The sequence below is a fragment of the Vicugna pacos genome, chromosome 31 (genome assembly GCF_048564905.1).
Source record: "Vicugna pacos chromosome 31, VicPac4, whole genome shotgun sequence".
NCBI lineage: Eukaryota > Metazoa > Chordata > Mammalia > Artiodactyla > Camelidae > Vicugna > Vicugna pacos.
In genome coordinates, this window is record NC_133017.1 from 10,386,442 (window position 1) to 10,938,351 (window position 551,910).

The following is a 551,910-nucleotide window of genomic DNA, read 5'->3' on the forward strand; positions in this document are numbered from 1 at the left end:
GAAAATCCAGAAATACCATGCAGCAGGAGTCACCAAACAATAACCTATTGTCTGATTTCATAAATCAAGTTTTATTGGATGATGATCATGCCCATTTGTTCATATATTTGTCTATGACTCCTTCCATGTGATGATGGCAGAGTTGAATAGTTGCACAAAGACCTGATGGCCCATGAAGCCTAAAATTTTATTATCTGGCTCTAGAGAGAAAAACTTTGTCGACTCCTGCTACAAAAGGATGAAAATCTGGTTTTTAATTTGTCTGTCTATAAGTCAGTTGTCTATCTCAAACGGTTGGAACACACAACAGGATTCTGAGCCAGTAGGCATGTTTTATGGGAAGGTGAATTCATATTTTTAGTTTCTTTGCACCTGTGTGCAAAGCATAGATGGGTAAAGTACCTCCCCTTCACCAATTTTATCCATGGATTTGCAGCTTATGGAAACCCTCAGATCTTGTCAGTAACTAGTCTGCCAGCTTTTGTTTTGTTCTGTGTGTTTGTGTTTTAGAGAGAAATTATGAGAGACCACACAGGAAAATCTGCACAGTTGTTCAGCTGTGTCTGTAAATTATGTATGACACTTGAGATCTTGGTAGTAATCTGTTGTTGTTGGGTTAGGAATTGATGGCATGGCCTAACTCTTACCTTCTGGGTTGCTCTAATATAGTTATTAATACCATTATCCCTTCAATTTACTGGTTTTAAAATACTCCAGTTGACCTTGACACTCACCTTTTATACAGTTTTTAAACTGGATATCAATAGGCAAAAGAATGAAGTTGGACACTTCCCTAACACTATATATATAAATTAGCTCAAAACATGTCAAAAACCTAAAAATGTAAAACTCCTAAAGTATAGAGCAGAAACTTCACAACATTGACTTTGTCAGTGACTTCCTGCCTCTGACACCAAAGACACAGGCAACAAAAGAAAAAAGTTGATTAGACTTCATGAAAATTTTAAAAAATTATGCATCAAAAGACAGTTTCAATAGAGAAACCTACAGAATGGGAGAAAATATTTGCAAGTCATGTATCTGATAAGGGGTTAGTATCTAGAATATATAGAGAACTTATAAAATTCAACAACAACAAAAAAAAACCCCAAACTGATTCAAAAATGAGCAAAAGACTTGATTAGGCATTTCTGGTTAGGGAGTGGAAGATATACATATGGCTGATAAGAAAATGAAAAAATGCTCAAATCAACATTGATATTAAGGAAATGCAAGTCAAAGTACAGTGAGATACCACTTCATACCCATTAAGATGGCTACTGCCAAAATCAGAAAATGCTGTACTGGTAAGGTTGTAGGGAAGTTAGAAATCTTGTGCACTGTTGGTGAGAATATAATGAACAGCTGCTGTAGAATACAGTATGGTGGCTCTTCAAAAAATAAAAATAACATTACAGTATGATCCAGCCATTCCACTTCTGGGAATATACCCAAAGCTTGAAAGCAGAGTCTTGAGGAGATATTTGTACCCACACGTTCATAGCAGCATTATTCACAATAACCAAAACATGGAAACAACCCAATGGGATGAATGGATAAGCAAAACGTAGTGTATATGTAAAATAGAATATTATGTAGCCATAAAAAAGAAGGAAATTCTGACATATACTATAGCTGGCATATGTATGAACCTTGAGGATATTATGCTACACGAAATAAACCATTCACAAAAAGACAAGTACATTATGATTGCACTTACATGAGATATTAAAGTAGTCAAAATCATAGTAGAATGGACCAGAGGCAAGGAGAAGGAGACAATAGGGAGTTATTGTATATTGGGTTCAGAGTTACGGTTTTGCAAGATGAAAAGTTATGGAAATGGATGATGGTGACGGTTGCACAATATTATGCATTTAATACCATTAAATTTTCTACTTGAAAATGGTTAATGTAAATTTTATGTTACGTGTATTGTACCATGTTAAAAAATGGGGATTGGGGAAAATGTTTTCAGCAGGCATCCATTCATTCAGTGTTGTTTGAAAGTAGCAGAGACAATTGAAGAAGTTTACACTGGCTGGCTGTTCTTTTTTATTCCACTAGTATCACTGGGTTTTAGAATTTCTTAGAAAATACAATTCCCTAGAAGTTATAAAGATATAGAACTGAACTAACTAATCAAATGGTATTACATTTAGATGACGTGACTGGAATATTTTTTAAAATTGTGAAAAGTGGTAAGAAATATCGAATAAGATGCCAACAGGAAGTAGAATTAGTATGGGCAATGTGATTGTAATGATAAAAAAAAAATATACAACATGCAAAAGCGAAATGAGTATAGTTAAGCAGACTAAATTCTGTGTCAGTGATAACAGGTTTTCATTTATTCTTGCTCTTTTCTCTGTATTTTCTCTTACATTTAAAATAAGGAAAACAAAAATCCCCTTAGGAAGCTAAACTGTCTACAGTCTCAGGAAGGATCACATTTGTGATTCAACCTGTTGAGGGTTTAGCCTCACATTTTACTGCTCCCTTAATGCTCTTACATACCCAGTCTCATTTGATCTGCCAAATTGCTCCTTCTATCAGATCTTTGCTTTTGAGCAGTTAATCACCGAGTTCTTCGTCACCATTCTCATCCCAGCTCATGTTAGACACATGAGACTATTTAGTTCCTTGTGTCAAATTGTCCGCTTCTCTCTGTTCATTACCCACCCGTTGTGTATTACAGTAAAGGTGGCAGAAGCTAGAAAAAAATCCACTGAGAAGGACAAATTCTAAATCTGCTCCAGTTGTTGTTGTGGACAACAGTGACAGAATTGGCTAAGTCTGGACAATAATAACAACCGTCTCTCTTACTCAGGTGAACCCTGTGTGGCATTTTCCTTGCACACAAGACCAGTTGCTTTCTCCTCGCACTCAAGTTTGACTCACCATTATTGTTTAGTTTCTAATGAACACTGGTAAAATATTCAGTGGTGCCTGAAATTTTTATCTTTTTCTTAAAGGAGTTTTGAAATGATGCTCTTGAGTGTATGACTAAAGGTGTCCTATAATAGTCATAAAAATGGGTCAACAAAATGAAAGTTTCAATAAAAATAGTCTCTGTGATGACTTCTAAAGGATGCTTGCTGCTGACCTGGCTTTTATTTCTTCTTTAAGTATTAATCGTTGATTTGCTGGCTTGAAAGCTTAGCTTTGAGTACGAGTAGATCTAGAGCTACACATTCCTCCTTTTTTTCTTTTTGGATAGAGAAACTGGCTTCTACTATTCCCACGAGAAATGTTGCGGTTTGTGTGCTAGTTCCACCAATATGGAATGCTGTTACTACACTTGCTGGGTTCCCACATCTCCTTTTAATACATCAGTGTGCTAGCAGTGTTGGTGAGGAAGTTTGCCTGTGAAAAATAGCAGAGCAATAAAAAGGAAAAAGTAAAGAGCAAAGGCAGCACTTTCCATTCTGAATGTCTTTCTTCCTGATCATATCTCACCTCCACAGACATCCCCAGGAGGTAGTTCGATATAATGGAAATTATAAACTTTGGCGTGTAACCATTTTTTGGCCCTGCAATTAAAAAAGGACTTGATTTTCAGGGAGATTCTTCACCTATAAAATTGAGGATAATACCTGTCTTGCAAGGATTTTGTGAGAGTTAAGTTCAGTAATGTGTACAAAACAGGTACCAGCCATGAAAGCATGTGTTTTGTGAGTCCATGAAACCCCTGGATTCGCCTTCGTTTTCCTGCTTTTATATATTTCTAACGACTCACTTACGTATTTGTTTTATGTTGGTAGTGGACATGATCCTTTGAAAACTCCCTTAAATACTTGGGGGGAAAAGCTGGGAGTGTGCCAGTCATTAATGTATTGCTTCTTAGCACAAAACCCACCCTCCTTTGTCCTTCTCTGTGCTATTGGAACTGAATTCAACAAACAACATTTCTTCACCAGGGGCTTGAGGTTAGGCTCCGCCAGCATCGAGCACAGAGGAGGATTGCTAGGCTGGAGGAAGGAGGGCTGTGCTCTTTCTTGGGTATTGGTTTTTGCGTGGTGGTGAGTTGCTAAGTCAGTGGCAGGCCCTGCAGGTTTCACTGTACAGGTGGGTGAGGGGTCCTTACTGGGGTCCTTTCATGTCCTTAAGAGGTCTGAGTCTCACCCTTGTAACCTGTAGGTTCCTCCTTGTTCACTTTTCTCCCAGCACCTTGGGGAGGCAGCTGCTCCCTGCGACTGTTCCTTCCATTCACCTTCTGCTCACCCCATCAGTTGTTAGCCACGTTTCACCAGGATGAACCACTGTAGTTAACAGTTCTTCATTCCCTGTTCAATTCGCTGGTGCAGCTTCTCTGTCCTGACCAGACCCTGATGGATACGTAGTTATTAATATAGCTGACAGTATTGATTAAATTCAGAATGACGTTTTTATTTAAAAATCTGAGCCAGGTATTTCACTGGGAGTATAAAAATGAATTAAAAATCCCTCCTCTCAAGGAACTCATAGCATGGTTGATTTGTGTCATAGACTCATATGGTGGAAAGGATGTGTGAGATCAGCTTATTTAGTTTTCTAACTTACTTCCACCTTGCTTCTAAAGCAACTATGTTAGGTCAACTTTCAGTCTGAGCTTCAAGACTCATGGGAGGCAACTGTATTTTTTCCTCTACAGATTTTTATCCTGTTCTTCCTTGTATTAAAATAAGCCCTACTGCCTTACAATTTTCTTTTTTGAGACAAATTCTGCCTTCTGGTATAATTGATTAAACTGATGAATATTTACTGGGCAACTGCTGTGCACCAAACACTGTTCTAGATCCCAGGAGTGCACTTGTGAGTAAAAATGAGGGTTCTCTGCCCTCATTGAATGTGTTCTAGTGTAGAGGTGATGAAGAAATGAGTCAGTAAACAAGACAGCAGTGAGAGGGAAGGACATAAACCGGGGAGTGCATCAGGAGTGCCCGAGAGAGACAGAATACTCCTTTAGCGAAAGTGGCCGTCACAGTCCTCTCTAAAGGACATCATCAGGAATGGTTTGGCATGTCAGAGAGCCAGTGGAAGTCGGTATGGGTGCACAGAAGTCAGCATGAAAGCAGGTGGCACGATGAGGGGCAGCAGGTGCAGGGCCTGATGTTTTCAGGGGTAGAATACATTGGGAAACCAGCAGGGTTTAAGCAAAAAGTGTCATCATTTGCTTTGGGGAAAAAGAAAGAAAAAAAGCTTTTTTTTCCCGTGAATACTTCGTTTCTATTTATCTACACTGTACCACTTTCCTGTCCTCCAAAATCAGTGTTATTCCTCTTCATGTTAAGAATTCTCAGCTCTTTTGACAGTTTTATCTTTCTTAAATGCTATGGTTCCCAGGCCCCTGTTATTTTGACTGTCTTCTGGACTTGCTCTATTTATTTGTCCAGATACCAGAATTAAGCACTCTTTTGCATACTGAATATGATCTAATCAACACAGATAAAGGGAGCCTGTCACCTGATTTAGGTGGGTACTGAATTTTTTATTTTTCTAGAAGCAAACCCTGTTAGGTTCCTGACTTTTGCTGAGCCAATGCTTGGTTAATTTGAAATATGACGAAGCATGATTGTTTTTATCTTATATTTCATTCTGAACGAATTGAGTTCTTGAATTGGAATATAGAAGTTTGCTTCTTTTTCAGTTTTTGATGTAGTCTTGTTGGTATTAACCAAGTATTTATATCCTAATTATCTCTTTCTTTGGCAGTGTCTAGGTTTGCATGCATAACCTTTCAGAAATTGCCACAATTAAAAATCAAATATGAATCACTATGAAATCTCTGAGTGAACTTTACAAATGAGCACTAGAATTCCGACACTGTCCAAGTGACACATGTGATTCCAGTTTCCAAGACTTTTTAAAAATTCTTTCATGCTTTTTCATACCATACTCCAGAAGGAGGAAGGAAGAAGGGAAAGAAGAAAGGAAAGTAAGGGAAGGAATTCACTTGATTTTGTGGTAAAATGCATAACCAGTTCATTTGTTGACTTGGATTTATGGCATTATACATGTTGAGCCTGGAGCTGCGGAATGGGTTGGAAATCTACAGAGGAGTCTCTGAGAAATATCCTGCCTGTGCTGAGAAAAAGAGTTATGTTTGCATTGTAAGACATCTGAAAATAGGATCAGTAAGTGTAGTTGTAAAAAATCATAATACACACAAGACCCAGCTTCTTAAAACATTAGTATTAACACTTACCCACTCTAGCAAACAAGTGAGAACGTCTAGGATGTCACACCGATTGTGGTTATGGGGAACCCAGATTTTTCCTCCAGGTCTTCATGATGTCATGGTATTATCAGAGACTATGGATGCATTTGTGCCCAGTCATAACATGCAGACTGCTGTTGGCTCTATTAGTATTTGTCTTCTATTGTATTTGGTTGTATCCTAATCACAGAAGATTTTGGTTATAGAACTTCTGTTTCCTCTCTGAAAGAATGGGTCTTTATTTTTGCCAAAGTACCCAGAGAAGAAAACAACTATTCCTCAAGTGTCACTGGCTTCAGAAAGGTGAATATGAATACTTTCAAAGTGTGAAAGTGAGAATGAGGAGGCTAGTGGGGTTTAGAGTGGAAAGAAAGTTGTAGATCTGGCTCGGTGTATAAACATTCTGCCCCTTACTACTACCAGGACTGTAAGTTGGCTTAGGACAGCAGGATGCCCATACTAGAGGAAAACCTGACCCCTCAGCTGCCTCGCAGCTATGGGTAGTCATGTGACCCAGCCTTAGGCAGTGAGGTTAAACAAAAGTCAATTGGATTGGGATTCTGGAAGTGCTATGACTTTCCTGTTTTAAAATTTTTATAAAGACAGCTTGAGCTGGCGTGTATTCTTTTTGTGTGCCTTTGCCTTTTTTTCCCTAGAATGTAAATTTAAGACTGAAACACCTTCTTGTAAACTCTGAGTCAACAAGTAGGAAGAAGAAACCACATAATAAGAATGAGGGAGCAGACAGAGAGGCTGTGTGGGCATTACTGGCATAATGAAACTGCTCCACAGCCTGGGGCTCCTATCTCTGGACTCCTTGTTCTCTTGTTCTGAACAAAATTAGACCATATTATAATACGGTTTTCTTTACATGGAGATGAATGCAATCCCAACTGGTTGAGAAATCTGACCACAAAAATGAATAAATTTGACTTGATATTTTACAGGAAATCACTTTTATGAAGTCAGCGGTGTTAGATTAAGCTGAGCCAAGTAAATGTCCAAAATGGCTTATTTGATCATTTGAACCAGATCTTCAAATAAATGTCATTAAGTAAAATGCATCATGTTTCTACTTCTATGGATTCCTTGCAGTAGGCCAAAAATGTTGGTTGAATTTAACGCTCTTCTTCCTGAATATCACATAGTTCATATTGAGTGAAAAATAGAGGTACAATATACCTCTGCTGTGGCTTTTTATTTTTCTCTTTTTTTACTTTTCATGCAGGTGTAAGCGTGCATACGTACGTGTACGTATGTACGTACACACACACACACACACACACACACACACAAATAGGCATTTCCTGTAAACCAAGACCCTGAAACAAAATGTGTCTTCTCTTTTCCTTCCAAGTCCTTCTAATGCAAGTACAGTTATGGGCTTTTGGCTGTTTGCCTACCTTTTAGTGCAAATTACCTTTAAGATGAGAGCCCTTAATCATAATGGATTTAGCCTGCCCTGCTATACAATGCTGACGACTCATGTCTTATTAATGAGTATTTCGAGCATCCATTTCTGCATATCTTGTCTTATATGATAGGAAAGCATACCAATAAATCTCTTCTGCTCCGTTTATCACAGATTTCGACAACAGGAGTGTGAGCCAGGACAAAGAGACACGGACTTTAAGAAGGTGTTGCTGTTGCCCCACTGCTGACATCACAGAAAGTCTCCTTCCTTGAAACCACAGGTAAACTGTCTGTTTTACCATTGCTAAGTAGAAATACTGAATTTTTAAAGTTACCAGAGTGGTCCACATCGTCATTTCTATATCCATCATGAGTAGAACGATCAAAATCCATGTTTCATAAGGTCTGACTACAAAGGAAAATCATTTAGATGCTGTTCTGTATTAAGCATCTTCTATCATCATGATAGATTAAGTCTCTATAAGCCTTTGGAATTCCATAGAAAACTTTAAAATAGTTCTAGTCTATTCTTTTTAGCAAGATTACTAGTAATGTTTATTGATTCTAAGCAAGCTGAATCTCTATAATACCCATGGATATTTCTTTCTAGTATCATAGTGGTGTGTTGATGATTGCTGAAGACTTCTTTTTCGCCAAGCCAGAAACTTTAGGGATCAGCTTGTCTCCTCTTATCTGTCATCTCTTCCCACTCACCCTTCTATAAACATTTCTCTCTCTGTCTCTGTCTCTTTGTCCGCCTCCTCCCAGTATTCTGAATTTTGAATCTTTAAATTTCACTTCATTCTCATCACTCTGACCTTATTTTAAACCACCATCATTCTCTAACTTAACCTTAGTAGCTTTCTAATAAGTCTCACCTTTTTTCTTACAGGTTCTCTAATTTTCTTTTTCAAACTCATCACATGCTAATCGTTTTTTTTTTTTAATTAATAGAGTGCTTTTTAGAACAGTTTTAAATTTATAGAACAAATGAACAGATGATAAAATCCCCATATCCCAGCTGCCTGCCCAGTACTCACACTCAGGAACATCTGGCATTAGTGTGTGGTACAGTTGTTGCAATTAATGAAGTAAGATTGGTTCACTGTTACTAACTGAAGTCGGTAGTTTCTGTTAAGGTTCAGTCTTTGTATAGTTCTGTGGGTTTTCACAAATGCATAGTGTCGTATATTTATCATTGCAGTATTATACAGAATGGTTTCACTGCCCTACAAGTTCCCAGTGTTTCATCTGTTTATCCCCCACCCTCAATCTGAGCGCCAGCAACCACTGTCCTTTTTATTGTCCCTATAGCTTTTCCTTTCCCAGAATGTCATATAGTTAGAATCAGATAGTAGGTTTCCTTTTTGGACCATCTTCCGTCATTTAGCAATATGTGTTTAAGGTTCCTCTGTGTCTTTTCATGGCTTGATAGCTCACTTTTTTTTAATCACTGAATAATATTGCATTGTATGGATATTTCAGTTTTTTTATTCATTTACCTGCAGAAGAACCTCTTGATTGTTTCCAGTTTTGGGTGATTATGAATAAAGCTGCTATAAACAGATTTTTGTTTTGAACTCAATTGAGTAAATACCTAGAATTAGAATTGAAAAGAAACTGCCAATCTTTCTTCCCAAAGTGCCTGTGTCATTTTACATTTCCAGCAGCAGTGAATGAGAGGTCTTATTGCTCCACCTCTTGGCAAACATTTGATATTGCCAGTGTGTTGGATTTTAGCCATCTAATAGAAGTATAGTGGTATCTCATTATCATTTTAATTTGCAGTTCCCTAACGACATGTCATGTCAAGCATTTTTTCATATGCTTTTTTGCTATACATACACTTTTTGTTAGGTGTCTGTTCACGTCTTCTGCCCGTTTTTAATTGGGTTACTTGTTTCCTTATTGCTGATTTGTAAGAATTCTTTGTATATTTTCATTGCAAATTCTTTATTGGATATGCATTTTGCAAATATTTTCTTTCATAGAGCAGAAGTGTGTCTTTTAATAAATTTCTAACTTTTCAGTTTTTTCCTTTCATGGATTGTGCTTTTGGTGCTGCATCTAAAATCTCATTACTAAAACCAACGTCACCTAGATTTTTTCGTATGTTGTCTCCCGGTGGTCATATAGTTGACAGTGTTGCATTTTGAATTTAGTTCTATGATCCATTTTGAGTTAATTATGATAGGTGAAATTAGTGAAAGGTCTAAGCTCTGTGTTTAGATCTTTTTAATATATAGGTTACAACTCTTCTAGCACCATTTGTTGGAAAGAGTATCTCTTTTCTTCACTGAATGGTTTTTACTCCTTTGGCAAAGAGCAGTTGATACTATATATGTAGGTCTATTTGGGGGCTCTTCATTATGTTACACTGATATATTTGTTCTTTCACCAGTGCCACGTTGTCTTGATTCCTGTAGCATCATATTAAATCTTAAAGTTAAATAGTGTCAGTCCTCCTGTGTTCTTCCTCCTCCTCCTCTTCCTCTTCTTTTCTTTCCTCTCATTCCCCTCCCCCTGCTTCTACTTCATTTTGTCTTCAGTATTGTGTTAGCTGTACTAGTCTTTTGCTCGTCTGTCTTAATGCTGGAATCAGTTTGTTGATACCAACAAAATAACTTGCTGGCATTTTGATTGAGATTGCATTTGAGTCTACAAACCAAGTTGAAAAGAATTGACATCCCAACTATATTGAGTCTTCCAATCCATGAACATGCAAACTTGAAATAACTCATTAAGATCTTTTTGATCTTTTTTATCAGAGTTCTCTAGTTTTCCTCATGTAGATCTTGTACATATTTTGTTCAATTTGTACTGAAGTATTTCTTTTTTGGGGGTTAACATAAATGGTATTGTGTTTTTAACATAAAATTCCAATAGTTCCTTGCTAGTATATAGAAAAGCAACTGACTTTTGTATATTTACTACATATCCTGCAATTTTGCTATAATTGGTTATTAGTTTCAGGAGGCTTTTTTTTAATTGTTAATTCATTGGTGTTTTCTACATAGACAATCATGCTTCTGAACAAAAGGAGCTTTATTTACTCCTTCATTATCTGTATAAGTTTTACTTTGTTTTCTTGTCTTATTGCATTAGCTAGGACTGGCATATGACATTGAAAAGGAGTAGTGATAGAAGACATTATTGTCTTGTTCCTGATATTAGCAGGAAAGCAACCAGCTTCATAGCATTAAGTACAAAGTTGTAGGTTTTTTTGTAAATTTTCTTTATCAAATTAAGAAAGTTTCCTTCTATTCCTTATTTCTGAAAGTTTTAATCATTAATAGATACTGAATTTTTTCGAGTATTTTTCTGCATCTAATGATACGATCATTAATATTTCTTTTGTATCCTGTTGATTATATTAATTTATTTTGAAATGTTGAACCACCCTTACCTGAAATAAATCCCCCTGAGACATGATGTACAATTATTTTTACATTATTTGATTAGATTTGTTAAGATTTTGCTGATAATTTTTACATCTATGTTCATCAGAGATACTGGTTTATAGATTTCCTTCCCTGTAATAGCTTTGGTTTTGGTTTTAGGGTAATATAGGCCTCATAGAATAAGTAAAAAACTGTCAACTATGCTTCTATACTCTGAAACAGAGTGCATAAAATTGGTGTCATTCCTTTCTTAAATGTTTGATAGAATTCACCAATGAACCCACCTAGGTCTGGTGCTTTCTTTGTAGGATGATTATTAATTATTTGATTCAATTTATTTACTATCTATAGACCTATTTAGGTTATTTATTCCTCTAGTGAGTTTTCATAGATCATGTCTAAGAATTGGCCCAGTTCATGTAAGTTACCAACTTTGTAGACATAGAGTTGTTTATCATGTCATTATAATATTACAACCTTTTTAATGTCCAAGTTACCAGTAGTGATGACCATTCTTTCATTTCTGATATTAATATTTTTTGTTCTTTCATTTTTCTATAGATGGCTTGGCTAGAATTTTGTGAATTTTATTGATTTTTTTAAAAAATAGCTTTTAGTTTTGTTGATTTTTCTCTGCTGAGTTCCTGTTTTCAATTTTATTGATTATTGCTATAAATTATTATTATTATCATCATTATTTGCTTGCTTTAGGCTTATATTGCTCTTTCCCCCATTTTCCTAAGCTTAGATGATTGACTTTAGGTCTTCTGTAATATATCAATTTTATAAATTTCCCTCTAAGCACTGCTTTCACTGTATTCCAGAAATTTTGATAAATTATATTTTCATTTTTGCTTGATTGGAAATATTTAAAATTTTTTCGTTAAAGACCTCCGCTTTGACCTATGTGTTATTAAGAGCAGTGTTGGGTAATATCTGAATATTTTGGAATTTTCCTGCTATTCTGCTGTTGATTTCCAGTTTAACTCCATTGTGGTCTGAGAGCATGTTTTGTATGATTTTTGCTAAGGTGTATTCTGTAGTCCAGAATGTGGTCTGTCTTAGTGAATGTTCCATGTGATCTTGAGAAGAATGTTTATTCTACTGTTGTTCGGTGAAGCATGCTGTAAATTTTGATTGGATCAATTCGATGGTGCTTTCCAGATCAACTCTATTCTTACACAGTTTCTAACTGCTAGATCTGTCAATTAGTGATAGAGGGGTGTGGAAGTCTTCAGTTATAATGGGTTCATCTATTTCCCCTTGAAGTTCTATCAGTTTTGCCTCTTAACAGTCTATTAAGTGCATACATTTGAAGAACTGTTATGTTTTGGAGAATTGACTCCTTTATAATTTTATAATGCTTTCTTTTATCCCTGTTTATTTTCCTTGTGCTGAAGTCTGCTTTGTCTGAAATTAATATAGCTACCCATGAGTAGTGCTAACATGGTGTATCTTTCTGTATTCTCTTTTAATCTATTTTTGTTTTTGTATTTAAAATAAATTTCTTCTAGACATTTGCTTCAGTTTTTAAAAAATCCTCACTGCCAATCTCTTTATAAAGCTTTTATTGATATAGTTGCATTAATACCTACCATGTTTGCTGTTTTCTATTCATTGCATTTGTTTCTTTTATATGTTCCCTTTTTTCCTGCCTTCTTTGATTTTGATCAAACATTTGTGAGTGTACTCTTGGGATTATCACTAATATAAGCACTCTGAATCTGTAAATCTACCTTCCTCTAAGCTAACCCCTGCTAGATCAAAGCAGTAACATGAGAGTGGCAAAGAGAAGATAGTTATTTGTAGTTTGACAATGATTTTGTCATACTACTGTTCACTTAAATAATAATTGACTAGTTATATTTTTAAAGAATTACTTTATGTCCAGTATTGTTATTATTACTGTGTATAAAAATATGCTTACAGTTTTACAGTTACAATTCAGTGGAATGAGAGAAAGACAAGAAAGTATAATACAGTTTGATAAGTACTATAGAACAACAAGGAGTAGATGCTTTGAAAATGTGTGTTGGAACGTCTACCTGTGGTATAAGGGGAGTGAGGAAATGTCTGCTGATGGAACATGCATCCCAGATAACATCTGAATTTGGCACAAGTTGACAGGCAAAGACAAGGGAAGGTTGATGTTTGGGGTGCTATGAGAAAACTGCCCTATCTTCCTTTTAGGACTTCCTACCTTCAGAGCTCCCTGTAGGATCAGCTGAGGCCTTTATTAAGACTACATTACAACCCAATTTTTCAGTCTGCTCAGTTCTGTTTTCTCTTCTTTCCCCCTGCCCCTTCCATTCCACAGCTCTTGATCCTAAGGGAAATCCCTAAGAAATTTTCTGTACTCCAATCTGTGTCTCACAGATCTTTCTGGGGAACCCAAACTTCATCAGTTGGTACCAGGAGTGGTGTTAGAAAGTAGTTGCTAAGATGAGATGCAGGAGCTGTTTCATATGTCAGCTAGCAATGATGACTCCATCATTGAATGGAATGTGAATATATATAAATGTGAATAAATCCTGGCACAAAGTAGGTTTGTAATAGTTAAATTTTTTTTATTGGTGAATTAGGAAGAGTATACCAGTTTTTGTTTTGTTTCAGTTACCTACTGCTGTGTAAGAAACCAGTCCAAAATTTAATGTTAATGAAAACAAAGTGTTGTGGGTTATCAAGGCTTAGCTGGGGAGTTGTCATTTAGGGGCTTCCATACTGTTGTTCTCTGGTGTCAGCCAAAGCTGCTGTCATCAAAAAGTGCAAATGGAGCCATCTGAAACGGCTCACTCACCTTGCTGGAAGTTGATGCTGTCTGTTGGCAGGGAGATCAGCTTGGACTGTGGAGAAGTGTACCTATATATGGCCCATGCATGTGGCTTTGATTTCTCATGATGTACACTCCAGGATCAGAGAGGATACAGCCTAAGAGTAAGTGTTCAGGAGACCCTTACAGCTTAAGTTCTAAATCTATGCAGCATTGCTCTTACTGTATTTTATTGGTCAAAACAAGTTATAGGGCCCATCCAGATTCAAAGAAATTGCCTACGCAAAGGTGTGAATAATGGGAGATGAATTTCACTGTGGGAGAGGGGGAATCTTTGGGAACTAGCTACCATGTCAGGGGCAGCCTATCAAGTACTTGAGAAGTATGTGTGTGTGTGTATAGACAGAAGGATAATTCTAAGGACACCTTAATTGGGTGACTGTTGCTAAACATGATTGATGTTTTGGAAAAGATATAAAATCAGGGAGTGTTTAATTAGCAATTAAATACTGAATATAAATGTCAAAGGGCCTGCTTAGTAGCATGTAAAGAGGCTGTTATCTCAGCCAGAGGATAGAAAAATCATACAGTATTTTATCCCAAGGACATAAAGATACAAAGACTAATAGATACAGGGGTAGTGGGCCCACTCATATCCCCATTCATTTTTCTAGTCTGGCCACTTAAAATCTAGTTGAACTCTGGAAGGTAATAGAGGACTGCTGTAAACTCATCATGGACTGTTATAAACTTAGTACCACCCAGATATAATATCTTTGCTAGAGCAGAGAAACGTGGCCTCAGAAACGTGGTGTGTGGCCATTAATAGGACTAATGCTTCTTCTTCCATCTTATTAAGACAGAGTATCAGAAACAGTTTATATTTACTTGAAAGAGTGGAATGTACATTTATGGTCCTGCCTCTGGGCTGTATTAACTCATTGTCATGGTGTAGTCTGAAGGGACCAGGATTGCCTGGGCATCTCATAAGACTTGACCCTGGGCACATATTGCTGACATCCTGCTAATTGGACCAGCTGTTCAAGATGCAGCCAGTATGTTGGGGCATTGTTAAGATATGTGTGCTCTGGAAGGTGGGAAATAAATTCTGTGAAATTTGAGTGGCTCACAACATTAGTAAAATATTTAGGAGTCCATTACTTTGAGACATCTTATGACATCCTCTCCTTAGTAAAGGACAAACCATTTCATCTCACATCTCCTTCCATGAAGGAGGCCCAGCGGGCCTCTTCAGGTTGCAGACGCAGATGATTCAACTCTTGGATTTACACTATCTCCAGTATATTGAGTGACATGAAAATCTGCCAGCTTTGAGTGGGCGCAAGAGCAGTGAAGTATTCTGCAGCACTGCAGGTTTCAGTTCAAGAGGCCCTGCTGTTTGGCCCATGTGATTAAGAATATGGTATATGTTGTGAGAAAACATGCCATGTGGAGTTATGGCAGGACCTAATAGGAGAACCACCATGCACATCCTAAGGATTTGGGGGCAAGATTTTGCCATTGGCAGTGAAGAGTCTTGCTTCACTTGAAGAATAGTTCCTACAATGGTAAAGATAGAGAACCTGGCTGTGGGTCATCTAGTGATCATGAGCCACACTTGCCCATCATAAGGTGGCTTCTCTCATACTTATCAAATCATAAGATCTGGCAATATCCCATAGATGTGAGCAGTAATCCGTAGTAAAATGAAAGTGGTGCATCCAGGATTGGACATGTAACGGGCTAGTGAGCACATGAAAGCTGCACAAGTTGATTACTCAGATTTCTTGTACCTATGCCTCTTCCTTATTTGTGACCCCATAGGGAGGTCCCTTGTAACCAGCTGACTGGGTACAAAAAAGCCAAACTTGGTTCATGGATCATTTGGCTTGGTACATAAGTAAGCCAAAAAATGACAGCTGCTCTAAAACATCCTTTATGAGCGATAACTTTGAAAGACAGCAATTTGGATAAATCATCACAGAGAACTTTGGTCAGGATGAAAACAGATGTGGCCCATGATTACAATATTTACAAACTTATGGTTAGTGGCAAATGGCTTGGCTGATTGACCTGGAAGGAAAAATTTTAGAAGATTGAAGACAAGGCGACATTGGAGTAAAGGCTTAATTTACTGTGGATGGACTTACAGCAGTAAGCAAACTTTGGTGTGAAGATACTAGAATCATATTTTAATGTTCACCATAGATATCCATCATAGAAGAAATATTAAACAACTGAGAAGGCAGTGTAGCTCAACCAGTTGGCATCAGCTAGCCTTGGTCATCAGCCATCCCAGTGTTGACATAGTGAACGTGTGAATTCAGTAGCCATGATGGTAAAGATGGAGGATGTACATGGGGCAATAGCAAATACTCTTATTACTAATGATGAAGCTATTGTTAATCCCAAGTGTCTAATCTGCCAGCAGCTGAGATCATTGATGTTTTTCCAGTGTGGCACTATCCCTTGAGGAGACTAATCATCCATTTTGGTGGCAGGTTGACTACACAGACCCTTTCCACCCTGGAAGGAATAGTACACAGAAGCTTTTGGATTGAAAGTGATAACCCATTGAAGCCAAAGCTGAAGTATCAGCTTTGAGAAGATTCCTTATGAGTAGGGGGTGCCATCCTCTATGATACTGTGTATACCCTTAATGAATGATATTTATTTGATGTGTTGTCCTCTTAATACAGATCTGAGAATCAGGAGTTGATACAGAAGTGTCTCTGTTTACCATCACTCCATGTGACCCTCTTTAAGGATTTGTTTCCTGTTTCCACAAATCTGGGCTCCATGGTTCCTTAAGAGAGGAAGCATTTTCACCATTGGATACTGCACGGGCCCCACAGAACCATAAGCTACCAGTTTCTGCCTGGATACTTCTGGCTTCTTGTGTCAAAGGAAAAGTAGGTGGAAAGAGGAGTTATTACCCTAAGGAAGTAACTGACCTTGACCATTAAGAGGAAGTAGGGCTGCTGTTAAATAAAGGGGAGAAGAGAGAAATATGTTTATCATGAAGACGAAACATTTGCAAGTTTCTTGAAATTCTCTTACCAGTCTTGATGGTAAATGGACAAGTGAAGTAATCATGGATACAGAAGGCTATGGTGACCAGGCCATGCCCAAGATCATGTCCCCTTCCCTGGTGTAGCCTTCATTCAGTGGCTGAACTTTGTGGGAGCATAATAAAGGCCTTGCCCCCTCTTCACAACGGGGACAACTAGTAAGGGCCACTCTAGTTTTAGAACTTTCTGTGGGTTGACTGAGACCTTTGACTAGATTGCATAGGAACCTGGCTTCTTCCTTTGCCTAATTTTGCTCCTTTCCCTTCCTTTTCCTTCCTCAGGTATTGATCCCAAGAGCACTCTCTAATAAATTTTATGCATACCAAACTCCATCTTAAAGTTGGTTTCTGAGGAAACCCAATGTTCAACAGCTTATTGAAGCCAGAGGGAATCCTTTGAATGCATGATTGAGCAAGATGCAGTCATTTTTTCTAAAACTGAAATGGTGATTTAGTAGGAAGAGATGAAATTAGAGAACTAACCAAGGGCCTTGAAGGCCATTTTAATACAGTTTGACTTTATACTAGGTACAATATGTAGCAATCAAAATGTTTTAAATGAAGGAGAGAGACAACTGGACTTGTGTTTTGGAAAAATGACTGTCAGCCTGGTGGAAAAAAAAAAGATGATACTGGAGGCAGTTATTCCAGTTAGAAGACTTTTGTAATATTATATAACATGAAGGAGAAGTTGGCTGCTTGAATTAGGAAATTGACAGGAAGGAGAACAGATGATGGATTTGAGTTATTTAAGAGATACAAGTGGGTGATGTTCTGTTTTCTTACTTGAATGATTGGGTGGATAATGTCCTACTGACAGTGCTAGGGAACACAGAAGCAGCATTGGGTTTGTGGGGAGAAAATGAGTTTAATTTAGAAATGATGAGTTTGAGATACCTGTGAGACTTCTCAATGGAGATGTCCAAACAGCTGCTGGATATACAAATCTGTAATATAGGACAGAGTTCTAGGTTAAATGTAGATTTAAATATTATCAGCCTAAAATGGATGGAGCTAGGAGAGCAGATGAGAGAATGTGTAGAGGATAAGATTAGAGGATTTAGGACAAACCTTGCAGATTTAAATAATTTCTGAAGAAAAGGGTCTTTGCAGAGGTAGGATGAATACATGGTAAAATGTAGTACTGTGGAAGCCCTGGGAAGAAAATGTGTCGGGAAATGGAAAAATAAGCAGGAGAAGGAAGAGGAGTGGAGAGGACAGTGATAACTAGCCCTGCTGAGTATTTAAGCAAGTTAAGTACTGAAAAGTATTTGCTGAGTTTAGCAGCATGTGGAGGGGCCAACTCATGTGTGTTAATATTCTGAGGATATCTGATACTATTTTGACAGTGGTTGGACTCAGTGACCTTTAAGTTCCCTTCTAACCCTTAAATTCTGTGAAATTGTTTGAGTTGTGTGCTGCCATCTCAGCAAAGAGCTTAGCCTAAGAAATCAATAAATGGGACTAAAACAAATACTGCTCTGGATATAACCGGGGTGATCCCCAGGACTGTTAACAGCCAGAGCAACTTGTAGTTCTAAGAAGCTAGCAATTGGAGGTTAAATATTTTTATCCACAGTCACTGTGTTTTTTTTGTTTTTTTTGTTTTTTTGCTTATGTCGTTTAATGCAATTTCCAAAAATAAAGTATAAGCTGAAGATCCATAACATAACTAATATAGTTACTTTGAGAACATTTGGAATGCTGCTTAATTATTTTATTTACAAAGTAACTAATGTTTGCCGACCTTTGAGAAGAGATGGAAAAAACATTTTCTTGGCAAATAAAGACTAAATTTACTTACGTAGATCTGGATTCAAATCAAAACCCTGTAGGCAATAGAAAAATGGTAGAAGTGGATATTCAGTTAGATATCCACCAGTAAAATGTTAGCACTGAGGATTAATTTGGAAAAAGCATGTGTTGTGTCATAACTTGAGTTACTTTGTTTATCAAGATAACTTGTAATTTAAATCGAGATTAACAGATTAGTGGAACAGAATAGAAGGCCCAGAATTAGAATGACATTTGATTTTCAATTAAGTATTTAAAACAATTAAATGCAGAAAGGGATGTCTTTGAAATAAATGGATAAACTGGATATCCTTATGGAAAAAAAGTAAACCTAAAACAGTGCCTTATATCACACCAAAAATTAGTTTGAGATAACTTATAAATCGAAATTTAAAGCTTGAAAAATAAAACTTGCAAAGAAAACATAGGTGACTGTCTTTGAGATTGCAGATAACAAACTTTTTCTTGGACAGGATAGAGAAAGCAATAACCATAAAAAATGATAAACTTAATCAAAATTTAAAATTCTTGTCAAAAGATAACATTGAGAGAACGATTTACAAATCCACAAACTGGAAAAAAAATATTTCCAACACAGATATCTGACAAAGGACTGATACCGAGGATATAAAAAGAACTTCTACAACTCAATAATATTGAGATAAATAATCCAATTGAAAATGTGCAAATTGGGGGTTGGAGGAGCATGTAGCTCAGCGGTAGAGTGCATACCTAACATACACAAGGTCCTAAGTTCAACCCCCAGTACCTCCATTAAAAATAAATAAACCTAATTACCTCCCCTCTCAAAAAAAAAAGTGCAAAAATGGACAGATGTGTTTATAAAAGAAGATACACAAATTAGCACATGAAAAAGTACTCAAAATCACAATGAGATACCAATAGACATCCAGCAAATTTCATGGATGATGCTCTTAAGATTTGTACATTTCTTTGCATATACATTATACCTCAAAATAACAACTGTGAATAAATATTGAACTCTAGTAGGTGGTGTGCATTTTGAGGTATTTAACAAGCAGCATAGGTGAGACCTGCAGCTTAGACTTACAGCAAGTAATAAAATGCATAGATAGAAGGGTGGAGAGTTAGATAAATAAGTAATGAAGCAAGTTTAGTAAAATGTAGAATCTAGGTGCTGTGTATATATGCTTGTGCAGAATCTAGATGATACATAGATGCTCGTGCACTGTAAAATTCTTCCACTTTTCTATATATTTGAATATTTTCATAACAAACTGTTGGAATATTATCAGATTGAGTTGAATCCAATGCAAGAATGACTAAAAAGTTCCAGAGTGGATATGTTTGTGAATAAATCTTTAAAATAAATGTGAACTTCTTAATAATAATGTTGTGGGTTTTAAAATATATATAGAATTAGATGGTAAGAAGAGTACACAAGGAGGAAGGAAGATGAATGGTATTAAAAGGTTCTGAGTTCTTGTACTGTCTGGAAATGTGAGAAGTTTAAATTTGATAGTTACTAGTAAAACTAGAATGCAAGTTTTAATTGCTGAGGTAAGCAAAAAAAATGTGAATTGAAGAATGTATAAATAAAAAGCTAATACAAGGGAAAATGAAATAATATAAAGATTGATTACTCAAAAAGAAGGCAAGAACAGAGAACCATAAAAACAAAGAAGGAAAAGATGCAGATGGGAGAAAAAAACTACTACAATTGTAGATGTAAATCATATATATTAGTAATTATGTTAAGTGTAAATAGATTAAATAATTAAAAGATAAATATTGTTAGATTGGATTAAACAACAAAACCCAATAATTTGCTGCTTACAAGAGACTCATCTTAAATACAAGAATACATAAAATTTGAAAGCAAAAGGATTTTATAGAAAGACACCAGTAAAAAAGATACAGTGAAGATATACTGACATTAAAGTAAACTTCAAGGGCAGAGATAACGTTAATGACTAAAACAGGCATTTCATAATATTGTGTAAATTCAACAAGAAGAAATAATAGACCTAAATTTATATATGCATCTAATATCGTAGCCTTTAAATATCCAAAGCAAAACCTGACAGAAATAAGAAGAAAAACAGATAAATCCACAATTATAGTAGGAGATTTTTAAGCACATCTCTTTCAATAACTAATAGAGCAAGCAGACCATAAAAAATCATTAAAGACAGATGATTTGAATTTGAGGGATACTAGCAAACCTTAATTGCTATGTACGTACATGAGCCAAGAGCATTTCATAATAGCTGTACCAATAAAGCTAAGTGTGCTACTGAGAATCAGAATTTTCTCTAATTATTTCTGAGATTCCCTTGTTTCCAGAATTTATCAGACTCTGTATTTACAAATGACTAGGTTAAAATGTTCTCAAAGAGATTTGTTGAATACCGCACTGCCATCTTCGGCAAAGGACTAGGTATTAGGCTCCATTTTAAGCCACTTTGTAAAAATCCATGGTCAGTTACCTTGATCTTAATTTTCTATCAGTACAACTTCACTGCAATAAAATGTGCAGGTATCATGGCAACTAAATTATATAATAAGGCTCCTTTTCCATGCTGTGAGTCAAGAATGGTTTGGACACAATGCTCAATCTTACCTATCTATATTTCCCACAGTAACTTCATTACTTCTAAAAATAATAAGAAAACTAAAATGTATTAGCAACCTCTGTATGGCTGGTACCATGCCATGTAGACACTGTAGGGATCATCTCAAGTAACCATTCAGAAAAAGAGTGTACCTCTTTTAGCAGAGTATTCGTATTTGACAGTAAAAGTAAATTGAGTAAACTGCTGCTTATTAGACAATGCTTTATAAAGGACAAAATCAAGAATGCAGGTACTATATATATTATTTACAAAGATAAATTTGTATGCCTTAAATTGTATACCTTAGCAGAAGATTGCACTTTGGCCTGGATATGAAGGTTCCTGAAAGCCTAGGAGGCAGATGACAAAGTGAAAGTCTCTTGTGCCTTTCTAGTTGATTGATTGGTTTCTTTCTTTATTCAGCAAGTATTTATTTATTATTTACTATGTATCAGGGACTTTGTTAATAATTAAGAGATTTGTGACTAAGATTGACGTAACTCTAGACCCCTAGCTTTTATAAGATCACGTTTTAGTTTGGGAGGGCAATATTAAGAAAACAAACAAAAAACAAAAAAACACTCTCCCTACTTAAATCAATTCATTACTTAATTGTAACTGTTATAAGTGCTATAAAGAAGTATGGGATTGGATAAGTTATTATAACAAGGGATCCTATATCTTAGTGGTGATAGCAGAGAGGGTGGTATGTGTGTCACAGAATGTTTGTTAAAGACAGTGCGTTTGAGCCATGGCCTGATGATAAATTCAGTGCAATGGAAGTGTCTGGCCATGTATCCCAGACTGAAGGAACAACCTATATGTAAAAGACTTATCCCTTCCTTAACAAATATAATGTACCTAATAAATTAAGCCAAATGTGGCTAGAATGACTTGGAAAGGACTATATCTAGACCATGCAAAGCTTTTAAGAAGTGTCAAAGATTTTCTTCTTTATACCCAGTGAATAGAAAGCCTCCAAGGAATTTAAATAAGAGAGTGAAAGAATTTTTAAAAGATTATTCTGAATTGACTCAGAGCAAGATTGTATGCATGGAGGCCATTGGGAGAAATTAACTACAGTGTGGGAAAAATTCGCTAATGACCTGGACCAGTATGGTAAATGTGGGAAGAGAGAGAAACAGTGTCATTTTTATTGAGAAGGAAGAAATTTTCCTCTGCCCTTCTCGGTTCTTCTGGTTGGTCTAAGAATGAAGCTGACATGAGACAGATTAACAAGAGAAAAATCAAATGAAGTTTAATAACATGTGTTCAAGGAGGAGACTCAGGAAAACTGAGAAACTCACTAAAATGGCTAAAGCCTTCGTCTTAAATACCGTCTTCAGCTAAAGACAAAAGAGGGTGTGGTGGGTAGTGGTTTGGGAATTCATGTGGGAGGAAGAAATTGACATGGAGATAAAAAGGAAATGTTCAGTAAACAAATGTTTGCTGGGCCTTGCAGAGACAGTGGGACACGAAGTGGACTCTGGTTCCTAAGCTCTGCCTGAGATTTCCCCACCACACCTAGCCTATATTCTTTGCAGATAACTCTCAAGATACTCTGTTCTGCGAACAGACTATCGAAATTCTTTTGGGCAGTTAGTGGGGTAGGTCAAAGTTTCCTCTTATGACTAGGACTTCCAAAACTTTGCTGAATAAAAGTGTCAAGAGAGGGCATCTCTGATCTGTGAGGAGATGCTTTCAGCTTTTCCCCATTAAGTATGATGTTAGCTGTGGGTTTGTCATATATGGCCTTTATTATATTGAGGTATGTTCCCTCTACGTCCATTTTCTGGAGAGTTTTTATCATAAATGGATGTTGAATTTTATCACAAGCTTTATCTGCATCTATTGAGATGATCATATGGTTTTTATTCTTCGACTTGTTAATGTGCTGCATCACATTGATTGATTTGTGGATATTGAAAAGTCTTTGCATCCCTGAGATAAATCCTGCTTGATCATGGTGTGTGGTCCTTTTAATGCATCTATATTCATAACTGATATTGGCCTGTAATTTCCTTTTTTTGTGATACCTTTATCTGGTTTTAGTATCAAGCTAGTGATGGCCTCATAGAATTTGGAAGTGTTTCTTCCTCTGCAATTTTTTGAAATAGTTTCCAAAGGATTGGGGTTAATTCTTTCTTAAATGTTTGGTAGAATTTGCCTGTGAAGCCACCTGGTCCTGGACTTTTATGTGTTGGGGGTTTTTTAATTATGGATTCAGTTTCAGTACTGGATATCTTCTATTCATATTGACTAGTTCTTCCTGGTTCAGTCTTGGCAAATTGTACCTTTATAAGAAATTGTCCGTCTCTTCTAGGTTGTCCTTTTTGTATAGGCATATAGTTGAGGCTACTAGTTGCTCATAGTAGCCTCTTATGATCCCTTGTATTTCTGTGCTGTTGGTTGTAACTTCTCCTTTTTCATTTCTGATTTTATTAATATAGTTTCTCTCCCTTTTTTTCTTGATGAATCTGACTAAAGGTTTATCAGTTTTGTTTAACTTTTCAAAGAACCAGCTTTTAGTTCTTGAGTCTTTTGGGACTTGATTGTTTTCAGTTTGAAATAATCCATATGCCAAAGAGACATTTTGGGATTGCAAGTTTTGCTCCCTTACACATTCAAGAAGTATTTAGTATGTGAAACAGAAAACAAAAAAACTGGTTCTTGATTGATATGAGGGGAGAGGGGAGGGAGAAGGCATGGCTGGAGCCCTAGTTTATTTAATTACATGGAATGGTGCTCTTTGAGATTCTAAGCAGTAGAAGAGGAGCAGGCCGCAGGAGGAAGATGATGTTCAGGGTGAGCTGCCTATGAAACTTCCAAGTAGAGATGCTGGCAGTTACTCTCTAAAACTCAAAGGAAAGAGGTGGACAAGAAAGAAGTTGATAATTAGATGGTATTGCCTAGGAGTAAATGTAAAAAGTAAGGCAAGTTTAGTTCTAAACTTTGAGGAACTCATCTAAAGATCACTGAGAAAGGATGAGCAGGCAGACACAGAATGAAAATGATACACGTAGGAGGAAAACCTTTGGGTATAGTGTCATCTAAGGCAGGGGGAGAGTGTTTTGAGAATAACACTGTGCCTCAGAGTGAACACTTCTCATTATATTTAAAGCAGGTTTGCTTAGTGCTCTTTAAAATGCTAATGTTACCTGACTCTGCTTAGAGTGAAGGTTTGGTTATTACTGGTAATAGGAAATAAAATCCTTGAGAACTGGTGACTTCATATTGCTAAGAGTACATGGTGCCAAATCTCTTCCAGAATAACATTTATCTCTTGAATGGTATAATTTAGAACGTCTTCATTTAATTCACTGCTAATGTTGTATTAGAAGTTAATATGACTTGTCAGTGCATTATTGTATTCACATTGAAAAGAATTCTTTCTGACATTAAGTATGAGCATCTGAAGTCTGAATGTGTTTGAAACCATGCATAAATACAAGTATTACATGATCCATTACTTACATAGGAAGTTCTCATTCACTCTCCCATTCAGCAAACATTTCTTAATTGCCTAATGTGTGCCAGCAGTTGCTAAATGCTGGGGATGTCAGAAAAGATCTTGAAACACAGTTCTTGTAAACCATTACACTCCTGGGGAAAATCTATGTGTGGTGAGGGGGGAGAGATTGAATCTGACAAGACAGGTCAGAGCTGGATTGTGAAGTATTTTCATTACTACAAAGCTTAAAACTACAGTTTAAAGTAACCAAATAATTAATGAGGAAAATTTCTTCTTTATAGACTATTTAGACCTAATGAATCAAGAAGAAATAATAAAATATCACAATTTTGCATCTAATACCTTATAAATTAGTATATCTAGGCAAAGACTGGTAACAGAAAAAGATAAGCCGTTTTTATGCTAGTATGTGAGACAACCTATGAAATTTTCTTGCCTGAAATATTAAATCTAAAACAGATCAAGCCTATAGATATAATCAACAATTTATAGGAAATTTATAGCAAACAAAAGAACATGTTAAAACATATTCTGGAAATGCAATCAGAAAAGCCCAGCGGAACAAACGGTGCATTTTCTTCAACAGGTACTGTCAATTGAAAGAAAAATGCCCAGCATAAGAGCTGTGAGTTTAAGTTTTATTTAGGGACCTTACTGAGGACTATAGCCCAAGAGACAGCCCCTCAATAGCTCTGAGGGAACTGTTCCAAAGGGGTAAGGGAGGTTTATATATATGACTTTTGACTAGAAAGTACGGGCAGTCAAGTATACATCTTGGTGAAAGACGACTGCTATTCACAATAAACAGATAACTCAAGTTAATGATTTTAGTGCTTTTCTATGTATGGGGAAATGCAAGAATCAGGGTTCATTAGAACTCTTCCCAAGATATCTATCCATCTAAGGGGCTTTCTTGTCCAAAGCTCAGGTGCCTCATCCTGTTTTGATTCCTCCCAGGGTTCACTGTCAGTGGCTCATGACTTACTCCTTGTAGAACTGGGTGGTGAGCAACCATCTCTGTTTTCCTTAGGTTTACACTACCGCAATAGCTGTGACAGAAAGAACAAAAAGAAGTAGACAATCCATAGAGTAAGGGGCTTAAAAGATACAGAAAAGTTGCCGTTTTGATTCCTATCTAGACTTTGATTCAAACTGCAGAAAAAAAATGTGTAAGACTGAGAGAATCATGAGTACTGCTGGACTTCTTACTATTAAAAATTATAGTTAATTTTTATGTGTGATAATATTTTATAATTAGGGTTTTTTGGTTCTGTTTTGAAAAGAAAACAGTTTCTTTCTTGTACTCTCCAGAGTTGAAATGATATGATACCTTGCGTTTGCTTTAATATAGTCAGGGCCCAGTAGACTCAAGAAGAGCTTTTTACCTCTCTTTTAACTGCCTAAGAGAATTTAGATAGGGAGCCTGTACCAGGAAAGAGCTATTAACAAAGATAACTTTTTTACATCAGAAAGAATCCCCACATGGCAAACATTTATTTACCAGACATTGGCTGTTTGTATCTTCTTGTGAGCTGTCTTTCTCCTCTGAAATCCAGCCCCCTGCCCACTTCTCCTTAGCTTGGGATGTCATGTAAACCTTAATAGCCTGACTGTTGTGGAGTCTTGTATGTTTTTGTGGGACTGCCGTATATATGAAATTATTTTTTTCCTCCTGTTTATCTATTTTGTGTTAATTTGATTATTAGGCCATTCCAAGAGCCTAAAAGGGAGGAAGGGAAAAGTTTTCCTCTCCATAGGTTCATAATCAAAATATGGGAAGATTGACAATTTTGTACAGAGCAAAAGAGGTCAGAGTTTCACACTGGATTATCATAAAATAACTAACACGAATGTTGTCAAGGCTTATTCTTAGAAGAGCATTTTCAGTAAGAATGGAGCACGTTTCAGTACAGATGATCTCAAGATGATAAGCTCTGTTGGGGGTGTGAACCATGAGTTTTCTTTTGTATTGCCCCTATGTTTCCAGTACAATCAGAAATCTAATGGACAGTCAAAGATTTTTAAATTAATGAAGCAGAATGATGATCTGAAAGGGAATTAGATTGGAATGTCTAGGTATGTCTCTGTCACTAATCAGCCTTTTGACAGGGAAAATATCCTTTATTAGTAAAATGAGTGTATTAGGCCAGGTCTTTTCTAAATTCAAATTCATGATTCCAAGAGGAATTAGTTTTAAATTAGCTGCAAAAAGGTCCTGATGTGCACACGCGCACATGCACAAACACACATACACACACCCCAACAAAACAACAAAGTATCAAACCTGGAATACATTTTCCCTGTGAAAATGAGCTACCGTCAATAAAATGTTGACTTTTTACACTTGAGGCAAAGTAGTCTATATCATAAGTAATGTATTTTCTCCAGTGGATACCACATGGGTTTTCCCAGGTCCCCTGTTCTGGTTGATGCACCCATCCTCTGGTGGCTTGGAATTTCTGCTGCTAGTAGCTCACAGCTGCCTCCCTCCCTAGGCATTGCCCTTGGCTGTAGGAACTGACTCACCCAAGAGTCTGCCCTCAAAGGGAGCTTCCCAAGGCCCCAGATTGTCTGCTATGAGGATAAAGCCCAGAATTCTTGCCTCGTTTGACACAACTCTTAGGAGCCATTCCATCCTTGGAGCTCCCCAGGATGAGTGGATGCCCCAGTTACAGCTGCATTGTAAGTCAGCTTCTCCCACTGCCTGGTTCCACCATCCTTTCCTTTTTTACAGTTGTAGCTCTCAAGAGTATCCCCTGCTTAACCTTCTGCTTATAATTCTCCATCTCACTATTTGTTTCCAGAAAACAGTCTAAGACACAATGTAATCAAATGTGCTTATTTATTCACCTAAATAGTGTATATCTGCCAGTGGGCTTCAGGCTCTTTGTTGGATTCTCAATTGAGGTGTATATGTGTCCTTTCTTATGTTAGTGGAGACAATACTTTCAACGTGAGCCTTGAACTGTCTCAGATGAGACAATTCTTTAAATTATAGTCTTTAACCTGGGATTAATAAAAAATGAAATTCAAGTCCTTTTCCTTTTAGACCAGCTGTGTGGTCTTGGACATGGGATAAAGCTAGGGCTTGAGAACTTTATGATGAGATGCTTCCTTTTGCAACAATATGATAGGATAATTGCGAGAAGAGTGCTTTTACCGAAGATTTCCTTAATTCTCATGTATGATGGAAAATTGCATACCAAACTAAATGCCTAAAAGCCTTCTTTCACAAATGAGAGAAGAGACGTACAGAAACTTCTTAAAAATAAATGACAGAAAGAAAATTTTTCAGAGCTTAAAAAACAAAACAAAGTAACTGATCACAACTTTCTGATAATAGAAGGGATCCCTTTCTGTCATAAATGGTCTGGGGGCAGATATCAAAATGGGTTTTACTTGGTTGTGTGTTCTAATTTAATTTTTACTTCACTTTTGGAGTGAAAAGTTTTCTTAACCATAAGGTAAGGCAAGAAAGAAGAGGAAAAAACAAAAGTAAATTTTGTCCCTAAAAAAGGGAGCACATATAGCACTTATAGATATGTTTTAATATGTTGTTTGGAATTGGCAGATACAAACTATTATATATAAAATAGATAAACAACAAGGTCCTACTGTATAGCATAGGGAACTATACTCAATAGCTTGTAATAACCTATAATGAAAAAGAATATGAAAAAGAATATATGTGTATGATATATATATAAAACTGAATCACTGTGCTGTACTTCAGAGATGAACACAGCATTGTAAATCAACTATAATTCAGTTAAAAAGTTTTAAGTCTAAAAATGTTTGGATAATACATTTTTCTATATGGATATTTTGTAACAGATGCAACAGTTTTGTTTAAACTTTTCGGTTCTTAAAAGGAATGTTGTTGAATGTGAAGAAATATTCTGAGAACCAGGATGTATTGCATTATAGTAGCAAGAGCCTTTATTATGGCCATGAAATCAAATGAGAAAACACTGTCTTAATTTTGGTTATTAACCTAACTCTAATTTATTTTCTATTTTGGTCATTTATGACAAAAACAGGTCTACTTACTGTTAACACTTTGTTTCTATGGTACTATGAACTTGAAAACTTTTGAAAATTCCTGTTACACCTTTATAGCAATCATAAAGCTTTCTGTGCAAGAGGAGGTTGACTCCTTAGTGATTAAAAACACCTCTGGAGGTGTGGAGGCTGGGGCCAGAGAACACCAGGAGCTGTTTGTTTAGCAGGCACTCTTCAGGCACCCTCTCCTAATGCCTGTTTTCTTTGTGACCAAGTTAGTTAATCTTGCTCCTTCCTCTTTTCACCTTTGGCCCCATTACTTTTCCATGTTCTATTTTTTTTCTTTCCTGGGAAAAAAAAAAGGAAAAGATGTTACTGTAACTACCTTCTTTTGTGCCGGATTTTGTGTAACATGGGACTCTAGGGGCATTCAGGTTGAATGAGTTAAAGAACTCCAACCAAGATTCCTGTCCAGTGCTATATTGTTTGGAAAATTGGCTTATTAATAATATGCTCTATTTCTTTGTGTCCTTTGAAATTTTTACTGATGTTTTCCTTGATCTGAACAAGTGATCCCCCCCCACTACATTATACAGGAGATTTGAGTTTTCTTCCCTCTTTTCCAGTGGCTTGCTGATCAAGCTAGCAGAAAGTTAAGGGCAAGTCATGGTTCTGTTCAACCCATGACATCAAAGAGCTTCTTCCGTGGCTGAAATCCTGTTGCCATCTTGGCCTATTGACAGTGTAACAAGTTTTCAGTAAAACTATTTGTGTCTCAAGTTTATATCCTAAGGTACAAGGAGAAATTGGGTAAATTAAACCATGTTGTCAAAGATTGACACAGTGAAAATCTTCATTTAGGGTTACCTAGTTTTTGGTTACAAAATAAATTCACAGACAAAAGCATATGAAAATACACCTTTCAATAAACAGTTCCAGAATGCTCTAATTACTAGGCAGTACTTTTCTCATTCCATAGAGGTCTGGTGTGTATGTTTCCAGTCAGGCAAGTTCAGGGCTCAATTTCAAGCCGACAATTGGAGGTAGAAGGCAGGAGACTGGTTTGCTGTTTTAAGCAGTATATCTATAAAAATTCTGTTTGGCTTTGCTGTACACCTGAAACTAATATTGTAAATCAACTACACTTCAGTGAGAAATAAGAATTAAAAAATAAAGTTCTGTTTTGACCCAGTGCCACTGTAGAGACCTCTGTATATGCTGTCTTCTGACCATGCCTCCTGTTTCTGGTGCACAGTGTGATGCCAAGAGAGAGCAGCTTTTAACAGCCTCACTCTATTATAAATAACCAAGGATATTCTGTGCACAAAAAGCTATTAAGGGTGACTGTCTTATTTAGATTGCAGAAGATCAGTAGGTGGAACCATTGCTAAAACAGTCCCCCAATTCGTGGACAGGGTGCATTTGTAACCTTACTGATCAAATCCAGGAAATAAAGTGGCAGTTTTCTGTAAAATATGTCTTACTCTCTGTTGTGATTCTAAGTTATAGGAGCAGCAGCCACACCCCAGAGGATTCCAGCAAATTGCACTATTTGGGCACAAAAAGCTTCTTCGAATGAAGGGTTAGCCTTTTCCATCATAAAAACATTTTATGTGATTGGCAAATCAGAAAGTGGTCAATCAGCAGACAGTTATAGAGATGTTTTTCATCTCTAGTAAACAGCGGGATGCTAACGGGAGAGTTAAGACGAAAGGGGAAAAAAATACATTGATTTGTTGGCAGAGGCCTAGCAGCTGTCACAGTAAAACATGGTTCTCTTGCACTTAATCAATGTCAGCCTCCAACCCAATCGTTTTGTAGCCCAGATGAGAAGCAATCAAGAGGAACACCTTCATAAGCATGAAGCTTGCTAGATGGGGTTCAATGAAGTGTGTCTTTCAGCTTAGGCACTCAAAATGTGATGCATGACCCAGAGCTAATCAGAAACGCTTAACCCTTTGAAAGGCAGCAATTACTTGCCTGCTTCTTTTTCTTTTTAAAGATAGAAAGTACATTCCCCACTCCATCTATAATTTTAAAATACCTTGTATCTATTTTGATGTGCAGTTCTTTTTCTTTCTGGATAAGGTGAAGCATTGTCATTAATCATGGTTCCCATCTTTAAGTATGGGCACTATCTTAAATGCATCTCATTTCTCAGAAAAACAATATAGGAACCATAACTAATTTCGCTACCAATTTTTCATGGTTTCTTTCAGTGTGAATATTTACTTTACCAATTGGTACCTTTATTATTTGTGTCTCTGGCCCAAGGTTAATGGCTTGTGTCCTTGCAAATGAAGACCAGTTTAAGGACCTAAGTCATATTTCATATAGAATGATATTTAATTTCACGTGAGTTTCCTTTTCTGCCGACTAGTGGGGAAGATGCTTGGAGAAACAGAACGCCAGGGACAGGCTCACTCAAATGCAGAGAAATAGCCAGCAAAGCTTAGGTCTCCCAGCTTGGAGGACACGCCAGCACAGTCCCTCCACACCATGGCTTCAGCAGCACCCAGAGAAGCTGAGTCATCAGGGATTATATATATTTTTTCCAGTTTTCACAGAAATAAGATTCCTAAGTGGTGGTGGAGGGAGTTGGTTGGGACTTGGCTCTGAACTATCTGGGGAAAAGCAAAAGAACAAACGCTACTTCCTCATTTAATGTGAAATTTCGAAGACAGAAATCTGTCTTTTGTGACAGTTTTCACTTTAGATGCTTTCAGAAATAATCTGTGAGTTGAGAGGGAGGGAGACTAAAAGTCCTTGATATCTAGTGTGGAGTGTGAAAAAAGTATTCAGTAAAGGTGAAGAAATACAGACTCCCACAGAGTAATTTATACTTGAGATTGCCAAGAAAAAATAAAGGAAAAATAGACAAGATACTAAAATGAGCTTTTGTCTTTAAGATAATTGTATATTCCTAGATTTTTTTTTCCTGACAAAGTTATTTTATTCATGGTGCAGGTATAATCTGTATAATGGGTAGATTATAATGCTGAGAACCTGGAGGTTTTATACCAGATTTCCCACTAGGAGTCAAGACTTTCTTAAATAAGAGTTTAGTTATTCCTCCTGTTAAAAGATAAACTGAGGCATATTAAATATTTTAAGAGTTTCTTTGAGGAAAACTTAATTTGAATTGAGCAGCACCAAACTAGAAGTAGTCAAGAGGGCTCCATGGACAGGAGCTCGGGAAAATACTTTTACAGAGAAGATGTGGAAGCAAAGCAAGGTCATTGTTTGATTGGCTGTTTGATTTGGGAAGGCCTTGTTTAGGTGTTGTGATTACTTGTCCTCAGATTTCGCTTTCTTGACCTTGAGGCATTTCAGGTTTAGCATCTGGGTGTGCTTAGGCAGGCTCCCATGGCATTAGAGCCCCCTCAGTCTAATGGCCTCTTTTCTTAATGGATCTAACACTCCCAAACTCAAATTGACATCATTTCCATATTTGTGAGAGATTGAAATCTAATAAACAGAAATCATTATCTACTCTGAGTAGTAAAACAAAAACAAACATTAAAAATGGGCTGGAGTTCCAGACACATTTTATGTGCCTTTTCATGCGGATGGTATTGTATTAAAGCAAAAAAAAAACTTGACCATCACTGTAGGGAGAGAATATTTTCAAGTTTTTCGTGAGCTAGGGACAGACCAAGGGAATGTGTTGTTTAGAACCACTTTTTACAAATTCAAGATACATAAAAAGACATTTTTAAAATATTTGTACTGTCATCATTCTTCCTTGTTTGGTTTTTATTATATATATAGACAGTGTTTTAAATAATTTCACAATTTTGATTATAAATCTTATCTCTAACCCATGTTTACTTCATAAATTCTTAAGTTACTTGGAATAGTAAATTCTTTATAAGAAATATGTTTGGGAGCATAGGAATGAAGATTGCAGAGAGACAATATACTGATAAATTCTTTTTTTTAACTGAAGTATAATTGATTTACAATATGTTTCTGGTGTACAGCATAGTGATTCAGTTATACATATATATGTTATTTTTTTATACTATTTTTCATTATAGATTATTACAAGCTATTGAATATAGTTCCCTGTGTTATATAGTAGGACCCTGTTGCTTATCTATTCTTTATATAGTAGTTTGTGTCTGCTAATCCCAAACTCCTAATTTATCTCTCCTCTCCCTTTCCCCTTTGGTAACCGTAAGTTTGTTTTCTATGTCTGTGAGTCTGTTTCTATTTTGTAAATAAGTTCATTTACATCTTTTTTTTTAAGATTCCACATATAAGTAAGTGCTATCATATGGTATTTGTCTTTGACTTACTTCACTTAGTATGATAATCCCCAGGTCCATACATGTTGCTATAAATGACATTATTTCATTCTTTATTATGGCTGAGTGGTACTCTGCTGTTAATATATACCACATCTTTATCCAGTCATCTGTCGACGGACATTTAGATTGCTTATGTGACTTGCTGTTGTAAATAGTACTGCTTGTGAATAGTGGGGTGCTTGTATCTTTTTGGAATAAAGTTCCCTCTGGATATATGCCCAGGAGTGGGATTGCTGGCTATTATGGTAACTCTATTTTTAGTTTTTTAAGGAATCTTCATACTGTTTTTCTTAGTGGCTGCACCAAATTACACTCCCACCAACAGTGTAGGAGGGTTCCTTTTTCTTTACACCTTCTTCAGCATTTATCATTTCTGGACTTTTTCATGGTGGCCATCTGACTGGTGTGAGGTGATACCTCATTGTAGTTTTGATTTGCATTTCTCTGGTAATTAGTAATATTTGGCTTCTTTTTATGTGCGTTTTGGCAATTTGTATGTCTTCATTGGATAAATGTTTGTTTAGGTCTTCTCATTTTTTGATTGGGTTGTTTTTTGTTTGTTTTTTTGTTATTAGTTGTATGAGCTGTTTGTACATTCTGGAAGTTAAGCTCCTGTCAATCGCATTGTTTGCAAATATTTTCTCCCATTCCATAGATTGTCTTTTCATTTTGTTTATGATTTCCTTTACTGTGCAAAAGCTTATAAGTTTAATTAGGTCCTATTTGTTTATTTTTGCTTTTCTTTCTGTTGCCCCTAGGAACCATTCAAAGGCCCGCGCTGAGAGGTACCCGGCGCTCGCCATTGGCTGAGCCGGAGCAGCCCCCCCCCCCCCCCGGGCGGGGCCGACCCCCACGCAGATGCCGCTGGTCCCGCCCTGCTGGTGCGCATGCACGCAGTCGCCACAGGAAAGAGCGCACATCCCCGCCCGGCCTCCTTCGCGCGCCCTGGCTCCCTGGCCTGTCCGTGGAGGCTTGTCGGCTCGGCGAGACAGCAAGAGCTGCGGCCGGCAGGGGGCTGTGCGGACCCAAGGCGGCAGCGGTGGCGCCGGCCTGTGGAAAATGCCACCAGGCGGCGCTTCGGTTCGTTGCTCAAGTGACGGCCGTTCCTCGCCCCCCCACCCCTGAACCCCCTGCCACCGCCGGGGAACAGCCCGCCCACGCAGGGAGTACCGCACCGAGACGCTTCGGGGGGAACGAGGCCGACGGCCGGCTGTGCCGGTTGCGCCCTTAGGTGAGTACGGCGGCGGTGGCGGGGCGCGGGGCGCCAGAAGGAGGGGGGATGCGGCGGCTGCCGCCCCGGGTCCCCGCGTGTGGAGGGAGGCCGCGCGGGCCTCTGCGGGGCGGGAAGGGCCGGCGCCGGCAGTCTGGGCGCCGGGGGCCAGGGCTGTGGGCGCGGTCAGCACCCCGGAGCCCTTGTCGCTCCCCACCCCTCCCGCGGCCCCAAAGTTGTGCCCCCGCCGCTTGGGCTCTCCGGCGACGCGCGCGGAAGCCTCCGTGGCCCTCGGGCCGCTGCCTAGCCCGCCCTGCGCCCGGACTCGGAGTCGCCCGCGCCCTGCGGGCCGGAGCGGGCTGGTGCCCGTGCCTCCCGCCGCCCCCCCACTGATCTGACTCCTTTATAATTTAGAAAAACTCCCATTCTCACAAGGTAGGTTGTTTTTCCATTATAGGAAATTATAACTCTCCTTTGACAATTTTGTTTTCTAGTAGTTTCTTTGACGTGACAAAGGGATGATTTTATTCTTTGGAAAGGCTAAGCCAACCAAATGCATAGTGACATTTAGGTCCAAGGCCAGAAAAATCAGTTTCTTCCTGGCACCGATTATGCTGTGGACATGAAAAGCATAAAAGTAGCAAAGAGAGGCACCCTTCATTTCAGATCTTCAGGGTGCTTTGTGGCTCGTTTGGCTAGCATAGGAGTTACAGAGAAATAGGAAAGACATCGCCTAATGTGTTCTGAAAGGTGGCTTTTTGTACAACTGTGTACTCTGTCCTTCAAATTCTTTCAGGTTGCCTTTATGGAATATAAAATTGAGTGTGTAAATATATATATATTTATGTATAATATATATTTTGTAGCATATAAATATGTATATGTTGAATGGAACATGTATATATTCCATTCAATATATCATCGTAATTAATGACCATGGAGAGAATTAGTTTTCTCATATAAAGATAGCCTATGAGTAGCTTTCTTTCTGGAATAAATAAAATAAGCTTTTCATCCTCACTATCTTTGCTTTACCTTTGAAAATACTTTACCTTACTCACACCACTAAGTGCAGGTTGATTGACGATTACACAGATCTTCCCAGCAGTGATACAGACAGATATCAGAAAGTCTAACTGCCTTGTAGTCATTCTAGGTTAGACAATTTGGTCCTTTTACAGTTTATCGGTTCCAACCGTCTTTTCTAAAAAGTAGTAAATTGACTTTCTCAATGATGTTCTTGAGTACCCTGAGGGTGAAACGAACATTTCTTAACCATTTTCCCATGGCGAGAATGTCCTGTAGGTGTTGCATTGGACAAATTAGGGGAATTTCAGCTTTTCTTTATCTACTGTTCTATCTCCTTCTCAAATTTGAGGGACTTTTGCTTGTCTTGGCTCAACAACTGACAGGTGCATTGTCCAGCCATGTTTTTTGTCCCTTTAATTATGGAATTGTTGCTGTTTAAAAGAAATTTCACACACGCATGCAATTCTTCCCAAGTATATCACACCAATACCTCATTTTCTCCATGATGAATAAAAATAGTGTATTCCAGGACTTGTGAATAGTAAATACTGTGACGTGCTCTCTAACAAACTTATTTAGTGAAACTGATGTCTTACTGTCCCCCGGTGAAATTCCATCTGTGCTGTGTTCTACCCCTTTAGCTTTGAACTTTGCAGTCATTACCGATGTATGTAAAGTTCTTACACTCAGAAAAGTGCACATATTCATCCATTTTTAGGGGTAGGCATTTAGCCAGCCACTGAAAGTAACAAGAAACTAACAAATACAATCATTTACGACAGGAATTTGGATTTGTTGAATGGTGTATGAGCATACTAGGGTAATCCTGATGGTGCAAAGCACCGTGGGAACCAGCTTCTAACAGGGCGAACTGCTCGTGCATTATAAGAGAACAGCTAATTTGAGCTGGAACAGTCAGAGGCAGCTTTGTGATATTTCTGGGAGAGTAGAACCCAAATGGCCACCTAGTTTGTGGGTCTGTAGAGACCACAGGGAGTTGAGAATTGTACTTAGAAACATGAGTGTGTCTTGTTCAGGAAAGTGAAGCGTTTGACCTAGCTCAAGGAAAGGAGCTACACAGGGAAATAGTGAAAACTGATGACTAGGGCAGGTTTCATTGTGGAGGCTCTTAAAAAAGAAATTTTCCTGAAAAAAAACACAAAACCTAAAGATCCATGGAAACTCACGGAAGGTTTTTGAGCAGGTGAGTGAAAGAGTAAAATCTATGACTTAAGATAAATTGAGAGCAGTGTTTACTACTATGTGTTCCCAGGACCATTCATCAACAGAGTTTCTTCAAAAGAATCTCCCAGGTCAAATCAACGGGGAAAGTACTGGGTTTCTTTACTGTGGTTCTTTAAGACATTAGTATGTTTATGGGCATTTTGATGTCCAAAAGGAAACTAGCATTTCTCAAACCTATTTGACCATGGAACACTTTCTAGGAAAATAAGGCATGGATCACGAATTCCATATACTTGGGCCAGTCTGTCTACAAACTGATATATGTAAGATGGGTACTGGTCTATAATTTTAAGTAACTTACGTGAGAGATCCAGAAGGGCAGCCCCTTACTTGATCTTATTAGTCATTGTATTCCTGACCCTCTAAACAGCTACTACCTACCCGGGTAAAGTGTAAGGTTATTGATCTCTACTTCTTTTCTTCGCTTTTCCTTTTCACTTCATTTCATTTTACGTTTCTTTTCTGCCAGAGTTTCTTTAGGGCAGTTAAATCTTTAGCTGACCATAACCTGCAGTTCTATTTTATTGACAGCAAATACTTGAGACTGCAATTTAATGTATATTTTTTAGTTAATATTTTTGAGGGGTCCCTAAAGGAACATACAGGCAGAAGGCTGTATATGCTGTGCCTTTAAAGAGTTACTCACTATCAGATGCCAGAGGGCATTTATCTTGGATGCTCCCTGCCCCACCTTGAAATCCTCTATGACGATCTATTGGCAAAATATGGTATAAATTGGATCTCTCCGTGGTTGATTAAAAAATTGCAAATTATGATTCCGACCTTCCCTAAAATAAATACATTTCACTGCTAGCGTATATTAATTGCCAATTGGAACATTCTTTAGCTCGACCATAACACAATGCCATGGTTCATTACCTGCAGATTCTCCATTCAGCGAGCCACTGGTTACATGTAGGTATACCAAATGACTTCATAAACACAAGAGCATATACTGTTAAGCAGTGATTAATTCCTACAAGACCATGTGATGCCCTGTAATTCTTTAATGTTGCCAAAATGATCTATAGCATGAGTGCATACTTTGGCTAGCTCAGCAAATGCCCCAGGGAAGCATCAGGAACATCTCTCCTTGCAGGCATTTTGTGGGGATTTTATTCACCTTGGAAAAGGACCTACAGCTTGCACAGAAAAGATGCTTTCAGAAACTTGCACGTGCAGGTGCAATTGCTCCGGGGGAATAAAAGGACATTTTTTTCCTTTTAAAGATATAGTATTCTTTTATGGTGTTCACATGATCACCACACCCAACAAAAGGAAGTGGCCCAGCAACCCTTTCTCTCTTTCTCTGGCACCACTGCTGGGAGAGATACTTTTTCATATATTTTGAAATTCTTTATTCATTATACAAAAAGGTCCTTCTAAGGATACACATCAGTAGCCAGTTCCATCAACAACAGAGCATGAACAGAATGCATTTAGAAACCAGTGAGGTTACAACAGCAATCACCATTTTTCAGTGATGCACTCCAATTTTAAATGAGAATTCTGGTGACTCTGTGATGTCAGACAGCGTATCTTGATTAAAACATTTCTTTATTGAATTTTTTATGGGCCCATTATTGGAGTCCCTGGGTACAGATAAACATATTTCAGGACAATGCCATCCAGCAGAGAGGTGTGACTGGGTTTGGAGTCATAAAAGAGGAAACATTAAACCCAATGGCCTGGGAGTGTGCAATGCCCTAAACAGCAGTGACCCAGACTCTCCCTCCGGCCCAAGCCACTGTGTGAGATAAATTAGGGGCTTAGAAAGGAATGTGAATGACTGTGGGCACTGAAGCCATAGTTAGTGCTGGGAGCATTTTATTTCTAAACACCATTTAATAGTTGATGTGAGCAAATATATAGTAATGGATATAGAAATGGTGGGCTCTGTCAAGCACTGGATTAGAGACAGACATCCCAGGTTCCAGTACTGATTTGGACATTTACACTCTGCTGGATTTTGACAAATCAGTTGAAATATCTCAGCTTTGGATGGCTCATTGTGGATGAAGAGGTAACAACATCTACTGTGCTTGGGCACATGTCACAAGGTCAGAGGAGGGGAAAAAAATTATCTGGAAAACCTTCTTAAAGCCTGAAAGTGCTTAAGAAAGAGAAATAATCATTGTTTATTTGATGATGAAAACTTCAATAGAGGCCTTCGAAATCTTCAAAAAGAAAAGTTGAAATCCGTGAAATGGGCTCTTTCCCAGCTGAGCCATTTGTTTCAAGGCCTGGCTGCCCTTTTACTTTACTTCAACCAATTCTGAATTGTGAAGGGGGTTGAAATTCCCCCAAAGGTACTCTCAGCTGCTAAGTAGTGTGCTTGCTGGGCCCAGGAGTCGTGGCTCAGTGGTGAGAGCGGAGGCTGTCCTTGCTGCTTCTCTAGGCTCTAACTTGAAAAAGTTGCTCACAGTGAGCATCCTTGTAAATGAAGGGGTCCATGCAGTTCGTGTTTTATTGAAGAGGGAATTGTAACTTCCATCACTTGTCTGGTTTATTGAGATGATCTACATGGTTTTAAAGATGTAGGGCCACTAAAGCCAAATAATTCATTTGAATTTTGAAGGTATCTCAGCTGTTTTATTTTAGAATAGCTCCTGTTTCTGGGTGGTGTGTGTGTGTGCTTTCTGGTTTAGATGGAAATGAGTTAATTCTGGGGTAAGACTACATAAATGATCCCAAGTAATGAGAAATCCTAAAGATAAAATAGATGGTTTGCTCGAGTCATCAACTGTTCAGGAATATGTACTTATTTGGTTTTAACTCTTCAGCATTCAAGGGCAAGATTCTCAAAGGCTAGAAGCCATCTCAGATCATAAAATATTGTTTTAAAATCACCACAGTTTCTAAAGTGGTTGTTAAAGTTAATGGAAATTGCTACTGATGTGTTTTGTAGTTCTTTATTAAGGCATGGTAGCTAAGACACGGAACTTCTATATATACAGAAAGAAGCACACACACACAAACAAGTATATAAAATTGTTTTCTGAAGTGAATTCTAACTGGAGGAGATTACAGTCTAGCTGATAAACAATCTTATTGGCACTCAATCTTTTCCCACTTTGAAAGATTAAAAGGCTATCTTGGGTTGATTTGAAAGAAGAAAATTCATACGCACATATTACACATCCTTATTATTGAATCAGCAGGCGTTGTAGACATTTATTTCAATTCACAACCTAAATCATAAAATAAATGGGAAAGTTTGATTTCATTGTATAAATTGAGCTAACTGATACATTGATTCTCAGGAAGATTTTTTTTCTGAGTTTTATTAAAGACGACACCAAACTTTTAGTTAACACTTAACTGTAGTCCTGGCTAGATGGTAGGCCCTAGTACTGAAAGTTGAAGGAAATGCTGGTCTAGAGTGGGAGAAGGAAACTGCTGTGCAATTACCCAGATGAGGGACCAGAACTTGGAAAGAAGTGAGCTGAAGCATTAATGTGGAGATCATCCCACATGCTCTGGAAGGACCAGGTGATGCTTGGTAAGATGCATCGCAGTGATTCTGAGATCTGTCATTAAGATAGAAAAATGAAAAAGAAAAAATGGGTGAAAATAAAACAAAGTGTAGCTAGCCAAGCAAGGAACTGAAAGCAACTTGACTTGAAAATATTTAGGATATTGAGTGCATGATGAATCTTGGGTCTTTAAGCACAGGTAGTTATAATGTTAAGGTGCTTATCAGTTTTTTAAATGTTTTCATTTCTGATTTTTACTTCCATTCTTGACTCCTCTCAAATCAGGCAGATAAAGCGTTGTTGTTGTTGTTGTTGTTGTTGTTGTTGTTGTTGTTGTTGTTTGTGTCCATGAAGCTTTGCAATAATGTACTGAAATAGCACAAATTTTTCTCAAACTGAAGATGTTTGGTGATTTAATTTATTTGGGACAAGGGGCCTTGGCTGTGTTTGGTTGTCTAGGCTGTTTGAAAATAAACTTCATAAGCCATCCTTTCTTAGTTGTGTTAATATGTGGTCAAGGTAAGTATCTTGAAATCCTTAAATACTGACAGTTCACTCATTGCTACATTAGGTACAGAAGCACCCTCTGTGTTACTTGCTTTGCCCCAAATACTCACAGGATCTCGGACTCAAGTGTGCTGAGAAGAACCCTTGGCCTCTTTAGGATAAGGCCTAGAGGTATCACTGGCCTAGTTCTTACCTGCTTTTCTCTGGGCTCTAACTTGGTGGCTGCTTGGCATTCTATGGGTACAGTCGTCTCCTCTTAAGATGGAGAATTTCCCTGGCTTATTTAACTTATTTGGCTGCATTAGATGATAGATAGGTAAATAGACAGGTAGATAGATAGATAGATAGGAAATAGGTAGATGGGCAAATATGTAAGTAGGTAGGTAGGTAGCTAGCTAGCTAGCTAGACAGATGATAGAGTACACTATCATTTGGTAGAATATAGCATATAATACAGTAGAGGGAAAGACAGTTTCCAGTTCAGTTCCACAAATCCCTTTGTTTGCCCCCTAAACCTCCAATACCCATTAAATACTCCATTGGGTCCTTAATCCAAAAGAGAGCTAATCTTTGTCCATCTAGATACAGGTTTTCTGATGGAGACTGTTCTCAGGGGGACTTAGAGTTTTAAAGGTCCTTGGTAGTGTCCTAGTGCCAAATGGCCAAATGGCCAAATGGCCATTGCTTACTCAGTTCAAGAATCTCCAGTTTTTCTGTCATACATTTCTTGATACCACTCTAATGACAAATGACCAAGCCTTTGGGAAGCATTTTTAAAATCCCAATTAAAAATCTAGCATTACACTATTATCCTATAAGACTGAGAATGAGGGAGATGGGGAAGATGTGCTGTGGCCAAGCAGCAAAGGTTTTTCCTTGTACCTCCTTCGGAATGTAGTAATTCAAACAGCATTCTGGTATATAAGTTCTACAAAACAATGATACAGGGAGTCATTGATGCTAGTCGTAAAGTATCAAATTACTTTCAATGCATTAGGCTGTTTTGCGTTGAAAAACCTTTTTTTGGTATATTATTGTACGTTTTTCTTACATGGCCAGGTTCCTTTGAGTACTGAATGTTTTGAAATAACACGAAGATTCAGGGAAGTTTGCCCTTTTTTTCTACAGGAAATGGTAGAACAGAAATCCATTTTCACTAATTGTATTTGTCATACAACTTTAGAAGTTACCCAGAATTGTTTTCTTTAAAATGTTAATACATGGATACCTATGATTCACAGTGCTCTTTGGATTTTGGAATGATGAACTAACAAAAGAAAAGACTACACTGAGTTAGCTCACTTTGTCTTACTACATAATTAACGTATGTACAATTAACATGACGGTGAAGAGGATGTGAACTTCTTTTCTTCTGTCTAATGTCATTATATGGGCATCCTATAACAAAGGCAGAACCCTATTTCTTACAGATACATGAAACACTTGCCCAAATATTAAGAAAGAAATAGCATAGAAGCTCTTAATCCTTCTTTTGACATAGACTTTGAAAAGGTCCTGGTGTAATTCTCTCTCCAGTTTAGTAGAACTTTGAGGTTAATGCCCCATGGAGTGTATACGTCTCTTTCCACACATCAGCGTTAGAAAAGGATTTAATTTGACTGGAAGGGCCTGTAGAATTTAATTGTACCTGTTTTAAGATTTTAATCTGTATAGTAAAACTAACTTCATAAGGACCAAGGAAACTGCAAGAGAACCTGAGCTTTAAAATCTCATTTTTTTTTTCTTTTAACAATATCCTTTAGGTGACCTGGCTCTGTTGGTTCTGGTCTTCCTCATAAGAAGGGAGTGCCGATACTGGTCATCACTGCTATTCCTTCCTGAAAAAGAGTCTTTGAAATTGAAACCACAGAACTCCAGTTGTATGGATCATGATTTTCTCCATTTAACCACGTTAACCAAATCATGTCAATGCAAAGGATATTCTTTATCCACATACTGGGATATCTCTCAGGCTATATTTACCTCTTTCTTTCTCTCTTTATCCATTTCTGTATCACAGCCAAAATGAGGTCTTTTTCTTGGTGTGTAATTGTACCTGGAACAGCTTTACCTGGTATGACATCTATCCAATTGCCTTCACATCTTCTCTGAAAAAAGTATAGCATAAATCAATTTTGTTTTTAAAAAAACCTAAGAAAAAAAACTCACTAAATTTTATACATTTTGTCCAGTATTTTATTTATCAATTATACCTCAATCAAGCTGGGGAAAGAAAAGAAATAAAAAAAACCAAAATGCATATTTTTTCCAGAATTTATCATTCTCAATCCATAACTTAAAATGAGTTACTTTTTACTGTACTTGAGAATATATGTTGATCATTACCCAAGATTACATACTGGCTTTTGGCATTTTGTAAAATAAGTTGGATTAAATGATAGCATAATCCTTGAGGATTATTACAGAGAAGTCCCTGATGTATACAAGTTTTACTTGTATTCAGTTTTCAACAGACATTTCTGTGAGTACTACCTTAAAGATTATATGTCTGTTGGAAGAAAACTTTGTAACCTAATTAAAAATGTGCTTTGGATAGTGTTGAGATTTGTATTTAAATTCTCACATTCAAGAAGCCAAATTAAAAATAAGAATAACTTAATTCTAAATCTTTGATCTTTAGGGCCATAATCATTTATCTATACCATTTCTTCTGGGAAGGAAAAATGTCCAGTTGTCACTTGCAGTTTGTGCTGTTTGAGGCTTTTCCTTTCTCTTTGTCGTCACTCGAGTTACCTCTTGCAGTATAACGAATCACTCCAACATTTATTGGTTTAAAACACATCTGTTATCATATCTCTCTCTGTGGATGACTGGTGGTTCTTGCTCACATTTTCTCATGAGGCTACAGACATCTCTCATGAGGCTACAGCATCCAGTGTGGCCGCTCACATGGCTAGCAGTCAGTGCTGGCTTCAGCTGAACCTCAGCTGGGCCATTCATCAGATCACCTACACATACTTCTCCTGTGTAGAAATCTGTGGAAAGTTATTTACTCTTTTGGCTACTGCCTTTTTTAGTTCCCATCTAAGAGTTTGTGATAGATAGGCTTGGGGTCACTATTGGTTATTATGGCCAACAGTTAGGAAGGAAAGCTGGCTGCTGGGTAGGAAAGTAGAACCCACCAGTCCTGTGGCATCTGTCTACCCTTGCCTCTGACCAGTGTTGATATCCAGAATATAATGGCGGTTGTTTCAGTTCTACTTCTCAAATCTCATGCAACTTTACTTTTAGCCAACTCTAAGCTGACGCCGTACAAAGTTGGGGATTCTGGGGAATGTTGCTCCCAATGTAAAGAAATTGATAGGAGAACAGTCCAGTGTGTTTCACTCCTTGTCAGCTCAGTATCTAGCCACAATTCTTTTTATCATATTTAAGTTTCAAATATAGACAGTAAAATCGTGTTTCTGCTTAATGTGTATCTGTCTTCTTTACAACTGAAAATTTGCTATCTCTTCAATAGAGGATTTACAAAGTCCCACTACATTTATTTTATTTATGATTGATGTTTATTCCTTTCCCAATGCTGAGCTTTTAGAAATAGCCTCCTCCTAAACTTTTCTTCTAGAATTAATAACAATTATAAAGAGTTTGAGATATAGAGAAGAATTGTCTATATCCTACTACTAAAACTACATAGCTTTGTAAATTTGGCGTACTCCTTTTGAAAAATTTCCCAGTGTGATATATTATTATATATCGTGAATTAATAATAGGCATGCAATTTTAATTTACCATTCAATTTGCTACTGAATTATCACTATGTTTTCAGGTTGTTACATAGCCTTCATAATAATGGCTACATAATAGTCTACTCAGTGATTGTGGCACCAATTCTTTGTTCCCATTCTACTGATGCATATTTAGATTGCTTACAGTTTTTCACATGTACAAATAGTCCCATGTAGTCAAATATAATGCATTCTCAAACAGGTCAATGGAGGTGAAATGCATGAAATTTGTATAATATACTCACAAGTTAAAAGGGACATTTCATTCCCCAAACCTAAAAAATTTATGAAATCCATAACTTTATTTCTTTTAAGATAATATATGTTTCAACAATTATTCACAGAAAGCTTTTGCTCTTTTATTTACAGTAGAAGACTGTTGACTAGTTTAATTCCAGGAAGTGGCTGTCTGAAGCTAACAATTTCCTGATTTCTTCCTTTTTTTGCAGACATATTACATTGTATAAAAACCCCAGTGTTTTATTTGTATCAGCAATTTAATTTTTATCTTTTCTAGTAGTTTTTACATTATTATAAAATAAACAAAACATTCAATACTGTATCAAAATAATTGCAAAAACATTGTGAAGAGAAAAACTGATGGCAATATTGCCAAATATGAATGTTTCCAAGAGGGGAACCAAAGCTTAAAATGTTCATTCTTTAGCTGATACACAGATGTAAAATATTGAAGTGATAAAGTAATTTAGAATTGTTGTATAATGAATATGGAAATCTTACAAAAGTTGACATAAAAAATTTTGTGTTTTCCTACAATATGCCAATTACTTTTCATGCTTGTCACCTTTCCCATATTACAGAACTCTTTATAATAAATAAGTAGATTCAAGAGTATGCACATAGACCCAGTGTCGAGGATGTCTGAAAGGCAAATTTGAACAGTCAATGGAATTTGTCTTACTACATACCTCTACTTTGAATCAGATTTTCCTACTGTTTTCATCCTGTCTATTACATTTTCCTTATTTTCCTCCATTCTGATGACATTTAAGATCATTTAAAAATCAAAATGGAGTGACTATAGTTCAGGCATCCAGTATGGAGCCAGGTGGCCATTATGCACGTGGTTTCAGACATTTCTGTTATCACTGAGAACTCCGGTTTCCTCTGAACTGTATCAAACTCAAGATACCACCAGCTGTTTTCAAAACAATATCTGCTAGTAGCTGCCACCTACAACCTTCTAGTTTCAAAATCCCCCCCACAATTTTGCAACTGTGTAATCATTTCAGACTCCAACCAATCCTTGCTTAACAAGCACCCTTCTTGCCACCTCCAGTCCTAATTCATGAGAAGTAATTTATGTAACCTTGCATTTTTTGCCTATATAAGCCTCTCCCATTTTGTAGTTGGGCACAACACAGTTCATATGCTTCTTGAATCTGTGTCTCTAGGGCTGCAGTCCTAACAAACCCCAAAGAAATGGCTTTATTTCAGTCAGGTCTCCATTTCTTAAATTTTGGTTAACAATTCTAAAGAATTTTTCTCAAACTTGGAGAATATATTATCAAACACCAATTCATTTTAAAATATTAAAATATCAAATATATTATTTTTAAAAACTTTATTTGCATTTATTATTAGTTTTTCTGATCAGTGCACCTTTATAAATGTCCTAAAATACGCTTTTTTGTAAATGAGGTAAAATTGACATTCAAGATTATATTAGTTTCAGGTGTACAATATAATGATATGACATTTGTATGTATTATGAAATGATTAGAATAGGTCTAGTTAACATCTGTCACCATACATAGTTACAGAATTTTTTTTCTTGTGAGGAGAACATTTGATATCTATTCTCTTGACAACTTTCAAATCTGCAATACAGCATTATTAAATACAGTTTCCTTGCTGTATGTTACATCCCCATGACTTACTTATTTTACATCTGGAAGTTTGTATCTTTTCACTCCTTTCACCCACTTGCCCACCTCCCATCCCTTGTCTCTGGCAACCACCAATCTGTTCTCTGTATCTATGAGCTCAGTTACTGATTTTTTTTTTCAGATTCCACATGTACATAAGATCATATGGTATGTTTCTCTGTATGACTTATTTCACTCAGCATATTGACTTCAAGATCCATCCATGCTGTCACAAATGGCAAGATTTTATTCTTTTTTATGGCTGAGCAATATTCCATTGTATGTATATACATACCACCTTTTCTTTACCCATTCATCCATTGATGGACACTTAGGTTGTTTCCACAATATGAATTATTTCTTAAAGGCAGTGTTTTTCAAAGAGTGCATTGTGAGCTACCCAGATTTACCAACGCAGGTGATTTTGATACTCCTTCCCATTGGAGAAGGACTGCTCTAAGAGTATCTGTCTCTTTTAACAGGAATGCAAGAAGAATTTGATATTACTACAAAAGAAATGGCGGAAACATTATTATAGTGTGATGGAAATATTGCTTAGAATACTAATGAAAAGAAACCTTGACATTTTTCTCCCTAACTAGTTGTGAAGTGTTCTTAGCTAAGTTACTTGATCTCTTTGAAATTCATTTTGCCCATCTTTAAAATGAATACAATAATAAGAATAAAACCAATGATAAAAAAAAACTTACTCCATGATACAGAGTAGTTGTGAGCATCGAGAGAGAGACAGAGAAAGAAAGAGAGAAAGACTACTGGTGGCAGTAGTTTTACAAATCCAGAGTAATATACCGCTGTCTTTACTTTAGCTAATGACAGAACATCTTTGAAGGGGGGAACACCATGTAACACATTTTATATTAAATGATATATTTATATATAAATATATACCTATAGATAGCTGGAATATATAAATGCAATGGAAAATACAACATATGAATTGCACATAGCTGAAACTATAGATTTAGGTTTTTATTCTTATGGACATATTTCAAGAAAAAGCTTAATACTGCATCAGAATTCCTGAGTTGGTGCTCAATAAATATTTATTAAATAGGCGAATGCAGTCGGAATAGATTTATTTTATATTGTTAGTACAGAGCTATTCCTTTTTATTATATTTTCTAACATTTTCTCATAAGAACAGAAACTATGAAAACTTTGTTAATACCTTATTGATGCAGCATCCTGCAGGAGTATTAATATCACTGTGACAGCATATCAATAGTAATACGACTAATGCAGAGAAACTGCCGTGAGGTTCACGTAAGAACCCACTTGAGCTCTTGTGTGATTTTGAGGATCATTACCTATCAGTGCAATTATAATTTTATCTCAGCAAAATGACCATATGTTTGTCAATAACATTGTTTATTAATTCTTTTATAAAAACCTATAATATACTTAAAGAGATCAGATCTATACCCATTGTATTACCAAGGGACATTTATTTTCACTTCGGTGGTTGAAGCATTTATTTAAATGCTTTCTAAAATAACATATAAATATGAGTTACAAAATTTGGTTTTGAATTAAGGAGGGAGTTTTCCTATGTTTGGTTTATAGTGAGTATTGAATATTGGGTAGTCTCTCAGTTTAGACTGAAAATTATCTAATATTAGTAAATAGTGTAGAGTCCTTTTGTTCCGAATTCCCTCCCTCTTTCTCTCCTTCTTGCCTTTTCTTCCTTCCTTTCACCCATCCATCCATCCTTCACCCCTGTCATAATTTTCATAGCCTGATGGTCTTCTACGTCCCACGGAATGTATTAGGTGATAGAAGAGACTTAAAATCAGTGGTTCTCAGTGGAGGGTAATTTGCCTCCCAGGGGATCCTTGAGAATATCTGGAGAAGTTTTTTCTTGTCACAACTGGCGAATGTTAATGGCATGTACTAGGTAGAATTAGGGGTGCTGTTAAACACTCATAAAACAAAGAGCAGTACCCCTCCACAGCAAAGTCCCAAAATCTCAGTAGTGCTGAGGTAGAGAAACCTGCCTTAACATGTAGCTTTACCATATACTCAGAGTTGGCATCTCCTCTACAATGTCCCTGCCAGATGCTTTCTGCCTGATCCCTCATGACTTCTCATGTGGAATCGAAGATGACAATTATGCATAATTTCCTTCCATATGTAGAAAGTACTGGAGTCTTTGTATCAGTGCTTGGAGATTTCTATTTCTTCCATGGTCATCTTAACCATCTCCTGACAAAACATTGCTTTCTCTCTGTGTGATTATTACTGTTTATTAACCAAGCTACTATGGCAACATCTTGTGTTATAAGTTAACACAAGCAGGATGTTCCGTGTTTCTTTTTGGTTAAGTGTGATCTTAGTAGAGGAGTGAAAGGTCTGGTTTGTACTGTGCAATGTTGCTTGAGTGGCACTGTGGATAGTGGCCGAGAGCACAAGCTGGAAACGTATCCTCCCTGGTTCTGGTGTTGATTTACTATGTGAATCTAGGCAAGTGTATTAATTTCTCTGTAAAATGGGGACTTTACACAGACTCGATGCAAATATTGAATGAGTTACTGCTACATTTTATCAATGCAAACATGTTATTGATTTAAAGGCTCAGCATTTTTTATGTACTAATAAGAAAGAGAAAATGCTGTTCATTAAGTTATTATACACCATTATATGAAAGGCATAGTCCAATTTCAGAGATTATTAAAATGTGGAAAAAATGTGCATCTTAGAACCAATGACATATAATATATGTGAAGCATTTAGAACCATGCCTGACACTGATTTTCCTCAGTATCTATCAACACTTAAATCGATATATGTATTTAAAATTTTCAGCATAAAAATAGGCAATACTGTTCAGAAAGTTCTCTGGAACTGTTGCACTGCCAATATTCTTCTCCAGGATTATGATCTTTTGGGGGTTTAGGGTTTTTTTGTTTTTGTTTTGTTTTGGTTTTACTGATAATACTTCTATTCATACATGTTTTAAAGGCCATTAACAATTTAAGCAAGATTATTGATTATGCTGTAAAGAATCCATTGAAAAAATAAGTGCTGCCAACTAACTGGAAACATTTAACAGGATGAAGAATTTGGGTTTGGGATGTCTTTTATCTACTTCTGTGCCTGTTTTGGTTCCATGTTCTGTGTCACATCCTGGTGTGTTCTCTTGACTGCCCTGTGTAAGAGTCAATCATTCTCTTGGGCTTTCACATCATTCTCTCTGAACATCTGTTCAGGTACCTTATTTTACACCGTATCCTGGATTTTCTATGTATGCCTTCTCCATTTCAATACAGACACCTAGAGGACAGTGACCAGGTGTTAATTGTCTCTGTATATGTAGTATCTGGCACAATTTCAGATGCAGACTATGTGTAAATTCGTACGCTACAATTTGTTAGCCTCTTTTGTACCATAAGATGTAGAAGACACAGGTATGCCAGGACTAGAAACTAGACTAAGTCAATTGGTTAAATAGTCTTTAAAAAAAAAGTTTATATGAGGTCAGAGTTCAATGTGACATATTGGAGCACAGCAAGCATCCTTGATGAGAAGGAGTAAGAATTTTCTATAATACTTCCATTAGTCCCGTATTCTGATAAACTCATGAGTCTGAGGAAGTCTTAGCATTTGATCTCTTCATTTGCTCCAGTGTGGAGCTAGTTTCTGTTTCGTTCTTTCTCCTTAACTCCTATGTCCCATTTTGACAAGGCTGTTGCAATTGGAGGATGAAGACAATGTTAGAGGCCTAAAAGTTTTGCCAGAGATGATGATCAGATGTGTAAGCCTGCCAGGAATACACTCACAGTCATGTCTGTGGGATATAAGATTATGTCCTACGGTCAGAGGCAGGCTAAGACAACAGCGCAGGTGGAACATGACAGCTAGGACTTTGTTTCCTGATGATCAAGCCCAGAAGGAAGAGACATGCATTCCAAGGACAGAGTGTTCAGCTAAAACCAAACCAAACCAACCTATTCTGGAATTTCAGGAATGTAAGAATACACTTCTAAACTGGAGCTTAGGCCATTATAGATAAACTTTGGTCTCCTTTTACCTGTGAGAGATGAGACTAATGTCCACAACTGCACAAGTCTTATCAGATGTGTAGTTGACTGGCTGAAGCTCTTTGCTCACATTGGGTCAGTTATCAAGGACAGTAGTAACTAGCAGACTGCTGGTTGCCAGGTGGCTTATTGAACCCAATATACCATCAAACATAATCAGGGTCACTGTGTTCCTGTTTATGCCAGTAGCTTTCAGAAACTCGGCCAGAAACAGTAGAAAGAAAGCCAAAATATAGCCACGAGAGAAGAAAAAATTTTACTATGCCAGTTACTGAATTTTATTGGATCTAGTTATTGAAAAAGGCTAAGGAATTTTATATCCTAATTTAGCTCCCTCTCTGAAATGACACTTATTTTATTTAGGCAGATGGTTGGAACAGAAGATAATATATTAACAACAGATGCACACCTTTCCCTGGACTTCACAGTGAGGAGGCTACTGTCTCAAGAAATCATTAATGGAATTTAAAGTCTCTCACTTCCAGGCCACAGGTGTGAAAAATGCTGCCTCCTTTCTTGTATCCAAATCATTACTATCTAATATGCATCATCACCATGAACTTAGTCCAGAGCTCACTGGGTGTTAATAAGTTGCAATTGTAAGCAGACAGGAAGTGATTTTTTTTTAAGTGCCACGTAAATTACTCTTCTGTGTGATGTTTTAAATCATCCTTAGACAAAGGCAGTGTAATTTTGACTGAGGCTGACCAAATTCTTTGGCAGTCTATATCATCTTCACACACACTTCTTTTGAGACGGGGAAAAATAAACACCTTGGGTGGTAATTAGTTTTCCAACAGAGTAGTTTACTTTTAAGTATGCCTTACAAATATTATTTGATGCTTTACAATAACTAATTGGAAAGAAATAATATTTTGAAATACAGAAATACTTGAGGCATGAATTATATTTACATTCTTAAAGGTCACCTGCCTAGAATTTATTATTAGTAGAGGATCTGGGAGGCTTAGGGAGAAATAGTGTAAAGCTATTTCTTAAAGTTCTTTTTTTTAAGATTACCTAAAGTTACTTGAGAGAGGACAAGTAAAGCTGATGTTTGATTGTGTTGGGGGCATCTTCTTCTGCAGAGTTAATTTATTCCCATGGTTTCCTACATATGTATTTACATTTTTCTTTATTAAAAAATAAAAATAGAGTAAAATTGACTTTTTGGTGGACAGTTCTAGAAATCTTAAGTATACATATTTATTACCACCATCACAATCAGAATACAGACAGTTGGATCACCCCCATAGTTTCAGGTGTACTACGACTTGATAGTCACACCGCACCCCCATCCCTAACCCCTCTCAACTGCTAATATGTTTTCTGTCACTACAGTTTTGTCTTTTTGCAGATGTCTTATAAATGGAATCATATAGCATGTAATACTTTGAAAGTGATGTCTTTCACTCAGCATAATAGGGCTGAGATTTACCCAGGTTGTTGTATCTGTCAGTAGTTTGTTCCTTTTTCCTGTTGAGTAGTTTCCAATGTATAAATGTCCCACGCTTTGTTTATTTGTTCATTTATTGAAGAGCATTGTCATTATTTCTAATTTTTGGCAGTTATAAATAATGCTGCCGTGCACATACACATACAGGTTTTGTGTTAATCTAAGTTGTAAATTCTCTAGGATACCGAGGTGTGGGATAGCTGGATCATGTGGTAGGTGTGTGTTTCATTTATAAGAGTCTCGGCCGTTTGCATTGCCACCTTTGCTTCATATGTGAGTTCCAGTTACTCTACATCCTCAGCAGCATTTGGTATTGTCAGTAGTTTTTTGTCCTTCTGATGAAGCATAGTAATCCAACATCGCTTAAGTATGCATTTTCTTAATGACTAATGATGTTAAACGTGCTTAGAAGGACTTATTTACCAACTGTATATCTTCTTTGGTGAATTGTCTCTTCAAGTTCTTTTGCTCGATTATTAACTGGGTTGTTTGTTTTCTTACTGTTGAGTGTTGAGGTTCAGGATCCAAATGATTTTATGATTGATTTTTTCCAGTCTGTAGCTACTTAACAGTATCTTTCATAGAGCAAGTGTTTTTCATTTTGATGAAGTTCAGCTTTTCAGTTTTGTCCTTTATAGCTCATGCTTTTTGTGTTTTATCTAAGGACTATTTACTTAATCCTAGATAACAAAGATTTTAATCTAAAAGCTTTATAGTTTAACATTTCACATTTAAATATATGATCAATCTTGAATTAATTTTTGTGGAAGGCAAATTTCATTAGTGCTTGTATTATTTATCTTTGTCCATCCTTTTGCTTTTAACTTACCTGTATCATTTTAACTGAGGTGAGATTCTCATGTTTTTTCAATTAATTCTGAGACTGTCTGCTGTTTAATTGGTGCAGTAATACTACTGGCATTTAATACAATAAGTGACATGTTTGGATTGAAGTCTAAAATTTAAATACTTGTTTTCTGTTTGTTTTTCCCTTTCCTGTACTTAAGTTTCCCCCTTCCCTTCTTTCCTTGAGATATTTGAAATTTTTTAGTAGTTCATTTTGCTATCAGTTCTGTTTTTTGTCTATATATCATTTCTAAGACAGCGGAGCCATTGTCCAAGCTTGGGCTGCTGAAGTATACAGCTTCGTCATTCACATGATAATTTCAGATGCCTTCCTCTTGACTTTCTTTGAAATAGCAAGCAAAGCAACTTAACAGGCACTCAACAGTGTGTTAGTCTTAGTTCGAGTGCTAAGTAATTAGTATCCTATTTGATGAAAACAGCAAGATCATAATATTTTTCTACATTGGCACTACAGATTGGGAATTATTAGTGGAATAATGGTATGATATGAACTATCATGGTATTTTTTCTACCATGTCCAATAAATAGGCCTGTTTCCTTTAGTGGTGCCTGACTCTAAAGTGTGTTTAATTTGGTTGCAACATGGCATGAGCAAAGAAGCCTTGAAATAGGCTGAATTATTAGGTCAGTAGTCACTTGGGGCCATACTGGCAACATGAGAAAGTCAGCAAGATAGGATTAGTAAGGTGCTTTTAAGGAAAAAACCTGGAATGTAGTAAGTACTCTACCTGTGGGATTGCAGCCCTCTCTTATGCTTCATTTTCTGATCCTCTCAGCTTCAGCGATCTGGTCTGTGGATCAGCTGCTGCTATGGGCGCTGCTGAACTTCACACAGGTGTGATCAGACACTGTCTAATCTCAGGTCAGATCGCTCTCACTTCTGCTTGAGGGCTTCCCTGTTTACTAAACATGAGACACTGTAGAGTTCTGAGAGGCAGCAAGAGTGCACGCTTGCTGTAGCAAAAACTTTTGACTGGTGGAAGTTAGTAACAAATCATTTCCCTTTTCCCCATTCTCTGTGCACGCAAAGGATTGTCCTGGGATGTCGTCTACGCATATGTTTTCTCAGAGGCGCTCAGGAAATCAAGCAAGCAATCACATTTATTAGCAGCCACCTGATAACACATATTCTTAATCACTCCCCCTCCATCCTTGCTTCACTCTCTTTGTGTCTCTCTTCTGCACCCTGGTACTGTAGTCCCTAATTATACATTAACACTTAAAGCTATTTCTAGTGTTCTATTTTCTGGGGAACATCGTCCAAGACACATAATAACATTATTACTTAATTAAGAGACCCATGTGAAGTATAATAAAATATGAGCTAAGCATTTCTAGTTGAATATGGATATTAAAAAATTATGTTTAGTTGACTGCAATGAAATTTGTTTGCTTCACTTTTCAAATTTAATTTCCACCTCCTCTTTCCACTGCTGCATGCTCAAGGGGACTCTGGTCATCTGCCTTTTACCAGGTGTGTGCTGGGGAATCAGTGCTCCATAAATAGCTGTTAATTACTTTTGAGTTGTTTTACGGCAAACTTAAGCAATACATAATACGGAGGTGAAACTGATTTTTATATCCCCTCGGAATTACATAACAGACTACAAACTATTTTATAATATCCTTAAAAAGTCATGTGAGGTAGGCAGGAAAGCAGGTTTAGTTATCTCATATAGGACAATAACTGGGATTCAGGGAGATAAAGAGACTTACCTTAGGTCACAGAGGAGAGAATTGTCGGGTCTAGACTTACAGGTTTACCAAAATTTTGTTATTTCTCCTTTGATCTCTTTTACATCAGGAGTTTGCGATCATTAGGTCTTGTAAATGAATATTTTCAATGCACCTCCAGCCAGCATCTCTGATAGTCTGATCTTTCCATTTATGCTGATTGTTAAAAAGTTTTCTACTTTATATGATGTAATAGAAAATATATAACATGTAACAATGTGAACTTGAAGTGAATGGATCAATTCTATAAAAGAAGCAAATTACATTTCACCTTGACTTTCATCCTTATACAACCTATGCCTTTTTTTCTGCTCTGAATTCTTACTATGCTACAGTTACTCTCAGCTATTTAAAATTTATTTATTTATTTATTTATTTAGACATGGTTAATGTACCGTATTATCTGTTACAGGTGTACAATATAGTGTGATTCACAAGTTTTAAAGGTTATATTCCACTTATAGTTATTGTAAAATGTTGTCTATATTCCTTGTGTTGTACAATATACCTTGCAGCTTACTTATTTTATGGCTGATAGTTTGTACCTCTTAATCCCCTACTCCTACCTTGCCCCTCTTCCATTCCTTTTCCCACAGGTAATCACTAGTTTGTTCTCTGCATCTGTATCCTACACCTTTTTATAAATGCTTATTATTCTAAGTGTGTTTCATTTGTTTGTTAAAGTTATACATTTTTTCAAAGCTCTTTGCTTCTCTCCTCCAATCCTTACACAGCCTCATTGAAGCTCTCACTGGAACAAACTGTGAGATTGGCTATTTCTGCAAATAAGAGGATAGGTTTCTGTTCTGTTTATTGAGCATAGTCCTAAACTGCTATAGGGGAATTTATTTTCAAATATATACTAATGAGTTATATAAGCAAAAGTAATCAATATATGAAAAGCAAATATATTATATCTAAAGAGTATAATATGCATAAGGTGTTGTAAATAACTGTATAATTCTATTTACATATCTGGGCTAACCTTTGTACAGTAAAAATTAAGTAGAATTTTAAAATATAAAATAATATAAAAGGTTTTTGACAATCAAGCTAAATCAGTTGAAGATACAGTATTTCTTTACTATAATGTGAATCACATTTTTCTCTTTTTGATAGTTGGTGTCTGCTTTTCACTATTAGATTTCTCAAATGACTGTTGAGACATCAAATGGGTAATAATTAGTTACTGCTTAGGTGTCAACAAATCTACTTCAATACTTTCTGTCTGTACAATAGAGAGGAAACCGAAATATTTTTTTCTGTGTGTCAACATTCTTACTCCTCATACTTCATTAAATCAAGATGATGTAAATCCCTGAAGACTGAAGGACAAATTTTAGAGCTGTATGGATTTAACCTTCCCTTTGTAAATATTTCATAATTCTATAATGTGCAAATGCAGTCACACATAGAACAAAGAATTTCACTTTCCTGTTAATATGCAGAGGGAGTAACTGACAGCTTTTATTATACCATTTAGAAAATAATACATATGCAAATGTGTAAGGCTATTTCATCATTATTATGGATGTCAAGAACTGATGAAACATTGTTTATAAAGGAAGAAATTTGTAGAGAATACTTTAAATGTGTCATTTTTCAAACAAATCCATTTACCTTTTATAACTTAAAATTTTTTCTCATTATTTTTTCAAGTTATTTATTGGTTCTTTTCATATAAGGGGCTATTTTTCCATCAGACTTTTGTATCTCCCATAGTGACACTGTGAAGAAACTCAGGATTTAAATATGTGGCATTATGGAAACTTCCATATCAGCACACTGTGAAGTCATGGGGGTATAAAAATAAATATATTTCATTGAAGGATCCATTAAGGAAGAAGTATCCTTTCTCATCGAAGGGTTGGGAGTAAGACTGTAAAAATGACAAATATGTTCTATCACTGTTTCATGTTTTCTGTTTTTAAGCTTTATATAAAAATACAGCCACAGTCAACCCAGAAGATTTTTGTGAATGCTGATATTTCAAGACATAACAAAATTAGTTTTCTGCTGCCATAGATGTGACGTCAAAAAGAGAATGATTATTTGTTGTTTCAATACTTACTTTGCTAAGAATAAGGCAGAGAAAATGAATCTATGAATAAGAGCCTAGTATTATGAGATATCAGTGTGACCTACTCTCATTAAACAAAACGTTTGGTCATTACACACACACACACACACACACTCACATGCACAAACACTGTAGGAAAAGAATATCACATACTTACAAACTAGTCATTTTGAGCTCTGAAACAAAAATTCGGTCTACACCAAGGCAAACTGCATTCAGAATTCTAGGAATACAGTGATGAGGTTCACCTGTAGAGAGTTTTGCAAACAGGGGCCAGGGCTTTTCACTAGAGGGCAAACTTCAATCAGTACAGAAAGTCTTCTCAGTATTGAATCTGTGCTGACTTTTCTTACAAAATTTCCCATGAAAACAATAATGCAGATATATAAAAGGAAGGCTAATTATATTCAATTTCTTGGACTTACTCTTTAAGACCAGATAGCTAGTTTTTATTACTGTATCAGTGGGGTGTGATATATGTTATGTGAGAGTTCACATATATTTGTAAGTGGATGATATTGCACCTTGTGACCTCACTTTAAGTGGGTTTTCTTTTCTTGGAGAAAGTTTGAGCTGTCACATTCCTAGTTTTTCCCTCGTAGTGTTTTCTGTGTAGATTTCCTATCACACATTCAAGTTAGAACACAGGGAAGGTAGTCTACTCACACGTGTTCCTCCAAGCCTACGCCTTTGTCACTCTACCTGTGCATAAAAAACCTCGTCATTTGGGAATCATAGCAATTTTGTGATGTCCGAACCTACTTTTTCTTTATTTTCAGTTCTTTCCCCCAAACATGTTTCCAGGTCCAGCCCTAGCTACCTATTCTCCAGAACTCTTGTAATCTGAAATATGACTGTTAATTTCACCCCACCAGTATTTATTGATCACTTGCAGTGTGCTAGATATGCCCCTTCAAGTTAAGTTTGGGTGTAGAATGACTGGCACCTTAAAGGACAATCGGCTTCACTTATCAGCCCCCTTCCGAAGTTTTAAAAAGTGCCCAGGCATGATGCAGTTACTTACCAGAAGATGTAAATTACTTTAATTGGGGGGATAAAAAATATTTCATCAAACAAGAAAATGTTTTTCATCTGAGTTGATTTTTTGTTTAAAGGCGAGTCCCGCGCCCCTCCCCCACATCCGGGGCTTCCCGCGTCTCTCCTCCCGCCTCCTGGAAGCCGGAAGCCGGGCGCCTGAAGCTTGAAGACGCCAGACGCTGCCCGGCTGTTTCTGCGGCGCTAGTCCTGTGCCAGTTCTCCGCAAGAGCCAGTTCCGAAGGCCAAGGTAAGTAAGGGACCGTCGTAGGCTCATGCCTGCCCTGCGGTTTTAGGGAGGGGCTTGGTTTGGTTTTCTAGCCACAGGTTTTGTTGGTGGTCCCCGCAGAGCGGGAACCAGGATTTGGGGGCCCCTGCCTGGGGAGCGCAGGGATGAGGGGTTGGAGGCAGCGCCTGACTCTTGAAGGCCTAGGTCAGCATGGAGACCGTGACCTCCACTGAGTGCTAGGCGCTAATATTGAGCTGCTGGGGTTAGGGCGGGGGGGGGGGGTAAGGGGAGCGGGGAGGACGAGTTGACATCTGTGTCCAGAAAGACCTTCTGGCTGCTGTGAGCCTACATTAGGTGAGGATGACTTTAGCCCCAATTAAAGGCGAGGGAACGAACTCAGAGAAAAGACTAGTGTAGCCCGGGGGAGAGGCTCCTCTCTAAAGAAGCTGACTTCCTGGGGCGCCGCTGCCCGCCCCTCTCGGTGACGCCCAGGGCAGGTTCTAGGGCAGAGCCCCGCTCCTTCCCCACACCAGCCCTCCTAGTTTCACCCTGTGGGACGCTTACTGACCGGAGAACTTTCATGCCCGCTCCCCATCCCCTCTAGAGGATGTGAATTGTTCCAGGCCCTCATTCCTTAATGAGCACGCAGTGAATTGAGGCCCGGGTGAAACTGGCCTTCTGGAGCAATATTCACAGCCTAGGATCTCAGAGCTCTGTCGTCTTTTTCGGGGTGGAGGAGGAGACTGGTCTGCTCCAGCCCTTGAGGGCAGCTCTGTGGGTTGGCCCTCCAGACAAACCCCACTTGGAAAACACGTCTAGGAGGAGAGGGAGACAAAGCAAGCAAAGGGAACAGAAACACATGCTATATCTGTTTTTATTTCACTTACTCAACACTCAAATGAATGTAAACAAAGGTTTATTGAAAACGTTTCTACCAGGCAATTTATAGTCATTTGAGAACTGTGAAGAGTGAAAAAACAGCCTTCAAGGAGCTTACATTTTACTGGGGGAAGTAGGTGACACGCAGTAAACATATAAATAGATAACTTGTGTGGTATGGTTGGAAGGTTGTAAGCCCTCTCGGGGAAAAAGAAAAAAAGAAAAATTAGATGAGGATGTGATCAGCAGTGCTGGTGGGCAGTTTTAAGGGATGACCATGGGATGATAAGGATAGACCTTGTAAAGGTGAGATCTTAGCTGAGTCTTGAAAGAGGAGAGAACTAGCCAAGCGGATATTTGGGAAAGGTCCCTCCAGGTAGGAGAAACATCTAAAGCAAATTGGAAATCACAATAAGAACCCCAGTGCCATTATGGAGCTACTGAGTCAAGTAAGGGAGGAAACAAATCGTATAAAGCCATTTTTTTTTTTTGGCCTTTTTAAAATTGAAGTATAGCTGATGTACAATATTATATATGTTACAGGTATAAAATGAGGGCATAGTGAGTCACAATTCTTAAAGGTTACACTCCACTTATAGTTATTCTGGTCTATTTATATAATGGAATACTATTCAGCCATAAAAACCAACAACATAATGCCATTTGCAGCAACATGGATGTTCCTGGAGAATGTCATTCTAAGTGCAATAAGCCAGAAAGAGAAAGAAAAATACCATATGAGATCGCTCATATGTCGAATCTAAAAACAAAACAAAACAAATACAAAACAGAAACAGACTCATAGACATAGAATACAAACTTGTGGTTGCGAAGGGGATGAGGGGTAGGAAGGGACAGACTGGAATTTTTAAAATGTAGAATAGGTAAACAAGATTATACTGTGTAGCACAGGAAAATAGATACAAGATCTTACGGTAGCTCACAGAGAAAAAAATGTGACTATATATATGTTCATGTATAACTGAAAAATTGTGCTCTACACTGGAATTTGACACATTGTAAAATGATAACTCAATTAAAAAATGTTAAAAAGAAATAAACTCAGCCTAATGTTAATATCACACACACAAAAAGTAAAATATTGGCTGTATTCCCTGGGCTGTACAATAAATCTTGTAGCTTATTTATTTTATACCTGGTAGTTTATACCTCTTAATCCCCTCTCCTTAAACTGTGCCTTTCCCCTTCCATCTCCCCACTGATAGCCACTAGTTTGTTCTCTTTATCTGTGGGTCTGTTTCTTTTTTGATATTCACTAGCTTGATGTATTTTTTAGATTCCACATGTAAGTGATATCATACAATATTTCTTTCTCTGATCTATTTCACTTAGCATAATACCCTCCAAATCTATCCATGTTGTTGCAAATGGCAAAATTTCATTCTTTTTTATGGCTGAGTAGTTTTCCATTGTGTGTGTGTGTGTGTGTGTGTGTGTGTGTGTGTGTATGTATATACACACACACATCTTTACAGTACATGAACAGTTGCTCAACATCACTGATCATCAGGGAAATGCAAATTACAACTTCAATCAGGTAATAACTCACATCTGTCAGAATGGCTGTCATCAAGAACACAAGTAGCAGATGTTGGCAAGGATGTGGAGAAAAGGGAAGCCTCTTACACTGTTGGTGGGAAAGTAAATTGGTGTAGCCACTGTGGAAAACTGTATAGAGGTTTCTTAAAAAACTAAAAACAGAACTACCATATGACCTAGCAATTCCACTCCTGGGTATATATTTGAAAGAAACAAAAACACTAATTTGAAAAGATACATGCACCCTACTATTCATAGCCACATTATTTATAATTGCCAAGGTATGGAAGTAACCTAAGTGTCCATCAAGAGATGAATGGATATAGGGCTATTGACCGATCTGACTCATGGTTGAAAAGATTGGTTTAGCTGCTGTGCTAAGAATAGACCATCAAGAGGGAAGGGCAGAAGCAGCATAGAAGGAAAGAGGCTTGCATATCCAAATGGGAGATGATGGTGACTCAGACTTGGGTAGTTAACAGTGCAGGTAGAGTGATCACATTCTGGATATTTTAAATATATCCAAAGTTCTAGACAATGCAGTATGAAAGAAAATGAGAAGCCAGAGATGTCACAGTTTTGACCTAAACAGTGGTGAAGATGGAATCACTATCAAGAAAAAAATTAAAGAATGCAAGGGAGTAGGTTTGTATGGGGTGAGATCAGGAGTTCAGTGGAGAAATAAAGAAATCAGCTGGATGAGTCTAGACTTCTAGAGGGAGGTCTGGACTAGACATATGACTTTATGAGTCATTAGCATATAGAAGATAATTGAAAGGCAGTCAGGTTGGATATCACCAGAGGGAGTGAGTGTTGATAGAGACAAGATGTTTGTTTACCCTAACAGTAGGAGGATGAGGAGAAGAGACTTCTCTAAAGAAGATGGAGAAGGTGAAGCACAGGAAAAACCAAGACATTGTTTTGTCCTTGAAGGCAAATTAAGGAGGAAGGAATGACCAACTGATGGTAAATGCTGATGGGTCAAGGAAGGAGAGGACTGAGAATTAAACATGCAGAAAATAGTGTGTGCGTGTCAAATAAAAGCCTTTAAGTAAATTAGTTTCTTTTTCCATATAAATACCAGAATCTTTCATGAGGCAATAACCCTATAATTATTAAAAACACATCTTTAGAATGAGATGGACCTGGACTTGAGTCCCAGCTCTGCACCCATAAGTTTGTCACTTTGAGATGATAACTTAACCTTCATGAACTTCAGTTTCCTCATCTGTAGAAAGTGGTAGTAATATCTATCTACATCATAAAGTGTTTGGAGGGATTAAATATTTAAGTGCTGGTCATCTTCCTGACATTTGCTGTTTCATGTTTTCTGCTTTTAAGCTTTATATAAAAATACAGCCACAGTCAACCCAGAAGATTTTTGTGAATGCTGATATTTCAAGACATAACAAAATTAGTTTTCTGCTGCCATAGATGTGACGTCAAAAAGAGAATGATTATTTGTTGTTTCAATACTTACTTTGCTAAGAATAAGGCAGAGAAAATGAATCTATGAATAAGAGCCTAGTATTATGAGATATCAGTGTGACCTACTCTCATTAAACAAAACGTTTGGTCATTACACACACACACACACACACACTCACATGCACAAACACTGTAGGAAAAGAATATCACATACTTACAAACTAGTCATTTTGAGCTCTGAAACAAAAATTCGGTCTACACCAAGGCAAACTGCATTCAGAATTCTAGGAATACAGTGATGAGGTTCACCTGTAGAGAGTTTTGCAAACAGGGGCCAGGGCTTTTCACTAGAGGGCAAACTTCAATCAGTACAGAAAGTCTTCTCAGTATTGAATCTGTGCTGACTTTTCTTACAAAATTTCCCATGAAAACAATAATGCAGATATATAAAAGGAAGGCTAATTATATTCAATTTCTTGGACTTACTCTTTAAGACCAGATAGCTAGTTTTTATTACTGTATCAGTGGGGTGTGATATATGTTATGTGAGAGTTCACATATATTTGTAAGTGGATGATATTGCACCTTGTGACCTCACTTTAAGTGGGTTTTCTTTTCTTGGAGAAAGTTTGAGCTGTCACATTCCTAGTTTTTCCCTCGTAGTGTTTTCTGTGTAGATTTCCTATCACACATTCAAGTTAGAACACAGGGAAGGTAGTCTACTCACACGTGTTCCTCCAAGCCTACGCCTTAGTCACTCTACCTGTGCATTAAAAACCTCGTCATTTGGGAATCATAGCAATTTTGTGATGTCCGAACCTACTTTTTCTTTATTTTCAGTTCTTTCCCCCAAACATATTTCCAGGTCCAGCCCTAGCTACCTATTCTCCAGAACTCTTGTAATCTGAAATATGACTGTTAATTTCACCCCACCAGTATTTATTGATCACTTGCAGTGTGCTAGATATGCCCCTTCAAGTTAAGTTTGGGTGTAGAATGACTGGCACCTTAAAGGACAATCGGCTTCACTTATCAGCCCCCTTCCGAAGTTTTAAAAAGTGCCCAGGCATGATGCAGTTACTTACCAGAAGATGTAAATTACTTTAATTGGGGGGATAAAAAATATTTCATCAAACAAGAAAATGTTTTTCATCTGAGTTGATTTTTTGTTTAAAGGCGAGTCCCGCGCCCCTCCCCCACATCCGGGGCTTCCCGCGTCTCTCCTCCCGCCTCCTGGAAGCCGGAAGCCGGGCGCCTGAAGCTTGAAGACGCCAGACGCTGCCCGGCTGTTTCTGCGGCGCTAGTCCTGTGCCAGTTCTCCGCAAGAGCCAGTTCCGAAGGCCAAGGTAAGTAAGGGACCGTCGTAGGCTCATGCCTGCCCTGCGGTTTTAGGGAGGGGCTTGGTTTGGTTTTCTAGCCACAGGTTTTTTTGGTGGTCCCCGCAGAGCGGGAACCAGGATTTGGGGGCCCCTGCCTGGGGAGCGCAGGGATGAGGGGTTGGAGGCAGCGCCTGACTCTTGAAGGCCTAGGTCAGCATGGAGACCGTGACCTCCACTGAGTGCTAGGCGCTAAAAGAGAGCTGCTAGGGTTAGGGCGGGGGGGGGGTAAGGGGAGCGGGGAGGACGAGTTGACATCTGTGTCCAGAAAGACCTTCTGGCTGCTGTGAGCCTACATTAGGTGAGGATGACTTTAGCCCCAACTAAAGGCGAGGAAACGAACTCAAGAGAAAAGACTAGTGTAGCCCGGGGGAGAGGCTCCTCTCTAAAGAAGCTGACTTCCTGGGGCGCTGCTGCCCGCCCCTCTCGGGTGACGCCCAGGGCAGGTTCTAGGGCAGAGCCCCGCTCCTTCCCCACACCAGCCCTCCTAGTTTCACCCTGTGGGACGCTTACTGACCGGAGAACTTTCATGCCCGCTCCCCATCCCCTCTAGAGGATGTGAATTGTTCCAGGCCCTCATTCCTTAATGAGCACGCAGTGAATTGAGGCCCAGGTGAAACTGGCCTTCTGGAGCAATATTCACAGCCTAGGATCTCAGAGCTCTGCCGTCTTTTTCGGGGTGGAGGAGGAGACTGGTCTGCTCCAGCCCTTCAGGGCAGCTCTATGGGTTGGCCCTCCTCTAGGGCCAGGCCCTCCAGACAGACCCCACTTGGAAAACACGTCTAGGAGGAGAGGGAGACAAAGCAAGCAAAGGGAACAGAAACACATGCTATATCTGTTTTTATTTCACTTACTCAACACTCAAATGAATGTAAACAAAGGTTTATTGAAAACGTTTCTACCAGGCAATTTATAGTCATTTGAGAACTGTGAAGAGTGAAAAAACAGCCTTCAAGGAGCTTACATTTTACTGGGGGAAGTAGGTGACACGCAGTAAACATATAAATAGATAACTTGTGTGGTATGGTTGGAAGGTTGTAAGCCCTCTCGGGGAAAAAGAAAAAAAGAAAAATTAGATGAGGATGTGATCAGCAGTGCTGGTGGGCAGTTTTAAGGGATGACCATGGGATGATAAGGATAGACCTTGTAAAGGTGAGATCTTAGCTGAGTCTTGAAAGAGGAGAGAACTAGCCAAGCGGATATTTGGGAAAGGTCCCTCCAGGTAGGAGAAACATCTAAAGCAAATTGGAAATCACAATAAGAACCCCAGTGCCATTATGGAGCTACTGAGTCAAGTAAGGGAGGAAACAAATCGTATAAAGCCATTTTTTTTTTTTTGGCCTTTTTAAAATTGAAGTATAGCTGATGTACAATATTATATATGTTACAGGTATAAAATGAGGGCATAGTGAGTCACAATTCTTAAAGGTTACACTCCACTTATAGTTATTCTGGTCTATTTATATAATGGAATACTATTCAGCCATAAAAACCAACAACATAATGCCATTTGCAGCAACATGGATGTTCCTGGAGAATGTCATTCTAAGTGCAATAAGCCAGAAAGAGAAAGAAAAATACCATATGAGATCGCTCATATGTCGAATCTAAAAAACAAAAACAAAGCATAAATATAGGACAGAAGTAGACTCATGGACAGAGATACAGACTTGTGGTTATCAGGGTGGTGGAGGATTGGAAGGGATAGACTGGGATTTCAAAATTGTAGAATAGATAAACAAGATTACACTGTATAGCACGGGGAAATATACACAAAATGTTATGATAAATCACAGAGAAAAAAATGTGACAATGAGTGTGTATATGTCCATGAATGACTGAAAAATTGTGCTGAACACTGGAATTTGACACAACTTTGTAAAATGATTATAAATCAATAAAAAATGTAAAATAAAATAAAATACAAAACAAAACAAAGCAGTGTAAAACTATTGTAAAGCAAAAAGTTTAACAAGTACAGAGACATACAAGTTAAAAAGAATAGCGACATCACCAAATTTTCAAGTTGGGTTTAGACGGCAGAATTTGAAAAAATAGAATGAAACAACCCTTCTCCAGAAAGCAGAGACTCAGAGCCAGATCAACAGCTTTGGTTACTGAACAACTTCCCGGTGCCAGCCAGGGCCACCACCACCCTGGATCCTCACCACATGCCTGGTATCCCCGGCAGCTGGGGGATGGTGAACCCGTTTGTCTAACTTGTGGCAGTTTGAAGGCCACATCCACCCTTAACATCTCCATCTATATTAGTGGGAGCCCACCTGGATGCCAAACGTACTTTGCCACCACTTTCCTTGGAGACACGAACATAACCACCAAGGAGAGGTCAGTGTCTGGAGTCTGGATGTGATGGGATGGAGTGTGAGGAGCCAGGCATCTTCCACCTTCCAAAGTCCACCCGGTGGACCGACTGAAAGACATTGCCCCTATTTCTAAAAGGACCAGACCAAAGCAACAGTGCAGGATTCCAGGCTGGAACTAAGGAGACTGCACTCAGCTGAGCTACAGGCCGTCTTTTTATCTACTTTTCGGAAGCAGCCATCCACTCATAAGTCAAAGCTTTAAGATCAACTGACAGCTATTCATAACATCTTTCCTAGATGCCCAGTGCTACGTTCCTCACTCAGGGGAGTCATTACAAAGTGTAGACTTGAGACCGAGGCCCAGGTGTCACAAGGAAGGAGACACCAAGGATGTGTGTCCATGGGGCTGGGGGGCTTTTGAGAGTCCCAGATACCTCGGAAAGGCTGTGCTTGTGTCCAGGGATAGACAGTGAGAATTTAAGGGCCTGGGCAGGTAAGGATCTCATCTGTCCCAGGTTTTTCTTTTCCAAAATTTTTTTAAAGTATTTTTCATTACTATTTTTATTTATTTATTTATTGTGGGGAGATAATTAGGTTTATTTATTTTCCTGGAGGTGCTGGGGACTGAACCCAGGACCTCGTGCATGCTAAGCACCCGCTCTACCACTGAGCTATACCCTCTCCCCTCTTTCCCGATGTGTCTATCACAGGATCGCACTCCTTCCAGAAGCCAACAAATGTCCAAGTGTTGCCCTGACAACTCCTTTCAGCTGATGAGAGATGAGTTCTGTCCCTCCAGCTTCAAACTCCTGTGGTTCCATAATTATATTTTTCTCATGTGGAACAGAATATAATTATTTTATTGTATTATATTATTGTCTGTAATGAGACGTACTAAGATTATTTTATCATCAAGATTACCCATTTGTGGGTTAATCACCAGTGAACCCAACCCATCTTCAGTTATTTCAGACGGAACAATGAAAAGTCAGCAAGGCAACATTTGCTCAAGAAAATCAATCATTTGAAAACTAGAATTTTTAAATATTCAAGTATAGTGATTTACATGTTGCATCAGTTTCATGTGTCTAGCAGAGTGACTCAGTTATACATGTATATCTCTCTTCTTTTTCAGATTCTTTTCCATTATCAGTTATTACAAGAGACTGAATACAGTCCCCTGTGCTGTACGGTAGGCCCTTGTTGGTTATGTATTTTCGATATAGCCGTGTGCATCTGTTAGTCCCAAACTCCTAATTTAGGAGTTTTTTTCCATAATTATTTTTTGTTCATACAAGGCATCCTTGACGTTGTCTATTTTGTAAAGGAAAAGCTTTTGACAGTTAATCTTATCTCCTAAAAGGGCAGCTGGACCAGAAGAGACCCCAGCCTCTAAGGGGTCCCCGCCACCAGCCTGATCAATCCCACAGGGCGGCCCCCGCCCTGCCCTGGGGCCAGTGACCGAGAGGCACCTGCAGGCCTGGACACACATGGATGAGGCTGTGCTTCATGTGTGTGTTCAGGAAAAGCCACACGTGAGGGGAGCTTTCTTGTCTTAAACATTTCAATTTCATGATAAGTGATCACTATTTAAAGGAATATTCCCTAACTTATTTGGTTGTAAAACATTCACATATATTTAAGGTGAAGATTCAGCTCTCCCTCAGCTGTCCCTGGGGCAAGACTGCCCGGGACACCAGCTCCTCAGGGAGCCACACGCCACCTCCCTGCCACCCGTCCTGCAGGTCAGGGTGGCCATGCGAGTCACAGGGGGCAGGACAATGAGGACCTGGGGGTCCCCGCTCTCCGGAAAGGGTCTCCTTGGAGCAGAGCAGCAGAAGGAAAGCTGGAAGATGTGGATCCTGACGAGAGGTTGTACCCAGCACACTTTAATTCTCGCAGACACAGGTGCGAGGCTGCCAGTCCCGTGGCACAGCCAGCACCTACAGGCCCGGCAGGCTGACTGTCATGCCCAGCACAGCGTACAGGGCACCCTGGTCTCGGTCAGTGCAAAGTGCAACCCTGCCCCCGCAAGGCTGCCAGGGCTTTAAGAAGCAACAGAGCAGGAGGAGAGGGGATAGCTCAAGTTGTAGAGCGTGTGCTCAGCACGCACAGGGTCCTGGGTTCAACCCCCAGCACCGCCTCTAGAAATACATAAATAAACCTAATCACCCACCGCAAATAAGCACCAAAGCAGCAACAGAGCAAAGACCCCCCATATGGGTCCAGAAGGCAACGCAATTCCCGCTGAAATCCCAACATGCTTTTTAATGCATTTGACAAGCTGATTCTAGTCCTTCCAAAGCAGAACCGGGATCCACGAAGAGGCAGAAGGTGCTTGAAGACATAAGGTCAGGAACACGTCCTGTCAGGCGTCAGGACAGAAGTTAGAGCTACAACGCTTAAGACTATGAGCTGGAAGCCAGGGACAGATGCACAGACCGGTGGGACATGGAGGAAAGCCAGGAGACAGAGCAGCATGTCCACTGGGAGCTGCAGGGGGACAGAGTGACCCTGGGGACCAGCAAGAAGAGGCATCATCCTTCAGCCACTCGAGGAGGGGCGACTGGTCACCCCCCTAAGGAGGGACAAAGAAACTTCCTCCACGTCTCATATCGGACACCAAAGCCAATCCCAGAAAGATTAGAACTAAAACCTAGAAAGCAAAACCTGCAACGTGTAGACAGAAATATGCAGGAATATCTCCATGGCTCCTAGGTAGCACAGGACTTCTTTTAAGAGACACAAAATGTGTTAACCATGAAAAAAAAGTGACTTTATTCAAAAAGTATCAGTTTACCAAATACCACCACTACTGGAGTGAAAACTCAAGCCACAAGCAGGGAGAGGTGTGTGCATCAAATGTAACACAGAAGATACACAAATTATAGTAAAATGGACACATGATAGGAAGGGAGCATTTAACAGCAGGGAAGATGCCCCGCTCCTCAGTCCTGAGGGAGATGCAGAGCGAGGCCTGTGAGAGCCCGTGTCGCACTGACTAGGCCCTCAGTTCACAGCTGTCAGCGGACATGACCTACAGGGGACAGAGGGACAGGCTAAATGACACCAGAGGCAATCAGTGGAGAAAGCGGGTGTCCCACATGTGATTTCTTAGTGGTGAAGGGCTCTTAGTGTCTGCTTTATCAGGCTCTCCACACAGCAGGGATGGGGCATATGCAGCTATTTAAATGTAAAATAATTAAAATTCAATAAAACTTAAAAATCAGTTCTTCCGTCACATGGAGCCGCACTTCGAGGGCTCAGCAGCCTCAGCTCCGGACTCTCCATCACAGACAGCGCTCCCGGGCAACGGTGCTCTACACCTTATGTGTGTGTCACATACATTCATTTAGATGCAGCACATATTGTATAATAAAACATTCTGATGATGCTCACAGAGTAAGCCATTCTTTAACGATGAACTCCATTGCATATCTGTTTTTCTTTTTTTTAGTGATTTTTCAAAATTTCCAATTTTACTTAACAGAATGGGTTTTGAACAGAATAGAAAAAATTCAATAGTAGTTTTTAGAAATTTATATATAGAGAAATATAACATCATATGCAGAGAAAAATAGCATAGGAATAAAAGAAAAGATGCCATGATTTGTTAAAGCTTAAAAATATTTCCAAATAGGAAAGAAAAGTTTACTTTTAATTTGAATATTTTTCTGTTTTTCAATTGTAGGAAACAAATTCAAATTAAAGTCTAAATAGTCATGAAGAAAACCCTTGCTCCCCTTCCTTTATTAATGATCCCGATAAATCCAGCCTCTAAATCCTTCCCTCTCCCACCACCCCGGGGCGGGGCCTGCAGGACCCTGGCAGGGCTGGGCGCCCACCAGGTGCTGCTGGCAGGGCAGGCAGGAGAGGACGGCATCACCCACCTCCCGCAGGTTCTGGAAGCACGCTGTCTTTAGCTCCTCGTACTCAATGACATCCTTCATCTGGAGCTGGAAGATCTCCAGGATGTCTGTGGTGGTAGGGGGTGAGTCTGGGGTTGGGGGAGGCTGGAGGGGCAGGAGATGCCCCAGGGTGCCACCTGGGGTCCCTGGCCGGGAGCATTCTCTGACACGGCCACCGTGCCCACGTGGGCATGGCCACCCGTCTCCTGAGCCCAGCACCACCTGGGCCCTGGGCCTCAGCTCCAAAGCCTCTGTCTCTGTCAGCCCTGTGCAGACAGAGCTCGTGTTACTGTGCTTTGCAGACACTGTGTGTTTTGCACATTGAACTTTGTGGTGACCCTGCATCGAGCAAGTCTACAGGCGCCATTTCCGCAACAGCATCTGCTCACTTCTCACCTCTGTGTCACATCGTGGTCATCCTTACAATAGTTTAAACTTAAAAACTTTTTTTAGATTTTTTCCCTTATATTATTTTTGTTTTTGCTTTGGGTGCTTGGATTTTCTTATTTATCTACTTATTTGCTTATCTATTTATTTTTAATAGCAGTACTGGAGATTGAACCCAGGACCTTGTGCATGCTAAGCACGCCCTTTACCACTTGAGCTGTACCCTGCCCCCATTTTAAAGTTCATTATTATATTTGTTAGGGTGACCTGTGAGCAGTGGTCTTGGATGTCAGTATGCCAAAAGGTCACAACTTGCTGAAGGCTCAGATGTTGGTTGGCATGTTTCAGCAATGAAGTGTTTTTTAATTACGGTGTGTACATTCTTTAAGACATAATGCTATTATGCACTTAACAGACTACAGTCTAGTGTGAACATAACTTTGCATGCCCGGGGAAACCAAACAAGTCAGGGGGCTCACTTCTTTGCGGTGGTCTGGAGCCAAACCTGCCATGTCTCCCAGGTTTGCCTGCATCTTCCGAGGAGGCATCATGGCCAGCAGAGGTAGGAAAGGTAATTGATAAAACTCACTTCACAGGCACAGAGGGGAACGCACTTAATCCGATAAAGGACTAAACCAAAGCCCTGCAGCTCAACTCCTACTGGGCGGTGACACCCGCACAGCTTCCCGCAGGGCTGCTGCGCAAGACCGTGCGTCTCCACTGCTGTCCTGGAGGCCCTGGATGTTGTGATGTGGCAGGAAAAGACAAGGCATGAAGCCTGGACAGAAAGCCAATGTCCCCTGACTCAGTCCTACAGTCAGTCAGTGCTGACCCAGTCAGACTCCCCAAGCTGACTCCAGAATGGGTAGTCACATAGAAGACGTGGAAAAGCCAAAACAACCCCGAGAGGGACAAAGTCAGAGACTTAAGAGGTTTCAAACCCCTCATCCCAACAGGTCGGCCCTGAATGCTGACCCACAAGGACCCATGGCCCTGCCCGCCCAAGAGGCCATCACTTCCTCTCGTGGTCCACCGCCCACCTCATCCACCCCCCAGGACTCAGTATCACCCTGCGTGAGCTCAGACCCTGTCGGGGGGTGGGGTGTTCCTCCACACGTGTAGCCTACCAACAGGCACTAAAAAGCAGGGTGCCCCAGCAGCACAGTGTCATCTACACAAGGTGCCATGGGCCTGGCCACACAGTGGGGTGAGGACATGTAGGGAGCGGCCCTGAAGTCCACAGCTCTGCCCCAGACCAGCTCTGGATTTGACCTAAATGGCTTCATCTCCGACATTAAAAATGCCCCCCTCTGGCCAGGATCTGAGCCCCAGTTTTATGACCCCAGTGTTACCATCTGTTTCTGACAATGGACTCAGGCTCCTGAGCCAGGCTCACCGACGGCCCTTTCCCTCCCCAGTGGCTGAATGGGTCACCTCGCCATCTCCCGAGACACCAGCAACAGCCCTGGGGGCTCAGCCTCACCAGCTGACTCCCCGTCAGAGCAGTCTCCCATGGGTGGTCTACATGTGGGCCCAAGTCACTTAGCAAGGCAGTCGTCCAGCTCTCAGGGAATTATTAATGGATACGAGACAAAACGCAGTTTTGTTTGAGGCAAGGATTACTGCAGTCCCGTTTTATCAAGGACGATGCTTTCTGAGATCACGAAGGCTGTTTGTGTGGGGATCCCCAAACCAGTGCTGTTCAGGCCATGCAGGTCTGGCACCCCGCAGGGCACCCCTGCCCCAGGGCCCAATAGCTGGCCAGCCAATGTGACAGACAGGCTGCACCCTGCGTGGAGCTGCCCCCAGGCCTGGGCCAGTCAAGCCCGGTGGACAGCTGGACCTGGCAGTCGAGCTCCCCTCCCCTCCCTGGTCAGTGATGTTCAAGATCCGGGTGTTGCAGGAGAGCTGAGGTGCACAGGGTTCAAGCCCTGTCACCCCCGCCCCACAACTCCCGCACACCCTCCTGCAGCCTGCTCCTGGCTGAAAGGCTGCAGACACTCAGGCTCTGGTTGGCCCCCACCTCCTCCCAGTGGGGAAAGCAGATGGCAACCTTGCCAGTGACTGCCCCCTTGGTCTCCCTCCCTACGGCCGGGCTGACTCTGCCCCTGCCCCCCCGTGCACCCCAGGGAGGTGCTGTGCTCACTGGGGGAGCCATACTTGTACAAGGCAGCCAGCAGACCTCGGGCATCACCTCCATCAGTGTCCCCTCATACTGCAGGATTGTGCCTCGCAGCTGAAGGAGAAGGGCCGTGTCAGCCACCAACCCCCACTGCCCCACGGGCCGAGGTTTGACAGGGGTTTGGGAAAAGGAGTCTGTTCATAAAATGCCCTGTGATGACCCAGGACTTAGAATCACTGGCTGGAAAGGAAATCCCCCCCAACCCCCCAGGAAGGCCGCACCCCCGAGGGGCACACACCAGGCTCCTGGCCGCCACGATGCCCTGGTAGCCGGTAGCCGGCAGACGACCTGGAAGAGCGGGGGCCCAGGAAGCTGCAGCAGCTGCCATAAATGCCTGAGCAGGCCAGGTTCCAAGGCGGGGACAGAGAGCGTCAGTGCTTGGCAGAGTCTCAGGGATTTCAACGCAGCCCCTACACGCTCGTGAAGAGGAGGAACTGCTTGGCAAAGTGCATGAGTATGCCGGGCCCTCGGGTGGAGGGATCCGGAGAATCTCTTAGACTCCCCTTACTGGTATCTATGATTTCAACCTGAAGACGTGAAAATAAACTTGCTAAAACAGAAGGAAAACAAAACCACTTGGTTTTCAACATTTATTAAACTGCTGGTCCTACAAAAGCATTTTGAGGTCCTGCAAGGAGAAATGAAATTATCTTACAGCTTCTTTGCTGCCCCCATGGAACTGCTCCCAGTCTCCTAGGGGAGACATCCAGGACAGACTCTGAGGGGGTAGGGGAGCTGCATGCTCAGGGATGCAGGGTGGGCTGGTAGGAAAGGTAATCAGGGTGGCTTCCTGTAAGAGTGGACCTCCAAGCTTGTCTAAGGACATGGGCACACACTCAGCATGGAGACTCCTAATGCAAGCATTCAGTGCTATGCATTTCCCTCACACACTTCTTTAGCTGCACTCCGCACACTTTGATATATTTGCATTTCATTTAGTCCAATGTCTTTTTTAAAAATTTCCCTTGAATCTTCCTCTTACCCAAGGTTCATTTAGAAATGTGTTCATCTGCAAGTGTTTGGAGATTTTCTTGTCATCTTTTTGTTACTGATTTCTAGTTTGAGTTCACTGTGGTCAGATAACACACTGTAATATTTCAATTCTTTTAATTGTTTTGAGGTCTGTTTTAGGATATGGTTTATCTTGGAGAATGCTCATGGGCACTTAAGAATCTGTGCTGTTATTGTGGGGTGAAGTGTTCTGTACATGCCAATAGTATCCTGTTGGTTGAAGGTGTTTGGCTGACTTTCTGTGCACTCACTCTTTCAATTACTAAGTGAGAGGAAGGCTGACTTCTCCAGTTACAATTGTGCAGTTGTTCATTTCTCCTTCCACTTACGTCAGTTTTTGCTTCAAGTGTTTTGAAACTCTGTCGTTTGGTGCATCAACATTTAGGATTGCTGTATTTTCTTGCCTGAACTTTTTAGCATTATGTAATATCCCCCCATCCCTGGTAATAGTCTTTGCTCTAAAATCTACTTTATCTTACATTTACACAGTTACTCCTGCTTCCTGCTATCCTGAAAAGCAGAGTTGTCAATAATTGACCAACAAATTACAAATACAAATCAATTGAAAACTTCTATTGATTACCTACTGAATGCAGATTCAAATAGGAAAAATTAAGGTTCTGCTCTTGAGGAACCTTCAGACTGTGATTAGAAAAGTATTGCACAAAGTTTTAAAGACAGCACACCTATAGCACCAGGCAGACTATGGAATCCCATCAAGTTCCCAGTGAGTAGGGCTGCTGGGTAATTTCAGGTGGAGAGCAAGAACAGACAGAGGGCAGGAAGGATGGAGTGAGCTGCAGGGGCCCAAGTGTCCACTTGCCAGGCTTAGGCTGCAGCAGGGAGTGGGCTGGATCCAGTGTATTCCTGCCCTGTAAGCTTGTGCATAGTGGGAACCATGAGCAGTATTCTTTTATTTTGTTTCACTTTTTTCATTTCTGCATTACAGTAAGAATGAGAAAAAATAAACTTTAAAAATAATAGAGATATGCAAATAACTCTAGTTTCTCCTACCAGGTAGATATTAAATCATCTCCCTCAAATAGGTGTCATCCTTTCAGTATAATCTTTGTGAAATATTTACAGAAGCACCATGTCAAAACTTCCCTAATGGGATGAGCTTCTGGCATCAATGGTTTTTTGACTATGGGAAGGCATTTTCAGTAATTTTTATTTGACATTCTGTCTGTTAGAATAAAAGCCAATAGTTTTATTTTAACATAAGTGTATGCATTCAGCTGAGGATATTTAATTTTAAAGCTATAATCTGGCCATGGGTAGGCAGCAGAGAGAGCTCATCTGTACAGCATCATTCATGACTCAGTTTCTGGTGTCAACACATTACTTCACCTAAAGAGCATTCAGCAATGTGTTCCACAGTTCGAAGCAGCTTACCTTCCTGGTTTGGGGATAGCTTTATAATAATAGTTACACGGTTACACTTCAGGATGCTCCATGCAAATTCAATGTTTCTCCTGTCAAAAGAATTTCCTAAGATCACTTCCAGAGTATTGTGACCAAGTTAAGGCGATAAGATCAGATCCCTTCTGCTATTTTGGTTGTGGGTTTGGTGTAACAAACTAGTGAGACATGTACTATTCATTGTTTCTGAGAACAGTTTAGAGCTTTAGCTTTTTAAACTTACCTAGTTATCAAAGGAATAAAGCCAACCACAATGTAAGGGTCAACAGAATGCAGTAATCCAGTCAGTCATAAAGGACAGTCAAGTGTGCTTACACATATTCAAGAAATCAATCATCTAGGTTATAAATAATATGTAGTTGATTTGTATCTTTTTTTTTAGATTCCACATATAAATGATATCATATGGCATTTTTCTTTCTCTACCTGACTTACTTCACTTAGAATGATTATCTCCAGGTCCATCCATCTTGCTGTAAATGGCATTATTTTATTATTTTCATGGCTGAGTAGTATTCCATTGTGTGTGTGTGTGTGTGTGTGTGTGTGTGTGTGTGTGTGTGTGTATACACACATACATAACCCCCACACCTTCTTTATCCAGCCATCTGTTGGTGGATATTTGGGCTGTTTCCACATCTTGGCTGTTGTAAAGAGTGCTGCTGTGAACATTGGGGTGCAGGTGTCTTTTTGAATTTTTTTTCCGTTTTTTATTTAATTTTTAAAAGAACCTCCATACTGTCCTCCATAGTGGCCGCACTAAAATTTTAATTCTGTGGTGGCTTTTTCTTTTGCTTAATGACTTGATTACTGAGTTTAGAAAATAATTTGATCCACTCTTATGCTTCAAAATATAATTTAATCTTAATTATTTATGTGTGTATATATTTATAATATATTTATAAAACAAATAAAGATATAATGTATTTATTAAAATAAATAAGTGTGTAATATATTTATTAAAATAAATAAAAGTAAAAAAATAACAAATGCATTTTTTTTGCAGGGTCTACAAATAATTTTATTGAATAAATAACACAACAGCCTTCTTAGATTTGGGGCTACCTTCCCCAAGCCATTTCTTACACTCTTAAAGCACAGAGTTTGCACAGTAAAGTAATTTTATTTTTAATCATTTCTATGTAGAAGTCAAACTGTCCCAACAACATCACGGACTAGACTGTTCACAAGCGTTCATGCTTTAAGTCTCCCTTTTCTGGTGGTTCTTTCCTTTCTGTCCCTACCCAGGGGGCTCCCATACTACTCTCTCTTGACTGATCCTGAAGGGACGGGTAGACTGTAGGGGAGGGGCTGGGGGGCTCCTCAGAGCTCCTGGCACCATCTCTAGGGTGCTGCCCCTCATCGCAGGGTTGGGGATGTGTAAGGACAAGGGGGGTTAGACAGAGTAGGTGGAATGGGACGACTCCTCATAGGCACAGGCATCCAGGTCCCTTCCTGATCCCTGGCCTCTGCCCCCTCCACCTGGCGGTAGGGTGGGGCAACAGCTAGTCGCCACGGGGAGGGACCAGCCCAGCCCTGGGTAGAGGGGAAGCCTCCCGCATCAGTCCCTCCCTACTCCTGTTACCGGCCAGCAAACTGTCCATCCCTCTGGAGTGGGAACAGACGGGCCGGCTGGGAGGAAGAAGCAGGCTTGCGCTGTCCCCAGCTGCTGTCCAATGCAGGAGGAATGGAGGTAGCAAAGGGCTGAAATGCTCCAACGAGAGGGTAAAGGAAGTGAGGGAAGGGAGTTCCAAACTGTGCAGCTCCCACAGCGCTGGGGCTGGAAAAAGGCAGAACTTGCTTGGAAAGTGCTGGATCCTCTAGCAGGGCCGGGCCCTGGGCAAGCTGGGGAGAAAGCCGGCCAGACAAGGGCGCAGGACCCAGGCATTCCTGACCAGGGTGTGCCCTGCCACGCTCCTGGTAGGGACTGCGGGGGAAGGTGGGCTGGTGACTCTGCCATCAGCCCTGCCAGCCACCAGCCCTGTCCTGTCCACACACAAACCAACACCCAAACAGCATTGCAAGACCGCCCCGCTTCCAGCTGGGGGTTCCAGGCCAGCGGAGTTTGCTCAGGGTTGCAGCCCCAGCCTATAGGTCCCTCAGTGGAAGCCGCACCTTGAGCCCGGGGCTTTCTTGCTGAGGAAGGGGGTGTTTCTGCCTCCCAGGCTCACACCTCACAGAGGATCCCAGGGAAATCCACGTGGATGCGGCGGGGGTGGGGCTGGGGGGATCCAGCTTACCGATGCCCTGAGGCATCAGGTGCTTCTGCAGCCGCGCAGCTTGGCCCGCTGCTGCCCGTTCTTTGTGACGACTGTCTCCTCACGGAATTCGCGAGCAAGATCCCCATCCCTGCACGTGAATACGAAGAGGGGCACCACTCGGCCTCGAGGCTGCACCAAAGCTTGCTGGCGACCACCGCCCCCGGGCCCCGCCCCGAGCTTCGGAGCCGCTGCCGCCCGTGTCCCGGTCCCCGCGCGCGGCGAGCCCCGCGGCCGCTCGGCCGTCACAGGGCGCCGCCGCCGCCGCCTTCCGCGGGCCCGCTGTCCCAATAAATGTAGTTTGCTATAGTATATCAGTCACTTCTCGTCTTAGAAAGAGACCAGGACCCAATAGCTTTTTTTTTTTTTTTTAGTATTCTGCTTTTAACATCTCCGTGGATTCTGTCAACACAACCCTCAACAGGAAGGAGGGTAGACTGTGTGTTGAGGGTGGGGAGAAGATTGTTTTATGGTTTGCTTTTTTTTTGGTTTGGAGACAAATGAGTTTGCAGTTTATTTGACGATTTTCTCTCTGGGGCTAGTAGCCCTCTTCCAGGTTGCGCTCTCATCACTCCCGCCTCCGCAGGTGCCCCGGCCGCCCGGCCTCTCCGCTTCCCCCGCGCCCTCCCGGAGGCGCTGCCCCGCGTGCACAGGCACTCACCTCTAACCAGCCAGGGGGCGGCTTTCTCTCGGCCGTGTTTCCAAGCTTTTGTCTTTCTCTTTGCCCCACCACCAGATTTCCCATCTTCCACTTTTTCACCACCTGTTCTCCCATTAACTTAGCATAAGCCAGCGTCAGGACCTGCCACTCAGTGACAACCACGTCCTGGCAGAGCCTCCGGCGGCTGCTCACCCTCCTTCCCTGCAGTGCTTGTGACGGCGCAGCCCTCTCCCCGGGGAACCGTCTCCTTCCCGGATGCCACACCGCTCAACTCTCCTGGTCCGTCAACCCCACTAGACGAGGCTGCTCTTTTGGTTTCAGAACCCCTACCCAACGCACACACAGCAGATCGTATTGGTCTTGGTTTAAGAATCTCTCTCTCTTTCTAGTTTTAAAAATTCTCTTTTGTCTCTTTGGTCTATCTCCCATTGCCATGGTTTCAGATGTTACTTCTATTAAGCTGGCTCCTATATTGTATTATCTGCTCAGGCATCTCCACTAAGCTTCATGTTCACAGCTACAGCTGGTTACTGGCTATTTCCACTTGAATGGACAACTGAAACCGAAACTAAAGCTGTCCCAAACTGAGTTAGTTACCTTCTCTCGACTTTCTAATTTGAGGCAGTTCCATTCTCCCAATCAAATAGACTAGAACTTATCAAGTTCTTTTCTTTCTCTTTCCTTCCATGTCCAAGTAATTGCCAGCCTCTGTAGATTTATCCATCCCAATATATTTTCTATCCAACCTTCTTCAAATTATCCTCCTGTACTGGTCAGAGGTCTCCAGAGAAACAGAACCAATAAGATGTGTGCATGTGTGTGTATATAAAGACATTTATCTTGAGGGATTGGCTTATGTGATTATGGAGGCTGGCAAGTCCAAAAGCTTCAGGGTAAACTGGAGTCAGACTGGAGACCCAAGGAGAACCAATACTGCAGTTAAAGTCCAAAAGCTGTCTGCTCACAGAATTCTTTTTTGTTTGGGAGAAGTCAGTCTCTGTTTTATTCAGGCCTTCAACTTATTGGATGAGACCCACCCACATTATGGAGAGTAGTCTGCTTTACTCAAAAAGTCCACTAATTTAGATGTTAATCTCATTCAAAACATCCTCACAGAAACATCTAGAATAATGTTTGAGCATGTGTCTGGGCACTCCATGGCCCAGCCAAATCGACACATAAATTTAATCATCACATCCACACTCACTGCCACTACCTAAGCTATCCCTATGAACTTATAAAACTCTCCAATTAACCTCTGTCCCTTGATCCCTCCCTACTGCAGACCAGCCTCTACAACACTGCTGACCCAGGGCTCTTATGTCTGTCAGCACCACACCGTCACTCGGCTTCTCACTTCCCTGATGATCAAATCACATGAGACTCTAGTCATGACATCCCAGGTCCTCCCTGATTTGGAGTCAATGAATCTTTCAAGACTTATCAATCATGCTTGTGAGTTGCTGTAGCCAATTTGCTATTTCCCACACATGGGACTGTTCCAAGCTGAAGACTTTGTCTCAGGTCCCTGTAGCTGGAAACTCTCATTCCCACCCCCGCCCCCATCTCCTCATGCTGAAATTCGATTTATAACATCCAACTCCGCTACCACCTCAACTTCACAGCACTAGCTACGTGCCAACACGTTGCTTCAGACACTTGAACTGCCCTGTCACCATCAGTACCACTGCAGCTGGGGAAAAAGAAAACTGCTAGATGGCACGTGGGCATTTTATACTAAAGGCTTTTCCTGCGAGCAAGAAAGAGTGAGAGAGAGCAAGATTAATGTTTTTATATTTGTCTGAAATATTTTTTTCCTAAAAACAAATATTGCAGCTATACTTGAAGTCCCTGACCCATTCTCCTCCTCCTCAGAGGAAATTTTCATGATAGATTTGGTATATATTCATACTGTATTTTATATTTTCTATTATTTTTATAGTTATATATGTAAAATAACAGTTTCCTATTGTTTAAAATTTATTTAGATATCAAAATGTACATAATATTCTGTAGTTTACTTTTCTATTCTAATAAGAGATTCATACAACTAATTAATAAAATCTCTAACTTTAAACATGTATTTTAATGCAAAATAAATTATTTGTAAGTTTATGAATTAGAACCAACATGCTCTTTCTTAAGAGGAGCGTTGGAATGTTTATGATGATAGCCTTGCTCACAAATGTCCTCTTAGCTCCTAATGTTTGCAGGAAAAACTCTCCAGCTCTCTTTTTGCTCACTCAGTTTAGGTTTTCTGCCCTCTTGTTTGCTCAGGACCCCACCTAGATTCCTAGAGGCTACATCAGGCACAGGTGTGATGTGTGGCAGGCGTGGATTTCCAGTTGTCACCTATCCAGACTGCGTCCACTGAGCTGTCCTTGCTCCCTCTGGCCTCTAGTCATCCCTCCATGCAGGTCTTCGCTGAGTCCTTTCCCCAACCCTGGGGCCCAGGTCCAGCTCTGAGGCACGTGTGTCCCCTTCCAAGAGATGGTCTGTAGGGCCACAGACACCCTCTGCTTTCAGAGCCCAAGCCTGTCATGACGTCTGTCTGGTCCCTTCCCTATCGCACAATTTCCAGAGCTCAGCTGGAGGGAGGGGCAGGGCGATGATACCCACCATTATTACTATATACTCGCTTCTAATTTCCTTTCTTTTCCTTTTTTTTTTTAGGGACTTACAATGCTTTATGATCATCATCATCATTATTATTTATTTTATTAGCCCCGACTTCATCATTGACATTGTATGTATACATTTTTATTGACATATAATCAGTTCACAATGTTGTTTCAATTTCTGGCATACAGCATAATAGTTCAGTCATACATGGACATATATATATTCGTTCTCATATTCTTTTTCACCATCGGTTACTGAAAGATATTGAATATAGTTCCCTGTGCTATACAGGATGAACTTGTTTATCTATTTTATGTACATTAGTTAGTATCTGCAAATCTCAAACTCTCAATTTATCCCTTCCCAACCCCTCCCCTCACTGGTAACCATGAGTTTGTTTCCTACGTCTGTGAGTCTGTTTTGTAAATAAACGTGTCTTTTTTTTTAAGATTCCACATATAAGTGGTATCATATGGTATTTTTCTTTCTCCTTATGGCTTACTTCACTTAGATTGAAAATCTCCAGGTCCAACCATGTTGCTGCAAATGGCATTATGTTATTATTTTTTATGGCTTAGTAGTATTCCATTATATAAATATACCACAGATTCTTTATCCAGTAATCTGTCAATGGACATTTAGGTTGTTTCTATTTCTTGGCTATTGTAAATAGTGATGCTATGTACATTGGGGTTCATGTATCTTTTTGAATTAAGGTTCCTGGATATATGTCCAGGAGTGGGATTGCTGGGTCATATGGTAAGTCTATTCCTAGTCTTTTGAGGAATGTCCCTACTGTTTTCCACAGTGTCTGCACCAGACTGCATTCCCACCAGCAGTGTAGGAGGGTTCCCTTTTCTCCACAGCCTATCCGGCATTTGTCATTTGTGGACTTATTAATGACGGCCATTCTTACTGGTGTGAGGTGGTACCTCATTGCATTTCTCTAATGACTAGTGATATTGAGCATTTTTTCATGTGCCTTTTGGCCATTTGTATTTCTTCTTTGGAGAATTGCTTGTTAAGGTCTTCTGCCCATTTTTGAATTGGGTTGTTTATTTTCCTCTTATTAAGATGTATGAGCTAATTTCCTTTCCGATACTTCTTCCAATCTGGGTCCAGGGGACTTTGGTCTTGTCTTGAGGTCGGAAGGAATCAGGAAAGTCTGGCTCTTACAACATTGTATGCTGCCCTAAATCAGGTTTATTGTCTTTGAACTGAGTTCATTTCACTTCCTCCCCATCCACCGCTTTCTCCAGGGCCAAGCTGCTGATCGCCAAACGCCAGGAAATACCTTCTTGAATCTTCCTTTTGCCATCTGCCTTCTTCTGAAGCATGGAGCAGAGAAAGACCTAGATGCCCCTAAAGAAGGAAAAGAAATACTGGAAAATCATTCTGTAATGTTTTCAAATATTATCATGTCATACTTAGTTAAATGCAGTGCATTTGCAACAAAAGTACAGTCAGAGCAATATTATTACAATGAGAGCATAGGCATATTACAAATGGATATGTTTCCAAAGTCCATTTATAAATAAATTGAAGGAAACTCCAAATATATTTCTTGTAGAAACAGTAGTATAAATGGTTGAGATCATTAAAATTATCAGATCTACTTCCCTCTTTTTATCTACTGTGTTCAAAAAATATATTGAACACACTACTGAACATTTTGAATGACACATGCAGGATGTTGTGCTGGTGATCAGAAGATTAAGGGGACTGTTCGTGCTCTTGTGTTATACAGTAAGTTCTCATTGTTTATCTGTTTTATATATAGTAGCGTGTCTCTGTTAATCCCAAACTCCTAATTTATCCATACAGTCTTTTAATTAATTGTCCACAGTTTCCAATTGCATTTCCTTTATCTGTTTGAGTCTAAATATTCTTTTACAACTAGCTATGTGCTTTGCACCTTTCACCTGAAATCCCCACCAGCTGAGTTTAAACCAGTGTGTATTTTATGAAAATATTTTACAATCTGCATGTATCATTTCTCAAGCAAGAAAGTGAACATTGGAAATGACAATATATTGAGATCAGAGCCACCATCATATTACCAGTTGGCTTCAAGGAAGCCAAATCACTGGTATTGGGAGACAAGATGTGCTATTAGTTTGAGAAATAAAAATGACTGCTCAGAAGTTGTATTCCTCTCCCTAAACCGTTCTCGAAGGGTCATTCTTGCATATTGTTCATCTGCAGGGTTAGCATTTGGACTTTCCTATAACAAGATGAGAGACTGAGTGGAGCAGAAATGATAAAAGTGAAAGGAGCCTTTCTCTCATGTGCGGATGGGGGCAGGGCGGGTGGGTCTTGCTCCCCAGAGACCTCTCCATCCCGGGGACCACTGCGGGCGGGAGGACGCTTCTGTGTCACCAGCAGCTGAACCTGTGAGAGGAAAGTGGGTCCTGCGGAGTTGGAGGCTTTTTCTTCAACTTCCAGTCTTAATATGGGGCCAGGTTTAGGGCTAAAGGCGCAGTGAGAGAGGTCTGCAGGGCTTCTTTTATTTTTGTAATCCATCAGGCGCATTATTTGTTCCTGTGGGTTTGACAGACGTGCTGTCATCAGGTCCTGAGCTGCTCACTACCTCTTCATGTACCTTCTGTCTGAAGGCTTGTGACCTGTATTCATGGAACCAAAAACAATGGTTTTAACCAGTAACTTTCAAACCACCTTTAAATGAATCCTTTATGAGAATTACAGAGGCTTCCACAGGTTGCTTGGTGTGTTGCAAGATCTTTGACTAAAGTTGCAGTTCAGGAGGAAATGGCAGCTGGGTCCGGATGCACATAATATAAATGAGGGACCACAATATCCAAAACAGTAACAAAGATGGGAATGAAACTACGTGAGATGAGTAGTAATACACTCAACGCAGTGGCCTTTGTTCTATAGCTGCACGTGTTTATTAGGGCCTGTGATGACTCTTGTTGCCCCGTATACTTGCGCATTTGTGAGTCTCTCTCTCCATGTATAAGTACACATATAAAATACACACTATATAATTACATATTACATTGTATATAAAGTATATATTAAATATAATGCAGGCTACATGCATTATTACATTATTATTCATTATTGTCATGCACATTTTCCTTTGGTTTTAAAAATAAGTTAAAATTAAAACATTTTCATGGGCTTCTAAAATGATCCTGGGTGAGCCTTAGGCACTGTGCTTACTGTGACTGATGGAAAAGTTGTCCCTGGTGTTTGTAAAAATTTTAACATCAGCAATTCTGTGTTCATTCAGACTTCTCCAATTCTGTGTTGTTGATATCTCAAATTAACCTTGGTAAGGATACAGGCAAACTGCTTAATTAAAATTCATAGTACGAATAGGCTCAGAATAAATTATTTATGTATATATGATGAAACACGTAAGCATTCAATAAGTTATCAAATCTACTTCCCTCTTTTTATCTACTGTGTTCAAAAATATATTGAAAATAACAATGTGTATTTTATGAAAATATTCTACAATCTGCATGTATCATTTCTCAAGCAAGAAAGTGAACATTGGAAATGACTACATTAGTCAAGATGAGGTGTTTGCAACATTTATGTGCAAGATATTACTCATAGAAATATTCTATAATTTCCCACATCACCTCACAGGGTATAAATGAGGAGCTAAAAGTGTGGGAAATGACAGCTCATATGTGACCTGAAACATAACTACACTGATAGAAATAATTTGGGAACACTGAACTCATTTCATTTCTGCCTTAGAAAAATTCTTTATCAATGGGATATGCTACAGGTAAGTTAGCTAAGCCAGAAACCCCTGGGATCTAGTCTGTATTCTGAAACAAAGCAATACACTTAGTTAGCATTTTTCTATAGACAAAGAAAATGTTCATTTAAAAAGATTGTAATTTTGGATTCTTATAATTTCAGCCTGACTTGTTCTCAATTAAAATAAAAATGTGAATTTCTGTTAAATGTATATGTTTAAGTTTGACAAAGAAACAGTTACTTTCTAGGAAAATTGTAAAAAGTGATAAGAATATCAAATAGGTTAAATATCTTTGACCTTATGTATATCGGTTTTCTTGTGGTGAGCGTACACAAAATGAGATGGGCATTTTAGATCATGGTAACCTCTGTTTCTACAAACAGATAAATAACTATTATTTGATTTTCAGCCTACTGCCTTTCTTTCAAGGAACTTAGGGAAACGTGTTCACCTGCATCCTGTGTAAAATAGGAACAATTTATGTTCTTTCAGCTGTGAACACCAGTCACCATAGGCATTTGCAAATTTGCATGAGATGGAAAACAATTTCAAGGCAGTCAACTAAACCAATAAAAATTACACGTGCATCACAGCACTGGGAGAGGGATAAAAGTGTGACTTGACAAAAAGGAATCACTCTGTACATCCCTCTGGCTGACTGGTGCTGGTGCCCTGAACCCAATTATCTGTCTGTAGGCAAATGACAGTGTAGACTGATTTGCTAATTCAGCTTTCAATAGGAAATGCAGGTGTCCAGGGATGCAGTGCTATAAAGAAATGTTCTGAGTCTGGGAAATAGGTCACCTGCCTGCTGCTTTGTGCCACATCATAACTGCTAACTGGACACAATTTGGCCTGCTTTCAACAGTTGATTTCATGGTAACAGAAATTGTTTTCATGTGTACTTTTTTTTTTCCAAATGTAAAAGGCTTCTAAAATATCTATTGCTTTTGAAATCTAATCAAGCAGCCATTCAGGTTTAAAATAAAATGACCAATTTCAAGGCAGGAAAATAAAAGACTAAATACTTTGAGGGGAGTGGCCAAGGCAAGCTGACTAAGAAGGCCCTGCGCTGACCTGCTCCCACTGGCACAACAAAGTAACAACTAATTGCAGGGCAACTACTGATGAAAATGATCTGCAGAATAGCAGGAAGGATTTTCCATCCTTAAAGATATAAGTAAGGAACCACAATGAGGCAGGTAAGAGGAGCAGAAATGTGATATAGTTAAGACTCACAGCGGCAGGTAGTCGACTCACAAACAGGAGGATAATCACAGTTTCAGAGGTTCGACCCCAGGAGAAAGGAGTCCAAACCCCACACCTGGCAGCCTAGCCCAGGGATCCTGAGCTGGGGAGATGAGCCCCCGATGCCTGGCTTTGAAGGACAGCAAAACCTACAGATATATACAGTATATAAGGACAGCAGAGCTTGCACACAGGAGAACTAGAGCCTTACAAGAGAGAGACTTCACTCTTAAAGGGTGCCTGCAAACTCTCACATACCACATTCGAAAGGAGCCTGGGTCAGACATGTGCTGATCTTGGAGAGACTCGAGAAAGGAAGGAGGTACCTGAGACTCCCCCTGGGGACACAGATGCTGGCAGGAGCCATTTCTGAGAGCTTATTCTGCCACAAGAACAGTGATGCTGAGAGGCTCTATTTTGGAGCCATTGTCTGGCTTTGGTATCAGGGTGATGGTGGCTTCATAGACTGAGTTTGGGAGTATCCCCTCTGATTCAATCTTTTGGAAGTGTTTGAAAACGACTGGTACAAGCTCTTCCTTGTATGTTTGATAGAACTCCCCAGCGAAGCCATCTGGCCCTGGACTTCTGTTTGCAGGAAGGTTTTTTATTGCTGATTCTATTTCACGTCCAGTGATTGATCTGTTCAAATGATATTTTTCTTCTTGATTCAATTTCGGTGGACTGTATGTTTCTAGAAAATTGTCCATTTCTTTTAAGTTATCCAACTTATTGCCATATAGTTGTTCATGCTACTCTCTTATGATTTTTTGTATTTCTGTGGTGGTGTTTGTAATTTCTCCATTTTTCTTTTCTTATTTTGTTTATTTGTGTCCTTTTCCTTTCTTCTTGGTGAGCCTGGGCAGAGATTTGTCAATTTTGTTTACTCTTTCAAAAAAGCAGCTTTTGGTTTGATTGCTTTTTTTCTGTTCTTTTAAACTTTTTTTTCATGAGTTATAGTCATTTTACAATGTTGTGTCAAATTCCAGTGTAGAGTACAAGTTTTCAGTTATACATGAACATATGTATATTCATTGTCACTTTTTTTCACTGTGAGCTACCACAAGATCTTTGATATATTTCCCTGTGCTATAAAGTATAATCTTGTTCATCTATTCTGCATATGCCTGTCAATATCTACAAATTTTGAACTCCCAGTCTGTCCCTTCCCATGCCCCTCCCCCTTGGCAACCACAAGTTTGTATTCTATGTCTATCAGTCTGTTTCTGTTTTGTATTTATGTTCATTTTTTTCTTTTTTTAGATTCCACTACTTCAAAAAGATGCCTGTACCACAGTTGTTCATAGCAGCACTATTTACAACAGCCAAGACATGGAAACAGCCTAAATGTCCATCAACAGATGACTGGATAAAGAAGACGTGGTATATCTATACAATGGAATACTAGTTTTCTGTTGTTCTAAAGCTCTAATTACATCAGCTGGAGCAGCAGAGGCAGGTTGACTGGGACCTCATAGGCCAGAGTGAAGAGTGTGGATTTAAGTCTAGGGAAACTGACAAGCCACTGGAGACTTTTATGCTCAGGAAGTATAATAATCTGACTTCTGTATTTAGAGCATTGACTGCTTTTGGAAAATTGATTTTGGTGGAGGGGAATACCAAGAATGGAAGCAAGACCACCATTTTGAGAAGCTATTACATCAATCATGCAGGAGATCTGGTGGATGTGAGCTGTGAAGATAGAAAGAAGTGAATGAATCTGAGATCCATGTTGCCAGTAGAGCTGACTGGACTGGCTGCCTGTGAATATGACAGGGGGTGATGGGGCAGAGGCATCAGAGATGTCTCCTCGGTGTTCAGACTGAGTGATGTAGGAAAAGGGAAATGTCTTTTAACTGAAGCAGAAAGGAGGGGAAGGCGTAAATTAGGAGTTCAGGATTAACAGATACAAACTGTTTTACATAAAAGACTTAAACAGCAAGGTCCTCCTGTATAACACAGGGAACTATATTCAGTATCTTGTAATAACCTGTAATAAAAAGAGGGCGATCTGTTAATTAAGATGTGCAGACAGGTTTTAGTAACTGGGGATGATGTGAATGGAGCATTACTTCTCTTTGGGGTTTGGTAGATTAGAACTGTGAGACATCCAGGTAGTTATATCAAGCAGACAGGCAAGCAACTCTCTTAACCTAACTTAGTCCCAAGGAACATTTAAGGTCTACTTCAGTGCAATACTTTCATTTTATTGCTACTAAAAAACAAAAACAAAAGAAAAATATTGCCTTTATCATAATCCCTAGTTTCTATCAATTTCTTATTTTGGCACTGATCTAAACATTTCAGTAGTGATATTTTAAATATGAGAGCAGGACTGGAGACTAAGGAGCCAACTGTAGACTTGACAATTAAGGTTTCAGTGTGGGTTGTTGGACTAGAGTAGGTTCCACTCTCATCCTCAGACCTGTAACTAGAACTGCATGACACTGGCCTGATCCAAAGTGACCGTTCCCCGGGGACCTCTCTCTAGCAGAAGTTGAAGAATTTATTCTCTAAAAAGAAAGCAAAGTTTTCCCTCTCAGTTGGTAGAACACATTTTTTTAAGCTTCCAGTATTTAACTCATGTGCTTCCAATGCAGGAAAATACGTAATGTATTAACTAAGCAAGGTGTTAGCCTTTAAAGAAGCCTAGAATTTAGCTGTAATGGAGATCGCTAAACACTGCAGAGCGTCTACCATAGCAAACACTATGTGGGTGTTATGTAAACGGAGCACAGATGTGGCAGCATTTATCCTCCCACTTGTCCAAGAGGTTAGTCAGTAAAGGATCAAACATCTGAGCTGTATCTTGAAGAATAGGAGTTTCTACAGAAGGAAAAGCAGAGGAATGGTAAGCTGAGTAACAGGAATGAAGTATGAGCAAAAGGAAGTGCAAGTGAAAATAAATTGACTTTTGCTTTATGGAGAGTCATTGTTGGAAAGGCACAAATGCTGCTTGAAAGAGTACGTGGAGATGAGATTGAAACAATCATTAGGCTACCTTGTGAAAGATATTTGGATTGTGGATAATAAGAATAATATGAGAGTAACACAATCATATTTGGGTTTTACAAAGAAAACTTTGTTTCTTCATTTACAATGAAATAAAGTAGAGGAAAAGGCAAGATTTCAAAAAGAGTTAAATGAAATGTCTCACGACAGTAACAGTACACACCATGGACTGAATATTTGTTCTCCATGAAAACAAATTCATACATTGAAATCCTAACACCCAAGGCCTTAGGGAAGTGATTAGACCATGATGGTGGATTCGTCAAAAATGGGATTAAGTGCCATTATAATGGGACCTCCAGGGCGATCCACACCTCTTCCTTCCCATGAGGAGACAGCCAGAAGGCACTCCGAACCAGAAAGCAGGCTCTTGCAGACACTGTATCTGCTGCCACCTTGATCTTGAACTTTCTAGTCCCTAGAATCGTGAAAAATAAATGTCTGTTATTTATAAGCCACTCAGTCCACGGTATTTTGTCATAGCAGCCCAAATGGACTAAGGCAGAGAGATTGAAGAGACCAAGACAGAACTGCTAGAAAGTCCACAAAACTAGAATTTCCACAATAATGTGATTTGTTTTTGTGAATGTTCTAGGTGAAGGAGAGAGAAGTGTCTGAGATGATTCTGAGTCTCTCTTCTTGTGCGGCTGAGCGAATAGTGGTGTTTCTTAACTGAAGAAGGAAAGTCAGTTTGATGAGGGGTTAGTGGTATTACAGGGAGAATTCAGCATTTGGAAAACCAGTAAGCAGATAGGAACACAGCAGATAAATAAGGAGTAAAACCAAAGCTCACGTCAGATCACGGAAAGTCATCAGCAAATCCCAGAAGGTGGCAATGCTGGACTTAAAGAAGTCACCGTGAATATATCATATTGAGAAGGGACCCACGCATAAGCTCTGGGGAGCCTGGACTTTCCAGGGATGGGCGGAGGAAGCCGGAGCGAACCAAAGAGAAGGACTTGTCAGAGACACCATGGAGAAAAGACAAGGCCAGCCAAGAGGAGAGGTGGTGAGAACAAGAAAGAGCTAGGAACTGACCACAAAGTAAAGCTCCTGTGAGTAAATTTACTAGATCTATTTTTCTTTTCTCATTTTAATATATTTTCATTTGAGAATTTCCATTTATCCCTGTGTTCTTTCTTTTGCTACAATTCCATGTGTATTTTTCAAAATCCTGAAAAAAATCAATCTCCTTTCTATTCTTGTTACGTGTAAAATAAAACTCCAATAGTAATAAAATCAATGAAACCACATGAAAGAAAAAAATAGGACTGAAAATAGAATAGAATAAAAACACCTATAATTTATTTTTTATAATACTGAGAAAAAATACACGTATATATCCCAAAGATTTCAAGTCATAATTTTTACATCCAAATGACACTTTTTAACCTTCTCTGGGGGCTCCACATATAAATTAGACATCAAAATATAGTGATGGTTTATTTGGAGAGCAGTATTATGTGTAGTGTAATTCAGTCATTTCTACATATTTATTGATCAGGGATGGTTTGCTATAAGGGCGAAAAGACAACCTGAGCCTAGACGAAATTCTCCATTTCCTGGGAATCGGTTAATCATAGCACATGACTAGGTGGTCTGTTGCTGAGAGCTAAAGATCTGGAGTTTTCTGGAAAGGAAAAAATATTGCAATAAACTACAAAGAGGAAAACTTTATGTAACATGTAAATTTGAAAGTGTTGAATTGTTGTGTTTGTCTGTTGAAATAAACTAAACTAAGGAAATGGAGTAAATGATTGTGTTGGTAAGAGTCCTAACTTTTAAATAACTGATTGATGCTATTCCCAGGCCCTGGGTGAGTAATTAGCAATCCTTCTGCAGTGAGAAACAAACAAAAAAATACGACTATGTAATCATGAATTTGTGTAACCTCCTATGGTGCAGATAAATGATTCGTAACATCCCAGAAAAGCAGGACTTAAAGTAAAACATGAGCCCCAACAGGTTGGGGATATTTACAAATAAGGCAACTACCCACAGTTAAGTTGGTGTTATTTCAATGCTTTACTGAAGGGCATCAGGGCTTCTGGAATGATGCCTTGCCTTTTTTTCCATAGGCACCTGGTTTCATGTCAGATTGCACTTTTAGCTGTAAAATAGGAATGATAATTTTGATATTTTCACAAGATTTTTGTAAGAAATAAGTCAGAGAGTAATTTGAAGGCTGTCATAAACAGCAAAGCATGTAGGTAGAGTTTTAATGTTTACTTCCTTAGTTCCAGATATTACTTGACTCTCAGTAAACAGAGCTAAGCCTAATCCTCAAAAATATCTCAAAATTTCACTGCATCTCAAAAGATAAGACATATGAAAATGAAAAGGACATGGATACTTTCTCTATTATTTAGGTTTTGTTTGTTCCTCATAACAGCCACCACCCCACACCACCCCCGCCCCATCAGTGATTGCTGCTTTTCTAATACAAGGGGAAGGTACAGGAGAGTACAGGAAAATTCTCATTGATTTTTATATCCAAGAGTCCTCAGCTTAATTTCCTGGCCCAATTAAATGCTGTGTATTCATTTGTCCAGACATATTCATTTACATAGTTTCCATTAAATGTCAGGCACTATCCAATCACTACTGGGGATGCAGTAGTGATTGGATAGAAAAAGTTCCAAATCCTAACGGAGTGTACATGCTGGTGGGGATACCAGGGAATCCAAAAGTACAACATATGCTATATCCTGGTCAGGTACATGCAAGGAAATGTTTGGAGGTTCACAGACATCTGGTCAGGGATCACCTCTCTGGGGGTGTAGTAACTTGAGCAGAGACCTGAATAAAGTTGAAGGAAGTAGCTATGAGAAGATGTAGGGAAATTGCATCCCAGACAGAAGGACCAGTATATGCAACACGCCTCAGGCATGAAATGGAGTGTTGAATTTAAAGAAAAGCAAGAAAGTCCGTAAGATTTGAGTAAGATGAGCAGGGGAATGGTAGAAGAGAAGAGAGTGAGGAACGTGGACCACTGTGGACCTTAGTATAGACTTTGAATCTGAGAGACCAAATGCTAAATGAATAGAGGGAAGAATGAAAGTAATGACTGCTGAGAAGAAAAACCAGAGTAAGAGAGGTCACCGAGCAATAAATGTCCCCAATATGGGACATACATGTAGGCATGGGCTTGAATTCTTAACCTGTGTTAGTGCTTAAGGACCAACGGACCACATAGTAATCGCATGCACAGTCTCTTGCCTGGTCTCATGATAGATTTGCCGACACACAGTTTCAGTCTGGGTCTTTGTGGAACAGAGTGTTTGGAGTGGTGACATGCTAACTTTCCCACTGGAACCCTATTTGTCTCTTCGCATGTTGGGATTTGAAATAATGAGAGAATACAGGGAAGCCTGCATAGTGGTTAAATTATCTCCCTACTTACCTTCATTGACATAATCATATCTGGTGTAATTGGTCCTGTTTAATGATCCCATTTAATAATTCCACCTAAAATCTTGAGGATAATTTCCAAATAATATAAAATAAAGAGAAACAGCATTACTAAGCACACTGGAGGCCATGCTCATATTATAAAATCAATTGGCTTGATCTCAAATGTAGGAACATGGGATGGAGGAGGCAGCTTTGTAAGTGTATGGCCACAAAGATAACATATATAACTGTTTGATAGAAGAAAACACAGGAGAGGAAGCAAGAACAAAAAGATAACAGTGGATATAAATTTAAATGTAACTCTGACAGTTGTGAAAATGAACAATGAGTTGTAGCAGGAAGAATATGGATTTTGCCAGATAATATTCTAACACAGATCAAAGAGCTTTTGAATTTATCAAGGGAAGGCCCTAAGTATAAGCTTTTTAAAGAAATAGTTTGTTCTTCTGAATCACAATGGTATCTTCCCAATAGCCCTCCACGTAGTCTCTCCCGTGTCCTACTAATTTACCTATGAAGGCAAACACACACACACACACACACACACACACACGACAAAGGATACAGAATGCCTGGAAACTGAGCGATAACTATACTAGCCAGTGTCTAATTAGAAACACGGAAACTACACTAGGGAATTCTAAGTGAATTTAAAATGGGGAACTGACTACAAAGATACTAGAGGGATCAGTGGATAATAATGGAACTCCAAGGAAACCAGAGATAATGCTTTCACAAATATTCCTATTCTTAAGGATGGGGACCCAGGGCAGAGGAGTCATTATGAATCTTAAAGTGCAGAGGAGCCCCACAGAGTAAGTAGTCAGACCTCCCAGGAGAGGGTGTGTGTAGTTACCTCTGGTACCTCTGAGGACTCCTCCTGTTTTCATATATAAATAGGACAGCAGTTCGTAAAGGAATCTGCAAAATGCAATTTGCAAAGCCCCAAAACTACTATCCTAGAGAAAAGTCTAGAAAACTGACTTTGGATCTGAGAAGGACCAGACACAAAATTGGAAAACAATCTATTGGCATAATCTAAGAGAAATTTTAATGGAATAAAACTGTTAGAAACTATAGGTCTTAATTTATGAATAAGAACAAAAAAAATAAATCTCCTGTCTGACTGTCCCAGTATGCCTAGTTACAAGACATTTATAGACAGACAAGGCTATCTTTATATATTTTATAACTTTAAGTCTCACCAAAATATTCTTACATTTAACCATCCATGTAGGTGCAGAAACTACCAGGAATCAGAGGGACAGGAAAAAAGACTGTGGTTTGCTGTTAAGAACTGTGTCCTGGAAAACACAGACACACATGTCTGTTAGAAAAGCAGGCAAGAATAGCCCCAATAGCGATTCGAATTCAGGGTTGTGATCTTCTTGTGTGTGTTCCAAGACACAAAACCATAGGGTCTGGAAGAAGACAGGTCCTACTCAGTATACAAGAACTACACTTAGGTGAGTGCTTGGCTTCCCAGAAACCTGGACTGGGAGCACTGAATGTTAGTTCTCCCTCTTGTCTGTATGGCAATAGGCCCAGGCATCACTCAGTGGAAACTCAGAGTAGGTTAAAATACCATCCCAAGGGCAGGCTTCGGCTAAGGTCAAGCCATGATGGATCTTGGTGTCTAATTTATGGACAAGTAAACACCATGTTTATTAAAAAGCAACCTGGTCTATTAAAAGGCAACCTGGTCATGATGACTCACAGAGGGAAAATATTCCATGACAGATGAATAAAAATATCAATAAACATTTGAGATGAAACAGGTACGAAGAGAGAAAGGCTGGAGATGAAGTTATATTACGATGACATTAAAATGGAGATGGGCTGTTTTAAGAGGCATGTGGATAATTTGAGCAGTATACTAAGATTCAGCTTACATGGTGTGTGATAGGACGATGATTGGAAAAGAAAGAACATGGATGGAGAAGGCAAGAATCACAGGTGTTTTTCAAGAAGAAGCAAAAATAATTGAAAGGAAAGAAATGTTTTAATAATACTTTTCTTTAAGAAGAAAATGGAAGGCCCCTGGAATCTATATAACACAATTTAAAATTTTACTTACAGCTAAAGGAATCTTAGAACCTTTTGGCCTACTCTGTTGTATTTTATGATCTTTCTTATGGAATAGTCCCTTATCACATGTGACTATTTGAATTTTAATTAGCTATAATTAAATAAAGTTAAAAGTTAACTTCTTCAGTCTGGGAAACCACATTTCAAGTGCTCAGCAACCACCTGTGGCTAGTGAACACTGAACCTTACAGCATAGATGTGGAGCATTGCCAAAAGTTCTATCTGCCAGTGTTGTCCCAGAAAAATCACTGTTAGGAAATAAGTGCTGGTCTTGAAGACTGATGCAAAAGGAGTGTTATCTTAGTAATACACAAAGAGGAAACTAACTCATACTATATTCAATCATATTATGCAGCTTAAATGGATGATATCACACCCAGATGCATTCAGAACCATTTAAAACTATGATTTGGAAGAAACTTCCATTAAATTAGAAAATACTCCTACAATAACATGTAAAATCTAAATATTTGGGATCCTCCCAACTTGGGAAAGTAAACATGGGTTCATATGCATATTTGAAGTAGTTTTAATGTGTAGTGTGAATGCTAGTTATCTCTTAGTGGTAGGATAATCCAGTATTTCTCTTCTCAGACTTTCTCATTTGTCCTGATACACAAGTTATTTATGGTCAGACAGGTTATTTTACAGTTAGAAATATACCCTCAATTAAAACAAGATGAGCCTACATACGTACATAACGCAAATAAAGTGGACAGAAATTCTGAATTTATTTAAAATAGTGCTTTGAAAGGCAGAGACTGCTGTCCACGGAACAGTGGTGCTGAAGGAGCCTGAGGATGGTCTCCACCTGCACACCTGCTGCTGCTCTGCAGGCGGCTTTCAGCTCACGCACCACAGTGGTTTCAGGGCTCTTTCCTGAGTATCTGTATTGGAGTTGTTTTTTGGGGGGGGATAATTAAGTTCATTTATTTATTTTTACTGGAAGTACTGGAGATTGAGCCCAGGGCCTTGCACATGCTAGGAATGCACTCTACCACTGAGCTATACCCTCCCCCTGCATTGGAGTTCTGAGAATAATATTCCCTTGTTTTTGAAATAATTTGAATTCAAGTCCCTGCAACCAGTATTCCTACATCAGTGTAGTAATCTAAGGTAGAATTACATATCAAGCATCTATCTATCTGTCTGTCTATATGTGTAGTAAAATGTTCACAATTATTAAACTATGGATAAGAGGCCAAGATGATATGTTTAATATTTTAGCTTATGTTTCTATATTTATGTTTTAGATTATACAGTAAGTTATTGTGAGGTTTGTATAAAATAATTTTATACAAATGGAGTGTGTGCATCTCTTCACATATACTTATATAATGAATATCACTCATAAATGAATATTTTCTTAGTATCAATGTAAACATACCACAGAATATTAATTTGCATAAATGTATAAAAATGCTGCAAAATAATGCTATAAACTGATTATCACTATATAAAATCAATATAGACAAATTATTAAAGATACCCAATAGGTCAACATAAATAACGCTGTGTGAATTTCAAAACACTGTGATGTTAGTATGACTTTGTCATAGTGGTGAAGGCACTCTTTCGCATGAGCGTATTTTGAGTGAAAAACAACGCACAGTTTTAGAAGTGAAATGAGTACATGGTATGAACAAACTTCATAAAATTCAATATAGATAAATAACCAAAACCTTTAAAACTATTACATGGTCAGTACTCAATAGTACCTAGTGTATAGATAATGCAAAAACATAGTCTCTTAAACTGTAATACTTTATTTAGCTCTAAAATATCCTATGATCCTAACATGTATATTAATTATGAATATCAAAATGTATTTTTGAGAATTTCTTTTTGGTGACATTTTTACAGCCTATATATTCTGGCAAGTAAAGATCAAGATCATTTTCTTCTTTATCTAAGATGAAACATATGTCAAAATTAGTGGAATCTTTATTTGAATAAAAGTTACAGTTAAATGTGAATTGCTGGATCATGTTAATCAGTCAATCAACCAATCAGTCTAGAGTTTATTGAGCAAATGACCCTCAGTAATGATGATTAAGACTTATGGTCCATTAAGCAGGACCAGGTGAGGAAGGCAATCAAAATGCCAGATTTATTTATTTATTTATTTATTCATTCATTCATTCATTTATTTTTATTTAACATTTTTATTGTTATATTCATTTTACAAGGTTGTGTCAATTTCCCATGCTGAGCACAATTTTTCAGTTATACATGAACATACATATATTCATTGTCACATCTTTTTTCACTGTGAGCTACCACAAAATCTTGTATATATTTCCCTGTGCTATACAGTATAATCTTGTTCATGTATTCTGCATATGCCTGTCAGTATCTACAAATTTTGAACTCCCAGTCTGTCCCTTCCCATCCCCCTCCCACTTGGCAACCACAAGATTGTATTCTATGTCTATGAGTCTGCTTATGTTTTGTATTTATGTTCTTTTTTTTTTAGATTCCACATAAGAGTGATTTCATATGGTATTTTTCTTTCTCTTTCTGACTTACTTGACTTAGGATAACATTCTCCCAAAATGTCTTAATATTGCATCTAATTAGAAGAATGGTGGATGATCTGGGGTCCACCTTCAACAAAATATTATGCTCCTGGGGAATAAATAAATCTTATGAAATTGTCAGCTAGAATCCAACTTAGATGTATCATTTGAAGCAGACCACTTAATTTATTGTTTTTATGTGTATAAATTTAGGACTGTATCAATTGTAAACAGTTATCCAAATCTAATATCTATGCTCACTTCATTCCATGAAGTCAAGGACATCACAGACAGCAATGCCTCTTTCAAAGAAAAGTGGTAAATCTAAAATGCTGAAAATTGTATTATCACTTTTAATACTGTATTCAATCTTTCAGTGTAAAAATTGCCACACATAATATGAGAGTGTATGTGTGTGTGTGTGTGTGTGTGTGTGTGTGTGTGTATCCTCCATGTGTTTAAAAGCATGAATCACTATTAATGGAATCATTCTATCAGCTTGCCACATCCTCCTCTAATTGCTCACTTTCGGTGGTGATCAAAGCAGACCTGGGACCAGGTGAGGTAGTGGACTGCAGCAGTAGCAAAAGAAGGGAGCTCCTTTAGTAAGGACAGTTCTAGAAGGCATTTCTGAGGTGATAGTTCTGTTGACATGTAAGTAACTGATGAGCAAAAAAAAAGTCATGGAAATGGTCATATGAAAAGCCTTGTAGGTCAAAAGGACAGGAAGACAAAAAATCTTCATGTCTAAGGGAGAGAAGGGCAGACAAAGAAATAGATCTGAGCTGGAAAGAGAAGCCAAGGAAATAACACAGAGTCTTCTGGGCTGCGATAGATCATCTATATGCCTCACTAAGGGTGCTGAGATACCACTAGGTTAATAACATTATCTGATTTAAATACATACCCGACATACTCTGACTCCTATGTGGAGGATGGAGAGTAGAGGAAAGACTGAAGACATGGAGATCAACTATGAGATAGTTTTCATTGTCTCAGTTGAGAGATGTTAGTAACCTCAGCAGTGGAAGAGACGGCTAAATTGGAGACTAAAGAATAGCGTGAGAATAAATTTTAAAGTAAGCTGGGTTTGCTGGGGGTGTGTGTGTGGGAGCCGAGTGAGAGGACAGCATCAAGGAATATCCTTTATTTTTTCCTTCTGTTTTCAGGTGGAATCAATATATACTTACTATCAGAAGGGACATGAGCACAAGTAGGTATAAAGGATAGTGGTGGCAGATTTGTGGCATCGAGTGTCTAATTGATCTGAAAAACTTATGCTGTTAGAGATATCAAATGAGGTGTGAGATTGGCTTTTAAAGAAATCAATGGTAGAAACATTCATTTTTAATTATTGCCATGTAGATGATATAAGACATTTGATACCCACAATTCTCCTCTCCTTCCCTGATTCTCTCATATTTCACTGAAGTAAGAATATAACTTTGAAATGTATTATTTTGGGTTTGGGCATTCGACTTGCTTTACCAAACAAAATATGGCTGGAAGAAACAGTCCTGAGCTTAGGTCTTAAGAGGCTTCCAAGTATTTCCAGCTAACTTTTTGTGCTTCTATCACTGGCCACGAGAAGATGTCTGGGCATTGGTTGGTTCTGAAATGAAAAATACATTGGCTAACCCTGAAACCAATCCTTATCCTGAAGGCATAACCACCCCAGTCACTCTGGAAGTCTGTGAGCGAGACAAATGTTTATAGTTCGAAGTCATAGAGTTTCAAGGATTGTAGTTTTACAGTAATATATCATTAAAATTGATGGCATATAAACTGGAAATTCAAATAAGATCTTCTAGGCTAGAGTTCAGAGGGAAAATAGAAGAAGAATCAGGATGAGGGCATCTTTTTGAGGTCTGGTAGTGCTGCAGAAATATGTGTTACAGTTCAGTTGTGACAGCAACCTGGATCTGGGCGAGACCAAGCAGCACTAGGACTTGGAGAACTCAGGTTTATCACTCCAGTGGGCCCAGAGGAGTTAACACTCCAAGCTCTGGACCCCTTCTGTAGGTTTACACAAGCTTTTATAGGCTGCCAGTTTACACTCTGCAACATCCTATGCAAATAAAGTATAACAAAAGTCGGCCAACTAGGAACAAGATTTGGAGAAACAGACCAGTCAGGAGGGAGAGAAATAACCAATCAGGAGTGATGGAAATAACCAATCAGGAGTGAGGGAAATAACCAATCAAGAGTGAGCTCAGGGAATCAATAGAATTTTGGGGTAAGTAAGCCTTTTCAGAGGCAAAAAGTGAGAAAAGAGCTTCCCTGTCAGGGAACCAGATGGTGCTGGCAGGAGAGTAGTGGCCCTGCCTGGGGGTCCCGCTGGTCTTTTTATAGGGCTTCCCGCCTCAGCAGAAGAGAAAGAACTAGCAGAATTTGTTTTAAAGAAGCGTCAGGGATGTAAAAATATGCCTTGATAGAAATTAAGTTAACCTTTTTTCCAAGAAGTAAAGTAGGACGCTTGTAGAGAATGCCAATGAGCAGCAGAGAAATATGAGGACACAGAAGTGTTCACCTCTTTGATTATGACCTCAGTGAATCTTAATTTATGCAGAAAATGGATGTCCAACTTTGCACAAATTGAAGCATATAAAATATTCTAGGGGATTCATAATTTTCAAGAAAATTAGTGTGATATTTATTAAGAAATAAAGCTCTATGGAGTATATCTCTATGTATAAAAATGGAATACACATATAGGAAGCATGGGTTCATGAGAATCCATCAGACTTGATGATGATCCAAATTAAAAGGAGATTTCAGTTGTTCGTAGAGGATAAAGAAGCCGTGCAGAATATGCCCCAGCTTAAGCTGTATTTGTGAGTAGGACATCGTAGAGGGTTTGCAGGTCTGCCTGGCAGAGGGATGGGGTCTTAGCAGCTGAAAGAAAATTGATGATTGTACTTTCTTCCACTAAGTTTAGAGAAAATTTTTTTTTCAAAATAAGGAATCTGGCTTTTGACAGGTATTTTTAAGTCTTCCGTGAGATTTACAGTGCACTGTGGAAGGATGGTGCTTTAATTTTAAAAGTGTCACACAAATCCAAGATTAGAAACTGTGACAAAACAGTCCTCCATCGTTCATTCAGCAAGTTTATCAAGCACCTACCACATACTACTAGGCAGTGGGGGCAAATTGCAAACATTAATGAATACAACATTTAGCACCAATTAACCAAGCTAAAATAAGAACAAAGTGAAAATATAATGATGGTGAAAGAAATCATATTTAAGTGGTTTGAAGAATAAGAGATAGGCAAGGAAAGAAGACAGAAATTTTAGACAGTAATTTGAATGTTTCTCTCTGAGCAAGAAAAGATTTACAGGGAGCTAATATAGAAAAGGGAATTGTTTGCAAGTTTGCTTGTATTATATACTGGCAGAAAATTTCAACATGATTAAAAGCTGTTAGAAAGGATCAAATTGTTGGAGAAAAGTCAGTCCTATGGAAGAGAAAATGAATTATTAATAAACAAAGTTGCAGAGGAATAGCATCAGAATCCAACACCTTCAGGGAGATTAGACTGATGATGGAGAAGGACGGCCCGTGAGTTTGACCAGAGGAGATGTGTAGGAGGGTGCAGATGTAGACATTCTACTCATAGCTTGATGGGAAGAAGAGGAAACAACACATGGACAATGACTTCCTCTCTTTTTAAGATCGGGGCAGGGTGGCAGAGCAGAAATTAGAAAGGTAAAGAAAAGTGAACAAACTTATTGCAGAAACTGACAAAAAAAACCCCTGAGTAGACTAGTATGGTATCTGAATATTCTATAGGGTCTACTTTATATTGGGAATCATAGGTTTATTGTAAGATAATTCTACTTTATTCTGAAATAATAGTTTAAGGTAACAGCCCAATTGAAGGCAGAGTGAACAGTAGGATTTTGCTGGAGAACAGTGGCACATCCATAAATTGTCAAGGAGTCTTAGAGGAGTGTTCTTAAAATCATTAACCATAATGTCTAAGTCATAAGGCGAAATGAGAATAAAGGAAAAGTTGACGAGTTGGTGGGAAGTATGGGGGTCAATGAACTATGCAAGGAGAATATTTGTACAATAGCCACTTGAGTAATAAAGGGTGGAACACATCACAGGCTACTTGCAGTTTAAACACTTGTTCTTCTCATAACACAACAGGAGCAATCTAAAGATAGATTAAGTAATCAAGTTCTTAAGAGAATGAGTCATGGTTTTTGCATTTGTTTTAGTATCATATAATTTTCTCTGAGATTAATTACACTGTGTTCCTGTATTTTGTTCCATATCTGGACAGATTTTAAATCCAAAGCAAAAAAAATTAATAATTGGTGAATATCAAAGCAATGAGTCATTTACATGGATTTAGCAACCATGTAATAAGATAAATGTATTAATGCAATTAGTCATGTTTTCTTCCAAAAGACTATTTCAATAGAGTATCATGAGTTGTAATACCTCTTTCTAAATTAAACACTGGTTACTGATCTCCATCTCTTAAAAACATTTTTGAGATATCAAAATATATTATTTTGGTTAAAGGTAACTGTCAATGCAAAATTTATTTTCATGGCTCTAACTACAGGGATCCCTTAGAGTTGAGTGGTAAGTCTACCTTCCATGTGGAGGGAGGACTTTTTCACACACCCGGAGTTACAATGTTAACACAGTTATGTTCCTTTGAGTCTTTTATATATATATATATATGTTTTTTTTAAGAACATAAGGCCTGGAATTTGAATATCCATGATTTATATAACTAAAAATATAAAAATCTGCAGTAGCAATATGTGTGTCCAAGCTATCTTTGTTTTTGAAAAATAGTTTCTTATTATTGTGTAGGTCAGTGGCTTAACTCTTGCAAATGATGTTTCACTTATACTGGAAATATTGAAGGAAATAAAAAACAAATATATATATATATATTTTATAGAGAAAACTTTTTAAAGTTTCACTTCAAAACTGCCTCCATGTACGTGTATGTGTGTGTAGTGTGTGTATTCAGACACAAATTATATAAATATGTATTTAATACACATAGACTCATGCATATGTGTATATACCAAATGTTTTAAATATTCAGAAAACAAAAAAGAAGTGATCCCTTAAAACTAAATAAGACAAACCCAAGAAAACAAACAAAACCAGCTCATTTTAATGAATTCCAATGGCTAAAAGAGTTTAATTCTAAAACTGGCCTATGTAAAGTAAATTGATCCTTGTGCTGTTTCTCAAAGGGGAGAATCGTAGGGTGACACCTCACCTGATTACTGAAAAACATTGCCTTGTTTTGGCAGATAAAATTACCACGTGGGCTCAAGCCCAAAGAAGTGCATGAGTGTCATACATTCAACTGTTTCTGCTTTGACCCTGAATATACAGAAGGATGAATAACAAAGGATGAATTTGTTATTAAGCTGTGAGAAAATTTTATGTACAGTCCCATTTTTCTCCTGCAGTGTTGCTTTATAATTAGACTTAACAATAAAACACTGGTTAATATCTCCTTTGCAGAAAGAGATTACCTCCTTTGGAGGACCCCAGTCACCAAGTATATTTATGATTTTTAGGGGGAAGGGGAACCTGTGAGGTGGCTCAATGTCTGGAGTTGAGGTCGACACCTGAGAGGCAGAATGTAGAAGCTGGAACTGGGGAGACTGTGTTTGGGGTGGGAGAGCCCTAGTCAGAGAGGCCTGAGTGGAAATGTGGGAGATCAGGAAGGGATGGTGGGGGGGTCTCCCCTGGGTTGCCCAGACCTGCCTTGCACCCACACCCTAGGTCTGCACCCCCGGTCACCAGCAGTTCAGTCCTGGTGCAGAAGTTGGCTTCAGAGGCCAGGAACACGGCGGCAGCCCCCACCTCACCTGGTGGCCCCTGTGGCCCAGGCGCTGGGCCGGTGAGCCCTCTCGGACTGTGGCAGCGGGATCCAGTGTGCAGGCTGCCAGCTCTTCCCACAGTGGGGTTCCGATCCTCCCCGGGGAGACGCAGTTGCCACGGACGGCATATCGACTCCGATCCAGGGCCGAGGCTTTGGTCATGGCTGTTACTGCCCCCTTGGTGGCCACGTAGAGAAATAGAGGCTGGATCCTGAAAGCCCGGCCAAGCCTGGGGTCCCTGTTCCGTCTTCCCTGGGGACCCAGGAGTCTACGACTCCAGCTCAACCCCTCAGAGACACCAGTGTCACAATCCCAGACAGAAAGCTATTTATGATTTCATAAAGTCCTTAGTTAGCAAAGAATTTGAAGCTAGCCATTTGATTTAAAGATAAAAGGCGTTATTAAATCAAGAGGAGTCATAAAATGCAAGCGGAAATATGATTAGTACCAAAATGCTGCAGATAAAGAACACAAAGGTTTCTCTCGAGAGTGAGCTGGGAAACACATGCAAACACGTCAGTAAGCCCCATCTTTACGGTAAAGCTGCGAGGCAATGTGCAGGGGTTTAATTACTTATAAAAACGCTCTGTATTCACTTCAGCTTTGTCTATAAAATATACGATGTAAGTAAAGAAGCAGCTCTGTAGAAAATATGGGAAATTACACTGTTTTTCAACTTTTCTCTTTTCAGAGGTTCCAACAGAAATATCCCCAATCAGATATAAATCTGTGTGTGTGTGTGTGTGCGTGTTTCTGTGTGTGTGTATATCTGTCTGTCTGTGTGTGTCTGTGTGCATCAGAACATGATTTAAACTACCAGGACTGTGAACATGAAAATAATAACCTGAAAGAAAATACCTAACTATATTAAATTACTACAGATCATAAAACTGTAAGACAAAATTCTTCGATTTTCCATAACTGAGGTAATATAAAAACAGCAGATTTTTTTGAGTTGGCAGAATGGGTGATGATTTAAATATTTTACTGGTTTTTGTTAATTTTTTGTTTTATTCCAATCTGTGTATTTACATTTTCATTCATCTAGTCTTTAAATCTAATACACTATTTACAAGCCAGTTACTATACTAAAATCTGAGTATAAAGTCATGAAAATGTTATATCGTTTACAAGTGTTACATGCAGACTACATTGGCTTTTATTATATAGTATAAGAATGCTAAAATATTTTATTTAATATTCTTTGACAGATCCATAATACTTGATGAGGATCCTTTAATGTACTATATAATTTGCTGCTGTATTTTTAAGTATTTATTATTTGTATATGGATCCCTATAATAATAAGAGCTTAAAACAAAAATGCACCATTTAAACAATGTTTATATGTAATTATGTGTGGAAGTATTTTTGAGATAAAAATACATAGAGTTAATAAACATTCATAATTATTTATAAAATATTATACAATTTATGCATAGTTATACCTAATCAATGTTTATGCCATCAAAAGGACATATCAGTGATCATTCATTCAAAGAAAGGCTTACCCAAAAATACCCAGACAGAAACATCCAAAGTAATTTTCATCAAATATCTAGTCACTATGGCCCAGCCAATATGATGTTTAAAATTAACCACCAGAAAAAATACGAAAGAAAATTCAAATCTAGGAATGAAAGTAAACTATTAATTTACTCCAAATGAAAGTATCAATCTTTACTATAATCCTTTTTATAAAAAATTAGACACAAGTCATTAGATCAGAAAAGATGACTACTAGTATAATAAATCCAGGCGGTATTTCTTTTTTTTTCTTTTAATGGTGAGTTAACAGGTACTCTTTTATTGGATAACTTCCCCCTTCAGTTCCCCACTATGACTGCTTATTTCTCTTTTTCACGTCTGTCAGTCATACTGAAACTAGCAATTTGATTCAAGTTAAACAATTTTCCTTTGAATCCAGGAAATAAATGCAAAGTCATTATTCTCTCACCCTATGTTTTCATTTACTCTAAGAATTCAGAAACAATCATTGGGATAAACTATGTTATCTTCAAAAGACTCCTCTGTTCAGTCTTCCCTTAACCACACACAGCTTGTACTACCATTTTATTATTTAGCATGCATGACAGAATGGTTTGACTTGCCCCTTTCATTTGATGTATGACTTTTCTGAGTACCTGTGTCGACTCTCTGGGTAAAATCTTGATAAACTGAAAGTCAGCTGAGCATAAGGAAGCATATATTTTGAGGTCAAACAAATGTATTAACTCTCTTATAAGAAAATGCAATAAAAACAAAAATAACAGGAAATCCTTAAAGGATTTTCCCCTGTAGAAGCCAAAGGTAAATTACCTATGAATTACATGGATTTGATGTTTTAAATTAAAAGGAAAAAAAACAGAAACAAAACCAAAAAAACACGGCTCCAAACACTGTTTTGTGGAGTTTTTTGTTGCTGTGGTCCTGGTACATTTATAGTCAAATTACACTCTAGTAAAGGAAATATGATATTAAAAATTAATCGTTAGGACCTCCAACTAGCTCGAAAGCTCACTAAGATCCCATGACTGAATACTTTAGCTAACAAAACACACTGAGTTTCTTAGTTAATACAAAAAATCCTTCGTTCAATAGCCTTTTGACAGATAGGGCATTCACTCATTCGATCCCCACAGAGCTGGCATGTTCCATGGCCACAGAGGAAAATCATATTCTTCAGATGATCCAAACATACAGAGCACATTGTCTGCTTTTTTATGTCCTGTAACTGCTGCTGTAGCTTCTGCACGTCTGCGTTGACGTTGGTGTCATCCTTATCCTTCTGTAACTCGGGGATATTCCCACTTGAGATGTCATCAGTGGCATCCTCTGAACTTTTCCCTCCGCAGCACATGATGAAGGGCACTCTTCGCTCAACCACCTCCTGACACTGTACACACTTCTTCCTCAGGCTGGCACAGTTCTCACGAGCACACATGTGTCCACACGGCTGAAAAAGAACAGCTACTTTCTTGTCGGAGCACACACATTCTTCAATCTTTGTCCTGGACTGAACTTGTTCTTGACTCGTGGAGAACATAAAGAATAGGCAGCAATATGTCCACATGGGCCAAAAAGAGTATCTCTCCTCACATCTGAGCACACATACACTCCTCTAAGGTTTCAGAATCATTACTGACCATAGAAGGACATAGGGAACCCACCTGACCACTGACATTTTCTTTATAACACTTTGCCAGTGCTTTGCACAGACTCAGATCAGGACAGAGATCCAGTGGAGACTGACACTTCTTATTTCGAATCCTAAGGTCAGCATCAATGGCAGCCAAGAAACAGGCAATTGATGCTGCACTCTTCTTCTTGGCCCCTGGGTAACAAGTCCCATTATTAATGTGTTTTTGGACGGCTCCCAGGCAGCATCGACCTTTCCCACATCTTGCATATCCCACGTAGCTGAGACAAAGTGTGATGCCTCAGGGCTTCATGCAAAGAAGTATCCCCATCCTCATCCTGAACATCTAACTTGGCACCTGCATGGACCAAAAGCCTCACAATCTGGGTGTGCTGTTGCTCAACAGCAAGAGGGAGGGCAGTCTACTGGCTCACGTTCTGGACATCCAGGTTTGCGTTACCCTGATATACCAACAGTTCTGCCACTTCTATGTGATTATCAAGGGCAGCCAGATGTAGGGCAGTATAACCATCATCTTTCTTCTCATCCACAATCCATGGACTTGGTAATTTCTATAGTAAAACACACATAGCACTGGGATTTCCTCTTGGTGCAGCATGGTGCAAAGCATTAAATCCATCATTATTTGTAATGGTAACATCTGCTCCAGCTTTCAGAAGAGCTGCAAGATATCATCACTTTTCTTACTGATTGCATCATGCAGAGGGGTATCACCTTCGGAATCCTGAAGCCTGGGATGACAGCCAAAGTCCAGCAGAGTCTTCACCACCTGCAGTGAACTTTACTGACAGCAGAATGAAGTGATGCCTGTTGGCACTTGTTTTGAGCATTCAGATCAGCGCTGCCTCAGGGCAGTACTTTTGTGACAGCGCCTTAGTCTCCAAAAGCTACATGGTGAATGGCTCTATCTCCATCTTTATCCTCTGCTTTTACATCCACATTTTGCTTCAGAAGTAACTTTGAATTATCAACATGTCCATTCTGACTAGCAGCTTGCATATCTGTGTGACCAGCACACTGTCCATTTACATCCACATCTGGTCTTTTTGGCAAACCTTCCACTTTAGCAACATCTCTACGGGCAGTACCCTTAACTAATTCTTCATTGAGGTCACCAGATTCTCGGGTTTCAAGTAATTTCTTCAAGAGTTCAGAGAGTCTTTCACCAGACGCATTGCTACTGGCTGCTGCTGCACGTGCCACCTTGGAAACTGCAGCTGGATTATATGTCTGAGATGTTGCACCAGCTTCCACCTTTAAATCGCTGTCTGAAAAAATCTGTTGTACTTGGCCAGCTTCACCTCAAGTTGGGAGCATAGCTTCAGCCCATTCTCTGTGTCCTCTTTGCAGAAGTTTAATTCTCTCCAGGTCATAACAAACTTGTACCAGGTCACCAACTTGAAACTGCAAGTTGCCTCCTTCTGCACCCTGAGCAGCATCCCCACTTTGGACAATGTTCACTTCAGTGAGAACAGCGGGCTTGAAGGTCCACCTGTTGCCACTTGGATACTGCACGACAATGTCATGGTCTTCATCAATGCCACAGACAGTTGCATTTGTAGTTAAAGTCTCAAACGTGCATCAGTCCACCCTCCATAACCGTGCTGCAAAGACTGTACAATTTCTAGGCCAAAATCTCTATCGACCAGGTCACCAACCTGCAATCCACCAGGATTCCTGTGCCACGCTGCTCACCTAGCACAAGGCAGTGATCTCTCTAGAAAGAACCTCCTCTGGCATCCAGGACACACTTCAGATCAGACACGCCTTCAAAGCCAACTCTGTAAAGTTTCTTAGCACCATCATCCCAAGAATGCAGGCCGTGCTGTGCGGGTTCATGCGCTCCAGTCGTGGATTTCTCTTACCTTTCCCCCCGTCCCTTCCCTCCATCCTGATCTTCCCACTGCCAGTCCACTTCTCGCACAATTCTGGCACCTGCAAAGATCCCTCTGCCTGTAATCTTCCTAGATTTCCTATGAGACTCCAAATACCTGCTCTCAGACTCAGATATTTCTTATAATAAAAAATACAACTAAGAGAAAAAGCATTATTGTTCAAAATATAGTAAGATACTATTATAGCATACGAATTAACAAATAACAGAAATATAAAAAGGCCTCTCAAATCAGAATTCCCAGAATTTGAGCTCATAGGCTGTGGCAGCAGGAAGCAGCAAAAATGGCTGGATGGCCCGTCTGGAGGGGCACTGCTGGTAGGCAGGTTCTTTACCACCAGTAGGACCCCTGTCTGTGTGGCACTGTCCCTGTGATGCCACCCATTGGCCGGGCCACTTGCACTCAGTCACCTTCCAAACGCCCTCCTGCCCTGCTGGCGTAGGCTGGCCAGTCACCCGTCTCCACTTTGTGGTGGACAGTAAATATGTCCTGGAGACCACAGCACAAGGGTGGTGACATTCCTCTACCTTTCTGTAGATGCATAGGCTCCCACAGACACCGCCCTCGTTCCTGTTTGCAAGCTGTGCCTCACCATCCGATGCTCTCCTTCCTGAGCATGACCTCCCAACACACACTCCTAGTGCAGGAGGCCCGGGAACAGCTCGTGTGTGTGCTGGCTCCGAGTGCACCTGTCACATGTATTCTGTGCACAGGATTCAGGCACAGGTGACCAGGAGCTTGGGGGGTCAGCCTCCCTCTGGGGGGTCCTGGTGGAGCCGGGGATGGCTGCTGACCGCTGCATTAGGCGTCTGTTAGGTGACAACAGGACCCTCACCTGTTGGGGACAGAAAGCCTCCTCTCCCTCCTCTTGGTCTTAGCTTTGCTGTCACCTTGGGGGAGCTCCTCAAGGGAAACTCTTGGCAGTCATATGCTTTGACTCTCTGATTTCTGTTTAATAGCCTGCTTTATTATGGTTTCAGGTTAGGTGGAGAGTAGGAGGTGCAGGAACTCATGCTCATCTTCTGCCCTGAGGTGAAGGCACCAGTCGGGGGAGCCCTCCCCTGTTTGTGGGCCCCAGACTCGGGAAGGGCGCCCTGTGCTTGACCATCTGTGGATGCACGGTGGGGCTTTGGGAGTTCTGTCACCCCTGTGATGCTGAAGTAAATTTTCCTCCACATTGGGTTCTCCTGGAGAGTGGATGGGCCGTGCGTGGTGTCTGGTGTCATCACCTCTCTAAAGCAGCTGGTGACCCAGCAGCACGTTCAGGGCCACTGCTCAGAACTTTGTCTGGGGCTCTGGGGACACTGGTGCCATCCCTTCCTCCTGCCTCCTGCCCTGTTTGCACAGGAAGTGCCTTCTTTCTACCTGTGCAGGGACGGCTGTCAGGCCATCAGTGCTGGAAAGCAAAGGCCACGTTCAAGTTTGCCTTGGTTTGCGTGTGTCCACATTGAAATTAGTCAAAAGGAAGTAAATTGAAGATTCAGTTCCTCAGCCACATTCCAAGGACTTGATCACCACAGGTGGCCGGTGGCTACCTCGGTGGACAGCAGAGAACATTTCCACCAGCCCCGAGACTCCATTTACACTAAGTGACAAAGATGTGCCTTGTTTTCAGCACTGATTTCTTTATCCATCTTTGCTGTGAGATAAACTACCTGATGTGACCTTCTCTCTTTGTTCTGGTCTTTAGAAGTATGTGACCTGATGCACGCAGCCCCTTTCCAGAACATCTTGCCAAGAGTCCCCATGAAAGGTGAACCAGTGTACTCTGACCAGGGTGGGGAGGCACATCTGTGCGGCCAGAGGATTCAAGGTGTTTTGTTTTGAGTTTAGTGCCTGTTCATTGGGATAATGGGTAATTTAATATTGTTAACTGAGTATTGAATCACTGAAGCATTTAGGGCTGAAATGATTTCTTGGATGTGTGTCAGAAAAGCTTGGGTAGGGGGAGACGGTACAGCTCAGTGGTAGAGCATGTGCCTCGCCTACACAAGGTCCTGGCTTCAATCCCCAGTATCTCCATTAAAATAAATAAGCCTCATTTCTCCCACCCCCCCAAAAAAACCCCAGAATTGCATAGAAGCAGGGATGTTGAGTATCTGTCCAACAAGAGTGGCAGGAGCTCATGATCCTTGCAGCAGACGGGCCCAGAGGGTTCACTGTCCTATGCTCTGCTTTTGATTACTTTGGATTTTTCAATACATTGTTGGTTGGATTTGCATTTCACTAATTATTAGCGAAGTTGAGCATCTTTTCATGTGCAGTTTAAAAAATAGTGACAATAACATGTACTGGTGACGTAATAGAAAAGAACAAATCTGACTCCACGTTAGATCTGTTCCTTTTCCTTTAAGCCTGTGCCCTGTTTTCCAGCTCAGCCTTGCCAGCTCTGCACCTTTTGGGAAACGATGTTGCCTTTAGCCTGAAATAGACAGGAGAGCCTGTTCTCCGGGCTCTGGCCTTTTAAGCTGTCAGCACTTCTGCACTCCTGTAACAACAAGCTGCAGACTAGAAAGTAACATTTGTTTTGTTGGAGGTATTGCAGGAGCACCATGACCTGGCGCACGTGGACAGCTGCAGGAACAAAGAATTCCTACAGCAAGAAGTTTACAACAACTAACACGCACCCCATCCTTTTTTTTTTTTTTTTTTTTGGTATAGAATGAGCCTGTATTCTGACTGGGGGAGGATGGTTCTCCAAGGCATTAGTCGGCCATCCTCTCAGTCGCTGGCTTTCCAAATAAAGTTGCCATTCTTTGCCCCAACACCTCATCTTTTGATTTATTGGCCTGTCGTGCAGTGAGCAGAGTTTGGACTCGGTAACAGTTTCGCACATACCGCAAAGCAATCAGTTATACATATAAATACTTATATATTTCTTCTCTTCAGATTTTTCTCCATTATATGTCATTATAAGAAATTGAATATCATTCTTTGTGCTCTACAGTAGGACCTTGTTGTTTATTGTATATAGAGTCATGGGTATCTGTTAACCCCAAACTCCTAATTTATCCCTCCCCCGCCCTGTGCCCTTTAGGAACCATAGTTCATTTTCTGCGTGCAGTAAGCATTTTTAGAAGCAGATTCCGATGAGTTATAGACAATGTACATTTAAAATTCTGGTAGATATTGCCAAATGGCTTTTCAAAAAAGACCGTGCAACTTCACACACCCAACCAACAACATTTGGGGGGAGTGCCTTGCCGACTCGGTACATTATCAACCATTTTTCTTTTTTGACAATCTGAGAGGACAGATTCTCACTGTTGCTTTAATTTGCTTTCCTTTTGTTAGGATTGAGGCTGGGTATCTCTCTGCCTCCCCCTCCCAGAACACACAGACATCCTTGTTCCTTGGAAAATACACGGAAAAAGCAAATTTCTACTGTATAACACAGGGAACTATATTCAACATCTGGTAGTAACCTATAATGAAAAAGAATATGAAAAGGAATATATGTATGTACATGTATGAATGAAACATTAGGCTGTGCACCAGAAATTGACACATTATAACTGACTGTACTTCAATTAAATTTTTTTAATTAAAAAAAGAAAATACACATACAGAAACGTGCACAAAACTTTATTTTACGTGTGTGTGCGTGTGTGCGTGTGCGCGCGTGCATGCACACACATTACTGAATAGATACCAAGAAAACACTTGGGCAACCATCACTCAGGACAAGAAACAGAACACGGAATGTGACCAGCTCCCCAAAGCACACCCTGCCCCCAAGCTCCTCTCTGATCATAAGCCCCTCCCTCCCGCAGAGGTAACCACTATCTTGTGGTCACACCCAAATAATACAGTCTATTTTGGCCTATATTTGAATTCTCTGTGGATGGAATCACATTACACACGTCCTTTTGCCCCGTGTTGTGTTTGTGAGATTCATGCCCTGTTGTATGGTGATCGGGTGTCATTTCACACGATTAAAAATCATTTCAAATTCTCTCTATACTGGGGGCTGGGGGTCTTCTGTCTCCCTTCAGTGTCTCATGGGTGTTGTAAAATCTCCCCACATTTCTAGGGAGAAAGATTAAGAAGGTGGGAAGGGGGCTGGGAATTGGGAAGAAGCTGAAGCTCAGAGAAGCCACACAGCCAGCAGGTGCCAGCCCAGATTCACATCCACGACTGTCTGATACCAGAGTCCAGGCTCACTGCCCCATCCCAAAGAGATGAAGCAGCTCCACACAGACCAAGGGCGTCCAGGGTGACCTGGGCCCTGTACAGGGCACACCCCGGACAGCAAGGACTGTAGGGATGCAGAAGAGAGAGATTTCAGGGAAGGCTTCCTGGAGGGGGCAGCAGTTGACCTTTGCTTTGACCCTTCTTCCTCCCCAAGGGCCCTGCGCCCCTAGCCCAGGGTGGGGGGCTCCAGATGCTCTCACCTCTGGGCAGTGTCTTCTCGGAAATGACTTGTCTGCCTGGCCCCAGATGGGACCTGAGACAGGCTAGAAGGTGGAGGCCATGGGCCTGTGCTGGGCCCCTGGGAACCCTGTCGTGACTCACCCTCTGCCCTCCCCTTGCAGACACAGCCCTGGACTGCGACCTGAGCCGTGAAGTCAGGCAGGACAGGGGCTTTGTGGACAAGGCAGGGGATCTCTGGCTGGGCCCGGAAAGGGGGATGGGGTTTGGAGCTGCTCCAGGCTGGGTTGAGAGGGAAGAGGTCCCTCAGGTGTCCCCCTGCCTCCCAGCTGATGCCGAGGTCTGGGCGGGGGAGGGGGGGCAAAGAGGAACCAGGCATGCCTGGGGGCCTTTCACTGGGAGAAAGACCATCACCAAGAACTTTCAGTCACACAGGTGCCCAAACCTTCCTTTGAAGGGAAAAGTCCTTCTGGATTGTCAGTCTAGATTGGGGGTCAGCAAACATTTTATGCAAGAGCAAGCTAGTAAATATTTGAGGCTTTGGAGCCATACTGTCTCCGCTGCAGTTACTTGGTTCTGCCACTGTAGGATGAGAGAGCTGCAGGCAACACGGAAACAAAGGGATGTGACAGTGTTCCAATACAACTCCACTTAGAAAAAGGCAGTGGCTGAGCCAAATGTGGCCCTTGGGCAGTAGTATGTCATGCCCCTTACCTAGGTGAAAAGGGAAACGTACCAAGGATGAAACTACGAGCTTTGGGCTGGACTGTGGTGGCACTTGGAGCATTGGGAGCTCAGGGAAGAAGGGTCAGGATGGGTTTTGTGAGCAAGGACTCACTTGAAGTCCACTTGAGCTGGGCTCCAGGGCGATGCCAGAAGGACGACATTCCAGGTGCGGGGACAGCAAGGAACAAGGCCTGGAGGGAGGACTGGATCTTGCAGTCAGGGAGTTGCCTAGGGAAAGAGGAAGTTGCCTGGAGACGTAACACGGACATCCATGAAAGCCAGCCATGTAGTTGGACTTGACGGTGTGGGCACTAGGGAGCCACTTCCACTTCTTGAGCAGGAGCAGACCTATCCTCAGAGGGTGGGGTGAAGGTGAACAGATGGGGTTCAGAGGCTGGCCAGGGGGACACTGAGGAGGGGTGCTGGTTGGTCTGGGACCCCACCACCAGCTCTGCTTTGTCATTGGCAGCAGAAGTGGGTCTGGGGGCTTGGTGGGTGTGCAGCCATCCTGCTGGTGATCTGTCACAGGGACAATCTGAACTGTGATGACCGGGATAACTGAGCAGCACGTGCACTGCCTGCAAGGTGAAGGGGGCGATGGGGCAGCTTGTGTTCCTGGATTTTCAGCATCACTGCTCAGCTACCCTGCAGGGATTCTGACCCACATGGGTGGCTCTGAAGGCAGAACTCATGGCCAGAGTTTCAGCTCCTGATACTCTGTGATGTTCCTTCAAACCTGCCTCAGACTGGCAGCTGGCCCTCCCCAACACCCCCAGTGCCACCGGGCACACACACCAGGGCAGAGCTCTGGACATGAGCTGACTCCCCTTTCTCCCCCTCTAGGAGAGTAGAGAATGCTGACATGACTTGAGCGCCTACTGTGAGCCGGGCCCTTTCCCAGAAGTCCCTGACCATTCAAGCCGGAGGGCAGCATCTCCTCACTTCAAAGGTGAGGCTGCTGAGGCCCCTGGAGGTACTCCACCAGTCTGCAGCAGATCCAAGCTTTCCTATTCCAGCACCAAATCCAGCCTCCTCCCCGAGTGCTCTACGTTCCTTGGCCCTAAGTATCACAGGGACTGAGGAGGGTGGTCGGGGGGGGTCCTCAGTTCCTCCCCCCCCACTTTTGGCCAGGATCCAAGCAATTTCCTGCGACGAACATCATTGCTGGGGCTTGGCACATGGGGTCTAATAACCACAGGATTTAGGGGCTCCCAGGACTGAGGGGCGTGCGGCCCCTACAAGATCCTGAACCTTCTGGCTGAGATGAGGACATCAGAGCCAGAGAGCTGAGGGACCCACAGCAGGAGGGAATGTCCGTGTGGAGAGCCGGGGGACAAAGGGGCTTTGCTGCAACTGCCTGGAATTGCTTTCTCATCACCCGCGTCTTCAGCCTCACCTCCAGCACGTACTGGGTGCCTGCTGTGGGCCAGGCACCATGACAGGCATGTCACGTGGTTCTTTCATTCTCATAGCCTGAAATTAACCCTTTGGAAACGTCATCATCCCCACTCTATAGCAAAGGAAACTGAGGCCCAGTGAGAACAGCAACTGAATTCCAGGGACGTGCCCACCTGGTGGGTTCTGAATCCCAGCGCAGGCTGCCTGACTCCTGAGCTCTGCACTGACTCCCTCTGCTAACAGGAGCTGGGGGTCCGTGGGCAGCTCCTGTGGGATCAGTCTTCTATGTGGATTGTTTCAGAGCTCCATGCCCATCCTCTGAGGTGGGGACCTGTGTGGTCCCCATTTTGCAGGTGAGGAAACTGAGGCAGATCAGAAAGGTGAAGGGACTTGGCCAAGGTCACAGACTCTAAATTTCCTGGGCGCAAGTTAAGGCTTATCTGAATCCCACCGTGAAAAAAGAATCCCTGAAGCCTGAACCCCTCATCTCATGGCTGGTGAAATGGAGCCCCAAAGGGGAGCAGAGGCTCACCCAGACCCCACAGTGGTCGTCGGCAGCAACGGGACGCAGGTCTCCATGGAGTCCCTCACAGATAGTTTCCATTTTACAGATGGGGCAATTGAGGCGTGGGAAAATAAATGGCACAGAGAAGGCTAAAGGAAGAGTCAGGGTGGTAAACCCAACTTTAGCGCACAGAGCTTCCCGAGACCCCCCCTCCCCTCCCTGCCAGATCCCCCAAGACCTGTTTGGGGGCAGGGCTCTCGGCTTCAGCCGGCTTGACCCTGGGCCCGTCTCTCTACAAGTTCAGATTTTCTGCCATTCCAGCCCTGAGCCCCTGCCCCTGGCCTCTGTGGTGCTCTGCCTCACCTGTGTTGGTAAGTTGGGGGGTCTCGGCCAAGGGCGGTGTGAAATTGGTGCTGTATGCCTTAAACTTGTAATACACTGCTGCATGTCAACTCTCTCTCAATAAAACTGGAAGAAATAATTTGCGACTTGGGAGACACAGATTTGGGTAAAACTGAGTGTTTCAAGGACGGGAGTCAGGGGCTTATGAAGACAAAAAGCCAAGAGGCTGTCAAAAGCTGCCTGATGAGAATTGTGACTGACACTGACGTGAGCCAGTCAGGAAACGTGTGTCCTTAAGGAATCACAGCTTATTTCAGGGCGGGGCTTAGTAAGTAGCTGAAGTTTCTGGCAGGTGTTCCGGATGACTTCATTAGGGCAATAAATGCTCACGGGGCCGGATTCTCTGCGGGCTGAGATGTGCGTACGTCACACCTCCTTCGTGAGCCCTCTCGAGCAATGCAGACTCGTTTTGTTCTTCTTTCACAAAGGCGGTCTTCTGCTGCCGGGAGCAGTGACCCCAGCTCAGCCTGGAGGACATCCAGGTGAGCTTCAGCTCACTGGCTAGTGCTGGAGGAAGAGCGGCGTTTGCCATCAATCTCTTCCCTGCAGGCGCGGCAGCGCCCACGCCAGCTGTGAAAGAGCACAGCTACCCGTGCTCAGGCTTGTGCTGGGGTGGGGGCGGGGAGCGGTCCTCCACCCTTCTAGGCTCATCTGGCTGGTCTAAGAATTAACCTGACATGAGGTAGACCAACAGGAGAAAAATAAAGATTGAGTAGCACGTATACTTCCTGTGCGTACCCATGGGAGACAGCCAGGGTAAACTGAGTGAACTCACCAAGAAGGCTGAAGCCCTCACCTTCAACATCCTCTTCAGCTAAAGACTAAAGAGGAAGCTGCAGGCAGCAGTCAGCTACAGAGGTCAGTTACACGGAGTGCCCGGAGGAATGAGAAGTTCAGTTAGACAAGGGCCGGAAAGGTGTCACTTTGGTTTAGACGTGGGAGTCATCAGTGACTCGCTGCGTGGGAATGGTGGAAGGGAAGACACACCAGAGTGGGTGGGGACAGACTGCTGGCGGGGAAGCAGTCAAATCCTTCAGGAAGTTTGTCGTCAGAAGGTAGACTGTCTGGTTCATGTGAGAGGGAAGAAACAGAGGGAGGTGTTTACAGAGAGGGAAATTTGAAATCATCACTGCGAAGGAAGAAGATGGAAATTAACTAAATAAAAGTAGCAGGATCGCTGGGCGGTGCGTGACTTTCTTCAGCAGCACTTAGATGCCTGGGGGGATGTGAGGGGGAAGAGTGATAATCAGTCTGTTGTGTAGTTGGGAGTTTTGCCAAGTAAGCCCACTGAAAAGACAGAAAAAGGAATAAAGGATCTAAGTAGGAGTTATTAAAAATTCAGCTCCTGGAAATTGTTGAGAAGGAGAGTATTTCCTTTACTGTCTTACATTCAGTGATTGGGAACCTGCAAATTAAATTGACTAAAGCAGATTACTGTGAGGAAAAAATTACGTATGAATGAATACATGCAAGAGTTCACAAAGCAATGTGACTTGAAGGGGTGGCTAGAAGCGGGGCCTTATATACAATTTAATAAGTGACAGGAAAAGGAGAAAGGCATTTTTCTGAAACACAAATGACTTCTTGGTGAGAGGGGAGACAAAGGGCACTCATGGTAGAACAAGTGACACTTAGGGAGATAGACGAACGCCTTAGGAGAATGTATGGGAGAGATGGCAGGTTTGTGACAATGTCCGTTTGAGTCTGGTGCTCGGAACTTGTCTCTAATTTTAAGACTGTTTCCAAAGAGGAAATAAACAAGATGAAAAGCCTGAGGCAGATTTCGTTTCTCCTCGAGGAAACATCTGTGTAATCAGAGTTTAAGGTAACATATAGAAAGCCTGATGGCACTGTAACGATTGTTGTGATCCATCAGAACACTGAAACAGCCACAGCAGATCCAAACGCTGTCCGTCTAAATCTTTAGGTCTACAGACAGCGATTAACGCTGGAAAACTCAAAAAGCTATCAATCAGCACGGCTCAGTATCAACGACAAGTTTGGTGGGTGGTTGGGTGCTGTTTAAACAGCTGGCACCCGGGCTCAGTTGGAGGATGTAATACTCCAAAGTCCTGGGTTTTGTTCCCAAAATCTGCTTAAAAGTCAATGAGATGCAGAGAAACGTGGTTTAAAATACTACATCAATTTTAATCATGCACATATAATACAAGAATATTTTCCTTTAATAAACAGTGTCAGTATCTTACATAACGGGAAGTAACTAAAGTGTTAGGCAAACACCCCCAGCAGGTGAATGTTTACTATTTGTCTTGCAGATCATATACTTTTTCTTCAAAATCTCCACATATTCTTCACGTGCTTTTGAAACCAGATCTGGACTTAGACTTGACTCGTCCATCGAGTCTACAAGAGAGTCTGTAGGACTTAGATTCAAGTTCAGTAATAGCTGGAAAGAAAATGAAAGAATTAGATTCTTTACTTAAAATAGTTCATAGGTAACTAAATGTCAGTTTATTTTTTAAGAAAAGCTGAGACTCTTCTAAGTTTTAAAGAAGAATGAAAAATACCTACATACGATTACAACACAAAACACAAGATTACTACTCTAGACTTTGCCCAGGGCTGCACGTTGAATTAACTGCTCTCGTGGCTAAGGATCAGAGCGCCTGGTTTTCTCACTTTTCATTCATTTACTCAGCAACCACGTGCTAAGGCACTGTGACAAGCACTGGAATCACAAGATGAAGATGACAGAGTCCACCCTGAAAGATCATGTACCGTAAACTGGCAGAATAGATGAACAGGCAATTTCGGTACAGAGACATAAATGCCATGACAGGTATGAAAGAGGGCACAGTTGGAACACTCAGAAGGGACATCCAGCTTTGTGTCAATACTGTCCCCTCTTTGGTGGCTGCGATGTGTAAGCAAAGACCTGAAGGAGGAGGAGAAAGTGTGGGAGGGAGAGGCAAGAAGCAAACACGAAGAGCAGAGGCAGGAAGGGCGCCCGTGGAGCTGGACGCAGTCTGACCAGTGGCTGGAGCAAAGGGGCAGAGCAGGGGAGTAAAGAGACACAGCTGAAGACTTTGGCAAGAGCCGAATCGATGTGGATGTTTTTCTTCCAAGCTAAGGAATTTGTCATTTTTCCTGAGGGCAGAAGGTTAACCACTGACAAAGTGAATGACAGGAAATTAATTGTCATCCACCAGGGAACAGCTACATGAACTGTGATTGCTTGAGTCTGGGTTTTTGGCCTCAGTCACTACCAAACTCGAGAAGCTGATAACCTCCATGCTTTGTGAGAACAGGTCCGTGTGCAGATGACAGGCCCAAGGGGACAGCAGAAGAGGAAGGGCACAGCCAGAAATAGAGAGGGAACACAGACTTCTTGAGATTTTTTTTAAAGCTATGGATCATGATGAAAAAGTGAGGAATAAGTACACTTATCATTATGAATGAAATTATGCTTTCACATTTTTCATCAGATATGTGTAAGAAAAAAATTTAACATACTATCTGTTATTCAAACAATAGATAGAGGTGCCATTTACTGTTTACAGTGTATTTCGGACATCCATGTCTAGATTTAATTCAGAAATGCTGGCAACATACCTTCTTTTAATTCTCTATCTGTATTATTCTCCAACTTCTTCCGCATCTGAAATAAGTCAAATATTATTTTTAATGCTTAAGTTAAACAAGAGACACTATCATAGGAATGACAGCTAGCTTATGAAATGTGGCCTTTAAACAAGCACTTTTAGAGACTTGACCTAACTTGGGGATTGCTTAAGTAGAAAAAATAATCACAGGAATAAAACAAATTCCTACTTACTTTGATTTTAGATAATAGAGAACATACGTATGTAAGGCTATTTAGATTCCCCTGATGGAAAGCACAGTAAACACTGCCCTGTCGGATACACATAATCTCAGAGGGCGATGCCCGATCTTACTAGCACAAAGAGTTTAAACAATTCAAGTCATGTTCTACACTGAATGAATGCATTACTTTGCAGTTCTCAGAAAAACTGCCCTTTGTAAGAGTTTAGTTTTTTTTAACGTTAATGGATTTTTCCTTAAAATGAGCTTTCCATTCCTGCACTTTAAGAAAACTGAAATTTTAAGGTCTGTTCTTGCTAATGTTTTTAGCACAGAATCGTAGATGCATAAAATGAAGAAAAGGGTTCTGTTATAATAATGTCAAGTGAAAATTCTACTGGCAAACAAGTTTAGCAAATGTATTTTGCTCTCTGTATATAACTAAAGTATTTCTATCAGAAAATCTACTTGAAGAAAAGAAAAGGAGAGGCTAGTGCCAGTTTCAAAAGTTGGATTCTGATTCACAACTTCCTTGAGTCAGAAATATGTAAAACAATTCGTAATTCTTTAACTGTAACTTTGTTTCCGTTCTAGAAATTAGGGCCAACTTTTTGAAACTTGACTTAATTAGTTACGTATTTAATTATGAAATGTGTGGGGACATTTCAAACGACAAGTGTCCCAACCTAGAGTGTTTTCTTTAAAAATTCTTAAAAAGTCACCCGCTCACTAAACAGGCTCTAAACTAGTACACCAGACATAATAAACACTGCGGTGAGTAACAGTGACACGAGAGCCGAGGCCTTTGTAAATGTTAGGTGCAAAGACAAACTTTGGGGCTACCATTTGCCAGTATTTTCAGAGCCTGTTTTCCGTCACACTGTCTGACAAGAGCATTCTAGAGAGGCCTTCTGCCATCAACAACGTGACAACAGTGCCAGGTGGGTCCCGTGAAGTGAAAAACGCTGAACAGATGAAGGGAGAAGACTTTGCTGAAATAAATTCATATAACCGTTAGTAAACACTATGCAAAATGTAGATCACACTTTCACATGAGCTGAATGTACGAGTACTATCTTTTCCTCTGCAAAGCTCTGCTCCTAAATAGGTACTTCTGGGACCTTTATGTTTATTTCTAGGTGTGGACCCCCATGTCCAGATGGTGGAAGTGGTCTGAAGTCCAACATTAATAAGGAGAAGGCACCTGCAGCTTTACTTAAACTTTTCCATTTAACAAAAGCACAGAAAGGTGAGAAAATTATACACCGGAAGACAATGTATCAGCAAGCTTTAACTCTAATGACTTTTAATTAGGAGGATTCTCTCATAACTGGCAGTTTGCAGACTACGTCCCATAGAAATGGACGGTCCCACTGGGGACACTGCAGGACTGAGGTCAAAACCGAGGTCACAGGCTGGAAGATAATGCTGCCCTCTCTTTCTGGGATCCATTTGATAGCAACACACTTGCCACACGCATATATACATACACGTTCATTTCCAAAGTGAATATATCTTCAGATTATTGATACTTCTCAGTTAAAACTTGGTACCATTCTTATTTTAAATGTTATAAAAATAAGCACAATTCCAGAAATGTAATAGAATCAAGTCATTTAACCGCTTTGATTCATCATCCTGTTGTAAACAGGTTAACGTATGAAGGAAATGACACGTGTCAGTTTGTAACTATTAAATACATGTGTTTTGCTGCAGAGAAAAGAAATGAGAAAGAATTTGTTGATCAAGGAGCTAAAGAATTAAGTACAGAGAAAAAAGTGAATGAAAGAAAAAGAACTGGAAGAAGCCGAGTGATTGGCTTTCAAAAGATAACACGCTTCCTCATCTGTCCATTCAGACAAAATGACATGAGGGCAGGAGGGAGTCCACAGGGCAGAGAGCTGATACCAGAAACAAGGTTACTGAACTCTGCCTCTGCCTTATGAGAAGTGAGCTTAACTACTGCCATAGTTTGATTAGAATTAAAATTCAGAGTGGATGTGCCCTGCGCCTCGGAAGCCTACTTTTAAAAGAAACGTGGCCAGGTTCTGCTGAGACGCAGTGCTGTGTCATGTAAAAAGTTAAAGTCTTAGGAATGTTAATCGTTTTAGCTCTGGTGCACTGGTATAATCCCATTTAGAAAAAGGGCCGCTAAACCGAATGGACATTTGAGAAATTTAAAAGTTACTTAAATAAATCATTAGAAAATGTTTGAAAGTGTCAGTAATACACCAGAAGTCCAAAATCAATGAGTATAAAATTTAGTCTTCCTATTTAAAATAGATTTGAAGGACATTTATTAACTATTGTGGCCATGCTTCATGTTAGGCGCACCAACACTTAAAAACTCTTGAACATAAAAAAAATCTTTAAAACAGAGAAATTTTGTCTGTTATAATATTGTCTGGAATCCATTTTTAAGTTTTCAGTTCTCAGAAAAAAATTCTATGTGCAAGAAAATCAAACGGTGATGTATTTATCTGCTCAGGCTAATTTTAACTTTTTGTATTTTATAGTAATATAATTCAACAACACAATTGGGTAAAACTGTAAAATTGCTTCTGACATGTAGGACAAAGCATCCCAGAAATCAACTAGGATGTGAAATCTGAGGGTAAAAATTAACAAAACAGATACGGGGGGTCCATCCGTTACCGCTACAACGATGTCACGTGACAAGGCTGTACTTCATGCAGCAGTAAGAGAGGCAATAAACCCAAGTGTTATGAACTGGGAAAAAAACTTGCTTCGACAACCAGCACGACTGAAATCACAGACTTAGAGCAATACTTCCGTCAAGTTAGAAAAAAACTGCTGAGTAAGCTGGAACTTCACAGTAGGAACAGTCCAAAATGTTAAAACCTTGCACATAAAGGAGAACGTTAAATTCGATCCCAATGCCATTTTTAACATTTTGCTTTCTAGAGCCATAGCTGAAAGGCTGTTGTTTTGTTAAGCCCCATGCAAAAACCCATCCCTTCCTGTCATTTTAAACAGTATGTTCACACCTCTCATAGCATTACTTTATGTTTTCCCAGCAGAAATAATTACAGCCCTAGCAATTCCACAAGGCACCTTCTTTCTCTAAGTCTAAGAAATCTCTAAGCAGTAACTGTACAGTAACTCCTGTGAGGCGCCCAGCAGCGCTGAGGGAGACGTGTCTCTGCGCCTGGATAGAGCGGGGCTCGTTAACCTCCCTGCTAAACCTAGCATGATACGGCATCATGGCCCCACAAAAGAACTACGTGTACCTCGGAACTACAACACCGAGTTTAAAATAAGCAACTTTCCAGTGTATCTAGAAGTACTGAAAAATAAGACACTTCTTTCCCCCAAAAACATTAAAGGAGAAAACTGTCCTCAGGAGCTTTCTCTTGCATTGCTTTTGCACTCATACTCTTCCACCGTCATCCTGTAAAGTGACCCACTGTCGATTTTTTGGTGATAACTCAGGAAAACGTTTCGAGTTTGCATCATGCTTAGCCACTGACAGAAGTGTTAGCCATGTTTTTTTAACACCACGCACTCCGGTTTCATGACTCTGAAGCACTTAGACTCAATTTACCCACAACACTGTCTACGAAACCTGAGCTTTTTTCTTCTTTGATTTATTATGACATGAAGCGAAGTGAGAAGAAACAGGTTGAGACCTCACTTAACAAGGGCCAGTGCTACCCTTCTCTGCATCAAGAAGATCATGAAAACACCATCAAACCATAAATCAACGCGCACCGCTTTAAATGGCTATTTAAACAACGATACACAAGGAAAACTGGTTGTAATTTAAAGACTCCCTATCGTTACCACCTCGGTATTCCTGCAGGTGAGGGTAAGACTGAGACATAAGTGAACTTCATTTTAAAAATTTATGTATTTACTTTACTTGACTACATATTCAGAAATGTTCTACAATTGCTCAGTAAGACATTTTATAACAATTAAAGTAACAATGCTATAAGTAAATTAGCAGTTAAAGATGTACTCTTACAGAAGGAAATGATAAAAATTTTAAACTTCAAAACAGAACTTAATGTTTTTAGTGTTACAAGTTGACTGAATACATAAAAAGAATTTATCTTGGATTCCTTTAAATGAAAAACATCTGCATGTTGTTAAGTAGCTCAATGCCAATGATTTACTTATGCTTAGGGGTAGAAAAACTGGGGTGCAGCAAAACTTGAAAATTACTATGAACCAATGCCAAACCGAAATCAATCAGAAACCAAGCCAAACACTGGAAAGTGGATCTCTAGTTATTTGGCACTAATACTTAACTTCTAAAATAGAATTTAAAATGGAGCTTTTTAAGGAATTTAAAATTTGTCAGTTGAGTTGCATTTATTGAATAAAGTTAATGACAGGCTTCTCTTGAAAATTACAAGTCCAGGGACTTCAAAAAAATTATAAAATTTCTGTCTTCTTTCTTTATTAGCACAATTAATTATGGCTTTTGCTTAGTATGCATAAGTCAAATAAACAACTCAATTTCATCAAATTAAAAACAAGAATTATATCAGAAACCTGAAACCCAAGGGAAAAAAGATAATATAACTAAGCCTGAACAGAGCGCGCCCATGCTAGTTGAAGGGTCTGAAAAATTCCTGAAGCTCCTCCTTCGAGTAAGACGACTCCTGGGCTCCACGCTAGTACTAGCAGCAGAAGGCGGTCCGTCAACAGGCCGTGCGGGAACAGAGCCGAGGAGGGAGCTCTGGTGCTGCTGCTCCAGCTGAAGCTCAGTGCTCACCGCTGCCAGCCTCTCATAAGCCCTGCGAGGATCGCAAAGCACACGTTTCATTCATTTCACTTTCCTCCTAAGCGGTGTGTAGTTCTAAAGCTGCTATAATAGTAAACAGATTGTCCCATTAAACTGTGTTTTAACACTAAAAATATGTCAGCGAAGACCTACTGTAAACAATTTCAGTTTAAAACTGTCCTAAAGAAGGACGTATGTGCCTGGGGGGGCCTTAGCTAACAAGTACTTCAAAGTGGGAAGAGTCAGAGATGGAGACGCCCCCACAGAGGATCCCCGCTGCCTTCTGCACCGGCTGCATCTAGACATACTCACCCTCAGCAAACCAGTTTAGAAATAAAAAATAAACCATCCCTCAGAGCCATTTTCAAGCATTTGCTTTCACCCCCCCACCCCTTATATACACATTTCACGCATTACCTGGGAGAAATTAAGCATGCAGCACTGAGGAACAGTTTAGAGCCACCACCTCTGGGGGGCACCAGGCGGCAGAGTCGATGGTGGGAAAGAACTACGACAGCGCTAGGGGCAATTTCAAGTGTCCCCCAATTTCCCAAAGCTCACTTGGTTACTTCACTTCTACCAGAGGCCTACATCAGCAGCTGTTTTCCATAACCAAAAAAGTCTCAAGCGGATTTTCACTTTTATGGAAAAAAAAAAAAAAAGCAAAAAGCCAGAATAGTGCTGGGTGTTTGTTTTAGCCCGAGCCATCAGAGGGGCAAGGAGCACCCCGAGCAGCGAGAGGGGCCCCACCGAGCTCCTTCCCCAGAACCACACTCAGTATCCCGGCATCACGCCGCCACGGCTTTGGACTGTGTCTGTGAGCGCCTGGGCTCCATGCATGTTTATTTTACGCATCCACCAGCAAGATGTGTCCTAAGGTAACTGCCCCTTTGCTTTACACCGACAACTTTCACAGGAACGCTCTACTTTCAGATAGCGGGGAGACCTGTAGCTTGTAACACTGCTACTCAGGCACCGGAGGTGGGACCCGCCCTTTCGGTCTTCCACACACCCCCTCGGGCAGGCCACCATATTCTTCTTAGCCACTTTGTGAACCACTATACTGCCCTTCACCCCGATGTTAATTTCTGTTTCCCAAGCATGCCTTTACGTAGCGGAGACAAACTTAGAAGGGTACAGTACTTCGTCTCAGGGTGCCCACGAGCGGTGATACCAAATATCACAATCAAGAAAGTAAATTCACCAAACACCAGCATGGGGCCCCTTGGGTTTAAGTCGTACTCTTCCAAAACACACTTAATTTTAAACTCAGTAACATTTCTATATATGGCAATTCCAGCTAAATTTTTGGGAGAATATGGCTGTCTAAATTACAGAGTTTGCAAAACCCCTAGCTTAAAGACTAGATCAGGTTAAATACATGCAAATATAAAAAATAAAGTCATGTAAAAGCAACAAAAGGCAGGGAGATACAAACTGCTCTGGACTGACATTTTAAAGGAGAGTTCATTTACTAACATCATGTCCCCAAATCACACTATCTAGTTAGCTCTCACTTGCTACTCACCTCAAGAACCTGGCTCAATAAAAATTATGCCTTAGAAGCAAATTAATGACCTAAATTATTTTCTATAATTCTATGTTTTGACTTACGAGGTGAGCTGACTTGCCAATGACATTCTATTTTCTAGCTCTTCCAGGTATAGTCGTTTGTATTTTTCCCCTTTTTTTTTTTCATTAGAATCAAACTGAAAAGTTTTACTTTTCAGTTCAGGTTCCAGATCTTTAACTGTGTTCCATTTGACTTACTGAAGCACGTTTATACTCTCTTAACAAGTTTTCTTGCGATGCCGCTTGTACCTAAAGCAAATGAAAAGGATACAGTTCTAAAAATAATTATAACCTGAGTAATTACAGTATATTTGTTCCCCTTAGTTTTGAGTCAATGATTGAGAGAGCAATTTTAAGTGTGGGGAAAAAAAGCTGTACATTAAAATACTTATCATCAATGTCAAGTGAATTAAATCTGAATTATGAAATTAAAGTTGAATCACTCTTTTATTAGTACTCAGATAATGTGATAGTTCAAAAAATAATAGGATCAATTTAAAATTTTAAAAATTGAATACAACCTAAGAGTAATCTAAGAGTGTGGTACAATATTTATTCTTTTCCTCCTAGTAGTCTTGACTTACACCAATTGCTCTTAAAAATGATTCTCTAGTGAGCATTGTTCTGAAAGATCAATTTAGTGACAGTAATGATGGAAACTGTATTATTCCAAGGGAGTAACAAATGTGGCCTGCCTTCCAGAAATCTACAAAACAAACTGCTATATGGGAAGTAGAGGAAACACATAAAATGTACATATCCGAACTGCAATTCTCAGCGAAGTGAGTTGGAGCACGTTACAGATCAATGCTTCACCTGTAAAAACTGGCTGAGTTCTTTCAGTGTTTCTACTACATCCCGTCTTTCTCACTTTTCAGTCTCCCGTTTGTACTGCTCCACTTGACTGCGCTCCACTGTGTTCATTTCGAGGCGACATCTGAGGTTTACTGCTTCTTCCTCCAATTTCTTCTCCTCTAGCGTTTTTTTTCACATTTCTTTTGCATCTCTTTCATAGATATAACTCCTTTAGAAGAAGTTGAGTTTCTGCACTCAGAGAGAGAAGCACTGAAGATGTAGATTCCACTTTTGCCGGAAGATCAGCATTCTGCATGAAAAACATAAAATTGTTTGGTAACGAGGTTAGCAGACTGAGAAAAGCCTAACTGTAGCCCAGCATCAAAGGCTGAAATAAATTCAGTTACAATAAAATGGTATAACTACCTTGTGGAATGGAGAAACTCAAATTACTCAGAAAATCAAGAAAAAAGTTCAAACCACCAAGAGTCACAAAAATATACTGTTTACTGTCATCATCTTTGTTATACATTTGTACTTGACTTTACACTCTTATGTTTCTCTAACTGTTTCATGTCTTTCCTACATAAAATGCCTATAAGGCACCTCTTAGCAGAAGGTCTCTTACCCCTTCCTCCCCCAAGCCTTAACTCCATGATGTTTAAAGTTTTAGGGAGATCATATTGAGTTACTTAGGGCTGAATTAATAAATGCCTCCCAAAACAAGACTTTGAAAAACAGATTAACTGCAATTAATACATCTTACAAATATGGATTTGGATTCCAATGCCACAAGCCTTTCTCTGAACTACAAATATTTTATGCTAGTTTGAATTGCATTCCGAGGAGCAATGAATGATTCGCAGAGTTAAGGAGAAATCCATCTCCTAGTGTAGTGGTTTAGTAAGATGACCCATACACTTTTCTAAACAAACAAAAAAGCCTTCATTCTTGTAATCCTTTGTGGCTCTCCACAAAACAAGAGAACATACTCAACAAAAACAAAAACAAAACTTGCTGGAATTTCAGTGACACTGACTTGGGAAGAACTGCTTTCCTTCAGATAGAAGGATTATTTGGTGAGACAAGGCAGGTGGATGTGGTGGTTGTAAAACATCTCTACAGATTCCTTGACATTTCCCCTGTGAAATTCCCTCCCCTGAAATACGTGCTGGCCTCAGTCAACTGGTTTCTAGGGGACAGAATGTGGGGGCACTGCTGTGTGATTTCTAAGGCTAAATGGCTTCTGACTTTCACTCCATAGGGATGCTCACCCTTAGAACCCAGCCACCACGTTGTGAATGAAGCCCAGGCCACCTACTGAGACTTTGTACAACGCAGCTGTCCCAGCTGATGACCCCAGGGAATGTCCTTAACCAAAGCCAGCTCCAACTTCCAGACATGTGCATGAACAAGCCTTTAGATTATTCTAGTGCCCACTTGATGCCAAGTGGAGAAGAAATGAGCTGGCTCCACTGAGTCATATCTAAACACAGATTTGGGAACCAAGCAAATGCTGTTTTGAGTCACCAGGTTTGGAGGCAGTTTATTATATAAATTATTAGCAATAAGTAACTGGCACAGATATTGATATTGAAAATGGGGCACAGCCATTGAAAAAGAACTCAAAATGTGGGGATGCCTTTGCACCTGGAGGTAGGTGAAACCTGAACAGATGTAGAGAAGAGTAAGAGTGAAAACCCAAAGTGTCCACGAGACTGTGAGTGGAAGCCTGAGGGCCCTTGAAGGGCTGAGAGTGAAGGCTTCTAGGCCAGGGAAGGAAATGACACTGAAACCAGAGGAAACGGGACTCTTGCTACCGAACAGCTGAAAGTAAAACTGATGAGAGAGAGAAGCTAAAACAAACAAACAAAAAGATTATGGAATATAAAGGAACCAGGACTCACTGGGTTCAAGTATCTGTATCCCACTGAAAGCATCTCCACATGCCCAATTGTCACATAATTGGTAAGCAGAGAAATGGCTTCTGGGCTAAGATCAAATGTAGGGTGCTGCCAGGAAAACAGTCTAAAGATGAAGCCAAGACTTTGTTAAGACCTTGGAAAGATTTAAGGTCCTGCCTCAAATTCCTTGAAAGATCTTAAAAGCATAAGAATTTCAAAGGCATGCTCCCACAACAGCTTCACAGGAAGCCCAAGGTGAAGGAAGAGTTTATCTCAAAAAGACATGAGAGTAGCTTTTCCAATGGCATGAGCCCCAATAAAATTCACAGGAAACTCAAAGTTTTAAAGAGAACCGTGGTAGCAAAAATACTGCTTGCTAACTTGGACTGAAAGAGACAGAGACAGTGCAAAACGGCAAGAGGCACTTTGGGTTTTTCTTAGAAGGTCTACGAGGAGGAAGCTGGCTGGAGAGAACTGCTCAGCTGCAAACACAGGTCACTGCTCATGAAAGGGACAGAACAAAAAGCTCAGAGAGGGCAGCGAAGGAAAACCCCTCCCAGGGCTAGGACTAAGTCCTAATCAAAGAGCCGGCAGCATCAGGCTGCATTTCAGAACTGCTACGGACCAGTGTGCCTCCCATCTTCCATCTGTGAGTGAGGGAGTCCTTAGGATTTAGCAGAATGTTGGGTGTGTGGTGGCAAATAACCCGTGTCTCCTCCTCAAGCCTCAGCACTGACAGGAGTGTACCCAAGGGGCTGTACTCCAGAAACCATGCCCAGGAACCTCAGCCCCACCTGGACCTGATGAAAACCTTTGGACAGGAGCCTGAGCCTAACACCACAGCGACCGAGACCTGCTCTGGAACTGAGTAGGGACAAGTGGATTTCTCGTATGGAAGCAGCAAAAAACATTGTGGCTAGTGAGTAGATTATGCTGGTTTTTGAATGTCTCCATAAATTTTCAAAATTAATTCCATAAAAAAGGAGGTAGAATATGGGCCAACCTTAAGTGACCTGCTCCTAATGAACAGAAACAGTGAAAGTGGCACCGAGTGAACTGCAGGGCTAGGTTTGAAAAGGCAATTCAGCTTCTGCCTTGCTCTTAACCCTGGAACTTAGTCTCAGGTGGGTAAGCTCAGGCCACAAAGACAGCTTAGGTGTTCCAGGGCAGGTGGTCTACCTGCCTGCCCCACCGAAGCCACAGCCCACCGCCAACATCAACCATCAGACATCAATGGATGAACCTTCGAGTGATTCCAGCCGCCCGCCTTCGAGCTGCCCCACCTGAAGCTGAGAGGAATAGAGGCCGGCTGTCTCAGCCACACTTTTCCTAAGTGTAGGTTGTGAACAAAATAAATGCTTATTGAAGCCACTGAACTTTGGGGAGTTTGCTTGGCAAAAACAGAAAAACAGAAAAGCGGATGAAAAAAAGATAGTAAGAAATGTAACTTGAGTATAGTAGAAACTGGTCTCCTATAAACTGGAACGTAACAAACGTTGAGATGAACTTATTAGTGACAAAGTGCTGATGAGAAGCAGCAGATAGCTGAAAGAAAGACCTCAGAACTAGTGAGAAGATACTTAGAATTCCCTCCAATGACAATTTCTTACAAATAGGCATGTATTTCACAATTTCCCCTCAACTTTGAGGATCAGGAAGACTGGTAAGCAAGGAGACATAGGATTTGAAGTCTAATAATTGAAAAACAACTAGAAATAGTCAGTTTACCAAAATCAGCCTTTTTACCTCATTTCAATTAACTGAAATTCCAAGAGACAGGCAGCTTTGAGAACTTATCAATCTAGCACTCACTCTTCATTTTCCTTTCCTCAGAGAGAAAATAAAATAATATGGAACCATAGATGTAGTGTCCTTTGGCAGTATTCAAGTACAATTTTTTCCTTTACCTTAAAAGCTTGTTTGTAAGGGAAGGTAAGGCTGTCTCAGCTTTATGTTGTAGCACAATGCTTCTCCGTATCACACAGATTGATTAATTATGCATTAAGCTATAGAATACAGCTAGGCATCTCTCTTTTTGAGTAAAAGGAGGTAGACACAGGGAGCTGAGAATGCAGAATCTACACCAAGAACAAGATCGGCACCAGTGTTACACACAAGAACCAAGCCAAAAGAGGACTTCATCGTGAACCACAAGATGATGTATTAGAGAGGCTTCCAAAGAGGAAGGTTGAATTAATCTTCTCCAGGTTTAATCTTTTGCCTCTTGATAGTGAAATCTATGGATGAGTCTATGAATTATAACGAGTGCAACAGATCTGAGTCAGCAGATCCTGTGACCATGATTTGATGGAAATTGGAGTGAAGTGGGAGGCACTGGGTGAGAAAATAAAGGTCTGAATGAGGGGGGGGGAAGGAATGGACTTTATCTTCGCAAGCCTACTTTCTGTCATGTCACAGAGTCAGCAAGGCATAAGCTGGCCACAGGCCCCTTCAGGACGCAGCAGATCTCCACAGAAGCGGAGTTGCAGACATTCCACGACACTGACTTTTTATTACTACGTAAAACAACTGGTAATATGCAACATGACTCGGTAAGAGTTCTCGTAACATCTGAATTGGTACTGGCATAGGACAGACATAGATCGATGCATCACCACTGAGAATCTAAAAGAAACCCTCACATTTACGGTCAATTGATTTTCAGTACGAGTGTCAAATAACTGAATGAGACAGTAATAGTCTTTCTAACAAATGGTACTGGGACAACTGGATATCCACATGCAAAAGAACAAAATTCGACCTCCACCTCATACAATATATATAAAATTAACTCAAAATGAAAGCGCTAAAACTACACAATTCTTAGAAGAAAACACAGATAGGACAATAAAAGACAGAAATAGATTAACTGAACCTCATCAGTGTTAAAAACTTCTACTCTTCAAAAGACACCATCAAGGAGGTGAGAAGGCAAGCTCCTGAACAGGAGGAAATACTTGAAAATCCTACATCTGATCAAAGACTTGCACCCAGGATACAAAAAGAACTCTGACAATTCAATCGTCTAAAGATAATCCAATTTCAAAATGGGCAAAACCCTGAACAGACAGGTCTTCAAAGAAGATACACAAATAGATAAGAAGCACATGAAAAGACCCCCAACATTCTTAGTCATCAGAAAAATGCAAAGCAAAACCACAATGAGATGCCAGTGCACACCTACCAGGAGAGCTGATGACCAGTCTCGTGACAGGAATGCATAGAAATTGGGAGAATTACACACTTTGGGTAAAAACGTTAAATGGTGCAGCCACTCTGGAAAATAGTATGGCAGTTCCTCAAAAGGTTAAACAGAGTTACCGTATGACCCATACGACAGCATTTCCATTCTTAAGTATGTTCCCCAAAGAAATGAAAACATGTTTACACCAAAACTCGGACAGAAATGTTCACAGCAGCATTATTAACAATAGCCAAAAAGCAGAGGCAACCCAAAGGTCCATCAACTGATGGATGGATAACGGGTTTAGCCCCACAACTGAGTAATGTTCGACAATAAACAGAAATGGAAATACTGACAAGCACTGTAACATGGATGAACCTTGAAGACGTTTTGTCAAATGGAAAAAGCTAATCATGAAGGACCACACAGCATGTGATTTCATTCATGGGGAACACCCAGAACAGGCACATCTATAGAGACAGAAGTCAGACTGGTGGTTGCCGGGGGCTGAGGGAGATGGGGGGCCGGGGGTGATGGCTGAGGGATGCAGGCTTTCTTTTCAGGGGATGGGAATGTTCTAAAATTGACTGTGGTGACAGCTGCACATCTCTGAATATACTAGGAGATACTAATTATGCATCCTAAACGGGTGACTTATGAGATACGTGATTTTTTTTTTTTTTTTTTGGTGGAGGGAAGTAATTAGGTTTTAAGTATTTATTTTTAGAGGAGGCACAGGGAATTGAACCCAGGACTTGTGTATGGTAAGCATGTACTCTACCACTTGAGTTATGCAATCCCCCCTATAATATGTGAATTGTATCTCAATAAAGTAAAAAAAAAATCCAAAGGCATGACCTAGAAAATTTTCTTAATTCTCTATTTTGAGTGTACAGACATGATCTGCACTTCTCCATGCTTTGACAACATGTCTAAAATGAAGAGAAAAAGAAGGCAATGCCTAATGCCACTTGCAGGAACATGGATGCTCCTAGAGAATGTCATTCTAAGTGAAGTAAGCCAGAAAGAGAAAGAAAAATACCATATGAGATCGCTCATATGTGGAATCTAAAAAACAAAAACAAACAAACAAACAAAAACAAAGCATAAATACAGGACAGAAATAGACTCATGGATAGAGAATACAGACCTGTGGTTACCGGGGGGGGGGGAGAGGGTGGGAAGGGATAGAGTGGGATTTCAAAATTGTAGAATAGATAAACAAGATTACACTGTATAGCACAGGGAAATATACACAAAATGTTATGATAAATCACAGAGAAAAAAATGTGACAATGAGTGTGTATATGTCCATGAATGACTGAAAAATTGTGCTGAACACTGGAATTTGACACAACACTGTAAAATGAGTATGAATCAAAAAAAAATGTAAAAAAAAAAAAAAAAGGCAACGCCTAACTTCAACTGGTTTGTATAATGACCTTTCTGCGCAAGTTACTCTGAAATCCACGAAATAAATACACACAGATTCTATATCCATTCACAAAAGTGAAGACGAGACATGACAATTTTCTGGAACATGCCATGAAACAGTATCCTCTGATTTTATCTAGCTTGCCTCATTGTGGTGAGAGATCACTAAAAAATACTGTTTAATAGGAAAAAAAGTTAACTTCTGTGACGAAAGATGTATAATTTTCAACTTCTCTAAGGGTAAATATTGTAAGAAAAAATATACAAAGAAATGGCAGCATGAAAGTCAAAGTTTAAGAAACAAGTGCATCATAAAGATAATAAAAGTTGCAATTATAATGAAGATACGAAAGAAAGCTACAACACTCTGCACTGTACATTCATGGCTGACGTGCTCAATTTCATACATACCGGATTCGCAGTTGGATGTGATTTCCTCTCTACATCCCGTCTCTTGTTTTCTGAATTAGTCGGATGATGTGCTGTCACCTCCAGGGAAGCTTCCAACATGGACACTTTCTTTCGGGTGTCAGTCAGTTCTTGTTGAAGCTGTCTCATATGGGCCTAAAAAGATAACTCTGTTACTGATTTTTAAGTCACCTTACCATTAAGTTACATTAATAATATATAACTCCAACATATGGACTTTGAGAAGTATCCCCACAGACATCAATTCGCCTCCTTTTCCTCATAGGCACACATTCCTGTTTAATGAACTTTATTTAAGACACAGAAGGCATGACCCTCCTGCCTTACTGACAGTAAGTTAACTTAGACAATGGAGGCAGCCCCACCAGCCACTCCCTGCCCCTCCCAGGAAGTGGCCGAGCTTTACCCCCACTGAAGCCTCAAACAGAAACGGGGGTGTGGGTGGGATGAGTGGTGGTAAGTTCTCCCTCTTTCTCATTAGAGGCTTAAGTTCAGAGTTCTTCACATATTCAATCTGGTGTTTAAATCCTTCCAATAGACTCCTATCTCACAGTACAAACGAGGTTATCCCAATGGCCTTTGGGGACCCGAGACAACCTGGTCTCCCCTGCCTCCTGGACTGCAGCTCCTACAGCTCCCCCCACCCCTCCCACTCACTCCCTTCCTGCCACTCAGGACTCTGGCTGCTCCTCCTCAGTCTGAAAATGGGACCCCACTGCCAAACTCGTACATCACAGAGCGCTCCAGTTCCTCTGTACTGGACAAACTTAGAGCCAAATGACAGTAACTGAGCCTTGCAATGAGAACTGTGAGCAAATTGTTTGAAAAAATATTCAAAGTAAATTATAAATAGAACAGGGGAGAGACTAAGTCAAACACAGTTTTGCTGAAATTTACATTTGCCCCAAATTATGACTGAATGAAAAGTAGATGCCTTTAAGGAGTGGAGAGGTCAGAACAATACATGATTTGAGATGGAAATATTTCTAAATTTAATTCCAATTGACATGAATGAAAACGAAATTATATCAACTAAATTACAAGTATGTGAAAAGCTACTGAGCGAAAAGTACTGCAAGATACAGCATTTATACATCAGTTCATCTGGGAAATCTGGATTTGACTGTCAAGATAATCCACACAATTGAATCTTTTCTCTCTCTCTCTTTTTTCTTTTACTTTTTTTTGTTCACACAACTGAATCCTAATTTCAAAATACTCATTTTAGGTCTGAGCATTTCATTTATCTGCTTCATCACGATACTAAAATGTGGTGACATTAAAATGATTTGGGCACTTTAAGAGTAAATTACTAAGCCGTGCCTCTATCTGTCAACAACTTCTAGCTTAATCTCTTAGAATTTCAGGTGACACGGCATCTTGACTCAAAGTAAAGCACCTCTCAGGTCTAACTGTTGTTTGCTGGATACAAGATATGCTTTTAGGCTGCTTTACAGTGTATATACTCATAGCCCACACATTTTTTATATTCAACTAGTTTCAATGTTTAGCTTTCATCAGATACTACTTTGAATTTTCTTTGAGGAAGTACTCCTTCTGGGTACTTACTTTCATTTCTGCTCTGTCAGTTTCATACTGAGACAGTCTGTCTTTCAAACATTTGTATTCACTGATTAATTCCTTGTTTCCTTCCTCCAGCATCAGAACTCGTTTGCTCATGGCTTCAAGTTTTCCCATGTGATCAGGAAACGGCTCTGGGATATTAAGTATTGTCTTTTTACCTCTCGCTTCATTCTGAGCAACTTCCAGTTGCTGTCGAAGCAACATGTTTTCACTTTGTAGCTCATATACTCTCTTTTCCAAGAATGCCTGCTTTCCAATGTATCTGTTGACTTTCCCTTGTTTGCTCTGAGACAAGGGTTCAGTTTCCTTGTTTGAACGCTGGGCTTGGCCTCCGTCTCTATGCACACATTGTAATACCAACGTCATCGGTCTAAGAGCATCTCTCCTGGGATGGAGCTCAACTTCTTGGCCACGGAATTGACGTTCAGCTTCAGGAAGTTGCTGAGGAAGCACCTCGCTGCTACCTTTTGGGTCAGACAGCTCAAAATCCGTTGTGTCCTGTAAGTGAAACCCCTCATCTCTTACTCTTTGAACTGTACGCAATAAACTGACATATCATAACTTCCTTTGAAGTGAAAGACTAATCTCTAAGTTTACACAACAAAAAGTTTGCAATAACTGGGTATCCAACTGGAAAAACTGAAGGTGGATACAAATCTCAAACTTTAAACAAGCAGAAATCCCCAAAAGTTCCAAAATTTAATTAAAGACAGTGAATCCATGAAAAGTAAAACAGAAACCACAAAACGATGTTTAAGAAGCTCAGAACTGGAAAGGCCTTTCTTTCTCTGAAATACAACAAACCCAAAAGGCTTAAAATAAAAAATGACTAAATCTGACTATACTTAAAAATTATATCTGACATCTAACCTTTACAGCTACCCCCAAAGTAAGTGCCTTAGCTCTGTATATATTGGGACAGGTTAAATTTCCTAAAATTTTTTTTCCTGAGAATATTCCATAATCATTCTCCCTTTCTAACATTTTTAGAGCGAGTTATAAGAATTACATCTACGGATAAATGATAAACCTAAGCACTGTACTAAGCACGTCTACAAACATCAGTTAACTCATTTAGCTGTGACAATTCTGGAATAAAGGGTTAAAAACACAAGCAAGCTGCAGGGTTTTCCCCAGGGCTTCTGACTCTCTGACTCTTACACCAAACCAAAGCTACTTCTCTAGGATAAATACATAAACACAAGAGAAGCCTTCTATTTCCCTAATGGTGAATACACTAAAGGTAAAGAAGGTCAAATTTACAGAGCTCTTCTTAGAAAACCAGGAGACTATTTGCTTCTGCAATAATTTTTACTTCTTCTTCATGGTGTTTATAACAGCAATGGATGTGAAACAGCAGGGAAATACAGTGAACTGTTTTACTAAAAATAAAATACTGATCAATAAATTATCACTAAGTATAGATTATGGCATATCTATCACTATATTCAAAAGCTCCTCGTACTGAAATCAGATACCCCATGGAGCAGAGCGTTACTTTTATCACACGTAGGAGAATGACACCCAAACTGCAGTTTCTGAACTGGCTATACTTTTCCCTCCTTACCATCAGTGGAAATGATAAAGTAACCTCTCCATTCGTCTATCAAAGGAGTGAGATCACTGCCAGAAACTAGAATGCCTGCCGTTAGTAGCAACAGTTTTGAAATAATGGAAAGTTCATCGATTCCTACGGACAATATTAACAGCCCCTCCTTGGATGAGGCCATTGTGAATGTTACTACGTCACTGTTGCCGGCAAGTGGATTTGAATTCAAAATATCGCTTTATCCAATAGACCGGAAATGAAACCTCCAGAAAATACATTTAACATACATAGGCTTTTAAAACCCTCTATACTCTCTGTACCTACAGTATTGGTTTTTAAACTACGTAAGTATACAAATTCATACACACACACGTTTGAAGATGACTAAAGAAAATACCTCAGCATTCACTTTCTTATTAGCCTTTTCTGTCTCCTTTTGTTGGGAAAGACAATGGGCCAGGATTTCATCTTGTATTACCCTGGCATTCTGCTCTCGAGAAAGTTGTCTCTGAGCATCATTTCGCTCTTCTGAAACCTGGAGACATAGTTCATTAGGTTTTGGGTTTTATACTATGAAAAAAACTCCAAAAAAAGCTTAGGAGGGGAATCTTTAAAAAAAAAAAAATTTTTTTAAACCTGTTAAAAAGAAGCAGCCTTTCTAAGCACAGGGATCTCTAATGCACAGAAATAACTCAAATTCTAACATACATGACAGCTAAACTCATCACAGAGCAAAAACACAAGGAATCCAGTATTGTGAAAGAAAAAGTTTTTTCACACTTTTTAAATTGAGTTATAGTCATTTTACAATGTTGTGTCAAATTCCAGTGTAGAGCACAATTTTTCAGTTTTACATGAACATATATATATTCATTGTTAACTTTTTTGTTGTCAGCTACCACAAGATCTTACATATATTTCCCTGTGCTATACAGTATAATCTTGTTTATCTATTCTGCATATGCCTGTCAGTATCTACAAATTTTGAAATCCCAGTGACAGAAAATTTCTTTATAAGGCATTTAACCAGTTCCATCATAGTCTCAAGGCAACTTAGGCTGGATTTTAACTTCAAAAAGCCAAAATTCACACATGGATTTGAATTAGACTTGTTATTTTGTTGAATGGACCAAAACCGTCAATCCTTATGTTAATGATTAAGCTCTATTTAACTTCCATTCCTTCATTCAGGAAAGACACAGAGCATCCTGTTAGATGCCGAGAACACCAAGAAATTAGTAAGTTAAGCTCTAAATGTCATGGTTCGTATTTAGAATGAGATAACTTTTATTTGTTTTAAATGAAAATAATAGATTAAGTCAAAAGAATATTATAAATAATATTGATGAAACAGTGTTAGAGATACGAAATTTTCACATTAAGACTAATTTACCTGATTTGGTTTATTCCTTATGCTCTTCAGTTCGCATTCCAGTGCTCGGGCAGTGATTTCGAGTTGTTGGTTCACGGAAACTTGCTCATTGTATTGTTTCTCTTTTCTTTTTAAATCATCCTTAGATTTTTCATATAATATATAAGCATTTTTCTTCTTCTTTGCTTCTTGTTCTAATGTGAATCTGCAGTGAAACATGCTTACCTTAAAATTTATTTTGTTAGAAAATAAAAAGTTCATTTTATGATATGGTTCTTCACATGCTGATTTATTACCCTAATGGCGTTTCTATGTTCTCAACTTTTTTTTCATTTCTGAGTCTCACATTTTAAATTCCTCACTTCAATCTCTTCGTAAAGATAGATCTATACACACACACACACACACACACACACAATTTGAAAAGTAGCAATGAAAAGACATAATGCTACTGAGTTTCAGTCAAGAGTAACTCTGGTCAATAGTGTAGGAAAGAAATTTTGCAATTATTCAGTAAGGTTTGAATTGAAAATTACCCTTTTTTCCACACATAGTCATAAATTACTCCCTCCTTCAGTGGGACAGAGAATTGAGTTACTAGTTAAAAGAGAAGCTATTTAGAAACAAGTTTGAAAGTTCACGAGAGAGAAAATTTCAACTTTCTGAAGTATTCCAGGGACTCCTACATGACCTCCAGCAGAAGGTGACATCCGCAGGCGTCTTTCCCAGAGCACAGACCTGCTAACAAGCATCATCCAAGGCGAGGCTGGGGAGCCTACTCCCTGATGCCCTACACTTTGTTTCTTCTTTTGCAACACTTTGAACTTACCTTGTTGAGTATTATTTATTTAGTAAATCATTTTTAAATCCCTTTTGGCACAAGGCAGGATCCATAGTAAGTAATTAAAAAATAAAGAGTAATCCGTGCTTTCAGCATAGACCTTTGAACTAATCTTCTCTCTGTATGAGAGAGATGCTGAATAAACTAACTAGTGATCACTTTCCACTTTACTTTTTAGTCCATCCGTTCGTATGTTAAGAATCAAACTGCAGAAATTTTTTTTAAAGTTTCTGCCTTGAGAAAAATGGTCATTTCATAATTCTGCAAGTGGGAATGTAAAGTAATACAAACTTTCTGGAGGACAATTGAGAGATAAGGATCAAAGATTTTTTTAAAGAAATATAGAATCAGGAGATATATATATATATTGCTGTGTTATTTCCAAGAGTCTCAAATTCCACAATATTAATGAAATTTTCTCCCCTGTAAAATCCCAAAAGGTAAGTTAGCAATTATAAGACTTCTCCTATATACCTACAGTATTAAAGTAAATATAAAGAGTTCAAATATTTCTTTAAAACCAAGAAACTCAGTACCTCATGCGGCAGAGCTCTCGTTCCCGCTCCACATTTTCAAGTTTTAACTGTGATTTTGCTTCTCTTGTTTTCAGCAGCTCTGTGTGTAGCCAGTTCACCTTATTTTCCATTTCTTTAATTTTTCCTCTAAGTAGTGCACAGTCAGATTCTTTAAGTTCTATTGATCTGAATGAATGAACTGGATCCTGAATTTTCAATAACCTATCAGAATCTGCATTAGGAAGAAAACAAAAATAGAAACAAAATATATGAATAATTTTTGTGTATAAAGGACCGCACTTTCACATTCATTCATCCATACATTGAACAAATGGATAGTGAGCATCTATAACGTGGAAGACATTCTTCTAAGCTCTGCAGATATTAAAAGAATGACAGAGTAATATTATGAACATTATGCAAATAGATTTGACAATTCAGATGAAGTGGGTAAAATTCCTTGAAAGAGAAATTACAAAAGCTCAATTAAGAAAGAACAAATAAGCTAAAAAGCCCTAGATCTTAAAAACCAAAACCAAAGACCTGACGACAAAGAAAATTCCAGTCCCAGTGGTTACACTGGTGAATTCTACCAAGTATTTTAGGAAAATTTGATACCAGTTCTACACAAATTCTCCTCAAAAAACGAAGAGGAAGAAATATGTCCTCATTCTATAAAACTGACATCACCCTGAATCCAAAACCAGACAAAGCTATTACAAGAAAGAAAACTAGTGTCATGAAAATGGAGGTAAACATTCTAAACAAAACATTAGCGAATTAAATCCAACAATACAGGATAATTCATCGTGACCAAGCCGGGTGTATCCCAAGAATGCAGGGCTGTTTTAACACGTAGAAATCAATGTTATTCATCATATTAACAAACGAAAAAAGAAACCATATGATCATATCAGTGGATAAAAAGAGGCACTTGCCAAACCTCAACATCTATTCCTGATAAAAACTTCCAGCAAACTAGGAACCAAGGGAACATCTTCGATATGACAAAGATCTGTGCTAAGCCTTCAGCTGACACCACATGCAATGGTGAAAAATGGAATGCTTTTCCCAGAAGGTGAGGAACCGGACAGGAATGGCTTCTCTTACTCCTTCTATTCAGCACTATACTGGAGCCAGTGCAATCAGGCAAAATAAAGCAGCAAAAGACATCTAGACGGGAAATGAGGTAAAACTGCTAATCAGCGGGGAATATGATTACATGGTGCGAGTCAGCTAACTCCAACCTGTGGGCTGGGTTGCTTGCTTCGGTAAGCAAAGTTTTACTGAAATACAGCCACATCCATTAACTTGTGTATTGTCTATGGCTACTCTCGTTGCAACGGTGACAGAGCTGATAAGCTGTAACAGAGAATGTATTTATTGGCTGCAAGTCTTAAATGTGAACTATCTTTAATAAGACAGTAGCTGAAGGAAGAAAAACCTTGGCCACCTTTGGTTACGTACAAAATCTGAGAGAATCCATAAAAAGGCTACTAGAACTAATAAATGTGTTCAGTCAGGTTGGAGGGCACACAGTCAGTATACAGACATCAACTGTATTTCTACCATCAGAAACTAAAATTTAAAACATATTATTTTAAAACAAACAAATAAATAAAAATATACTACTTATAACCACACTGAAAAATAAGAAATACAGGTAAACTCATAAAAGACGGAAAGACCCAGACACTAAAAACTCTGAAATATTAGTGAGAAAATCAAGGAAGACCTATGTAAACGGAGAAATAAACTTTGTTCGGGGTTAAAAATTCCGTATTGGTAAGAAGTCAATTCCCCCCAAATTAATCTACAGATTCAACATAATCTACATCTGATTTCCAGGACACTAGCAGACTTCTTCTTCTTCTTTTTTTTTTTTTACATTAACAAGCCGATTCTAAAATTCACGTGGAAAGAAGGGTAATAAAAGGAAACAAGGTGAAGCCAGAGGACTGTGGCCTTTAACCATGGAGCTGTGAGAAGCAGTAGCTGGATTTTAAACAAGGGGGTAACAAAGATCTGAATTTTAAAAACCATCTAGTAATCATGGTTGTGGTGTAGACCAAGGTTCCAGGAGGTGGACAGCACAGAAGAAAGTCCTGAGGTGATTTCAGTGTTCTAGGAGGGAAGTAATGATAACCTGACCTTGGGTGAAGGCACAGGAGCAGCAGAGTCAACGGAAAGCACAGGGAGTGGGAACGGTCACAGCCCCTGGCTGGCAGCGCACAACACGTCTGATTCTGCTTCAACACAGAGCAGGTTGCTGACACGCAGCGGACTGTAACGTAGCCGTGCTCCCTGGGGCAGTACTAGGTGGGCACACGTTATTTACCACGAGATACTTAAAAAGGCTGTGCAGTCATACGGGGGTCCTACCTTTACTCTCCGGGCCACGTTGTTCGATTAGCCTCAGGGTATTCTTATAATTAGGGAAGAGCGACTCACAATCCTTGGGAGCTGTTTCCGGTGACAGAGTTAAGTCATCGAGGCCATCCACAGAATTAATCTGCTCTTTGACCTACAAATAAATAATGCTATTTCACAGTGTCTCCAACATAGTTATGAAATATGCTCAGTGTACAGAGGTGATAGATGCCCATCTTTTTATGAGAGCAAAAACACAGACACTTCTCGAAAGAACCGATTTTTGTCAAAAGGCTAACTTAATCTATAGTGTTTCTAAATTATTTTTAAGTAAATGTCTCTACAGCAACGGAGGATTTTCTGTTTTTCCACTCTATCTTTTATAAATTTTTTTACTACAGGAAAATACTTTTATAATTAGTATTTTACTCTACCTGGTCCTTTTTAGCAGACGTTTTCTTTGAAGACCTGAAAAAAGAAAAAAGCACTTCATTTAAGCCAAATACTAGATATTGAAAATACAAGAAATATGTACATCTATTATTTTTTATATAAAGTCTTTGCATTGATAATTAATTTTCAATAAAAGAGATTAAATGAAACAGTAACATTAAAGGACAAAGAAAGTATATCAATTATATTATTAACAAAGTATTAAATTTAGATCAAGCGGACAAGCAAAGGAAAAGGAAGAACTAACATTACTTGTATTATTTGATAGGAAAAAATATACCAGGATTTTCTTGTTGTTGTCTTTTTTAATAAAAACTGGCTTTTATGACAATAAAACCCATTTGGAAAGTATTACTTAAGTCCTTATATGAAAGAAACCCTTTTCTAATAATCATATTAGCTTTTTTGAGGACTTAGTGTGCAACTGCTGTGCATCATTATCAGCACTTTACATGTCTTAAAGACATTTTAATCCTCACAACAATCCTGGGAGGTAGGTAATACTTTAGGTACTTTACCCAGGAAGAAAATGAGGCAGAGAAAAGCCAAGTCACTCGTCGAAGCCCCTATGTCTGCCCAGAATTCCAACCCAGGCAATCTGGCTTCAATACTTGCATTTCACAATATGCGAAGAAAGTAGTATTTATTTTTAAGTATGTTTAACTAATGGAGTAAATGACTCTCTATTTTTATTCCGTATCTAGGTATAATTATAAATAATAATTTCTGGGGCATATGTCCAGAAGGAACCCTACTTCAAAATGACACCTGCACCCCAATGTTCACAGCAGCACTATTTACAATAGCCAAGACATGGAGACAGCCTAAATGTTCTTCAACAGAGGACTGGATAAAGAAGATGTGGTACATTTATGCAAAGGAATACTATTCAGCCGTAAGAACCGACAACCTAACGCCATTTGTAGCAACATGGATGCTCCTGGAGCATGTCATTCTAAGTGAAGTAAGCCAGAAAGAGAAAGAAAAAACCATATGAGATCACTCATACGTGGAATCTAAAAACAAAAACAAAGCAAAACAAATACAGAACAGAAACAGACTTATAGACATAGAATACAAACTTGTGGTTGCCAAGGGGGCAGAGGGTGGGAAGGGACAGACTGGGATTTCAAAAAGTAGAATACATAAACAAGATTATACTGTATAGCACAGGGAAATATATATAAGATCTTATGGTAGCTCACAGCAAAAAAAAAAATGTGACAATGAATATATGTATATTCACGTATAACTGAAAAATTGTGCTCTACATTGGAATTTGACACAACATTGCAAGACGACTATGACTCAAGAAAAAACTGTTAAAATAATAATAATTTCTGAATCTTAACACCTATTTTTTCAAAATAAAAAGACTTTAGACCTAGGCAATCCTGGAAATCTACTTTTAATAAAGATTTGCTTTTGCTAAAGACATTAATCAGCAGGCGTTCATTATCCATTCAGCTGTTTGTTCATGCATTTGACATGTCCTTATGGAGCATGATGGCTTTTTTAATTTAGAACTTAGTAATCCAAAAGTAATCATCTGTGATAGATTGTTAATAGTTTATTATTCTATTGTATATAAACAAAACCTTCCCGTTCTTCCTAGAATCTAAACAAATACTGTTAATATAATCTGGTATTTTACAATAGCATACAAAAACCACAGCCACTCATGATGATACTGTCAAGGACACTATAAAGTCTAGAGTCATCAAGGAATGATTAAACCCTATTCAGTATGGCCTAAGTGTTTGTATAGTTATTATGAGTATACAATTTTTAACAATCTATGGACAATGGTGTAACTTTAAAGTCATTATCTGAATGTTCAATTGTGTAAGAATATTATGCTTCAGAACTAATGAGTAAGACCTTACAACAAAACTATACACGAATAGAAGCTTACTACTCTATTTTAAAGATAACACAGTACAATCAATACACTTTCTAATACCAGAAATGCAAACAAGATGAAATTGAAAAACACGTCTTCTATGGAATCACATCCAACAGCACACAGACATGCTCTACAAACTACCATGTCATCATTAAAAAAAAGAAAGGGAACCCCCACGAGCCCCACGCTCCCCTTCAGTTATCGCCCAGTCCTCTCCTGCCTTCCCAGGGAATGTCCTCTGAGGGGCTGTTCACACTGACTCACTGCAGCCCGGCTTCCATGGGGATGTTTTATTGAAACTACTTTCGGTCAAAGGCACTTGTCCCCATCTTAACCTTCCGGCAGAGTTCCTCCGATACAGTTGAGGATTCTCTTGCCCTGGCCTTTGCGCTATATGCTGCGGTTCTATTTCCAGAGAAGGTAATCACCGCTAATAAGTCTTCACCTAGAAATAAAGAATTTGTAGATTTTACCTGCCACAACCTTGATCTCCTTCACTTAAACTGCTGTTGCCATTCACGTGTAGGAGACCACCAGCCAGCGAGGCAGTCTTCTCAAATACACACGAAGTCATAGATGCTTTTAATGTCCGTTTTCCACTTTCATTCATCTTTACTTCTGTCATATACAAGCCAGGACAGCTACTGTAAAACAATCCATAAGAAAGCCAAGTTTTAAAAACTAATTCTACTGATATTTTAAAAACCAACAATTTTTGTAAAATTCCAACTCCTACCTATCTTCAATCATTTATGAATCCACAAAATGGTTATCAAGTGCCAACCATACGCAAGGAAACACAAATTCTTGCTTCAAAGACAGATACACAATTACGGTACACTGTGATACGCAAGAGCTGACATGTAGCAGCTGAAGTGAGTATAAGGGAAGGCTTTAAAGAAGAGGGAAAATAAACAGGAGGTCATGAGCAGAAGAGACAGAAGGAAATTATTCTACTTAAGAGATTAGAATGTGAGCACAAAGATTAGGCACATGGCATTTAGGTGTGCCCTGGGAACCTGGAAGGAAGAGTACAAAATACATGGAAGCAAGTAGAGATGAGTCTGGAAAGAAATTCTGAACAATATCTAGGAAAATAATACTTACCTACTGTTGAATACTGATTTAGGCTTACCTATCAGAATTTCCTTTCTGCAGAGCAGGAAACTGCTGGTCATCAGTTTTTCCCCTCTTCCTCTGCTGAGTCAATCCTTTGTAATAACTGCCATCACACATGGTTTCTGATCCTTTCAGTTCACTACTTTTGTTCCTGTTCTCTTGTACTTCAACCTTTAGTGAAAGTTTGATACAAAAGGTAATTATGATTTCATTCATTATAAAGACTTTTTTTCATTCATTTTATCACTTGACTCAGAGTTTGCCCTGATTTCAATGATTAAAATATTTTTGTGCTTATTTTAATTTTATCATTTCAAGTCATTGAAATGTTTGTCAATTCTGCTTCTTTCTCTTTGAGGAAAAGAAACAGAATTTCCAAAATTTCAAAAAGGACTTTCCGAGTGTTGTGCTCTTACATCCACTCTTCCCTAGGTGAATGGCAGAGACAAAGAAATAAAAAGACAAAGGCATAAAATTTGTCCTCTCCTGTCTTTACCACCTAGATTTTGTGTTAAACAGCCAGATTTAGAAGATGTCACACCTTGGTGCTTCAGTAACAGAAAGGAAACATTCTGCTTTCTGTGCTAAAGCTATCCTTTCCCTACTACTTTTTATAATTCTTGTTTCATCTGGATCCTGGGGTATCAAAAAAGTGGTGTTTAACAAAATATATAAACCCAAGTTTACCGAAAGGAGCAGAGTGAAACTGATGAATTGCCAGTAAGTGTGGAATTCTGCAAAAGGAATAATGCTTCCCAATTTCACATTCAATAACCAAGACCATTTTATAGCTCGATGGCATAGGAGTAATGAATGATCTACTTTAGCCCCACTGTTTACTGACAATGAGAACACAACCAAGAAAGGTTAAGCGATTTGTCCAAATTCCCTAAAGCAGTATTCCCCAGCATTTTACGGTGTCAAAAGAGATGATACAATTCTGTAACACTGAATCGAATAAGCTACCAAATAAATTCATCAAGTTGATCAGGTAAGTTAAAAGTGTGATTTTGGCAAAGTTGGGGGCAGGGCTCATCTCCTTTTTCTATTAAAGGAGAACACCTTCAGATTTCTATCTTTGACATTCTTTGCACCTCACACAAAAGAACACACAACATTCTAAAAATCTATTACTAGAAGTAAAAAAAAAAAAATCATTCAGTGCATCTCAAAACTCAAGTTTTCTCCTTTGGCGATAAATACTGAATTTTTTTTTGCTGAGGGTTTATACTACCTGTATGGTAAAATCATACATGTCAAAACTTACTTACTACATTTTATTACATAATACAATGTAAGTGTCTGACTCAACAGAAACACCTGAAAGTGTTGATTCAAGAATATGTGGGAGCACATGTATTTGTTCTTAAGAATATGTCAAAGTGGCCATGATGGAATTCTGAGTGTTCAGTGATCAGTAAGACAGATAAGCCCGCACTCACTAAAGCACAACACACAGATCAGTTTAGTGGGAGTGTGTGCTTATATCCCTTCTCTCAGTCACTGCTTCCTTCCCATTCTATGGAAGTGCAACTTACATTGAAGCCAAAAGATTAAAACAAAAAAACAAAACCCTTGAGCTTATTATATCTCCTAAGCCATTTCACTCGCGTTTATTCTGGCTCAGGTCACGTGGCACACACAGCTGAATTACTTTCCCACTTCATACGAAAGACTGGCACAGAGACTTAGGTTGATTAAAGAACAAAACCCAGGGAAATACTTCCCTGAGTTCCTGTTATTTAGATGGCAGAAATAGTCTTGTTTCTACACGATTACATATTTAGATGACACAGGCTATTTTCATAAGTGGAAAATCAGATCAAATATGGATCAGAGTGGAAGAGATTATTGATAAAGAGAAAAAACAGAGTAGCAGCAAAGGAATCTCTACCTCTTTCTGAAGCTGAATTTTCTTTTTCCAAGCCAGGAATTCTACTTGTAACATGCCTACCTCATTCTTAAACCTTTGCATATCTTGGTGTAAATCTTTTAGATATACTTTGGATGTTCTGTTACCATTTGATGGAGAAGAACTCACATTTCCTAATTCAGGGTCCATGATTTTAGAGTTATCAGCACCGCTGTTATCTGCAAGCAATGGCTTCTGGAGCTGGTCTTGTGTTCGTTTGGTTTGCTTATAAGTATTTGAAACAGCAGACATATCGTGACTTTTTATTTGAATCGTGTGTTTCACCTCACTGGAGCAGGCAAGCCACAAACCAAAAAAGGCTTTCAGGACCACTTACCTGAGGTGCACGGCCAATGTCTGATTTCCAGTGAGTATTTTGGTTCCTTCTTTGTATTCTTTTTGTACCAAATTCTTGGTCTTCTTTCACTTTAAAGGGAACTCGGCTCCTTACTTCATTTTCTCTATCATGATAAAAACTCTCCTCATTTTTGTTAAAAACATCTTCGGTGTCTGGTTTATCATTTTCATCTAACTTCTTTTCATTTAAATAAAGTTTTGAAGATGGCTGGCAACCATACTCTGTTGACTCAGACTTGGAATAAGATGGAAAAACTTTTTCAAGACTGGGCTCTTTGTGTTCAGAGAATGCCTGGAATCCTACAGAGACAGAGGCTCCAGGTGCATCTTTTTCCCCACTATCAAATATATTATCTGTCATATTGGAAGGTAGTTCCTTTAAATTACCATGTAGTTCAGGGTTGTCACGTGGTGACCCTCCCTTACGATGAAAAATAATTTTGCATTTTCCAAGGATTTTACTGATTTTCTGACTTGACTTCTTTGTGATAACTTCTGAAGTATTTTTCCAGAACAATTTGCCTTGTTTGACCCACATGCCCTCATGCTTCTCCACACAAGAAAGTTTTGAAGATACAGGTATGTCCTTTCTGTCATGTTCCATATTCATTTCTGGTTCTCTAGGCATTTTTTGCAGATGCACAAGTGAAAGATTAATCTGCTTGATTTGATCTTCAGATTTCTTTTCTTTCACAGTACATGCTTGTAAAACACATTTATCCTTAAGTAGTCAAGTATGGATAAAGAAAAATTAGAAAATAATTAAAATTTAACAAACCAATCTATGTTTGGCTACTCACAAACTAAGAAGTGAAACGTAACTTGCCTTAGCCTTGAAATAGGAGTAAAACGGGAACTCAGAAACCTAACTTTGTCACTGCTTGTTTGAACTAAACAATTCACACATGTCAAATCTACCAAGAATTAGAGGAGATTAGATTTTTAACATTACAAAGATTTCCTCACTAAAAAATATTTCACCTCTCATACCTTAAATAGTGAGCCCCTCCAGTGCATGTAAAGATTTTTTTTTTTAAAGGACTAGTAACTGGAGAATAAGCAAACTGTAAATTATTAGGTGCCAAAATCAATTAACATCAATCAGAAAGAGGAACAAATTCCTGAATTTTAATGCAAACGATATACTATGATAGTGATTTATCTCAATATGTATTCTCTGCATCCACCGAGTTATATTACACTCTAACATTCGCTAGTGAGAGTGAGTAAAAGAATTTTTAATAATACTTACTGATTTCCTACCCTGAAATGAAATAAGTTAGAAAGTTTTTGTTTGTTCCCTAACAGCAAAGGTCCAATCCTGGAAGGTTTGCTTCTCTTACTAGGCAGTTGGGTTGACTCTATGACCCCTATTCTCTCCCTGATTGTAGATTCTGAAATCGATTACATAGAGATCACAAGACAGAAGAAATCTTTCATCTTGGCATTAATGACTTGCAATTTGAAACTGCAAATTTTGGACCACTGGGAATGACTGTTCCTTACATGAGACTAACTTGGTGGCCATCACTGCTATGTTATTTACAATTTCAACTGTTTCATCACATGATTTAATATTTGATATCACCTTCTTTACTATCATGTGAGGAAGTTATAAGAATGGAAGAAGTAAACAATATTCAGGAAGGATTTCTGCCTCAATTTCAAGGATAAAGTTTAACTATAAATCATTATAGATCCTAACAATACGTTAAGTTTTGTAATGAGATAAAATGCTATTAAAAACTAAATATTAAATAATTATTTATTGACTTTAAAAGCCTAGTTTGAAAGGCAATTTCTTTTGAACTGTGTTATTAAAGCACAGAAAACGGTATTAAACAAGAAATTTAAATTTACATTTTCACATACCTGTGAGTGGTTATGTTGACTTCCATCAAGTCTTTCTTGCTCTTCCTCAGGTGTCCTTTCTAAGTCTAGGTCTGCTGAAAAATGAATACGCTTAGTTAAAATTCACTACTTAGAACAGCTAGATAAAAGGCATCCTCTTTATAAAAACATAAAACACATTTCATCAATTGACAGTTTAAATTAAGCTTAATCTTTAGCTGGATAGTTACTTCTTTAAGAAATACTTCTAATTATCTAAAACTTCAACAAACTATTTGGGAAATACTCGATGTTACCAGATTAAAGGCATACAAACATCTCAAAGTTCCACTCACAGACTGATTCACCAGACATGAACAAAACAAAGAGAAATAAAACCAAATTTAAAAATACAGTAGAAATATACAAAGTCACAATAGACCCTACTCTCCTAACAGTACCTATTTAACCACATACCAAGCTTCAAGAGCAATGTTATTCATGGTTTCCAAAATTACTGTTACTTTTTATGCTTTTATCTTTCCTTAATCTGAAACGTTTCCCTCTACTGTTCTGACAAGTTCCTTTTCCTCTTTGAAGACTCAGCCTGCTCTGTGAAGTCCTCCTTGATTGCAGCTGTCTTTCTGCAGAGACACAGGGATCTCTTTCCTTGGATTTACCTTGGTACTTCACAGACTTTTCTAGTGTGTCTTCACCAGCTGAACTGTAAACTATTTCTTTACATGTCTATCCTCTTTGCTCCTATGCTGCAGAGGACAAACTCTTAAAAGTATCTTTGTATAAACAGTACTTATTAGAAAAACTTTGAGTTTATAGCTTGTAGTCACTACTATAGGAGATAGCTGAGAATCTTTTGTAAATATGACATTAATTCTACAGGTAAGGGAAGAAAAGATAAAACTATAGGAGCAGAAAAAATACTGTATGACTTACTACTACAGCTCTGATTATATCACTCATTAAGGCACTAAATTAATTGGTATATAAAGCAGAACACATATTAGATGTGGTTAATCAACAGAATGGCTATCCTAGAAGAATTAGACTTGATATTCCATATATTATTTTTAAGTGATAAAGCACTCCTTAAAAACCAGTATCCTTTTCGCCCTGTCAATCCATTGAAAATAATAAAACAAGCTGATATACTACGTGGACACAGTTAAGAAGGAGGTCCTGTGTAGCAAATTCCCAATGACTGCCACTACTGCCGGGAGAGCCACTTCTAAAATACAGAAAGGCAGAGAATATACCAGAAATATTTTGGTATTCAGTTGCAGAGGTGCTTTTTCAGTTACACTGAATATAGCTATAACTAGCATTTATAAATTCAGAACTAGATAAAAATAAAGCTAAGAAACCGTATTTTCAGAAGGGAATCTTTGGATGTCCACCTAGGTTTTCCAACTAGTCACAAAGCTCTAGACATCACTCTCCTACCTGCTCTCAGGAGCGTGCTAAATACTAGTCTGAACGAACTTACTTTCTCCTAATTCTCTTTGCTATTTAATATGTTGCTCTGGTCAGAGGATGAATGTAAATGTCATGCCAAAAGGTACTGTCTGGTTGTAGGCTGCATAAAAGGAGTAAACACAAAGGCGATCCTGCCACAAAGGGATTTCTGCAAAGTCAGAGCATGGTGAAGCCACGCACAGGTAGACCATGGCTAGTTCTCTATGCTGCTTTATTACCTTCTTTCCTGCTTCTGTTCTCTGGCAGCTGTGATTCACACACGCCACGGAGCGCTGCATTTTCTGACAGAGACACGGCTTCAATAGTCATCCGGTCTTTACCTACTAGGGCCGTCTGCCTCAGTTCTGTGGGTGCTGACTGGTTTGTGGTCACTGATTGTGATACCAAAGAACATTTATCAACTTTCAAATGCTCGGCTCTTTGACCAGTCTCATTATTGAGGCTCAAACAAGTAGAATCCCAGTCTGAAGGATCTGAAAACAAAGTTTCCACTTATTAGAATGTGAGTAACAACACAAACTTGACTAACTTGTACGAATTCTCTTTCCAGAGCAGCAGTCCCACGTCCTCCTCTTCCCCCAAACACACTGCTCCTTCCCGGCTGTTTGTACTTTAAATGTCATTGCTGTTCACATAGGGAACCACTGTCTCTCTTTTTTCTACTTTTAATTTCCTGGTATTACTTATTTGGACTCACTCATCACTCTCTATAAAACAGTCTATATTCCACAAGACCTTTATGAATAATTATGATTCTTCTTCATATGAATTTTTTCATTCACAAAATGTATGTCTAACCAGCCACTTACTAGACGTTTAAATATGCATGACAGTATTGTGTCCTAGAGACATGGGCATTAAGAAAAATTTACTGAATGGTACTACTTACATTACAGTGAGACAGTCTTTCCTCAATGTACCAATATCTTCAGAATTCTTACCTTAAGCCTTGGATAAACATCATAAATTTATATAAGAAAGGATAGCCTTGAGTGACTTATTTTTTCCATATAAAAATAGGATAAGGCTAGGTACAAACTAGATCCAAAGAGTACAGAGTGCCACGAGGCAGGGAATATATAACAAAAATGTTTTCCTTTTCTTAAAAGAATTAAGCTGTTAGATTTAAACTTTTAGAGACAAGTTAAAGAAAAAAAGGCAAGAAATGTAGAAGTGAACTTTAAAGCCCACTTCATCACATTTCACATCCATGAACCCTGTTTAAAACAGCAGTTCTCAAGTGTCATCTGAGAAGCCCTGAAAGTCCCAAGTTCCCTCCATCTAGGGAGTCCAGGAGGTCAAAACTAATTTCACAATAATACTGAATGCTATTTTCATTCTCATTCTCCGTTAAGTGTGCAGTGGAGGTTTCCAGATACATGACATGTGATAACATCATAGCTCTAATGGCTAATGGAATGTTTGTATGTGCTTGTTTTTTAAACCTTTCAGTTTTGTTTTCTAATATACTAAACATCAATAGATACAACCGACTTAAAAGTTTTTCAGAATTCTCAGTAATTTTTAATACTATAAAAAATATTCAAAACCCCCAGAACTTTTAGGATTATTGTTTTAAAAGATCACGTCTACCAAATACTAAGGTAGGACTAATAACTTCCATCATTCTTAATAATCAAAGACAACACACACACACACACACACACACACACACACTCTCCTAATCAAAACATTCAGTTGGCTTAAGATCTTTGGGCTAGGGAAGTAGCTCAGTGGTAGAGCACATGCTTAGCATGTATAAGGTTCTGGGTCCAATCCCTAGGGACCTCCACTAATAAATAAATATAGAAATAAATAAATATCATCAATGTGATAGCAAGCACTAGATGAAATAATTAAAGTGAAATATGACTGACATGTTAGCAAGTGAAGCTTTACCCTACGTAAAGGCCAGAATTCAATTAAGCATTTTAAAACTCTGGAAAAATCCTTGAACCTAATAATCAATCTCTCAGAATCCCTGAGAAGTATAGGGACTCCAAACTGAGCACTTTAGTGTCTCCCAACATCAACAGAAACATCCAAGTCAAAGCTGACATTTTAAAAATCTATTTCTTATGCTTATATACATTTTTCAAACATGGGTACCAATAACAACATCTGCCTTATTTATGTCATCTTTCAATTAAATTTGAAAAAATAAAAGGAATTAGAAATGAGAAGGCTGTACTTCATTGCAGAGTTAAATTTGTATTGCAAAATTTACCTGATTTCAATCTTTGTAAATTCTTCATTTCTCCTGTTTTATTAGGAACAGAATCTTTCACTCCAACTGCAGGCTGAATGGTTTTTGAAACAAACCGATTAATAATGTACATTTGATACAATCTGTTGTAATAATTCAAGGGGGGAGGATCTAGCTCAGTGGCAGAGTGCCTGCTTAGCAGTGCATGAGGTCCTAGGCTAAATTCCCAGCACCCTCATTAAAAAAAAAATTCAAGATAAAAGTACAAAAGTTTTTACCTTCAGGTGAGGATATCTTTCAGTAGAATCTAAAAGCCAAAAGGGACACATAATCAATTATATGTAAATATGAAAGCCAACTATCCATTCATGCAGTTAGTACTGAGTGCAACCCTCATGCTTGCTTTAGAAATGAACACGTTAGGTTTCGGTGTTTTGTTTTTCAGGGGCAGTTAGGACAGCAACAAGACAGAAATTTGAATCCATTAAACATACTCAATAAAGAGCAGGAATATAGGTTTAACAAAACATGCAGTTAAGATCTCAAAAGTACGATTATGTTTCAAATGACTTTATAAAATAGAAACGCGCACGTATACCAATGTGAACATGCTGCCTGAGGAGGAGAAAAGCGATCTCCAATCAGAGGAACAAGTCACGGCTCCAAGAAGACAAATGTGAAAGCTGATGGTAAAATGCAACAGCACATCTTTCATGCGACTGACACCATTAGACTACAAGTATTTATCACGCTCTTCAATTTGTCCTGTGATTTAGGAAGTCCACAGTAGTGATGGCAGTTCATTCGAATGTGCAATTCACTTCCCATCAGAGAAAGTGTTATGAATTGATCAGCTTGGATACACACTTGTAGAATAATCGTTCATAAGCATTTTTTCCCATACCCACATGGGCTATTGGTATGCCTACATTTCTTGGATCCTCTAGCCATCAAAGTTTCTTGATCCACTCATACAAGAAAGAATGTATACTGTTTTCAATACTGAAATCTGGTGATCAAAAAATAATTCATCGCCACAGAATTATTAGACATTAAAAGTCTTTTATATTTCAAAACCTGTGTAGTATTCACTGAAAATAACAACTTTAGCATTTATGGAATGAATTCTATTAACTTCTTTTATTTCCAAAATTGGTTTGGTAAGTCAGGCTAATGTTTAAAAGGATGTTTGTGAAACAACTATCTTATCAAAAAATTAGGTATCAGTAAAAAACAAACAAACAAACAACACAGCCAATGTTTCATATTCAAATTAATCTCGCTTGAATAACAAATACCAATACGACATAATATCTTTGAAGCCTGATAGGAGGAGTGGCTGTGGTTTACCCCAATTCTAGGCCGCCTCCTGATTCCAGTATTCTCTGGAGTAGCAACGATCTAACCTTGCTTCTGTACAAATATACTGACGCCATCAAAAAAGGCGTTCTCGCAAGTTTCCCCTCAATTCCAAAATCACCTACCTGCGGCCTTTTTTCCCTCCTTCCTTCCTTTCACTTTCCTCTTCAAAGGTACCTCTAGATCTGTGGTCTTAATGCTTCCCCTTCTCCATTCTTTGGACGGATGATGCCCACCACTTCTTTTCCCTCTCTGCTTAGCAGCAGTATCTTACATCTCTAATTTCTACTTTAACTCTTTGCCTCGCTCTGGCTATGAACGTGCTCAGAAAGAAAAACAAAATCGTGCTTTTCCTTGATGCTGTTATGTCTTTAACTCCCCAGTGGCTCTTCTTCTAGATTGCCCTAAACACAAGTCTACCCTCTGAGTGTGATCTGAAGACCAGCAACAAGGGCATCACCTGAGAGCTTGTTAGAAACGCAGGCCCACTGCTCACAATGTGCACTTTTCACTGGGTCCCCAGGTGACGGAGTAAAATGTGAGCAACTCCGGTCTATACCGAGTCTGCTTCTGCAGCACTCGGACTGAACTGATCCTTCTGAAATCCAGCCGCACGCGTCTCACTGTAACACGTCCCCAAAAGCTGCATCAGGAGTTGCAGACTTTCCAGTGGACTCTTTACCAGGCTCCAGCGCCCCTGACCTCCCCGGAACGCCCCCTGCCCTCTTCCTTTTTCCCACTCTCTTCTGTTGGCCTATGAGACACCATCTTATAAGGCAGCAGCACACTGCATGACACGAAGGTCCAGACATTGACAGCTGACCACACGCGCCTGCGCTCACCCACGGCAGCCACACCCAGCTCTGCGTGATCAGGTACCGCAGTCCTCACTGCCTTCCTAACGATCAGGGGACGGGGAAGTAGGACATTCTGCTGTGCTTCCCGGACAAGCTTTGGTGCTGGAAGAAGCTCACTTCATGCCCATCTCATTTCAAACACTCCTCTTCCTTCTTCTAAAGAACTGTTCTACATTCATTACCACCTCCTGCCAGGGACCCCCCTCCTTTTCCTTCATTTACTCCCCTCCTCTCTACCTCTTTCATTCTTCACTCCCTCTTTCCCTCCTCCTGATTTCCTGACTGTCCTCAGGTCACAGAGCATCTTGAAAGAAAGCTAACAACTGAGCTCCTTAAACAGCATTCTAGCTTAATCTCTTGCTGACACCTGGTAAGATATACAATTTACTTCCTTTCCTCCTCTTTTTTCTCACTATACGTTCAACAGGTGATTTTCTTTAGCTGAGAGAATAGATCCAAATCCTTGTTTTAAATCAACATTCTGTTAAATGACTGTTTTATAAAATACAGTGCTTACTTTCCATTTGTCCATTTAACGTATTTTTTTCTCTTAGACCTGCAGCTCCAGACGAATGATCAACATGGTTCGGTAGTTCAATCTTGGAGGTACTCTGTTAAAATTAATATTAATAATGAGATGCAAGATTTCCTGATCCCTTTCTAAGAAAATACCTGTGTTTCCTACCTTATTATTATTTTTTAATTTCCTACTTTAAAAGCAATTAGACTTAAAAACAAAATAAGCATATCCTGGAAACCCAAACATTTAAATAGAAAATTTCATATACACTCTCTCGATCAAGTCTATCTTTTATCTTCAGTTGGCTTTTGACTCTGTAAACTGAGCATGGAAAGCCAGAGCAAATATTTTCATAGACCAAATACTGACCTATGTGCAGATTTCAACAAAGAATTAACTTCAAAACACCTAATTCCATTTTGCATTCCTCGACAAAAGAAGAGGACACTTACAAAAATACCTATTTTTATATGTAGAACTGAATTGCTTTGCAGTACACTTGAAACTAACATTATAAACTGACTACACTTCAATAAAAAATAAAATTAAAAGTAAATAAACATGTTCTTCAATAAGTATACGTGCTATAAATTTAAAATGTTTCTTAGGACAGATATTGTTTTTAATATTAAAATAACATACTTGGCACGAAAAGAAGCCTTGGAGTCTGTCATGTTGAGTACTACCAGAACACTGTGGAAACTGCTACATTTCAGTAAAGAAAGGCTTAGCAGAATCTAATGATTATTTGATAAAACTTCTATTGATAGGAAAAATAGTTGAATAAAGTACCAAAGTAGAAAGAAAAACATTTATGTTTAAATTAACAGCAGAAAAATTTTAAATGTAGTTATGCAGCTCTTCAAAAAAGTACCATAAGCTTTACTTTACTTAGGGAAGAACAAGAACACTGTTTAGTGACCATCTGCATGTGCCAGGCCCTCATCATGCACGTTCTCCTTTCTATACACAACGATAGTAAAAGTGATTCTAAGGACGGTTACCCACTTGCTGCTTCCTGGCCACTCCAAGATGCTGGAGTACCGTGATGAGCAGATGTGACCCGCTGTTCTCTCTGTCCGGAACATCCCTCCCCTGGACCTTCGTGTGACTGGCTCCTTCCTGTCTGTCACCTGGCAGCTTTGGTCACACTCAGCTCTTTTCTGACTACCTAAATTCCACCCTTACTCCACCCCTGTCCTAACTACAAACTCCCCCACTGTTGTCGAACCTCAGGCTCTCCACGTTCCTTATGTGAAGGACTTAACTGTCCCTGATAAAGGGTTCCTGCTTACTTGTTCTTCTGTTCCTGCCACTACAGCCTAACCCCTCAACTGCTACATTCAGTGTCTAACTGCCTGGTGCTAGTTGGTGTTCAGGAACAGGAATTTATTTAAGGTCAAAACATCTAAAAATCCCCAGAAGGCGTCAAGTACCAAAGCACTATATACCTATCGGAGATGTTCGATAATAGTTTACTGACACTGAACACACCCCAAATGAGAACTCCCCATGCCCGCTCTAAATTTCCCATTTTATTATCCTTCAGATTTTAAAAAAGTGTCCTCAACATTTCAGTAGGTCACTAGTGGCCACTGTGATCATACTGCCTTACATTTCTATAGCACCCTTTTCAGTTGACAATGTGTTTTCACACTTGTTACCACATTTTTGTTCATGACACATAACCTGAGAGGTAGGTATCAGCACCATGTTTTTGAACGAGGTCACTGACATTCAAACAAGTCAGACAAGTTTTTCCAAGATCCCACAGTGGGTCAGAACCAGGATGCTACCACATCTCCTGACTTCAAGTACAGTGCTGTACCACTAGGCAGGAGCTGCCGAGATCCAAGAGTTCAGGCTCTCCTGACCTCTTTTCACAGCTATCACCTTGGAACAGGTCATCACTACCCTGTACTTAGCTTCCTCCAAGTTCGGTCGCCATAAAGGTACTCAGTGCACGCTATTTTCCCCACCCAAAATTGGCTGTCCTCATTAAAACATCACTAAACCAAACTGCTGGCATTTTAACCCCACATACTTATTACTATTCCCCATGATTTTGCTTCTCCTGAAATGTTCGTTGCAGATCTAATTGACAATCCAAATATAATAATACTTTCAAGTGCAAGCACTGTCTTTTCAAGGTCAAAGTGGTAAAACAAAAACACAGTTTTCATGTGTGTGTGTGTGTGTGTGTGTGTGTGTGTTTTTAAGTACAACCTGTTTCTCTCTAAATCTCACTAAGGGTTTTACACATTAATTTATAACAAAGAAACAAACATCTGGTCACAGGCCGACCAAGAACATCTTCTTTAGTTTTTAGAAAATGTAACTTCAGAACCCAAACCGATTCCCTGTGACTTCTAAGCCTTGGCTTTTGCACTACATACAGCAGTTTCATTAGGTGAGTCTGGAAAATTAACACAAGTGCACTCTGCAGTGGCATGACATGTAGCACAGAATGACTTTACTAAGTGAGGGTTAAGGTGAGGAACCAAAATTTTGCTGGGCAAATGTAAAAGTGAGAAAGTGAAGTCAAAACATCCCTCCATTTATGTTTCAACATCACGCAATGCTTACATTTGAACATAATAATAATAGAAGACAGTACCTCAAAAGCCCGGGATGATTCTGCATCTTTCTTTCCTTTGAATCTTAATGCTGGTGTTGCATCTACAAAATGCAGTCACAGATACATTAATGAGAACACATACCACTGGGAAGTTTAAATACACATAAGTCTATCTGGATTCATGAATATGTCAATAAATTAAAGTGGCACGAAAGAATTTCAGAGGGTTGAAGCATTTTCTGGAAGAAAACTTGGTCGTAGTTGGGATATTTATGAAGGAAGATGGCAAAAGAAAAACACTTAAGAAGAAATGGATAACAGATTTGGATCTACACACTTCAGATTTTTTACACTACTTTTTTTTTTTAATGGAGGTACCGGGAATTGAACCCAGGACCTCGTGCATGCTAAACGTGTGCTCTCCCACTGAGCTATACCCTCCCCCCTCCAACCACACTAAGCTTTTAAGCAGAGAAGAAAACCCATAGATGCTCCCTGACTTCCCACCTCTGTCACTTTTGTGTGCTCCATCTCCATCAGTAGAAATCAACTTGCTCTGATCTGCCTTCTCCTTTAGAACACTGCTAATTGTCCGAGTGCCGTTCTCTTTTCCCCCCGTTTTTGGCTTTGTTGCCTCTCCCTATAAAAACAAAACACAAGGTAACAAAAACCCAACATCAGAAAACATCATATTCCTACACTTGGTCATTCAATCAATCAGTCAGGAAGACAACATATAGTTACTGTATCCATCAAATCATAGGCATTCTCCTGGGAGAAGCTGGCAATATACATAAAAGACAGATTCTGCTCTATACTCTAGGGGAGGTAGAGACACATGAAAACGAATCAACACAGACAAGTTATCATTGAACAGCTCTACACCTGAAGTGAACAGATACAGTAAGGGCACAAAGGAGAGAAGAGACTTGCTGCATGTCAATAGCTCCGGGAATGCTGGGAAGACCAGGCTGTGTCTTAAAAGACAGACCCAGTGCAAAGAGCAGATGTGAAGGGGGTTCTAAAAAGGGCAGCCTGAGCCCAAGGTCGAGGTGTGAAACAGCATGAGAAGTCACATGGAAAACTAGGACTCAGTTACTGGGGACAGAATGGAGAGACAAAATCTGCTAGATTAAATATAAGACATTGCATCATTAATTTAAATATGAGGATTTCTAAAAACAGAAATAACTTCAAGCTAAAACTAACTTCCATAGGGAACTATATTCAATATCTCATAAAAAACTTCAATGGAAAAGAAAGAAAAAGAATTAGATATGTACATATATATGTATAACCAAATCACTTTACCGCACACCTGTAACTCATACAATACTGTACATCAATTACATTTGAATTAAAAAAAAAAAAACTTCTGTAACCAAAAAGAAAAAAGGTGAGGATCACATTTTCTTTCTGTTGTTCATAAAATCAGCTCTATGTCCTTCAGAAGAGTCTGAGCACTTTTTTCCATGACCTGACTTTTCCTTCTCTTAACTTGAATTTGAGGTAATTTCTATCATAATCTCACTTAACCCCACTGTTTCTGCTGTGTCTGTATAATCATCTCTCTCATTTTGACACTCGTTTATCTTTATATTCATCTTGTCCTTATTAGATGAACCCTTCCCCTTTGTACCCCTGCCCATCTTCATATTCATCCAGCTGTTCTTTCCAGTTGCTTCCTTATTCTTTCTTTTCTTCATGGCGTATTTGAGAACTGTTTATTGCCACCAACCTTTACAAATCTCAGTCCTGCACGTGTACCTCTCGTTATCACACTGTTTTCTATTGTGATCTTGAAGACTTCCATTTCTGTGTAGGATCCTTTTCATCCCCATGAGAATCAGGGGGATGGTAAGTGAAAAAGCACAGGAAGGAAAAGTTGAAAACAAAACGACTTGCCTCTGTAACACCAAGGACCGCTGAAGACGCGAGAGGTTCCGGTGCTGGGAAGGCAGGATGAGAAAAGCCTGGAACTTTGGTTGATGGTTGGGAAAAGGTTGTAACCGCATCTTCATTTTCATTATTAGAATTATTGTCCTCAAAGAAGGTGCTAGTTCCTGGTTTCAAAACACCATCTTTTGCCTCTGCTGTAGTGAAAACAAGGTATGGTAGATGAAATTGTCTATAATTTCTCATCAGTGAAAACGCAAAAAGACAGTCTTCAAATAACTTACTGTTTGTCATGGGTTCTTGCCTGGCCTGAACTGGCTGTGCGAATCTTGGATGTCGGACTTTCTAGAGAAGAAAATAACAGCTTTAAGAACAACAAATATGAAATTGAATACAGTAATTAGAACATTTCCCATTCCCAGATGATCTAACACAAAGAGCGCTGGCTTTGGAGTCATTCAGATATGGATTCAAGTCCTGGGTCTGTCATTTACCAACCTACATCTTCTCACGGGGTGAGGATTATGAGAGATGACCTCAGGGGTCCTAAAATGTTACTTTCTTTACCCTCCATTGATTATTATACAAGCACTATGGTATCCATTAGATGACTTTCTTGACCAAAATGACCTAGAACAAAAACATACCCCTGATAGTTTAGAATCCTATTGAAAAAACTAACATTAAGAAATTTGAAGTAGTTGTTACATTTTGAAATGTGCTTGCATGATTTATATATGTGTGAATAATCTCTCATGGGGGAAATATGAGAGTTTACTTTTTAGCAGTGTCTTATTTGGATGAGTTAGAACAGCAAACAGTATAAGCTACTTCTATTCCATTCGCCAAAAAGCTAAAGACAAATGATTGTTCAAATTCAGCTACTTCTAAGAAAGAGGAATAAAAGCAAAAGTAATTCTGAGGGGCAATGGCTCATGAGTGAAAGCCACACACATAGTAAACAGAAAGCTGTCACTAATATACATTCACAGAGGCAGAGTGAGACGGACTGAAAGAACAGACACTGAAGAAGTGTTTTCTGCAAAGAAATATCAGGTTTGGGGCAAATCATTAAAAAAAAAAAGTGGGGAGGAGGAAGAAAAGAAAAAATGAGACATGACTAGTCAAGTACAAACTTCAAGCAAGAAAAAAAGGAAAATGTAAGTATAACAAGGCATGTGGAGAAATACATATAGTTCAGCATTTGTATATAATAGATCAGGGATGTATCAGTATTGTCAGGGATGTATATACTATGAGCGAAAGCCTCTGTTTTACCTTTTTATTATATATGTAAAAATATATAAATTATATATGAAAGTATATATATTCTTCAGCAAGTTTTATAAAAATATCAAAATACATGATATATAAAACATATATATAAAACAAAGGCCTTTGTTCATAGTATATCCCCAATAATGCTGACTTGTATTACTCTACAACTGTTTGTTTGTAAATACCACTATAATAGTAAGAGTTAAATTTTGTCACTCTAAGTCACTCAGTTGAACGTGGTCTTCTCTCCCTACCTGAACGCTGCAAATTATTACTAGAGAGAGAGAGAAAAATAGATTTTAAAAGTTCCTAACACATCAGCTTTCCACCTAGAGAAAGAACTGGTGGTCAGGATTCTAAGGATAATATACAGCTTGAAAAGATATATTGAATAGAACATTAGAGGGGGCTAAAAGAAGGTTAAAAAGTTTTCATCTCAAATTCTAAGCTCACAGTTGGTGGACACTGAAAAACGGACTGTAACCTTTTCCTATTTCTCATATACTTCTTATCTATTTCCTTGGCATTTATGACATACTTCCCCTCGTAACAACTGAACTTTTACAGCCTAAACAAAGGGAATAGAAATTTAAGTCGTATTTTTAGAATCTGAATAGATTTCACTATGACATAGTACGCATATTATATTACCTGTACCATCAAATAGATTTCATTATGATAGAGTGTGCATGTTATAGTACCTGTAGCATGATGCAGAATTCCATGTCTCTTCATGCATTCACATTCAAAAATAATAAAATGCTTCTTACATTTAAGACCTTATTCTCGGTGCTCCAGGAAATGCACAATTACGTTCCCTAATCTCTAGCGGTGTATGCTGATGCAGGGGCTATAAAATGAGTATGTAAATAACTATACTACAAAATATCTGAAACTTGAAGTTTTAGAATGGGACACGAGGACCGCACATACTTTTTAAAACTATAATACAAAAGAATTCTGAAGTAGGTTTTATCATATGGTTGTTATTAGGAGTCTACTTTGAGAGCTGGCTGTTATTTTAGGGAAAACATGTACTCTTCAATTAGATGAAGAGTTTTGAATATACTCGTAATGAGATAATTTAGAAAACACAGAGGAATCTCTTTATATCGTGGATTTTGAGAAACAGAATTTTAATTTCTAAACTTCTGTAATTTCAACTATTATTTTAGTCTTAATGCAGAACCAGAGATAGAAGTAAAGGGAAAAAAAATCCTCTTTCCTCACAACTCTCTGATACCAAAATAAAAAGTGTCCAAGGGGGAAAAAAAAAAGACACATGCCACGTTGTTTTGGAACTGAAAGGCCCCAGGAAGAGGCCATGATGATCACAGTAAGTAGCCGTGTGCACTGAAGATGTCCCTGAGGCACGAGTACTATACAAGTGCCGTCAGTGTGGTTTAAAAGTCAAAGAATCCTTATCCTTGGCCAAGCTTCACACTTCCTCTGCTGTGGGAAACCTTTTCACAGTAGTTTTCCTGTCACAATCTATTTTCTAGTCCATTTTGCTTCAGCCTCATCTTCAGTATTTACCAAAGTAAAAAAAAAAGAAAAAAATTCAACCTGTCATATTTTTATACAATGGTTTATTTACTCTGACCAACTTTCTAATACAAATGTAAAACAATGATACGCAGACCACTGCTAAATTTTAAGAGTAAATACTATGCAAAACTAAATTCAGAGCAGAAAAATTAATTTCACAAGAAAACACTTTACCTTGGGAGCAAGGTCTAAGTCACCATCTGATGGAGGCCTTGAATCATCAACATCACGTTTGGGTGAAATACTTTGGAGCAAAAATACACATCCAAAATGAGTGAGTTCATTTCTTTCAACAAACAAAAGTGACAAAAGTCTATGCTAAGGGATAAGAAAGCAGATTTGGGAGCCAGGCTGCCTGATGGTTAAGTCACAGGTCAACTACTTGTTAACCATGGAATCACGGCTCAACTAGTCACCTCCTTAAACCACAGCTGCCTAACTAACTAACAGTAAGCTGCAACAGCACAGCTACTCTGCAAAGCTGTTGTGGTGACTGTACGAGGTAACAAATGTCAAGTACACAACACGGTGTCTAACCCAGAGTAGGACACTCAACAAGCCTTGTTTCTTTTCTCTGTGTTCCCTTAGTCAACATATTTTGAAAAATCCATAAAATCCTACCCGATGACAGAGATGTCTTCAAACCTCGGTGAAAACTCAACCACTAAATCCGCTATTAAAGAAAAAAGTAAAATAGATTCTATATCAGCAATAGAAAAATACAGAATATTAAAAGTGTAAGACCAATGTTTTGTTAAAAAGCATTCCTTTGGGACCACACCTGGGGACTACACACTTCAGTGAATATTGAGTATACTCCTGGTAGGTAATTAATGCATAAAAGCCACTTCCCCTCCTTCATATTTATCAAAAAAAAGGGTGTTTATCCAAATTTGGTATCTTAAAGTGAACTGCTGTTTACAAGGACCAAAATCCCAACCAAACTTTATGAGACTCACAAAAAAATGGTAATCGTTAGTAGAATCAGCATCATAAACTGACAATGTCCAGCTCACACAGCATGGAGTTTCTGGACGACACCCATGGGACTAACCCACCCTGCCATTTGGCTTTGTCGGCCTCGTGTTATCTGGGCACGGTCATCCTTATTCGCTCACATACGGCCTAGGGCTGCCTTCACACTGCAATGGCAGACATGAGTGGATGTGACACACACCACATGGCCTAAAATATTGACTCTCTGGCCCTTTATAGAAAAAGCTTGTGCATCCCTGCTTTATGTCATAACAGGAAACCCTAAGACTCAAATCGAATATTCTTACTCTTCTGCTCAACATTCTTCGGTGAATCCGTGCAGCTGCCATTGCTGGTTCCCAACTCGACAACCATTTCTTCTTCGTCGTCCTTGCCGGACAATTGCAACTTTTCTTGGATATTCTCTGCTCCAGTATGCGAAGAAGGTAAGCTCTCCTCAGCTGCAAAAAGAGAAATGATTATTCTACAGCCATCACAGTAACTTCATCTCCTTCCCCAGTGGCTGGTTTAGGAAGGAGCACGTGATGTAACCCAGCCAATAAGATGCTAGGGGAAGTCTACCAGAAGCTTCTGTTTTCTTCCTAGTTAACAGAAAACATGCAGAGAGAAGCAGCCCTCCTCGCCTGCAGATACTGTCATGCGAGAATATGATCCTTGGAGCTGCTGCTAATCAGCAGACCAGGAAAGGCGACATCAAACACCAGCAGCCTCACAGCTGAAGGAGGGACGGCGTCTGGGATCCTGATGACATCACCGAACCTTCTAAACAATCCTGACTCCTGTTGCTGTAGCCACTGTTACTTAGGGCCCCTATTATTATTTGCAAATGAAAGCATTCTGACAAATTTCCCAAGGTCTACACCAGACCTCCTCCTTTCTACAGTACTAGAAAGGCTTTCAGAAGTGTGCCTGAGCTAGGTAGTCACCTCGTTCCCAACCATTCCTACAGCATCCTTTCTGCACCAACAACATGAAACTCACAGATCCTGCAAAGTTCACTAGCACATCTTAGCCTCTGCACCGCTGTCCTTTCTGCCGAATGTAATCTTCAAAGATGTTCCACCCACCAAACACTGCCCTTCTGCCTCCTTCCCTGGCAAACTTCTACTCGCTCTGCATGGCTTACCTGACATCTTACCCACTTTTAAAAAACTTCTTTCCTCACCATGGACTTAAAGTATTTGGCACATATTAAATACCAATGAAAAATACAGAAAGACAGTTACAAAGTCCTAGTGGGCTCTGGGACACAGTAAGCACAGAATAAAGTAAAGCAAATCATAAAAATGAGGATGACAGTAACAACCTCCCGGAGGCCAGGAATTGTGCTTTTGACCTGTTTGCATTCTGTAACGTCAGAGTGGTGCCTAGTACCTAAAAGACACTCGATAGTCATCTGTTAAGTGAATCAATTAACAGATAAGAACGTTTTCTTTGAAAGTCCTGTTTAAAAAAAATACAGGCATTAACCAGGGACAACTCTGTTGTGTTATGAGCACCCTGAAGACCAAAACTCTGTCTATTCCATCTTTGAATTTCCTACAACAGAAGTTCTTTGCTTGATCCAGGTCTACCAAGTTAAAGGTGCCCTCATACAGTTCCGACTGAACAGCATGCTAGGGGTCACACCTAGGCAACACAGTCTTTTTTTTTTTTTTAATTTTTTTTATGTGAAGTACTTCTGTGCTTTTATTACAGTTTGTTAAGTCCTGAGTTGTGCTATTTGAGTAATTATTACGACAATCCTTTAACTAATGGCAACAGAAACTCTTGTTCTATCTAACAAAATTATAGTTTCATGACAAGTATCTCAAAAAAGAGAAGAAAACATCTGACTCTCACGAAGGCAACATGTCACATTCTGTTTGCACTTCTGAGGAATGCAATCGGTGAGAGTGAGACCTTGTTGGTATAATGATGTGAAAAGTAACCAGTGCTTCTCAACAAGGCACTGCTTTCCTGACTTTTGCACTATCACTAGGTATGTTTAAAAAACAATCTCTTGTTAGTATGCTGCACACTGGCCCAGCTGTGCAGCTCTAATTGTTGGCCATTTGTTTATAGCACCAGGAAGGTATTGCCGAGCTCCCAGTTTTAAAGACAATCACTTTTTAGTGAGGCTAATCACTATGCAATAACTACCATTCATTTACCCAATGGAATCCATTTGCTGTAAAAATTAAAGATTCCGTTCTGTAACAAGGCCAACTTGTTATAATGTTAGGGGAAACGTACAACAAAGTTAAAAACCTGTTTTTCTTATTTACACAAAGATGTAATATGGGATTTCAGGGGCCATGATTAAATAAATGAATTTCTTTTCAGACAATATTGTCTCAGATTTTAAATTACCTACAATTAACTTCTTAAATAATTCTGAATACTAGACCATTAAGAAAAAATTAATTAAAAAAAAAAAAACAACACATGAAATTTACACACTGGCTTTTTTCACTGCTCTTTCATTATCAGAAGTTCCTCAATCTTACTTTCTTTATCTATGGTAGGCCCAACAAGAGTAACTTATTACCAGAACTCCGTCCTAGGTCGCTATTTTGAGGGGGAGTATTCGGTATCTTTCCGCCTCTGTAGTCGACAATCAGTTGGTAAATGCTACGTACAAAAACAGTGATAAATAAATATTACTACTTGAATACTAATATGACAAACAATTACCAAATATATTAAATTCTTAGATTATTTCAGACAACATCAGAGGTAGTATCAAACCTTCAATTGTCCCATATACTTCAAATTTGTACAATCTACAAACTTTTAAATTTAGCATGTACAATTAAAAAAGAAAAAAACGTTAAGGTGAAGCAGTCATGGGCTGAGGGCAGTACAGCTCAGCAAGTTAACTAGAGAAAGCCTGACATATGGAAGGTATCTCAAACTCAGAAGTCCCAGCTCTATAACCAACAGCTATTTGTTCCTGGAAAAGTTGCTTCTCTTCAGCTCAAAGTCTTCCTTTATAAAACTGGGATCTTACTGTCAGGCAGTTAGTTATTAATATTCATGAGTATTACGAAGATTTAATGAGATAATGTATCCCCCAGATGTTCAGAGAAATAGTGGAAGAATGGAATAATTTCTTCCTGAACTTAAATGCTGGAACTATTTGAGAATCCCAAATAAAACCCAATGTGTGTTTTCTTTCCTAGGTGTAACATTTAAATGTGGCAGTTTTCAGAAAATGTTACAAATTACATTACGGTGATTAGCTGTTCTTCGTGGTTTATAATTCAGGGCACCTCGGCTACTACATAATTTGTAGCTACATTTATTTATAAATATATGACCTCATACAAGCATATGTACGAGAACTAAACAAGCCGTCACGCTGAAGTTTACGTGTCGATCACCACGAAGACCACGGAAACTGGATCAGCACAGGCATCCCGGGAGCAGAGGTCAATGACGACCTGACTGCAGGACCAGTTTCTTTTTCCTTTTCTTCTTTTAAAGTTTTATTAAAGCTCTTTAGAGAGCAACATCCAGACTCCAGACTCAGCTGCCATGGAGATCCTGTTAAAACTAGTTTTAGTACCAACGCTGCAGCAACAGAATCAAGGGAAACAAGAGAACGATTAGAATGCCCTCGCCCTGCCCCAATGCCTTGTGGGAGAGGACTGTCACTGTGATCTTAGGGAATCCCTTAGGTTCCTGGAAAATTCAAGAGGAAGATTATAGAAGAAAGTCCCCAAAGGAAAATACAGGAGTTTCTGCTCTGCTGAACATTTCAAGACCCAAATAACTAGTTAGAAAAATCACATCTGTGACATTATTTGGACCCCATGCATAGGGGTTACACTGGAACGAAATGGAGACCAGGAGGACCCTAAGGGTAAACGTCTTACAAATCCTGAGATAAAGAACCCTGTGCCCAATGCTCCATCTCACTAGTCCGGCCTTTTGCTGGTTTCCAGCTGATGACGTGAAGGGTCTCACTGCCATCCCCAAAGTGCCTGCTCCCAACTAGGAACTCTTATCTGTCACATAACAAGTAACAGGTCACTTCCAACCTCAGTTTAGAGATAACTGGCACTTTAATGTAAACACTTACTGTTTAAAACCATAATAACAAGCGTATCTTTCAGCAGGCCATCCTTGTGCATCTTGAGAATCGGCATCAACACGTTTCTGAAACAGCAGCTTGACTATGTCCGGTGAGTCATGATATGCAGCAAGCATGAGTGCTGATCTAAAAGAAACAACTTCACCCTTAGGAACTTAGTTAGCTTAACTTAAACAGTTCATCTGATCTATTTTACCAAGTTAATATCCTGCCCACCCCTGGAGAACTGACCATTTACATGCTCGAGTGCTCATCTTTGCAAATTACCTCCAAGGCCAAAATGGACAAAACAGAAGCCTCCTGTCCTACTTGGGTAGCACAGAGTGGAAGTGGCTAATTTAAAGTCCTCTGATGGACAAGAAAGGATGCTGAGGTCACTTATCTGGAGAAGGTAAAGATTTAAATAAAGGATTCCCCATTTCTTTCCTAGTCTGAAATATAATACTTTAAAATCAGCTAGAGGTCGGGTAAGGTGAAGCTGTTTGCAGGCTGAAAACAGTAATATGAATAAAAATGGCAACAAAAATACTCACGGCTGCAGTGAATCACGCTGAGAAGCATGTGCCCGGCACTAACCTGAATAGTCTACGTGTGGTCTTTCTTAGGCACAACCACCCTTGAAGGATGTACTACGACTCCTTTACGTGACAGGAAACATACTGGTTGGTAATAAGTCACGTCCCCCAGGTAACACACCTGGCCAGCAGGAGAGCTGGGAATTCAACCTCGTCTGACTCTAAAGCCCAGCTCTTTCCTCTTTATCATCCACCAATGACCTGTCTTCTTTAAAGGGAATGTTTATTCAATATTTAAAGCTATTTTTCTTCCTTCTACCATTATCAATTAAAAATAAAAACAAAGTGTACTAGAAATTAAAAAGGATAAAGCCTGATGAGCCCACAGTATCTGGTAATAGTTACTCTCTTAGTGATAACCTAGTAACATCAATATCCTTCAAAGAAAGTAATGTAAAGCAGAGTCATCCAAAAGACAAAACAAACTCCTCTCTGTTTAATACGCATCTTTTAAGGAAAAAAAAGTACCAAGAAGAGGTTAAAAAAAGTTATAAAAGAATGAAGAAATTCAACACTGTCTCATAAGGTAAATTAAAATTAGAGCCCATACTAACAAGACTAAAATGAAATCCCTGAACTACTGTAAGATCGTATGACCAAAAAAATCAGGTTGCAAATGACATCAGTCGCTATCATAAAGGAAGATGAATCCTGCTGCATACTGTTCTTTGTGACACCAGGCAGAATAATTGCTTTTCTACCTAACTGATGATGTGTTGATTCTAAGTTAATCCTCTTCTTATTAAGTTAATCTTTCTGATTGGCTGTTACTACTCTAGAACAACTTTAAGATTTAAAAAAAAAAAAGAGAGAGAGAGAACAAACTATTGTACCTTTGCAGCTTGTCGACTGCATGTACATTTGCCCCGTTCTCTATCAAAAATTTGACCATTTCTTCTTTGTTCTCCCCGATGGCGAGTAAAAGTGGTGTGAAGTTATCCTGTAAAATATTAAAAACAGTTGACAATGTGTAAAATTACGTATAAATTTCAAAACTGAATTTAAAAACGTAAGTCTCTTAAAGAACTTAAACATATACTATAAGGTAAATAACAAGCAGCCCCTTCCTCCTCGCCCCTTTGTGCCCCTTCTCTTTAAAAGGTTCCTCCTCGGCCACCTCGGAAGTTTCCCTGGGAAGTCATTCTCTGAAACTCACTTCAGACATTTGCTGGTTCCAAGAACTTTCACGTCTATCGCAGTGTGTGTCAGGCATTCTCTAGTTACCTGACTGCTCAACTACTACTCCTGACACTCTAAACACTGCTCCAGAGAGAGCCATTTAGCTGCTGAATCAACTACATTTTTAAGGAGCCACGCTGAGGACAAAGATACCATACTGTCTGCAACATGCATAACCTATCCAGTTACAACAATGACTAATCTCATAAAGCTTGCAGACGTTCCAATGGGAATATGATTATTTGCATGTAAAGAAAAAGTTTTTCTTAAACCAACTTATACATTCTAATTTGAAAACTTCCATCCCACTCTTAAGGGATTATTATAAAATATGAAATAGACTATTAATTAATATAGACTGTCTTTAAAATCTTGAAATATTAATCAAAATATACAACAGGAATTGTACATTCAAATGCTAACAGAGGCAACATAGGTAGCCCGAGTAAGTGAAGGTCACAAGTGAGGAGAGCAAACTGGAGAACACATGCCCTACCGAGAAGGGGCCAGTTCTGCAGAGCAGACCACATAGGAGCCTGGGCTCAAGGGGGACCAGATTTGATTCTTTAGGAGAAGTTCTGAAGTGTAGATTTCTGCACAAGTCTCCTAAATTTTAAATGTTGACTCAATGTGTGGAGACAAACTGAACATATCCAGGGCCATGTTTAGTCTATAGCCCACTTGTGTTTTTATGTTTGCTGTGTTTCCAAACAGTTGGGTATAAATCAAGTATTTGTGTGTAAAACCGTGCCTTTCTTTAGAATCATATGTCTTACATACAAAAACACTGGGCCCCAACATGTAATAAAAATTGTGATTAAGACTCACAAGAGTTTTTCCAATGCCTACTAAAACTACAATCGACCTGGATCTAATTCTCCCCAATTGTTAATCAAATGGATTATTAGTTCAGAAGATGGCCGAAACTAAATTATTACAACAATTCCAATTTGTTACTAATTGGTCATGGGTCTTGATGTTTAAAACTGCCATCTTACATGGTATACTTACATATAATGGAATACGACTCAGCCATAAAAAAGAATGAAATAATGCCATTTGCAGCAACATGGAGGGACCTAGAGATTACCGTACTGAGTGAGGTAAGTCAGACAGTGAAAGACAAATCCTATAGGATATCACTTAATATGTGGATTCTAAAATACGATACAAATGAACTTATTTACGAAACAGAAATAGACTCACAGACATAGAAAACAAACTGATCGATACCAAAGGGGAAAGGGGGTGGGAGAGGAATAAATTAGCAGTTTTGGACTAGCAGATACAAATTACTGTATATAAAATAGATGAACAACAAGGTCCTACTGTATATACTACAGGGAACTATACTCAATATCCTGTAATGAACCATAATGGAAAAGAATATGAATATATATATAACTGAAAAAGAATATATATATAACTGAATAAGAATATATATAACTGAATAAGAATATATATATATATATAACTGAATCACTTTGCTGTACACCAGAAACTACCACAACACTGTAAATCAATTAGACTTTAATTAAAAAAAAAACTGTCATCTTGATTATGCTAGGGCTCAGTGAATCTAACAGCTTTAACCAAAAGAAGGCTCATGACTTCCTATTATTGCAATCAGAAAAACCCTACTGTATAGCGATACAGGCCTTCCTCAAAAAAGAACAATCTGAAATAAACAATTTAACCCACCACCAGAATGAATTAGAAAATGAAGAACAAAAAGCCCCCAAAAGCAGCAGGAGGGTAAATAAAAAGATCAGAGAGGAATTAAATACAATAGAGATTAACAAGACCATAGAAAAAAATCAACCAAACCAAAAGCTGGTTTTTTGAAAAAGTAAATAAAATCGACAAACCTCTGGCCAAACTCACAAAGAAGAAAAAAGAGAGCACAAATTAGCAAAATAAGAAAGGAAAATGGAGAAATTACAACAAACAAAATAGAAATACAGAATATCATACGAGAATATTATGAAAAACTATATGGAACCAAACTGGATAACCTAGAGGAGATGGACAAGTTTCTGGAAACATACTGTCCACCAAGACTGAATCAAGAAGAACCTGAACACTTGAACAATCCGATCACTAGAAAGGAAATAGAAACAGCAAATAAAAACCTCCCTACAAATAAAAGTCCAGGACCAGACGGCTTCACCGGGGAATTCTACCAAACATACAAAGAAGAACTCATACCAGTACTTCTCAAACTCTTCCAGACGATTGAAAACGAGGGAATACTCCCAAACTCATTCTATGAAGCCACCATCACCCTGATACCAAAACCAGGCAAAGACACTACAAAAAAAGAGAATTATAGGCCAATATCACTGATGAACTTTGACGCCAAAATCCTCACCAAAAAGAATCCAACAACACATAAAAAAGATTATACATCATGACCAAGTGGGGCTCAGCCCAGGGACACAAGGGTGGTTCAACATGCACAAGTCAATCAATGTAATACATCACATCAACAAGAGAAAGGACAAAAACCACATGATCATCTCAATCGATGCAGAAAAAGCATTTGATAAAATTCAACATCCATTTATGACAAAAATTCTCACCAAAGTGGGTATAGAGGGAACATATCTCAACATAATAAAAGCTATATATGGCAAACCTACAGCCAGCATAGTACTCAACGGTGAAAAACTCAAAAGGTTCCCACTAAAATCTGGGACAAGACAAGGATGCCCACTATCACCCCTCCTATTCAACATAGTCCTGGAAGTCCTAGCCACAGCAATCAGGCAAGAGAAAGAAATAAAAGGGATCCAAATTGGAAAAGAAGAGGTAAAAGTGTCACTCTATGCTGATGACATGTTACTATATATAGAAAACCCTAAAAGGTCCACACAAAAGCTACTAGAGCTGATTGAAGAATTCAATTCAGCAAGGTAGCAGGCTACAAAACGTTCAAAAATCAGTTGCATTTCTTTACACTAACGATGAATCAACAGAAAAAGAAAGTAAAGAAACAATCCCCTTTAAAATAGCACCCAAAGTAATAAAATATCTGGGAATAAATCTAACCAAGGAGGTGAAAGATTTATACACAGAAAACTATAAACCATTGATGAAGGAAATTCAAGAAGAATTTTAAAAATGGAAAGATATTCCATGCTCTTGAATTGGACGAATCAATACTGTTAAAATGGTCACACTGTCCAAGGCAATCTACAGATTTAATGCAATCCCTATCCAATTACCCAGGACATATTTCACAGAACTAGAACAAATCATAATAAAATTTATATGGAACCATCAAAGACCTAGAGTTGCCAAAGCATTACTGAAGAGAAAGAAAGAGGCTGGAGAAATAACTCTCCCAGACTTCAGACAATACTATAGAGTTACAGTCATCAAGACAGCATGGTATTGGTACCATAACAGACATATAGACCAATGGAACAGAATAGAGAGCCCAGAAATGAACCCACAAGCCTTTGGTCAACTAATCTTCGACAGAGGAGGCAAGAATATATACAATGGAATAAAGACAGTCTCTTCAGCAAATGGTGTTGGGAAAACTGGATGGCAGCATATACAAAAATCAACTCAAAATGGATCAAAGACTTAAACATAAGACAAGATACAATAAACCTCCTAGAGGAAAACATAGGCAAAACATTATCTGACATAACATTTCAAAAATTTTCTCCTAGAAGAAATAAAAGCAAGAATAAACAAATGGGACCTAGTGAAACTTACAAGCTTCTGCACAGCAAAGGAAACAAGAAGTTAAACAAGAAGACAACCTACGGAATGGGAGAAAATTTTTGCCAATGAAACCGACAAAGGCTTGATCTCCAGAATATATAAGCAGCTCATACGACTCAGTAAGAAAAAAAATATACAACCCAATCCAAAAATGGGCAGAAGACCTAAACAAGCAATTCTCCAAGGAAGACATACAAATGATCAAAAGGCACATGAAAAAATGCTGAATATCACTAATTATCAGAGAAATGCAAATCAAAACTACAATGAGGTATCACCTCACACCAGTCAGAATGGCCGTCATTCAAAAATCCACAAATGACAAATGCTGGAGAGGCTGTGGAGAAAGGGGAACCCTCCTACACTGCTGGTGGGAATGCAGTTTGGTGCAGCCACTACGGAAAACAGTGTGGAGATTCCTCAAAAGACTAGGAATAGACTTACCATATGACCCAGGAATCCCACTCCTGGGCTTGTATCCAGAAGGAACCCTACTTCAGGATGACACCTGCACCCCAATGTTCATAGCAGCACTATTTACAGTAGCCAACACATGGAGACAGCCTAAATGTCCATCAACAGGTGACTGGATAAAGAAGATGTGGTATAATTATACAATGGAATACTATTCAGCCATAAAAACCAACAACATAATGCCACTTGCAGCAACTTGGATGCTCCTGGAGAATGTCATTCAAAGTGAAGTAAGCCAGAAAGAGAAAGAAAAATACCATATGAGATCGCTCATATGTGGAATCTAAAAAACAAAAACAAAAACAAACAAACGAACAAAAACAAAGCATAAATACAGGACAGAAATAGACTCACGGACAGAGAATACAGACTTGTGGTTACCAGGGGGGGTGGAGGGTGGGAAGGGATAGACTGGGATTTCAAAATTGTAGAATAGATAAACAAGATTACACGTATAGCACGGGGAAATATACACAAAATGTTATGATAAATCACAGAGAAAAAAATGTGACAATGAGTGTGTATATGTCCATGAATGACTGAAAAATTGTGCTGAACACTGGAATTTGACACAACATTGTAAAATGATTATAAATCAATAAAAAATGTTTAAAAAAAAAAAAAAAGCCCTACTGACCTAATGACCTGGATGGGAACAGAAGGTGCAAAATCTTTAAAGGGTCCGACTCTACTTACTGAATCATTCACCACAAGCAAGTTTCTAAGACTGTCTGAGTGCCACTGAGTGATCAGTGGTTAGAAGGGAAAAGGAGCTATTCTTCAAGGCAATCGATACTGCCACTAATATTGCCAATAAACTCCTCAATCACAGAGGAAGAGACGGATAAGTCAGGCTAACACGGCTGGAAAGGAGAGCACTGAAAGCAGCAGCATCTATCAAACTCCCGCTCTTCCAGAAATGTCTTATTTTTGAGATCTGTGAATTTACATGTATCACATGTATCCATTCAATAGTCCTTAACCAAGGGTTGTATCAGAATCTCAGGGAAGTATTTCTAAACACTGTGTCTAGACCTGAGTACCTTTATTCAATCCAAATCTTCAGGGGAGAACCAGGAGAAAAAGCAGGAGGACCAGCTTCGCCATCACTTGCTCCCCACTTACAGCCACAGCCACAGCCCCCGCAGGGGAGCTACACCAGGCTGAGCATGGAAGACCCCAAGGTGAAGGTGTACATGGAGGGCCATGTGGCCACCAGCACAAAAGCGAATGCCCCATGACCTGACCTCACTTGCCCAGATTCTAGAACCTGGGATCCTGGGGTGCTCAGGGCCTGTGGCTTGCTGCCTCCCCTGCCCAGGTGCAGTCACTCAGCTCCCCCTACTGGGTACTGGGTTCCTTCCTCCTCCCACCCATCCCCAGGCAGGCAGCCAGCCCTTGCCATCACTTCACTCCCCGCAAGCCTTCATCTTCTGCAGGCTCTGAGCCTACCACCCACTCCCAGGCACTTCCTAATGGGAAGTTGTTCCTTCTAGGGGAGAAGTGCGGCTGGGAGACAGAGCTCTGCCCTTTCTGTGGGCACTACCTCTAGCCCCTGGCCTTGGCTTTGGAGTTGTTTCCATGGTAACAGGGCTTGATGTGTTGTATTCAGTATACATATTACTATAAATAAAACACCTGTAGCTAGAAAAGACCCTGTATTTCAAATAACTTGTAAATAAAGTCAGTTGAGCTATACCTTGTCTATCGCCTCGATATTTGCATTATAGCGGAGCAGCTTTGCTGCAATTGACGTATCTCCAGCCAAGACGGCGTAATGCAGAGCAGTGTTTTGACAGTTGTCCTCAAGATTTGGGTCAGCTCTGTATTCCAGCAGGACGGTGACACATACTTCTTTCTGGCATTGTACAGCCTGTTGGTATCACGCCAAGAAACAGACTGTAAGTGCTAGGCATTCCAAGTTAACATTCCTCAAGTTCCATTAGTTCGTTATATTTAAAACAGATAAATTCATTTTTATTCTAAGTAAGTACATCGAATCCATCTCACGTGGACATGGTTGGCTGCTACACACCTTCATGAGAGCTGTCTTGCTTTCCTCGTCACGAGCATTCAGGTCACAATCCCAGTGTATGAGGAGACTCACCACTGCTGACTGGCCGGTGGTGCAGGCCAAGTGCAGGGCAGTCCTGCGAACATGAGGACTTTTTAGGAAAGTAGAGCCTACTAGTTCAAAGACACAATTACTCACGTAATTGTAAACATTCAACAGCATGCTTTTCCTACCCCTTTAAAACTAACATTAAGTCTTCTTATCTCAGTTCTTTCTACGGGGAAAGAACAATATTTATTCGCTCTTATTATTCACCACATTAATGGAAGAACTACTTGTTTGAATAGAAAGGACATGCCATTGAGATTCAGCTCACCTTGGGTCTGACTTCTACTTTAACACTGTCCCTTATTAGCTCTCACTTAGCCTGTCTGTGCCTCAATTTCCTCATCAACAAAATGGGCATCAAGTAGTAGTTATCTTACAGGACGCCGCTGTGATGCTTAAATGAAAAGCTATGCAAAGTGTCTGGCAGTTCCTTGCACAAAATAACAGCTCGATAATTGTTAGATAATGTTGTAACTGTTACCGTTACTATTTTACAAAAACAACATTTCAATTAAGTAAAATGATAACGTATCTACTTTGCTGCTGCAAGGATGAGAGAGAACACTGTACTTCAATGATTCTAACATGCTCATTTTCCCACTCTTCAACATCTCTGACATGGGAAGGCAATTTAAAATTCATATCTTAAAACCATAGTTGGCAGCTCCTCCCAGGCCTGCCCCCGCCCCGTCCTGCCACTGTTACCTGTTCTTCCTGTCTCTGCTGTCTACGACATTTTTGTTATGTAACAGCAACGCCTCCGCTGTGTCCAGATCACCAAAATATGCTGCTTTGTGGAACAGACTCAGTTCGCGCTTATGGACGTGATACCCAGGCACGGGGTGCTCATGATCCCTGCGCTCTCTCTGATGGATGCTGAAGCCCACGAAGCCCGCGAACTCAACAAGTCTCTTCTTCATCTGGCTTATCGCCTTCCGACACCGCTCACTTCCCTCTTGGCCTCTTGCCGCCTCCCGATCTCAGCGCCGGCGCTATAGAAGAGCCACAGAGGTCTCGCTGCCACACCTTGGCTGCAAAGCTCAACGGCTCGGAATGTTTGGTCCGGAACAGTCGTAGCCTAGCAACAGCACTGCCCCTCAACTGTCCCTCCAGAGCCAGTGTCCCTGTGAGTGCGCACAGAGACCCGGAGGCCCAGTGTGCCTGGTGCGCACTCGGGAGCCTAAGGCATTTCAAATCTCTGCAATTGCTTGTGGGCCATTTTGGATTCCTTTCAAATGTCGGTGCTAGGTGGCCGAGTGTTTTGGGACATTTCCAGAAGTGAGGCTTGCCCCTGGTAAAGCCATGTTTGTATGCGACTGTGGTTAGAGTGGGGTGGAAACACAGGATGCTGAAGGCCTAGTCCCCCAGAGAGCTCCCCACCGAAAGTCTCTGTATCTCCTTATCCCTCAGTTTATTCCTTTCCCCATCCCTCTGGGCCCCAGCCAGTCTCCAGGGAATTTAGCAGATGCAAACAGCAGAAAGCTGTTTTCATGGTTTCAGAGATTGTGGCAATATGTATCATTAAGCACAAACTTGAGAAACCAATACACGCTCTCCAGATGAAACGAAAATGTGTTTCCGCATGTCTGCTGACCCTGCTCTGTGGCTCAGCCTTATGTTTACATGCCTTCTTCACTTTATTTTTTGCTTTTATTTCCACCAATTAAATCTTCAATCAATCCAAGATTTATGTGGGAGCATGGTTTAACATTTGAGAACTTTTTAACCACGTAACTATGAAAACACCACATCAGTTACTCAGCGAGGCCACGCTGCGGGCTGACCACTTGCCGGGGGGGGGGGGGAAGGCAGAGCAGGCCTCTTCTTCCTGCCTAACTCCATCCTTCCTCCCTCAGCTGGCTAATTATGGCTTCTGGCCCCGCCAGGATCAAAACTGCAGGAGGCGGTAGAGTTCCTAAGGGGCTGACACTCCTGGGAGCTGGTCTTGAGTGGACTGGACCTGGCAAGTGTTTTGAAGCTGACTCTCTCAGGGGCATTTCTGTGCCCCCCACCTGCCCTCACCTGCAACTCCCCTGACCTAAGGGAATGTGGTGTTACAAACTTCCCCATTTAATCTATCTTCTCTATTAGCATACACTGTTACTGCCCTCATCTTATTAAAAAAAGATGTGTTCACCCTCCAGCTGCAGCCCCATTTCTCTGTTCTCCAGCACACATGCCTCCTGCCCCTGCAAAGGAGCTGTTCCCATTCGCTGCCTCTGATTCCTCTCATTTTCCATCCAAGCCAAGTGTGTCCACTCACTGCAACTGCTCACAACAGGGTCACCCACCACCCACCAGGTGCTGACTCCATGAGGAGCTCTCAGTCCTCTCTTCTCACAGCCCAGCAGCCACACTTCCCACCGCTGCTCTCCCCAACTTCCTGAAGCCCTTTCTTCACGGGGCTTCCCGGGTCTCAGGCTGCTCTGGTTTCCTCCCACGGCCCTGGCCGGTCTTCTCAGTCCCAGCCCCTGAGTGCTGGCACACAGCACCCCTGAGGCTCAGTCTTCTGGCCTCTGCTACTGTCTGCTGCCGCCCCCAACAGCCTTAGGGCTTTATGTATTCTCTACAAGTTGGTAACTTCCAAACTGCTATTTCCAATCCAGACCTCCCTCCTGTATTCCAGACTCAAATACCCATTGCCTCTCAATGTCATCTCTTGGAAGTTTAAGAGGACTTCTCCTGGGCCGGCCCTCCCCTGGGCCTGCCCTCTCCTGGGCCTGACCTTTCCTGATCGTACCCTCTCCTGGACCTACCCTCTCCTAGGCCTGCCATGACCTGGGTCTGACCTTACCTGGACATGCTGTCACTTGGGCCTGACCTCTCCTGTTCCTGCCCTCTCATGGACCTACCCTCACTTGGACCAGCTTTCTCCTGGGCCTGCCCCCACCTGTGCTGAGCCTCTCCTGTTCCTGCCCTATATGCTGGTCCTGCCCTCTCCTGGGCCTGCCCTTTCCTTGGCCTGCTCGCTCCTGGTCCTTCCCACTATCTCCTGGGCTTCGCCTCACCTGGGCCTGCCCTCATCTGGTCCTGCCATCTCCTGGGCCTGCCCTCACCTGGGCCTGCTCTCACCTGGGCCTGCCCTCACCTGGGCCTGCCCTCACCTGGACCTACCTGCCCACTATCTCCTGGGGCTGCCCTCTCCTGGTCCTGCCCTCTCCTGGTCCTACCCTCACCTGGGCCTGCCCTCTCCTGGCCTGCCCACACCTGGGCCTGCCTTCTCCTGGTCTTGCCCTCTCCCTCCTGGGGAAGTAAGCCAGAAAGAGAAAGAAAAATACCATTTGAGATCACTCACATATGGAATCTAAAAAAAAAACAACAAAATATAAATACAAAACAGTAACAGACTCATAGACACAGAATACAAACTTGTGGTTGCCAAGGGGGTGGGGGTGGGAAAGGACAGACTGGGAATTCAAAATCTGTAGATACTGACAGGCACATGTAGAATAGATAAACACGATTATACTGTAGAGCACAGGGAAATACACACAAGGTCTTATGGTAGCTCACAAGGAAAAAAAATATGACAATGAATATATGTATGTTCATGTATAACTGAAAAATTGTGCTCAACACTGGAAATTGACACAACATTGTAAACTGACTATAAGTCAATAAAAAAAAAGTTAAAAAAAAAAAGTGCTCCATGCAGACCTATGGTTACATGCTGATCTTTTAGGGACAGAGAATAGGTTGGAACCTAAATGTACAGACTGGGAGAGAAAGGGATTTCAACTACTCTGACCAAGCCCTCCCATTTCAAAAGTGCCCAGTTGGTGAGAAGACCCACCGCAGGGCAGGAGACGGGAAGGAACCTCCTTAACAAAGGTCCCAGATGAGAAAACGGCCCAGTGACACTCAGCCCAGAGGGCCTTCAGCCTGAATGTCAACATGGAGAACCCGGGCAGAAGTAGGCGTGAGCCCTTCCCTCACCTGCGCAAGGTGGAGGCAGCTTTCAGCACCCTCCTCACCACCCGCCTGCCCAGCCTTCCTCACTGAGACACAAGGGAACTGGGTGGAAAGGATTTCAGCCTCATGTGTTTGGCCCTGGGTGGGGCTGGGACTCCCCTTCCATCTGAGTGGACGGCAATGATGTCCCCGGGAACAGGGTGTGTCTGGAATCAGCTGCTCCAAGTGCCCCGTGTGGGTGTTTCCCGGCACCACAATCTAGAGGGGATGACCTGACAAATCCTGTCTGATGACAATCCAAAGGCTTACCGAGTCTTTTATTAGTCAGCGTTATAACGTTTATAGTAAAGAGTTGAACCCAGACACAGCAGAAGTCAACCTCTGCGCTATCTCGTGAGATCTGCCCAGGCCACAGCACTGGATGTAATTTACTCTCATAAATTCCCTCTCCATTGAATGTGAGCTCACACTTGACCCTTAGCTACTTCAACAACCTCCCATTTAGGTTCCTGGGGAAGGTTCTCACATACAACATCCAGGGATTATGATAGTGACCCCAAAGCATCCCAAATGTTAGAGACATGTACACCTAAGATACACTTCTCGGGGAGAGATCTCTCTATTCAAACAGCTACTCCAGGTAGTGGATAAGAGCAGTGTTGTCTGAACACGTCCTGCCACACACAGGATGCAGGTCAACATTCGGACAGGCTCAAGCTGTGTTTATCTTTGGTCATGGTCCCTGCTTCTTTTTGTAAAGTCTTGTAAGTTTACTTGCCCTCCGATGTTCTGATACTCTTCCTACTCAAATTAGTAATTTCTGCTCTCTGTATTATTAATCTACTTAGAAAATGGAATAGTACTAAGACAGATTGGCAATCTGTTACGAGCCAATGAAGGCAAACTTTCAGGTAGGTTCCTAACAAAGATGTGTCTGTTACAATGAAAGCCCATATTGACAGGGTCTATGAATGATTTGCATTTACTACTGGGTTTTTTTTAACTCATATATAGCTAATTTGCATTTTCCCCAAATTCATTTTTGCTTACTAACCCTACAGTTGATACCCTTACGATTTAATTCATCAAAAGCAATCACTTAAGCACTGTACGCAGGCATGTTTGTGGCCTGCGTTCTCACAGGCTGCCAAGCACGACACAAACATGAGACTAAGCTCATCAGGAAATGAGTGTGCACGTGACCCAGGGCCACACCAACTCATCTACTGCCCTGCGCCAGCAACCACAGCAGGAGGTGCCATAAAATCTATGAAATTCTTCTGCCAGCTCTGAGCTGACAACAGTACTTACAGGTTCCACGGGCCTCATGACAGCCAGGGGAGCGCACACACGCGGCGCTGCTGCACCGGCCAGGGGCAGGGTCCAGCCAATGTCCCCGCTGTTCGGTGGATTGTACACTTGGACATTTCTGGCCAGTCCTCTCACCACTGAGAAAAGAAAAGGCAACACATATTTCTTACGCCTGTTTACACATGGCAAGCTATCACTTACCCTGAACTTCTGCTCTGTAGTAGGAGAAATACTGACTTCCTTAAACTTTGAATTATCTACACACAAAAGCACATGAAAACTCTCCAAATCCACATTTAGCCAAACTCAGCCAACTAGGGCCTTGGTCTCTACGGAAGCTAAGTTGTTGTCAATAAAAACAAGGGAGGAAAAGTAGTAATACTGGGTTGGCCACAAAAGGACAAGGGACGAGGGGCAAGAGCGAGAAACTGGAAAAGCAGCTTCAGTTTTCCAGCCCAGGTCATGGAGAGAGACACAAAAGGATTCTATCACCTCTGCCTCTAAATGAGAACTGACAACATGGAAGACGCCCATCTAATCCGGGCAGCTAGATTAGCTGGTTTCAATCATTCATTTCTTCTCATTCAACAGACACTGAATGTCTTCTGTGATTCAAAGAGAAGGCAAACATAGGGAGAAATCAAAGATACACTCAGTTCTCAATTAACTGCCCCAATAGGGACTTAGAAAAACATGCAAATTAAATCCATGTATTATCTCCAAACTCCACTTTAGCAATAACATCATTTCTCTAGACCACTAATCTTTTGCCAAAAGATGTCATCCACACTTGCTTTCTTTGAGCCATCAGCACGTATATTTTTAAGCCAAAAAAAATATTTAGAGGTATGCACCGAAGCCATTAAACAATACTACAAAGAATTGTAAAACCACTATAAACTGGTTTCTTAACATATTAATAGCAAATGAAAGCACAGAGATTTCCAATGCCAAAAAGCACTTCATCAGCAGAGGAATGTGCTATCAAGTAACACGACCAGCAGATTTCGACAACCAACGCTGAAAGCTAGTGACAAAACACTGCTTCGTACAATTTACTGAGCACAAAGCAAAGCTCATGAACTTTTGTCGGTGACAGAGAACACTGATAACTGTAAACACATTAAGAAATCCTGAAGTTATCACTTCAGAAGAATGTCATTTTTAGTTCATACACTAAAATATTAACAATTGGTGGGGGTTGGAAGGTAAACTGTGCAATTGTTACATTTTTATTCCGTCATTATGTATTTCCCAAATTTTCTTTCTACTTTAAACTTAACGCTATACTAAAAAGCAAAATGCATCATGAAGATGCTAAATTTGTCTGCCTTCTTACTTCCATGTTCTTCCAGTGTCTGGTGTACACCCTTCATCACCCTCAGGATAAAGGGGAACCACTGTAACGGTGTCTGGGGCATCTGGCTGCAGATTCCTAAGAACGGCATCATTGGAAACAAAAAAGACAAGAGAGCAGCATTGTGTAATCACATTTATAATTAAGGCTACAGGTAAACAGTATGTTACCTTAAAACCAAGACCACCTTTTAGCCAGGTAAAACTGTGAATTAACAGCAGCGATCTTCTAAATCACGGTATTTCTCACTTTACGTGGAAAAACAATCTTCAGTAACAATATTCAGTGATGGTGCCTCTAAGTCATACTCACACTATAGGGTTAATTTTCTATAAAATCAATCTAATGGTATAGTTCCCTTGCCTAAAACACTTTAGTAGTTCTCCAGTACACAGAAGATTCAGTACATTATTTTTTAGCTTTACATATTAAATTGTTCACTGTAAGCCCCCAAACCCTATTTTCCAGTCTCTATACTTTTAACTCCTCCCCCCGACACACCATGTATAGCTTAATCTTCTGCTATCCTCCCCACCACGTCACCCTCTGAAGATGCAAGTTGCTTTGTGCCTTTAAGTCTCTACACACCCAGGACCCTTCATCTAGAACCCCTTTCCAATTCCCTGCCTAGGAAACTGACATCAATTATTTAAGCCCAGTTCACACGTACCTGAGAACTTCTGTCTGACTCTCAGTCTATCTCTCTCTCCTCTTGTTCCTGCAGCACTTTGTTTTTACTATGTCTGGTGTGCTTTTAACACTATACTGCACTTACATAAGTGCTTCTTTGCTCCATATGAGAAAATTAAAGAAAACATTATACACTTATCTGTGCCCCCCAGAGCCTACCGTACTGTGGTAGGTGGGGGGGGTGGGGGGCACAGTAGTGGGAAAATGAAGTGTGTCAATGAATGACCTCTGTATCTCTGTCTCTTAGGCCAGCTGCCTCCCACTCACTGCTGTGGTTTCCATCCTGTGTACGTGTCTCCTACTACTATTACTGCCACGTGGGAATCCTGGGTTGTGCTACGTGTCCCTGTCACTGTCCTATTCCCTATCTCTATCACTTGTGGCCATAATGGTAGTGAGCAAAGCACTCTCCCAGCAGTGCCGTGGTGGTGACGAGTGGAATACTAGCTACATGACACAGTACTTTCAACTGAGCATCTCACTACTCAACATTAATATAGCTGTATTCTAGGGAAGATTTCCCAAGAAAAATTCTAGTCATCATTAACCCGTTCTGAGGATGACAGAAGTCTGAACAAATAACATGAAGCCCAAAGAGAATACAGTTGCATCTACTACAGCAGAAGGTATGGGGGGAGGTGGGGGGAGCCCCTGTGGTGATAATGTTACAGCTCCAGAGATATCTCTGTGATCTTAGTATTTCTTATGTACAAAGATGGGCACCCTCATGTCCAGACTTAGAGATCCACAACTGCTCCCAAATTTAAACACAAACACACACACACACACAATGTGTAGAAATTGCTATTAAAAGGAACTATCAACTGAAGAAATGATCACAATCAAAAGTTCTTAAGTGGATGTTCAATACTTGTCTCTCAGCTAGATGTTTCTTCCCAATATATTCTGCAAAATTTACCTGAAGTTCCTTAATGACTATTTCAATCGGTTCAGGGAAGTAAGTGGAAACCAGCTCTGCAGCTTTACCAGTCTTCAGGGACACAAGTTCCTGGAATGAAAGACAAAGATAAAATGATCTTTAATGCTAAATTTAAATACAATTTCCACAGATGTGAAGCATGAGCACCTACTTCAAAATTTTCATGAGCTTCTACACTGCCTTTCAGGAGACCTCAATACACGGCCTCAATTTTACTGAAAGGCATATTACAAATAAGCAAAACTTTAAAAGTACCATTCAAAAAAATCAGATTTTGATATAAAACATAATTCAGAATTCTTAGAAAAATCAAAGCACTAAAAATTCAGGATTTAGGCGATGACTTCTACAGGATGAAAAGGAAAACACACCTCCCTAAATTCCCCTTCAGGGAATTTCACCCTTGATAGCAAAGCAGTAACTTCAAAGAAATGAGAAAAAGAATAGAGTTGTGATTTCTCTGACTAAGAATTCTGAAATTTTACTTCTGATGCCTGGTGGACTTTGAAATCAGAATTGTCTTTAAGAAACTAAAGGTCCTAACTTGAAGAGGCTGACCACTCTTCGTAAGGCCTATTTCTGTCGAATCGAAGACTTTCAATCTGCCCCCCATTGAACTTTCCTACATACCACTGGCTCTCCTTTTCTTCTTGAAACTCTCTGCATACTTGGTTTCTGTGATCCTATTGCACCTTTTCAATTGCCATGTTCTATTGCTAAAATGCAAAGATTGGCTACAGATCAACATATTATATTGTCAAGTAAGAATACGGTAAGTTACTGTGGCAGCAAAATGTATGACATAAACAGTAATTTTGTGATAGTATCTGTAGATGGATAATAATTAGCTGACAGAAATAACTGTAGTTTACACCACTTTTATGCAATACACCTCAGAACAGAGAAGGTAATATCCCAAATGAAAAAAAAAGATACTACTGATCTTCAGACATTAAAAAGAAACTATTATGAATTAATTTGTGTTCAGAATTTGAAAATTTAAACAGAACGGGTAAATTCCTAGAAAAATATAATTTACTAAAGTGACGTAAGAAATGGAAAACCTACGTTGATTTTCAACCACTAAAGAAACTGAATAAGCAGTCAAAAATCTTCCCACATGGAACACTCTCGGCCCAAACAGCTTCACTGGTTAAGTCCTAGCAATCACGTAAGGAAGGAGTATTTCCAACATTAAATCTCTTACGAACAATAGAAGAGAAAAAACTTCTTCAGCTCACTGTATAAGGCTAACGAAGTTCTGATACCTAAATCCAACAGAAGGTAAGAAAGAAAAGGAAAATTACAGATCCATCTTAATCGTGAACAGATACAAACATCCTAAATAAAAACAAAATCCAAAATGTATAAAAAAGATCAAGTTACAGTTACCCAGAGTTCAACACATAAAATTTACAACAAAAATATAAGCGAGAAAAAGGTAATAAAATTTACTCTTGAGAAAAAGTTAGCATACTAGAAATAGAAGACTTCCATAATAAAATTTATAGTAAATACCACACATATTAGAAATAACATTTATTAAATATTAACAATAGCACTATTGTGCTAAAAAATATAAAGTTGTGACAGTAAATCTAACAATCTAGAGATGAAAAATCTTTACAGAGAAAATTATGAAACTTTATAGAAAGATAACTGAATAAAGGGTTATGCTAAGTGGTCACTGAATAGGAGACTCACAATGTAAAGATGTCAATTGAAACTGAAATTGAATGACACATTCAATGCAATCCCTAACAGAATTGTCAGGTTAAAACAGTTTTTGGGGTGAACTTGACAAGTTGATTCCAAAATGTGTTTGGAAGTATCAAAGGTGAAGAATAGCCAATACTCTCCTAAAGATATCACGACTTACAATAAAGCAACAATATTTAGGACAGTGTGGTACTGATGTAGAGACGAAGATCAAATATAACAGGGCCCAGAAAAACTGACCGAGCATGTAGACCCTTGATATACTCATGGTAAGGTCGCACTGCTGAGCATGGGGAAAGGCAATCTTTCAACACAACTGCTGCTGGGAGAACCAGGCATCCATTATTTCCAAAAATTAGATGGACCTCCTCCTCAAACTATATACAAAAGCTGCTTTCAGATGGATCTAAAAATTAAAGATGAAAAAAAAAAAACTTCTAGATAATAAAGGAGGACTTCTCCTTTGACATGGAAACAAAACAATTATTTTGACTACTTGGGGGAAAAAAAGCTTTTATTAAAAAGAACCATAGAAAAAAGCCACAGAGAAGATATTTGCAACAGGTATCACTGACAGAAAGACTTAACATCCAGTTACATAAAGAACTCCTACAGATCAATGAGGACAAGAGACATTCCACCAGAAAAATGGGCAGGAGACTTGAATCAGCACATCACAGAAAGGAAATTTAAATGGCCAACAAATATAACAAGGCTACCAATCTCATTAGTAATTAAGGATATGTGAATTTAAAATATAATGAAATGATGTATCATTACACATACACTAGATTGACAAGATGTTTAAATCAAGCAAGAATATAGAGCTAATGGCAGGGGGAGGCGGGCTGCCCTACTGAGCAGGTGCATTTGCCCCAGGCTCCCATCCCCCAACATCTGGCTTGCGGGCAGCCTTTGCTGCCCCCAGTGGCGGGACACACATCTCCCAGTTTGCTTACTGGAGGCTGGTGAGATGTGGTCAGCTGGTAGCGGTCAGGTGGCCCCTGCACCCTGCCTCCCACCTCCACCGCACTCCGCCACCTCCCAGGAGCACGCAGACTGGGACACGTGGTCCTGCCACCTGGGGCAGCAGAGGCCACCCCCAAGCCAGGCCACAAGGGAGACTGGAGCAAAGAGGCCAGCTCCTCCAAGGCAGGCACCCTCCCTCAGCTGCCCCCTCCTCCCTGAATGCACCATGCCCACCTCCTGGGAGCTTGCTGACCTGGGGACCTGCCTACAGCAAACTTGAGGCAGCAGAGGCCACCCCCAGGCCAGGGCACAGGGGAGATGGGAGCAAATGACTGGTTCAAAAGGGGCAGCCCCCCTCCTCCAGCCGCTGCTGCCACTGCTGCTACCATCCTCCCAGCAACCTGACTGCACTGGGCCCATGGTCCTGCCAAAGTGGGTACAGAGGGAACATATTTCAACATAGTAAAAGCTATTTATAGCAAACCTATGGCCAGCATAATACTCTACAGTGAAAAGCTGAAAGCCTTTCTGCTCAAATCTCAAACAAGACAAGGATGCCCTCTCTCACCAGCTCTATTCAATAGAGTATCAAAAGTCCTAGTATAGCAATTAGACAACACAAAGAAAGAAAAGGGATCCAAGGTGTAAGAGAAGAGGTAAAAGTGTCATTGATCCAAGGTGGAAGAGAAAAGGTAAAAATGTCATTATATGCGGATGACATGGTACTATACACAGAAAACCCTAAAGGTTCCCCACAAAAACTGTAAGAGCTAACGAAAGAACTCAGCAAGGTAGCAGGACACAGCATCAACATGCAGAAATGAGTGGCTTTCCTTCGCCCGAAAGTAATAATCCCTTTAAAAACTACATCCAAAAACATAAAATACTTAGGAATAAATCTGACCAAGGAAGTGAAAGACATATGCAGAGACCTACAAAACACTAAGGAAATTAAAGAGGCCTTAAAGAAATGGAAAGATATCCCATGTTCTTGCATTGGAAGAATTAATATTGTTCAAATGGCCACACTGCCCAAACCAACCTACAGATTTAATGTGATCCCCATCAAGTTACCCAGGATATTTTTCACAGAATTACAACAAATTATCTTCAAATTTATATGGAATCACAAAAGACCCGGAATTACCAAAGCATTACGGAAGAAAAAGAATGAAGATGGAAGAAGAACCCTCCCAGACTTCAGACGATATGACAGAACTACAGTCAAAACAGCCTGGTATTGACACAAAAACAGACAAACCGATCAACAGAACAGAACAGAGAGCCCAGAAGTAAACCCACAAACTTTTGGTCAATCAATCTTTGACAAAGGAGGCAAGAAAATACAACGGAGTAAAGACAGTCTCTTCAGAAAATAGTGTAGGGAACACTGGACAGCTGCATGTACATTAATGAAGTTAGAATATTCCTTCACACTATACACAAAAATAAATTCAAAATGGCTAAGACTTAAACATGTAGACAACACACTATAAACCTTAGAAGAAAACATAGGCAAAACATTACCTGACATACATCTCAGCAATGTTCTCCTAGGGCAGTCTACCCAAGCAACAGAAGGAAAAGCAGAACTAAACACATGGGACCTAACTGAACTTACAAGCTTTTGCACAGCAAAGGAAACCATCAGCAACACAAAATGACAACCTACAGAATGGGAAAAAAATATCTGTAAATAATTCCACTGACGAAGGCTTAATTTCCAGAACACATAAACACCTCATAAAACTTAATAACAAAAAACAACCAACCCAATCCAAAAATGGGCAGATCTAAACAAGCATTTCTCCAATGAAGACTACAAACGGCCAATAGGTACATGAAAAAATGCTCAATATCACTAATGAGAGAAATGCAAATCAACAAACTACAATGAGGTATCAGCTCACAAAGTCAGAATGGCCATCACTCAAAAGTTCATGAACATAAACGGAGAGGGTGTGGAGAAAAGGGAACCCTCTTACACTGCTGGTCGGAATGTAGTTTGGTATAACCATGATGGAAATTCCTCAAAGCACTAAAAATAGAGTTACTCTATGATCCAGCAATCCCACTTCTGGGTATAAATCAAGAGGGAACTCCAATGCGAAAAAGATACCTGCACCCCAGTGTTCATAGCACCACTATATACAATAGCCAACACAATAAAGCAACAGATGACTGGAAAAAGAATTTGTGGTGTATTTATACAATGGAATACTACTCTGCCATAAAAAAGGATAAAATAACGCCATTTGCAGCAACACGAATGAACCTACAGATCATCATTCTAAGTGAAGTGAGCCAGAAAGAGAAAGAAAAATACCATATAATATCACTTGTGTGCAATCTAAAAAAAAAAAAGACACTAAGAACTTACCTACAAAACAGAAACAGGCTTGCAGACCTAGTAAACAATCATATGGTTACCACGTGAAGGGGGTGGGAAGGGATAAATTTGGGAGTTTGAGATTTACAAATGTTAGCCACTATATATAAAAACCGATTTTAAAAAAAGTTTCTTCTGCATAGCAGAGAAACCTACATTCAGTATCTGAAAATAACCTATAATGAAAAAGCTGCTACAGCCACCAACTGAGGAAGCAAGATAAGAAAGAAGAGTTAGTAATCCTGGGCTACAGTCGGGTCCTCAGACAGTCCTTACCCAACGCTGACGCCGCCCCCTGACTCCTGCATGCACTGCACCCTCCTCCCAGGAGAAGGCTGACATGAGGACAAGCACCCTGCGAACCTGTGGTCGCAGAGGCCGTCCCCAGGATAGGCCCCGGGAAAAGTGGGAACAAGTCACCTGCTGGAGGAGGACAGCACCGCTCCCCGTCGCCGCTCTCTAACCTCACTGCTCCTGCCTCCCCGGAGCCCACTGACCTGGGAACAAGTGTCCTGCAAACCTGGGGCAGCGATGGGAGAGGGAAGCTGCCCATGGAGACTGGTTGATTTGCCCCCATCTCCCCCGCGACAGGGCCGGTGGGGGGGGCGGCCTCTGCTGCCCCAAGCACGTCCCCAGGTCCGCCTGCTCCTGCGAGGAGGGCTGGCAGCGGCGACAGAGATGCGTTTAGGGGTCTGCCTATGCGAGTCTGTGGATTTGCTTCAAACTCCCCTGCGGCCTGTCCTGGCCTACACCTCTGTCTGCTGCCCCAGGTTCGCAGGACTCGGGTTACAGGGCAGCCTGCTCCTGGAAGGCCGGCGCTGTGCTGTCAGGGGTAGTCGAGGGCGGAGGCGGCGGCTGCGGCATTGGGCTGCTTTGTGCGAGCGCAGGGGTTTGCTCCCGTTTACGTCTGTCGCTGCCGCCATGCCTGCACACTGACTGCACCGCGACCGCCTCTCAGGACCAGACTGACCTGTAACCTGGGTCCCGCAAACCTAGGGGCAGCAGAGGCCGCCCCCAGGACACAACGCGGGTAAGATGGGAGCAAATCAACAAGATACAAGGGGCAGACCTCCCTCCCTGCCGCTGTCGCCGATGCCACCACCCCTGCACCCTCATAGCACCGCGTCGCCTCCCAGGAGCAGTGACCACGAGAGGTGCCTCCTGCGAACACGGCGAAGCAGAGGTCGCCCCAGGCCGCGGGGGAATAGGGAACAAATACAGGGTCTCTCATGGGGCAGCCTCACCCAACCGCGGCCCCGCGAACGCACCACATCCGCCTCCCGGAAACAGGCCACGGCCAGAGGGCCGGTCGGAGGGGCTCCAGGGCCGTCCAGCGCCCTACCACCTCCCAGGGTTGGCCTGCTCTCCCAAACCCGGGTACAAGCGGCAGCAAAGAGGTGGGGTTCAGAGAGTACTAACGGGGGCAGAGGGCACCACGAACCACGGCGGCGGTCCGCACTGCCCTCAGGGTCCTAATGGGCGGCGCGGCCTGGGCCTCACCCACGCACCCCTCCCTGCGCGCCTCCCCAACTGCGCAGTCCAGGCCCCACCCGCCGGCTCCCGGACCTGCGCGCCCTCACCAGCGCCCCCTTACCTGCCCCACAGTGGCAGCGGGGGTGAAGGCAAGCGGCGGCCAAGTCCCCAGGCCGCCTTCTTCCTTGGGAGCTGGTCCCAGGGGCGCCCGACTCCCGCCAGGCTTTCACAAGCTCTGGGTGGGTCCCACGTTCGCACGTCTGTGCGTCCGCACATGCGCGCCCCTCCTCCTCCCGCCAGAAGCGCGGACCCTCGGGCGGGGGCTCCCGCTATTCAGGATGTGGCGAGTGGGGCCAAGGGAGGCCAGGTGGGGATGAGCAGGGCTGAGTGGGGTGGTGGGGTGGTAGGGCACCCTCTGCCCGCCCAGCCGAGTTTCCATACCCAACACCCCTACTCTGCCACCAACCAGGTCCTGGCACTCAACCAGAACCACCACCGCCAGCTCCAGGGACAGGCCACACCCCCCAGCCCCACTCCGGCCGCTTGCCTCCTCCTCTCTGTTACTGACCGCCCCATCCCTGTCCAGGCCCAGTCGCCGACCAGACAGACCCCCTAAGACGGGGATCCTTTTCCTTACACCAAGGTTCCAGCCGGCACACTCCACCCCGCTAGGTACTAACCTATGGCCCCCACACCCCAGGCTCACCCCTCATGCATCACTGTAGGACCCCCAACATCCCGAGATGGTCCCCCTCACCCCTCAGGTGGGTCAATTCCACTCAAACTGGCCCCTTACCCCTCAGCCTGTCCCCCCTCACCTCAGGATGCCCCCTCACTCCAAGTGGACCCCTATCCCGAGCTGACCCCCTCACCCCTCACCCTGCAGGTGGGGCAGGGAAGTCCAGGCTCCCGTCACACAGGACTGCACCCAATGGGGGATCTGGCACGGCTAGTATTGGAGGCTACAGGGCTCTGTGTGCCAGGCTGAAGGCACTTCCAATTCCCACCCAGGCACCCTGATCTCAGACCCGAGAACTAGTCAGAGATCTAGCAGGAAAACCCTGGAAGTCAGAGAGCAGAGAAGGGCTCAGTGAGGACACCCTGGAGGCTTGGATGATCCAGGGCATATGAAATCAGGAAAACATGAAGCTGTCAGAACACTGACTTCCACGCCCTCCCTGCCCTACCCATGCAGAGATCTGACCACAGAAAGAAAAATGCAGCGAGCTTCGGCGCTATGCCAAGCAGATACGGAGCAAATCCTTGAAGTCTGGCTAGAAAACAAAAATGAAGATAGAAAAGTGAAGCCGTGACATCAGCAGCTATGTGACATCGACAGGGAGATTTCAAAGTCATTCCGGGGATGTTACAAAACAAACATACAAAACAGTCAAAGAACTGTAGCAACATTTACAAATCTTAAAAACAAAAGGTCAGAATCCAGACGACACATCACAAACTAAAGTGCCCAGTTTTCAATAAAAAATTATGAGCTGTACAAAAACACTGGAAAGCGTGAGCAGTACTCAGGAAGAAAATCGGTTAACAGAAACTAACTCTGATGGGCCAGATGCTGGCTTTAGCAGACAAAACAACTTCAAAGCAGCTGTAATAAGTATGTTCAAAGCATTCAAGAAAACCAGAGAAAACATGGTAACAAAGGAAAATATGGTAACAATGATTTAATGATAAAAGCACTAAAAGCACTAAAAGGAAGTTTTGGGGGTAGAAAATACAATGACCAAAGTGAGAAATTGACCAGCTGGACAAAACAGCAGCTCTAAAATGGCAGAAAAAAAGAATCACTACAACTTTAAGACTGTGCAATTTCTATTACTCTCTATCCAGAGCACAGAAGAAGAAAGACTGAATAAAAATAGTCTCAAATACCTGGGAGACCATTAAGTATAGAAATACGCAGAATGGGAATTCTGCACCACCCCCACAAAAAAAAAAGAGGGAAGAGAAAAATGGGTCAGAGAAAGTACTTGAACAGATACAGGCCCAAACTCCAAATTGGATGAAAAACATTAATCGACAGCTCCAAGAACTAACAAACCCCAAGTAGGATAAACACAGAGATCCACATCCCAGACACATCTAGACTGAAGCTATTGAAAACCAAAGACAAGGAGAAAACCATGAAAGCCACAACACGAAAAAAAGACATAAAATATGATTATGACTTCTCCTGAGAAACAATGAATGCAAGAAACCAGGAGGGTGACAAATTTAGTGGTAAGAGGAAAAAAATTCTATCAACTAAGAATTCAACATCCAGCACAACTATCCTTCAAAACTGAAGGCAAAATAAAAACATTCCCAAATATACGCATACTAAGAGATATAAATCCACTCACATCTATACTTACATTAAGTGTGAATGGCCCAAGCATCTCAACCAGAAGACAAAGACTATGAGGCTGGTTTAAGTAAAAGCAAGAGCTAACTAAAAGGTGCATAACAAGAGACAAACTTTAGACTCAAGAGACATAAAAGGTGGGAAGTAAAAGGATGGAAAAAGATCTACAGTGCAAACAGGTAACCATTAAGAGAGCTGGAGTGGCTATACTAATATTACACAAGATAGACTTTAAGAAATGTTAATAGAGACAAAACAGAGACATTTCACAGTGAAAAATGGGTCGACCATCAGGAATATGTAACAATTACAAAGATACACACACCTAATAACAAAGTCCCAAAACACGTGAAGGAAACACTGATAGAAAATTAAAAAGGAGACAGATCCACAGTGACAGCTGAGGATCTCAAAACCCAACTTGCAGCAGCTCATAGAACAAGTAGACAAAAATCAGTAAAGATACAGGTGATTTCAACAAGACCACCTACACATTCACCTCAAAGACGTTTACAGAACACCCTCCTGTGCACCTCTTCATCTGACTGTTCACTGCATCCTTTTTCCTATACTTTGTAATAAACCAGGAAACATAAATAAATGTTTCTTTGAGTTCTGGGAGATGCTCTAGCAAGTTCATCAGACCCAAGGAGGGAGCTGTGCAATTCTGTAGCTTTTCTATGAAAAATGACAGTTGCTTCTATTGATGCCATGGCAGAAATGAAGCTCTTCTACAGGCAGGGACCCCCACATTTCCTCCCTGGGACCAGCCCTGAGTACCTGGTATCTTCACTGTGCCACTGGAGGAAGTGTCATCTGCGTAGGGACGGCTGCTCTCCACCACCACGGGCTGGGAGGACAGGCGGCCACTCTGAGTCTGTGGTTACGTCCTCCAACTCGGTGACCCAGAGCGCCAACCACTTTATCAGCCACCTGTGGGAGGAAGTGGGGGACAAAGCAGGAAGATGTCAGGATGCCCACTCTGATCCAGATCTTTCTGCAGGGATGAAGCAGAGTGAAGCATGTGGGAGTCTGAGAAGTCTACTTTTAATCAGGGCTTGGTTTCCTCACCTTTACAATCAAGACAGCCCAGAGCTCACAGAGATGCTTGGAGAGATCTAGGTACAAGTAGCCAGGAGGCACCTGACACACACAAAACACCCAACACATACCAACTGATGAAACAAAAGGCCTCTGATTACACGAATCTCTCTTAATACACAACCTGATGAGGAAAGTCGGCCTCAGGAACAAAACTCTCAAGCGAAGCAGCAGCACGGTGATAAAGATGACCCAGATCCTAGAAGGCACTGGGGTCAAGCAGGAGAGGAGAGGCGCAAAGAGGAATGATCAAGCCATCCAGGTCAAACAGCAGCGGACTGTCTGAAATGAGGGCTACAAATACGAGCACACCTGGGGGTGTCTCTTGACCAGAGATGTTGAGGGTCAGCTCCCAGAACCACATTCTCCCTACAATCCATACTTGACTGCATTTTAAAATTTTAGTTATTCACACCATTGAAATGGTTAATAGTGCTGACTATAAACTCCCTGATTGCTATTTTTAAAAACAAATGAGAATGTTATTACAGCAGTAACACAGTAAATGACAAATTTTTTAATTTACAAAAATCAATAACACTATTTTCTAGTCTGTACTTTTCAGAAATAAATGGTTGTTTTTATCTATTTTTTTCTCACAGCATATCAGGTAACAAATAGATTAGCCTAGTAAGTAGTTTTATTAATGACAAACTGAGATCGCTGCCATCTAGGCAATATTGTTATAAAGTCAAATGTTCCTCTGTTTTAATAAAGTCCTCCAAATTAGGTCAGGGTAGGACACAGGAGTAGCATCTTGCCACTGGGCCAGGAAAGTTGGAAGACAATCCCATCTTTGTTTCTCTCTCCCCCTGAATCTGAGACATTGACATCATCAAACCTTAATGCACAGCCCACCAGGGCTCTTCTGGGGTTTACAAACTTTCTCTGAAAGCCAGTCAGTCCCCCAGGAGAGGTGAGTAAGCTCCGAGGAGAGGGTGACAAAGGGGTCACAGTTGTGGTTCTGCCCTAAGAGTGCATAGGATCTGACATCATTTCTCCCATCCACCAGCAACCTGAGTGTCTTTGAGGCACTTAACAACCTCTCAGAGCCTCAGTTGCCTTATCTGTAAACAAAGGGAACACCTGTGTTCCATACTGAGCAAACGCACAGAGAACCAGGCCTCGTAGCTGCGTGTGCAACGAATACGGGGCATTACTACTTTAGATCCGAGTTCTTCTCATTCCATCCTTTCCTCTCACAAATGCAGTAAACTTGTGAAAACAATAGTTTGCTTATGGCAGTCTACCTTGATGTAATCTCAGAATTAGCCTCAAAAAATTAGAAGTAGGAAACCTACCACTTTTTAGTTCTTCCTGAATACAATTAAGAAATAACATGCCCCTAAAACAGCTCCTAAACCAGAACTATGATTTCAAGACCACTCAGCCATACTTAAGTACTTTATGGTGGTGGTGGTGGTGGTGGTGGTGGTGGCGGCGGCGGTGGTAGTGATACGGAGCTCAGAGAGACACTTGACAACACACCTGCACAGAGCACAGGGCATCGGCCTCCCTCACACACCCAGCTCTGAAAAGGCAGAGAACAAGGCCACTGATAAGCAAGAGCCCTTCGGGAAGCCCAAGGGCTTCAGGACTGGTCAGCTGTTTCTAAGAGATATTAACATAGCACTGACCGTACACCCTAGACTAGCCCCATGAGGCTACTGAAATTTAAATCCATTAAGAAGTTAAGTAAAATGAAAACTTCAGTGCCTCAGGTGCACCAGCTACATTGCAAGTGCTCAACAGCCTCTGTGGCTGGAGGCTGCCAGGCACAGAACACCACCACGGCCGGAAGTCCCACAGAGCCCAGAGCTAGCAAATGCTGAAACCTATTTTAAATAGTTCATAGTTAAAACACTGTGGTATTAGAGCATAAAGAAATTAGATTAATGGAACAGAAAAGAGTCCATAAAGAAACCGAAATGCACACAGAAATTTAGAATATGATAAAGTGGTCTTCAAATGACTGGGGAAAAGATGCATGATTCAGTCAGTGATGCTGCGGCAGTATGCTTACTGCCTAGGAAAATAAAGCTGAATCCCTACTTTATCTCTCAAAAAGGTAAATATAGTAACAAATTGTCATAAAAATGATTAGAAGCAACCTGGGAGAATTCTTTAAACAGTATCACGATGGTAGCGTATTTTCAGCAGAATACAAAATCCGGAAGTCATTAATGAAAAAAACTGGCAGATCCGACTCTGTAAAAATTAGACATTTCTAAATTCGAAAATATCAAAGCGATTTCAAAATGTAAAGCTAGAAGCCACTGCAGCACAGGAGACAGAGAGGGGATTCATTTTTCCCGGAGCCCTTCAAGCCCAGGATGGTGGCAGCACCTCCCGCCTGCCTGCCTGCCTGCCCGCCCGCGGCTCACCTGGGGGCAGGCGGTGTCCGTGCCGGACAGCACAGCCAAAAGCACGTCCCTGCCTGTGTGCCCCGCCCGGCTGCACACAGACAGCTTGAGCAGGTCCAAGGTACGCGTGCTGTCCGTGACCAGCAGACTGGCGAACTCATCCAAGGACTGAGGTCCTGGGTCTGATGCTTTAGTTTGGCTTTCAGCATCCTAAAAAGTCCAACAAATAAATGAGGAAAGATGTATCCAGAGACAAACAGTCACCAGTTTACCCATAAACTCCAAGGATACATCACAACTGCTGAGGAACTAGGGAGCTGATAAGGCATCTAAGACCATGAAATACTGTGAAGTAACAGATGACAGGCCCCTAAAATCTCCACCACCACGTACTGCGCTCTCAGGACCAAGTAACTATTTTACGAATTACCCACAGCAGCTGTCAGAAGGAACGACGACTTATACTGTGATCAAGTTCACACCACAGGTGCTCCTTATAAGGGGAGACTTGGAATGAAGTCACACCACATAAAATCTATCCCCGCCCCCACTCACAGGGGATGATTGGGAGTTTTCTATCAACTAAACTTCTACATTGCACTTTTACATATTTTTTCTACATCTTCCTCATAATTCCTCCCCAGGGTCTTATTTCACAAACGCACTGGTGTGTAACACACTGCCCATAATCTCTTGTTCCCGGGGCTCTTTGAGAAAGAAAAAAAGAAAGTATGAGAGTCTTCTCTTCCTTTTTCTCTTCCCCTTTTACTTCCCATTCACAGTGTCTCAGTTAAAACACACCACACCTGCGGTCACTGACCTCCCTTCCACATCAGCAGAGGAAACGGGCCGCCTGCCTGTATCTCCGCCCCCTCCACCCCTCCTCCTGAGGGTGCCCCGCCCGGGACAGCCATCCCCAGCCTGCTGCCCACCACACGAGAGCCTCTTGAACGCTGGCAGTGGGACTCGGCCTACAGAAAGGAACAGGGAGCCATCAGAGCTGGGAAATCCCGTAGCTTTTGAGCTCAGGAGTGGGAATCACTGAGACCCCATGCTGAACAGGGGAGGACCTGGTTCCTTTCAGTCCCACAGGCAGAGTCCAGCTCGCCAGAGGAAGAACACGATGGTGGAGATGCCGCCTTCTCTCCTCCCTTGCTTTCGGGATCTCAGTGAAACCTGCCTGCCAAACACAACTGAGCCGGGGGAAGCACAAGCCCCACTTAGGAACCTCAATCAGAATGGGACCCATCTGATGTGCAAATGCCATCAGTGTCCAAGTTGGCCCTAGAAACCAGCGCTCTCTGAGGTGGGAGCAGTTTTTTCCTGTAAACAAACAGACCCTGCTCCCACCTCTTAGTGAAGACCTAGGAAATCAGCAAGTGAAACTCACCAGAAACAATGACATTCCAGAATCTCACCCACTGAAGAGCAGCAAAACCATTCGGTGGAATATACAAATCGTATAAAACAAGAAAAAGTACCAACATTTTTTTGGTGGGGGTATGGGGGTATTTGAGGGAAAAAAAGAGAGAGAGAGAGAGAGAGAGAGGACAAGTCTTAGGGAATTGCTAAAAAATAAAATCACTAGCTATATCTCCTTGAATGTGAATTATAGCCCAAAGCTAACATGAAGATTACTTTGTCATAATTTATGAATCAAACCAAAACTTAAATGGGAGGAATTTAGGGGAATACTCTGGATAATGCCTATGTCTCATAAATTGGTAGGAAGTAAATGACACCATCCCTCTTCTCCCTAAAAGCAAAAATTTCCCATAATTCAGAGTAACTTCTGCATTAAACCCTCATCGTAGAAGACTGCCAAGTATCAGAAGGTCAGTTCAGACACCTAATTTATAAATAGCAATTATTACCACAGATGGTTATGAATAATTCCCATAGGACAGATTTCTGTCAGCAGTAACACCACAGTAAATCAAGAGTTCCAAATGTAATTGAAAATAATGTGTCTGTTCCGAAGCTGGATGTGCCGGCGGGGAGACAGTGTGGGCAGGGAGAGGGGGCCTGGCACAGGAAGCACCTGAGCAGGCTTGGGAGGGCACCCGCTGGGAGGGTGGCTGGTGTGACAGAGCCAAGCTAGGTGGAAGGTGTCTCTGCTCTGGGCCAGCTGGCCTGGGGGGTAGGGTGGGGGAGGTCACAGGTCAAGCAGGGTGAGAGGTCATCCCTGCAGAGAGCAAACTGGTTCTGAGCACCATAAGCTGTGCAGGGGAAGGAGGTGCCCATGTGGGAGAGGAGAGGCAGCCAAAATGGGAGGCAGGCTACCTAAGGGGAAGCTATGGAACCATCTGTAAGGGGCCAGGCTTCTCATTTTCAGAGAAAAGTTATACATACAGAGGTGGAACGCCAGAATGAATCCTGTGCACTTACTAGTACTGACTGTACTGCTAGGAACCAGTGGTTTCCAACACATGTAGATACATAACAAAGCAATCATTAATATGATCCACTAACTTAATTACATGAGTACATCTGTGCACACGAAGAATTGTGACCAGCAACCTCCCAACAGCAATGAGCACATGAAGGCCCAGACCTTGGCTACTAAACACCCTCCCCACTGCAAAGAACCAAGGCTTCTTGGAGGAACACCTAATTTCTGTGCTGGAGCATAAAATGTATTGTTGAGCCTAGAATTTTGTGTTGTGCCAGGAAACAAGGAAATAAAAGAATAATGGGAACATGTTAAAAGAATAAACAAAATTCTACCAAATATTTTAAAAAGTGTCAGCAACAATCACTCACAAACTCTTTTAAAAAACAGAAGAGGAAGGAACACTGCCTAACTCATTCTAGGAGGCCAGTATTAATTAGGTACCCAAACCAGGCAAAGACATCATAAGAAGACTACAGCTCAGTACACCTTATGAATACAGGCACAAAAATCAGCAACACAGCAAAGCAATCCAGCAACATACAGAAGTACTATACACCTAAAATACAGAAAGGGAGACAGCAAGGATAAACCCTGTGGTGTTGGACTGAAATTGAAAGTACCGGTTTGAACCACTCATGGTTTTCATTATACAGATAAGATATCAAGGGAGAAATCCTGGGTAAGTGTGTGTGCATGTCCGTTTGCTGAGAGGGCCTAAACTCAGGACACCCAGGGGTAATCAGCTTACCAAGCTCCCAGATCTTGTTTCTAAATCCTAACGATCCACCAGTAGGAACCAGGGCTCCCTGGGGAAATGGTTGATTCCGGGGCAGGGCCAGGGCAGGTGAAAGATGAGACTGGAACACACTAACGTGCCAGAAAGGAAGGAAATGCTCACAGAGTTATGGGGAGACGTCAGATGGACAAATAAGCCGAAAAGGGCTCCCCATGGCCAAGTCTGGGACAATCTGAGTGTCAAATGATGAGAGTGACGTATGTCATTATTTGAGTAAAATAGGATCCCATGAATCTACACCAGTGCAGACAGAGGAGACAAGAAGGGAAAGTCCTCCCTTACAGAAGAATCACAGTCCACAAAGAACGATGAATGCTGAAAAACGACCACAGGACAACAACCACAGCAATGATGCACTCGGCTAGAATCATCACAGATACTACAAACTGGTAGGTGAAAATACGATGAGGGACAAGATACCTGCACAGGCTCAAAGTGTTTCCCCATGAACACTTATATTACCATTCTCCTAATTTCCAGTGGAGAAACCTGGCAAACACTCCTGACCTAGTGGTAAGACCTCACACCCCCAGTGAGGCAGCACATCGCACATCTCACTAGGATGCGCTGGAAAGCACTCTGCATCATTCCTGTGGGGTTTCTGACAAAAAGGAAGGACTGAAAGAGTGTTCCATACTGAACACCAAAGAGACCACATTCAACCCTGGGCTGGGTCCTACTGATAAAGGACACTACTGGGACCGTGAGCAAAACCTGAGTAGAGTTAGAGAACGTAGGTGGACGGCACACAGGAGGGCACTGTGCTCTATTTCTACATCCTACTTCTGCAAGTTGTGTGTACATCTAAGATTATTTCAAAATAAAGTGGTAAAGAAGAAATCCCCTTGACCTCTTTGGATTTGGTGATGGTTTCTGCAATGATGCTGGCAGCTCCTGGGTCATCCGTCACCGGGATAAACGGCCGAGAAGCTGAGGAAGCGGACGGGGTCACTGCGGAGGGGGTCACAGCATCCTCAGAAGAGACACTCTAGTACAAAAACAGAAGAGGAGAGACTCAGCAACATGGCACACTTGCCACCCACCTCCAAAAGCCTTATTAAATAAAGCCCTGTGGGCCAGCTGGAGTATTCCAGATTTTATAGATGTAGCGAGGCATTTGCACCACCAGTCACCACCTCCAGCAGGGTCTGGGGCAGCCCTGCAAAGCCAAGCACATGCATACTCCAGGAAAACCTATTAATATTCACAACAGGTCACATGAAGACGACTGAAATGAGCTCACATCTCTTCCTCCAAAGTAAGTTACAAAAACTTTTAGCTTTCAAAGCTTTCAGGTTTCAGAGCTGCAGATAAAGGACCGTGGACTAGAGAGGAGGATATAGCTCAACTGGCAGAGTGCATGCTTAGCAGGCACCAGGTCCTGGCTTCAATCCCCAGTAATTCCTCTAAAAATAAACAAATTAACCCAATTACCTAATCCCCTCAAAAAAAGTTTTTTAAAAAAGGACTGTGGACTTGCATTTAGCAACTTTTAAAAAGAATAACCTATTTCCACTGAAGCACTAAAAAAGCCTCCTGTTAAAATGGAGTATTTTCTCATTCAAGCCAAAACTCAGCAGCAGCACAAACACTCTGCATTAAGGGAGAGAGTGACGTGAAGCAGCTGCCTCCTCCTTCCTGATCTAAGGCTGCGTCACCGCTCTCCCGTGCGCTTTTACCTCCCCTCTCTTTTCTTGCCGTGGATTGGGATCCAGCCTGTCTTCAGTATCAACAGCCAGCACACATACCTCTGCATTCATGGGACTGGCCACGGCAGACACGTAGGAAGGGGGTGCCGAGGAAGAGAACGAGGGACACTACACTGGGGCGACCATGCTGGCGGGCATCAGGGCCCCGACCACAGAGTCTGTCAGGAGAGAGAGCCAGGCGTGGGGGAGCTGCCCGTCACCACCGCGGGGCAGCAGGGTCGGGGCAGGACAAGCACTCACTAGAGCACTCACTTATATAGGGTAAGTATAAAGGAGTTTTAGAGAAAAAAATGGATGTTACTACTACGTATCCCCTGGCTAAAAGCTAAAATATTCAGTCCTGATTGTATTTATTGACTCACCACAGTGAAGACAGGAGAAAAACTGCCAACATAAAAATCCAAGCAGAAAAAGCCTCTGACTGTCCCCGAGAAATCTCCCTGGGTTGGTGGAGGTCGGGGGTAATTTTGTGTTTACTGAAAGCCAAAGACCAAAGGCGCCTCACGCGAGGCAGCCAGGACTAGCGCGCTCTCAACGACTGAGTCAAGTTCCTGTGTGAGTATTTCTTTCTGTGATCAGACCCGTAGCCAGGATACACGGACAGATGGGCCGCTCTGCCTTATCAAGACTGAAGGGGAGGACAAGGGCCTAAAACCTTACTGTGCATCAGTACCATCTAACTCTTCCTCTCAACCCCCCAAATCAGTTCAGAGGGTTTTGGCCATAAAGAATAATGAAAATGTTCTTTAACTTGATTTTCTAATTCGTATTTCAACTTCACTTAAGAAAGCACAAAGATACCATCATTCACGAAACGGTATCTGACCTAAAACTCACAATATTTAGAGACATGAACCTAACATTCTCCTAGACATCTGATCAATCAAAACATTACAAAACCCTGTGCTTACATAATTGTGGGATTTCAAAACTCAGCAAACAAGCCTACCTGGCACACGTGACTTGCAGGGCCGTCAGTACATGAGACAAGGCTGCTGTCTGGCCAGATCCCCATCTAATGACAGGAGGATCATGGCAAGAGAAAGGCGATTTGGTTTAGAATTATTTGCACCATTGATTTTACTACCGGCAGCAGAAGAATCAGCACCTGAAGGCACACCTGAAAAAGAAAAACAAAGCTTGGGTTCAATTCTTAAGATTACAGTTTGCTCTATTTCTATAACTTGACCTCCTGTAATGTGTAGAACACATTGCAGTATGCATTTTCCTATTTCACAGATTAAGTATCAGGTTCATTTTTATCTTTCAGAGTTAAAAAATATACTTCTCCAAAGAAGCCACTTTCAGCAGAGGTTCACTGTAACTGCAAAAAGATGTAAATCCTTCTGCAGAAAGCACTTACAGCAATTCAGCTGTACAGACATAAGCTGTGAAACACTACCACAATAAACTATTTGTGTGTTTGCCTGTCATTGAAATGCAAGACAAAAAGAAATCTAAAGCAATAGCAAGAAGACAAGACTTTACAATATACAGTCTTAGTGGATACGTGTTCCAGCTCAATGCCCTCGGGGTTCCCAGACTTCAGCAGAGGGAAGGAACCAGGAGGACCCAGTGGTCTCTCTGGGCACAGGAGGTAGAGCTCAGAGCCAGGGAGTCCAGCGTGGCCAAAGCTCATACTGGATGCAAGAGGAAAGAACTGCCCAGAGAGCCCCCCGGAGACGTGCAGCTGAGGATGCAGCAGAAGCTGATGGGCGCCTATGTGAGAGGGCACTGCCCCAAGCCAGAGAACCAACTGCAGGAAAGGACTGTGCTGGGGTGCGCCGGCTGGGAGGGCACAGAGGGCCCGGCACGGTGCCTGCTCCCATCAGCCAGGTGGGAAGACCTCACCGTTCACCAGGCACTGAGTAGAACAACTAGCCCCACACTAACTTCAGGACTGAACCCACTTAACAAATCCCAATCAAGATCCAAAGGGATCACACTACTTCAGAGTAACTTAATTACATCTATGCTCAAGAAAGTTATAGACATACAAAAAGCTCCAGAAACATTCAGAGTAAAATTTACAATGTACACCACCTAATTAAAGTTACCAGGTGGGCAGAAAGGCAGGAAAATATCTGTGATTCAGAAATAAGAAAAATCAATAGGTCTGAACAATTCAGAACTGACACGTATCTTACAACCAGCAGGCAAATTAAAATACTTATTATATCGGTATTACATATGTTCAAGAAGAGAACCAGAGACATGGAAGATAGAAGAACACTCAAATCAAATTTCTAGGGGAGGATGGGGGGGATGGGTATAACTTAGCGGTACAGCACGTGCTTAACATGCATGAGAGGTCCCAGGTTCAATTCCCAGTACCTCCATTGAAAAAAATAAAAATAAATTTGAAAAATAATAACAAATTTGACTATACTTCAATAAAAACAAAGAGTTAAGAGGTGACCAAGTTTTAGCTCTTTATAAAAAACTCTAGAGAGGAAACTACAATGTCTGAGACCAAAACAGTTTGGTAACCTTAACAGTGTATTAGAAAATGAAGAAAAGACTAGTTTATTTGGAGATACAGCATAGGAACTACCCAAAGTGAAATACAGAAAAAAAGTTAAAAAATGAACAAAGCGTCAGTTATCTGTGGGATAACTTCAAGAGACCTAACATACATGAAAACTAGACCTCCCAAAAGAGAGGAGAGAGAGAGGTACAGAAAAAAATTTTTGAAGAAACAATGAAAAATTTTGCAATTTGATGAGAATTATAAACCCAAAGATCCAAGAAGCATAATGAACTATAAGTACACCAACCATGAAGATAAAAACCAGGAAAATCAAGAGAAAATCCTAAAAGTAGTCTGAGATAAAAGACATGTTAGGTACAGAAGAGCCAAGATAACGACAGCAAATTCTCAGTGAAAATAATGTCAACCCCAAATTTCATACTCAGCTAAAATACACTGTGAACACAGAGCAAAACAGTGACTAGTTCAGACATAAAAAGCTGAAAGGATGAACCCCAGATCTGAGCTACGAGACATAATGAAGGAAGTCCTTCAGGGAGAGCGAAAATGACGCCGGATGGAAGCCTGGGTCTCCACAGGGGAATGAAGAGCACTGGAAAAGGTAACCACATGAGCAAATGCAGAGACATTCTTTTATTTACTTTACTTACAGAGATAACCTAGTGTGTAAAAAAATTAATTAAAAAATACTATCAAGTCTACAACAGACACAGAAACATATAATAGCACAAAGGCGGGAAGGGAAGAAATAGAAATGCACTAGTGTATGATTCACTTAGTGTATGTGAAACAAGGTAGTATCATCCGAAGCTAGACTATGATAAGTTACATGTGCATGATTTACATCCTAAAGCAATCACTAAAATAATTGAAGTCAGAGCTCAAAGAAAACAAAGGAGAAAAAACAAAGTCATAATGAACAATTAATTCAAAGGAAGAAAAAGAGAAGGAAGAGAACAATGAACACTTAGAACTAGCAGAAAACAAATAGCAAGATACTGATAGAAAACAAATACATCAATAATCATATTAAATGTAAGTGGAATAAATACCCCAATAAGAGACTGTCAAGAGAAAAAGATTAAAAACCAAAATCCAACTATACGTTGCCTACAAGGAAGCTTCTTTTAACGTAAAGAGATAAATAGGTTAAAAGTAAAAGAATGGAAAAGATGTACCAGGGCTCGTCATGGCATATGGAATATCATGGTTTAAATGCTATATAGCATTGATCAAAAGAAATGTTATTGTATCGTATTATCTGTATTAGTATCAGACAAATTTGATTTTAAAGCAAAAATTTCAAAGTAAAGGGATAAAGAGGGTAACTGGTCATGATAAGAGCAGTCAATTAATCTAGAAAAGAAAAACGTCTCCTTAGAAAAGCAGGAAGAGCCTAAGCCACTGACTGAAGCTTTTAGAAACAAAGACTTAATACAGATGAGAGCAGAGTTCAGCGAGATAGAAAACAAAAAAGCAATGGAGAAAATCAAGGAAACCATAAGCTTGTTTTCTGAAAAAAATTTAGTAAAACTGATCAACCTCTAGACAAACTGGAAAGAGAAGACACAATTACCCGCATAAGGAATGAGCGCTGGCATCACTACAGTCTGCAAATGTTAAGAGGAAAATAAGCAAACATTGAGGCCAACCTGATACCAATAACTTCAACTTCCATCAAAGACAGAAACCTTACTAGAAAAAGAAACAAGATAACCCTGAAGCTATTTAAAGGAACTAAATTTGAGGTTAAAAAATAATAAAGAAACCACACGACAAAAACTCTAGGCCCAGATGGCTTCACTGGTGAATTCTATTGAAATAACGCCAATTCTACACAAGTTAAAAAGGAAAACTGAAATTGGAACATTTACCACTTTATTCTATGAGGCCAGCCAGAGAATATTAACAGAAAATTGCAAATATCTATCATGAACAGACAGGTAAAAGTTCTTAACCTCATTTTTTTTTTAGCAAACCAAATACAAGGTACAAAAGAATAACCCATAAGTCAAAATTAAAGTCTGAAAAGAAATTTTTAAAATACATAAAACTGAATGAAAAAGAAACTACAACATACCAAAATTGGAGACATGTAGCTAAAGCAGTGGTGAGAGGGAAATTCATGGTACTGAAAGTTTACGTTAGAAAAAAGGTCTCAAATCAATTATCTAAACTCTCACGTCAAAACAACTAGAAAGAGAATAGAAAATCAACATAAAGCAAGGATAAAGGTGAGACTATAAACCAATAAACTGAAAACAGACAAACAACAGAGAAAAATCAAAGAAACAAAAAAGCAACAAAACCAAGAGTGGCTTATTCAAAATACGGAAGACTGACTCAAAATGCTGTACACGAATATCCATAGCAGGTTTTATTGGTAACAGCCAAAAATTAGAAGCAATCCAAATGTCCGTAAAAACAGCAGTTCTATTTCTACACACTAGCAAGGAACAACTTGAATATTTCTAGATAACAGCAAAGAATAAAACAAATTTTTAAAATACCATTTGTAACAGGATAAATAATATGAAATATTTAGGAATAAATATAACAAAAGATATGCAAGATCTGTACACTGACACTGCAAAACACTGCTGAGAAATAGGAAAGATTTCAACAAATGGGGAGAAGTACTACATTCATGGGTTGCAAGATTCAATACTGTGCAGCTCTTTCTAACTGATCTATATTCAATGCAATCAAAATCCCAGGTAGGCTACTTTATAAAAATTGACAAGCTGATTCTAAAAGTTACATGGAAAATGCTAAGGGCCTAGAATACCCAAAACATGTTTTAAAAAGAACAAAGCTAAAGAATCAGCAAAGCCCGAATTCAGTCTTTTATAAAGCTGCAGTAATCAAGACCCTGTGATAATGGCATCAAAACATAAAAATAAATCAATGAAACAGAACTGAGAATCCAGAAATACATCCACATATACACGAAAACTCATTTTTAACAAAAGTGCAAATTCTTTCAATAGAGAAGCAATAGTTTTTGTCAACAAATACTACTGAAACAACTGACTATCCTTACATCAAATATAAATAAATAAAATTCAACCCATACCTCACACCATATATGAAATTTAACTCAAGTTCAAGCATATGCCTAAACGTCAAAAACTATACAACTTTCATAGGAAAACACAGGGGAAAAATCTTTATGATCTTGAGTTAGGCAAAGGTTGTTTAGACACAACACCCAAAGTACGATCCATGAAAGATAAAAATGGATGAACTGACTTTATCAAAATAGACATTTTCTGGCCTTTAAAATTCACCCAACAGGATGAAAGACAAGCCACACTGGGAGAAAATATATGCAAATCACGCATCTGATGAAAGACTTGTACCCAGGATACATAAAGAATGTTCAAAACTCGGTAATAAAAAAACAAACAACCTAGGTTTAAATACAGGCAAAAGATATGAACAGACACTTTAACAGAAAATGTATCTGGATGCTAAATAAACAAGATGCTCAGCTTCCTAAGTCATTAGGGAAATGCAAAGTAAAACCACAATGAGATACCACTACACATCTATAAAGAAGGCTACAATTAAAGACTGGCCAGACCACGTACAGACAGAAATACGGAGGAGCTTTGGAACAAGCCCTTTGCAAAGCAGTTTGTAGGTCTCTTAAGAAGGTAAACATGCACCTACCATGTGATCCAATCATTCCTCTCCTGGGCCCTTGCCCTAGAGGAGCACAAGTGCAGGTCCCTGTGAGACCTGTGCACAAACGTTCCCAGCAATTTTGTTGGTACAGCCCCCAGACTGGAAACAACCCAAGAGTCCGTCAACTGGCAGACAGAGGAACAGGCGGCAGCACACCCATAAGTAAAATACTATCCAACAATTGAAAAGAACGAACTTTTGATGCAACGTGGATGAGTCTCAAAATAATTATGGTGACTGAAAAAAGTGAGATTAAGGAAAGAGTACACACTGTATAATTCCATTTACATCAAACTCTAAAAAAGGCCAGCTGATCTACAGGGACAGAAAGCGCTTGGTTTTCAGGGCCTCTATCAGCCAGGGCTTGTCACAGTTCCTAGAGAAGATCGAATAATCTTCCCTACCATCCATTCAGCCTTTTGGAAAGAAGAAAAATAAGGACATTTACACGGATCCAAATTTAATCAAGACAACGGCTACAGATCAGCTGAACTAGCAAACCTTAAAACAGAACCTGTGAGGCCAAATCACATTCACAGAGATTTTTAAAAATATATTTTTCAGTTTCATTTTCATAAATGACTTCCATTCAATTTTCTACAAAATAACTTTCAAAATGCCTTCACTCTTTTTATCAGTTAAGTTTCTTATTAGCACGTAATGAAGAAAAGTTTCTTACATTCTGCTGAAGTGTCCGAGTTTGCCATCATCACCTGCACCCCAAGAAGACACTTTCCCATCGACGGTTAAAGCCGCAGCATGCCGTCCACCTGCAACATTCACACAGACAGGGGCTGCCCGAGCTGGCTGATCAGAAGTTAACGGCATAACTACCCACTGTGCCTCGCAGCCAGTATGCACTCAATGAATCTGTGTTGAAAAAGTAAGTAAAGAGGATCAGTATTTCAGGGCGGCAAATACATAAAATAAGTAAATGATTATTAAACTACGAAGTGGAAACCCCAGAAAGAATTTTACTTGCAAAGAAGTGGCAAAATAATGCTATTTATTAATGGGTTTGCTATGTTAAATACAGAAAAGATAAAAATTCAGGTGGAAAAAGTAAAAAGTATCTTTGGGATCAGGCAAATTGTCAAATGCAGTGGCAAACAGGCTTTGGAGAAACGCACCTCCACAGTGGGATTATTTAAGCAAAACTACCATCAGTTGCATTTAGGGCACTACGCTCACTCTCCCCAAAGCAATCTGCTCACGTCCCTCCCCCAGCATGGACCGTCCTCCCAGGCCATCCGCCCCGCTCAGGACTGAGGAGTGTTTCCTCTGTGACTGGTGTCTGCCAGCTCCTAGGCTCCCAGCCCCCAACACTCTTCCCACCACTGATGGAGCCCACGTGATCGAGGGCCACCTGCTCTACTCACCTCCAACTTGCACACACACCTTGGTTGCCTCCAGTAGTAAACCGGGAACAGACGCGTGGCCTCCAACTACAAGCCCAGCCAGCACAGAGCCGGGACACAGCAAGCGCTCAGGTGCCTGGAGCGGAAACATAACACCCAGTCATCTCGTGACTCCAAATGCTATCTTCCTCAAAATTCTCATTTTCAACAAAAACACTTGTCTGTCAGGTTAAATGCCATGATCGTTTTCAAAAGAAAAAAAACTTCTGTCACTATGCATGGTGATGGATGCCAACTAGACTTACTGTGGTGACCATTTCACAGTATCTACAAATACTGAATCGTTATATTTACCTGAAACTAATACAATATGTCACTTATAAAGAGGGAACTAATACAGGGGGTATAGCTCAGGGGTAGAGTGCGCACTTAGCATGCACAAGGTTCTGGGTTCAATCCCCAGGACCTCCATTAAATAAATAAACCTAATTACCTCCATCCCCCCAAAAAAGGTAACTAATGAGTCATAAATATACTAATAATTTTAGCAACCTATGACTGGATTAGCTTCAGCACAATAGGCTAATTCACTGCTACCACACTTGCAGAAAGCAAATCATTTCATCTTAGTTGTTTATCAAGTACTTATCCTAAGTCCAGGGATTACCACCTTTTCCCAGTTTTCCCAGCAGATGTAAGAGTTATGAGGCAAAACCGACTGGTAACGGTGGCTCTCTGATGGACCTCCAAAGATCAGCAGACCTGCTGTTTGACAGATACTGGGCTGGGCTTGGCGGGGATCACTGTCAGCAAGAACAAACCTTATTCCTACACACATGGGACTCACAGCCTCAAGAAGCAACATGCACAACAAATACAGACACACTCCCAAAGCGGCTGAAATGTCTGGGTGTGCGGGCGTGGGCATGAGCTTGCATTTACTGTGCGCTCGCTTTGAAACAGCCCAGTGACTCCGCCCACCTCCACTCCCACCCCCATGGAACCACACACCCCCAGACTGTGAACCACTGTGTTAAGCGCTACAAGAGAATTAAACTCTGTAATACTCCACAAGAGAATTTTTCCAAGCTAATTCATTAGTCATTGACATACTGTAAGAAGAGCTGTCCAGGCAGAGATTAGGAGGGCTAAGTCCCAAATGTGGGACCAGCTACATAATTTGTGAGCACTGGTGCAAAATGAAAAAACGTAGGGCTTCTCATTCAAAGATTATTCAGAATTTCAAGACAGTGACAGCAGAGCATTTAAATTAAGCCTAAGGCCTGGTATGGCTGCACAGGCCATACCCCCATGAAACCTTCGCGGCTTCCATGTTTACTGGGTGTGCAACCTTTACCCACTTAACCTACCTCAGCTTCCTTACAGCTGTAACATTAGGGGAGGGAAGAAAAGACTTCCAGCTTCTCCCCATAACTAACATCTGGGTTTCTCTGTGAAGGAGCTGGATCATTCATTTGGAGAGAGTTCTTTTACACTGCTATATAACCATTAAACTTTGGACCAAGACTCAAAGCTAATATTAAAAACTCACATATAATAATACTGTTTCACATTCAACCATACTAATGTTTTTTACCTCTATACACCACCTTAATTTGGCTAAAAGAAAAAGTCTCCACAGCAGAGTTCCAAGTTTACTATTTTCCCATGTATGCCATTTACATCTGAAATTCCCAATTGACGTCTCTGTCTATAAAGCAATTTTGCCCATAGTAAAATGTCTCCTTGCATAAAATAGATGTTTTCTTTTCCTCCTATCCCTGAAAAATTATCTATTCAGAATTAACTTCCACATACGGTACAGCATCTAGATCTGATCCAGTTACAAGGAGGCAAAATGTCAATCTGAGAGTCAGTTAACCCTTTTATTCTTCCCACTCAGCATTTAGCTCAACATAACTGACAGCTATCTAAACCAAGGGCTCTGAATTTGGAGTTCATGGAAAGAATCTGGGGGAGTAATTAACTTGAAAGGAAAAACATTCTATCTTTATTTTCATCACACTGTAACTAAAATTTAGCATTTTCTTTAATTATGAATGTAGGCAACAAACCACAAGAGTATTAGCAGTAACTAAGGATTTTCGTATCATATCATAGTATCATATTGCAGATATTTAAAAATATCATTTATGCCCAACACTACCTCAGAATTGAAAGATGTTGGATCCATGAATAGATCTGGTTTAATGGATTAGTAAAAAAATCATGTATGTTATTATGACACAAAGTTGGTTTTTACACCGAAATGAGTATATTTCAATGTAATTGGCTACCTCTGTGATCCTAAGTATCTCATCCTATGCATTTAAAAACTTAATTGTGAGGAAAGATTCACAGACTTCACCAGACTAACCGAAGAGTCCACAGCATGAAAAAAGATGAATAAACTTGGGTAAAAAGAAGTCAGAGTTCACATGACAATCAAATAGAAACAACTGTACTCTGTCTGAAAAACTGTAACAGACCTACTCAAATAAAAGACAGTCTTTAAAATTTTTGGTTCAACTGCAATGTCTGCATTATAACAAAATTTTTGTGGTTTTATTAATTTTAATTTGACAACACCAAGAACCCAAAACAGAACAGCTTTTACTGCTGTCGGCTGGGGTTGGGGTGGGTCTTGCTGTTTTGGTTTTGTTTCTGCACATGTGACTGTGGGATTTGACATGAAAAAGCATAACACAGATACATGTTTTTACCCCACTATCTAAAATGTCACTTGGGTTGGTACCTGGGATGACAGCAGGTTACAATCAAGGAACAGTCCTCTTCCAGTTTTAGATCTGTGTATCAATCCAGCCATAATGGCTCCACATGCATAAAGGCCAGTGGTAAGATCTGTCATGGCCACTCCTGGAAGTACTGGATCTCTATCCTGATCTGAGGGGTGGGATGAGAAAAACAAGAGGAATTGCAAATTAAAACCATCTGATGATTTCTCAAATATGCTAACGTCAAGTAGAAGAAAGAACTGCATATCACGTGCACACACATGCATACACATGAAATACAACAAGCTGCTCTTACAGATACCTGTTGGTGGTGAGAACATATTTAGATTAACTGCATATTGATCATATTTCTCAACCCACTCCCACCAACCAAACTAAGCCAAACTACATGAAATAAAAGATTTTTAAAAACATGTCTGAAGTTCCTTAATATATTTTACCTTATTCATATCAAAAAAGTTAATAATTGAATTTGAATTTAAATGAGTTAATCTGTTAGAGAGGAAAGAGTCAAAGAATTTTTTTTTTTTTTTTCCTGTTGGGTAAGAGGCTCTCCCAGGAAAGAAGAAGACAGAAGACCTGGTCTAATTTCCTTATAAGTGTGCTACAAACTGGCAAATATACTAATGGTATTTGCTTTTTTTAAAAACAAAAAAAAGAATATTTATCTATAAAGGCTTTTAGCAGGATACTCCTGGTTTAGAATGACGATGGTAAACAAACCTAGAATCTACAGATTTATGGGGCACAAGGCATGAGCTATGCAACTACCTGGGTGTAAAATGGAAACATGTCACAGTCCATCACTTCTGAGTTACAAGAGGTAACCCGTGAACTTCCTTTGCGATTGTATCTACTGCTGTGGGATTGAGAATTTTGTCACTGTGAGAAGAAAAGCTCTGGGGGCCTCTCTCAATGTCCAGAAGCCCTTTCTGCTTCTCCTGGGTCTTTTGATTGCTTGTATCCTTAAAATTACAAGTAAAGCTTGAACTGATTAACGTCTCCAATTCATGTAGGTCTGATTTGATAATCCAATCCTTCACCACATGTAAAGATATTAGAATAGACAGTTCCTATTTTTCATTACCTTGAATTCTGCTAAGTCTTTCATTGCACATAATACCTAAAAAACCTACATTTCACGTTTCATCTGGTTGATACATTCATTCATTCACTTACTTATTCATTAACTCCAGCTGCTGTTCAGTCATTTTCAGAAGCTAATTTTTCCTTTTCTGAAGCTCATACATCAACTATGTTAATCATCTTACAAGACAGCTAAATATGCTAAAATCAGTAAGTGAGACTATATAGTGAGTAAACTTATTTCCCTGCTTTTCAACACAATTTCAAAGAACATATTGACATAAAAATTGGAAACTTCTGGGAGGCTTCTATTTTTATTGGCACAAATGTAGTGGCGTGAACCCATAAGTTTAAAATTAATTCTGTCATTTGGATTTAAGATTATTTTATGTATTAAAAGTGAGAGTCAAATTCAAATTTGTTTAAGACATCTGCTGTCTTACTGTAATAGAAATGTAATCCTCTTATCTGCTATAATTCTCAGAGCAATAGGAATAAATAAGATAATAAATCCTTTAGATTATATTGTAAATTTCCTGAAAAGTGGAGACTATACCTAATATTCAAAAAACATCATTACATAATGCATAATAATATTGTGAGATGTACAAATATTAAACAAACATTGTCATCCATCTTTAGAGACAACATTGTCACTACATGACCTTTTGTGCCAAATAATTTTAATGAAATACTAATTAAAAGAGGCTTTTTAACACACTTCAGATTCAAAGACACAGACAGGCTGAATATGAAAGCATGGGAAAAGAGGCATCCTGCAAACAGCAACCATGAGAACGCCGGAATGGCTATACGAATAAGAGACAAAAAAGATTGAAAACAAACAAACAACAAAGTTGGGAAAAAGAGATTTTTATCATGAAAAAAGGGTCAGTGCCTCAGGAAGATATAATAATTATAAGCATACATGGACACAATAATAGAGCCACTAAAAAGTGGCAGACTTGAAAGGAGAAATAAACCCCTTAGGAATAATAGTAGGGATGTCAATACTGAAATATGAATAGTGAATAGAACCACTAGATAGAAGACTGAAAAACAAATTAAAAATTTAAACAACACTATAAACCAAGTATACTCAATGAACACAAAATTGCACATTCTCAAGTGCACATAGAACATTCTCTAGGACTGACCATATTCTAGACCATAAAACAAGCTAAAATAAATTTTAAATGAATGAATTTATACAAAATATGTTCTCAGATCACAATGGAATGAAATTTAGAATCAGTAACAGAGGCATACTGGGAAATTCAAAAGTATGTGGTCAGTAAACAACATTCTCCCAAAATAACAATGAGTAACAGAGAAAGTCATATAAGAAATTAGAAAATACTTCAAGGTGAATGAAAATAAAGGCACAACACATCAATATGTATGGATATAGTTAAAGCAGTATTTGAGGGAAATTGAGAACTGTAAGTACCTATATTAAAAAAGAAAAAAGATCATGAATCAATTACCTAGCCTTCTACCTTAAGACATGGAGAAGAGTAAACTAAACCCAAAGCCAGTAAAAGGAAAGAATAACACACATTAAAGCAAAAAATAACACAATATAGGAGTCCAATAGAGAAAATCGACAAAACAAAAAGTTGGTTCTTTGAAAAAGACCAATAAAACCGATAAGCTTTTAGCTTAACTGTCCAAGAAAAAAAAAGAGAAGATTCAAATTACTAACATCAGGAATGAAAGAAGGAACATCACTAACAATCTTGCAGAAATAAAAACGATTATATGGGAACACGATGAAAAGCTGTTCACTAACACATGACCAGGGTGAAATGGATAAATTCCTAAAAAGACATAAAATACTGAAACTGGCTGATGAATAAATAGAAAAACGGAATAGATACATGACAATTACAGAAACTGAATTCGTAACTGAATTAGGAAACACAAAGCTTCCAATGATAACAAAAGAAGACCTTTTTTTAGCTTCACTCTTGAATTCTAGCTCTTTACAAAAACTTACAAAACCTGGATAAAGAGGAAACACTTTTCAAGTCATTCTATGAGGCCACTAAAAACTGAAGTCAAATCACACAGAAACATCAAAGGAAAATAAAACTACAGACAAGTATCTTAGGAACGTGAACACACACATACAGAAATCCTCAACAAGACACAACGAAACAGGTCTCCTGCCATAATGTCGCGTACAATTTCATGCTCTTCAAAGTGCTTCAACATACGTTGTTACATTTAACTCTCAACAAAAAAAATTCTGTAAGTACCATTATTATCCCTATTTTACAGATTATGAAAGAAAGATTTAGATGATAAATTAACTTACCGAAGTCACAGAGAGCACATGATGCAACTGGAACTGGGACGCAGGAATTCTGACCCCGAAGCTTCTGTTCTTTCCACTACCATCTTGCCTCCATATATTATTCTAATTCATCATCTCTCCTTTTCAGACAACCACAGGAAGCAAAAATTGTAAATGTGTGAGTTGACTTGTCATTTCTACAGCTACAATTAAGAAATGATCAGTCCTGATACGAGATGGCTTGTTCTATACAATTCAAGTGAATAGCAAGCAATCTAATGCATCTACAGAGAAGCATGCTTTTACCACTCTGAAAAATGTAAACCAAAATGCTTTTCAGAAAATAAATGATAGTATCCATTCATTGGGAGCCCACTAAATCAAGAAATGGGTAAAACTACAAACTTTCGGAGATCCCTTAACACACCAAACATACTATTTTCTTGTCCAGTGATTAAATACCATGTAAATCATCCTGAGTTAGCTCCCACAGGGAGATGCCCCAACTCTCATCTAGCCTGGCTGTCCTCTTGATTTTAAATCGGGCTAGACTGGGAGAAAATGGAACGGATGCTTGGGGAGTTGTGGCATTTTAAGGGGTGGCCTAAGAAAAAATACAGAAAGTTGTTTTATTTCTTTCCACGTTGTTCTTCAAGAAAAGGTTTCCTAGTGATAGTCTCTGTGCTACAACTTACAGGACTAATGGATCAGAGAGAAACAAACATAAATCTAAACTAAATGTCAATGTCTCTAATTCCTGAGACAAAACAACGTTCACATCCACTAAGATCCACATATAATCATTTCTCTATGTAAGAGGCCTCCTCTGAACTCATTTATATATTCCAGAAGGCAGCTCCAGACCACTACTCCTGACCTTAGTCAAGAGTTGTCTGCATCTTGTAAGGATTTAGCTAAGTTAAGCCATACGCAGAAGTAACGAAACAGATGAACTCTTGAGGACTGTCCTGTAATTTTGGCCTATTTGGTTTAATTTTCATTTCTCATCAATAAATAATGTCTCAAACAACTACCCTATGGACTTGGAATGCAATTACTTTCAAAAGAAAAATCTTCCTACACCAGTGTTACACGTTATCCAATATAATTCTTCCTGAAACCTCCAAGATAAACCTGATAGAAACACTCTATGTACCTGTAGGGACCACATGCCCAGAGCTTCTATAATAAGCCAAATAAAATCAGGAGATAATGTGGTTTTTAAAACGTTATTTTAGCCTTATTTAATTATGACAAAAATTAGATGGAAGCAGTGGCCAATTAAGACAATCTTGGAACATGGTAACAACCCATCAACATGGAGGAGAACATTTATCTTTTCGCTGTGTATGGCAATGCATTAGTTTTATCCAAATGGATTCTCAAGTCACGAAGATACATGTTTTTAGAAGTGTGGAATAAATGGTGAAAACATCCTTTTTACCCACTCAAAATTGCCATCTCATGTATCAAGAAATAGCTGTTCTGTTCCTTTCATTCTGGTCTTTTCTTTGATATAATTAGTTTCTGACACTAGTAACAGAGAATATTTATATTGAGATCATGTAAGCTTAATCCATAACCATTTTTTACCACAGACAGAGCCAAGAAAAGATCAATTAAAGCTACAAAAAGTCCAGTTACTAACAGATTTCTCCACAAAGTGGAAAGACTTTGTCCAAACCCCAAATTCTCTTTACACAGTACTGCAGCATGTTGAGAGATTGTGACAGATTATATTTTCCAAAGCTGGCTGCAGTATCTCCCATCCCATGTGCCCTTTGAGTACCTTGTCTCTCCTGCCATCAAGAGGTGGTGTCTAATTCCTTTCTCCTTGAATCTGGGTGGGCTTGTGACATGCCTGTCACCAGTAAAATGCAGAAGGGTTAGAGCATGACTTCCATAACTACGTTACAAAACGTATCCAATGGCGACTTTGCCTTGTTCACTGAAACACGTGTGTTAGTAGAGCCCTGAGCCCCCACGTACCCAGCATGACTGCTCTGTGGCCACACGCTGTGAGGAAGCCCAAACTAACTCTTTCAGAGACCACATGCAGAAGCCGAGACTACATGGAGCGACGCCTGGGAGCCCCAGATTGCTCCAGCCCCCACTGTTCCTGCTTTGGCTGCAACTGCTTGAGAAATACCAAGCCAGAACCACCCACCTGAGCCCTGCCCCAGCTCCTGACCGTCACATGGAAACTAAGAGAGTTAAGAAAATGACTGCTCTTGTTTTAAGTCCCCGAGTTTCAAGGTGATTTGTTACACAGTAATTGTTAACAGAATAGAGATCAAGGCTTCCACATGACCCAGAAGAAAACTGTCATACAAAGGAGAAGAAATACCTGGGAAACAAAAGGATATAAAGTATAGTTCTTGCCCCAGTTTCAGGTGTTCCAAGATCCTTCTTAAAATATAGGCAAAAATTCTGTATGTTTTCTAGGAAAGGTTCAACAACCTTCATCGAATTTTCAGAGAAGCCTATGACTTCTTTAAAATCCATTTATAAACGTGGAGAGGAATTTGCAAGTAGTTTTGATGACTGAAGCAAAGAATGAATGTGAGGGTATGATAAGAAATGAGGCTGGATAGCAACTTAAGATAAATCATGAAGGCCTGGTACCACATCTAATGAGGTTAGGTTGTTTGTTTCCCTAATTATGGTAGGAAATAACTGAAGGATTTTTTTTAAGTGTCAAGGTCAGTTGTATTGAATACAAATTAAAATTACTACTGGTATCACTCTGTAGATGAGACAAGAGTAAGAATAGTAAGATTTCAGATTAGAGGCAGGGAACCAAGTAGGAAATCACTGCAATTATTCATGAGAAAAATCAGGGGCAAAACTAAGTCAACAGCAGTAGGAAGGAAAAGATGGAACGAATGATCACAGGAGTTGTAGCACAGAACCAATCAGACTTAGTAACTGTCTGGGTAGAAGTGTAAGTTTCTGGGTTTGGGTTAATACTTCAATTGAGATAGGATGAAAGGAAAGAGAAGTAAGTTTGATGAACTGATTTTTTGTTTGTTCAGTTTAAAGAGCTTAGAAAATATCCAATCAAGACTTGAATATGCAAACCCAAAAATTAAGGGAAAAAGAACTGGGCAGAAGATACAAATTTGAGCGGCAAAACACCTTACATGGTAGTTAAAGCCACAATACGTTTGAGACATTCCCTAGGAAGAACGTATCAAACACTCCTACCCAATAGAAATATAATATGAACAGGATAAAAATTGGAAACAAGTGCAATTAATTATAATATACTTCATTTAACCTAATATATCTAAAGCATTATTGCAAGTGTAATAAATTTTTAATTCATTAATGAGAAATTTTACAAGATTTTGTTCCGATGGCTTTGAAATCCAACGTCTGTTTTACACTTAACAGCACATCTCAGTTCAGACTCCCCACATTTCAAAGCAGTAGAAGTCACATGTGGATGATGGTTGCAGTATTAGACAGTATGAAAAAGTGAAAAGAACAGATGAGGTCAAAGCACAGAATTCTGGACGCAATCATTATTTTAAAAGCAGGCTGAGGAAGAAGAGGGTATGAAGGAGACCAAGGAGAGGATGTATGTGCGAGGAAAACCAGGGAAGACGGATGCCGTGGGAGACAGGAAGGCAAAGCGCACTGAGGAGGGACGGCCAGCACTGATGCTGCCACAGCGGTGAGACAGGAAAGGGAAGTGCCCACTGCAGCGCCCAGGTCAGAGGTCATGGGTAACCCGCCCAAGAGCGACTGCGCGGATGAGGTGGCCGTGGAAGCCAGCATGCAGTGGACTGAGGACGGAGACAGGAACCACGTGCCCTTCTCTCACAAAGTATTAACAGAATCTCTTATTACTTAAACCAGCGATTCCAAAACTGGGTGGATCAGCAGAATCACTCGAAGGATTTTCAACAATACGGATAAACAAAGTTCCTGTTTCACTAGGTCTAGGGTAAGGGACTTTACGTATTATTTAGCATTCTCTAATTCTGAAGACTTCCGGCGTACAGTAAAATTGGTGTCAGCACTCCTAAACGTGAAAATCCTCAACTCAGTCAGGCCAGGCTCTGGAAAGTCTGTAGGACTGCATCCCCCAGTTCTGTAGTGACGTTTCTCAACCTTCCTTACCCCTCAGGACAGGAATTAGGATTTACTAGCACAGACGTGAGCTTTATTAAAAGTTCAAAGTTCTTTTCTAGTGACTATGACTGCAGGCCAATTATTTATTGTTTTTGCCTTGCTTATCCTCAATATATAAAAGGAATGACTAGAGAGGACTAAAACGTATACTGACTCTACTTAAAGTTATTGTTTTTACACAAATATTAATCCTCCTAATAGTTTTAAAAGTTTTCATGCCAAAAGTGCAGTCTCCTCCTCCTTGAACATGCAGTGAAAGTCGGAAATTAAACTATTTTCTCAAAAGTTAATGTTAACGTTCAGTTACAGCTAAACAACGTTCTCAGCAGTCAGTCCGGGGGTAACAACAGGTGATGAGGTAGTGGCTCAGAACCAAGACTAATTGAGCTCAACCTTATTTCCCTCTATTTCCTCAAAGCTGCACGCTGCCCTTCAGAAGTCTCTTTACGCTCCCCCTTTACAGTCACTTTGCCTTGAGTTTACTTAGGTAAAAAATGCTGGAGTGCAGAGCACACGCTGTGACTTGCCGTGCAGTCCAAGCTACTAGGAAGATGCTAACTCAGAACTTAAGCTCTCGTTAACTTCCCACGAGAATTCAATGCAGTTCAAATAGTAATTCAAGACACTCTGCATCTTCCTTTTTACTGAGCAAAACCACAGTATCAAACACTGCATCCCTGACTAGACAATCTTTCCCATAAAAAAAAAATTGTAAGAAAAGAAATTCTATTGTATTACTCCGTCTCCAAGATAAAACAGTAAATAGAGCCTCTTAAAGCTGAAAAACTCTCCAAGGATCATTTGGTCCAATTTCCTGCCTTTAGGCAGGTAAATGTCTAAAGCACCCAGGAAGACGCCGTCCCTCTCTCTGTGAGGACCTCCCAAGGGAAGGGAGCAGTTACTGAGTGCCTAGCACATGCCAGGTGTGCACCGGAGAGGGAAACGGAGCCAGCACCATTCCCCGGGTGTTTGCCTACACATTATTCATTTAATCTGAGTACATTTTTGAGGATTTGTGTTGGTATTCTCACTTCTATAAATAAATTTTAAAAAACCAAGGCTCAGAGATGTTAAGTGGGACTAGGATTTAAAGCCAGGAGCGTCCTGAGGCTCAGGCTCCTCCCCCTCCCCCATGGAGGTGGGAAGCAGTCAGAGTCCGGTCACACGGGGAAGGCACAGGCAATGAGCTATGCCTCTGGAACCAAGGTGGCAGGATGGAGGAGAAGGAAAACGGTCAAGGAGGCCTCTGGGTTTGGGGCCTGAGAATCTGGACGGATGGAGACTGGACACCGAGGGGAGGAACAGACCTCAGAGGAAGACGAGGAGTTCAATTCTGGCCACACTAAGTGTGTGGTGCCTGTTAGACATCCAGCGGGTGTCAGCGAGAAAGACAGGGCTAGGGTCTGGGACTGAGGCTGGGCTAGAGAGACGTGGGAGCCCCTGGTGGGCAGAATAGCAGTCCCAGAATGATGCCCCATCCCATCCCCAGACCCTGTGAGCACGCGGCGTTACCTGGCTAGGAGGGATTGTGCCTGCGGCTGGAGAGAAGGTTGCTGATCAGCTGCCTTTGGAGCCAGGAATACCGAGGTGAACCCAGTGTAATCACAAACGTTCTTCTGTCCCTCTGCCTGAGTTGGGCTGGTCTTCCTCTCTGGCCCCCTTGCCATAGGGGTCCTCACCGTGGGCCTCCTGTGCAACCTCGTGGGTGTGACAGGCCCACTGCTACAGGCCTTGTGAGGGGGAGCAGGGTAAGAGGGGCGGCCACCACGCCAGCAGCCCAGGGAGGAGGGGACGGGATGAGGTGCAGTTTCCCGATTCCAAAACTCAGGCTTTTACCCTGTTGGTGACACCACCTTTGGACAGCCCTCCCAGACTTCACTCTGGAACCTTCCTGAGGGACCTCCAGTCACAGTCAGTGCTCACCCTCCGTAATCTACACTCTGCACAGAAGCCAGGGAAGTGGGGAGCCTTTGAAAATGGAAATCAGATCCATGGGAGCAGAAATCTTGTCTCCCCTAGGGACCCAGGGCCTACAAATGTGCCAGGCACACAGCAGGCGCTCAATAAACACTTATTAAATGAACCAATGAATGGGATCATGCCCCACAGAAGCCCGGCCACAACCCAAGTATATGATCAATCTTTACAATCAATGTGACTATTTGCCCAGTGTGCCTGCATGGTAAGAAAAGAGGGTCTTTTTAAACCCACTTCACAGCTGTGAAAACTGAGGCCAAGAGGTTTAGGGAAGCAGAGGGGTCATAGAACCCAAGCCCAGCTCAGCCCACCCAGGCAGGCAGCGCCACCCTACCCAAAACATTGTGGTACCTTCCATCTTCTCCCCAGAGAAAGGAGGGTGGCCGTCATTATCTCTCCCCAATGAGCAGGGCTTCCCTGATCCCCTTGGTCGCTGGGTAGCTCACAAGAGCCTCTTCCAGGTGGCTCCGGAATGCCTGGAGGTGTTCTGGGACCTCTGGCACACCATCACTCACCACGTTGTTGCCACTGACCTTCGAATGCACTGGCCAGGACATAGCCCTGCGGCCGCAGCCTTGGAGCCTGAAGGGGACGGGAGTGCTTGAGGCGAGGAGAGGCTGGGGCAGTGCCAGGCAAGGGCCAGTAACCAGATGAACACTGTCCCCCAACCTCCCCACCACCCCAACTCCCCAGACACCACCCTGGAGCCACTCTCCCCCCACTCCAGTGGGCATGACAGGGACTGGTGTTCCTATTTTGCAGAAGAATCTGAGGCTCAGAGAAGTAGCAGCTCACCCCAGGTCACACAGCCAGGAAGGCGGAACTTGAGCCCAGGAACACCTCACTCCAGAGACCTAGGAGAAGCCAGGTTTGAACGCAGGTCTCCCAGGCTCCAAGGGCATGTTTTTCCAGCTATCCCATGATTCCCAAACTGTAGGTCTTGGACCCCGGGGTTTCTGTGGGTTACTATGAAGGGACTAGAAATGCAAATGTGTGTCAAGCTTTGTGCACAGGAGACTGACAAACAGGTGGGCGTGCTGTGATGGGGAAAAGTATGGGCCTGAACTCCAGGGGCCTGGGTTCAAAACCTGGCTCTGCCACTAACCTCGGTGTCCTCATCTGCAAAATAAAGACACCAACAACATCTACTCGTGGGGTTCTTGAGAGAGTCAGTAAGTTACACACACAAAGCATTCAGCCCTGTGCCCAGCTCTCAGTAAGGACTCCAGAAGTATCAGCTGTTTCGATATCTTTGTCCAGTTCGCCCATAAACACCTCTCCTTCCCTGTGGATGCTCTAAGGCAGGGCTTCTCAGCTCAGCACCACTGACATCCCAGGCTGCGAACTCTCCGCTGTGAGGGCTGTCCTGGGCACAGAGGGATGTTTAGTAGCATCCTGGTTTCTACCCATGAGAGGCCAGAAGCACCCGCACCCCAAGTTGTAACAACAAAGGTGTCTCCAGACATTGCCAGATGTCCTCTGGAGGGTGACACTGCTCCCAGTTGAGAACCACTGCTTTACGGACAAATACAATAAAAACCCACTGTATTAACACATTCTCAGTAGCTTTCTGGCATGACATGCATTTTCAGTCAATTTAAAAATATAACTATGACCACAAGAGTGGACAATGAATCTTTCAGCTTTAAAAGGTGGGCCCTCATGGAGAGAGGATTGGGAACCCAGTATCTAAGGTCTATTTGCTTTCCTCTCTGGGACAGAGTAATAACCCCTCAAATGGCACGCCAGGAGAAGGCAACACAGAAAGCAGAGGTCTCAAATGCTTGACCTATGGGCTGGATCTGGACAAAGAAATTTGGCCAAATTCCTATTTCTGGCTTCTTTTTAAAAAAAACAAACCTGACCAGAGGAGGCCCACATTCCTGCCTAGCAATAATGAGCTTGAGCAGAACAACAACTTCCCCTTTTCAAATGCAGATGGACTGTTTCACTTTGTCACAGTCCTCACCACTCCCTAGTGCCTTCCATTCAGTTATCCACCTGTAATGGGTCTGACCCACAAGCATCTGCATCTGCATCTGCAAGCCTTGGGTTCAAGCAAAGGAAGGTAAGTGCTGACAGTACACCAAGAGGCTCGGGCCAGGTGGAAATGGTTTGGCTGCCTCTCAACTCCTACCACACACACAGACCCATTTCCCAAAGCTCCCCTCTGTTTCTCAGGCTCACCTCTCCTCACAGCATAGACGTATGGTGGGGCAGCTCCAAGGATCTGGAAGCACAGAGCCTCTGGATGGTTGTGGACTTTGATGACCCTGCACCAAGCAAAAGCAGCCGTAAGGTGAAGCCGTATCACTCCCCATAGCCCAGGGGGCCACCCTGGGGGTGTCCCTGCTTCCCAGGCTTCTGGGAAATCCAGCCCCAAACAGCAGCAGCACCAAGCTTTCCAAATGGATAGAGAAACTGATCTAACCAGAGCCCACGGCACCAGGATCTTTGATGAACGGAACCACTTGGCCTGCTCTTGGAAATTCAGGCCCTGAACAGAAATTCCTGATCACCCTCCTACACCTTCTCCTTCATTCTCTTGGTGAGGGGAGGCCTCATGGTGGCCAGGCCAGCACCTCAACCAGTGAATATTTTATCCCATAATCACAGACTAGAGTAGGGTGGGGGGTGACGAGTGACCTAGCACATCTTGGTGCTGACTCTAGAAAAATGTCCATGTGTCCCCTACAGAACATGGTTTGGAAGCTCAGGTCTTGGCCATTCTGTGGGTGGGACACCAGAGCAGCACAGGTGACACCTGCCTAGGGATGGACAGTGGGTGTCATTAATCCAGGGGCTTCAATGCAGCCATCTGCTGCCCTATTGAGGGCATGCCCCCCAACAGTGGGCCTCAGAATCGTCCCCACCTGCCAGATAAAGCCATCCTGGGGGCTTGTCCTCAAACCGCAGATATTTCTGAAACTTGAAATAGGTACATTCCTCCTGGGTGATTTCTGCCACTGCCACATACCAACCAAACGATCTCATTTTCCCTAAACTGAATTGCCTTTCTACTCAAATAATCGTATTTAAAACATTCCATCACTCCCATCAATAGAAAACCCAGAGCATCTGCCTTAAATGGAAGGGAGAAGTGAAAACCAAATGCACATCTTTTAAAATAGAAAAGGCTTCTCCCTGTGCCTGTATCTGGTACCCAACCACTTCTCACCACCCCCACTGCTGCCACCCTGGGCTGGGCCACCAGCCTCCTCCTCACTGCTCCCCCTCTTCCACCTCTGCCCCTGATAATCTAGACTCCACCTGCGGCCAGAAAGGTTCTGCCAGAACCTCCATCAGATCATGTCCCGCCTCTGCGCAGAGCCTCCCAGGAGCTTCAGGGTCCTCACTGTGTGCACCAGTCACTGTCAGGCTGACATCATTGCCCATCCCTCTCTTTCACTTATTCTGTTCCAGCCCCATCAGTTTGCTCACTGTTCCTCAAACACACCAGTCACAGCTCCACCCCAGGGCCTTTGCACTCACCATTTCCTCTGCCTGGAACCCTCTTCCCCCAGAAGTCCCCTTCACTCCCTCCCTTACCTCCTCCAGGTCTTCACCTGGGTTTTCAGTGGCGTCTTCCTGACCACCATCCTTCCACACGGCTCACCCCCTTCCCTAGCCTTGCACTTGCACACTGGTCCGCACTTACTACCACCTGCTTCAGGATGCCTCTTACTTCTCTGTTTTGCTTTCTGTCTCCTGCTCTACCCTCCATCTAGACTGAGATCTGTGAAGAGTAGAAATGAATGTATCCAGACTGAGCTGGCTCCCCAGAGCCTAAAACTCCAGTGCACACAGAGGGCACTCACTAAATGTCTCCTGACTGAACGAAGGCATGTGTCACAGGCCTGCAGAAGGAGCCCAATCCGCAGGGAACCATGATGGCTCAGGCAACTCCTCAACCTGAGAGGAAGGTCACCAGACACCTCTGCCCCTGAGGACACTCACTCTTTGCCCTTGGTGGCCACCATGAGGCGCAGCGGGCGGCAGGAGCAGGACTGGTTGCAGATGGACTCCACCTGCGCGCACGGCCGCAGACACACCAGGGCCTCATTGATGGGGCAGATCTTCCTCCCCACCTGCAGGCCGGCCATCTTGGCGGGGAGACATGCACATTATTACTGGCCCCTTCTGTTCCTCTCGAAAGAGCCTTGAATGCCCTTAGGCAGCACAGAAGAGCCCTGGCAGCCAAGAATAACCACAGCGAGCCCACCGGGGCAACCCCATCCCCCTCTGTGGCAAATAGTTACAAGGCTGGTGAGACCCACTGTGGCCAACAAGCTATGGAGGGAGGCCTGCAGGAGGTGCTAATGGGAAATATGCTTTTCCCTGAGGAGAGGCTGCCACAGTCGGCCCCTGCTTCCTGCCCTGCCATGTGAGGACACGAGGTATTGGACTGGGGTGGCCACCTTGTGACCACGAGGGCTTAGCCAGGACAGTCGAAGAGATGATGACCCCAAACCAAGACCCACAACCACCTCCTTATAACCACTGAAGTCACTAGAAAAATGAAGCCCCACGGCTCCAGCGCATTCCTAATCACTGCCCAGAAGCAAGCAGAGCACCTGGACGAGGTGCCAGGTGCCTCTCCCCCAGCCACCTCCACACTCCCTGGGAAGAACTGAAAGGCGGAATCCCTGATCTTCCTCCTCCAGGCCTTGTATCCAAGTCAGAGCAACAGACTTGCCTTATTGAAGCCACTGAACACTGACCACTAATTTTGTCCCTTACTAGAACTAATGCAGATTCTCGGGGCGTTTCCCTGCACACCGCCTCTAACACAGGGCCAGCAGAGGGAGCTGGTGGCACGTGCTGGGAGGGCACCCCGGAGCCAGGGGCTGTTCCAGCTCCCCAGGGACTGCAGCCCAGATGGCCCTGGACTCAGGTTCCCCACAAGGGCGATGAGCAAGGAGGAATCACTGACATTCCTGGAGTTTGAGCTGGCCTGCCTCGAGGAATGAGGAGAAATGCCCCACTCTCCCACCACACACAGCCCACCCGGGGGTCCCTCTGAGCGGCCTCACCTCAGCCAGCAAGCCTCTCTGGACTGACTTGACCACCACGGCCCTGTTCTTCTCCTTGATGTCAAAGCTGCAGTCTTCCTCCTGGGGCAGGATCTGAGGGCCCGAGGCAGGAGAGACCGGTGAGGCACGGAGGGAGGCCTGAAGCCCTGGCCCCCACGGGACCGTGACTATGCCAGCTCCTCATGCCCCAGAGGTACATGGGGTAAGGGTGGGGGGAGGTGCAGCGGGATGGAGAAAAACACAGACAGCGCCCGGGGACATGGTGGGTGCTGTATACCTAGCTGTCAGCTGAAGACACACCACCCGGTTCGAACCTCGGCCTGGGGCTGACCATTTATTAGCTGACTTTTCGTTGCCTGTCACCCCTTCCTCCTCCCAACCTGAGGACAGAGTCTCCTCATTTATGCACCACTGTCTCCCCACCTGCTGGCATACTATAGGTGCTCAATAATGGTTAATGAATAACATAGATCCACAGATGTCCAGCCACTGAGAACTTGGGGGCAGGAAAGGAGTTCAGGGAGGAGCCGTCCCTCCCCAGCACAGGACGACAGGAGGCTGGGAGGGGCTGGGGGGTCAGCGGCGGTGGGATTAAAGGGAAACGCAATCATCCATTCAACAAATACTTTGCCGAGTGGCTGCCTGTTATATGGGCCAGGTATTTTACTGGGCTTCAGAAAAAGCACTGAACAAGACAGATGGTTTCTGCCCTCGTGCAGCTGAATGTCTAGTGGGGGAGAGAGACTATAAACAAACAAATATAGAACATGATGCAGGGATCATATGCAGTTTGCGTTAAAATAAAGCACTTAAAGGGACAGGATGTGGCGTGGCAGTGGGGCCAGAGGAGATGATAGCTGAGCCGAGGTCTGAATGAGGTGGGAACAGAAGTTTATTAGGAGTAGAGAAAAGTGCTTGAGGCAGAGGGCACAGCGTGTGCAAAGGCCCTGAGTCAGGCTCCAAGGTACTGGAGGATAAGAAGGAAGATCAGAATGGCTGGGATAGGTGGGGCCAGGAAGGGGCGAGCACACAGATGAAGCTGGAGAGGCAGGTAGAGTCTTGTAGACCATGGCGAGAGGCTGGGTTTTACCCCAGGTGTGATGGGGAGCGCTGGTGGGCTTTATAGTGGGGGAAGTGGGAATCAGAACAGCAGCCCCCACTAGTACCAGAGGAGAGAAGTTAATGGAGCCGTCTTCATATTAGGCAGATTTTGGCCCCAACTCTGGCTCTGGCAAGAGACCTAACCTCTCCAAGCCACTCTCCTGACTGCCTGCTTTGGGCCAGGAAGATGGGGGCTGCTGCCCACCAAGAGGCAGAAAAACAGGATTTGGTAGGTGAGGCTGGTAAAATACCTGAACAGGCTGGTAAATCTATGCTAACTGCAAGGCTGTTTAAAACAACTGAACAAGGACAGGGTGGCGGGGGGAGGACCCATGCCTCTGGTATGCAGGAGCCATTTCAGGAGGCCACCCTCTCCGCACAAGGCTGGGCTGGGAGTGGGGCGGACAAGATGAGAGGGAAAGGGAAGGAAAGGGAGCCCACTAAGCCCAGTCTCGTCTGCGAGCAGCTGGTCTCGGCCAGGACAGGGACCTGGCCTCTGGGCGGTGTTGCCGGCCACCTCTCAGAATCCCCCATCCTCTTGGGTGCTCAAAGCTGAGCACAATTTCTCGAGCCATAACCGGAAGGCAGCCCGGTTCCCAGGCCTGCAGGCGGGTCTGGGAAGGAAGAGGCCACAGCTGGGCTCTGCTCCTACCAGCAGACGCTTGGCCAGGATGCTCTCCACCAGCTTGAAGTTGCTGCGAAGCTGTTTGTTCTTGCTGCTGGCTCCCTCCATCTCCTCGTCTGCGTGGAAGCAGAAGTACTGGGACTCATCCTTCAACTCGCTCTTCTCCAGCACTGCAAACCCACAGACACATGAGCATGGGGTCAGGCCCACGTGGAGGGCTTTCGGCAGTGTTTGCCAACTGGCGGGTACAGGCCGGAGCCAGCCCCTGGACAACTCTGGTTTGGTCACCAGAGTGTTTTATTGAATGGAATCAGGTGCCAATGCTAACACATAAGGAAATGTCACATAGAAGTCTGGCTTTCGGACATCTCTTGAAAAATCTCAATCTGCCCACCTGCTACAAAGGCATATTACAAAGCCGTCGTAACCAAAACCGTGTGGAACTACAGCAGAAATAGATTAAAGAACCAGCGGAAGAGAACAGCAACCACACCAGAGGACACTGTGTTTATGGGAACTGAGTACATGACGGAGGATGGATGGTCACATGCAGGAGAGTCCACTGACCGTACAGGGGAAACTGACCCACTCATGGGAAAAAACCAAAACTGGATCCCTGCCTCACATCATACACAACAATGAACTCCTGTTGGATTAAAGACCTAAACATGAACAGGAAAACTAAAGCTCACAACAAAATGCAGGAGAGATCTGTCCTAGAGCAGAGAAGGAGTTCATGTACAAGAGCCCCCAACAAAGACTCCCAGGGTTAAGTAAGGACTTCCACTCAGCAAGGCCACAGGCAGGCCGAAGACGCAAAGCCAACTCTGCTGACTACAACCAACAAGGTAGGAATATCCGGAATAGGCAGGAAACTCCAATAAATCAATCACAGAAAGCTGGGGAACTCAGATAAATGGGCAAAGGAAATGAATAGGCGATTAACAGATGGGAAAACCTAAGGGGGCGGCAAGCACATGAGAAGGAGCCCAAACTCACTCATCGCCAGGAAGAAGACCCTTTAGCCCAGGGAGCGGCGAACTCGGTCCCTGTGGGCCAAGGGGGGCCACCCCATTTTTATTAATACTTATTTATTATATGTCACTGCCCTGGGGCCACAGTGACAGGGTCAGATAATCCCAAGAGACTCTATGGTCCACAAATGTCTTACTATCTGGGTCTTCACAGAAAAAGCCACTGGACCTCTGTTCTAAGACAAGCCAGGAAAATGAATCAAAATAGCCAGTAAGAACCAGTACGTGATAAGGTCCCTGAGGATTACAATTTAACTAAGTACCCACTAGCGCTGCGCACACTGTGGATACAGGATTAGGCCCATTTACTCCACAGACAAGGAAGGATCTGCTGCACCCCTTTCACAGATGGGGAGACTGAGGCCCAGAGAGGCTAAATAAACTGTCCAAGGTCACAGAGCCCAGGCTCCTCCTCTTCACCCTACTCCCCATCATGGCCTGACAATGGGAACAGGAGTGACTTATATAAAGGGGGCAAATCGAGGCAGCTGTCCGAAGTCAGCGGGCCCCGGAAAGAAAAACAACCAGCTGTCTTAGCTTCAAGCCGTCTCCACTGTCCCTGAAGACAGAGGCTGCCCGCTGATTTGGTGACCACACAAAAAGCATCAGAGGCCGTCCTTTCCTTCTCCTTCCTTTCCTGGGACAGCTAGCTTCCTCAGACCAACTCTACTACCTCCTTGGAGAGAATAGACACACAAAGTGCTGCTCTCCCCAGGGCTGGGAGCCAGGCCCGGGGAGGCCGGCTGACTCCCCTCCACTTAAAGGTCAGGCTGAGGGTCAGGGAGTCGGGGGGAGGGAGCCCGGTGTTGCGTCTCAGCTGAAACGTCTGGGGAAACAGCCGGCATCCCGGAGCCCAGGAGCTCAGCTGGGGGAGGGCCGAGCACTCCCAACATCCACTCGAGGCCCCTGGCCAGCCGTTTAGCCTCCTGGAGCCGCAGTCTCCTCACCGGCGGGGATGATGGCACCAACTCCCCCGGTGGCTGTGAGGACTCAGTGGTCACCCAAAGTGAGCGGGCTGGACCGCCTCCCTGGAGACACGTCGGGCCCCTCACCTCGGGTCAGACGCCGAAGGAGGCGCCGCTGGCCCCACCCCAACCCTGCCTTGCATCCTAACCTGCATTTTGCAGCAGCCACAACCGTAGGATCTGGCCCTTTCCTATTTTAGTCTATTTCTGAGTTTGTGGCAGGGAACAAGGGGGCAGGGCCACGGCCTGCAGTCTCTCTCCAGGCGGCCCCGACAGGGCTGATGTGGCCAGGCGTCACCCCCTGAAGAACATCCTCAGCCTACAGCCCTCCTGCAACAGCAGCCAGGGGGACCCCTAATTACTGTCCCCCACAAATGAGAGCTCCTGCCCAGCTGATTGGAGGGAGACAGAGCTGTGAGAGGGCCCACCTCAAGGCACCAGTCACATCGTGTTGTAATTACTTCTTTAATTTCATATCTTCTCTAAAAGATTAGAGAATTCTGTGCGGGTAGGCACCAGGCACCTTCTCACAGTGAATTCTCACAGCCTACAGCAGTGTCTTGCATGCAGCAAGGGCTAATTATGTAGTAGTTGTTAAAACAAATAAGTGAATGAACAGTCGAATATACCACATTTATGCTTCATCTGCCTTGCAGGCCAGCTCTTCCCCAAGCCCACCATTCACAGCGCCCACACAGAAGCTGTGTCAGTGCAGTGCTGGATTTACCACCAGGGGCCAAAAGGAACTATTTAGAAAACCAACTGCTGTTCACTGGAGATCCAAGAATCATTTTCTCTTTAACTTCAAAAGAAGTCTGCTCCTTCTGGGAGTCCTATCTTCTCTTCAGAATTCCTCAACTAAAGCTCCTCACACACAGAGCTGGAAGACGGTTAATAAGACACAAGAATGACTGCTTGGGAAACTAACTTTCTGAAGAAAAGTTGATGGTCTAAAGCAACGGTTTTCCTCATGTCACAGAGCAGAGAAAATGACAGGATTTGTCTGGCCCATCAGAGTGAAGTAAGATTGATTACAAGGGACTCTGAGTGCCCTAAAAGCCACCCCCAAGGGCTGAGGGGCTCAGTCCCCAAACACACCTGTACCCCGGGTGCAGCTTGTCAACAGGCACAGGGGGGAGCCCCTGGGCTCCAGAGAGAAGGAGCTGGGGTCATAAAGGTGGTGAAGAGCATCCCCATTTTTACTGGAAGAGGCTTCAGTTGCAGGAGGAGGGATTACATCTAAGCAAAGGGAATTTTCCCCAAATTAACAGCTTTGTGACAAAGGCCTGACCCAGAGGCTGGGCGCTCAGCTCACTAAATTCTGATGCTGGCATGCGAAACTTAAAGTGTTTATCCCAGTTAACTGAGGCCATCACAGGGACGATCAAGTGTGAACATGCATCAGAGTCACCAGGAAGGCTTGTTAAAAACAGACTGCCAGCCCTGCCCCTGTCCCCAGAGCTCCTGATTCAGATGTTCTGAGGTGAAGACCGAAACTGCACTTCCATCCCCTTCTCAGCGGATGCTGCCCTGCTGGACCAGGGATCAAGTTGAGAAACACTGTCCTAGAGAAACGCATCTCTATTCAATGTAATTTAAGAGACAACCAAAATTTTAGCAGCTGTTCTCTTCCCTAAGACAGCCTGCAGCCGTCACAGAGCCGCAGCTCGTGAAGAAGGGCTCACTGCTGTTCTATGTTCTTTACCTGAGTCTCATCCTCCCAGCCAGGCACTATTACCACGAGGAATCAGCACAGCTCTCAAAACACTCAATTTCTGTAGCTTACTTACCTGACACAGTCTGGCTAGCAATCTTAAAGAGACCAGCTCTCTTAGTGCTCACAATTACAGTGGGTAAGCTTTTAAGAAATCCTACTCCGTGAAAGGACCCTCAACAACGAGGTATAAGCCACAAGTAAGTGGTAATCAAAGCTTCTTTCTCACAGTGATTAGTGGAGGCACTGAGGACTCTAGTCTGCAGAAACGGGCAGCCCTAGTGCAGGGGGACTATCTATCAGGCACTCCCCAAAAGTGAGCGTCCCACAACTCTGGAGCCTGGAGCCTTTCTGGCTCATGACCGTGACAGCTAGGAGTGGTGACCAGATCCACGACACTGGTGGGGAAGCAGGACACAACAGGTGCCGACTGCTGCTACGTAACAGAGGGCCGCACGCATTCGCTGTGATGTCCTGTTAACGCAAGACAGGTCCCCGGCTGCCCGGGAATTCAGTCTGACACAGGCTCAACCTGACAACCAGCCACACCACTTTCTTGCTGCCACTGTCTAGCTTAGTACTGGGGTCTGGCGTGAGTCATTTCCCTCTTACTTACGCCTGGTGAGGTCTAGCGCTCAGGGTCTTTCTGGTCTCTCCCCGCTCTCCAGCTGAGAGTTCCAGCAGTTCACACCCGCCGTCTTTGAGAGCGCCACGAGTCACCGTCAGGACGACAGAGGGGTTCAAGCACCTGGGCAAACAAAAAGCATTTTTTATTAGATGCCAGCATCCATGCCACGCCACCGTCACGGTGAAAACAACTACCCTTCCTATACCAACTCCTTCGCACTCGGCCACGAGGACCACACGTGCGCGGCTTCTTCCCCATTGACGGGCCTAGTGCAGGGCACGCGCGCTCAGGCAGGCCAGCAGTATGCTGTGCACCTCACACGCACGTCCCTCTCTCTAGAACACGACGAGAAGAAAGCCTCATCTACGTGCACTGACTTGCAGGTCCCCGACACCACGGACCAGCAAAGCTGGGGCTTTGGGGACAGGCCGCTTGAATTGGGCCCGGTGCAGTCAGGGGCGGCGGCCACGGAGGCAAGGGAAGGGGGGCTGCCCTGAGGGAGCCGGCGGATTTGCCCCAGGCTCCCCTGTCCCCCCTACGCCTGGCCTGGGGGTGGCCTTTGCTGCCCGAGGTGGTGGGGCACACATTTCCCACTCAGTTGGCTTACCACAGGCTGGCAGCGTGGGTTCAGCTGGTGGTAGTCAGGTGGCTCCTGCACCCCGCCCTCACCTCTACCGAGATGTGCCCACGTCCCAGGAGCAGGCTGACTGGGACACCTGTGTCCTGAGACCTGGGGAAGTAAAGACTGCCCCCAGGCCAGGCTTTGAGGGAGACTGGAGCAAACAGACTGGCACCTTCAAGGCAGGCCCCCTCCCCCAGCTGCCACCCCTGCTCCCCCCACTCCTGTGCGCCCCCCTCCCCAGCTCTCTGACACATAGAACCCACCTCCTGGGAGCTGGCTGACCTGGGGACGTGCCTACAGGGGACCTGCCTACAGGGAACATGGGGCAGGAGAGGCCGCCCCTAGTCCAGGCCGCAGGGGAGATGGGAGCAAATCCACAGGCTGGCACAGGGCAGCCTCCCTTGTCCCACTCTCACAGCTGCCACCACTGCAGTCTTCCCCACTCCTTGACCAAACCGCACAGGCCTCCAGGAAGCTGGCTGACTTAAATGTGTGAGTCCTGCAACCCTGGGGCAGCAGAGGCTGCCTCCAGGCCAGGCCACTGGGGAGACAGGAGTAAATCCAAGGGCTTGCACAGAGCAGCCCCCATCCTGCCACTGCCGCCCCCGCCCCTGACTGCACCATGCCAGCGTCCTGGGAGCAGACTGACCTAAGGACATGGGTCCAGTGAACCCGGGGCAGCTAGGCCGCCCCAAGGCCATGCCCTGGGGCAGATGGGAGCAAATGACTGGCTCACAAGGGGCAGCCCCCATCCTCCCAACACCTGTAGTGCTGCTGCCATCCTCCCAGCCCCCTGAGCACACTGAGCCCGTGGTCTTCCCAAAGTGGGTATATACAGTGAACATACCTCAACATAATAAAAGCTACATATGACAAACCCACAGCCAGCACAGTACTGTACAGTGAAAAGCTAAAAGCTTTTCCACTAAAATCTGGAACAAGACAAGGATGCCCACTCTCACCACTTCTAGTCAATATAGTATTGGAAGTCCTAGCCATAGTAATTAAACAAGAATTAAGAGATTGAAATTGGAAAAGAAATAAAATTGCCAGTATATGCGGATGACATACTATTTATAGAAAACCCTAAAGGCTCCACACACAAACTGCTAGAGCTAATGGAATTCAGCATGGCAGCAGAATACAACATCAACATACAGAAATCAGTAGTATTTCTTTTCACAAAAGTAATAATACGTTTTAAAACTGCATCCAAAAATATAAAATACTTACAAATAAATCTGACCCAGGAAGTGAAAGACATAAGCAGAGACCTACAAAACACTAAGGACTTTAAACAAGACTTAAAGAAATGGAAAGATACTCCATGTTCTTGCATTGGAAGAATTAATATTGCTACAATGGCCATAGTACCCAAGGCAATCTAAAGATTTAATGTGACTCCTATCAAATTACCCAGGACATTTTTCACAGAATTAGAACAGATAATCCTAAAATGTATATGGAATCACAAAAGACCCAGAATTACCAAAGCATTACTGAAAAAAAAGAATGAAACTAGAGCAATAACCCTTTCAGACTTCAGACAATACAGAACTACAATCAAAATAGCATGTACTGATACAAAAACAGACATATACATCAATGGAACAGAATAGAGAACCCAGAAGCAAACCCACAAACTTTTCATCAATTAATCTTTGACAAAGGAGGCAAGAATATACAATGGAATAAAAACAGTCTCTTCAGCAAATGGTGTAGGGAAAACTGGACAGCTGCATGTAAACCAATGAAATTACAATACTCTCACACCATACACAAAAATAAATTCAAAATGGCTTAAAGACTTCAACATGCAGACAAGACACTATAAACCTCTTAGGAGAAAACATAGGTAAAACATTACTTGACATACATCTCAGCAATGTTCTCCTAGGACAGTCTACCCCAGCAATAAAAGCAAAAATAAACAAACAAATGGGACCTAACTGAACTTACAAGCTTTTGCACAGCAAAGGAAACCAAAAGCAAAACAAAACGGCAACCTACAGAACGGGAGAAAATATTTGTAAATGACTCGACTCACAAAGGCTTAATTTCCAGAATATATAAACAGCTCATAAAACTTAATAACAAAAAACAAACCACCCAATCCAAAAATGGGCAGAAGACCTAAACAAGCATTTCTCCAATAAACACTGCAAATGGCCACTAGGCACATATAAAATTGCTCAATATCACTAAATATCACAGAAATGCAAATCAAAACTACAATGAGGTATGACCTCAAACCTGTCAGAATGGCCATCACTCAGAACTTCTTGAAGTTAAATGCTGGAGAGTGTGGAGAAAAGGGAACCCTCTTACACTGCTGGTGGGAATGTAGTTTGGTGTAGCCGTTATGGAAAACAGTATGGAAATTCCTCGGGAAACTAAAAACAGACTTACCCTATGATCCAGTAATCCCACTTCTGGGTATTTATCTGGAGGGAACTCCAATGCGAAAAGATACCTGCACCTCAGTATTCAAAGCACCACTCTATATAATAGCCAAGACATGGAAGCAACCTAAATGAAGCAACAGATGACTGGATAAAGAAGTTGTGGTATTGTTATACAGTGGAATACTACTCTGCCATAAAAGGATCAAATAACACCATTTGCAGCAACATGGATAGACCTAAAGGTCATCATTCTAAGTGAAATGAGCCAGAAAGAGAAAAATTCCATATTATATCACTCACATATGCAATAAAAAAAAAAAGTCACTATGAACTCATCTACAAAACAGAAACAGACTTAGTGAACAATCTCATGGTTACCAGGGAAAGGGGGTGGGAAGGGATAAATTTGGGAGTTGACGATTTACAAATATTACACTATATATAAAAACAGATTTTTAAAAAAGTTTCTTCCGTGTAGCACAAAAACCTATGTTCAATAGCTGGTAACAACCTATAATGGAGAAACCACTACAGCCACCAACTGAGGAAGCAAAAGAGGAAAGGAAAATTAGTTATCCTGGGCTACAGCCCAGTCCTGGGAAGTCCTTGCCTGTATCTGACGCTGCCCTTGACTGCACTGTGTCCTCCTCCCAGGAGCAGGTTGAGATGAAGACATGCGTCCTTCCAACCTGGGGCAACAGAGGCCGCCCCCAGGACAGGCCAGGGGGAGGTGGGAGCAAGTCCACCTGCTCCCGGGGGACAGCAACCCTCTCCGCTGCCGCCCCCAAACCGCACGGCACCTGCCTCCCTCCCAATAGCCAACTGACCTGGAAACAAAGGTCCCGCAAAGCTGGCGTAGCGGCATGGAGAGGGGCACTGCCCCTGGTGAACTGGTCCACTTGTCCCCATCTCCCCCACGGCCTGTCCTGGGGGCGGCCTCTGCTACCCCAGGTTCGCGGGTCACAGGTTACAGGCCAGCCTGCTCCTGCAAGGCGAGCGCTGTGCTGTCGGGGGGGGGGGGGGGGGCGACAGCGGCGAAGATGGCGGGATCGGCGCTGCCCCATGGGACCGCGGGGATTTGCTCCCATTTCCCACTGCTGCTCCCGCTGCCCCCACACACTGACCGCACGGCGCCCGCCCCTCAGGAGCAGACTGATCAGTAACCTGAGTCCCACGAACCTGGGGCATTAGAGGCCGCCCCTAGGCCAGGCCGCCGGGAGATGGGAGCAAATCAACAGGCTGGCAGGGGCAGACCCCTTTCCCGGCAGTGGAGGCACAGGCCGCCGCCCCCCCAAACCCCCCGCAACCTGACAGCACCGCACCCGCCTCCCAGGAGAAGGCTGCCTGCCACACGTGCACCCCGCGAACATGGGGAAACACAGACCGCCCGAACCCAGGCCGCGGGGGACTAGGGTACACATCCAGGGGCTCGCATGGGGCAGCCCCCATGCCCCCGCGGCCGCAGCCGCCGCGGCCCGGAGACCGCACCGCACCCGCCCCCTGGGAGCAGGCCACGGTCTGAGGGCAGGTCGCAGGTGCTCCGGGGCTGTCAGGCACCCTCCCACCTCCCGAAGCTGCACCCGCTTTCCCAAACACGGAGGGGTTCAGGGACTACCAAAGGGTGGGGGGCAACACGAACCAGTGACTGGCCCTGGACCCACCTGAAGATCCTAAGGAGCCGCGCAGCGAGGGCCGCACCCACGCACCCCTCCCTGTGCGCCTCCCCAAAGCATGGCAGGCCTCACCGGTGGCTCCCCGACCTGCGCGCCCCCATCAGCGCCCCTTTACCTGCCCGGCGGCTGTGGAGACAAGGGGCACGTGGCGACCCGGACACCAGACCGTGTTTCTCCTCGGGGAGCTGGTCCAGGAGAATCCAGCTCTCGCCCGGCTTCCACGCGCACTGGGCGGGTTGCGGCGTTCGCGCGTCTGTGCGTCCGCGCGTGCGCGCCCCTCCCCCTCCGCCTGGCAGCGCAGACCACCGGCCTTGGGCTCAAAGTGTAAGGGATGAAGATGGGCCGGGCCGTGGGGCGGGCGCAACCTCTTGCCCTCCCCGCCCCGTCCCGTCTTCATCCCCATAGCCCTCACCCCACCACCGACCAATCACCACCAGCCTGTGCCAGGCCACACAGCCCAGCCCCACTCTCAGTCTTTGTCTACTGCCCTCTCAAGCTGCCCGCCAGGCCCAGTCTCTGCAGGGACCCCCAAGACAGGCCTCCTCACACCAAAGTCCCCGCCCCAACACTCCACCCTTCTAGGTACATGGCCCCAATGCTCCAAGCTCACACAACATCCCAAGATGGTCCCCCTCACCTCTTAGATAGGTCAGTTCTACTACCGAGCGGCTCCTCACCCCTCAGCCTGTCCCCCTCACTGTGGCATCCCCTCTTACTGAGAGTGCACTCCTACCCTGAGCTCACCTCCTCACCCCACAGGTGGGGCGGGGAAGTAGGGCTCCGATCACCATGGCGATTGCCACCAGCAGGGATCTGGCCTGCTGTGCAGCTGCATGGCTAGTGTCCAAAGTTACAGGGCTCTGCTGGCTGGGCTGAAGGCGGTTCTAATTCCGGCCCCGGCGCCCTAACCCCCGCACCCTGTACCTCATCTAAGCAGGTGGGTCAGGGTGCTCTCGGGCTCTCTGCCACTGGCCTGGGCCTTGGGTTGTTGATGGCCCTGTTGGTGATACACTGGGCTTCCGGACCTGCCGGGTAGGGGCAAGGGTGCAGCTGAGCCCTGGGATGGACAGCAGGCTGTTGGCTGTGTGCATGGGGCTCTGTGAGTAGCCTGGGCCCAGGCCGGGTGAGTGCAGGGATCCTGTTCATTTGTGCCAGGGGAAAAGGGAAGAGGGATGGGAACTCTGAAAGTTCCACGTTGGGAGCCCAAGGCTGGAGAGCAAAGCAGGCAGCCCAGGTTGGCCAAGACACCTAGGAACCCGCCACAAAGCTGGTCCCTTGTATCTGGGGAGGCTGACCTTCGATGGGCCAATGAGATATCCCCTGCCAGCCTCCCCACACCACCCCTACACTTTACAGGTAATTGAAGGGACTTTGACAGGTAATTTTAATCAATGATGATTGTTACTTACTCTGCGGGAGATCAGGTCCACGGTCATGGTGAATGAGGCAGGGCTCCTGCCTGATCCGCAGCCTTGGGAAGAGGAGGACCTGCCTAGAGACATCCCCTTACCCCTCACCAAAAGGCTCTGTGATAGAAAAAAAGCTATCTGACTCCCTATTAGATCTATTCCTTTCCTTTCACTCTGTATCCTATTCTGTAGGCTGTCTTCCTGGCTCTGCACCTGTTGTAAAACAATGTTGCCTTTAGTCCCTCTGGGAAACAGGAGAGCCTATTGTGAAGGCTCTGACCTTTAAGGATATTAACACTTTTGCACTCCTATAAAGTTAACAACTTGCAGAGTAGAAAATCACCTCTGTTTTGTTGGAGGTTTTACAGGGACCTTTTTGTCTGACCCATGTGGACAGCTGTAAGAACAAAGCATTCAAAGAACAAAGAAATCCTACACCAGGAAGTCTGCAACAACCAACCATACCCTCTCCCCTTTTTAGTACAAAAGGAGCTTAAAGTTTGATTTGGGAAAGATGGTTCCCCAGGACATTAGTCTGCCATTGTCTTGATCTGCAGCTGTCCACGTGGGTCAGATCAGGGTGCCCCTGTGAAACCTCTAACAAAACCAACATCATTTTCTCTTCTGCAACTTCTCTCTATAGGAGTGCAAAAGTGTTAATATCCTTAAAGGGTCAGAGCCTTCACAATAGGCTCTCCTGTTTCCCAGAGGCACTAAAGGCAACATTGTTTTACAACAGGTGCAATGGGGCACAGGGTTAGAGCCAGAACAACAGATCAAATATGGAGTCACATAAGTTCTTTTCTATTACACTATCACCTTTTGGACTTTTAAGTTTATACTAATATACTTTACCCTTTTCCCACTTTAAGTTCTACAATCGAGGAGCATTAAGTGCACTCACAACACCGTGAGACCAACACCACTGGTTTCAGCCTACTTTCTTCCTTGAACAAAAAGCTTGTATCCAAAGCACACCACACATCCTCGCTCTCCCGTAACAAACCCTAATCCTGTTTCTCCCTCGGGTTTTTACCTATACTGGGGGTGCCCTATCAATGAAATCATATACAAGATGGCTTCATTTGCCTGCCAACATGGTTCAAGCAGCGGCTGGTGATGTTTTGTTTTGTTTTCACTTGAAATAGCATTTTTATTATTTGAAAGGGAAATCCAGGTGGGCTAAAGATGTGATGCACAAAATGAAGCCCTTTCAGTAACTCTGTGCATAACCTCAGGGGAGGCACTGCCCTTCCCCCTGTGACACCACAGGCAGAAGACAGAAGGGAGATGCTTAGCTCTTCCCTGGGGCAAAAACAAAACCAAGCAAATCAAGAAACCAGCAAAAGCCCAGAAATATAGCCGGAAAGACCAACCACGACCCGGAAGAAGCGTTCCTCAGAACCCAAGGTTGGAGAAAGGCTACATATCCCCGGGGTCCAAAAACCTCTCGAAACCCAGTGCTCTGAACAAACAGAACACACACGGGCGGTTCCAACGAGAGGCAGGGCAGGTGGCCAGTGTGTGTTAAGATGTGCTCGACCTCTCGGGGGAGGACACGGGCGGACGGACACACTGTGGAGGGACAGCACTGGTCACCATGACGCTGGCAGGTCTTTAGCCTGGTGACAGCCAGCCCTGGTGACAACGTGAGGAGGCAGAGGCCCCAGCAGATCCCCCGGAGGGACGAGAGAACAGAAACTCCTCTCCAGGGAAACAGTGTGCAGGACGCATCAAAGGGACACAGGCGCAGCAGCCTTTCCCCGGCAGTGCCGATCCTTAGAGCTGACCCCACCAAAGTGCTCGCACAACTTGCAAAGAAGTTTTTTTTTTTTTTCAGTAACATGAAAAGAATCAGTATGTCATCAAGGCACTTTCACAAGTGACCTGCCCTGGGCCCTAACAATATAAACACGCAAATACACATACACGCACGTAAATGTATACGCACAGACATCCAGGAAAAGAGACAGAGAGACTGAAACACAGAGAGGCAGAGGGAGAGAGAGAAACAGAGAGAGGGAGAGAGACAAGACAGGCGCAGAGAGACAGAGAGAGGGAGAAGGAACGCTGGAGCTGGGAACGAGCGGAAGTCACGCCCATTTTCACACGTCACTCTGCACGTCAGAACCCGGTCCCGATGTCCATCCACCCTGCAGGGGAGGGTGCGTGTGTGTGTGGGGGGGTCACACACGGACACGTGACCAGAAGGCATAAAAGCAGAGAGCATTGTGGGGCAGCTCACTTATATGTGGCAGTAAAAAAAATAAAATAAAAAATAAAACAAACAGACAAACAGAAACTCATAGGAAAAAGAGATCAGACTTGTGGTTACCAGAGGTGAAGAATGAGAGGAAGGGAAATTGGAAGAAGATAGTTAAAAGGCACAAACTTCCAGTTATAAAATACTTAAGTTTTTACTAAGGATGTAGCATGATGACTATAGCTAATACTGCTGTATAATGTGCAAGAAAATTGTTAACAGAGCGAATCCTGTAAGTTTTCAACAACAACAAAAAATGGATGTAACATTTTTAAATAGTTGAAAGAGAGCAAAAGAATAATATCTCATAACATGAAAAACATGAAATTCAACCTTCAATATACATTGAAAAAGGCCTTTCAGAATACAGTCACACTCACTCATTTAAGTATTGTCTATGGCTGCCATCTCGCTACTGTGCTAGAGTTAAGCAGCTACAAGGAAAACCACATAGTTTGCAAAGCCTATTTACTATCGACATTTTTTCAGAAAAAGTTTTCAGACACATTTTAAGGCAGTAAGTTTTAGGATGGTTTACTACACCATGATAGTTAACTATGATTTTTAAATTTTCACCCCATATTAAATTTCTTTGGCTTGCATGCTATGTTTTGTAGTTATGACTATATTTAAATATTTAAATTTGTTATTAATTTTTAAAATATTTCATTGTGGTTAGTTTCCTTTCCTGAAGCTAAGATTTTCTTTGTAGCCTACTTTGTAATCAGTGCTTGTAAATATTCTATAGACCCTAGAAAAAGCTCTCTGTTGGCACAGTATGCCGTGTGACATATATCTATTACCGCCACCTCATTAAATATAAATAAATCCTCTTTTTATTTAACTATTTTAGAAAATAGTATGTTAATCACTACAAAACAGTTATGTTACTCACAATTTCTCTTTCTCATAGATCTAAATTTTTTAATTGTAGAACATGTTTCTGTACTTTGATGTGTTTAAAAATAGTGTGGAACCACCAATTACTTTTATTTTCCAAATATAGTATATATCAATGGCCACCAAAAGGGGCCATCCCAGAGCCACAAAGATCTAGGCCAGCATTCTGATTTTCCTTTTTTTGTTTCCCTTCATTAAATTGAACAGAGTACTGTGACTTAAACAAACGCAGACATTCCAATGTCTGGATTTTTCTTTTTCCAAAGTTAGCAAATGAGAAAAGAAAAACAATTCACAATAGGGGAAAGAAAAGTCATTATGAAAGAAAAATGCAAATTTATAAATTGAAAGATTAAGAGATTGTGTGTGTGTGTGTGTGTGTGTGTGGTGGCACGGGAGGTGCAGAATGTTCACCCATTTTCTTTTCCTAGCCAGGATTATTTTAAACACAAAATTTATAGTTAGAGAAAAGAGAAATAAGCATCTGACCTGTGAGTACTGTGGACAACGCCTTCATATTCAGAAGATTCCAATTTGAGCCTTACCAGTGATCGATGTGATACTGGGGAAAGCATGTTAAACAAGATCGAAGGTAGGTCCAGTCTGGCACTGGAAGCAGTGAGTTGCTTGCCAAAACTACTGTGGATTGTCCAGGTGAAGACGGCCAGGAGCAGCTGGTCACTAGGGAGTGTTCCAGGATGCTGGACAGCTGGTGGAAATCAAGACTCAGCAGGGATGTCAGCTGTCAGCACTGGGAGAGCGGTGGAGTCAGCTCTCACCAGAAACATCAGTTGATGTAAGATCAAAAGCCCAAGGATGGCCCAAGCTGGAAAGCCGAAGTTAAAAGATAAGAATAGAACCCAAGTGGGGTCAGGGGGTGGTGGGGCAGGGAAATAGTTGCAGACCAGAACTCAGTCCAAGCCAGAGGCCGGCAGGAAATTGGGCAGGGCAGGAATGAGTCTGGGAGTCCGAGAAGCAAACTGGAGCGTCAGGAGACCCAGTCAAACTCCAGATTCTCTAGCCAATTCAAAAGTCAAGAGCAAAAGCAGGTCAGCCAGCAAAGTCTGGAGAGCTGTGCCCACACCCTCCCAAAAGGAAGGCCTTTCGAGTTGGCTTTGTGGAAACTCCCACCAGATTTCAAGGGGTCTCTGGCTATGATGCTGTTAAATTCTAAGTTCTTACACTTAGGAAGGGGTTAAGTTCAATGATATACAAAGTTCTATCCAGCTCCCCAAGTGTTTAGGACTCTAACATTCTATAAATCTAAAAATATACATTAAGTTCCAATGGAGAACCAAAGGTATTAAATGTTTTATCCAGGGAAACAGAGTTTACTGGACTGCCTCCCACCACCATCATCCCCCCCTGCACATGCATATAAATATCCCACCACTACCACCTAATTCTTTCTACTAAAAGGCAGTGTGGAATGGTTTATAGCCCTCCTGGAAAAAAGAAGGGGGAGGGACGGAGTGGAATGACATTCCATTCCATCCTGACTCACTTAAAGACATCACTTGATTCTCAGTCACAAAGAATTCTCTTAACAGCGTGGAAAGAGCCCTGGTCATGTGGAGCTTGTTTGGAGTTGCAGTGGTTCCTTTTGCATTCTGTAAGCCAAAGGGATGCATCCCAGGGCTGGGTTTCTTTCATTCTTTTTCCCTCCAGGCTGATTTTAGAGTAACAACACATAGCCACTTAAATCTATCTCCAAAGAACCAACATTCAGAAAAATGTACCACATAAAATGTAGACATTTTACAAGGGACCATCTATTAGCTGATAATGGCACAGCTGCCACGGAATGCATAAGAAAACAAATGTGACCCTCGCCGAACGTCAGACCCATTTATCCAAATCAGCCCTCTGCAGTGGATGCCAGATAAACCTACAATGATATGATTCAAGGCATTATGAAAGTCTGGGGGGAGGTTACAATAAACTAAATATGTAGTTTGAGGATATATATAAATCACATGAAATGCAGCCTCATAAGATGCTAACAGAAGTCAGCAGAGAGGGGGGAAAGGCTGGCAGAAGAGATTTTAAAATGTGATCATATGGGAAAAAGAATATTAGACCAACAAAAAAAGTTTCCATGGGAGAAAACAGTAAGTTTCTCTATGTATATTAAAACCATGTAGACATGGGAGAGTCGAAGGTTGCCAGGCTGAGAGAGGGGAGGAATTAAGCAGAGTTAAAAGAGACTTCCCAGCCTTCCAGCCCTGGCAAAAGTGTCAGTGAGGGCAGCTTAACCTCTGAGGCCCCTGACTGCTCTCAGCCTTTTATTCTGCTCCTCGCCCACCTTAGGCAGCCAGGGCTTCGGTGATTTCTCCAGTTAAAAAATCTAGTCTGAGGAAAGGGCCTGGGGGAATTTTACTTACTCAAAGAGTTAGTGCTTCAACTCCCCCTGTGCTATTTGAAACTGAAGGGTGGACACACTTTCAAGCCCCTAAAACCTATAATCGCAGAATTTCTGAAATCAGCGAGCTATGTGTCAGGAAGGGTTATATTCCCTTCACAAGAGGTGCCTTCCAGTCCTTCTAAATTATACCATATAGACAGCCATTGATAAAAGCCTCCAGGATCTCTAAGCAAACCACCTGTTCAATGAAGCTTTCCTGCAAATAGGTAAAACCCAGCCAGGAAGCTGGTCCATAATAGCCATGACTTACTTAATTGCAATAGGGCTCAAATTATGAAACACAGGGTAAGGACAGGAAGATGGGGCCGTGGAAAGCGGCAGGAGGGAGGACTTAAATGCAGATTTAAGAAAGGGGGGCAGGGGAAGGGGCAAGAGACAGGGGGCTGTCAGAGATGAAATATGAGGTAGTTTTATTTTCTACTAAAAATTAAAATTAAGGATATTATAGATGTTATTTAAGAGAAAAGTAAAGTCAACAGCTTTCAGGAAGGCCAGAGATACCCATTAAAACTTTTTGAAAAATGTAACCATAAAAATGACACAGGAGAACTCATGGATGTGTTTTACTTCAGAGTTCAAAGGCCCTGACTAAAACTTCTCATAGAGGCTATTAACACAGCGCAGCAGCTCAGGAACACACTCAAGTGTTTCATTCTTTACGAGGGCACAACCACAAATGCATGGAATAGCTTACGCGGAATGTTCGCATGTTCCAAATTCACTGCCCACACTGAGAAATAGTGTTTCTTGAAAGGGAATAGAACATGGGCCATTAAGGTCCACTTTGGGCTTAAAAAAAGAAAAAAACTAAGCACTATTAATAGCCTTCATTAAGGGCACTGTACAAAGTTAAATGTATTCCTAACTCTTGTGAGCTATTTTTAATTTGTTAAAAAATTCAGAAATCATTTATTTAGCTGCAACAAGGCCACAGAGGGCAACTAGAATGTTGTGCTTTACTCTTGCTAGAATTAAATCAAATCAGTACAATAACACTGTTTCTATCATCCTAATTGGGATTTGATTGGCAGTTACATAGAACTTAATTGAATAAAAATTGTGCACACTAATTCATATAATAATTACCCTTTGGGAGAGAAAAATCTCTCAAAAACATGGCATCCATGAATTAAAAAAATGATACAGGAGAACTTTGCAAGCTGTAATTTGTGATTCTTGAGGATTGAGATTCTCCTAAAATGCAGTGGGCACTGTTGTTATGCTGAAGGCTGTGCTAGCTGTTTTCATGCCTGATCTGGTTTCTAATTCTGACAGTGATGTAGGTATTGTTATATGCACTGTTATATACGTTATATATGTTATATGTGGTCCTGAGCAAATCCTCTGATTTATATATGTTATATGTGCTCCTCTGATTCGCTCAGGACCACAGAGTGAGTGAGTGGAAGACTCTGATCTCAAATTCAGGTCTTTTTGACATTATGGAGATCATAATACAGGCTTCCTGGGTTACTTTTGCAAAAAGTGCTCATTTCCAGCTATCACTTCTCTCCTCTTTTTTTATTTTGACCCGACATGGGGTTTCTTAAAAAATGTCTTTAAAAACAAAAAGATAGTCTCTGCCTTAAGAAATTGACTGTCTTGTCAAGGAGGACGATCGATGACAGTTGAGTGCAACAGATGCTCTGATGCAGCAACATGGGAAGAGCTGCTTAAAATACACAAATGAGATAGGGAAACCTCCCAAAACTCATGCTCATTTTAAAGGATTGGTAGCAGCCAGTGAGCCAAAGAAGCTTCATCATTTTAGTGAAAAGCAATGAGCATGTGGGAAGACACAGCGGATTAAAAGACCAGACCAAATTATAAGGAGTTGTAGGTGGTTCAAAGGCAAAAGTGGGAGATGCAATTACATGTGTTAAGATAAATGGTTTAAACTTTATCTTCAAAGCTATGGAGACTCCCTGAAAGACCTAGCCAGGGAAGTGGAGTGACCAAATTTGCCTGATGGTACCAAAATGGCAGTTTTTTTTTTAATTAACATTGTATTTAGGCAGCTTTGAAGTCACAACCCCTCCATCAACAGCCCAAAATGCTCTAGGTCCAACTCTCCAATATTCTGAACAAGCCTATTAAAAATAAGTTGACATCAAAAATGAAGAGATGAAGCTCTTTAATAAATTCTGGATTCAATTCAACAAATATTTGTTTATTAGTACCTCTGTTTAGAAGGTCCTGTTTAGAAGGCATTTAATTTCACAGTATTTTAAGATAGTACACTCCAAAAATAAATATTCAATTACCTACCAGAAACTTAAGAAAAACTGAGATCATTCAAAACCGAAAGTAATTATTTATTTTACTAAAGGATTGGCCACAGTACTTTTAAAGGTAAATGTATCTTACTCTGTTGGTTTTATTTATGACAACTTCGTGTGACCAACTTTTTAGCAATGCCTTCACTAGGATGATACTGACATTCACTTCCTTAACATGTATAGCATTTTTCAAAAAGCAGTTTAGAAGTTGTCATCAGTTTCTTTCCAAGCTACTTTTTTTTCTTCTTCTGTAATTTTTTTCTCCCTATAAAATTACACTCAGTTCAATATTTCCTTCTTTGAACTGTCTTTTTTCTTCACTTGCCTAATTCTGTTTGTCCTTTAAGACTCACCTCAGGTGACACTGTCTCCAGGAAGCCTTCTCTGACTCGCCCAGATTGAAGTAGTTGCCCCTTCTCTGGGCTCCCTGCACCCTGTGCGAACGTTTACAGCTGCACTTCATACATGCTACTTAATTCATTGCTTTACTTGTTTCTTTTCCTGCTTAGACTAAGAATCGACCTCATCTTTCATCTCTGTATCTGCAGGACAAGGCGCACAGTTAGTGGCCATTAACATTGATGAAGAGGGGAAGGGGAGGAATAAGATGAACTGTATTTCTATTTAACCCATTATTTCTCTTTTCCTTCATCCTCATTTCATGTCTTCCTATTATTTCTCCCCAACTACTAATATATCATCTTAATCCTTCTCTTCTTAGTTCAATGCACATCATGATTTTCAGTCTCTCCCTCGAGAGGTCCTAACTATTGCAAAAATGCTGGCCCCGTGTGCGAACAGCACTGCATGACGCGTTTGTTGCTCCTCAGCCTTGCAAAGAAGGCGTTTGTTGTAACAGGCCCTGGATTAGTCTCTATTATATCTCTTCTTCTGGGTTTTAGCTGGGGACTTTTAACGTGCTTTTGCTTTGCCTAGGTTTTTGGTCTTAGCAGCTGGGTAAACAGACTCTCTGCAACACCCTGGATGAAATGTCAAGCTCAAGGGGAAAGTCTTCCACCTTTAAATTAAAAAAAAGAAAGAAAGAAAGAAACACTTGCTCCCAGCCATGGTTTGGGAATAGCAACACCTGAGAGCACTTGAGGGGAACTGTGTGTGTGCTGGCTGTGGAAAGCTCAGCTGATGACAAAAACATGCAGCTGCCTTCCTGAGTGAGTCAGCCTGCTCTCAGACAGCAGCAACAAACTGAATTTAGCAAGAATAACTGAAAAGTGAGGTAAGTGACTGACATTTCTGGTAGGCACTTTCAAAAGAGTCTACGAATTTCATAGGAGAACGCAAAGAGAATCACCTGATTCTAAAACACTTTAATGAACTCTTGCCATGGGCAGGAAAGTTACTTTGGGAAATTACTCAGGAAATTACTCAGGAAATTAAGCAAAAGTTACTCCGGAAAAATACTATAAGGAAGACTTTGAAATACAAGAGGAATACTTGATGTGTATTTAGGAGAGCAGACTTTGTAAAAATCCATAAATGGTTTGAGTGAAGCATTATGCTGTACAGCAGAAATGGACACAACATTGTAAACTGACTAGACTTAAATAAAAATACATATATACCCAAAAAAACCCATAAATGGTTCTGTTTTCACTTTTGGATGAAAGGGTTGAGAGGTGTTGTTTTTTTTTTTAAATAAACACTGTAAGTCCATCATTCCTAGAGTCTTTTTTTTTAAGTCTGCAGTGCAAATTCACTCACAAGTCCTTCTACATTTTTACATATTTTAAAGATTTTCTAAAATAAAAATGTAGGCCAAGGAAACTGTCCATGAGCATTAAAGGAAAGTATTATGATGTAATGTTTAATGCAGACAACAGGGAAAATATGGTATATTCACATGGCAATACAGCTACTGTTACCAAAAATATGCTTTTCTATAGAAATGACTGGAAAACCACACACCCAAAAATTGTAGCATGTGCATTGTAACATCCTCAAAAAAAAAAAGACAAAAAGATCATAAATTATTAACAGGCACAGCCTATAGCTGCAATACATCTGTGAAGCAAAATTTACAAAAAGTTTATATGAAAAATATGGACAACTTCTTAGGCATATCAAAACAAATGTTTTTATGGAAAAAGTCTAAAAGAAAAATCTAAAAAGGTGTAAGGGTTGCTCTAATGGAAGTCCAGGAGGGCAGAGATTTTTGTTCTGTTTTTTTTTAATGCTCCTTTCCTAGTGCTCAAACCAGTCCCTGGCACATAGTAGGTATTCAATACATATCTGTTAAACAGATGAGAAGAGAATGAACAAATGAGAAGCATATACCATTGGAACTCTTGGGGCCCTCAAGTCTCTTCAGGTGAGGAAGTTTTGCCCACTCTAAGCTGCTGGAAAACTTTTTGAACTCTACCAAGTAGAATGTTCCCTTCAAGATGTCTCTTCGGGGCAGGGAGAATGGGTGGAAGCGGTCAAACAAGACAAGCGTCCAATTATAAGACAAGTGAGTCCTGTGGGTGTGGTGTCCAGCATGGTGACTACAGTTAACAATACTGTACAATGTATTGCATATTTGACAGTTGCTGAGAGAGTAGATCCTTAAAGTTCTCATCACAAAGAAAAAAAAAAAGATTTGTAACTGTGAGGTGATGGATGCTAACTAAACTTACTATGGTAATCATTTCAGAATAGATACACATATGAAATCACCATATGGTATAGCTAAAACTAATACAATATTATATGCCAATTACATCTCAATAAAACTAGAAGAAAAAGAAAGACGTAACGTCAGGTTAGATAGAAAATAAAAGTTGCTGATAAGCAAACTCATTTTATGACCAAAAACTTTCCTTTGATTCACAAGTTTAAGAAACTCCTTTATAATAAAGTCGTCATAACTTTAACAGCACGATTTTCCTGCCTTCCCGGCCCTTCCCTATTCTCTCTCTAGACCCAACTCCCTATATGATTTCTCTATATTGAGAAAACATGGAAGAGAAAGGTCATGTCAGATAGTGGAAGGCCATGAAGTCAGACTAAAAAGATCAGATTTAATCCTATGATTAACACAGAGCCACTAATATTTTGAATATTGGAAAAACACACAATCATATCATGAAAACGATACATTTTACAATATTCACAGAGACTTCTTAACAGACTTCTTAAGCCGAGCACTTAACAGTACTAATGAGTCCAGGGACTGTGTTCAGAAAAACAAGTGATAAGGTTATCAATGGGACTGAATCAACACCCAGATCTTCCCTGGTCATCACTGTTTCCATCCACCACAGAGGAGAAGAGACTTGAGCTGGAAGAGACTGAAGACCTGCATCTCACAAGACAACAGCACAGCACACCCACACCCCAGGGCAAGAGAGCTGGGACCCTGGCCTACAAGCAACCGAGGGCCTCTCTGCGGTCTGTGTTTTAACAGCAGGACAAATGATGATGGGGCCTCCCCCATCAAGTTTCCTCTCTTAAAACTAACCCTTAGTCTCTTCTTTACAAGTCTGACTCCTTAAGTCTGAACAAAGACATAGGACCTTATGGGTTGCAAGATGCTGACGCTCTCACTTCTGGGTATGCAAGAGTAGAAAGAAGAAAATGTCAGGTTATATGATTAACCCCAAAGAGAGAAATTAAAAATTAACCTGCTACGGATGCTACTGAAAGTCTTTCCACAGCAGATTTCTATAATAGAATTTAGCAAGGAATACAAGTTTTACGACATGAAACCAATTGCTTAACTTTGTGCTTCATGAAGGTATAAAAGTCCCAGCAACTCAACAACAAGATGACACTTGTATCTTGCCTGGGTTTTGTATTTTTGTTGGGTCCATTCTTCTCACAGCATGGATATGATTTATTTAGACCATCAAAGAGCTTTTGATAAGGTTCTCACTAGTGCCTGTTATTGAAACTTGATAACCTTGGTGTCAAAGGAAAAAGTCATATCAATGAATTAAATGAATGAAAAACTGCCTGAGAGGCAAAGAGGCAAAAAGCTGAAATAAGTGGCCAATTCGCATGTGGAGAAAGGTTAATGACTGAGGGCCCTCTGGCTTTGAAGCAGAATCTGAGTTTTATTTAACTGATGACCAGAAGAGGGGAGCCCAGTTCTTGTTCCCCTCTCCTCTGCATATAAGCCCCACACACAGAGCCCCTATTGACTGAAGGGGGAGATACAGGCAGCGTAGAGAAGTGCTTAAAATCCAGGCAAGAGAGAGTAGGTAATGAATGGTGACTCATGTGGAGATTCACAAACATGAAGGGAACAGAAATAAATGTACCATCAGCAGAATTTTATTTTCTAAGAACTTTGAGATAGATAGATAGATAGACAGACAGACAGATAGATAGATAGATAGGTATGCCCTTGCCAAAAGACAAGATACAGTGTTTGAACAAAAGTGCTTATTTTTTTGCTGCAATGAGAGCAAAAGTTCCACACTGAACGACAGTTCATGTGGGCATTTAGATCCACAAAAACCACAATGCCTATTTCCACAGATTGAGAAGTTTAGACGTAAACAAAAGTGAAACTGATAGGAAAGAGTTAGATTTATTACCTCTTACCGAGGCAGACTTGAAAAACTGGTACAGGTTTTAACAAAAGCATAACCTGACATGGATGGAATAATTTGGCAATCAAATGCTCTAATTGATTAGCATTAATACTTTATGACCCATAACTCAGTTTTCAAAACATCATAATCACAAGCTACGCAGGGGAGGCTCAGAAAAGCCAGCAAACTCTTGACTGAACCTCCCTTGTCTCAGTTTCCTTCCCTGTAAAATGGGAATAACAGAACTTACAGAATGATTGTAAGAGTTAAACGAGGTCAAGTATGTGAGCATTTACTACCGTAAATGTAACACAAAGATGTTAAATTATTATTGTAGTATTTATGGCAGACTAAACCCAAACACATACATGGCCCAGAGAAGAAATGAAATTTAAGTAATTATGACTTTCTTATTTATATCATCGTTATGATTCAGTACTTAATAAGACATATAAAATGCTTTCAAGAAAGAACAACATACCTTTAAAATATATTTCCACTAACCAGTTTTGTGAAATGAAAAATAATAAGTTAATGTAAATAAGCCAAAAGGAACACCACAAAATACCAGATAAATGCTAATGACATATTAATTCTGCAATGTACAAATAGCAGAGCCAAGCTTACCGTGTAGACAGTATTTTAATAAGCTCATTTCTGTTCTGTACCCGAAGGTGGTTAGTTCTATACATGGAATCATCAATCAGCTCAGGCAAATTCAAGATCTAGAAGAGAAAAATAATTTGAAGGTGTAATTCACAAATTTTGTGTCCCTGCTTGTGGGCACGAGTGTTCGGGGCCTGTCAGTCCATCCCCAAGACCATGCCTTGCTGGTCTTTATACTTCTAAGCAAAGGGATAGAGAGAGAGGGAGGGAAGGATCATGCAGTTAGGATGGGTCATGCTGGCAACGAGGTTTGTCACTGGTAAGTTTTTACCACTTTCAAGCATGTGTCTACATCTAGGAACACAGAAAATGAGTTATCAAGCCCCCAAAATGTCTTGTACTCATTTATAAGAATATAGGGAAAGAGTTACCGGATTCCCACAGTAACTTGTCTAGAGAAAATACAATAGACATACAAAAGTGGGTAAAACTGACCTAATTCTAAGAGTCCAAATCATAAGTGCATGTCTGCACTTACATGAAGCCCATGATCAGCATATATTTTGCAGGTACATTCACTTATTTGTTCCACATGTAAATAAAATAATACTATCTGTCCCATTAGTCCTATCCGGGATGTTGTGCAAGGTGCTAAAATAAAGGAAACACATACACACTTGCCCCAAATGCTCACCATTAAAACAATGTCAAATTAAAAGATATTCTTCCTACAGAAGTGTCACTATTTTTCTTTAATATGACTCCCTGAAGGAGTAACAAAAAGAAAAGCTTTTATATACTTCCTCTTTTGCTCCTCCTCAATAAAGAGAAAATCTATCTTGCAAGCCCCAGTGGACATCTTGCAATTTTAACAAGACCATGATGAAAGCACCAAGTGGATTTGGGATGGAAAAGAACTTTTAAAAAGAACGTGTGGAGGCAGTGTTTGGCAGTTGTGTTGGGAAGTCAGAAGGAGCATTTATGGGCTAAGGGCAGGCCATGTGGCCTACAGAAAGCTTCTCTACCTCTATTAATGTATTAGCTTTAAATACAAACATCTTCATGGTTTCATTTGTTTCCCATAGTTTAAATGAAATCAATCCATTAATCATTTTACAAAGGAGAGAGAAAGTGAGGAAGGTTCCCTGAAGGCAAGAGAGCATCTCAGTGGTGTCATTTCTCTTTCACGTGTTTCACTTATTCATTTCCTTTAGGAATAATAAAGACTTTAAAAAGATTTTAAAAAGTGACACCACATACAGTGCCCATTCTAAAAACCTCCCTGTCACCATGCCTGATCCCTGAAATGGCCTCGGCTTATCCAGGAATCAAAACCCACTCTCCCTCCCTATGAGGGAATAAGTCATTTCAAGAAAAAGCAAGTGCCTTCAGTAGATCGCGTGTTAACTTTATAAACACGGTCTCACCCTGAATATACTATAAGCTACAAAAAGAGTACTTAGTGTTTGCACTCTGTGGTGACTGTGATGCACTAAGTTGGACTTAACTGGACCTCCTTTCTTTTTGAAAGTTGGTGTTAAATAGTGGGTCAAAGTAATCAGCCTTCTGTCTTCAGTTCTGCCAACACTCTAAATGTTTCTAGGGAGATTGTTTCAAATGCTGTGGTCCTAACTGTGCTTTAGGTACTTCAAAAAAGGGTGTTGCTTGGGACCCAATAAAACAATGCATGTAAAAGTGCTTAATATACTAAGCACTAAATAAGTGTGAATTATTCCAAGTGGGCACTATCCTCCCCGCCAACAGAAATAAGAAAGCATGTGTTTGTTCAAAAAAGGCTGGCTAGATAAACAACACGTTTATACTCTCTAGCACAAGGAGCTATATTCAATATCTTGTAGTAACCTATAATGGAAAAGAGTATGAAAGGAATACATGTATGTATATGTACGACTGAAACATTATGCTGTACATCAGAAATGGACACAACATTATAAACTGATCAAACTTCAATAAAAAAAGAATGCAAAGTAAAAAATTCTTTTATAAAAAAAAAAGGGAGGATGGGAAAGCGTGGGGAGGGTAAGGGAGAATATACACTTAACCTTCATTTCTCAAGGATCTTCCTATTGGATACAGAATTCTGGGTTGAGAGTGCCTTCCTTTTGGCCCTTTAAACATGTTGTGTTACCCCTCACTGGGTTCTGTAGTTTCTGACCAGGAGTGTGCAGTCAATTGAGTCAGTGTTCCCCCCAAAGTAACACATCGTTTCCCCTAGGTACTTTCGTATCTTTCTTGGTCTTCAGCATTCAGCAGTAGTATCCTGACATGTTTGGGCATGTTATTTATTTGGATTTATCTTTTGAGGGGGGGTTGCTGAAATTATTACATCTGTAGGTTTTTATCTTTCACCAAATTTGAGGAGTTTCCAGACATAATGGAAGAAATAATTTCTTCAACAATGTTTTCAGTATGTTCTCTTTCTCCTCTCCTTCTGGGACAACAATGACATAAATATTAGACTTTTTTTGTTCTCATCCCGTACAGGTCCCTGAAGAGCTGCTCGCTCTTTCATTTTGTGGAAGGGGTTATCTTTTTTTCGCTCTGTTGTTCAGACTGAGTACTTTCTATTTATCCATGTTCCCTGTTTCCTCTGTCACCTCCTTGAGCGCTATTGAGCTCAGTCAGTGAGGTGTTTGTTCCTGTATTTGGCAGTTGTATTTTTCAGTTCTAAAATGTCCACTTTGTTCTTCATGTCTTCTATTTCTTTGCTGGACATTTTCTAATGATTTCAACAGGGTTTGTGATGGTTGTTAGAGTATTTTCATAGTGGCTGTTTTCAAGTTTTCCTGAGTTAATTCCCACATGTGTGCCCTCGTGGCATTGGCATTTATTGATTGTATTTTCTCATACAAGTTCTGGTTCTTCATACGCTGAGTAATTTTGGATTGTATCCTGGACACTTTGAGTATTATGTTACAAGCCTCTGGGGCTTGTTTAAATCCTACAGAAAATTTTTTGTTGTAATTGTTTTTAGCAAGCAGTTCACCAGGCTGCAAGTCGCAACCCACTTTCTGTGTGCTTTGGTTCTAGGATTAGTTCAGCTTTCAAAGCCTTTGCAGTGCTTTTTTGAGTCGGGCCCACCTGTGCCCCACTTCGTGGTCATGCTGCAGCCTGGGCAGTCGTCTGTTTGCTAACACAGCTCTCAGCATCTTTGGTGTCCTGGTTAGGATCAGATCAATGCATGCACAGCTCAGGTGTGAGCGCAGGAGTTCACAAACAACTTTAAACACCACTTTCTGAAGCACTTCCTTCTGTACAACCTCTTTCCACTTCCCTAGCACTCCTCTCTAGTTACCCCACTTCCCAGCACACTTCCAGGGCAAAGGCCAGTCAGTGGGAGAGCAGAGAAAAAAGCAACAAGGATTCACCCCTCTCTTTTAGGATCCCGGCTCAGTGATAAAGAAGAAAGCTCCCCTTCCTCAGAGTTTTGGCTCCTGGTCATCTGCTGCTATTACAGGACTGCTTATAGGCTGCGGTGTAAGGAAATTAGGAGGAAGGAAAAAATGGAGGATTTCCACACTCTGACGTTAGACAGAGCTCGCTTTCCTGCTTCTCACACCAGGAAGGAAGGGCATCTCCTGGAGCTCAGCTCTGTTCCCCTGTGCCCATTTCCAGATTTCAGGCTCCCACTGTGTTTATGAAAAGGAATAATCAGAGGGGGGAAAATGGTCAATTTATTGCCAGTTTACAAGTACTTCAAATTCTTGTGTTCTTCCCCAATTCTCCTGCTACTGCTCATTTTCAGAGTCGTCTCATAGATGCGCCACACATTTTGAGCAGTTTCATCACTGTGTTCCGTGGAAGAGACAGGGAGAAGCGTGCTTACTCCATTTTACCCAGAATCAGAATCTCTGCGCCTAACTGTTAGAAAGCCCATTTATCAAGTTCACACTGTGAGACAGGACTGTACTGTTTTACCTTTCCGACTCTTACAAAACCCCAAAAGTTACGTATTAGTAGAGTAATGTATCATAATCTTCATTTTATCATGAAGGTGCAGATGTTCAGCAATGATGAAGTACCTCGCCAGAGATCACCTGACTGGTTTCCAGACTCACAGAATGCCCTAGAATTAGAATGCCCTCAGACCACCTGCTCCAAAACCAACTATAGTGCTTATTAAAATTGAAGTTTCCTGTGCCCCACCTCGCATAGTAAGTCAAAAATCTTTGGGAAAGGGGCTCAAGGAGATTTCCAGTGTGTGCTGAAGTTGAGAACCAATGTATATTGCCTCCAAAAAAGGAACTTTCAGTATATATGACTTTTAAAAGGATGTCAATGTATTTCAGATAGGAATACCCGTTAGTGTTGGCATCAATCAGTTTAAAATAGCTTACATATGCTCACATTCCCTACTCTTCTGTATCATGTTAAGGAACATAAAATAGGATTTGTTACAAGCCAAGGTTCACGTTATATGCAGGAAGATTTTCTGAACCCCAAGCCTTGAACCCAAGGTTCTTACTCTCACTCTCATCCCTGACAATAAGAGTATCCTAATGGGACCCCTCCCCAAGAAATACTAGGCAACCAGCATTATCAAATTCTATTTTGGAAACAGATTGGACAGAAATAAATTCTACTCATTTATTGCAAACAATACTGCTACATTTCTCCCCAAGAGGCAGAACTGCCCTGTCTTTCATGATGGACATTACTGGCAAAAAACAAAAACAAAAACAAGTTGAGAGTCTCGCTGTCAAAACCTGGGGCCCTCATCTTCTACACGGCCAGATTGAATTGTAACACCCTCAGTAAAGATAGATGTGAACACAAATACTTAGAAAAAACTCAGTATATATGGGAGGGAGGAGAACCCTGAATCAAATACGGAAACATTTACGTTTAGAAGAAAAGATTTTTAGGACAAGCTTATATGTAAGGATATAATTATGAAGGTGAAAAAGTCTATCAGATTCCAACGTTTGCTCAAGATGCCTAGTAAAGTATGTAGATAGCATTAAAATCCTGTACACATAAAACTTTTCTTCTGAGGATCTCACAGTTTTATAGACATTGCCTTAATGGCACATAACAGGGATTATCATTCCTAACTCACATATGGGAAAAACAAGGTCAAGTACGCCATTCTCCAAAGGCCCTCTGCTGGTCTCCTTTTTAAATATGTGTCATAACACACCATAACAATAAGCCATATTTTAGTACTAAAACTTATGGCAAATATTCTGCTTTGAAATAAAAATCTTTTTCAAGAAAAAATGGTCTTATGGATATATATGAGGAGGTTCCAAAGTTTCAAAATGATCAGCAGTAATGAATCAAAAGTAAAAAGAACTCAGTACAGTTATTTTCAACAGTGAAGAATATCTCAACCAGTAATTTCTACCCCCTCCCCACCCCCATTCTGGAGAGAGAAAACTCCAAAACATATGGCCCAGGAAGAAAATCTGCACTCATTTATAGCAATGAACTGGCTTTTACATCTCTGCAGTGAGAGTACGCAAGTGACTTCATAGGCAACAGCTTCCGTATGTTTCATATTTTTAACATTGACCGTTCATAATAAAGGTTCTTTGATCCCAGATCAAATGTTTGAATCAATTTTCTCTACGCTTACTCAGAGTCACCATTATAAAAGTTCCCCTCTTTCCCACCTCAGATGTTCCAGCCCTTCCTGCAATTGTAACTATCTCCATTTGTCACCTTCTCTGCGGTACTTGCCACCCCTTTGCTGTGGTTTTTAGCTGTGCTAATTAACCTCTCATACAAAAGAGGCACAGTAATAAATAATGTTCGTACATAATAAGTTAACTACAATAAATAAGGTTCCTCTAAGGAATTCACAGGCATCTTTAATCAAATTGAAAGCTCATGGTAGTGTGGTTAATATGAAAAGAAAAAAAAAACCTCTCCCAATCACAAAAAAGTCCTCAACAGGTAAGGCCTTTCCCTATATATGAAAAATCAAAACTTAACTATATATATTTTTAACTAGATTATACTCCTGGGATTAGAACTCTTAAAAAAAGAACCAAAACCTAAAGTCTTAGATGAAAACAAAAGACCAGAATCTAGATAAATGGTAAAAACATCAAATAAAAACAAGTCTAAGCAATGCTAAAAATTGAGAATATCTTCAACATAAAATTACTTTAAATGTTCCCAAGGCCTATATTTAAGGCCTATATTTAAGGCCTAGTGTAGGAACAACATATATTAATATGACCATTACTAAAAAGTTAAAATGTGAATTTTGCAGAAAGGTACTCATTAAACAAAGGCTAATTTGAAGAAAAAAATTAATTTTCTAGTGGTAAATAAATGAATTTTGTAGTAGATTAACTACACTTGGGCCTAATTTAAATCTCATGAGAGTTTAAAAAAGAAGAAGAAAAAGAAAAAAATTCCTGATGTTAAAAATCCCCTTTTCCTTCCATATCTTGGCTATTGTAAATTATGCTGCAATAAACATGGGCGTGCAGATGTCATTTCAAGTTAGTGTTTTCATTTTCTATATTTCAGATATATACCTGTAAGTGGAACTGTTGGACCATATGGTAGTTCTAATTTTAACTTTCTGAGTAATCTCTAAACTGCCATCCTGACCAGTGTGAGGTGACATCTCACTGTGGTTTTAATTTGCATTTCTCTGTTGATTAGAGATGTTGAGCACCTTTTTTTTTTAACTTACTTTCCCTGGTTTATTATAAAGAGCAAAACTCAGGAAGAGCCAAATGGAAGAGATGAATAGGGCAAGATATGTGGTGGGAGGTTGTGGAGCTCTCTTGATGTCTTCATCAGAAGCTCTCTGAATCTTATAGTTCAAGAATTTTTATGAAGCTCAACCTGCAGTCCCCTCTTCCCTTCCTGGAGGTTGGCAGGTGGGGCTGAAAGTTCCAACCCTCTCATCACTTGGTCTTTCTGGTGATCGGTCCATCCAGAGACTATCTAGGGACCCCACCCAAGTCACTTCAGTAGCATAAACTCAGGTGTGACAGAAAGGGTCTTGTTAAGAATAACAAAAGACACTTCTATCACTCAGGAGATTCAAGGGTTTTAGGAACTATGTGTGTGAAACTGGGGACAAAGACTAAATACATTTTTGTATTTTACCACAGTTTAGAAACTTCATAGAAGTAGAAAGAATAAGAAAAATCCACTTCTACGCTACCACCCAAATATAATCTGTATTAGCAATATGAAATACTTCCAGGGTTTTGTATGTGTGTCTGTGTGTGAATTTTGAGTATTATATTTATGTTAACATTGCAAACATTTTATGCTAATATTTATGTTGTTGATAAATCTTATCACTATTGCTTTATGGATGTCATTCAGATTTCATCTTAATGTTGTTTCTTCAGAGAGACTTTCCCCTGACAATCCAGTCACTATTTTAACACAGTAGCCTGTTTTAACTCTCTGCATGGCACTTAAAACCACAGATTGTTGGAGAGTTTTATTTATTTGTTTATCGTCTCTCTCCCATTAAGCATCTTTTCATGTACTTGTCAGCCATCAGTACGTCTTCTTGGGAAAACTGTCTATTCAGAACTTCTGCCCATTTTCTAATTTGATTGTTGGGTTTTTTGCTATTGATTGGTATAAATTCTTTACATATTTTGGATATTAACACCTTATTAGAATACATTATTTAGAAATATTTTCTCCCATTCAGTAGGTTGCCTTTCCAATTCGTTAGTGATTTTCTTGGCCGTGTATAAGCTTTTTACTTTGATGTAGTCCCACTTGTTTATTTTTTGCTTTTGTTGCCGTTGTTTTTGGTGTCAGATCCAATAAATCGTCCCCAAGACTGATGTCAAGGAGCCTACCACCTATGTTTTCTTCTAAAAGTTCTATGGTTTCAGCTCTTAGATTCAGGACTTTATTTTATTTTCAGTTAATTTTTGGGTATAATGTAAGATAGTGGTCCAGTTTAATTCATTTGCATATGGCTGTCCAATTTTCCCAACAGTATTTATGGAAGAGACTGCCCTTTCTCCATTATATATTCTTGGCTCCTCTGTTGTGAATCAGTTGACCAAACATGAATGGATTTATTTTCAGGTTCTATTCTGTTCTATGTGTCTGTTTTTATGTTAATACCACAGTTTTGATTACTATAGCTTTGTGACATACTTTGAAATCAGGGAGTATGATGCCTTCTCCCTGTTCTTCTTTGTTCTTCTTTCTCAAGATTAGTTTGGCTATTTAGGGTGTTTTGTGGTTCCATACAAACTGTAGGATTGGTCTATGTCCATGAAACATGCCATTGGAATCTTGATGGGGATTGCAATGAATCTATAGATGGCTTTTATAGTATTGACATTTTAACAGTATTTGATTCTTCTAATCCATGAGGACAGAATGTATTTCCATTTATTTGTGTCTTCTTTAATTTCTTTAACCTATGTGTTACAGTTTTCAGTGTACAAGTCTCTCACCTCCCTGGTCAAATTTATTTCTAAGTGTTTTGTTCTTTTTGATACAATTGTAAGATTGTTTTCTTATTTTCTCTTTCTGACAGTTTGTTAATACTGTACAGAAACACAACAGATTTTTGTATATTGATTTTTGTATCCTGCAACTTCACTGAATTCATTTCTTGTTCTCATATGTTTTTGGTGGAGTCTTTAGGATTTTCTGTATATAAAATCATGTAATCTAAAAAAAAATGTAATCTGCAAGTGAAGACAATTTTACTTTTTCCTTTCCAATTCTGAAAACTCTTCTTTCTTTTTCTTGCCTGATTGCTCTATCTAGGACTTCAGAACTACGTTGGATAAGTTTAGTAAGGGTGGGCATCTTTGCCTTGTTCCTGATCTTAGAAGAAAAGCTTTCAACCTTTTGCCACTGAACATGATGTTAGCTGTAGGCTCATCATATATGGCCTTTATTATGTTGAGGTATGTTCCTTCTGTGCCTAATTTAAGAATTTTTTATTATGAATGTTGAATTTTGTCAAATACGTTTTCTATGTCTATTGAGAGGACCATATCTTTCTTTTCTTTCATTCTAATAATGTGATGTACCACTGATTGACTTCTGTGTGTTGAACCATCCTTGTCTTCCAGGGATTAAACCCCACTTGATCATGGTGTATGATCTTTATAACGTACTGTTTAATTAAGTTTGCTACTGTTTTGTTGAGGATTTTTGCCTCTGTGTTCACTAGGGACATTGGCCTATAGTTTTCTTTCCTTGTGGCATCATTGATTTCAGTATCATGGTAATGCTATCCTCATAAAATTAGTTTGGATGTATTCTTTCCTATTCTGCTTTTTGGAAGAGTTTGAGAAGGATTGGTATTAATTCTTGTTTGGCTGTTTGGTAGAACTTACTGATCTGGTCCCTATACTTAAGTTTGTTGGGAGTTTTTGATTACTAATTCAATCTCCTTACTAGTAATCAGTCTGTTCAGATTTTCTGTTTCTTCATAATTCAGTCTTGGATGGTTGTATGTTTCTAGAAATTTACTCATTTCTTCCAGGATGTCCAATTTTTGGCACAGTACTATCTATAATCATGCCTTGCAATTCTTTGTATTTCTGTGGTACCTATTATGACACTTCCTCTTTCATTTCTGATATTATTTTTTTGAGCCTAGCTAAAGGTCTGTAAATTTTTGTTTATCTTTCAAAGAATCAGCCCTTGGTTTCATTGACCTTTTCTATTGTCTTTTCGATAATTGTTTTCTAGCTGTTTTCCAGTCCCTCTGTTCCTTTCTTCTTCTCAGGAAAAAAAAATCCTGGTGTTAAAAATAAATCCCTTTAAAATGAACTTTTTGCCCTTCTTGTTTGAGCTGGTAGACAGGTCAAGTTTTATAATAATTTAAGCTACTATAATTCTTCAAAATACAGCCAGATATCTCAACTAAAATAAAACCAGAGTGCTAATTTAGACCCTGTCCTTAGCATTTTTAAGTATAAAAAGAGCATACTTGTAGGTGCTAATGCAAGGAGTCTTGAGTTGAGTACAGAACATCGTCCTAGGGAAAACTGAATTTTCCTGGCTTTGTGAAAAATGAGTTGTTGTATATATTATCCATCCACCCAAATATTACAGATTACCTTGCACACAGTAGCAAACTGTTGGTTATTTCCTGCTCCAACTATAAGATATCCATCCTTGGTTTTAAAAGCCTAAAATAAATAAAGACATGCATAAATATGTAATACCTTAAAAATTGGCTTTAATTTCTCAAACTTTTATATAAAAAGCCTGTTCTAAAGTAATGTTATTAATTAAATCAATATCAACTAATTAGTATCTTTTTCTCTTATGTTTGCATAGTTGCCATTTCAGGTTTTCAAAGCACTTACTGCCTCTTCCACTAACTGTTATAAAACTGGAGGCAGGGTGGAAAAAGAATGACTTAGAAAAATAAAGAGAATACTAAAGTTTTATTACAACCTATAACATGAAATTCTATATTCATTACAGTATGGATTAACGTTGGATTTTCCCAAAGCTTTGTGATTTATTTGCTTCCAGTTTTTCTTGCAGGGCAAAGAGAAAGATGGTACATTGTTTTCTACAAAGTGTAAGAAAAATAGACGGGAAAAAGGAAGGATAGAAGGGGGGAGGAGAGAGGGAGAAAAGAAAAGAGAGTGGGAGGGAGGGAAGATGAGTAATGGAGTGATATTTTGTCTTTGAAAATCTCACATATAAACTTTTGGATACTTTTCACTTTCTAGTAAGTGAAAAATGGCACATCTGGATCGCTGGACCTCATGTGGCTTTATGTACCTGAAAGTGTCTGTTCCTTTTAGGAGACATGTTCATTTGGGCAACCACAGATGCACAAGAAAGTGATGCTTCTACTTGCCATAGTCCTAGCCCCTCTGGAGTACTTTTCAGCACTCCCCTCTCCACATCTGATTACAGTGATGGTGGAAGGAACAAAACTTGACCCTCAGAAGACCTAATTCCCACTTTCTTTAAGTAAATGAGTTCCTTTAGTTTCCTTTCATTTTGTGTAAAAATTGCTCTGTATCTTCACCTACTTTTTCTCCACTTAACTCCTGCCTCTGAGAAAGACAACATCTATCTTCCTTGGCAGGGTTTATTCCTAAGCTAATGACCTTAGTACTGCCTTCACTCACACCCTTCAGAACCCTGCTCAATCATCTCATCTCTTCATTTCCACTGGATCCTTTTCTTCTGCCTACATATAAGCTCATTCCTACACCAAAAATATTAACAGAAACAAAATAAGATTTATATCAATTCTGACACTCCTCTTAAGCGATCTTGATATTTTCTTCCTTCATTCAGTCTCTAAATAGTATAAAATCCTTCATCAAGTACTATATATCAATGTGCTTTGTTATCAGGATTCCCTTCCTATCACCACATTGAAACTATTCTTTCTTGACCCTTCTGTATTATTTGGTACTGTTAACCATCGCTTCCTTCAGGAAATTGTCTTATCTCTAGGCTCTGTCTGGGTTCATCTCCAATCTCTGTGACATGTTTTCCACATGTCCCTTTTACAGGATTATCTTCTCCTAGCCTTCAGCATTACTTAAGCATCTGTATTTGGTCTTTTACTTACTTCACTTGCTTCTTATGTTAGCCACCAGCCACATGTGAGTATTAAATTTAAATTTCACTAAATAAAATGAAAGTAGCCAGTCACAAAAGACTACAAATTGTGGTTCCCTTTATATGGAATGTCCAAAATAGGCAAAACCATGGAGACAGAAAGATTAGTGCCTGCCTAGGGCTGTGTGGAAAGTGGGACATCTGGAGTGACTGCACGAGCACCGGCTTTTTTGTTGGGGCAATGAAAATGTTCTGAAATTGATTGTGGTAATGGCTGCACAACTCTGTGGATGCAGTAAAAACCATTGTGTTGTACAGTTTTAATGGATGAACTGTATAGTATGTGAATTATATCTCAACAAAGCTGTTATTAAAAAAAATTAAATTAACAGTTCAGTTCCGCTAGCTACATGTTAAGCATTCAATAGCCACACGTGGCTAGAGTCTGCCACGTGAGGGAGTTCAGATGGGGAACATTTCCATCTCCACAGACAGTTGTATTGTACAGGGCTAGTAGACTGGACTTGGTAAATTGTACTTTTCCTTTTATTCTTCCTACTACGTGGCATCTGAAGAATGTGAGGCAATTAATAAATGGTTGTAAGATGTTAATAAATCACTCAAATGGCTGCGTCCGTATAATAGAGTAGAGGTTAAAATGGATGGATCTCAAGCAAAACACTATAAGAGGGTCTTATTCTATTTACATTTTTGCTTGATTTGGAAATTAATGCCACTAAGATATTACATAAACTATTTTAAATGTTTATATTCCCTTAGTCACCAGGCAAAAGCAAAATTAATGTTATACATAATGCATCAGTGTTTCTCAAACTACAGAAAGGGAATGTGCAACAAAGCTGTGAGTGAGGGACACAGATTCTGAGCAGAGATGTCTCAACAAACCATTGATAATTATGAAGTTACACAAGTTGTTTGCTTGCTTTTTTGTCCGGGAAGCGTGAGTTGGGGAGTAGAAAAGTAATGTGAAATAATAACGTGTGTTGCCAAGGATAACATGAAGAAAGATTTTCAAACTTTTGGATCAGTGACACATTCAACAAATTTATGTTTTTGGGGGTGTTCATTTCCTTTTAATTAATAAAGAAATGCCTGCTTCTTCCTTCAGCCTGAACCATGAGATGAAATATACATTTTACCGATATAAATTTTTTTTTAATTTTGAGCAGAGATAACTAATGTTCATAGGAAAGTACATACTGAATAATAGCTCAGCCATCAGAATATAATTAGACTAAGGCTCTTCAAACAGATTTGTTAAGATGAAGGTAAGATTATGCACTCTTTAAACAATTACTTGTCCCTGTTATTACTGCTACAGTGTTTATTTAATAAATATATTTAAATACGAATTTTTAAGTACTACATTTTGCTGTAAACTTAATGTTTTCATCCACACGCAGCCCCCCCACCCCCAAATTCATATGTTGAAATCCTAACCCTCAATGTGAAGGTATCAGGAGCAAGAACACACCCTTCTCTGAACCAGGAAGTGGGCCCTCACCAGACATTAAACCTGCTGTACCTTGATCTTAGACTTCCCAGCCTTGAGAACTGCAAGGAATAGATGTCTGCAGTTTTAGCCACTCAGTCTATGACATTCTGTTATAGCATCCCAAATGGACTAAGAAATTGGTGCTGAGAAGTGGGGAACTGCTGTAACAAATACCTAAAAAAGGGGCAGCAGCCTTAGCACTGGGCAATGGGTAACGCCTGGAAGGGTTCTGAAATGCATGTTAGAAAAAGTTCACTGCTGTCATTGGACCCACAGGGGCAATTCTGTTGAAAGCTCAGAAAGAAAAGAGAGTTGTAGAATAAGCCTCAATCTTCTCAGAGAATACCTAAGTAATCTTGAACAGAATGTTGGTAGAAATATGGGTGGTAAAAATCATTTTGATGAGGTCACAGACAGAAATCAAGAACATGTGATTGGAAACTGAAGGAAAGGTGTTCTATCCTTGTTACAAAGTGGCAGGAAACTTAGCTGAATTGTGTTCATGTTCTAGTGTTTTGTGGAAAGTAGAACTTGTAAGTGATTAAATTAAGCTATTTCTAAGCAAAATGTTTAAGGTGCGACTTGGCTTCTCCTGACTATGGTACAATGTGAAAAAAAGAGAAACAACTTAAAGACAAGCAAAAAGGAAGCATAAATTAAAGACCTGGAATATTCTCAGCTTACCCATATTATAAAAAATGAGAAAGCATGGTCAGAAAAAAAAAACAAAAAAACACTGAGTGTACATCAAAGTGACCATGTGATCAGGAGATGTCCTTCAGTAGGTGAATGGGTAAATGCACTATTATACATCCAGAAAATGGAATATTATTTAGTGCTAAAAAGAAATAAGGTATCAAACCATGAAAAGACATGAAAGAACTTTAGATGGAAACTATTAAGAAGCCAATCTGAAAGGGCGACATCCTGTGTGATTCCCAACTGTATGACAATCTGGAAAAGGCAAAACTATGGACACAGCAAAAAGATATCAGTGGTTATCAGAGGCTGAGGGGAGGCAGAGAGCACAGAGGACTTTCAGGTCAGTGAAAATGCTCTGTATGATACTATAATGGTGGATATATGTCATTACACATTTGTCCAAGTCCACAGAATGGACACCACCAAGTGTGAACCCTAAGGTAAACTATGGATTTGGGGTGATTATCATACGTCAATGTAGGTATATCAATTGTACATGTGGAGTCAGTGCATGTGTAGGGGAGGAAGTATATGAAAAAATCGCTATGCCTACTGTTCAATTTAGAACTTAAAACTGCTCTAAAAAATTAATTTTTAAAAAAGGAAAGTGAGACGCATCTTTGTGGTGATGACATTGTTCTGTATTTCAGTCATGTCAGTGCCAGCTTCCTGGTTTTGATACTGTACTGTAGTTTTGCAAGATGTTACCAATCGGGCAAACTGGATAAAGGGTAACACAGGCACCATCTCTATTCTTTCTTAAATATACACGTGAATCTATAATTATCTCAAAAATGTTCTTCGTTAATTTTTTTTAAAAGATGATGGTATATTAGATTAGGGCCCTGACAAAAGAGGTGGAAGGAAACAGAGTCAAGAAATATTCAGGTAGTAGAATCTACTAATCTGGTAATCAAATGGTCAGTAATGAGATGAGTACAATGGTTGAGAGTTGAAGGCTGGAGAGGAAGCTGTCATGGAGGATGTTTAGGATTCTGAGGAGCTTCTGAGATACTCCAGTGGAAATTTCAAATGAGTAGAACTTGGGAGACCAGATGAAACTCTGAACTGTAGCTCACACTTGGGAGTCATTTGCTTGTAATCTGTAACTGAAAGTATCACATAGATGAAATCATTTAGAAGGAGAGTTCAGATGGCAGAGTAGGTTTAAAAAAGCGGGAAGCCAAGGGATAATGTGAAGGCCACCCCCATCTGAAGTCCAGGCAGAAAAGGAGCTAGCCAGGGAAGAGGATGAGGATTGGAGAATGCCCACAGCGTGGTCTTTCATTACCCTGGCAAAGGCTGTTCTGGTGTCAGAATGTGGACAGAATGCAGTATGAAATGGATTGAGAATGAAGCTGGACAGTTACAGAGATGGAGAGAGCACGTGCAAACATGTGTCTGAGATGTTTGGCTGCGAAGGGGAGGAATGCACAAGCCTGAGAACACAGGATGAGCACAGATGCAGAGGCAGGTCCCCGTGATGGTTTGGTGATGGGAAGCTGAGAACGTTCTGACGGGTGCTTCTACTTTTTTCTGAACTAAGGGGTGAAGTCATCAGCTGAGAGTAGGGTTGGCAGACAGGAGACTGGAAGACTTAAAAGAGCAGATACGTTCTGATGCACCACTGAAGAGAACGGGAGAGCAGAGTGACCAGATAAACATAACTGGAAGGCTGAAGTGTTGAGAGCCCCACTGAGTGATCTTCTCCATCATCTCTCAATTACATACATAGAATAAATTAATTTTTGCATTCACCAGGGTTCTGTCAGATGGATATGACAAAGAGATAACAGGTGTAGCAAAATAAGAAACTAGCTAGAATATTATTCGGCAATGAGCCGTGGACGGTCTGGGTATGGGAAAAGGTGGTGACAAGAGGAGGAGGTTATGGATAGCTCAAAGGGAGAAGTATCAGTGGACGAGAAATCCTGATGAAGTCAGAGAACAGCCATCATGGAAGTAGGGACTCAATAAATACCATTGTTATTAAATAGTTACTAGCAGACTGGGTCCTACATAAAAAGAACATCCTAGTGCATTCCATGCCCTTAGATCTTGATTCCTGGGCCCTTATCCACTCTGCAAACCACTTCTCTCTCCTCCTCATCATTCCCTTGGTGGCCTCACTCTCCACACCAGGCAAGATAAGTGGCAACGTGCTATGCACACACACTTCTAGTAGGGTTTCCATCCCAGGGAGAACTCAAGTCAAAAGCATCAAACTGGGCTGCAAACACTCATGGATGGGATGTTTCTCTTGTAAAGAATTTAAGCCTCAGGAGGAAAGAAACAATTGTTTCTGCATGGAATGATGAGGCAGCAAGTGTCTGCAGTTTGAAAAGGACAGCCCAAAACCAAGCCTTGTGTCACAGGAGACCAGATTTTATTACCCCTGAGGAAAGAAACACTTCTCACTGTGAGCTCTGCTTATTCAAGGGTGACAAGGTGCACAGAAACCACACAGAAACTGCCTGGTTTTCCTCACATTCTAGTCATGAGAAACCTCCTCTCCTGGGAGAGAAAGGTGTTTTTCTGACCTAGAAAATGTTGATGGCTCAAGGGATTAGATGTCCCAAGGAAACTACACAACTTTTGAGCAAACTGGAAGACACGTAAAGACAAGAGGGCACTGGGGTTCAAAGTTCAGTTCCTGTACTTAGAGCAGTTTCAGATGTAAAATGTGACCACACTTGAGAGACTGAAGGGTAGAGATGTAAGATACACTGAGCAGACGTGAAGGCAGAGAAATAAGAGGATGAGTCTGCAAATCCTATTGCCCTTGGAAGTTTCTATTGATTCCCAGATACTCTGCTTTCTGAGCTTCCAGCCGTGTCAACCTGCCTTGACGGTGTCTTCATTACTGAGCTAACTAAAGAAAAAACTACAGAAGGACCTTCAGCGGTTCTTTATCAACTCAGTATATTATCAGATGACCAAAAGGGAAAAGGGAATTTCCTGTGTCACCCTCTCAAACTACCATATTGATGCATCAATATTTTCTCTGGTCTAAAAAAAGTTCTAAAAAAGTACATACAGTTGGTAGTGTGTCTACTTCAAAAACAAGAGCACAAACTTCCAACCCTCCTGGAGCTACTTGATTTTTGACAAGATTTTCTTCCACAAAAGGTAACCATGGCTAAAATGACTTCATCATCCGCTGGAAAAAGACATTCCATGAAGTTTAACTCACTGCCATGAGAATGTTTTCTGGAATGTCAAGCAGTTACTGACTCTGGGTCTGTGCTGGCACACTGCGACAAATATAGAGCACTGGCCCCGACCACGCACAGCTCAGCTCACCTTCTGGTGCTGGAGCTGGCAGCGCCAGGTGGCAGCGAGGCACAAACTGCTTCCAGCACAAGAACAGTGTCATCTCTGGGACAGAACTGTGCAACAAGTGATAAAGGAGCCCGCGAGCCCCTGATTTCCCCTGCCACCTACTTGATTTGTCTATACATGTTTTTCCATAGGATGTAATTAAGCCATGTGAAGACACATTTCTAAATACAAGCCCTTGGCCCGAATTCTAGAATAGCCTTGAAAGCCATATTAGCTACAGATTTCCTGTCATGTCAGATTCAGGTCAGGATTTTCCCATTCCATAGGAAGCCTGAAAGTTCAAAAATATTCTAGAGGTCCTTCAAATCAATTAAATCCCATTTCAAGTCAAACATATTTAGGATTTCCAATCACTCAGTTTCTGATACTAAGTATGGAGGCAAGGGCAAGAAAGAAAATGGAAACTGCCCTATTTTTCATACTCCTCACAAATTATCAGTGGATATTATTTTTCTTATAAAAGAAGTCCTTTGTGAGGAAAGCCTGCTGTTATTCTAGAAGGCAGCCATCGTGTATCTTGGACATAATGTAAAGTGGCACATGGAGTTATCTTTTTCTGGAAGAGATGGGTTAGAAACTAGTTTTGATGATTCTGAATTGACTGTGTTTTAGAGAATCTTAAGCCATATTACTTGGAACAGCCTGCCAAAAGCACCTACTATTTAACGGAAAATAACCAAACTCTGGACAAGCATCCATACTGATTTTTCAGGAGGACTTCAAGGTTTCCAGATGGCAGATGTTGCTATGTAACTCTGGCACACTGTCTTGAAGCATCTAGGATCAGCCTTAGTAATCTTTCCAGCAAACATCCCAGATAACTTCTACCAAGTAATTGAACATTAACTGGAAGTAAAATTTATTTTTTATCCAAACATAAAATGGGTTTATGAGCAGAGGATTGGAATCTAAAGTATATAGAGTCTCAAAACATCTTTGGGCTTGGCCCAAAGATCATGGGAGGAACTAATGGCTACTCAACATATGCAATGAAGAATAAGTGTTCATGGTAAGACCCTGCTAACTCACAGGAGCAAGTGGAATGTTGTCCTCAGGGGATAACCAAGGATCTAAACGAAGTCAACTCCAGGGTCAGAAAAAGCTCAGGGGAAGGCTCCATCCTAAATAATTACATACATGTCTAACTAAGGACAGTGATGGGAAAGGTGGTAGGCTGCAAGCAGCTGGTAGAACCTTGATGAGATCGCCATATTGCAGGGTCCGAATCCATTCTTTGAAGGATTCACCCCTCTCCTGGGTGATCAGGACCTGAGAGCCTTAACGCAGGCCATGTAACCTGCATGTGAAATTAAGATAGATACCAGAATGATGGATTGCTACTATATAGTGAGAAATAATGATATTAGAAGCCAGAATTCTTGAAGACTAAGTGATTGATGAATTCTCTCCCCAGGTAACTAAAAATCAGAAGGCAAAATTAACAGAATTGAGCATAAGGTAATTACTTCTTGCCTTGAGTCCTCATGAAGCTGGAAACTGAGTGAAGCCTGAATCTGTCACTGGAAAGGCCAGTCGACCTTTCTGTGTGTGGCTACAAGCAGCAGGACAAAGTGAGCCCAGCTTGTGCAGCAGAGGGAGCCACGCTGAACTGTTAGAGGACCAAGGTCTCAGAACGTACCTCAACTATTTCCACTTCATGAAAGACTCACAAGAGAAAACAATATGCACTCTGAATATTATTCTGTACATTCCTGTATCAATCACTGGTGACCCAGAAGGTTGGACTCACTCACATGGGCATATACACCACAACTGAGGTCATGGGGGTTTTATGCAAGGTTCTTTTGCATCAAAATTTAGACCAACTAGGAAGCTGTCCCATCCAAAGTAACAACATCAGAGCCATTAGAAGCATTCTTCCAAAACAACCTGAAAAACATTTTCAGTAAGTTATTTCAGTAGGTCAAAAGGTGAAGAAGGCAATCATTCTTTTCTCATCTCCATAACAACTTAAGAAAAGATATTTTGTATTTCTATGACCCTTGCCAACAGTAATAGGTCATATTAGCTAAAAGATCAAGGGTAACAGGAGATTGTTTTATTTTAGAGTGTATTTATCTATTTGAATAATAGTTATATTTTAGCTCCTCTGGGATTCATGTTCTGTTAATAAAGGTAGAAATTGTTTAAGAATTTTTACGCATAGTAGAATGTGTTGGAAATAATTTATCATTGCCTGTCTCCTCAAACACTAAAATTCTTCATCCCAATTACATTAAATATGTTTAATTTACATTCCACCCCAAGCCCCATAAAGAGACAGCTCCATACATGGTGTGACTGACCATCCCTCATCCCTGATTGACTAGAAGACTGTGGTTACCGCTCCCAAACCAGCCAATAGATTCAGCAAGCAGGAATCAATTACATCAGCTTGAGAATTCAGAGGCCCTGTGAAGGTGGGGCTGGAATGACCATATTAGGCTTAAGTAAGTGAGTTAAGAAAGCCTCAGAAAAACTAAAACTGAGACAGAAGAGCAGACTATACAAAAGAAAGAGACAGGGACTAAGCAGCTGCCGCGTGCCTGACAGCATCCTGCTTCTCCGAAATGGAACCATACTTCTGCTTCTGCAAAGTCTCCTTAGTCTTACAATTGCCTCCCCTTATCCACCCCAACCCCTGTTTATCAGAGTTAGTCTGACTGCATTTCTGTTTGTTAGAACAGAAAAGATTTAACCCTAGATTTCCTGAACTGTGCTATATGATGCGAATTCAGGGTCAGTATATAACTGGCGTTCCCTTGCATAGTGGACTTTGGGGGAGCAGTGGGCAAGAAGGCTGGGTCTATATACTATGGACTAACGTTTGCTTTGCACAGGGCCTGACATACAGAAGGACCTTATATTTGTTTAAAAATGGTTTTTTACTAAAGATTTTAATCCAGTGTTTCCCAAATTAGTTCCCTAAAACACTATTCCATAAAGTGTTAATAACAATCTTCTGTCTCTTTTTCTTTCTTAGCACCATACACAAACCTTTTCTTTTACTCACTCAAATAACTTTGAGAAATTTAAGTTCGACAGCTTTTTTTCACTCTCCTTTTCAAAACCCTTAATGTGCTGGTGAATTTATGAATCTCCAAAAGGGACCTAGAATTTTCAAAAAGGAGTTGCCCAAATTAGTTTGATCATGAAACACTTTTTGGTGAGAATACCAGTTAATTTCTCCCAGAAGAGTGTTTCACAGAAAAACCTGAAAAGGGGCCGAGCAAACTATCGACCTGTACAGGAGTAAGAACCCTGCCGACATTCAGAAGAATCTACAGATGTGAACATTCATTTTCTTCAGTGTTGCAAAAATTCGCTGCTTTATTTAAAGTTTGATTTAATATTATCCCCTGAAGAATAAACTATGCTTGCAATTTTATACAGGTCCCTAAATGAAGACTTTGGCTAAATGCCAAGAGAATGCTGATTTATTTTACTTTAATCCATATTTTCTACCCAATAAATCTCAGTTCTTTTTAAATATGATAGCTAATTGTTTAGAGATGGGTGGTTTTTAAAAACTGATCATGAAACCTTGCTCATTAGGCATTCTGAGCAGACAATCATGTTTGCAAAGACCAAATAGTTTAAGTTTTTCAGAGACTTCTCGCCACATGTTGTTAAATTAATATTCAGGTTTTAATTACCTACCTATATATAAAATAAACTCTTCTGCTCTCAGATAGTTGTCCGTCTCTGCTTCCAGCCCCATCAATCATTCGTTCCTCCCTTCCATGCCTGGATGGCTTCCCTTCAGCATCTCACCAAAACTACTCTCAAATGACATCTTACTCACAGTATTTTTTCTCAGAATCCTCACCATTTTTGATCTCCTTGCCCTCTCCTGCTTTGCCCTGGAGAGAAACTATGCAATCTCTCTTCCCTCCCACTCTGTGGGATGTCCTGGGCTTTTCTCCTCAGCCAGTGTCTGCTTCTGCTTCTCCCTCAGCTCAGTGACCTCACTGACTCTGCTAGGACTCTGGGTACCTAATTAGTTCACTAAGTACTTTCTCAAGGGATAGAATTCATCTCCCTCTAACAGATCTCCCATCACAAAGAGACTGACCACTGGGATTATAATGATAACTGTCCTTTACTAAACGGTTACTATACGTGCCTGACTCTATGCTAAAATCATTTCATGAAATTACGTTATCAGCACAACCATATGATGCAGGTATATTATACAGTCACTGTAGAGGAAACTGAAGCACTGAAAGATAAGCAACTTCCTCGAGCTATTAATTAGCAAAGCCTCCCTGGATCTCAGGTGCTACTGCTTTTCTGATTTTTAATCTACTACCCAACTCCTTGGATGTCTATCTGATGTTTACCTTTCTGGTTCAGCCCGACATCCTTAGATAATTACTACCTGAACATAACCAAGATCATAACATCCTTTATAAATGGTGTATGGGTCCACTTAGGAAATTTCACAAGGGGCAGCCTCTGCCAGCAGGTCCCCAGCATCAGCCTCCCCTAATTTTTTCTTTCAGCTCTTTGCGAATGTCACACGTATGTGCGCTGAAGGTCACTCTGTAGGGCCCTGATGCCAGCTCTCCTATGTAATAAAAGCTTCAATACTGTCTGAATCCAGTTGTCATTGCTCATCCCTAAATGTTCTGTCTTGGAGACAAGAGACCAGGATTCTGCTACTAACTCACTATATGACTTTAGGCAATCACTTCAACTTGTCAAGTCACAGCTCCCTCACTTACAAGTTTAGGGTGTTGGACTGGCTCCTTCCAGCTATTAAACTCTGTGATTTTTAAGATCAAACATGAAATCCTGATAGGAGGATTGTAATAAAACTGTGAAAAAGAAAGAAAATGGCCTGGTCTAGAAGATCTTCCTTATTTTATTATGAGTGTTTGGGGCTATTTTATATATGTTTACATGTACTTAGAGACATTTAAAATGAGGACATTTTATAAGGTAAGAAACAAGAAAGCCCTCACATACATGATATTTAAAATGTGGCTCCAGAGTTCACAACACCCTCATCATGTATAAATAGAACATAGCATTTACAGCCACTTACTCTGCAATATATTTCTTTTGGGTGAGAGGTAATGTTCAACTACATGAGTTTCTGAAAACACTGACCTTTGTTCTTTATGCTAAGTAAAGTAATGCTATTTTATAAAGACATAGTGTCCTGAGGCACTCAATCTAATTATCACTGTGGTTTTTGCAAATAATTATAATGGCCCCATTCATTGAGCACTCACTGTTGGGTCTGACTCTATGGTTGGTAATTTACATACATAATCTGATTCTTACAACAAGCCTGCAAACTATGTATTATTATCCCACTGTACTCATAAGAAAATCAGGTTTCCGAGAACACAGTAGCTTAACTGAACACCGTTAAGTAAGAAACCAAGACGAGAACCCAAGTCTGCTGGGCTCTGCTCTGCCGTTCTTCTCAAGGTAACTTAAATCTGCTTCTTGCTATTTAAATAATAACAGTAGTAAAAATTTATTGAAACTTTATTATGTAATAACCCTTGCAAGCCTCCCAGCAACCTTTTCAGCTAGACACTAGTATTATCTCCATTTTATAGGTATGGAAACCGAAGCATAGAGAAGTTAAGTAATTTGTCCAGAGTTACACAGTTTAAAAAGATCAGTGTTCTCAAACGCCTTCCTGCGAAACACCCACAGTGCAGGAGAAGCTCTGAGGGGAAAGTACTCATTTCTTGGCAAGTTTCACAAATTTGATATGTAGGATGATTAGATTGACAGGGCAACTATTACAGGGTCTCAAAACATGAAATTCTGCCACCTCTACTATTTGTCCACACATCCACACACATATCGCGTATGTATGAAAATAAATTACCTTTCAGGCTTGCACATATGCCCACTTTCCCGTCCCCAATTCAACTGCTTTACTTCCCAACACGATGGTTCCTTTCTTTGTGAACACTACAGAGGCAAGCTTCTCTGCCAAAGATGATGATAATGATGATGATAATATTTTAAATTATTTCACCCTCAACTATTTCTACCGTTTGACACACCATCCCACCATGGCAGGGCATACTTTAAAATTTAAATGCCAAAATAATTTATGAGGGATAATGTAATCTAATCACCCAAGATGTTTTTTCTTATTGAAAACTGAGTACAAATAGTCTGTTATCAGCCCAAAGAGAGACACATAATCAATATTCTGTCAAAGAAATGTGAAAAACTTCAAAATAAGAAGCAGAAATAATATACGACCAGTTGTAAACTATGTTTTAAATATCATAAAATTTATGATAAACCTTAATTCCAAACAAACTCCTTGATGTCGTAAACATACACTGTGCTAGAGTGTTTAAATATATATACCCAGAATCAAATTCTCCATTGCAACATTAATTTTCCATTAATTTTTCAATAGTATCCTATGAAAACATACACATACAGAAGATGGATACTTTATGACAGCTACACACTGGAACCAGTGTAATGAGGTTTATGTCAGTATTTCCACTTACGCTACTTTTTTTTCAGTAGGTTAATGACTGGACCATAAAAACGCAATTAAATGAAATCTGGCATGTGTGTTCTTAGAAACTAACATTTTTAAAAAGTGAAAAGAAAATAAAAGTAACTGTTGGCCATCTGGAAGAAGATTTTTTTCAATTATTTTGAAGAGCAAGTACTGTAAAGAAACCTTAAACAAAAGCTTTTAGCAATTTAGCAATTAGATTCGCAGACATAGTAAACAATCTCATGGTTACTACGGGAAAGGGGGTGGGAAGGGATAAATTTGGGAGTCTGAGATTTGCAAGTGTTAACCACTATATATAAAAATAGATTTAAAAAAAAAGTCCTTCTGTATAGCACAGGGAACTATATTCAAAATCTTGTAATAACCTTTAATGAAAAAGAATATGAAAACAAATATATGTGTGTATATATATATATATATATATATATATATACATGCATGACTGGGACATTATGCTGTACATCAGAAATTGACACATTGTACACTGTAACTGAATACTTCAATAAAAATAAAATAAAATAAAATAAATTTATAAGTATATTTGAAAGTCTGTTGCCAAATAAATTTAGTCCTATCTTTTTCTATAAAATAATCTTGTTTTCAGACACCTTGACCTGCACTTTCTTTCCAGATATGACATGCATCAGCGGAAACATGAATAAATTTTTCTATAGGCCCTAATCACAGTATTCAGGAGTCTAGGTATTCCTAGAAGGGTAGTATACCAAAGAGTAATAATGGAATTAAATGTGAAATGATATGCCACTTAAAATTTTATCTCTGATTACTGTTGACAGAGGTGGAAACATGGGCCAGGTGTCAGAGACATATAGGTTACAATGTCAGCTCTGTCGCTTGCTACTTTATGTGAACCAGGCAAGGTATGCAACCTCTCTGTGCCCCCAGGCATCCAACTTTTCATCTGATAATAACAGTACCCAACTCAAAGGCTCCATTCATTCAAAAAATTGAGCACCTACTGGGTGCTACTGGGGCAAACAACTGCAAACTAGACTTTGTGGAATTTGCTTTATTTAAACACAATATAAGGTATTCTTAAATCATGGAAATTTCTCAAAATTAAGTACTAGTGATTCTTAGCAATTATATGTTTTACAGAGGATTCCTTTCATACTGGTTAGTTCTTTAAGATGGCAGGGATGAAGAGTAATGAACCATCTCAAATCTTACTGGTTATCTGGCTACTACAGAACATCTGCTTGCTGTAAATGAGATAATTTAGCAAATCTTCCCAAATCACTTGATGTTTAATTTAACTAATATTCACTGAGCATCTAGTTTATTTAAGGAAAGTACCAAAGATCATATTCAGTATAGACTGACTGGAGTGTGTTGAAGAGGCTAATAAGTCCAAGTGTAGGATTTTGATGTGAAGAGAAAAGAATGCATTCTAGGTGAAAGAAAAAACATATGCTAATACAGCATAGAAAATAGCCAGGAATATGTGTAGTTGTCACAAAGCGTTCAAAGATAGTGAAAAATGATTCCGATCAAGAAGGTACAGGCCAAATTATAAAAGCCCAAGAAACTGTTTATACACAATTCAATGAAAGATTTGCTGAAAGTTTTCTCAAACATTTAAATGATTAAATGAGATAACAGACATGGCAACTTTTAACACAGTCACATCTTAACCACTAAAATAAAAAACTAGCAAATAAACAATATATTAAAAACTTAATTACATCTCATTTTTAATACTAACATAGTACTACATAAACAAAGAACCATGCAACATATCTCTACCCCACCTTGCTCCCACCATATTGCATGTACATTATAAATGTAAGACTAATTTAGAAGCATTTAAATCAATTTTAATTGCATTCCACAGACTTCCAGGAATCAAAAGAAAAGGTACAAACTGTTCCTCAGGTCACCAAGACCTCGTCTTGATAAAGGAACAAATAACACAAGTGGTAGCTATTGAAATTCAAATGTTAGATACCAGGTCACCAAAATATGATCAATATTTGAATATCTAAGGAGAGAGTTGGGGCAAGATTAGGGGCAGCTCAAGGCTGGAAGAACAGAGCCCTTCTCTGACAACTGTCTAGAAGGACCTGCCATTTTCCATGGCTAAGTCACAGCTCAAGGCTAGCGTACAGTCTTAAGGATTGTGACAAGCACCAGCCTTGGTGAATTCTCAAGGAAGCATTTCCTGACCTCCTTAAAAAATAGGAGAGTTTGAGATTTCCAGATACTAACTACTAGATACAAAATAGGTAAACAACAAACAACAAGTTTCTACTGGATAGCACAGGGAACTATATTCAATACCTGGACAGTACCTTGTAGTAACCTATAATGGAAAAGAATATGAAAAGGAATATATGTATGTTCATGTATGACTGAAACATTATACTGTACACCAGAAATTGACACAACATTGTAAACGGACTATACTTTCATTTAAAAAAAATTTTTTTTTAAAGCAGGGTCATACCTACTGTTTGGCTCAGCACCACATCTCCAGGGCCTGGCACGTGATAAACAATCAGTAAATATTTATTGAAAGGGTAGATGACAAAACAAATCAACAGGCACATAAAATTAGGGCCAGTCATCCTTTCAGACTGGACGGAAGGCGGAATGGTGAGCCAGGATTCCCTAAAGTATCCTGGAGCCTGGTATGGTCAGGACAAGGGGTAAACTGTCACTTGCCCTAGGACACTCAATGCAAATGTTGATGATGCTAGAGGTGAGGCAGTGAGGAGAAAACAAAGGAAAAGAGAAGCAACGGCTCTCCAGGAATTTGACAATAAAAAGGAAAATTCAGAAAATTAGATGAAAGTGGAAAGTAAATGCTAGAGAAATTCCCAGAGCTGCAAAGGACAGCTCCTAAAGATCTCTGAAGGGTGCCAGAGGTCTCAAGTGGGTTAACAAGCAGCCCGTATCACAGCTCTCCAGCCGGCTGGACAAGGTAGACGTTGCAGATTCAAGGATGTGGGGAGGTAGAGAAGGAGTCTCCCTGAGAGAGCCCAGGGTGGGAACGTGAACAAACGGATTTGGTAAGAACATAAGCTAAATAAAGGAAATACTGAAAATACAGTTGGAAAAATGGGTTGGAGCCTTTAACAGCATCTAGGTTAAGGAAGCTAGATTCTCATTGATAAACCTTACAGAGCCTCTCCAAGTTCGTGAATAGGAGAGAGACCTGATCAAAATCCTGCTTCCATGTTAAAGAGAGTATGTATTCGAAGGAAAAAAGGGCGAGGTGGGGAAAAGTATGGCTTGTATAATGGTCCAGGCAAGTGAAAATGAGAGAGTGAGGTAGGGTTGTGTCCACGGAAATGGTGTTGCAAAGCATAGCAGCACAAAGAGATCCTAAAAGAGTCCTCCCACGGTGGTGAGACTTCAAATGAAATGTGCAGGCATAGTCTTCATAAAAAGCGATTGACACAATCTGAGCTGACTCCTGCCTACTTCTATACCTCCATTTCCCATCAACACCCTCAAGAAACGTGGAGCAGCAATACACTTCACGTGCCCTACCCACATAACTTCACAGAATGCTATTTCTTGTCATCAGAATGTCCTTTCCCTGCCCTCTCCATTCATCAACTCTTTCTCATGTTTCAAAATTCACCTCAGCATCTGATTTCCCTAAAGTTCTCTGATTTCCTTGCAGTCCACAAGCCCCCACAGCAGCCTTTCATATCTCTACTGTGGTACCTGCTGCACACTAAGAGTCGATTCAGCTTTTCTGTTCTCCCTGGTTAGGAGCACAAGCTCCTGTTTCTGAAATTCACAGCTACATAACATCCCTGGGCCTCTTCTGCAAAACGCAGATAGCATCTACCTCCTAGGACTACTGCAAGAAGTACATGAAACAATAAATGGAAACATTAATACAGTGACTGGTATGGAAGAAGCAATGAATGATAGGACAGTTTCATGAACTCTCCTTGTGCATTGCAGATTAAACAATGAAGCAGACCAGGCTACTTGTCCAAAGTGACCATCAAAGTCAATGACTAGACATACTTTCTACTGAGATCTCAGTCTTTCAACCCCTTTCCTTCCAGATATGCCTCTTGGCAGCAGACCTCAACAGTGGACCCAGACTGTAAATTCACAAAGAGATATCCAAGCTCTTGAATCAATTCCTCCTTTCCTTCCACAGATACCTGACAAGAAAAAAAATGTGAAGAGAGAGCTACCCAAAGTACAAACTAAACTTAGTATATCTTCCTGCTTAGAAAAAAAAAATCAAGGGAAAGTAGTTTTTTACTGACTAATAATTAAAACTCTCCTCCCTTTCCTTCTAATTCAAGCCAAAATTATATTTCCCCTTTCTGTAATAAATTAAGTGATTCATGAGTATACGGGGGATTCTGTCTAGGCTTAGAGTCAGCTAGCAATATACAAAAGTGGATGTGGTTAATTAAGTAAATGAAAAAAAATTAAATTCCTGCTATTAGGTCTCTCTTTGTATGAGTTTTTATACCTTTGTCATCAGCCAAAGAAATTCAATCAACAAAACCCATGAAGAACTATCCATTTACAATATCCATTTGCAATATGTAAACATGAACTTTCCCTTTTGTTCCATGCAACAGGAACTCACCACTCCATAAATGAGCACATTTCTTTAAGATTCTCTGCATCTCATTACACCAAAAAAGTAGTTAATGTACGTTTCACTGATGTTCTTCTTTAAAATTACACCTCTTGCCCTAATAACTTCCAAATATATTTACAGCACTCTATGGTAGGCAGGGAGTAAGGCAAAGAATAAAGCATCATTTCAGGACTCTGGCAAATTTTAAAATTCTGGTTAGAAAAGTTTATGGGTTCTGACGCTTAATTAGGCATTCTAATTTCTTTTCACTATCCCAGAATTAAGTTGTCCAATGCTCAGAGAACAAATGGAAGAATGTCACTTTCTCCAGTTTACAAATGAGAAAACTAAAAAAGACGATGCTTCATGGTAGCTGACAGATTACACAAGTAACGTGGTCACTGCCTACCCAGATAACGTCTCACTTACTATAATCTACCTGCCTATCACCCCTGCCCCCTAAGTGGCCTAGTCCTCTGCCACGGGATCCCCCTCTTACCACAGTTGGTAGGACTTAGCCAATGGCACCTGACCAGGGACAGCTCATCCGGAGGCCAGCCAGTGGCCCATGCCTGACCAAAACTTCGAGCTGGTTTTTCTCCCAAATACTTGATATTGGGAAAAGGAGAGTGTGAGCCATTTAAGAAGCTAGTAGTGAAAATACGCTATGAAAGTGTGTCAGGGACACAGCAAGGCAACAATATATGCACCCCCAAATAAGAGAGGGACAAGAACAATACTGAGTAGCTGGTGAGGAAGCCAAGCAGTGGAGACAACAATGTCATCCAAGGAGAAGCAGAGGGACCAGTTCCCAGTGAAGACAAAGTTCCGGAGATTTCCAAACTGTGAATCCTTACAACAAAACTTTCTTCAGCTCTCTGCCTGCAGTCAGAAACACAGTGACTTCTGATATACTGTCTACTGGATAATTAGTACAGCTATTCCAGAATTAGGAAAAAAAAACCTATCTCACAGGAATGTAAAATTCAAAACCATAACAAAAAGGAAGACTTCTCCTGTTTAAACATCAAAATATGTTTACAAATTTAGGGTTAAACTGACAAAAAACAATTTGTCTTAAACCAGCTGACATCACATGAAGCTTGAGGCTCATATGAAATATATGATGCTTTTCCATTGAAGAATGCATAAATAAAGATGAAATGATACTTATAAGATATTATATCCTACAAAGGGAAACACTATGCTGTACACCGGAAACTGACACAACATTGTAAACTGACTGTACTTCAATTTTTAAAAAATGGTTTAATAAAGGAACTCTCAAAACCCAACAGTAAATAAATAAATCACATAATCTAATGAGAAAATTGGCAAAAGACAAGAGATATTAAAGAAGATCTACATATGGCAAATAAGCGTATGAAAAGATGTTCAACATCACTAGCAACTACAGAAATGCAAATTAACACCACCATGGGCGATCTCTACATATTCGTCAGAATGGCTAAAATTTTTAAATGGTGCAAGCACCAAGTGCTGGTAAGGAAACACGGATTCTAGATCATTCATATGTTGACTGTGGAAATGCAAAATGATACAGTCACTCCAGAAAATAGTTTGGCCGTTTCTTACAAAACTAGGCATGCAACTACCACACAATCCGACAACTGCACTCCTGGACGTTTATCCCCAAGAAATGAACATTTAGGTTCACAAAGAAACCTGTCAGTGAATGTTCTCTTAGCAGCTTTATTCATAATAACTGAAAACTAGAAACAACTCAGATGTCCTTCAATAGGTGAATGGTTAAAAAAAAAAATTGTGATATACTCACACCATGGAATACTACTCAGAAACAAAAAGGAATAAAGTATAGATCGATGTAACAACTTGAAATAAATCACCAAGGAATTATGCATAATGAAAAAAGCCAATTCTGAAAGTCACATACCATATGGCTCTATTTATATAACATTCGTGAAATTATTAGAGCCGGTAGATAGCTAGACGTGAACAGAGAAAGTGGGGACGCAGGGAAATTGTCAGGAATTGGAAAAAAAAAAAAAAGAGAGAGACAGGCAGGGACCCAATGCAGGAAACCATACATCATGTAAACAACAGGGGTCCCTGGGCAGACAAAGAAAAGCAGGAACCTCTGGACTGACAGGAAATCACACATTTTGGGGGGACAAGTGTCCTGGAGGCAGGCAAAGAGAGGTGAGAAAACAAGAATCTCCAGTGTCCGAATGTAACCTTTGGCTCATTATGCCCTCACTGCAATAAAATTAGCCTTGCAGATTAGAAGTACCCATCATGCACCGACGACATGACACTTGTGATCCAGACTAAATAAGGACCAAAATCTCTCCTCCCCTCAGGAAGATGGATTTGGGATGAAAATCAGGGGATGTGGCCCCAAATCCTTCCCTCTAATGAATATTCCTCCTATTCATTTTTACACCCTATGTAACCAACCTGCCAAAGAAACTCAGGGCTGCTGCCCACCTAAGCCAGCCAACTCTCTCCTTGAGAAAGTACTATCACTTAATAAATCCCCACTCTACTTTCTTAACCTCGATGTCTCACCTCTGAATTCTCTCTGCGACAAGAGAAAAACCTAATCACTGGCAACAAAATGACAAAAGGAAGATCAAAAAATAATCGTCATAAAAAATAGATGATACAAAATTGTATTTTAGAAATATATTTTATACCCAGAAAACTCAAAGGACCCTAAAAATAAAGATCCCACAATGCAAAGTTAATTTGATAAGGTGACTGGATATGTGCAAAATGAACATTTTATATCTAGCAAACACAGATATTAAAATAGAAAAAAAGCTATTCACAGAAGGAAAAAACTATGTAGTTATAAAATTTTACTCTAAAATACAAAATAAAATTTGAACAAATAGGAAAATTATGTCCTTCGAAAGAAAGATTTTATGCCAAAATACTATAAATGTGTATCCTCCAAAAAGTATATTCTTTGAAAATAATCTACTTGAATTATAATCATTTTCAGTTAGGTTAAAATTATTTTAATATTCATACAGAAGGATAAATGTCTAAGACAAGAAAAAATATGAAAACAATTATAAGTTGTTATAACCATCTACTAAAACTTACAAAAACATCACCTTAACTGAACAAAAATACACAAATAAATTAGTGGAATGGAAGAGAATCAGTAGTAGTTCTCATTATATACAAGAAGTTAATATGACAGAGATAGAATTTTAATTTAGTAAGAAAAATCTATTTATTCAAAATGCTGTCAAAACTAGCTTTCCGTCTGTAAGCAAATTAAGTTGCACGTTACTTCCCATCATATAAAGAAACACATTGCATATGGAGTAAGGATATAATTGTAACAATTAAAATAGAATAAAATTTAGGAAAATAAATTGTTTGGGAGAACTTTGAATCCAAGCCTTTTTAATCAAACACAGAAAACCCAAAAGTTCTAGAAGAGAAACCGGAAACATTTGACTATATAAGACATAGTCAAGAATGAAAAATGGTTTGGAAAAACACTATTAACTTAAAAAGAGTTTCTACACATTGAAAAGGAAAATATAAAAGAAAACAAAAAATACATGAATAGGAAAAGAAAATATCCAATAAAAACATACAAAGACAGTCAAACTCAGTAAGGGTCAGAGGACTAACTATTAAAACAGCATTGTTATTCAACTTCCCACCCATAAGGTTAGGAAAAATTTTAAAGGCTAATAACATCCACTATTAGAGAAAATTAGAGGCAGAACAAGAGTATCTTCATATTCTGTCGGTAAAAGTGTGAATCACTTCTTCATTCCCTTAGTTATGGCAATCCCCCTCCTGATAATCTGATAGATATAACAGCCAGTGTTTACTCATATATAAAAGAATGTTTATTGCAGCATTTATTATAGTGGCAAGGAATGGAAACAATACACTGTCCATCAACAGGGGAATAAATCATGTTACCTCCAAGCCATGAGCTATTATTCAGCTATTGAAAAGAATGTCTTGGAAAGAGAAATTTCCATGATGTACCAGAGAAGTGATAATAGTTTTTCTTTACACTTATCAATATAATAAAGAGGCTGTAATTCACTCCTGTGACTAACATTGATTTGATTACTAATGACATTGAAAGGCTTTTTCATGTTATTAGTCATTTGTATTTTCTTTTTTATGAATTCTCTCTTAATGTTGCTCACCTTTCTAGTAAAATTTTCATATGTTCCTTATTGGTTTGCAAAAAGTCTTTATACATAAGGACTCACTCCTTGATCATCAAATCATGTCATAAATACCTTTATTTGTCATATATTAGTGTATATGGAGTAAGCATTCTCACATACCAATGTTATACAGTTTTAAACAGTTAAATCTATTAATAATTTAATTTGCCCTTGTATTGGACTTAAAATGTACAGTGCCACCCAAAGTACATATAAATATTTTACCATATTTTTTCAAGTAACCATAAAGTTTTTTATTTTTTTACATGTAGATCTTTAATCCATCTGGAGTTTATTTTGGTGGATGAAGTGAGTTAGGAATCTGACTCTCCCGTTAAAGTAGGGTTTTTGTCTGAAACAGCAGGCAGGAGCCCCAGGAAGGAGGCAGACATAGCCAAGGCGTATTTTTGAGGGGAAGCCAGGGGGAAAAGAAACTAGTTATGGAAAGCTGGCTCACAGCACAGCAGTTTTCCCATGTACGGAGAATAAAGCAAGCAGAGAGGAAACTTCCCTGCTTGGATGTCCCATATCTCCAACTTCTTCCAGATTGCTGGATCACTAATATAAATTTACCCACCATTCAACTGCAGATATTAAGGAGGGATCCTTACATCTTACAAGAGAATACTGACAAAACCCAAAAAGAATCCACCCATGCTATTTATTGGCAAATACAAGGTCAGAATAAATCTTTTTCATTTAAGAATGCATAAAGATGAAATGATACTCATAAAGGTATTATATCTTACAAAGGGAAGTAAGTACAGAATGTAAGAGGTAAAGAGCACATTTTAATGTAACTTTGGCAAAAAAACGCAGGTAAATTTTAGAAGGCATTTATGTTCTCAAGGAAACTAAAGAAAATGTTCTGGACTCTCTGAACAAAAGGAATAAAGATGAGCTATGAAAGAACATTTATACCAAAAAAAAAGAAAACTGATAGACTCACTAAAAGAATGTAGGGAGGAGGTAGAGAATGCCTTAATAGAATTTAAAATTGCACTAAAATTGGTAAGGGTCAGACTCTAAACTGCATAAAATCTAGTAAGTCACGTGGAGGACAAATTTATAAACCTAACCAAGAATGAAGAAGAAAAAGATAAAAATATTTAAATGGTAAAAGTTATAGAAGATAAAAAATGGTAATTCAACATATAAATTTAAAAGGAGAAACCTAAACAAATAATACAAGAGCATCTAATACAGCATGAAAACGTCCCTTAAAAGGTAAGTTGTTATTTTTATTTTTCAATCTGAGGGAGTCAGACTTAGCTGGAAAGGGGGACTGGTTTCTGATGTGACAGTCACGAGGACTCTGGACAACCAGAAGAATCTCTGATCTAACATGAGATTTTGTGGGTTGAGTACACTGTAAAAGGAATGATCAGAGATGAAACCCCAGCGGTGCCCTCTGACTTCCACTTTTGAACAAGAAATCATTTACATCATATTTGCCATCAGCAATGCCCAATCAGAGGAAGAGCATTTGAGCTCCTGCGCAGGGCTAGGGGAAGTGGATAAGGCTGGGGGGAAAGGGGAGGGAAGAATGCCTTGCCATGTATTGTCCATGACACTGGATACATTTCCTTCTATAAATGCGTGATTCACTGGCTTCTCTCAGTGGGTTAGAGAGACCTGAGGTGAGCCATTATGTCCAGCCTATTTTCCTTTAGCTAAATCAGAGGTTTCCTATAACAAATAAAATTACTGAGCTGAATAAAAATCTAAATCTGCTAACCCAAAAGCTTTACCCTCCATAGGATACAACTAATTAAACCTAGATAAATCCTGATAAATATTTTAATAGTCCTAAAAATGAATTTTTTAAAACAGAAGGTTGGCCTAGATCACTTCTTCACAATATTACAAATGGAGTAAAATACATAGCTTTCTAGTGGGGAAAGGCTGATTTTCAGGAATTCTATATCCAAACAAACTGTTGCTCACTTTTTAAGACAACAGAAATATATCATCAGATATATAAGGGCTTATAAAATATACCATCCATTGTATGCTGGACGAAAAATAAAATGTTCGTAGGCATATTTAAGTTATGGAGAGGTTAAGAAAAGCACTCATGAATATGCAAATAGTGTTATGAAAGAAATGGGAATGAATATTGCCATCACTTAATCTCAGAATTATATCCAAATAGCTGCTAAAATATAAATATAAAAAACAGAATAAAATAGTATAATAATAACTGAAATAAAAGATAGATGAGTTAAAAATAACAATTTAAGTAGTAACTGAGATCAAATAACAAAATATGCAAACAAAAATCTGGAAGTTGTGGGGTAAAGAAAGTAAAAGGGTGCAAATTCCTCCAAAGCACATCAAGGGAGAAAATCAATATGGTCTGTTTCTTAATGTGGGTAATTAGAAAAATATATTTTCAAGTAAGTGTTTTTAAAACAGAAAAATAATCTTCAGTAAAAATTAAAGCAAATACAGACCCACCAAATTACTAGAAAGGACAAAATGGCAATACAGCAAGGTTTCAAAAGACACAAAAGGAAGGGACTAGCGGAAAAGATTTTCATAAATTCAGATTCCATAAGTGAGTAGAACCAAATGTATCAATAATACACAAATAAGTACTGAAAGAAAAAGCTACATTTTAAGACATACCTTAATCCGAATTATTCCCGAAAGTTTAAGCATAAGAATGATAACAATAATAGTAGATACTTACATAGTGGTTAGTATGCTCTAGGCACTACTACAGGCATTTTATATTTACTTATTTAAATCCTCAAAACATTCCATTTTATACATTACAAAACTGAGGCATAAATTGGTTAATCAACTTGCCTAAGGTTACACAGGTATTAAGCGCCACAGCCATGACTGAGCCCAGCCTATACCGATGGAGCCAGAACACATATTTGTAATCACACTGCCTCTTGGACACATACATTGTCCTAGCGCCTGCAGGACATATGGTTTATTTCTTAATGTGGGTAATTAGAAAAATATATTTTCAAGTAAGTAGTTTTTAAAACAGAAAAATAATCTTTGGTAAAAATTAAAGCAAATAGAGACCCTCTATCCTGTTTCTCTGTCACCTACACTTGTGGACAAAGTTCTACTAAACAAACAAAATAAAATCAAAGAAAAAAATATGATAGAATCCAGAACCAAAAAGTTAAATTGAATAAAAAAGAATGATTAAAAATTACTAGCAAAAACTGGAGAAGGCCATAATATAGCCCAACATATGAATCACAACTGATTAGAAATTATAAAGGATTTTGGCAATGTGGCCGGTTATAAGCCATATATAACACAAGCAGTTACTAGTAGAAAACATAAGAGAAAAAGATCCTATACATCACAGCTCCCAAAACATGTACAATGTCTAGGAATAGACAAGAAATAATGTCTATGATCTCTATGAAGAAATCTATGCAACTTAGCTGAGGGGTATACTAGAAGACTTCACAATTGCCATGATCCTGGATTAGAAGACTCAATTATGTTAACAGGTCAACTCTAATCAAATTAGTTTTTATATTTAAATCAATTCTAATTAAAATCTGAAATGATGCTTTTTACCTGACATTTTGACTCAAAAATTTCTTTGAAATATACACAGATGTAATAGGCAAGAAAATACTGAAAAATAAGAATGCTAGAGAGCTTATAAAAATTGATGTCTAGTTGGGGAGGGTATAGCTCAGTGGTAGAGTGCATGCTTAGCATGCACAAGGTCCTCAGCTCAATCCCCAGTACCTCCATTTAAATAATTTTTAAAATAAATAAATAAACAAAATAACCCCCCCAAAAAAGCTTAAAAAATAAAATATAAAAGCATATTATAAAAAATAAAAATTGATGTCTAAACTTATTACATAGCTAAAATAATGATAAATAGAATTTAACTGAGGTGACAAGAGACAGCAGAACAGAACATAAAGTCCAGAACCATGTGGGCTTGTGTGTATATGTTTATAAAATAAGCTCGTATCACTGAGGGACTATTAATTAATAAGTGGTTATAATCTAATGGTATAATATTTGAAGGACCTACACAGAAATATGAACTGTGTTTATGCAGTAAAATTACAAACTGTTTTTATTTTGTTTTGTTTCAGTTTGTTTTGTCTTTCTTTAGCATCATAGTTTCTCCCGAGCTCTCCACATGTCCAACATTAAAGTTGTAATTAGAGGAAAAATATGATGCTACAATTTTATAAATTTGAGATCCCTTCCACAGTGAAAGAAAATGGAGGAAAAAAATTGCTTTGGTAACAAACTATAACCCAAGTAAACTGTGAAATTAAAAGGGGTGAAAATCATCTTACAGAGTTGGGTACCGGTACTGCCTTGAAAGAAGAGAACTTGGTGAAAGGGGATAGCGGGGAAATCAGTCAGAAAGGTGTTCTGTTGAGGTCACCTTCTGCAGGTAGGAAGGGGAAGGCATCCTCGAAGGAATAGAAATAATCAAAGAAATTCAGTCTTCTCAATTTGTATAAGCTTGTTTCTAACATGGTTTCTAGAAAAAATATTCAAATAAAAGAGATTAATTTTTCTAAATTACTACTAATTTTACATGACCATCTCTAGAGAAGTCACTAGAGCGTATGTTGTCAATAGTAGCTCCAACATATAAGATAAATAAAATTTGCAAGTACATGCATTGTACATTGATAACCAGCAGCATCTGCCATTGAAAAGAAGGGAGATAATTGTAATGGAAAAGTTACTTGCAAGTCGAAGGACTATTCTAGAAATACTGTCATTTTTAAAAGAAAGGCATTACCTTCCACTTACCTCTTAAATTTTTTTTTAAATGACTAGAAAAGTACATTTGGTTTGGATGACTTAGAAAAGCTTCTTGGCATCACGATCAACAAACCATTAATATCCTTCCAAGGGAAATAGGTAAAACAGGACTAAAGAAGACATCTGAACTCAGGGGTAGGTCAGTGACTTAATGGTAAGAGTACTATCCCAGCCTCACTAGAGAATGAATCGGATGGCTCGTATTTCAGAGAACGTGTCCTGTTTTAAGCTAACCTAGTCTAGTTTAGAAGAAATATAAATGGAAACACTCTTCTAGCCTATGTTGCCAATTCTGTGTGCATTGAGAAATAAATTGGGGGGGGGTGGCGTTAAAAAAAAAAAAAGAGGGTACTCATATTACCTATATTCCTTTAAAAGCCTTCTAAAAGCCCAGACCTGCCAAATCCTCTCGCCGAGGATTGCGAAGACTGAATAAGGAAAGATCAAAACCAAAGTGTTGTCAATGTTTTTCATTCTTCAATACTTATAAACTGAGGTCAATATAACCTTTGCATTCTTTTTTTGGCAAAATCCTCTTAAGTTCTGGAGCTATTTCCATTCTTTTATGACTTCAACTGGACCACTTTTAAAATAAGTATCAGACAATAAATAATCACATTCATTTTGGTTTTTTTACTTTTTGCCACAGTTTTAGTACACACAAATTTTATGTCTTCGTCAACTTAAAAGATACAATATATGATTAAATGAATGTTTACCTTAATTTCAGGCACTATACTGACAAATGCTCTCTGACTTTTATTGTTTTAATAAAACAAAATAACTGGAATAGTTTTTAAACTTTAAAAGCCATTTCATCCAGCTTTTGAAATATCACATAGCTACATTTATTATATTTTTATTCAGAGCCAAGTAAGTCAGGAAAAAATTTGGCTTGAATCAACAGAGACATCGATAGCAGAATTTTATGTTACGGTAGCAGAGTAAATTGTAAGTATTTTCCTATAAGCTTTTGCCTTTGAATTCCTATTTTCATTCATATTTTCCATTTTCTTTGTTGCAATCTTTTAAAAGAAGGTCTTAAAGCACTTTTTGTTCTGTTTTTTTTTTCAAAAAATGCACTTGTTTTTATTTTTGTGAGATAGACTTTATTTCAACATTTGTTTTAAACAAAGAACCTAGACTACCATTATATTTCCCAGTTTTCTGTCCATATGTATAATTTAAAGCTCAGAAAAAATAGCAAATGAAAAAGAGAGGGATCCTTTGTTTCTACTCCCAAGCCAAATGATCACTGTAAAAACTCAGAATTCTCTAAGCAATCATCGAATCTGAATGAGCCCCTAAAACATCAGTACATTTTGCAATATTATTTACTCTTTTAAAAACTTCTCAAAAGACTAGTACAGACTTTTGGCATATTTATCCCTGAGCTATACTTTTATGACCAAGTAACAACATTCTGAATAAAAGAGATTTGTATAAGTTAACTCAGAATTGAGCAAACCCTAATCAGATTAGCTACCTCTTGAGCCTAAATAAACCATTTTACTTTCTGAATGGCATCACAATTAAAATTTGCTGTGAGAGCATTACAGGATTTCATACATTGAAAAGGATATTTCCTGACTGTTAAAAATGCTAATTTTATAAAATATTTTCTATAATAAGAAACACTGATATTATAAGAAGCAAAGCAAACATGCTCTGTAATATTTAAAACAGTACATATTCAAATGGTAATTTTAAAGCAGGAAGCATATTATCTTAATGGTAGTTAAAAAGGAAAAGACATTATCCTCATTATAGACATGGAGACATTGAGGCCCATGTTCATATAACTCATCTTTTATCACACTTATATCACCTATCACTTTAAAGCCAGGATCAAACACTGAATGGGCTGTGTTTACCTGAGGGTGAGGTACCCTCGGGATTGGGACTCTCACAGTCCTTACAGCCACGTGACTAGTTATCAACAAACGGATGCCTCAGCCTTGTCTAAACAGTCCAGGAGGGGGCCTGTCTATTCAAACTCTTCTGTTGCTGTGAGGGATCTGCTGGGGGGCTCTCATTATCTGATTTCTTATGCAGCCTGCAGGAATGGAATGAGGTTTAGTTTTGAATTTTAGGTGATGAAAAGGCTTAGAAATTAAACTACATACCCCAGCTCAGCACATCGGAGAGCTTTGCTGTGGTGTTTTAGACTAAACGCCACAGCTAATTCTATAAAGATACCAGAGTTAGGAATAGGTACCACTAAGTCCCAGCACTGCTAAAGCATATTTATCTGTCAGCGGGACTGACCTGGCAGAGCATGGGATGATACTGAAAAGCCTTTGTTGGCCTGGAAAGAATTTTTCTCTACAAGAAGCTATGTTATCAGGGTGCCAGAACATATGAATTTCCTTTATGTGCAAAGATAGAGCAACAAATGCAACTGGAGACTATCCCAAGGTATGTCTTCCTTAGAACAACACAGCTCACTGCCGAGGTCCTCAGTCTTGTGCAAGGTGCCGAGAGCCTTGCTAGCTTCCTAACTGGTAAGACCAACGTCACTTTTCCTCTTTTACTTAGCATCATGAACAGTAGCTCTGTAAGGAACCTCACTGGCTCTAATTCTTCATCTCTCTGATGAGAAAACTCAGGCCTAGTGAAATTCAGCAACTTGCCCAAGGTCACCCGGTCAGAGGTAGAGCTTCCTGAGATGCAGGTAGGAGCCCTCCCACTGCACAGAGCAGCGTTCCTGGGCCTGCCTCATTTCCGAAGTGACCCGTACCCACGCACTTTGCATTTGGTCCCTGAATGAAACCAGTGCAGTTCCTCTCTTGATCCCTGTCTCATCTCTTTTTCCTGTGTTGCTAAAACCTGAAAAAAAAAAAAAACCTCACAAAAGAAAAGAAATAAGTAGCCAAGATGGGAATGCATGATTCCATCTAAACTGAATACCTTACATTAGCCAGCAAGCTAGCCAAATTAATTTTCAAAGAAATAAAAAGAGTGTGTTCACACTGTAAACTCACCCTCTTTGCCATATAGACAAAGAAAACATGCTTGCCATCAAATTGCATCAAATGAGATGAAGAAACCGAGTAGAAAGAACTTATGAATCATCTAAGCACATCAAAACCAGAGGCAAGGGCAGACTCAGATAGAGATTACAAGTTTTAGCTACTCTGATCTGTGTGCAGGTCACAGTGACCTATTTGGGCCGTATAAACATTCCTCCTGAATGTTAGAATGGCTCCTCCATTTTTATGACTGTGTAACTTTTCCCTTTTTGCCTAACATACTAACAGTTTAAAGTACATTTAATGCTCCTTCTTTGTAAACGCTTTTCCTCTGTCCCTTTAGGCTTGCAGTACCTCTGGCAAAAGTCAATGTTCCTGAAAGTATCATCACTGTTTTTAATACAATGAGATAAATAAATTGTACCATATTCAAATATGTGGTAGATAAAACACTATCCAGCTTCATTCAGCAAGGCAAGTCTTACTTTATTTATTAGTGAACAAAACTTGCATGGGACTCTTTATTTATTGACAGAAGGATTTATATATTATTTGGCTTATCTACTTCCTTGTTTTTCTGCCAGGTCAGCAGCAAAAGCACTTGCATTTTTGTACAAAACCTAACAAAATTATGGAAAACAACAGCAAAAAGAAAATTATTATGTTTAACATACAGCTTACAGTCATCTACTTCCCAAAGGAAAAAAAAGAAGGAAAGTGGAAAAATACATGTAAGAATGAATGTAGGCTATGAGGAATGAGCCTACAGTTTAAAATGTAATAAGTAACAGATATGGGGACCAGATAATGCTACTATGCATACAATCATGCCTCTAACTGATTGGAAATTAGGTCAACTGCAACGTGAAGTTTCCAGTAAGAAGTCTCTGGTGTTCTTACCTAAATCCACGGAAGACAGTAGTCCTCATCACTAAAACCACACATAAATCAGCAAGTTGGCAGTACTCGTTCTGGAGAGTACAAAGCTTGAGCTGTTTGGCAACTGAACTTCCTCTCACCCTAAGAAGGGTGGATCCTACCAGATCAGGATGAAGCAACGAGAGAGGACATTTTAAAAGTTGAGAAGAGAGACAGACAGACATTTTATTTCCTGAACCATTTAATGTAGCTCTTTATAAAACGCATATATGGATTCCCATCCCAACGCGTTTAGGCCAAAAATAAAAAAGCTAGATACAGTTTCAAAAGTGGATTTTTAGAAAAGCAGGTAATAAATCATATCTGCAAAACAAAGAAAAGTTTCACTGTCTTTGTATTAGTATACTGTTAATGGGTTTTACTTTTCTATCTGACCATCAATTTTACTCCAGGGAAGTTTGTAAAAAGAAAAGAAAACGTTTGCTTTTTATAACACAAGTTACCCTTCTGAACTGAAGCAGCTGATTCTCAGGCCTTACGATGTGTCAGAAAGCACAGTCAGAGCTGTGGCATGGTTTTCTACACCGGCCATAAACTGAGTTCCATTAAACTTTTCTATTCACTTCTCATAAAAATGAAAACAGATTATACTAAATTGTCTCTGATGTTTCAACCAGCTCAAAAGAAGGACTGAAGCTGAGTCACAAAATGCTTAAGAGCACAGGCACTGGAACCACCCTTCCTGACCATGTGACCTGGGGTGAGAAGCTTAACTTTCACATTCTCTAGTTTCCTCATTTGATAAAAAAGGGGTACAGGGGAAGGAAGAGATACTACTTTCTTCGTAGAGTAGATGTTAAGGGGGTAAAGAAGTTAATCCATATAAAACATTTAGTACCTGGCACATAATAAATGCTCAATTAATATTAGCTAGTCTTATTATAAGTGCTCACAAAGCAATTTGGAAATGTTCAATTTAAAAAAAAAAAAAAGCTGTTGCAAGCAAAACTATTAAAGGGAGCAACTTTTCTGAGAGAGCAGCAGAAAGAAACAGGATCGTGGTGAAGGAGAGAGGCGCCCTCACTGGAGCCTTCTAACAGTTGGGATAGGCTTTTCCTGTGGGATACGACTTAATTCACATGCTATGTATTCACCGAGCTGCTTTCTGGTCTTGATTTATAGCTCTTGTTATTGCTGGTCTTATGTAAACTTCCCTTCTAGGAAGAAGGATTTGCTATTTTAGGTTATTAAACTCATTTCAAGCTAAAATCAGAATTAAGTCACTGTGAGTCCATTTTCCCAGGGGCTTAATCACTCCTTACATGAACTGAATGGTCAACTCCCAGACTGCGAAATTGGAAGAACAAATCCCAGAGAACAAAGAGTCCTAAACCTACCTTTCAAGAACTCTCACAAGTTTAATTGACCATTCTCTGCTCGGGCCCTAACTGTGCCCTGTGCAAGTTAATAAATTAGCAGCCTCTCATGTTCCGTTACACTTCTGTGTTTCCTTGTCCGGTCCCACCACTTCCACTTTACAGAGTTGTAGATCACCCGGAAGGCAGAGCCCTGTGTCTACAAGTCTAGAGCATCTCAAGATCTAGCCGTTTTGTTGCCTACTACATAAGAGATTCTCTGGGGGGGCAGGGGGGTAATTCATTTATTTATTTTTAGAGGAGGTAGTGGGGATCAAATCCAGGACCTTGTGCATCCTAAGCAAGTGCTCTACCACTAAGCTGTACCCTCCCCTATAAGCGATCCTTTAAAAAGGTTAAGTAAATTGAGCAAGGCACTACTGTATCCTATACTATCAGACAATGATCTCTTAAATTAAGTGTAATAAAAGCCCAAGTAAGGTTGTTCTTTTTTTTAACCAGCTGATAATAATGAAGAAATTCTCCTTTTTATGACCAGATACTGTAATTATTTTTCAAATATATCTGAGGCTTTGTGAGATACAGGCTCGTCTAGAAGGAAAAAAATCAGCCAATTATCATTCCTTAATCTCAGGATTTAAGAAAAAGAACTCAGGATTGACAAGAAAGGAATAAATCGCAGTTAAAGATTAACATTAAAATGAAAGGGTGTAAAACAAAAGTACTTTAGCAATTTCAAAGGGATGAATTAGAATTTTTTTTTTTTGATGATGATTACCTGTTTTGGTCCATCCGGCTCTGTTCAAACCCATCCAAGTACAGACGTAGGAAGCTTTACCTCCTGTCCACCCGCACCACTCCCCTGGGGTACAGATTTACATCCTTTATCTCTAGGACTGGGTTGAAGTGTGGTATGAGTGGCAAAGGACACTGAATGGTGGACTGCCACCTATGTAAGTAGAGTAGGAAGAAAACAAAATATAGAAGCACAGAAATGCATCACATCACACCAGATGAAAGTCAACAGAAGACATGCTGGCAGGATGTTAGGGACTCACCAAATGCAGATTAGAAGAGCAGTTAACACAAAGTCCTTGCCACAGGCAACACGTTAATAAATTCTCCTCGGATGGAGACTAAAGCTCCCAAGAGGTTCCATGAAAATGGGAGCTGGGCAACCTCCAGACAGAAACACTGCTCCTGTTCACAACCCGTCATTAGGAGCACTGTCTCCTCTTCCCAGCCATCTGCATTTCTCCCCACCAACTCAGGGAATCTTAACTAGTCTTGGTGATGAGAAGCCTTGTTCTGCCTCACTGCGTATAACAGTCACGTGTTACATCTGCTGTCCCACTTCCGTTCTTCTTTCTTGTGGAGATATTACCTCAAATTTTTTTTTAGGGGAACCATTTTTCTCCCATTGTCAGTTCATGCCCTTGTGTAAAACAGACTCTACTCCTTGCAAATCAAAGGAAGATCATGAATTAAAATGTTACTCTTCCTACACAAACTCTTCACAAAATAGAGGAAGAGGGAACACTTCCCAACTAATTTTATGAGACCAGCTTTACCCTGAAATCGAAAACAAAGATATGACAAAATATATATGTAACAAACCAATGTCACTCAAGAACAGGGACATAAAAATTAAACACACATATGTTAAATTCAGCAACTTGTAAAACTTATTCAATACATCATGACCGTGTAGGGTTGGTTTATGCCAGGAATCAAGGTACAACTCATTAACATAATTCACCACAGTACTAGAATAAAGAAGAAAATCCAAAAAAGCAACTCAATCGACGCAAAAAAGCATTTAAGAAAATTAAACACCAATTCATGATTTTAAAAAAATCTTAGCAAACTAAGAATAGAAGGGGACACCCTCAATCTGACAGATGAAATCTATGAAAACCCTACAACTAATACTTCATGATGAAACACTAAACCAGTTTCCTCAGTCACAAGGAAAAAGCTAGGATGCCTGCTCTTACCCTTTCTATTCAGCATTGTCCTGGAGGACAGCCAGCGGCATCAACCAGGAAAAAGGAAGCAGTGACCTACAGATTGGAAGGCGGAACATAAAAATTAGCTAATGTGCTCACTTCTGTTTGGAAATGGACACATGACCCAAATCAGGCCAATGAGGTCCAACTCCTGGTTTGGGGTATAACTCTCTTTCTGCTGTGCTGTTTCATGTTGTGGTGAAGAGACTCAAGCTTCTGGAGCCCACAATACAGTGTCTGAGAGTCAAACTGCCCATTAGGTGCAGGGCCTAAAAATGATCCTAGTGACACTGAGCCATGAACCAAGCAGGTCTGAGAGTGGTTCTACCATTGGGCCATTCAGTTATATGGGATAATAAGTTCTCTTTTGGGCTTAAGCCAGTGTGGGTTATCACCTAAGAGTCCTAATTTTTTTTCTTATCTTCTTTCATATCTTAAAATCTGCTCAGGGATTAGACTTTGAATTCTTTTGCTGCTATTTTTTTTTCTTGTCTGAAGGTTGACTGTAAATCTAACTTGGATAGGTAAAATGACAACATAGAAATTGGTATTTATAAATATTATCCTGCTACATGTGTGATAAATAAATGGAATACGGTGAAAAAAATTTTTAAATCCAAGTCAATCCTCTGTAAACCTCTTCACCAGTGTAAAAGAGTGACAACGTAGATTCATCTGTAATTCTCCTTCCGCATTCACTTTCCACATTGCAATAGCAGCAGAATGGCAATCAGATGTGGCAGACTTGTGTAATGTAGATGTGTAAGACATTGATTTTATTTATACCGATTATGTCCAAATTCATCAGGATATATGAAAAGTATGCAGTACACATATTTTCAAGCATGAAGGCTCAATACAATTACTTTTATCTACAACCCAAGATTATCTCTTTATAAGTCCATCCCTTGGTTCATTGCACAATTCTTCCCAGATCCCTTCCAAAATCCTTCTCCAAGATAATGCTAACTAAACCACATTTCTCCCACAGCTTGTTTTATCTGTGGCTACTGTTAGTATAACATTATTATTATGAAGATTGGACCTCATAATTGAATTAATTGATTCTTCACTAAGACCTTAGTTCTACTTGGTCAGACTGTCTTAGGATGAACTAACCCCAAAGAAGACCCTAGTTGTTACACGATCCCAGAAAGCAGAAATCACAGAGAAATGAAAGTGAGATCAGCAAGGGAGAAAAGCCAGTGAAGATGTGATGACCAGGTTACTGCTGTGGCCAACTGAGACTCAGTCCCACTGGGGACTTTCTGGTAAATCACATACAATATACCTCAGAATTATCTTAACTAAGCAACCGAGAAGGTGGACTATTTAATCACTGACAGCCATCCTTCACTGGTTCAGGGTTGCCCATGGGGGCCTGAATTCCCTGGCATTTCTGAGCAGCCTGTATACGTTAAGCAAGCATCTGTGACATGGGAGCAAGGCCTCAGGCAAAAAATCAGAGTCACACAGATGCTTGAAGCAGGAAGCTGTCAGTGACTACAGGAACTAGTCTACCACATGGAACCAAGCCCCTCAGTGTTCCTTCTCTTGCCCCAAACACTCCTTCCCACCCCAACTCCTGCCCCAGCCTACCAACCTCACAGAAATACTGTTTGAAAACTAGAAACCGTGGGTCTCACAATTGCTAAAATTACCCCAAGCTCCTATATTTCTCAAGGACAGCACTGTCCGCGTTACCTACAAGGAGACAGAGATAGCTGTTTCACTATAACTTGACTTAATTATGATTCTAATACAATTCTAGCATATGCGATCAAAGGATCTATTCCAAAGATGTACAACCTGATTTCCTGAAAGAAATTTGCTTTTAAGTCATAATTAAGGACCTCTGTGATGAGTAAACAACAGAATTGTTTATACCTCTTCAACTGCTCTTGGCATTCCTAAGGGGGAAATTATGTAGAGGAAAATGTCACACAATTCTTCCTCAAAAGTGGGATGAAGACAGAAAATCAGACCAAACATTCCAGTTTAAGTAAGAGGCATCACATCATCTGCCTTTATAGCATAGTCCTTCTGCCTTGGTTAGAATCCCAGCTACACACTCACATGTGACCTTGGGCAAGCCACCTAACCTTGCCAAGTCTCAGTTTCCTCATCTGAAAGTGAGGACAACAGCCATGCCTATTTCGCAGGGTGGCTGTGAGGAGGGTTAATACATGTAAAGTACTGAACTGACATAGCAATCACACAATAAATGTTACCTCTGATGATTATAATGATTATTAATGTAATATTGATTTAATAATAATAATATTCTCATTCAGCTGAATATTAAAAATGGCATTTGCTCCTTTGGGATAATTTTAGCCGAATTTGATAGGCATGAACAACATACAATCCCATTAATTCTGCGTATATACTGAGAATATTGAGAATGCAAGAAAAGCTGACGAGATCCTAAGGGAATTTCTGATTTACTCCTTAAGACACACTGCCTTTCCTTGTGCCTCTTTCGATGTTACGTCTTAGTGAAATGCATTTAAAAGATGCTATTTGTCAGCTGGAGGCAATACTGATTTATGAAAATCACAATAGTTTTTGAACAGTCATATGTATGTTTATTCTTTGTGCAATATGCTCTCCTTAAACATCATGTTGCCTAATTTATTTTAAATTTAGGGACTTTATTTATAAATCAAAAGAAGCTGAACATTTTCTAAGGAGAAGCCCACAGGGTGGCAGCTATATGACAGTAGCCAAACATCTGCTCTAATTTCACCTGCCTGTTGGATTGCCCAACTACCTATATTCTTGGGACTGTGGCCAAATCCTAGCCAACTGGTATCAAAGTAACCAGGATCTTCAAGTAAATGATTCTGTTTTGTTTTAATAAGAATCTCAAATTCATAAGGATTAAGACAAATGTAAGATTTAAAGCAAATGAGCAAAAGCTACCTGGCCAAGACCTTTGGAACAAAAGAGGTGGGAGAAATTCAGACAATTCATGCCTTAATTAAACAAACAAACAAACAAACAAACAAAATTTTGAATATTCTAACTTGTCAGTACAGTAATACAGAAGTTTGCAGGAACCTCTGAGATGTAATCTAATGTATTTGCCATCACCTACACTTTTGTTCTCAATAAATCTTCAGGTATTTTTCACTAAGTAAAGATTATCAAAGTTCACTCCAATCTTAAGGTTACAAGAAGAGATGTTTAAAATATTCTGCAGTTCTCTCACTTTTTAAAACTGAAGGAGAAACCTCCACAATGTTTGTCAGTCAAAACGGTAGGTATGTATCTTTTATGGAAACAGGTTCCCATCTTGTGGACTTCTCAGAGATTACTTCTGAAAATCATTTTTGTCATCTTTCATTTAGTTAGGTATGAATTTATACTAAATCTCAATTAACTAAACCCTTCAAACTTTATCTTCAATAAACTAGAAACCCTTTGACAATTGAGTGGTGGCGTTATATATGATTCTCTTCACACTGTATTTCCTTCAGTAACGTTACATTTAGGAAATGGCTCAATACCACAATTTCTAAAAAAGATCTGAGGACAGTTTTTTTAAAATATAAAAGTACCACAGTACATTCCCCTCCTTCCCACCTTCAAAAGAAAGAAAGACAGAAACAGAGAGAGAAAGAAAGAGATTAAAGTAGAAATACCATTAAAAAAGAAAGTCAGCTATGTATCTTTACTTACTCTGCTCCTAAGTTCCATGGATAGTTTTCATAGAGACTATTTCACAGTGTCCTAGAAACTATTTTACAAAGTTGTAATTATTATTTCAACTGCAGAAATAATCTCATTTAATTCCAACAATGAACATGGAAACAATTATCATTATCACCTTTTTGCATAGGAAGCAGCTAACACTAGGGATATTAAAGACGTCAAGATTTCACACCCATTCAGTGGCAAAGCCAAGTTATGAGCCCACGTCTGTCTGAGTCCAACACTCAGATCCTCTCGGCTATGCTTGGACATATTTTCCCTGAGGTCCTTGAAATCAAGGGCCTAGTTCTTTCTCATCTGAAAGCCTTCTGGAACTAAAACAGTGCCTACTCCAGAGGGGGCTCAAGAAACTGCAGTTAGTTGAAGTTATTAAGAGTCATTTGAAAGCATGAGTTGAAAACTTGGTACAGGGAAACCCACAATTGCTGATAGCTCAGAATTCAAATACATGTCTACAGCCCGGTCACTTGTTAGATTTGGTATCTTCTGAGTCATAATAAATAGGTCATCTGTCAAACAGATGATGGAAACAGATCAGAAGAACTCTACCATCTGCCAAAGAAACTTAAAGACAGGTAGCCACAATATGTCAAGCACCAGAACTACTTCGGAGATGCAGTGAGAAAGGAAACAAGTTTTGAAATCTTAAAGCCATGGTTCTAATTAAGGCCCTTTGACTTTCTAGCAACAGCCATAGGAAAGTTGCTTTATCTTTCTCAATGTCCCTTTCATCAACATAAAATGAGAAAAAATATATACGTATATGTATCCCAGTTACATGCTATGTGTTTGATGGAAGCCAGCATGATTATTCCAGTTACTGTCAATTCATCAATTAAATAAAATACGCACTACAACCACATGCCTGTTCAAAATTGTATTTTCAAACTTTAGTGAATGAATGCTTTAGTGCAACTGTGGTATTAAAAAAAAAAGTCACACATAAAAAGAGACAGATGTATATCATTCACATTTTGGCTCTTAAAAACATCCTTAACATGGGTTTAAAAAAAAAAAAGATCCCCAAGGTTACCTCATCTGCTATGATTTAACAGCAGTTTGACGTTACGCTAAGGAATGATAGCAAAGTGCTGTATCTCTTCAAACTTGGGATTTACTGCCTGTCTGAGACTCTGCTTATGCCAAATTAAACATCCAGTCTCATGTCCCCACCAGAAATAACATAGCACAGCTTCCTGCTCTACTCCTGGGTTGAATGAGTCCAAACTGAAGAAAGGGAGACATGATTTCATTTAATCATCTGAATCATTGTTTTCTGCGTTCTCCTGAATTGGAGGCTATGGGGGGCAAGAGGGAGTTTAAAAGAAATCACCATGTAAGTTACCAGGCCATTTAAAGGAAAAATTTCCTTTGAAGGCCCTAGATTTGAAAGGCTCAAGAAAAAGCATAAGAATAGTAGTCCTATTAATGAGCTGCCCAGAAAGTCAGCTTCCCCAAGTCAGTCCACAGCACCCAGCTCCTGAGGCCTCAGGGTGCTGCTAGAATCTCTCTACCTGTGAGGCACAAGTGGCCCTGCAGAACAGATGATGCAGTGCTTCCTTCCAGCAGCCACCACCCAGAACTCTTGAAGAGTTTTGTAATATAAGAGCTTGAAGAAATGAGATGGTAAATGGAATAAAATATGCCCTGGAGTAGAGAGGTCAAGGTTGGGGGCAGGAGGCGGTGGGGGGTCAGTCCGAGGCTAGGTTTTTTTAAGGTGAAGGATGTGATCATGTATCTGTCCACTGATGGATAATACAGATGTTAGAGGAGATCAGGTGCAGAGCAAGGCCTTTAAGTAGGCAAAATGAGGAAAGGGACAGTTCATCCACTGTGACAGGAGGAAAGGAAGTGCACTACATGTGGTACCCATGTAGGAGTTTGGGAGGTATGGTAGAGAAGAATGTAGTAGTTGTCTTCTAGCTGTATCAATTTTTAGTGGCATATGAGGCAAAGTATTTGGCTAAGGACGAGAAGGGAGGAGGACGACCCGAGAAGATGCGAAAGTCATCACAGGCAAGGTAAATGTGGTAAGACTGCTGAGTAAGGCTGAGGACAAGACAGTCATGAATTGAGAGTAAGAAGTCAACACAGTACTTAAACGTTTTCTTCCAGCTATATTCACTGCTTCAGTACAGGCAAAGAATAGATGGAGTAGTAAGTCTGATCAGCATTGGGACTTGCCAGCTGAACACAAATAAGACGGTGCACTCATCGAAGTCTAGCTCCACTGTCTTATCATGACGTGCAGCATCACCACCACCTGGAGTCAGAGTCGGCATCGTCACAGGATTTCCAAAGGACTCATGTGCATGCATAAGCAAGAGAAATAAGTGAGTGGGAACCAAGTGAAGACAGGAAAAGGTCATTAAGAGCAAAGGAGGCTATGGGCAGCCAGCCTGTTGCTTTGGTCCTCTACGTGGATTTTAGACCACCAAGACTGGTGGCAGAAGAAATGACTGGGTCAAAGGAAGAGATGAACAGAGCCATATGGAGGTCACTGTCCACGTGATTACAGATGGCCTGGAAGGCTTGGGGTCCTGGTGGTGACTGAGGCAAACGTGTAAGGAATGACAAGACTTGTCCTGGTCATCTTTCAAGGGAAAGATGATTGTAGTTGTGGTCTCATTCTCCGGATTGGCCTCTTGGGTAGTTTATACTGATCATGGAGGCAACACTGTAGCGGAAGGAACACAAGGAACTCTGTGAGCTCCCTCAAGTACTCCTGTGGGTAGAATGAACTGGGAGAGAGATGGTCTTATCAGGAACACAGAGTGAGCTTGGCTGGCTTCTGTTAGATGCTCGTTAGGAAGGGATTATTTTTATGTAAACAACAATTGTTAAGCATTTCAGGTAGAGGTAGCCACTCAAAGATCTATGCTGCACTAGAGGGTGTAATAACTCTGCATAAGACTGGAGAAATTTGTCCCTCTTGAAAAGAAGAGAAGCCAAAAAGAAGAAGGAAGAGAATGAGGAACAGAAGGTGAGCAGACTCATGTTTCGTGTTGTTCACGACAAACTCCCTGGTATCAGCCAAAGGATATGGTAAGAAAGGTGAGGTCTCCCACGGGAGATTGTATAAATTTTATCTATACAAAAACTCCATTTTTCTTTAAAATTTTCAGTATGGTCTCCTATGCTCTTAGTGTATTTGTGAATGGATCTTCTATAATATTGGAGAGAGGTAGACGCCAGTGTGGGTTATGAGTTCAGAAAACAAAGGAGAACATGCAAATACAGGCTCCAAGGAAGTTGAAGAACTTTGGGAGAGAGTTTTAGATATACACATGCTAGGAAACTAAGGAATTACCATGTTAGTCATGTATCTAAAGGGCAGCGGTCCCACTGATAACTGTGCATATACATAATAAACATAATAAAATACACATTTTTGAAGACCAGCTGCTTTCTCTGCACTCTCCTCTCCCATCCCTAAAACATGTCTATCTTTACAACTGTAACTGAAAGGTTGAGAAACACTGAACTAATACCAATGCACTAAAAATATTAACACAAACATTATGTCATTATCATTTCCTTGGGCTAGGTACTTCTCAGGGACCAAATCCACTGCTAATGAGAACAAGAGAAGCACTGAAATCAAAAATTCTTTTTAAAAATCTGAATTCCCAGAAAAGCATCTACCAAAATGTTCAACAATAGCAAAATGCTTACCTCAATTCTGTCTACTCTGCTTAATATACTCGTGTTCAGAAAGGTGGCAGCCAAAGAATGGGGAGAAAAGAGCACAGGTGGATACTCAACCCTAGAAGTTAAGAACTGCAGGTATACAAAGTAACACACAAATCAAGGCTCACTACTCTCCAAAACTTTGCATTCCAGGCATTCAAGGTCCATGATCCTTCAGATAAGCTTCAATAATAATTGTGGAGAGTGAGCTGGGCACCTTGACTAACTCCTGAGACCATCAGGGTCTTCTGTTACAGACTTTTAGCTCCAAACTCAGGCAACTCAAATTAAATGCAAAGCTGTGATTATTATGGAAAACTGAATTATAATTATCCTGGAATTCACCCATAAAAATATTTCCCAAATCTATTTCTTAAAAATTGAAAACAGACCAGGGTCTACAAGCGTATCTATGATCCATCTCAGTATGTTAGTTTCATTCAAGCTAAATTTGCATTTGTTCCTTAATCACAGGGCTGAACCAGTTCTCCACCAAGAGGAAACAAATCAATTCCGGGCTTCTGAGGAAAAGGTTTAGTAGATCTTCTCTTATTTCTTATAGATTATAAAGTTGCAATCAATTAGATAAAAATAGGCACAGTATCCATTCTATGTGATTGGGACAATTCAAGAAGGAAAAGTAAATTTCTGTCTTCAAAGAACAGAAATACACACACACACAGACTTTCCCATATCTTTTACATATCATAATAAATCCAAAGATTCTAAATTTCTTTTCACCTCCCAGTGAAATAATTGAGAGCACGCCCAAGATGCCAGGGGTCTCCATGTAAACACCCAGGAGGGATAGCTGAGGTCTACACAAAACTTTTTTTAAAGATATTCTATTTTTTTAAATAAGCAAAAAATAGCCTGTAAACCTTACGCCTGAACATAGTGAACACCTCCCTACCTGATGTTATCAGGAGTAACACCACAAAGCCTTCCAACCCACAGATACTTTCTCCATACACAGCAAAAATGGAAGCCCGAACTTTCATTATTTGAGATGAATTCCCCTGGGTTCCAACACTGGCCCCTGCTAAAATGCCCTTGAGAGGGATTTCCATTATCAGTGATGAGGACAAATTAGTGGATGAGACCCCTTAGCTAGGAGCAAGTCTGATGGCCAGCACTTGTGGTGGAGCAGCAGAAAGGAACTGAAATCACAGCACTCTCCTGTCAAGGGTGGCACGATCCGAAAGAATATTCAATAGAGAGTTGGAGTCCATCTACCTAATCTAGGTATCAGATTTCTTATCTGTAAACTAAGGCTGAATATCATGAGCTCTCGTTTAAAAGAAAGACTTCTGTGAAGTGAGCTAGGTTTGACTAGAAGTATAGGATCAGCCACAAAGGGCTAGGAAGTTGGAAAGCCAAATGTCAATAATGGTGGTCATAACACCACTGCTGGAGGGAAGATATGCACTAAGGAAAATGTCTCCACAACTATAATTATGCCAAAAGATTAAACAAATGTATTACAAGGCAGTTCTACAGGGAAATCTTAGTAATGCCTCAAGTGTAAAGGTACCATAAACAGAAATAGAGAAGAATTCTAGATTCACATCAGGTCATTGTTTTCCTCCAATTTGTATTTTAAAAAAATGGAACCTAATCTAGTTTCGCCCAAGGAGATGCTGTTCTTAAAACTAAAAGACTGATCGGCAGTGTTGATGCATTTCCATGCAAATGGAAAATGCTGACTTTTATATGTTCTTTCAAGAGCACGAGTACTGAAATGACTTTAGTAAAACAGTCCTCCTTCATTCAAGAGATATTTACATAGTACCTAGTACGTGCTTCTACCAGATATGAGAAGGGACACAAGGATGAAAAGGACACTTCTGCTCTTCAACTTACAGCGTGGTACGGAAGATACGACAAAGACATTAGTAAATACAACAAGATTATGATGCAACCAGGCTAACCAAGGTTAGGGGTTTGGAAGAAGAGCTAGAGTTTTTGTTTTTTATTTTTGAAAGCTCACAGTGTCTTCACATACTCATTCGCACTAGCCAAAGTCAAGAATTTCTGAGGAAAAGCTTAGACACTTAATAAAGAACAGCAGCTCCTGAGCCATCTGCTTTGCACAAAGAAATGAAGCTCCTTCACACGCAAATTTTCATTTCATTTCAACCCTGTGAGGATATTGTTGTCAGATGGGGTAAGTAACGTTTAATTTATAATTGACATGGCGAACAAGCCATGCTTTATAAAATGGCTACAATCAGTGACTCTTTTTGCTGAAAAAAAAAAGCAAACCATCATATGAGTCCAAAAGTCACTGACTTTCATCAAGTTCTTTTGATCCATTTAAGTGTCCTGTTACTAATCGTCTCATGAAGAAATGTGCAAAACACAGAATTTAAAGTGAACAACAGAAGTTTGTTACACCCAGACAAAGATACACAGCAGGATACCCTGGAAGTTGTTTTTAAAGGAATCATTTCTCAAACTCCTATCATACAAAACTGCAGGTTCTAGGAGCCCAATCCCATGTTGCTGTATTCTTACCTGGTAAGGAACAATGCTGCCATGAGCGGTACCCCAGTGTTTTGCTTCCTGCTGGCCAATAAGATAATCAGCAGCTACCTGGGTCAAACAAGCCACCTACCGAAAGAAAAAAAAAAGCTAGTTTACTAGTTTACCTATATTCATAAACAGAAACTTATAATAGGAACATTCTCATCTGATTTCATTTCATGTCATTGTAGAAGGAAAAGAGAGAGAAAAACTGTCCTGTTTGATTGGAAATTATGCAGGCAACCACACTTCTGTTGTACAAAGAAAAGAAGAATGGTATTACATTATTGCATGAGACAGTAAGTGCTGAGTAATGGTCAACTGAGACATATAAACACAGAAACATTCCGCTCCTGGAAAGGTCATCTGAAGGCAGAGGTTGACCCAGCAGATGGAATCCTGATCCAGCCTTTAGCATCAAAGCAGTAGCAAAATACATCAGCAACTGGTACGTTCCTTCCCCCTTTTACTTTCCATCAATAGGACACAAAAAGAACCTACATCATCACTGAGCAGGTGAACTCATTAGAGTTCACATTCCTCTAGACTTCTCATATCATGAAAAAATAAGAAGAAACTTCTATTTTGTTTAAGTTAGTTTAGTCAAATTTTCTGTTACTTGTTGCCCAAAGCATTCTTACTGACACAGAGGATCAAGATTATTTAACTTGTTTTTTTTTTTATTCATTAGTGACTCATTCTCCTTTAAGCAAAAATGACTCTGCTTCTCTCAACTTGGTCCTGTGCCCAGATTCTCATAATTATTTTGGCTTTCAAGAGCCACAGCTCTATTAAAGGAGCCATCTAAAGTTTTAAGGTCAGCCTCTGGCTCTTGTAGTTTTTATATACAGATACTGAAGACCATACTAATTCAATTCCATATGAGGATAATGACTTGATTCCTGGTGATCTGTCACTAAGAGCTTACGTTCCAATGACTGTCCGTGCCCGCAAGAGCCCAGAACGATGGGAAGGAGGTGACCAAACAACCACTTTCCATAGTTTACAGAAGAAAAGCTTCTGGCCTCATAGCATAATCATGACACAGCATGGGGCTTGTCCCATTCTGTATCATTGGATGTGATTAGGAATCTACCAAGCCAGCAAGTCAGACATCCCAAACTGAGACTGGCTACTGAAGCAAGCCAAGGGGTGATTTTTCAGGGCTTGGTGCTGCAGCCTGTCATCGCCCTCTACCTGGCACGGTGGCTGGCCTCCCACAAGGGCTGTCACTGGGGCTCGGCCTGGATGAATCTCCTCTCAGCAGCAGCCGTTCTCCTTTACTTTTTCCTTTGGATTTACACTCACTTTTATGTTCATTTACTGCTCTGTTGAAATTGGAGCTGCCTTATGGCAGCTGGTTTGGCTGTACTGCCCAGGTGGCAAAACTAATAATCTTTGAGTCATCCACTTCTGGACTTCCATCTGGCCTTGGGCATTTGAACCATGGAGCATTCCGGGGCTGCCTGGGGCTGCCTGGGGCTGCCTGGTGCTAATCACCATTTCACAGATCACTTCTGTGTCTTTCAAAATGGAAAAATCAAATCAACATTTTGTAGTCAAAATGTACTGAATGGGAAGGCCAGAGTCACGGCTTCTAATTTCTGTCAACCTCTAGATGTACAACTGTAGGTACATAAATCAACTACACTGACCTTCAGACATCTTCCCTATCAAGTCTTGGGCATTTGCCCAACTGTTTTCAAACTTTTTTAATAAAAAAACATAACTCCTGTTTCAAACCAAATAATACATGGTCTGGTTGAAGTAGGGGCAAGCTTACAATGCCACCCTACGAAACATGAACACAGAACACAATTTGCAAAATAGTAAACGGTCTTACATTGCTTCCAAGGTGTACACTTCTGCCACGATTATTCTTCTTAACAACATGGCAGATAAAAAGATAACCAGGGATACAATAGTAGTCATTTTCCCATGAAGGCTCTCCCTGAAATGGGGGACATTTTCTCAAGTCTGAGGTTTTACTGTAAGAAAGGTGCCTTTTTAATCTAGTTATGTTGGGAGTGGGGGGGGGGTTGTTCTTTTCCAAAATTCTGGTGAAAGCCACTCTCAAAGGAGCTCTGGTGCTAATGGAGGCCAAGAATTCACACTAATAAAGGCAATTCTTTGTAAGCAAAAGTCACAAGACCCTTGGTATTTCCACTTTTCTCACTTCAAAGTCAAATGATAGTCAATAAATCAACAAGAGCAAGGAGAAGTGGGCTGAATGGGTGATGCTAAATTTACTCAGACGCTCAGCAGGGAAAGGCACAGGCTAGGTGCTAGGCTGGAGGACAGCCTGGCTGCCTCATCTCTTGCTCACTACGTCATTCTTTCTTCTCAGCTGTGACTTCTGTGTTTCTGACCCTGCCTTGATAAGCTACCCTAGACAACTATTTAATAAAAGTAGCCCCTCTTAGAGGGAGTTTGAATGAAGGGTCAGAATTCACCTCACAGTTTCCAAATAGGATATCATACCCATTTTCTCCACACAATGGTAGCTCATGAAAACAGAAAGCATTTCAGAACTAGCATGCTCCCACTGGGCAGAAAGATTAAATAAGATTTTACGCTGATTGCCATCCAAAAACAAAGGTGTGATTTGTCAGTAACTACTCAGAGGCAAAGTTGGGGGTGGGGGATGAGGTGGGAATCTATTTTAAAAAAGAGACCAACAGGGCTAAACTTAGCAATCCAATGTTTAAAAGGGGCATTACAGATCTGAAAGTAATCTGCTATTTACAAAGATGTATTTTAAGGCAAGAGAAGGGGGAGAAAGCCAGCAGCTATGACGTGATTATGTACAAAAAATCAGAGGTTTCCTGGCAATTAATGACAAATTTTCCACAAATCAAAAGAATGCAGGATGTGATTTTTAGGTTAATAACTACATACTGTAGACCCATTCTAAATATTGCATTAGATCATTGCTTTCATTCCCTAAACTTAGGCTCATTATTTCATCATGTGGATGCTGTATAATTTACTCAGAATGTTGCCTTTACATGGTTTCATCTAAACAAAAAGCCAACTTTGGTTTAATAATAATCATTCTGACAGCAAAATTATTATTTTAGATAACATAGTGGGTCCCGATAGTCTTTGTGCACACCACAAAACCAACGGCGTGGTCAAAGTGGATCTCAAAGGGCACAGCCCCAAAAGGCTTGAGGAAGAATACGCCCAATTATTTCCCAAAGGAGTCCCATGGTGTCTGGCACCACGTTTACTTCTACGAAATGAAGATCAAGCTGCAAGAATACAATCTTTCATCTCCAAAAGGACAGCCAAGTATTACAGGAAAAAATGGGGAAAACAAGACTACAAATCCATTACATCAAAATGGGTCATTTTTCCCTCCTACTCCTTTGCATCTATTTCGGCCTCCAACTAAGCTGGACTAAACACTAATTATGCATCACTTCTGCACCTGCCTGTATTCTATCAATCCTATCTCTGCTTTCTTACACAAGCCACTTTAAAATTAATAATACATGTTTTCAAGTAAGGGCTCTCTCTTAGGTTCTACTGTGGACCAAAAAAGTTAAATGTCATATACCTTAATATCATTCCCCATGACTCACAAATTTTAAGAAGATGAATGATAGTGTTCAGTCAAGCAATCCACAATACCTCTTGACAAACCGTCACCACCAAATTTTTACCAGTCTTTGATGCAGATTTTGTAAGTGACCAAGAAACCAACACACAGGATAATGGAACAATTATCATAAAAGCCTTGCTTCTAGCATGCAGAACACAGTGAAGCCAAATGGCAGCTAGCAGCAATATCCTGGGGAAACTAAGCTGCCTGAAGTTTCTGTATCTCCACTGAATTAGGAGTTTGATTGCACAGGTCAGCATTTTGAAAAAATAAATAGTAACATGAATTCTAGTGCTGATTCCATGGCCACCTGCACTTCTATGAAAACTACTGTAATACTTTTTTTGGTTAGGCTTGATGTTTATTTTATATTTATTTACTCATTTCACATAGAAAACAGATGATTATATCAAGTAATGACTCTGAGAAAGTAATGTTATCACCACCTAAACTACTCCCCGATCTTAGAAAATTGTGCGGCATTTCCATACCGCTAGAATACAGAGAGTCAAATTACTTAGAAACAGAATATAGGTTTTGGAGTGTTCTGTATATACACGTTGGCATTCATGTGGCTAGTTTCACGTCACAGTTCAGTGTTTGAAGTTATTCTCTACTTAAAATTATTCTCAATCTCAAATGAAAATCCAACATATGCCTTTCTTAGGAAAGGAACCAGAATTGAGTCCTGATCTCTATTTACCAAAAATTTACACCATTGCTGGGGGGAAGTAATCTTGTACTTTAATATGGCTCTGAAAACAAGGAGTTAAAATAAATTCTCAAAGCATGTAACTGAATTCTGAGGAATAGCTTCTAAACTAAGCCAATCTAAATCATTAAAAATAATAGGTTTCATCTGCTGTTCTATTAAAATGATAGTATGGTGTTAAAGGGAGAAGAAACCTAAAATCAAGCATAAAAGGCAAGTATAGAAGGGAACAGAAGAGTTACACCTATAGAAAATCTTTTGATCTGAACTACATTAGGGATTCTTTAAGTTTTTCCAAAGAATAAGTTATACTTACTACTTTTAAGTTAATGGTTTATAATTACGGCTTTTATAATATAATGACTCACCAACTTTCTTTCCATGTAAATAAATCACCTCAGAATTCATAAAGTGACAAGTATTGAAATAGTCACTAGGTAAATTTTAAACTCCTTAAATTACATACATAAATTGGAAAAATGTCTCAAGGTTGAATTACTGGGCCACAAATATAACTGACAAAATAAACGATGGAGGAAAGTGTTACTATTTTGATATAAATATTTCATTCCACGATATTTTTCAGATGAGAGCCAAGAAAATGCATTATAATTTCAAAATTATAGCTAATTTCATTTTCCTTTGTATATATGTACATTTCTATCACTTTATATTAAACTTTAAAAGAAGAAAATATCCTAAAGTTTAATTAAGAGTTTTAAACCACAGGAATTTACTAATTTATATCTGTGAACAGTGATAAACATTTGGTAGGAAAAATACATATAATTCTTTGAGTTCAATGTGCAAGGGGCATAACTTTACTAATAAAAATAATTTTAATGGTGTTTAATTTTAACGTAATTCTTATGATATGTTTACATAAGTATAAATTGGTTCATCTTATTTACATTTCTTGGCCATGATACTGCTTTTAATATGTTTAGGAGATCATGAAAAAGAATTTGTCAAACCCCGTGGTTTCTGCATGATTGGCATTAAAGCTTTTCCTGCTGGTATTTAATGAGAGCTTTGGATCAAATGTGTCAGAAGTACCTTCTAATTAAACAGCAAAAAATTAGAGTCTGTAGCAAAATGAACTTTGTTAAGACTTAAGATTTTGCTTTCCAAAGAGTTATCTGAGAATGTATATAACTTAGTGACGGTACTTCTAGTGCAAAGTAGAAAGGAACCCAGAACAGAAAAGCAGCTTCTTACCTCCGCAGGCTCAGAGCATCCTCCCCCACAGGCCTTCTGAGTTTCGGCTCCTTTGAAATGTCCGCGCCTTCCCCTCCGCGCTCCTCCTGCGTGCTGTTTCCTCACGGAAAGAAAGTACATTTTCTCCCCAGTCCTTCACATTTCATTAAAGCCGTAATAGGGTCACAGTACTCTGCTGAGACGTTTTCAAAAGGGAAGCGGTTCCTGTCCGCTTCGGCCCTCCACACTGCGGGGACGGATACTCCTCAACTCCGCCCGGCGTCGCTCCCTCGGCAGGTGAGACGAAAATTTCCAGAAGCTGTGGTGGCGCGACTGCGCAGGCGCGACGGCGGGGGAGGGAGTCCGCGCGCATGCGCTCAGGCGGCCGCGGCCTCCGCTGCTGCCGCTGCTGCCGCCGCCGCCGCCGCCGCCGCCGCCGCCGCCGCCGCCGCCGCCGCCGCCGCCGCCGCCGCCGCCGCCGCCGCCGCCGCCGCCGCCGCCGCCGCTTCCCTCGCCGCTGCCGCCGCCGCCGCTTCCTCTGCCGCGGCCGCGGGCGCCGCCGCTGCCGCCGCCGCTTCCCTCGCCGCTGCCGCCGCCGCTTCCCTCGCCGCTGCCGCGGCCGCCGCCGCCGCTTCCTCTGCCGCGGCCGCCGCCGCTTCCCTCGCCGCTGCCGCCGCCGCCGCTTCCTCTGCCGCGGCCGCGGGCGCCGCCGCTGCCGCCGCCGCTTCCCTCGCCGCTGCCGCCGCCGCTTCCCTCGCCGCTGCCGCGGCCGCCGCCGCCGCGGCCGCCGCCGCCGCTTCCTCTGCCGCGGCCGCCGCCGCTTCCCTCGCCGCTGCCGCCGCCGCCGCTTCCTCTGCCGCGGCCGCGGGCGCCGCCGCTGCCGCCGCCGCTTCCCTCGCCGCTGCCGCCGCCGCCGCCGCCGCCGCTTCCTCTGCCGCGGCCGCCGCCGCTTCCCTCGCCGCTGCCGCCGCTTCCTCTGCCGCGGCCGCCGCCGCTTCCCTCGCCGCTGCCGCTGCCGCCGCCGCCGCTTCCTCTGCCGCAGCCGCCGCCGCTTCCCTCGCCGCTGCCGCCGCCGCCGCTTCCTCTGCCGCGGCCGCGGGCGCCGCCGCTGCCGCCGCCGCTTCCCTCGCCGCTGCCGCCGCCGCCGCCGCCGCTTCCCTCGCCGCTGCCGCCGCTTCCTCTGCCGCGGCCGCCGCCGCCGCCGCTGCCGCCGCCGCTTCCCTCGCCGCTGCCGCCGCCGCCGGTTCCCCCGCCGCGGCCGCCTCCGCCGCCGCTTCCCCCGCCGCCGCCGCCGCTACCGCCATCCCGAACTTTCGGCGCCAAATTCAGCGGGAGAACGGAGGTCGAATGTCGCACAGAGAAGGTAGTCGTTGGTTTACATACATTACCTGATTTAATTACTCAACTGAGGAAGAAAGTATTTTCTTGTGGGTCTATGTATTCTCAAATTCTTGGGGCAATTTAAAAAAAATGACAGACTATTTCTCTGGTCTTCATCTAGTTCCAATAGTAGAATTAGATGGACTTCTATTTATTTATTCATTCGTTTAACAAGTGTGATTTAGTGAGGACCTATTTCAAATATGCATTTTAAAAGATACTTATGATTTGGGAAATGGAAGTGCTTCCTTATTTCTGGTCTGGTTCCCTAAATAGACTTGGTAACATTAACCAAAAAAGGGAGTATAAGAAGGAGATTAAGATTATAAAGGAATATATTACTGTTTTTTCTTTGATTTAATATCAGATTTATAACAAGTTGCTCAATGTCTGAGGAAGTATAATGAATTAAATTTCTTCAGTTGGTTTAGAAGGCCTAATTATGTATTTTTCTTGACTTTGTTTCATAAATTTTTAATTATCAAAAGAATTATATATTTTCCTCCTCTTACTTGTAAATTACTGTGGTTTTGAATGAATCTGAAACCTCAGAATTAAAACCCACATACTACAGGTTAATATTTTGCCTGACCCTTGTCCAAATAAATTGAAGAATCTACCAAGAAAGATATTTTTCCCCACAGGTATTTTTGATTTGCTCTCTCATCTTACTTTATTTTAATTGGCATTATGAGATTCTAGACCTCAGTAAAAGTTTTATTCATTCTACTCAGACTTGAAATTTCTTTCAAATTTAACAAGATAGTACTTGGTGAAATCATTTAAAGGTTCTAGGTAATGTCTATAATATACAGTAGAGTCACGTTAAACTAAATTTGTTTCTTTTTACTTCATTCTGCTGTTAAAATCATTAAAGAAGACAATTTAGATGATATAAACAAATTTTATTTCACATTTCATGAAGTGGACTGTCTTAATTGCGGAGAACTGCAAAATGGGTAGAAGGCAAGAAACTTTTATAGGATAAAGAATAAAGAGCAAGGAAGAGGAAAATAGAAAATATCTGATTGGCTGAGGCCACACAGTCAACTTTTAGGGTGAGAAGACCCAGAGGTCTAACCATATAAGGAAGTATTAACTAAATAAGACGAAGGATAACTTGGACTTAAAAAAAAAAAAACACCAAATTTCTTTTTCTAAAATGACACAATAGAGGTAATTGTAAAATACAGAATAAAAAAAAAGTCTACAAATGTTTCACAAATATATCTAGAATATACAGATACATTCAGCAATAATATCCAGACCTCAAAGTCATAGTGTTGAGTCGAGAGTAGGAAACAGAATAAGGCATCATTTAGCTAACTTAAAATATGTATAATTACAAAAGATATTTAAGAGAAAATTGTAAGGATTTCAAACACCTCAGTAAAAGTGAGTGGGATGAGAATGGAGAATGGAGAAAGGAAAGAAAGTCAAATGACACAAGGGACTGGATTTCCACAAATAGAGAAACAATGAGCTGTGAACCCAAAATGTGCTTAGCCCTGCCCTGCAAATTGAAGGAGGCCAAATGAAACAGTCAATCAAAAACAATAAGACACCTTGGTGGGGGTTAATTAGAAAATAAAAATGTTAAATATTTTTTCAGAATTTTACTATGACTTCAACACTTTCTTTTTGCTTGAATTCATTTTGCTGCCTGTTCCTCTTCCACAGTTTTAATGCACCCTGAAGGCTAAAGAGGGTTAATTCCATAACTAGAAATAATTTAGAAAGAATCATTGAAGTATAAAAAGGAAAAATCCTGCATCACTCTGAGCATTTTTTATGGCAGTGTGAATTCTCTTCATTCAAAAAGCATCTTTTAATATTTTAATTAGGATATTGTGTTCTATGAAAGGAACATCTGATTTTAGAAATACAAATGAGAGTGCTATGAAACAAAGATGCAGAATTAAAAAGGTAGTATGCCGTTCAGCAAGCAGCAATAAAGAGAAAGGATGTGGGGAAGGATCAAGGAGATAACGTGATTTTTGAAGTGAAAATTGTATTAGCATTTTTCAAATTTAGCAGTTTGACAAGGCTAATGACAGTTGTAATACACTTTTAGTTTAAAATGCAATTATTATCTTTGGCTAATAAACAAGAAGTCAATTCAACAAGATGTGCTTATTAGCATTAACTAAAACTTACTCTCTATAGATTCCTGATAGCACCTCCTCCTCGCCGAGTAGGTGCGCAGGTTTCCATTCAGTTGCTGTCTGGGCTCCCTTCTTCTCCCCTTTCCCTTTTTTTTTTGCTCATTGCTACAAAACAAAGAAGACATTAGTTGCAGATTCAGCTATAAAATATAGCTGAATTTTAGTTTTCCCATTTTAAACACGAGGGAATTGAGCCTCTGAAAGGTTAACCAGTTGGCCAAGTGACAGAGCTGGGACTAAAATCCAGGTCTGCAGTGAAAGCTCACATTCTCAAGAACTGGACTGCACGGCCGTGGAACTGTAACATAGGACTTCCTCATTCCTAAAAGAGAAGTTTGGACACATCTTCTTTAAAATTAAATTTGTGTTGTTTCTTTGTTTTTAACAGGAAAGGAAACCTGCCTAGAAGAAAAACTTCAAAAGAGCCATGATTTTCTCCCTCAATCAGGATGGGATGCATTGCTAGAAAGGTATTGTGTGAACTATTTTCTCAAGTTTAAAAAAAGGAAAAATAAGGTCAATGCTTGTCCCTAGCCCAGGCTACTTGCCAAGGCTGAGAATTTGGAATTAAACAAGCTACCCGTGCCTAGGCTCCACAGTCAGGCCCTCCTTCCTACTGAGAACCTGTGGGTGTCGTAGACGTGACTGGGGATCGAGTTTGGCTAGCCCTGTCTCTTCCGTATGCATGACAACCAACCATAAATTCAACCAGTATTGTCAGATATCCCCTTAAACTTTCAGGAATCATGTGTTAAGATACTCTAGTGCACATTTAAGCTACGTTGAGTCATGATGCTGCCACCTGGATGTATAAGACTCAAACAGAACTCTCAATTCTAATGTTGTATCTAAAGCCCTTGGAAAAGACAACAATATGAACTGAAGAAACTCTAATTACAATCTCATCTTTGCAACTGATTTTCAGGTTAATTGTCCTAATCAATTTGAGGACAAGTTAGATTCATTCTGAAGTAAGAATAATAATATCTGCATTAAAGACATTGTAGAGTTGATGTGAGAATTTAAATCAAAATGATATAAAGTATAAGAATGTTCTTTGATTTAGTGACTAGCTATTAACCGCTCTAAGTTTTTTTATCTAGGAACTAGGAGTAACAAAAAGGCTAACCTACAGGGTTAAGTGAGATTGAAATGAGTCAAAAAATACATATATACATATATATAATGCTTCATAAACATTAGCATTCATTATATTAGTATCTTACTGAAAAGGCTCATGGTTTCTCAGGATAATATAAAAAACAAAAAAACAAACCCAAAATCATGAGGAGCCATTCTTGGTTCTTCTGTTTCCTTTCTGACTGATAACTTGAGGCGCTTCCTTCAAGGCAGACCTTCAGTCTCACCACTCCTGTGTCTAAAGCCCCCATGATTATCACCAGCTGCCCCTGCCTGCTCTCTCTTACCAAACTAGAGTTTACTCTCCCTCCTGCTGTCAGAATGACCACTCGCTACTAAAAATTACTCAGTTGCTTATTTCTTCCCCAGGGGTAAATCCCAATTCTGTATTATGTCCTAACAATAGAAATCATACTAGTGTCTACCTGAGCATATTTTGAGTATTTTTCCAGCTTTTTTTGACATCCAATTGACATATAACGTTACATATATTAAGGTATGCAATATAGTGATTTTATATACGTATGTATTTCAAAATGATTACCATAATAAGATGAGTTAAAAATCTATCACCTCACATAGTTACAATTTGTGTGTGTGGGTGTGGTGAGAACTTTTAAACTCTATTCTCTTAGCAGCCTTCAAATATACAATACAGGATTGTTAGTTATAATCACCTTGCTGTAGATTACCTCCCCAGAACTTACTTATCTTACAACTGGAATTTTGCACCTATTGACCACCTTCATCCATTTTGCCACCCTCCACCTCCAACCCCTGGAAAGTACCAATCGATGTTCTGTTTCTTACATAGCCTCTGGTTCCTGTATTCCACAAATCAACTGAGAGGGAGAACGGGAGAGGCTTCTTTGCATACAACCTCAACATATATCAGAAGACAATTTGAATCCAGAACAAATGGTCAGATAGACCAAAACAAACCTAGGTCAGTCCAGTTATTCAAAATTTGGATTAGGGTATTTAAAAAAAATAAACCCAATCTTTGCCTCTGAATTAATATGCAGTATCTAGACTCAGGATGACAAGCAAGTCAAGACTGGCCAAAAGCCCTGGAGTGTTTTAGTTCTGTATCACTTAGGAATGCTTTTTCTTTCAAAGGACAAAGAGCGAATCATGGTAATTGAACATGTTTTTTCTTCATAGTGAGAAGCTCAGAGTAGGGGGTTATTGGTGCCAGTTCAGCGATGCCACACAGCCAGGCACTGTGTTTGCAAAGTGCTTGCGTTCCCCTCAGGGTACTAAGGCCATTGCAGCTACAGCACTTCTATTCCTTTCCCAGCAGAATGGGAAAGGAAAGAAAAGGCAGATCCCATCACCAGGAAGCAAAAGCTCTCCCAGGAGACACTTCCGTCTGTGTCTCTTGGACCAGAACTGTACAACAGGGCCACCCCTGTGTAAAATTTGGCTAGAGAACAAAGGTGTTGGAGTGGAGGTGGGCTCAGCCAGCAATGGTGGGCGAGAGCCAGCTAGTTCACAAGATCTGACTGGTAAACTTTCAGGAATTTTATGAACCAGTTGTTAAACAGAGCCATTATTTAAAATGTTCTCCATGGTGGCTACATTAATTTATAATCTCACCAACAGTGTAGAAGGCTGTGTGGGTTGATCTGTGGCCTTTCTACCCTGTCCCATTGATCTATGTGTCTGTTTTGTGTCAATACCATATTTTTTTTTGACTACTGCCACACTGCAGTATAGGCTGAAGTCAGGAAGCTTGATTCCTCCAGCTCTGTTGTTTGTCAAGAGTGCTTTGGCTATTCTAGTTCTTTTGTGTTTCCATTAAAATATTAAAATTATTTGTCCAGTTCTGTGAAAAATACCATTGGTAATTTGATAGGAGTTGCATTGCATCTGTATATTGCCGTAGGTAGTGTGGCCATTTTAACAGTATTGATTCTTCCAATTCATGAATGTGGTAAATCTTTCCATCTGTTTGTGTTGGCTTCAGTTTCTTTATCAGTGTCTTATCAAAGTTTTCAGAGTACAGATATTTTGCCTCCTTAGGCAGATTTATTCCTAGGTGTTTTATCCTTTTTATGCAATAGTAAATGGGATTGTTTCCTTCATTTCTTTTTTGATTTCATTGTTAGTGTATAGAAATGCAACAGATTTCTGCGTATTAATTTTGTATCATGCAACTTTACTGAATTCAGTGATTTGCTCTGTTAGCTTTCTGGTAGTGTCTTCAGGATTTTCTGTGTATAGCATTATGTCATTTGCAAACAATGACTGTTTTACTTCTTTTCCCACTTGGGTTCCTTTTATTTCTTTTCTTTTCTGATTGCTTTGGCTAGTACTTCCAAAACTATGTTGAATGAAAGAGTGAGAATGGGCATCCTTGTCTTGTTCCTGATCTTAGAGGAAATGCTTTTTACATTTGCCATTGAGTATGATGTTAGCTGTAGGTTTGTCATATATGGCTTTTATTATATTGAGGTAAGTTCCCTCTGTGCCCACTTTCTGGGATTTTTTTTTTATCATAAATGGATATTGAATTTTATGAGAAGCTTTTTCTGTATCTCTTGAGATGATCATATGGTTTTTATTCTTCAATTTGTTAATGTAATGTTTCACATTGATTGATTTCCAGATATTGAGAAATCCTTGTATCCTTGGGGTAAATCCCACTTGATCATGGTATGTGATCCTTTTAAGGTACCATTAGAGCTAGTATTTGTTGAGGATTTTTTCATCTATATGCATCAGTGATAGTGGCCTTTAATTTTAGTTTTTTGTCATGCTTTCTGGTTTGGGTGATATCTTTGTCTGGTTCTAGGTGATGGTGGTCCCATAGAATGACTTTGGAGGTGTTCCTACCTCTGCTGTGTTTTGAAATAGTTTTGGAAGAATAGGCGTTTACTCTTCTCTAAATGGTTGGTAGAATTCGCCCGTGGAAGTACTTGGTCCTGGACTTTTGTTTGTTGGGAGTTTTTTAATGACATTTTAAATGTCAGTACTGGTGTTGGTCTCTTATAATTTTCTATTCCTTCCTGGTCCAGTCTCGGGAGATTGTGCCTTGTTAAGAAGTTGTCCATCTCTTCTAGGTTGTCCATTTTATTGGTGTATGATTTCTACTCTTATCTTTAAGATTTCTTTCCTCCTACTAACTTTTGGTTTTGTTCATTCTTCTTTCTCTGGTTGTTTGAGACTTTCTCTTATTTTCTGACATAAGCTTGTATCGCTGTAAATTTTACTGTTAGAACTGCCTTTGCTGCGTCTTACATGTTTTGGATTGTCATGTTTTCATTTTGATTTATCTTTAGGTATTTTTTTATTTATTCTTCAAAATATTTTGTGATCCATTGGTTGCTTAGTAGCATATTGTTTAGCCTCCAGGTGTTTGTGGTTTTTTTTTTTTTTTTCAGTTTTTTTCTCATAGTTGATTTCTGATCTCATGTCGTGGTCATAAAAGATGCTTGATATGATTTCAAATTTCTTAAATTTACCAAGGCTTGCTTTGTGGCCTACCATGTAATTTATCCTGGAGAATATTCCATGTGCAACAATTGAATAGAATGTGTGTTCTATGGCTTTCAGATGGAATGCCCTATAAATACCAATTAAGTTCATCTGGTCTAATGTGTCATTTAAGGCCAATGTTTTCTTCCTGCTTTTCTGTCTGGATGATCTCTCCATTGATGTCAGTGGGTATTAAAGTCCCCACTATTATTGTGTTACTGTTAATTTCCTCCTTTACGTCTGTTAACATTTCCCTTGTAAACTGAGGTGCTCCTGTGTTGGATGCATATATGTTTACAATTTCTTTGTCTTCTTGGATTGATCTCAAGTGAAAAAATGCTTGACAGTGTTACATGCTTATATTTTGTTTTATTTGCTAGGGTACTTCAGATAATTGAGGTGACAATGATATTCATAGATTAAAAACTTCAAGAATTGTTGTGATCTTAGATTGGAAATCTCATGGTATGTCTCACTCAGTTCATTAACTTGAAAATAATTCTGTAACAAACATCTTGTGCATCTATGAGATACAAAAGTGTGGTAATGCTGTTGAGCAAGTAACCAGCTGACATTAAAATAGGTGTAGGGGGTATAGCTCAAGTGGTAGAGTGTGTGTTTATTAGCATGCATGAGGTCCTGGGTTCAATCCCCAGTACATCCATTAAAGAAGAAATAATAATATTAATGAATAAACCTAATTACCTCCCCCTGCAATCAATCAATCAATCAGTGTTGTCAGTTTAGCTTTCTGAATTTAAAAGTTGTCATTTCCTGAATAAGAAAAAATACATTAATTTGAATTTTACTTGGTCATTGAGGAAATTTTAAAAATTAGGCTTCAGGTTTTATCACAAAGTTATTATATATCCTATTTACATGTAATGAATAATTTGGGAGAATGTGGGAAATAACTTTACATCATTTACATTTATTTTTGGTATAATACCTTTTCCCTCCATTTGCATGTAAGAGGGTCCTATGTCTCTTGAAATAACAATGGAGCAGTGGCTCAGAATATTAGAGACAATAGGGCAAAGCATATTTTGGATTTAAAATTTAGAAACCTGGGTTCTGGTTATACTTTTAGAATGATATAAGCTTGTTACTCTTATTTTTAAGAATATGGAATCAGAATGAATTTAATTGCTGGAATTTATACTGTGTTAATTTGTTCCAGCTACTGGGGAGCTTGTAAATGACACAGATTTACTTCTTACAGTTCTGGAGGCTGGGAGGTTCCAGGTGAAGATGCTGGCAGGTTTGGTGTATAATGGAGCCCACTTCCTGGTTCATAGATGGGTCTTTTAACCATGGTCTCCCGTGGCTGAGGGGCACGCAAGCTCTCTGGGGTCCTCTTCCCTAAGAGCATCGATCCCATTCATTAGGGCTTGGCGCTGGTGACCTGATCACCTGCCAAAGGCTACACCCCCAATCCCTATCACACTGGATGTCAGGATTCAAAATATGAATTTGGGGGCCACATTCAGTCCATAGCATTTACTTGCAGGTAAGAGAGACCAACCTGAGTTCCATGTTCTGCTCCTTCTCCACCCACTCATCTTAGGTTCGTACGGCCTGACTGTTTTAATTTTTCCGGGACATAGCTTAGTAAATAGATGAAAAAGGAGGACCTAGAAGTAGGGTTTCTTTCCTGACTCTTAGAATAATGCTTTCCTCAATTGGATGTGTTGCCTGTATTTTGTTGAGAACCTATGTAATTTTAGGACACCAACTCTTTGAGTTCTTAAGAATAAATACATGGTTTTGGGAAAGCACGCAGAGAGAAATAAGACAGACTAAAGTTTACATGTTAGTAGCTCCACCTCTTACTGACTGTGTGACCTTAGGTAAAGATATTAACCTCCCTGAGTCGTGGTTAGTTCATTTGTAAAACTGGAGTTTTAACAGCTCCTGTGTTACGGACTTGCAGGGCACGGACCCACAAATGTGTAGAGCCCCCAGCCCAGTCACCTAACACGTAGGAGGGAACAAATCCTAGTTTCTTTTCTCTCTCTCGTCTAAGATTTCCTTTGAGTTTTTAACAATTTTTTCACCTAACAAAGTTGTCCTTTGTCTCAGAAAAGTATTTTTTAAAATTCTATACACTTCTAAAGTGATAAATGAGTATGTAGGGGTCAGATGTACAGTTACCTATAAAAGTTCAGCTCTCCAGGTCCCTACGGTTGTCTGTAGGTTATAGACTTGTATTCAGCATCACCAACTTTCATCAGATTTTCTTAGTTCTTCTTTTCCATATTTGTTGCCCAAGCACCACAACTTTTGTAGTGAAATGATAATTTCAGAGAGCACGAAATGTGTCATTTTTGTATTTTCTGGAAACCAAAATCAGAATATTACCTTTCATTCTTACCTCCATAATGGAGCCACATTTGAGAGAAGGAAAAAAAATCACATTTGAATGATACATCTATCTTCTTGAAGTAGCTTTGTTATTTTTATGGTCCTGGAACTGGTTAGTGGCTATGTTCCTCTGTAATATGTAACCTGTGTGAACTAATTATTAATCACTTCAGGCTCTGAAAATGCACAACCTTTTGTTTAATTAATTAACAAGTTTGCTTGCATTTACATCCATAAATTAACATAACCCAAACTGACCGGAGCACACACGTTACAGAGTGAGTTCTTTTCCTTCACAAGCCCCCTGAAGCCCTTTTTATTATCTGTAGCCAGGCTTTGGGGGAAATTTTTTCCTATTCATTTATTTAACAAAGTCAGGTGCAAGAATCGGTCAACCAAGGCAGTGTAAATGTTTATCTTTGAAAAGATGGGCGTACGTTTGAAATGTGAGGATAAAGCTGCATGAGTCAGTCGGCAGGAGAGACCCTTCGCCTGGAAGCACGTCTGTCTTCTCAGGTGCTCCTGGTGTACAAGCCCCGGCAGCCCCTCTGTCACTTTGTGTGACGTGTGTCAGCAGGCGGCACTTTGTAGGGATGGCGCTGAAGTAGATTTAATTAAATAGTTGGTCAGTAATATTGAAGTGTGTTACTGGATGTATACTTTGAGAAAGTAATGCATAGCATTAGAGTTTAAAAGTGGAAAGTTATAAATCTCTTCAAACATTTTAAAAATAGCATGCTTATTTATCTGCTTGGAGCTCTCCTTTATATTTATGTGGTTAGCGTGTATAATGCTTAATTTCTGGTTTATGATTTGACGGACAATTTGTTGTCTCAAAGATATAGTTGAAGGGTGGAATTTTCATAGAATATTTAAAGAAAAATGGATATTCAATATTTGTCTGTTTCCTGTATCAGATTGCCTTGCCTTTTGAGGGAAAGTGGCAGTGATTAGTAATTCTATTTTTTTCATTTATTACTAATCCAGAGTTTTCACAAGTACTTTTCTGACATTTGTTTTTATATATACATATATATGTACACACATATGTATGTATAATACATATGTATTATATTACATATGCATTATGTATTTATTACATATATATATGACAATTTATTGTTGTTCAAGAGAGCTAACCTGTCTACGGTCATCTGCAGATCTTTCCTGTACACCCATTACTGGCAGCCAGCGTGCCAGACCCAAAGACAGACAAATCACACACCCTGCCCTTTGGCGCACTTGTGAGCTGGGAGAGAAGACAAACGTGGAAGCAACCACCACAGATGATGAGTGGTGTTACAGTGGGGACTCTGACCAAGATCTAGGGGATACCAGACGGGCTAGTTAAAATTGAGGGTGGGTAGTGGTTGGGAGGAAGACAGGTTTGCTGGACTTACTGGAGGAAGCAGAGTTTTCCATGAGGTGAACAGTATGAACAAGCTCTGGCTCTGCGTTCTTTGGGGTTCTTGGTAGATTTGACTGGCCTTACATCTGTCAATCACAAGCTCATACAACATGGGTGTTTACACACATCTGTTTCATTGTGGCAGTGTTGTCACTTTGCAGGAACTGCTGTTTTGACAGTATTGAAGTTTTCAATTTCAGTATACCATGGCTGTTTGATATATTTAAATCAGTGATCAGAAATTTTAACTGGGAGTTGAAAATGTGTCTTTAAATTGCACAAAATTGTGTGAAATAGTTGATAATGATACAATTGAGGATGAATATTATGTGCCTAGAAATAAGGGGAAAATCAATAAAGCAGCTATGGAATAAAAAATAGCCTGCTAATGAGAGAATATTTGAATTTAAAAGAAGTCCTAGTATTGTCTGAACATATGGACATAGTTTTCATTCCAGGATTATAGACGCTGTGTTCTGAGATAGATGCAGAAGTACTTAGTCTGGGTGACATACTCTCAAGGAGCTGCAAAGACTGCACTTCAGGCTGCTTGTTCAGATTAGAGAAGGAGTCCAGGTGACATGCCCTAGTCTCTGAGCCCATGTGAAGCAAGACAGGGGAGTTGAACACCATCTCTTAACTCTCACTCCAGTTTTCAGTGTGCTTCTAGATCTTAAATCTCCCTCAAGTGGCAGAGCGCTACTGTCCATGAACCGGGCACAGACTTCTGGTTATCTGGATTTTGTTCGGTCCGCAGTGATACATTCATAATCTCCAAAGTGATCACTGCTGCTTGCCTGCCTGCCCCTCCCCCACCTCGCACAGGGCCACCCCCAGAGCCTGCGTCTCTCCCTTCTGTTCTGACTTTGTAACTCAAATGGGGACTATTTTTTCCTCCTGAGAGATTTGGGGGAGGATGGGGGGAATAGGATAAAGCCAGAGCGGTCCATTTGGCATTTTTAAAACCCATCCCTGCTTCTCCCACTGCCACCTGAGCCGCTGACGGAACCTGCTTCCAGTGTAGGGACCCCACTTTCCTGCCTTTCTATCTCTAGGTGCCATTTCTAACGATCATATTTTTTAAAGTCCTGTTGAAAAGTGAAACTTACCTCATGGTGCTAATTTTCAATCTTATAGTAGCATTCCATGCAGCAACTCGATGAAAACATCTCGATCGTTCATTATAAAGATCTCTTTGGTCATATAATTAAATTTTTGTGGCATCCATTTGGGAACATCTGAATTAATGAGTGTATGAATTAACAGAATAGCAAATAGCAAAATAACAAAAGGCCTTTGATAAAATCAGGACTAGATTTGGATTCTTTTGAAGTCGACGAACTTGCAAATCATACAAGATTCCAGCGTTGGAGAATACTTCTGCTTATTAACACAGGACTTTTTATGAACCATAATGTAATCTGGGCAAGGAGTTCACGAGAAAATGGCTTATCTTCCACCGTGACACCGAGCAGCTGTTTTTAAAAATCAGAAAGAGAAACACAACTCGCATTGATGTTCAGGCCTGCGTGGGAAGCCGCCTGTGGGCTTCATTTCAGGGTCTCCACAGGGTCCAGTGTCAAGAAAAGGGATTTCTCCCCTTTCTTTGAAAATGTAGTAATATACCAGTTATGTAGAGGTCGGATTTCAAATGGCTTCAACCAAGGAGGATATAATCAGAAATTTAGAAAGCAGGGGAGAATATTAGAATCGCCAACAAGTTTGCTCACTGAAGGAGCTGTAGTCCCAGGAAAGCCTTCCAGCTCTGACTCTGCTTTCACTTAGTCTTACTTCTCTCTCTCTTTTTTTTTTAATTAAAAAAGTTATGATGGTTTATGTTGTTGAAATAGGCTAGAATGTATGATGGTTTAAAGTCCAGGTTGTTGTCTTTATTTTTAAAAAAGACAAACAGAGCAAGTGACAGAGGGGTACAGATTTCCGATTTCTAAAAGCTAATATGCCATCATTTTACGAATCGGTTGCTGGTAGCCTGACAGTGATGGCCGTGAGAGAAATGCCACTAAAAGCAGGATGGAAAACTCCAGAAGCCAAGCAAGTGAAGTCATCTGAAGTAGGAGCAATTAGGCATGCATTTTCCAAACGTGTATCACATCTGGAGTAAAATTCCTTTAAGTCTTAGAAATGTTGGGATACTCTGAACATTTTTTCTGTTGAGAAAATCACTTATCTGGCATACATTGGCCTTTCACCATGTTGGGTAAATTTGATATTTGAGCATGGGTTTTTTAAATTAGTGCATTTTTTCCTTTTTAACTATAAATGAATGCTGTTTTCTAGTCACCCTTTGGTGGGGCTATTTCCTTACTTTTTCAGGGGCCTATGTAAACTTGTTTTCCCAGGTATGTTAATCCAGACAAATTATAAAGTCGATAAAGTATATATTGACCTTGAACTAGAGTTTATTTTATCACATGGCCCATTGATCCTCATTTTAAATTACCATTTCCTGTATGTATGAGCCAGTCATTACCAAGTATGGTCATAATTGCACATGGTGTTGAGTACAGGAACTGTAAATCTATTGCCCAATCATAACATTTTTGAATTGCATTTAAGTAGAGGAAGACAGTTAAGCTGGGCAAAAACAAATGACAAGGGGACGGCGGTCTGTGAGATTCAATTCATGGGAAAGATACAAGATTGATTGTAAAACCCTTGAAATGTAGGTTTCTTGTAGATGCATTCTTCATCTGTTACACATGGGAAGTCATGTGTAACAGAGCTTAGACACCCAAAACTAATCAATGCTGAGGCGGCTAAATACTTAGCCTTTTACATGTAAACCTGTCTGCAAAATTAGGGGGTTAATGTATCATTTAGAAATCTTGTATTTTCAAAAATCCAGTGCAAGCACCAGGTGATCTGTGTCTGAAGATACGACTGTGAACCATACAGGCAGTGGATACAATGTCATCAAACACCTGTTCCCACACTTGCACCTGATGGTCAAGAGCAGTGCTTCTCCATTTGTTTTGCAGAGAAATGTTTTTCATTGCCCATGTGTTCCATTTCCCTCTGAAATCCTTCATCTGATTTTATCCATTTTTTAAGGCTCCTCTTTCCCTCCTTTCTTCAGGCACTGTGGCTATGGCACTTTTCTGTAACCTTTCCATTCCTGTGTACAGTAGCTTAAAATTGCAGTGATTGAGCATAACCCACTTGTTTGTATAAATTATTGAAATCCATTTGCACCTTGTAAGAATGGACTTCAAAGCACTGCTGGGCACATGTGCTGAAAGTACATGTATTGCACAAATATAGGGAAATGGCCCGATGAACATGGTTATGGGAGGAGAAAGGGGAAAAAAGCTGATCAGATGTGAAATGTAGCTGTTGTAATTAACATGTTAGAACAAAAATTGTTATTTTTCTTTTCATTTGGTCAGTGCATATTAGAATTTGAACTGCCTGGGGATTCTTTATTAGAACTATTCAACTATTGTTTATCAGAAATGTTCAACTATTGTTGAACATTTATACTTAATTGAAATAATTCCTTAAGGGAGGTTTTCTCTAAAACCTATAAACAGGGAATTGTGTATAAGAATACTGAATGAAATAGGAAATTTAACAAAAATGATGAAGTCATGTCCCAGATGGCTGTCACTTGTTAAACCCTAGTTTACCTGTCTTGCTATGATGACATTTCATTTGGAAGGATGTTTGTGTCGCAGCTGACTGTTCACGTCTGGTGCTGACTGCTGTTCTCAGCCATCACAAAATGCTGAATGTGTGTAGCTGGAGCTTCCTGCTGTTACCTGGAGATGGTGGGAAAGCTCGGTTATGTATATCGTTTCCTAAAGTATATTCAAACAAAAAAAGAAACCATTACCACTATTTTTTTTAAAGACTGCTAAGATTTGATTGGGATTACATTAAATCTCTAGGTCAATTTGGGGAAAATTGGCATTTTAAGAACATCAGATCTTCCAATGTTTGAATATGGCATAACGTTCCATTTAGTTGGGTTTTTATAATTTTTCTCAGCAATGTTGTATAGTTTTTGGTATGCAAGACTTGCATGTGCATTGTTAAAATCTTATTTATCAAATTCAAATTTATCCTGTTTATCATTCTATTTAAAATATCCTATTTTATATATACTTCTATGTAAAATCTCCCTCTTAAGAGCATCTGAATAATCAACAACTCCTACACAGCTTCAGTTTGCGTATTTACATTTGGGTATCAAGTCACGGTGACGCCCAGTGCTTCCTTGCGGCAACAGCCAGTAACTCACAACTTCACACCACGTGATCTGGGTCTGACACGTCCTGGCGATGCCCTCTTGCTTCAGAGCTCTTCCTGGTGAGTATGACAGCCCTCCACTTAACAGCCAAGCATCCTGTGCACCCGCTCCACTCACAGAGGAATTTCTGAAACAGTGAAAGCAGGGCGATGGTTTTATTTAAAATATGGAGGAAAAGGTGTGGAGGGATAAATTGGGGGTTGGGGATTAACAGACACACGTCACTGTATGCAACATAGATAAACAACAAGGACCTACTGAACAGCACAGGGAACTATATTCAACTTCTTCTAATAACATATAACAGAAAAGAATCTGAAAAGAAAAAACATATATACGTGTATGCAAAACTGAATCCCTTTGCTCTGCACCTGACACTAACATTGTAAACCAACGACATTTCAGTAAAAAAATTTTTTAAAGATGCAGGAACTAGGGATTCCATCAAAGGTGGGAAGCCTGCAGCACCAGGGGCCTGAAGGCACGCTCTGGTTTCTAGCAGGGCTCGACCTCTGGGCTGCGCTATCCGTTAGGGTGGCAGCCACTGTGACTACCCTGTGCCGGGCCGAGGTCACGAACCTTGCACGAGAGGCCCTCTCCTCTCGCCCTTCACGCCACCATGAATCCTTCAACTCGTGTTGTCACTGTAAACAGAAAAGTGTATTTCTAGTGTCCCCCTGACTTGCATCTGCAGACGTACTTCACTGCACCACAAATTGAATCACCACAACTTTACTGACATCAGATCCCAAAGGGATCAAAACTGATGGAAGATTGTCAAACATTCCCGTTTGTCATTCTGTCATCCAAGATGCCCTTTCCCACAGGCCCCAAGTAACTGTGCACCAAGGGATTTCAGAGAAGATAAAACCAAGGGATTTCAGAGAAGATAAAATGGTGAACAGGAATCTCCACACACATCGAACATTTTGCCGCATGTTAACAAGTGTTACTGCCCCAAAGACGGGAAACTTAGGTATTATATTTTTCTCTTTTACTAAGACTGGAAGATAGCCTTTTACATTAAGACACCTTTCATTTGGAAATTTCCCAAGGTGCATTTTTCAAGCTGTACAGTTTGAATTGCTCCCCAAAACTGAAACAAAGGAATAGACATTAAATTCCCTACAGGGAAGTACGTGCCTTTCAGAGTAAGTGCGTGTTGCCTGAAGCCACGGAAAGAACCCAGGACAGAGTGGAGATCTGGGGGCTGAACGCCGGGGCCCAGGCTGGTCTGGAGACCCAGGGAGCAGGTTGCACGCTCCCCTCCAGGGCTCCTCAACCCACAGGGTCCTCAGCACCTCCTCACCCAGCAGCTGAGTCTGTCTGCTCCTAAGGCTGGCTGCCATCACCACCTGCCGGCAGCAGCTTGCGCTGCAGTTAGCACCTTCCTTCAATTTCCCAAATTCACGAGAAGGAAAATATATTTGCCAAAGCCCGTCCTCCTGACGTAGGCTGCCACGTGCGCATCTTGGGCCACGTCTTTACTTTCCCCACCCTCACCTCCGTCTCCCCAACAGATGGCAACTTCTACATCACAGATTTTTAGAAATTGTGTAATTTTTTTAACAAATGCTTTTCAAGGATTTTCCCAGATTTGGGTGACACCTCAAACTGTGTGACATGCACATTGGTGCCACGGTCTGGGCTCCAGTCCACACTCAGCTCCACTTCCTCCTCCACGCCCTCAGTCCACACCTTCCTGCCTCCCCCTTCTGTTACCTACCCAGGTCCTTGGGCTCTGGAATCAGGAGAAATTGAAGAGGCCGGACGAGACACTCCAAGGCTTTTGCCAGGACTCGTGCTGCAGCAGAGGGCACGAGAACAAGTGACAGGTGCCCCTGCTCCCTCCCCAGGGTGGGGTCAGTTCCCTTAAATGGGGTGGGGGGGTCCAGGGGTCGGGTGGGAGGGGTGGCTTGGTGGGTAGGCCGGCACACTTGGTGGTGCCCTGTGCGGGGATCACACCTGGCACCTGCTTTTGCTCCCAACACTGCAGAAGCGGCAGCTGGGTTTTGGTTTTCTGTTTCTTGTTCATAACTCACCCCAACAGCACGTGCGAGCTGTTATCTTTAGTCCCTTATAGTTTCTTTGTGTCCTGTTGCTTGAGGAGACATCTGTCCAGGTGCAAGCACTATAGCACAGGGTCCCAGAGCCCAGCCTGTCCCCTTCCCCCGAGAGATTCTACACCCCTTATTCCTAAGGGTTAAGGGCCCAGAGGTCTCTTCTTCTGAAACTTCCTCCTGCTGGATGAGGCTGCAGAGCACAGCCTACCATGGCATCCCTCACTGACTGTTCCAAGGACCTGCAGGGACCAGGCCACCCTCTGCTGGGATGGGTTGAAATCCTTAAGCCTTCCTGAGCCTTACTTGAGACCACTGGAGGCTAGCAGACACAAACTGGACCAGAAGGCTAAAGAGACAAGGGCCAAAGAGGAAATGAACAGTAGCCACCAAAGGCCTGGAAAGGAAGGAGGTGGGTTAACACCAGGAGGGGCTGTGGACTCTTGTCCAAACAACCCTTGTTAGGTCATAGGTCAGACTGACTCTGCTTGGGAAACCAGGGGGCCTACCCGAGATCTCACGGGCACTTTGCTCAACAGTCCTGCTGGTGTTAGTGTCGAGACAGCAGGAGGGCCAGCTATGACACACAGTCTGCCCTGGTCTGCAAGCAGGCAGTGGAAGGCAAGCCTGTTACCCAAGGGCATTCTTGCCAGAGACTCAAGGGACAGCTGCAGAATTTTAAAGTCCATACCAGACTCTTTAGCCACGTCAGACAGAGCTGCCACCACCCTTTTAAAGGTCACAACATTGTTCCCCCACCTGCCGATAAGGACCCCTGCCTCTGGGCTGGCGGGTCATCCGCTGAGCACTCGGAAGAACTCAGCATCAGGGAGGACAGTGGCCAGCCCCTCAGGCCCAGGGTCTGCAGGGGTCCAGACACTGGGGAGCCCACCCCGTGGCAGGAGTATCTCTGTGAGCACTGAAAGCGCCAGTCCTCTCTCCAGGCAGACTGCACCTTTGTTCACCTGCGGTATCACCCATTTGTACCAAACACAAAATGTTTGTTTCAAAGCAAGTGCTCATTTGTGAAACTCTCTAAACCCACTTAAATAAATGAACTGGTAAATAAACTGTGAGCAAATCCAGGGTGCCCGACAAAAAGCGTTCACCAATTCCCATTTAGCCTCTGACACACCAGGAACACTGACAATCTATTTGTAAGTTTCTGCTCCCGTCCTCTAACGACTTCACATTTGACCTTGTGACTCAGACTGTCTTGTGGTCTTCTGCATGTTACATGTGCCCCTATGATAACCAGAGAGAAACAGGCTTGAGGATGCACAGCACGGTTTCACGCCTGAGCCTCAGAATTTAACTTAAGAAAGGACAAAATATTGGATAGCTCCATTCTTTTCAATCAAAAATATTCCTTTAAAATTTGAGTTCATTTCAAGGACTCAATTCTTAAGTGTTCTAAATACATTGGCCTTGTTATTCAAATTAAGTCTAGGAAATAGCTTTGTTTGATTTCTCCCTAGTGGTGAACATACTTACATTCGGTTATGGGCGGGTAAATGTATTACCTCCTTCTGCCCTAGAATATAACTTCACAATTATGTTGCTCACCAGTGACTCTATTGTGCCTAGAATAGTGCCTGGGCATCAGTGGGTGCTCAATATTGATGTTTTTGGAATAAATAAATAATTATATTAAATCAGAATATTCAAAATGAATTAAATGACCAAGAGATCTGTCACAAGTATAATTTTAAACACATTTATATAAATATATACTGCACACACAGACTTTATATAAAGTGTAGCGATGTATACATATTTTCAATTTTATATTTTCGGTTGAATTGGTTGCTTTCCTGGGAGCTTGAAAGATGATACGTCTTTAAAAAAAACAGCTTCACTTAAAGACCACCATACTTGTTACTTTGAATTAATTTGCTAAACCTTTATACAGAATTTGATCTTTTTTCTTTTTCCAATCAATCCACAAGTTGCATTTTGTGGTTCTTACACTTTTGTTAAACAGGTAAGGTTATTCTATCACTCTTCAAAAATGCTGTTGCTACAGAAATTTAGCTAAATATATTAAATATAATACCACAAAAATGGGCTTAAAAATACTACCCTCAACAAAGAAAATGATCTACTTTGCAATGCTATGACAAATGAAACAATGCATGCTAAAACCTTCTATTTCCATTTTACAAGGCACCATACAGTACCTTCTCTAAATTTTGATACAAGAAACAAAATGGCTTAATTCTCAGATTAAACACATATTTTTATCTAAAACAGAAAATAAGAATTAAGATTTTTAAGTGAAAACAGAACAATCTAGCAAACAAAAATCTTTTAAAACATGTATAATAAAACAATATCCAAGATGCCAAGAGCTCTGACTTTGAAACTCAAAATTTTTTCAAAAATCTTTTCTAGCTAGTTTGTGATGTATCCAATTTTAAAATCAAGAAACAGATTAAGAATCTTTCATGCTACTACCTATGCCCCAGAAAATCATTAAGGCACAGTTTAATTTGGTTACAAGATTCTTTATTTTGTAAACTATACATAAACAGTAATAAAGAAAATGCATTGTACCTTAAATATTACATAAAGTCAACATTAAATTTTTTTAGTGTCTATAAATCACGTGGAAAGAATCCACCAACTGTATTTCAGTGGATCATATACTGGGAAACCAGCTGACCCACTTTAAATGGTGATACCAGTGTGTAACATCCAACAGGTTTTTCCATTTTTATTATGAGCACAAAACCATAGGTCTGGCAAACTCAAAGTGAGGATGTGCCAAAAGGGCTACACAATTAACTAACATGCTAACTTAAATACAACAATTAAAGTAATTTTGTTGCAGTTAAATCTCAGATGCTACTCCACACAAAAATCATACACAAGCCCACATGGCAAGTATGTAACAAGAGGAAAAAAGAAAGAAACACACTCCATTTTCTTCATTCCAGCAGCAGTGACATCACTGGTATCAACTGGTTAATTAGGTGTGCTTGTCTGTGGACTACTGTCCTGTGCCAGTACGCATGCTAAAACCACTGTCTCTACTTTGCAAGGCACCATACACACGCCAAGTTTCAATACCAGTAACAAAATGGGACAATTTTTAGATTAAATGCAAATTTTTATCTAAGATAGGAAAAAAAATAAGAATTGGTATTTTAAAATTTGGTACTGGGGCAAATGACAAACTTTTTTGTGAAAATACAGTTTAAAAGAATCCTTATCTTTGTCTTTCTGCTTTAAAGTCTGCACCCTATGTTGCTGGTCAGAAAGATCAAGAAAACTAGAAAGGTAAAGAAACCATGCTGGTTAAAAATTTAAAAAAAATTTACATGAGCCTGCTGTCCATATTAAAACAAAATTTAGAAAGGATAACTAAGTGTTTAACTTTCAGAATCCATGGTATTCCATACTTGCCATTTTTGAGATGTCTTATCACATCCAGAATAAGTGCATAATTAAAAGCATCACTGGGATGACAAGCTTGATGGAGGACTCGGGGATGGACTTTGTCTTTCTCACCTCACTCACCTCTGAGTCAGTCGCTCCAGCTTTGGGAAAGAGGCGCCTTGGGAACTGCAATTAAGGTCATGCATATTTTTATAAGATCCCGGGGGCCCAGGTCACTAATAAGTTACTGCAGATTCAACTGAGAACTCCTCTCCGAAGAGTGTCCCATACGACCTCCAGCGCTGGCCTCTCCGTCTGTGACCAACTTACAGTTTGCTCTCATTAACGTTTGTCGAGACCACAAGCTCCTCCCTCTTCTGTCAGGAGAGACCCCGTACGTGTCCTTTTTCTCCAGGACAGATACAACTCAAAGTAAATGACTTGTATTTAAACATAAAGCTCTAGGATTTTAGTTGTGGTATCTGAAATAATTATACAAAACATAAGTGATTTTTAGACTCATTTTGCTTTTGGGCAAGAAGGTAGTTCTCTGTAGGCATCACCGTGTAAATGACGGAAATGTGCTCCAACCTCGCCGGTCACACGTAGCCGTCCTGGTCCCCGCCATCGTCATCGTCTCCCTCCTCCTCCTCATCGTCTCCAATCTCATCCTCACCGCGTGTCACACCATCCTCGTCCATGTCACCGGCCCACTCTCTGAAGTCTCCACTTGCAAAATCTCCCGAGGTCTCAAAGTCAACAGCTTAGGAAAGCGGTAAACAGTGGTGTTATTTGACTGAGTGGTGGGATAATTTCTGATGGACTGAAAATTGTTACGAAAACTGAGGCACTTCATAAAATTCTAATTTGCTCTTTAGCTTTCTTAACAAAAATAAGGTAAGATCCATTTGTCATCATTTATTAAAATTTATGTGGTAAAAAGCAGAATTATTACTGAGGTCTGACAGACAAGAGTTCTAGTCCAGTGATACGATCTCAGCCCAGTTCTGAGAAGGCCCATGTCAAAGTAAGAGGGAGGTGTGGTTACAAGCAAGAGTCAGGTGCAGGCGGCTAGCTCTGAAGTCAGGGAAACAGTCTGTCAGCAGAGGACCAGGTTGGGAAACTCTCTCTTCCAACGCCTCCGAAGGAGCTCTGAGGACGCCCCGCCCTGAGCTCCAGGAAGCCGGGCTGAGTCTGATGTTTGGAACCACAAGATGACGTACTTGTGTGGGATCTTGTTACCAGAACAATAAAAAGCTAACACAGCCAGTCAATGCTTTAAAAATATTTAGGAAAGTATCAGCTCCTATTCACGGAGGCAGTAATGCACACACACCTCAGGATGTATTCATTTTCCACCTCCTCAAGACAGTGTGTTTATTTTCTAAACTTCCTAATATTTTAGTCCTGAAATTCTGTGGAAGCTAATTATAACAAATGCTATCAATGGAATCCATTGCGATTAATAACTGATTGATTTCACAATACAACGCATGGAGATCCACACCTCACGTGAAGAAAACTTTTTCTACTCTGCAACTTCTTGTATTTTCTTAATAATTTCAACAAGCTGAGAAAACTCAGAAGTCATATTACCCAAACAATTTCCGACACTTACTGAATTCATCTCCATATAATTTTTACTTATAAGATAAATTGAAATTCTTTATCCATCACTGGCATCACTGATGACTGAAGTACTTAATAATGCAACCCATTTAAACTATGTATTACAGACACATGTTACAATTCTGTTAGCTACTGACTAGACTTAATCCTACTTAAACCTGAAAACACTGATCAGAAAACCAAAGCCAAGCTATTAAAAGTGTTATGGAATAAATAAACGCAAAGCATGGCATTTCATCATTGAATGCAATTGCTTGTATGCTGTTTACCACTTACCTATTTCTAAACAACCACAGTGTGTCAGTTTCAAAATCCCATAAAGGAGGAAAACATTTTCTAAAACACAACACTGGCCAAGAACTTTGTTTTCATTTTTGGTCATTTGAATTAATGGAAACACAATCCATTGATTCCGTGTGTGTGTGTGTGTGTGTGCGCGCGCGCGCGTGCTTGTATTTTGTATCTATACAGGCTAAGTGGCTATTGTAAAGAAAATTTTCCACAGTACAAACAAAAATACTAATTTAAGACTTGCATTCTGAAAAAATATTTTATGAGACAAAAGTAATGTCACACTTAAAACTTTAAAATATATATATATGATGCTCAACTTAATTGTAATACTACTTTTTAGGTATATGTGTAAAATGCATGCATAGAAAAACAATTAAAATATTAATTATAATTACCCTTCAAGCAATTAAAAGTGTATTTTCTCCCCCAAACATAAGGAAAGATGGCCACAAACCTACAATTTATGGACCTTTACTTTAAAAAGGTTCGTTTTTCTTTCATGGGTGAGCCTCTGCCCCCTTAGTGAACATCTCCAGGGCACACAGACAGGAGGTGCTGGGTGGGGACACGGGTGGCCCGGAGCAGTCTGCCCTCCCCACCCAGAAGAACAGGTGAGGCATTTGACGTACTTTCTGTATCTAAAATAGCAAAGGGGCCCACCTTGTAGCTCTTCTTAAACCATCTAAATTATGCGGTCCTATTTCTTATTCATACGAGGTTTTAGTGTGCTAGGAGCCAGTCTTTGTCACCCGCCCCCCAATGTCCCATGTCTGCACAGAGTTCTAGTGAGTGTGGAGAGCGTGTTGAGGGAGGACCCCCTTCTTACCACAGTCTGCGCCCGCCACCTCGTTTCCGTATCTGTCCACACACCAGCACGGCCCAGCGCCGCCGCGGCACTGCCTGGGCTTGTAGTAACCGTCCTCGTCACACTGGGGGATGTACTGCCCTGCAAGACACACCGTGATGAGTGACTGGTGCCCCTCCTCGGGTCACTCAGCCAGGCACGCGTGGGCCCGGCCCTGGGCGGGGAGCCGGTGGTGCCCGGAGGACAGAGCAGCTGGGGCCCCGCCCTCGTCGTGAGGAACTGCCACTGTGAGTGTCGTTAGCTGAGAAATCTCCTGTCTTTCCTCTCCTCACTCTGCAAAGGTGCCGTTTTCAGGGGCAGGACACCCAGAACTGGAATCTGACGGATGCCGTAACCCCCAGTCCCCCAGACCAGGTGCATGGCCACCTGCGACCTTCGCTCCCCAGACTGTCATTCCTACACCCCCAGCTCTCCCCACGTCAAGCTGCTGCTTCCTCCAGACCCAGAAGGCTTCATCTCCACAGGAATCTCTTCCTCATCCGGAACCCTCTCCCCTTCCCTCCCTCTTGCAACTGAAAACCTGACTTAAATGTGACCCCTTCCTGGTAAGCAGGAGGGTTTCTGATATATTTCTTCCATCACGTGTGTGTGTGTGTGTGTGTGTGTGTGTCTTACTGCACAGCTTCACCACTATCCTGTGATATCCTCTGGGCACTTTGGATGCTCTTGATTTTCACTGTTACATGAGCAACCCTTAAACTCAGTCTAGTGGGGAAGAGAGACATCTGTTTTCACACCTATAGGATCTAACATAGTCCCGGCACACTGCTAGTGATCATGTCCAGCTAACAATTGAGAAGTGAATTCCCGGTCTTCAGTAACAGTCCAACACTACAATGTAAGAAGCTTCTGGAGATTAGAAGATTTTCCTGTCTTTCCTGACCAATTTTTCTCTCAATAATCAGACACAATATAGTTATTTGGTGAAAAAAAAAGAAAACCAGTGACTAAGAAATGGATAAAATGTGAAACTCTCATCTGGTCTTGCAACAATATGGGCTCATGATTTGGTCCTTTTGAAAAGCTTAAAAATTCTGATATATGAGTAACCAATTTAATTTAAAACTGATTCATTTGAAATATCTGAACTCCTGGTATTTCCATGAGGGACACAGAACATCGCCAACACAGAAAACATGAGAACACCTTCTGTGGATTTAAGGCCAGCAAAAACTGGGAAATTTTTAGCACTATTATCTCTACCTCTTAAAAACCACCATGATTTGCCATATTTGCCATAAAAATGTTAACAGCGAGAGTCAGTGTGACCATTTAACTCATCTCCGGTGCCTGCGCACCTTGGAAGTGGAAGAGCGTCGTCAGAACGAGGCTGGAGCTCGGCCGCGAGACAGCCTGGGGCTGGAGGGCGGGCAGCGCCCGCCTCTCACAGCGCCCAGGCCGCGGGGGAGGGGCACTGCTCTGCAGCGGTGACTTCCACTTTTATGAACATTTTTGTGAACAAAGGTGACTCCTCCCAGCTGGGCGCTAAGTATTTTCATTCTTTGGTAACACTGAATTATCAAAGCCTGGATGTTAATAGATTTGTCACTAATAGACATTGATCAAGTCTAAAACATTTCACCGTTGAAGGTCAGTGGCTTTTCCCACTGGACGTGCTGAACTTCCATCTGTAGACACAAACAAAGCCAGGTACCTGTGAGCAGGACTGTAGGGCATCTTACAAAAGAGGTAAAAGAAACATGATACTTTGTAGCTTTGATCTAATGATGACGATTCACATCTGAAAACGCTGCATTACAAAGTATTAGCCTAATTACTTTGAACTTTGAATTTTCAAGTAATATGTAAAATCTTTTCATGTAAACATACAATATGCTAATTACAAAAACAGCAAATCATAATATAATACAAATTGATTAATCAGATCCAAAAACATAAAGTTACATGTCACTAAATACCCAGGAGCATACATGAAAACAGTAAGAGCAAAACTGTATGTGGTGTTTTATGTTGGATCCTAAAACAGAAAAAAGGACAACTGTGGACAAACTGGTGAAATCCAGACAAAGTCTGAGGCTTAACTAAGAGGACTGTATCGATGTTAATTTCTTAGACTTGACAAACATCCAGCCATCATTCTTGGGAAGTAAGGTGGCTTCAGGGGAGGCTGGGTGAAGGATGTATGAAATTTACATTTGTAAATTTTTGAATCTAAAATTATTCCCAAAAGAGGTTATTTAACAATTGTATGTTTACAGGAATAAAGCAAATAACCATACATAATAGTTTCACAATCTGTCGACAGCCAAGCATTCAAGTATTGCAAGGCTTTGGATAAAATTTGGAATTTATATTCATCCATCATCTTCTACATACATTAACTTACTAAAAGTGAGCTGTAAAAAGCACTGATGAAACACTCTAAAAGGCCTGTTCACCTCTCCTTGAGGTACTCAGGCCACGTGTCACCCTGCCTCTCTCTCTCCCTCGTCTCTGAATACACACATGACATCAACTCTTGAATTGTTACCAACAGAATTAGAATTGAAGTTTCTGCTGATGCTTTAACTTTAGCATTGTTTAAATCTCTTTTTTACTTAATAACTTTCAAAATGAGCATAGCATTAGGGTAGTGAAACACACCTAGCATCTTTCAACAGGTCAGATAATAGAACTAAGTTTAATGGCTTTCCAAAACTTCGTAAGCTTTATTGCTGAAATTCAGTGTGGTCTACCTTTGTGGGATGAACACTGATTTCCTATTGCTGTCTCCCTGGGTTACTGACGTGAGCAGTGAAGGAGTCAGAGAGTGACCTGCTACTCACCCAGAAACTTCTTCACCCCGAGCCGCTTCTGAAGACCGCTGAGCTCCATTTGGCAAGGTGGGTCTGCAACAGCATTAAACATGACCTTAAGGGTTACAGTTAAACAAAGACGGTGTGGGTTCCACATTACCAAAACTAAGAGTCACATGGCTTTAGAAGATATATTACATATTAAGTATTCTGCAAGTAGATACATGTATGTACAATCATAAAATTCACTTACAGGATGGAAAATGGTTCCTTTCATTTCACTGGTCAATCAGCTCATTAAGGTAAACACAGCTGAGGGGCTTCTGCCTCAACAGCTCCCTGGTTACGTTTTCCTCACATAGAAGAGTTTCTATGATCGAGAGAAACAGCACTGCACTCAAATATGATCCAGGAAACAGTTAATGTTTCCGAGGAATTTCAGAGGTGCTGTTATAAGTTCTGACACTGAGTAATGTGGACAGGCTTTGGTCTTAGCTGCGCCCAGATGCTTCAACAATACATGCAATTGGGAAACAGGACGTAATATACAGTAACTTCTGAGAAGTCATCTTTTAAAAAATAAACAAGACTTTAAACCAATTTGGAAATAAGTATTTGTCTACTTTTCCAAACTCTTTCAAACCTACTGGAGAATATTTTCAGAAGCGTAAAATTCTAAACAGAAACAATGTAGCTTGGCTTGTCTTATTATATATAATTATACACATTCTTCCATATAATACATACTTTATATGAAAATAGTTTAATGCTTTACACTCATATTCTAAAAACTTGATATTAATACTTGCTATATAAAACTATCACAAACCATTGAAAGAGCAAAACAATATTTATTTTGCTACACTACAACTTTTTAAGGAAAAGCAAGATATAATTAATTCAAATAATTAAAAATTCTTTAGTATAAAGCTCGCAATAGTTACTAAATTTTCATGGAAGCAACAAAGTGGAATGAGGAAATAAGACAAAGAACTTGAAATGTATTTTACAGTTTAATACGTAAGGCCAACAGTGCTTTTTCTAGAGGATCCTAACGTGTGAAGAAAAAGTAATTTGTTTGAAAAACCTGACTCTTGATTAGCAACCTCACTGAATAACCTCAGGACAGCCCCACCAGCTCTGTGTGAGGGGCGTGCAATGCTTCCAGAGAAGTCATGGTAGATCAGGCTGTTCCACATACAGCACGGGAGTGTGGAATACCTTTCCTCCCCTCTGCTTCTGGCCTTCCACTCAGAAGTACGCGGAGGGCCTGACTGAGATTTCATAGGTCGTGAAACGCACTTGCAAAGAACTGATGCAGATGGAAGGGCAGGGAGGTGGCCAAGAGCATGAAGGTCTGGACACGGTGAGATGTGAACGCTCGGTGTAGGGCATCAGCACAGACTTACACACAAGATTTATTTCCCATCATCTTCCGATGTTTTTACTTTATGGGAAATTCTGACTTTATCTGCTTAAAGGTGTATGAAAATCATGAGTTATCGAATATAGGCTTTAATTCAGTCATTGAATTTACAAGTAATGAATCCCAACACTTGTTTTAAAAGACAAGAAAAAAAGAATTAAAATCTTCTACTAGTTAATTTAAAAAAAAAAGCTGTTTTCAAAAATAACATTCTTCATTGTTTTGCATTCTGAATTGAAAAACTCAAATCCTTATACTGGAACCATTCACACATTACCTGAATGTCATATCATGAATTGATAGTTTTCCATACAATGATAACAATGCATTCTTATTTTCCCACACAATTCTGAGCTGAATGTCACTGGGAAAATAAATAAGGAAATACCTACATGTGCACAATAGGAATATACACATGTGTCCTTCCCACACTCACAGCTAGTCACTTTTAGGAAGGTGCATTTCCATTGTCAAATGCAGACAACTGGAGTCACAGCTGAAAAGGGGCGGACGCTGCAGAGGTCTGGGGATGACCAAGTGGGCAGCGCATCCTCTGCAGGGTAGGGGAGCCCCTCTCAGGGGCTGCTCCCCTGTTCCCTGTCCTCACACTTTATGGCCCGCACAGCCTCTGACAGGATGAACAACACTCCCTGTGCTTAACATCTTGCCTTAAACAGGAAAATGTCTTTCGTAGCAGTGGTGCAGTTGGTCCCTGTCCCTGTGGCCAAATGCGTGACCCACTCTAAGGATGCACTGCTCCCACCTGTCGGCATACCGTTGGCTGAAGTGAGACTTGCTGGGGTGACCTGTACTGAACGGGACTTGCCAACAGGCTGCACAGGGACGTCTCTCCGCATTTTATGTCTGACCTTGCAAAGTCTGCATATAGCGGTAAAGCTGCTGGAGGCAGAACTTTCAAATCCCAGTCCCTGTGCTCCTCCCGCCACGTGAAGGTGTTTGGGGCCAGTGCGCGCCAGTCCGCAGCCGTGAGATGGGGTAATTAAACTTTCACAGGCTATGTGGGTAATAAATGATTTTACGTATCTCAAAAACTAGCTGGGCCTGAGTAAATGTTAATTTTCTTTCTCTTCCTGGATCTTACACAACAAGACTTTAAATGAAATAAATGGATTTACTGTTTTGGGTGGGGGCGTAGAATACACTTTACGAAAGTCAGTTACTAACACCCAAGGTAACAAAAATCCCCAAGTAATATTCCTCCTACGCCTGTTTCATGATTAGTTAGAAAGAAGAATTACACAAGCCAAAATCATAGCCATTTTGTACCACTTAACTCTCAGGATTTCAGAATGTTAGTCATGGAAACAAATTTGTAGTTTAATTAAAGTTAAAACATTTTTTCCATTGAAAAACTGTAAGTATTTCACTGGCTTAAGACTTTATATTCTCAACCTCTGATTAAACTATTGAAATGAATCTTAATTTTATATTTTTGAAAGGTACTTTTCAAAAAACACTTTCATTTTTCTGGTATTTTCCAACAACCATACAACTATGGTCTTGATTGCAGTTTTAAGTCAACCTGGATCAGTAACACCCACTTATTCTCTCTCTCTACACACACACACACACACACACACACACACACACATTTTACTCTAATTATAGTAAACTTAAGAATTTGTTGTTTGTATTGAATAAATAAGAAAAACACATTCTTTATAAGGTGAAACATTTGAAGAAAAATGTTTTAAAATTAATGTTTATTCCTTTTCATGAAATTACTTGATGAACTAATTCTGTAACTCGGGAGCTTTTTGGTTTTTTTTTTTTTTTTGTAATGTTTTCTAGCATATTAAAGTAATGCACAGAATTAGCCAAACTCTCCTAAGGTTTTGGGAAGTTGTATAAATCCTTTAACCAGCTTGGGTACCATTAACTAAATTACTTCTACCATATATTAAATGATCTCATAAAATATCTTTATGTGACTATAAGGATTTTAATACTATGGAAGTGAATACATGAAATGTATATAAAGCAGAATCTTTTGGGGACTTTTGATTAGTTCTATAAATATTACTGCAAAATCTAGGAATGTTTTAAGATAAACACATTGATTTCTGCAGTAGAAACATTCAGAGTTATTCAGAATAGTTTTAAATGCTCATGTATAAACACTTGGACATGCTATCATAACAACCAAAGAAAAACTAGAAAACACGTGCCATAATAAAGGACCACATGCCTTTTTATGGCAAGTTCACCTGGATTTACTTTTTTATTCTTTAAGTGATTTAAGTGTAGACTCGTCATTAAAACTAGGATGAAGTTTTCTAGGGGTATTCGGTCACCCTGAAAGCATGTAATAGTAAGTCAGCAAGTGTGTGTGTGTCTGTATGTGAGTGATTGTGTTCATGTGTCTCTGTGTGTGTCTGTGTGTACAATTTAGAATACTCTAACAAATCAAATTTTTTACACTTTGTTTAAAGTAGTTTATAAATAATCTACGCTACAAACCCAGTTTACAGATAAGCATGTTGTCTCTAATTACTAAACTATTACTAATACATGAAAAGGCATTGAGATAGTAAAAATGCCCTAGAGAATGTGCTGGTTTCCTGAAAACCTGAGAACCATCCACAGTTCAAAGCAGCTTGTTCATTCTCTCAGCTGCCAGGAGCTTTAAAATGTAGTGATGATAGCTGACGTGTCACGTCAGACTAATTCCCAATTTGTCTTTCAAAATCAGCATCAGGGTCACACGTATCATTGTTTTCGGAGGTTCCCCAAACCTTCCCGTAATGTCAGTGTTTGGGGCCCTTCCCTCACACACTTGATTTTAATTACCCTCCGGACGACTATACACGCAGGCTCCAGCGTCCTGTTACATTTCGTTTCCTAGTGAAGACGGGCTGTCAAGGACAGCCGCTGCTTTGCCTCTCCAGGGAATCGGGACTCCGTCTTTGCTAATGAATTTTTATAAAGCTAAGTTATCTTAAAAGTTTGAAAGATCATTTTAAAATCAAATACATAAAAATAACTTTATGGTGAAAGCTATGGTTCATTCAAGTCATTTAAAAAGATCACAAAACAGAACATTAAACTCCACAGCATAGAGATGAAAATCCCTTTTTACACCGTGGGCAAGACCGACAACAGGTTAATTTAAATGACTACCTTTAGCATCTATGTTCTCCTATCCCGATGTCCTTCTTGGTGGCTCATGATGGAGACTCTAAGGAAGTGCATCAACAGAGCACATTAATTACGGTTTTTTATCTCCTTCAGCGTGTGTAGCATCCCTGGCTGAGTTATGCTGTTCAGGCTTACCTGCTCTTTTGTTAACCACTCTAGTTAGAAGAATAGCTACCAAAAGAGTGGGGTGAGGCACTACTGTCACTGGGAGGACCGAGCACGTGGGGGCTGTACCTTGCTGTCTCTGGAAGCAGGCGCACCACTCGTTGTTGGAGATGCAGTGGTCCCGGTACGTGTCACAGGAGTTGAAGAAAGCCTCCGCGCATGGCTCGTTTTTGTCCAGGTACATGCTGCCCAGCTCTGACGGGTCCAGGAGCAGGTCGTAGTTGGTGTCCAGTCTGTTGAACATCCAGCCAAGTGAATCCTTACAAATTGGCAAAATACTGGTATCAAATCCTAAAGGCAAAGACAGAAAAAAAAGATGAGCTAAATCTGGATGTCACCATCAGCATGCAAACACCATGGTGCCACGCGGGTTCCCTCCAGGCACCTGCTCCCAGTTGGCTCCAGAGTAAAGGGACAGAGTCACACACACCTGGCAGGAGAGTTGTGAGGACTAACCAACCAGGACAGAAAGCTTCAGGACTAGTTAGTCATTTGCTCAGTGGCAGGTCCTACTGTCATTATATTATAGATTTTTTCTTCTTCTTTTTATTGGTCAAGCTTTTCCTGAATAAGCAGGTTATCATGATGAATGGTTCACTAGGTGACATACCTCTAACTGAGTAATATTCATAAAAAAATAAAATTCAGTTTTTAGTCAAAGCAGCGAAATGCCCTTTTAACAGAAGTATGACTGACATATTGTAAATCCCAGCTTCAGCAGTGCTCTGTATCTTGGCAGAACCACAGCAACCCTGACAGCTCACAAGTAACATCCGGAGAAAGAGCCACCACTGTGTAACTTTTGCAGCTCGCGTCTTCCCTCAAGGGCTCTTCTAAGCACGAATCTGCCACGGTGGGCGCAGGGGTGCGCGGGGGGCAGGTCTGTACCCAGCCGCTCGCTCTCCGAGGGCGATCACCTCGCCAGCCACGGGCCCCGCCAGGGTCAGTGTCCCGCAGAGCGGCAGCGGCAGCGGCAGCGTGGGAGGCGTAACCGAGGAACTTACCTTCGACTCTCACGTGTCAGGTTACGCTGGTTTTCACATGTGTTTTGTCATCTGGCTTTTGTCTTATTTGTTACGGTTCACTCATCACAAGTGGCAGGAAAACAATAACTCATTTAACTGGTGTGGAGGAGAGGCTGTCCTTGGAGAGGGTGTGACGGTTGTCTGGAAACTGAGGATCAGACAGACAAGCTTCAGGAGCAGGAGCTAGACAGCAGTTGAACCATTTATGAGCGGAATTCTCCCTCAGGTGCAGTTCCATTTATTTTCTAGTTGTGCACAAACTACTTTTATAATTTAAGTTTGCAAGATGAAGAATAATGGCAGAGAAGATATTTTGCATTTGTAGGATACTTAGGATTACAAATTAAATGGGTATCTACTGTAGGAGATGTAGGACTGAAGACGCTTGCAATCTCGCCACCTTTGCAGGGTTTATCTCAGTAACATCCTCAGAGCTTCCTATCTGTGCGTTGCGGTGCCGGGCAAGGACGTGCAGAGATCAGGCGGTGTCTGTGACGCTTTCATAAAAGCACAGAGAGAAATCCAGTGACTTTCTCACTGTTTGTATTTTCTTTGTAAAACTGTCGGCAGCAACAAACAGAATTCTCCCACTCAACCAAACAGAAAGTAAACGTGAGTGGCCCTTCTATTTACTTCCCAGGTCCTGACCTTGGTTCTGGGAATGCAGGGTTGGAACATGCGGACAAGGACCCTCTTCTCTGAGCTTACTTTCAAAACAGCATGGCTGGAAAACTGGCTGAAGCTATCCCTGACCACCAGAAGTTGTCGAGTGCTCAGGGATTACATGAAGAAAGCCACCTGCAGGAAAAATAAATGCACTAAACTCTGCAAAACCACTCAAAGAACCCGAGTTCTGGGTTGAGGTTTCTGGTGTGGCTTTGACTTTCTCTTCTCTTCCCAAGTTCATCTTATGAAGCACTGAAGGAACTTAAATGCCTTTATGAGCAAATGGTCTGGGGAGACGAGGGGGCACTGGGAGTCAGTGCAGAGGGCCTGCCCTCTCCCTTCACCTCCTTCTGAAGAGCAGAGGGCCCCGCTGCCAGCTTCCTGAGGCTTCCAGGGCATCGCGTAAGGCCTGCCAGTGTCTGTGAGGAGAGGTGGCTGAGCCCCAGGGGAGGCTGGCCTGTCTGCTCTCTGCCTGGTCCTGGTGCTGCCCACGTGGGAGCGGGCGCTGCAGTGCAGCCCAGACGGCTCTGGGGAGGAGCTGGGCCCGGAGGCTCGCTCTCTGCTGAGGTGCCGGGTGGATGAGTCCCAGGGATGCGGGGCTGGAGCAGAAGGCCAGGGTCCACCAGAGCACCTCCTGTCCAGGTCAGCGTGGAGGTGACAGCACACACGCCCTGTGCCTTTCAGGATGGAGAAGAAGGACTGGAGCACTGACACAGTTGACATTAGCTCCGGAAGGAAAATTCCACTCGGGACTGTGGGAGCAGCGTGGATGCCGGGGACCCCTCGTGAGGGCGCCTGTGGGCTGCTCGGATCACACCTTCGCTTGAGCCTCCTTTGAACCGCCACCAGCCTTTAAAATGGGAGACTTAAACTGACCTCCGCCCAGCTTCATGACGACTCACAAACACCATTAGTTTCAGCACGTCCTTCCTCGCTGTTTTTCTCAGGATGGTGTGAAAGAGAAGGGGCCTCACTTCCCATCATGTTTGCAGCTCTACTTTGAGAAGAACTTTTCTACAACCCAGACACCAACATAAAAGAATTTTTCTGAAAATGTGATGTGCACAGGTACCTAGTAAATTTTAGACACAACAGAACTAAAAGTTTATCCTTTGTGTTAAAAAGTAATGAACTTACAGTGCACATGTCTGTTGAGTGATCAGTTAGATGAAATGCGATGTTTTAGATGGAGAATGCCAGGGAAGCTGATTTGGATTCAGGTCACTGGCCTGTCATTAAGTCATTTAATATGTAGATTTAACGTCCACGTCTAGACAATGTGTGGACTTTTAAAGCATGACCTCTATGTTACCCTGGAGATAAAAAACACAGTGAGTTTATGTCATCTGAATGATAGACAAAAAGTTGTGCTACCAGGGTCATTGGCATGATGTTACAGAAAAGGACCAGATATAACATTGTTTTTATCCTCTCAAATGTATACTATTCAATACGATTATCTTGATGCTACAAGTGTAAAATAAAATAAATTTGGAAAAAACTTCTCCTATCTTATTTTAAACTTGTGGAGCAACACACTGTGTGGTGACTGAGAGAGTTCTCAGATGTGCCAGCGCATATTCCCCCTATATAACGCAGAAAAAAACCAGCATGGACGCCCGTGAAGACCAACAGAGCAGGAACCCGGGGCTACCGGGGGTCTGACTGGTGTGGCCACAGTGAAGAATCTGGCTTTCATCCAATTTCTGACGTCGGTGTTGCCTTACGCAGACCAGCCGCTCCAGCTTTCTTATGATTAGAATTTCTATTCTGCTTTACACTATGTTGCATCTTACACTTAAAATGGGTTTCTTCGAGACAGCGTGGCACTGACTCTCACACTATTTCCAAGTCTAACAATCTCTGCCTTTTCTCTGAAGCATTAGAGCCACATGCACTTAATATCATCAATATGGTTGTATTTAAATCTTCCATCTTCCTTTGATTTGATTTTTTCCCTTCTACTATTTATCCCACCGTCTTTTTTTCCATGTGCTTTGTTTTGGGTGGTTTCTGTCACATCTCTTCAGGCACGTGGACTTTCTCTTCCATAGAATCCATTTTTCACTTCATTCGTTGTCCGCTTCCCTACACGTACTATGGGCTGTTCTGTTCCTCTCGTACCTGGTGTCTGTTCACCTTTATCCCACCGTGCGCAGTAACACCGCTTACAACAGCTGTTTAAGGTCCTTGTGTGCTAAGCCCGTCCTCACTGCTGTCTCTGGGTATGGTTTCTGGTACCCAGAAACCTCCCCAAACTGCGGGCCACTGCTTTATGCTTCACAGCGTGCTTGGTAAACATCGGCTAGATGCTGCACATTGTGGATTTTAAATCGTTGATTTGGGGGTTTTGTGGAATTCCTCCCCGTGTTTTTCTCTGTTCTGGCACGAAGCTAAAAACCTGCAAGTCGGCACGACTCTTTGAGGGCAGCTGTCAGGCTCTGTTACGTCAGGTGCAGAGCAGACCTTCATCTGAGGACTGACTTAGTCCCTCTGCCAAAGTGCGTCTTATTTCATCACATGGACGAACAACCATTTCTTCATTCGTTCGCCAGGGATGGACATTCGGCTTGTGGCCAGTGTTGCACTTATAAGTAAACTTTCAATGAACATCCACACGTATTTTTTTTAAACATTTTTTAATTGAGTCATAGACATTTTACAATGTTGTGTCAAGTTCCTTTGTACAGCACAATTTTTCAGTTATACATGAACATACATATATTCATTGTCACATTTTTTTCACTGTGAGCTACCACAAGATCTTGTAAATATTTCCCTGTGCTGTACGGTATAATCTTGCCTATGTATTCTACGTGTCTGTCAGTATCTAAATTTTGAACTCCCAGTCTATCCCTTCCCACCCCATCCACACATATGTTTTAATGTGAACACGTTGTAATTTCTCAAGGAGAAATATCATGAAATGAGACTTCTGTGTCCTGCGACAAGTTCCTATTTCCTTTTATAAAACACTGCCCGGCTGTCCTTCGAAGTGGCTGCACCGTCTTGCGTTCCCACCCCAGTGGACGGGACAGTCAGTTACTCCATCTGCACCAGACCTGGTCCTGCCGTTCACCGTGGCCTTTCTAATAAGGATACAGGAGGCACCTCCTTGTGGACAGGGGTCGGCGTCTCCCCCGTGATGACCAGCATCCAGCTCCTCTCTAGGTGTTCCTAACGTGGCACCTTCTCTGGTGACGCACACGGCGTCTTGCCCACTTTCAGTGGAGGGGGAGTTGCCTCACCACTTTGAGATCTGAGTGTTATTTATATTCTCTTGATGCAAGTCCTTTACCAGACGTGCACTTGCCAGTACTTCCTCCCACTCTGTGGCTTGTCTTTTCATTGGAAAGCAGTAGCTTCTGAAAATGAAACATTTGTAGTTTTGATGAAGTTTGGCATCACTTTTTCCTTTTATGCGTCGTATCCGAGAAATCCCTGCTGACCGAAGGTCACGTGTGTTTGTGCCTGTGTTTTCTTCCATGAGTTTACATAGCCTTAGGCTGTCCACACGGGAGGGCTGACTTCTATGTAAGGTAACAGCTGTCTGGGACCCTCTTCAATGGACTCCACTACTAGACGCAAGTGACAGCTGGGCCTCCCTGACCCCACGCTGGGAGAGGGACTCAGCGAAACTCGGCCAAGAGCAGGGACGGTGTTTCTCACTCACCATGTTTCCCAGCATGCCGCACATGCAGTAGGGTCTTGTGTCAGCCCCTCCAGGACACATGACAACCCTGGGCCTGGGGACTACACAGCCAGCTGGCCGCGGCAGCTCCCTGGAGGGACGCAGATACCCAACTCTGGTTCCCCTGCCTGGTGCCGCCAGGCTCCTCCCCATCACAGAGCCCAGGAGAGGGACACAGATGTGGTCACTCTCCCCGGATCTGCTGCGTGTCCCGTTTTGAATCCTGACATCGACAAGATTCCCGCTGGCTTTGACTCTGAAGCTGCACATCTCAACGTGAACACCAGCCACAAACAGGCATCGCCTACTGTCCCAGTGGACCCCCCATCCTTCCCGGTCCCAGAGAGAAAGACCTGTGAGAACTGCAGTCCAGACACTCGTCAAATCAACCCCAACCCCTTCATGCACTATGAATAATCCTATGCCCCACTTTTCATTCATCCTCCAAAGATATTCAACTCTCAAAGTGCTTCCTGCAATTAACCCACTATATTAAGTGTCTCATTTTTGGCAAGAAAAAGCTAGAAAGGGAAATAACATTTGTGATTGTGTACAATTAACCAGGCACTGTTCTGAGTGTCCCACCCACAAGCTCTCTTTTCATCCACCTCCAAATACAGGAGGGATTGTCCGTCTTAACTAAGTTCATCAGAGATCTGAAAGCAAGCAATAAAAATATTCAAGTACAAGTACTGGGGGGACAGACGTGGACACGAATCAAAAAGTCAATACTGAAGGATCTGGAGCAAATCTTTCCCCACCCCAGGTATGAATACAGGGGCAAATATACTTTATTATTTCTTTAACTAAGATCAGGCATCCTACTTACTCTCAAGGTATCAAAAAATTAACTTCTGTCAAAAATTTAAACAATAATTCTGGAGACAAGCCAGAGAGGACACTGACGGCAGGGGGATACCACAGTTTCTCTGGGGGCTTCCTAAGAAGAAGGACGTGGACGTAGCCATCACACGTTCACAGTTATCATGTCTCTCTGCAAAAACTGACTTAACAAGAATTACTGTATTCTTTAAGGATGTCAAGACCCAGAAATACAAATAAGGGCTTACAGAAAACTCCCTGATGAGAAGACAAACAGGGCGTTTAGGAAATAGACTGTGGACGCTAAGCCCCCTAGCTAGGTGACTCTGTTAGAAACAGACGTCCGAGGACCTGCAGGTGGGGTCGTGGTGACGGGGGGTCCTCGGGACCGCCTCTGCAGCCAGGATGCTGCCCCCACTCCCTGCCTCCTCTTCCTGCTCTTAGTGCAAATGCTTCGGTCTTTGAAAGCTCCCCCAAACCAAGCTCATGTTTCAATACATGTCTCTCACATGCATTAAACATGTAATACGTATTTTTTATAAATGAAAAAATATAAAATGAAAAATGTATACAATTATTTATAGCAAGCGTTCTATTTTAGTTTACATTTCCCAATTCTAAGAAATTTAAAAAAAAAACGACTTTGCTGGTTTACACAGATGAAACAATCATGTAAGACTCACCTGGCTCTTATTTTCTTCTTTTATGAATTCGGTTTGCAGTGCGAGACTGAAAATATCCTACTGCCTACTGACAGCTGAGTCAAATTAGAAACAGCTGATCGAGGGAGTGGGTGCCGCGACCTCCAAAACTCTAAGGGCGTCAGAGCTTCTACCTTTGTTTCCGTGTGGTTCTCCTCTTCCCCACTTCTCTCAATACACTGAAATATGTTCCTACTCTTCCAGTTCAACTAGGAGTTAAATGCTGTCTCTAATGGAATATTCCTTTTTCTAACCAGAGTTGTCACAAATGCTGTATCTCTTTGCAAAACACGATACGGGTGTGCTTGGAACTAATAACAATGTTCTGATTTCTGTTGACCATCTAAGTAAAGAATAAAGTTTGAAGTATGTGTTTGATCTAAGTGACTCATTGGAGACAGAGCCCCACGCGAGACACAACGACACGCCAGACTTGGGAACCTTACTGCTTCGCTCCAGCCGCAGGGACGCCCTGCTGTCCGCGTTCTGACCTCCACTCTCGTGAAGGGCCTTGAACCAGTCCCGCAGTCTGCTGGCCACCTCCCTGAGCTCCAGGGCGCTGCACGCTGAAAACAGAGACAACACAGATCCTGAAGAATGACTAGGCATAATACGTAATGTCAGTGCTCATTCTCAAAGACGCCAACAACCAAAGGGCAACAACCACCAAAAGAAAAGATGTAACACAACTGCTAACTGTTTTGCTTTCAAAAACGAAATATGTTTCGACATAAGATGCAATGTAACAAGAACAATTCCTTTAATAAAGGAGTATTATGAGAAGAATTCTGCCTCCACCCTTTGCTGCAATAAAACACACCATTAAGGCTCTTGCTGTTAACATCACATAAGTTGAGTTGTAATATTTACGTGCTGAACACCCGTCATGGGAGGATGGTGGATTATTCGGGGAAATAAAGGATTGAAAACTGCAAATGATTACTTACATATTTATTACCGGCTCCACCTATTACAACAGCTTTCAATTAAAAACCTGCATTAGTACATTCAATATACAGAGGAATTATCAATTATAAACAGAGGCCATTTTTATCTGGTTTAATCCTACATATTTTTTTTGAACACAGAAAAGGAAGAGCTATCTTTTTGACATTAGGAAAGAGTGTAAAATATTTAAGAAAATGGCATATTTCTGCTGTAAAAATAAGGTGTTAGCAAATTCTGACATTTGGAACTTGATTCCTCTTTTAAAAAATATTGTTATTTACCAATATTTATGTTCTTTAAAACAGTTTATGCAATAAAAATAGCAGAATACATTTTATAAATACATATGTATGTGTATCTGTGTGTGAGCCCAATGCTAGAATACAGTATATCAAATTCAGGAGTTTGTCACCAAGATATTTTGAAAATATAAGAAATACTTAATTCCATTGTTACCACAGACCTAACTCCTCTGCAAGTAGCTAACGTGCAGCGTCCTGGACTAAGAGCTTGTTAGCAGAGCTCTTCCTGTGCCTTTTCTGAAAAACAGCGATTTACACGATGGTAAGTGTTATGTGGCGCTTAACATACCTATATACATGATATTACAGGATATATAATGTGACGCGCACAACATGAAGTGCAGCATAGGATAATGCAATAGAATTAAGAGCTTAAGACCACTTCCTACTATTAAAGGAAATAAACTCCAGATTCCTAGGACCCTCCCAGAGCCTAAAGGAGGACGCACAAAAGCAAATCGCTGTGGCATTTCAGGACCCTGGAGGCAAAGAGGAAGATTCTACAAGCTGCATCAGAAACTCACACAGAATAAGGAGTCGATGTCTTCAGACGTTTCAATATTGACACTGACAGGCAGAAAAACAACTGGAAAGTTACTCATATTTTAAACTTGGGATCCTATATCCAGAAAAATCAGGTGGAACCAAAAGTTCAAGATATTTTAAAGAGACAAGATCCCCAGATTAAGCACCCACATGACTTCCCCGGGAGCTGCTGGAAGATGTGACACGGCGGAGACTGGAGATGGGGAGGCCGAGACACAGGCGACAGAAGACCTCACGGAGAAGCGGGGATGTCCAGGAGGACAGGGCCCGCACACGTGCTGGGGGCCAATGTGTGGTGGGGGAGCAGGTCTGAAAGCCGCTGGTCAGGGGTCAGTCACGGAACTCCTCACACTCTTTACCCAGGGGAACCAACGAGCTTCGAGGAGTCAGAGATCAGGTCCGGCTGAGGCTGTGACAGGTGTGCAGCTCCCTCAGCGCGAACAGGACTGTCAGCCCGGTCGCTCTGCACCAACAAACACCTGCTCAGCCCGCAAAGTGCTGCGCGGGAGCCCGGAGCCCACCCGAAGGAAGGGCGTCCTACGCACACAGATGCCGAGACCAGAGACCCGCGTCTCCGGGAGGAAGAGATGGGGCAGCGAGATGGCATCTCCAGTTAGGGGACAGCGACGGGGGAAAGTGGTGTGAGGATCTCTCCTTTCCTTCTGAATCGTGTGCTGATACCTCTGTTGATGGTAATAAATAAATTTAAAAACTTAAATTTCCTTCAAAAATTAACTGCAATGCAGTCTAATCCTTCACCTAGCATTTGTCTTTCTTAAAAATTTTCTTACAGGCACACTCCACACGTACAACTTACGTAAACTGTACAACAGCATTTGTTCGGCACTCCTGTAACAGCGAGGGTGTTGGCAACCCAACTGGCCCTCAGCAGTGGCCGGGGGCCACTAACCTGGGACTTCCACCCCATGCCGCTCTGAGACATCCATACAGTTAAGAAGTTCATCATTAAGAGGAACAGAAAATTTAAAGCAGGACACGCACGTAGATGCAAATGCTCACACACGCATCACACAACTTCCTAATTATAAAGTACAGGCACGTCTCATTCCAGAGCAGGGCTGAGCAACTTTAAAGTATTTCTTTCTTAAAAAGCTCAGTAAGCAACTCCTACAGGCTTTGTAGTTGAGAGACAGGATTCGGGAAGGGACACTATTACACAGACCACAGGAGCCCTGTCTCTGCTGCTCAAAGTCAAAGTCAGGCAAACTGTTTCCAGATCCTCTGACAGACACAGACAGACAGACAGACAGATACACACAGACATCTTAGAGAATGCTCCTCACCAAGGTGAGGTCAGTCTGAGTGTCCTGTGAATTACAGTCACACTAAAAATTTTACATGATAAATTATGGAAGTGAAACCATGAACCTTCAGCATTGCCATCAATCGTGTAGTTTTATTAAAACATAAGCTACAATTTCTGCAGCCGCTAAAGAACACTGATGTTCACAAGAGCATCTGAAACTCCCTGATTCACAGCTACCTTGCGTTTTGAGGACCAGCCTGAGGCTGGGGGTGTTTTATTGAGGCATTTTGTTCAGACACAAGGGGGGACGTGTCCATGGATCAGCCTCCGGTGGCAGCTGGGCAGCAGGGACAGGGGACCCGTCACCCACTGACTCTGCAAAGTAGGAACAACTGAACAGGACCAGGCGACATGGCAGCATCCTGACCAAACAGCCTCGGAGATGACCAGCTGCTGGGTGTCCTTGTCCCACAAAACTGACATAAAGCTGTTTCTGTCCCCAGGCTGAGAGGAGAATGATCATCAGGTGGTGTCAACCCTTTTTAAGCTAAAGTACCTGAATCAACGTACTTGATACTTCAAACACCTGCTGGTCATTTCTACTGATGACATGTCACACTCAACTTGAACTCATCTGTAACATCTAATAATAATATAACCGAAAAGCCTGTTGCAATTCCATGCCTAGAATCACTACTAATCTGTGCTTCTGCAAAGAGCAAGGAGACGGATTATCTGGCTCGTCCAAATACACATGCAGGCTGGCGTCAAACGCGGGCTCCCTGCAGAGTTAACGAGAGGAAACCTCACAGTTCCCAGCGGCCCCGCACTTGGGAGGAAACCACAGACCACCAAGTTCTCTAAGAGAGACAGGGGGAAACTTCACAGCAGCTTCTTGGGACGAAGGGCCCTTATTTAAATCACTCTCTCCATCTGGGATGGGCAGGCTGAGTGCAGCAGTGCACTGTGACCTGCTGGGTCTGAGGACCCGCTGGACCCCACGCCCAACAGGGATGCTCAGCGAGGCTGAGTCCCAGACCACGGGCCAGCGGGCTTGGCCTGTCCCCGCAGCCTCCTTCCTGGACTTGCGGATGGCCTGGCCGCCTTCTTGCTGTGACATGTTCGTCCCTTGGTCTGCACTGACTGTGCCCTAACCTGCCCGTCTGCTGGGACACTGGCACCCCGGACAAGGGCCACCCACAGGACCTCATCTCCAAATGGGCCATCCTCTCCAGAGGGCCCGTCTCCAAATGCAGCCACATCTGGGACCCGGGTCAGGGCCTCCATGCGCACTTGGACCCGACAGCAGGTGTGCGCTGGGCTCGCAGGAATGACCAGAGTCACAGGATGGACAAATCGCCCGAAACCCATGTAGTGCCGGTGAAAACGTTGTATTCAAACGTGTGGTGTCAGAAAAACTTTAAATCTTAATACATTTCTGCATTTCAAACATTAAATATCCTCAAAATGATCCCTCATAATTGTTTACTGAAGAAAGTGATGGAAAGTGAACATTTCCAGGTGCTTATAAGTGGTTTTCTAGTCCCTGCCAGCGTGAGGGAAAACACACTAATTAAATGGTAAATTCCACCACGGCTCACAGGTCTCACGGATCCCAGTTTTGTGAAGTATTACATTTTGTTTCATGAAGGCTCAAAGAGTTTAATAAAACAGAGCTGAAATGTTATGAACAGATTCATTTCTGCATAATTTATCAGGAATTTTAATATGCTTTCAACCAGGAGGCATCTTTAAGAGTGATAAACACAGTATCATCAAAACTACCTTTTCTGTCACAGAACCATATTCCCTGCGACACTGATGCTCCATGCACTACGCACACGGCACTCCACACCCCTCACGTCTGCTGTGAGTCCCTGATCTTCTGCACAGCACAACTGCACTGATGATACACAGGACTTCAAAAGCTATTGGCTGGAAGGATACACAAATCAAAGGAACCTATAGCATTACTTTATTTTAAAAAAATTTTTTTCTTTGAGATTCTCCTTTTGTGGGTCTGACAAATTTGAGACACCCAGAAAATATATTTGATTTGATAATCCATATATTTTGCAAGTATTCTAACAGTTTTCTTTCCTGCTGGATGGTAATTTTACGGTCACATATAAATCTGCAAGCAGTAAAAATAAGTCTTTATCTGATTTGACAGATGAGGTGAAGAAGGCTGATCTATTCAGATTATTATTTTATCTGATAGACTGGCAGATTAATCTTTAATGGCAAAAGACAGACATTAGAGGTCACAGAAGATTAGACAGTAATCAAAAAGTGCATATTTAATCAGATGGATTCCATTCAGGAACCTGCTTTCACTCTTGCATAGTATTAATAGACGGTATGCCTGCTATTAAATCAGTTCCTTCCAGCCATTAAGAGAATCACTGCAGGGTAACAACGAAGCCACATGTGCCAAAGTGGGTACCTTCAGCAATCATCTGAAGTAATAAAAACTGACTGGCTTTGCAAGTTTAACACATGAAAGTCTGAAACAGGCAGAAGAACCTTTAAGTTCACAAAACACTACAAATACATATTTAAGAAAATCTGCTACAGGAAATACTATTTAAATAGTGTAATCAGTTTCTTCCTCACAGAGTAAAAGATACAATTTAATTCTGCATTAGAATAGACCTGCTGTTTGTAGGAAAGTACAATAAAGTGTTGATGAATTTACAGTCCCTGTCCTGGATTCAAAGGTAATTGAGAGTTGTAGAAAAGCACTGTTTTTAAAAATACGTTGACCAAAAAATGGCTAAATTATGCAATATTGTTAACATATAGCTCTATTTTTCTTAATTACCACTTTACTACTATTTAAATATTATGTACACAAACGACATAGGAAGAGTCAGTACTTGTCACGTTTTAATTTGAACCCACACATCAGGAAAAGTCCTCGTGTCCACAAGGCTTCAGCCTTTGTTGAGACCTCAAGAATAAACAGAGGACTTTGATGACCAGCAATAAGTGATGCTATGCACTTTATAGCTTCTTTTTTTTTTTTGCAGTTTGCCTTAAGCAAATAATTTTGTCTTAACAAGGTCATCTGCTTGGAGATTGTTTATTTCTTTGACAATTTACACATAATTAAGAGGAGTTGCCCCCAGATGGGAGATGAGGCTTCTATTCTGCATGAAAATGAGCTAAGTTATTCAGTGATGACTTCTTGTGAAAATATTTATCAAGTGAAGTATTGTTTTTAAAACCTTAAACCCTATTGCTACTACAGACATCAAATGTGAATATATTACATCTGGTACAAAAATTTTAGCAACATTTTAAGAACTAAAATTGGATTATTAGTGTTTCTTATTACAGTTGGTGTGCCTTAGCGTATACACTACTAGGATTAAGGAGAGTCTACTCTCTACAGTTGAACAACTTTGCTACCTTAGTCAAGCTGCGATTAACCTTCACATCTATTAAGTCAGACCATACAAATGTAACCACAAGATTACTACAGTACAATATACACTCTCTGCACGATGCAAAAGATTCGGTGGCCCCAAAATACTCTTTAAAATTCAGGACCTTACCAAAAATTAAAACCACAGCCTATTTAAAGTGAAGATGTGTTAGCACAAATCGTGCTCGCAACACTGACTCAGGGAAGTTTCAGGAGTACACCTGTGTCAGGTGACAAAGTGAATGATAATCCAGCCAGGTGCTCTGGGCAGACAAGCGTCTGTACCGCATTGCTCAGTGTGCCAGGTCACCGGTAAGCTGTCGTCAGGTGGCACCACGTCTGGAGAACGGAAGCCAGTCACAGACTGTCAGGGGCCACGTCACCAGCTGTGGGGTCAGGTGGCCGTGAGTCAGCTGGGAGGAAATGGCGGATTCTGGAGGAAAGAGAGGTTTGCCCACGTCTGCCGCGTGTTCCGGGGACAGGGGCTGTGGTCATGAGCCTCCCCCTTGCAGGGTACAACCTGCTGGAATCTTCAGTGTGAACGCAGGACCTGCTGTGTCCTGCCCAGACGACACTGCACTCCACAGTACCCTTTTGACTACACTCGTTTCTGCTATTTCTTCTCCGGACACTACAGTTTAAGGTGGGACACATAACAGAAAAAAAATTGAATACTTAATGATCGCTTATTTCAACTGTTTTAGTCTTCAGATTAGAAGGAAAGAAGTCCTTCTTACTATCTGTATTCCTTCCCAGAATGTATACATGTTCTAATTCTTGATCCCAGAGAGCACCTGGGTTATACAGTATTTCCTCGGCCCTAAAATCTTCTTCCCATGGGCACTGAGCGTTCCCTTTAGATTTTCTCTGATGTCTTAGTCCCGATGGGATCACAGCACCATGGTGACGCTGGCAACCCAGGACCACCCCTCTCACGTTCTCCGTGGTACCGTGGGGCCTGGAGACGTGGACCCCACCCCAGAAGGCCTGCCCGTGTGTTTCCAGACAAGACCCCCCAGCAGGGACTCCCCGACCCTCAGATGCAGGCGAGAGCAGTGAAGGTGATTATTCCTCCAGCGGAGCACGCCAGCCGGGCGATGTCGTCACGGTGAGAGCTTGCAGCCGCCCCTCCGGGTTCCCTGTTCCTAAGATCCCACATCCCTAGACTGCTGTGTGGCCTAGCATCTCACCTCCTGACAGCAGCATAAACCAGAATCTGCCTTCTTGGACTTCCGTGTCTCTGCCCCTTTCCCTGGAACAGGACCACCTCACACGACCTGAAGTCCCTGCTGTCTGCGGGGTGGGTTCCCAAGCGCTGGGGCACTTCTGCGTGATGACCAGCAAACACGCCATCAGTCCTCGAATGAAGCAAAGCCACTCTGCCCCCCTGAAGATGAGAGTCAGTACAGCACACCCCTGATTACCACGACCTTCTCAACAAATACCTGTTGTTAGTAAATGTATACAAACTTGCTTCTGATACAGAGAGACAAGAAAACCTGCGAATTCAAACGCACTTAGCTGATCTTTCCATCTTACTCCTAATCTCTAGATCCTCCTCTGCTGAGCGTTCATTACCATCCTCTGGCTAATTCGAGAATGAAGGTAACAGCTCAGTCCACGCAGCATCTCAACAGACATCTGAGTTTATTACACTAACCACGAGCCAGAGCCAGAGCCAGAGATGAGGTTCAAATCCTGGGTTTATTCACACAAATTTTTCTCTGAAGTGCTCACCTGTACAACAGAGCTAGAAACATTCACCTCGCTACGTGGATGTAGACACAGACTGATACGACGTAGGAGAGAGAGACCCCGACAGTGGGAGGTGGCTGGGCCCTCGGCTGGTCCACAAGAGCATCCCCACCAGACACGAGCTCTGTGACCAGACCCCGTGCATGGCTGGCCCTGTCTCGGCACAGACACCCACCGACCTCCTCCCACGCACAGGGTCGCCCTGCGGTTGTAGCAGGAACAGCTCTCCCTCCCCTGCACGCACGCCTCCCCCACCCCCGACAATGAGGTTGGAAAGGTAAGTGGTTGGTGGTCATTAAATTTAGAAGCACCGAGTGACGCTGAGCTGGAAACACCCACCCCACGGCAACGGCTGGAAGGGATCGCTGTTATTTTAACACATTAGCCTTACTAAGAGTAATAGAATAGTTCTGTTTTGGGTGAAAACTCCACTTTATTATATTTCAATGTTTTAAAACCATACCAGGTCACAGGGATCTCTGCAACATCCATGATTTAACAAGTTCACTGAAACTCACCTCCCGTCGTTGATTTGCTGAAAGCATCACAGAGCACACGATTCACCAAGCTCCCTCCATCATGACGGTCCTTACGCTAGCCTATGTCCTGTGACCCAATATCAACTCACTCTCAGCTAAGTCTTCAGTGTTCAAATTTAAATTCAAATTAATCAGCCTCATAGGGAAAGTGATGTTATATTTGTATTTCATTCCCAGAAAAATAAAGTAAGTTGGCACACATGGTACTCCCTCTAGAGAAGCATGCTGATGATCAGAGATTTCACATGACAGAAGCTGTCACACTCAGATAATTCAACACAAACATTTTCCCTGCAAACGTGAGGTTACACATTCCACATCTGGTGATATATTATGTTTTTAGAAACAGTGTTTCTGTTTATATTGCATTTCTGTTTGTATTAGTTCAACTAAAATATTCAAAATATATCAATAGTACAACATTGAATTTTTTTTTTTTTGAGCCATGCTCCCATTGGATCATAATTCTTCACTGGGATGAATTCGATTTTGTACTTAAAAATCTTAATGTTTACCTTTAAAAGTTCACACACACACATACTCACATGCAAATACACCAGAGTAACAGTATTACGTCTTTAATTTCACTCATGATATGCCTTCATAAAAGGCATTGCTAGTGTGGGGGATGGGAGGCGAGTGGGGTGTATTTTACGAAATTAATACACATGTGCATTTTGATCCTCTTCAGTGAAACACAGTGAATCTTCTACTCTAATGACTCCATTTCACGAGATAATTAACATAAACCCGGGAAGCACTAATGCTCATTCGCACTGCTTCAGACTGACGCTCCACATACACATTCTGTCCACGATGCGTGTGCCACAAACCTTCAATGATTTACATCAAGTTACATTTTCATGAAGTGCCTCTGATCCCAATGTCCTGCCACAACTGGTAAGACCGCTGGTGTCCCACCCCCAGGGCCGACAGCGGCCGTGCGGACAGATGAGCAGTGTTTCCCACGGGAGGTCGCGACAGTGTCCCGCCAGTGCCACAGTCACACCTGGGACTCTACGGAACAGACGGGCAGTGACAGTGAGGACACAGCACCTCTGTGGGGCCCGGCTCAGGTGCTGGGCTCCCTTCAAGTGGCTGGCATTGACTTTGGAAACAATACTGCATAGCAATTAGACCTTTGTCCCCAAACGTTCATTCCTGAAATAATAATGCATTCCAGCGAGGGACTATCGTCCACAGAGAGCATGTCCAGAAATATGACTGGGATAAATTAGAGTAATGGATGTCATTTTATAATTATAATAAAGATATACTATATACACTTTGCATTTTATAACATATAAATACATACATAATGATAACATATAAAGCACATTACATATCCATGTATTTGAGGGAAATAAAAAACACAGGTATTTTTTAACTGTACTGATACAAAAGGGGTTGTTAGGAAAAGTATGGAAAAACTTTTCAATTTACAAGCTTCATGATGAAATATTTTCCCCTCAGAACCCATGAAATACAGCTGATTCGGGGAAGCACCTCCTGTACGTATTATCAGAGCATCACTAAACACATATCTCTACCAACCAGGAAAACAGACTGTAACCACAGAGCTGCTCAACCACAAGAATGAAAGTGAATGTATCCTGACACTGCACGTAGCTAGATATTTATTAGTAGCGAAAACCATGCGTCGGGTACCGTTACAAAATTCTGCACAAATCACCACAAACACTACCACACACAGAACACAACCAGGCAAAGGGGTGTGCACGTCTTAGTTTCTAACACATTAAACCTGTTCCTACAATGCAAGTGTCTCTTCTGCGCAGTCCTGGGATACATTACGCCCATTTGCAGGATGAGGGCACTGAGGCTCAGCACATTGACTTGTTAACCCAAACCCACAGTCAGCTAAGTTCCATGACTTGTGTCATATTCTGCTTTTCATAGCTTTGCACACACGTTCTTCCCACTGTCAAGCCGCTCCACCCTCACAATTATAGAGGGCTTACAAAAGCCGAATGTAATCTGGCAGGAACTAAATGATTCCTCTATTAAGATAAAGTAATTACCTAGAAAATGAACTTAAATGATTTCCACTTTAATTGGCACTCACATTGTCCTTTTCTCTCCTCTTTGGAAACAAAAGCAAGTCATTTCAAAATTACTGAATGTCATTTTCATACACAGAGCCCATATTTAAGAAAGAATGTTATCCTTCGATCTCTTTTCTGGTTTTAAAATATGCATGTCCTTCTTCTAGACACAATTTCAGCTGTGCTTGCATATGTGATTATTGCGACGTGTTTCTCTCCGGGCTGTCTCAAATCTCTTTATACATTCTGGGTAACTGGTGCTATAAACAGCATGATTCATTCTGTCCATTCACACCAAAATGACTCTTCTGTGTGTGCACATTTTGGCCCTGCAGATTTTTAAATAATTTCATTGCCATCAGGAAGCATTTTTATCAAGCATCCTGCATGCTCTGTGAGGCTGCGATTTTCCAGTCTGCAATTGTGTTATTTTTCTCTCTCTCTGAGAAGCCAGGCTCCTCCTGGAGCCAGACAATATCACTGCGTTGACTGGAAAGGAAATTATATACCAATCAAACACTTTACATTAAGATGGATGTATAACCAGCTTTAAGTCTTGGAAATTCCATGTGGTCTGACAAGATGTCGATAAAGCACTCAGTCCTTCCCCAAACCCAACCGAGAGAAACCACAGAAGTCAGACCACATATGGATGAGAGTGTCTAAGAAAGCAAAATTCAAGACTTCTGGGAGACAGAAGGCCTCTGTCTGGTGTGAGCCAGAGACCTCAGCTGGGAGGCCTGGGCTCCGGGCCAGTGAGGATGGCTGCGGCTGGTGCCCCTCATCTCCAACCCCGCTGGGAGGGTCATTCCCTGGGAGAGGCTGGGGTCCAGATTTGGGCAGGGCCCCATGTGTGCCCTGATTGCAAAGCAGCCTGCCACGGTTCTGCAGATTTGAGGGGAAGACCCAGACCTCGGGCCCGTAAGAATGATCGGGTTTCTGCACAGCAGGAGGAGAAGCCAGAGGACAGCCCTCTGCCTGCTCTTGCCCGAGGCTCCGAGGGGGCAGGGCCTGGGGACACAGAGCAGGGTCATGTGCTGCCTCTCAGGGAGGGGCCCTAGCTGCGCAGACACAAACCTGCCCTTTGCTGGGTGGGGACATCAACCCGGCCCTGGAAGCTCCAGGCAGACCTGCTCTGCTTTGGAGGAAGCACCCCTCCCCGCAGGCTGCCCTCCACCCAGATGTCCTGCAAAGGCAGGAGGGCGAGGTCAGACATGACGTGGGCCCAGCAGGTCTGCCCCCAACGGCCCGGGTCACAGGGCAATATCGGGGGACAGAATCTAACATCAGAGAGAAGCAGATTATAACCAACATAAAGACGTTACCCACTTCCGAGTGGTCCCACGTCAGCACCTCCCCGTCCACACCGAGGGCGGGAAATGAAATCAGGGGTTGGAGCTCTGAGAAAGACGGAAACAAATATAGCGAAAAACACCAAAACAGGCAATTCAAGTCAAAAGGAAACCAGAAGAACAATATTAACATCAAACAAATGGAATACAAGAAGAAAAACAGTTTAAAGGACTTAAGAGGAGCAGCCGATTACGGACAATAACAGTAACTGACAAACACACAACAGAAGACTCGGGGATCTGGTCAGTCACAGCACGTGACGTCTCTGCTCCGCTGCAAAGTCCTTAAATTCCTGACTCTCTTAATCAGCAATCCTGTGAACTAGGTACTATTATTACCTTTCTAAAAATAAAAAAAAACAGAGCACCAGGGGTTAGACAGTTTGTTCAAGATCACATGGCTCACAAGCACCCTGGGCAGACGACTGCTCTGGAAACTAGAGTGGTCAGACCTTTAAATCTCTCGATAAAGTGCTCGTAATTACACACGTCGGCTCCTGGACAGGACACCCATTACTGCAGGCACCAGGGCCTGGGCGTGACAATGAGCACGGCATTGATCACTTGTAAAAAGAAATCAGTTCATTGTTTTCCCTTGGCTGGATTAGGTTTAACGCACTTTTTCGGATTTCTGTGGTTTTATCTGGGTCACAAGTCCCTGTTTGCACTCCTCGGTACATAACGTAGACTTCACTCACATCCATTAAATCCTTTTATCTCTTTGTCAATGAAAGTGGACACCTCGCTTATCACACCTAAAGCTAAAAGCTGCCAAAAACTGCACCCAAGACTTATGCTTCTGTTAAAAATTCACCTGTGAACATGTAAACTTATATCCACACTAAGATTAACTTTAAAACCTGTCGGCTCAATTTAGGTCTTACTGCAGCTATAGACAGGACCTTCACAATGGTTTTCAGTCAATGGAACTCAAAACAGAACCTTATGAATTTCATACGGTTACAATGAAAAGACTTATAAATGAGAATTATTTAACCAGGACATCAGTTGTTTTTAAAGTCTCTGGACCTTATTATAACTTGAGCTATAAAAGCCCATTTCTAGGCATTGTAACCCTAACTGAGAATTTCCCGCTGAATTTTAGCACACTGTGGTACTACTAGTATTTGGGGGGAAAAAAAGGAGAAAAGCCAAATTCTAGTTTCATTTAATTGTCATGATTTTAAAATTACACTTATTAAGGAAAAAAACACATGATAATCTCAAGAAATGCAGAAAAATCATTCGACAAAAGAAAAACTGCAATAGACATTCATTCGTGAAAAATATTGTCAACAAGCAAAAAAAATGACTTAGGAATAAAAGGGGAAACTTTAGCCTGATGACGGCACCTTCACAAACACCACAAGTCACACCGTGACGTGAAAGTGTGAACGCTTCCCCCAAGACCAACGTCTGCCCTCACACACCCCACACTGTGAGAGGTCTTAGCCAGACAAATGAGGCAAGAAAAATAAACAAAAGGCATCAGGAGGGCAAAGGGATAAGGTGAAACCGTCTTTACCTGCAGACAACACAACCTCGTACACAGAACATCGTAAGGACACAAGTCCACAGGGCGCCCCCTACCCGGGCCCCTCCCTCAAGGCTGGGCGGGTCGCCTGACACGATGAAATAAACACAGGGTTAGGCAAAATGGGGAGACAAAGCCTCAGAAAAGGAACTGAACAGAACTGAGATAAGCCATCTAACTAACAAAGGGTTCCAAGGAAGCGTCATTAATGTGTTCCTGAAACCGGAGAGAAAAACAGGGGAACAGTGGGACTCCAACAGAGAGGAACTGTAAGAAAGTATCAAACAGAAGCTACAAGGGAACTGAAAAACACTAACCAGTGGAATACACGGGACAGACTGCTTAGCCTCTGTCCCTCAATTTTCTCATCTGAAAGCGTGTACCAGGAGTTGTCACACAGGGTCATTATGGGAACTAAAGGACTTACACAAACCACTAGCAAGGCTCTCAATGCATCTTAACTACTACTATTAAGTATCTCTGAGATTTTCAGGCCTAAGACTGTGTATATGCAGAAACAATTCTTTCAAGAGGTTTTTGGCATTCGCGCTGAGAACCGGCAGGGAGGCTGACGGTTCCTGGGAGCTCCTAACGGTCCTTTTCAAAGGCGCTGCCTCACTCCAGAGTCTCTGTCAAACATGATGAGGCAGAAATCGTGATGACAACTGGTTCCTAAAAATCTTTTCTTCTTGCAAATCACCACCTTGTTTTTCCTTAAGTACAAAAACGTGCTCTGTTCCAGTCCATCTTAAGTCCCGGGCCTTCCACCCTAGGAAGTTATTATAAAAGTAAAGCGCTCTGTGTATTAAGAGCTTTTAGTTGGGTTATTATCTTTTTCAGAAAATGAGAGAGCTCACACTTTTCTATTATGTTAATGGTAAAAAAAAAGATAACAAGCAAAAATCAAGCTTATGTTGGCAATTAACTCACCAAAAATGCTTAGGAAGCCCCATGCCAATGTTCCTGAATTGTGCCCAGGATTCATTCTGTTCCTCACTCGTCGATCCTGGGACTGACCCTCTAGTCCCTGCTGTGCTTTCCACACAGGTGATTCGATTTATAACACATTTAAGAATGCTACTTGGAAAAAATATAAACACCTGAAGTGTTTTCTCAATACTGCTTTTTCACCAGTGGAACGTGAGTCCACGTGGCAGCCACTTCCAAGCGGGGACACCTGGGAGCTTTCTTCTCTCTTCCGCAGCGTCTCCCCTCCTCTCCTGACCAAACCCCCAGGAACTGAGTGAGGATGCAGAAGCAGAGACAGAAGAAGGATGCTGGGGGCCTGAACCCGCACACGGAAGGTGACCAACATGCATCCAACTGGACTCTGAGTTCCCAGAGACCTGGAGCTGTCTTATCGCAACACCTGGCACAGCCAGCCCAGGGAGACCATTTTACTCTGTGAAAACTCACCAATACTTGACCAACACTTGGTTCAAGGCTGTTGTCAGCAGTGGTGGGATACATACCGCAGGGCCAGGAGGGAGACAGGCTGAGTCCTACCGGGTTACATACGTGTCCGCCCCTCTCACGGGGAGGACCACTGCATCCGCAGCCCCCGTGCACATCACCCAACAGGACGGCTGGATGGCCCAGGTGACAATCAGATGCACACAGATGGGGTTGTCCCCAGGCTGCGGATAGATTTCTCCACTGCAGGCTGAGACCCTTACTGCCAAAGCCCATGGACAGTAGACTCCAATGTTCATGATCCAATTATTTAAAAGTGCAAACCAGCAAATTCTTGGCCATTTAGAGCCTGCCTGCTTTGCTCACCTGACAGCTGTGGTCTGTTGGTAAGATGGGGCTCTAACTGGAGCCGCCCTTCAGAGCCCTCTGCTCCGGGGACCCCAACAGTGATAGCACCCCCACACACACCCTGCTCCTCTCCGTTCCCATGCCGCTTCCCATCCAGAGGTGGCCCCGGGCCTCAGACCCCACTGACAGTCCCCCGTCCCGAGGGAGCTCCCCTCTCAGCGGCCTGTCCACGAGCTTCCCGACCCAGCTCCAGTTCCCGGACCTTCGACAGCAGCTCACAGAGACTGTTCCCTTCTATAACTGAAGAGCCCTGATCCTGGGCAAGCGGCAGGGTAACCTCTGAGGGCTGCAGCCCAGAGCCCCATCTTCCCTCTCCTCCGCCCTGCAGGGCCAGGGCCCCCCAGGCCCATCTGCTCTCTGCTGAGGGCTCTCACCTGGCTGGGCTGAGTCCACTGGCTTGTGACAGACTCTGAACCAGCCCGTAACCAGTGCTGACCAGACAGGGCCGAAGGCAGCCAGGTAGAGGGGCTCTGCGACAGGTTTCTTTGCTCACAATTAAAAAGTTAAATAAAACAGACACCGGAAGAACACATCTTTTCTTCTAGTCTAGTCACTGCGGTTTCTTCCCATGATTTCTTGAAGTAAAGGTCCACATTTTGTTGTCCGTGAGCTCAAGAAGGAAAGCGAAGATCTAGGAGCAGAAAGACGGAGACGCCTGGGCGGCCGAGGGGACTGTGGGCTGAATCCATCAGTCCCGGGGGGCCCGCCTCCAGACACGTTACAGAAGATTACAGATCCTACTATTTCACGTCCAGTTTGACTGGACATCTCATCCTCGGAGGGGAACTCTCCCTCCTGACACCCTTTCCCGAAGTTGGGTGGCCAGTGAGAAGCAAAGTGATTGAAACCTACTTACAAGGAGGAAAACACGAAATTAGGAAGATTAGTCTCTGTAAGAATGTCACCAGACTTAACGAGAGGGAACCACGGAGTAATCATTTGGCCGTGGAAGATGTCACTTATTCAGACACTGTGAAGTGCATTTTACTTTCATGCGCATAAAGCTGAGGACTGCAACATGTGACCCATGGAAGTAAGAGGGACACTATCACAGGACTTCAAAAGCGCTTCAGCTAACAGTCCATTTGATAAAAGCCTCCAGTAATCCTGGATTTAGCCTTGCCTTGTTCTTACCATGACTTCCAGTGTTTCACTGTCATGTTTTCTGACATGGAAACTTAGGGTATGGGGATCCCTTATTGTTACCATTGTCTTCCTGCAAAACTTCTTTTTAATGATCTTTGATATGAAGCTTTGTCAAATAAAAACCTTTCACAACTTGCAAAAAGTGATCTGTTCCCCTGTAAGACTAGCCTGTGACACGCAGGTTTACACTGAGCTGGGTTTTGCAGTCTGTTGTTGCAGGTGGTTGATTACAAAATGCACATCTCATAGTGAATGTTTCAAAACTTGGCTGCAAGGGTGTTTTAAAAGTAAAAAGAGCAATTTCTCAGTGTCACACAAAATAATGAAGCACCATTCGTACATTTTAGATTCAGTGAAATATGATAAAATAATGGATCCGGGTCTAAATCAGTCAATCAAGTCTTCACTCATTCATTCATTCAAACAACAGGAAACCTCTATCCTGTCGATAAGGAGAATGTCAGACCAGCCGTTCCGTGCCCCAGTCATTTCGTCTGTAACTGAAATTTCTGTGGAGGACTCTCCAAGGATACGCTGAGGGTAATTTTCAGGTGATGGACTTGGATCAAAAGGCACATCCAGCTTGAGACTCACCAGGTCAAATGCTTTTTCAAGTTATATTTATCCTGGATTTCCTGAGAACGCCCGTCTGTCCGGGAGCATCACCCCCTAGCAGGAATCCGAGCTTTGTCTCGGCCGCTGTCCTCTCCCCTCCTTCTGTCAGTCTATGCATCCTGGTTCCTCAGCAGCCTCTGTGTTTGGGCAGAGGAGGGTCGGGTCCAGAGCAAGCGGTCCGACCAGAAAAGCACTACGTCCTGCCTCAGTGCCTCCAGAGCCCAGAGGACGAATGGGCTAGGACCGAAACCAAACCCTTCCAAAAATGCTGCTGGGCCAATTAAGAACCCAAAGTATGACTGGACTTTGTTTTGTCGTCTGCTCGCCTTAAACAGTTTAAACGAAATGCAGGCTTAGAGTAGTCGGCAAACCCTACATTCAGTCAGACTTTATCTTTCTGACAGTGCTTTTCATTCAGTTCTTACTTTTACCAACAGTGGCGTTTTTTCTGGAGCAGGAAGACTGAAAATTGGAGTTAACTTACCTGTTGTTAAAAAAGTAATAGCGTCACATTTAACTAATTCTAGACGGAGAGTCTCTTAAATATTCCATCTCTGACAAGTACTTTAATTACTCTGCATCTACTCCCTAAGACCTCCTCCTGCCCTTTGAAAAGGAGATAATTTGGTGCAATTATGAGATGTGTGTTCACACAGACAGTATGTGTGTCATGCGCAGGACCCCATGCGGCCTTCCCGGAACAGAGCCCTCCAGCCCCCACATCCTCCGTCTGCCTCTGGCTTGTAGAAGAGCTTGTCTCCAGGCCTCCCCTGAGACTCAAAGGGCTCGCTCAAGAGTGAATGATCAGGAAATTAGGGCACGTGAAGATGTGGAAAAAAGAGTACTTGCTGGGGAGGCAGGACTGGTAGCAGTTTAGACGATAAGCCAGCCACATGGCAGTCACCGAACTCCCAGTTCCCTGAAAAACACAGAGGAAGGTCTGACACAGCTTCCGAGGCTGTTCTTACAGGAAGCAGACCTCCACCAGGTGGGAGTGCTGACCACCAGCACGGAGACCCCAGACCAGCTGAAACCAGAAGACGGGATGCTTGAAACGTCGCCTCGAGGCTGACCAATGCAGGAGCTGCTCACATCCTGCGCGGCGCCCCCCTCGCTCAGCCTTTAAAACCTCTGTCCTCCAGATGGCACCCGGGAGGCCATCTCAGGACATTCATGCACCCTCTCCCCAGGCTGCCGGCCTCCTGAATGAAGCAACCTTTCCTTTTCCACCAACACTTGTCTCTCGAGTACTGGCCTTTCGAGCGGCCGAACTTGGGTCCAGAACCAGCTTCATCTGGTTATGAGCCCAGTGTCTGGACCGCTGCCCGGCAGGTGGAGCTGCTGGGACGGCTCAGTTGGACAAAACCGGGGCGCGGTAACAAGCACTTGTACTGGGCCATGTACTTGTCTTCTTTGGTTGAAAGTCGTATTTAGTTCACGGTTAAAAGTGAGATGTTCCAATTACTTTTTGTAAAATAGAGCTGCCTTCAATAACCAGTGGCCTTTACAACAGGAAAAATAAATGGTCTCAGGTCAGTATTCAGAGAGAACAGGAAAAACAGTGAAAAGAGCCTCATTTTTAAATCTGAAAAGCACATTAGGACCGTGCGCTGTGGCCAGCTTGTCTCTGGGCTTTGTCACGGGCTCCAAACAGCAGCACGCCTGCAGAGCACCTAGAACCAAGCGCGCTCCCCGCACCTCCCCACATCCTGTGCCTGACCTGGCACCCACCGCAGAGCAGACAGAATTATGATCCTGCACACACTCCACTCCCAATGGAAGAGACGTTCTAGAAGAACATGTGAAGAATTCCCGGAACACACTGCTAACACTTTTCATCTATTACAGAGCATCTTTCTTTTGGAGAAAAACATTTTAATAGTCCATAAATGTAAGATTTAAATTTCCCCCAAATCACTGAATCTGCATTGTTATTTAAAACACATGATGCTTGAGAAAAATGCAGAAATAGTACAATTCTCAACAGCTAATCATTCCCCCGTTTTCTTAATAATCATAAGCTTAATTAATTTTTGTATAAAATTTAGTATTCTGTCCCCAGATTTTCAAAAACTGTTGGTTGATATGTGCTATTGTCTTTCCCTTACTTGTGGTCTAAATACCATAGGGCCAGAAAGAATATCGTTTGCTTCTTTATAACCTGAAAAACACAGAGAAGGATCAGTCCTAGTTTACGCATTTAGTGTAGTAGTATACGATTTTTTTTCTAGATAGTTTCCTATGTAAATAATTTTGGCTGGCCAAATTTTTCAAAATTTCCTTTGATTCAATCAGTAAATCACATCTATTTCCAAATGTAATGTAGCTTGGATTCACACTTTTTTGTTTGACTATTTCCAGAGAAGGAAGATACTTATCATCAGCCACGTGCAGGGATTACATAATATTGTGTAACGTATCAGTTCACAGGGAGACACCTGAAGGTCCACACCGGGACCCCCCCACTGCACTCCCAAGGCTCAGGGACTGTCCTGATCCAGGCTCAGCCACATTGCAGGACGAGACGCTCCCTCCTGGACCCTGTGATGGTGGCAGTGACTGCTCTGCGTCCGTCCGCGCAGGGCAAAGCAAGTATTTCTAAGGGGATTGGTCTCCCGTTTTCATTTTCATGCACTGAGAACGGAAATGCGGATAGAAAAGGTGCTACCACACGTGCAGAGGCTCTTACTGCTGAGTTTACAAACAATACATTTCAATGAAGCGGGCATTTCTCTTCCTAATTTTATTTTATTTTATTGTTTAACACCACACCTTTATTGTGGTATGATTCCTGTACAGTAAATGACACATAGTTCAGATGTACACTTGGATGAATTTTGACAGATGTCTACACCCATGAAATCACCACCACAATCAAGACAGCTAACATTTCCATCACTCCCCAAGGGGTGCAGATTTCAAAATCCCAATTTATCCCTTCCCACCCCCTTTCCCCACTGGTAACCACAAGTTTGTCCTCTATGTCTGTAAGTCTGTTTCTGTTCTCCAGGTAACTTCTTTGTGTCTTTTTTTTTTTTTTTTTAGGTTCCACATATAAGTTATATCATGCGGTATTTTTATTTCTCTTTCTGGCTTCCTTCACTTAGTGTGACGATCTCCAGTTTCATCCACATTGCTGCAAATGGCATTATTTCTACTTTTTATGGCTGAGTAGTATTCCATTGTGCACACGTGTGTGTATCACATCTTCTTTACCCAGTCATCTGTTGATGGACATTTGGGTTGTTTCCATATCTTGGCTAATGGAAACAGTGCTGCTGTGAACACTGAGGTGCACATATCTTTTCAAATTATATTTTTCTCCAGATATATGCCCAGGAGTGGGATTGCTGGATCATGTGGTAAGTCTACTTCTAGTTTCTCATTTCTCGTGACCATTATCTTCACTCAGCCTTTCCTGAAAGGCTGGGATCCCCCCCAGAGAAATGCATCTTGTTTCTAAGAATAGGAGAACTGTTCTGAGATTTCTGCAGGAGACTGATGATGCATCCAGTATGTTTCTCCATTAAATATTTTTATCTGAAATATTGAAAATTTCTTGAATATGTTTACTTAGGATAATTTCAGTGAGCCACTTCAGACAATTAAGTTATACCAGCTCTGTCTCTTTTTTTTTTTCAATATAAGCCAACTTCCAAACAAAGAGTTTTAAAGAAATCATGTATTCTCACCACAAACATAAAATCATGGGTTAGATTAGATACTGTTGCTATAGAACACACAGGATATGCCAGGTTAGTATGGCTCAGTGAAATCAAGGCCCTTGTAGTTCTGTTTCAGTACAGTTTACCCTATTCGGAGGTTAGCAGATAAGTCTAAAGACCACCTTTGTAAAGAGTGGCAGCTTTCACAATGAGCCAGATGACAGGCTTCGCTTCTACTCACTAACATTATGTCTCTTTTCGTAAACGGGGCTGAACTGTTGTTACATGTTTACGACAAACGATCTATTTTAAATGCACTTTTATTTCTCTTTAACAATGAAATTTCCTTTTTGATTTATCAATCTTCTAAACCAAGTAGAGTATGAATACATTTATTTATTTACTAAAAAGACAGAAACCATTTTCATAGCACCCGCGCTTTGGGACAACCTGACCTCCTACTGTTCTCAACGCAAAAATACTTTCCATGCAAAGTCCGCCGAGCACCCAAAGGCCCTGGGGAAGCCCCTGCGGGCAGGGCAGTCTGCTTCCTGCTGGAAATTCGAAGTCTTTATACAAACTATCTTGGAGATCTGTATTTACAAGAACTTTAAAAATCTCATTTCTATTCCACGTGGTCAGCCTCCGGTTTTAAAACGCTCACCTCTCTGACTTACATATCTCAGCTCCTCCCATCGGTTCTCACTGTACGTGGGAGAGGTATCCACCACGACCCTGTCCCGTGGGTGCGTCTCTTTATCTGGATGCCCCAGGAAGCAAGTCTGCATTAATACGTCAGCTGTAAGTAGCCACACTGCCGTCCCCAACCAGCATCCTGAAGCCAAAGTAAGTTTGCTTTTTTACTTGGACTGCTTTCAAATCAGGTCACTCATTCTGTGATTTCTGGACTCCATGTAACAGTCTTTATAAAGATTTATGTTTATTTAAAACTTGTCACTTCTCAGTTGTATCGTGGCTTACTTTAACAAGTCTGAGTCTCACTGTATCATTCATGGAGGAATCCATTCTTCTGACACTGTCTGATAGTCAGAATTGATAAACGTGTTTTCTAGGTCTCCTCCAAGTTATTGGGAAACCACGAGACGCAGGCTAGAAAAGGCAGACTAATGTATAAATACACGTCTGATAAGGGATTCGACATCCTCCCCTTCCTGTGCCCCCAGGCTGTTAAGTGGGGGTGTTTGGTGATGTCCTTGTCAGTCAGCACCTCCCCTGGACTCTGATTTGTCAAGAACAGTCCTATTCACACACCTCTGTTTCCTTTAACATCCTGACCTTTTTCTGGGCGCAACTGGACAGTTTTATTCTTCCTAAAAATAGAGCTGTGAAGAATTACCATTAACATGGCAAATCTGAATTTTCACTGTATAAGCAAATTGACAATAAGAATGTTTTTCTGTTTATTTGCCATTATGTGTGTGTGTGTGTGTGTGTGTGTATACACACACACACACATACATATACACATACTACATAAGGTTTTCTTTTATTTAAAAGGTCATTCACAAGTTACCATATCCAGCGATTTACTTCCATCATACAGCTGAATGTGTTGTGTTTGGAATTCCAGTCTTACATTTAAAAGTCAGATAGATGGGTTGCCCAGAAGTTTAGAGGAACTGGTTTTGTTCTTAATCGTTTCCACACTGAGGCTGTAAGTCATCTGAAAGCATCAGGTTTGATCACCACCACAAGACGCACGTCTTAAGGGAAGTACTGGTGTTGCACAAACGTTCTTATTTCAGAAGCAAAGATGACAGGCGGAGGGGAGCTAAGGGGAGAGTAAACTGCTGAGACCCGGTGACAGACACAAAGTAAGAGAAGACGTACCAATAATGACATCATGCATTTAGCTATAAAACTGTAGGAATCACAGGATGCTAAGGCTTCTGAACTAACTGGCTACACTCATCTACACCCTGGGGCACATGGAACTAAAAGTCCTCCATACTGAGATTCTTTCTCCCTACACTCAAAACTGCTATTAACTACTACTTGTAAAGTCCAGAAACTCTTGTCCCTTCTATTTTCAGAATTTATAAAACCAAGAATACTTCTAATGTCACCAGTTACCTCAGCATTTCCTTAAAAAGGTTCAAGGATAATATTCAAGTAGAAGTTACCTAAAGAAACAGAACAATTCCTTTATATGTATTTTTTAAACATCTGAGATGATTTTTAATGTTGTGTCAAACTATTCAAAAAGGGCCAAAAGGGAATAGGTGATGAGAAACAAGGCTCCACTTCTCATGTATCTGTATGGAAACTTACACTGGTCCCTTCCCGAGAAACTATTTCCTGAATAATTTGTTACTTACCTGCTTTAGAGAGCTATGCTTTTGTGGATTTTAAACAGTGTTTATCCTTTATTCATCAGCCAGAGGAATTTCTTGATACAATATACATACTCCTGCAAGGAAGGCTGTTTCATCATTGAAAGCTCTGCGATGCCTTGGGGAAAGCGCGTTGCTATGTTGGCTCCAACAACCTGAGCCTTGACTGTAAGTTCTCGGTTCCTCTGTTCACAAGTGGTCGCATCAACACAGAAAACCAGCCGCAGCTCTGACTCTGCCCTAAATCTGGCACTCCGGCTCACCCAGCTCTCCTCAGCTTTCTGAGTTTCACTTTTCCCCGAGAGTTTTAAGCACAGAATAGTGTAAGAAAAATAGAACAAGTGTTCATGTATTCAAATTCCAGTGTCATTTTTTTTCAGCTACAAATATTTCAGTTGCCCGTTTTCTCGTTTTCTTTCCATAACTTCACAGACTACAACTACAATGACCTTGCATGGAAACTTCCCCAGGCTGCTACTTCCAGATCCCAGGAGAGAAGTGGCTTTCCAGCTGAAGCTGCTGACACACCCTCTTCCTTAATTTGAGATTTTTCTCATGAATCTGCTTCAATGAAGTGTTTTCCATGTTGAGTCCTCTGTCTCCAGCTGTGAAAGTGACCCTGGGGGGTGGTCTTTGCTTTGGCCTCCACGGGGGCCCTAGAGATTTTCCGAGCTCTGTCCCAGTTTTTACAATGTTTCTGTGGAGCCCAGTACCTACCACACAGGATGGGAGGGCCTGGAGCATCCCCCCTACAGCGGTTCCACTGAGGGGCTGAGAGCAGCTCAGACGCTGACCCCAGCTGCCCGGCTGTCCTAGGTGGCTGGTCAACCCCTTCTTTCTGAGTAGCTGACCTCAGACCCACCAGCCTCACCTCCGCCCTGAGAGGCCCTGAGCCCGAGGCCACCTTCGGGTGGAGGTCTCAGGGCCCCACTGAATGAGCCCACCTGTGCTTGCTGGTCCCCAGAACGCTGTGCACTTTATAACGCAGAATACGTATAAATATCTATGAAATGCAACAATGGGTGATTAAAAAGAAAATTGATTCTAATCTGAATTTTCCAATAAGTATACACTAAAATATCAACCAAGATAAATGTCCATAAAATTTGGTTAAATCATTTAAGACATGAAGTCAAATCAATCCTTTAACAGTAGATCAGTGGTGCCTTATGAGTAAACAATTTGAGAAGTCTGATTTACATATAAAAAGCTAATCTCACTAGCCATAAATAGATCACACAGGGGAAAAAAGAAAGAAGGAAAAATACTGAGCATTTATTTACATCAAGACGGAAAACCGGGATGTCATCTTGTGCTGCAAATTTCACTGTGATACAACGGAGGAACTGAGAAAGATGTGTTTCTTTTCCAAGCTGGGCACCACTCATTTACCTGCTAGTAGACCTTTGGGAGGAACTGGAAGATCTGCTGAGTCACACATTCAGAATACAGAAGCTTGCGGAAAAGGTTACTAAATATCCTTCTTCAGACCAGTGACTTACACGGTTAACGGTTTCTGACGCCTCAACCTTTCAGTGCCTCTAGTAACTTAAAGGATTTTATGTTCAACTGTGATGAGACAGTGGTACACACTAAACCTGAAATTCTGAGGGGAAACAGCGTTGCTGCTCTCTTCAAGAACATGAGATGTTTACACCTGAGCAACCGAGACGGTGCTTGTTACCTGCTGCTAAACTACTTCAAGTTAGAGCAAACAGAACAATTCCGGAGGAAATTAAGCCACAGTGTAAGAGGCGAATCCTACATGTATTTTTTTATTATGAATCACGTTTACCTTTTCACAGCTTGAAGTTATAATTCTCCAGATTATTTTAAAAGACAGACACCATCCACCCCTGTCTAGCTCAGCTTCAAGAAAGACAGATAAACAGAAATTTCTCTACATGCAACGAAACAAACAGAAGGAAAAAAGTGGTAAACAACAAGGGTCAAACCACACAATGACTCACGGATTCCCAGCTGTGCAGCCAAACTTGGAGAATATTTGTATCACCCGAATTCTGTGAACATTTTCATGAAACTTCTGACCTCAAGGCTGGGAGCCACCTGGGTTGTAACCCAGCGTCAAATCACCGTCAAGTTTCCTACCACTCACTCACCACAGTTCTTCAAATTCATCCAGACTAGGAGACGCCAGTGCTCTCCGGGAACCCCGAAGATGCTGCGGGTGGACACCGAGCCTTCAGTGCCGCAGCGGTAGGCGCCTCCTCACCAGCACACCGTGTCAGCACCACCCCTCTGCCGATGTTCTACTCCTTCAGTTGTCTGGTTAACATTTAAAACTGCCAAGTAACAAGCTCTAGAAAAGGGGAATTTTGATCACTTAACTCCTCAGAAGGCAGCAGCAGAGGTGCACCCACGCAGACCTGGGAAAGTCTCGGACGCCTGAAGAAAGGGAAACGCCTGCCAGGACTGGGGGCCGCTCCCATCCTGCAGGTTTGCAGCGGCCAAAACCGCCTGCCCCGAGGCGGGCGGAATTCTACCTGTGGCAGAAATGACGACCTGAGACAGAAAACCCTGGAAGGAAGGCGCGGTGTGCATCCTCCGCCGGATGTGCCACAAAGCCTGTGATGTGAACGTCCCAGGCCTGGACTTGCTGAAATGAGCACTTGACTTCAAAGCCAGCAGGTGGATCAAAGCACCTAACATGCAAACCGGTGTGGAGTTCTGATCCGAAGTGCTACCCTGCTGTCCTCGGGGGCAGAGCCACAAGTGGGAGCTGCGGTGCGGGGGCTGCGGGGGCTGCGGGGGCGTGGGGGCTCCTGGGGACACGGGGCTGGGGTGAGTAGGGGGTGCGGGGGGAGGGCATGGGGGAAGGGAGGGGGCCAGGGCAGTAAGGGGAGTTGAATATTGAAATACATTGCTAGTATTTCTAAAAATTAAACTATCTTTTTATTTCTTCAACACGCAAAACAGTGATGGACAGGCACTAAAATAAAGCCAGCAACATGTGAAACTCAAGGTCAAATATAACTGAAGAGTTATTTCACTGTAAGAATGAGGACAAGGCCACTTTCTAAATTATTTACATCCATTTCATAGCATATAGATGAACTTTAACCATTAAGTAGTGTAAAATGTTCCCTGTGTGTTGAGCACCTCTCATTCGATAAACTATTCTCAGAGGACTATGCATTTTTCGGAGCTGAAACAACTCCTCAAGGCCACCCTGGCCATGTAACGGGTGATGCTCAAGGTGTCGAAAATCTCCCTCAAATTTTCACTCCTAAGTATTAATACAAGAAACTAGGAAACAAAACAGGAAAGAAGCAGACTCACAAATACAGAGAACAAACTAGAGGTTACTGGGGGGAGGGGGAACATGGGGGAGGGGGAGGCATGAACTATTGGGTGTAAGACAGACCCAAGGATGGACTGTACACGTGGGGAAGAGCCAATATGTGGTAATAACTGTAGATGGAAAGCAATCTTTGAAAACTGTATAAAAATAAAAACTAGAAAAAAGTTTTACAGGGTACAGAATGGAACTTCATAGAAATTACACAGACTTCCCAAAGTTATCCACAGAAAGAATTAATCACATTAGCCGAAATAAAGCACAATATCTCAAAAAAAAAAGTGAACCGATCTTTAAAACAACACTAGGTGAAGCCCCGGGAAATTGCTGGCGTTCTACGACCCTGACCCACAGACAGACAGTTTCATAACTCCAGAGCTATGTAGGCTGTGCTCCTTACTGACGTCTAACCCTTGAACTTACATGTAGGTAAACCTTCCCTCCCGAGACAAGAACAGAACTGTCCGCCATCTGCAGGGCGTGGGATGTCAGAATCCTCAGTGTCACATTCTGCCACATTTTGGGCCCGTTCCTGGGGCCAGAAGGGGTTTCTGACACTCGCTGTTTCCCACGGGAGCCTGTCCACAGCAGGCTCTGAATAGACCTGAGCCACTTGGAATACAAACACAATCTATTTTCAACTGTCTAAATCCTGATTCCACTAACAGAAGATGGTAGGAGCTATCTGCTCAGCTCTGTTCACTGAGCGGAATGATTAAAAAAATACCTGATACTTTCAACAAATCGGAGTCTCTGACGCTATCAGAAGTCATAAAGGCGCGTGGTTTCGCCATCGGCCACAGTGCATTTGAAGATGACCGTCAGTAACGTTTCTAGACTGTCCTTTCTAGTTAGCATACTATGTGCTATTTTACTGTAACTTAAGAATTCAGTTCCTAAAAAATTATGATATCAGACTGTGTTGTTGAAACAACTGTTTAAATGGGAAACAGGATTGAAGGTGGAGAATTTAAGGCATGGCACACTTGTCTTCCACTTGCAATTAAAATAGTAAAGATGGCACAAACTGAAGGCAGTTTGTATGACGCTGGTGGAGCTGAAGGGACGCACAGACGAGCCGGCTCTCGGACCCGCAGGTGCCAGCGCCGCCCTCCAGCCACTACCAGCCAAGTCACCGGCTCCCGGAATCACACCAGTCTTTATAAACTTTACTATCCACTGTTCGAGAAATCCAGCATAACATTTTTTAAAAAGTTAAAAACACGCATTTACAAAATCAAATTAAATCATGGATGAGTTCAGAACCACCAATAACACACAAACCACGAGACAAGCAGTTAATGGCCACCGAAAGATACCAAGCACGTGTGTTCCCCCCGAGCAGATCACCGTGATGACATGGGTCGGACTCAGCTATGATGACTCTGAAATTTTAACCAGCACTTTCCCCTGTCGAACAAACCGCGGTTCTTACAAAATCAGCCAGTTATTCCTTACCGACATTATAAAAACTCCTGCTGTAAGAGAAATATCTTTCCCCGGGATTTTGCATCCACAGGGAGGAAACAGAAATGTGCTGTGGTCCTCTCTGCCCATCACTGCTTGTAATTTAACTTCCCTCCAGTCCTTTATGACTGGCTGTGCACCTACAATGTGCCAGGAATACTGTGCTTTGAACCACCTGGAGGCTCTATTAACACACAAATCACCCCATCTCCATCCCCATTTCCAGAGCTTCTGACAGCAGGCGGGGAAAGGGCATGAGAACTTGCATCTCTAGTCCTGAGGCGCTCCCAACAATCCCAGGTGGTCTGGAGAACCCTCTCCTGGGGTGGAGTCTTCCCTCGTCAGGTGTACACGCTAGTGCAGAGACTTGTGCACAGGTCAGCGGAGCGTACCTTCCCATCATTATGTCAGAGAAAGTTAGCTGAATTGACCTCTCCTGGGAGGCAGATTTTCCACTCCTCTGGGTCCACAGCTGGCTGGATTCCTACGCTGCAGCGCTAACCAGGTACAAAGCACCGTCATCTGAGCCACTTCCTGGCAGGTTTCAAGGGTGAAATAAATCAATCAGATACACTGATTTCTTGTTCTGACCCTAACATGAGTAAATGATGTCATACAAAAGGCTGCCTTACAAAGTTTCAAGAATACAGTTTCTCTCCTCTAGAGATTTTCCATTTATTCCTACAGATGGCAGGTCCTCCACCGAGGGGTCAGCAGGGGATGCACAGAGCCCTCAGGGAGCGTGGGCCCCACGGCACCGTCCCCAGGCTGGGACCCCACCTCTGTGCTGCATTCACAGAGAAGGGAAGCTACTCCAGATGGGAGGTCAGCTGGCACTGTCAGAGAGGGAGGGGTCTGGACACACACCTTTAGAGAAGCTACACAAATCAGCCAGAAACTCCTGCTGCTCTAGCTTCAGTGTCTCATGTGTCGGGGGTGAAACTGGACTTTCTCTCCATCCCTGACCGAGGTCTAGCATGCAATGGACCCACACTTGTCCAAGAAATACCTATAAATAGGAGTCTCAGAGTAATCTTCCTTCCTGCAAGGGAGGTGAAACTTGGGAGAAAACTGAGACGTTGAATTTGAAACTCCTATCATAGGTAGTCTGAAGAGACTAAGAAAAAATTAATTTTCCAGAGACGTGTCACAGCTAAAATGCCTCTTTCCTTTTATGAATAGTAGAACCAAACATAAAATCTTTCAAGAAATCTAACTGTAAGCAGCTCTCTACTGTAAACGGCCCTCAGCAGGAAACCCCGTTTGCCTGGCCACTTCAGCAGAGCTACACTGCAACTAACACCAACAGTGGCTTGTATCATACAAGCGGCACTGGTGTAGGGGCTGACAGGCGGACTAGTCATGCTGTAAACAGGTGAAGTAAACTTATGGTGTTAATAAAGCATGGTACTGTAAATGAATTTTCTCTTATGATTTTCTTAATAACATTTTCTTTTCCCTAGCTTACTTTATGAATACAGCTTATAACACATACACAAAATATGCAGTAATGGATTGCTCATGTTATCAGTAAGGCTTCCCAGAACATACAAAGGGCTCATGCAACTCAATAACAACAAAAAACAACCCAATCTAAAAATGGGCAAAAGACCTAAACAAGCAAGTCTCCAATGAAGACATACAAATGGCCAATAGGCACATGAGAAAATTCTTAATATCACAAATTATCAGAGAAATGCAAATCAAAACTACATGAGGTACCACCTCACACCAGTCAGAATGGCCATCATTCAAAAGTCCACAAATCATAAATGCTGGAGAGGGTATGGAGAAAAGGGAACCCTCCTACACTGCTGGTGGGAACATAGTTTGGTGCAGCCACTATGGAGGACAGTTTGGAGATTCTTCAAAAAACTAATAATAGTCTTACCATGTGATCCAGCAATCCCAGTCCTGGAAATATACCCAGAAAAACCAATTTGAAAAGATACACGCACCCCAGTGTTCACAGTAGCACTAGATACAACAATCAGGCCATGGAAGCAACCTAAACATCCATCAACAGATGACTGGATAAAGAAGATGTGGTGTATTTATACAATGGAATACTACTCAGCCATAAAAAGGAATGAAATCATGCCATTTGCAGCAACATGGATGGACCTGGAGATTATCATACTAAGTGAAGTAACTCAGACAAAGAAAGGAAAATACCATATGCTATAACTTATATGTGGAATCTAAAAACATGACACAATGAACTTACTTACAAAACAGAAACTGGCTCACAGACATAGAAAACAAACTTATGGTCACCACAGGGGAAAGGAGGGGGAGGGATAAATTAGCAGTTTGGAATTTGCAGACACACACTACTGTATATAAAATAGATAAACACCAAAGTCCTACTGTACAGCACAGGGAACTATAGTTAGTATCTTGTAATAACCTATAATGGAAAATAATACTAAGAGGAACATATACATGTAAATAATTGAATCACTACGGCCATACACCAGAAACTCGCACAACATTGTGTATCGACTACACTTGAATAAAAAAAAAATTAGCACTAAATGACTGACCAGTTTCATTGTGACCAAAGTACTTTATCACCTACTACCTTACCACTGATCAGTTGTTTGCTCCAGAAGGAAAAATACATGTAAAACACACATTTTAGACACAGTACTTCATAGGTGGCATTGCTGAAGATTTCTTACCCATGGAAAGAAGCACCCAGCTGATACTCCCAAGATAACTGAAATTTACAGAAAGACAATACTTGCTATAATAATTGAGGCTAAAGGAAAAAACTTCACTTAGGATATAATTTTAAAAGTCAGGTGCATTTACATTAGTAAATTTCCTTGTGCATTCAATGACAACTTTCATTGCAAAACATTTTAATCGCGGGGAAAGGTCAAACTATAAAGAAACTTTCATCACGTACCTCTCTTCGCGTTTCTGCTGGTGCTTGTGGTCGTATCTGAAGGACACGGGCAGTGACCTTCACATCTGACTGAGATCTGCTTTCCTAAGACACATGCCTGATATTCTAGTTTGCACTGTATAAAAAGAGAAGAAAATAGGAATTCAGGTACACTGAGTTATAGCAACAGGATGTCAAGGACATGACAACAGTGCACCTGCAATGTGATGACAGGTGCTGCGAGAAAGAGATGGGAACGGAACAGACCAAGAGCATCTCACCGGACCCGCTGCCCGGAGGGCCACCTCCTAACGTGGCCTCCGGGGCTGGCTTCTTAAACGCTCCCAGCCTCAGTGTCCCCATGTTAATAACTGGGATAATAATAACTAACCTACAGAATTTTAAGAATCAAAACAGCAGTAGCTACCGTGAACAGGCTCTCAGTCATTGTGAACAAAACCTGAAGGGAATTAAAGGCAATGATCAGTCATTACGGCACATGGAGAATTTTTTTGTTTACTTACTTTTGCTTTGTTTTGGTTTTCTTTGTAAACATTACTCTTTATGGAATTTTAAGCCTGAGTATCCTTACATCACTCTCAAGAGAATGTTTTATAACTGCACATTTGACATGATTTAAAAAATGGTAAACCTACTCCATTTTTAAGAGGCAATAATTATCTTCCTACTCTAAAAAAATAGATGTTGCTAATTCTGAAGTAACCTGATTCCTTTCATGTCTATGTCCATAATTTACTCAGTACAAATTATTTTAAAATTAAACAGAGCAGACTTTCTGGCTCCAATCGACAAATGTACCAGTGACTAAATGAATTCAGCTTCAATTGATACCAAGAAGCACTGAATATACCCAATGGCTAATCAGATTACTCACATCAGTAGAACATTTTTTTCCTTGTCAAACAACTCTCTAATGGACAGGCAAAATTCCTAATCAGACCTGCAACAAATGATCAAAAATTATTACACTTGGAATATGCCTAGTTGGCCCTTTTGGAGGAATAAACTCTTTCAGAGATATCACATCAATAATTAAAAAAAACTTGTCACATAAACTTACTATGCATATTATATGTAATTTAAAATGTTCACTAGTGAATCAAAAGTAGAAATAAAGAGATTATGAGTACTTTAATAAAAGACAAGTTATATAAAACTTTGAGACTTCAAATTTAATATTCTCTTCTGTAAACTCTTTTAACTTAGTATTTCAGAAAACCTGGATTGGTCAAAAGGTAACTTTGACCCACGACATACTCGAAGAACAGGTCAAGCCCTTCTAAGTGTATGTGCACAGAGCCAAAACTCTGGATTTATGACAGCTACTAGGGAATTCTGAAACTTGAAAATACGTTTGCTCCCTTCAAAGATACGCTATGCCGCATTCATTTACATTTTAAACGTAGTTTATTTTAGCAGTGACTTTTTTATTAAAAAAAAAAAAGTCTGAAAAATACTTCCAGTATTGTGAACCACAAAAATTCACAAGCTGTTAGTTTATTAAAAAGGGAATCACATTATCTGCTCAAATGTTGATGATTCACTGTTTATAATGTTACCAAGAGAATAACTGATCAGAAAAGAGCACCATCTTTATAAAAATTTGGTTAATTTTCATCAAAAAATTTTACCTCTTAGCTAATTTTCTTTGACATATTACAATTAAAAAATTTCAAAGCTGTCTTTGTGACTTGCATGGCATGAGGAAGTTACAGCTTTGTAAAAGAATTACTTTATAAAGGAAAGAAGTTCTCTTTCAGAATGAGTCTCTGGAATATGTCTTTCCTGTATGCATTTCTGCAAAGAGCAACAGAGTCAGATGTGTAGCGAATCCACCCTACACGTTCTAGCTCTCTGTAATCAGAAAATCATTTAGTTTCTTCTACTTATAGATTGATTTTGAAAAAAATATTCATGAAGAATTTCATTCAAAGAATATAAGGATATTAAAAGTACTATTTAAAAATATTTTTAGCTACATTCACTGGTTGCTATTTCTAATTAGTAATGTTCAATTTACTTAATTATCACAAATCTGAAATATTTATAACGGTATAAGTGAACGAAAATATCACATAAAGGGCATGCTCATTAGTCTGTAATTACCAAAAACTGAAAATACTGTGGAGAAAGACATGATTAATGCATTCCTGGCCCTGAGGACTGAGAACACTTAAGTTAGGAGCAGTTGTGGGAAGCAAGCCTTTTTCCAATGGTTAAAACTGACAATTGTCATGGAAAATAAGTTAAAGCCATTTGTTTAAACACAGGTTCTCACAAGAAACTGTGATCTTACTATGGGGGATTTGGGCACCACAGAAAAGGACTGCAGGCATCAGACACGGGGACTGGCTGCTGTTACAGGTTTTCATGAGGATGCAGCCCCCACGGGACGTCTGATACAACCAGGGGGTGGGGGACTCCGCTGGCGTTACCAATCAGAGGCCAGAAGTGCTGCTAAACATCCCACAAAGCACATGTCAGCCCCTCCAAGTTACAGCCGTACGGGATCTGGCTTCACAAGTCAGTGGTGCCCACGCTGAGAAGCCCTGATGAGGGCTGGTCCCCTGCGAGACAGAATCCATTCACTAAACTCTCAAGGCCTCCTCCATAATTTCCACGGGAATTGTGAGGGGGCATTCACTGAAGAATAGATGCAAAATAAAAACAACGGTACAAGTAAACTGCCAGCTAAAGCACGTCGCTCACCCAGAGAAAACAGAAAACACACAGCAGCGCGGACAACAGCCCAGTTTACAAACTCACTTCCACTGCGGCTTCCCTGGGTGAGAAGCCCCGTGTGTGCTACGTCGTTTGGATGCATGACTCCTCTGACCACCGAGCAAGACAGGCATATTTTTAAAAATAAATTTCATAAATAAAGAGAGCTTCGGAAGCGGCTGATCAAAAGCACACGGCTACGGTGGGATCCAAGCCCTATTTCACGGTGTTTCTGACGCAGGACGAGAAGTAACCGCAGCAGGTGAGTGTTAACGCCAGTGCTCCATCCAGTGTTGCAGCGGTAAAATCGCGTTTTCAAGTGAGAAAGAAACTGGGGGAGATGGAACGCCGTGAGTCACTGGTAGAGACTTGAGTTTTTCTGGCCCCTGCTGCTTCCCTTGCAGATGCAACCAGAGCAGGATGTCAAAGAAGACTCAGTTCCGCCCGAATCCAGTCCTTCACCAGGGGGGCCTGGCGTCTGCACCGCACGTCCTGATGAGGCAGGCCCACGGCGGCGAGCGGCAGAGCGGACGGGTCCTGTCTCCTGTGTCCACACTCTGCACTGTCAGGAACGACCCCCTGCCCTCCGGGGTCGCTGCACCACGACAGTGGTGTCATTACCCAAGCCGCTTCAGAGGCTAGCAGGTGACTCTCCGGGTTCTTGGTTCCTGATGCTCGGTCTCCCGGCTTCTTCTCACCATGGGCACGGCCGCCAGAGACCCTCTGGGTCCTCGACGTCAGGCCGCCTCCACCTTCTCCCACAAGGCCTTCAGGTTCAGGTTTCCCGATTCCAGCCAGTGTCCGTTTCTTCCTGTGCCTCCACGTTTCCACACTAGGGCTGAACTACCTCCCACTGTCAGCCGGGTCTTGTCTAACTGGCTTGTTCCAGAGGCCACAGCCGACTCATGTCCGGCCACGTCACTAGACTAGTTTCCCTGGAGGGACAGCATTCAGGTGACGGGAGGTGATGCACACTGAGAGGCGCTGGGGACCTCAGTCTGTCCGTGTAGTTTACATGATTATAAATTTATGCCACATATTAGTAGACATTACATAGGGCGTGTCTGAGCCTTCTTTGCCCAGGAAAACAATTTCTCACTGAATTAATATTAAAACCACATTCCTGTATTAATGCTATGCACATTGCTATTAATAATTACTATGCATAAAGTACATACTATGTTATATTACACTATGACTCATTATATATCATTTTTCATATTATTCCCACTTTTATTTGTAGCCACATTAGTATTGGCCTTGCTGTTTCCCACCCCTGTGATCTCATGAACATATTTAGTATCTTTGTGCTTCAGAGTCCCTAACTTTAAAATATTAGTTTTGTATCTTAGTGTTGTTTGAGGAATAACTCAGTAAATACATTATATTCATTAACAAACGTTATTAATATAGTAACTCAGCACAGTGACTAACACACACCAGGCATTCACTAAGTCTTAGCTTTCTTTCTAAGAATCTTTTCTCTGTTGGCACGAGCTGTGACTTTGACAAAAGAGACACAGAGCTTTCCCAAAGGTGCTGGGGGCACACGGGTCGTGAACTTCCAGACACTCCTGGAATATATCTCGGCCGGAATACCTTCTACCAACAGGGTGAGAGAGCCCCATGGCCAGGGACCTTCGCACATGGGTAGCCTCTGTATCTTGCTATAACCTGAGCTGTTGAAGAGCTGGAATACATGTGGCTTCTCTAAATCTCCCCTACAGCCCCCAGGGTTCTTTTTTCTCGATAAAGTGATGAACACTAGATGTTACACAGGTGCCATCAGGGTGAAGCCCAGGCCTGACGGGTGTGTCAGTCAGGGGCTCGCTGCCCTCCACGCCCGGAGCAGCCCAGTGGTCATTGCATGCCTGCCTCCGACTTGGCGCTAGGACTCTCCAGGGCTGTGACGCTCCACGCCTCCTTTTCCTCATCTAGTGGCTGGCAGTCACGACAGAATCTGTGTTCTACGGCTGCTGTAATGATGAAGTTGGCACACAAAATATTTAAAACATGGCTTGACACTATTGCTCAGTTATTTTAGCCATTACTGCCAAGACTGCTTCCATAGCGACAGCTGCTGCACACCGGCTGTGGCCGCTGCTTCCGTCAGAGAACATGCACGTTCAAGCATGTCCTGCATATTTTGAGATTTTTTTGTCTCCTAAGAAATGCAAACTATGTGGAATATTTATAAAATGCAAGTTCCTTTGATCAAAAAGCCAAAGATCAAATTATCTAAGACAAGTTAACATGGAAATTCCACTAGTGAACATGTGTGGGGTTTTCCCTTTTTTAATAGATAGTAACACAACATACAGACACTGACATTGCACGTTCTGCTCCACAAGGGCTGCAGAAAGCCTGGCTGACATCCACAAAACCTGTATGTAACTTCACACCTAATGGTAAAAACTGAAAACTTCCTCCTAAATTTGAACTAGGGCACTTGGGTTCGTTGAACATTGCACTGGAAGGCTTAACCAGAACAGTAAGGCGAGAAAAAGAGAAAGTGCGTTAAAAAAAGAAAAGCAGGAAATAAACTGCCTCTATTCATAGAGGACGATTATATACGTGGAAAATTCTCAGCTATCTGCAGGACACTGCTAGAAATAAGTGCATTCAGCCAGGCGTCAATACACAAGGTCAGCGAAGAGAATTCAGTTGTAGGACAATACACCAGCACCAGCAGTCGAAACTGAAAGCAGCAACTGCGTTTATAACAGCGTCAACAGAAACAAGTTACTTAGCAATACACTTAGCAAACAGTTACAGACCTCTGTATCAAAAGCTGCAACTCATTAGTTAGCTCTGACAAAATGAAGACAGACACCTACCGTGTGGATTTGAATATCAGATATTGCTGTCAACCTCCTGCAGTTTATCTACAGGTTCAACAAAGTATGAATGAGTATTCTAGCTGGTTTTCCGTAGAAACTGACAAACTGATTCTATAATTCATACGGATTAGAGTTCCATCCAGATATATGCCCAGTAGTGGGACTGTCCCCAGTGTTCACAGCAGCACTATTTACAATACCCAAGACATGGAAACGACCCAAATGCCCATCGACAGATGACTGGATAAAGAAGCTGTGGTATATTTATACAATGGAACACTACTCAGCCATAAAAAGAATATAATAATGCCATTTGCAGCAACATGGATGGACCTGGAGATTGTCATGCTAAGTGAAGTAAGCCAGAAAGAGAAAAATACCATGGTATCACTTACATGTGCAATCTAAAAAAACAAAAAAAGCACAAATGAACTTATTTACAAAACAGAAACAGACTCACAGACTTAGAAAGCAACCTTACGGTTACTGGTGGGGAGGGGGTGGGAAGGAATAAATTTAGGAGCTTGAGATTTGCAAATGTTAACCACTATACATAAAAATAGATAAAAAACATATTTCTTCTGTATAGCACAAGAAATTATATTCAGTATCTTGTAATAACCTTTAATAAAAAAGAATATGAAAACAAATAAATGTATGCACATGCATGATTGGGACACTGTGCTGTACACAAGACACTGACACATTGTAACTGACTGTACTCGAATTAAAAAGAAATTCATACAGAAATGCAAAGGGCAAATGCCAAAGCAACACTGAAAAGGTAGAATAAAGTTGGCTTGCAGCATCTGAGTGTAAAACTTAACAGGAAGATACAGCAAACAGGCAGTGTGACACAGTCAACGGGCAGACAAGTAATTCGCTGAAGACAGACACAGAAACAGAGTCACACTTTTAGGACCACTTCGCTTTTGACAAAGACACTCAAGCAATCCAGTGATGCAAGAGATGGAATGACGTAGCAACAACTGACCAAGCTGGAAAAATGACATTCACCCCCGCCTCTGCCAAACACAAAACTCCATCACCACGTGTACCTAAAACCTAGAGTTCAAAGTTTAAATCCTCTAAGAAAACATAGAAGGTTGTCTTCTGCAGGAAGTTATAACCACAGAAAATCAATGACTTAGACTTCCGCATCATGCAAAATCTCTAAAAGCATAACTTTAAAATATGGCCCTGTAATCACAGGCTTCAAACCAGTGAGAAAAAGCAACTATAAATTTAAAGGGCATATACCACGATTTCTACTTCATGATTCAAAGAAATGTAGTCATCACATTAATGATACGTGGTAAAAAGATGAAGGGCAATTAATTTTTAAAAAGTGTTTCTGCTTCAAATTTCCATTTTAAAGAAGTGAGTGGTTTAGACATGGACTCTGGACTTGGCTGAGACACTGGGCAAGTTACTTCACCTCCCTGTGCATCCGTGTTTGCATCTATAACTGAGTGAGAGGAAGTGAGTATGCCTAATGCGTTCACAGCATCTGCCCCACGGAGAGCTGAACAGATGCCTGATCAGTGAGCACAGACACTGTGCAGACAGGAGACGAGGGATTAATGCGCTGGGAAGGTCACGGGTCACTGCACTGCAGGATCGGTACAAAAGTTACAGCAGACATAGGTGAGACGCAGGCACAGGCCCGGCTCCAGCCCCGCGTCAGGCATGGGAAGCACTGGTCCGAGCACCGAGCACCGGGAGGCCAGGACCGGGCCCTCCTGTCCCAGCAGCGTGGCTGGGCCTCAGTCCCCGGGGCAAGGCAGCCTGTCCTCCCCAAGCCTCTGTCCAAGGTGCTGAGGTCACTGCACAGTCCCTGACCACCGGGGATTCGAGAACAAAAGCAGCAGAAGGTTGACAACGAACCCATGACACTGCCAGACACTTCACTTCCATGTAATAAGGAAGGGGTTTTAGACTAAGTAATGAGTTCGGTGTTTTGAACTGCTGGTGAACGTGGTGAGTCTTGGAGAAGTGATGGAGGAACCTGCAGTGTGATGTGTGGCAATTAGCCAGGCAGAAAGTGAAACAAGCAATCGAGACCATGGATGAAAAACTTCCAGATTTATATTTGACTGGTTATCAGTAATTCAAAGACAAGTGTGTGAAACAGATATAGATTTTTCAACTTTTCATTTTCCTAAGGAATTACAATAAAACTAATTAAAGAAATTAATAAAATTACAAAACCCCTATAGTATCAGTGGAGTTTTGTTAACAACCATTTTAACACACAGTTGCTCACACGAAAGTTGGAAGGTTATAATTTCAAAAATACATCAATATGTATTTGGAAAAATTGGTGAAAACTGTCCTAAACTCATTGAGTAGATGTAACTCAAGAATCTTGAACGGGGCAGGAAAGTGAGCCTATGTCTTTGTTAAGGCTACAGAGGCAAAAAATAGTTCGTAAAGAAACGCCTGGGGAAAAAGATGAGGTGTTCAGGGTGCAGACAGGGATGAAAGCAGAAACCCTCAAAAGTAGGGGGTCCTCACCAGGCCAACGCTGAAAAGCAGTTCAAAGAGAAACAGTGCCCTTCCATTTCTGAGTGTCGATCTTCCAAAGTAAAATTATCTCAGCTCAGACAGTGTTCAGGGAAAGAGGCAGGCGGGGCAATTAAATACCAGATCCTAACAGCAGAGTGATGAAACTCAATATGGAGTTTTCTCAAATTGCAACAAAAAGTATGCTTCCACTTTAATGCTATTGCTCTATGTTATTAAAAACTACAAGAGCTGTTATACTTAAGAATTCAAAAGCAATCAATTGAAGGGAGGCAACAGCCATGCCTACACACAAAAATCGCCTGGGGAGCTTTTAAAACTTAGATTCACAGGGCCCCATCCCAAACCAATTTAAATAGCACCTCTGCAGCAGAGTCAGGAATTTCAGAACAAAGGGATAAGCCTTCTATTTACCTGCCTTTCCTCAACACACACACACACACACACGCATACATATACACACAACACACAGATACATACATACACAATATACATATACACACACACAACACACACACACACACACACACACACACACAACTTCTTATATTCACCATTATTTAGTCCAGCTGCCAAGCACTGCATGACTAAATATGAGAGAAGAGAGTCAAAAATCGCCCAGCGCTGTGCCCGGGAGTCCAGGTTACAGAGGCCCTGCTGAGCGCTGACACATTAGCACTATTTACGGACCCCTGCTCAGCAGAGGTGGGACACAGGTCACACAAGTCTGTGACAAGCACGTCCGTGGTCTGACACTTACTCAGGCTTGGTGACACACTCCAAACAGATCTGCCCCAAGAAACAAAGACCTTTATCTGCTGTGTCAATTTCAGGAACAACTACTTCTCAAGTAACCTTGGGCAGACTTACATTTCCATTTCCCGGTACTGCCGAATTTGAAAGAATTCAGAAAACATTAGTTCTTTTGAAAAGGATTAGGTAGACTTCTGAAAAAAGAGCTTTTCTTAACAAAAACATCAGATGACATTACAAAAATACTTCTCATGAAAATCACGAAAGTCCCAATATTTCTCCAAGTAAACCTATTTTTCCATAGTTGTTCATCCGTTTATTTGTACTTTATGTATACATTTTAAAAACACTCTGCCAAGGGTTGAGGGACAAGCCTACAAGTTCAGAGCTTGAACTCTGACAAAATAATTATTCAAAACGGGCTAATTTTTGTAACCAGGGACACTTTCCAAGAGTATATTCTAGTTACGTCACTCGGCTAAAGCCCTCCTTTGGACACCTTCTGAAAACCCTCTTTCTCACCCTCCCCCACCCCCGCACCTACTGATGCAGGTGTAATTTGTAATGCCCTCACCTCCAATTATGCTGTACGGTGGAATGTAATTTATAACTTCATCTTTATAAACTGAGCTGAAGGTAATGAGGAAATACTGTGGGTCTAAAACAGAACCTATAGGACTATTACTTGTAGTAGTAAAACCAAAACAAACCAAAGACCCAGCTTGCCAATGCAGGGAGTCTGAAACACAGAGCGCTGGCAAGGCATGGGTGTGGGCCCCTCACCCTGGACCGCAGGACCTCGCTCTGGTCAATCTTTGTCACATCAGTGTTACTCAACGACAAATCAGAAACTCCACGCAAAGCGCTTCAAGGGCCACCGGGCACTTGGGATTCAGGGCTCACCATCAGTGCACCCACAAGTGCTGCCCAGCCCCGAAAGCTGTTTAAATCTGCCCTGTCAGCGTTTGCTTAGTCTATGGACAAAGCCGAGTGAGCCAAGAGCCAATGAAAGATGCCTGGGCCAGAAAGAGAAAGAAAAGTGCCATATGGTATCACTTATATGTGGAAACTAAAACAAAGGCAAGCAAACTTATTTACAAAACAAAAACAGTCTCATAGACAAAACAGAGGGGAAAGGGGGTGGGCAGGGATAAACTGGGCGTTTGAGATTTGCAGATACTAACTAATATATATAAAATAGATAAACAACAAGTTCATACTGCAGAGCACAGGGAACCATGTTCAACACCTTGTAATAGCCTGTAGTGAGAAAGAATATGAAAAGGAATAAAGGTATGTATAACTGAATCACTGTGCTGGACCCTGGAAGTTAACACATTGTAAACCGACTCCACTTCAGTTTAAAAAACTCCCGTGTAGAGGAAACATGTACGTCGACTCAGACTCCAAACCAGTGACATTACTCACATGACTTTAATAGTTACATGAAGCGTTTGGAAAATTAACAGCTGTAGTCACTAACGAGAGGTACCATGTGTTTTCTGCTAAATGACCGTCACTGTCTCACCTGGGAAGAGTAGCTGCGACCATCTGAGCCACAGACGGGGCTGATGGAGACCCCCGGGCACTGCTTGCACCACTTATGCCTGACTCCTGCATCTTTCGTGCTGTGGGAAAAAATGAAACAAGCATACTTAATGCATTTATTTAAAAATTACATTAGCATCATGCCTTTTCTCCACCATCATTCCGATTCTTGAAGATAAATCAGAATCAACCAACTGTATTCTCATTTTCAATGTATTATTCCATAGTGTTTTTCATTGTAAACTTATGTTTCACAACCAAAGTTTTCCAATAATAAGAACATATTCCTTAAGAATATTCTGCTAGTCACATACAGGCTACAGTTACACTTCATTTTGTGGATTCTAAATTTTAATTTGCAGTTGTGAAATGTGGTTTTGAAGCCCCCAAAACAGAAGCAACAGCTGGTCAGCAAGGGGACTCACACATCTGGGACCTTCCCAAGAGCCCCTCGAATTCCGCTGGAAAGGTATCAGGAACAGTCACCCGCTTCCCCGGTGTCCCCAGGTGCCTGGAAGTTACAGCAGCTTACTTGTAGAGAAAACAGCGATCAGAAAAGACACCATTCCAGCAAAGGCCAGCATTTCGGGTCAAATCAGTGTGCTTGGTGAGAGCCAACCTCTTTTCATTGTGTGGCAGTGACTCAAAGCACACCCACCAGGCTCTGACCTGGAATAAGCGGGGAAGCCTGTTCTCCGCCACCACCTACCGCTCGGCCACTCCCCGCTCCACTTCGACTGCACTGCTTCTGCTCTGCCTGTTTGCGTCAGGAGTTTACACAGAGCGGGCGAAGGCCTTAAAGTGGGGTAAAGACAAGAGGCGACCTCTACGGAAAGTGTACCGGTTGGGAGCCCTCTTCTAGGTCAGCCTCACTCTTGCCCGTGGAAGCTCTTTGCAGAGAGAGCAAGACCACATCAAGGTGAGAAGGGTGCTTTTCTATGGACTCGGCGTTTCTTTCATGAATAAGTCAAACCTCCAGAAAAGTGACCCAAAGGGTTACCACAAGTATAGTGCTAACCCTCCTTACAGGGAAGTTCAGACTAATGTGCTCCAAACTTCGGCAATGCTGGGTGGGCTCTGGGAAAGGTTTACTGTCCTCTCCCCACCATCTCTCTCCCCCGCTGCTTCTCCCTCGAAAGATTTTCATGAAGCTGTGAAGCCCAGGGTAGCTCCAAACACATTCTCTTCATTTAAATTTTGTAAATTCTGCCAGAAAATCGCTTTAAAATCTTGCCTGGACACAGACTTCATCTCATAAGAGACACAAAGGGGGAAATAACCAAGCTGTTATACTAAACAACTGGCACAAATTCTGATGGGAATCAAACCAAAGGCTGGAGTCCAGGTACATCACTGTCCGGGACAGAGATTTATGACCACAGAGACGGAGCAGAGAGAAACCGAAAATGCAAAATGTTATATTTGCATTATTCTTTCACTCTGTGCAATCAAAACAAAGCATGAAATTTTGAAATTATTTGCTCTTCAGATACATTAGGAGAAATTATGATCAAGCTCAGGTTACTAGTCACTAAAAATACTCATTAGGACAGGACATGGCTATCCTTTTGCCCTGGAATGTGCGCACCCACACGCTGTGACAGACACACATCAACTCTGTGACCCAGTCCAACTCCTCACTCCCTTCCCAGCACACGTAGCTTTAGACTCTACTGAAACACAGAAACTGAGAGTGCGCCATCAATGACTTTCTTGTATAAGTAAACATTTTACGATACATTAGGAAATCTTTCACACACAATCCAAAGAGTCATTAGACCTCGAAGTGAAATCTTCTTAAAAGTTGGAAGAGGTATTAGAAATTCTTGAAATTCCAATGACTTCCTAAGCAGTGAAATTACAGTGCACCTGTTACATAGCTTTTGGGGTAAAAACTTTAGTTCTCATTACTCTCTTTGAAGCCAATACTGTTGAAACCTAAACACTTTCAGATTCCTGAAGTGCATCCATAAAAATGGCATTTTTTATGTAGACTGCATCCTGGTCAGGATGTGCTGAGTGTCATCAGCGTCTTACTTCGTAACATTGTCTGTGTTTGCATAATCATTTTGATTACGCATTGATGCCAAATTATATCATTCTGAAGTCAGTAGAATACTTACTGATGTTCAGTTTAAAATAAATACAACATTAGATGAGGATAAGTTAACCAGAATTCATGTTTTAACAGACATCATTCACAGCATCACAGCTGGAGAACAGTGAGCCGTGGAATCTTCACTTCACTCAGTAAATGGAAAGAGAGCACTGAGCATTTTGTGGTAACAAGAGTCTTTCTAGAACAGACCAAAGAGTGTACAAAATTTGAGGCTCAATCTGAAATCTGAAATTCTAAATATCATATTTTGTGTGTTCTGAAATCACCTCAGACCTGAAGAAAATTGTTAATGACACTTTACGTGGAAAGACTAGTTACACGTAAGCTCACCAGGGCAGCAGGGAACACCCAGGCACACGCTCACGTGGGAATTAGGGAGTAAGTACAGGTGAACGTCTAAGAACGTTCCTGGAATAAAAAAGTACTTGTACAAGTTCATACGTCAACTAACACACTAATAAGAATGACCAGATACACAAAAATAAGACACGTACGTTCTTCATTTCAAAAGTCAAAGGTTGGTAGTTGCAGGTGGAAACAAAACAGACACTGTAACCGCACACACTTGGGGCAGACAGGCCATGCTGTCCCCGGGCTTGGGGACCTCTGACCACCTGGGACTCAGTCCCGGCCGGGTCCCCCCGCCATGCGCAGGCTCCACGGGTCCAGCACTGAGTGACGCCCCTGCTCAGTCTGTACCCCTCCAAAGAGGGCTCTTCACTCCAGAGTGTCCTTGTCAAAATTACCCCAGAATCTGTCTGGCTTGCCATCAGGAATGCTTCTCAGAATCAGCGTTACTCATCATCTTGTCTATTAAGATATTTGTCTTGTTCTTAGGAGAAGGAGTGAAGTTCATGAGCTATACACAAAATGTTCTAAGATTTAACTTAGTATCTGCATTATGTGTAATACGTAAACATTTTGTGGATTGTTTTTCAGTTATGTTTTGAAGGTCCTATTTAAGGAGGAGCAAAATGTTTTTAAGTGAGAGAAAAATCTTGGCAGTGTACAGACTAGGATGGGTGAAGTCAGGTGTTTAGGAAAAGGTGAGGCTGACTCAGGCCGTTGGAGTGGATGCCTGGCACCTGTGGCAGGAAAATGATGGGTAAGAAGTTAGATGCGGCCCCACCAGGTGCTGGCAGCCCCCACAAGAGACGGGGCCTGGAAGCCAACGGGGTGAGGGTCCCATCTGTCAGCGTGCCCACAGTGGTCAGCCGCCTGCAGGGGTGCCCCAGGCCACACTGCTCTGGTGATGAGATGGGGTGCACTGCTGGGCCTCACAGGACATCTCCTACATAAGAACACGTCTCCAAGACCAGGAGACACACCAAGCTACATAAGTGGTGCAAATAAACACAAAGAAAAAGGCAAAAGGAGGAGACAGAGGAATACATTCCAAACAGAGGAACAAGGTAAAAAGATCAGGACAGAAAAAAATGAAATTGAGAACAAGGAAGCACTAGGAGAGATCAATGAAGCTAAGAGCTGTTTTTTGAAAAAATAATCAAAATTGATCAACTTTTAACCAGACATATCAAGAATCAATGCAACCTCCATCAAAATAACAGTGGCATTTTTCACAGAACTAGAAAAAATAATTATAAAATTTGTATAGAAACTTAAAGGACCATGAATAGCCAGAACAATCCAGGAGCATGGGATATCTTTCCATTTTTTTAAGTCTTCTTTACTTTCCTTAGTCAATGTTTTGTAGTTCAGAAATACAAAACATCTACGAGAATACTATGAACAACTATATGGAAACAAAATGGATAACCTCGAAGAAATGGACAAATTTCTGGTAACATACAGTCTACCAAGACTGAATCAAGAAGAAATTGGCCACTTGAAGAAACCAATGAATAGAAATGAAATTTAATTAGCAATAAAAAAAACTCCCTACAAACAAAAGTCCAGGACCAGAAGGCTTCACTGGGGAATTCTAACAACATACAAAGAGGAACTCATACCAGTCCATCTCAAACTCTTCCAGAAGACTGAAAAGGAGGGAATACTTCCAAACTCATTCTATGAAGCCACCATCACCTTGATACCAAAATCAAAGACACTACCAAAAAATTTTGAAAATTATACGCCAATATCACTGATGAACATAGATGCAAAAATCCTCAACAAAATATTAGCAAACAGAATAAAAAAAGATCATTCACCATGTACACGTTGGGTTCATCCCGGGAACACAAGGATAGTTCAACATACGCAAATCAATCAGTGTGATACACCACATCCACAAGAGAAAGGACAAAACCACATGATCATCTCAATAGAAGCAGAAAAAGTATTTGATAAAATTCAATAGCCATTTATGATAAAAACCCTCACCAAAGTGGGTATAGAGGGAACATATCTCAACATAATAAAAGCTATTAATGACAAACCTACAGCCAGCATAGTACTCAATGGTGAAAAACTGAAAACCTTCCCACTAAAATCTGGGACAAGACAAGGTTGCCCACTATCACCACTCCTATCCACTGTAGCCTTGGAAGTCCTAGCCGCAGCAATCAGGCAAGAAAAAGGAGTAAAAGGGACCCAAATTGGAAAAGAAGAGGTAAAAGTGTCACTATATGCAGATGACATGTTACTATATATAGAAAACCCTAAAAGCTCCACACACAAACTATTAGAACTAATCGAAGAACTCAGCAAGGCAGCAGGTTACAAGATTAACGTACAAAAATCAGTTGCATTCCTTTACACTAACGATGAATCAACAGGAAAAGAAAGTAAAGAAACAATCCCCTTTAAAATAGCACCCAAAGTAACAAACCTAGGAATAAATCTAACCACGGAGGTGAAAGACTTACACCTGGAGAACTACAATGCACCTAACACTTACATTCCTTCCAGCACTCAGGTTTGAGCTCTGCCAGACTTGAGGAGGAATTCTCCCTAATTAACATATGCACTGACCCACTTAATTAGTGTTGACATATATTTCTGCAAATCAGATATGATCATAAGAGCATGCTTCCTAAATTTAAAATAAGAATTAGGAAACGCTTTATTTTTTCCAATGCTCCTAAGTAACGCAGGCTTCTCACCCACCATTAGCTGTGCCATTCCTTTACCCTTCAGGACTTCTACAGCCAAGTACGAACTGAGATTTGAGTTCACAAAGATGTGTGATCCTTAGAGATCAAGGAGATGCTATCTTTGGAGAACTGTCTCCACATTTTTAAAATAACAGTGACAGACGTGCAGCTTAAAAAGGGAAAAATCTTCTACCTGAAAGAAATGACTAATGATGCAGATCTGAAAACATGTGGGGAAAGACCGTTTGATCCTTCCAGAGGTATGTGATATATCAGAAATGTGCCTTGATTGTGAAAAATGCTTTTGAATTTTGTTTTTCTAAACAAAAGGAATGATTTTATCTACTGTTGAATAAACTGACCTGACAGCTTTAGCCAAAGCATTTGAAAATTAAAGCCACGTTTTACTCAAGAAAACGATCATTAAAGACCATCAATATTTAGGGGAGAATACAGCTTTTCCTCCAGGTGTTGGCCTCTCGGGAGGCGGTCCTACTGGCCCCCTTCCTTTACTGCTTCACTGGAAGAGGAAAGTTACAGAGATGGGAAGAAAGAAAGAAGTTCCACGGTGTGCTCGATTCGGATTTACAGGCTGAGAGAAAGGTTAAAGTTCACAATCTCCACTGTGCATTAACCCATACAGCATTTTCAAGTTAGCTAACCGGTAAAATTAAAAAGAAGCCCAAGCTTTGACTCCTTAGCATTTCTCTCTCTTCCAGGTCGTTTCATTTCTGCTCTGGTGGCTTCTGGTGTGATCAGTACCGTCAGATTTGCTCAACAAGGAAACGTTCTTCAGGAAACATCTGAACGGGGTCAGAAAGGTCCGCTAAAACCATTCTGCTATTTTTATTTATGATATGTGATTACTCAGCGTTACAGCCACTCACCATGTTTAGGAGCTGAATGGGGCGCTGTCAAGCCCTCACTGGCTCCCCCAGTAACTAACTGGTCATCTTCAAAACTATAACCTGTACTTCTGCACCCTTCTACATACTGTTTATTTTAACTGCTTGTTGAGTCATGAATAAACCACAGTGTGTCCAGAGACCATGTGACAATCTGGAGGCTCCAGCTGGGCAGGGTCACTGACTCCCGGGCCTCAGAGCTGTTCTGGAGACACAGAGAAGTGCAGTGTGGGGTGAGGTCTTCCTGGGTCCAGGAAGTGATAAGGACAGCATGGAGCTCATCTGGGGGACGGGACTCCCCTGGGGTCCCCACTGTGATGTCCCTTCCCCAGAGGAATATTTCCTGACTCCACGAGTGCACTTCCGCCCCGGTCTGGTGTTCGCACACCTTCTTGTCCCTTGCTCCTCTGCTTACTTCTCGATGCCATTGTAACAGCCATCACAGGGTCACTTCTCAACTCGCAGCCTACACTCATGCTCCCTGAATTCCGCGCCTCTGTCCTGCACCCACGACCTTGCTGAGCCGACCTTGCTGAGCCGGGAGCTGTCCTGACACATCTCACCCCCACCTCTGCTGTGTCTCAACAGAGCCCCTTAAAGCAAAAGCGCACATTTTGTGGCCTGAAAACACGTCTCATCTGTGTGGAACCTCCGTTCACAGGGGAGTGGAGAGCAGCTGGGCGGCCAAGGGGCCACCTTGGTCACAGGAAGGGCCTGAGCGCACGGGGACTTCACCACGGCACCTCCGAGCACCACACCGAACCTCCAGGGCTGTGAACAGCTGGCTCAGTCACACTCCCGAATCTCCTCTGGCTCAACCACGCTTCCAGAGACTGTTTTCACACCCGAGCAATGGCCTTGCTTCCTAGGTTTGCTGTAACAAATCACCTAAAACTTTCTGGTTCAAAGTGACAGGAATCATTTCTCCCAGGGGTGGAGGTCAAAAGTCCGAAACCAGTCCCCCTGGGCTGGAGTCGAGGTGCCGGCAGGACGGCTCTGGCGGGACAGCGGGTGGGAGGTGATGATCTGGCCCCAGTCCTCCCGTGTGGCCCTGTCTCTGTGCGCACCCCCGTCCCCTGTGTCCCTGTCAGAGCTGATCCTGTCACTCTCCCATAAAGTTACGTCGTGACCACATCCAGGCCCACTCGGGAATGCAGGAGAACCGCCTCCTCTCGGGATTGTGAATTCAATCCCCTCTTTGGTCGTGTGAGGTGACAGAGATCCCAGGATGGAGGACGCGACACCCCCGGGGCCACTGCTCAGCCTCCGTAGGAAGAGAACTTGGGAAAAGGAGACGTACCTTCTCCACAGTGCAGTGACTTCAGTTGGAAGCCCCCGATGTGGACGGCGTCTTACGGGTCCGATCGTGCGCACACTGTCGTGGATGGGATATGCGGAGGTTTTAGGAATGTCCCACGTGTGTCTGTGAGCAATATTCACCTCCAATGTTGCTGTGCTCTTTATCGATCCCATCAGCCTGTGACACTTCAGCTGATCAAAATTAGTCTGAACAAATTCAAATTCTGCCATCTAGAAGTGTTTGTACAATATCTCAGGGGCTTTTTTTCTTTAAATATCTAGACTAATTCTTGAAAACATGTCAGCCTGGAGATTTCTTTATGAGAAGGCTTTAAAATACAAATTTGATATAAATTTGATTAATAGCTAAATATTTCAGATTTTCTATCTTGTTCTGAATTAGTTTATGTACATTGACTTTTCGGAGAAATCTGTACATTTGATCAAAAGCGCCACATTCGTTAACATAGTACAGCTTCTGACAAGCTCTTAGGATCTGTTTACTCCTTCCAGGGTCTCTAACGATAAGACTTTTTCATGTTTGATATTGGCGGTGTGTCTGCTGCTTTTTCCCTGATTATTCTTGCTAAGGATAAATATCTTTTTATCACTTTTCCTTCAAAAAAAACCTGGCTTTAGGGGAGTGGATTTTCTCTATTGTATATTTGATTTATAGTTCAATAATGATCTCTCATATTTATTGTTTCATTATTTCTACTGTCTTAATTTTAATTTTCAATTCTTGTTCTGACTCCTTCAGTTGAATACTAAGAATACTGATTTTCATCCTTTTTTCCTTATCTGATAAGTCTGGTTTTAAGACTATGTATTTCCCATTAACATAAATTCAGCTAGATCCCAAAGGCCTTCATATTTTGATATTTGATTATAATTCAGTTTAAAGTGTTTTTTAATCTTGTGAGTTTTTTCTTCGATAATGGATTACTTATAAGAATATTGCTTGATATCCAAATATTTTGAGCTTTCCTAGGTATTTTTTATAATTATTTTTGGCTGAATTTCCCACTCTAGCTGAAGAACATACTGGGAGTACCTGGTTGATACTTGCTTTCTCTCGCTCCCTGCCAAGGGTTATTTAGTACGAGCTACAGCAAAGCCTCGACCAGCACGCTTTGACGCGTGTCAAAACAATCACTCTGGCATCCAGGATACTGTTTTTAATTGACAAAAATTAAAAGGTAGGCAAATGACGAAAGAGAAAATAAAAATAATCGCCCAAAAGAGGATAAAAATAAATTCAACCTCAGTGAAGCACCAAGTGCACTGATGACATCTGTCCCCACCGAACTGACATTTCAGGACATACACAGTTTAAACTGTTAGAAAACTTTCAAGTATGTGAATCGCCCTCATGAGATTAACAAAGATAAACCTGATGCATGCATATTTGCATCCACAGAAATACACAAAGATTTTTAACATAAACATGTAAAAACACGGGGATGTGCAGGGCTGGGCATTCTCACAATCTGAGTATGGCGGCGTTAACCGAGGAAACCCTAAATTAAGGACAGCGACTTTGCAGGAGCCCTACAATAAAGTGCACATAACCCCCTGGGTCCCTTCAGCCGGTATTGTCACAGTCAGTGCACAGGGACCTTGCAGACACAGGCAGAGAACTCCAGACACCACTAATGCCTGAGAGGAAACCGAACAGCTGAGCAGACAAGGGGTTCTGGTGGCACCTCCCTTCCTGCTCAAGTGCATCCCTGAGGCCTGGACCAGCTTTTCTTCTTGAGTTCTGTAAGTTAGTCCTCAGTCTTCATAAAAGAAGGTTGTCCCCAACTCTCCAAGCACAGTTTCAGGGGGTTTCTATATTTGCAATTCAACAACAAAAACAATAACAAATTAAAGAGGAAAAGAAATGCACCCTTCATTTTAACAAATATGAAATAACAGTTAACGAAGTAAGCGCTGGGGGAAGACTGGTGGCGTCCAGAACCAGCCTCCACACTGGCCGGCTCCTCTGCACCTGGACTCCTCCCCAGGGGAGCAGAGTCATGGGGACTCCTCGCCCACACAAGCGCTCCCAGCGACTGGGGAGTCGGCAGAGCTCGCCCTACGGGTTGGGTTATCCCACTGCGACATCACGATGCCAGCATGCAGTACAGGCCTCTCACCATAAACTGTCCCATGTCCAGTCTCCAACACAGCACAGCGCCCTCCACGCAGCCCCTGGGAGGAGACCGGACAGCTGTGCCCTCAGCGCATGTGGGCAGGAGAAGGCGGACCAGCCCCTGCGCTCAGGGGACCGCGGCGCCGTGTTCGGGCCCTCCAGGGTGCTGGGCATCGTGCATTTTCTCTACTGACAGACGCTCGACGTAGGATATTCTGCTGGTGTCAGTGGTCTGACACCTGCATACACTAGGAAATGATCGTCACAGTCATCCAGTAACCGTCTGCCCCGTGCAAAGTGTTGCACTCACCATACTGCCGACCGTGTCCCTGGCGCTGCAAAAAACACCCCTGTGACTTACTGTTGCTCCACGGGAGGTTTGCACCTCGTAATCCTCTTCACCAACTTTGCCCCCAGAACGCCCCTTCCCTCCAGCAGCCACACGTTTGTTCTCCGTGTCTGGGTCTGTTTCTGTTTTGTTTGTTCATTTTTCTTTTTGATTCCACGTAGAAGTGAGATTGCACAGTGTCTTCTCTGACTCATTTCACTTAGCATAATACCTTCCAGATTCACCCACGTTGTCACTAATGGCAAGATTTCATTCTTTTCCTGCTCTTACATACTTCACACCGTTTTTATCCAGGTGCCTGTCGAAGAGCCCTTGGGCTGCATCCATGCCGTGGCGACTGTCAACAGTGCTGCTGCGAGCACTGAGGTGCGTTTTTTTCTTTCAAATTACTGCTCTTGCTTTCTCTGGGTGGTACCCAGGAGTGGAAGCGCTGGACTGAATGGTTCTTTTGCTTTTAGTTTTTTGAGGAACCCTTCTTTTCTCTCCTTATCTTAACTTCTTGCTGTTTTAATTACAGTGCGTCTCGGTGTGGCCTCTGTGGGTTCATTCTGTTTGGGACTCCGTGTTTCTGGACCTGGACGTTGGTTTCCTCCCCAGGTGAGGGACGTTTTCAGCTGTTATTGCTTCACACATAAGTTCCTTGTCCCTTTCTCTCTCCTCCTCCTCCTGGGACCCCTACAATGTAAATATTAGCATGCTTGGGTGTTGTCCCCAAGGTCTCCAAAACTGCCCTCATGATTTGAATTCTTTCTGACTTTTCTGTTCAGCATGGGTGATGTCCACTACCCTGTCCTCCAGCTCACTGATCCGTTCCTGAGTCCTCTAATCTGCCGCTGACCCTTCTGGTGCATTTTGTATCACAGTGTCTGTGTCTTCAGTTCTCTCTGGTTCTTCTTTAAAGTTTCTGACTATGTCAACATTTTCACTGCGTTCATCCCCTCTTCTCCCAAGTTCTTTGAGCATCTTTGAGCATCTTTGAGCAATTCCATGAGCTTTCGATCAGGCAGACTGCTTATCTCCACTTTCCTTAATCCCTCTGTTTTTGTCCTGTTCCTTGGTTTGGAACATAGTCTTCTGTCATCTCATTTTGCCTAAAGCTCTGCATTTATTCGTATGTATTAGGTAGGTCAGTTGTGTTTCCAGACCTTGGAGGAGTGGCCGTATGTAGGGGACGTCCCACAGGGCCCAACAGTGTGTCCTCTCTGGTCACCAGAGCTAATACCCCAGTGGGCCATGTGGGCTCTTCTGACAGTGGTCCTACACTGGTAGGTGGGGCTGGACCCTGGGCAGCTGGCTGTGGGGACCCCAGTCCTGGGGGCTCTACCACGTCTGTGCCACTTGAATAGGAACCCCCTTCCTCTCCTTGGGTGTAACTGTCATCCTGTACTTTCCTACTATTTACTAAATAGGTAAGCAGGGCCACCTTGTTTATATTTCTGGCAGGTGGATAACAATATACACAATTTGCAGAGACAAACAGAAATATGAGTAAACAAGGATATTTATTCTGTTTATTTATGTTCTTTATTCTTTGGAAATTGAGATGTTATTTTCAGAATGACATCAGGTTTTTTGTGTGCGCACTGTAACACTTTTACGTTGTTTTTATCAGTTAGAATTGTATACTGGCATCATCATTTCTGGTAATGACGCGTATTAAACAATTCAGTATTAGCACTAGAACACTAAGATGTTTTTTAAGGCCTTCAAGCAGCCCAAAATTTCCGGTATTAAAATTCATTAACTTAACCCCCAGGAGACCACACTGAAAGCCGGGATTCATGTAAAACTGACAATTTTTTCTTTTTGTATTCATTTCTTAAAAATCAAGTTAAAATGTGCTATTGAATATTCTGCACACAGAATACTGTTGATTTCCTTTTTATTCAAAGCCCTTGGCTAGCAGTCCCCATTTTTCAGTGAAAGGATGTGAATATGAATATGATTTAAAGCTTGCTTTTTAACCCTATGTCATATTTTTTTCTCCTGACTTTCAAAAACATAAATGAGAGCTCGTTCGTTATTATATTAGATATTAGCTATCATGAGACACTGGGGAAAACACCTTGATTTAGAAAACAATTTAAAATATGAACGCACAGCCTTGAGGTGAGAATCTCAGGGTGGAAAACTACACCCATGTGTTCGTTCCTCTGTTTTCCACAACATCTCACTCATCTTTACGTAACAGTCAACCCACCACCTCCCATCTCCCAGGTCCCGTGGCAGGTCAGATACTCCTGAGAGAAAAGCCATTACCTAGCACGCACCAGGCAGTCAGTTAAGTTATAGTGTGAGTAGATGAAGAGGGGACAGACACAGGCCTGATTTCTCAAACACATCATTTCCCAAGTAATTTAAATTTATCCTAAGAACTTGCCTTTGCATAAATACTTCCTTTCTTCCTATCAGTATACATTACTCGATATTTTCAGAGGAAAGAAAAAAACTAACTAAGAATAATAATAAATGTTAGAGAACAGCAAATCCACCTGTAGTGCTGTGGCATCCGAAGGTGTTCAGACATCAGATCTCTGACAGCTCACGCACACAGTCGTTGCTGTATCTCAGGTCTCTCCAAAGACTGGCAACTCAGAATGCACACAAAATCATAATAAGTTGAAATAATTACAGCACACGGGGTCTCAGCTAATGCCCTCATCATATATTTTTATTGCACACCATCACATAGTATACAATGGGCAGAACTTTAACCCCAATAGAATATTCCATTATTCTAACTCTAAACATACATGTAAATATACATAATATATTTAATTATAGCACAAATAATATATAAGACATTCCTCTATATTTACATAACAAAATATACATATTAGCTAACAAAGTTCTAGTATGTAACAAAAACTTTATACACACACACAAATCCCACAATAAGCACTATAATTTTTATTTTAAAATCATGTCTTTTTAAAACTTTTACAAACACACGCGTTTATAGACATGAATCTCCCCACACGTGTAATATTTCCAGTGTCCCATTCCTTCTTGTGGACCTAACGTATTGTGGTTGAATTCCTTTTAACTTAACATCCTTTTGCGTTTTCTGTAGTGAAAATCCTGCTGGCAAGTAATTTCATGTTCTTATTTTCCTGAAAAGGTCTTTATTTCCCCTTCAGTCCTGAAGGCTAATTTTGTAGAGTATTTCTGGCTTGGCATTCCTTTCCTTTCGAGCACCTTCCATTGTCTTCACGCCTCCATTGTTTCTGACAGTGAGTTAGTCCTGATTCCTGTCTTGTTCCCCTTGTGGAACATGTGCTCTTCCTCTTGCTGGACACTGACCGAACTTCTTGACTCTGCTGGTTTCGTGTTCAATTTTGGAAACTGTCTCCACTATTAGTTCAAGTATCGTCCCTGTCAGACGCTTCCTGTGAGGTGACAGGCTTACTTCACTTACTGTCGAGAATACGTCTTTAAATTTCCCAATCAGAAAAACCATTGTTTTCTGTTAATCCTTTTTTTCATAAAAACCTGTTCTTCTGTGAAAAAAGTGACTCGTTCTGTTTTCTGTTTGCAACTCACTCATACGAGCGCTTTCCTCTGAGGCAACCTTTTTACTTCATTTTGCAGCAGGGAGTTTCTACGCTTATTTACAATCTCATCATACAGATAACCAAACAGCATGGTCAGGGTTGCGACTAATGAAACTAATACATTTACTGATTTTGCAGTGAACCTGTTCTTTTCTCCTCAGTCTCACAGCCCCGCAGGGCAGAACGGCTGCTGGGGCAGGGTGTTGCCACGGCCTCACTCGTGCAGAAGCTCCGGAAGTCTCACTCACCGTGCTTTGGAGACGCAACTCCAGGTGCCAACACGGTCACAGAGGACAAACATCTGTTATCATCGCCATCATCACTATCACTGCTGTGCATTAGTGTGACCTCGCTGACTCCCTGGATGGGTCCTGGAAAACCCAGGAGTTCTCGGATCACGCACTGAGAATATTGCAGAAGTGTTAAGTTAGCCCGACCTCCAGAGCCTGGTTCCCGGGACATTCACTGAGTCCCACACGCTCCACGGAGGGGCCTCTGTGCTCACCGTGTGAGATCCCCACCGGCACAGGGTGACCTCCAGAATCCCTGCCAGGCCCACAGCACCCTGTGACCCGCAGCTTGCCCTGCACTTGATAATCGTGTGTATTTGGCCAAAGATGGAAGGCTCCCTGGGGAGACCCACAGAGCCTCTCTCTGGTGAAGCCCCTTTTCTTTATTAGCCCGATCTGCACACTGTTACCCCTTGGCAGCCCAAAATTCTGAGCTCGGCCTCCCCGGCTCAGCCAGTCCCATCTGCTCAGCTGTTGGATGCCCAGTTCATGGGATCCCCTGCCCTAGGGGTCAGAGCCCTGCACAGCCTTGGTCCAACCTCTGCTAACAGCCGTCACGCTGTCTGCATCATCACGCTGGAATCCGGTTCGTGCAGTCCCCTGACCTTTCTCATCCACACGTGGGCATTTTCCTTTCCTGCTCAGTTACCAGTTACATGGATCTTTAGGCTGGCTTTCCTTAGTTCCTTCTTTTTACTATTCAGTTTAGGTCATTACTATAAAGTGCCTACACTTCTTTTGAGCTCCTGTGGGACTACAGTATCAAGGAACCATCACACTCTCTTGAAAGTCTAAAGATAAATGTAGATTCCAGAAAAAAGATCTCAGAAAGTAGAGTCATGGAGGGCTTGAGAGCTTGTAGTACATCATGAAAGCCACATAATCCCAAACCCGTAAAATCTATCACAGCCACCTGGTGCTGTCCCACTGCCAGACTAAGAAAGAGAAGCTGAACTAGATCACGGGCACAGGCATTTTCTGGCATCTAATGTGTAACGTACACAGTCCAGAACGAAGACCTGGAGGAGCCTCCCAGATGTGACACAAAGAAGGTAAAAGGTTCGTAAGTTTTCTGATGCATAAACTTTTGTGCGGATGGCTTCCCTCGGTTTTTTATGAATATGTCAAGGCTTCTACTGACGTGGATTTTCATTTTGCTCTCTCAGCCTCGATGACATTTTGGTGGTGTTTAGCTCATTAATGAAGAGATTTCATTTTTAAAGTGCTTGGTTACCTTGGGAGGCAGGGTGAGGAAAAGGGATAAAAGCATGTTTAACAGGTATCTGGGGCCAATCTCACGAAAGCACTTTCGTTCATCCATGCTTGTCGTTAACGTGTCCCTAATTCTCCCAATTAGCAGGGAAGAGGGAGTCACATATTTTGTCTTTTCACAAGAATAGTTTTTCTCATCAGAAAATCATGAAAGATATTTTAATGTATTCAGTGAAAGAAGATTCGTTCTTGATTTTCTGTGAATACCTTTTTTTTACCCAAAACTAAGTGTTAGATTTGAATCTGGAAAGTTATAACCAAACAAGTGAAACAGTTAAGAATATAACTCCTATAATTAAGCTATTACTTCATAAATGTAATAAAAAGATTTATTTTGTATGTATGCATTTTCCAAAACATCCTAGACGTTCCTAGCCTCAGCTTACAGCCGCACACTCGTGTTAAAACAATCTTCAACAGCGGCTAAAGCAGCATTAGTCTGTGTGACGTTGCCAGCAGCAGGTCAGGGTCCAGGATCTTCAGAAGGAATGCAGCCAAGGCACAGGTAACTCTCCATCTGCAAGAGAACCAGTGACTCCCTGCTGGCTCCTGAGACGGCACAAGGGAGGGTTGCGCCTGGGCAGGGCCACACTCACTGGACTAATCTAAGCTTTATAATAATGTCACCATGGAAGGCGCAGCACCGCTGTTGAGTCCAACGCGAACCGTTTCTACAAATTCAGCCTCTGTGGTTCCCCACTTGCATGCAAACCAGCAAGCCGCAGAGACCTCCAGAGCAGCAGACGGACGGCTCCAACCACTCAGCGAGGGCGCGCGCCTTCCGCAGCTTCCGAAGTGCTGGCTGCATTACAGTGATCGAGCGTTCCCGAGCAAAACCACAAGCCACAATAATGAATCAGATGAAAATTCCAAGAAGAAACTTCAATGCACCAGCTGGCCTCCTTCACACAGCAGCGCTGGCATCCTCGGAATCATGTCCCCAGTCACCCCGCCTCGACCAGCACGTCACAAAGAAAAACTGACAAATCGAGAAAACCTCAACGGCTTGTAACACTTCCCGAGGGGAAAGCAAAAGCGTATGTGATGATTTTCCACACTCACGGCTCTTAACTGTCAAGCAATATTAAATAGAAAGCTCCGCAGCCTGTCAGAAGATGTACGCTACCCTGTTTACACACGCTCAGTTTCGCCCAGATCCAGAGACGGTGCGCATCCCTGGCCGCTGCACAGGCAGCAAAGGAGCGAGACCCCGGGCTCTGCTCTCAGCGGGCGGCACCGCGCACAGAGCCTCAGCCTGAGCAGCTGGGGGGCCCTTCCCCAGAGCATGGGTGCAGAGGCGTCCCTGTCCCGGCCTGGGGGCCACCGCAGACTTCGCGCCAGCCACCTGGCAACTGGGCGTGCTCCCCGATGGAAAGCATCCACGTCCCTTCTCACTGTTGATAAAACTACTTGGTTGTACAGTGATGAGAAAAGTAACAGAAAGTCAGCAAAAAGCAACGGTACCACGCTTGCCTGAGGTCAGGTCTTCATAGAAGAGCCAACAGGAGACAAGCAGCCAAACTCCTGAGTGGACGAGACAAACCCGGAGAGTGTGCATGTCCTCCCCATCAGCCAGGCCGGGCGCCGCGTGGAGGGAGCCTCTGTACCGGGCCGTTCCCCTCCTCAGAAGGCAGTTACTGTATTTAAAGCACGGAGGGAGGAGAAATCTACCGATTATTTGAGGTTCTACAAACCTAAGTCATTGACTACCAGTTATTACAGACTAATCTCTCCCTCACACCTTCATGTCCTCCCCTCCCCTTTTTCCTGGAAATAATTTGTTTGTTCAATAATTCAATACATTTACTTTAAAACGTTTGTTGATCGACTCTGACACTCCTCCCAGATCATCTTCAACAAATAATCACAAAAAAACAGAAAGCAACTTTGAGACTTAGATTATCTAGATTAACCCAATTCAATTGATCAAAATACCCTTTTTTTCCCCTCTAAATGTTCTACAAATAACAGCTATTTCAGCACACCCTTCAGTGGAAACAGGGACCAGGCAGCAGGTCTGCCAGGTTCTGAGCATGAAGTCAGGGGTGAGACCCAGGCCAGCTTCATGGACGTGCAGTCACCTGAGGGAGACGACGTCACAACTGCCCACAGATGTGGCAGGCGTCACAGGATGGGAGGGTCACGGCTCTAAGGTCACGGGACATGCATGTGCAGTCTAGCTGGGGGAGCTTAGGAAACACTCTTTGAAATAACGCAAGGAGTCATCATTCTCTCACATGAGTTCAAGGAAAGAGAAAAGTTGTTCCTTTAAATGAAAAAAGTAGGAATTTCGAATCTAAATGACGAAAATGGCCAAAATTGATTAAGCCTTTTCTCTCTGTTTGCTGTGCCTCACCCCCAAACACACACACCACCCCCAATCTAAGACCTGCGTTATCTGTACCAGCCAATTCTTGATCTTACTGATCAAACCCCCTGGCAGGTCTCCTAAGTGCTGTGTACACGTTCGCTCCCTGCCGACACCCTCAAAGCAAACAAATCACGTCAAGTATTGATCTCATTTCTTTGTAAACTAGTTATTTACTGAACACGGTGTATGCTGAGTGCCATTTTGAAACAGTCTGTCAGGAATGGAAAGGGACTGGACACGATTTACACAAACATTTTGAAGCCCCCCTCCCCAGCGCCTACCCCCGCCTGGCTCACCCCCCACCCCACAAACCTGGGTGGTCTGACTCACAATGAAACTCAAAGTATTGTAGCCATTGGAGAGTCTTTGTCATGTTAAGGAAGATCCTTTTTGCCTGCGGTTAGTCTTTGTTTCCCAGTGAGTCAGAGGAGCAGTGAGACGGCTGTGAAGAGCCTGGACTCAGCAAACACGCCCAGGAAGGATGCTGCGGGGAGCCCTGGCTCTCCAGCTGTGCCGGCTCCTCCAGCCTCTCCCGCTTCAGGTCCTGGTGGTTGGAGGGGGCGGTCCCGCCTGGGCACACTGTGGACTGCGAGGGCCCCTCCTGCTCTCTGCAAGGGAGCCGGGGGCCAAGCACCTTGTCAAAGGTGTTTAGTGTAAATAGACGGAAACCTTTCCGGGGGTCTGAGAAACTCAAAATAAAACAGTTCTGCTTTCATGTGAAATGAACTCTCTGCCATTTAGGGATTCATTCCAGCACGCTCCTCCTCCTGATTTCTCAGGTAGAAGTCCCCCCTCCCCGCCCCTAGACACATGTTCACATACTAACATTTTAACAGTATGATGATTAAATAATAGGAATTCCAAGAAATTCAGAAGCTTTCTGGAATCCTAAGGAAACAGAAAAATAACCTTCTGGCCCAAAGTTTTGCTTTCCCCTTATAAAACTAACTAAGGCAGAGGCCATGACTGCCTGGGGAGACGTGACTGACCACAGGGCCTCCCTGTCTGAGCCCCTCCTTCAAGGGCACAGACTTTACAAAAATGCTATTTCCTGGAGTCTCGTACACCTTGCATCCACACACCATGTTCTCTCTCCCCAACTCTCTTCCTTCTGCGAGGACCTCCCTGGCATTACATGCTTCTCCAGCCCAAGTGTCAAATTCTCAAACCCTCCATCCAGGCTGCACCGGCTGCCTTGGTACCTGCAACCAGACACCACAGGTCTGGTAAAGGGAACAAAGACTTCCTCCAGGCCATCCAGCACGGGGTATGGGGCAGCTTCGTGCAAGCGTGCCTTCCCTTGAACAAGGAACCTCAAAGAAACGTCAGTGCCGGCTGTTTCCTAGAACTGCCTGAGGTGTCGTCTCGACCGTTCTTGCTCTCAGTCTGCTGATGTGTTTGAATCACAGAATTCAGATGCAAGAACACTAAAGCCAAAAGCAATTCATCTCAACACACCCGAAATAGCGACACCCTTGTTCACTTGATGTAAAAGCAAAACATGAATTAAGTTCCCAATCACACGGTAGAGTTCGTTAATTAACAGGGTTCCTTTCCAAGTAGCAGAGGGAGTGGCCACCTGGCGCCTTGAGCAGCTCCCCAGCGACACCACTTCCAGCTGTGACGTGTTCCAGCCCCTAAGACTCAGCACCAAACCACACGCCGTTTCTAAACCACGGACACTTCTCAGCACGCAGCCGGCCTCATGGAAGCCACGATGACCGTGAATAATGTATTTAAAGCCATCCTCTTCTTGTTGGGATTTTGAGTCAGCCTTCAGGGAACAGACTGCAGAGCTCCCCAGGACAAGCGCCTCCTCGAAAGCCCGCGTCTCACAGCTCTACTGGTGACTTTTCATCTTTTTTTTATAGACGTCAATCATTCACTTTCTTTCCCTTTAACTTTGTTCCCAATTCTCCCCTGAGGGAGATCAGAGGCTCGAGTAGACATAAGCAGAAATATTTAGAGGGCGTGCAAAACATACTTTCTTTCCCTAAACTTGAGAAAGCAGAAGTATGCAGATACATCGCACTTTAATCGAATCTTCACAAAAATCCTCTTTATTTCACAATATATGCCTAAATTCTGTAATCTACAGTAATTCTGACTGGTAACAATGTTTGACCCAAGTGAATCATAATCGTATCAGCCAAGGGTCTGCAACTGTGTCAATAAAACTGGGACAAAAGCTCAGCAGATGTTGCCAAATATTAACTCTCGGCAGTAACTCGTGGTAAAGAGTGCCGCTCGACCCACGGGCGTGGGTTAAGGATGCTTACCGGTGGGGGAGCCTCCGCTGGCCCACGCAGACAGCGGCGTGAGGACCTCGAACAGTGCACACTTCATGGTGACTACATTTCACCTTCAAGCAGGGGCCTTCAGCTGGATCTAAAGCTTAAAAAAAGACAGAGATTGCACAGAAAATACTAAAATAAGTTTCTGTAAAATGTAGGTTGGAATACCATTAAAAACAATTTGATCAGGGAGTTGGCAGAGCCTTGAGCTGTAAATTTTGTTCGCATTCTTCCTCTATTAAGAGATACTTTTTGCTTCCACTTTGACAGCTCAGAGTTAACAGAGCTGGAGTTTAGTCTCATCCATCTGTTTCGAAGCTGAAGCACACAAACCCCTGTGATCAGATGTGTGATCAAAGCAGAAACTTTACAACCAAAACTTTCTGCAGTTACTACCGCTTTCTAAACATTCCAGGTGGAGAAATGACACTTTGTGTCAGTGAAGAATTATAATCTGTTCTGCTTTTCTTGGGTGGATGCAGGTGTGTAGAAAAAAAAAAAAAAGGAAGAAACCCCAAACAATGTTCGTGGACATCAATGCCTCTTGGGATTTCCAAGAAAAGTCTCAAGTTGTGCGGGGGCTGCCTGCATGCATCGTGGCAAGAAATGAGATGTTTTTTCATTTTCAAACTGTCTGTGCCTGACCACCATATCTCTAGGGGAAAACCCTCTTTTGGTGGCTGCCAACACAAAAACTGTGTAATTCTGCTGTTGCTGGTTTTTTGTTTGTTTGTAACAGTGTTGCTGCTATGTAACTCACATACTACCCAATTCATTCGTTTAAGTTTAAAATTTGGTGGCCAAGACAGCAGAGCAGGAAGACTGCGAGCTCACCTCCTCCCACGGCACTGAAATTACAACCACAAGCAGCTTCCATGAGAAAGACCTGAAGACGAGCAGGAAAAATTTCCCACAACTAAAGCACAGAGGGAACCGCAAGGGGTGGGGGGCAGCGTCGCCGTGCCACCAGGACCCACGCCCCCAGATGGGCAACCAGCACCCGGCAGGATAACTGAACTTGCAGAGGCTCTCCGCAGGGGCCGAGGGGTCCAAGCCCCATACTGGGCTCCCTAACCCAGGGGCCTCATCAACTCAGCATCAAAAAAGAAAAAAAAAAAGAAAAAAAAACCGATTAAAATTTAGGCAGAGGACCTGACAGACATTTTCCAAAGAAGACATGCAGATGGACTACAGGTGTGAAGGAAAAGCCAGGCTGGTCTAACAAGGTAACTCACAAGTCTAGGAACATGAAGGAGAGGCTGGGCTGGGCTAACAAGATAACTCACAAATCTAAGTATCGGAATACTGATCTGAGTTCTGCTGGACTAACTTGTAAATCTAAGTTAATTAGTGTTGGTTTGCTGTTCAAGTTTTTTGCTAGCCAGCTGGGTTTTCAAAGATACATATCTGGCTTTGGAATGTTGGTTTGCTGCCTCCCTGCCTCCACTTTTGTGATGATAATGCTGCTAAAGCTGTTCCATGCCTATTGTCCGAATACCCCAAGCTTGTACTTAACCCTGTAAAACCTCATGTGCACGTCTTGGAGGTGCTCAGAGCTTCGGAGCAGAAGCCCCTCTGAGCCCGCCGGCTTAATACATCTGAGTACTCCAGCCCTCCGAGTGGTGCTTGTTTCTTGACTGGCCTGTCGTTTCTGTTTCCGTAACACAGGCACACAAAAAGACGCTCTACATCAGGGAAATGCCAATCAAAGCCACAATGAGGTGCCACCTCACACCTGTCTTATTTTAAAAGACAATTGGAAGGTATGGAGGAAAGGGACCCTCCTACACTGCTGGTGAGAACAGGATTTGGTGCAGCCACCGTGGAAAACAGTATGGAGTTTCTTCTAAAAACTAAAAACAGAACTATCATATAACCCAGGAATTCCACTCCTGGGTATTTATCCAAAGAAAACAAAAATGAGTAGTATCAGAAATTAAGATAAACTATATTATTTTTTCTCTATAAAATGTTGAACACTCTTAGGTTAGTAAGAAAATGCACATTTCTGAAACATTCTCATGATACTATCAAAGTTTAAGTTGTCACTAATTAAAACACTGTCCCCTAGAACTAAGACACATTAGAACCGTATGATTTCTTGTTGGACAACATAAGAGACAAACATGCAATAACTCAGTAGGCATTAAAATGTTCTGTTCTATTTCTATCCTTAATATACTTTATTTTTAATATATTTTTAATTTTAATGTCACTTTTAAATATTGATTAAAATTAAACAATTCTGCCTAACAGTGTCATTGCACATACAATTGTATTTTATGTACATATGTGTCACATACTCACTATTGATGCATTTAATTTGGGCCATCACTCTGAAAAAGGAGTGTTTCCACTTTGAAATAAAACACTCCAGTGCATATATAAACTTGTCGTGGTGAAGCTGACGTAACCACGCATGAAGGCAGACCACTCACAGCTGTACTCAGGTGCTCCCTTCAGGCTCCTCTGCCTTACATAGCCTGCATGCGGGACTTTCCAGAAGTTCCACTGACACCCCTGTTCTATCTAACAAGCGAAATCAGAACTCAAAAACTGCGCAGCAGAAAGAAACTTAGAACAAATACAGCACATGTAGTTAATGAACGTTTGGCACGAAATTCTAAGAAATAAACAAATAAAAGAGCAGTAGCCTTGGTCAGGAGACAGAAAACATGACAGGAAGAGAACATGAAGGAGCCGACACACTGGATCTGCAACCAGAAAAGACACTTTCTGCACACGTGGCTTTGGCCGTCTGCACTTGTGAGTAGAGCTCACACTGTCGGCAGCTTAAAACTAGAACCATGACAGCCTGCAAACACAGACACTGAGATTTTACTCCTGAAATCACAGTAACACAACCATCTCCCTCTTGGCCGAGGCCCAAGGATTGGAAGCAGACCTGTGTCTTACAGAACCAACCATGCGTCTTACAGAACCAACCCCGTGTCTTACAGAACCAACCCCGCGTCTTAACGGAACCAGCCCTGTGTCTTACGGAACCAGCCCCGCGTCTTACAGAACCAGCCCCGTGTCTTACAGAGCCCTGGATAAACCACCTCCTCCCTTCATGGCTCTCCTGTCTTCCCGTCTGTTCAGAACTGGCATCTGTTCTCTTCTGCATTCTTGTTTTTACCTTTGTCTCAAGCACCCAGTACAACCACCCTGAGGAAGATTTCAGCCAGAGCAGTCAGTCCATGTGGCTGTGCTCCTTCCTTCCTGCTAATAATCTCGCAGCAGTTAATCCAGTAATTCAATAATCTTCCTGATTGATATGAACTAACCTGGGGACTTAACTGATCAGTTTTTTTCCCTTTTTTACTGAAGTATAGTTGATGTACAATATTACATATTACAGGTGTACCACACAGTGACACACAATTTTTAAAGCTCATACTCTACTGGTGATTGCCATAAGCACCGGCTGTCTTCCCTGTGCCCTACAGTGCACCCTCACAGCTTACTTCGCGCATGACAGTCTGAACCTCCTGTTCTCCTGCCCCAATACTGCCCCTCCCCCGCCGCTGGCAACCGCTGGTTTGTTCTCTGTATCTGTGAGTCTGCTTCTTTTTTTTTAGTATTCATTTGTTTTATTTTTTAGATTCCACATGTAAGTAATAAGAGAATATTTGTCTTTTTCTGTCTGACTTATTTCACTTAGCATACTACCCTCCGAGTCCACAAACGCTGCTGCAAATGACAAAATGTCATCCTCCTTTATGGCTGAATAGTATTCGTGTGTGTGTGTGTGTGTGTGTGTACACATGTCACATCTTTATCCAGTCATCTGTTGATGGACATTTGGGTCGTTTCCATGTCTTGGCTATTGTATACAGTGCTGCTGTGAGCACTGGGGTGAATCGGTGAATCGATGTTTGCAGTTTGGGGGGCGTGTCCCCAGGAGTGGAGTTACTGGGTCATACAGCAGCTCCACTTTCAGTTTTCTGAGAAACCTCCATGCTGATTTCTACAGCAGCCGCACCAATCTACATTCCCTCCAGCAGGGCACGAGGGCTCCCTTTTCTGCACGCCTTTTCCAACAGTTGTTATTTCTTATCTATCTGACGGCAGCCGCTCTGACAGGTGTCCTACTGTGCATCCCCAATGATCAGCGATGGTGAGCACCTCTCCCTGGGCCTGCTGGGCATCTGTGCGTCTTCTCTGGAAAAACGTCTATCCAGGTCTTCTGCCCAGTGTTTCCCTGGGTTGGTTTTTGTTTCTGTTTGTGGATGTCATTTCTGTTTTGTTTTGTTTCAGAAAAAAGCAGTCTGAATTTCAAACGAATGCCTTATATTTTAACTTCCGCATTTTATTTGTGATGTAGGATTCTCCTGTTTCATCAGAACACTCGTTTTTCAGCACAGAATCCACACTTGCTACCAGATCAGAGCAGGTGAGCACAGAGAACAGGTGTGAGCGCAGACAGGCCTGTCAGCAAGGAAAGACCAGGACTTGGAGAGAAGTCCCCACAGGAGGGGCTGAGAAGCAAGCAGGCAGAGGCCAGGTCGGGAAACAGCAGGGAAGTCACTGGGTCCCCAGCGGAGCAGAACCGCCGTCAAGCGTTCACGTTCAGTGCAGGTGCTTTGAGAGAGGAAAGGCAAAAGGCAGCTCCACGAAGACACAAAAATGGGAATGAATGCTGGTATTAAGGAGGAAAGAAACTTTCAGAGAAGACTGGATCCCCGAATCTGTACAACACCCCTCTGGATTTTCAGTGTTTTCCACAAGAAGCCTAGATTTGAGAAGACGAAATCCCACGATCCTGGGCCAAAGCTCTCGTAAACCACGCTGGACTTTATTTCTGGTGGAGTTACTAATGGACCAGCCACCTTAGCACAGCCAACGCCGGAGAAACGCAGCAGAAACAGTCCTCCCAACACTGATGCAGTTTCCAAAGACTGACACAGTTCAAACCCTTCATCTCTATGTAACCTGCCAAGTCCACCTATAAAAGAGTTTGGGCTGAACGACCTCCAAGTCCACATTCTGCTCTCAGAGGGGATGACTGCCTCTTAGCATGCATGTTGGCACCATGTGCCCTGCACAGACTCAGCCTGTTTATTGAAAGAGAGATGGACAAGTGGGGAATTAGAAAACACCGTTGGGTAGAAATGTGTGTGTGTGTGTTTAGCTATGTGGAAACACACACACGGACATGCACAGGAAGGACTGTATCGTCATGATGGGGGATGATTAGAATGAGTGAAACCTTAGGCAGGTTTTGAAAGACACACAGTGAAAAAAGGAAACTTCAGGATGAGGGGCCAGTCTGAACAGCGCACCAACACCGGGGCAGGAAGGAGTCCCTGTGTGGGGACAGACAGGTTGTTCAGGATCAGAGAAGGGTAATTCTGGGTGGAACATCACTGGAGGGAGAGGCAGACAGAAGCTGCTCACCTTGTGCAGTTTGATCTTACAGGTGATGCTACGTTGGGGAGCGATTTTGGGTGGGAGAGCGGGGTAAGATGGTGTGTCACACAAAAAGATACGGAGATGCTCTGAAGAATGCGTGTCAACAGGGAACCCAGCCAAACGTCCCACAGAGAAAGGATGAGGAGCTGATTGTGAGGACGGGCACAGGGCCATGGTGACGGAGCAGAGCTGGTGTCAGGGACTCGGCACTGGTCCGTGTGGACCGCTGGGCTGGGAAAGCAGCCCGCACACATGGAGCCCACGCCGGCGCCTCCCTCCTCTGTGGGGACGGTGGCCACATCCCCATTGCTGGAGCCGCTCTCCTTCTGATGAGCATTTTCCCAGTGACCTTTCCTCCAATGACTTTCTTTTAAAGTCTTAATTTTTGTATTTTACAGGCAGCTCTCACAACCCAAAGGTGGATTTATACGTCGATTTAAGATGACCTCTCTCTTTTCCTGTTTCATCTATGGTAATTTTTAATTTAATTGGACACTCTTTTATCACTTTATTTTATGCTTCCTATTTTGCAGTTTTTGTCCTTTGCTTTTCTTTCCCCGTTCCTGCCTCATGGTGTGTTGGTTTTATTTTGTACCTTTCCCCTTCCTGCTGGTTTGGAAATTAACTCTCTTTCAGCGGCTTCCTTTAGATGTTCACATGCACAGCTGGTGTAGCAGGTGACAGTGACCACACCGCAGGTAGTTCACCCTCCTTCTGAGAGAACCAGGACCTCAGAGACGGCCTCTGACAGGCAGCCTCCTCACCGTCAGCCGAGACGCCCACCGCACGTGACCCCCACCGCTGCACTGTGGTCATCTTCTCCGTTATTATTACTGACAACATTTAAAATGACCAACCTCCCCACTTACGCCCGCGACTGCGCCTGCGGTCCCCTCCTCCCGTGGGTCCCCTCACACAGCTGCCTTCTACCTGCTAAAGCACATTTTTCTGCGGTTCTTTCAACAAGTGCAATTTGTGCTATTCATATGATATTTTTCCCTGAATGTACTTTTATTTTCCAGTCACTCTTGAAGGATAGTTTAGCTGTTTGGAAATTTTATTTGATAATTTTTTTTTCACTGCAATGAAGATATTTTGTGTTTTTCTGCCACCAAATTCCACTAATTAGTAAGTCTGCTCTTAGTCCATGTAAACAATCACTCTTTACCACCTGGATATTATCATATTTTGTGATCATCAAAATTTTATGTTGTGGAATGTTTTTATCCTCCCAAGTATAAACCAACAAAAGCAAATATGCCTTTCTAAATTTCATCTGGTAACATTCAGGTGATAAGAGAACTCTTTAGCAGTTGAGGAAAAAACTGAGAAAAATGGACTAATGTGGACATTCATCGTGGTTTAAGAGCAGGTGGACAGTGCCACTGAGAGCTGGGTTTAATTCTGGAAAACTGTCAACATCATTAAATAGTCAAATCAAAGCATGTATCATATCGGCATCCACTCAGTAAACTCTCTCTACACTTAACTGAGTGCTTTTACAAAAAAAAAAAAAAAATGACCAACAACTCAAAAGTAACACTAAAAACCTCCCTCATGGTTCGACAAGGAAGCACCAAGCGTGCTTCCTTTGTCCTGACAGCACTCACGTCACCGTAACTCTACTCTGTGAAATAAAGGAAGAAGTGGTTTTTAGGGAATTTTTTAAAACTTGCCAGATGTTATCATGAAAGGCTGTGCAAGCGAGAGGCAAGGAAAGCAGACGAATGTCTGACAGCTAATTAGACTTCTGACAGCCAGTTCCGTGGTGCTAAATGTGATTAAATGCAGCCGCAAATCTTTGCCGTGACTTTCTCGGTTTCAAATCTTGGCATCACTTCAGGCACAGAAACCCACCCACGCGAACCTGGTCTCCCACCACCAGGACGACACAGCTTCAGGTGCAATGGTTTGATTAATTTGTTTGGTGATAAACATATACCAAACATCACAGTGTTTATTTCAATAGTATTCTTTCTTGTAAAGGTGCCAAGTGCAACTGACTGCTGCATGGTAAACCCAGGTAAGGAAAACTCAGAATCCCTCCGAATCACATCTGAACTTCATCCAGAGCTGTCTTACTCTAGTTGAGATGGGTGGGGACTTTAAATACCATTCTCTTCAGCCCTTATTCTCTGTCTCTGTCAATACATCACATTGTTTTCCAAACCTCTTAAAAGTGGTGAATGCTAATAGAGTTTCTTTCATAAACAGACACATTCCAGAAAAATTGGTTATGTGTAAAAACCCTTATTTTTACTGATTTCCATTTTTAATCTGTTGCTCAGTATATAAGTATGATTTTACTGAATCCTGTGATAAAGGTTTATATCTGGGATTTTCTTTCTAATATTAGAGCTAAACAGACCTGTGATTGATTCAGTTACCACTAACTAAAGGGCCTCCAGAAACAGGATCACAGGGGAAGTCCTACCAACACAGCAGAAACAGCTCGTCTCATGAAAGAATATTTACCTCCAGTCCCGATGATGCCCCAACTGCTCTCTACTAATGTCTTCACCCATAAATTGAAGAAACTGGGCTAATTCTGAAGTATAAAATAACTTACTCTAAAATTTTGTGCTTTAAGTGACCTGGGAGCTATGACATTAAAAATAAGAAATATTTTTTTAAATGAACACCAGGTTGAAAAGATGTTTATGTGACTTTGCATAAACAAAACATTACACTGAACAGAAAGGGTGGAGCCTGGGGCTTGGAGCAGCCCCGCTGTCAAGAGGATGGAACCAGGGCGAGAAGTTAAACACCATCAGTCACCACAGGACTGAACTCTGGCTTCTCCATCAGTTACATGACGTAATTGGCTGTGCAACTCCTAAGATCACACAAAACACTGTACGTCCACCCCAGTGGGTACTACGTGGCCACACAACGCCTGGAACTCCTGCTGAGCCCGGACACAAACACCAGGCATGCTCACGGCTACAATGTCCAACCTCTACAAGAGAGGAAACAGTGCGTTCTACCAACACATATGGGTTTATTGCCTCCACCTTCTTAGCGATCATAGGGAAACAAACAAGCAAGCAAACTAAAAGCTTCGAAGAAAAGAGCCCAACCTGAGGACAGTGTGTTCTGTACCCAGTTCTAAAAATTGTAAGTTGCATTTCTAATTAGGTTCTGGAAAACACACAAAATGTCTCAGTTGTCATGGTCTCTTAAGATGCTAATGAAGCAATCAGGACGGATGACTGTGTTATTTTGGGCTGATTCGAATTCATCCTCTTTAGTTTCCTGAGAAAAACTACTACATAGAAATCTGAATTCTTCAATTATGAATAACAGTTTTATTTCCTGACTGTGGGACCTTAGCAGAGACTCAGCACGGCTGCCCACTGCCACCCTCGAGATTTAACTTAGTTCAGAGCCACTGGCAGGAGATGCTAGTCACAGTATCAGTGTCAGGATGTCATCATCACAGTAAGCGTTACTCCTGATTTATCGCAGGAAATCAGGAGTGCCGAGCATTGACACACGGCTTCTTAAAGCTAGAAGGAATCCTTGACTAGAACCAACGTAATTTACCTGTGGGCATTTTTAAGGGCTTATATTTTAAAATAAATGTTCAAGGTAACATCGTATTTGGGAAAACAGAAACAATGTACATTTGTTCTTTGGAAGCACTTCTGTGGGGACTCATGCTGTCAGGCATTGTGACCTCGTGACTCAGTGTCTCCTCACAGCTCACACCCTCACCGTCCCCGCACACTCTCCCTGTGACAGGGTGGGGGGGTCATCGCTTGGCTGACGTAGTAAAGTGGGAGTGCTCTGAGACCTGAAAGAGACAGACCTGAAACACAAGGGAAAACGATGCTGAGTCAGGGAACACAGCCGGCCAGGTCGAGGAGGGGGGCCCACAGGCACAGCCCACAAGGCTGGGCCTCCTGCCGCCTCCACCCCGTGGTACCAGGAGCATCTGCATGAATTTATCTGAGGTGCTGATGGCACTCAGCTGTCCTAATTCTCCATCTGAATTCACTACATGAAAACTCTCCTCTACAAAATCACAGCCCATCCTTTTCTTTCTTCTGATAACTGCACTTCAAATCCATCAGCTGTCATTACAATCAAAGCATCTCGTTCAGTAATAAGTTACTACGTTTATCACATACTCCTGACTTCAGATTTCCCTCCCATCCAAAAGAAATTACATGTCACACAAGACAACAAACAGTGACAGAAGTAGCCACTACCTTCTTTCTGAAATGTCTTAAAATAGAAAACTTTCAGAAAGAATCTGAATATTGGAACTAAAAGACTTCCAGATTCTGAAAACCCTCTGAATTCTCTTGAATTCTAGAACGCTTAAATAAAAGTGTAGCCAATCTAGAACAAGGGGACAAAATAATGTATTATATGTATATAGAACAATATTAATTTTCATCTCTAAAACATCACTCTTGAACAAGACAATAAAGCTGAGAAATTAGGGATGAAATTTGAATCCAAATACCCAACCTTTATCTTAAAAAATTTAAAAACAAAAAAGAAACTGCTGAAAATTAAACTTACTAACTTATGGGGGAAAAAAGGCACAGCTGTGTTTCTTAGTGTGAGAAATTGAGTGTCTTCTGCTTAATAGAAAGATGGAGATACGGTTTGAAAGCACAGACTGACGGCAAGGTAACCGCCTAATTATAAACAAGGCTGGAAACGCGGAGCACAACGTAGCCTGGTGACAGTGCTGTTCTGACAGCTCCGCGGGGCTGCAGCCACACTCTGTGGCTAAAACCATGGCTCTTACATGTGCACTGTCAACAGCAAACGTTTTACTGAAGATAAAATACAGCCTCTGAGATCTGTATCTGGCGAGAATTTCCATTAACCTAAACCAGCAGTGGTCTAGCCCCCAGACGACTGGCACTTACTTATCTGCACAGAAAGCCATGCTCACTTTATCTGAAAGGGTGGATATTTTGAACTAATTAACAAGAATGTGGCTTTCAGGCTGGGAAAAAAATTCATTGTTCTTGAATAAAAAGATGACTGATCTCTATATAATTTTAAAATCTTGAGACTCTTTATATATTAAGCAATTATTTTGTCCAGAAAGACATTTGTACTTAAGTATATTTTGAGTAATGTATTCATTCCCAAATTAACATCCATCCATTTATAAAATCTACTGGTTTCAAAAATTAGTTTAAACCTGATGGGAACCTATTTAGCGGAAGTTTAAAATAGAACTAAACTAGTGACTCGTGAGCAAGAGAGCTGACACCGTCAGCCTCACAAGTAGATTTTCTCCAAACGGAAGGAAAACACACCGGGTGAAGTCTCAGGACAGAAAAAAGCTGCTGCTTCTACAGATGGCAGATCCCTCCCAGATCTGACGTGCAGGCACGTTATCTGTTGGCTTTTGGATTTTTGGCTGCTTTCTGGCTTTCACTGTTTCCATATGGTTATCCTGACACCTTCGTGTGACCCTTGTGGACAGAAGGGTGACGTGTGAAGGGGCAGGTGTGGCGTGAGGACAGCGGATGAACCCGTGAGAGACGACACAGCCTCCCACCAGCCTCCAACCCTGGGTCCCGCGCGGCCCCAGGCTGCTCTCCGACCCTGACACCCGGTCTCTAGCTCCCTTAGTCTGGTCGTTGGTCTCTGCCTCCTTTCCCGGCCACGATCCCTGCGGTCAGACCTTCCCGCCGTCCTGCCTCAGGAACCGGACCTGTCCTGTTTCAGCCAAGTCTTCCTCTCCTCCCCAAGAGTCAGATGTTCCGACTTTGAACGGGAACACGGTGGCCGCAATCCCTGCGGACCCGCGCGCCCACTTCTCTCCGACTCCCGCTGCTCCACGCAGTTCAGCGTAGCGCCTCGTGCGAAGCCGCCTGCACCCCGGTAACCTCCACACCCTTGTCCCTCATCGGCCAGGACCCAAACTGAGTTCTCCACCACAGCTTAAATAAAATCCTTATAGACAAGTGTTATATTGGAGCTTCGGCTGAATGCAACTCCCAGTGAAATAATCCTGTTTTCCATCTTCATATTTAACATTTTTATGAAAGACTATTTGACATATCTTGCCAAAAGTTAAATCAGAATCTCCCTGCTGACGCCGTTACACACTGACAGGAGAGGACTTTCCTGACGAGACGCACAAACCACCCAGGCTCTGAGTTGCTCCGTGCACCTTCATGACACGCCAGCGTGTCTCTCAGACACTGAGCTCTGACCGTCCAGCTTCATTATCTTTATCTGCTTTTTCACTCCGTCCTAAGTTATGTGGAAAAACCCAAAGTCTGGGGTTTCCCCTGCTTCGAGCTTGCCAACGTCTCCCCGACCTTGTTTCTCTGCTTCTGTCCCGGTACAGCCCTGTGCGGACTCAGGGCTCAACTGAAAATACTTTTCAGTCCTACTGTAAACCAGGCACAGGGGAAAACACAAAAAATCACTTTAAAATATTTATGCTGACTGTTATTTGGGATGATCTTTACTTTTATTCAGTGGACTCTCAAAAGAAGAGACTCGTGGTAAAGTGTTGTCCTTTGAAATACAGAACTTCTTAAATGGAAGGACCTCCCTATTCCCTTTTTTCAAACTTCTCTGCCAAGTACAGTCCTTTACCATGAAACAGCAACTAACACTGAGCAGTTAGAAAATCACATGTTGTTTATATCAGTCTATGTTCTAATGAAAATCAATATGACTTTCTAGATTTCTATGATTTTAAAAACATCAGGTGATAACCTCTAGGTCCACCAATGTTGCTGCAAATTTATTCTTTTTATGGCTGAGTAGTATTCCATTGTGTGTGTGTGTGTGTGTGTGTGTGTGTGTGTGTGTGTGACACACACACACACACCACATCTTCTTTATCCAGTCATCTGTGGATGGACATTTTAGGTTATCATATTGAGTGAAGTCAGACAGAGAAAGACAAATATCATATAATATCACTTATATATGGAATCTAAAAAAATGATACAAATTCTATTTACAAACTAACAACAGGCTCAGAGACGTGGAAAACAGCTACCAGAGGAGAAAGGGCAGGGGAGGGTAAATTAGGAGTTTGGAATTAACAGATACTAACTACTATATATCAGACAGATAAACAACAGGGAGCTACTGTATAGCATAGGGAACTATATTCGATTCCTTGTAATAACATATAATGGAAAAGACTCTGAAAAGAAAAAAATATATATATGTATGTGTATGCATAACTGAATCACTTTGCTGAAAACCTGAAACTAACATTGTAAATCAACTATACTTCGGCAAAAAAAAATTTAAAAAACATTATCCTGAGCAGAGGGACGTGGTCCTGTTACCCTGTTATGTCAACAACCAGAGGCCTGAGAGACTCAAACTGCCCCAGGATTTTCAGTTTTAGCCTCAGGGGTCACCTTGAATGTTTGTTCCTCCCTGGATGAGTTTGGATCTGGTCCTCTATTTCATCCTTACTGCCTGAAAGGACTGGACCGTTACCAAGGGGTAACCCGGGTGAAAACACAGGCTTATAAACGATGCAGCTTCCAGGACAGACCACTGGGTCAGGAATCTGAAACCACTGCTGCTTGGCTGGCTCCTCCCTGAGTTGACTCCTGGTCACTCTAAAAATAGAGGAGAAAGCAAAGACATCCACTGTGGTTCGTTTTAATCAGCCAGATCACAGATTCCACAGCAACGCTGTCCAGCCTCCTCGGGTGTTTGTCAAACGCCCTGCACGTCCAATGAGACCCCCCACTCAGGTCACTCCCCTCCTGACTCGGGCTCTGAATCCACCCCCTGAGCTCCTGGCAAGAGGGGAACCCACCCGCAGGGGCAGATGAGGAGAAACACTGGGGCTGTAACAGACGATGTGACTGTACAGATCAAAATGGTTAAAATGGTAAATTTTATGTTGTGTATATTTTATCACATTAAAAAATAAATAAATAAAACACACACACACAAACACGCAGGAAGTGCCCAGAATCTGCCCCTAAAAACTGAATCAAAAGTTCAGGGACCAAGCCTGGCAGCTGAACTTCGAGCGCTTAACTGATTCTCACGCGAGGCAGGACTGAAACTCACTCCTTCATCCAGTGCAGTTCCTGCTAGAATGTCATTTCCTATATATCTCTACTGTTTTTTTTTCAGTCTTCACAGTCCTGTTAGAGTAACAAGGTCTGAGATAAAAATATCACTTCTTATTTATCGTTGAAGGGCATCCGATCAACATCCTTCTCTATAAACTTGATTCACAGTTTAGTGACACAGAGTCACTGCAGAGGAATAAACATAATTTCCTCCTCGCACGCCTGTGGGACCAAATGGAGTGTCGTTAATCTTGACCACATCTTATAAATTAAAAACATAGGCTTTTCCAGTCTTTCTTATTCCATGGAGAAGCCGCACTCTTTGACAAAGAACAAAAGGATCTAAATGTCTTGATTCCTGTATTTTATAGATTTGGGAGTAAAACAAATTGAATACCATCCTTGTACAAAGAAATCAGGATTGGCCGTGAAGAGGAAACACGTTTCTCACCCAGAAGCTCTGAGTAGCTCTATGTTCTGACAGAGAGTGAATAGACGCCCTGTCGGTCTCCAGGATGAATACAGGTTTTTGCAGGTTTTCCAGAGGGCTCCCATGAGCCAAGGCTGCCAGCACCGGTGATGTAACTGATGTAGGACGTAAGTGACGTGGCGAGTAGCCCCTGAACACTGAGCACGTATTTGTCCAAAGTGGTACAAGTCTGAAATCGATCCTTGTGAGTTGATCAAATACCAGTTCAGAATCTACATGTTTAAATGGCTGAAAGCATCTTTGAATTTCAATTCCAGGAACACCATTTTTCCACTAGAAAAGTGCCCCAAGGCCTCAGCCCTTGGACAGAGTGGCATTAGGGACCACCATGCTCTGCTGGGAGCTGGGCAGCCCCACCTGCTGACCAGACCACCAGCAACACCGTCTGCGAACACGCCAAAACCAGCGCTCCTGAACAACGAAGGCTAGGGCCCCGGGGAGGGAGGCAGGACCTTCACTGTCTCCCACACGCACTGCACCTTGAGGAACACAGGGATGCCCTTCAGGAAGGGACACATGAGTTCTGGGATGCGTTTGCTCAAATGCCAAATCTCCTCAGTTTCAGAGGTAACGGTGGCTGTGAGACCCCAGCTCTGCTCGCTGAGGGACCAAAGCGCCAGGTGCGGGGTCTCAGTAGCTCCTCCTCTGTAGCCAGAGACCAGCCGCAGGGACACATGGAGCTGTGACTGTCGGGGCGTGGGAGACGCTTTGCAAATGAGCAGAGAAATTACAGGGATCTGGGAAACTCTGAGAACTGCTCCCAGAAAGACAGAGACAGTGGAGATGTGCCTGGCTGTCCTCTCAGCCCCTGATCCCTGCAGGAAAGGCTCGGGAGACACCAGGCTGCACACACTTCTGTCCCAGAACAGTTCCCAGCCACCGCCTCTGCAGGAACCTGTGCTGAACTGAGACACAGCGTAAGCAGCCAGGAGGAGTCAGGCTGCCCTCTCCGAGGGTCCAGATTCAGGAAGGAAGCCCAGCAGGAACCGCTGTGACACACAGTGCTGATGGAAACACCTCGCCCTAATTCCACGTCCCAACACCTGCACCAGCGGGAAGCACCCAGCCACGTGGAGCCGATCTGCCTGAATCTCTGATCAGTTCATTCCCGCTTATGACTAGCTGACTGATTATCACTCACTCCAGGCTGGTCTGGGGAGTGAGAGCGGAGAAGCAGCACATTAGCTCAGGCTCCTCGGGGCTCCTAGACGTCAAATGCAGGAGAAAATGACTTCTGCCTTAAACGTGCTCCTGACAGACCCAGCACTTCAGTACAAATGGGTTCTTTACACACCTCTTAAGAAATACGGCTAAAAATTCCAGCAACCTATTACCCAAATTAATCTGTGACCGAAAGACAAGGCAGAAATAATGTAGTGAAAGGGGGAAAAAGTGAATGTTTTTTAAAGCTACGACGTATCTATCAAAGCGTTTATTAAGTCACTTAAAATCTATCCACGCCACCACTCTGGGTTCATCCCACAGCAAACACAAAACTTTTATGCCGTGTTCAAGAAGATGCCCGTCCTCAATAAAACTGTCTTTCAGTCAATTTATGCTGTGTCAACTAATGAACGGAACTAACGGCGCACAAAATTCTTTTTAAATTAATTAATTGTGTCTTGGGGGAGGTCATTAGGTTTTTATTCATTTATTTATTTAATGGAGGTGCCAGGATTGAACCCAGGACCTCATGCATGCTGAGCACCTGCTCTACCACTAAGCTGTACCCTCCCCCTCTGAAAATTCTAAGTAGAGAGCACCAAGCAATTTACTTACGGCGTGAGTATGCTTTCTCTAACTTTAAAGCAAATTTACCATCACCAAAGTAGTTTTATTTTAATTCCTTTAAAACCATTATATTTTTCCAAAACAATTACTATTTTAGTGGTTGAAAAAGTGGGAATGTTCTGATTAATAGAAAGAAACTCACATGAGATGGAAAATTTGTCATAACAAAATCAGAAGGCACATGTCATAATCAGTTGATTTTAACCTAGAAGTAAGCTTGCAGGTGCAAATGTGCGTGTGCATGTGTAACTATGTATCTGTGTGTGTGTACCTGTGGGTGTATTTATGCACATACGTGAAGAGAAGTGTTGTCATGAAAACTCACACCATTAGTCTTATGAAGTATTAAGTAACATTATAGTTTGTGGAGAATCACAGAAATGGAAGTAAAATATAATTTCAAATGAATACGGTAAAAATGGTTCAAATATCATCATAAAAATGTCACGCTAAGCTAACTTTTTCTTGGCTCTTTTCAGAAATAAACAAGATCCCCAAAAAAGATACTAGGTAAAATCAATTTATACTGAAATGATGTGGATGTCCATAACCAATGAAAAACGTAGCATATTAACATTATAAACTCATAAAAGTCTTCTGTTCTATGTTCAGCTGCTCAATCAGATTCTGAAAATGATAGTTCATGAATGATTCTGTCATCAGAAAGAACAAGAAATGTGAGAAATTAACCTATTTCAAGTCTATTCCATCCAAATGACGACACCATTTCATTCCAAGCCAGACAGGAACGGGATGATTTTCCATTTGCCTCTCTCCTCACTGTGGTCTACAAATGGGTTGGTTAATTTGACTCAACACAGAAAAGGGAAGGGAAGGGAAGGGGAGGAGGGGAGGGGAGGGGAGGGGAGGGGAGGGAAGGGAAGGGAAGGGAAGGAAAAAAATACTTGCATCTCAATCTAATTTTTCCCATTTTTCTTTTTTTTTAAAACAAAACTCTCCCATGTATGTTTACCAACTCTATGTTCCATCAGTCAAAACCCAGGGTCTGACGGTCTACAAAGTTTCCTTTTAAATACAGAGACAAAGCAAACATTCAATCTATTTCTAACATTCTAAGATACTTATTTTTAAAGCACAATCTTCACAAAATTACACCCCATGATTTCATTTTAGCGCTACCATCAAGTGACAGTACCACGTAGTGGCTCAGAAAGGGGTGCGGGGGTCACACTGCCTGGACCCACGTGCTGCCTCTGCCCCACTGCGGAGCTGTGACCTGGGGCGATGCCGCACTCCACTGCCCCCAGGCGGCTGACTGTGAAGATTAAATGAACTAACACACCAAACACTCAGAACAGTGACTGGATACAGGCCACCTCACACATGTTAGGTAGTATCATGCCATGAGCTACTCTCTGCTTGATGAATATGGTATTTTTGACACATCATTATATTGAAAACTCCTTTGAATACTAAAATAAGTCAGTCTTACCAGTACGTCAAGACTTGGAAGCCTCCCTCAAAGAATCTTTTTTTTTTTAAATAAGAGATAAACTGCAGTTCAGCACAGCCACACCCACACAAATTAGAAAAGACAAGCGACTTTTTGCAACTGGATCCGTCACCTGCAACGCTCTAAGTGCTAACACCCACCTCACAGACAACGCCAACTGTTCAAGGTTTACGATTCTATCATAAAAATTCAGTTTCAGAGAAAGCCTGCGAGTATATCTCAGTCCACACGTTATCACAGGCAGACTTCAGAGACATTGTGGGTTTGGCTCCAGACCACAAGAGAGCAAATGTTGCAGTAAAGTGAGTCACACGATCTTTTAAATAAAATATAAAATTAGAGAATATAAATATAAAATATATTTTATATATAAAATATTTTGAAGTGTACAAAAGTTATGTTTACACTATCCTATAGCCTATTAACTGTATAATAGTGTTATGTCTAAAAAACAATGCACATGAAATGAAAAAGCATTTCTTTGCTAAAAAAATCAAGAACTCTCCTCTGGGCTTTCAGACACTCAAGCCTTTTGCAGGTGGAGGGCCCTGCCTTGATGGTGACCATGGCTGACTGATCCAGTGGTGGCTGCTGGAGGCTGGGGAGGGGGGTGGGGCTGTGGCAATTGTTTACAAAGGAGACAACAGTGAAGTCTGCCTCATCGACTGACTCTTCCTTTCACGGACGATTTCCCTGCAGCTCTCAATGGTGCTTGACAGCATTTTACCCACAGGAGAACGTCTTTCAAAACTAGAGTCAGTCATCTCAAACTCTGCTTCTGCTTTACGAACTAAGCCTGCGTCATGTTCTAAATCCTTTGTCATTCCAGACACCTTCAAAGTGTCTTCACCAGAAGTAGAGTCTGTCTCAAGGAGCCACTCTCTCATCCGTAAGAACAGCTCCTCACCTGTTAGAGTTTTATCGTGAATTTGCAGCAATTCAGTCCCATCTTCAGGCTGCATGTCTAATTCTCGTCCTCTTGATTTTCCACCACATCTGCAGTTCCTTCCTCCACTGAAGGCTTCAGCCCCTCAAAGTCAACCATGAGGGCTGGAGTCAACTTCTGCCAAACTCCTGTTAATGTGGATATTTTGACCTCTTTCCATGAATCATGAATGTTCTGAGCAGCATCCAGAACAGTGGATCCTTGCTGGAAAGCTTTCAGTTGGCTTTGCCCAGATGCATCGGCAGCATCGCTGTCTGTGGCAGCTACAGCCTCACAAAATGTGCTTCTTACACAGTAATACGTGGAAGTCAGGACGACTCCTCGATCCACGGGCTGCAGGCTGGGTGCCGTGTGAGCACGGACACAGTGTGGGTCTCGTTGTCTGTCTCCATCAGAGCTCCTGGGTGACCAGGAGCAGTGATACTTTGAAAGGAATTTTTTTTCTGAGTAGTAGGTCTCAACAGTGGGTTTAAAATATTCAGCAACTGTGTTGTACACAGATGTCTGCTGCCATCCAGCCCTGCCGTTCCAGGCACAGAGCGCAGGCAGAGCAGGCTGAGCGTAAACCTACGGGCCGTAGGGTGCTCAGATGGCAACTGAGCACTGAGTTCAACTCCAAGTCGCCCGCTGCATTGGCCCCTAGTGAGAGAGTCAGCCTGTCTCGATGCTCTGACGCCAGGCACTGACTTGCCTCCAGCTCTGAAAATCCCCAGCGGCATCTCTTCCAAAAGAGGCTGTTTCATCCACGTAAGAAAGTTCTGTGTTCAGCGGGCCCTTCGAGCGCAACCTGAGCTGGACCTTCTGGAGAACCGGCCGCAGCTTCTCCATCAGCACCCGCTGCCCCACCTGCACTGCGGTGCCATGGAGACGACGCCTCCCCTTAAACCTCATGGACCAGCCGCTGCCAGCTTCAGCCTTTCTCCCTGCAACTTCCTCGCCTCCCAGAAGGCACAGACCGAGCAGAACTGGGGCCTGACTCCAGGCGAGGCTTCGTCCGAAGCGGGTGCTGCTTCTGGCTGGGTCTTCTCTCCAGCCCCTAAATCATCCCCGCATCAGCAAGAAGGCTGTTTGGCTTTCTTCTCATTCCTGCGTTCACTGGAGCCACACATCTAACTTCCTTCAAGAACGTTCCTTTGCTGTCACAACTTGGCTGTTTGGCTCAAGAGGCCCAGCTTTTGGCCTGTCTCAGCTTTTGATGTGCCTTCCTCATTGAGCTTAGTCACGTCCAGCTCTCGATTTAGAGCAGAGAGACATGTGACCGTCCTTCCCCTTGGACACTCGGAGGAGACCAGCGGGTCACTAACTGTCCTAGTTTCCCTGCTGCCTGAGGACAGGGAGAGACGGGGACGGCAGTGGGTGGAGTGGTCAGCACACACACGGTACTAATTTCGCAGTCTTCTAGGGGTGCAGGCCCTGGTGCCCAAAACAACCACAATTGTCACATCACTGATCACAGACCAACACGTTTGAAATCACACAAGAATTACCAAAATGGGACACAAGACAGGAAATGAGGACATGCAGCTCGAAAAATGACACCAACAGACGTGCTGGATGCAGGGCTGCCAGGAACCTTCCATCTGTGAGCGCACAAGCTCTGCAGAGGGCAGGGTGTGGAGCCAGAGCCAAGGTCGGCCTGCCTCTCAGTGCCTTTCCCCGACCTACCACAAATTAGCACTGGATGGTAACAGGGAAGGCATGTGAGTTACACAGCAAAGGAAGTAACGTTACGGGGGGACAGGGTGTGACTGAAGGCTCACATCTGGTTGACTGCAGTCCCCATCCAGGCCCATCCAGGCTGGTTCTCACTCAGAGGGTAGCTGTTCAGGATTCATCCCAAATATCAAGTCACAAGTTTGGATATCAGGGCTCATTTTAAAAACCATTCCAACTTTTAAATGATACTGCTTCATGGAGCACCATCCTTTGTGAGGTGACTGTAGCCAGTGTAAAGTAGAAATGTCTTTTGTTTCAAACTTTGGAAGGAAGGGTCTGGCTCTAATAGTGTATGGTTTGGTAAACATATCTGTTTAGTTACTGAGGTAATTATGATCGTGCTGAGACTGGCGTCTCCATCCTCACTGCAGCCAGGGCAGCGCTCCTGCCCCCGTGTGTGCGTGCCCTGCGCCTCTGTCTCAAGAGAGCGTGCCAGGACCATGAACTGTGTGCGCAGTGTCCCCTGCAAGACCTTCCCTTCTGGTCTCACTAAGACCCAGCAGGTCAGTAATCCAGGACATGACTCTGAAATGAGAGACAGCTTGACAGTCACGATAACTAATTGATTTATTTCTAACTGTATTATTCTGAAATGAAAGTTACTATTGTGTGAAATTCTTCATTCATCTAAGCTCTCCTATTTAGTATTTTAAAATCTAACCAGACAATCAACATCATGTTTTTAAGAACAGTAACTGTAAACATGTAAAACAATTTTTTTTTAAATAATTAGGTTCTTACCTGGCTCAAAGGTCTTTCCTGGACTCCAAGTGCGGAAATAATCATCCTAAAGAGAAAAATAACGTGACTTGAGTGTATTCTGAGTAATTAAAAGGTAGAGATTCATATAAAATCTAAGATAAAATATGAAATACAGAAGCTGAATACAAACCTCCACTTCCTACAATGCCAAGCAGCAAATTATAAAAAATAAATAAATAAAAAACAAAAAAGGAACAAGAGAAAAACAGTAGTTATCAAACGGGAACACACTGTTTACATGTCATAGAAGAGTCTTTCAAGAAATGTGTTCATTCTCATTGCAAGTCATTCATTGTTCACTACAACAATTTAACTGTTTTGGCTGCCACATCACTGAAATATTGCAATTCAATACTTCAAATGTGCAGGATAACATGCAAATAGTTACCCGAAGCTAATCAGCTTATTGAAGTATCTACCAGTTTCCAATTACAATTTGCACCAGGACAACAGTAAATGAACCAGTTACCGCAGCAGGGGGAACACCAGGGAGGTCTGCACAAGCCCAGATGATATACATGTATTTTATATACATCAGTCACACGTAATTCACTAACAAATTCATCAAAATGCACTGGGAAGCTTGAAAAAGATGCACGCCTAATTAAATCTTGCCTAAAGGTTAAATCTTGCCTAAATGTTAAATCTTTGATTCGAGAAAGAATCATAACAACACACTGACTGTATTTTAGTAAATGTGAACATACAATACAAAAGTGGGGCCACAGGTACCGGCAAGTGCAAAGCCGAGTCCACTGACTGGACTTTATTCAGTTTTTACCACCCTAAACACCTGGTAAAGGCACCCCAAACGGATCGCCTTTTATGCAAACAGAACAGATTTCACTGTTCACGTTAATAAGCTCTGAGAAACGGTGCACATCACGTGATGCTCCGTGATGAAGCGACCCCAGCTCCATCCTCCACACCCACTGAGGCTGGTCCACTGGACACCTCCAAACATCGGGCACCCAAAAGGCCAAGCAGAGGGTCTCCGAGTCCCTCTCCTAACCTCTTTCCTGATACCCTCCATCTACCAAGAGGGGAAGGTAGCACATTTTAATTATGGAAAGAAACACACCAATTTATTAATTCAACAATTTCAGATTGTTAAAAAAAACTTTTCCTTATTGTGATGAATAACCTTTTGCACTCCCACCTCTCCAACTCCAAATGAAGGAGGAAAGGAAAACCACAGAAGACACCCACTGAAGTTGAGATGGGGTCATAACAAGGGAGGAGCATCTTAGGGCAAGCACACTGGCAGGTTCTGCACTGAATCGCCCAGGATGAGATTAAGGGTGGGTAACACCACCGGAGAATTAAACAAACATTGACTGTTTGGTCTCTTCTTTAAATCTCTCTTTTTAAAATAATTGTAGCGCACTACAAGTTTTGGGAAACTAAGTTTTCAAATGAAATACCTCCACGCAAATTCTTAAACTTCAGCTGAGGATTTAACTCACTTTTTTAGTAACTTTTATTTTTAAAGGACATCTCCCTGTCATCTGTTCCAAGCACAGAGAGGGTTTGAGTTTCCACAAAGGGTAAACAGCAGCCAGAATGAGCACGTGCTCAGGGCCTGGGAGACGGAGCCCTTGAACTGCAAGTCTGCCTTCACCACGTTCAGCCGCGTCACTCCAGAGGGACGGCCCGAACCTGAGAGCGTTGTGACTAACGCTGGAAAAGTGACAGCCACCTACCTGGTGAGGGTGGTGTGGGGCTTAATGACAAAACAGAACAGGCCAGCCCACTGGGGGTGTGAACAGGTACTCCAGCAAGGCTGCTCATCACGAGGGCCGAGGTCGCCCTGAGTGTCCCTGGTCAGCACCAGTTCTGGACGGGTTCTCGTGACTACTGAGCATGTCCTGCAGTTTCCCTCATTTTCTAGGAAGAGTCATGGGCTCCTCGTAATGTTTCTGAAAGTGATGCTCAACTGCAACCCTCCCCAAAAATGTCGACTGTTGGATGCAGAGAAAAGCCAGCACTGAGGACTGTAGTGAAGGCCAGAAGGCAGGTACTTTTGCTGTTGTCTCGGGCTTTCTGACGTGGCACAGCCACCAGGGCCACCATCCAAAGAGATGTGGTAAGTTTCCACCACAGCGGTGACCCCACCCACGTGACCATCTTTGGGCTCAAAAAGGGTACAGCTGTGGAGCTGATGCTGAAGATGCCACGGGGAAACAGCACCTTGGAGACGACAGAGGGCTTGAAAGGCTCACCATCCGCACAGAACAGCGGGAACTAAGCAGGCTTGCGCACAAATCAACACACTGGAAAATTGAACCTCGATCACTCATAACTAATGCCCTTCACAATGACACGATCGTGTTGGGTTATTCTGGGCCCGAAGCCAGATGAAAATCTATAATCATAATGTGGACACGACCTGTTTCGGGTTGTGTCGAGGGCATCTCGGAGGCAGCCATCCGACCCGGCCCCGACCCGCAGAGCACTCGGCCTGGCAGCTCTTTTCCCTCTGTGTTCTCACATCACTAGACCTCTTCCTTTTTTTGCTTTTTTTCTGAAAATGGTTTCACCTCATTAAATCTTAGGAATTTTGCCAGGATGAGAAATAAAAGTATTTTCACATAAGTGTTCATTCAGGCGAATTTCTTTTGTCTCAAAAGCTTTACTGAATATGGGTTGTGCTCAGGCTTCAATTTAGATCCAAAAATAAGCCAACCGAGGATTAAGAAAACAAACTCCAGAAACGCTCACAATTGGGGAAATTCAGGTTCCAATGACGGAGGCCAAGCCCGAGGCTCCCACCCGGCAAAGCTCACATTCCGAAGCTCAGACCGTGAATTACAGCGATGACCAGAAGTGAATGCTGCATCTCTACAGTGTCTTGTATTTAAGTGAATAATATTTGATAGTTTTTTTTTAAATGTAGTCTGCATAAAAAAAAATTGATTTCTGTATCTTATCATTTAAGCCTTTTCCTTCTGGTATTAATGTCCTATTTTTCCTAACTATAAATAAGATACGTATCTAACATAGAGCACAGCCCCCCGCCCCTGTCCCCCCAGCATTACTGACAATTTGAGCAGACTGTCTGCCAGCATCCCTGGCCTCTATCCATGAGGTACCAGCAGTGATCTCCCCCAAGATGTGACAAACAGAATGTCACCAAACATTGCCAAATGCCTAACCAAGGGGAAACCCACCTACTGAGTACAGTGATGTGGAATTATTGGGAAATATAAAAAGACAAATAAATCAAACTATCCTACAGCAAAGACCTGCTAACAGTAACAGATTTTTCTTCACAAATGTTTGATTATATTGAGATCATATTATAGGCTAAATTTTATATCCACATTTCTGTGTATCATCTTATTGAGAGCATTTCACAAATGCACTAATATGTTTTGCGGAAATATTTAATGCTGTCTACTCTCTATGTGACAGATTCACCATGGCCAATCATCTCTTCAGAGGTCTGTGCTTTCATAGGTTAGTAACATTTTATAACAAATCTCTCACACGGACTGTCCGACCAAGTGCTATCTTACACAGACAGAATGTAAGTTTGGGAATAAACACTGTTCCCAGAATAGAGACACTGGTGTCACAGCTGGTGAGAACCAGGCTTTGTCTAGATGAAGTAGCCAGGACAAGTTTATACCCTAAGATGAACTGTCCAGTCTGTTCACTCACTTGGAAATCTACAGTGATAAATTCTCCCAGAGCCAAAGGATCGTGGGGCAGAGGAAACCAGGTCAGGTCCAGTCCTCCACGGTCCTAGTGTGTGACCCAGCTGAGGTTGACCAGGGACAGGGGAGTCTGGGGGCTCAAGAGGAACCTAAGACCAACATTCAGACGTCACGCAGCCAGCACCGACCCACCCGCCCGGCGCCCCGTGCCCGGCCACGGAGACAGTGAAACCTCCCTGAAACACGCATCTGAGAAGAGCTGCCAGCACACATGACACTTTCAAATAATCATCGCAGGAGATACTGCTGATGGCCACTGGACACAGCTCTGTCCCAGGTTCCCTTAAGAGTTCTGCAATTTATGTTAAACAGCTGCTACAAAGTGTTTTTAAGCTGTAGGAAAATTATGACACAATTATAAAGTGAGACAGAACATAATACTTTTGGAGACATTGCAAAAATAAAGTGAGGGTTAAAGGGCTGATTATCAACCATGGGTGTTTCTGAAACAGCACGTTCACACCCTCAAAGTACAACAGTTCTGGGGGGAGGGGGGATTTCACGGGCAACCCACACCAAGACAGTTCAGGCAACAGTGTTTCCACAGTGCTTCCCATCTCTGCCTGAAGTCTGATCTCAGAACATCTGAAATTTCATTAGTCATTGGTCATCCAACTGGAACACACACACACACACACGCTGAGATACACACTTACACATAAACGCATATGTACATGTTTTACATAGATGGGTCTGTTACAGGGACACATGTCATTAGTGTCTGTCTATACCACTTAAATTACATGTAAATAATATTTGAGTGTATGAGACATCTCACAAGGCAGATTTGTTTCAGTCGATCTCTGCTACCCCCCCAACAAAAAACTATGTGGTATAAGATGGGTAAGATTTCACAACTACCTTATAAATGACTTTGGAAATGTAGAAATCTTAGCCCCAGAGACAAAGGTAGGTAAATAAATACACATCTGTGGTATTACCAACTACACGTACTGATACTTCATTTTACAGTCTTTGCAGTGACCTCTCCCCTGAAGTGATGGCGTCAGCGCCGCACCGGAGTCAACGCGGAGACAGCCCCCCTCAATGGTTCTCTCCTAGTCCTGCTTTTAACTGACAGAGTCCCCCCGGATCGTACACATTCACAGTGTAAGGCATTTATAACTGTGTTATTATGTGAAGAATTTGTATATTGTATTTCATTAGTGACACACTGTTTAAAATAAAAGCAATAGTGTTTCATCAGTGATGTCATTCATGTAAGTGTTACGTTTCAAATATACAAATGAATTATGACAAAAAATGAAAATTTAAGAAGATACCAGAAATAAGAATTATGAAGGTTTAAAGCTAAACTTATCTTGGTACAGATTTTCAAATCCTAACTTGACACTTCAATTAATGAGTCAGAATGAAAGAAAAAGAAGAAAGAGAAAAAAAGAGGCACATATACCAGGGCATTGGGGCCAAGAGTGAAGTTTCTGAAAAAGAAGGACCACATTTAAACTCTGTATCTACCACTTACTCTGATCGTTCAACTCTAAGTTTTCTGTTCTGAAAATTGAGACTAATAATAAAGCCCTCAATCTGCGTAAGAGTAAATTAGATAAAACATGCAAAGTATTAATACGGTTCTAGCTCACAATTTCCCCCTCTTATCACAGCCAGGAAAACATTCTAGTAAGTGTCACTGACCATTATGTTAAAGATGAATATCTCTGTTAAATTGACACCCTAGGAAAAGCGGATTTAAGTACACGACGTGGCGCATGCTGGGAAGCCAGCATGGCGTGGCTCAGGCCGTAGGAAAGAAGCCCACGGGGTCTCCCCATGGCCCCGACTTCTGCAAGAGTAACCCTGCTCGTCAGTCAGTGTGGCATCAGAGACTCAGGAGCTGATTTTGTCCAGTGATTCCATGACCATTCACCTTGCTTCCAGCAGATGCAAAGGACAAAGAGAACAGTGATATGTGGCCGGGGACTTCGAGGAGCTCAGCCTCTCCTGAGAGCCAGGACTGCTGACGGGACGGTCAGGTCGGGGAGAGCTCGCCAAGCTCAGGTCGGACACAGAGACCCAGAAGGCCAGCTCCACGGTGCCTCCTGCTCTGGGAATGAGGACCCCGCAGGCCCTGACAGGTAGGAGGAGGCCCCCCACGAGCACCCTGCTCCTGCCGCCCTCAGCTGAGGTGCGCCCTTCCCTCCTGGGCACAGTCTGGCCTCCCTGACTTACAGGAACCACAGAACATGGGGCAGATGGTCTCAGGAACAAGGTCCAAGGCCCCTGTGCAAGAAGCTGTCATTAGCCACAGGGAGAGAAGCCACGGTCCCGTGCCCTCCGGGCACCCAGATGGCATCCAGAGTCAACTGCCAGCATTTCCTAGAGACTCCAAATGACAAATACCGAGCCAGCACAGTCAGGACTCAGAACCACAAGAGAGAAGAGACTATGGCTCTAAGCCACTAGGTTTGGGGCTGGTTCCTCAGAGAAAGACTAAGAGCTGGGGAGCCCCGGGTCATGCAGTCAGTTGTGAAGACAGAGAAGTGGACAGCCCCATGCGCACGCACAGCCGGGACCTCCAAGCGCCCTCATGAGCGGGATTTAAGCTGCGACCCGTACAGCAAGTCCTTACCAGGTCGGTCCTCCCAGGAATCTGATGCTGGGTGACGGGTCAGGCCCTGGAACGGGGCCGCGTGACCCGCAGAGACGCTGGGGCATCCTCGGCACCTCGACCCAGCAGGCGGGGGTCAGCCTCACTCTGTCCTGGCTTCTCTGGGGCCGTCCTGCTCACCCCGACTCTGCTCCCTCCCTGGGCTTTCCCTCCATCCTCCTCCCCTCAAGCCCCCTGCGTCCAGACCCACTTCCCACCTGGGCAACCCTGACCCTCGGGCCCCTGTTAAAGGCTTGCTTCCACGTAATCACACGACCATTACAGGCCAGTGAGAGACAAACAGGCTCCTGGTCTCAAATTCCACCCGAACAGGACAGTCACGGCTGCATCCGGAGTGAGGGCCAGAGGTGCGGCCCCCGGTCCTCTTCAGGGGAAGAGAGACGGGGCAACCAATCTCCTTTGGAAGCAGCGCTCATCTCTTTTCAATGCACGATGGTAAGAAACAAAGGCTAGTACTTGGTTCGTTATTGAGGGAGCGTTTATTTCTGTGCTTTGTTTTCCGCCAACAGCAAAACTAGGCTCCGCAGACCCGACCCAGACTGAGCAGCGGGAGGACGTGTTTACGAGTAACCTCCACCCACTCCCGCTGGTCCTTACGCCACGAGCACTCGGGAACGCCTTTCTGAACATTTCTATTTTTACACACTAATCGAAAGCCGCTTTGCTCACACTGAGTTTCCATTTTTGTGTTTAAGACAATGTTCAGTTTGCTGTCATGCTTACTGTTGTAATTTTATTTCCTCGTGTGTAAATCCAGATCCCAGCGCCACAGCTGCTGTTACCTACAGTCAAAGTGGCGGGTAAAACCTTTCGACTAAAGTGCGGTCTTTTCTTGCCCCAGAAGCTTCACTTTGTGACTGGTACCTTCTTCCTCTGCGGCATGACTGAGCGAGAGTTATTTCTGAGAGAAGAACCCTTTGCTCAATTCAAAAACTTAGTCACGTATATATGTCATGGTTTGTCCCAGTATTTGAGGTTTAAACTTCAGACCCCTTAAAACTGGAACAATAGTAATACCACCAAAACCATCAACACAGCATATTTAAAAACAGCCCAGGTACCAGAAAGCCAAGCACCGGAACTGCAGTCAGTACAGGACCATGTGCAGGACGGCGGCTGAAACACACCCGCAGGAGCCCACTCTGCCCTGGGGGGAGAGCGAGCGCCCGGCCCGCGTGGTGTGGTTCTGGAAGGTGAGGGGTCTGGGCTCGGCGGGACCACCTCGAAGTCTCTCTGAGGTGCAATCAAGGTGCCACCCAGGCTTCACTCCCTCCCGGACGCTTGACCAAGAAGGGGCTTCCAATCTGTTGTGCGTTTTTGGCAAGATCCACCTTGTACCCTCAGACTGGGGGTTCCAGCTCCTCACCGGCTCAGTGTCTCCCCGGCCACATGGGGCAGCTCACGGGGGCTCTGACCAGGAGCCAAGGACAGAAGATGGTCTGCACTGACCTCAGACATCACAGCACCACCACCCCTTTTACTGCTTAGAAGTGACTGGCCGGACCCACCCCATCCAAGCCCAGAAGCAGGCCCACCAGAATGGGGACCCTCGAGGTCAGAGGGGCTGGAAACTCCTCAGTGGACCAAGAATAAATCAGTTTTGTACTGTCAAGCTTTTCTAGACGAGGAATTTCAAATCTCCCCGCCTCTTTCATCTCTAGACTCCATAACATCACTGCCCCTCCTGGGCAGTGCAGCGGGGCCCCAGAAACTGTCCACGGGCAAGACTGGTTATTTTTCCCAAACCACTGCAGAATGAGCCTCTAGTAAAATACAACAAAATGAATCATTAAAATGAAACAAAAAGACACACAGAAGACACAGACCCAAATCCATCACTATCGGAGTTAATCGATCTAAATACAGACCAATACAAATGTTCATGTCAAACTGCTCCCAATGAAGGCTTCTCAACGCTTAGCCCCCACCTCTGTCCCTGCTCCACATCGACGGCAAACTGGCTCCAACTGGTGAACCCGCTTCCGGCCACTCTGACGGACGTGATGCAGACAGAGGTCCTCACAGGTGGGTCCCTCAAACGTCAGGCGTTTGTGTTGGCAGAGCTTCCTGACAAAATGCTATGAATCCAATGAATAACAAAGCATCACACCTCCAAAAGGCTGAGGGCATTGCAGCTAACTTGACAGCTGGAGAAAAATCACGTTAGAAGACACTTTTTCCCTCATGATAAAGAAGTGAGATAAAATCAGTAACAATATTCTGCCTCTAATTTGTATGTGATTTCAGACAATTATCAGTTCATTCCCTCCTCCCTCGTCTGCAGCCGTCACAACGCAGCACCTGTTATGGGGAGTAAACGCGTCTGCGCACTAAAATTCACATTAACGTGCATTACAGCAAAATCTTACAACACAGGTAATCCTATACAGAACTGTGCATTTTCCAACTCTAATTATAATAAACTGCACGCGATAAAACCTTTAAATAACCTTCATCTACACACAATAGAAACCAATATAAAAATTATAACCCATATGTCTCCTCATACCCTTTTCCACGATAAGTAATCGACGAAGTTTTAAGATAGTATGAACTGTTCATTTTCTCAGGTGTCCACTAATTAATTAGGCTTATGCTCTGAGACTTTTTTTTGGCATCAGGCCATCTAATAGCCAAGATACATAGTTAGAAAATCAGGAAAGCGTGACTTCAGATACGAGCAACCAAAACTTAAAAATGGTTTAAAATTTATAGTCCTGTTAATGTAGCTTTCAGAACCACAGCAATAAAACTAAAGTTACCATACGGGTATCAAGTCCACACACAGAGACTGGAGTGAAAATCTGCCACATGTAAAAGTGTGCATGGAATTGAGTTAATTTTTAATTGCATTCAACTGCATCAACTGAAATAAAAACAAAACCCAGAAGTTGTGTGGTTGAGATTTACCCACTTGATTTCATATTAAGGAAGATGCTAAATAATATGCCTTAAATTTAAAAGTATGATATTCCTCTGGTATTTATTTTATGATCTGAAAAGATCAGCTTTGAAAGGATAATTAGGCATTCTTAACAAGCATGTATGGATATCTGTGCATGTCTGTGTTCACACACACAAGCACACACACTTTTCACAACGCCAGACTCGCACATAACCCCACATGTCCACTGTCCTGCGCTACTGAGATCTCATCCTCGTAGAAAGAAGACAAAAAGCTACAGGTCAGATGGAGAGAAATGAAATTCATAAGCAAATGCACAAAATGTTCAACCTAACTGTGTCTTGTAGCTCCAATCACCAGAACGCCTGCAAGGGAACGAGTCCCCCTCTGCAACAGTCTGACGTAACACAAGGCAGTGTCCACATTACACGTGTCAGTCTTAGAGCAAAAGTTCTGCCTCCCTCTCCTGTCTTTTGAATGCACCAGAAGTGACAGACCGTGTACTGACTCGGGTTGACGTCCGATCTGTGGTCCCGGTCTCACTGGTGCTCTGAGCTCCTCACCGGCACGTCACTGAGGCCGAACCTCAAGGGAAGTGCTGAGTGAGAAAAGATTAGTCACGTCAGTTTGGTTTCAGGTTCTGCCATCTTGGTTATCGCAAGTGAGCCCATCCACAGAAGGAAAGGGGGAGGGAGGGGAGGGGGAGGGGAGGAGGGGAGGGGCAGGAGGGGAGCAGTTGGGGGGCTTCATGAACATTCACGAAAGAGCCTGCAGGTCGAGGCCCTGGGCGGCTCTGGCAGCAGGAGGAGAAAACACGGAGACGCAGCCTGTGTCTTCACGTCATTCACAGTCTGCGCAGAGATCATCGCAGGAGCAACACGACGTAGCTACAGATGGTGTGAGAAATCAGCCTCGGCCTGACACGCCCGGGGTCAGGGAACACGGAGCGGAAGCCCCTCTCCTGTACGAGCAAGTGGGGATTCACACAGGGAAGCCTGGCACCACAGGGTCAGTGCAGGGATCACAGCTCGTGTGTGTGTGTGGGGGGTCTGGTGTGGGTATGTGTGGTGTGTGTCTGTGTATGTGTCTGGTGAGTGTGTGGTATGTGTGTGTGTCCGTGTGTGTGGTTTGCGTGTAAGTCTGGAGTCTGTCTCTGTGGTATGTGTGTGTGGGTCTGTGTGGTGTGTGTGTGAGTGTGTGGTGTGAGTGTGCAAGAGGACCAGGCCTGCTGGGAAGGGGAAGGCCAGGCTGGGTGGAGTAGGGACAGTCAGGGTGGCTGCCCGGAGACAGACCGGCAAGCACGTCATAACCAGATCCACTGTGAGACAGACTCTGTCTTTACTCTCAGATTCAAAGCTGGTCTAAATGTTTGGAGGCTGCTGTACGGCTTCTAGAAAAACACAAACTCTGGTGTATCTGTCCGAGTCCTTAACACCTGCTGGAGTCCGCAACCACGGAGTGACAGCAAGGCCGAGGCCCACAGCCCCTCGAGCAGCGCTTCCTGTGCTCCGTCACTCTCTGAACACCGGCATCCGCCCGTGACGCAGGCGTCTCTTCGCCTCAACCTACACGTGAGGAAGGGCCACGTGACAGGGCCCCACAGCCAAGGCTCAGGCCCCAGCCACCTGCTACTGCAGCCCATTCTATTTGTCACTTTTATTACATTTCAGTTTTCTAACTGTTAATTTTATTAGTTACTTCCAAGTGTTAGTAGCACACCTGCAATGCAAAATAATTTAGGAATTCCAACTTAGATATTTCCCTCCCTGATGACTTAGCAAATACTTACCGTCTGCCGTGTCCCAGTTCTAAGCAGGAGAGTGAGGAGGGGCTCCCTGCAGCGCAGTCTGACTCTGGGGCCGCGTCACGACACAGCTCTAAGTGATCTCCACGGGCAAGAGGGCCCACCGTAATCAGGAAGGCCCCTTTTGTTTCTCTAAATGTATTATATTTTGACATTTACATTTTATTCTTTGATTCTCCAAATGGCATTTGGGCAAATGCAAAAAAAAAAAAAAAAACCAGCCCCAGCGTTCATCAGAGTACACACGCAGAGATCTTAGACGCAAACTCAAATACTGTCAAATATGAAGATGAAACATCTGTCAATGTGTGAAGCACACTTTAAAAACTCAGAACTAAACCTTGTAGCTTTCTTCCAATGTGCTAGTTTTGAAAAGCTTCAAAACTATTAATGACTCTTTGAAGCTTCCCACAAAACCGCTTTGTTGGTATCCACGCATGAGGAACCACTTATATCCCGTGACAGGACCTAATTTATGCTCGTGCTGTTTCCTTCGAACAATCCTGGGTTTAATTATCTGGAATAAACTGTTCCTCTTGACAAGAAATACTGTTTCTTGGTTTTATTCCACATCCACAGAAATTTAGAAGCAAGATCCAGCAGAAAAGGAGAAATCTTTATAGAGTAAACCCACCAAGAAAATAAACGTCCAGGGAGCGTGGTGAAAAGAGCCCCTTCTTAGTTTTACTCAGTGTCTAGACGCCAAGATCACATAAGACAAAAAGTCAAATGCAACAGCCAATTTCTCCGTGAACGTGTGATTAATATCGCCGGTCAATTGCATCCTGTAAGCGGTTTGGATGCTGTTAATTAGAATCCAGGGGAAAGCAAATTCAGTGTCAGGCACTTTCAGGCAAAGGATTTTGTGGTGTCGGAGCTGCCACGTGTCTGAGCAGGGCTGAGCCACTTCACACAGCGGCAGTGGTGTTGATGGACGCAGAGATACCACATGTAAAACGAACACTAACGCGGGTACACAATCAGATCAGAGCTGTGCTCCCCAGTCTCGGGGTGGGAGGCCGCATGTGCTATCAGAGAGAAAGGATCTGGACGGCTGAAAACCCAGCAAGGAGAGCTAAACGCCCCATAAGGAGGAACTCAGACCCGCGGCCTCGGGGAGCAGAGGCCCCGCCCCCGGCAGAGCTCCTGCAGAGGCAGCGGTGGTGAATTTTCCTTTTACAAAGGACCCCGCTCCTGTCACTTTCCAAACCTGGCTCTAATCCTGGTCTTCAGCCTCAGGTGTAACAGTACCTGTCCCTGAAGTCACCCTCGTCCTCTAGACGGCTCCACGTTCTAACACAGGGGAAGGCCGACCTGCCCCGTGCCGTCCCATCCGCGACCCGCTGCCCGGGCGCTGTGGGCAGGAGGGACGGGGACACTGGGACTGTCACCAGCACACGCTTCGGCTGTCCCCACAGTGTGCTGTCGGGACCCCTCAGCTCTCCTGTCACATTCCTGCGTCCTTGAGCAAGCAGTCCCTCATTCCTTGTGGGGCCCCAAAGGAGCCCCCCATCCCTGCACCAAAGGAGAGCAGAAAGGACAAAGAGGAAGGTCATCAGTGGTTTCAGGGACAAAGAGCCCTGGAGAGAAGTGTCAGCAGAGCTGGGACACCCACAGGGCAGCCGGAGGGGGCGGGTTCAGAGCAGCCCTGTGGCAATAAGTGATGAGAAACCTGCCACGGGCCTCCGGTGGGGGGACCACACCATCTCCCCGCCTGCAGGAGCCTGGGAAACGGCTGTGATGACCGCACATCAGGGAGGGCCCCGCTGTAGGGACACCCTCCTTCTGCAAGGCCTCCTGAGATGCACCAGCACAGGACTAACGTACTGATGACACCCCACCCAAAGTGAGCCCCCCTTCCTTAGACCCTCCCTAAGTTACCCAGCCGAAGCCAGACCCTGACCAGGACCTTGGGAACACCCGACTGAGATGCCTGTGGTCCCCAAGGCATGGGGGCCTCCCTCCCTGATGCTCAGAGAACCATCTGTGCGTGTTCCTGGCGGGGCCCGGTGGGGCAGCAACTCCAGCGCCCCCTCTACCCCGGGGCCTCCGTGTGCAGACGCAGTGGAACCTGGGAGGCACCGCATCGCCACCTGTTTCAACAACGACACGTCTGGCAGCAGGGTTCCCCGGATCCTTCCATTCAGGGCAGGTAGCTCAGGACTTGGCTAGTGAAGCTGTCTGGTCGAAAGCTCTGGTCACACTGGCTAACGGCACACACGGATGACACGACCGCCATGAGCAAGACGGGCATGAGCACTGACTCAGAAGGACGGTGATAACCAAGCAGGGTCACGAACTTCCCACCAATCCTTGGCTCTCTTCGTTCCTATTCCCTGAGTCTCAGTTTTAACCCTGGGGTCCCAGAGTTCACGTCTTCCACTGCAGGGCGTTTAAGCCTGAACTGCTGTATTATTATATGTTTCAGATAAAATCACTAAATCTTAAATAATGACACATCACCTGAGTTAGGCTACCTGACAGTTACCGACTTACAGGAAATGTCTGTCACTTGGGTGATGATTTAACGCTTTTCAGGCTCTCCTGAGTGTGGGGAACAAGTCTCTCCACTGTGACACCCAAACTCAGGGAGATCATCATGGTGTGACCACCGGGCTCAAGCTTCATGATTTGTGAGGTTACATGTGCAGCCAATACACTGGTATTAGCTCTCCCACTTTTGTTATATATTAAAAGTTGTTAAATTCAGCCACAAAGAAGAATAAAATGCCATTTGCAGCAACATGGGCAGAACTGGAGGTTGTCATTCTAAGTGAAGTAAGCCAGAAAGAGAAAGAAAAATACCTTATCACTCATATGTGGAATCTAAAAGAAAAAAGGAAAAAAGGACACTGTGAACTCATCTACAAAATAGAAACAGGCTCACAGACATAGTAAACAGTCTTACGGTTACTGGGGGAAAAGGTGCTAGCCACTATATATAAAAATAGATTTTAAAAAGTTTCTTCTGTACAGCACAGGGAACTATGTTCAGTATCTTGTAATAACCAGTAAGTAGCAGTAATTTATGACAGACTCAGAATATTATACAATTTTCTGCAATTATAAAATATGAAAATATATTTAACAAGGAAAACTCATGGTTTATTCCTGAATGCATATTACTCTATCATTAAAAAAAAAGTTGTTAAAAGATGAGAATTCTCTGAATCTAATGGAAACGGCCATCTCCATCCACCTCAAGGTGGGAGAGCGAGTAACAGCCCTGGCCACCACAGAGACTACTGCACACTTTTCTTCCCCTAGCATTTTCCCTCCCTTTTAGTTTTCAGCTTCTCTGTAACACTTTCCTCTTTTACATATTTCCGTCTCAGGAAGGAGCCCCCAGAGGTTCTCAGTGTCCCCTCGCAGCCCTGAGGCTCAGGCACTGAAGTCGAATCCTTCTGGACAGAACTCACACACCCCGAATCACTGTCCTGACAGCTGCCTTCCCAGTCGCCTCAGCCCCGTGGCCGTGCAGCCACAGCATCACAACGATCACTGGCAAGCCCTTGAGTCTGGAAAGGCCTCAAGTGCCCCCCTGCCGGCAGACCTCGGGTGACCACATGGGGGGTAAGGTCAGCTGCCTTAGGGCTTGTCTCTGCGTCTCAGGGTCTGGCCCAAGTTCGAACAAAAACAAGTATAAATGACATATGTACTAGCAAGCAACGAGAAACTGTAATTTTTTCACCTTCCATACTGAAAAGCTAAATTAGGCGACAGCATGAGTTATAAATACATCAAAGATGAGGGTCATCAGAAATAGGAACCTGTTGCATCACACGTGTCGTGCAGGGACAAACAGCCCGCGGAAATTCAGTTTCCCTCTGAGAGCCTTTGTCAATTAAAGGATTCTCTTCTTTTTTCTTTTGAGCCCCTCCTCCTGCTTTTTTCCCGGGGACCCTGGGGAAGAGTTCACTTGACCACTCGCTGACACGAGCCGGCCGTGTGCGTGGTTAGCAGGGACCTCAGTGACGGATGCCCTCTGGGGCAAGGCAGCAAAACGTCCAGGGACACTTGAACGTTAACCAAGGAGAGTTTCTGTTCAATATACAGAAGCATTTTCTCAATTTTCAGACACAATCGTGCTGTCTTAGTCGTAATCCTGAAACTGTGGTTTTTATTCTTTATTTACTTGGAGGTGATTTTCTCTTAATGGAAGAGAAACAGGTGAAATGTATGCTTCGCAGAGACATCAAGCGACAGGAGGGGGGCACGCGTCCTCCACACACACGTCAGAACAGGCCGCGTTCACTTCCGCCCTGGTCCCAAGACGCCCTCCTCGCAAACCGCTGCCCAGAGACACCCGCCCCTTCTTAAGACCCGTGTAAATACCAACTGCGAGGCCCTGCGGCCTCAGCACAGAACCAACACATGTTTCATCACGCTCCGGAGGCACAAACCACATCTCACTAAGATGTAGGTATTTACGTCACAGGCATCACGACACGTCACGTACTGCGGGTGCTGAGAGATGAGCTTCCACTGTGATAAACAAACTGCCCGGACCACAAGGATGATGCGGAAAAAAAGGGCTGCCTGGCTATTAGGAAGGGCTCAATGCTCGCTGGAAACTATTTTTACATTTCTCCGCCAGCATAGTCAATTGGTTGTTTTCTTTGGCTTACTTGCTCAGTTCTTCAACAAACATACTCAAATGGTAAAATCGACACTGAGCCCGACTTCAGTATCTCCTGAAAGCCCGTGGGAAGTGTTTTACCACGGCAGCATCACACCAGAAGAGCTCAATTTCAGTTCTTGTGCTGTTTTTGCAAAATGAGGCACTTGTCAACCTGTCACAGTTTTATATAAGCTTTATCTACCGAAGTGAGACCCGTACCCTCCAACCATGAAGATCCACAGATCAGACCCAGCAGAAGTAACAACACAAGGGTGCCGCAGTGGATGTCGAAACTGATGTGATTTCTGTCCTGCTTTTACGTGAGATGCAGACAGAAGGAGCCGGGTCTGGGGTCAGCTCAGTCTGACATGGCTCTGAGATCTGTCCGCAGAGACGCTCCGAACTTCCAAAGGCACATTTCTGACCTGTCGCACTCGTAGCTGCTGACCGGGTTTCCAAGAGGATCAGTCGTGTTTCATCGCCAAGCACGGAGGAGACGCCCCAGTCTCTCCTGTTTCGGGTGGAAGCACCACTTTCCACTCGGAGTCCCCTGCTGCATCCCACGCACATCTGATCCACTCTACAAACAGCTCCTTGAGATCCACGACCAACTCTCATTCCTTTTGTAACTTCCACATTCCCGAACATAACGTCATACACGAAACAGGTTAGAAATAACTGGTCACTGAGTCAACACACGACACACCGAACACAAACTATTTAAGGTAGAAATTGACAGATGCTGCTACTGTAGGTGCTTAATGATAAAAGGTACATTGTTGACAGAAAGCACGCAGATACCATAATGACGCAGACGGGAGAACGTGCTTGCCAGCCCTGGACGTACAGCAGTAGCTATAAGAAAGGCACCTCGACACAGGTACCTCGACAGTTCGTCTGCATGTCATTTCACTAATTACCTACGGAACGCTTACTCTGACCAGATGTTACCTGAAGGAACTTAACATTTTTAACTCTTCTAATGATTATACCAAACCTAGGAGATGCAGGTGTCCCTATAATTTCATTTTAAGGATGCAAAAACCACAACATAGACACTAAATAAACAACATGCCCGAGACCACAGAGCTTGTATATTTCAGAGCCAGAATTCAAATTCAGAAGGAAGCCCTTGGGCTCCTGCTGCTGAAACCACTGCATTATGGCGTAATATTTCTTTTTTTTAAATTGAAGTACATTCAGCTACAATGTGTCAATTTCTGGTACACAGCACAATGTCCCAGTCATGCATACACATACATATATTCATTTTCATATTCTTTTTCATTAAAGGTTATTACAAGATATTGAATATAGTCTCCTGTGCTGTACAGAAGAAACTTTTTAAAATCCATTTTTATATATAGTGGCTAATATTGTAAATCTCAAACTCAAAAAAGTGCATCACCACTCCCCTCTGGAAACAGCGCAATTCCTCTGACATTGGTAATAAACATACTAAGGTTATGGTAAGAAACACTGGTAGGAAGTTACTTTTTTTCATTTTAGCGGCAACAGAACACACTTCACCCACATAATCACCGGCACAGCTGTGCCCATCCCCCAGGTGCTCACACAGACCCACCCACACGACATCTCCAGGTAAACGTCGGGGCCCTTCAACGCGCTGAGACCCTCGATCTGACCCTCGATCCCGGACTCGTTAACTTTATTTCAAATCATCACACACAAGGCAAACACCCCTGTGGACATGGAGGACACCTAATTTCCTCACGTTTCACGTACTTTCCACGTACCCGGGGCCATGTGGCCTTTCCCGGCAGAATTCTGGAACACGCTGCTCAGAACGCCAGTTACTCATCATCCCAATAAAAGCCCTGTTTCCAGCCGTCACCACCGTGCTCAATAAAACCAGTGACGTAAATGCAGGTGTTTGTTGCTGTTGGGTTTGTGTGGAACCAGAAGCACGTACTAGATAAGCGAAAATGGAGAGCCTTCACCACCGACACACTGACCCCCAGGTCTGCCTGATGGTGCCATTCAGAAAGAAGCAAGTTACTCCAGAAGGAAAATGGTGAAGGGGAAGATGCCCGTTTCCTAACTTCCCTGAAGACTACGAGTGACCAGTACCTCTGGATGTGCAGCAGGAGAAACAGGGAAGGGTCAGGGTCAGGGCGTCCACAAACTTCACCCGCGGGGGATCACTTAGAGGATGTGTTGTATCACGAACTTTTTTTTTTCTTATTGTATTTTATTGAGTTATAGTCAGTTTACAATGTTGTCAATTTCCAGAGTAGACCACAATTTTTCAGTTATACCTGAACACACATATATTCATTGTGGCATTCTTTTTCACCATGAGCTACCCTAAACCTAACCCTAACCCTAACCACAAGATCTTGTATGTATTTCCCTGTGCTATACAGTATAATCTTGTTTATCCGTGTCATGAACTTCTGGACGCAACCGTCCACGGCTCCCATTAAGCTTGTCGTGGTTGGGGCCTGAGAATCTGCACTTCTTACCAATTTCCAGGTGAGGCTGTCGCTGCTGGCCTGGGGTCTCACTTGGAGAATTGTGGCTTTAGGGTTTTCGAGCTTAATCTTCTCTTGGAACCCTGGTGGGAAAAGGCCACCAGGCTTTGGTAGCTTTCTCTTCTCAGGCCTGGAGGAAATGCAGGCTGTCTGGCAAGTAAGAACAATTAAATATTTATATTCTCTGAATGAACTGTTTGCATTTCTAAGGTCAATTCAGGCATTATAACTCTTCACACTTTTTAAAATTTCGTTTTACAGTAGCCGTTGAGTACATGTGGTGATGTACTACACCTTTACGGCTCCTGCAGTTGTATTAAATAGGGTATAAACATGCGGTTTAGTTTTGGTCATTTAAATATGTTCCTATACGCTGTGTCTGTGTGTCAAAACCCAAGCTCAATAATTGTACTCAATAATTTATTAACTTGTTTAATACTTTGTTTTCATTTATACTATATACAAAATAGATGACAACAAGGGCCTACTGCAGAGCACAGGGAACTATACTCAATTTCTTGTAATAGCGGCTAATGGAAAAGAATCTGAAAAATATGTGTATATGTACAAATGTGTGTAACTGAATCTCTCTGCTGCACATCTGAAACTGACATTGTAAATCAACTGCACTTCAATAAAAAAGAATTTAAAAAAGGTAAGAGTGGAAAAAACTGGTAAGTTGAATTTCTTTAACATTAAACACTTCTATACTACAGAAGACACTGTTAAAAGAATGGAAAGACGTATCTGATAAAAAGACTAGTATCCAGGGCTTACAGTGCTGGCGTTACATGAGCAATAATAAACAAATCTTCTCACCAGTGACGATAAAGATTAAAACTCAGTTGAAAATATATTTGAAATAATATAACCGATAAAAAAAGAAAACAGCAGACAGGGAGTAAGACACGTCTGGAAAGTCACAGCCTCAGACAGGACCTCCAGGGGAGGTCTCCAGGGAAGGTGACGTGGGTTAAGGCCTCATGACTTCCATCTTTCTTTTTGAATTTTAGTTTTCCAGTATTTATTTTTTCTGATTTTTAAAATATAAAGCTAATTCGTTTAGTTTTGATTTTGTTTTGTTTGTTTCCCAATTCCTTTAATCCCTGTGCTGAGAGAGAAGCTACAAATGATTTATTCTTTGACTGATTACCTTTGAAACCCTACATGCCTTTCAAACAAAATCTGAAGTTTTGAGGTCTTGGCAGCTTCAGCCCAAGATACTTAACTCCATTCATCCAGTATATTTGGGAATTAAAAAAATTACAAATTAAAAAAAATTTAAATTTTCAAATTGTAAATTTTAAAAATGTTATTTTAAAAATAAAATCGTAGGCATTTCATTTTTGTGTTTTATTGAGGTACAATTTACATGCATAATATTCACTCTCTTAAGTGCACAGACCAGCGAGTTTTGTCGGGGTTACAGTCACGTAAGCCCCACCACAGTCAAGTTCATCATCGGAAACCTTCTCTCACATCCCTTCGTGGTCAGTGTCCTTCCCCAGGTCTGAGTGGCCACGCACCTCTGTTCTGCTTTGCTCTTCTGTCTTTTCCAGAGTGTTACTTAAATGAAATCAGAGTAGGAAAATGTTCAGTTCTGCTTTCCCTCAGCATTCTTTTAGGGTTCACCCATATTATTGTGTGTCAGTGATCCATTATTTTTTAATTTTTTTATCAAAGTGCAGTTGATTTACAATGTTAGTTTCAGGTGTACAGCAAAGTGATTCAGTTATACATACACATTTTAAAAATTCTTTTCCATTATATGTTATTACAAAGAATTGAACATAGCTCCCTGTGCTGTACAGTAGGTCCTTGTTGTTTATCTATTTTATATATAGTAGTTTGTATCTGCTAATCCCAAACTCCTAATTTATCCCTCCCTCCCTTTCTCCTTTGGTAACCATACTTTGCTTTCTATGTCCATGAATCTGTTTTTGGTTTGTAAATAAGATTCGTATCTTTTTTTTTTTTTTTTTTTTTAGATTCCACCTGTAAGTGATATCATGTGATATTTGTCTTTCTCTGTCTGACTTACTTCACTGGGAATGATGACCTCCAGGTCCATCCATGTTGCTGCAAATGGCATTATTTCATTTCTTTTTATGGCTGAATAGTATTCTGTTGTATAAATACACCACAACTTCTTTATCCAGGCATCTGTCGATGGACATTTAGGTTGTTTCCATGTCTTGGCTATTGTAAATAGTGCTGCTGTGAACACTGGGGTGCATGTTAGATCTACTCTTAGCAGGGGAAGAGTACTGCCCACTTGGTATATATAAAATAGATAAACAAGTTTATATTGCATAGCACAGGGAAATATATTCAATATCTTGTAGTAGCTTATGGTGAAAAGAATATAAAATTGAATACATGTATACTCATTATGACTGAAGCACTGTGCTCTACACCAGAAATTGACACAACATTGTAAACTGACTATAACCCAATAAAAACAGAAACATCACAATCTAATCCAACAAGTGAAAATGAAATTACTCAGACTGAATAATTAAGAACAAATGGGTTTTAATTATACCTAAGACTACTTATACCTGAAACTACCTACTTCTTATGAGGATTCGTTCCCAGAGAACATATTTTTGGAGTCGAAGGTGAGGGCCATGGAGAAGGAAACTTGAAAGCCATTCAGGGGACACTCAGGCAGACCAGCTAGGAGTCAGCAAATGGCTTTCAGCTCAAAAAATGACCGTGTGTAAACAGGAAAATAAAGGTCCCAGATCCTCATGGTTGTTACCTTGCCCTTAGGTGACACATGATGTTTCACGCTGCTTCTGATCTGGGTACCAGGTGGGGGAACCACACTTGACCAGCACGAGCAGGGGTGCCTGTGTCACCCGTGATGATGGCAAGCACCCCCCACCCCACCATGCACCCCAAACCATGAGTCAGAGAAGGGAGGGCCCACTCCAAGAACGAACCCCAGGCTCTCAGCAGTGCAGGCCAGCTGGCGTCCAGCTACTTGGCAAGCAAAGCGCTTCTGAAATACGATTTCCCGGTCCCGCTCCCTGACCTATAAGCTGGGGTGGTTCTGAGTGATGTTCAAAACTGGGCACCCGGCATACACTCAAAATGCATTTTTCCAAATACTTCTTACTCCAGAAATGCTGCGGGATGGGATGTCTTCTATCTTTACTACTAATTTGGTATCTAAACTAAACACGTCATCCCCCCTGAGCAATTTTCCTATGTTTTAAAAGTTCTTACTTAGGAAAATATGTAGAATTAAAAGGAAAAAACAGAAAACTTCGAGTCCTGAAGCAAGTGATTTTAAATAATAACGCAAGCAAAGTCAGCGAGTTTAATCAATAAGAAATTCTGAGGATAACGTGCTCAACGTGCTGATCCACCTAAAAATGTGACTTCACCCAAGAAGTCACGTTAAATCTCAGCTTCCAGCTCAGCTCCTCTGCAGTCATGACTGGAGGGAGCCCTGCGTTCACATTCTCAGTAGATACCACGGTTCTTTACAAACATCCAGTTACAACATCTCAGCTCCAAGAAACCACACTTCACCTCAGAGACATTTCCCAGGCAATGCGAGGCCAGAGCTTGCTGGTACGAAGGTCCAGAAACCTGACCTTCTGGGAACCTTCATCTTTGATGAATCTGACTGTCCCGGGGGACGAGGGGTGGGAGGGTGGGGGGTGGTCAGATGGTCCCACAGGAAGACCCGAGCCCACCTCTCACATCACACTGCAAGGCCTGGTGACATTCTGACGGGCAAGAACTGTCCTCAGCAGACGCTCCTCCACGGCAAGTAGCTCGCATTTCAGACTTTCCTGCCTAGAAGGCCCCACGCAAACATTCTAAAAGTCACAAAGGCCCGGTGTTAGGACAGTGAAGGTGAGCTGTGACTGAGGGACCCTCGAATTACTATTTTCAGGAGCTTATCAGATTCAGGAAGACAATGGTCTGCAGCGTTTTATATATCTGGAGACACGATTAGATTAAATGGTTATATTTTTGGCCTTTCTCTTTATTTTATTCCTGCTACATAATGGGCTTTTCCTTATCCTAAGAATAAAAAGCCCACGGAATTATCTGTAACACTCAACATGCCTCAAAATTGATCGTATACATTTAGTTTTTATCAGAGACTATTTCCTATAACCATTTATTTCATATAAATACTTAGGATAAAATTTAGCACCAAATAAGGTCAGTAATACTTAAATTCAGTAACTACAAAGTACAAAAATTACTGAATTTTAATTCCCTACATATTTTCTTCAGCATGGCAGCTAATTATTTTGTTCTTTTGCTACAAAATTCTCAAAACAGAGAATTCATGTTCAGTGAAACAGTTCATACTTAACAATGTCAATGAAATTCTACATGGAAAATTCTCCAAAATATAAGTAAACAACAAAATTATTTTAAAAGCTACATGTACTGTCTTAAATATGATGCAATTTCCTTTTTAAAAAAGTCAACAGTATTACATCAGTGATATTCAACATGGAAAATACAGAGAAACAAGCGATCCACTCTGGACAGAAATGGGCAGGCTGTCTCACTGCTCCACGCTGAGCAGCATTCAGCGGGTTCAGCTCCATGTGCAGGTGTTGGTTACATCTGATAATAACTATGTTCCCAGTCTCAGCCTGTAAGACCGAGCTCCCCTTCCTTTCCACTTTATCTACGTTGGAAGTAAATTCACAGCTGCAGCGGGTGGACCTCGGGCACCACGGGCCTGACAGTTTCCAAAGATGCAGCGGTTCCCGTAAGCCCAGCCCCCCCACGAAGTACAGAAACCTCTGAACTCCAAGTCACTCCATGTTTTCTCAGTGTGAACACGTCAGTGTTCCTTTCAACGGCACTCCTGCCCACCTCAGGTATTCAGAACTGCACTGTGATATCAAGAAACCTCACTAGGAAGTACAAATGCCAGCACTGTGCGTGGTCACATGAGTGCGCCTGCAGGATAAACTCTGCTCTTTGAGCAACACCGGGCAGAGGGCCTCCCGGATTCCTGTCATTCGTGTTGCTTATGTAAGACTAAGGACGGTCAGGCTGCCCGCGGTCTTCTAGTGTAGCTCCCAGACTGAATGATCAAATGTAGCAGCATCACTGGAGCTGCATGGGAGACAGCCCCTCAGTAATTGTGATAGAGAGTCCAAGTCTTTACCAACGTACTGGTCTAGCAGAAAAAAGGATACAGTCATTGTGACTGTTTAAAAGGGCCAAACGTAACATCTCAAAAGAAAAAGACAACTAATTTGAGTTGCTCATAATGACTCATTTGAAGTGGCCACTGTTAAATAAGAAAAAAACAAGTAAACACGACATTTAGAGCTAGAAAGAAAGTTGAAACCTCACTCATCTGAAGCAGGTTAATTAAGCTTGTTGAAACTAAGTTTCCCCCTTTGTAAAACCTATATTAACAATAACAGTGTCAAAAAACTCAATTAAAAAATGGGCAAAGGACTGGAATAGGCATTTCACTGGGGTGACATGCAGGCGGCCAACAGGCACATGAAAAGATGCTCACCATCACTAACCATCAGGGGAATGCAAATCAAAACCATAGTGAGATGTCACCTCACACCTGTCAGAACCGCTGTCACCAAAAACAGAAACCAGTGCGGCGAGGATGTGGAGAAACTGGAACCTTGTGCCTTGTTGGTGGAATGTAACTGGTCCAGCAACTGTGGAAAACAGTATGGAGTTCCATGGAGCTCCTGCATGACCAGCAATCCCAATGCTGCGTATGTCTCCCAAGGACTGAAAGCAGGACCCTGAAGAGACACCCGCATGCCCACATTCCTGGCGCCTTCTTCACCACAGCCCAGAGGTGAACGCCGCCCAAGCGGCCACCGATGGGTGATGGATAAACAAATGTGGTGGAGACACATGGTGAATTATTAGTGAGCTTTAAGAGGAAGGAAATCCTGCCATTTGCAATAACACACACGAGCTTTGAGGGCATTATGCTAAATGAAATAAGCCAACCCTCAAAAGACAAGAAATCCTCCATGATTCTACTTATGAGGGACCCCTAAAGTAGTCAGACTAGTAGCAACAGAAAGAACAGTGGGTGCCAAAGCCTGCGGGAGGGGGACAGGGACTTAGTGAGGGCAGAGCTACAGCTTGGAAGATGACAAAATGCACAGAGATGGCTGTACACCAACGTCTGACTCCAGAAAACCACCCCTGCTTCCTCCCAGTGCTGAGTATACTGCTGCTGGTGGTGGTGTCAAGACACAGGGGTGGAGGCTGTACCACAACCAGTGCTGAACCAGGACCAGTGCCGAACCAGGCCAGTGCTGAACCAGGACCAGAGCTGAACCAGATCAGTGCTGAACCAGGACCAGAGCTGAACCAGAACCAGAGCTTAACCAGGCCAGTGCTGAACCAGGACCACTGCTGAACCACGACCATTGCTGAACCAGGACCACTGCTTAACCAGGCCCCAGATGACCAGGAGAGGCCAGATGCTGCCTGAGGACAGCCCGGTGCAGCTGGAGTCACCTACCTGCTCAGAATCTTCTAGGACAGCTGTGCCTCCCTTAAGAGATCACTCCCTCTCTTGAGTCCTTCCCCAATGGTTTAAACTATATAAGCAACAGTCCAATGTAAAAAACACTGCAGGCTGCAATCTTTGCCAACCCTTATCTGCGAACAGGCACACTGTTTGCAAAGGCTGTCATGAATGTTTACATACAGAGTTGCCCCCTGTCATCAAACAATCAAGACAGAGAGAAGCACGTCGGTGAAAATGCAGTGGACCGGCTGTGAAGAATTCCCAAGGACAGCCACGTTCTCATCTGTGACAAGCCATGATGGTACCGCATTTTAGAATGTGAGTTCACAGAGAAAAACACTAAAAATGTACTTTCTTAAAAAATCAGCAGTGGATATCCATGATTGAGAAGGTATTCCTGAACAGACAGAACGGTGGTCTCATTTGTTCAGTTTCTCCAAATCGGTGATAATTGTTCCCCTTTTATGGTGCATATTGTTGAAAAGCAAAGTAGTAACGCTCCTGCCTGCTGTGAACGCGCCGCACAGGGAATCGCTGCACAAGACACAGGCGTGCGCGCTCTGACGCCTACACCTTAAACATATGCAACTGCAGTTGTCAATTATGTCTCAACAAAACATTTAATTTAGAGAACCAGGCAGCAAAAAGGAGGAGCCTGAGTGCTGAGGGGACACTGGTTCCAAGGGCCACTGCAAATCTTGTGTTAAGGTTGCATTTGTAAAGTTAAACGGTAAAACTTTACTAGTATAGCTTCCCATATACCTAAAGGGTATTGCAAACCACTTAAGAAACAAATGTAACTGAAGCTGATCGCTGGTTTTGCATCACACATGGTTACCACTTCTTAAAACAATGTTCAAAATCAGCCCCAAGTTTTTTGTTTGCTTTTTAAGATGTTGGAGTTGTGATTGTGCTTGTGATTGTGATTTTTTAAGACCCTGCTTTTATAGAGCACGTTCAGGTTCATAGCAACAGAGAGAGGAGGGTACGGAGATTCCTCATTCTCCCCTGCCCCCCCCCACGGCCTCCCTGCTGTCAGCATCCCCACCAGCTGGCACATCTGTTACAGCCAATCACGCTGCACCAACACATCACAGCCGCCCAAGGGCACAGTACACCTGGGGCTCACCCTAGGCCGAGCACTGGACGGCCAGGATGAATGTCTAATGACATGTGTCCACCACTATCCTATCCACGGAGGATCTTCTCCTGTGCTCCCCATGTCCGTCCTCACTTCACCCCTACCTCCCAGTCCCAGGGATTTTTACTGAAAAACAGATGTATGCCAGAACCACTTGAACGTCAAAATTTAAGAACAGAATTTGGACTTATTACATGAGTTATTTAAATGAGCATGGCCGTCACTGCACTTTGTTAGATTTGTCCTGCATCGCTCACAACACATGGTTTCCTTTCCTTGACGCTCCATTGCCACATGCCCCCCTTCCGGTGACATCGGCAATCTACAAGGCTGCTGGAGGAACTGTATCGTTCACTGCCGATTCATGTACTGGTTTCCAAATTCCATACTCACGTGGCATGATAAAGAGCACAGTTTAATCGACTTATAAATGTTTAAAATATGTAATATATGAACCATGTGATTCATGAGCTAATGATTCCGTTTCCTTATAATAATCCTGGGTCCCAGTTCTCCTAGCAGACCAGACCAGCCTCCCTCACCCTGTTCTTGCTGAAGGTCCCGGTATTCCCATCGAGGATGTTGGCTTTTGGATTTTACCACCACCAGACTGAACCAAAAAAGCAGAAAATGCCATGCAACCAATGTATTTGCTAGACACATCCTGCCATGGAGAGGTTTTGTTTGCTTTGTTTTCAAAATCACGTAATTATACCCTGAACATAGCCTGCTGGTCCTGAGACAGGAAGTGGGCAGGCCCCAGCCATTCAAGGAATAACACAGCAGTTAACAGCAGGATGGCGGAGGATTCAACCCCCAGGAGGCCTTGAGGCTCAGGATGGTGGGAGATTTAACTTCTAATAAACCTTGAGCTTCATTATTTGCCCACTGTAATATATTAGCGTGGTGAATGACATGCCCACAGGCGCCGGGGCAGCCCCAAGGCTGCCCCCAAAAGGTCAGAGCGGGAAATGGCCAACTTCCTGGGAATCCCAGCCCCATTCCCAAGGTAGTTAGACTGGTCCTTCCACTTATTAGCAAATGGAGGCACTGACCTCATAAAAACTGGCAACACAGCACCTCCCAGCTGCCCCTTCTCTCCCTCTTTGGAGACGGCCCACACTCTTGTCTATGGAGTGTGTACCTACTTTTACTCTAATCTGAGCACCCAACCTCCACACCTTGAGGCCTTTCTCTTGCCTTTCAATGTATTTCTCTAAATAAGTCTACTTGTACTCAACTGTGGCTCACTCTTGAATTCTTTCCTGCACGAAGCCAAGGACCCACACTTGGCGGGACACGTCCCAGCGGCTCAGCCAAAGCCTGGGACACAGGCCTCCTCGAGCCCCACATCCGTTTTTCCTGCATCAGTCCTACCTACCATACTTATTTTTAAATGTGTTGATTTCTTTATATCTGTAAGTTAAACTTATATTTTTCCTAAAACATGGGGACTAGAATCTCTACAGGAATTTTATACCAATAACCAAACACATTAATGATTTTCAGAAGGATAAAAGTTCTCTGTCTATATAATGACATTTTGTCCACTTTCAAAGGGCAACAAAACTTTATTCAAAGAGCATTGCTTGTGTACAGCGATCAAAATTACTTGAAGTGTCTTCTATGTCAGTATTTACTGTAAGTTTGTGTGTGGTTTTCCTATTTCTCTGTGGTTTATACTGAGGAAATTGAGAAGTCAATTGTTAAATTGTTGCCAAAAGAAGAGATTCAGATTTCCTTGTTTCTTTGCCTTTACATAAACTGAGTCTGCAAATCCATTATGTAAGATATCAGTGCAGAGGCAGAACATTCAAACACAGATTCACGCAGTACAGGTTGCATGGACTCATAATCTTAAAATGAACCCAAAATAAACAACATTGTGAAAAACACAGGAAAAAAATCAAGCTAACAATGCCCCGCAAGGTAAACACGTAAATTGCCAGTGGGGTTGGTGGTCTGAATCAGGGTTCTACACTGCGCATCCTGCCTTGGGAAGTCACACTGCCAGCACTCATTTCATCTTGTTAATAATAAGCAACAGGTGGTTCAGGGGGGGAGAGGGGCTTGTCTCCCCAAGCCCTCCAGAAGTCACCTGACAAAAGGGAACTGACGAAAGTGGGAATGCTAAAAATTGGCATAGGTTGTTCAAACAGGTTATTATTCCATTTTGATGTACATGTATGTGCATGTGCTTCAGACAGATATTTCCTAAAAAAAAAAAAACACCTCAGTAAATCCTTTACCTAAATTTAACATGTCATTTTGATGCATTTCCCCCTGAGATCACATAAGAAGCAATGAAGAGTGCAGCAGGACAACACTCTGCCTCTGGAAGTTCACAAACACTAGAACAGTTAACCCTTCCAGCAACTCAGCTTTCTCAGTAGTTTAAATCAAGCACCTTTACAAACTGTCCAAGTATAGGCTGTTTTGCTCTTAATAATTCAATAAAGTAATTTCTATAAAGCCAGACATTCAAGGTTAAAATATATTAAAGTAAGCATGAAATTCATTTTTTAAAATCTTTAAAGTAGCCCTTACGTAATGAAATGTCATAGTAGGAAGCATTATTCAAACAGTGACAAACGCTCAACATTTTTTTCCAAATGAGGGCACGATGTTTTCCCTCGGGTTTAGAAACACCACGTTGGCCTTCCTTCTGGTTGCATTCAGCATCACCATCAGCCTGATTGAACAGGGGTGCAGGGGTTTGCCTGTACACGCGCGTTCACTCAGAACGTTCCAGCTTCGTTCAGAGGCAGGGAAGCCAGAACCGAATTAGACGCGAGCACCGCCATCCTCCTCCAGTCCCGACGCCTCGCAGCACTGAGACTCCACGTTCAAATTTAAGTAAAGGTGAGCGAGCGTGGCCTCCCGCTGCCAGAACCAGCACCCCCACCACCACCCCGCTGGCTCGGCACGGATTGTCGGCCACTTCCCAGCGGGTGTGGGGAGCAGCGGGCGAGGGTCCAGGATGTAACTAGCCTGAGCTGCCACCCTCTCTCTTTCTCAAATCGTGTCGGAGCGCGACCCGATCCGCGTGTGCACGTGGCGCTGCGGGAGGGCCCACAGGGTCCTCAGGTGTGCGGAGCGCGGCTGCCCAGCCCCTCGCCGCGTCCAGGCCGGCTTAAGGGAAGGGGGGAGGGGGGCAGCCGCACCCGGACCACCGCGCTCGGCCGGCGGCTGGGGTCTCAGGTACAGGATGCGTCACAATAGCCCACTGTCCCTGGGAAACTCCCGGGTGGGAGTGGGTGTCCACAGCTTAACCCGCCTCACCGCCGCCCTGCACACGCGCCCGCCCCCGCCCCCGCCCTGGCGGCGCAGAGTCGCGACTAACGTAATCCTGGACAGGTCCACCCTAAGCTGATGGCCAGCAAGGGTCGCAGTGGCAGGACTTGTCGTCGCCCGACTTCTGCCCACTGGGGCCACCAGACCCCTCGATCCCTCAGGAGCCGGCGGCGCTGCAAGCCCACATCTCCCCACCTTCCCCGGACTCCTGGCTGGGCCACCAGCCGCGGGATCGACCCCACTTTCGCGCAACACCTCGCCAGCCGCCGGCGCCAGACATCGTGCAAAGTTGTGCAGGTGGCACCTGGCGAGCCTTTGGGGGCGGGGACAGGACCGCGGGGACCTGGGGACCCTGAACCCAGTGCGTCTGCCAGGCGACCCCTCCCCACCCCGGCCCGGCCGCGCGCTCGAAAGCGAGAAGGCTCAGACTTACGTCTCGGAATCGGTTCCACTGTCCGGCCTCCCGGTCGTACTGGGACACCGTGCTGAGCCATTGTTTGTCGTCTAGAAAACTGCCGCTGGCTGGTCGGCCCACGGCCGCCGCCAGAGCCTGCGCGCACCAGGCGGCCGCGCACACGCACAGCACGGCCGGCGCCCGGAGCATCTGGGGACGGAGACAACCGGGGCCGCGTCACTCGGGGGCCCGGGCAGCGTGTCTCGGCCGGGACGGGGAGGGGGCACCGCAGGGACAGCAGCGCCCTCGCCGCCGGCGCGCAGACCCACAGGCCGGGAGCAGGTGGGGAGGGAGGGGGCCCGGCGCAAACCTCGTGAGCCGCCCGGCGCCGCCGGACACGCGGGACACGCTCCCGGACCTGCTTCCTGGCGCCGCCGGAGCCGCTCCCGGAGCCGCCTCCCCGCCGCCCGCCGGCCTCGCGCGCGCGTCCCCAGCCGCCGCCGCCGCCGCCGCCGCTCGGCTCTGTGCGCCCCTCCTCCTCCCTCCCTCCCCCTCCTACCCGCTCCCGGCCCCCTCCCGACCCGCCTCCTCCTGCCCACCTTCCTCCCCGGATCCCAGCTGCGCGCGCTCCGGATGCGACTCCGCTGGAGCGGAGGACGCGGTGCCCGCGCGGCACCGGCGCCGGCGCGGCCGCCCCACCGGCCTCGCTCCCGGGTGCCCGGGCTCGGGGCGCGCCGTCCTCCCGCCGCTGCCCGGTGGCTCCGAGCTGCTGGGCGGAAGGGGGACGACAGGATCCGAGGACGCCTCCGTGCGTCACGGGTCGGGGATGCCCGGCGGCGACGAGGAGATGCCGCCTGCCTGCGGGGTCTCGGGGATGTGCTGGATCCCAGAAAACGTGAACTCCGTGTGCAGGAACTTCATGTTCCAGGGCGGAAGCTCTTCTTCCCCTTCTCTTTTTAAGGAGAGAATCTTCACTGGAGAGAGCGCGTGAGTCCCCCCCCCCCCACTTCACAGGCTGCACATTATCTTCCCTAATAAAGACGCCTTAGCGACTGCAATTTACGTTCTAGGACGTGAATCCGAAACTTAACGCCCAATCTGTGTCTCCCTGCTGCAGACGGAAGACAGTTTTGCAACGAGACTTGCGCCCCAAACCTCCATTTATGACAAAATACCCGGCTCTCCGCGGCTCTTCCACGTATGCTGAATAAATGGAAGGAAATCAGTAATATTCCCCCGTCAACAGAATCTGACGAAGACAGCCTCCCCCACAGACTTAGATGGTTTAGGTGAAGTATTACATGCAAATCAAGAGATCTAGGGCCTAAAACACTGGAATCAGGTTCTGTCTCTCACTGAATTATTAGTGGTTGTTTAAGCCAAAACTACGTCGCCCAAACAATGACCTTCGAAAACTTCCTGGAGCCTCTGAAGCTCGGGGAGCTGTCAGAGAAACATCTGTCATTTCCTGCGTTCTCCATTCCGTCTCATGTAACATTTATGGAACATGTTGCAACTTCTGTTAAAACAGGAATCAAACATGATTAACATTGATTTCTATTGTTTTGATACAGGGTTTAAAAATGAATGGTGTGTAAAATGAAAGAAAAGACTGCTGTTTTTTTAACTGAAAAATATATTTTCCACCATTTCCCCCTTTTCTACTCTGATGGATGTCAGCGGGGGGGGGGGGGGGGGACAGAATCTGTAGTTGCTGTTCAGAGATGCCCTGATCGCTGTAAACACACGTCCGGTAACTTTAAGAACACCCACGTGTACTAATTCTCCAGAGGTTTGTTTGGGCCTCTGGCAGCTGGCACGTCCTGCCTGTTAGAATGTTCTGATTCTTGCTCAGGACATCATTAGACCATCCTCCCCGTGCCTCTTCCTCATCCCCCATCCTCACCGCTCCATTTTAAGTTGGAAGTACTTTCCTCTCGACTCAATGACCTTATTTAACAAGTTTAAAAACTTCATTCTATTGTATTTAAGTCTGATGGGAAAAGCACAGAAAGTGTGTCTTAGAGGAAACTGTGCTGCACAGCAGAAGTCATTATTAAATTAAAATGAACTTCAGCCTCCAAAGAAGATGTTTGTTATTTGCTGCAGAATAGCTGATGAGGGACCGTGCTGCGTGCGACACTCTCCCCTTCAGTGTCCATTGTCCATGATCATCACCTGAGGATGAGATGATGCTATACCTGTATCTCCTCCCTTTACCCCAGAACACATATATTTCACTGCTGATCCTCATATGTTCGTGGACTCTCTTCACCCGGGCTTCCACTGGCCACTTTCCGGAAGGCAGCCCCACGTGGACCACCTAGTCCCAGCTGTAAAAGACTGTAGACAAGCCCTTGGTGATGGCGGCGCCAGCCTGGTGGGGTTCACCCCCCCCCGCCACCAGCAAACCCCTTAGACCCCGACTTCTTCCTCCAAAGCCCCCTCGTTGTCAAGGCCAGGCTTGTGGGCACCTCAGCAGTGAGAGAAAAATGGTGTGATGCCTTAGTCACAGGGAAGTCCCCTGTCACTCTCTCTGTGGCTGAATGTTGGGTCTTCAAATAGCCTGCTTCCAACAGTTAAATAATCCTGAGAGAATTCACAGGTTAGTGAACACCTTGTTTATCAGTTAACACTGCAGGGGGGGTTCACAGACAGCTTGCTGGGAGCAAACAGCCCAGGCAGAAACCCAGGAACGGGAATAAGAGGTGGTAAGGTGGGGGGCAGCTGGGAATAATTCACTACCTGCTCCCCTGTTTCATTGAGAACCAGCGTCGGGAGCCGGGGGAGCCAAGAAAGCAGACAGGAGTGAGGTGTCTGGGGTGTGCAGAGTAAGACGCTGGTATCAGAACAGCAGGGACACGGCTGGAACTCGGTTTTGTGTTTCTAATCACGCTTTACAAAATCGGAGGTCACCGCAAGACACAGGCCTTCAGATTCCCAGCCCTTTGCATTGTCACCTCTGTCACCTCATGCCAGTTAACAACTGGATCTACATCCTGAAAAGCCAACACTGGGGCCACTCCAAGCTTGAACTTGACCTCTAATTATGTCTTTATCCTTTTAACTCTTCCTGTGCTAAACATTAAGTTAGTCAATCAACAAATGTCTATTACTGAAAACGTTTTGCTAGGAATTTTTTGTATTAAAACTATGTCTTCTAGGTTTTCTTACCCGTGTTTTTAGATCAGTCACAGTTCTTGAAACAGAAATACTCAGTTTATAGTGACAAGGGGTCTGTTTCTAACCACCTTTGAAGATCTTGACTGAGTCCCATTTCACTCACACACACACACACACACACACACACAGGAGCCGTCTCCGATGGGTCACTTTCTCAGCTCTGTAACAGCCATACTGAGGCTGTCAGGATGGACAGGACAGGTCAACTCCCCGCACATCTTAGCGCGCAGGGCACATCACCTGACGCTCTGTGGCCATCACAGCCTACCCAGGCCATCCTCAGCAAACACAGGGAAGGGTCGGGAGGGTGGGTGAAGTTGTCCAGGTGGCCCTGCTACACGGCTTCCAGGTCCCTGAAGGGAAGCTTCTCAGTCTGCTCACCTTCGCTCTTGGTCCTCAGGCCCTCTCCCAGGGCTCTGCGCCCCCACCCCCTGTGCATTTACTTCTCTGTTGCAGTGAGCTCGGGGACTCAGCCCTGGGTCTGGAATGAGGGTGAAGGCAGGGAGCTTCCAGTCTCTTAGCCCCTGCCTCAAACGACCTCAGACGACCTTGCCCCCCACTCGCCCAATCTCAGCAGCAGCCAGCCGGGAACAGCAGCCGAGCCACCCTGCTGCCTGAGAGGGGAACTGACCAAACTGCCTCCTGCCCTCCGGAGAAACTTGTTTGCCAGCCAAGCAAACGGGGTTGCCTTTCCCCTGCAGCCACACGGTGGAGACAAGGAGCGATTATCGGGCTTGCGCTGTCTGAGGTCACCCCACGCTGTGGTTTACTGGTAGATGAGTGTCCTGAAGGCACAACCTGGCCACGTCCGAAACACTGCGTTTTAAGGAGAGGAACCATATCTACAGAAGTCAGCCGTCAAGAGTCACACATTCTGCCAACTCCATTTAAGAGCCTGAACTCAGCATATAAAAACGAAGAAAAAATGGAGCAAAACCCTGGGTGTTAAAAATTCACTAGTAAATTAGAGACCTGCCAACAGCATCCTGAAATCCCGCCAAGAGGGAGCGCTCTCTGTCCTCATTTCACAATTGTATTTTCTGAAACCATGTAAGTCTTATAAATCATCTAATCTTAATTTAACAGAATTTGCAGTAATGACAAAATTACTAATTGCATTAGGGTCATCAAAAATAAATTTTTAAAAAACCAGAATGGAATTGTTAGAATAACATAGCAAGCTCTGTTGTCTGCTTTTAGAGACCAGCCCCACTTACGCAAACTTGTGTTATGACTTAATCTAAAACAGTCAGTAGATAAATAGACTTTAAAAGCTATACTAAACATGAAAAGCCCATCAATCAGTGCAATTACTGTAATTCTTAAAAAGACGTTTTTTCAATGTTGAAACCAAAGGCTGAATCTGATTAACTGATGACAAAGTAGATGGTCCTGAAAGTGACCAACGATTCAAGTGCAATTTGCTTTTACTTTACACTAAGGGAGAATTCATGACTATTTTTAAGAAAAATATTTTAAAATCTAAAACATCTGAATATTAAACAAATACATAAATTAAATTTTTAATTTTTAAAGTTAAAGTAAAAATTTGTGTTTTTACATCAGGTCACCGTCTGAAGGTGGGGACGGACGGGTGCACAGATTTGAAGGATAAGAAGGAAAAAGAGGGGTAGTAATCTCTCCTCGGCTACAGCTCCACTGGAACTCAGCCACTGATGCAGGGAAACGTGGGGCTAGAGGGTGGCCAGGCCTCAGGTCCCAGGCGAGCCCCTGGGACGCGCCCCATCAAGTGAAGGTCCTTGGCTTCACACAGGAAAGAACTACAGAGCGAGCCACAGGTGAGTAAAAGTAGACTTACTCAGAGAGCTGCACGCTGCATAGACAGAGCACGGGCTGACTCAAAAGGCAAGAAACGAGGCCACGGGCTGCGGGGTTGTTAGTTTTATGGGCCTGGTAACTTCACATGCTGACGAGTGGGAGGCCTATTCCAACTCCTTGGGGAAGGGGCGGGGATTCCCAGGAACGGGGCCATCACCTACTTTTTAATCTTGGATGGGCAGCCTTGAAACTGTCCCGGCAGCTGTGGGAGGGCCATTTAGCAGCTATTGTACTTCAATGAGCTGACACAGAAGCTGGAGGTCGACTGGGAGTCGAATGCTCCACCTTCTTGGTGCTGATGGCTGCTGTGTGTTCTTTTAGTGCCTGTGCCCTGCCCCCTCCCTCCTGTCTCACAAGGGGTTAGAAAAATGCCCAGGCCCTTCAGGATCTCTCATCCTCCCACCGGAGGTCCAGGAAAAGGGGGAGATTCTCTTCCCAAAGCTCATGCACAAGAAAGGAGGCTCCCTCACCTCGAGAGCTTCCACAGCTGCTCCCTGCACCCCCTGCCTGTGATCTGGCCGCATCCCCAGCCCCAAACAATGCCTGTGCCAGGAGGAGGGGGACCAGCGGGACAGAGCCGCCCACGAAGACGAAGAATCTTTGACTTGGTGGGGGGGGGCATTGTTTCACAAAAGGCAGGGGAGGGGTAGGCGTGGGCCAGATTTCCATCCAAGCCTGCAGGGGACACGGTGGGAGCAAAGAAACAGCCGTCCCTGCAGAGGGGAGACCTGTGAGCGGGGAGAGCCCCCCAGGGCGCTGGACGGCGCTACGGAAGCGCCCCTCCTGTTCTCAGCCGGGGCTGCTACGAGGAGTCCAAGCCCACGCTTGCTTGGCCTCCTTCCCTCCTCGTACCTGGAGAATTAGACCAAGCAATGCGTTTTCAAACAATACATGTTAGTTTATGACGCGGCCTGCCTACGGCACACGCTGACCCGGCCCCGGACACGAGCTTCAGGAACCAGCTCCCCTCCCTGCGCTGACCGCAAGCCTCCTGCCACCTCCGTCTCCCCACGTTGTTCTTCCAGGTGGGGCTTCGCCGAAGTGCGCAGCGAGGCGCGTTCCCTAGCTCGCCGCTGGGCTGGACGTGCGCTTTGAAAGCAGTAAGTGGGCTTTTTTTTTTAAACCTTAATTAAAGCCAAATGTGCCCTAGTATAAAGCGAGAAACCGTTCCTCACGGCTTTTTATGAAAAATACTCCTTTCCTCTCTCTCTCCCACCTAGTCTTACTTTTATCTTCCAGCTTTTTTTACTTTGCTTCCACTTATTTACGCGCCTCTGTATTATGTTTGTTAATTTTTTTCAGTGTTAGGTCTTCCCTGTCAGTCCTCGTTTCCTGCCCTTCTCGGCAGAACCCCCGGCAACACACATGCACACACAGACATGCACATATATGTACATACATGCGCGTGCACACACCCACACGTACACGCACACATGCAGATACACACTCACACATATGCACACACACGTACATACATATACACAGAAATGCACAAACATGTACACACATACCCGCATGTACACATATACACAAGCACACGTGCAGATAAACACACATACATGCACGCACAGATACACATTCACACATACATACATACATATATACACATACATTCCGTGAAAGCTCAGTATTTGTTTTTGTAATTTCTTTCTGTGGCTTTCACTTGATTTGAAAAAAAAAAAACTTCTTCAGGAAATCCTCTCAAAATAGATTTGCTCTCTTACTGTTTTAATATATATAATGGATTGAAAGCCATAACATTCTTTCTAGTTATATTTTAGCGACATTCTAAAACTAATTTATAATATATATGCTATAACTAGTACATATATGGGTGTATATAATAATATAGTTCAAATAGTTTTTAATTTCCTGTGTGGTTTTTGACCTGTTGATTATTAAGAATTTTTAATGACCACACGTGGGAGTTATTTTAATATTTCAATTTCTAATTTCTAGCATAAAGTCATTGCTTTCAGAAAACATGCACTCTATGATTTAAAATCTCTGAAACTTGTTTCACATGCTTAACATACTAATACATGGTCATTTAAAAATGTTACGTGTATTAGCAAAGCACATTTTTTCCTACAGTTCTTTTGTACACATTATTTAGAAAGAGTTTAATGTTTTTCACATCTTTATACCCTTATCACACTAGTTTACTTGCATTACCTGTTATCGAGAACTGCTTGTTAAACCTTTGCAATATGATCATCAAGTTTCCTGTCTTGTTTTGGTTTTGTCAAGTTTTACTTTTGAATATTTCAGGGTATATAGAAGTAAATTCGTTATGTAAATTCATTACGTTATCTTGGCAGATTAAACCCTCAACATTGTAAAGCTCCTCTTTATCGTAAGTGCTGTTTCTTACCTTAGAATCTAGTTTTTCTAATTACGTAACTAAATCAACTGTCTGACTTAGCGTTTTCATAGGTTAGTTTTACATGTTTTTCTTGTGTTTTTTTATTTTTCTCCTTTTAATTTTTGTTTCCCATATTTCAGTTGTGTTACCCCTTTTTAATCCAAACAGACAAGCTTTGTCACATAATTGTAGCACTCACTTCATATATTTAATGTAATTTCTGATATATTTATGTTTATATCTTTGATTTCTACTATTTTCTCTTTCCCTTCTTGATTTTTTCTAGATTGAGTGAATATTTTTATCATTGTCTTTACACCTAATAAGCTTGGTCATTTAACCTTTTTCTTTCTTCTTTTTAATACCAAGTGTAGTGATTACAGTACACATCCCTGAATTATCAAAAACTAACATAAATTAAGACTTCTACTTTCTAGGCCTGCTTTGTACAGAAGGTAGTCACTGGCCCCATGTGGTTCTGAAAATTAAAAGTCACTGAAATCGTATTTTAAAAAAGGAAAAATGAGACACCTTCATAGTCTAAAATATTCACTGTTTGGTCAGTTATAGAAATAGTTTGCTGACCCGCCGTGCAGGCAGAAGCAGAGAGAGGTCAGTGGAACCAGACAGACAACAGGGAGCGGACCCTCACATTTATCCTCCTTCGTTTCCCAGCAAAGGAGCAACGCAGCTCAGCGCATGAAGCGGAGGTTTTGGCATGTGGTGCTTTACCATCTGGACCTCCGTGTGCAAAGGGTGAGCCTCAGTGTGAACCTGCCCCAACGCAAACCCCAAATCAAACTACCTCAGACCTAACGTTACACCAGTGATAAAACCTGCAGAGTGAAATACCGGAATTAACCTGTGTGCCCTGGATTTAGGCAAATGATGCTTAGGGAAAAGGTCAAAGCACAATCTAAACAGGAAGCATGACAAATCAGGCTTCAAGAGTTACTGCTAAGAGGGTGACAAGACGGGAAAACATTTGCAAATCGCGTACATGATGACAGACCTTCCTCAAATACATTAAAATTATCAAAATTGAGTAACTAATAATAATGATAAACTAAAAATAGACAAAGGACTCGAACGGGTCACCAAGGAAGATGAACCCATGACAAGTGAGCCAACGAAAAGAGCTCAGCTCCCCCGGCCATCCCGGAAGCGCGGATGAGACACCTGTCTGGGCGCCCTGGGGCACGTCTGGAGAGCCGTGACGCGGGCAACACCAGGCGCTGGGAGCGCGCGGTGTGAGCGGGAGGGGTGAGGAGCTGAAGAAGCTCCGGCTGTCACTGTGCAAAGTGCGCGACAGACTGGCAGTCCCAGAACCGAGCCTCCTGTGTCGCTGCTGCTGTATTAGGACGTGCACTTACTTATATCCTGAAGTTTGGGTCAGCAAGTCCAGCAGGATGGTCTACAACTGTTGTTATATAAACAACCAAGGAATGGCTACGTGGGTTGGTATCGAATTTATTTTCATATATATGAATACTATATTTAGACTGAATACTTGTTAGATTTAAATGTGTGCCTCTGTTTGGTGGAAAATCAAGGAACAGAGAATATCTCAAGGTCTAAACTGTTAAGCAAAGTTGTTTCTTAAGAAGTAGGTCAGCATTGAATCATTACTAAATGGTAATCATTACCATTTGGATTGAAAAAAATCAGTTCGTGATAAAACAGGTTACTGCTTCTCACGTGTGGACTTGCTGGATCATAGTCACCCGTCCAGTCCCCTGAGCAGTAAGCAATGCTGAAATGGCACCTCTGGGTTAGGCAGTGTCGTGTGGTCCGTCTTGTGCCACAGCAAATTCACATTTCAGATTTTCTGATATTTAACTGACAGGAGAAAAGACTTATTTCTTTTTAAACTTGGAGCTGAACAGACTCCTTCTGTGGCCCATGACACACTGTGCCTCTGAACTCAGTTTTGAGTAAAAGCCCACATCAGCACGCTGGATTGTGTGGTTCTGAGGACGTGGCACTCGGAAGCCTTGTTTACGGGGCATTTCAGGAGGTTTGTGAAATGCAGTGTTTCCGTTCTGGGTCACAGTAGAAACTGGGACCCAGAGTGGTGTGTGTGTGAAGGCCGACCCGAGGAGAGCCCTCGAGCTTTCCCTGCACAGAAGGACGATCGGGTCGCCCGCCCGCATCTCCCTCTGGCTCGCCAAGGGCAGAAAGCCCGCCTGAATGTGCATCAGCCTCACAGCTTTCTGCACGGCAGAAATATTTTGTTTAAAATGCACGTTCTGTCCAATTTTCTTAGGAAACTTGTATTTCCATGATTCCCTGCTCAGAGTGAAAGTGTGAACCTAGTACAAACTGTAACACGTTTGGGAGAAACGGTAGATGCACCACACACGCAGGGGCAGGACACGGAGACACCCTGTCAAGGTGACACTCCGTGTCGGGTCCCCACGTGCAGAGCACTCACATCCTGGAAACATGCACAGAGAAAAATGGAGTCTTCATTAAACTGCACGCAGGAGTGTAGTCCTGGCATCAAAAGGCAGGGCTTTTCTTCGTAGATATGGGACATCGAGATGGTTTACGGGGGTCGTGGAGGACCACCACTGGCTCGGGCCAGCGTCACATCAGGGCTGGACGCACACGTGCTTAGACCAAGCCTCTGCCTTACCGTCTGAGCTAAAGGGGCCTGGGTCTTCCTTCCAGGTACCTGATGTGCTCATAAAGGTGAGACGCAGACCCAGAGATTCTGCTTAGTATCGAGCAATACTTACCTAATAACCTGGTTATGAAAAAGGTTACATGAGAATAAAAGCAGTGGTTAAAATTCACATATCGCCAGCACATCTTATCCAGATCCACTCGAGTCATTAAAAGAGTTTCTACCTACAGATAAATAGAAAAACGGTGGTCCTGTGAGAACGGATCGCTCACGCTATCACTGTATGATAAACTGACACATGAGTGATGGCCCCGGCGTCTACTACGTTAGGTAAGCAACAAAATTCTAGAAAAGCCCTAAACCGTGCACTGACGTGAGTCAGTGCAGTGTTTCTCCCGCAACTAAACACATCCAAACTGTGAGAATAACTTTCATTTAGGCCCTTCTTTTTCTGTAAAATATATTTAAAAAGAAATAATTCTCAAAGAAAGTTTTAAAATATTTACCAGAACCTCCCGACTGGTATGACTCTGTTGATATATTTTTTTAAAAGCAAGCTTATTTATTTCGACACAGGAACCAACGCTTAATGGAGAGCTTTACATGCTGATTTACAAAAAGGCAAAGCAATCAATGTGGCAATTTTCCATATCTCACAATTAGCGGCTAGAATTTATTTACAAGATCATAAAATCGTAAAAAAATTAAAATGCAAGTACATCAATGCCAACCCTAAAAGTAGAAATCATTTCATTGTAGATTGCGTGTGGCCCTGAATGTTTTGTTACGGATTTGAGTCATTAAGTGTTCGGTGTCCTTGCTGGTCAAAAATAAATATCAACCCAGCAGAATAAGTGCCACATGGTTGAGGGTAAAGCCTTGATTTGTCTTTTTTTCACTTCCTGCAGCCTCCTGCTTCTCTTTGAGTTCCTGTTCTCTTTTCATAAAACATATCAAATGATATATAAACTCAAGTGATGTTCTTAAAAATAAGAATCAAGAAATTTAAAAAATCTCTGTGACTGAGGGATTAACCAATGGGAAGGAATTTGAGAATCAGTACTTAAGCAGTCTTGAATTTTCCTTTATGAAATTGTGATCAAAATACTATCTTCTGCTAACTTCTGCTAACGAAAACAAAAAGCAAACATACAAACTCATAGGAAAGGAGATCGGATTTGTGGTTACGAGAGGCAGGCGGGGGGCGGGTGACTGGATGAAGGCAGTGAACAGGTACAAGCTTCCTGTTATGAGGCTAATGAGGACTGGGGGTGTCCTGCACAACATGATAAATATGAACACTGCTGTGTGCTACATACGGAGATTGTTAAGAGTAAATCCCGAGAGTTCTCATCACAAGGAAAAATGCTTTTCCTCTTTCTCTAATGTAGTTTCTATAGGAGATGACAGATGTTCACTAAACTTCACGATGTCTGTAAGTCAGATCATTATGCTGCACACCTTACACTTAAACAGGGCCGCATGTCAAGTATGTCTCAACAAAACTTGAAAATTAATTGATCGACTCCCCAGGAAAAACAAACAAACAAACAAACAAACAAACAAGAACTTTGAGCCTCCGGATGATCTGACATTAAATGGGAAATGTGCTAATTTATCAAAATCCCTTTCCCCCCAGTTCTTTAGTTTCCTGAAGCTCTTGGCCACCCAGCTCCTCTCTAAGTGATTCTAACAGAGCCTGAGCTGCGTGGACACAGCATTCCCTGATGCTGGTTACTTGTTACAAACAAGCATTCCTGTTGCTGCCTCTAACTGCATGCTCCCCACCCTCCACTACATCATGAAGACTTAACTAGATAGCTGAAGGTTTGCTCCTGTTGCCAATAAACTTACTAAACACTACGTCCTGAAGCCATCTTGCCACGACTGGGCTCCACAAAGGACACGTAAACGTCTAGGGCGCTCCCGGCTCACCCAGTGCGGCTCCCCACGTCCCCTCTTGGAGACACGGGTCCACACCTTCCCCACAGCCAGAAAACACATTCTGGAAAGCTGAGCATACGGCCCAGCAGAGGGGATTCATTTTCACTCTCTGTGCTCCCTTCCATCACTTTTAGAGGCAAATTTTGCTCAGGGATGCTCAGCTCCAACGGAATTTAAAGGCGGCTTCCTGCTGTGAGGCGAATGTGACTGTCATTGCTAGAAAGTTTTACTTCATCACGAAGTAGCTCAGAGAACTCAAGAATGGGCTGCTGCACAGACTGAATGGTGACATAAATTCCAGGACACATTCTCTATTTTTCAGCCTTTGATAAATTTAGTTTCATACTTTCAAGATTAGAAACAAGTGATTATCTGGACAAAGTCAAGTTGCCAGATTTTGTTTGATCTTCCCAAAAAAGTCAGTTGTTTTATTTTCCAAGAGAGATAATTGCCCAACTGCATACCTGTCATGGCTAGAAATTCCGAGACAAGGCAATACTTCATCGACAAATTTCTCAGGATAATCTCGTAAATTCACACGAGTCACAGGTTCTGCCTGTGCTGGGGGCGGGGGGCGGTGAGCGGGACGGCAGGCAAGGCGGGGAGTCACGCGGTCTGCCAGGCTTGACGCCTCCTGATAAATGGATCTGTTAGCACAGAATGTTTCCTTATGCTGGGATTGCCTTGAGACTGAATCACAGGCTAAAGCTACCCCATTAACCCTCCACGGAACAGCTTGTGAACTAATGCTACGCACCACAGCGTGAATTACTAGCAATGCCGATTATACAGATGTGTATAATACCTATTCGTTTTATTTTGCAAATTTTCTAAACAGAGATGGTACTGAACTATAAATCCTCAACATGCAGGCACACTGCTTCAAATCTAAGACATACAGACGCACGTATATGTAGACACTGGTACAACTGAAAGCTTTACGTAACAAGGACTTCCTGTCGGATGGAGCAGCTGCGGATACGGAAAGCCGGCCGAGGCTGTACTCGCATCTGGCCTTTATATTCTGACTACCGGTCAAGAGTAAGGTAGTGAAGGCAAGCCACCAGGGTACAAAACCTCTTCTCCAAGATGGGCCTGGGACCAGTTACTAACCTTTCCTGCCCCAACGTACCTGGTGTGAAACCGAGGTGAGGACGGCATCGACCTCCATGTGCTGGTTCCAGTGTTAAGGGAGACATGTAAGGAGCCTGGAGCCAGGCCAGGTGCACTGGAAGCACTCCATCAAAGTCTTTTCATTCTCACACATCGTGCAGGTTTTAATGAACATGACTTAGTCTTCGCCGCCTCCTCTGCAGACCACGAGTGCCCTGTGTGCACACAGGCCAGCCCAGCACTGACTGAGGCTGTGTCTGTGACTGTTTAAGGAGTTTGTGAAATGTTGCAACTAACACAAAGAAACCCGAGGCCCCGAGGGACCAGAGCAAATCTCCACTGAAGCTGTACACAGAAACAGGCTTTCCCTCCAGTCCGGCTCAGACTGACGGGAGAGGCTGCTTCCTCTTACACGCGAGCACCCAGCTTTCTATAAAGCAAACTCACGCTTCACTAGGCTTAGAGTTGCCTGGAATTATTCACACAGGGACTCAGCAAAAATGCCGTGAAGGCTTCAGCTGCATGGCCTGATTTTAAGAGCTTGAAGATTCCCTCCTCTTCAGAAATGGAGCTGCCAAGGTCAGTTTTTTCCCCAGTATCCTTTGTGAAATTGCTTCTTGCCTTCTTTCTTGTTACTCTCAAAAAAGAATAAAATCTCATGAGTTTCTCTTTGGAAGGATGGAACCGGCAAAGCTGCTCCAAGAACGCTTTATCAATAGAAATAAATCATATGAGACAAACGATGTCTCGTGATAATGTCAAACTTCTGAGCCCTGCGCTCTGGAAATCGCGATGTGGAGGAAATCCCCGCCACTGAGGTAAGAGTCGCGGACGCCCCTGTTGTTCATCTGGGACACCAGATCTTCCAGACCCTCCTCTTTGTCCCCACTGGCCAGTGTGGACGAAACCCCTGCTAAATTGCCTTGACCTAACTTCAGTTAAGCTTCTTTCTCTCCTGAAGGCCCTTGAACTTCGGTTCACTCTCTGCCCAGCCCAGCATCAGCGCCTGCTATGAAATTAGCCTGGCTTCACAGACACCCCCGCTCAGAGAGCACCCTCTGCTCTGAGGTCAGGACACTCCCCCTTCTTACCTCCTCCCCCATGCCGGTCACTCCCCCCTCTTACCACCCCCCCATACCGGTCACTCCCACCTCGTACCACACCCCCCATACCGGTCCTCCTCCTGCCAGTGAGAAAAGAGAAAATTTCCATCTGCCTGACCTTTGTGAAGCTGGCTAATCTGATGGTCAGAGCATCATCCTGCCGCAACAGCCCCCTCCTCATATTACAGTAACCCTTTTGGATAAACTCTTCCCTTACCTAAATCCACTTTTTGTTTTATTTGACCACAGGGAACGTATGGAAACACGGACATGAAAGTCATAATGAGTTTTTCCATAACTGGTGAAAGCAGTGTCCTTCCAGCCTCAGATCTCACAGAGCATTAAAGCTACAGAACACACACTTCTAAGTTACACTGGTTTTCAGGACTTTCAAAGCAGAGAGCAGAGAGAAGATGAGATATGCAGCCCGAAGACACCCACCTCCAGCCGATAAAATAGATTATGAAAGTCAAGCAAGGGGAGAGTGAAGCCAGATTTCTTTTCAGGGGAAGTGCTGGTGTCCTGTGCGTCTCATGGCCTCTCACCCCCTCAGACGGACGCACCGTCTCAGTCCAGGAAGCAGGACCCCCGCAGACTGCGTGCTGACGCTGGCACAGGACCCTGCAGCGGGGACACGTGTGCGCCTGAATCCCACCTGAGTAGGTAAAGGGTGAGAAACCAGACTGCCAGCCACTTCCACAAGCACTGAAAACAAAAATATTTCACTGGGAGGGAGGCAATGCCAAGGTTCCCCACAGCGAGGGAGGGCTGTGCCTCCTGAGAGTCAGAGGTGAGCCACAGAGAGAGAGGCCAAGAGCTGCCTCGGCACCTGCTGAAGGGATGCGGCGGGGCGAGTCCCAGCAGAGACAAGTGGGCGCCTCCGACATCCAGAGGTGCGGGGAGAGGTCACGATGCGGGGAGAGGACGTCGCCCCATTGAAGGAGCCGCTCTGACACGTCTCAGCGTTAGGGGCTCGGAAGGGCTCACGGAGGCGTGAGGGTGTAGACACCTCTCCGGGTTGCAGAGCACACCATAAACTAAAACAGCATCAGTCAGGTACAAACTCCAGACAAAGGAGGTATAATCTGGAAAAAATAAGGTATTTGAATTCTCCTACAGAATTCAAAATTTCAGTAAAAAGGAGCTGAATTTCTTTTATAATTTAAATCAACTTTGTCCATTTTCACATTTAAGATAAAAATTTTCTAAATAAACATTCATGAATTTTTATAGAGCAGAAGGTCGTATTTAATTTTCTGATTACTTCTTCCCTGAAGCAATCGGCCCATTTATGATTTCTACGTACTAGAATTAGACTGCGGTCTCACTAGCACCATTTATTTTACAGAGAAGTTCAAGTCATTATAGGAATCGTTAAAAACTGTGAGACAGTAAAACAGAGGGGTAGCAAACACTTAAACAAGACACAGACCAGAAGAATTAAAAAATTATGTGTATGTTGGATTTCTTTCTTTGTCTTCTCGATCATTTGCTCTTGGGAATTGCCTGTCACACAACCTCCCATGCTTCTCGGGAGTTTAAAGACGGGTTTTATCGTCCATGTGTTAGCATACGTCTGTTTTTGAACTTCAGCTGGAAGTACCATTTTGTGGTGACTGGGACTGACTGATTTGCATTTTACAGCTTACCACTGCGAGCTGTAGTGCTGTGGTTTTAGTGGATAGTCTCTACGTTAAAAACATAGCAATATATCCAGATGGCAATTGCAGAATGAATGCTGCCTCTGCCATGTACCTGTGTCCCCAGGTTTCCTCATCAGAATCCCCCATTTCGTCCTTTGCTTATCACGTTCTCTGCCTGAGGTACATTCTTCTGGCCTCTAATTTTCTAGTTATAGAAGTTTCCTCTAGAACTGTCCCAGAATATCTGGCTTTTGTAGTGTGTTATTTTGTATTGTTGCTAATTTTGTTTACTTAAGTCTAAATTTTTTGCTGTCTTATTACTAAGCACCAAAACTTACACATAGAAGATGTTCAAAGGTAACACATGCTGTTGGCACATTTTGCTAGCAAACCCACTAAAGTTCCATTTTTTATGTAATGTAAAATATTCATTCACAATTCAAGTTGTCTTGGTTTCAGCAAAAGGAGTTAGGATTTTATTTTTTATGGTTTTCCCTGTCCTGAATTTTATTTATTTATTGTTATCACAGTTACTTTATTACATCCATTATATATCAGAGTCCAGATCACCCCTAACCCCAGCCCCAGTAAAATCCTCCTTCCATACCTCTTGGCCTTTGGACAGGTTTTTCCCTCTGCCTGGAATGCCCCTCCTCTTCTCCATCTGCAAATTCCTTTTCACCCTGTGCAACCCAAGACTCCAAGGGTCCCAGGCAGTGCTAATTATTCCCTCCTCAGTGCTTCCCCTGATAGTTCATTCCAGTATTAAAGCCTTTACCATCCTGCATTGATCCGCAGGGCCCAGTCAGTGGTCTGCCTCTGAGCAGAGGCCCAAGACACACTGAATGGATGCACACTGAGTCGTGAGCAAGGGAGCCAGGAAAGACACGGGGAACAGAATGTGTGGGACGTAGAAGCCAGAGCCAGGAGGGCTGGGCTCACTGTCTGGAACAGTGACTGAAGAAGTACGGGGCACTGGATGGGATCTGTTTCTACCTGGCACAATCTTCTACCTTAGGGGGCTCTCCGGAACTCCAAATCTCCAGGCTGCGGTCAAGGAACAGTGAGGTTCTGCACACATCTGGGGCCCGTCCTTTCCCTGTGCGCCAGTGAAACCTGGGTAGAGGCGGGTTGCTGATGCCTCCCCTGTCTCTCAGCTCAGATCTGACTCTGACCTAAACCCCAACTTCACCCCCTCCCAGATAATCCAGAAGCCCCAAACCAAGGTCTCGGCCCCAGCCAATCTCCCACCCTCACTCCTAGTGAGATGCAGTGAGGGGAGGCAAACTAGAGAAGCTCACATCTCTCTCTTCCCCTCTCCCAGGGCAGGGAGCTGGAGCAGGCCCAGAAGCACACCCAGCAGCTCCAGCCAACCCTCAAGTCCAAGGACTGGCCAGTGCCGCCTCTGGCAGCTGAGGCACGCACAGAGAGTCACCACGGGCCAGACACAACTTTACTAGCACTTGTTCCCATCCGGAGCCACGTCCGGACCCTGGGCCCCCACTCTACCTCCCTCCCTACCAGCTGCCAGACGCGTTCACTGGGTCTTCTGATCCAGATCGAGTTTGCACTGTATCAGCTGGCTCAGGGGGAATGCCGTGAGGATGCTACTGCCTGCAGTGAGCAAGAAGAGGCCAGAGAAGCTGTGGGGCCAGCGGGAGTGCAGAGGCTCAAAGGTGGGCCGCTGGGCCTCGTAGTCCAGCACCACGGTCTCCAGCTGAGCCAGTGTGCACAGAACCAAAAAGACACAGGAGAGCTGGCGGCCCCGCCCAAGGATGTGGCAGCTGCCAGGGAGGCAGCGCTCAGGTATGAAGGCCGAGCAGGAAGCGGCAGCCAGCAGAAAAAAGACCACCTGGCATTTGTGGTGACAGGAGCCGGGTCGTCTGCGGCAGGGCTGGGGGACACGAGGGTGCGGCACGCCAAGGGCTGATGTCCAGCGCGCAGGCCGGCGCCAAGGGCGCCCCCTGGCAAGTGCAGCCCACAGGCCGGGCTTCTGCATGTGCCTGTTATAGCAGGAGCCAGCGCAGGAAGGCCAGGCAAGAAAGGCAGCCCCGGGCAGGAAAATGGCTCACTGGCAGAGCAGAAGCGTGCCGGGCTGGCTCACCGGCAGGGCAGAAGCGTGCCAGGGCGCTGCCACACTGGGACACAGCCACACCCACACGGCCCAGGAAGCAGCAGCGGTAATGCCAGAACTCGGACTGGGCCTGCGGGAGGTGAGCCAAGGCAGCGGGGGAGAGGCAGGTGAAGGAGGCGCCAACACCGATAAGGAGAGGCAGGGCGTGCGCGTCTCCCTGGAAGTCCACGGTCCCCACAAAGATGGCCCGCCGCAGCAGCAGCACCAGGGCCGCCAGCAGGTGGGTCCAGACGTCACCGCCTTGTTGTGCTGCTGGAACAGCGCGCGGGAATAGGTGCGCCAGGCCCGATGCAGCGGCCGGTCGCCCACAGAGGGGCGGCGCTTCCAGAAGAGGGGCTGCGCTTCCAGAAGAGGGGCGGCGCTTCGGCTCGGTCTGCTGTGAGCACAAGCTCTGGCTGCACAGATGGCTGAGGCTTCTGGTGGTCCTGCCGCAAACTGGACGGGAGGTGGTGAGCTTCTGGGCCACCGCTGTGGCCATGGCTGTGGCCCGGGCAGGAGGGGCTGAGATCACACAGCAAAGTGGGCAGAGCTGGGCTGAGATCAGGGGTCCACAGCCTGGCTGATGAATGTCAGGCAGACCTGACTGACCTCTGTCCCCTGCGGGGCTGTGAGAGGCCGTGGCCGTCTGGGCAGCGAGCCGGCAGTTAAAGGGGCAGCCGGTCGGAGGCCCCACCCAGAGTCCCTGTCCTGGATTTTAGATTTCCCAAGAAGTCGATTGGACACTGTATGCCCTCCTTAAAGAGTTTCAGTAGATTTTTAAAGTAAAAACATATATTCTACATGTATTCATTAGTTCATGTATTTATTCAGAGAAATTTAGATCTTACTGTGACCTAGTTCATGCCTTCTCTGCTGGATGTAACACATTATTTTACGGAATACGTACGTCAGTAATGCAGTGCAGCTTAGACTGATGCTCCAAGAGCGCGGTCTTCGGTGCTGGTTCCCCTGCATTTACATCCAGCACAACGTGTGCAGTCACTGTCCCCTTAGGCCCTAATGCTGTTTGCTCTCCCATCCTCAGCTCTGAATTACGCTGTGGAGTGGCTACCACTGCAGAGTAAGCCTGGGCTAGTTAGACTGAAGGGGAGGTTTCTCCTCGATGGTTCCAAGTCCAAGAAGTGAGGGCAGAAAGTTAAGAAGGGCAAGCCCCAGGCGGAAGCAGAGAGGACAGCGTGTCGTGGAGCAAGTGCACCAGCACAGACCCCAAGCAAGTCCCACTCCGCCAGCCCCAAGATGTACCGTCCCTGCTCTGATATTAGGGGAATTTCTTGTTTTTATAAAGAATAATATTTGTGAGAAAGTACTCTGATATGCTTTATTATTAATATGAAGATTTCTAATACGTCATAGCTGGTTGGATCACTGGTGAATATCATTGGTAAAGAGCGAGTCTTGGTTTCATACCCAATTAATATTCTCATGCTCTATAACTAAGAGCATATGTAGAAAGTTTCATTATTCATATGCTGTTTTGGAACTATTTCTTGTTCTCTATTAATAACTCTCAAAGCTATAAGGACATATTTGTTGTTGTTTCAAAACAGTAGCTTCAGATTAACAAAGCATATTTTTAGTTCACAAGATTGCCAATTCATGCTGTGGATGAAATAGATAAATGATGTCACGTACGTGAGAAAGTAAATGCAATGTTAGTGCAACACCAGGAAGTGTGGGTTTCTGATATTAGTACATATGCCTATTGAATGAATTCATATTCAAGTAGTGTGAAATCTATGATGAGAGTATTTAGAAGTATAATAAGTATTGCATCTTTCAAGGCACCTTTTTAATAAAGCACTGTTATGGAACAAGATAAACCGTTAAGTAATGATAAATATGTTGATGAGGAACTGGATTATCTCCATGTTAAATAATTGGGCAGTCCAAAATATGAGGTCTCAGACATTCCTTCCATAATTTCTAAAGGTCTCATAAAATCATTCCCATTCTGTATCAGCCAAGGAGCAAGGACCATCAACAGCAATGGAAGCAAACAAGAGGGAAGTCACAAAACGTTAGTAAATCCTATGGTGAACGACAGGAAACCCCTTACGTTCAGCCTCTCGAAGACCTGCGCGGCTTGGCATCGGTGCAGAGTAGGACAGAGGGCGGCGCTCCCTTTGTTTGTGGGTCTTGTGGCCCAGACGGGGAAACGTCATCTACAAAGGCGGCGATATTGTGCGTCAGCTTTATGATTCTAACCCATGGGATTCTCTGTTTGCTTGTTTCTGTCCTTGAGGAAGGCAGTAAACCAGGGCTGTCCAAAGGCCAGGCGGCCAGTATGCTCAGTTGAGATTCATTTGTCTCGTAAGATGAACACCGTTCAAACCGTTTTAAGATGGTGCTTTGTGAAAAGTTTTTCAAAACTTGAGTGGAAAAATGGAAGCGAACAGTCAAAGATTTCAACAAGTTTCTGTCAATATGCTAACTGGACAGTTACCTGCTGTGAGCACACTTACCTAACTCAGCAGTCTGGGTTTATGGTACTTTTTTTATGATTCCCAAATCTGAAAATTATGCTCACATTAAAAACAAGTATCTGATGTACATCATTTTATGGAACAGGCAAATAAATAATTCTACTTACTGCAACACGGTAAATATACTGATCTATAAGCCACAACACTGGACCTAACCCCATGAGCACCCCTTCAGAACTGAAACTGTCACTCCAGCTCCCTCCCAGGCTGTGTGAGCTGCCACTGGGCCCCCAGCCCCAGGGGATCATAAAGGTCACGAATGACTCCTGCTGACAACACAGGCAACCCCACAGCTCAGACCACCTTTCACGAGGACCCCCAAGCTCACGGAGGCTAAGTTAGCCTGTGCACTTGAATTTTCTGCTTCCTAGAGTCACAGCTGAGTATTTCCCAATCTTTGCTTTGAGGAAAAAAATACGATTTGGGGGAGACATCATCAGCTGAACCGTTAGAATTTTGTGTATCACGCAGCACCTTCTAGATTTTGTATAGACGAGTTATTTGGCTTAACAGACAGAAAACTCAAAGACATGAGAGATTAATTCTACCTCTAGTTTCAATATATTTTGAAAATGTATACAATTATAGTGATTTTTTTCAAATGCAGGTAGGTAAAAAGAAGACAATTGAATTCTCCTGAGAAACTACAAGCAATTTAAAAAAATCTTATATTGCTATGTGGCCAGTTAGATAACAAAATACACATGATATTAAGGCATTATGAAGTGTCCTCTCACCCAGAGCATCTTCCCCTCACGCTCCTGTATTCCTTGGCTCTCTAAATTTGGCCTGTGAATTTACTAGTATTACTGGCCCCAGGGGCTGGGGGTAGGTGACATTACTGGGCCGATGTAGAAGAACCCAAAAATGGAACCCAAAGAGTAATAATTGAATTTAAGTGGAATATAAATCAAAATAATCAAAATGATGGTGATGGAGAAGGAATGATGGAAACCAAGTAACTCAGATAAACAGCGTTGTGAGTGTATACTGTGAGGCTCACACACACACACAACCACACACGAGTCTTACATTCTCACTAGAAAAGCATTTTCGTAAAACGATGGGTCAAAAGTTTTCAGACTAAGTGGTAGGACGTTGTGTCTTGCAGGATTGAGCAAATAAATATACTGTGGATACTAAGAGCAAGTTTTTCACTTTCTGAGAAAGGAGCTACAAAAAAGGAGGGGGGACAGAGATAAGCCATGGTGGACTTTAAAGGGTCGGTGCAAACTCGTGCTCTTCAGTACTGTCCACATGCAGGAGAGAGAGGCTAACGGACACAGACGCATGTGCTTCTGTGCCTACTTTTCTGCCTCTGTCCACCGGGAGGATCGAGCAGCGACGAGAACAAGCAGCAGTCAGCACTCCTGGCACCACATCTTCGTTTCTAGCTACATTCTCCAGGACTGTACCATTTGTACATTGGTACCATTCTCAAGTCTAGGTACCAGGACTTAGTAAAATGGCTGGGTCCAGGACAGGGGCACAGAAAGACCAAGATGGTCTTGGGACATCGTGTGGCACCAGAAAGTGAAGTACTTAAAAAGAAAGAGGGTTCTTATTAAAGATACTGGAGCCAGCCTGAAGGAGCTCGATACTGGGGACAACCTGAGCAACTATATAAACAGTATTATTGAACTAGAACCATGAGAAAAAATATGTGTCAGTGAGCAATACTAACAAAACAAATGACTAGGGGCAAAGATGTCAACTCCTCCTTACTGTGACAATCTAACCTTTTTTTTACACATTAAAAAAAATTGGGGCAGGGGAGGTAATTAGGTTTATTTATTTAATGGAGGCACTAGGGATTGAACCCAGGACCTCATGCATGCTAGGCATGTGCTCCACCACTGAGCTACACCCTCCCCCAGAGAATCTAAATTGTAAGTGTGGAATGCACGATAAACATGGAAAGTCTGTTTGACAGACATCACTGTAATTATCATCTCATGCAAGAATCGTCAGTGGGTCTTAAAATTAGCTACTGAATTAGATTATAAGACACAGGATGATTGCACAGACTTGAAGTTTTATTTTAAAGGCGAAAATGACGAACTTTACAGCTGAAATATCTGTCAAGCATCACTTTCCCCAAGTGATCAAAGTTAACATCACTTGTAATGACACCTGCCAACATCACCTACTTCAGATGCCCTGAGACACACTGCAACTGTGGATTCTTGTCAAAAGTTCATAACATGAATATAAGGCAAAAGAAACAGCAGGTGAACCCCAAACAAGAAACAGTCTATAAAGCAAGTCTTCCAAAGCATCAAGTCACGAAAGACAAAGACAGAGGAACTGCCCCGGGCTGGAGGACACTAAGGAGGTATGAGAAGTAAATGCAGCGTGGGTCAGCAGAACCATAAAATGATACTGATGGGACAGCTGGTAAAATCTGAGTAAGATACGTAGATAGTTAATAGTATTTTTTAAATATGAAAATGAATATATGTATGTATATGCATGACTGGGACATTATGCTGTACACCAGAAATTGACACACTGTAATTGGCTGTACTTCAACTAAAAAAACAGTATTTTTTTCAAGTTATTCCCTCGTTTTTGGTAATTGTCCTACAGTTATTTAAAATGTTAACATTCAGAGAAGCTGGGTGAATGGTATATAAGAACTATTCGTGGTATTTTGGGAACATTTTTCTCTGTCTGAAATTATTTTAAAATAAAAATTTACAGGCGATTGGACCAAGATGGCAGAATAGGAAGACCCTGGGCTTACCTCCTCCCTGGACACACCGAAACTATAGCTCTGTGTAGACCAAACATCTCTGAAGACAACTGAAGACCAGCACTGCAGCTTCCCCACAACCAAGGACATAAAGAGAAGCCACATCAAGAAGGCAGAGGGGCAGAGATGCAGTCAAGTCAGAACCCACACCACCGGGCAGGTGGCCCACAAGCAGGACTGGTATCACAACTGGTGATGTCCCCCTGAAGACGAGGGGTCTGACCCCCGCGCCAGCCTCGACAGCTCAGCGGGCTTTACTGGGAAGATAAGCCCCCGTAACAGCTGGCTTTGAAAACCAGAGGGGCTTTCATCGGGAAAGCTGGAGCCTCCCCTCTTGAAGGGTACGTGCACAGACGCGTTCTGAGCCAGCACAGGGGCAACGGCGCCTGTGCCATGTGGGAAGGAGACTCACTAATTATCTTAGGCTGTGTGCTGGAGGGGAGACTGTCTGCAGAACTTTCTCCAGGGGGAGTGTGATGGGGGCATCATCATGTTTTTTAACTCTCCTTCCACCTACCTGGCTTGGTGCTGGCAGGTGCCACTCCATCAATTTATCTAATACTGTGTGCCAGATACAGCCTTCCCTGAGTACGAGCCCTACACAACCCACTTACCCCACTGGCCCCGCCAAAGGGGCCCCACCCCCAGGCCAGCCCCACACACCAGCACACCTGCACTCTTACAGCGACCATGGCACAACCACAATAGGAGTGGGCACCCCTGGAGCACCTGGCTCCAGTGACCACGGGGGATTGCGCCTCTGGACCTCAAAGGTCACCCTGTACAGAAGGCCACTGTTTCAAGACAGTGGAATATAGCTGATGTACCTAACACGTAGAAACAGAGTGAGAAGTGAGGCAAAGTAAAAAGACAAAAACAAAGCAAAACAAAACAGAATTAAAACCTTCCAAATGAAAAAACAAAACAAAACCTCAGAAAAAGAACTAAACAAAACAGAGATACGCCATTTACCAAAGTTCATGGTAACAGTTATAAAGATGCTCCCTGAACTCGGGAGAAGAATGGACGACCTCAGTGAGAACGTCAACAAAGATAAAAATATATAAAAGAACCCATCAGAACTGAAGAATACAGTAACTGGGAAATACACCAGAGGAAACCCAGAGCATGTTCAGAGGAGGCAGAAGGATGGCTCAGTGACCGGGAAGGCAGGGCAGCAGAAATCGCCCACTCAAAACAGCAGAAAGAAAAGAGAATTTTAAAATGAGGATGGTATAAGGGACCTCTGGGACAACATCAAACATACCAGCATGTGCACTGCAGGGGGCCCAGCAGGAGAAGAAAGAGACACAGTCTGTTCAAAAAAATAAGGACCAATAACGTCTCCAGCCTGGGGAAGGAAATGGACCTCCAAACCCAGGAGGCCCGAAGATCCCCAAGCTGACTAAACCCCAGTAAGGCTGCACTGAGACTAGCTTGATATTTTAATTATAACTTAACATAAAGCATCTTAAAACATAAAGCAAGAGAAACACATCTAGTTCTGTACCAGGGAACTCCAGTAAGTCTTCTAGCTGAGTTTCCAGCATAAACGTTTACAGCTGGCACAATATGTTCAAAGGACTAAAAGGGAATAACTAACAACCAAGAATACTCTACCTAGCAGGTTTGTAATTCAGAGCTGAGGAGAGAAAATGGGTCCCAGACAAGCAAAGGGAGTTCATCGACATCACGCTGACCTTTCACGAGAAGTTAAAGGAACTTCTAAAATGGAGAAGACAAGACTGACAACTAGAAACAAGACAATCATGAAAGACAAAGTCTCACTGGTAAAGGCAAGCATATTAAGGGTAGTGTGTCAACCAGTGACAAAACTAGCAGGATGGTTAAAACACCCAAGGAGTAAGATCACCCACAGCTAAAACAGCTAGTTAAGTGACACACAAAACTGAAAACAAGACATGACACCAAAAACGTAAAATGTGCGTAGGAGGTAAAATGTAGTGCTTTTAGTGTGTATGAACTTAAGTGACCACCAACACAAAACAGACTTCTATATGCACAGGTTGTTACACGTGAACCTCATGCTAACCGCAAACCAGAAACCTAGGACAGACACAAAAAATTTTTTTTAAAGATTACAAAGTAACTCAAGAAAGTCACCAAATCACAAGGGAAGAAAATAAGAGAAGAAATCATGAGGAACAACAAAAACAACTATAAAATTAACAAAATGACAGTAAGCACGTAGCAATAATTACCTGAAATATCAATGGACCAAATGCTTCAATCAAATGACACACGGTGGATGAATGGATTAAAAAAAATAAGACCCATTTACATGCCACCTACAAGCAACTCACATCAGGGCTACATGTTAAAGAATGAAACCTGAACACTTCTGACAACATATACAAAAATAAACTCAAAGTGGAACTAGAGACATTAATGTAAAACCTGAAACTACAGAAGTCCTATAAGGAAAGACAGGCAGTGCAGTCTGTGACGTCAGTCTTACCAATATTTAACTTGGGTCAAGCTCTTCAGGCAAGGGAGTCAGAAGTAAAAATAAGTGGGACTACAGCAACGGACAGTTTTCACACAGAGACAGGAACTCAACAAAACAAACTGCCACCTACTGAGCAGGAGAAGCTACCTGCAAATGACACAGCAGTCAACATCCAAAGCACATAAAGAGCTCATACAAGTCAGTATCAAAATAACAATCACAATCATAATCATAATCTGACAAAAAAATGAACAGGTGACCTGAAAAGATATTTTTCCAGAGAAGACATACAGATGCTCAATATCCCTAATCATCATGGAAATGCAAAACAAACCACACTGAGCTGTCACCTCACACCCATCAGAGTATCTGTCAGAAAGACAACAAGAAACTAACGTTGGCAAGTATACAGAGAAAAAGGAACCCTCACGCACTACTGCTAGGAATGTAAATTGCTGCAGCCACTACGGAAAACAGTACGGAGGTTGCTCTAAAAATTAAAAGTATAACTAATTACCTGATTATCCAGCAATTTCACTTCCAGTATTTATCTGAAGAAAACAAAAACACTAATTCAAAAAGATACATCCACCCTGTGTTCACTGCAGCAATGTTCACAAGAGCCAAGACACGGAAGCAACCCAAGTGTCATCAATAGATGACCGGACAGAGAAAATGTGACACACACACACACACACACACACACACACACACACACACACACACACACACACAGAGGAATATTACTCAGCCATTAAAGAATGAAATCTCGGCATTTCTGACATGGATGGACCCAGAGGGTATTATGCTAAGTGAATTAAGTTAGACAGACGAAGACAAATGCTGCCTGATTTCAATTATATATGGAATCTAAAAATCAAAAGCAAACAAAATGGAAACAGACTCACAGACACAGAGTAAAAACAGGCAGTTGCCAGAGGGGAGGGGGTTAAGAGCTGCAAACTTTTCAGTTATAAAATAAATAAATCACAGGAACGTAACGCACAGCTTAGGAAATGCAGTCGGTAACACTGCAGGAGTTTGGTGACAGAAAGTTAATAGACTTGTCCTGGTAATCAATTTATAAGTGTCAAAACACTGTGTTGTCATCTGAAACTAACATTATATTGTATGTCAAGTATACCTCTATTTTTAAAGAAAAATATACGGCCAAATACATAGTTAAAATTATGATAAAAGAATAAAATACATTCTCTACATTAAGCAAAATCCAATCTGAAAATCTGCGCCCAATGTTAATTAAATATCTAATTCTAGAAGCAGGAAAGGTAGTATTTTTTACTCATGTGCTGTCTACTAAACAAACAAGGCAGAATCTCAAATAATTCTGGAAGAGCTGGCCAGTCGGATGGTGTAGAACTCTATGTTTTCATTATCCTTCTTTGTAAACACGTACGGTGAAGGTATTTCAATCAGGCCACTAATTTTTAATAAGTATTTGGACTTTTGACTTATTTCACCTTCAGTGTTAAACACCCAAGCTTTTGTCTGGGAGGCGGAGAGGGTATCACGGACACGCCTCACATGCCTTCCCCCAGTGGACGCGGGGAGACAGTAAACAGCTCACTGCACGAGCTGGCATTCAGGACCGCGCCCGATGCCTGAGCTTTTGTTGTCGGTGCTGTCGGTATTATTGTGCATGTCACTGCCCTGGTCTTTAACAAAAATAACTCAGCAGACAAGTCTTAGTCTTCCCTGAAGCTATTCAGCCCTGAACTACTTAAAGTTTGCGGCATTCAGTGATTTAACACAGTCAAGCAGCAAGAGCACCACAGAGCTTCAAACAACAAACCTGACGGCACCCAAGCCTCAGAGCAGCCCACACGCCCCCCTCAGCTGCACTGGCCTTCGCGAAGGCAACCATCTTTAAACGCGCTGGGTCAGCTTCGTGTTCTGCTCAGCGTTAGGCACACAAAACCATCCAAAACCATCACGGCCCATGAATGTCAGTGGGACCACGGTCTGCTCTTTATTAGACTTCATTTGTGTCAAGTAACACACACACAAAAAAAATGCAGAGTCTGTGTAGCGGGGAGGAACAAACATGACTCCAAATTAGATCCGTTCCTCTGGCTCTAACCCTGTGCTCTGTCCTGCTGGTTCTGCACCATTTGTAAAAGAATGCGGCCTAGAGCCTGAAACGTACCGGAGAACCCATTCTCAAAGCGCCGCCCTCTCAGGGCAGAGCTCTTTCCCACTCACATGGAGATAAAAATAGAGACATTCGTCTTGTTGGAGGTTTACAGGGCCACCACAACCCGCCCCACAAGGATGGCTTCAGGAACAGTAAGTTTGTAACAGCCAGCCACACCTCCCAGGAACAGTAAGTTTGTAACAGCCAGCCACACCTCCTCACCTTTTTAGTATAAAAGGAGCCTGAGTTCTGACTCGGGGAAGATGGTTCTTGTCGACTTCAGTCCCCCATCTTCTCAGGCGGCTGTCTTTCCAAACAGAGTCGCTGTTCCTGCCTCAACACCTCACCTCCCGGTTGACTGGCCTGTCCTCTGCGTGCAGAACGAGTTTGGGCTCAGTAACACTTGGCTGTTTCCCTAAAATGTGAGAGACGTTCATATTAAAATTAGAGTAAGCTGCTCCCTTTGTCCCTGGGAAGCCACATATTAAGGTGAATTCTGGAGCAGGCATGGGAAAGCTCTGAATTCCGAGCTGGGAAAACGTACACTAGTGCGTCATAAAGGAGGCATTTCCCTCGACGTCATGAATAACATTTCTATTTGCAATCCGGGGCATGAATGAGTTTGAAATGATTTCTGTGAATAAATGTACGGAGGCGGCAGGGAGGCCAGGAGGGTCAGTTATGAAAGCCCTTTTGAAAGATTCCTTCAGAGTCTCAAGAAGACAGTAGCCCTTTAACAGAAAGGACAATAATAAACATACACTACAGGGCCTCTCTGCAGTTCAGTTTATTGCATGTGTTTTTAAATCTGTTTTAGGGTTATATTTCAAAAATTCTCATGTATAATCACTGATGAGGTTTTGAATTGAGTGTTTTCTCTCAGCTCACTCTTTTATGTTATTAAAAAGCATAAGGAGAAACTAATGTATGGAATTATCTTCTTAAAGAGGAGCTCTGATCGCTTTCTCTCATTCTGAACCACAAAAGGGAAGCAGCCTCCTCAGCCTGGATTGAACAGGACCCCGGGGTAGCGGACCACACATCTTTGTCTGGGTGAACAGAAAGACCAGAACGTGAGATTGCGTGTTCGGCTTACCAGTAAGACAGGAAAATGGTACTTTAATTCACCCGTTATCTAAGCAAGCACTACTGTCATCCTGCCCTATAGAAGTGTTAGGCAATTACACAGAGACGAGAGGAAGAGAAAGAGAGGAAGAGGAAGGCAGGGAGCAACCCAGAAAATAACAGTACGCCTGCACTCCCAGTAAAGGGCTCCAAAAACATACCTTCTCTAAACGAGGGCCAGCAAAGGAGCCACCAGGAGCCAAGGCCGGGCTGCGCGGAAGGACCCGCCTTAACCTGCCTGACCCAATGCTCATTATGACATAATTAACACTGCAGTCTGAGCCCCTCCTGTAGGTTTCTCCGTGTGCACCACGCGCAGAAGGGATGGGGGTGCCTGAGCACACGAACGCGAGCTGTCAATCAACGAATCAATCACAAGAAAGCCCCCGAAGCCAGGATGGAAAACTGGAAGAGCAAGGGAGCGGGGCCACTTCCCTCCCCTGCACGGCCCCTCCCAGGTCGCGGGGTGCGCTGCGCTTTACGACCTTTTGCGTCACTGATGAACCCTGTTTCTATCACGCTGTCTGCCTCCCATTAGAAATTCGGTTTTTTCTGATGACGAAGAAACAAAGTGGCTTTTATTCCCCTCCTCCTGGTAACAGCCCCGGAGGGCTGTGGAAAACATTAGAAGGGAGTAAAAGCTGTCTTCACCACGTTTATTCCAGTTCATTTTGTAAAGTCACGCGCGTGTTTAAGAGCACCCACCAGGCAGCACGGTGACCACACGCTTAGTGCTTCTGAAACAACAACACGTGTCACCTGGAGGCCGGAAGCCGCGCACTGGCCTCAGCGGGCTGAACGCGAGGCGCTGTCAGGGCTGCACTCCCTCCGCAGGCCCCGGGGCAGAATCTGTGGATGCCTCACCTTTTCCAGCTCTTGGACGCTTCTCGCCTTCTTTGAAATGCGGCTGTCTCTCCATTTCCTCCGGCCCATCATGCCTCCGTCCTGTGCCTTTCTCCTCAGCTTGTAAGGACTCCGTGGTTATTGGGCCCGCCTGACAACCCAGGCCCCTCACCCAGCTCCAGGAGAGCCGGCAGCGGACTGACTCCCGTCAGCACCCTGGCTCCCTGGTTGCCAGGCAACAGGACGTAGTCCCAGGTTTTGGAGAGGAGGATGTGATGCTGTGACCACCTCCACGAAATCCGCGTTCTCTAAAACGGGGAACGCTGTCTTCCACGCTGTGCAGCACATTTTGTGTTAGTTTTCTTAGCACGTCCTTTTAAATTCAGTCGGAAGGGCAGTATTAGTTCCTGATATTTTACTTTCTTGATTCTGCAACCCATTTCCTGGCCTCAACAAAGCAGAAACCTAACGGAGTTGAGCGATTTCTTTTCCCTCCCAGGAAGCAAGGTCCTTAGCCCACGGGCAGCTCGCCGGAAGGCACTACTTTTCTTCTCCCTCTCCTAATTGCTAGCTCTCTGCTTGTCCCTTCTGCGTTTCTCCCGAACACGCTCGTACACTTGTTTTTCTCTTACTTTTCACCTCTGCCTTTGCTGCCCACAATTATAATGCTCGTCTGTTCTGGATTAATTCCGCTCCAGGCCAGTAAGCGAAGTTGTAGCCCCTTCGTTTTACAGACTTGGCACTTTGATGAGTGCTCCCTGGCTGAATCTCCTTCCTGGTGCAAGTCTCCCTGCAGAGCATACAACCGCAGAGTAAGCTGTACAAACCCAGCAAAAACATTCCCCTCCAAGTATTTTCTTGGAAAACCTCCTTGTTGGTTCAAGTGCTTAGAATCCGTTTTTTTTTTTAATTAAAAAGCACAATAAATACCAAAAAAAAAAATGAAGAATACATTCATACAACATACGTGGATTCTGGACAGACACTTCATGACGATCAGTCGTTCTGCCTTTACCAGCAGCAGTCTGGGAAGGGTGTTACGCAGTCTATACTGAAGGATTCCAAGTTTTATAAGGAAACCTTCTTTTAAACAATCTCTGCAAGAGTTCAATGCTTTTCTCAAAATGCCATCAGCTTGATGATTTTATTATCAGTTTTTTTTTTTTTTTTTTTGCAGGGACGGGTCCAGGATTTGGGATATTTCTATAATTTTTGGAGACCATTTTAAGAAAAAGAATGCAAACATTATAAATACCAGGTGTATATTTGTTTGAATAGTTTTAGAATGAGAAATCACACTTACAATTATTTTAAAAAGCTGAAAAACATCATAAATATAACAAAATTCTGAAATAATTAAATGTATTTAACAATTGACACCTCAACAATCCTTTCTTTTCCAGTGGCATTCACCATGAAAATCCTGAAAATTTTCTATTTTCAAGGTAAATGTGCACTTATGAGAAATTAATCCTAATCATGATTTTATACAACTGATGAACAGGTTTGAGCAGCTCCCAGGTCTGTAAGTTTCCTGTCATGCTCTCCCTCCATCCCATGACCATGGCACAGGTGTAAATCACAAAGGGACTTTGGCTTGAGACTTTCAAGACACCACACAGGTGAGTCAGCAAGGGGGACGTCGTAGGATTGTTCCTGAAGCCACCCTTACAGCGGGACGTCTGCCAGTAAATGTGTACACAGGGCTGTGCCGTTTGTCACTAAGCCCCCAAATTACCCTTCATTCCTCTTCTGTGAAAACTGGTCTAAACGTTTTTTTTACTGAAGTACAGTTGATGTACAATATTATATGTTACAGGTGTACAATATGAAGGTTCACACTTTTTAAAGATTATGCTCCATTTATAGTTATTATAAAGTCCTGGCCATATCCTGGTGCTGTACAGTATATCCCTGTAGCTTACTTTGTACCTGGTAGTCTGTATATAAACCCTTTGAATATGTTGCCAGCGGGCAGTGTTAAGCTTTTGAAGTAGAGGGTAGAAGCGAGACATTGAAAAGGGGAAGGCGTTTACTTTCCTGATTTCAGCTGCTGCACTTTGCCTTTTTCTGCTTTCCTTCTCCTCTCAGGTGGGTGCTCAGGTGGGTGACCAGTGGCCCTCCCATCCACCAGCTAACCCTTGCCTGCACCCTGAACAACCCCTTCCTGCATGCCTGCTGATGCATGCTGACCCTGCAGGAGAGACCCAGAGTAACACTCCACATCCAGTGAGCTGCAGCCACACCTCCTCCAAAATTATCCACACCCAGCTTGAGGGCTCTCCCTCCACCCTAGGACACTGCAGGGCTTCTGTTAACATTTTCATATTTACTCTCCTATTTTATAACTTAACATGTCTTTATATGAAATTGTCCCCTTTAGACTGCAGTGTGGAATCTGTCTCCCAATTGGACTCAGACTGGGATGTGGCAATTACTGAAAACCATATAAATATATCCCATTAAATCCGAACTAATTTCTTCTTAGCTTGGACCCAAAAATGTCTGTGGCCATTAAAATGCCACTCATTGTTATGAGAGTATGACATCAACTCATAGTTGAAAGAGACACTTTTAATCAGTGCACTTAGTTCCCTCCCCACCACTTAATATTGCTGTGTACACACATGGATACGCATCTAGGACAAATGTGTACATGGCTGTGTAGCTATGGGGCACATCCAACCACACACGCACAGAGGAGCCTTGGGCTGGAAAGGGGGCACGGGAGTCAGCTCAATGAACACCTCTCCTCGGCCCGGAGAAGCCTGGTCTCTGGACAGTCATTTCCCAATAAAAACTCCACCCCAGGGCTGGCAAACTACTGCAAGCAGGACAAACCCAGTTTGTCATGTGCTTTTGTAAATAAAGTTTTACTGAAACACAGTAGGCGTTGATGTCTTCCTTTAGGAAGGACCAGTGGCTGCTCTCCTGGCAGAGTTGAGTAGGTACTGCATAGATCACGTGGCCCACAAGCCCTGACAGATTTACTGCTTGGTTCTTCACAGACACAAGCAGCTGATGGCTGCTCTGTGCTGGGAGGGACACCGGGAGTTTTACGAGTCAGCTAGCTGTTCAGGTCACACACACACACAGAAGACGGAGCCCTCTGACGTCAGCTGTCCATTTCTGATCTCAGAACCCAAGAGCAGTTCTATGAAAAGTCAAGAGGCTGATGGCCACTATTTTCCTCACCACTCAGAAGCCTCTAAATTTTACATTCAAGATATTGAAGGCAGTTCCCGGTGCTATACAGAATTTTGTTTTTTATTTATTTTTTTATATATAGTGGTTATCATTTACAAATCTCAAATTCCCAAATCTATCCCTTCCCACCACCTTTCAATATCTTGTAACAACTTTTAATGAAAGGAATATGAGGGAGGAGGGCATAGCTCAGTGGTAGAGTGCATACCCAGCATGCACAAGGTCCTGGGTTCAATCCCCAGTGCCTCCATCAGGTAAAGAGGTAAATTAAACCTAATTACGCCCCAAAAAAGAAAACTAAAAAAAAGAATACATACATATATATATATATATATATATGACTGGGACATTGTGTTGTACACCAGAGATTGACAGATTGTAACTGACTATACTTTAATTTAAAAAAAATTACAGTCAGTTCCTCTACTATGCAGTGAAATACTGTTAATGTCAGAAGTATGAACTCTAGATTACATGTTAAATGTGTTTTTTTAAAAACCACGAGTTAAAATATATTCAAGGAATTGTGCTGTGGAAGCAGAGAGGAATGGACCCACCAACCACTGCAGATAAAAGAAAGTTATTATCAGGGCACAAAGGCCAGGACCAGGAGGTCGTTTGGGGAGCACACTGGAGGAGACGAGTAGAAATCTGAGATGAGGATGGAAACATAATTAAAGACTTCAGTCTGCAAGTTCTCTCCTCTTAAATGACTAGCATCTACTAAAGACAGCATTGAGGAAGGCTTATGTAAGAATCGGAGCATAATATAAAGGTCAGTCAGTGACTGAGTGAGATCCGGCAGAACAGCTTCCCTGCAAAGACCATGGCGTCCCGCTAAGCCATAGACGGTTCCAAAAATAAGGGAGGATCTTAGGAAGACGGAAATGAATGCAGGAGCTAGAATCCAATTTGGTCTTACTTCATTTCAAGAACAATATGGGAGAAATAAATCTGAGATGCCAGATGCTCTCCTAAAGAGACAAGGAAAAAAAAAAACGGATGTGAAAAAGACATGTGGATCTTTCTCAAACAATGAAAATTAAAATAAAAGATGCTAACTACTTGGCATCTTTTTTTCTGTTCCTAAGTATGTCTTGGAGAAATATTTTAAAATATATACTTATATACAAATAGATATTTAGAATCAATCCTTTCTTTATCCATTAATTTAAATATACTCGTATTTAAAATCAAGTTTCCTTTCTATGGCCACCTCGGGGGAAATGAGATGTACTTAATTTAACAGTGAAATGTCTTTAACTGTGGTGTCTGATCACAGAAGTAGCTAGTTTCCATGCTCCATTATTTCATCCATACCCAGATCTATGCACTGACCCCATTTGGTATAAAACACGACTCACCACATCAGGGAAGAGAAGCTGCCTAAGCTGATGTGTATTTGAAGCATCACAGGAGGACAGAAAGCACAGGATACTTTGAATTAAAAACTTAAATCACTTACAGGGCAGCAGGCATTGCTTTTGGTGTGAGCAGCCTTTCTTTCCTGTTTGTGTTTAGATGCAAAACAGATGGTGAAAGTTTGCTAAGTGATTTGTCTGTGAAACTACTTAATCCATGCAGTGGTATTACTCAACACACAGAGGTCTGTCCATCACAGGTTTATTTCACTGCTGATATATAAGTAACCCTAATAACACTGGTGTCTAGGAATTATCACTGGTCTCACGAGACACACTGGAACTCGACTTACTCATACGTGCATTTATGATGACCCCTGTCAGGATGGTGTCAGGCCACCGTTTCTGAGGAGGGAAACAGCAGCTCATGAAGCAGGCTGGTGACAGATGTCAAGCGAGGCCTCTTCTTGGTGAGGTTCTCCAAAGCCAGGATGACGTGACTCCATAGGTTAAGAGAGTTACTTTTGTTAGTTGAGGCTCACAGAAGTCACTGTAATAAGACAGACGGGGAGAAAAGAATGCTGACTGATTAACTGTCAAAGGGACCTCCACCCCTTGTCGGACCTCCAACTGTCTCAAGTCTCTCTTTGATGACTCCTCTTCTTAGTGACCAGGTACCCAAATAACAAAAGAATCACAAAATATTTACTTAGCGTGTGAGTTGTGCAAAGAAAATACTGTATGTTCCTTCCAGGTCCTCGGTCTCACAAGAGAACATACTCACTCAGGGCCTGGGCTTCTCTTTCTCAGTGTCCTCCAGGCAGAGCTGAGTGCAGACCAACACTGCATGTCTTCTTTCCCGTTCTATCGTTACTTAGATCACCGCTCTCCCGCTCAGACAGACCGCCTTCACAGCGCTTCAAGGAAGAGGCCATTTCCTCAGCTTTCTTTGGTGCTATTCAAACGTTAGTCTTTGCAACTCCAAATAAGCACCATGGTTTAGCAGAGATTTTGGTCACAGCTGGCTCGTCCCACTCACTGGGCTTTAGTTACAGTCTTGCCTCAGAGAAGGTTGATTCAGTATCTGCCCCGGGAAGAGGAGGAGGCGGAGACTGAAGCCCAGAAAAGAGCACGTTAAGCCCACGGCTGCCTCACTCGCGCGGGGAATGGGTCAGTCCCACCTGTAAGTTAGCTGAGCAGGGATCTGTAGAAATATTAGTGAGACTCGATTCACCACTGTTTCTAATATTTTGAGAGCAGAGTCAGACTCAGCCTCTTACTAAGACTTAGGCTCTGAGGTCTGGTGAGAAGGGGAGGCACTCAGACCATGACTAAAGCCACGTCACCAGCTTTTTAAAGCTTGGGGTCTCTTGGGATCCCCCCCGCCCCTCCTTGCCCCCGAGCACATCTGCCAGCTTTCTGGGTTTCGCAGTTCCCTTTACCTCATCATCTCCTGCCCAGACTTCTGCGTGTCTCTGAGCTATTGCCCGATGTCCAGTCTTTGCCCCTGATGAAAGTCTGGGGTGCCAAGAAAGACTTCTCTCAGCTCTTCTGCCCACCTCATTTCTTTAATAGCCGGCCAAGCCCTCCACTGAAAATCTCAGAAGAGTTTCCTCTTAACCCTCTTGCCCTGGCCCCAGACCTTGGATGCCCCAGACCCCGACAGCCAGCAGAAGGCTGCCGGGTGGTTGCAGACATGCTCCATTGCCAGGTATCACTGCTGTCTCATCAGCCCTGCCAGCCCACGCTCGCAGCTAAGTGTCCGTGAGACGTGGAGCCAGCCTCTCCCTGCTTCCGTCGCTAATAAAGTGACCCTTCTCCCATTGCTCTTTTCAAGGTAGCAGCAATCACGGATCTCTTCTCTTTTAGGCAAGGCTTGTTACTTTCTGAAATCTAGCTCATTTTGCTTTCTCTGATGGATGTTTAAAAGGGAACCACACTCTTGTTTATCCAGCTTGCTCTAGTTGTTAGGGCAGAACCAACCACCTCCTGCCACTTTGACAACCTAACCAGACATGGAATGAACTAGATTTTGGATCATTCAAATATTACTTGAAATAAGTGAATATTGCAAAAAGACTTTCACCACAACTCCTGCGTCCACCAAGTCCGTGCCTCCCTTAGTCACTTACACATCTACGTGGACTTGTGGCTCTCATGGTCGGCCAGTGTGCTTCCTGGTTACTTATGTCCCAGACATCAATCCTACGTGGGTGCTATCTCTTTCTCATCACAATAACCCCATAAGGAAAGCACGCTTATTGTCCCCATTTTGTGGGAGAGGAAACTGAGACTGTTTGCTGTATTCAATATCTTGTAATAACTTTTAATGGAAAAGAATATGAAAATGACTATATGTATGTATATGCAGGACTGGGACATTGTGCCGTACACCAGAAACTGACACTGTGATTGGCTATGCTTCAGTTACACATATACACACATGTATGTGTAACTGAATCACTGTGCTGCACATCGGAGACCAATACAACATTATTACCCAATTATACTTCAGTAGGAGAAAACAAGGGGAAAGCCCTTTGGTGTTTCGGAGTCACCCGAGTGCCTCCCCACAGGGAGCAGGTCCGTGCGGGTGCAGCCCTGGGGGCGCTGGAGCTGGGTGGGGGTCTCCTTATTCCTCACCCTCTCACAACACGTCCCTGTGTCGTGATTCATGCATACAAGTCTCTGGTGTCAACGACCTAACAGCAGTCATTACTCTAAGGACACACGAGGGCTTCAGAAACCATAATCCTCGATCTCTACTGCGCCCTCTGGTTGTGCGGTGCTCATCGGCCTGTCAGTGCCAGGGCTTTGTGGATAAACTCCAGTTCCAACAAGACGGTTCTGAGGATTGCAAACCCCAGAAGCTCCACACTTTCAATGGAGACACACAGAGCAGCAGATTTGCCGGGTGACTGCAGACGTGATCGCTGGCACTAAACCGCAGCTCTCCCTTTCTCAAGAGCAGTAAGCCTGAGTATTACACTGAATGGATGTGACTGTCTATTCCTCCCTTATACAAGCCGGGGCAATTTCAGCAACGCAAGCCCTACTTGACAAAAGAAATAAAAACATCCTGACATGTCACTTTCAGGCAGGCTCGCTTTTCAGTGAAATCCTGGCTTACTTAGATTCTGAAGAGAGGCCTGAGGGGCAGACCACGCGAAAACGCACGCAGTTTCAGCGTAGATGAGCCCGTTCGGAGTCACAGCACAAGACAGCTAAGTAAGTATCTGACTCAGTGTAGTGCAGGGAATCGGTTTGTGAAAGTCACCTGGACTTTCAAGCTAAGCCCACAGGAGGACACCACTATCTGAATTATTTCAAAGGCTGCACAGACCACCTATTCTTGGTTTTCCTGGTTTTCCTGGGGTGTGTTCAGGCATTTTCTCTTTTGCTCCCCGCAGGAAACACACACACACGCATTCTGAGAGGCAGCAACAGAGAACCGAGGTGGAAAGCACTGAATTTGTAGGCCGTCAGACGCCAGCTTGAGCCCCGTCCGACATTCACCCTTTACCTTGTGCCAATAACCTCAATATACTCGTCTCCTTAAGGTGAAGCAGCACCTTATCTACTTCATTTATTTAATCAGTGTTTCTTGAGTAACATGTTCCAGGCACTGGAAATACCTAGGAAGTAAGCAGACTGAAAGCCATGGGGTGGGTGTCGCCAAGTCAAAACGCTCAGACCACACTCCAGGACAACTGGGGACTAAGGGCCACTCCTCAGTGCTGCCTCCCCGACTCTGCCGACAAACAGGACATGGTGAGGGGGAACACACCTTTCCCACTGGCTACTAAGAGACAATACATGTGAAAGCAATTTGCAAGTTCTTTTTTTTTAACTTTTTTTTATTGAGTAATAGTCATTTTACAATGTTGTGTCAAATTCCAGCATAGAGCACAATTTTTCAGTTATACATGAAAATATATATATTCATTGTCACATTTTTTTCACTGTGAGCTACCACAAGATCCTGTATATATTTCCCTGTGCTATACAGTATAATCTTGTTTATCTATTCTACATTTTGAAATCCCAGTCTGTCTCTTCCCACCCCCTTGCTCCCTTGGCAACCACAAGTTTGTATTCTATGTCTATGAGTCTGTTTCTGTTTTGTATTTATGTTTTTTTTTTTAGATTCCAAATATAAGCAATCTCATATGGTATTTTTCTTTTTCTTTCTGCCTTACTTCACTTAGAATGACATTCTCCAGGGACATCCATGTTGCTGCAAATGTCACTATGTTGTCAGTTTTTATGGCTGAATAGTATTCCATTGTGTAAATATACCACCTCTTCTTTATCCAGTCATCTGTCGATGGACATTTAGGCTGTTTCCATGTCTTGGCTATTGTAAACATTGCTGCTATGATCATTGGGGTGCGCAAGTTCTAAAATATAAATGTGAGCCCTGGAAAGCTGCCACAACTTACCAGAATCTGTGGCCTGCGATAATGTCTACCAAAGGGAAGGAACAGAGCTATAAGTTTTCACCCAGAAATTATCTACCAACTGACCTTTCCACACTTACCCTAAGTCCTTCTTTTTATATCAGTAAATAACGTTATTTTTTAACAAGAATACTTGTCCTTGAATCCAAATGAAATCTAGCTGTTTCTATTTTATCATATTTTTCAAATTCCATGGTGTGCTGGAATAAAATCTGTCTTCCTGAACAGGGAAAAACCCAGTCTTCCCCCTCCTGTAGTTTCCCTCTCCCGCGTGTCTCCTTTACTGTGTCCACACAAAACACACAGAACACTTCCGGTCCCCAAACACATTTGGGGATTCCCCCCACTGAGCACTTCTCCACGACACCAGCTGGGGGTCCTACAGTTTACCTCAATTCTGACACTGTCTGCCTGGAGATATGCCAGGTCACGTGGGTTAAGGGCTCAGTCCCACAAGACTGCTCCCTCCCCACCTCAGATGCCAGTCAGCAGAGCAGGTCCCCAGGGATGCACAACTTCCGTTCAACTTGGCTACACACTGGAGGGTCCCATAGCTTCTCCTTGGGATCCATTGTTTGCTGGAAGGGCTCAGAGAACTCAGGGAAACACATTCTTCTGGTCACCAGTTTATGGAAGGATGTGATAAATGATACAGATGCACAGAGCAAAGTCTGGGAGGGCCCTGAGTGTGGGGCTCCTGTGCCTGAGGATGGGGGATGCAGGGCTCCCCCAGGGGTGGTGTGTACCCCCGGAGCTCTCCAGACCCGTGCTCTGGGCATTTTCTGGAGGCTTCTGCTCATAGGCAGGAGCAAATATTAACTCCATTTCTAGCCTCTCTCCCTTCTGTGCAGGGTAGGGCGTGGGGCTGAAAACTCCAAGCTTCTAAACAAGGCGTGGTCTTGCTGGTGACTACCCCTCCAGGAGCCCCCCAGAGCCCTCTCATTAGAACAGAAGATGCTCCCGGTGCCCAAACCACTCAAATTCATGAGGGTTTCAGGAGGTCTGTGCCGGGAACCAGGGCAGAGACCAGCAGACAGGTTCCAGTACCTCACACGTGCACCCAGGAAAATGGATGCTCTTGAGAAAGTGAAGCTCAATGTATGTACTTCTGTTTTACATTCTCAGTTTTATAATTTAGAATAGTGACTGCTGCATGTTTTCCCCCGATTATAAATTAATACGTAGCGGAGAAGGAGTTGTCGGCAGTGACAGCATTTTGCACTTTAGGGCTCTGTCTTGGCCACTGAGATCTGTGCAGACCCTGATGTCAATAAACAAACAGACAAAAAAAAAGTTTTCTGGGAAGGGAATCTCTGAGAGCCGTGTGGAACATGCCTTCACTGTGACACGTGAGACCTCCTGGGCAAGTTAGTAAGTGGTGGCAGAAAACACCCTCCAGTCACAGCTCCTGGCAAATGACTTACGCAAACCAAGCGCACTTCATTTTCGCCTTCTGTCCCCTAGACGTGAGTCTGTTCTGGCTGCTGCTGGAATCTGCGCTCCTCAAACTGCAATTCTAAGACCCCAGATAACACATTTCTCTGTTTCAAAGTCTGCCTCTTTTTCTCAGATGGCAATACTGCTTATTGAAAAGTTAGATAATGTAAAAATTATAAAAAGGAAAATGAAGATCTCTATTTTTCTAAGATCTTTGTATTTTACAAACTTAAGAAATTTATCAGTCTCATTACCCAACTGCTATATAATTTGCCATTAATCATTATCATTAATGAAATGATTTCAAGAACCAATTTATAACTTCTAAAGACTATTCCACAACACTTACATAGTTGCTTTAATGCTTCCCTCGAGGCGTTTTATTTTTGCCCATTTTTGCAATGAACTTTTACATAAAGAATGTATAAGTAAGATATTAACAAGGATAGAAACAGACACTAATGATGAGAAAAACCAGAAATACTGAAAAAGTGAAAATGAGGAATAGCTCTCCCACAGAGCAAGAGGAAATAGATCACTCTCTAACCTTGGAAGGGGAAAAGGAAAAAAGGAGGAAGGGAAGGAAGGAAGACAAGAAAGGAGAAACAATTATTAGAAAGGAAATTTGCCCATAGATTTTTAAATGACAAGAATATTTTGTTTGACTCTTCAAAGAATTTTGAGCATTTTGATTCAGTCTTGCATTTTAAAAGCATTAATTGCCTACTAAGTGTCAGATAGTACTCCAAGAAAAGGCAGAAAGTTCCTATCTTCATTGGGATCAGCTTCTAGTAGAGATTTTAGACAACCACTTGAAGCTAACACAACACTGTACATCAACCATATTTCCATAACTTTTTAAAAAGAACACAGTTTGCTCTTCCCTGCCCACAGCAGGATATGGTCTGAGAAATGTGATTGATCGAGACTGCTTACACCGCAAAGACTGAGTAAGAAGACGGAGCTAAACTCTGTGTGCAGCAACTATTCTTGCAGTCAGAGGAGCAAAATCTACCACCAAAGGAACATCTCTACTGTCATGTGGAAATCAAACAGCCCCCTGAGTTCTTTCTCAGATTCCTAGCAAAGGCTGGCAGGAACTGCCATGGCTTATGGTTTCATGATGGTGAGAGAAAACAGACCAGGGTAGCAGATACTGTGTGGCCTAGAGTGTATCATTCTTTATAGAAATCTAAGTCGAGGGAGCTGCAAAGAGTTGCTTTCCATGAGTTTCAGAATGGCTGTGCTCCGAGGGTATCCACCCAGGTTCTTACACAGTCTGAGAGGAGACCGTCATCCTTCCTGACTGCTGTATGCTGTACCTGTCCATGCAGATGCCACACATACATGGAGATGTCCTGTATGGTGTATGTCTGCCCATATACATTTATAACATGCACATGTACATGCCCTGTATGCTCTGCCTGTCCATAAGTCCTCAACCTATCCATCCATCTGTCCATCCATCCATCTATCATCAAACGTCCTGTAACTATTTGTTGGCCATTCATCTTGAGGCCAACCTACTGATGATGGGCCTACCTTCCTTTCGTACTGGGCCCATCTTTGGGACTGTCACTCAGTTTCCACAGCCTCAGGAGCTGCCCCACGGGGACGAGGAGAAAGCAGGAGGAAAAGCTGCTTACGGAAAATAAGCCCGCTTGTCAGCAACGACGGCCGCAGGAGACGCTGGCAGCCACCTCTGCCTGTGCCCTGCCACCTGGCAGCACCCCCAGCTCTGGTCCCACCCACGCTGGGGCTCTCTTTTCAGATCACGGAACTGCCCTCTACTGGTTTAAGCACTGAATGTCACAGATGCTCCAGGATATGCTTCATACCTTTCAAAAAGCACGAAGGCTGTGCTTTTTCTAAAGAAGGGACTAGGTTCTCTCATTAAGAAGAGGTATTTGCCTTATTTTCCTGAAACTGGAGGTTTTGTTGGCATAGCGTTTCCTCCTAGTTTAATTTTGTGCTTTCTGGTTGGGTGCAGCAAACACCCTGAGATTGCTGGGCACAGACTGCACTCAAGTTAAAGCATGTTATTTTCAGGGCACAGCAGTGGTGCTAATCTGTAGATTGTCGCTTGTGCACTTGGGTCGGCATCTGCTACAGGAGACGGTCAGCGGGGGCACCAGCCACAGCGCAGAGACCCTGGATGAAGGAGCATCTGCACTAAGAGAGGGACCAGCAGGCACTAACTGAGGGGCTGGGGGTAGGGGGCAGTGGGCTGGGGCAGCGGCAGCCTGCGTCTGCCCGGGAAGAGGTGGGACTCCAAGGGGCTGTCAGAAGGAAGGTAAGGATGCACAGAACTTCATCGGTGCTGGTCCAGAAGTCGGAGGTGCTGTGAATGACACTCCAAGAGCCTCACTGCACAGCTAGAAATTAAACCCCACTTTTCGACCCTCTGATACACAGCAGGCAGGCAGCTCTGCTTTGGAAAAGAGGAGGAATAACAGAAAGTGTGGGATCTCAAGGAAAACTTCCATTGGGGCAAAACAAACAAACAAACAACGTGCATTCATTACTAGAAGTCCAGACATGGATTTCTCAGCACGAGGAAACGTGACCTGAGCAGGGACGGTGCCATCAACGTGCTCACGACGGCAGGTGGGGGTTCACGGCAGCACTCTGGGAGGGAGCAGCAGGTGTCTGTTCAGATCGAAAAGTCCAGAGGGTTCCAGATGCACAGATGCCCTGAGTTCTCCAGTTTCCCGCCAGCCTCCCAGCCCAGAGCAGGAAATACACCCAAAGTAGCTGCATCTTGGTGTCTGGAATGCCTCCCTACCTGATGCAAGCACTGAACACTACAGTGGCCAGGACAAGACACACTGTAACAATCACACAGGAGCTCGTGTTCTTGGAGGACAAGCACACAGCGCAGCAAGCCCCGTGCCTAGATCTCCCCGAGACACTCGCTGTGGCTGCCAAGCTGGACCGGTTCCAGGTCCCCAGCTGAGTCAGGCCCTCCGCCTGGACCTTCCCTGCTCCCCGCGGTTCCTGGCCAACCCCTACTCCTCCTTCCCTTTGGATCCTGATTCCACCAGCATCCTTTCCTGACTCCTTCCTTGGGATGAGATGCGCACGCCCCCCACTGTGTCTGGCCCCCTGTCATGCCTATGGCGTCCTACTTACTTCTCTGGACACCATCCCTGGGTTACACACTTGGCGGCTGCGGGGACCCGTGGGAACCAGGGACCATGTTCATTTTGCTCAGAATCAGATTCTTAGGACACAGGTTTGTACAGGCACATAGTGGATTCAGTCAACAATCTGCTTAAATGGATTAAAACTGCAGTGAAGAGTTGAAAATAGTTTAGCAGATATAATTCTGTTTCTAATCTAAGTAATGCCATTAGTGGACTGTTTTCAAAAGTCTAGCAAAGTCCTGAGACATCTGCCCGGTTATCACAGCAAGGAGAGGGCTGTGATGCCGACAAACTGAAACAGAGGCTTATGGGCTCCCCGTGGTCTCTCCCCAGGATTCTTGCACCAACCAGCCAACAGCTCACACCCCATCTGGGCTGACTCCCCGCCTCACACACCACGTACTCCGACCTCCATTCTGAAGACAGAACCATCTTCCTAAAACAGATGCTAAGCACCCCTCTCTGGGCCTAGGATCCCTCCCCGACCACCCAGCCCACACCAGTGCCCCATATCCACAGGCTACATGTCCAGCCACTCCACGTGGATGGAGCACACACCTGTGTCCCTTGCCCCCCCCCACCTCCACATCGATCCATGCCTCCCAGTGCACCTCCAGCAAGACCAAGTACTTGTTCCCACGCTGTCACCCACTTGTGAGCACACACGTCAGTAACAAAACAAGACAACAGAGGTGATGTAGAGGCACTTACATCCTCACCTAAACCGTCAGCTCTGCCACCAAAGCTACAGCAACCAAACTGCACAGCTCCCTTCCACTTCCTCAGCTTACGGGCCATCCTGCACAGACCTCTTTCTCTTTTTAAGGCAATTTGGTGTTCATTTTACACTGATCTCATCCATGTAGCATCTTTAAAACACCTTTCATCTGTGTGGAATGGTTAGCAGGAAGGAGACCAGGGTTTCGGTGCTCTGGTCTCCCACACACCTGGGCTGCCCTAACTTAGGGATCTCGAACCCCCAGCTTGGTGTGCACACAATGCACTGAGCTGGGGTTGGAACGTGGCCGGAGTTTCTCCCTCTGGTGCACCTGACTCTGCAGCCCCAGGTGTGCTGACGCCTGCCCCTCTCCCCACGAGGGCCTGCCTCTGGGCGAGAGCACACTGGGGAGCATCATTTTAGCGCAACTGGCACCAAATTCAACCAAAAGTACATGAAAACAGCATACCCAGAATGGCTGCCCCTCAGCGCCTTTTTGGGGAATTGCAGGCATTTTGTGGAACGAAGCCCGGGGTAAGGATGAGGGTTGGAGAGGCAGATGCCAAGCGAGGCACATTATGGAAGCATGCAGAACTTTCACTACTGATATCACTGGGGCTGGGACAGCGCAGGTGCACGCCAGCTGTGCGCGGCGAGTGCCAGCCCCTTTTGCACAAAAGCTGCTGATTTCAGGCTGTCTTACGGGCTAGGCTGCAGCCACGGTGACACAAACAAAGGCATCTTATTAACCGAGACTCACGTTTTTTCAGTTTGAATTTGGCCATTGCATTTTAAAGTGGACTGAAGTATTAGCCATTCTAAGGAATGAACACCCTTCCCCCTTTACAGTCTATCTTCCATTCACGTATTCAAATGCCCCCTTGTAAAGAATGCTAAGTACGTTAGAACTTAGACCCCTTCCCAACAAATGTACATGAAACGCAGGTCCCTGTGCAAGTCACTGTCACGCTGGGCGACGTCACGCCGGGCGACAGCATTTCCACCAGATCTAAAGATAGTTTTCCCTTCCTTCCCGTAAGACACTCAGACGTCAGCACCGCGGCATGCCGTGTGGTTGCCTCTGAGCTGTCTGCCGGTGCTCACAAACTCACTTACCTGGCAGTGCAGCTCCTCCAGGGTCTCACGCTGCAGCTCTGAATTTCCTTCCTGCTGCTTTTTGCTTTGCTTGCTAAAAAAAAATCTGCCACCTCCTGGTCTGGATCAGCAGGTTTCACGCCCATTGTGGGTGAAACAAACACTCCTCCGATAAGTGAACGCAGCCTTGCTTCGGACGTGGATTCCAGGGAAGAGAGATGTTGCCAGGTCTGCTGAGTCCATGCCAAGGAGAGGGTCCAGTCCACGGCAGACACGAAGCACAGAAAACTCATCTCAGTTTTTTTTTTTACCAAATTCCTGACCTGATTCTTAAAAATTTAGTCTTCTTAATCTTCAAACTCCCTCCTTTTACCCACTTCACATCATATGAGTATCCTTATTATATTCACGGAATGCTCACATATAAAGTCACTGCTTCAGTTCAAGAGTGACTTTTGCACCCCTTGTTTGCCACCAGTCACAGAGCCACCACGAGAGACGAGGGCACAGGAACAGCCAGATGAAGGTGGTCCCGCAGTGCTGTGCATGTATCAGCCCGGGTTCTCAGAGACCAGAACCACGCTCCTCAGCAGCTGGGGTCCAGGGATGGGCTCACGTGACCATGAGGTCACGACATCCCACAAGCCGCATCTGAGCTGCACAACCAGGGAAGCAGTGAGTAACTCAGTCCGGGTCTGAAGTCCCGAGAACCAGGAACCAGCAACATCCGGGTGCAAGACAACATGCCGGCCCAGCCCAGCAGAGCAAATCCACCCTCCCCCACCCTTCGTCCATGGCCCCCGACGGACTGGGTGATGCCCACCTGCGCCCGTGGAGGCTCACTCATCCACCCCCTGCAGTGCTAACCCATCCGGAACGCCCTCATGGCCACACTCAGAGGCCATGCTTTGCCAGCTGTCTGGGCCCCCCCGTCACCCTGTCACCTTGCCGGGCCCCCTGTCGCCCCGTCACCTTGACACCTGAAATGAATCACCAGCATCACCTCTTCAGGTCTTTCCTAATTGAGGCTGTTCTTCAGAAGATGCAGAAGTTGAAACCCTTCAAGCCGATGGGAGACGAAGGGACAAACCGCCTCGTCGTGTTCTTGGAGGCTCGTGTCCCAGCCGCTCTCCAGCCTCCGCGGTGTGGTCTGTGGCCGAGGGACAAAGACAGAGCCAGGGGAATAGCCAGCCTCGCTTCTGGATGACGTCTGAGTCTGTGCTGACCTGCGAGCCTTCTGTGGGCAAGCCCATCACGCCTTCAACTTGAACGGCTCTTCCGGGAGGTTCACTGACAGCATGTCGGAGCCACGACCGTCCATCCACCTGAAACAGGACCAGCAACACGCTTAGCAGTTCACACTCGGTATGACCCTTTCAAAAAATTACTCCCCTTGCTTTTCTTCACAACTCCGTGAGAGGTAACAATCCTCCTTTACAGCTGGGGAAGTGTGAGCAGAAAGGTTTAATGTGGGCACCTCGCTTAGTTTAACATCTACAATACGCAGCAAAACCAAAATGCATTTGACTGAATTCTTTTGTACTTTTTTAAGAGATACTGTAACTGAAATTTAATCTCTGCATTTGTAATCCATAGCAGAGATTGCTATTTGCCCAGATTTCAGTCCCAAGTTTTCCCTTTACTCACATACACGTACATGAGAGACAAAGACAGAAAGTGCTCGGTCCTTTGTGCATCAGTAACAAATGCAGAACAAAAAGCCTCAAGAAAAATGTAAAACCTGATAGTAAGAGTTTGCTCAATGTGTAGTCCGACATTTTTATTGCTAAATGCATATACAAAGAGCAAGAATAGACTTTTATCCTATCTTGGGGGCTTTCTGCATATGGAGTTTATTGTCAGGGAGTGGCAAACCGCATTCAAATGGACTCCTAGGCTGCGTCACCTTGAACCTCCACCAAATTCAGCAAAGTGACCCCTGAGAACAGCTTTTCTCTGAGAGGGTCCACTCTCCTTTGTTGGTAGACAAACTTTAGGAACACACTTTTTTATTGGTTCACATCGGGCTGCACCCCGCAGGCCTGCAAGCCCTGTATATGCCCAACTTCAAGACCAACTGAGGAAAGAGCCCAGAGATGTCACATCACAGGTTTAGTGGACAGAATCTTACACAGAAGGTTCTGGAGTGACACCCCCGTGTACAGTGGGCAGGACATGGCCACAATCTTTTCTGCTGACCACTGGGAGAAGGAGGCTACCATTTATAAGGGGAGCTGGTGTCACTGGCTCATCAGTTACCAGGGAAGCCAGCAGTGGGGCAGGGGGCAAGCACGTGGGCAGTTGTAGGTCAAGCCCTGTGACTAAGAGGACTGGCAGGTCACGTCAGAGAAGCAGCGTCTGGTCGAGCAGGGAGACAAGAGAGAGCGAGGAAACAGTCACCTCGCGAGGCCTGACCACACAGCTCGTCCTCCCTCCTCCAAACAATGACAGAAACGTCTCAGTGGTGCGTTTCAGAAACGTGAGAGATGCTCGCACTGATTCCAGTTCCTACAGCTGGCCGAGCTCTCAGTGTACGAGGCCGTGACTTTGAAGGAGTCCACCAGATTTAGACTCCCAGTCCTTAAATTCACGTGGTTTCCAGCTTGATGATGGAAACAGGGCTTAGAGAAGTCACCGTGGTGGTGGTGTCCCATCCACCCTTAACACCCAGGCCCTTCCTCCCTCTTCCTGGGCCCCTACCCTCCTCCCCTGTCCCCAGAACTGCCTTCTGGAGAAGCACTTGGGAGAGGGGGACGCTCACTTGTGATGCTCTCAGCAGGGTTCTTGTGCCAGGCCCTGTCCTCCAGACCAGGGCACTCTAGTCCACAGAACCAGGGACCCCATGGAGACTTCACAGAGGGGTCTCAGTCTGTGACCCCCTGATGTTGTGTGTGGCATTATATTTGGAATGAACTACTGAAGTCATCGTTACATGTTTAGATGGAAAATACAGACAGGGACATGTCATGTGTTTTGCATAATACAAAACAGACAAGAGCTCCCAAGTAATTTCCCAGGTGATACAAAGACATAAAAATCTCCCCTGTGCTTTCAGGCAGTCAATAGTTACAGGCACAGTCTGATTTCTAAAACATACAAATGGGCTCTATTAAACTTAAAAGCTTCTGCACAGCTAAGGATACCATCAACAAAATGAAAAGACAACCTACAGAATGGGAGAAAATATCTGCAAATGACGCGACTGACAAGGGACTAATTTCCAAAATATACAAGCAGCTCATACACATTAATATCAAGAAAAAACCAAGCAACCCAATAAAAAATGGGCAAAAGACCTAAACAGACATCTCTCCAAAGAAGACATGCAGGTGGCCAACAGGCACATGAAAAGATGCTCAACATCGCTAATTATCAGAGAAATGCAGATCAAAACTACACTGAGGTATCATCTCACACCAGTCAGAATGGCCATCATTAAAAAGTCCACAAATGGTAAACGCTGGAGAGACTGTGGAGAAAAAGGAACCCTCTTGCACTGCTGGTGCGAGTGTAAATTAGTGCAGCCACTGTGGAGGACAGTATGGAGGTTCCTTAAAAAACTAAAAATAGACTTACCATGTGATCCAGCAATCCTACTCCTGGGCATACACCTGGAGAAAAATACAATTCAAAAAGACACGTGCACCCCAGTGTTCACAGCAGCACTATTTACAACAGCCAAGACATGGAAACAACCTAAATGCCCATCGACAGATGACTGGATAAAGAAGCTGCGGTATGTTTATACAATGGAATACTATTCAGCCATAAAAAAGAAAAATAATGTCATTTGCAGCAACATGGATGGACCTAAAGATTGTAATTCTAAGGGAATTAAGCCAGAAAGAGAAAGAAAAATGCCATATGATATCACTCATATCTGGAATCTAAAAGAAATAAACACAAATGAACTACTTATTATTTGTAACTTAGATGACTGATTGAATATGTGTAAGCACACGTGCTTGTCCTTTATGATTGGATTACCACATTCTGTTGATTCTTATTTTGTGGCTGGCTTTATTCCTTAGATAACTATGTTAAGTTTAAAAAGCTAAACCTCTAATCTGTTCTTAGAAACAATGAACAGTACGTATACGTAAATTTTAAAAAATTACAGTACTGAAGTAGGGGGGACGCGGTGGCGGCAGCAGTGGCAGCGCTGACAATGAGTTTTCTTGGAGGCTTTTTTGGTCCCATTTGTGAGATCGATGTTGTCCTTATTGATGGGGAAACCAGGAAAATGGCGGAAGTGAAAACTGAAGATGGCAAAGTAGAAAAACGCTATCTTTTCTATGGTGGAGAATCTGTTTCAGGAAAGGTAAACCTAGCCTTTAAGCAACCTGGAAAGAGCCTAGAGCACCAAGGAATTAGAATTGAATTTGTAGGTCAAACTGAACTTGTCAATGACAAGAGTAATACTCACGAGTTCGTAAACCTAGTGAAAGAACTAGCCTCACCTGGAGAACTGGCTCAAAGCAGAAGTTACGACTTCGAATTTACGCAAGTTGAAAAGCCATATGAATCTTACATCGGTGCCAATGTCCGCCTAAGGTATTTTCTTAAAGTGACAACAGTGAGAAGACTGACAGACTTGGTGAAAGAATATGATCTTATTGTTCATCAGCTTGCTACCTACCCTGATGTTCACAACTGTGTTAAGACGGAAGTGGGCACTGAAGATTGTCTACGTATAGAATCTGAATATAATAAATCAAAGTATCATTTAAAGGATGTTTTGGAAAAATTTACTTCTTATTAGTAAGAATAAAAATCCAACATATGGAGTTACAACTGATTAAAAAAGAGATCATGGGAATTGGACCCAGTACCACAACAGAAATCGAAACAATCGCTGAATATGAAATAATGGATGGTGCACCAGTAGAAGGTGAATCAATTCCAATAGGACTGTTTTTAGAGGGATATGACCCAACTCCAACAATGAGAGATGTGAACAAAAAATTTTCAGTAAGGTACTTTTTGAATCTAGTCCTTGTTGATGAGGAAGACAGAAGGTACTTCAAGCAGCAGCAGATCATTCTTTGGAGAAAAGCTCCTGAAAAAACTGAGAAAATTGAGAACAAACTTCCACCAGCGACTGGAGTCACCAGAATCACAGGCATCTGCTGAGCAGCCTGAAATGTGAACTGAATAGGAGGAAAAAAGGAAAAAAACCCAAAAAACTCCTATATCCATTGAGATTTAAGTTCGACAGGTTAAAGATGGTTGTAGCAAGTGGCGGGGTTGGGGGAGGCCAAAAGTCCATCTATAATAGTCTTCCTTTATCTTACAGTGCTGAATTTATTTTATCATATAACTAAATGTTCTTCATGTATATACATTAAAAAAAAAGTGCTTTCTTTATAACACTGGAACTTCCTTAAACTGCCGGGTTTTTTTGTTTTGTTTCGTTTTGTTTTGTTTTGTTTTACTGCACACTGATTGGATGACAAGCACTCAGATATGCAGCAGCATAAACATTAAAGGTTTTCATGTGAGTGGGCTGGTATTTGTAATTTTGCTTTCTTTCTGCATGATGTTGATGATAGATCCTTTTCCTCTCCTTTTTCATGTTAATGATTACCTCTTACTCTCTACATGCAAAAAAATTATTTTGTGTTCAAATAAAATTAGAAAACCCGAGTGGCCCTTACATCTTACAAAGATTTAAAACATGGCATCTCAATATTTTTGAGAACTGTATTTATGTTTTTACATACGTTTGAGAAATGCATACAGAGTGTTTCACTGTAGGTGCTTCTGAGTCTACCATTCCATGGCTTCCTGAATTTTTTCTCTTTGAAGTCTTCTGTGGTATGAATATTAAATTTTTTTCCCTAAGGGATTATGTGGCATGTCATAGTAGCTTTTTTTTTTTTTGGCCATATTAAATTAACCATTTTGCTACTGCTGTACAACAGGTACACTGTTTATACTGGCATTTTAGAATCTGTTAAAACTGTATAATTTTTCCATAAATATTTCTATGAAAAAATTTTTTTTTGATTTAAGGAATCTTTTTACCACATATACGCAGATATAATTTTCTTGACTTTACAAGTATTCTCTTCCCTTTTCAGGGGAAAATTTGAGGATGGAAAACTCAGGAGAACCAGTGAAGCATGCAGTTATCCAGATCTGGACAATTTCATATGTGTTAAATTGGAACTTTGTCTAGTTCAAAAAAATTTAAACTTCTTCATCCACTCTGTTTAAAATTTTTTAACATTAATTTGTTCAAAGCCTCTAAAAAAGAAGGTTGCAGTCATCTGTTCTTATGCTATGCATGGGGGCTGATCTTAAAATACACTAAATGTCGGGTGTAGGAACTAAAACGAAGCCTGATGTGGGAAACTGCTTTCACTTATGGTTCATTGGTTTTTGTACCAATATTTTTTATACACTTCAGTGCAAGTCTCGTCAGTTAATCTTACTTTATGAGTAAGCTAAGCAACCCAAATTACATTTCTTTAAGCCTGTTTTACTACTACGGCACTTTGAAAAAGTGGTCAGTAACCAGCTTCTTAATGGGCAAGAAGTTCCATGTACCATGTGCTGGAGCATCTATGTTAAATGTGGGTATCTGTGAGTGGTAATGTTTTCCTTCATGTAAGTGCCTGTTAAGAGTTTCAGAATTTACAAATGCCAAATATTTTCATGGTCACTTGCATGTAGTAATCTAGAAAATATTCAAAGAAATTTTGAAAACCAGTTGTATCTAACCAGCCTAAAATTGTGCAACCAAGACGTATATAATAAAGAATTTGAAACAGATAAAAAAAATTACAGTACTGAAGATAAGAATCAGTTGGATGAACTAAACTGGATTTAATTAAAGAATACAAAGATGCATAAGGTATTAACGATACTTACAAACATCCATTTGTTAAGATAAGGGAAATACACTAATAAACAAAACATCCTTAAAAAAAAAGGAAAGAGAAAGTCAAAAATCTCTCAAATACCAGGGTGGGTTTTTGAACTAAATCTATTACCAGCTCTAAGCATCAAACAGAAGCAGCATCTCCAGCGGAGGTCCGTGGTGGAATCTACAGTTAACCTGCTTACGAGATCATTAACGTCACCGCGACTGTGAAATATCTGAGCATATTAGAGCTGCTTTGAAAAAGGTCCTGAAATCTTGCTGCTGATGCAGAAAGAGAAGTAAATTGAAATTCAATTAGCCTCCACTTTTAATTATCAGGTTGAAAATAGGCACCCATTGATTCCCTGTTTAAGGGCTTGAATTTTCAGGACTCTCCTAAATTTAACAGGCACGTATAAAACCTTAGTTCTGCGAAGCACTTGGAAGTATTGTTCACAGATGGAAAACAACCAGGTGTCGGAAGCAGGCAACGTAACACCGCGGTGACTTTAACACTGATGTTGTGGCAACACATCCTTCAGTTCTGGGATTTCACTTTCTTCCGTCACTTACGCTGTCACACGTTCCGGCTCCCAGGAGATGCTGACGCCTCTGGGGAGAAACGGGCACCCAGTAACTCTGGGAGGTGCTGCTTCACACCCGGCCGTGAGTCTGTCCTGGACGAGACCACCGTCTGACCCCGTCTTCTTTCTTTCACCAAGTTTCTCTTTCCAGCAGAATCCAGTAAAAGACTATTTTCAAAATATCTGAGGAAACCCTACAGATCAATTTTTAAAAGACAAGCAACCCAGTTTAAGAAGGTGAGCTAAATATTTGAGCAGGTGCTTCTCAGAAGGGTTTATCCAAACGTGCAGTGAGAGAACAGTCATCCCTGGTCGGCGGGAAATGCCCTCGGCAGCGCAGTGCGCCCGACTGCAGCCCCCCCTGCCCCGGGAGAGCACACATGCCTGGAAAGCATGTGGAGCCACTGATTTCTCAGGCAACCTCGGTGAATAGAACCATTCTGAAAATCTCCTTAACAGCGTCTGACAGAGCTGAGCAGGCAGCACACCCCATCGCCCAGCGGTGGGCTCTGTGACTGGATCAGGCCCACCGAGAACCCAGCCTCAGCTCCCAGGTTCAAGGTCAGATGATTAGTACCACTGATTAAGTCTGCAAAGCTGTGACACAATCTATTCACAGGGACAACAGCAGGGGCTACATGGGGCTGGTGTGCATTACACAGCTTTAAAAACCGGGCCTGAAATACTGGGGAGTGAAGCACGTGGGCTTGAACGCTGACCAGACCCGAAACTCTAGGTGTCACGCAACTGGGGGGAGTGGTTAGGTAGCAGTTAACTTCAAACTTTATTACCTGTGATATTAAACATCTGGAATAAAATTTCCAACTTAAGCGCTACAAGCAGTAAAAAAGAGGGATAAGAAAACCAAACAAAACCAGAAAGCAAGTCTACCTCTCAAAAAAGTAAAAAGAGAGCAAAAAAGAGCATTTATAAAGCACACAGATTTTTAGAGACATGTCACAATCACAGACTCAGCAATTGAAAGAAATTGCCAGGCGCATGAAAACAACGTGTTCTACAGTATCTCCAAGTGATGAAACTGAGACCTAAGGACACAGAACATCTGGAAGTTACAGATGCAAAAAGAAATTCCGGGCGAACTAAAAACTCCTTTTGAGATAATGATAAAAGCCTCATTCTCCAGGACAATTCAGCAATCGTTACAGTGTGTACACCAATAACACAACTTCACATCCCATGAAGGAACCAAGCATTAAATCAAGGGAGAAACTGACAGCCAACACCACGGTAAGACTTCAAGACGACTTTCCCAGTTAGTGATGGCTTAAACACATAAAAAGTAACAAACATGTCTTGAAGGGAGAAGCAGGTCCCTGAACCAAACCATTTCGAAACTAAACACTGTTCTCCAGAGCACATTTATAAAAACTGGACATGTACAGGGTGATAAAGGAAGGTGAAACAAATATCAAGGTAAAATATACTTTATGCAATTTAGAGAAAAAAATAATCATTTAAATACCTTTGGTCTACAAATTTGAAAACTCATCTTTAAATAAATCAAAAGTTGAATATATGAGAGTCAAAATTAAAATGAATGTTCATCTCAAATATTCTCAGAAATTTCTGCAAATTTCAGAAGATTATAGACTGTGGGATATCATTTTTATAAAGCTCAGAACCAGGGAGGTGAAACAACATATTGTGTAAAAGGCAGAATACTGCAGAACCACAGGGAAGGGAACCAACACGCACAGAAGTGGCTTCCTCTGCGGGTTGGGGGCGCTGAGGTTTCTGCAGTCGGCGATGATCTCAAGATTGTTGTGTTATCACGTTTCATTCACAACTTAAACATTCATTATCAATGTTTCTGTGGGTTATCCAATAGCACATATAGTCAAAGTGAGCATAAGTAAAATAATAAATATTATTTCCCAACAACAGTAAGAAGTTAAGCAGAAATTGGCTACGTGTGCTTTTGGTGTGATTTTAAAAGCAAAAACAGGGGCCACAGACACCGATGCTGAAGAGAAGCTTCAGAGGGCTGTGTTCTCGAGTGTGAGTGTTGTGTCTCCTCCCATGACCTTGTAGACAATGACAGGGTTTTTTTCACCCCGCGACCTTGCTGCCCAGAAAAACTGCAGACACGCTGTGCCTGGCGGTGTTCTCGGTCTGCGAGTTCCCACTCATCCCTCCAGGCGGGGCACTGGCCTCGTCAGGTCATCCAACGTGCTCTTCCTGGAGTCTCCTCCTGCCCCCTGAAGGCTTTGTGCTCACAGCACCTCATGACAAACTCTGCCACGGGGTCTCCATCTCCTCGCACTCCCTGGCTCCCCATTTGTGGTGTGGCTTCTACTTGCTTTCTGGAACAAGGCCACGTGTGGTTTTCTCCCCACTGGTGGCTTCATGGACACTGCTGGGTGGCCTTTATCAGAGCAGCCCACCTGCTGGGACCTTGGCTCCTTACCCCCCAGGCCTTGCTGAGTCACCCACGCGGAGGTGGGGACAGGACCCTGCAGTCAGGACACTCCTGAGGGGTCAGCAGAGGTCAGTCCCCCCGCCGACTAGGTTCAGAGCCCAGCATTCAAATGCTGTCAACAGGAGAAGAAGGGAGAGCTGACGCGGTCAGGGCAAGAGCAGACTCACACACACACACACACACTCACACACGTGCTCGAGGCCTAACACAGCCTCACGGTCCTCATCACACACGAGGTTTCCTGAGACGCACATGCAGTAGTTTTCTACTTTTACGTAACATCGCAGCACAGTTAAAATGAGGTAGACGCATAATCTCACGGTGTCTGCCAAGGCTGCACTGCCATCTGGGTGTCCACAGTGGGGGCCCACCTCCAAGCTCATGCACATGGTCACCAGTGAGGCCTGGGGCTGGAGGCCACCTCCAGGTCCGACTGTCACCTCAGGGCCATGCCTCCGGTCTCTCCTGGGGTGGCTCCCAGCATGGCCTTGTGTCTTCAAGGCCAGCAGCAGAGTCTCTTGGTTGAGATGGAATTTTTGTTTCTGAGGTCCTGTTTGCTTATTTTTGTTTTTATTTCTATTGCCTGGGAGTCTCCCCTAGGAGAACACTGCTAAGACTTATGTCAGGAAATGTTTTGCCCACGTTTTCTTCTATTGTACAAAAAAGGAGCGTCAGATGCTGCTGAATTCACCTCTTTCCTGCACGGAGTCTCTAAGGGAGGCTTTATTATCTTAATGATTCTCTCTTTTTTGGAAGTATAGTCAGTTTACAACATTGTGTCAATTTCTAGTGCAGAGCATAACAGTTCAGTCATTCGTATACACACATATTTATTTTCATATTCTTTTTCATTATAGGTTACTGCAAGGTACGACTACAGTTCCCTGTGCTGTACAGGAGCTTGTTTATCTATTTTCTATGTAGTAGGTAGTCTCTACAAATCCTGAACTCCCAATTTATCCCTTCCCACCCCATTTTCCCCCAGTAACCATAAGATTGTTTACTATGTCTGCTAGTCTGTTTTGTAGATGAGTTCATTAGTGTCCTCTTTTTTTTCTTTCTTTCTTTAGATTCCACATGTAAGCGACATCACATAGTATTTTTCTTTCTCTTTCTGGCTTACTTCACTTAGAATGACATCCTCCAGGTCCACCCATGTTGCTACAAATGGCATTATTTTATTTTTTTATGGCTGAGTAGTATGAAGAAGCAACACTTCTTAATAGCTTCCTTTTCTAGATGATTAAAGAGAATACTTCCCAACAGTTCTGACTACACATGGAAATGCAGGTGGAAACAGCAAGAAGCAACAGAAGTGATCGTCTTCATATCAGAGAATTACTTTCTAGCTCTGACGTTAGGCCCACAATCCACTCTTTCTCCCAGCTGTACAGAAAGTTGTAATTGTGAGAGGCGCGTATTAAAGGGCCTGCAAATGATAAAGTTATAAATTCCTGGGAGGAAGAGGCACCCCTGCAAAGATGACAACGTGTGTGTCAGACCCGGATGTCTCTGCTGGGCTGAGGGTGACCAAGCCTTTCCCAGGCTCCGAGCGTCTCCAGCCTGACAAATCCGCGATCCTAAAAAAAACCCTGTCAGGTACCTTGTTTCCTGACGCCCATGGAGCACGGATTGCCTGGACGTTGCATCCCCTGTGCTTGTGTGTGAGGTGACAAAGTTAAACACAGTCTTAAGTACAATCTGGCCATCATTATCGTAAGCATTTACACAAATGAACCGAAAACTTATTTTCCCAGGAAGCCTACACACCAGTGTTTATAGCAGCTTCATCCATGATTTATTCATGATTCAGGCAGAAATTGGAAGCAACTAAGGGGTCTTTTAATAGGTGAGAGGATAAACAAATTGTGGTCCATCCAGACAATGGAATATTACTCAGAGATAAAAAGAAATGAGGTATCAGGCAAACAAACAAACAAAAAGACATGGAAAAACTCTAAATGCGCATGGGTAAGTAAAACAATTCATTCTGAAAGGGCTACATACTGGATGAGTACAACTATATGACTTTCCAGGGGAAGCAAACTTACCAAGACAAAGAAAAGATCAGTGTTTGCTGGTGCCAGGAATTACAGGGAAGAGGGGGAATAGACGTGGGAAAGGGATTTAAGCCAGCGAAACTGTTCTGTGTGACATTGTACAGCAGACACATGACCGGTTGGGCCGGTCAGGAAGCCGCATGCCGGGTCCCAGGCTCCCCTCCAGGCATCACAGGACACGCGTGGCTGCGCTCATGAGCTCCAGTGACTTCTCCCATGTCCTTCAGGGCAGGTTCTGTGAAGCCACCAGGGGCCTGGGATGACACTCCCTGATGCTCTAGGGTTTCTCAATGACAAATGGCCCAGTGTGGAGGGACAGCAGCCTGGAGACCTCATGCTCCAGATTCTCACAGAACCACCAAAGTGCCACCCAAACTGGCAGCAGCACGTCCGCCTCCTGTTCTGTTCCCGCAGTGATGGCCCGGCTGCACCTGGACTGGACTAGACATTTTAAGGTTCCCTTTGACTTGCCTTTCAATGACTGCCTCTCTCAGGCATTTAAACAGACTTGTGGAAAGAAATAATTGCACCGGCAGGCCCTCTACTTTTCTCACTCTGAGCTCAGACATGGAACCCCACTCAGGGCTGTCTCATCACACCTCCTGTGGCAGCATCGATTGAAATCAGTGCTGGCCCTCACACTGCTGAACGAGAGAGCTGCCTCTCTCATCCACCAGTGTCCCCTGGAATGCTCGATTCCCTTGTCTCCTCTGACTTCCCTCCGACCTCATGGGCAGCTCTTTCTCCATCTGCTTTACTGATCTCCCTGCATTCAGCCTTTGACTGTTGGAAATACTCCAAGCTTTGTGCTGGGGGCCCCTCATCGTCCCACCCTAAACTTTTCCATGAGTAATCCTGCACATGTTCAGAGCATCCTTATAAGAGCTCTGCCCGTGGCGTCCAAACGCACACCTCCAGGCACCTTAAACCCAAACTGTGCAAAGAAATGCTAATGACCTTCACCTCCAAACTTGGTGCTCCTCCAGGGCCTCCTTCCTCTCTCAGCGAGCAGCCCCACTGCTTCTCCAGTTTGTAAGTATGATTCAGCACACTGGGAGTCACGCTCCACACCTCCCTCTTTGGCCCATCTGATGCTCTGTGCTGCTTTCTCACCGCCTGCCCCCACCAGCCACCTGCTTCTATGAGGCCGCTCCCCTGTGACCCCAACCCCAGTGAACACCATTCTTCTTGGCTAATTACACGGTAGCCTCCTAACACGTCTTTAAGAATTCCAGGTCCAACCTTCTCCACACCTCCCAAAGCAGCCTTTTAAAAATATATTCTTGATAGATCAATGGAACAGGATAGAAAGTCCAGAAATAAACCCATGCATGTATGGTCAATTAATCTACGACAAAGGAGGCACGAACATACAATGGAGAAAAGACAGTCTCTTCAACAAGTGTTGCTGGGAAAACAGGACAGCCCCCTGTAAAAGACTGAAATCAGAACATTCTCTAACATCATATACAAAAACAAACTCAAAATGGATAAAAGACCTAAGTGTAAGACCAGATACTATAAAACTTCTAGAGGAAAACACAGGCAGAACACTCGCCGACACACATTACAGCAATATATATTTTGAACCAGTTCCTGGAGTATAGGAAATAAAAGCAAAAATAAACATTTGGGATCTAATTAAACTTAAAAGCTTTTGCATGGCTAAGGATACCATCAACAAAATGAAAAGACAACCTACAGATTGTCTTTGGGAGAAAATATTTGCAAATGATGTGACTGACAAGGGACTAATTTTCAAAATGTACAAACAGCTCATACACCTTAATATCAAAGAAACAAACAACTCAAACCAAAAATGGGCAGAAGATCTAAGCAAGCAGTTCTCCAATGAAGATATGCAAATGGCCAATAGGCACATGAAAAAAAGCTCAGCATCGCTAATTGTCAGAGAAACGGAGATCAAGACTACCATGAGATATCATCTCATGCCGGCCAGAATGGCCATCGTTGAAAAGTCTCTAAGTGATAGATGCTGGAGAGAGCGTGGAGGAGAGGGAACCCTCCTACACTGTTGGTGAGAGTGTAAATTGGTGCAACCACTGTCAAGGACAGTATGGAGGTTCCTTAAAAAACTGAAAATAGGCTTACCATGTGATCCAGCAATCCTACTCCTGGGCATATATCCAGAGAAAAATACAATTCAAAAAGACACATGCACCCCAGTGTTCACAGCAGCACTATTACAACAGCCAAGACATGGAAACAACCCAAATGTCCATCGACAGATGACTGGATAAAGAAGCTGTGGTATATTTATACAATGGAACACTACTCAGCCATAAAACAAGAATAAAATAATGCCATTTGCAGCAACATGGATGGACCTGAAGACTGTCATTCTAAGTGAAGTGGGCTGGAAAAAGAAAGAAAAATGCCATATGACATCACTTATATGAGGAATCTAAAAAATAGTAACAATAATAATAAGGACACAAATAAACTACTTTTTATAACTAAGACGATTGATTTCCTGAATATGTGTAAGCACAGTCGACTGTCCTTTATGACTGGATTACCGCATTCTGTTGATTCTTATTTTGTAGTTGGCTTTGTTCCTTTGATAACTATGTAAGCTTAAAAAGCCAAAGATCTAATCTGTTCTTAGAGACAATAATTAGTACATTTATGTAAACTAAAAAAGTGAGCAGTACGCTGTATATATGTATTTACATGCAATATAATGTGTACGTGCAGTCGGACTGTAATAATTCTACCTATTAGAACTGAAAAAGGAGGGAAAAATATATGCTTGAACATCAAAAATTTTTCTTTTTAATTGGAGGTGTGAAATAGCTCAGTGGTAGAGCACATGCTCAGCATGCAGAAGGCCCTGGTTCAATCCCCAGTACTGCTATTAAAAATAAAAAATATATGCCTGAAAATAAATTCTCTCTTTAAAACACATGAGTGGTATGCCTTAATTCTTAACAAAAGGACCAAAATCTTCAATAAATCTAAGAGCCCACATCTGGCCCTCGTCTACCTCTCTGGTCCTTCCCGCTCCTTACTTCCTTGGCTCCATCATTTCTGGAATTTCACCCATCATTTCTTGAAAGTTCTATGTGTCCTCCTCACCAAGGAATTGGAAAGCTTTGTTCCCTCTAAACTGAAACACTTTCCTTCCCTCTGAGCTCCGCACCAGGCTCTTTCAGGTGCGTGTTTTGCACAGAAGCCTCCCAGGGCCCTAAAGAGAACTGGTCTCTGACGCCCGCATCATGTACTGTTCCCACACTTGCCAAGTGACTCATTTATGATAATCTGATTAATGTTTACTTTCACCATCACATGAGGACCCATTCGAGAAGGGTTCATACAGCATTTTATGATCTGTTTACCTTGATTCAAGCAGAATGTCTGGCTCCAAATATGTTCTTAGTTAATATCCGTTCAATTAATACAATTCTACTCTTTAAATTCAGTACATCTGTATGTGCAGACCACATTAACAGGCAGGCCCACCAACGTGTAGGCAAAGAGCAGAAACGACTGACTATCCTCTCAGTAAAGCTGGAAAGAGCAGGCCAACCATACAAGCTTTAGAAACATCAAAGACCCTAAGCAGGAAAAGCACAGGTCTTTAGGAGCTACAAGGTAAGACAGGCCTTCTTCCCTTTGCGCACGGACGTCCAGTAACCGGAGACGGCAGCCGACGGTAACCGAAGCCTGCGGACCGCCACAGGGACGACGGGGACGGCGCTGGTGGCATCGGAGGCGCGAGGCCGCTGCTCAGGCCACGTACACCACTGGAGGCAGAGCACTAGGAATACTGTCTGTCCGGCAGTAAGCTCACCTGCAGAGGAGCAGATTTCAGAGGCTGGCTGACAGCAGGCCCCCCACGAAACTGCTTTCATTGCAACCTCAGAATGCGGACCTTTACTTAAAAAAAAAGGGAAGGAGATGATGGTTTGGAGAAACACTGGGCAAAATGCAAATATGGCAAACATATCTGGCACGGAGATTAAGTGCTTTTCAGCTGTTTTCATTTAACCAACCACAACCCCATGAAGTGGCCTGGCCGCCCTGACTTTCAGGGACCTGGGAGGAATCCTGAGATGAGGGCTTTACTGCAGCTCAGAAAAGCCAGAAGCGGAGGAACTCCGCAAACAGAAAATGTGGGTTTCTGCTCCTGAGTCCGTAACAACAGAAAGCTTGTGCTTCCACCCCTAGACGAGCCCTCGTCAGTCTCCACGTTCCCACTGCTGCGTCCCTGCGGCCACGTGCCCACTGCGCAGGGCCACCACTCAGGGAAGCTGCACGTCTGAGAACCTTCCACTGCCTCCGGGTTTGTCTCCTGATGCAGGACATGCATACCAGGTCATCGATACCCGAGCGAAAGGCATCCGTCCTCATTAATCCTGAGAGACGGGAGGCAGAGCCGTTATGCCATTTGCCCATTTGTGTGTCTGTGTGAGTCATTTTTGCTCCTCAACTGAAAACAAAGACTCTAGAACTAGTCGAGCTGTTCCCCCCCAGCTCTGTCACTGCCCGGCTGTGCGACCTTGGACGCATAGGGTGTAAGTATTAGCAGTTATCAACCTTATGTTTATTTTTAGCAAATGTCAAATTTTTCTGATGGTGTGACCTTCTTAAAAGGAACAGAATCTGGACACTGGGGCAAAGGCAGTGGCCACCACACAGGTTGCTTTGTTGAAAGTGGAAATCTGTGTAAAACGGCATTTTGCCTCGGCAGGCATGGCCCTTTTCATCTCCCGGCCTCATCACACTCCCCCCAGAATGACATGTGTAGTGACTTTATTGCTTAGTGCATCTGTGTTGGCTTATGTTTTTAAAATGCTATGAATGTGTGAGTGTCCATGGTTCCCCAAGATATAACGCAATTTGAACCCAGGACCTCACGCATGCCATGCATGCGCTCTACCACTGAGCCACACCCTCCCCCAAGTGTGATTGTAACTGCAGTTTTTCACAGGTGCCTATTGTTAGGCTGAGACGTGTCCTTTGTGTTCCTAGCTGAGTTTTTATCATGAACAGGTGTTGGATACTGTCAGCTTATTCATCCATTTCGCCTGATGTGATCACGTGGTTTTGTCTTTTATTGTACTAACATGATGTATCAGAGTAACTGATAATCTGATGAGAAACCAATCTCAAATTTCTGAAATAGATCCTATTTGGCCGTGGTGTATAATCATTTTTATATGTTGCTTAATTTGGTTTGCTGATTTTTTGTTAAGAAATTTTGCATCTCTACTCATGAATGATGTTGGTCTATAGGTTTCTTATGGTATCTTTGGCACTGGAATTACTGGCTTCATGAAGTAAGTTGAGAGTGGTTTCTCCTGTTTTGGGGAACATTTTGCGAGGTTCTGTATTTTTTAAAATATTTGACAGAATGGCTTCTTTTTTAATTCCCCTCCAGTACTGCTGTTCCCCAGGGATCTGGTCCAATTCCGTTCTCCCATTGTTTCACATGCCATCTGTCAATCATCTGACAACACACCATCAGCTCACCACGCACAGGCTGCGGACCTCCCTCTCGAGTTGTCTATTTCTCTTTCTAACTGCCTACCGGTTGTTTGCATCTAAATGCTCACTGGCAATTCAAATACCCAATCGTCCTTCATTAGTGGCACAAAAGCCACCTACTTATTTGCACTGAGTCGCAGCCTCCCCCGCACCTGCTTTCCGCCACCGCATGTCCAACGAGCAACACATCTCACACACACGGTTTTCAAAGCATCTCTTCAGCTTTTCTTCACTCACGCTCCCCGGACACAGTCATTCTCTCTCATTTGGATCAAACTATTCTCTCAACTGCTTCCTCTGCTCCTGCTGAGGCCACTTTGAGTTACGTGTTTTAGCCCAGAAGCATCACTTGGAATGTTAAAGGATGTAACTGGAATGTCCCTTAATTTCTAGGCGAAATCTTTAATCAATAGAAAGGCAGCACCCTCCAAAGCCACCTGGCTTCTACAGCCCCCAGCGTTACAGTCACAAGGAATAGACGCAGGCACCCTACTGGTGTTCATTACACTTTTCCCCCTTATCCCTTGAGAATGTAAAAGCTCGGCCTAGGGTCAACACTGAGCTTTTCTCCACTAAGAATGTATCCTCTCCTTAGTTACTTCCTGCAACTGTGGTATAAAATGTAAGGCTTTTTTCATCCAAAGCCTCAGATCCACAGGAACGTTATCAGGTGTGTATCAGTGTCAGAATCGTAACTGTGAACAACCTTATTGCAAGAAAATGTTCTTTAATTTGTTCATTTGAATGTCTGCTCTTACCATTTTCCTAAAATCTAATATAATTTGCAAAAACTAATTTTAAAAGAAAAATTGAAGCACCCAGAACACATATATATGATACAACTGGGGGGAAAAGAGAAATATGACAAATAAAAAGACGTTATTCTCATACCCCTAACCCTCAGAAAGCCAAGTGCAACGCATTTGCTGGATGATTGGATATTGTAGTTGAAATCATAACAGCAATTACAGTGACATTTTCAGCCATCTGCATGTACAATGCCAGTTGTACTGAGCTGCCCACAATTATATATTTAAACTAACTGCTGTTAATAAAAGCGCCTGTTTAAAAAGAAAATCCGTTCACTTTACAAATGAGACAAAAGTTGATACCAGTTACCAGTTGTCAAGGCAATGGCGGAATACTAAACGGTGGCTGTTTTGCTCCTTTGGCTTCTACAGTCTGCTTCCTGGGTGGGGCAGACATGTGTGAGATCACATCGCTGAGTTCAGACACGCTTCCCTCGGCATCACACGCTACCATTAAGTTTTACTGTGACACCATTAACCACGCTTCACTGCCTCCTTGTCAAGCTTTTCAAGCAAATAATTACAGAGTATTCATATCCAGAATCATTCCTCTATTACCAATTAGAAAAAATATGCTCTCCAATACTGTGAGATTCCTCCTCCTTCCAAAAGAAGTCACTTTGTTTAAAAATTGTAAAAGCGTTTATATATCCATTTCACTTCCATGTGAATCACGTGCAAAACTTTAAAAGTCAACACTAATGCTATACATAAGACCTTAAAAGAATCATTTTATGGTGTTTTTCTGATTTGTGATTTTCTACACTTCAAAATACATTTATGAAAAAAATACATTTATGAAAGAATTTTGTGCAACCTTCTTTCTTTATCTGGTGTTGTTTCATCTATAGAATCTTAAATTTTGATTGTGTAAATACTACATACTTTGTAGCACCTGCATACCAAAAAGTAGTATTTAAGCTCAAATTTTCTTATGTTAACTATATAATTATGCAAATTGGCTCTTAAAATCTTGATGTCTAAAACTCTTTAGTAGGTGGAAGATATATTTACTCATAGCAATGTTGGCTATGTCTCTCTGACTCGTTTACAATTAGTCACAGAAGAATCAGGACAGCCATCGAGGTTGTAAAGTAAGGGTATTAGAAATCACCTAGACCTGTGGTTCTCTAAGGATGGTTCTTGGCCAAGGTGCATTCACATCACCAGGTAACAAACATGTCAGAAATGCAAATTCTCAGGGCCCCACCTAGACCGCTGCTATCAGACCTATGGTAGGTGGGTCTCAGCATTCCCTTTGAACTAGCACTTCTGGTTACGCTGAGTCATGTGTAATTGTGAGAACCAGCGGACTAGCCCAGTGCTTCCAGACAGACCCCTGCCCACTGGGCAGTGAGCTGATGGACAAATCATACCTGTCAGGGGGAAAGTTACAACCAGCAGCAACTCCTTAGAAATTATTTAACTTAAATATGATATCTTAATGGAACTTTCTGGTATTAGGGTAAGCTCTCTTTATGAAGACAATGGTGATACCAAGTCTCCTTTTCAGGTCCTCTTTTAGCAAAGTTAAAAGTCAGCAACTATGTATTCATTCTTAGTATTTCTTTTGTGTTGGGAGGGTGGGGCAGCTACTGGGTTGGTGGTGAGTAAACCACAGCCAAGATCAAGGCTTTTTATTTGTAGATGTAAAACTGACCCAGCGAGATGAAGAGCTCCCCTAAGTCAATATGTACCTACACTAGAGCAGGACGGAGCCTCACACCTCTGTCCCTGTGACCCAGTGCCACTGTATCATCACGTTCTCCCCAGGACCACGGATGGAAGGACAGGATTTCAAGGCACACAGTTTGACAGGTTCTAGAAACACCAAGAGTAGACATGATGAGTGATATGCACAGTGAGAAACAGGGAGTTGATCAGGAGAAAGGGTAATGGGTGAGCAAGTCCCTGTGGACCAGGCAGGGCTAGGCCAGAGACCGAGACGGGGGCGGGGGGGTCTACAACTGCGTGGAGACCCAGCACCCCACACTTCAGTTCCTGCTGTGTCTTCCTTTAGATAACCCCGCTCTTCCTGCACATTGTGCCACAAAGAACACAGAATTCACGGGAAATGCCTTTTTTAACCCTTAGCAGGGAGCATACAAAATTTCACCTGAGGTCTAGCTACACTGAATATTACATACATTCATGAAAATTAGCCAAATATGTATTAAAATCTGGGTTTTTCTCCCAGTTTTACTGAGAAAAACTTGACACGCATCACTAAGTTTAATGTGTACAGCATGATGGCTTGATGTACAGACACTGTGAGATGATTATCATCGTAGGTTCAGCCAACACCATCATGACATACAGACAGGATAAAAAGAAAAGAAAGAAGAAAAGAATAAAGAAAAACAGTTCTCCTTGTGATGAGGACTCTTAGGATTAACTCAGCTTTGCTACAGTCAGACAGCAGTGCTCGCTGCAGCCCTGTGTGCATCCAGCCCCAGGCTGACAAAGTAAGCTATGGGTCACTCAGCAGTGCGGATTTACCACATTAACACGACAGATCTGCCTAAAACCACAACACACCCCAAGGCTTGACTTCTTTTTGAGGGGAGCTCACATATATATTGCACAAACTCAGGAATTAGCTGGGCAAATTTCACAATCCCTGTGCTTCATTGCTCTATGTGGGTTTTATTTTGCTTGTTTCCATTCGCCGTCTCTACCAAAGTAAGGCCAGCGAGGGGATCAAACTCCAGCAACACGTCCACTCCTGACACCACCCACCTGCTGCTTCGCACGGGTGCTCCGAATAGAAGAGTTCGGAAATGTCTCCCACAGAAAAATCCCTCTTCCTTGGACTCAAGAAGTTCTACAAAGAGCAGATTATTCCTATCTCCCAGATACTCTCATTAAAAGTTCAATTTTTCCTGGATCTTAAGCTACCACGAGTGAAATAGTAAACAGAATAGTAAACTTGTTCTTAATCGTTTACCTTTGATGTTCAGCAGAGCCAGGAGCAGCATCGGAGCACCGAGTCCTGGGAATGGAGGAGGCGGGGCGGGGGGTCACTGAAGACACCCCACCTTCTCTGAGACACAAGTACACCCCCGTGTAATTTCTCCCGGAAGCCTCCACCAGCGCCAGGAGGCCAGACCCCAGGAGTGAGGATCCTCAGGTCTCACCTCCTGGACGCTGCAGCTCTGCCGTGTCAGGGGTGTAAGACGTCCGGGGGAACCACTTCCCGCAGGTGCCAGGACTAAGAGCTCTCAGCTGTGCTTGTTTTTCCATTGCTTCTTCATGGGCCGGGCCTGGAGGCATGATAGCCAGCCCTCGTGGAGTTGGCAGAGGACCCGTGTATTCATTGGCTCAGGGGCCGTAATAGAACATCTCAGACTGGCTGACAAACAGCAGGGATTTGTTTCCTCACGGTCTGGACTTGAGCAGCTCAGAACAAGGGACAGGCAGGTCCTGCTCCTCCTGAAGCCCGGGGGCGGCCTCTGTCGTGTCCTCACGTGGCCTCTCCTCTGGGCGCATGGCCCCAGTGTCTCTCCATGGGGCCCAGTCTCCTCTTCCTATAGGGAAACCGGTCCTGGGGTCAGGGCCCACCCTGCAGCCTCGTTTCAATCCAGTCACCTCTGCAAAGACCGTGTCTCCAAATACAGTCACACCCTGAGGTGCCAGGCAGGTACTTCAGCGCAGGACCTGGGGAAGGCACAGTTCAGGCCACCACAGTCCTAAGAAGGACTGCCTGTGGTTTTCACACTTTTTTCCTAAAATGACAGGTGGGCACTTAGAGCAGCCAGAGACCCTCAGGCGTGATGAAGAAGGTGCAAGGATTTCCCAGGGAGCAGCCTGAGCCCCTCCTCATGTGGGGTCATTACAAAGCTCCGGGTTAGGCCCCCAGCCCCTCTACCACCTTTTCTCACAATGGAGACTCTGCACAAGAGCCAGAATCCACTCAAAATAAGGATTTATAAAGGACCTTCAGGCTCAGTGTCCTTGCCTATACTCAGCTCAGCCCTGCTCCCAGGCTCTGTCCTGTGCCCTCTCCCCTGCATGACGAGAAGTGAGCTTTGCCCCAGAGCAGCATCACGTCGGTGCGGGGGCGAACGCGGAAATAACTGGGGCTCGCCGCCGCTTGGATTTTGCTGCGTGGCTCTCGCTCTTTTGCCCTAAAATAGTGCCGCATGTGCTGAGAAAGCAGAAATCACCTACTGAGAGGTAAATGGACGTACATCCATTAAAATACTCATTCACGTGAAGGTATTTATTCATTAAGATGAAAACGTCTACGGAATGCCTATTACTGTTGAGAACTGCACTGGGAATCATGCAACATGTGAAAATCTCGTGAGCAAAGCTTACAACCAAGAAGGAAACTTACCCAAAGGCAGGCCTGGACTTTGCAGTGGCTGCGGGGCTGATGTCCTGCCGGGGAAGAGTGTCCTGGCTCAACCACCTGCCAAGTCAAAGCCCAAAATGTACAGTGGAAGACTCAAAAGTACAGATACTCGACAATATAATAAGTGCAACACCATCATCTAATGAAAAACAGTCCTGTAAACCACCCCTTACAGAAACAAGCAGAAAATGTGATCTATAAACTGGATAGAAATTAGTTCATAAAAACAGACCAAAAATGGTATAAATCCTGAAATTAGCAGACAATCCCTTCAGCAGACAATTGCTGCAGAAATACTCGGGAAATTGAAAAGTAGTCATGAAAACAAAGAGGGAAAAGACAGGAGAAGGTACGCAGACATATACACACCAACGTGCAGACAAGGAACCCTGAAGAGCACAACGTGAAATGGAAAACGTGCTAGCTGAAACTGAAAGCAAATTAAACCCTGAGGAAAGAAGACGCACTTGAGGACAAAGCGGTACCAACTGCACAAACTGGAGCACAGGAAGGAGAGACGGCAGCTAACAAGTACTGTGAGCAAGTCTGGGAGCTGGCGCTCCAGGAGGGAGGAAATATGCAGAGAAGAGAGGCCAAATTTCTCCAAATAAATAAAAATTACAGAGCCACAGATCCAAGAAAGCTCCACAAACCCCATGCAAAATAAATACAGAGAAAACATTAAGGCGTCATAATCAAATTGCTGTCAAATCAAATCAAACTGTGTCAGCGATATGTACACAGTTTAAAAAACATACTGCAATATGTAATATTTACTGCATTTTAAAGTATTTCAGACCTACAGCAGTTTAGGGAAAAAATGAAAAACACCTAGAGTCTGTACATCCACAGGAAAAAATTAAACGAAAATGACACACGAAGAACCCCCCCCCCCCTTCTGGCAACGGTGAGTCACGACAGCGCGCTAGTCTTCATCGCTGTCTCCCTTCTGCTCACTTTAGGATGGACAGTGCGCCCCTCAGCAGTAAGAACGCCACCTTCAGTTTGCAAAGTGTAGCAACTGCAAACCACCAACCTGTAATCTCAAACGTCTTGTTGTGTCTAAGGAGTAAGAGGCACAGTCACAAATGCACGTCTGGGGACAGTTCAGGACTCAGAGCGATTCAGAGCCACAGAGGCCCCCGCTATGCGCACACGGAGCAGCTGCCCGTGCTGTGCGCTGCATTTTATCACCATCATTCTCTTGTTTTACTGAACGTCCATTTCATCTCTTTCCTGCGTTTCTTATTTAACTTCTATGTTTTACTGAAGTGGAGCTGATTCACGTTAGTTTCAGGTGGAATGGGGGAGTCATCTGGGTGGCTCTGGTGCATCTTACAGCACAATTTGAACGTGCCCTGGGCCAGAGATGAAGGCATGACTGTCACTTGTGCTTAGCTGCTGCACACTTTCTCAATTCTCTTATGAAGTTAGTTTCCAGCAGAGCTGGAAAGTGCTGGGAAAATAGGCTTGACCACACATTCAGATAATAAAGCTATTAAGACTATGCCTGTGTACCCACTTTAAATGGCTCAATGTCTTGACCTCATGGGCTTTAAAAACACACCCCCCCAAAAAATTGTACTAAGATAACTTGCCTTATAATAGATACAGGTTCAAAAGTTAATCAAATTACAGTGATTAATGGTAAGGGCTATGCTCATAAACTTATACCTGATCATGAAATAAATACAGGAGAAAGGAATTATTTTATGGAGAGAGAAAACACAAAATCACACCCAATTTGTTTCAACAACTGACATAAACTTGAGGCTGGTTACTAGGGCTGTATCTCCATGTGAGCCAAAGTAGAAAATTAAGAAGTTAACAGGAAAGCTTTACAGCGACGTCCTATTTCAATCACAGTTTAACACACCTTCTCACCGTCTCAAGTCCACGTGTGGACCAATGGAAAATCCTCGCCACCAAGGTGCTGAACTGTTGTCATCGTGGAAAAGAGAGGCTTTCCTTGCCATTTAATAGGGCTAAACGCCACGATTACTAAGAACCTACCCAGGGCTCTCTCCTGGCCCCCAACCCCAAACCCAGCTGCACTCCCCACGCTTGCTGGGGGGCCAAGGGCAACAGCGAACACCTCACTCACTAGCAACTCTCCTACAACAGACGTGTTCGGTGCAGCCGCGTAAATTACACAGCCCTTCACCTTGGCTAATGAGACTCCTGGGGAGAAGGTGACAGTAAAGAGGAGCAGCTGGTGGCCTCTGGGGCCACAGACTGTGGCCCGTGGCTCAGCCTGTAAAGCCCAGGGAGACCGGGACCATAACTGCTTTGCCAAAACACACCGCGATAATTCTAAAATGTCTCCTGTCTCGGTGCTGTGCCGTGAGGACTCCCTGTAGGGCCTGACTGCTGTTAGGACGGGATCGGGTGTGGGAAACTGCGGGGGCGAATGATGGGGAAAGATTAGGATTATTCAAAAGAAAGGAAATAAGAATAAAAGGAGTAAAAAAAAAGTCTCAGAAAAATTAAACTGAACCTTATGTATTCAGAAGGTGGATGAAAAATAGCATTAAAAAGGACACACAGATGGCGTGAGCATGAAAGTGTCAGGATCACTGAACATGGTGAGGCGCCCTGCCTGCCTCTCCAGCCTTCACCCTCTGCAAGACTGGGATTTGCTCAGGCTACCCAGCCCTAATGCAACTTAAAAAAGCTGATTATTACACAGAAAGGAATTTATCGTCTCTGAGTCAGGGCCAACTACAAAGGTGAAGAGTGACCCTGGATGACAGGAGGGCCAAGGCCACTTGGCGCAGCCCCAGCGAGGGCCCAAAGCGGTGACGTGACCTGGGAGCGGCCTGAGGACGAGGATTCTAGAAGTGTTTCCCACACACAAATCTGGTGCCCTGGCGCCGGCTGCAGTCAGCACATCCAGAGACTTGCTGAGCCACCGTCGGGACGCAGGGCAAACGAAGCAGGGCTTTGTTGGGAGAAGTGTCGTCTCGCCCTGCAGCGTGCGTTCCTGGGCTGCACACGACGTTCAAGTGGAAGGTCTCATCTCACCCAGCTGATGGGGAATGTCCTGCAAATCTGTTCTCCGCTCCCTTTTAATGGGGCATAGCAAACGGAAGCCTATAAAATGTTCTAAGCCCATTCAAGTGGCTAATTTAAAACAATTAGGATAGACCGGGGTTGGACCCCTGAGGCGCATGAAGAAATTTTGGTTTTAATTAAAGTTCTTGTAGATGCAGGTGTATCCACACCCACAAATTCCTGGTTTAACGGCCTGTGAGGAAAGCGGAGGGAACCTGGAGACAACGTGGATTGTCCAAATCCTGGGAAATAACAGCCCTGGGCCACCGGCAGCACCCAAGTGACAGTAAATGTTCAAATTGTGCGACAAGCTAAGGGGGCTGTGTGGCTAATGCTTTCTCTCCGTTTCTCCTCATGAAGAAATCCAAAGCCACCATGTTGCATTTATGTAAACTGGATGGAAAAACACACTTTCACTGTGTTTTCACAAAGGTGTTTAGACTCTCCTGCTTGTGCCAGGACTCACTCATCTTACAGCTGGAGGTTTGGTCCCTGTGACCATCACCTCCCCCCACGCCCCCCAGCTGTCGTTCTACTTGTTTTGGTGAGCTTGGCTTTTTTGGACTCCACATTCCAGATTACACAGTATTTGTCTTTCTCCGACGTATCTCACTTAGCATAATCCCCTCAAGGTCCACCCATGCTGCCACAATGGCAGGTGGCCTTCTTCCACACGGCTGGGTGACACCCATCACAATACTCCGTACCACACCCTCTTCATCACATCCACTAGTGACAGGCGCTTAGGTTGTCTCCGTATTTTGACTGCTGTGAATAATGCTGCTGTGAACATGAGAGTGCAGACAGCTCTTCAGTGTCGTTTTCATCTCCTTTACGTAAACACCCAGGAGTGGGACTGCTGGGTCATGTGGCAGTTCTGCGTTTAGTTTTCTGAGGACCCTCCATCCTGTTTTCCACAGGGGCTGCACAGTTTACGTTCCCACCAACAGTGCACGAGGGCTCCCTTTTCTCCACGTCCTCACCAACACTTGTTATGTCCAGTCTTTCTGACGATGGCCATTCCGACAGGTGTGAGGTGGCACCCCGTGTGGCTCTAGTTTGCATTTACCTGATGATGAGAGATGTTGAGAATCTTCTCATGGGCCTCTTGGCCGTTTGTATAATTAGGTCTTCAGGAAAATGTTCAGTTCCTTTTCCCATTTTTCAATCAGATTGTTTTTTCTTCCACTGAGTTGTGTGAGTTCTTTACATTTTTTGCATATTAGAGACAAACATGATTCCATTGCAAAGTACAGTTAGTTACTATATCATCAACACGTGCGCTTCGCAATCTGAACCCCGAGCTAAACTGAACTGTAAGCACTTGTCGGCCACATGGCACCGTAAGATGCTGATAACACCAACTAAAGCACAGGGCTCGGCAAAGCCCGCAAGAGGCCCTGGCACCTCTGGGACAGGGCGACCAGGCCCCGCAGACGCCCCAGAACGAGTCGTGGTCCTGCCGTCTCCAGAATCAAAGCAAGCGCTCCTAAGGGTGATGTCGTGGCTTGGTGTCTAGAGAAATCACGTGCAACAGCTGAGAAACTTCCCAGCCCCTATTCTTAAAATTTCCACAGGAAAACCCTAAATTTGGGTGGGGCTTCGAGAAGCAGCAGTTTTGTTCTCTTTCAGACACTCAAGAACCAAGCGCAACCATGCCCTTCCTGACCCTCCCGTCCCACGCTTACGACCCTCGTGCTCAGATGGGCCGGGAGATGTCCCTCAGAAGCCGACTGGAGCGTCCGGCAGAAGCCGGTTACTGCCCCGCAGTGGGAGCTGCTGGCGTTAGGACTAGAAGGTGCCTGAGGCGACTTCTAGGCACACCGCGTGGAGACCAGGCTTGTTACCGCTAGTGGGGCTTTGACTGAAACTGTTCCTGTTACAAAGGACAGGAATTTATTTTGAGACTTGAGAGACCCCTCGTCGTGGGTCCTGTCATCCTGCATGGGGGGAAATGGAGAGAAGAACTTACCAAAACTAATTATCTTTAGACGAAATAGTGGATTCAAGAGCAAACATCGGCGGGACCACTAGGGTCCTCATCACATGCACGATGGGTCCGACATCCCCCTGTGGACTCAAGAAGGATGTAACAGAATGGTCCCCTCCCTGTGACACGTCACCAAACGAGGCCAAACAGCATGGATTGTAGGTGGTCATCAACAGTGGAGGACCAACCCAACCTGCATTCTGCTAGAAAGCAGGTGCTCTGTTGATGCATTGATGGTGTTACATCAACTAAAGAGGTAGAAGAAAAGCCTGTTCAATGGGCAGAACTGAGTGGTACTCCCCCAGCATCAGAGGAATCGCACTGCTTATCAGGAGGCTGCAACATGGTCCAGAAGACGGGCCTGGGATAAACGGAAGATAAAAAAGCCCAGTGCAAGGCCCTGCATCATCAAATTCCTTACAGAACTGGAGGTGGGTATCAGAATGCAGCATTTCCAAAATACCCCCAAGTAACTCCCGCAGCAACCCCAGGAACAGCAGGTGCTGGTTAGTCAGCCTGGCCTGCCTGCATCCCCAGAGAGACATAAAAGATCCCACCAGGAACTTGCAGCAAAATCTCCCAGAGCAAGACGCACGGCACAGATGACGTTTTCACCCGGAGGTGGGTCACGCTGGTGAACGAGGAGGACCCAGACAAACAGCCCTTTGGTTTCCCTGGACTCTCTCTGGCCCCTTCCCCACCTCCAACCTTATCTTCATCCAGGGCCTTATGTGAGGACACCCCAGGCAGTCCTGTGGGTCTTTTCAATGATCTGAATCCATCTTTCCATCTATTCAATCCCAACTATACTACGGAGTACTAGCAATGCCTACTTCGTAGGATGGTTTTAAGGAATAAATTAAATTATTTAAAGTGTTGAGAGCAAAGGTGTAAGGTGCGGTGCTCAGAAACATTCTGTGTCATCAGGGAGACAACAGCGTCACTGCCGCGTGTGTGCAGAGTCTCCGAGGATAAAGGAGCACGTGCACCTGGAAGCGGGCAGTCCATCGTGCCCACCTGCGAGTTACTCCAAGGTCACACACCAAGGTGAAATCTCTCATTTCACTGAAAACGTATTTCCTATTTCGATGGGCAAGGTTAGCATATATTTACGTTGAAAACGGGTATTTTCGTATTACGATACAAGCTTTACTTACCGATTTCGAGAAGAATGAAATCAAGCTCGCGACTCCCCTGGTCACATGTACTCCACGTGCTCCTCCCACGACCAGGCCACACCTGCCACACGTGAATAAGATGCATCGTGTGTTTGTATTTCCAAACAAAAGAAGTATTTATAAACCAAAAGGTAAAGAAAATCCAGAAAGAGTTGATGCTGCTTTTCAACACATCTTGCTTTTCACATTAATTTCAAATGAGACCAATTTAGCATCACAAAGATTTCTTTAATGGTAATGATTCTCTGACTTCTAATCTCTGCTAATTGGATGAAATTATTATTTCAGGAATGTGAACTCTGTTTCAAATTAATATATATAACTAATGTGCTAGAATCTAATTTTCAAAGTGATGAAAATAATTTTATAGTATGTTACTTTTTTCTTTGACTTCTAATTAAATTTCTTCTTATGGGGATTTGGAGATCTGATTTGAAAAATAATTTAAAATGGGTTATTTTTATTCATGAATTCTATTGCTACAAAATGGAAGTGGCCAGTGCAAATTTCCAATTAGAGTGAGCCTTAAATGGACTTTAAAATATCAGTCTATGCCCAAAGGGCAGAGATAAAGATACCTTTTAAAATCACATTTTGTTCCTTTATTCATGACATAGATAACTATTGAGTATTCTATGTGGATTTACTTGAAAAATTGCTTTAGATTTCAATATCCATTCTCTCTGTCAATCTGTAAAATTGACAATGGCATTTTGAGTTGGACAAGTGTGGCATACGCAATAAAAATCTACTCTTATAACATGATTCAGGGAAGGTAATTTTTCATATTTTGTTTCAGAAAGAATCTTGAGGTATACAGAATGAGGTTACAGAGATTGCTGGCTAGAATAACCAATAGCAACATTTTTAAAGTTCTAGAAAAAGAAAAAAAATTTTTAAAGTGCACAGATTCAGATGACAGAACTTTAGTCTTTAAACTAACAAATAATCTGTGTGTGTGTTCCAGGGTAAAAGGACTAGAAAGGAAGGGCAGTGAAGGGTGAGGCCTAGATTTTTGGCTATCTGCTCAGGGGACTGTGGTGGCTCTGACCGACAAGGAAGGGCAGCTGTGTGGTGGTGTGAGGAAAATGTACATTCTTTTGGATCCATTTTCAGGCATCAAATGAAGGTTTCGAATCAACATTTGGGGCTCAGGGACAAGACAGAAAATGGAGACCCGTAAGTACATGGATGGTTTTAAAGCTCCGGGATTTAAATTTGTTAATTCAGGGCAAATGTTGACGTAGAAACAGTAAAGGACCAAAGACTAATCCCTGGAACATTTCCAAACGTGGGAAGAGGAGGGGATCACAGCACAGCAGACTGAGAGAGTGAAACCAGCACGGTCAGAGGGAAGCCAAGAGGACAGTCCTTCAGAGCCAGGATGAGAAGGGAGAAGTGGCCACTAGATCTGCAAAATGACAGACTGTTCATGACAAGAGCAGAGCTGGGGGGAGACAGTGACTGAAAGGACAGGAGGTGAGTGGTCGTGTGGGGGGTAGATGACTGGGCAGAGGAGCTGTCCCTCCACCAGGGAAAGGAAAGCGGGGGTGCAGCTGGTGGAGAGCGTGGAGCCAAGGGAACCTGTCTTCTGTTCGGTTGGTAGTTGCTTTTTATTTTTTTTAATTGAAGTACAGTCAGTTACAGTGTGTCAATTTCTGGTGCACAGCACAGTGTCCCAGTCATGTATATATATATATATTCATTTTCATACTCTTTCGTTAAAGGTCATTATAAGATATTGAATATAGTCCCCTCTGCTGTTGCTTTTTAAAATGAGAGTTGCTATAACGTGTTCTGGGGCTAATGGAAATATTAAAAGAGTAAGATGATGATGTAGAAATGGGATAATTTCAAGATTAAGACCTCATGTGAGTGAGAGAGAACGCAGAAGTCAAGGGCTTGGGCACAGGTGTGGAAAGGGCCTGCGTCAGGCGCAGGGGCCGTGGGTCTGGGTGCGGATGAAAACACGATTATCTGTTTGCATTCATGGATGTTTCCTCAACAGCAGAAGTCCTAGCAAGCAACAGGAAGAAGAGTGGAGAGGGCGGGGGTGCAAGGGTCCGTGAAGTGAAGACGTGGAATTGACTTTCAAGAGAGGGGAAGGCTGAATGGATCTTCCGAGCAGATGGCCACACACCTGGTGTTCGCCGTCACACATTTAAACCGCACCCCGTCAATCTGTGCTTCTAGCGGGCGCACGTTTCCCTTGTTCACTGTGACTCTGCGCGGTGACTTTCAACTACACACTTGTTAGGTTTAGGTCAACATAACAGCAACACAGGAGCCTTAAGTAAACGATCCACTAGCAGGACTTAGTGTGATGTGTAAGCCCTGCTTTTTCTAATGGCCCAATAGCTACTCACTTCTTCATTGTCAACGTCTGCAAAGTACACAAACCTGTATTTTAAGAACATCAACTTATGTACAGAGACCAAAGTGTCGTTCCCTGCAGTCTGGGACCTCATGCCCAGGACTTTGCAAAATTGGGAGTTCCAGACTTACAGATACTGACTGGTATATATAAAATAGATAAACAAGTTTATACTGTACAGCACAGGGAACTATATTCAGTATCTTGTAGTCACTTACAGAAAAAAAAGAATACGAAAATGAATGTATGTATGTCCATGTATGACTGAAGTATTGTGCTGTATGCCAGAAATTAACACAACATTGTAAACTGACTATATTTCAATAAAAAAGGGAAAAAACCCAGCTTCATTGAATTAAGATGAATTACTTCCCCTCAGTTGTTTATTGCTGTTTTAATTCTGTGAAAGTCAAAATTACAAACTTCATTAATTCCAAATATGATATTTAATTAGTACTACACCTATATGTTTCTACAGTGTCTGACTTTTGTCCCCTGGTCAGGTCTTTTCAAGGCACTTAGAGATAACCAAGAAAATGAAACACTGGTATAAATGTATAGATCACTGATATCAGGTGACAGAAATCCTATTTATAGAGCTCCTTTCCCCCAGTAGTGTTTAATTTTAATTCTGACAACAAGATGTATCCAAGAAAATAATTAGAGCAAAATTAATAGTCATGAGAGAGGTCTTCTTTTTTGTGCATTTACTAGACATTGAGATGAATGATTATAATGATTGAATAGCAAGTCCTTCTAAACCAAATTTATTTGTCAACTAGTAAAGTGATAAACATGTTGATGATACATAACAATGTTCATATCACTCAGAGCTTCACAGAACTGAGTTATAGTCTTATAAAAATTTTTTTCCTATTCCTACCAAAATACTTATCTGAATATGCTTCTCAAAGCTTACACCTATAAAAAAAAAAAGTAAAACCAGAATGTAGGCTGTCACTTCCTCATTCTAGCCACCAGTAACATTCATCCATGGGGAACTGAGAAAACAATTCATCTATCTCATTATATTACAATACATTTGAAAGATAGTTATGTTTTTGGAAAATTGTGCACTATTACTCTAAGGAAATCTTAATAAAAAAGAAACAATATTGAAAGGATCGTGTTCACAGGATTTTTAATAATTAAATTTCAGCGAATAAAGGGAGAACTTCCAGTAACGGTGTCCAAGTAAAATGGTTGTATAGACTCAACCATTTGAGAGAAATAAAAATTATGATAGATAGCAGTTATTGAACTGGATAAAATAAAATGTCAATTATGTAAAGGCAGTAGAAATTACTCAGAATCAGACAGAGGCTATAGGAAATTTTGCTCTCAAGAAATAGCTCTTAAAAGAGTCAGAGATGTGAGTTGGGGCTTTCAGGCGTGAATTTGCAGCTTTGGGTTATGGGTCTTCTCAACCCCACAGCTACAGTGATGCAAACCAGCAGAGTAAACCATAGTGTTACATGGGCGAAGTATCAGAAATGAGAGTTTAGAATTGTAAGGGATGCTGGAAATTTAAAACAAAAATTAATAGCCATTCTAAGAAACAGCAAAGTGTTCTGCAAATCCAGGACAAGAGTCAACAGAAACCATTCTGAGTGGGCCCACACGTGAATTTAGGAGAAACAACTTCAAATCCCCTATTATAAATATTTGAACATAAGACAAAATAAAAGTTTGAATAGCCATTAACATTAAACCCATAAAAAAAGACTTTACCAGGAACTCCAGACAGTTTTGGCTTCACTGATGAAATCAATCAAATATTAAAGAAAGAAATAATGCTAATACCACACAAATGGTATTAGTATTACTCAAATTCTGTTCAAAACAGATAAAAAGAAATCCTCGACTCATTTTATGAGGCCAGTATTACTCTAATAACAATGCCAGGCAAAACATTATGAAAGAGAAAATATCAGTATCATAGTCTTCATGAGTATTAGATGCAATTTTTTAAAGAAAATACTAGCAAATTATATTCAGCAATATATTAGAAATACCATGTATAATAGCCAAGCAGAATTTTTTTCCAGGAATATAAGTTAATTTAATATTCATAATAAATGAATATAACTCACCATATTAATAAAATAAAGAAGACAATTCATTTGATTATCTTAATAATTTCAGAGAAAAAAATTTTAAAAATCCACTGATCATTCATGATTAAAAAAAGAACCTATCAGTAATCTATGACTAGAAGGGGAATTTCTCAAACTGAAAAGACATCTATTAAAGACCAACAGCTAATAGTACACTCACGGAGAAAACCTGAGTGCCTCCCTCCAGGACTCATGAGCGGCTAGGACACCAGCTCCCACATTTATTCTACACTGTACTAAGTTCCTAGCCAGTGAAATAAGATAAGAAAAATAAATTTTAATAAATTTATAAAAGCTATAAAAACTAACAAGTCAGCTTAGTGAGGTCACAGAATTAAATGTAAAAATACACAAATCCACAGAATACCTGTTTATTATTAACTAAATAATTGCAAAATAAAATAACAACTACAATATGATTTTCATGGAAAATGTGAGTTATTTCATATAAAATTAAAATAAATGCACTGAAAACAGCAAACATTCATGAAGCAAAGTAAATAAGATTTTAAACAATTGAGAAATAAATCAAAAGATTATACATTTTTAGAGAACTCATGTTTCCTCCAAAGGAATCTATAAATTTAATGCAATTTCAATCCAGCTGCTAGAAGCCTTTTTAGAAGAAATTGATAAGCTGTTTTAAAACTCATAAAAATAATGGAAATAACTTACCGGGGCCAAAGCAATTAAAGGAGGAGGAAGGAGGAGTAGGAGGGGGAGGGGAGATGGGGGAGGGTGGGGCCACCACTACAGTTGGAGGTATTTTTAAAATTCATTTCTTTAAACTACATTAAAGTCAGATATTAAAATAAAATAGATGTGTGAAAGTGTGAAAATAAAAGTGAGTATGATTCCTCCAAAGACCTCCTCCTGGGGAATCAACTCCACTCTAAACATGTTATCTTTAACATAAGACCAGATACACGATAGGGACAATACTCAGAGAACGGCAGAAGCGCACACAGAGCCCAGCCACCTGCAGTAGGAAGCCAGGGGCTCGAGCACCTCGCAGCGTCTGGCTGGCAGAAATGATAACGCAGAAAAGAAATCATTACCCTTGTGGTTATCAGCCTACCTTCCAGGAGTCACCAGCTGTCGCAAAAGATTACACATCTTTCATAGGTCTGCTAATTTATGTTTCTTGAATCAACATGGGACCAGGCTAAGACGACGGGTTCTATTTGTTTTGCACAGTAATTCCACCTACTCACTAGGACTGATAGCCCCGTATAAATACTGTATCTCGAGACTCGCTGTACCCAGAACTGACCCTGTGTTTTCTCGCCTGAGAGACTGAGGTGAACGAGATATATTTAAATCTCAACAGTGAACTTCAATTCTTTCCACCTACATAGTGAAACAAGTCTGTCCAACTGATCACTTACTAAGGCCCCTCTGCTCTGAAGTTAACCACTGTCATCAGCATGTTTTGTGGAGACTATGTAAGTATAATGGCTATTTCTGTAAAACTTTCTAGTTTTTTGAGATTTGAACCTTGTTTTTAACATTTCATTTATGGTACATGACATTTTCAACAGGATATATTGGCGTTTTAATTTGTCTTCCTTAAAGTTTGAATTAGTACGTATTCACTGTAACTATTAAACAAACATATTATGATTAAATGTCAAATTGGTGCTAATTCTGAAATAATGCATTATTCTATAGATGCAATTTAGTGACCCCAACTTTCATAAGTAACCTGACTCAGAATTCTAACTGAAGTCATAACAAGATTTTTTTGTCTCCAAATTTATTTCTCCCTATAAGCAACTACAAATAGTTTACTGTTCATTTCTGTTTTAAATCTGTGATCTTTTTGGAAAATACAGTTAATTTTTGAATAATTATCTGTTGAATTTAATGTAAAACTCAATTTAGTCATTTTACTTTTTTCCTTGTCTGAGTCATTTTGATTCAACCGCTCTAATAGTCCACAATGTTTTGAAAAGCCAACATAGACTCTGAGTTATCTAAACAAACATTGTTTGAAACCATTTCACACAGTCTTGGAAATTATATATAAATATGTTGTGTGTTGATGATTAGAAAAATCTGTATTATAAAAAATGCAAAAAACAACATAATTATTTGGTTAAATGTTGGCACAAAAATAATGTTATTTACTTACTTACAAAGTATTAATTCCTAGAAAATTTTATTTACTTATATTGTTTTTCAAATTAAATACTGAATGAGGACCTAAAGTGTGGCTACTTTCCATCACTGTCGGTTTAAGACTTTTAATTTAATCGTAATGATTTAGGATCTCATTTACAGTTGAAATATTACTATTGTTTTATTAATTGTGTGGGAGTTACATTTCACTACAGAAATAAAAGTTATTAGGTAATTTAAGCCAATTTTTCAAAATATGCCAATTTATCAAAAGAAACATTTATAGAACATTTAAATTACATTTCAGGGATTATTAAAAGTTACCAATGATAAGGAGCTTTTAAAGAAATGAGATGATTTGCTATGCTTCTGGAGCAGATAAAATCAGAGATTAAAGAGTTGGATTTGAGCATGCCTAAAAATTCATTTTAAGTGTTTTGATCAGCTACTGCAGAGATAAATGTTAGGTTTTGTATTACCTCGGCAAGTTTTGATGATAAAATGGTTTCACATAATCGATGTTCCTATATTTTAAAGTAGTTATTTATATTCTTAAGATACATGGCTCAATTGGTAAGAATTTGGTATAAAAGAGGCCAATATTGAGGTCAAGTTCACTTGTTTAATCTCCATTTGGGTCTGGTGTCCTTTAGCAAAAGACAAGCTCTCCTGTAGGCCCGAAAGCGGAAGTTCATCATACCACAGTGCGGATGATCATGACTGGGTGCTTGTTGAAAACAGACCCCAGGCCCTCTACCCAGCTTCTGATTCAGTATATACGACACCTGAATCCACCCGCTTGGGGTAATTGTGTGACTGTTTTCAAGAGCCACGAGTGTTAATTCATTAGCGTCAGTTACAAAATAGAGAAAATTTAAGTATAAAGCAAGCAAGAGGTAAGAATCATAGAAAAGTGGTTACATTCCTGTAAGAAATAAGCATATAATAGCCCTTAAAATGACTTTCTAGGATTATGGAGCTGGATGACTATCAATGACTAAGCTAATTTAAGTGGGCTAGTTACATTAGGAAGGTAAATTGACCTTTGATGCACATAAAACATTTTACTTACGTGCTTGACTGTAAAACTGTCCATTGAAAGTAAAATTTAACTAACTGATTTTGGCAAGCCTGGACTTGTTTTGATTTATTAACTAGTTAGATAGGAAGATGTTATTAAAATATACCTCTTGGAATGGAGGAAATTTCACTGCAGTGTCTATGAAAAAAATACTTGCCCAAGCCAGGTATCCATATATTACTACAATACAAGCTGTCATCCACTGAAATCTGCTGCCTCTTCTGAACACGGTGCCCTGATTCTTCTAGTGGAATTGTTGGCTGCTTTTGTCCTGCTTTGTCATCAGCTGATCCCTCTTTTTTGTATAGTAATGTTTTATTCACTGCAATTTCCTTTATTTCTTTACACTTCCTTTTTGCATTGAAGGAAACTTTAGTCCTATTTCTCTTACTTTCCATTTGACAACTGTCCTTTTTCTACCATATTTATTGACAAACAGCAATGTGACTCACCAGAGTACCAGAAGCCATGTAACTTACTGAAGGCATGTTCCATGCCTGAACTAACGTGTGCTTCACACAGAGAAACAATTATTACTGAAATTACTAAACACCAGGAGCTTTGCACACTTTGTCCAGTTTAACAGTCACAGCAAACCTTTTTACAAGAATACCACTTAGTGTGCAAAGCTTTTGACAGTCTTCTTGGGAGACACTCCAGATAATCTGCTCAGGAGTTCTGCAGACATTATTTTGAGTCTTCACGAGCTTCAAGGAAAGTACTATTGGCCCCATTTTTCATATGAATATAATGAGGCTTAGAGAAGTTAAATACTTTTTCCAGGAGTGAAAAGCCATGTGCGGCTCTAGGATCTAACTCCAAAAACATTTCTACCATGAAAAAAAGAGACTAAACATGCCTCAGTAGGGTTACCTACATAATTACTAATGTGATGAAGCAAGAGCAAATCCCTCGTGAGCCCAACAAAGAGACAGGAAATTAGCAGCAGCGTCTTCACAAAGATGCTCTTTGCCTTTAACCTGCCCCACAAAGGCTCAAGAGCAGAAAGCCCCACACAGCAAGGCAGGCACCGCCCACCATGGGCACCAGGCGCCCTGCGTTCCAGCCCAGCGCCCGGGGGTGCAGCACCGCGGCCCAGCGGTGCAGGTAGCGAAGGTGATCTGTGGATCAGAAGCAAGTTCCTGGCATTCAGTGCAGGACTGGCTGCAGGCTGAGAAGTCCTCCCGGGGTGGGGGTGGTGGCAGGAGAAGCCGTTTATAAGGCAAGACTATTTGTAAAGCAGGCTTTTCCTACAGAAAGGGGTTCCTGGGAGAGAAATTCCAGCCAAGGAATTTGATTGTGTTTATCTGCAGCATGACTTACTGAGCAAATATTAACAAAAGGTTACTCATACCTTAGCCTGCTTTCCGCTATCACAAAATGATGTCTAAACTTTACACACTGTGATTCCATGGAAGTTATGAATCATGCTGACTATGGTCTCCGGTTTTACTGAAGCCTCTGTTGAACTAATATGTATTTGATTGGAAAATCAAACACCGTTTAACTTTTTCCTTGAAGAGATAGATAAGCGTGTTGTTGAATTTTTTAAACTCCCTTTTGACAGCTCTAGATTGCTGTTAGCACCAGGGCTGGGCAAACAGGACTGTAGGACAGCAGTTTAACAACCCCTCAGGGTCAGCTTTACCCTCTGGGACTGAGGACAGTTCACTTAACATTTCTGCATCTCAGTTTTCCTACCCAGAAAATGGGTGTTACAATAGCTCCTGTGCTACAGGAGTCTGTGGAGAATTATGTGTCAGGTAGAGCACTAGAAAGGCCTAGAGCATAAACAGCACCTGGAAAGCTGAGCTAGCATTGACAGTTTTATTAAGTAGCAGTGCCAGACTTGAACCCAACTAATGCAAAGCCCTGGCTTTCCACAGCGCAAAGCAGGGCGTCTGGAGATGAGGTGGAGGGTGTATCTGTACAAAAGGTGTTTGAACATATATGCAAACAAAAAAAGTTGTGTGATTATTCATAACATTTATGAATACATTGAGTAACATCCCAGGTTTCATGGGTGGAAACACAAATGTATTCTCTTAAAACTCAGCATAGTCTTTATCTGTAAACAGCTTCTACCATGCTAAAACATTTCACATTCCCACCTGCCTCACCAGTCATTGCCAAATTCTCTTTTTTACAGCAAAAGTCCCCAATCGGGTGGCTTACACCCTTCCCCTTAAATCTGGGTCCTGTAATGAGTGTATGGTACTCACTATACTCCCAAGTCTCTCTGGGTCCATCCTAACTGGGCTTTCGCCCAAGCCCACCCCACCCAAAGTGTCCTTTGGAGGTAAGCAGCGGCCACCAGCGGTCCAGATTCCATGCCCAATTCTCATGCCTCACCTTGCTAGCTATATGAGCGTGGTCTGACACAGTCTCCTTTGCCAGGAAAGCCCCAGGGCTAAATCCTCAAAACTTTGACACAACATTGTGAACTGACTATAGTTCAATTTAAAATATACATATACGAGCCAAAAGAAAAAAATTCTCAAAACTTTTCTCTCTCCTACTTATGGCCCCTCCTTTGGTCATTGCATCCAATATGATGGTTTTAATTTCAATGTATACACAGAATCTGAGTTTGTATCTTAACCCAGCATCTATGCCTGAACCCCAGAATCATATAACCAGATGCCTAGTCAGTGACTGAGAATTCCACCCTCTTTTTAGGTCAGAGGGGAAAAAAGCTTAAAAGTCAGAGTTACCCCTGACTCCACTTTGCCTCCTACTTACAAACAACCCATTAACAACACTTCTGGACCCTCCATTCACAGTCTACTCATTACACCACCACCTCTGAGCACACCACTACAGCTACCTAGTCCCCAACACCACCGACATCATCACCACCACCATCATCACCACCACCACCATCATTTGCCAACTTCACACAACAGCCTCCTACCTGGGACCCTGCTTTTATCTTGCTCTAGTTTCTAGATCCTGGGGACACAACAGTGAGATGATTGTCAGAAAGATGCCTTCCATTGGTGTACTGATGCTGGTACAGGAACAATCACCATTGCAGAGACAGACAAAGTTATGGAATAGGAGGTAAAAACATTCAAGAGGAGATTGTGAGCAAGCTTTTGGTCTTGGTTTACAAGTCCTCAGAGTGTTCACTGCGATAGCAAGGACAAAATTAAGGCTAACATTTGTCGAACAAATTCCATTTTCCAAAGTGCTCACAGGATACAGATCCCAGGGTCTGCAGAAGACAAGATACCTTTCTAACACACCTCTTGGATACAATGACTTGTTTTGAATGCTAGAGATTTCCATATGATCATAAAACTATCTGGAAAGATATTTTGACGTTATACTTCTATTAACATTAATACATTGTGCTCGCTTAAATAAGCCTTAGGTTAAACCCAGAACCCACTTCGAATTTAAACAGCACTGGGAATTGTAAAACCCTGGAAACAAGTATGGTTAATAATATTTTTATTTTATTTTTTGATTAATCCACCCACTTAACAAACAGTACAAGAGGAAAGTATATCATCAAAGCATCACCAATCACTTTCAAAAACTACATTTCTGTCAAGTCACAAGATTAGACTTCAGAAATCATGTTTGAGCAGTCAGACTCACAGTTACTTTAATGACTCATGTGTCCCTGGGGTTGGGTGGCATGGAGTCAGCAGACAGAGAGACAGCACCCAAAGGGCATTACTTACTGAATGCCCATGGCTGGAGCACCACCTCCAGACCAACACCCAGCCCTCTATCTGCCACAGATTTCTGCTATCAGCAGAAATTCCTTGTAATCAGAAGTACTCAGCATGATTCACCAAAAGGAAGGGATTACGGGAATTTTTTTTAAAGTATTTCAGGCTTCATGCTGTCCATCTTCATGCCTCAGCCTCTTTGGAATTGTCTCCAAGAATTCATAAAACTCCACGTGTAGCTAGAGGACATGCTTCCTCATCCAAGAAGCAGAAAAGACTGCTTCTTAAGACACATCTTTTTTATTAGCATCCCATCCCACCACAGCCCCTGGTCATGAAAACATCTTTTCTCAATGATACTTTTGTGAATGTCCTTCAGACACTGGGAACTGTGCTGGAAGGATGCAGGGAAATAAAATGCTAATGGACCATGACATGTATCATATACAAAATATAAAAGTAATTCCAGGCTATTTGTACAGAAGATAGTGTTTATATTGCCCTATTATGGGTACAGAGGGAGTCAACTACACTTGCAGGCTACTGTGGATTGCCTTTTCATCTTTATTTTGTGGCCATCTGTAACAAAGCACCAGGATATCAATATATTTTATCATCCTATCTCTCAATTACAACACTCATGCTATTTTATTTTTAAATCAGCAGAAATCGAAAGCATTGTAGAAATGTTTTTCCATGTTATTATAAGAAGCACTTTAACCCCAGCAACATGTTATCCTAAGTCATGTGTATTAGTAATGGTTTAAAAAACCGAGGAATCAGACTGTATTTTATAGTTGGATGACTTGTGTTGTTACCACTACAGCAGCTATCATCCTGAATTATTGTTGTTTAGAGATACTGAATATATGTACACATTCTTTGAAGCAAACCTTCAGTTGCCAGCCTCAAAATGTCATTGTTCTAAAGGGTAAATAAAAAAGCAGACAAGGGCGCTGGAAGACAGAAGCACTGGCGCCCAGGGCCATGCACCTTCTGTGTACCGTCCATAACCTGTTGTACTGATTCTGTGTTTAATCAAGCTGGTAGCTCGTATTTTAAAAACCAAATATTCATAGTGAGTATGGGAGTCTTTTCAAAGCAAAAAGGGTCAGATTTGTGAACCCTCAGTGACACGTGCATTACTGGTTTCGAAGGGGGAATTTTTTGGTGCAACCAAGGTCATGACTGAACGTAATGCAACTTAATGGCTGACAGAAGCTCTGGGAGTGTCACTCCCCACAGTTCTTCTTTGTGTTATTCTGGACACTGTGCACAGTAGGATGACTGTGGATGGACATACCACACCCTCCTTCAGGATACTCAATAACTTCTGATTTCCTGACACAGTGGACTTGGTCTTTTTCTTAGGTATAATGCTGGTTTGGAGTCAACTGACTGCTTCAGAGATGGAAATAGGTTTAGAAAATGTGACTTCAGGCATTTAGCAGATGGAAGTAAATGTTAAATAACAGACCTGTCAGGGAGGAAGAAATTTTCCTTGACCCTTCTAGGTTCTTCTGGCTGGTCTAAGAATTAAATTGATATGAGACAGACACACGGGAAAAAAATCACACAAAAGTTTAATAACGTGTACACATGAAGGGACCCAGGAAACCAAGCCACTCGCCAAAATGGCCCAAACCCTCACCTTAAGTACCTTCTTCAGCTAAAGACAAAGGAGGATGGTGAGGTAGTGGTTTGGGACTTCAATGGGGTGGAAGGAAATTCACATGGAGATGGGAAAAACAAATGTTTGCTGGGCGAGTTGAGACAGTGAGACATAGAGAGGAATTTTAACAAAAAGACTGCAAGGTTTCTTCCTATCTGCACACCTGGTTCATGTTATAGTGATCTGTGGGGATGGTTCTCTCTCTGAGTCTCCCTGTATCTGTCTCTCTCTATCTCTCTGTCCTGATCTCTCTGTCTCTCTCTGCCTCTCTGTCTCTGTCTCTCTCTTTCTGTCTCTCCATCTCTGTCTATCTCTGTTTCTCTGTCTGTCTCTCTGTCTCTTATCATCTGTCTTCACATTGATACCTCCCATCTAATCCAGCCTATGCTGGATTTTATCTTAGCCTTCCCCATTATGTAAAACTTCTTTTTTCACACAGTAAAGATCATGACTACCCACATCTAAAATACTCCTGTTGGGAACAGAACATCATGATTTTTTCCACATGACTTTTCTAGCATTTGAAAAGGAAGTACAATGGTAGGTCAAAGAAACCATTCTTTTTGTCATTAACAGCTGGAGAACATGCAGCTCACTAGATAACATTATCACTGATTTCTGTTACTGAAAGCTCAAGAATTTTCAATCACCAGGAGTCTGGTTTTGTTTGTGAAACAGATCACTGTGCTTTCAGAATGTGGTTATTACCCTCTCTAAAAATATCAAATTAGAGGAGAGTTGCTGAAATCACCATTCATCTAAGCACTGCAACATCATATTGTAGAAACTGTTCTGGTAAATCCATGAGTGCAATTTTTCACACATAAAATGTCAATATAACCTCTATCTTAAGGGAGAAATTCAGGACTGCACATGTTCCTTGAGTTTGAGCGAGAGACCCTATATTGAATTTGCTTCTTCCTTAACCTTGAACAATTTCAAGTTATTGTATGTTTTATTCCCTCTAGATTATGTTATGTGCATTAAGATTTTTTTTACCATTTTATGAGACATAAATGTGAAAGTAGCATTAATTTGTTGAAATATAAGAATACTAATCAACAAAGAGTTAAAAAAAAAAAAAGAAGAAGAAGAGATTGAGAGGTAAGACATATGGGAGAAGCACTGAGTTTAAAGTCGGAGCACTGTTACTCTGGTCTGCCAGTGATTCAGCCAAGGGCACTACATGGATATGGAGCGTCATTTTTATATGTGATGTAGAAATGGGAACACTTTCCTTGCCGGATGTAGCCCTGTTGATAACGTCAAATTAGACAAAGAACATAAAGGCGCTGTTTAAGTTGCAAAGTAGCAGCTATGCAGAGAGTAAGAAGTATTGTGTCTCCTTCACCTCCAGAATACCATGGTTTGCAAAATCCATTTACATATTATTTTATTTGGGGCATGGGTATGTTTATTAAATTTAAATATGATTCCAGGTCTCCTTAAATAATACATTATGGATGAAAATTAACAGAGTGTTAGGAGATCTTGTTATCAACTAGACTATTTATAAGTAAGGTTGAGTAATATTTTTAGATCTGCCGCAGTGATATTTTTATCTTCAAAGATAAGAAAAGAGCAGAGACTTTAAGATAACTGCTGTCGAGCAGTACACTATGAGAAGACAGATTACCAAATATGTAATATACAACTCTCTTTGGAAAAACACCATTCATGTAAAGATATGAAAAGCACAAGAAGAGGGCTTGGCAGGTATTCCCTTTTGTCAGAGCAATTAAGTATTTAACAATAATTTGTAGACAGGAGATCACAAACAGTGTCTTAACGTTTTTGTCAGAGATGTCTTTATCTGCCAACTTGATGATACTGAGCGTATGCTGATCACCTAATACTAAGAAATTCCTGCCCGAATCTCTTCCATATATGGAAGGGAGCCTTGCCAAGCAGGTAGGAACTCAGGCATTGTAATCAGACAAGTGCTGGGTCTGAATCTGGGCACCATCCCTCACTCACTATGTGACCTACGAACAGACGCTGACCTCTCGAAACCTGTTTCTTCCTCTGGGCAACAGGACCAAGCTGGCTTGTTTGTATTTTGGCTGTTCGTTTACTTCCTGGGAGCTCAATCAGGTAGTGTAAATTCCGTAACTCTCAGGACTTACTAGAAATTCAGAGGGGGTAGACTGCTTTTTGGATGGAGGTATTAACAGCATTGAACCACTTCTCTTCTTCACTTGACTTCCCTGCATTGATTCACTTTCATTGGGTTGGAATCATCCTGGTTATGCTCTGGAAAGGGTAGGTGGATGGTATTTTTTTCTTTTTCCCACCCTTGCTCTTAAGTTATAGTTTGGCTGGGTTTAAACCTTTGGAATTCTAGACTGTTTTCTCCTTTCCTCTGAATTCTGGAAAGCTTGATCAAATGTCTTCTAACATTAAATTTTGTGGAAGAGAATTCTGACTCCATTCTGATTACTTCCCTTGTAAGCAACCTGAATATGTATAAATGTTGTGTCTTAAGTGTTGATTTTGAGTTTTTCAGTAATATTCCCTGATATGTGATGGTCCCTTTTCATTTAATGATGAGATTCTTCCGTTGCCTGAATTTTTTCTGTTTTTCCTTCATTATTGTTTCTCTTCCATTGCTCCGCTCTCTCCCAGATGTATGTACATTAAACATAATGTCCTAAGTTATGTCTCCATGTTTTATTGTTTCTTCCATCATTCAGAATCTCATCACTATGTCTTTTTGTGTTTATTCTGAGAGACTCTGGATAGAATTGAGTGGTAATAATCTCCTTATAAGCCTCATTACCCAGCATCAGTCACCTGAAATTCTTCTATGATCTTTTATACTATTAAACCGATTCCTTCTGGTAACTTCAGACTATAAAAGCCCTAAATCACTGCCCTGTATTTATCAAGACAGAATGTTACTTCAAATTTCCTCATTCCATTCCTGCTGGCTTCTGAAAATAACACCAAAACACTGATGATGAAGCCGACCTGAGGGGAGTCCTGCCTTGACAGTCGTAACAGCATCTCAGAGCAGAGAGGGAAGGCAGGCTATTTATGAGGTTTTGGGGGTTTGGTTTAAGGTGGATCTTTTGATGAGGGGATGAGGGGCTTGATTGGGATTGAGCAAGTTTGTGACATAGAGTTTAGGACTGGAGGACATGTGGAGACAAGGGTTTCAAAGTGACTGTATTAATTTTCTCTTGCTACTGTAACAAATTACCACAGCATTAGTGGCTTAAAATAATGCAGATTATTCTCTCACAGTTCTGGAGGTCAGGAATTGGGCAAAAGTGAAGGTGTCAGTCAGGCTGGTTCCTTTTGGAGGCCCTAGGGAAGAATGGTCTCCTCGCCTCTTCTGGCTTCTAGAAGTCAGTTACCCACATCCCTTGGGCCCTGTGCCTTCCCTTCATCTTCACAGCCAGAAAGACAGCCTCACAGTCTCCTCATCACGTCTCCTTCTTCTGTAGTCATCTCCCCTCTGTCACCTCCATAAGGTCGTGTGGGGTTGTGTTTATGACCCACCCAGATAACCCAGGATAATCTCTCCACTCAAAAGCCTTAACTTAGTCACCCTTGCAAAGTCCCTTTTGCCAGGTAATGTAACATTCACAGTCCCAGGGATTCGGAGGTGGGTATCAGGAGCCTTCATTTGATGCTGTCAGTTTTACTCTAATTAGGTTGAGTGTTGTAGACTTCCACGACGTGTTATTAAGATAAAGTTTACAGTATCTGTTATTAAGATAAAGTCATTTTCAATCACATCTTCCTACAAAGTTGTTTCTTAAAAACATAAAGTCCTGTTAGTGAAGACACTCTGGATCCTAATCTAAGAGTCCGTGTGGGTGAATCCAGTCCTCCTCTATCCTTTTCTTCATAGACATCCACCTACTATGCTGTAGACGTCACTGCAGCTAATTTAGTAGTTGGTTCATATTTATACACACTTCGGCACCAATCTGAAAATACAGCTAAGCCTGTCTTAACATCAGCAGCTGTGGTAGTCATCAGATCATCAGACTTGTTTTGATTTTATAGCAAATACATCTTCCCTCTACAAACATAACCCAGATGTCAGCCGAAGTCACACTGTCCTTAAAGACGCAGATTAAAGTTCTTATCCCAGTGACTCTTTCTCCCTGAAGATTCTTGTCCGAGGCTAGAGGAACACAGGGAATAAAAACCCATGGTCTCTCACTCACTTCTAGCTGTGTTTCCATTTCTTTCACTTTGTTTGGGAAACATCCTGCCAGCCTCCATATGCTATCCCTTCTCAGTGGTTGGTGACCCTGTCCTGGGACAACCCTGATTCCCTCCTTCCTTCAAAGTATCACAACAAAAAGCCATCCCCACCAACACTGCCTGGCCCCGGCCCGTCCAGCCCCAGGTGTCCCCCATGGTCAGCACGGAGCTGATGGAACTTGGGGATTTCACGCCGTGTTCCCAACACCCCCACCATGTATTGAGGATGGGGACCCAGTAGTGGACACTCAGAGGGACTGATCACACAAACTGGCCAGCCAGCCTCTAGCCCATTCAAGGACATGGTCTGGGTAGACCACATGTCAGGCTGAGGCTGGATGTGCCACTGGCCCCACCAAGTGTAGGGCTGGGGTGTCTGCTGTGCCTGCTCCTGTCCCCCTCCACTGCTGTCCCCAATAAGGGCATGGAAGACCCACAATATGGGGGTTCATGGTAACAGAGGGGCTCATAGGGAGGTTCTGCCAAACCCTGAAATTAAACGTTAGACACTGTTCTTAAATGTATTTTGGTGATCCAGCCAATGGGAGTCTCTTTTTGGCTGTCTTTCTCAAATTTTCTCAGTCCCTGCTTCACACACACACAGCCCTTTCTTTGTTCTCTTAGAA

General features: G+C 42.2%; 4 protein-coding genes, 7 long non-coding RNA genes and 3 pseudogenes across 30 annotated transcripts; 5 read left to right on the forward strand and 9 right to left on the reverse strand.

Annotated features, from left to right (window-relative positions):
• The first annotated feature begins 62,703 nt into the window (after window positions 1–62,703).
• On the forward strand, window positions 62,704–88,070 carry LOC140690771 (uncharacterized). Its single transcript, XR_012066086.1, has 3 exons — window positions 62,704–62,808; window positions 66,298–66,354; window positions 85,864–88,070. It is a non-coding gene; the product is annotated as an uncharacterized lncRNA (long non-coding RNA).
• On the reverse strand, window positions 80,794–101,730 carry LOC140690772 (uncharacterized). The gene is made up of 2 exons (XR_012066087.1): window positions 101,492–101,730; window positions 80,794–80,975 (listed from the first exon to the last, which is right to left on the reverse strand). It is a non-coding gene; the product is annotated as an uncharacterized lncRNA (long non-coding RNA).
• Window positions 101,731–104,072: 2,342 nt separating this feature from the next.
• LOC140690601 (E3 ubiquitin-protein ligase MIB1-like) lies at window positions 104,073–124,992 on the reverse strand (annotated as a pseudogene).
• Window positions 116,088–220,362, reverse strand: LOC107035255 (coiled-coil domain-containing protein 144A-like). 5 transcript variants are annotated; one of them, XM_072952538.1, is made up of 44 exons: window positions 213,708–213,746; window positions 210,301–210,449; window positions 207,567–207,681; window positions 206,867–207,057; window positions 200,956–201,126; window positions 200,046–200,164; window positions 199,148–199,285; window positions 195,128–195,316; window positions 192,423–192,575; window positions 182,710–182,799; window positions 181,083–181,178; window positions 179,744–179,880; window positions 175,226–175,512; window positions 174,434–174,548; window positions 174,098–174,271; window positions 167,841–167,947; window positions 166,421–166,558; window positions 164,885–164,967; window positions 162,642–162,794; window positions 161,980–162,031; window positions 161,533–161,602; window positions 158,817–158,877; window positions 158,542–158,729; window positions 157,144–157,276; window positions 156,676–156,737; window positions 154,056–154,149; window positions 151,601–151,629; window positions 151,344–151,416; window positions 149,335–149,589; window positions 147,665–147,738; window positions 145,773–146,513; window positions 143,540–143,694; window positions 142,878–143,048; window positions 140,480–140,513; window positions 140,058–140,199; window positions 137,697–137,907; window positions 136,341–136,524; window positions 135,345–135,482; window positions 133,384–133,896; window positions 131,797–131,949; window positions 124,885–125,173; window positions 124,267–124,317; window positions 117,534–122,509; window positions 116,088–116,367 (listed from the first exon to the last, which is right to left on the reverse strand). In XM_072952538.1, exons 13-41 carry the CDS (start codon window positions 175,438–175,440, stop codon window positions 125,078–125,080), a joined length of 4,614 nt encoding a protein of 1,537 aa, XP_072808639.1. In that variant the 5' UTR covers window positions 175,441–175,512; window positions 179,744–179,880; window positions 181,083–181,178; window positions 182,710–182,799; window positions 192,423–192,575; window positions 195,128–195,316; window positions 199,148–199,285; window positions 200,046–200,164; window positions 200,956–201,126; window positions 206,867–207,057; window positions 207,567–207,681; window positions 210,301–210,449; window positions 213,708–213,746; the 3' UTR covers window positions 116,088–116,367; window positions 117,534–122,509; window positions 124,267–124,317; window positions 124,885–125,077. The 5 variants fall into 5 exon arrangements, with proteins under 5 accessions (XP_072808639.1, XP_072808638.1, XP_072808642.1 ...); XM_072952537.1 differs by having other exon boundaries at window positions 124,111–124,317; XM_072952541.1 differs by lacking the exons at window positions 116,088–116,367; window positions 117,534–122,509; window positions 124,267–124,317; ... (9 more) ...; window positions 145,773–146,513; window positions 151,344–151,416 and adding an exon at window positions 220,155–220,361 and having other exon boundaries at window positions 143,558–143,694; window positions 213,708–213,826.
• LOC116278414 (uncharacterized) lies at window positions 215,486–310,044 on the reverse strand. Of its 2 annotated transcripts, XR_012065919.1 has the most exons (9): window positions 309,902–310,044; window positions 304,356–304,451; window positions 260,073–260,144; window positions 250,042–250,139; window positions 230,892–231,023; window positions 226,590–226,732; window positions 224,837–224,929; window positions 221,991–222,076; window positions 215,498–215,547 (listed from the first exon to the last, which is right to left on the reverse strand). XR_012065919.1 is itself a non-coding variant. In XM_072952549.1 (8 exons), exons 1-7 carry the CDS (start codon window positions 310,019–310,021, stop codon window positions 220,605–220,607), a joined length of 657 nt encoding a protein of 218 aa, XP_072808650.1. In that variant the 5' UTR covers window positions 310,022–310,044; the 3' UTR covers window positions 215,486–215,547; window positions 220,599–220,604. The 2 variants fall into 2 exon arrangements, 1 of the variants encoding a protein (XP_072808650.1); XM_072952549.1 differs by lacking the exons at window positions 224,837–224,929; window positions 226,590–226,732 and adding an exon at window positions 220,599–220,657 and having other exon boundaries at window positions 215,486–215,547.
• Window positions 310,045–310,135: 91 nt separating this feature from the next.
• Window positions 310,136–333,504, forward strand: LOC140690652 (uncharacterized). Of its 12 annotated transcripts, XR_012065915.1 has the most exons (7): window positions 310,136–311,243; window positions 313,814–313,895; window positions 325,999–326,146; window positions 327,818–327,922; window positions 328,396–328,559; window positions 331,384–331,429; window positions 331,533–333,504. XR_012065915.1 is itself a non-coding variant. In XM_072952546.1 (3 exons), exons 1-2 carry the CDS (start codon window positions 310,252–310,254, stop codon window positions 313,854–313,856), a joined length of 1,035 nt encoding a protein of 344 aa, XP_072808647.1. In that variant the 5' UTR covers window positions 310,136–310,251; the 3' UTR covers window positions 313,857–313,895; window positions 325,968–326,101. The 12 variants fall into 12 exon arrangements, 3 of the variants coding, with proteins under 3 accessions (XP_072808647.1, XP_072808649.1, XP_072808648.1); XR_012065911.1 differs by having other exon boundaries at window positions 331,384–333,504; XR_012065916.1 differs by lacking the exon at window positions 331,384–331,429.
• Window positions 330,481–460,834, reverse strand: SPOCK3 (SPARC (osteonectin), cwcv and kazal like domains proteoglycan 3). 3 transcript variants are annotated; one of them, XM_072952544.1, is made up of 11 exons: window positions 460,556–460,834; window positions 459,996–460,166; window positions 430,420–430,465; window positions 409,787–409,901; window positions 390,136–390,235; window positions 379,768–379,882; window positions 349,174–349,293; window positions 341,892–342,113; window positions 337,103–337,165; window positions 334,278–334,397; window positions 330,481–332,291 (listed from the first exon to the last, which is right to left on the reverse strand). In XM_072952544.1, exons 2-11 carry the CDS (start codon window positions 460,164–460,166, stop codon window positions 332,128–332,130), a joined length of 1,236 nt encoding a protein of 411 aa, XP_072808645.1. In that variant the 5' UTR covers window positions 460,556–460,834; the 3' UTR covers window positions 330,481–332,127. The 3 variants fall into 3 exon arrangements, with proteins under 3 accessions (XP_072808645.1, XP_072808643.1, XP_072808644.1); XM_072952542.1 differs by lacking the exon at window positions 460,556–460,834 and adding an exon at window positions 460,327–460,540; XM_072952543.1 differs by lacking the exon at window positions 460,556–460,834 and having other exon boundaries at window positions 409,787–409,895; window positions 459,996–460,541.
• On the reverse strand, window positions 449,952–452,394 carry LOC140690657 (uncharacterized). Its single transcript, XR_012065924.1, has 2 exons — window positions 452,324–452,394; window positions 449,952–450,179 (listed from the first exon to the last, which is right to left on the reverse strand). It is a non-coding gene; the product is annotated as an uncharacterized lncRNA (long non-coding RNA).
• LOC140690653 (uncharacterized) lies at window positions 460,804–461,510 on the forward strand. Its single transcript, XR_012065920.1, has 2 exons — window positions 460,804–460,943; window positions 461,074–461,510. It is a non-coding gene; the product is annotated as an uncharacterized lncRNA (long non-coding RNA).
• A 2,380-nt stretch (window positions 461,511–463,890) lies between these two features.
• LOC140690656 (uncharacterized) lies at window positions 463,891–468,791 on the forward strand. Of its 2 annotated transcripts, none has more exons than XR_012065923.1 (4): window positions 463,891–464,189; window positions 464,706–464,938; window positions 466,004–466,078; window positions 467,908–468,791. It is a non-coding gene; the product is annotated as an uncharacterized lncRNA (long non-coding RNA). The 2 variants fall into 2 exon arrangements; XR_012065922.1 differs by having other exon boundaries at window positions 468,019–468,791.
• Window positions 468,792–477,312: 8,521 nt separating this feature from the next.
• On the reverse strand, window positions 477,313–478,387 carry LOC102534049 (membrane progestin receptor alpha-like; annotated as a pseudogene).
• Window positions 478,388–487,600: 9,213 nt separating this feature from the next.
• LOC140690654 (uncharacterized) lies at window positions 487,601–489,344 on the reverse strand. Its single transcript, XR_012065921.1, has 3 exons — window positions 489,059–489,344; window positions 487,995–488,187; window positions 487,601–487,773 (listed from the first exon to the last, which is right to left on the reverse strand). It is a non-coding gene; the product is annotated as an uncharacterized lncRNA (long non-coding RNA).
• An 8,833-nt stretch (window positions 489,345–498,177) lies between these two features.
• On the reverse strand, window positions 498,178–527,850 carry LOC140690572 (uncharacterized). The gene is made up of 3 exons (XR_012065877.1): window positions 527,776–527,850; window positions 526,384–527,093; window positions 498,178–506,489 (listed from the first exon to the last, which is right to left on the reverse strand). It is a non-coding gene; the product is annotated as an uncharacterized lncRNA (long non-coding RNA).
• On the forward strand, window positions 509,314–510,326 carry LOC102534305 (vacuolar protein sorting-associated protein 26A pseudogene; annotated as a pseudogene).
• Window positions 527,851–551,910: the final 24,060 nt, after the last annotated feature.

What these genes read in the sequence shown, in the direction of transcription:
- LOC107035255 (XM_072952538.1), bottom strand. Translation starts at nt 175,440, where the DNA reads ATGAAGAAGAGACTTGTTGAGTTCGCGGGCTTCGTGGGCTTCAGCATC. An exon ending in ATATCGAGGCGATAGACAAG is followed by an intron (nt 167,948 to 174,097) that starts GTATAGCTCAAC and finishes AATATTTTACAG; the next exon opens with GATAACTTCACACCACTTTT. An exon ending in AAAGATATCCTCACCTGAAG is followed by an intron (nt 151,417 to 151,600) that starts GTAAAAACTTTT and finishes AAAACCATTCAG; the next exon opens with CCTGCAGTTGGAGTGAAAGA.
- LOC116278414 (XM_072952549.1), bottom strand. Translation starts at nt 310,021, where the DNA reads ATGTACTTTCTTTCCGTGAGGAAACAGCACGCAGGAGGAGCGCGGAGG. An exon ending in ATTAAAATACTGTCTACACG is followed by an intron (nt 231,024 to 250,041) that starts GTAAGCTTGGCT and finishes TTGTTTGCCCAG; the next exon opens with GTGCTTGAACCCCTCTGTCG. An exon ending in AGCGCTAGACCTCACCAGGC is followed by an intron (nt 222,077 to 230,891) that starts GTAAGTAAGAGG and finishes TGCTTGGTGCAG; the next exon opens with GGTCATCAAAGTCCACAACC.
- LOC140690652 (XM_072952546.1), top strand. Translation starts at nt 310,252, where the DNA reads ATGCGCTCAGGCGGCCGCGGCCTCCGCTGCTGCCGCTGCTGCCGCCGC. An exon ending in TCGAATGTCGCACAGAGAAG is followed by an intron (nt 311,244 to 313,813) that starts GTAGTCGTTGGT and finishes TGTTTTTAACAG; the next exon opens with GAAAGGAAACCTGCCTAGAA.
- SPOCK3 (XM_072952544.1), bottom strand. Translation starts at nt 460,166, where the DNA reads ATGCTCCGGGCGCCGGCCGTGCTGTGCGTGTGCGCGGCCGCCTGGTGC. An exon ending in CAGCAGAAACGCGAAGAGAG is followed by an intron (nt 349,294 to 379,767) that starts GTACGTGATGAA and finishes CTCTGTTTTCAG; the next exon opens with CGTGCAGCGCCCTGGAGCTC. An exon ending in CTGCTTCCAGAGACAGCAAG is followed by an intron (nt 337,166 to 341,891) that starts GTACAGCCCCCA and finishes ATGCTGTTGCAG; the next exon opens with ACCCACCTTGCCAAATGGAG.